Consider the following 575,368-nt stretch of genomic DNA (forward strand, 5'->3'; position numbering starts at 1 on the left):
AAAAAAAAAACGTTAAAAAATGACAGGGTAAAATGTTCAAAAGGATATAAGTGATGTAGGAACTTCAGAGCCATTTTCAAAAGTGACTTAGGCACTTGGCCAGATTTTTAAAGGTATTTGAATTTCAATGAGACTAATGCCTACATTTAGGAGCCCAAGTCTCATTTTCAAAAGTCACTTAGGTGCTGCAACGCTGAGTGGAGCAACACCTAAATTCTTTAAAAATCTGGGCCTAAGTCACTTTTGAAAATGGCACCTTGAAAAACACCTAAGCTTTACCCCCTTGTGATTTTGGATGCCCTACTTAAGACACCTTAAAGAGGCCTGATTTTCATAGGGTAAATCTGTGAAGTTTATGAAAAAATTAAGCACCTAAAATTACTAATTACTAGCACAGGCTTTTAGGTTTTAGATCGAGGGTCTGAAATTTAATGTTAATTTCTGCATCAACTGGCCTCCACAGCCAAGATTTTCCAAAAAAAGGGCATAAAGGTATGCTTCTAATTCTATATATAAATATCCTGAGTTTCAGAAGTGCTGAGTACCTAACCACTCAGACTTCAGTGGGATCTGCTAGGTACTCTATACTTTTGCAAATTAGGTCATTAATTGAGGTGTCTACATATGGATTTAACTTTAGGCACCCAATCATGGAAAATCTGAGCTCAAGAGTGGGATTTTCCAGATGTGCCTATGTGACTTAGGAGCACAAGTCCCATAGAAAGTCAGAGACATGTTCTTAAGACACTTAAGAATGTGAAAATTCCATGCCAATCTATGGGCTACCTCACCATATAAATATGGATGAATTCTCCATTATTGCATATTTATCTGAGACGTTATGTGGTGAAAGCTGGACAGTAAATAAGATAAGGAGTACTTGTGGCACCTTAGAGACTAACCAATTTATGCTCAAATAAATTGGTTAGTCTCTAAGGTGCCACAAGTACTCCTTATCTTTTTGCGAATACAGACTAACACGGCTGTTACTCTGAAACCAGTAAATAAGATGTTTTGTAATCTTTATTTAGATACAGAAAACGTCAGTTACAGAACACTAGACAAAGTCACCCTCTTTCTTGCCCAATGTCTGAGGATAGAACATTTACAGACAAGAAAATGGTCCAGTTATTTGTAGTGCAGCCAATGATTAAGTTACATTAAAACAGTTAATACAATCCTGTTAAATATAAGTGTACAGACAGTACATAAACATACTTTTCTATTCCTTATTAGGAAGAAAATAATTCCAATGGCATACATTTTTCAATTTAAATTAATTAGTTGATGATAAAGTACTTCTATGCCCATCTTAAATACATATTAAAGCAAATGATCTTCACTTAGTCTGGAGTTTGTCTACTTGCATCTTAACTGGTTACACTTGTTACAGTACTTTAAAACAAAATAACCATCTTATTTTTTTAAAAAAAGGAGTTTGTCAGATTTCCTATCATTTAGGATCTTTGGCAATGTTTCCTTGGAACGTATGCAGAGATAGGGTCCACCTATCGAGGAAGGAGAAGAGCATATTTGGATACTGACTGGCTAACCTAGTGAGGAGGGCTTTAAACTAGGTTTGAAGGGGGCAGGTGACCAAAACCCATAGGTAAGTCAAGAACATGGAGACTGGGAGAAGGTTTGGAATTTGGGGGAAGCATGGGCTATTATAGCAGGGATAAAGGAGAGATAAAACAGAACTGGGGGGTGGGGAATCAAATCAGTATCTTAGATGTTTGTATACTAATGCGAGAAGTATGGGGAATAAGAAGGAAGAACTCAAAATGCTAGTAAACAAACACAGCTATGACATAGTTGGCATCACGGAGACTTGGTGGGATAATACATATGACTGGAATATTGGTACAGAAGGGTACAGCTTGCTCAGGAAGGACAAGCTGGGGGGCGGGGAGAAGAAAAAAAAAGGATGGAGCTAGGCTGTTCTCAGTGGTAGCAGATGACAGAACAAGGAGCAATGGTCTCAAGTTGCAGTGGAGGAGGTCTAGGTTGGATATTAGGAAACACTATTTCACTAGGAGGTTGGTGAAGCACTGGAATGTGTTACCTAGGGAGGTGGCGGAATCTCCATCCTTGGAAGTTTTTAAGGCCCGGCTTGACAAAGCCCTGGCTGGGATGATTTAGTTGGGGATTGGTCCTGCTTTGAGCAGGGGGTTGGACTAGATGACCTCCTGAGGTCCCTTCAAACTCTGATATTCTAGGATTAAAAAAAAAAGGGAGGAGGTGTTGCCTTATATATGAAAAATGTATTCACTTGGAGTGAGATTGAGATGGAAATAGGAGACAGACTTGTTGAAAGTCTCTGAGTAAGGATAAAAGGAGCATAAAATAAGGGTGATGTCATGGTAGGGGTCTACTATAGACCACCTAACCAGGAAGAAGAGGTAGGTGAGACTTCTTTTAAACAACTATCATCATCATTCAAAGCATAGGACTTGATGGTGATGAGGGATTCAGCTACTCAGAAATCTGTTGGGGAAACAATACAGCAGGTACAGATTTTCCAATAAATTCTTGGAATTTATTGGAGACAATTTTTTATTTCAGAAGGTGGAGAAAGCTACTAATGGAGAGGCTGTTCTAGATTTGATTTTGACAAATAGGGAGGAACTGGCTGAGATTTTGAAAGTGGAAGGCAGCTTGGGTGAAAGTGATAATGAAATGATAAGAGTTCATGATTCTAAGGAATGGTAGGAGAGAGAACAACAAAATAAAGACAATGGATTTCAAGACAGACTTTAGCAAACTCAGGGAGTTTGTAGGTAAGATCCCATGGGAAGCAAGTCTAAGGGGAAAAACAATTGAAGACAGTTGGCAGTTTTTCAAAGAGACATTATTAAGGGCATGAGAGCAAACTATCCCACTGCATAGGAAAGATAGGAAGTATGGCAAGAGACCACCCCGGCTTACCCAGATCTTCAATTATCTGAAACTAAAAAAAAAAAAAAAAAGTCCTACAAAAAGTGGAAACTAGGTCAAATCACAGAGGATGAATATAAACAAACACCACAAGTATGTAGGGACAAAATTAGAAAGGCCAAAGCACAAAATGAGACCAAACTAGCTAGAGATGTAAAAGGTAACAAGAAAACATTCTACCAATACATTAGAAGCAAGAGGAAGACCAAGGACAGGGTAGGCCCATTACTCAATGATGGGGGAAAATAACAGAAAATGTGGAAATGGCAGAGATGCTTAATGACTTCTTTGTTTCAGTTTTCACCAAGAAGGTTGGTGGTGATTGGGCGTCAAACATAGTGAATACCAGGGAAAATGAGGTAGTATCAGAAGAGGTTAAAATAGGGAAAGAACAAGTTAAAAATTACTTGGACAAATTAGATGTCTTCAAGTCACCAGGGCCTGATGACATGCATCCTAGAATACTCAAGGAGCTGACTGAGGAGATATCTAAGCCATTAGCAATTATCTTTGAAAAATCATGGAAGATGGGAAGACTGGAAAAGGGCAAATATGGTGCCCATCTATAAAAAGGGAAATAAGGACAACCCAGAGATTTACAGACCAGTCAGCTTAACTTCTGTACCCAGAAAGATAATGGAGCAAATAATTAAGCAATCAATTTGCAAACATCTAGACGATAATAAGGTGATAAGTAGCAGTCACCATAGATTTGTCAAGAACAAAGCATGTCAAACAAATCTGATAGCTTTCGTTGACAGGGTAACAAGCCTTGTGCATGGGGGCGGGGGGGGGGGAAGTGGTAGACATGATATAGCTTGACTTTAGTAAAGCTTCTGATACTGTCTTGAATGACCTTCTCATAAACAAACTAGGGAAATGCAAACCTAGGATGGAGCTACTATAAGGTAGGTACAAAACTGGTTGCAAAATCATTCCCAGAGAGTAGTTATCAGTGGTTCACAGTCATGCTGGAAGGACATAATAAGTGGGGTCCCACAGGGATCAGTTCTATTTAATATCTTCATCAATGATTTAGGTAATGGCATAGAGAGTACACTTATAAAGTTTGCGGACGATACCAAGCTGGGAGGGGCTGCAAGTGCTTTGGAGGATAGGATTAAAATTCAAAATGATCTGGACAAACTGGAGAAGTGGTCTGAAGTAAACAGGATGAAATTCAATAAGGACAAATGCAAAGTACTCCACTTAGGAAGGAGCAATCAGTTGCACACATACAAAATGGTAAATGACTGCCTAGGAAGGAGTGCTACAGAAAGGAATCTGGGAGTCATAGTGGACCACAAGCTAAATATGAGTCAGTGTAACGCTATTGCAAAAAAAGTGAAAATCATTCTGGGATGTGTTAGCAGCAGTGTTGATAGCAAGATCCGAGAAGTAATTCTTCTGTTCTACTCTGCACTAATTTGGCTCAGTTGGAGTATTGTGTCCAGTTCTGGGAGCCACATTTCAGGAAGGATGTGGACAAATTGAAGAGTCCAGAGAAGAGCGACAAAAATGATTAAAGGTCTAGAAAACATGACCTATGTGGGAAGATTGAAAAAATTGGGTTTGTTTAGTCTGAAAAGAGGAGACTGAGAGGGGACATAACTGTTTTCAAGTATGTAAAAGGATGTTAAAAGAAGGAGGGAGAAGAAAAATTTCTTAGCCTCTGAGGATAGGACAAGAAGCAATGAGCTTAAATTGCAGCAAGAGAGGTTTAGGTTGGACATTAGGAAAAGCTTCCTAACTGTCAGGATAGTTAAGCACTGGAATAAATTGCCTATGGAGATTGTGGAATCTCCATCACTGGAGATTTTTTAGAGCAGGTTTGACAAACACCTGTCAGGAATGGTCTAGATAAAACTTAGACCTGCCATGAGTGCAGGGGACTGGACTAGATAACCTCTCAAGGTCCCTTTCAGTCTTTGATTTGGTCATATTTGGAGTTGATGATCTCGCAATAGTTTTATTTGAGACACTTCAGTCTTCTTCAGCACAACATGGTCCTGAGACCACAGACTTTTTTTTTTTTTAAATGACTGAGCAGGCCAAACAAACCTAATATGTGAGTGCTGAAATAATAAAAATCCTACACTGTAGGTGAAAAATAAAAATGGTATAGCGGAAAGCCTTTAAATATATTAATAAACAATTTAAAAATCTCTTAAGTGACACATTAATTTAAATTAAATACCACCCATTAGACAGCAGTACTGACCCAGAGACTAAAAAAAGCTACTTCACACTCACGGGGTCAGTGGCAAGGAGTCTGAGTGAGAGACTGCTGAATGACACCATTAGGACTGATGGGATGTGCCATGGGCAGTCTTTATGGTGAGATCTGTACGGGTTAACACTTGGGTCAAAATTTCCAAAGCTGGGGGCCTAAAGCTAAGCTTCTAAGTCCTTATTTAGGCACCTAAGTATGTGGTTTGATTTTCAAAAAGTCTGACCTGCACTCACTTTAGGGAGTACTCCTGGGTGCTTTTCAAAATCAGGTCACATCTTCAGGGACTTAAATAAGGATGTGGGAGCCTCTCTTTAGGCACCCACCTTTGTTAGCCTTGGCTTTGGTAAATAGCATCAGGTGCACATCGACCTGTACTAGCCGAAGATTACCACCATGTTCTGCACTGGCCAAATATTTCTGGTCCAAATCCTTCAGCATGTTGGCAGAAGCACAATCTCAGAGGACTTTGCTATAATGCAGCAGACTGAGAACAGATGATATGAAAGGATTTGGCAATTATGCATCTTCTAAATACACACACAAATAGAAAGAGCTGCCAAAACAATAAGAGAGAAATCTAAGTTACGTTTACCAGTCGTATTAAAAATATATGTAGAAAATGTTCAGGATCAATTAAAATAAATCTCACAGCAAAAAATAAATAAAAAATGTGTTTTGATGCTACTGTCTAGTGTACCTTTTTTGTAAACAGGTTTCGTCACCAAACATATATTGAAAAACTTGGCTGCAATATCTCCTCGTGAGGGGGCAGGACTCATCCCTGCGGCGCCTCCTGGTGGTCGTCCAGGGAATTAGTGTTTCCAGCCTCCAGAGCGCCCTCTGCAGGCCAGTGTCCCACTTGCCGCTGGGCCTGAATCCCTCCTGGACCCCAGTGCCCCTTTCAGGCCAGGATGCTTCCCCCTGGCAGTACCCCCACAGGGAACCCCCACCCTCTATCCCCACCTCACCTCAGTCTATGGTCACTGCCAGTCATCAACTAGCCCCCGATCCCTGGGGTAGACTGCAGTGTAAGTGCCACTCATCACCGGCAAAGGGGGTTTGGACCTGCTGCCTTTGCCTACCCCTGGGCCACCCTCTGCAACCCCAGTACCCTTCTTGGCCTTTAACAAGGCCTCCAGCCGGGGATGGGGGGGGTTCCAGGCTGGAGCTCCCCAGCTCCTCTGGCCTTCCCCCAGCCCTTCTTCTTTCTAGGTACCCTGCTTAGCTTCTAGGCAGCCAGGCCCTTCTCCCTCAACAGCTATAGGGAGAGTCCTCTGTGGCTTCTGGCCCACTGCCCTTTTATAAGGGCCAGCTGGGCCTTAATTAAGCTGGCCACAGCTGTGGACAGCTACTCACTCAGCTTCCTCCAGCTGTTCTCACTCCTCTTCCTCCTGCAGCCCTCTCCAGGACTGCTTAAACCCCTTCAAGGCCAGAGCGGGGTAACCACCCCACTACACTCCTTTAGAAATAGCTTAAAGGCTTAAATACTTGACTCTGAAAAGTTAAAGTTACTTTTTGCCTGTCCAGTCACTGTCCTTGTATGGTCCTTGGTGGCACCTTAATATTACAGGTGCTGGGTATGTTAGTAACATACCGTTACATCTGCATTCCTTTAAAGTGCCTGCCAAGTATTTGTTTAATTTTGTCCATGCTGAAATGAAAATGAGAGCGCTGCTTAGAACAATTGTTTGAAAAACTACATGCAGTTCACACCATATGCTACTATACTGAATCCCTATTGGAAACACTTATAAAATGGACATGAAAGCCTATAATGCTGATGCCATATGGTAGGTGACTGGGGAAATATTCTGAAGGCAAGAAAAATATTAGCTATTGCTCTGTCTTAAATGTGCATGGACATGAGGGGAGAGGTTTTATTTCCTCAAGAAATGTTATAATTAAATATATTCTTTAGAAAAGCATTTTTATAAGAAGAAAGTTTGATAAACTCTTTTAAAAAAAATTGAGAGTTTTTTCAATTAAAACAACAACACTTTGGTTTGGGCATTCAGGGTGAAATTCAACAGAGGGGGTCCAGAAAGCCCAATACAAGCCCTCAAAATAGAGCTTTCTAATATGAAGGATTAAGTGGTGCACTGGCCTGAAGCAAAAGGATGACTTTCCCCCACAGTTACCAGCTTTCCTGGATACTCTTTTTATTTACCAAAAATGGTGGTTGGGGAGAACCAAAATACAGTAATGTGAATGTTAAATACTAATGAAGGCAGAACATAATGCAAAAATGATTACCCCATTGTATATGCTGCTACAATACAAATATAGACAGTCACTCCAATCTTTTAGGAATAGGTAGAAAAATACAGCATTTCATGTATTTGTACAGTTGCAGTTAAGGATAGATTCACAAAAGTGTTCTGTTTAGTTTTTTAGGACAGCAGTTACCAAAAATATATCAGAATAAACTACTTACATCATTATTTGTGAACTTGGATGTTATCTTGTTATCTACTTCTGCATCATTAAAGAGTACATTTTTTCTGATACATGATGACATTCTGTGACACCACATACAAAGCCCAAAGGCCATAAAACACCAGGTTTTAAAAATTACTTGTTCTATGACTGGAAGTAGCATACCCTGTCAAAACTAAGGCCTTGATCCTGCAAGCTGTTCCACATAGTCAGGATAGGGATGGAGGACTTTCCTGAAGGAATTTGGTATCTTTTACGTACTTCAACTGAAATGCTTGTTATTGATCTGGATTGCACAAAAAAGTGACCTTGTGCCTAATGGCACATAAACTGACTGACACTGGTGGTCTGCAGTACACGTGCTAAGCATTAAGATCTTGACCCTGAAGGCCTTAGGTCTTCAGAACTCCATTGATGCCAGTGTGAAAAGACTGCAAGAACAGTCATAGTAATTTTTCAAAACCACATTGATTTAAGACATACTAACGCCCATTAATCAGAGCGAAGAACCTATAGTTGTTGAAAGGAAACACTTCCAGATAGTAAGTCTACAGGTCCCTAGAAACATTACTAACAATCCAAGCTATATATATTGTAACTATTATCCACTGGGGATAAATTCACCCCTTCACTGAGAGCCAGCAGAAGATCTACACACTACTTAAGTCCCACCTCAGCTCCTTAAAACAGGGCTAAATGAGATGTAAGTGGTACATAGGCATCATGTTGGTGCTGTGATGCGTGGGGTGGATTTCACCCTTTTGAGTAGGCATTTTGATTTTCTGACGAATGATATTTGGTTGCACATGCAATTCATATATAAATATTTCCCATCCTGACTCCTAAACAGTCCTTTCCTTCTCTAGATAGAGCAGAGGAGGCTTGAGAGACTTAACACAGAGATCTGGTCTGAAGGAGTTACAGAATGGGTAAAGGAGGAAGAGGAGGAAAGAGGTGTGTTATTGTTCAGAATTTATTTGTTCAGTTCATTTGAATGTGGCCCATACCGCCAAGTACAGGCTCTATCATGATCTTTTGCTCCTAATCAGAACCCACACCCAGGAACAAAATGATTCTTGGTTCTCTCACCATTAATTGAAACCAGTCACCAAGTGCATAGTGTTCAAATCTTCAAAGGGGCTCTCTGTAGTGTTAACTAAGACTGTCACAGCAGGATAAATGATCTCTTCAACTGTCACATATGTCCCTGTTATAAAGCCAATGACTCCAATAACAGCTATAAAGATGTCTTTAAGTATCATCCACACACTTAAGTTTTCCTTGTAAAATGTGAGGATTTCAACCAAAGGTGGCAGGATCAATGCCAAAGTGCTGCTGCTTATGGCGCCAACAAAAGAAATCACCAGGTCTAGGTGAGGGATCAAGACTGCTACAGCACCTGAAAGAGATAACAAGCATTTTTTATCTTAAATTTAGCGTCTTCATTAAAATAAAAGCTTGACAGCTACATAAGCCAGTGAATCACAATCTAACAAATATCGAGCAATTTACCACTCATTTTTAATTCTAATCAGTGTAGAGCCCCAGACTTTACTAACAAATAAGGATAGTCTTCAACACAAAAAGAGAGGAATGCACTTATTTCTGGGTTAGATAAGTTTCAGTGATAATGTAAAGTACCTCACTTGATTTTCAGATCCCAAAGTGAATTTGCAGGGCTGGCAGTTCAAAACATAATCTTTTTGTACATGTGGAATAAACAAAGTTTGCTTTGCAAATCATTGAGACACAAGAGATCTGAAATTGCACGGTGACACTTCTATACTCATTTTTTTCAAGAGAATGACAGGTCGAGGGGAGACAGGCTTTGCAGTGGAAGGGGAGGCTGTAAGTAGCACAGGCTATGCTAGGCAAACAAATAAACACTCACACAGAATCACCCTACAAACTACATCAAATTTGAAGCCCTGGTAAATGATATCCATATTAAAAAGTAACTTAAAAATTAACCAAAATGGACATACAACTTCCTGACCATTTGGGATCCCACGGCCACCGCAATCCCCTCTTATTTGGACATCTGTCTCTTGAAAAATATCAATCACTAAGACTGTTCAGTTTGTAAAATACCTTTGACAGGTTACCAATTTACCAGACAAAGAGTTCAGTCCAGGCAGACATATTTAGAAACAGGAATGATTGAGCCTTCCAGCACCGGGTGGTTGGTCTTTGTCCCAATACTGTAAAATTCTACAAACTGATTTCATTGTTACAAAAGAATCAGGGCCTCTGATGTTTTTAATCCCTTTGTCTGGAAACTCTAACCAAGATGTTCTAGTCACGATTTAGAACCATACAAGTGTGGTAATGAATGCTTTCAGTTCTGTATTATAAAACAGTTGAGCAGAGGCTCCAATCTAATCTCCAGTGAATGGTAGGGAAAGCTGACTTTTCCTTTCACAAATGCATCTCCTTTTGGCTGGCAGAGATTAGCACAGACAGTCATGTCAGCTGCCTCCTTGGAATAGCTAAATGGAAGGAAGGGAAAGGGGAAAACCGGTATGAAAACCTCCAGCATGACAGGAATCATCCACAAAACATTTTTTGCTCTTCATTTTTATATTGCGCCACATATTTCCCAACCGCCACCTCCCTCAACTCACGCACCTACACTCAGCATCAGTACAGTGCCTTTGCCGTCAAGAAAAATGGTAGTGGAGTAATGTTTATAGTATATGGCAATAAATAATGCAATGATTGGAATGAAGATACCTTTAGGTAGCAAGTGAGGGCAAAACCTAACTAAGTGCATACCAATGTGATCTTTTCTCAGCCTGACAAGCAGCACTTTGATTTCAAACGGAACCTTACAAGTTTTGCAGACTAATATCCCAGATGTAGGCCTGTTTGGGCATATGCCTTGAATTCTGAGGACAGCTGAAATTAGAAAGGCAACTTTCTAAAATAAATGTCGTTCATGTATCACAATAAACTTGTGGCACTTACCACTGCATGATATTTGCATCACAGCAAAGACCTCAAGAAGTTTCAGAAAAGGATTAGGCTCTTTTACGATTAAGAACAGCATCTCTAGATATACTATATAACAAAGACTGGATTTATGACCCTTCAGAATATTACAGGGCTCTCCTATTATGCCACCCTATTAACAGAAGATAGCTGCAAAGTAAATGATACAGACGTCTTGTGGCAGCTGTGGTTTGTGAATTCCACAAGGTTATAAAAGAGAATGCACTGACACTCTGTCCAGAGGGAAGTAGGGGGAAAGACAGCGGTCCTAGAGAAAACCTTAGGTTCACCCAGATACGTGGAGAAAGCTTAGACTCTGTTTTATGTTGTGATGTTATTCCGTTCACAATAAAGTCCAACACCTGAAAGTGGGTATTTGCCCTTCTATAGTGTGGAGCAGATTTGGGGTGCCACCTTCTTACACACTCCGTAGATTAAAGTTTAAAAGGCTACCAATTCTCAGGCTTCTTGGCATGAAGTCATTTCTCCTCTTTAAGACTGGATGGCTTTAGTAATATGGGGTTAGGGGATCCAGTAACCCTCGATTCTGGATAGCTGTAAGAGCCAAAAGTTTTGTGTGGAGGATAAATATAATATCTACTTTAAGTGATGAGTCCAAGAGAACAGTAGAGCATGTAAGTGCAGGTGGCTTGCATACTGAAAACCACCCTGAAGTGAGTAGCTGTACAGCATATCCCATTATTCACAATGGCTGAGAACACTTAAGCTTAGTTCAGTCCCTAATTTAACTCTCCATTCCTTGTGTAGCCAAAAGTCCTATTGCAAACAATAAAGTAGGCACCTTGGGTGCACAAACAATGCAGAATTGAACGCTCAGGTCTGGACATAAGAACATAAGAATGGCCATACTGGGTCAGACCAAAGGTCCATCCAGCCTAGTATCCTGTCTGCCAGCAACGACCAATGCCAGGTGCCCCAGAAGGAGTGAACCTAACAGGTAATGATCAAGTGATTCTCTCTCTCTATATTGGACAATTGGCAAGCATACTTAATAACTTAATACTTGTACCGTATTACATAACATTAAAGTTTTCAAAAACTGAAGTTGAAATGTTTGTGCTGTGTGGTAAAACTCACAGTTAATAAATTTGTTGAAGACTGATGGAGAGAGCTGCACATGGAGAGAGCTGCACATTTTATTGTCTTGCTAGTGAAATGGATGCAGTGGGAGTGCTCATTCAATATAGCTTCTTAACTTCTGTAACAGACCCCTTTCAGTGCAACAGAAGTGCTGACAATTGAACAGGGTTATTCATTACTTATATTTAATTGGAATGTTTGAAAATGTTCTTGATTAAAAAATAGTGAAAGATTTTTTAAAGATAGAGTTTTTTAAAGATAGAAATACATGAAATTAAAATATATACATTGTAATGGTTCCTTTAGACTGGAGAAAGGCAGAAAAGGGGGTACTTTGGATTAGATTACGCTAAACCAATCCGGATTGTTTGGATCCTGGTCCTATTTTATATTAATCTCTCCTTTCCTCCAGGACAGGCAGATCTATCTGGCCAATAAAATACAAGGCTGTAAATAGACTCATCAAATATGTGTCGTATAAAAACCTCTTCCTAATACACTGTGATAATCATCAGAGGGGGAAATTTACCTGCCCCTGGAAGGCCCTGATGTACAGGGGTACAGATTGAGTGGCTCCATATCCTCCATGAAGCAGGGAGATAGTTTCCTTAGTGATCTCTAGGAGGAAGAGGCATGACTGCTGAAGGGGACTATCCATAGGGTCCTAAGGGTTAAGAAAGAATCCAGCTGTACACCCCAGAGCAGATAAGAAGAAAGTATAGGGACTGAGTTGTAGGGGTAATAAGCAAACATCACATAACGGTGACACACAGCATACTCAAGGCCTATATTGGAAGCGTCTGTCACCACTGTTATTACAGACATGTACCTGAAACCATATATTCTGCTAAAGATTTCAAATGAGAGGAAATGTAAACAGAGTGGTAATCAAATAGCATATAATTATGTTAATGAGATCAGTTAATGAGTGTATAGCACCTCAGCAATGTAATGCACCTGGAAAAACAATGATGCATGTGTTTTTAATAAACTGAGAGGAAAGAGAGTCCTTTGGTTAAGGCCCTAGACTGGGACTTGGGAGATGTGGGTTCAATCCCTCCCTCTACCACAGACCTTAGATAAGTCACTTAGTCTCTCTAAACTTCAGTTCCCCATCTGAAATGTGAATAGTATTTCCTTTCTCCTGCTCTTTGTTTGTCTTGTCTAGTTACAGCATAAGCTCTTTGGATAGAGACTGTTGCTTACTCCATGCTAGGCACTTACAAACCCAATGAGCCCTGACCTTAGTTTGGGCTTCCAAGTGGTACTGTAATACAAATAATTAAAAAAAAAAAACAATAAGAATCATTTGATTTCTACCTCTTCATAATGATTTGACATTTAATATCTTAGCATGAGATAACAGAGCAGAAACCATAAGGACTGTTTCATGCATATAGATTTGTAGATCCCAAGGTCAGAAGGGAACCATTGTGATCATCTAGTCTGGCCTCCTGCAAGTCTAATGCCGGTCCTGCTTGGTGGACCCCCGGAAGCACAAGCCTCCCCCCAGGGGGCCCCAGGCCCCTGGTTGAGAACCACTGGTCTAGCAGAAACATTTCAGAAGTGAAACACTTCATATTTAACTCTAAGCCAAATTAGAAAAGAACAGGTTAGCCAAATAGATCTGTGGAAACAGTCACATTTAACAAGTTACAGTTAACTAACTGGACATTCATCCAATAGTTCAAATTCCCACATAGCCACTCTGAACAGGAATAGGACATAATTTTTCATTTACACTGCTAAACATTCTGTTTTCTGTGTACTGCGGCTTTAAATGTTGGCAGTCTCCATACATTTTGCAGGGACAACTATATGGCGGCTGACATTTTGTTTCAGTTCAGATGCAGAATGTTACACAATAAGCACCTACATTCTCTCCCTTAGAGATACTACATTAGTCCTTTCTTTGTTGTTTGCCTTAATCTGAAATAAAAGCCACCTAGGCTGAAAATTACATATTTTAACCTTTTTGTATGAGAACACTGTATTTTGGGACTTGTAAAGCTATCCATATTTCCAGTGTGGGTGTTTTAAATAGATCCAGTATCACATTTTTATATAGTTTAAACTGTTCTTTTGCTAGCTTGGCTTTTTTAAATGAGAAATGTTTTGACTCCATCTTCTTTCATTTCTGCTTTGGAAAAGTGGTAAGAATGAAATCTGTAATCATACTGATGGGAAAAGCAGCTAATACAAAATTCTTTAAATGAAAACACAATCTCAACAGGATTTTAACTCAATACCTTTAAAATAAAAAGCAAGAAGTTTTGTCTTTATAGCATCTATGGTGAAGATTTTCAAAAGCCCCACCAATTTTCAGTGGGATTTGTGGTCCTAAATCCATTAGGCACTTTAAAAAAAATCTCTTCCTATAGGACTTCCAAAATAGCATTTACAGGGATGGGAGTAATCCCATACTAATGCACAACAGACATATAATGAGGATGACTGAGCATAAAAATGAATATAGGAGCAAGCATATTTCTGAGGCTCTGTCTACATAGGGATTTTAGCAACTCTTGTAGCTGCACCATCCAAATTGCTACAAAGACAGTTTAAATTCGTTTAGCATGATATGCACCAGTACAATTTAGCCTTCTTTCTAGCTACAGCAAATCATTTTGCACTAGTGTAAACTGTCTCTTCAGTAAGGGTGTTCATTATGCAGTTACCCTTGTGGCTAAAATGCCACTGCAGACAAGGGCTTGGTTCACACCAAGATTCCCACATATGCAACATTTAATGATCAAACATAATTTACTGAAGTTTGGTTCAGCAAAAACACGTTAAACCCATGACAATGAAAGATAATTTTCCCAAATGTAGTTTTATATTTTACCATGAATATTGCAAAGGCACCAGTTTAAATTATTTAACTATGCATTGTCATAGTGATTAGGTCTATGGAGAAAACACAAGAGAATAAGTTCTATGAGTTGGATGGTCGTGGCTATACCCAAAATTCCCCAAGTAGATTCCTTGAATGACGGTAATGCCCTTTTTTCTAACCTGGCTTAAGTCACTTTTGTGACTTTCAGCATAGGAATGTACTAGGAATAGAAGGGACTTATATAACGAGCTACGTTTACAAACATTTAAAGGGACACTCTCAAATCAGATAAAGAATTTATTCTAAAGCTAGAAAAAATCAGGAAGATCACAACCGACATGTGGAGAACTTTGTGGGATGCCCAGGGGTACTAAGATATTCACTAGCCTAAGTACAGGAGACAGCCTCACAAAGATGCCTGACATAGGCTTGAGTATTCAAAGTACAGCTAGCTGGGATTATGGTTCTGTGACTGATGTACTTGACAGAAGAGCAGATTCAGGAAGTTTACAAATTAGGCTTTTTTTCTTACTCTACAAAAAGGAAAGTAACCAGTAGAAACATTCCTTTAGGTTGTCTGCAGAGACACGCTTCAAAAGTTTGCATCCATGGTTCTTCCTGCCATTTCACAAATGTTAAAATTTTATATTGCTATACTGCCTTCCAGATACCAAAAAAACCCCCAATCCTGCAAATGCATCCATGCAAGTGGACCACCCATGCCCACGGAGAGTCTCACTGAAGTCAAGGGGATTCCATTCAGGCACAGGGGTATGGCTGTGTGAACGCAGTTGCAAGGTTAGGGCCAAAGATCACAAATAAAGGAAAATCACTATTTTATAAAAATGATAATATATTTAGAAAGTCACTGCAGTCACACATCTATTATATTTCTCTTAAAATATAAAACCAAACACACAATAAATATATCTAACCGGTCACCAAGAAGACAATTTAGGTTTCATTTTGACCAAACCTAACTATCAGAATTTAGCATTTCAATAAAAGCTCTTCTTTTTTAAAGGAATAATACTCCCTTACAGTCTTTACAACTCAAAATGTTGCCACATTATAGGTTCATCTGGGTACATCTCACCAAATCAATCCCCTGTCATTGAAGGGGCCTTGGACATTGGCACACCTTGATCTCTTCTATTCTCTGCCTGCGGCACACAATAATTTGATCTCCAGAGGGCTGTGATACTTTAATCTAATCCAGATTACTGGGCTCAGTGCAGTGATAACTAGGTAGTGGTTTATGACGTGCAGGAGGTCAGACTGGATGATCTGGGTGATGGCTTCTGGCCTTAAACTCTGTGATGCTCTAATACGTAAACTAGAATGTGAAACTGAGCAGAAACCAATTATTAACCTGAAGTGAAACTGATTAATCTATTTGTATTGTCCAAGCTGAGTGTGCAAATAGTAAATAAAATCATTACTGGTCAAGACTAAAATATTTTTAACTTTTAATAATTTATGGAGTTATTCACACAGGTAAGAAATCTTTAAGCAGGGGTTTAACATGTGAATTTTAAATAGAACACATGCCAATAAGCAACAGTGATTAAGAAAATCATTGCTTCTGACTACATGCACTAATTATCATAGGGCTTGGGGTTTTTTTCTGTTTATTTGTTTTAACTCATCTTAGGTATTCATCATTAGATGATTTCTTTAAGTCCTATTCTGATTTAAATCTTGGGCAAATAACAATTGATTAAATCCAAATTTCTTAAACTATATTTTTACAAGTATCAATGCAGTCTCAAAAGCAAAACTGATAAACAATAAAGCAGGAAATCTATTGCAAGCACACTACACAAGGTAACAAACTCTACTTACATACTTGCAAGAAAAAGAGATAAGACTAGCAACTAGGACAACCACACACATCATATTGTTCTGTTTTATTCCCAGTGGAGTAAAGAACGCTTTCATCATTATCTTTCAGCAACATACTGTAGGCTGAGAGAGACTGAAATTGCTCTAACTCTACCCTTCACTTGCCTTCACACTGCTACCCACTGTTTTTGATTGATTTATCCTATGTTAACAGGATTCATTCAGGTCAAGCAAGAGCAGATAGAGTAAATGTCACTGTTAATCTTTCATAGTGAGAAGTAAACAAGGACACCCTACACCCAAGCAACAAAAACTTTGTAACCCTCATAATAGTCTGTTCCCTGAACCAGTGCACTAGTCCCTTTCTCTGTGCACACTATTATATGAGGGGCTGTAAAAAGGTGGGGATGAGTGTATTTTAATAAACAAAGAGTATATAAAGTTTTGCACCAAGGACCTTTCAGAAGGTGGATAAATATCACTGCTCCGTATTCCAGATGAGACAATTAGGTGGTAAATGATTTGTCCACTTTGACAGCAACTAGATGGAGGAGTCAAGGCCAGAATTTTCAAATCCAGGTGCCAAAAGTTAGGCATGCCAAGATCCTGCACCAACAAGTTCTATGAAACCCCCATTGGATGAGTTTCCTACTACTTGCACTAGGAGTCATCATCTCTCTAGCTGCCTGTGCTGTGTTTGAGTATTTAAGAGGCAGAAGTAGTAAAACCTTGGATTTCTGGGGTTTACACAGACCTTCTGCAGATATCCCTGGTTTGGAAGCCAGAGGGAGTTTTTAAGACAGGCTCAGGGAAGTAGTTAAGTTGGGTGCACAGGGCTCTAGACTGGGAGTTGGATAAAAGGAGCCCAATTTCCAGAGATGCTGTGTGTGGACACTTGCCACTGACGTCAAGGGAGCAACAAATGCTCAGCTTCCTACAGTAGGGCTGCTTATGCAACATGAAATAACTGGATTCAGGAAGGTAGGGAAGACCCCCTCACGTTTGGCCATCCTCCCCATCTGAGAAGAGGGAGGATTCAGCTTCTATCTACTAGAATAGAAGCCTTCGTGTGTCTTCTGGGATGTGTGCATGTGTGTTCGTGGATGTTCCTCCATAACAGAGCCATGATAAGGGCTGTGGCTGGGAGGGCCCTCCCCCCCATGCATAAACCTCTGAAGGGTGGTGCTGACTGTGGCCCCATAAGGCAGCATGTTTCAGAGATAACAACCATTCAGAAGAGTGTGCCAGCTCACACCTCTTAAAGCTACCGTGTCATGCTGTCTGCAGACTCAGGAAATAAAGACTGCACCAGTTACACTCAGGGCATATCTTCAGGTTTTTCTTTGCAACATTGAGAACTAGAAACTCATTTTAAAATGAAAGTTGAGATTCTGATGTGACTGTTTGACTCCAGGAATTGGGGCCCTAGCCATGTGCCTATGCCCTAAGTACTTGACCTAACTGCTTCCCTGAGCCAACCTCAATAAAAAAAACCCTAACTGGCTTCCACACCAGGGAAGTCTGTAAAAGGTCTGTGCAAAGTCTGGAACCTCAAGTTTTTATTAATTCTGCCTCTTAGATACTAAGCTCAAGCACAGCCTGGGTAGCTAGAGAAAGATGGTTCTTAACAGTGCAGGCTGGAAGAAAAACTCTTATCCTGATTGGTTTCATGCAACTAGTGTGTGTAACTAGATGCTTAACATAGCCCACTGTGAAATATGAGCAAATGTTTCACACTTCACTTGACTGCATTCTGTGTGTTCTCATCTCACATATGGTTGGACTGTCTTCTGTGAACTTCAGCACTGTAGATTAATTTGGCTCTGTAGCAAAATTCTTTCAGTGTTGCTATTGACACTTTAAATTAAGAATCCATCTAGGCATACTTAAGTGAGATAATTTTAAATGACTGCTATATGCAACTAGAATCAATATCACAAAGCAAGCTATAAAATGCATTATTAATTGAGTCTAAATAGATAATGTTACAGCTATTACAGAGTATGGACACTGCTCCATAAACCAGTAACTCACCTCTTAGAAACCCAATTCTATGAGACCCATAAAAAGTTTGAATTAACACACACACAAAATATGCCATCCTATGCTCTGGATTTCCCACTGCATCTGATAGAAGAATTGGGGCCTAATCCTAAAAGCACCTATCAATAGGACCACTCATGAGTAAAATTACTCACGTGTAAGTGTCTGCAGGATGAAGCTCTGAGATCATAAACTTTTCAGGACAGTGCAAAGCTCAGTTAGGAAGCCATTTGCAATGTAACAATAACTTTACTCAAATCACAAACTCATGAACCATATATATCCTATTCTTAATTACCAGTTGATGGTGCTCTTCAGATTTACTACCTATATACATACAGACGTATACATAGACACTATTTTTCTATGAAACGCTGGTAACAATTTTTATCTGGGCCACTCAAAGACTTTTTATAAAGTAGTACTTGTGGCACCTTAGAGACTAACCAATTTATTTGAGCATGAGCTTTCGTGAGCTACAGCTCACTTCACGAAAGCTCATGCTCAAATAAATTGGTTAGTCTCTAAGGTGCCACAAGTACTCCTTTTCTTTTTATAAAGTGTTACCAAAGTGTTTTAAAAAGTTGCAATGTGCCTTTCATGCTTGTTGCTACGAAAGCCCCACAGCACGCTGTAAATTCATTGATTACAGTACACTCCTGTTTATCTGAAACCCCATTACCCAGACCTCCGTATTCTCCAAATCCCTTTCTTGTCCCCAGCTTGAGGTTCATACTACAGAGGGCATGTATCTCATGCTGTGGGACAAGAAAGGGATTTGGAGAATCTGGAGGTTCAGATAATAGAGCAGAGACCCCTAGCCAGGACTGCAAGGAGGAGAATAAGCGCCCTGCTACAGAGGAAGCCACCCGCTGCTGAATGGTTCCTGCCCTCTCTCTTATCCAAACTCCCAATTATCTGAATAAAATCCACGTCCTCCAGGCCATTCGGATAATGCGGAGTATATTGTGATTGATATTTCTGAACTGTGGCCCCTCATGTCTACTCAGTGTTTTATTAACACTGCAATATAGAGATGGAAGATATAGATGAGAAAGTTTAACTGAATAAATACACACATAAAACGACACCTACATTTTGCTTTAAGATTTGATCATATTCTGCTTGTTAGTCACTCTTCAGAGTGAGCAAAAAATATAACTGTAAATGTAAAATTCAAATTTAAGTTACTACTCAACTTTAATATTAACTACTAAACTTTAGTCCATAAATACTGTATGTGTGTGGGAGAACCAGTGCCAAAGACATGTCCAGTAGAAGTTATAATTATGATTCTTTATCCCTCAAGCTTCTTGCATTATCATTTCATAACCAAATTCTACATTCCTCTAAAGATAATTAAAAGGAGCAAATCATGAAGATAAAAATCAAAAATATTTTTCTGTGCAGGCCTTTCACCAGCAGTAGAGCCCATCAGGTTGCCAAAAATTACATTAATTGCTCTAGATTATTTATTTTCTTTAATTACCTCTTTAGTTCTATAATTTATTTAATAAGAGATTAAGGAGAATAATAAACAAGGATATTAAATTATAGAGCAAGGAGGTTCTCTTGAGTAACTAAGCTTTCTGCTCTCTCATTAAAAGTCTTTAACCTGTGTTTGTCTTTTTTATGTGCTGCTGTTCCCAATAGAATGGACACATTAATCTGGTAGAACATAGCCTATCAAACAGTAAGTGTGCTCAAAACTGACACATAATAGTGCAATGACAGGAAGAATGATACAGGGCTCTACCTAATGCATTTTTCAACTTCATTTGTGCGGTAAAGCCTCCTCTGGGTTTATATCCTATTCCTAAAGAGCAGGAAGGCTTCAACCAGCATCTGCAGGAGACCGGCACTGCAGGGGCACTAGCCTGGACCCAGTGGTCTATACCAGATCAAGGAAGGATGCAGTGAATACAGCCCAGCAGGGCTGACAATAGTACTCCAGGGGAACCAGTCTGAGGGCTAAGTGCTGTATCTCAGAGCCATGAAGACTCTCAAAGGTAGTGTCAAGGTTCCTCCCCCACTCTGAACTCTAGGGTACAGATGTGGGGACCTGCATGAAAACCTCCTAAGCTTACTTTTACCAGCTTAGGTTAAAACTTCCCCAAGGTACAAATTAATTTTATCCTTTGTCCTTGGAATATCCACTGCCACCACCAAAATCTAACTGGGTTTACTGGGAAACGTAGTAAACCCAACCCCCCCCCAAAATCCTCCCAACCCTTTCACCCCACTTCCTGGGAAAGGTTTGGTAAAAATCCTCACCAATTTGCATAGGTGACCACAGACCCAAACCCTTGGATCTGAGAACAATGAAAAAGCATTCAGTTTTCTTACAAGAAGACGTTTAATAGAAATAGAAGTAAATAGAAGTAAAGGAATCACCTCTGTAAAATCAGGATGGTAGATACCTTACAGGGTAATTAGATTCAAAACATAGAGAATCCCTCTAGGCAAAACCTTAAGTTACAAAAAAGACACACAGACAGAAATAGTCATTCTATTCAGCACAATTCTTTTCTCAGCCATTTAAAGAAATCATAATCTAACACATACCTAGCTAGATTACTAACTAAAGTTCTAAGACTCCATTCCTGTTCTATCCCCGGCAAAAGCAGCATATAGACAGACAGAGACCCTTTGTTTCTCTCCCTCCTCCCAGCTTTTGAAAGTATCTTGTCTCCTCATTGGTCATTTTGGTCAGGTGCCAGCGAGGTTACCTTTAGCTTCTTAACCCTTTACAGGTGAGAGGATTTTTCCTCTGGCCAGGAGGGATTTTAAAGGGGTTTACCCTTCCCTTTATATTTATGACAGGTAGCTAGGGTGAACAGATAGCAAGTGTGAAAAATTGGGACAGGGGGGTAGGGGGTAATAGGAGCCTATATAAGAAAAAGACCCCAAAATGAGGACCGTTCCTATAAAATCGAAACATCTGGTCACCCTAAAAGTAGCCCAGAAAGAGGGTGGAAACAGGGGCGCAGGCTGAAGAGAAGCCCTTAAGGACAGAAGAACTTTTTTGTTTGTTGGGACTTTTAGCTGGGCTTTTGCCTCACTAGAAGGGGTTAAGTTTTGATTGACTTGGCTAGAGGGTTAAGCCACTCCTGCACAAGTTGGTGTCTGGGAAGACGAGGAGACCAACCACACAGGAGGGAAACTAAAGCAGGGCATGCTTGCTGTGCCATGCTCAGCCAACAGGGAGCACTACAGAGCAGCCACACCTCAAGACAAGTTAGTAGCAGAAGTGGGGTCACAAGACCACGCTTCCATCAAGGAGGGATTATGGGGCAGAGAGATAGAGATGCCTTCTTTGCCTGGGGAACATTCATCTTCCCAGGCTGGTGTACCAGGGGGTGAGGGGGAGGCAGGATGGGTATGGTGAAGCCTTTAACAAAAGTGTGGAAGACATTCTGCATCTGCTCATGGTGCAACAATAAGAGAGAGGCAGGCAATCTTCCTGCAATTTCTGGAGGATTAACAAAAGCAGCAGTGGCAGGATGTACCCCAGCACTGGCCAGTGAGAAAAATCCTGCTGTGCTTTAGGGACAGGAAGGTGAGGCACATAAAGATGGTTTGCCCCTTGTACAGGAGAGAAAGCAGCTCCTCAGGGCTCATATGCTTTCCCTATTGGAAGATGAAACATATTAAGAGACTGTCCCACTAAGAGCTTGAACTTTGGGGAAAAGGACTGTAGCAATGAAGTGATTAGAGACCCCAGAAATAAGGAGCAGAAATTGAGCTTCAAGACACACCTGAGACAGATGGAGGCAGAAAGGAACTGATTTAAAGAACAACTGATCCACAGACAGGAAGCAAAAAGGGGTCTGGAGAATGAGATTTCTACCCTCTACCAGCAGGCAGCAGCTCTGTAGAAAGACTTAGGGCCATGAACACAGAGAAAAACTGTGCTGATAAAGGGGTGAACACAGAAGGGCTGGAAAGGACAGTCTCTGTAATCTTGGCAGCCCTGGGTGTGGTAGACAAAAAAAGGCCTATGCAATATTGGAGTGCACAACTGTGAAAATCCTGGTTTTGGTGCAAGAAAAGCACCAGAAGGAGGTTCTCCCGCAGAGGGACCAGCTAAAAAGAAATCTGGAAGAGATGCACGCAGGCCATAAAGCAGGAGCTGACCAGCTTCAGAATGGGCAAGGAGAATCAGTGTGTGGAACTAGCTGTCTTGGAGGAAGCCAAAAAACAAACCCTTAAAGAAAAAAGGAGCTGGCAGCTGGGAAACAAACAAAAGAAAGAAAGAAAGTCCAAGTAATGCTGCTGGAAGATAATGTGGAGGGATTGTAACTCAAGCTTTCACTATGGAGAAACTGTGCTGGGGGAGAGAGAGGTTAATCTCAGAAGTTGTCTACCACCCCTGTAGCTGGGTAAGAAAGCAGACTGTCTTAGCTCAGCAGATGAAATAGTAGATATTGTAGAACCTACCTTAGGGGTAGGAAGGCTCTAGGGAGCAAGGACTTGTCAGAGTGACTTGCCTGTTTATGGGGAAATGGGCCAACCACACCTGTGTCAGAATTAATTAGCTGCTTCCTAGCCTGAGGGAGTGGGACTAAGGAGGACCAAGTGATAGATTAATGGACACCTAGGTCTAATAACAGGACTGAGAGTGAGATCAGTCTGGAGTTGGAATCATAAAGACTCTCATAGGTAGTCCAGAAAGGGGCTGGGACGAGAGCCCAGAGGGCATGCTGAAGAGAAGCCCTGAAGGACCTTTTTGTTTGTGGGCACTTTTTAGTTGGACTTCTGCTATACGGGAAGGGGTTAAGTTTTGCTTGCAACTTGGCCAGAAGGCTAAGCCACATCTCCAGCACAGACTAGTGTCTGGGAAGGCAAGATCATCAACATCAGGGAGGGAAACTGAGGCAGGAAGTGCCAGCCATGCCTTGCTCTGCCCTATAGTACCCCAACAGAACAAGTGCTGCTGGGCAACACTTCTGCCACTGACCACATTTCTCTCTGCTACCAATCATTTACTCTCTCAGAATTGTCCCAAACCTTTGTGTTCCCTTCATTCTGACCAGGAGTTGAGGGAACAAGTTAGACTCTTTCTTCTTTATGCCCATGCCTCTTTTCCTAAGCTTTCTACAAGCAAAGACATGTGTATATGAAAAAAATTACATGATTGGTGCCGTAAAATAGCAGAATGCGTATATACCTTGAAGACCACCTCTTGAGTGAGGGGAAATGAGGGTGAGAGCTAGGAAGGGAAAAGTAAAAGGGTAGCAGAAAGGCAGCGAGGAGAGATGAGAAAGCAAGGAAAATATAAAAGAAGAGAATATGGAAGGAGGAATACAGACAAAGGGGAAGAGTCCTAAACTGAACTCCCATAATAACAGAAGGGGTAGGTGTGGAAGGGAAAAATAATCACGCTAATAGCCATAGTTTTATTACTCCTTTTCTGTGCTGGACGATAAAGTTTAAACCCCTCAGTGCCAACTGTCAATAAGTTCACTGTCATGTAACAGCATCTCCTGACAAACTCACTACACCTAACACATTGCTGACATAGTATTTATCGATAAAGAATGTTGTGTAAGGTGTTGAATGAAAGCTTATATCATCCTGGTCATCATAAGCATTGTGAGAGATATGTGTGAATGTTACTCAAGAGTTGTATGTATGTACTAAAACAATGTTTAAACAACGTAAGCAGGATAGATAAACAGTTTTTCTCACACAAAGGACTGTTGATTTACCTGTCCGCCTAGGTCTCTGAGGTAAATCTAGCAGTGTGTAAGTCAACAGAAAAAAGCTTTATTTGCATATCAACAGCAAAAGCACTTTAACAGGAGAATGAGAGACAAAATGGCGTCGGCACACCAAAGAAGAAACAGCAAGGGAGAAGAACTGTGTCTGGCGGTACACTTCACAGAGATACATTTCAACTGTTTTCTGGACTACAGTAGAACCTCAAAGCTATGAGCGGCAGAGTTACGGACTGACCAGTCAACTGGACACTTTGTGAAACCGGAAGTAACCAATCGGGCAGCAGCAGAGACCAAATAAAACCAAGCAAATACTGTATTGAGCCTGAATTGCATCTTAAAGGTAGGTACATCTGGGCTGCCTGAACCCTACCCCACACCCATGCATGGGGCAGCCACTTACAGCTACAGTAAGAGATGAAGACGCTGGGGCTACCAGCCCAAGGTAGCCGGAGCCAGCAGAGCAGGAGCAGCACTGGGGTCTGTGCTGTTTTCAAACCCCTCCCCCCCTCGGCCGGGAGGGGGATGGCTGTTCTCTCTCTTTCTCACACACACACAACCAGAGGTGAAAGTAAGCCGGTCTGGTCCGGTCCGGTGTACCGGCAAGAGCCAGTACGCCGTGCCGCACCAGACCGGCTTCCACGGCGGTGATTTAATGGGCCAGGGCTCCAGCCGCTGCGGTGGAGCCTGCTGGTGCTACCCCACGCAGCGGCAGGGCTCTGGTGGTGATTTAACGGGCCAGGGGCTCCGGCTGCTCTGGGGAGCCCCGGGACCTTTAAAGCGCTGCCCGAGCCCCACTGCTGGAGCCCCGGGGTAGCGGCGGCACGGCTCCCGCGGTGATTTAAAGGGCCCTGAGCTCCCAGCCGCCTCTGCAGCTGGTAGCTCCAGGGTGATTTAAAGGCCCTGGGGCTCCCAGCCACAGCCAGAGTCGGGGGGGGGTCTTTAAATCCTGATTTAAAGGCCCCAGTTCTTCCAGATTAGGCCACGCGTCTTCCAGTTGAGGACATGCCCCAGCTCAGGACTCTGGCGTACCAGTAAGTCCTTTAAGTTACTTTCACCCCTGCACATAACCTTCACCCTGCCCCCCGGGAGGGGAATACGCTGGAAAGAAGCTGCCTGCCAGAGCTGAGGAAGGAGCTCAGCTGCTCCTGAAACCTGGCCTGGAGTATCAGCTGCTGGTTCTGGAGCCTGAACTGCACTTTGTTCAGAGTTCTGAATATTTCAGAGTTACAGAGACCCTCCATTCCCCAGAGGTCCATAACTCTGAGGTTCTACTGTATAAGAAAGGGGAAAGGGAATCTCATGGGGGGTCTTTCAATGGGGGAGCAAATAGGACAGAACTTTTTGTATCCATGAAAGCTGGATCCTGGCCCAGTTGCTGGAGATGCTGGGTAGTTGCTTTAGGTGAGAAACTGAACTTGGGGGAAGATTTTAGCCTGCTAAAATTATGTTTAGTCTCCTAGAAGCATGTTATACTTTTGTTTTATTTCTAATCATATCTGTTTCTAGTACCCTTACTTAGTATCACTTGAATCTTTGTTAATAAACTTCTCTTTGTTTTATCATAAGTATGATTTCTTAGTTGAATCAAGTAAGCTGGTGTGTACACTGTCCCTTTGGAGACAGCAGACTTGGTAATTACTGAGAGTGTCCAGTGACAGGGGCTGGATATCACAGGGGAATGCTCTTTAAGGTGGCTGAGGGAGTGGGGTGCACCAAGTGTTCCCTACGAGGTAAAGTAAAGGCTGGCAGAGTTCTGAGAAGTCTGTCTGGGGTGGCTAACAGACTGGGCTAACAGCTCCCTGTCATCCAGTCTAGCACCAGAAGAATCTCTCTCAGGGAGACAGGGGGATAATAAGGTAACCTGCAGCCGTGGGCAGCGCAAGAAAGTGTCACAAGAGCATGTTCCTATTTCATGACAAAACATTTTGCTTCCTGGACTCTTAACAGAGAGCCAAAAGCCTGCCACAGAGAGAAAGGAAGCCAAGACATTTAGCAAGGGAGATTTAAAAGAGGAGCTTGGTGTAGCAGATTCTTGTAACGATAGAAATAGTGACTTTTAGAAGTTGGTTACAATTGCTGTTTTGATCTCATCACTCTTTGCTTAATATAAATTAAGCATTATAATAAGAAAATTCACAAAGCTGCTTTATGATTCTACAGTGTGTAGCTGGTAGCTTCAAGACAGCTCAGGAAACAATACAGAATTTTCCTTTATGCTTTCTGTACTAGTGCATTTCATAGAATTTCAAAAGTTAGTTTTCAAAGTGTGCCATGATTTTTCAGTCTTGTGCTTTTGAACCTCTGTTCATAGTTTTATACAAAAAAGAATTGTGTCTAGAAGACACCAGATCTCTGCCTAGCCTTGTTTACACTGGAAAAATTGGTACCTTCTTCACAGTAACTGGTACCACTGGTGGTAGCAACTGTGAAAGAACTGGTGTCAACACAATTCAAGTGTTTTTACCATGGTATTATATGGAAGAGATTCTTGCATATTTACTTCTTTGTTAATGAAGAACAACATGTTCAGGTTGTTTAATTTTGAAAAGAAAGGTACTGAAGCACTTTATGCCATCTTTTGCCAAAGCTGTGAAACCCAATCCTTACATATTGCTTTAATAAGAGTATATGAAAGTCACACAATTAATGTTAATATAGGATTTGCATTAGGGAAAAGACATTGCATTTTAATAAAACATGAAATATACTTAGTTTCCACCTCCCAGAAAGGCATTAGATACAGAATGAATGAAGGAAAGTTGTACAAATTATACTTTGCCTCACAGCAATATCTGTAAAAGTGAAGATACATTGATCGAGTAACTGAATTGTGAGTAAAAAGAAAAGGAGTACTTGTGGCACCTTAGAGACTAACAAATTTATTTGTACATAAGCTTTCGTGAGCTAAAGCTCACTTGTGAGTGTTGCTTTCAGCTGAAAGTCAATTCCTACTTATGTAGAAAGGGTATGTCTACACTGCAATCACAGGGTGCGAGTGCACTTTATGTAGACATACCTGAACTAGCTATAATCTAGCTAGCTCAGGTCCCAGTAGCAGTGAAGCCGTGGTGACATGGGCTGTACAAGTTCACCTGAAACCCTGGGTAATTGCTCAGAAGGCTTGCCCATGCTGCTGTAGCTTCATTACTACCGGTACCCAAAGTAGCTATTACATTCCATGACTTCAGTGTAGATAGACCCATAAGTGTAATGCAATGTGACAGCGCTTTGTTTTCAGTGATCCAACACTCAGAGAACAGAATCTATATTTGCACCAGCAGTTCTTCTAAGCTCTCAGCAAGTTATTCACTCAGCAACTCTCCTGTCTGCAATTTTACTGTGCATCTTTCTGGTTACACAGCATCACTGCTGGATCTAATGTTGTTTATATGCTAGTGTTTTGTTTGTTTCGTAGTTTTTATCTAGAGTGCTAAAGAGATAGTTGAAAAGGAGACTAATGTAGACTATCAAAGGATGGAGTTGTAATAGGGTTGCCAATCCTCCAGGATTGTTCTGGAATCTCTAGTAATTAAAGATTATGTCACATGATGAAACCTCCAGGAATGTGTCCTGCCAAAATTGGCAATTCTACATTCTAATCAGCTTTGTCTATAAAATGCCAATGTTAATTAAGATAAATCTTTTACTTTTTAAATCTAAGTTATTTATAGCCTAGCAGATTACTGCTAAATAGCTACTCAAGATAAAAAGAAAAGGAGTACTTGTGGCACCTTAGAGACCAACAAATTTATTTGAGCATAAGCTTTCGCAGCTCACTTCATCGGATGCACGTAGCTCACGAAAGCTTATGCTCAAATAAATTTGTTAGTCTCTAAGGTGCCACAAGGACTCCTTTTCTTTTTGCGAATACAGACTAACACGGCTGCTACTCTGAAACCTACTCAAGATACTTTCCACTAATCTCCATGTTAAGATTTTGAGATAAAGATATCTGAGCTTTTCAAGATGGTTTGATCCCCACCATATTCATGGCAGTCAGGTCACCTGAAACATTAAGTAATTGCCTCATAAGTGTTTTCCTCTCAAAAAACTGAATTTCAGGTAATCGCAAGCAAACTTTGTAAGTGACCTAGTGATCAGGGAGATTCCTGCTCCTTTTAAACAAAGAAGTGAGGGGACTGGGACTTTGGCACCTAATTCCAATTGAATTTCAAAGAGCTGCTGAGTGCCAAACTCCTTCAGGTCTCTTTGAAAATTCCAGCTGAAGAGCAGAGTTGTGACTCTGATTTAGCAGGAAGAAGAAAAGGAGTACTTGTGGCACCTTAGAGACTAACCAATTTATTTGAGCATGAGCTAGCTCACGAAAGCTCATGCTCAAATAAATTGGTTAGTCTCTAAGGTGCCACAAGTACTCCTTTTCTTTTTGCGAATACAGACTAACACGGCTGTTACTCTGAAACCTGATTTAGCAGGCTCTCTCAATCTGACAGTTAGGAATGAATCAGAATTCCCACATGCAATGCACCAAGCCAATATTCACACAAGAGATCAGAATCTGGCACTAAGGGAGCTAAGAGAAGAGTTATACAGATGTCATCTCTAGGGTCCTGCATTCTAAGGAAATTCAGTAACTGTTCCTATCCCCACTAACCTCACTCCTTGTTTCACACAACATGTTCACTCTTTTTAGGTTTCAAAGTAGCAGCCGTGTTAGTCTGTATCCGCAAAAGGAACAGGAGTACTTGTGGCACCTTAGAGTCTCTAAGGTGCCACAAGTACTCCTGTTCTTTTCACTCTTTTTAGACAGTTTTCAATACCATTCTATTTCTTTCCAAGACTCTTCCTGGTGCATCAAAATAGGAGAACAGAAGCAGCTTTAGAGACTTCATTCACCTAAGCAACCATTAAGTTCAAATGGTTCTTTAAATCATAAAATAACTTCTGAATCTATGGAGATAGTCAGACATATAGAGTCTTCTTCCTTTAGAGGCTTCTGAATCCATTTCTCCTGTTACATACCAATCCTCTGCTCCCCACAACAAGACCTGTTAAATATTTAAAAATTGGAGACATCGGATCCCCTACATATAATGGCTGTTTTATGCATTTTCCCCCACATCATTAAAACTGTATCCCAGTGTGGATAGCAATTTGGAGGGACACAACCCGAGTACGGAATAGAGACCTTAGTCTATTTATTATCCCTGTTCTATTGTAACAATTGTATTTTAAATTAGAGAAAAATTTTGTCCTCTTAAAACCTGTAAAATTTGTAAGCACTGATACATCACCATGTATGTATACATTTGGGAATGTGTATTGAGATTCTGTCCAGCTCCTGATTCAATTCAGTAACGGATTCTGTACTATTCACACAGGTTGTCCATGGAATTCAATCACAAAAAAGCACAGACTGGATTTAAATGAGCTAATTCCATGTTTCTTGAATACTTCAATCTCTCCCTTTCTTGGGGATTTTGTCAAAAAGAAACAGGCAAGCTCTGCTGAAAAATTAAAGTCCACTTATTTAAGCCTTTGAGAAAATATAGAAATGCTTCCCAAAGCTGCCAGTACATACCTTAGAGCCATCAAAAGGGCAGATCTTACTTTTATTCTACCCATTAAGACTTGCATGACTGACAGTCTTGCAGCAACCAACTACGTGAGTGTTAAAAAAGATTGAAAAAGTAACGTGAATCTCAGGATATTTGTGTAACTAATCACTGAAGGATTTGTTGAAGTAGAATGAACTGTACACACTGTGGCAAGACTGGGAAATACTAGAACTGGAAGGTTTCAGAGTAGCAGCCATGTTAGGTTAGTTTTAAAAATATCCCAATTAAATTCCATGTGAAGTAATTACAACAATTTTTTTCTAATCTTAATTTAACCAAAATATTTTGCAGTACTGTATTGTCATAGCTCTGGAATTCAGGAATGTCCTACTCCCAGTACTAAGGGCCTGCTCCAGCACACACTGCAGTCTGTAAAGGCTTTTCCATTGACTTCAATGGGAGTGGGAGCAGGCCCAAGTCAACACACATTAAAACTAAGCAATTGCAGACATACAAACACTTAAGGGATTTTGAGCTTTGGCACTAATTAGATACACAAATGCTAGGGTGGTAAACAGGTCCTGGTATCAAACATTTTAAAGGAAGGTGAAGAGTCTCATTTAAGTCAAATACCACTGTGACATGCAGGAGTTGAGGGTGAAACTATTTGCAGTCCAACTTGCGGTGATTTGGTATTATTGCTCTGAAATCCTTACCTGGCCTAATAGTGAATTTCTCTGACAACTTCTTTTTAATAGAGTTATTTAAGTTAAGCACCAGTGTTGACACAAGAACAGATGGATATAAACTGGCCATCAATAAGTTTAGGCTTGAAGTTAGATGAAGGCTTTTAATCATCAGAGGAGTGAAGTTCTGGGACAGTTTCCAAGGGGAGTAATGGAGGCAAAAAATCTCAGTGGCTTCAAGACTGAGCTTGCTAAATTTATGGAGAGTATGTTATGATAGGACCACCTATGATGGCACGTAGCTGATCTGCGACTGCTAGTAACAAATATCTCCAACCGACAGAGATAGAGAGAACTCTGAGTTACTATAGAGAATTCTCTCTCAGGTGTCTGGCTGCTGGGTCTTCCCCACATGCTGAGGGTCTAACTTGATGGCCATATTTGGGGTCAGAAAGGAATTTTCCCCCAGCTCAGATTAGTGTAGACCCTGGGTGGTTTTCGCCTTCTTCTGCAGATAATTCTGTTAGTCTTTAAGGTGCCACCGGACTCCTCGTTGTTTTTGTGGATAGAGACTAACACGGCTACCCCTCTGATAATTTTTTTGTTAACTGATATAGATTTTGTCATATTAAAGTTAAAAATGTTCATAAATATTAATAAAAATATATCAGTTCTGATGGTACAAGATTAGACTGTGATGAACATGTCCTCTCAGATCAGCTGATTATATAAACAAACCACTACTAGTGGCTAGTGCTGGATCAAGTGCATGTTGAAAAGTAGAGAATTGTTACATTTTAGTGTCTTTATAGTTTTATGTCTAGTTGACTAAGGAATTATTTATGTGTGAGAATTCCTTATTATTATCTTCATATGGTAGCTAAAAGAGATGATTGGTTGATTGAGCCCTAGCTTGGTAGCTTGGCCATCATCATAGGCTTTCGTAGTCTATAGGCCCAGATTCAAGGTGAAAATTTGTGACGACAATCTTGTACAGTGAATTTTGTGAGGATACACGTTTGAAATTTTTGGACATTATCCCTCTGTCTGTATCCGTATCTGTGTTTACTATATATATATATGCCATCCCTTTGTCTTCATCAGCCTGTTATACCTTGTGTGCTTGAGTTTTGATTCAGTGATAAGGATAATAACCTGTCTGTTTCATTTTGTGTTCTTAATTAGTATTACTTCGTTTTAAGTCTTTTCAGCATTTGTGTACCATTCGGCATTTGTGTACATGTGTACATGTGTACAGTAGAAGATTTCAAATGTAGATAAGCTACTTATTTACAGCAGACTATTTCAAGTGTGGATATGCTACATATTGATCAGATAGATCACTATGACGAGGAGATTTGAAAGTGGTGCAAGCAAGAGATGGCGAAAACAACTGAGGGAAGCAGCAGCTAAGAGCTCAAAGCCAATAACTTCATTTCTCAAACCACTGGAAAACACACCTTACCCAACAAACAATGCTACAGATAATGAAAACTCTGCAACTGCAACAGGCGATATTTCAGTGCCAATATCTGAACATGAAGACAGTAGTCAAGAAGGAGATGTGACAACAGTAACAGATGCAGCAGAAGATCCTGTGTATGATCAAGAAACTCAACAGCTGGGGACATATGCAGTATTCTTCCCTCCTCCTGCAGATCCTACTACTGCTAGCAAAAGCAGCAGCTTCTGCCTATCTTCATGCAGCCATGTATAACTTAACGAAAAGCGGTTCCAAGACAACAAAAGCTTTTAAAAAAAATCCAGAAGATGATAGTTTACTCACTTGAGTGCTCATTTTTCTAAAAAGTAACACGTTAATAAAATGTGATGAACTGCACTCTAACTGCATGCAATTCCTATCCATGTCAGTGGGATTTCTGCATAACTGAAGACTGCAGAACTGGGCTCTTATCTTATTTAAAAAAACTCAGATATTATGAAGCTCTTTGATAGGGACCATATGATTTGCAGTATAGCCTGGTTTATTATTATGTGTATTAATGGAAGCGTTTCAAATTTTGCTCTGATTTTAGATGTAATGTTAATTTAAATTGATGGTTTTCAAGGCATAAATTCTAGATTTTCCCATTGTATCTGTCACAGGTAGGCCAACCCCCTTAGCTCAGTGGCTGTATTTGGTCACAAGCCTGTCCGACCCCTTTTCGCCCCAATAAGAAGCTATGTTGCAGGAAAAAATTCCCTGATTCATTTCTCCCTTTCTGAGCCTACCGGAAAGGGGTCAGAGTCTGGAGGAATGAACACCACTGACAGGCTGTTTTAAAAAAGACTAATGACGGCTGTGTAAATTAAAGCATGGAGATTAGGGGAAAAAAACATACTGTTGCTTTTAAAGGCTTGGGTCAAGAGAAGTCAGGGTGGGGACAAGAGAGATGGCTCAGTTAATGTGGAAAACTTTGAATATAAGAATAGCCATACTGGGTCAGACCTAAGGTCCCTCTAGCCCAGTATCCTGTCTTCCGACAGTGGCAAATGCCAGGTGCCCCAGAGGGAATGAACAGGACAGGTAATCATCAAGTGATCCATCCTCTGTCACCTACTCCCTGACAGTCAAAACTGTCAAATTGTTTTGGGATAGGGACTTTTCATTTATTACGGGTTTGCACAGTGCCAGTGCAATGGGGTCCTACTCACTGTGGTGCTATAACAATATAAATAATCAATAATAATGCTTCAATATTTATATGATGTGAGCACATACAGGACTCAAACAGGATCGAAGTGCCTTTGTGTTAGGTGTGGTACAATACAAAGTCTCAGTCCCTGCTCTCCAGGCTGATTACAAGCCATTTTCAAATCTCACATCTATTCCTCTTCTGATTTCAGACAATGCTCATAAAAGCTGAGCCATCTCGTCTCACTCCTGGTTTTTCATGCTGTTTTTAAATGCTTGGATCAGTCTGCTCATATTGGGCTGTGAAAATGCTGAGAGTCTGAGCCCAGGTAGTTGGGGTTTTTTTGTACTTTACTGTATGATAGGTACTATATGTTTATTGACATAATAGCAGATGGCCTGAGGATTTATTGTCACACAACAAAAGTAAACTCACAAATAATGCACATAAAGAGAACAATCATACTGCTGTGTGATGACCAGACTAATACTTGACAACAGCTGCTGTCTCAGAATAGGTTGGTTGGAGCCTGCTGTGTTAACAGAAGACTTAGAAAAGGCAAACTGTGCCATCACTGAAGCTGTTCTGTGAACAAGAAGTTTCCTCTCAGGTGTGCTACTGTGTGTCTGTAATGCACAAACCTGTTGTCATAAATATAAAAGGAAGGGTAACAACCTTTATGTATGCAGTAACATCAATCCCTCCTGGCCAGAGGTATAGAATCACTTACCTGTAAGGGGTTAATCAGTTCAATTAACCTGATTGGCACCTGACCAGAAGGACCAATGGGCAAAGAAGATACTTTCAAATCTGGGGTTGTGAGGTTTTTTTTGGGCTCTTTTGTTGTTCCCTCTCAGGACAAAGTGAGAGACCAAGCAGGAAAAAAACATCTCCTAAAAAGATCCATCTAAAATTACAGAAATTGTATGTAATAGCAAGGAAATGCATTAGATTATCTTTTGTTTTAGCTTGTGAATTTTCCCTATGCTAAGAGGTAACTTTATTCCTGTTTTGTAACTGGGAAGCAAAGTCAGAGGGGATCCTCTGGGTTTTAAATCTTTTTATTTACCCTGTAAAGTTATCTTCTATCCTGATTTTGCAGGTGTGATTCTTTTACTTTTTTTTTTAAATAAAATTATTCTTTTAAGAACCCGATTGATTTTCAGTGTCCTAAAAAACAGGGATTTGGTCTGTGCTCACTTTATTAACCTATTGGTTGGTATATTATTCTCAAGCCTCCCCAGGAAAGGGGGTGAAGAGGTTTGGGGGGATAGGGCTCCAAGTGGCCACTCCCTGAATGTTTGTTTAAATCACTTGCTGGTGGCAGCAATACCGTCCAAGAACAAGGAAAGGAATTTGTGCCTTGGGGAAGTTTTTAACCTAAACTGGTGGAATATAAGCTTAGGGGGTCTTTTGTGCAGGTCCCCACATCTGTACCCCAGAGTTCAGAGTGGGGAAGGAACCCTGATACCTGTACATAGACTAACAGCTGTGTGACAGGGTCCTCCATATAACAAATGGCAATACATTTAAACCTGTCTGCATCCAATCTAGCTGCCTCTAGAGTAGTGGGATCATCAAAACGAGAGAAAAAGTCTTGAGTAGATTTACTCATGAACATAACATTTGGTATGAGAATTCACACAGCACATTTTTTGCAGTTTGAAGATAGCACCATTACACAGAGCCAGACTCTTTTATGCAGTGAGCTGCAGTGGGCAAGGAGGCAGATTATTTGCAAGATAGGGAAGAGGCAGAAAAAAATCCTCATTCATAAAATTAGGGATGCAAAAGACCTCTTTAGTTACCTATTCTGTCCTACTGTCAGGGTAGGAATTTTTTACGGTACAAGTAGTACTACCACCACAATCTGTAAGAAAGCTTCCTCACGTACTAGCTTCAGGGTATATCTATTGCTTGATTCCAAACTTGGTTTGGAAGAGAAACGCCTAGTGATTAGAGGAAGAGAATCCAGAATCCTGGGTTTTATGTTCCATTATCAATGACTCACCATCTCGTGAGGAAACAATCCTAGACCAGTGCACAAGAACTGATAGGTTTGCTCAATCTCCGATTTCCATGGTTCTGTTTAAGAAATATGCAGGAAAGCCATACCTTCCTGATTTATTGAAAACCGTCTTCAGTGTCTGTTTCAACTCCTTGACACCCAAACCAATCCTTTAACTAAGGTATGAATAAATATGATTATAAAAAACTCATCTAACTACTAAAATATTAGAGTGAACTGAGCGGTAGAGCGCACATTAAATGAGACTTAAAATTTTCCTCTTAAGTCTTGCATCAGCAATTGAAAGCATATTACTGCCACTAACAGATCTAGGCATCAGTCCATCCTGCAACTGGTTCAATATGGACAGACCCTATGCAGAACTCTGCTTCTGTCAATGAGTTTCTGCACAAGCACACAGGGCCACCTGCATGGATATAATTGCAGGATCCAGGCCTTAATTTTTTGGGTCAGTTCTTCTCATTACACATGAAGCAATTTCTACAGTCAAGTGGCATGTAGGTAAGGCACTGCACACAGCCCTATCAATGCTTTGTAATCCCAGTATAACATCTTTTCTTATTTCTGTACTCAACCTTCCCAAGGTCAATTGTGCAAAATTACATAGAACTTCTGTGACACAGAGAGGTGAATTTCAATTTCTTCTTTTATAATGAATGACAGTGAAAACGCTTAAGTAGCTTGCAAAAGAGTCCCCTTAGGTTTTCCTCCCAGATGGTGGGTGACTTTGGCCATGCCCAGTTATTTACACTGGGTGGCTCATGCACAGGCCCCAGTTTCTTACTTTTTGCAAGGGAACCCTGGCCTTTGCAGGCCTTTTTAAGTCCCTTCTGATGGGGAATCCAAAGGAAAGTTAAATGCCCCAGTGCACCAGAGAATAACATCTTCCCGGAGCCCCTCAAAGGGGAAAAAAGGCCAACACTACAGCATCTGTGTGCCGGTTTTTGAAGAATCCCTCTGGGTTGGGCTGCTGAATCGGACTCACTGTCAGGCTTACCCTGGAAGTCTGCTGCACTCCTGGAATGGCTGGGGTGGAGATCTCCTGGCTGGGAGTTCCCCCTACGCTTAAGGAGTCACTCCAGCCATTTCCTGCTCAAGGTTCTCTCTCCCGCAGCTAACTGCAGTTTCCTCCTTTTTAAAGGCCTCCTCCCTACCACACTTGACTGGCAGGGCCAGAGGGGTGGGGCTAGCCCTGCACACAGGGTCTCTCCGGCATCTTCCTCATCCGTGTGGGGTCTATACACCTCACCACATGGCTACTAAAGGAGCTGGGCAGGAGCTGTGGGGGCTGGAGCTGTGGGGGGTGGCAGCCCCCAGCCCAGGTCTCTGAGCCCAGGCAGAAGCCACAGGGTTGGAATCCCTGAGTCCTGGCTGGAGCCCGGGCAGCTCCCAGCCCCGGCAGGAGCCACAGCGGGGGGAGCAGCAGCCCAGAACTGCAGCAGGAGCTGCGGGGGGCAGCAGCAGCCCCCAGCCCGGGTGCCCCGAGCCTGGGCAGGAGCCATGTGGGGAGGCAGCCCCCAGCCCCAGCCAGAGCCACAAGGGGCAGAAGCCTTGAGCCCAGCTCTGGGGCTACTGCAGTGCAGAAAGGAGGGTAGTACACCCTCCCTTCTGCACTGCCTGTGGACGTAGGTCTGATCTCCCTCCAATAACAGCCATGTAGGGGAAGGACAAGTCCTGTCTCTCCCCAGCCCAACTGATTTCAGGGAGAACAGATTTCACGGGGAAGGGCTAATTTCATGGTCCATGACATGTTTTTCACGGCCATGAAATTGGTAGGGCCCTACTAATATACTTAAACTCGTTACTGTCCTTAACTGTGGTGGACACCGATTTCTCCTTGTGTTCCTTTGCTTCCCTTATCAATTTTCTACAATTCATAGCTTCTGATTTATATTCATCACTATCAACTTCCTCTTTCCTCCATTTTTTTAGATAGATAGGTAGGTAGATAGATGTTTTCACTTCCCCTCTAAACCAGGTCAGTTTTTAAACCAATACAGCCTTCTTCCTCTATTGTGGCTTTTTAGCTTCTAGTAAAGTGTTCTTAAACAAATTCCCAATCATCATTCACAGTTTTCTGATTAAATTCTTCCTCCCAGTTGTTCTGGCTCATAATTGTTTTCAGCTTTGTGAAACTGACCCTTTTAAAAGCACCAAGTATACATATATTACTAGTCTGAACTTTATTCTGTTTGCACATTATAAATGTGATCACATCATGATCACTTGTACCTAACCTACCATTACATTTTAGTTCTGTGATCAGTTCCTCTTTATCTGTCAACAGTAAGTCTAATATAGAATTCCCCCATGTTTGATGCAACACTTTTTTAGTTAGGAAATTGTCATCTATAATATTTAGAAATTCCAAGGATGTTTTAGTATTGGCAGCATGAGATCTCCAGCACATGTCACCCAAACTGAAATTCCGCATGATCATACAGTGTTTTCCCAACAAATTCTCCCTCCAAAAATAGTCAAAATAATAGAGTAAGGAAAATCAAACAATTAGGGAATTAAAGAAAAAGACAGCAATGAATACAGTACTTGAAAGCTCAATAATCCTTTGATTTTTCCCATTCCATCCCAATTGTACCAAAAACAATCCTAGACTTAGATCAGGACAATACACAGGGATAAGATTTCATGTTAAATACCTGAAATACTTACAGATGTGTAGCAATATTAAATAGCAAAATTTTACATTAATAACCATAATCCTCCTAATAGAAAAAAAATTCTTTCCCTCTTCTTTACATCAAATCCATGGTACAGACACCTGGTTATCTTTTTGTGAAGGGAATGGAGTTACAGAAGGATCTGGCAAATAAACTGCCAAGAAAGAAATATTTTGACCAATCATGTCACAGCCTGCCACTGGATTGAATGTTACTAATGGCAGATCTCATTCAAATAGATGGGAATTTCCCCCCCCCCCCCATCTTTATATGCTGAATGATATGTAGACATATGCATGTCAAATATTTCACTTCAATATAAAATCTAAAAGGATATATATTTTTGTCTCTAACCTTGGAGTGTAGGTAGATAATATACACTCTGCTCAATAAACTCTTTTTAGTGCATATATGTACAATTGAGTAACATTACTTATAGGTGGAGATATGTAAGTAGGATGGCCTTGGAAAATCAATTTCTTAAAGCGTTTTACTTGAAATATAAAAATGTGTTAAACATATTCAATCATCATTATGGGCATTTCTAATTTAACATATTTTTAATCCTGGTTTGTTTGCTTTTACCAAAGCTCACATTATTTTCTGTATGACTATGCTGTCCGTCTCAATGGCTCTAAAAGCATATTATATGTTAGATAATTTTTTTCAGATTATTTGCAAATCAGAAATATAAATCCTATCTCCAGGCCCACTGAAATCAAGGGCCAAACTCTGATTTCAGCCAGTGCACGATTTCATACCAGGTCTCTCAATATCCATTGATTTACACTTTTAAATTTAATCTTCCAATTTTTCTTTCTTAACATACAGAAGAATAACTTGCATTACAGTACCGAAGGCAGATAACTAAGAATGTATTTTAGTAGCTTATGTCTAAGACTGATGTTCAAATTTTGAGAAATGAATCTCCAAATTGGTCAAAAATCTCCAAAATACTGATTCACTAACATTTTACCAATGAAACCATCAAATTTTCTCCCAAGTTTTCAAAGAGGAGTTCCATTTCAAAATCCATCTTGTGCATGAGGGCAGAATACATTTCAAAAACTGCACACGTCCAGAGAAAATATCTGTAACTGAAGAATTCATGTGGCTTTCAGGGAAGTGCTGTCTTGGAATCATGAGATTTTTCTATTTTTTCCTTCACAAAGCTCAGCTAATTTAAATTTATAGTCTAAAAGAGATATTTTGTTGACTTTTAGGATTGAACTTGTATATTTTCTTGTTCTGTAGGGGCCTCATACCACTCTCAACAAATCCTCAAATCAAGAAACAAATAAATTGGCTGTTAAAATCCCCCAGCAAATGAACTCAACTAGCCACAGTCTTATAATGACTTTCAATACTTTAACCAGCTGCACACAATATAAATCTCCATCTCCTAATTATATTTGAAAGCTAAAAGCCAAGGAAAAACAAATGTCACTGGCTTTCCCTCCCGAATCTGCACAATCTGTAAATAAAACATTCCATTACAAATTGACCTTTCCCCAAACAAACTCCTTTTGCTGCCCCCTTGCCACAGAGTTGCACAATAGCTACCCAAACAGTCCTGATCCCAAACAATCCCAATGAGGATGAGGAAAGCCAACAATTTAAGCAAGGAAACTGATAGCAACATTATTCTTCATTCTAACATGCAATATTGCTCTCTCCACTCAGGCCTTGTCTTCACTAGGAAAAAAGGTGCATTCTTAACTCAACTATGGGAAAGCCTAGTCTTTAACTCGACCTCCTAACTTATGTGTAAACAACAAATTGCCTTGTCTTCATATGGATTTTACCTTGAGTTAACTACATTTTAATACATCTTTCTGTCCTAGAGAAGACAAAGCTTCAGAGATCAGCAGCTGAGTGTGGCTAGCCTCAGGAGCTTCACTATGGGCAGTAGCAACGGACTGAGATAGTTTTAATGTAGGTTTAATTTTCTGTAAGATTGCACTTGCATTATCATCTCTTCCTTAGGGACAAGGGGGGGGGGGGTGGAATGTTAAAATTAGTACAGTAGGTGTCAGAAAAATATGATTTTTAATAATGATTATGTTAAATTCTAAAAATTAAGCTGTACCTCATTTCTAATTTATTGACACTTCTTCCTTAGTTTCTCGTATTGCGAATTACATGACCCACCAGAATAAACATATCTAAAGCCCCCTTGAGAAAGCCCTCATTGATCTGGCTGACCCAAGTAAGATGAGATATATGGTCATTCAGAATCATCAGAGAAGAAAGCAAGTTCCTTAAGGAGATAAAAGTTGCACAAAGTCACAAAGAATCCAGGAAGACCATAGATGGAAAAATGACTAATGCATACCAGTCCATTAGAAACATTTGAAATGTAGACCTCCTAAACACCGTAACAAAAGACAAACAGACTTTTGAATGTAGCCACAGCAAGAAGATGACCATGAAGGTAGTTATCAGGTCAGTAATTTTGCCAGTGCTTTCTATGAGAACAAAATTACCTATCTAGGAACTTTTATGGCCCTCCTTACTGTAGTATTTGGGGAGCTAAAGAAGCTCATGTTCATGGGGGAGGGATGTAATGTTTTGTCCCTTTAAGGTTTCTGTAAGAGGGTTTCTTAACCATGACCCAAAATTCGGTCACGAGAATGTTTCAAAGGGTTGGGTGGCAGCTCCTGTGGCTCCAATCAGACAGGGCTGGCTTGGCTCCGGGTATTATGACTTGGTGCACAGTCACAGTGCTGCTCAGGTTTGGCCCAGCCACCCCTCCATCATAACAACAGGGGGCCAGCCAGGCCGAATTTGAATGTGTAGTGCTTCTGCTCTATGAGCCCTAACTCATACAAGTTTGACCCAGTCAGTCCCCTGTCAGTAGGGTGACCAGATGTCCGGTTTTTGACTGGAACACCTGATTGAAAAGGGATTCTGGTGGCTCCGGTCAGCACTGCAGACCGGGTCACTGACTGTCCAGTCAGCGGCGCCATGCAGCAGGGCTGGCAGGTTCCCTGCTAGCCTCCGCGCTGCGGGGCTCCTGGGAAGCAGCGGCATGTCCCCACTCTGGCTTCTACACATAGGGACAGCCAGGTGGCTCCACATGCTGCCCCCGCAGCTCCCGTTGTCTGGGAACCGCGGCCAATGGGAGCTGTGGTGGCGGTGCTTGTGGATGGGGCAGCACACAGAGCCGCTTAGCCGTGCCTCCGCATAGGAGCCGGAGAGGGGGACATGCCGCTGCTTCCGGGAGCTGCTTGAGGTAAGCACCACCCAGAGCCTGCAGGCTCGCTCTGCAAACCCTGCCCCAGGACTTCCCCCCAGGGATAGGACCTGCCTGCTCCACCCCAGGGCTTCCCTTCCCCCAGAGGCAGCAACCAACTCCCATCCCATCCCACCTAAGGCAGAACCAACTCCCATCCCCAAACCAGGGCCATCCCTCTTCCCTGGAGGCAGGACCTGACACCCCCTCAAGCTTATTTACTGGGTCACAGCCAGCCATCAATATTTACAAATGGGTTGAGACCCATTGCTCTGCAGTACTGTTAACCACGTACCCCAGCACTACTGCAAGAGCTGTGATAATGCAGCTATGGTTGCTGGAGCTCAGCTAACAAAGAGTATTATCCCCTTAACCTTGTGTCTGTGCCTAGCTAATTTTCCTATAAGTAGTGCTTACAGTGCTCTGAAAACAGTGTATGGGGAGTGTTATAATCGGGGAGCAGCAGCTGCTTTGATAAAACAGTGCTTAAAGTGCTTCCATCAGACAGTGAGCACAATTTACATTTTTTTGTCCATGTCTGTTACCCCCTGTGACCACCACGATCCACACTTTAAGTATGGTCTACAAGGCATATCAGAAATGTGGTGGAGCGCTAGTTTCTTGGAGAACACCAGCAAGTGTTCTGCAAACTAGTTTGGGGATCTCCAGGATATGGTGTTCTTTACCTCGTGTCCAAAACTGTTGTGTAGTGTTCCTGCATTGCAATTCAGTGGTGTGCGGGGTGATCCTGCATACATAATTTGTAAACCCTTGAAGGATCCTTTAGGATACAATATAATACTATCTATACAATGTAAGATATTACTGTTTTATATTATCTCTAAATTACAACAGTGATTGTCACCAGTCTTGAAAGTATCGTCTACCAAAAGCAGAAATGATGCCTCCTGGAAATGTTCCAGTAATGATGTAAAAGCCTGATAGATGAAGTAAGTATGCCTCTGGATATAGCTTACCTGTGGTAAGCACTTAATACTGGAGGATACTGCGATCTATTTTATGGCACATGTGGAATCATTATCTAACTTTCCATATGGACAAAAAGCAAGCCTTGACATTTTTTCCAACAGCTACGCTCGAGTTAATGTTTTAAAAAAAGGGATTTAGAGCTTAAACATCAGAAGACCCCAAAGAGGCAAGTTTTCAGACAAAAATCTTTAATTAAAGTTTAATTAAATCTTGTATTATTTACTTTACTGAATAATTAATCAGTGAACAGACAGTTAAAGGTAATAGGATTTTCTGTTTTGCTGATATAAGCCACTCTTTTACGCAGAAGTTCAATGTCAACATAAAAGGACATGCTAAAGGAGACAATATTACATCAATGTTTAGCTTCAATTTGGCTGTTTAAATGTTGGGGCATATTAGTTAAAACTTTCAGAGAATACCATCCCTTGAGCCCTAGCAGAAAGAATTTGCAATTCACAACATAAAATTCATAGGAGAAAAGAATCATCAAGAAGCTCCATCCCTCCGATAAGCACAAGCCACTCGTTAGAAAACATTCAACTTTCAGACCGATGGTTTAAGACGTTTACTTAAATAGTCCAATCTTTAGCCTTACCAGAATATTAAAGAAAAATTAATTATATTTGCCATCATGTACTTGTCACAGCCCTCACCAAGCTCACTAGGCAGCTACATTTGGGCACCACACACTGCCATGCCCTATACGCTTTCCTGAGCTGCAGAAAGCTCCAGCATTGTTTCTTTCTTTGCCCTCTATGGCATACTTCCTGGGCATAGACTCTGTCTGGTACCCGGGGTGCCAGTACTCTGGAGTCCTGAGGAGGGGTCAGGGCCTCAATCGGAAGAGGCGTGGCCTCTACCGGAAGAGGCGGGACCTCTAAATCCTCGGGCCCCTTAAATTAGGATTTAAAGGCCCGGGGCTAGGGCTGTGATAGCAGCAGCTGGGAGCCCCGGGCCCTTTAAATCAACCCCTGAGCTCCCAGCTGCAGAGATGGCTGGGAACCCTCTGGCACGGGGGCCATTTCAAGGGGGCGATTTAAAGGGCCTGGGGCTCTAGCTGCTGCTACCGCAGCGGAGCCCCAGGCCCTTTAAACTGCCAACAGAGCCCTGGGAGCCCAGCAGCAGGGCCTGGGGCTCTGGCTGCTGCTACTCTCCAGGGCCCTTTAAATCATCCCCAGAGCCCTCCTGCCGGAGCCCTGGGGTAGCGGCGGTGGGGCTCCGGTGGCTATTTAAAGGGCCTGGAATGGTAGAAGCAGTGGGAGCTCCGGACCTTTAAATAGCCACCTGGGGAAGCCGGTCTGCCCTGGTATGGCACACTGACTTTTGCTGGCAGGGGTGACAGGTTTGTAGAAATTTTGGTGGTCCCCAGAACCTGCCCCTGCCCAAACTCTGCCCCCCCAAACTCCACCCCCCACCTGCCCAAGGCTCTGGGAGGGAGTTTGGGTTGGGGAGGAGGTCTGGGGTGCAGGCTCTGGGCTCTGACAGGGGATTGGGGTGCAGGAGAGGTGCAGGGTGCAGGCTCTGGGAGGGAGTCTGGGGATGGGAATGGGTGCAGGGGTGAGAGCAGTGGCATGAGGCTGGTGATGAGGGGTTTGGAGTGTGGCTGGGGGTATGGGCTCTGGGGTGGGGCAGGACTGGGGATGAGTTTGGAGTGCAGGCAGGCTGCCCCAGGACTGGAGCCAGAGAGGACTCCCCCCAGCCCTCTCCCCGCCAGCAGCAGCGAGCTCTGGGGCAGGGGCCCCCCTCTACCCCTCGGCAGCACACTGACCCCCCCCCACTGTCACTGCATATGCTCTTAGGGCCCCTCTCAGGTCCAGGAATCTCCCTTGCCTCCCCTGTGGTGGGTGCCGTGGAGTGGGGGAGGCCATCACATGTGCACCTCATCCCCTGCTGCTGCTGCCCCTCACTGTAGCCTCACTTGGGGTGGGGGATGGGGTTGCCCTTGCCCAGCGTGGGGCAGGAGTGGTGACTGCGGGCAGGGCGGGCGGCTGTCCTGGTGGACGGTCCTGCTGGAAAATGAAAGGTTCTGAGGGGGAAGGGCAGGGGAAGGGCAGCCTGACCTGGCCGTAGTGGGTGAGGGGCACTAGGACTCTGTGGCCGCAGTTGATGCAGGAAGGCAGCATGGAGCTGCATCTTTCAATGCCATGCCCTTCTCTCTAGCTCATCCTGCTTTTGATAGCCCTTGGAAGTCTGTTTGTGTTCAGGTAGATGGGGCCCCTCCCCTGCCTTCTCATCAGGCTCCTGCAGCAAGCTCCCCCAGCTTGAGCCATGAAATGACCAGAGTGTGCAACTAGAACCCCTCCTGCCCTTTTAATAAAAGTTCTTGTTCCCCCTGTCATGTGACTCCCTAGATGAGCCTCATCAGGTGATCAAGTTTCCTCCCTCCCCCCCAGATGATTTATTGCTTCGTCACCAGCTCACCTGGAAGAACCAGTTTTCTTAGTTTGGGCAGGTCTTTGACCAAAGCTGAAGACCATCAAAGTTTAATGAACCTCCACTGCGAGCCCTCTGCAAGAATTTCTCCTAATACCTTCTATGTTCCAGGTCCAAGATAAAACCATGCTGACTGGCATTAATTATGTTACCATCCTTTAGTTCTTTACTGTTTGCGTCCCATATCAGCCGTCTCATCCAAGATTGATGTCAAGCTAACCAGCCTATAGTTACTCGGGCTATCACATTTACTCTTTGGAGTAGTTGTAGACACCAGTGAGGAAAGAGAGAGAGATATTGGAAGTATGGTCAGAAAACAAAATGGGGCCAAATTATGTTCTCAGTCACACCAGCATAAATCTATACTTCAGTGGTTTATGCTAGTGCAGGTATAGCATTTGGCCCAGAGATTGGATTACCTAATAAGCAGGTCTAACACCAATAGTTCTATGAAAAGCAGCTTCATATACTAAGGCTCTTAGTATGAAGTGATCAATATAAGCATGTACAGCAACACGATTATTAATATCTAATAAGTTCAGACTGTCATCCATCCAAGACTCAAATTGGTTTATTTTTAAAAGTTTGGCAAATCAGACTAGCAAAGATCATTTTTAAAAATTCTCCAGCCCTTGTACTTTAAATTGTAATCTCTCAAATATTTAAAATGTAGTCTTGCCAGGATGTACTTATGTAACCCGACAGACCCCGGTTGTCGGCATTGAACCTGGGGCCTCTGGAGCTTAGTGCATGAACCTCTACCAGCCTTAGCTAAAAGACAACTGGCCCTTAGCTAAGGCTGTAGAGCAAACTCATTAATCTCTCTAAGTGGTGTCGGTGCCACTAGAGGGTACATAGCACCACACCCAAGAGGTGTGTGGGTTACATACTTCCCCTAGCTGATAAAGTGTGTCCCGAGCTTCAAAGACTTCCCAATTGAAACTTCACTTGTGACACCGACTGACCCTGGTCGTCAGCGGGCGGGATTGAACCTGGGGCCTCTGGAGTTTAGTGCATAAAACTCTATTGCATGAGCTAAAAACCAACTCAATTCTTAAAGATTTTTTCACAGTAACAACACTCAAAGATTAGTTCATCAGATTTGTCGGGCTTTAAGAGAAGAAAAGAAAAGAAAAGAAAAGAAAAGAAAAGAAAAGAATACCATGTTGGCCAAGACTAAATATAATAAATTTCACCATGAAAGGAATTTTTCCATAGAAAGCTGTAAGGGGAATGAAAAATTGAAATGAAAATGGAACAGTTATGCCAATATGGGCTCACTTTGGTGACACCACAATACATGTTAGAAAATCTCTTGCAATAATTACTCTATTAATGGCTAACAGGGTAATTTTCCATGGTTAAAATAAAAAAATAAGAATGGAATAGAACAGTTTAATTAAGATGGTAACTGCACTTATACCAAGAGATTTTTTAAACAAACATATATTGTATCTAAAATACAGTATAGTACAATTTCATTTACTCAAAGACCTTTCTGCATAAATAGCTAAAATCATAACAAATTCAATTTGAACTAAGGTCAACATCTCACAAGTCTTACCTACATATAAAGCATGCATATACAGGGCAATGAAAGTCTTAAACTGAAAATAGACTGGTCTATATCTTCCAAAATGTAATATAAAAAAAAATCGAGGATTTAGGAGGGAAAAATTATCTTCAAAAAAAATCTTCTAAACTGGAGGCACCCTTGAAAAATAACATTTAAATAAAAAAGTAGAAAATTCAAATAAAAAATAATTTACTTTGTCTGCATTCCCATTTGGTTTTGTTTACTTTGCTTGCATTCCCTTTTGTTTTTCTGTATTCACAAGGGACTTCCCTCTTTGCTTTTTTCTACTTGACCACGCAGCAAAACCATAAAACAGGTATGTGTGATACTTCATGGTTCTACATCCCATGCTTTTCTGTTTTTTTCCCCGCATTTATGATTTAATTTACTGGAAAGGAAATGATGAAATATACATGAGGAGTAGGCAGAATTTTTAGAGATACAGAAGAGCCTCTCTAATCAGCACTTCTGTAAATTGCCAGCCCACAACTCTGTAATGAAAAGAGATTTCAGGGTTTCCAATTTAATAATGTCTACCCACTCTTTAGTCATAATGCCTAAGAGCTGCTGCTGCCTTCATGCTCGCACCAACAGTCAGCCCTGCTACAGTGGAAGCCAGTAAAAATATCTGCAGCAGCCTCCTTCCCCATCCCTTCCAGTAAGAAAGGAAAATGGGCAAAGGTGGGCACTAAATTCTCCCCTCAAGACAGGCAGTAGTGGTCCACTGTAGTGGCTCCCCAACATTGGGTTGGAAATGGCAGTGGCCACTCTTTTAAGAGTCACTGCTAAAGGCTTTTAAAGGCTCCCCACCTAAGTCACTCTTGCTACTCCCTCCTGGGGTAATAGCACTCCTATAGACAACGGTGAAATTATCTGCCTCCCTTCTACCAAGGACCCCAACCATGCAGGGGTTGGCACCACCATGTGGCATGAAGAACACAGGACAAAATTACCGTACTTAGTGATGGACACAAGGGGGCGGAGTGTTATGTCATTCACTTCCAGCCATTTCTTTTATCTGCACTCCATTGCTTTTTTCCTCTGTTCTACTCCCTCTATTTTCTGTTCTCATTCTGTGCATTTTCTATCTTTCTCTTGCCTGCTCACACCTCCTTTCTCAAATTTCTATTTCCTTGTTTCATTTCTCTAAGCCTCTTCCTCTATTCAATCCCACCCCCATTTCCTTGGTTGCCAGAATCCTTTTTAAGGTGGAAAATCCTCAGGGAAGGGCCATGACTTCTGTGTTTATACATTGTCTAGCACATTGTAGGTGCTATCAGAAACAACTGGTAAATATTCATATCCTTGCTCTCTCTCTCTCCCCACATTCCACTCCCCTCCCCCCCCGACCCACTAGTGACTAGAATCCCCCCCCCCCCATTCCTCTCCATTTGCTCTGGTCTCTTCTCTTCCTTAGGCCTAGCTCTAAGGCTGCCTCTGCTCCTACAGTATTTGAATGGTCTTTTCCTTCTATTTGTCCATGAAGAATGGTAACCTAAATGCACAGGGATAAGCAGCCTAAACGTAAGGAAACAGAGAGGATCTTCTTCCTTAAAAGGCAGGATCAGGAAAAACAAAATATAAACAACTTTTTGTGTTTTGGTTTTAAATTTCACTGAGTACAAGGGGTCATTTCATCTAGGGCAGACCAATACCTGAACTGGTAGTTAAGGATGATCCCAAAGGTTAGAGCTGCCACTTTTCCATTTACTTTTGTGGAAAAAAAAATCAACGTCATGACATGATATTTATTCATCGCCTCTCAATGCAACATTTGCTGCCTAATTAGAATCCAGAAATTTTTGCTGCTTTTTTTTTTTTTGCAGGACAGCCCTAGGGAAATTAGGACAGCTGGCAACAAGAGCTTTATGAAAGGTTTGAATAGTACAAATAGAACCCATTTGCGAAGCAGGATGCATTCTAGGTTCTGTCACTCAAATTACATGACCCTCAGTCCAGGATTGGGAAACTTCAAGCACCCCTAACTCATGTCAAGCACGCTCAAGTCCACAGCTGCCACCCCACATACCCATGCAGCCCCTGGTATTTGCTTACTTATCTTTTGATTTATTATTTAAAGATAGACTCCTGGAGAAAGATACTCACTAGGTCTTCCCCCATCACTTTCTTTATGGGACCAATTGCTTCCCCAATGCCAGAAAAGAGCCTTGTCCCTCAATAGAGCAATTGGAGTAAGGAAGCACCCCTGATAGGCCAGCCAGATCTCTTTTATGCATTACAAGGTCACTGGCAACTACAAAATCACTAAGAGATGCATCCAAGTAACCTAACACAACAGGACAGCAGCCCCATAATTGCAAGGTGAGCAGCCCTCAGCGGTGAAAGAACAGGTTAAGGACTATTTAGAAAAGCTGGACATGCACAAGTTGATGGGTCCAGATATAATGCATCCAAAGTGATGAGGGAGTTGGCTGATATGATTACACAGCCATTGGCCATTATCTTTGAAAATTTGTGGCAATCGGGGGAGGTCCCGGAGACTGGAAAAAGGCAAATACAGTGCCCATATTTAAAAAAAGGGAAAAAAGAGAACCCGGGGAACTACAGACCGGTCAGCCTCACTTCAGTCCCCGGCAAAATCATGGAGCAGGTCCTCAAGGAATCCATTTTGAAGCACTTGGAGGAGAGGAAGGTGATCAGGAACAATCAACATGGATTCACCAAGGGCAAGTCATACCTGACCACCATGAACGCCTTCTATGATGAGATAACTGGCTCTGTGGATATAGGGAAAGCGGTGGACGTGATATATCTTGACTTTAGCAAAGCTTTTGATATGGTCTCCCACAGTATTCATAGATTCATAGATTCATAGATATTTAGGTCAGAAGGGACCATTATGATCATCTAGTCTGACCTCCTGCACAACGCAGGCCACAGAATTTCACCCACCACTCCTACAAAAAAAACCTCACACCTATATCTGTGCTATTGAAGTCCTCAAATTGTAGTTTAAAGACCTCAAGGAGCAGAGAATCCTCCAGCAAGTGACCCGTGCCCCATGCTACAGAGGAAGGCGAAAAACCTCCAGGGCCTCTTCCAATCTGCCCTGGAGGAAAATTCCTTCCCGACCCCAAATATGGCGATCAGCTAAACCCTGAGCATATGGGCAAGATTCATCAGCCAGATACTACAGAAAATTCTTTCCCAGGTAACTTGGATCTTACCCCATCTAAAACCCATCACAGGCCATTGGGCCTATTTACCATGAATATTTAATTACCAAAACCATGTTATCCCATCATACCATCTCCTCCATAAACTTATCGAGTTTAATCTTAAAGCAAGATAGATCTTTTGCCCCCATCTAAAACCCATCACAGGCCATTGGGCCTATTTACCATGAATATTTAATTACCAAAACCATGTTATCCCATCATACCATCTCCTCCATAAACTTATCGAGTTTAATCTTAAAGCAAGATAGATCTTTTGCCCCCACTACTTCCCTCGGAAGGCTATTCCAAAACTTCACTCCTCTGATGGTTAGAAACCTTCGTCTAATTTCTAATCTAAATTTCCTAGTGGCCAGTTTATATCCATTTGTTCTTGTGTCCACATTGGTACTGAGTTTAAATAATTCCTCTCCCTCTCTGGTATTTATCCCTCTGATATATTTATAGAGAGCAATCATATCTCCCCTCAGCCTTCTTTTAGTTAGGCTAAACAAGCCAAGCTCCCTGAGTCTCCTTTCATAAGACAAGTTTTCCATTCCTCGGATCATCATAGTAGCCCTTCTCTGTACCTGTTCCAGTTTGAATTCATCCTTCTTAAACATGGGAGACCAGAACTGCACACAGTACTCCAGGTGAGGTCTCACCAGTGCCTTATATAACGGTACTAAAACCTCCTTATCCCTACTGGAAATACCTCTCCTGATGCATCCCAAGACGACATTAGCTTTTTTCACAGCCATATCACATTGGCAGCTCATAGTCATCCTATGATCAACCAATACTCCAAGGTCCTTTTCCTCCTCCGTTACTTCTAGTTGATGCGTCCCTAGCTTATAACTAAAATTCTTGTTATTAATCCCTAAATGCATGACCTTACACTTCTCACTATTAAATTTCATCCTATTCCTATTACTCCAGTTTACAAGGTCATCCAGATCCTCCTGTAGGGTATCCCTGTCCTTCTCTAAATTAGCAATACCTCCCAGCTTTGTATCATCTGCAAACTTTAGTAGCACACTCCCACTTTTTGTGCCCAGGTCAGTAATAAAAAGATTAAATAAGATTGGTCCCAAAACCGATCCCTGAGGAACTCCACTGGTAACCTCCCTCCAACTTGACAGTTCACCTTTCAGTAGGACCCGTTGTAGTCTCCCCTTTAACCAATTCCCTATCCACCTTTCAATATTCCTATTGATGCCCATCTTATCCAATTTAACTAATAATTCCCCATGTGGCACCGTATCAAATGCCTTACTAAAATCTAAGTAAATTAGATCCACTGCGTTTCCTTTATCTAAAAAATCTGTTACTTTCTCAAAGAAGGAGATCAGGTTGGTTTGGCACGATCTACCTTTTGTAAAACCATGTTGTATTTTGTCCCATTTACCATTGACTTCAATGTCCTTAACTACCTTCTCCTTCAAAATTTTTTCCAAGACCTTGCATACTACAGATGTCAAACTAACAGGCCTATAATTACTTGGATCACTTTTTTTCCCTTTCTTAAAAATAGGAACTATGTTAGCAATCCTCCAATCATACGGTACAACCCCTGAGTTTACAGATTCATTAAAAATTCTTGCTAATGGGCTTGCAATTTCTTGTGCCAATTCTTTTAATATTCTTGGATGAAGATTATCTGGGCCCCCCGATTTAGTCCCATTAAGCTGTTTGAGTTTCGCTTCTACCTCAGATATGGTGATGTCTACCTCCATATCCTCATTCCCATTTATCATGCTACCATTATCCCTAAGATCCTCTTTAGTCTTATTAAAGACTGAGGCAAAGTATTTGTTTAGATATTGGGCCATGCCTAGATTATCCTTGACCTCCACTCCATCCTCAGTTTTTAGCGGTCCCACTTCTTTCTTTGTTTTCTTCCTATTTATATGACTATAGAACCTTTTACTATTGGTTTTAATTCCCTTTGCAAGGTCCAACTCTACTTGACTTTTAGCCTGTCTCACTTTATCCCTACATATTCTGACCTCAATAAGGTAGCTTGCCTTACTGATCCCTCCCTTCTTCCACTCCCTATATGCTTTCTGCTTTTTCTTAATTACCTCTCTAAGATGCTTGCTCATCCAGCTTGGTCTACAACTCCTGCCTATGAATTTTTTCCCCTTTCTTGGGATGCAGGCTTCCGATAGCTTCTGCAGCTTTAATTTAAAATAATCCCAGGCCTCCTCTACCTTTAAACCCATAAATTCTTCAGTCCAATCCACTTCCCTAACTAATTTCCTTAATTTTTGAAATTCAGCCCTTTTGAAATCAAAAACCTTAGTTGCAGATTTATTTTTGTTAATCCTTCCATTCAGTTTGAACTGAATTAGCTCATGATCACTTGAGCCAAGATTATCCCCTACAACCATTTCCTCTATGAGGTCCTCATTACTCACCAAGACCAAATCTAAAATAGCATCCCCTCTAGTCGGTTCAGCAACTACTTGCTGAAGGAATCCATCAGCTATCGCATCTAGGAAAATCTGAGCCCTATTATTATTACTAGCACTTGTCCTCCAGTCTATATCTGGGAAGTTAAAGTCTCCCATGATCACACAGTTTCCATTAGTATTTACTTTATTAAAAACATTAAAAAGGGCTCTATCCATATCCAAATTAGATCCCGGCGGTCTATAGCACACCCCAAGCACTATCCCAGGGGAGGCTCTAATAGTTTTATTCCCCAATTTAATTTTTGCCCAGACAGACTCAGTCATATCCATTTCATCGCTTCTTATTTCTTTACATTCTATCTCATCATTGATATACAGTGCTACTCCACCACCTTTACCTTTATTTCGGTCTTTCCTAAACAGCACATACCCTTCAATACCTGTAGCCCAGTCATGACTACTATTCCACCAGGTCTCTGTTATACCTATAATATCTGGTTTCACTTCCTGCACCAGTAACTCTAGTTCCTCCATTTTGTTACCTAGGCTCCTTGCATTAGTGTACAAACATCTTAATTTTTGCTGTTTAGCCTCACTCACATTCTGTACCCTATTAGGCACGGTTATTTTACTACCAGTATAACCTATTAGACTTGTATCTACACTGCCCTTCCTCCTACCTACAGCTGTATCCACTCTTACTTCATTTTCTTTCCACTCTATGCTTAATTCTGGCGTGGAGATTACCTGGACATCTCCCAACCATCTCCCCCAAATTCCTAGTTTAAAGCTCTCTTAATCAGTTGTGCCAGCCTCCATCCTAGAAGTCTATTTCCTTCCCTACTCAGATGAAGTCCATCCCGAGAGAACTGTCCTCTATCCATGAATGCCTCCCAATGGCCATACATCCCAAAGCCCTCCTTATAGCACCACTGCCTAAGCCATCTATTGATAGTCATAATCTTGTCACACCTTTGTTGCCCTTCTCTAGGAACAGGCAGAATCCCACTAAAGATCACCTGAGCCTCAATTTCCTTAAGCGTCCTCCCCAGCCTAGCATAGTCTCCCTTAATACTTTCCAGCGAGAATCTAGCCGTATCATTTGTTCCCACATGAAGGATAATTAGGGGATTCTTTCCCGCTCCCTTTAGAATCCTTTTCAACCTCAGGTCTACATCCCGTATCTTAGCACCCGGAAGACAGCACACCCTCCTATTTTCTGGATCAGCTCTGGTTACAGGCCTATCTATTCTTCTCAGTAAAGAGTCCCCAATCACATAGACCTGCCTTTTCCTAGTGACTGTGCTATTCTCCAGTCTATCCCCTGTTCCCTCTGGCTGCAAGTTCTTTCCATTCCCATTCTCCCTTGTAATCCTTTTTAACCCATCCTGTATCCTCCTGGGGCTCATATTTGGTGTAATCTCCATTAACTCTTCCCCTTTTCCTATAGGACTAACCTCTCTTCTCTTCTTCCTTGCCCTGTCACCTTCAGTGACTACCTGCTGAGCCCCTTCCTCATTTTCCAACTCTGCAAACCTATTCTTAAGCTCTATTTCTCCTTCACTAGCCCGTCTTTTCCTCTGCCTAGTTCTTTTAGTCACATGCTTCCACTGACCACTTTCCTCACCCAGTCTCCCCTCAGAATTCCCTAGTCCTGCTTCCATCTGCAAGTCTGAGCTTTTCCCTTCAGATACCTCATGTCTTTGCTCCATAATCTGCTCAAACCCCTTCCTAAACTCTACCAGACTTTCCACCTGCATCTCCAAACCTCGGATCTTTTCCTCCATCAGCTCTATCAGACGGCACTTCATGCAGACAAAACTCTTACCAGGTGCCCCCTCCAGGATCATGTACATACCACAGCTTCCACATCCAGTCATCTTCATTGTGTCTTCTGCTACATGGGTCACTCCCACTGCCACCTCTGTATCTGTCATATCCTTCCCACCTAAATCCTGTTAATCTGGGAAACACAAACCACACCAAAACACCACCACCCACAGCAAAACCAAACCCAACGCAAGCACCGCAAGACAAACTCCCCTTTCAAACTCCCACTCAAACTCCCCTGTTTACAGCTCTGTTTGCTGGCTCCTGTGCTGCTGCCTGACTGGCTGCTACCTTTCTAGGACCCCTAGTCAGTGAAGCCCCGCCCCCTAATCAGGGCTCAGCTTCTCTCCCAGCACAAAGCCCCTACAAACCTCTACACATACAAATACTACCAATACAAAACCAAGCACACACAAATACCTTCTCCTCCAACAGAACTCCCACTCAAACTCCCCTGTTTACAGCTCTGTTTGCTGGCTCCTGTGCCGCTGCAGCTGTATTCTTGCTAACAAGTTAAAAAAGTATGGATTAGATGAATGGATATAAGAAATCTGGCTAGATTGTCAGGCTCAAAAGGTAGTGATCAATGGCTCGATGTCTAGTTGGCAGCTGTATCAAGTGGAGTGCCCCGGGGTCAGTCCTGGGGCCTGTTTTGTTCAACATCATCATTAATGATCTGGATGATGGGATGGATTTCACCCTCAGCAAATTTGCGAATGACACTAAGCTGGGGGGAGAAGTAGATATGCTGGAAGGTAGGGATAGGGTCCAGAGTGACCTAGACAAATTGGAGGATTGGGCCAAAAGAATCTGATGAGGTTCAACAAGGACAAGTGCAGAATCCTACACTTAGGATGGAAGAATCCCATGCACCGCTAAAGGCTGGGGACCGACTGGCTAAGCAGCAGTTCTGCAGGAAAGGACCTGGGGATTACAGTGGAAGAGAAGCTGGATATGAATCAGTAGTGTGCCCTGGTTCCCAAGAAGGCCAAAGGCATATTGGGCTGTATTAGTAGGAGCATTACCAGCAGATCGAGGGAAGTGATTATTCCCCTCTATTCGGCACTGGCGAGGCCACACGTGGAGTATTGCATCCAGTTTTGGGCCTCCCACTACAGATGGGATGTGGACAAATTGGAGAGACTCCAGTGGAGGGGAACAAAAATGATTAGGGGGCTGGGGCATGTGACTTATGAGGAGAGGCTGAGGGAACTGCGGTTATTTAGTCTGCAGAAGGGAAGAGTGAGGGAGAATGTGATAGCAGCCTTCAACTACCTGAATGGGGATTCCAAAGAGGATGGAGCTAGACTGTTCTCAGTGGTGGCAGATGACAGAACGAGGAGCAATGGTCTCAAGTTGCAGTGGGGGAGGTCTAGGTTGGATATTAGGAAACACTATTTCACTAGGAGCGTGGTGAAGCACTGGAATGCGTTACCTAGGGAGGTGGTGGAATCTCCATCCTGAGAGATGTTTATGGCCCGACTTGACAAAGCTCTGGCTGGGGTGATTTAGTTGGTGTTGGTCCTGCTTTGAGCAGGGGATTGGACTAGATGACCTCCTGGGGTCTCTTCCAACCCTAATATTCTATGATTCTATGAATTAAAGGCCAGATAAAACTTACTTTGTTCTGGTTACAACATTTAAATTGACAGCAACAATATAGGTCAATGAGGTTTATTATCCATCTGGCCCCTGGAAGATATATACTGTAGATTTAGCAGAGATAAAATTACAAAGCAAATTGGAGATTGGATATCAGAAGATTACTAGCTTTTAAACTACATCACATAGACAAAACCCAATGTTCTCAGAGGACTTCTGTTGAGAAACATTGATTTTTTTTAAAAAAGAAAAAACAAATCCTATTTGCTGCCATTGTAGTTTTACTAAAAAAAAACTTCCACTAAGCTATAAAACACAGCTGTAAGTTTAAATGAAGATGTCATGATGAGGAACAGTGTGAGTTAATGCACTAACCAATCACATCAAAAGTGTAGCTCATGTGTTCATTTAAGCCCTGATTCAGCAGAGCACTTAAAGCATGTGCTTCAACCTGGGACTTATGTGTGTGCTTAATTATTTTGGGGATTGGGTTGGACTTAACGTGCATTTAAGAGCTTCACTGAATTGTCACTTTTGGGCCTGATAGAAAGCCCAGTGGGCTTTGGGTCCAACCCTTAAATCACAAGTGAAAATGAAGTTAATCGCATCAATCTAGTTCTAATGGGACACCACTCCATATCATAAAAACAGCTGGATGAATGGCAAACTCTGCCCATGACAGGCCCCAGACTAACTGAGAGGGCTGCTGCAGGTTAAAATTGATGTGATGTGATGTGTGTGGAAGGTTGCACATACTTGCACTGTCCATACTAAAGTATAGCCAAGGATAATTCCTCGCCTTCATTTCCTAACCATAAAATGTATCCAACTCTGGAACAATCTCCCAAGGGAGGTGATTGAAATGTTTTTTGGGACACGTAACAATATATAGGACAAAGAACTCAAGAGTATACTGGAAGAAACAATCCTATATTGAGGGGGGAAAGGAAGGAATGCCACAATAGGTCTGTTTCATCTTCAAAGTCTATGGCCTGGATCTTGTAAGTTACTCTGTATGGGTCGAACACTGTACCTGCACCAAGCCACAGTGATTTCAGCGGTGCTCTGGACAGTCACTGGGGGTCTATTCACACAGAGCATGATGCAGTATTTGGATTGAGGTGGGGGAACAGTGGGACAAGGCTAAGATAGTAAAAATCATGTAAAAAGGAAAACTAAACATTTATCCAAATACCTTAATACTCCAAGGATATAATTCATTTTAAAATTATACATTTCTTAATTTGTTTAAGAAATGCCAATTTCACCCTGGTTGCTCTGAAATGTTACAGCACACCACCTTTTTATGACAACAGCTCTTAAAATTCCTAACTTTCCTGCAGGCTAGCAAAGCCATTATAATTAAGTCACAGAGGACTCAATTCTCATACACTTCCATAAGTGTCTCAAAACTTGTAAAAATTAATTTCAGTGCCCCTCATGCTGGATGATAGGGAAAGGGAGTAGGGGAAATGTAACAAAAATTAAAAAGAACAGCAAAGCATGACCTAAGGCATTTGGAGCAAACATAAAATTGTTCCCACCCAGCAACCTCCTCCCCTCCCACTCTTTAAAAAATAATAAAGTAAAGGAGACATTTGAAAGCTGGTTGTAGAATATTGGAGAATCTGTTTATCAAGCCACTAATCATGAAAAGCACTAAGGCATCATTAATTTTGCAGTTTTTATGCTTATTCTAAGCACTGGCAGAGAAAATGCCTGGGGTGACTAATTCCAGCTATAAAATTTAAAGAAAGAAAGAAGCAATCATAGAATCATAGAATCTCAGGGTTGGAAGGGACCTCAGGAGGTCATCTAGTCCAACCCCCTGCTCAAAGCAGGACCAATCCCCAACTAAATCATCCCAGCCAGGGCTTTGTCAAGCCTGACCTTAAAAACCTCTAAGGAAGGAGATTCCACCACCTCCCTAGGTAACCCATTCCAGTACTTCACCACCTTCCTAGTGAAAAAGTTTTTCCTAATATCCAACCTAAACCTCCCCCACTGCAACTTGAGACCATTACTCCTTGTTCTGTCATCTGCTACCACTGAGAACAGCCTAGATCCATCCTCTTTGGAACCCCCTTTCAGGTAGTTGAAAGCAGCTATCAAATCCCCCCTCATTCTTCTCTTCTGCAGACTAAACAAGCCCAGTTCCCTCAGCCTCTCCTCATAAGTCATGTGTTCCAGTCTTCTAACGATTTTTGTTGCCCTCCGCTGGATGTTTTCCAATTTTTCCACATCCTTCTTGTAGCGTGGGGCCCAAAACTGGACACAGTACTCCAGATGAGGCCTCACCAATGTCTAATAGAGGGGAATGATCACGTCCCTCGATCTGCTGGTAATGCCCCTACTTATACAGCCCAAAATGCCATTGGCCTTCTTGACAACAAGGGCACACTGTTGACTCATATCCAGCTTCTCGTCCACTGTAACCCCTAGGTCCTTTTCTGCAGAACTGCTGCCTAGCCATTCGGTCCCTAGTCTGTTGCGGTGCATGGGATTCTTCCGTCCTAAGTGCAGGATTCTTTTGTTTCTCTTTTATTGAGAAGAAAAAATACACAAGGATGTTGGCTATGAAGTTATATTTTGATGGCTCTGAGTATTTTCTTCATTGCTAATTGACTTCAAGAGTCACAGTTAAAAGATCTTAAATATTTTCAAGCTATGCTTTTGCTACCTACAGCCTTTGTAGCCTTCAAAGAGCTACTTTTCTTCTTTCAAACATATTGTAAAAGAAACACTGTGTCCATTTTGCCCTCTGCACAGCAATTTTAATATACGCATGCTGCAAAACATTTTCATTATGTATAAATTAGGAAATGCTTTGGGAAATAAAGCTTTTTTTAATTAAAAATCTGAATTTCAGAACGTCCTGCTGGTGGCAGCCATCTTGCTAAAAGGTCTTATCATTTGCAACAGCTGTAGTACTATTGCAAGAGATTGCAAATTAATTTACATGCTGCTTTGTTACTGAAGAATTTTTACTCAGTAAACATTTTATTTCATTATTTAAACTTTAGAGATCCTCTGATGTTAAGCTAGTAATAAAGCAGGATAGAAATTGGTTTCATAATCTTTTATGCTGGGCCCCCACATGGTTTGTCTTAGTGAGATCACACCTAGTTACATCCTGGGCAGGTACAGGTATCCCACTTACCTCTACAAGGTGCAAGAAGCAACAGGAATTTAGAGGTAGAATACAAACATAGGCTCCCGAACCTGCAGTGAACACCATGTAGATGGATGGAACCCTGTCTCTGCAAGGAGCTCGGCAAAGAATTGGGACCATAGAATGCCTCCGGCTGCATCAGTGACTATTCTCTTGTTTTCTCTACCTAGTACAAGGCCCCCAGCAGAAGACTATCGGCACAGTTTATACTTTTTAGACTTGAATCTATTGATGTTATATATATACCGTTGGTCTATCTCACACCTTAGGGTAGTTTAATTCAAAGGTGTTACAGTTGAGTTACCTCCTTGGTTCCCCTGTGATCCCTTTCATGGCCAAGACCATGAAAACCTGCATATACTATTGCAGACAGTTCCATTATAAGGTGACACTTGCTGGACTGTTACCAATCAGCTAGCTCTGTGGCTTCTTCAATTACTCTACTTGTAGGTTAGCAAATCTTCAGAGAGAAGGGTCAAAAAGCTCCTAGAATTTCTTTTTTGCATGTTAGTTCACAATTACCTGCTTTTCCTGTTTCACTGTCGGAATAAAAAATACAAAATTCCAAATCAGGAAATAGAAAGCGGGCATACAAATGCATTTAGTCAAGATTAATAACTGCAATACGTCTTGGTATTTGGTTCTGTATTCTGTGCACATTCTTGAGCAAAAAAACCCAACATTTTGGGGGGAATTTGTTTTTTGACAGCTTATTCTGAGTCTTATTTTTTTTGCCCACAGAATTACTTCTCCCCCAAAGTCATGTATACTGTCTTTCCCAGGAGCACATTTCACATCCATTTTTATAGTGTACAATCTCACAACAACCTGGGATTTAATTGTATCTAAGTGACTTTCAAAAGGATATTAAGTATCATCATCATAATAGCTCTCTTTACCAAGTATTGAATTCATTGTTGATTAGTCAGAGGAATTTATTTGAACAAGTGCTGACTTTCACACCAGAATTTCTTAGTATTAATTTTTTCCTCAATGGTAAGCTTCTCCTTAACTGAAGTGTATCTTTTCCAAAGTAGGTTCCTAACTAAATATGTGTAGTCTAGTATTGAGAGGTGCTGAATGCCCATGGCTCCCTCCATACTAGGATGAAGGTCAATGAGAGGAGGGAGAGCTTTGTATCTCTGAAACAATTCTCAACACTATACAAGCCTTTGCTGGCTCTATGAGGGGCCAGGTAGAAGGACACAGACCAGGATGATGGGTTAATTGGCTGTTCTAGCCTTTAGGCTGGAGCCACAGGAAATAGTGCATGACTGAGCAACTCAGGTCACTGCAATCTGACTGGATGCTGGTTAGGATATGGGATAATTCTGTAAAGCCCAGGGATATGGAAATGGATTGCAAACAATGCTGCTGTGTCTGCACTGACAGTACTTTAAAATAGGGCTTTATCACGCTGTCTTTTACAACATACATCGGGGAATTAACTGCATGAAATGTTGGTCAACTTGGCAGTCCTCCACCTGGAGAAGGGGAAGGTGCTCTAGTGTGCTACCCTGGTGTGAGATTCCTGTGCCCTATTCTGGAAAGTGAAGTTGAGTGACAAAGGATATTTAGAGAAAGGATGGCACATTAATAAGAGAGGAATCTCTGCCAAATGACTCCTTCAGACTCAGCTTTTCTGTCACGCAGGCTCAGCATACATCTTTAAAATGCGTTTTTCCTTGTCGAGACAGCTTTAAAGGAAAGACATTTATTTCATTCAGTATTTATGTCAAGTATTTTATAAAATATACTTTGTCTGTGGTATGTAAACCCAGACCATGTCTTTGGTTTTTATTATCATACTACTGCTTCAACCCTCCCTCCACCTTTCCTTCCCTCCAAAACCTTGCTGGTACCTTCTCATCAGGAGAGTCAAATCCATTGCCTACTTTTAAACTGAACTCATGAAGATTTTTCTTTTCCCTCTTATTTAGATTGTAAGCTCTTAATGGCCAGGACTGTTTACTACTCTACGTTTGTACAGTGTTTAGCACATTGGTTCCCTATTGCTGGTCAGTCACGATGCAGTACTACAACACAAAAATAAATGATAACAACAACAGATTACCTTTGCTGAAGAATTTAGTCTCCATCCCATGTGCCAGTGGGGAGGATAGGTAAGAGAAAATTAGGAGGGGTGAGGAGTCAGGGGATAGGGGAGATAAAAGCAGAGGGTGTGGGGAGAAAAAGCCATGAGGATGGTTGGATAGGAGAAGGCGGATGAAGGGCAGGAACTGGGAAAGTGGGGGTGGATAAAAGCAGAAAGGGAAGGGGTCTAAAAGGAGACGGTGACAGGAAAAGCCGTCACAGTGGGGCAGATAGGAGCAGAGGGGAACAGGGAAAGTCTAAGGATACCAGTGCAGAAGGCTGCCGTAAGCAAATAGCTGTGATACGAATTGGCAAAGTGCGTGTCTCATTCCCCCCCCAGTGTCTGATCCACATGCAGGATAACTGCTTACTAATGTTACTAGTTAATTCACTAAATCAAGTGGCAGAGATCTGTGCTATTGATTTAAATGTCTGAAGCCTGATGATGAACCAAGCTGGGGGATCAATATAGTTGCACATGGTGGAATTTCTGGGGTTTTTTAGTTTGTTCTAAAAAACCATAGGAAATTATGTGTGTATGTGCGCGCGTGTGTGTGCATATTAACATACATAATTAAGTTATACTTAACCACACAGAGGATGCAAAGCACTCAGAAATTAGGATATGCCAGAATTAGCGTAGCCTATGCAACTTTAATGGGTCCCCCTGTGCACATGCATTATGATATACTCTTTAATTACATATCACAAACTATTTTTTCCACAGGACCCCTGCCTCATTCAGTGAATGGGCAGTTAGTCAATATTTCTTTATATCCTCCATAGTCAATATGTGGCCCCAGGCCTATTTAAAGCATCCCGTTCAAACCTTAAACTGAATACAAAATTATTAATTTCTTCCTGGATGCTTCCATAGGGCTAGATTCACAAAGAAACTTAGGCCTAGTGATGCTGTATCACCACGCCTAACTTTTATATGCCTGGAAAATCACTGGGATTCAACACTAAGCATTAAACACCAGAACCCAGAGCTGATTTAGCTAGCAGCAGAAGGCCTTGAATTGCTGGCTGCCAGGAGAACACAGCACTAAGCTGAAAATAAGTCAAACCTTGAGTTCATTTTTGATAAGGGTAATTAATCTCAAATACAAACCGGCTACTGGTTACCACTAGAGCTCCAAGATTGCCGACTCTTGTGAAACATTCATGTATATTGCACTTTTGTAGCATTTTTAAAGGCTCCTCACAGTTCCACCTGAAGCTACTAGAAGCTGCTGATGGCAACCTTGGCTGGGTGATCTGGACTGCAATTGAGTCTCTGGCCAACGAGCAGCTGTCTCCCATGCTGGTCAGCTTGTGCAAAGCCTCAGTTCCTTAATCCCTATGGTGTGCGCAGAGCAAGAAGACAGAAACTGGACCAGGCAGGAGAACTAGCAAGGAGAAGGACCAGCAGAACTCCAGGCAGTGGTAGCTCCACCCTCCCTGCTGTAGTGGGGACAAATGACACAAAGGAGGGGTGGATAGAGGGAAGGGGAGGGGAAAGGTTTAAAAAGCAAATGTGTCCTTTCCCCGGTCTACAAAGAAGCAGTTTTTTGAGGTATCTCTCCTTCCTTCCCCACTACTGCTCGGTGGTGAGTCATAGAGGGTGTGAAATGGCAAGACCACAGAGGCAACAGAGGAAATAGCCAGATAAGCAAGGGACAGGGTCAGAGGAGTATAAAGGGCACAATGTTTGGAGGAGGCACAGGAGATGCAGGGAGAAAGTGCTCAGGGGAAGCAGAAGCTGAGGAGCCTGGGAAGGAGATGGAGATACTGTCAGTGGTGGGAGCAGGAGAGGTTTCCTCCTCCTTAGTCAAGAGGCAGTATTGGGAGTGGGATAAGAGGCAAGCTGTGTCTGTGCATTGTGTGTACACATTCCAGGTTAATCTGAAATACACACATGCAAAGGAGCAGAGGGGTGGCATTTCCTGCTAAGAATTAAAAAAATCAGAATACAGATAAAAGCAAAAAGCAATTTAAGAAAACCTCATGATTTATAAACAATTTGTGATCGTTTTCCAGGTTTCCTGATTTAAGAATTTGCAGGCTTTCAATGTAACTCATTCAGATAACTCCTAAAGTCTGATCTACCTAGATTATAAACTCTTTGGGGCAGGGACAGTCTATTTCTTGGGTGTGTTTATAGCGCCAAGTACTACGGGGCCCTGGTCCTTGTCTGGGGCTCCTAGGTGTTAGTGCAATGCAAACAAATAATAATCTCATTCCCTGTCTCCTTTATAAACAACAGTTCTGGACTTAACATGCTGCAAAAGACAAGAAATGAAATGAAATTAAGACATATGAAAGAACCAGAAGAAGCATTTTTTGTCTGGATGAAGTCCTTTGCAGGTCTTATATGTAAGGCTAATTTTAGTCATGGGTATTTTTAGTAAAAGTCATGGACAGGTCACAGGCAATAAACAAAAATTCAAGGCCTGTGACCTGTCCATGACTTTTACTATATATCCCTGACTAAAACTTGGGGGGGCAGCTCAGGGGGCTGGCCCTGGGGGCGCCACAGGTACTGGGGGGAAGCACTGTGCGTGCTTGGGGGGGCGGGAGAGAGGGTGGCCTGGGGACATGCCACTAGTGCTGGGGATGGGCACAGCCAGGGGGTGCCGGTGGTGTTGGGGGGCAGATGCGGCCCGGGGGGGCACCTCAGGAGTTGGGGAGGGTGGCGCAGCCCGGGGAATCGCCACGGGTGCTGGGGAGGGAGGCGCGGCCCGGGGAAGCGCAGCAGGTGCTGGGGGTGTGTGACCGGGGGGTTGCTTTGAGTGCTCAGGGGGAGTCACAGCCTGGGGAGCACCAGAGGTGCTTGGGGGTAGTCGTGGCCCGGGGGAGCGCCTCGGGTGCTGGGGGCGTAGCCCAGAGAACTGCTGCAGGTGCTCGAGGGGGGCTCGGCCTGGGAAAGTGCCACAGGTTCTGGGGGTGGGCATGGCCAGGGGGCACCACGGGTGCTGTGGGGGGAGGCACAGCCCAGGGGGGCACCTCAGGTGATGGGGAGAGGGGTGCAGCTCGGAGGGCATGGCGGGTGCTCAGGAGGGAGTTGCAACACCTGAAATAAAAGGGAGGAATGTGAACCTAAGACAATCTCTCCAATGGTATCCCAAGTAGCAAAACAAGTAGCTTTATGTATCTGGAGCGTGCTGAACCCAAGACTCATAGTAAATTCTTGTAAAATAAAATAAAACTCACCAAATAAATGAATGGTCACATCTCATAGGAACTGACTTATTGGATCAGTCCACCTAGTCCAGAGTCCTGTTTCTGACAATGGCCAAAACCTGACGCTTCAGAGGATATTGTGAGAACCCTTCAGATGTGGGATAATCTACCCCCCACACCCATCGTTCTCATCCTGGTCGCTAATAGTGAGAGATTGGCTCAAACCCTGAAGCACGAGGTTTAATACATGTTCTGTAATGACAGGTTTCAGAGTAACAGCCGTGTTAGTCTGTACTTGCAAAAAGAAAAGGAGTACTTGTGGCACCTTAGAGGCTAACCAATTTATTTGAGCATAAGCTTTTGTGAGCTACAGCTCACTTCATCGGATGCAGCCAAATAAATTGGTTAGTCTCTAATGTTCTGTAATGTTTTTTGTCAGTAATCATAACAGCTCTAGATACTCCTGATATCCATATAAATATCCAGTCCCTTTTTGAATAAGAAAAGTGTTCTAGGCATAGAGGACTTCAGTATGGGGGAACGGGTATAGAGGTGAGAACAGAAGGTGACAAAGCAGGCATCAAACCTCCGATCAGATGAATTAGCTGTAGTGAAAAACACAAAGAAGGGGGTGGGGCAATGGGGAAGGAAGTGAAACAAATGAAAAATAGTGGCAATGGTAAAGGAAGCAAATTGTTCAGTGATGCTGTATGCAACCATAAAATAATGAATAAATTATCATTATTATTTAATATTGATATTGCATTTCCACCAATTAAGTTTAGGCTCCATTTTGCTAGGTGCTGTACTAACATAATAAATGATAAATAAATGTTTAATTAGTTCATAAGGCCCTCTACCCTTGGGGTGAAATCCTGGCCCCATTGAAATTAATTGCCACTGACTTCAATAAAGCCAGGATTTCACTCAATGATCTTTGTGCTAACTTCCCATTGACATCAATGCGGAATCTAGTGCAGATTGTAGGGACCATGCAGGATCCTCCTGATCCATGTCTGGGTCTCCCAAGCACTGCAATTCTACAAATAATAAATAGTAATAATAAATTTTACACCAGCTCACAGACCATAATCAAAAGTGGAATTCAACCGTCTCTTCCTAATGAGAGACACTCCTGCTTTATTTGTTACCATTCTACAAGAGTCCGTGCCTTGAAGTGTTTATAAGCGAGATAACATGCAGTGTGGAAGAAAATACATATCCAAATCCATTGTCAAAAGCAGTGATTGTGCCTCCACATAAAAGACATTTTTCAGTTTTCAGTAATTCAGGAGTTGCACATTTTTGTTAGAATGCCACAAAGGAAAAAGAAACACCCTACTTCACCTGATGGTTCAACCGCCTGAAAATTATACATTTAAATATTAAGACTTTTAGAGATGACATTGAAAAGCATCCAAAACAATTTCATTTTTGGCATTTTAAAAAACTAAGCAAACAAATAAATTTAACATAAAGAAGAGCCCTGCTTCTAAACGACAGTGTTACAGTCCAAACGGGCGTAACAGAAAATCTGACAAAGATAAATGTAGTGGTGCAACTGGATCCCTCTGTATTTAGAAACCATTCCATCTACTTTAGTTAAGTATAGAGGATAAGCCTGAACTGCTCAGCACACCATAATCAACATACTGGAATTAATTAATTGTGTCTGAACTATGGAAATGCGATGTTTGATGCAGGAGCAGCAGCAGAGTCGTGGCAATAGAAATATATGAATAAGCATAATATTTTGTATTACAAGGGCTGGCACAGCAACTGTAGAAAACAACCATGGGATACAATATGCTTCTGGCAGTTTTAGGTATTATGCAAGCATATATCCTTTTAACAGTAAAAGCCAACTAGTTTTTACCCAGGCAAGCTTAAGTGTGAAGGTTGGAGGAAGAGAAAGAATTACTACAAATGTAGTGCCTGAGAAGTCTGGAGACCAGTATTGTAATCCTGTCATTGATTTTCCTCTAAAGTTTTATTCAACACTTAGCTATTACACATGCCAAAAAATAAATTAGTTTTGAGAGTTACTTTAGAGATGAGACTATATCCTGGATCTACAGTTTCCCTATGCAACAAACCTCGATGCCAACTCTGCCCGCATATCTCCTCCAGCAACACCATCACAGGACCTAACCAGATCAGCCACACCATCACCGGTTCATTCACCTGCACGTCCACCAGTGTAATATATGGCATCATGTACCAGCAATTTCCCTCTGCTATGTACATCGGCCAAACTGGACAGTCCCTACATAAAAGGATAAATGGACACAAATCAGATATTAGGAATGGCAATATACAAAAACCTGTAGGAGAACACTTCAATCTTCCTGGACACACAATAGCAGATGTAAAGGTAGCCATCCTGCAGCAAAAAAACTTCAGGACCAAACTTCAAAGAGAAACTGCTGAGCTTCAGTTCATTTGCAAATTTGACACCATCAGCTCAAGATTAAACAAAGACTGTGAATGGCTCGCCAACTACAAAAGCAGTTTCTCCTCCCTTGGTGTTCACACCTCAACTCCTAGAAGAGGGCCTCATCCTCCCTGATTGAACTAGCCTCGTTATCCCTAGCCTGATTCTTGCTTGCATATTTATACCTGCCTCTGGAAATTTCCACTACATGCATCTGACGAAGTGGGTATTCACCCACGAACGCTTATGCTCCGATATATCTGTTAGTCTATAAGGTGCCACAGGACTCTTTGCCACTTTTACAGTTTCCCTATGGTCAGTATTCAATTTCTGCTAAAGAAGTAACTGCGCAATTTGTGCCTGAAGGAAGATCCAGTCTAAGCGTAACTGCTAATACACGTAACACTCTCTCATGCATGTCCAGGGAGGTTCACTGCTGCGCATTAATAAAAGGAGCGTACGTACAACAATTAGTTTCCTCAAGAAACTTCTATTAAAAGGTTCTAAACGAGGCTTTTTAAATGGGTTTTTATTTAACGCTTACACATAACAAACAAACAAGACAATAAAAGCAGATACAAAAGTCAACAGTCCTGCATGATCACATATAAACAACTGATCATACTTGAGAGACTTTGAGAGAATAACCAAATGCAACAGGTTGTATGTTCTTAAAATACGCTACATTTCAAGATTACTGTCACTTGCCAGGTGCTGTAAAATGACAAACTTTAACTGACTTCTCTAATTTTTGTTTCAAGAACGTGCTGATGTCATGAATGAAACCCAGCATGCTTTGGTTCTGTTTTTTATACTGGTGTCAGTTTTGTACTGATTGTTGTTTGAGTGGACAAACCCAGGGTTGTGAGTTCAATCCTTGAGGGGGCCTGTCAAGGTTCCTCCCCCACTCTGAACTCTAGGGTACAGATGTGGGGACCTGCATGAAAAACCTCCTAAGCTTATCTTTACCAGCTTAGGTCAAAAACTTCCCCAAGGTACAAAATATTCCCCCCATTGTCCTTGGACTGGCCGCTACCACCACCAAACTAATACTGGTTACTGGGGAAGAGCTGTTTGGACGCGTCCTTCCCCCCAAAATACTTCCCAAAACCTTGCACCCCACTTCCTGGACAAGGTTTGGTAAAAAAGCCTCACCAATTTGCCTAGGTGACTACAGACCCAGACCCTTGGATCTTAAGAACAATGAACAATCCTCCCAACACTTGCACCCCCCCTTTCCTGGGAAATGTTGGATAAAAAGCCTCACCAATTTGCATAGGTGACCACAGACCCAAACCCTTGGATCTGAGAACAATGAAAAAGCATTCAGTTTCTTACAAGAAGACTTTTAATAAAAATAGAAGTAAATAGAAATAAAGAAATCCCCCCTGTAAAATCAGGATGGTAGATACCTTACAGGGTAATTAGATTCAAAACATAGAGAACCCCTCTAGGCAAAACCTTAACTTACAAAAAAGATACACAGACAGAAATAGTTATTCTATTCAGCACAATTCTTTTCTCAGCCATTTAAAGAAATCATAATCTAACACATACCTAGCTAGATTACTTACTAAAAGTTCTAAGACTCCATTCCTGGTCTATCCCCGGTAAAGACCAGCATATAGACAGACACACAGACCCTTTGTTTCTCTCCCTCCTCCCAGCTTTTGAAAGTATCTTGTCTCCTCATTGGTCATTTTGGTCAGGTGCCAGCGAGGTTACCTTTAGCTTCTTAACCCTTTACAGGTGAGAGGAGCTTTCCCCTGGCCAGGAAGGATTTCAAAGGGGTTTACCCTTCCCTTTATATTTATGACAGGGCCATTTAGGGATCTGGGGCAAAAACTGTGGCTTGGTCCTGCTTTGAGCAGGGGGTTGGACTAGATGACCTTCTAAGGTCCCTTCCGACCCTGATATTCTATGAGTCTATAACTTAAAAAGAAAAACTAAAACGTTACCAAACTTTGGAGAAATTCAACTCCAGATATGAGCTTCCTAGCTGGCCCAGACCTACACTGGTCTGATTAAAAATGTATTGAAGTTGTTGGGACCAGGTTTTCACCCTAAGTATTGCTTGCTTAAAAGGCATGGTGGTTACAGTTTTCAACCTTGGGTGCCTAAAGTTGTTCTATAGTAAAGTTCCACAACTCCATATTCAAGCACATAAATAAGCAGCCTGATTTCAGATGAGTTGATCACCTGCAACTTCTATGGATGTTTAGCACTAATGAGGTAAATTAACCATACCCATGGCACACTGTACAGACATAATATCAACTTATTTAAATGTACATATTAGGAATTTTTCATACAATCAAGGCTAAATGGCACTTAGGCACCGAAACAAATCATAAATGGCTTTCTTGGGGTGAACTGACATGTAAAATTACTTGTGTGTACCCGGTACTATAAAAGGTAATTGAAATGAGGCCTCTGAATGTCTGTACTTAACCAAGTATATAGACACAGAACAGCAGTGGCACAGGGGCCAGCAAACAGAGCTAAAAACAGGGGATTTGAGTGGAGGTAGGTTGAAGGAGAAGAGATGCAAGCCCCTGCTCCTTAGAGGCAGCGAGCAAGCTCATGAGAGTGAATTTGTTTCCTGCGAGTTTGTAAGGGGAGTTTGGAGTAGTGTCATGTGTGTGTGCATGTGTGTGTGTATGACAGCTACAGAGTCTGCAGTGACCCAAAGAATGGAAGAGACAATGAAGATGACTAGATGTGGAAGCTGTAGGATGTACATTACTCTGGAGACAGTACCTAAAAGGTGCTTAATTTGTATGAAATGCCACCTAATAGATCTGATCGAAGAGAAAATATGACGTTTGGAGATGCCGCTAGAAACTATGGTTGAGTTTTAAAAGGGATTTGAGCGGATGATAAAGGGAAGGAGAGAGGAGGCTGAAGGGAAACCTCAAGACTTGCAGATGCATGCTGGACCAGAGAAGTGTGAGGTAGATTGCTGTATGAGAAACGTGGCCAATGGGAGCATGTGACTATGAGAACAAGGCAGAGGAAAAGACTGGCAACTTGAAAAAAAATAGAGCTGAGGAACAGATTTGCTGAGTTGGAAAATGAAGGGGAGAGGCAGGCAGTACCAGAAGATGAGAGAGCAAGGAAGAAGAGAAGACCAGCTAGTCCTACAAAAAGAGGGGAAATGATAATGGTGATGGTCAGAGTTCAGAGTTCCCAGGGGATAGAAGACGACTCGTAAAAGACTGCAAGAGTGAACAGAAGACAAGATGACTTGCAGTCAGAAAGAACAGAAGGAGGAAGGCTGGAGAATCATACCAACACCAGGAAGAGGCAGGTCTACACAACTGGGGACTGTTACCAAAAGAAAAAACAGGCCTGTCATCAGAGCTGATCTGGAGAACAGAAGGGTGTGCTGTCTGCCAGAAGCTAAGATATGGGATGTGTACCTGAGGTGGAAGAGGATCCTAGTGAGAGTTGTCTTTTTTCATGTGGGAACAAATCATACTGCTAGATTCTCACTGGGACACATCAAAGCAGACGATGCCAGGCTGGGAAGACACTTAAAGAAATGGAGGCTCAGGTGAACTTCAGTGGAATTCTACCTGTCCCTAAAGGAGGAGAGAGAGAAGGTGATACGAGATTATGAAGATCAACAAATGTTTCAGGCAATGGTGCTATAAGGAGGACTTTGGGATGTTCAACTGCTGGAAGACATTCATTGACAGAAGACTGTTCTCATGGGATGGAATGAGTAAGGCGGGAATTACATTTCTGGGATGGAAATTATATGTGCTTTAAACTAGGAATTCAGGGGAGACGGTCAGGAGATGATAATGTAATCTCTGTGCCTGATTATAATACTGAGTGGAAGGAAAACCAAATAAAAGGGGATACAGCAATAGAGAAAGGAACAACAGATGGAAGGAGAAAGGACAAGAGGAAAGACAGTGCCAATACCACTGACCGTAACAATCAGGTAGGAGATTCCAGCAGTAAAATGACTGTACCTAATCAGATCTGGGTGAAGCCAAGCAGAAATGACTAAGATGTCTGTACACCAATGCAAGGAGTTTGGATAACAAAACCAGAAGTAGAACTACAAGGTCATGCATTTAGAGACTAACAACAAGAATTTTTGCTACAAGCTGGGGACTTACCAGTTGGAAGCAGCAGAGGAGAAAAACCTGGGTGTACTGATTGATCACAGGATGACTATGATCTACTGGTGTAATGCAGTCATTAAAAAGGCTAATGCAATTCTAGTGTGTATCAGCTGAAGTATTTCTAGTAGAGATAAGGAAGTTTTATTACCAATATACAAGTCACTGGTAAAACCAAATCTGGAACACTGTGTACAATTCTGATCTCCAGTGTTTAAGAAAGATTAATTCAAACTGGAACAGGTACGGAGAAAAGTTGGATGAGCACAAGTCCATGGGGCCGGATGCACTGCATCCGAGGGTGCTAAAGGACATGCTGGATGTGATTGCAGACCCATTGGCCATTATCTTTGAAAACTCATGGTGGTCGGGGGAGGTCCCGGGTGACTGGAAAAAGGCTAATGTAGTGCCCATCTTTAAAAATGGGAAGGAGGAGGATCCGGGGAACTACAGGCCAGTCAGCCTCACCTCAGTCCCTGGAAAAATCATGGAGCAGGTCATCAAGGAATCAGTTTTGAAGCACTTTGAGGAGAGGAAAGTGATCAGGAACAGTCGGCATGTATCACCAAGGGCAAGTCATGCCTAACTAGCCTAATTACCTTCTATGATGAGATAACTGGCTCTGTGGATGAGGGGAAAGCAGTGGATGTGTTATTCCTTGACTTTAGCAAAGCTTTTGATACAGTCTCCCACAGTATTTTTGCCAGCAAGTTAAAGTAGTATGGGCTGGATGAATGGACTATAAAGTGGATAGGTGATCAACGGCTCAACGTCTAGTTAGTAGCTGGTATCAAGCGGAGTGCCCCAAGGGTCGGTCCTGGGGCTGGTTTGGTTCAATATCTTCATTAATGATCTGGAGGATGGCATGGATTGCACGCTCAGCAAGTTTGCAGATGATACTAAACTGGGAGGAGTGGTAGATATGCTGGAGGGTAGGGATAGGATACAGAGGGATCTAGACAAATTAGAGGATTGGGCCAAAAGAAATCTGATGAGGTTCAACAAGGACAAGTGCAGACGGACAGAAGAATCCCATGCACTGGTACAGAATAGGGACCGAACAGCTAGGCAGCAGTTCTGCGGAAAAGGACCTAGGGGTTACAGTGGACGAGAAGCTGAATATGAGTCAACAGTGTGCCCTTGTTGCCAAGAAGGCTAACAGAATTTTGGGCTGTATAAGTAGGAGCATTGCCAGCAGGTCGAGGGATGTGATCATTCCCCTCTATTTGGCATTGGTGAGGCCTCATCAAGAGTACTGTGTCCAGTTTTGGGCCCCACACTACAAGAAAGATGTGGAAAAATTGGAAAGAGTTCAGCGGAGGGCAACAAAAATGATTAGGGGGCTGGAGCACGTGATTTATGAGGAGAGGCTGAGGGAACTGGGATTATTTAGTCTGCAAAAGAGAAGAATGAGGGGGGATTTGATAGCTGCTTTCAGCTACCTGAAAGGGGGTTCCAAAGAGGATGGATCTAGACTGTTCTCAGTGGTACCAGATGACAGAACAAGGAGTACTGGTCTCAAGTTGCAGTGGGGAAGGTTTAGGTTGGATATTAGGAAAACTTTTTCACTAGGAGGGTGGTGAAGCACTGGAATGGGTTACCTAAGGAGGTGGTGGAATCTCCTTCCTTAGAGGTTTTTAAGGTCAGGCTTGACAACGCCCTGGCTGGGATGATATAGTTGGGGATTGGTCCTGCCTTGAGCAGGGAGTTGGACTAGATGACCTCCTGAGGTCCCTTCCAACCCTAATATTCTATGATTCTATGATTCTACCAGGAAGTACAGAGGAATGGAGAACCTACCTTACAAGAAGAGACTTAAGGAGGTTGGCTTGTTTAGCCTAACAAAACAAAGGCTGAGGGGAGATATAATTGTTCTCAATAAATACACCAGAGATAAATGAGGGAAAGGGAGAAGAATTATTTTTAAGTTAAGGGCCAATGTTAGCACAAAGGAAATGGATATAAACCAGCCACCAACAAGTTTAGGTTTGAAATTAGACTAATGTTTCTAACCATCAGAAGTGTGAAGTTCTGAAACAGACTTCCAAAGGGAGCAGTGGAGGCCAAAATCTGAAATTGATAAGTTTATGAAGGGAAAGGTATGATAAGGTTTCCTACAATGGCATATGGCCCATCTGAAACTGCTATTAGCAAATATATCCAATAGCTGGAGATGGGACACTAGATGGGGAGGACTCTGAGAATTCTTTCCAAGGTGTTTAGCTGGTGGGTCTCACCCAAATGCTCAGGGTCTAACTAACTGCCATGTATGGGGGAGGAAGGAATTTTTCCCCAGGTCAGATTAACAGAGACCCTGGGTTTTTTTCGTTTTTTGCCTTCCTCTGCAGCATGGGGCACAGGTCACTTGCTAGTCTGAACTAGAGTAAATGGTGGATTCTCTGTAACTTGGTCTATAAATCAAGAGTTGAGGACTTCCGTAACGCAGCCGGAGGTTATGGGCCTAGTACAGGAGTGGGTGGGTGAGGTTCTGTGGCCTGTAATGTGCAGGAAGTCAAACTAGATGTTCATGCTGGTCCCTTCTGGCCTTAAAATCAAGTGCCATGATTTTAGGAACAGAGAACTCCTGTGTGATTTCAGAGTGCATCTGGTTGGGATTAGAAAAAACATAACAGGCAATTGGATCAAGGTCCAAGCTTTCTCAAGAAAGTTTTTTAGGATCTGGGGTTTTGTCCAGCCCAGTATAGATCTGGGCCCACTATGACATTCATATTTAGAGTGGAATTTCCTCAAATTTCAGTAGCATTTGAGCTTTCCTTTTAAAATGCCCACTCATAAAAATAATCACCACAGATTTCCAAATATGGCAATGATGAATTGATGATACTAAAAGTTTGGCTGATTAAGTATATTACAGCTACGCACTTACCTTAGACTTTTGTAAGGCACTAGAGGTAATACCAGAAAACATTCTGATACAAAAATTAGCACTATACAATAAACCATGTGTTAAATGGATTAAGAACTGTCTAATAAATAGATATCAAAAAGTAGTTGTAAATAGGGAATCATTACTGAATGAGGGTGTTTCTATGTGGGTTCTGCCAGGGTTGGCCTGATGCTATTCAATGTTTTTATCAATGAACTGGAGGAAATATAAAATCACCACTGACAAAATTTGCAGATGACATAAAGATTGGCAGAGTGGTAGATAAAGAGGAGGACAGGGCAGCCAGACAGAGCAATCTGGATTGCTTGGTAAACTGGGCCCATTCAACAAAATGAGTATTAATACAACCAAATACAAGGTCATACATCTAGGTACAAAGCATGCAGGCTAGACCTACGGAATGGGAGATTTGAAAGCAGTGACTTTGAAAAGGATTTAGGAGTCATAATGGACATACAGATGAATGTGAGCTGCCAGTGCAAAAAGGGCGAGAGAAATCCTGGGATATAAAAACAGGGGAGTAGTGAACAGGACTAGGAAGGTGATTTTACCTTTGTCAATGACAGTGGGGACACTGATACTGGAATACTGCATACAATTCTGGTGTCCACATTTACAAAAGAATGTTGGAATACTGGAGAGGATGCAGAAAAAAGAGACAAAAATTATTCAAGGACTGGAGAAAATGCCTTACAGTGAGAGACTTAAAGAGCTTGAACTGTTTAGCTTATAAAAAAGAAGAGTGAGAGGTGATTTGATTACAGTGTAAAGGTACCTTCGCAAGAAGAAAACACCAGGTGCTATAGGACCTAACAGAGAAAGGCATAACAAGAACCAAAGGCTAGAAGTTAAACTCAGACAAATTCAAATTCGAAATTAGGCACAAATTTTTAACAGTGAGGGTGATTATCCACTGTAAGAAACCATCAAGGTATCTTGTAGATTCTTCCATCTCTTGATGTCTTCAGATCAAGACAGGATGTCTTTCTTTCCTTTAAAATTAAAGCACTTGAGGATGTTTCTAACTTTAAGCATTGACTTCAACTGAATTTAAACACATTCTTAAATGCACATTCTTTCCTGAACAAAGCTGCTTTTATGGATTGTGGCCTCTGTAAAGGGTTCTAGCTCAGTGCCATGAGAAATAATTAAAAGTTGTCATGAAAGGCGTTAATTGTGTACTTTTGAGAACACTTTATTTTGTTTCTCAAGTATTTGCATGCAAAACCCAATCATGTTTACTTCTGAATTTGATTCAGGACAAAGTTTTAGCTACTTTTCAATGAAAGATATTTCAGAAAATATTAGAAAAACCAGAATGGTTCTCAGTGCCATTTTATTTGCAGAGCTTGTGCAATAAGGCCCAAGAAGTAGGTTGCCACATACCATTCTGTGATCTCTTACCCTGCTTCTTAGTTACAGCCTCTACACTCAGAACAGTATATAGCATGTGTAAGGTCCAGCCCGTAACAATGTTATTATCAGCAACCTGAACTGTGAACATATATGGCCTCCGTGCTTGGAGGAGCTGAGATGTTCAAGCAAAGTACAAAGCATATGGCTACAAACAAAAGATTATTTAATTAATAAAGACTAAAACCACAGTGCAATTGACAGAACAGATTCCAATAAAACAGAAACCAGCCAGCTATGATCATATAACCTGCTTTTTATCAGTGGCTGTTTAGTTAGTCAGATTATAGGCAAAGAATAGTCAAGGCAATGCAGTTTCAAAACAGCAACAAAGGACAAACTGACAAACCTTTATAAATAAACATCACATTCTGTGTTTCACTCTAAGAGGTAGTATATACAAAAGCTAAGGCACTAGAACTTAGGGAGGGGAAAAAAACAAAGTATATCATCTGTAGGTGCAGTGCTGATAGGCCAAGAGAAACCATATAATAAAAGTTCATATAACAGAATAATAGTGACAGGCCTTACACAGGAATAATTTCTGTATATTCAGATTGAGTAAAACTCCAGAAATCAAATGGCAGCTATTCCTATTGGGAACTGGCAAGATCTCAAGGAAACAGCAAACTCTGAACATCCTGGAGAGAGACCTCTCTCTACTATCAGGAATCATGACTTGGTTAAAACAAAAGCGCAAAGGAAGCTGCAATCCCTTTATATAAAAAATGGGACCAAACAAAGAATAATCCTTAGCCATAAAGCATATAACAAATTATATATCATAGATTAGGGTTGGAAGAGACCTCAGGAGGTCATCTAGTCCAACCCCCTGCTCAAAGCAGGACCAACACCAACTAAATCATCCCAGCAAGGGCTTTGTCAAGCCAGGCCTCAAAAACCTCTAAGGATGAAGATTCCACCACCTTCCTGGGTAACCCATTCTAGTGCTTCGCCACCCTCCTAATATCCAACCTAGACCTCCCCCACTGCAACTTGAGACCATTGCTTCTTGTTCTGTCATCTGCCACCACTGAGAACAGCTTAGCTCCATCCTCTTTGGAACCCCCCTGCAGGTATTTGAAAGCTGCTATCAAATCCCCCCCTCACTCTTCTCTTCTGCAGACTAAATAAGCCCAGTACCCTCAACCTCTCCTAATAAGTCATGTGCCCCAACCCCTTAATCATTTTCATTTTCACTCTCTCCAATTTGTCCACATCCTTTCTGTAGTGGGGGGCCCAAAACTGGATGCAATACTCTAGGGCTGGCCTCACCAGTGCCAAATAGAAAGGAATAATCACTTCTCTTGATCTGCTGCCAATGCTCCTACTAATGCAGCCCAGTATGCCATTAGCCTTCTTGGCAACAAGGGCACATTGTTGATTCATATCCAGCTTCTCTTCCACTGTAATCCCCAGGTCCTTTTCAGCAGAACTGCTGCTTAGCCAGTGGGTCCCCAGCCTGTAGCAGTGCATGGGATTCTTCCGTCCACTTGTCCTTGTTGAACCTCATCAGATTCTTTTGGCCCAATCCTCCAATTTGTCTAGGTCACTCTGAACCCTATCCCTACCCTCCAGTGTATCTACCTCTCCCCCCAGCTTAGTGTCATCTGCAAACTTGCTGAGAGTGTAATCCATCCCATCATCCATATCATTAATGAAGATGTTGAACAAAACCAGCCCCAGGACCGACCCGTGGGGCACTGCGCTTGATACTGGCCGCCAATTAGATATCAAGCCGTTGATCACTACCTGTTGAGCCCAACGATCTAGCCAGCTTTCTATCCACCTTATAGTCCATTCATCCAATCCATATTTTTTTAACTTGCTGGCAAAAATACTGTGGGAGTCTGTATCGAAAGCTTTGCTAAAGTCACGGTATATCACGTCCACCACTTTCCCCATATCCACAGAGCCAGTTGTCTCATCATAGAAGGCAATCAGGTTGGTCAGGAATGATTTGCCCTTGGTGAATCCATGTTGACTGTTTCTGATCACCTTCCTCTCCTCCAAGTTCTTCAAAATAGATTCCTTGAGGACCTGCTCCATGATTTTGCCGGGGACTTAGGTGAGGCTGACCAGTCTGTAGTTCCCCAGATTCTCCTTCTTCCCTTTTTTAAAGACGGCACTATCTTTGCCTTTTTCCAATCGTCCAGGACCTCCCCCGATCACCACGAGTTTTCAAAGATAATGGCCAATGGCTCTGCAATCACATCAGCCAACTACCTCAGCACCCTCAGATGCATTGCATCTGGACCCTTGGACTTGTGCATGTCCAGCTTTTCTAAATAGTCCTCAACCCTGTTCTTTTACCACTGAGGGCTGCTGACCTTCTCCCCATACTTTGCTGCCCAGTGCAGCAGTCTGGAAGCTGACCTTATCTGTGAAGACCCAGGCAAAAAAAGCATTGAGTACTTCAGCTTTTTCCACATCATCTGTCATTAAGTTGCAACAATCAAAGCTGTCCCCAAAATGCCTCCATATTTCCTCCTTGAAGCCCATGAAATATTAATTCACCATATATAAAAGTGCATTTAAAAAATAAAAATTGGCACCATTAGAGACTGGACTGAGATCTGGTCTTCTGCTGTGTTACATGTCTGTTAGAGCTGTGCAGGAAAGAGAATTTCTGTCCTGCAGAAAATTTCACATTTCCAAAAAATTTTAATTCTGAATCAGAACAAGGAGTTGGATCTGTGAAATTTTCCATGGGAGCAACATTGTCAAAAAATTCCATTTTGGGAGAACCCAAACAGATTTTTTTTTTAAATTTCTGGGCCCATCTCCCTATCCCTGTATCAGGAGGAGGCAATGACTGAGTTCTGCTTCCATATTATATGTACTGTAATTAAGGCCCTGATCTTACAAATTACTCCACCGCAGTTTCTTGCAGGATTAGGGCCCAATTGTCTACTTTTGAAACTATTGTATGCATACAGTATGGAAGAGTTATTGATGCCATCAAAACCTTAACTTTTCATGTCGTTGTCATAATGGTCCAATATATTTTCATCCACTTATAATCTTTATCTAAGTTTTATTGTCTCTAATTTTATAATTTTGCTATTATCCATGGACCGTATACATTCCTTTCAGCAAGCAGCACAGCTGTTCCTAGACGCAATTCATGAGATGAGGCAGTTAATTATGAAGCAAATTTCACTGTAAATTTACTTGGCCTAGATTGGCTAGTCCCTTTTTTATTCTTGTATGTTATACTTAAACTGCCGTGTGTGGGTAATAACATTTGTTATACACTTTTCATATAAATAATTTCCACAGACTTCTGGCATACACAGAGCAGTACACATACAAGATACAGATGCTCCCCGACTTACACAAGTGTTCCATTCTAGAATGCCTTGCGTAACTCGAATTTTGAATAAGTCAGAAATGTATCTCCAACCATTATGCAACCCCCCCCCCCAAAAAAAAAAACCCACAAAAAAACACCTCCTATTTCTAGCTTACAGAACTTTTTCTGTAAGTGCGGATTTGCGAAAGTCAGGTTTGCATAACCCGGGGAGCATCTATATTACGCAAACCTAAGGGTATGAAGTTGTATGATATAGCGTTATTTGATAAACAGTATGTGATAATGGCATTACAGACTGCAACATATACACAAGGGAAAGAATTAAGGTTGTACGGGCAACCTTAACTTTTTGATTTCTTGACTTTTGAGTTCAAGAGAGAGAGCAAGGAACAGTATAGATAACTGCAAGTCAAAAGCAGAATTTAATACAAAATTACACACTGTGGAATAAAGGTGCTTGACCTTTTTAAATAACCGCAAGTTTTCCAAAAAAGAACCCATTCAATTTTTAAGGCTTCACGCTGCCATGGTTATATCAAACATTCATAACCTAAGTAGTTTCTGTAACATCCATACAAATGTATTTCTTGAATGGGAAGAAAACTCATTAACAATTGTAGACTGAATAATCATTATTGTTAAATTCTCTTTGGGATTATTTGGTCAAATTTTCATTTATATTCTGGAAGTTGGATTTGATTAAAATGTAAATACCTCACACATATTGCATTTGTCATGTTCTCCCTCTTCATTCTGACTAAAAGTTAAGTTGAAAATGGGAAATGTCATTTTAAGTTAACATATCCAGAACTGATATGCATAATAATTAAACTGAGCTTAGTTTTCCTACATATCCTAGTTTCACTGTAACTTTCTAAGCAGAGTTAAAAAGAAAGGAACTCATAATTTTATTGTATCTATTTAAATGTAAAACTTTCACATAGTTTTTCACATAAATTGTTATAAGAATCAGATTCAGTAAGCAGAGGCACAAATAGAGGGACAGGTGGTGAGATGTTCAAATTAATTCTCCATTCTACCAAATGATACTTGCCATGTATTTGTGCTTCTCTAAGCTTCTCTTGCCAGTGGAGGAGGTTTTGGAATAAACTGATAAATTAAACAGTAATAAATCATCAGGACCAGATGTATTCACTCAAGATTTCTGAAGAAACTCAAATACGAAATTGCAGAACTATTAATTGTGGTATGTAACCTATCACTTAAATCAACCTCTGTACCAGATGAGTGGAGGACAGTTAATATAATGCTGATTTTTTAAAAAGGTCTTCAGAGGTGATTCTGGCAATTACAGGCTAGTAAGCCTAACTTCAGTTGAAGTTAACCAGGAAATTGGTTGAAACTATAGTAAAAAACGAAATTATCAGACCCACAGACGATCAAAATATGTTGGAGAAGAGTCAACATGGCTTTTGTAAAGGGAAATCATGCCTCACCAATCTATTAGAATTCTTTGAGGGGGACAGCAAACATGTGGGCAAGGATGATCCAGTGGATTTAGTGTACATAGACTTTCAGAAAGCCTTGGACAAGGTCCCTCACCAAAGGCTTTTAAGCAAAATAGACAGTCATGGGATAAGAGGAAAGGTCCTCTGCCGGCTCAGTAACTTGGTAAAAGACAGGAACCAAAGGGTTGGAATAAATGGTCAATTTTCAGAATGAAGAGAGGTAAATAGTGGGGTCTCTCAAGGATCTGTAGTGGGACCAATGCTGTTCAACATAGTCATACTTGATCTGAAAAAAGGGGTAAACAATGAGGTGGCAAAGTTTGCAGACGATACAATATTACTCAAAATAGTTAAGTCCAAAGCATACTACAAAAAGTTGCAAAGGGATCTTACAAAACTGGGTGATTGGGCAATAAAATGGCAGGTGAAATTCAATATTGATAAATGCAAAGTGATGCTCATTGGAAAACATAATCCCAGCTATATATACAAAATTACGGGAGTCTAAATTAGTTGTTACCACTCAAGAAAAAGATCTTGGAGTCATTGTGGATAGTTCTCTGAAAACATCTGCTCAGTGTGCAGTGGGAGTCAAAAAAGCTAACAGAATGTTAGGAACCATTAGGAAAGGGATATATAATAAGACACAAAATATCATAACTATATCATAACTTTATACATGCATGCACACCTGGAATACTGCATGCAGTTCCGGGTACCCCATCTCAACAAAGATATATTAGATTTGGAAAAAGCACAGAGAAGGGCAACAAAAATTATTAGGGGGATGGAACTGCTTCCATACAAGGAGAGATTAAAAAGACTTGGACTGTTCATTTTAGAAGAGAGATGACTCAGGGGGGCTATGACAGAGGTCCATAAAATCTTGACTGCTATGGAGAAAGTGAATAAGTGGTTACTTACCCTTTTCACAGGGGTCACCCAATGAAATTAATAGGCAGCTGGTTTAAAAAAAACTTAAGGAAGTACTTCACATAATGCACAGTCAGACTGTGGAACTCTGTGGCAGTGGATGTTGTGATAGCCAAAAGTATAACTGGCTTCAAAAAAGAATTAGTTAAGTTCATGCTGGTTAGGTCCATCAATGGCTATTAGCCAAGATAGTCAGGGACAAACCCCAAGCTCTGGGTGTCCCTAAACCTCTGACTGCCAGAAGTAGGGGACAGATCACTTGATAATTGCCCTGTTCTATTCATTCCCTCTGAAGCATCTGACACCAGGCACTGTAGGAAGAAATTACCATTGGCCAGATGGAGCACTGGTTTAACCCAAAATGGCCATTCCTATTTTATGTTCTCTGGTTCATTTATTGTATATGTCAGGGAACTGCCTTACACACAGAGTATTACGGGCTTGATCAAATGCCCACTGAAAGACTCACATGGACTTCAACAGGCTCTGGGTCAGGCACCACGTGCACCCATTTTTTTGGCAAGAAGATGCACAAGCAACAATCTGGAAGGAAGATGCTGGGGTGCGCACTGCCAAAGTACAGGGTGGAGGTTGGTGAATTTTGGACAAGGGAAAATACTGTTCTGCAAAATAGCTCTCGCAGTTGCAAAAACTTGGAAATTTGTTGATTTATAATAAATCCCGCAACCAGGTCACTCCAATGGAAATTTTTAGGAAATAATCTAAAGCACCATTTCCAAAATCTGGGAATTCCCCCAATAAAACTTATCATTGTCATGAAGTGATTCTGCTGTCACTGCCAATGTTGTAAATCACTGACATCAATGGTACCACACTAATGTGGGAACAGAATCAGAATCCCTTGTGTTTCTAAAGTCCATTCATCCTAATTATTCTTAAGTACTTTATACACAAATTGATATATACTAGTTCTTTGCTGGGACCACTAAAATAGAGCAACTTTTGGAATTACACATGACTGTTCAACACAGCAAAATACTATAGCAAATAATACCAATTGATGGAATTTAGGAAGGAAGAATGTAATAACTGAAATTGGAATTCAGCCAGAACACCAGTGTTGACATTTGTAAGGAATAACCACATACAGTTTGGAGACTGGTTTTTATGTCTTGAGATCTAGTACAGACTGATAGGCTAAGCTATGCATTATGTGGATGACTGGCAGTTTTTTACCTCTTGTTTCCTGATAGGTCAAGTCCGACAACTGAGTAACAAAACCTTTTGGGGGGAGGGGATGAAACGTGACAACATTGATAGGTCTAATTTGAAATAGTTAGCAAAATATGTCAGATTGGTGAAAAAAAATTCTTAATAGTTTCTGTCATGAAGTCATAAGTATTGTTGGAATAGGTCTACCGGAGCTACACTAGTCAGTGAGTAAGAAATACAGTTTCCATTTCACATCACAAGCGTTAAATGAAATTTAACAGGTCAGAGCACAGTGTGGATGGAAGAAAAAAATAAAGATTCTCCTGCTACAAAAATGAAAATAACATCTGTACAATAAAAATAGAGCTCTAAGTTTATTTAAAAGTTGTCACATGGAGTTCTGAGCAGCAGGAAGAACAGTATATACTCTTATATTTTATTTAACATTTTATGAATTGTACACAATCACAGTGATTCAGGAACAAACCTGCAAATATCACTCTTCAAGATGCTGGAGACAAAATATCAAAGGGGTTAAAAACCCACTGACACAAAGGATATGGACAGTAAAAGTGGGAGAGACACCTGAAAGAACACCCAAATCTTAAGATATTTCTCTGAGGGTTTGAACCTCAGTACCCCATGAAAGTTCAATGACCTGGGTATTCTGGGTATTGGCATACAAATGAGTACACTGCAAACCTCATTCTAATTTAGAGCTACTGTAAGTTTCAGATATGTAAAATGAGAATGATAGCTATGTAGCTAGCAGGAGCATTGTGTATTATTTGTTTCATACCTGGCATTGACCAAGTTGAAATAAAGACACCTTCAATGTTTCCAACTCTTGTGATTTTATCACAAATTCTGCAACTTTGGCCCCTGCTGCAGGCAGTCTCACAATAATGCAAAAAACTCCAGCCTTTGTGCAATTTCTGGTAACAGAGAGAGAAAAACCCACATGGCAAGGTATACTAAACTGGAACGCCAGACTCCATGAGTTCTAGTCCTAGCTCTTCCACTCTCTGCTGTTAATATTTCTGTATGCTTCACAACCCTCTTCCTGAACCAAGACCTCATTCAAGTACCTTGGAGTAACTATCATTCATCCATTTCACAGATAGTAATGCATTTGCACAAGTTCACTTCAGACAGCACTTGGAATAGAACCCAGGTCTCTAATATAAGACAGACAAGTCTCACCCACTTTGCTACACAGCCTGTCAGAAGGATCATCCCAAATTAAATGTTTCTGAAACCCACACCAAAAGTGTGACTCTGTTATCTTCTAGTGGCTGGACCACATACAGTTGTTTATGAATCTGCTGCTGCTTCCAAACCAAGAAATCTGATTTTTTTAAGCTCAAGTGATTGAGGCTGATGCGTTTACCCAAGCAGGGATGTTGTTACATTGTGCTGTCTGTAACCACTAGAATATAATCTGCACCCAGAGCCAGAAAAAGAAATGAAGAATCCAAAATTTCATTAATCACTATAAATTTACAAGTTACATTGTAACTGTCATACATACATTGGGAGTGGCTGGGGGAATTCAGGAAGTTAGAAGACAAGACAAAACATGATTTACTTATTTTTAATCTCCTGAGTTTGGAGTCAATCATGCTTTTTTGCAGTCTGACTCATGATCTTTGAGTTGCTGGGATTGGCAATATTGGATCAAGTATTGCGCTAGTGCTGTACAAACGCATAGTTAGAGATACTCCCTGTTCTGAACAGTTTACAATCTAAACTGAAACAAGACGCAAGAACTGATTGCAACAAACAAAACAAGGAAGGGGGAGGTCAGATGATGGTAAGGAAACTATGATCACACAGTTACATAATCAAGCGTCCTATTTGCTACTTAAAGTTAAAAATACAAACCTTGTTTTCCTGCTGATTATGAAGCTCATTCCACTGCATTGGCCCATATATCCATCTCTCCCCTCCCCACCTTACTACCTAAATTGTTGTTTATGGCACAAAATGCTTTTTGTGGTGAGGGCAGAAGATTAAGTACCTCACCTTTCACAGCTACTATCATTTACAGACTATAGGTAAAATAAAAGACTTATGATTTTTAATGTTTACAGTATACTGCTATGAAAAACATTAACTAAGAGGATATGAAGTATTATATTAGTAAGTAATCTGAACACATCCAACATACCTACTTCAAACATATGGTTCTGCAAAGTATAGTATTGTGGTTGTGGGTTTGGATACAAAACTTTTGCAAGCTTAAGACATTTTTGCTAAGTTTTTCAAACTAATGTAATTAGAGGGATCAAAATGTGCTATGTAAAAGCTAAGTATTATTATCACTCTATAATACTAGAAATGTATGCCGAAAATTGTTAATCCTTAATTTGCTCTTTTTAATGAAGTTACAAACCTGTAGGATTCTGGTCTCTTTTGTGACAGCTGATAAGTTATTAGTGGCAGTAATTCTCTGATTTATCAGCATAAATGGAGTCATGTGCAGTAATTACATTTTCCTCTTTAAATACATTGAGTTCTGTCTTTCAAGAAGTGATGGTCTTGTAGAATTAATCAGAGTTAAAATGTGTGCTGCAAGGCATCTCAGTGATACTTAATCTCAATTTGCACATCTTGGTAGAAACACTTTAGACCAGTGGTGGGCAACTTGCGGCCTGCAGGCTGCATGCGGCCTGTCAGGGTAATCTGCTGGCGGGCCACCAGAGAAGTTTGTTTACATTTGCATGGCCGCCCGCAACTCCCAGTGGCCGTGGTTTGCCGTTCCTGGCCAACGGGAGCTGCAGGAAGTGGCGGCCAGCACATCCCTGCAGCCCGTGCCGCTTCCCACAGCTCCCATTGGCCAGGAATGGCAAACCGCGGCCACTGGGAGCTGCGGGTGGCTGTGCAAATGTAAGCAAACTGTCTGGTGGCCTGTGAATTACCCTGATGGGCTGTGTACAGCCCTCAGGCTGCCCACCACTGCTTCAGACTCTGACAGCTAAATTCTCCAATAATTCTGACTGTACTGAGCATGCTCCATCATGGGGCTGAGCAGCACTTTTCTTGCATTTGCTCTGCCCACCAGCTGGGGTCTGCTTTGGCACAGGTCACGGGACCTGAGAGCTTGGAGACTGTCCCTCCTGTGCTCTCACTGATCCCCCTTTCTGTGCCCAGGCACAGTAGAGGAGGAGGAAGGGCCGTGCTTTGAATGTAGAGGAATGAGGAATAGGGAGGAGATGGAAAACAGGGGGAAGAATTGGAGCAGGAAGAGAGTGAAGGAGCTGGGGGGAAGGGAGCAGAAGAGTAAGGGCTGGGGGGAACATAAGCACAAATTTGGAAGAGAGCAGCAGCTTGAGGATGGGGGAATTGGAAAGTAGCAGAGCAGGAGCAAGCTTCAGTTGGGGAGTAGAGTAGGGTTCAGTTGTAGGCACAGGGGAGGCAGGCAGGATTTAAGGGGCAGGGGGAGTTGGATAGAAGCAGAGAGGAACCAGGGAGATGGGGACAGGCTGGAGGCACAGGGACAGAAACATCTATAACCACTAGCGAAAACTCCATTACAGAACCTGGAATTGAACCCAGGAGTCCTGAATCTTTACATTCCTCTGCTGTCAATAAATAGTTGTAAAACCCATTGTCAAAATGACAGGTTTCAGAGTAGGAGCCGTGTTAGTCTGTATCCGCAAAAAGAAAAGGAGTACCTGTGGCACCTTAGAGACTAACACATTTATTTGAGCATAAGCTTTCGTGAGCTACAGCTCACTTCATCGGATGCATGCAGTGGAAAATACAGTGGGGAGATTTTATATACACAGAGAACATGAAACAATGGGTGTTACCTACACACTGTAAAGAGATATTCTCATAAAAACCAACCTTCCACACAAACTTCCTCATGGCTGGACTTTACAAAAACTAGACAAGCCATTTACAACACACACTTTGCTTCTCTACAAAAGAAAAAGGACACTAAACTATCTAAACTACTACATGCCACAAGGGGTCACAACAGTGGTTCCCTTAACCCACCCAGCAATATTGTTAATCTATCCAGCCATACTCTTAGCCCAGCAGAAGCAGCTGTCCTATCTCGGGGCCTCTCCTTCTGCCCCTCCACCCCCATGAACATGATACAGTACTGTGGTGACCTACAATCCTATTTTCAATGTCTTCGACTCAAGGAATATTTCCAACACACCTCTGAACAACATACTAACCCACAGAGACCTTCCTACCAACACTACGAAAAGAAGGATTCCGGGTGAACTCCTCCTGAAGGTCGAAACAACAGACTGGACTTCTACATAGAGTGCTTCCGCCGACATACATGGGCTGAAATTGTGGAAAAGCAGCATCACTTGCCCCATAACCTCAGCCATGCAGAACACAATGCCATCCACAGCCTCAGAAACAACTCTGACATCATAATAAAAAAGGCTGACAAAGGAGGTGCTATCGTCATCATGAATAGGTCAGAATATGAACAAGAGGCTGCTAGGCAACTCTCCAACACCACTTTCTACAAGCCATTACCCTCTGATCCCACTGAGGGTTACCAAAAGAAACTACACCATCTGCTCAAGACACTCCCTGAAAAAGCACAAGAACAAATCCGCACACACACACCCCTAGAACCCCGACCTGGGACATTTTGTCTGCTACTCAAGATCCATAAACCTGGAAATCCTGGACGCCCCATCATCTCAGGCATTGGCACCCTGACAGCAGGATCGTCTGGCTATGTAGACTCCCTCCTCAGGCCCTACACTACCAGCACTCTCAGCTATCTTCGAGACACCACTGACTTCCTGAGGAAACTACAATCCATCCATGATCTTCCTGAAAACACCATCCTGGCCACTATGGATGGAGAAGCCCTCTACACCAACATTCCACACGAAGATGGACTACAAGCCGTCAGGAACAGTATCCCCGATAATGTCACGGCTAACCTGGTGGCTGAACTTTGTGACTTTGTCCTCACCCATAACTATTTCACATTTGGGGACAATATATACCTTCAAATCAGCGGCACTGCTATGGGTACCCGCATGGCCCCACAGTATGCCAACATTTTTGTGGCTGACTTAGAACAACTCTTCCTCAGCTCTTATCCCCTAATGCCCCTACTCTACTTGCACTACACTGATGACATCTTCATCATCTGGACCCATGGAAAAGAAGCCCTTGAGGAATTCCACCATGATTTCAACAATTTCCATCCCACCATCAACCTCAGCCTGGACCAGTCCACACAAGAGATCCACTTCCTGGACACTACGATGCTAATAAGCGATGGTCACATAAACATCACTCTACACCCGAAACCCATTGACCTCTATGCCTACCTACATGCCTCCAGCTTTCATCCAGACCACACCACATGATCCATTGTCTACAGCCAAGCTCTACGATACAACCGCATTTGCTCCAACCCCTCAGACAGAGACAAACACCTACAAGATCTCTAGCAAGTGTTCTTACAACTACAATACCCACCTGCTGAAGTGAAGAAACAGATTGACAGAGCCAGAAGAGTACCCAGAAGTTACCTACTACAGGACAGGCCCAACAAAGAAAACAACAGAATGCCACTAGCCATCACCTTCAGCCCCCAACTCAAACCTCTCCAACGCATCATCAAGGATCTACAACCTATCCTGAAGGACGACCCATCACTCTCACAGATCTTGGGAGACAGGCCAGTCCTTGCTTACAGACAGCCCCCCAACCTGAAGCAAATACTCACCAGCAACCACACACCACACAACAAAACCACTAACCCAGGAACCTATCCTTGCAACAAAGCCCGCTGCCAACTGTGTCCACATATCTATTCAGGGGACACCATCACAGGGCCTAATCACATCAGCCACAATATCAGAGGCTTGTTCATCTGCACATCTACCTATGTGATATATGCCATCACGTGCCAGCAATGCCCCTCTGCCATGTACATTGGTCAAACTGGACAGTCTCTACATAAAAGAATAAATGGACACAAATCAGACGTCAAGAATTATAACATTCAAAAACGAGTCGAAGAATACTTCAATCTCTCTGGTCATTCGATTACAGACCTAAAAGTTTCTTTTTGCAAAGACCTAAAAGTTGCAATTCTTCAACAAAAAAACTTCAAAAACAGACTCCAGCGAGAGACTGTTGAATTGGAATTAATTTGCAAACTGGACACCATTAATTTAGGCTTGAATAGAGACTGGGAGTGGATGGGTCATTACACAAAGTAAAACTATTTCCCATGTTTATTCCCCCCCGCCCCACTGTTCCTCACACGTTCTTTTCTACTGCTGGAAATGGCCCACCTTGATTATCACTACAAAAGGTTTTTTTTCTCTCTTGCTGATAATAGCTCACCTTACCTGATCACTCTTGTTACAGTATGTATGGTAACACCCATTGTTTCATGTTCTCTGTGTATATAAAATCTCCCCACTGTATTTTCCACTGCATGCATCCGATGAAGTGAGCTGTAGCTCACGAAAGCTTATGCTCAAATAAATTTGTTAGTCTCTAAGGTGCCACAAGTACTCCTTTTCTTTTTGCGGATACAGACTAACATGGCTCCTCCTCTGAAACCTGTCGTTTTGACAATGGGTTTCACAACTATTTATTGACAGTCTCTAAGGTGCCACAAGTACTCCTTTCCCATTGTCAAAATGCGTCTCTTGGCCATCCCCTGTCGTGCCTGGTCCACATAGAGGATAACAGCATACTACTGCCTCAGCCATAGATTTCCTTTGTGTTGCCCAGGCAACCTTAATGATGACATTTCCACACTTTTCAGTGTTTGACTTTGCAATCCTAACATTCTTGTAATGGTAAGGTATATTTTTGTTGTGTTTCAGAGTCGTAGCCGTGTTAGTCTGTATCCGCAAAAAGAAAAGGAGTACTTGTGGTATTAGTCTCTAAGGTGCCACAATTACTCCTTTTTTGTTGTTGTTATTGTTGTGTGTGTGTGTATGAAATATCAATATGTGTTTGGAAGAGTTATTTGCAATGGTGTCCTTTCAGATCCCTTTCAGATCGGAGTAGAGGACATGTAGATATTTGCTTGTACCTTCCCTTTTCTAATCATTGCAGTTATTGCTGAAACCACTCCCCATTTAACAGGCAGGAGTCTATAACCAATTTCAAGAAGCTATGCCCTTCAATCGTCACTCCTGAAATAAAAAACTAAAGTCACACTGAACACCTTATACTATTTTTTGCAGCAACTCTCAATTCCTAATGTAACAGAGGATCTATGGTCTTAAGTTTCATTGTGTGAGAAACTAATAAAATTTTGAACAGGGTCACAACATCTTAGCTAGATCTGTGTCCAGCAGAGATGGAGACTGGGTGTATGCAGCCAGAAGGGTAAACTAGCTAGCACATAAAGTAATAATGGTATAGATCAAAACTTTACCACCATCTTTAGACTAAAGAAAAAGAAATCCTCACACTTTGCACATGCAGCTTGGAGGCAGGAAGTTTAGAGAGAAACTCCTCAAAGTAATCAGAAGGAAATAGTAATGTGCACTTCCTCCCAAAGGAAATTAATGTGTAAACATCAGTGAAACTTCACCCTGAGATGGACTCCAACACTTGCAAGAATGGATGGTATGGAGAGACATATCTGAACATGTAAGTTAACCAGCCGAAACAGTTAGGTAAGAGATATCTGGACACAGCAGAAGAAGGTGGTTGGTGGACAGCTGGGATACTGAACATAGAGCAGTGTCAGAGAGAGAGAGGGAGAGAACAGCTTTCAGGGAATCTAACCTATTCACTTTTCTTTTTTCTCTGTAATTAAGGTCTAAATGAGAAAGTTCTACCAGTTCTACCAGTGTAACTCCCCATTTGGACACCTTATTCCAGTAGAAGAGTGGATTTTTTCAGTTTATCTTCCTCCCCTCCCCCCTTCCAAAGAGACATAAATTAAAGCAAAAAAAGGGCCACCCTTATAGAAAGTGTCTCCATGGGATTTATATGGCTGTAAATGTATCAGTGTAAATCCATATGTTAGGTTATACCAAAAAAAAGAAAAAAAAAAGAAGGCCTGAGAGGAGAATGCCGTATCTTGTTTCACTTAGGAAAAGTGATATGTTAAGCAAGCCACTTATTTTCTTTTAATTCCTTTTTCTCTCTCTTTTTAACAAATCTTGGTTTCGCTTTTTATTAGTGTTGTAAGGGTAATTTCATGCAGACACCCCCAGAGAACAAAGAGCCCCATTAAGTTCTAAAGAGATGTAAAGAATTTCTAGCCCCTACACCCTACCCTCAATGAGAGTGAAAGAGCCTGGACAAAGGTTTTCCTATCCCATTGACATAAGGCTATAGCAGGAATACAAGAGGAGAGACCAAATGACCAGGCAGGAGACTAGAAATGGCAGGGGATATTGGTCACACCTCCTCTGCACCAATTAATCTTGATCACAATGTCGGCCAAGAAAAAAAAATCTGTCAGTCTCCACCTTGCCCCCACTTATGAGGAACCTGAAATTTTCATCTGGAGCCAAATGTTCTAGCTGTGCCACATTTTACTTATCTTGTGAGTATTATAGTCAATGATATTCTTATGGATGCCTAAATCAGCACCAAAATTAACAAAACGAGTGTCACTTTCAGCAAATTGAATAAGTAAGTCTGGGTGTCATAATGATACTGATCTCAGACCATAATGAGCACTTGCTTTGCACTATGGTTCCAAAGCCTGGAAATTTGATATCTTCCATGTTTGTTGTCTTAAAGATTGCCAGCATCTGCTTTTTGCACCCTCCCTTTACTGTTAAAGCTACATATAGTCAAGGCCACCAGGTGCTGCTGCTTTCCTTCAGGAATTAAGCTGGGTGCGTCATTTGAATTCCTATGAAATCATCATATGTGTGGAGCTATGTAAAGGTTCACATCAGGTTTCAGATTTTAGAAACCGCTTAAGTTGTTCTTTCTTCTGCAGCTGACCTGTGGGAAATCCTTCAGCCCACCACATACAATGAAGAACTGCAATAGGAAGAAATGGCCATCTTTGAGATCAGGCTTGAAACCTCAGATTGAGAAATACTCTCTGTAACTTCAGGCATGCCACAGTTCCTTTCCCTTCATCTTGATTGTCTGCTTTCCTCAGGAAAGAAGGTGAATGATACTGCTGAAAGGGAATTGTGGGAGGGTGAGGGAACCTCCCTATAGAGCTGGGGCTCTATAAATTCAGCTTTCCTTCTAATTTCTTTCCTATCTAGCCATTTATAGCACATTTAACACAAAGATGTCTGAATGACCAATATCTTCAAGAGTTTGTTTGCATTCCAAGTGAGAAGAAGCAGAGTTCTGAGATATTTTAGGTGCATCAAGCTGATTTACTTTATTTGCATTTATTCTTTTTGTGTTTGCTTTTCCTGAGCAACTTAAATACATTCTCTTCTAATTCTTACATCATAAAATACCTCTTTTGGAATTGCCACCAATAATTCTGATCCCTGACCATCTTTGCCCTACAAATTTTCTGTGTGACAGTTTGCTATGTGATACGTAAATCAGCAATTATAATTCCACTTGTAAGCTAAGGTGATTAGGAACTTATGATAGGTCTTGAGTACCAGGAATACCTAGAGTCGGTCAGTGGTGAAGGACAATTGTGGGTATTCACCGAGGGATTTTTAATGCAATTCCTGTCCAAGACCACTCTTTCTCACACGTTGTTCAATGTTCGTGAAAAGCTTCTTATAGATATTGCCTCTAAATAGGTGTCAAGCATCATTAATATGCAAATAATACTAAACTATATGTCTCTTCCTTGTGGATTGTGCAAGTTCAGTGTCCGCTCAGAAGGAATTGCTTGGATATGAAACACATCCTCTCACTAAATTTCATCTCTGTTCCTCCCAGTCCATTTTCAAAAACACTACCTTAAAAATGTCTCTGCTCCCAGGAATGTTTCGTCTGACAATTGTTGTCCTCCATATTTATTACCTATTCCACCTTCATTCCTTTATTTGGCCCTTTCTTGTAAGAGATACCCACCTGCACTCCTCATGTTTTAATCACTTTTGAGGTGGTGGGTTTTTTTGAACAGTGGGATAGCTTTGATTATAGTTTTATTTTATGTTTGATTTTGTTGTACAGAAACAGAAATGTCTTAGTGGTGATCTAGAAATTAATCGTATTGTTATACATCTCTAATAGCTTAGATACTCCTCGATAGGCCATTACCTTTCAAAGGATGTATATTTAAGTACCATGATGGATTACTCAAAGACTCATGAACGCAGATCTTCAGTTGGGATAAATGTTTGTAGCACCCCTGAAGTCAATGGAACTATGTCAGTGTACATCAGCTGAGGATATGCCCCCCAGGTTTTTACAGAATAGGAACATGTTTTGGTATATTTCACTGCACTTATGTTAGAAACGACATCTCTAATACTCCATAGCTTAATAGGCTTCTTTCGAGCTTGAGTCACACATTCCCAGTTAAACGAAAAATTAATCCTACTGCATCACATTTGATTTTTAAGATAAAACACTGGTGCAACAGAGGGAAAAATTATGTAAAACACAAATGCTACTACAGTTATTTCAGTAAGTTTCTGGCTACACTGTTTGAGCAATTTCAACATGGGACTTCTTTATTTAAAAAAAATATCACCGGTATTACCCATTGGTAACTCACAGGAGTGTTGAAAGGCTTAATTTTTTGCAAAGAGCTTTGGGATCCTTCATGAAAGGCACCAGGCAAGTGTGTGGGGGGAAAGGCAAAAAGAAGAAGCTAAGAAAACTACTAATTCAGTGATATAAGGAAACTGACTGGGACCGTAGATGAGAAAATCCATTTAGATAATTATTGTGGATAAATACATTTCGAAAGGGTTCAACTGAGAATTTGGACTCAAAAGACTGAATATGATTTTATAAATTATCCATGTTATGAATACTACATTATGTTCAATGGCTAGGATTTTCAAAGATGATTAATGATTTTGGGTGCTCAGATTGATCCATTTTAAATTAAGCGGATTTTAGAGGGTGGTGCCCAGCAGTTTCTGAAAATCAGGACCCTATGAGGTGTGTGTTGAGCACCCAAAAACTTGAGGCACCGAAAATCACTTGCACAGTTGTGCATTTGATTTTCCCTTCCCAAGTGAAGAACTTTGCACTTGTCTTTACTGAATTTTATCTTGTTGATTTCAGACCAATTCTCCAATTTGTCAAAGTCGTTTTGAATTCTAATCCTGTCTTCCAACGTGCTTGGAACCCTCCCAGCCTGATGTCATCTGTAAATTTATATATACTCATCTCTATATTATCCAAGTCATTAATGGAAATATTGAGATGTACTGGACCCAGGAATGACCCCTACAGAACTCCCTTAAATATACCCTCCAATTTTGACAGTGAATCATTGATAACTACTCTTTGGGTATGGTCTTTCAACCAATTGTGCACCCACCTTATGGTAATTTCATTTAGACAGCATTTCACCAGCTTGCTTATGAGACAGTCATGTGGGACTGTGTCAAAATCAGGATATATCACATCAACTGCTTTCCCTTGTCCACTAGGTCAGTAACCTGTCAGAGAAGGAAATTAGATTGGTTTGGCATGATTTGTTTTTTTTACAAATACATGCTGGCTATTCCTTATAACTCTATTAATTCTCTAGGTTCTTATAAATTGATGGTTCCAGTATCTCCCCACATATTAAAGTTGGGCTGACTTGTCTATAATTCCCCAGGTCCTCTTTTGTTTCCCATTTTAAAGATAGGTACTATGTTTATCCTTCTCCAGTCCTCTGGGACCGCACCCGTCCCCCATGAGTTCTCCAAGATAATTGCCAACAGTTCTGAGATTATTTTAGCTAGTTTCTTCAGTAAACCTATGACGAATTTCATCAGGCCCTGCTGACTTGAATATGTCTAACTTATCTAAAAGTTTTAACCTGTTCTTGCTCTATTTTGGTTTGCATTCTTCTTTCCCCCTTGTTGTTCATATTAATTGTGTTGAGTATCTGGTCACCGTTAACCTTTGTAGTGAAGACTGAGACAGTCACATCTAATTATAATAATAATTATTATTTTATTATTATTAATCAGCCATATGAAGAAATGAAGAGTGATACAAACAGCTGTCTTAGAAAAGGATCAGCCATTTAAGGGTGAGTTAAATTGAACAGGATTAACTTTGGGAAATCTGATTTGAGGAGAGAGGACTGAGTGTGCCTTCATTAACTTGACCATGTAAGCATTTAAGCCTCTCCCAGGGTGATTATAGCTATTACAGCCTTACAATGCTGCAAATTTCCCTTTATTTGGCTTTTGTATATATCAGAGAGACTCTGAATCAGAAGGCAAAAACTCAACCATTATTCACTGATTTTAAGGTGTTTTGTGTTGCTGTAACATAATATATGTGTGACACTGAAAGGCAGACGCTATGAGTATCAGAATAATTAGTCACATAAAAATCTATATTTTATTAATATGGTAGCTAAGACTACCCAGGACATCCTACTTTTAACTATCTGCAATAAGCAAATTCTCTGTAAATGAGCTGAGAATGCCCCTTTGTCTCTAGACCCTGAGCTATTCAGGTAACGAACCGAAGAAGAGGGATTTATTGCACTGCAAGGTCATAACAGCAAAAAATGTGTCATTTGTAATGAGTCATATCTATGGTAATTAGTAGTAATTCTCCAGACCTCAAAAGCAACTGATAATTAGGCCTCTCTTGAGAACACTTGGACAGGGAAGTAGGTGGCAGGAGATAAGGATGGCAGGAAGGAAAAAAACCTTTATTGGCTCAGCATGAATATACATTGCCGGCTTAGTGACCAATACTTACAGGGGAGTTCCGGGACAAAACAGCCAGTATCACTGTTGTATTTAATATTTCTCAGTAACTGAAACCATATATGTTGGGAGGAGGGGAGAGAGAATAGGGAAGACTATTCACAGAGAGCAGGGATAGCAAAAAAAAAAAAAAAGTCCAGTTTATTTGACAAGTACTTAATTTGTTAGGAGATTCTTTGTAATTCAATGACAGGTTTCAGAGTAGCAGCCGTGTTAGTCTGTATTCGCAAAAAGAAAAGGAGTCCTTGTGGCACCTTAGCGACTAACCAATGAAGTGAGCTGTAGCTCACGAAAGCTCATGCTCAAATAAATTGGTTAGTCTCTAAGGTGCCACAGGTACTCCTTTTCTTTTTGTAATTCAATATCACTATTTAAAAAAACTGAGCACTGCAAGGAAGTAACTAAGCCAACAGGGTTCTTTTTTCCTTAACATATCACAGTTTCCACTTTCTTCTCATAATTGCATGCCAATGTGCTAAAAAAAGATACCTGGATTTTGGAACCTGGCAATAATTCATGATTTTATGTTTAGGATTAGTGCACGTAATCCAAAGTATAAAAAATTAAACTAAATTGACCAAATCCTGTGGCACACCCATAAACTGTAATTGGCTCCTTCAAGAATCCTGATCCTCTCCTGAATACTCACATATAACTCTTAATGTACAATCTGCTCTGGAAAGTGACTATGTAACACTTGCACCTTCTTGCTCATCAGATCTGCTCATTTTCTGAGCATTCACTTTATCTGTTTAATTGCAAAAATTCTTACTGCTCTTTCTCTTCGCTAAAGACTGGTTGACACAAAAGATTTGCTAGCATAGTTATGTCGGTTACTATTATGGGGTGGAGGGATCACACCTCAACCACCATAGCTATGCAAGCAAAATCTCTTGGGTAGATGCAGTTATACTGGCAAAAAAAAGTCCAGACCAACTACCAGCATTACACTAATAAAAAATGTTTATAAAACATTTTTTCCCCCTCCATGAATGATCACATCCATGTAGGATGTGAAATTATACTCAAACAGAATGTACTACTTTGCTCTTAACAAAAAACATCTGAAATAAATGGCAAATAAAAGGGCTTTTGTTTAAAGGCTATAGAAATGCTACTGTAATTAATCCACTTTACAAACAAGCAGCAATCACAGGGAATCAATTTTAGTGGTACTAAAAATTCACAGTGGCAGTACACGCAATTTAAGAATGACCAATAGTATTCATAACATTTATGTAACAGTTTCCTGGAAATCTTGTCTGATTTCCAATGTCAGAATCAATATTTAATTCTTCCATTACTAAACCTTATTCCATCATAAAATTATGTTACGAGAACATGGGTCAGCACTCAAGTCAATCAGTGACAAAGTTAAGCTTGCATGTACAACTGCACCAAAATATACCCTCAAGAAAATATACAGTGTGCTATTATACTTCATATGAAAAAACTAAAGTGACTTTGTTCTGTTAAAAGCACTGGTATATTTAAAATAACCTCCTGTCGCAGCTTCTGTATGCAGTTATTGAACCTGGACATCATTTTTAAAACTTCACTGCTTAAATAAAATATTTTGGGGATAAACATTCTTGAATTTAAATCAATTACATACATTCCTAGAATCTGCTGTCATATCAACAAATTACTAAGTAGCTCTGTCTGTTCAGAGAACCACAATCTTTTTGTCCTGAAGCCAGCTATAAACATGTAAGACTTCATTATAAATCACACACACTAATATTTTCAAATGGAACACCAGGCTTCATTCAAATGTTTAGTTGTGGGCTATATTTAGAAATACTGACATTATAGGACCACTGTGCCTGCGTGGAACCCCACCAATAGGTGTGTCTAGCTGCATGCATCTGATTTCAGTAATGGGACCATAGTTAGAAACATTTTTCTGAAAGGCTATAAATAAGATAGAATTTTGACCACTCAATAGTAGATAATAAGGCTGCAGAGCTATCACAGTTTAAGTTATACATATCATGAAAAGCAAGCTTGAGTGGTTTGTTAATTTTACTGAAATTTCTAGATGGAATTATACTCAGGCACAATTTGGGTGTATTTACTTATAGTAGCTACTAAAATATATTAATATCTTTTCTTCAACGTATTCCATCTCACTTCCCCTATATCTCTTCCCTGTTAGTCCAGGACATTTAACATCTTTTGCATCCTTGTCTACTTTGCTATCTTTCTTCTCTTCTTCCAGGGATCCACCTTTCTCCTATTCCTCTATGGAGATTCTTCCTGATTCCAGACTTAGCCACCAATATTATGATAGAGAATCTGTAAACAGTCACATCTGTGGCCTGACCCAAAATCCAATACAATCAATGGTGTCTTTTCATTGATCTCAATTGGCTTTGGATCAGGCCCATAGCTGGGAAAATGCATTTTTTATTTTTTAAAAGAAGTATAAATCAGGAATTTAAATTGGAAAATGTAAATTCACTGTTGCAGTATCTGCTGGTAAGCATGAGAATTCACATAGCAGAAAATAAACCCTACTATTACATTGTAATTTTCAGCTATTTCATGCACGAGGATGACTGGGAAGAGATGGAGTTAAATGGAGACTCAAAGGTAATTACCATTTGATCTGTAAGACATAATTGCTATCTGATTATACAGTATTTAAGTGTAAATACACAGTAATCACACAGGGCTTAATTCAGCAGAAACAGTTGTTGTGTCTTTTCTAACTTCAGCACCATAGAGTATAATCCAGATTTAGAGCGCTTTTTTTCCCTAACCTGTGAAATTCAACATTGAAAGACGATGTTTTCTAGTACTGAAGCAAGATTTTTTGGGGGGAGGGGTGGCATTTGAAGTACCATATCACTGTAGAGAGCACTAGTTACTTGATATCAAAATCTTTCCGTACTCTAAGGGCCACTATCACTCGTACACACAGGCTGCTCATATATGGGCAAGAAATTCGGTGAGTTTTGTCTTGCCTAGTTTCCAAAGGATTCTTCCCCTGCACTATGGGACAAAGTAGCAGGAGGATTGGTGTCTTAGAACAGTGGTTCTCAACCAGGGGTACATGTACCCCTGGAGGTACGCAGAGATCTTCCAGGGGGGACGTCAGCTCAGCTGGATATTTTTTTAGTTTTATAACAGGCTACATAAAAAGCACTAGCAAAGTCACTACAAATTAATATTTTATACAATGACTTGTTGATACTGCTCTATATACTATACGCTGATATGTAAGTACAATATTTACATTCAAATGGATTTATTTTATAATTATATGGTAAAAATGAGAAAGTAAGCAATGTTTCAGTAATAGCATGCTGGGACACTTCTGTATTTTTATGTCTGATTTTGTAAGCAAGTAGTTTTTAAGTGAGGTGAAACTTCGGGGTATGCACGACAAATCAGACTCCTGAAAGGGGTACAGTCTGGAAAGGTTGAGAGCCACTGTCTTAGGATAATGGGAACCTCAGAAGTCTCTGTGTTCTTGCACTGGCTCCCAAACCTCGCACACCCCTCTGATCAAATTGATAATACAGCCCTACAATGACCAGCACCTGAAATTCAGGAACCTAGAAAAAGGATCTGTGCTTCGTCCGAATTATTTGATGAAGGACTGGTAGGAGATTCATACTCTTGTTACATTTTAATTTGACTTTTTCTTGGCAACTTTGGTAGCTTGGGAACAGTTCCAACCCCTTGCTTAGTCAGAGTGAGTTCAGATAGCAACACAGCAAATTAGGGACCTGACTGTGCAGTGAGCACTGTGTGGGGGCAAGGCTCCTCTCCGCCTTTTCAGACAAGGTTTGCTTTTTTTCGCCTTCTTTTTCTCTCTCATTTTCTCTGAGAGTATTTAAACCTGTATTTTCTTTGTTTTCTATACTTCACTCTTTCTCATGTCCCCTGCCCCTTGTTTTTAGCTTCTCCCCGATCCTTATCTCCCCAGAAGACAATACACTGGTTGGTCAGGGAGCATGTCCACTGAGTTTTCACAAGGTTGAGCCACACACACATCCATAAACTGATTTGAGAGCTATGGGAAAAGGGCTGTATTGATCACTTCTGAGATCTGGTAACAGCTTACGATACTTAGGGGGAATCTGTGTGTAACTTGGTTGTTACATGTGGCTTTGACCCAAAACCAGACCAACCCAAAATGAAACTCATGGGACGTGTACATAAGGGTACAAGGCTATTGAAGCATCACTTCTGTATGTCCTGAAACTCAACACTATGCAGACAGGAGGAGAGGAGAGCTGAGGGGCTTCTGTAAAACTGGATTGTGGGTGGGGACAGAGGCAGCAGACATTCTTGTCTGGAGGAAGAGGAAGGAGCAAAGTGTTCCTTCTTTCCCCTAACGTGGGTTTTCAATGGGTCTTAGAGACCTAGGCATTTTCTTGAACTCTTTGTTGGTGCGCTGCAATCCTCCAGATGCCTCCTCATAACCTACTTTCAAGTTTCAGAGTAACAGCCGTGTTAGTCTGTATTCGCAAAAAGAAAAGGAGTACTTGTGGCACCTTAGAGACTAACCAATTTATTTGAGCATGAGCTTTCGTGAGCTACAGCTCACTTCATCGGATGCATACCGTGGAAACCAGCACAAATCCAGGTTTTCTCACCCTCCACCCCCCCACACACAAATTCACTCTCCTGCTGGTAATAGCCCATCCAAAGTGACAACTCTCTATACAATGTGCATGATAATCAAGCTGGGCCATTTCCTGCACAAATCCAGGTTCTCTCACCCCCTCACCCCCCTCCAAAAAACACACACACAAACTCACTATCCTGCTGGTAATAGCTCATCCAAAGTGACCACTCTCCCTACAGTGTGCATGATAATCAAGGTGGGCCATTTCCAGCACAAATTCAGGTTTTCTCACCCCCCCACCCCCATACACACACAAACTCACTCTCCTGCTGGTAATAGCTCATCCAAAGTGACCACTCTCCCTACAATGTGCATGGTAATCAAGGTGGGCCATGTCCAGCACAAATCCAGGCTTTCTCACCCCCCCCCTTTTTTCCCAGGGACACACACACACACACAAACTCACTCTCCTGCTGGCAATAGCTCATCCAAACTGACCACTCTCCAAGTTTAAATCCAAGTTAAACCAGAACGTCTGGGGGGGGGGGGGGAGGAAAAAACAAGGGGAAATAGGCTACCTTGCATAATGACTTAGCCACTCCCAGTCTCTATTTAAGCCTAAATTAATAGTATCCAATTTGCAAATGAATTCTAATTCAGCAGTTTCTTGCTGGAGTCTGGATTTGAAGTTTTTTTGTTTTAAGATAGCGACCTTCATGTCTGTGATTGCGTGACCAGAGAGATTGAAGTGTTCTCCGACTGGTTTATGAATGTTATAATTCTTGACATCTGATTTGTGTCCATTTATTCTTTTAAGTAGAGACTGTCCAGTTTGACCAATGTAAATGGCAGAGGGTCATTGCTGGCACATGATGGCATATATCACATTGGTGGATGTGCAGGTGAACGAGCCTCTGATAGTGTGGCTGATGTTATTAGGCCCTGTGATGGTGTCCCCTGAATAGATATGTGGGCACAGTTGGCAACGGGCTTTGTTGCAAGGATAAGTTCCTGGGTTAGTGGTTCTGTTGTGTGGTATGTGGTTGTTGGTGAGTATTTGCTTCAGGTTGCGGGGCTGTCTGTAGGCAAGGACTGGCCTGTCTCCCAAGATTTGTGAGAGTGTTGGGTCATCCTTTAGGATAGGTTGTAGATCCTTAATAATGCGTTGGAGGCGTTTTAGTTGGGGGCTGAAGGTGACGGCTAGTGGCGTTCTGTTATTTTCTTTGTTAGGCCTATCCTGTAGTAGGTAACTTCTGGGAACTCTTCTGGCTCTCTTTGTTTCTTTACTTCCGCAGGTGGGTATTGTAGTTGTAAGAAAGCTTGACAGAGATCTTGTAGGTGTTTGTCTCTGTCTGAGGGGTTGGAGCAAATGCGGTTGTATCGCAGAGCTTGGCTGTAGACGATGGATCGTGCGGTGTGGTCAGGGTGAAAGCTGGAGGCATGTAGGTAGGAATAGCAGTCAGTAGGTTTCCGGTATAGGGTGGTGTTTATGTGACCATCGTTTATTAGCACTGTAGTGTCCAGGAAGTGGATCTCTTGTGTGGACTGGACCAGGCTGAGGTTGATGGTGGGATGGAAGTTGTTGAAATCATGGTGGAATTCCTCAAGGGCTTTTTTTCCATGGGTCCAGATGATGAAGATGTCATTAATATAGCGCAAGTAGAGTAGGGGCTTTAGGGGACGAGAGCTGAGGAAGCGTTGTTCTAAATCAGCCAAAAAAATGTTGGCATACTGTGGGGCCATGCGGGTACCCATAGCAGTGCCGCTGATCTGAAGGTATACATTGTCCCCAAATGTAAAATAGTTATGGGTAAGGACAAAGTCACAAAGTTCAGCCACCAGGTTAGCCGTGACATTATCGGGGATAGTGTTCTTGACGGCTTGTAGTTCATCTTTGTGTGGAATGTTGGTGTAGAGGGCTTCTACATCCATAGTGGCCAGGATGGTATTATCAGGAAGATCACCGATGGATTGAAGTTTCCTCAGGAAGTCAGTGGTGTCTCGAAGGTAGCTGGGAGTGCTGGTAGTGTAGGGCCTGAGGGGGGAGTCTACATAGCCAGACAATCCTGCTGTCAGGGTGCCAATGCCTGAGATGATGGGGCGTCCAGGATTTCCAGGTTTATGGATCTTGGGTAATAGATAGAATATCCCAGGTCGGGGTTCCAGGGGTGTGTCTGTGCAGATTTGATCTTGTGCTTTTTCAGGAAGTTTCTTGAGCAAATGCTGTAGTTGCTTTTGGTAACTCTCAGTGGGATCATAGGGTAATGGCTTGTAGAAACTCGTGTTGGAGAGCTGCCGAGCAGCCTCTTGTTCATATTCCGACCTATTCATGATGACAACAGCACCTCCTTTGTCAGCCTTTTTTATTATGATGTCAGAGTTGTTTCTGAGGCTGTGGATGGCATTGCGTTCCGCATGGCTGAGGTTATGGGGCAAGTGATGCTGCTTTTCCACAATTTCAGCCCGTGCACGTCGGCGGAAGCACTCTATGTAGAAGTCCAGTCTGCTGTTTCGACCTTCAGGAGGAGTCCACCTAGAATCCCTCTTTCTGTAGTGTTGGTAGGGAGACCTCTGTGGATTAGTATGTTGTTCAGAGGTATTTTGGAAATATTCCTTGAGTCGGAGCTATTACCAGCAGGAGAGTGAGTTTGTGTGTGTATGGGGGTGGGGGGGTGAGAAAACCTGAATTTGTGCTGGAAATGGCCCACCTTGATTATCATGCACATTGTAGGGAGAGTGGTCACTTTGGATGAGCTATTACCAGCAGGATAGTGAGTTTGTGTGTGTGTTTTTTGGAGGGGGGTGAGGGGGTGAGAGAACCTGGATTTGTGCAGGAAATGGCCCAACTTGATTATCATGGACATTGTGTAGAGAGTTGTCACTTTGGATGGGCTATTACCAGCAGGAGAGTGAATTTGTGTGTGGGGGGGTGGAGGGTGAGAAAACCTGGATTTGTGCTGGAAATGGCCCAACTTGATGATCACTTTAGATAAGCTATTACCAGCAGGACATTGGGGTGGGAGGAGGTATTGTTTCATATTCTCTGTGTGTATATAAAGTCTGCTGCAGTTTCCACGGTATGCATCCGATGAAGCGAGCTGTAGCTCACGAAAGCTCATGCTCAAATAAATTGGTTAGTCTCTAAGGTGCCACAAGTACTCCTTTTCTTTTTACTTTCAAGTTGTGCCTCTCCATCTGAGCATCAATGTGTCAAGATATTGCAGAAGTCGGTATCAATCCACTGCAAGAGATGGTCAAAATAAAAGTTTGGGAATGACTGTTCTTAAGTGATCAGTGCCCTATAAATACTATGGACAAACTGGACTAAATGGAATTTAATGACTGTGGCCGGGCAACATCCGAGAGACAAAAATGAACAAACAGTCAGGAATGATCTTTAAATAAATCTGAGCGTTATCTACATAAGAATGGAATGCTAATCTATGACATGTCACCCACAGGAGCCAGGCAAATGCTAGATAATAACAGATCCAAAACAGAACCCTATAGGATGCCGGAAGAAACTGGAAAGAGAGCAAAATTTAACAAACAGAAACAGAGATTATACATGATTGGATGAACATGATCCAAACCGAACAGGTGCAGTTCTTGTCAAGCCCATATAAAAGATTCCAAATGAATCAGCTGGTTTGCACAATATGAAGTATCAAATGCAACAGAAATGTTCAGCATCACAATGGCAGCTAATATACCACTGCCAATACAGGAACAAATTGTTCACAACCATAGCCGGCAGGGTCTCTTTGCTTCAACGTGGTTGAAAACTAGATTACAACACTCCAAATGAGTGTACACAAGAAAATTGATTAGCTTTGGATGCTTCATGTCCCTTAGTGGTAAGGGTATATTAGAATCAGGACAAGAACTTGAAAGTATGTCTGGACGACCCAGTAATATCTCCCCCAAGAGCAGAGGCTAATGGAACTGGCACTTAAGATCCCCAAATTCTAATTATCTGAGTAATAAGTAGAGTTTGTTTGTATATTGCTGGACAATGTCTTATTGTCCAAGGAATTAGCTCTCAGACATCTAGGTCTACACTTCTAAACTAGCTCTCAGATGTTTGAGACACCCAACTGTAAAATATAAGGGCCATATTCTGTGAGGGTGAGACTCAGTTCGAGTTATGTCGCAAAGAATTTGCCCCTGTGTGGAAGCATTTGGCACTGTGTGGAACCAGATCACATAACCCGGCTGTTAATCTCCAAATGAAACATGCAAGATAATGAATTTAAGACTTTATTTTCAGATGAGAGGATAAAGGGTAGGCTCACAGAAATGCACTTTTGCTAACACAAATTGTCATGGGCAACAGCATCCATCAGTGCCTGTCTGCATATGCATTTACCCATTTTGCATGTGCACATATTTTTTGACAGCACTCTCACAACCTGTTCCGGTTCTGCTCTCTGAATGGATACCAGTCTGTTCTGATGGGATCCAACTGCTGAATCCCACATGCTGCTACGTTCCCTGGGTCTGGATCACTGTTCCTGCTTGGGCTCAGGCAGGATCAATTCCCAAGCACAGACCCTGTGTCTCACACCCCTTTTGCAGTAGAAACCTGCAGTCTGGCTGTCTATACCTTGGAACCAATGCCTCAGCTCTCCCAAGTCCCCAGTTGCTTAGACACTTCCCCTCCAGAGTTCTCCTGCCTGTGTGGGCTCTGGTTTTCCTAGTTACACCCTCCAGCAACCTCATGGCAAGAAAGCAAGGCTTGGCAAAGAAATTTCTTACACACAACTTTTATTCTTAAAAGAAAAATACAAGAGAGTTACAGATCTATGGAAAACAAGCCTATTCCTGTACACAATTAGGGACCTGACTGTGCAGTGAGCACTGTGTGGGGGCAGGGCTCCTCTCCGCCTTAGTCTGGCCTCACCCTCTTTTGTGAGTCTCTGAGGTTGGTCCAAGTCGTTAAGGGAGGGAAGGTCCCTCCTGTCTCCACTCCTTTTTTGGGGGTCTCCAATTCTGGTGATGAAATGGTTCCCCTTGGTTTGGAGAAGCACGCCTTTTAAACCAGTCTCTGTCCCCACTGGGACAGGTGATCACGTGAAGAAACTGCAGGTCTCCCAGCCGTGTAATCAGGCCATGGAGGACAGGGCCAGAATTCCAGACCTTCCACCCTCCTCTCGCCAAAGAGGCTTATATGAAGAGAGTGTCCATTCAAAGGAAATGGCTTACTTAGACTCTTCTGGCCCTAGTGGCACAAAAGGCAACCCATTTTTCCCACTGCTATCTGTTCAGAGCAAGATGTTAGTCTCCATCAGAAGTTGTTTCCATGACGGTAACTTCCTTTTTGATTGTCCTGCAATAGGCCATACTTTGTCCTCCATGCTTTCGCTTCCCTCCAAGTGGAATCCAATCTAAGACAAACCTTGTACTTCTGCTACAGGGTAGTCCATGGCCAAACCACTGTTGCCATCTCTGTCTGATTATCTAATCCACAGTCCGCTGACCCATGTGGCACAACACTTCCACATTGGTTACACGATTGCTCAAATGAACTCCAAAGATTCTTCTCAAATAAAGCTGATGAAGTGCATTCATCTTCCTGTTGTGTACTTCTACCTTCTGCCACATTTCTGAGGCATTTCTTGTGTTGGAAGGACAAAGGCAACGGCCCTTGTGGGCAGAAACTCCATGTAACGTCTGGTGGCTGAGGAGGGCTAGGGTTTTGTCCAGAGCAGTAGTCAAGTTGTGCGGGTGCTTGGGTAGCTGGCAGGTCAATCTATATCAAATGCAGTCCCGGACAATGGTTGGAGTTCTCTCCGGTGTCAGGAGCTGGACAATCCAATCCAAAGGGGCCAGGTCAGTGGGTTGGGGAAGTACAGGTGGGTGAGACAACAAGGTAGGGTCATGGAAGGTAGCAGGGCAAGGCAGTCTAGGCAGCAACTAGCAGGCACTGTTCTGTTGCTTAGACAGCTGCCTCTTCCTGTTGGGGCCTTTAGATAGTCCACGTACCCAATGAGAGTGCTGCCTGTCCATCCAATCAGGGGCCTGGCTGCTGTGGGCCTGTAGGCCTTTAGCAATAAGGCTGGTCAGAGGCAGCAGTTCAATACACCGCTGTGGTGCAGCGGCACAGGATGCTGCCTAAGGACCTGGTGGGCCAGAATTCAATACGATGGCCCTGACACTCCAGAGTTCAAGCAGATGAACGCCATTCAATGCTTGATTGCCTGGTCATGCCTTTCCAGGCATAGTGAAAAGTTTCTTCTACAAAATTGAGGCTCTGATTCACAATGACTGTTGCAAATCATGTTAATAAATCAAATGTAATTTACAACTGGACACAGATGCATTCCCCAAACTTTCAAAAGCACAATGTGCATTTATAAGAGGCAGGTCCAGGGGTTAGGGTACTACTGTAAAACTTGGGAAAACCGAGTTTAGTCCTGCCTCTGAGTCCTGCCAATTCTGTCACTCACACCTTCTTGTTAACTGTTTGAAATGGGCCATCCTGATTACCACTACAAAAGTTTTTTTCTCCTGCTGATAATAGCCCACCTTAATTGATTGGTCTCGTTATAGTTGGTATGGCAACACCCGTTTTTTCATGTTCTCTGTGTATACATATCTTCCTACTATATTTTCCACGGCATGCATCCGATGAAGTGGGTTTTAGCCCACGAAAGCTTATGCCCAAATAAATTCGTTAGTCTCTAAGGTGCCACAAGTACTCCTAGTTTTTTTTGCTGATACGGACTAACATGGCTGCCACTCTGAAACCTGGGATTTTCATGTCCATCAAAAATTTATTTTAATCCCTTACAAATTCTCTATGGGACAAGAGTATTAAGCTTTTATAGTGTGATTTTAAAATATTAGAAGCTTAGATTTTATTTTTGTAATTACATAACATCTTTATTCTCTATTTTGTAGCAGCTAAACTGCAGCAGTTCCCTATACAATTATCTCACCCTCCCCCGCCCCCTTTCCATTTTTCAGAGAGATAGGGAATCACCATATTGTTCAAAAGGAATAATAAAGAAGTATAAAGAGTATGTAACTTAACAGAAAGTCCAGCATGCCAGCTTCATATCCCCTTTGATTCATATACCTCCCTGCTTGATTTTAGACAGATGAATATGTTTAAATCTGGATAATTAAGCTTACCTGTGTATTTAAATTTAGATTCATACTTACATTTTTGGATGCTTAACATTATTTCACCACATATATCAAAAGCACTATATAATCATAAAATAATAAATGAAAAATCATGCTTTATATTCCAGCAAAATAAACTAATATAAAGTTCTGGACCCAAGCCTAGTGATAGATCCAACTGCAAACATTAACTATGATTTTATTATATTTGTTACCAAAAGAAGGCAAAGGCAGAAAAATTATCTTTTGTCTTACATTGATTTCTACCCAGAACATTTACTGACTTATCAACAGAGATTGCTACTGGCAAATACGTTAGTAGATGCGGCTTTGTTCTGTATCTTTTAAAAGATCGGCTTTCATCTAGAATGAAGAAACAACTGTGCTGTTTTTAAGAAAAATTGGCAAAATTTTGGCAGGTGAAACTGATACAAAAATAGACCAAACATCTCCTTATTAATACCAAAGAACTTCTGTCAAAATTGGAAGGACTAAAGGACAGATATGCTTAACCCCTTAAGTTTGTAGACATTGGGAATAGGACAGGAGAATAATTTGCTCACTGTGGAGGGTTGAAATTTTGTTTATGAATTGTAAGGATCTCTGCTACCAAATCACAGTCTCATCAGCAAATAGTGAAAATCCAAGTATTTCTCTGAAAAAAAGCTCTCTCTCAGTGTATGTGTGAATGATTTCTACCTTGCTCAAATGAAAAAAAATATATTTTTAAGAATCACCTTAACCAGTGTGCTCTTTCTCAATACCCCCTTTCTCATGCTATGTGTTTTATGCTATTTGCAGTGGATCTAATATATGGGGACCAGACCTTTGACCTTGCTACTTCTGCTTTGCACCATTCCAGAAGACCAAAGGGGATGTGAAGAAAGAGATGAGGATTACCACAGTGTGAGGGAATTTGAGAATGAGGAAGAAAAAGAGGGAAGGCAGAAGGGTAATGAAAATAAGAACACATAGTGACACAGAAGCGCAATAACTTGACAGGATCCAAATCATCTCAATTTTTAAAGAATGAAATATAATCAACTATCCCAAATGATGCACAACCAGACTATTATTGGTTGACTTATCTTTTTGTAGGAGACAGAGCAGAGATGGGGTATTTGAAGGAGAGTGTAGTGGCCTTGTGTAATTCATGAAGGCTGTTCCATGCATAATAGGACAGCAATAGCAAATATTCCTTGACTTCCTATTTCTTAATGGCCAACAATCAGCATCAAAATTTAGGCTGCCCTGGACTAACTCTTACTACCCTTGCACACAACAATGCTCTGCACTATCAAAAAGGACTTAAGTGATTCTTGAAGTGCTTATTACCATCCTGTGGTTTTTTCATACAGCACCTCCGTACAGAATTTGAATGTGCTCTTGTCAGCTCTCCAAAGAATACTGGCTGACGCCCTTCCTTCTTTGACCACATTTAACCTGTAAATGATCATTGATGTCCTTTAATTGGGAGAAAGGTTGAGCAACACTGTGCAAGACAGACAAATCGAAAGAGTGTCTAGACCAAGACAAGCCAGTGAACCAAAAAGAAAATTACTTGTTTTCAGTGTTTCTAGTGACAAGCCTTTCCACAAGTCTCAGGGCTGAACTATAGATTTGCATTTACTGCTCAGATGCAGACAACTTATTTTCCTTATTTTCCAATTTTATTGTTCTCAGTTTATATGACGCCTTTCAGCATTGGGACCGAGTCATTTGGGGTTTTTTTTCATACAAATATCACAGTTCCAATAGAACTTTATCACTTCTCCTGCAGATTTTTGCTAGAAGCCACTGTGTACAGCTAAATTAGACTGAGGTTAAAACTGTGAACGCTAACTAGAACATACACTTTTGCATAATGAGCAATTAAACAATCCTTTTCTGGTGAGTAACAGTTGCACCAGCCATTTTCACAATATGTACGTTTGCAAGGAAAATTGCTCACTCGTAAGGATAGATTGCTTTTTTAAATTAAAATGTGGACATTGTCAGAAAATTGACTAATGGCAACTTATTATTATTAAACAGACTTCACCTCTGTATTTTTCCAGAGACATATCTACAAAGTTTATTGACAAAAATACATTTTTACTACTTTTTTAACTTTAAAAGCAGCAGAGTCCTGTGGCACTTTACAGGCTTAACAGACGTATTGGAGCATAAGCTTTTGTGGGTGAATACCCACTTCATCGGATGCATGTAGTGGAAATTTCCAGAGGCAGGTATAAATATGCAAGCAAGAATCAGGCTAGGGATAATGAGGTTAGTTCAATCAGGGAGGGTGAGGCCCTCTTCTAGCAGTTGAGGTGTGAACACCAAGGGAGGAGAAACTGCTTTCCCTAGCCTGATTCTTGCTTGCATATTTATACCTGCCTCTGGAAATTTCCACTACATGCATCTGATGAAGCGGGTATTCACCCATGAAAGCTTATGCTCCAATACGTCTGTTAGTCTATAAGGTGCCACAGGACTCTTTGCCGCTTTTACAGATCTATACTAACACGGCTACCCCTCTGATATTTTTTAACTTTGTTAGCCCTGCCAAACCAGCACACCTCTGAAAGAATGAGCTGGATTGACATTATCTTCAGCAAACTGTTAATGAAGTTCCAAATGCAGAATCTTACCAGTCATAACGCACAAGCTTATAAGAACCTAGCTTTACTGTTAAGCACAATTTTACTCTGAAAAATTATTGTGTCAGAATGGCATTGTGAGAGGTCTTTTAGACAACCACCATTTTTTTAACATATGATCATCATGGCCAAACCACCATTTTAAAAAGATGAAAAAATATTAGAAAATGGTTTATCAGTGATTTATAGCTAGAGTTGCCAGTCTTTAAAGAAGTCATGCTGAATACTTTCATCACTATTGCCATTCTTACAGTGACCACAATGTGCTAGACACCATACAAACATGAAAGGCAGCAGCATCTGTACCCTATGGAGCTTACACTTTAAAAAGACCAAACACAGAAAGCCTTTGCCCATGGGCAGGATGTGACTTTGCAAATTCTGATACCAAAAAAAATTATAAAATGTAAAGAGAAACAGACTTTTCCCAAGTCTGTTTCCCGTTGCCATAGTCAGTTTTGTAGAGTTCTCAGTAGAAGAAGCCTTGAGGTGGGATTTCAAAGGAGAGAAGGCAGGAGATGGGTCATAAAACAAAAGCCATCCTCTCAACATCATATTTACTTACCTTGACAGATAGCTATCTTCCTATAGCGAGACAATTCCAAAGAAATGAAAGAAGCTTGTGATTATGCTAAGGGTGCCTTTGATGTTCCCCATAGTATTTTATTGACAAGGCTTTGATGACAATTAATCAAACATCAATGAGAATAAATATCTAATCTTACACTATGGGCTACAATCATCAAACCTCATGATTCATTTGACTCTTAGATTCATAGATTTTAAAGCCAAAAGGGACCATCTACTCATGATCATCTAGTCTGACCTGCTGCATAACACTGGCTAAAGAACTTCACCCAATAATCTCTTCATCAAAGAGATAATTTCTGCTTGAGCTATACCATAACTGTTAGAATGATATCCAGTCTTGATTTAAAGATATCAAGAAATGGAAAATCCACCACTTCCCTAGATAAACTGTTCCAATGGTTGATTACTCTCACTGTTAAAAAATTGTGCCTTATCTCTGAATGCATCTAACGTCAACTTCCAAACTATTGGTCTGTGAGTGTTTCAACCCTTGTTTCTGGGCAATTGTCTTAATTTTCTTTAGGAATATGGCGTCAAGAAGCTCCTGTCCTCTGATTCTACATCACTTCTAAATAGTTTCAGAAAGTTTTGTAGAGTAGTAAGCAATTTTTATTTTTTTCTTTAATAAATAATAGGTAAGATATATGTTTAACAGTACTACTCGGTCATCTGCTTCTTATGCATCCAGTCTGCTGTCCTTTGTCTATTTAGATTATAAACCTTATAGGATCCCACAACTAGACAAAAGAAAGGTTAGCCCAACAGAGAGATGCCACTGCTAGACACCTTTCAGGATTCTGAAGCCATCCCATCCAGCACAGACAAACTGTCCAACTCTTTTGACATGGAGTTTGTACAGAAAGAAGGAAGTGGACAATGTCTACTTCTTAGAAAGTCACCTAGTACATTCCAGATACTTTGTAAATTATAAATTGTTTTGATGCTGTTAAGGAGTAAACAATTGTTTGAGCCTTGTTGTAAAGGATACTGTAAATGTATAAACAAGGAGAGAGCATTCTAGAATTGCAAACCCTTTTTCAGAGAAAGCCCTGATTTCCATCCTAGATGAGAACATAGACGAGTTAGCAGTTCCAATATCACCCATCTTAAATGCTATTGTGGAGCATTAAGTAATAGTGCCCTGAAGCAAACTGTCATATATTTTACAAGGCTTTATATACAAATATAAAAACCCTGATGCATACTTGCTAGATAAATGGCAACAGAGAGAAGGCATGACTTATTCTTGAAGGTGAAGCACCTGGAGTTGTCACGGTCTTCAATAGCAACAATCTGTGAGTGGAAGGCCCTATATAAAGTTGTGGTGATGCAGCCTTGTGGGCATCCAAAGATCACTGTGGAGAGTTCTGCATCCAAAAGGATCCAGCTAGTGAAATACAGGAAACTTTTCTTTAACTAAACCTATAAATAATTGTTAGAGGGCTTATTCCTTCACCCACTTACTTCCCTGGTCCTTCTCGCATGAACAGAGAGCAACAATACCCGAAGTCCAAAGGTGCAAACAATTCGATGTTTATTGGGGTGAACTTCCAGCAAGCATGATTCCAGTTTCCTTCCTTAGTATCCTCCTTCCCAGCTCTGACACCACAGAGCCTTACACCTGTGTCCCTGTTCCCATTCCTACCCTTAGCTAAACATGATTCCAACTTCCTTACTCCCATTCCCTGTTCCCATTTCCCCCTTTAGCAAAACATGATTCCAATTTTCTTACCCCCATTCCCTGTTCCCATCTCACACACCCACATGCCCACCCCCACCCACACCCACACCCAGTCACTTCCTCATTGACTACAGATTATATAGTAAAACTTGAGTTCTGCTTAGCTATACCTTAACCAATCATTTTCCTGAAATTTAACTAACCAATCCTAACATATTGTAACATGATTATGTAACCAATTATATCCCACCACCTCAATTAGTTTACACCCAGCAAAATTAATTATACAGCAGACAGGAACAATCACAGAACCAGACAGAGATTATACAGACAAACAACAGCAAAGTGGGAACTATAATGACAAAACAATACAGAAGTGAGGATTTCACATCCCAGCTATTGATAAGTGAGTTCTTGCCAGACAGGATGCTATCAAACTAAGTTTCCTTTTACATTTTCTAGTCACTTCCCTTTCTCTGGAGGTGATAGGAATACAATCCTGTCCTGATAGTGCCTAACAGCCCAATAGCACCTTATTTCAATGTGACTAGTTTGGAATGTGAGGATGTGACCGTTCGCTTCCCAGCTTATGGCTGCCTCTGCTGCTTAGCCAAAGGCCTGAGCCTAAGCACAGGGCCACAAACTACCACAGTAAGAGAAGGCCCTTACACTGGCAGACAGTGGTTTTGATTCTTTCTTTTATACCTCTATCACTAGCCAAGTGATAAGAATACACCTAAATTCTTAGAGTATAGGCCTTTACAGACAGGCCTGAATATCTATATCCTAACAATAATCATACCACCATAAAGCCAAAGACTTCCCATGTGTAAAAATACAGCATTGGTCTTTCTTTTTATATCTCTTGTCAAGGTTCCTCCCCCACTCTGAATTCTAGGGTACAGATGTGGGGACCTGCATGAAAAACCTCCTAAGCTTCTCTTTACCAGCTTAGGTCAAAACTTCCCCAAGGTACAAAATATTCCACCCTTTGTCCTTGGATTGGCTGCTACAACCACCAAACAAATACTGGTTACTGGGGAAGAGCTGTTTGGACACGTCTTTCCCCCCAAAATACTTCCCAAAACCTTGCACCCCACTTTTTGGACAAGGTTTGGTAAAAAGCCTCACCAATTTGCCTAGGTGACTACAGACCCAGACCCTTGGATCTTAAGAACAATGAACAATCCTCCCAACACTTGCACCCCCCTTTCCTGGGAAATGTTGAATAAAAAGCCTCACCAATTTGCATAGGTGACCACAGACCCAAACCCTTGGATCTGAGAACAATGAAAAAGCATTCAGTTTTCTTACAAGAAGACTTTTAATAAAAATAGAAGTAAATAGAAATCACCTCTGTAAAATCAGGATGGTAGATACCTTACAGGGTAATTCGATTCAAAACATAGAGAATCCTTCTAGGCAAAACCTTAAGTTACAAAAAAGATACACAGACAGAAATAGTTATTCTATTCAGCACAATTCTTTTCTCAGCCATTTAAAGAAATCATAATCTAACACATACCTAGCTAGATTACTTACTAAAAGTTCTAAGACTCCATTCCTGGTCTATCCCCGGCAAAGACAGCATATAGACAGACCCACAGACCCTTTGTTTCTCTCCCTCCTCCCAGCTTTTGAAAGTATCTTGTCTCCTCATTGGTCATTTTGGTCAGGTGCCAGTGAGGTTACCTTTAGCTTCTTAACCCTTTACAGGTGAGAGGATTTTTTATCTCTGGCCAGGAGGGATTTTAAAGGGGTTTACCCTTCCCTTTATATTTATGACATCTCTATTTTTAGTTCTGATAAAGTTAGTGTCCTCCACTGATGTTTGACACATGATTATTAGTCAGCTTTTGAAAGAATAATTCCATTACGCATGGAGTGCATGAGGCCTTCAGCTAATATATTTATTGATTAACACTTGAGAATGATCTGATGAACCCACAGCTGGGGGTAGATTTTCATAAGTGTTAGGCTCCCATATAGGCATATAAATGAAGTGGTCTGATTTTCAAAGGTGCTCCGTAACCATCAACTCCCACTGAAAGCAGTAAGTGCTGCTGGGGGCTGAGCATTTTCAAAAATCTGGCCACTTATTTAAATGGTGAAATGAAAACCATGGGGTGCTAAGAGCTCTTCAAAATATGGCCCAAAATGTCTCCTCCCTCCTGCCCTCAATCAACTGATATGTATGGCCCTGCAGCAAAAGGCAACTATCGGACAAGGGGATGAAGACTGCATTTGTGCAATCTTAACATTCGTAGGAAAGGGTAAAGACGGATGCTCTAAAGGGGATAGCTCCACAGAAGAATATTTATAAGCTGCAGCCTGTAATAAGCATGATCCATCTAAATGTGAAAAAGATGTTATTTCTGTAATCACAGACAAAGCATATCTCCTGAACATTTGAATTTCCAAATACTTTTTCAGTTCCTTACAGACTTGTGATAGTTTGATAACTAAACCTACTTTCTCCCAGGAAATCCTGTTTATCTGCAGTGCCTTTTATTAATCAGACCCTGCAACATGGTATCTTTTTATTCCTTTAAGCACACCACTTTAGTTCAATTATTAGAAATTACTCTAAATATACCAATCACCCACTGAATCATTTCATTTTAAAGTGAGACTGGTTTCACAGATTTCACTGGGTGAAAGAAATGAGGGCCAGTTTCCATTTTACACTAATCTTGGCCTATTTTCCTGTAATTTTTGTTTTTTAAATCTTGTTTTCACTCCGTTCCCTCACCTTCTCATTATCCATTTTTTTCATCTTTCTGGCAGCTGAGAGAAATTCATTCAACCTAATGCCATGTCTGCTTATGACATTAGCAGCAGGAAAAGTCAGTACTTGTTGGTGAAGACATGGCCGTTGCCATTCAGTTTTGTAAAGTGGCACATACGTTTCTGATACTACAAAGTGCTTTAATAACATTTAGCTTGTTTCAGAGCAATGGGGTTCTGAGAGTAATTAGCATTCAATCAGACAGTTTTTAGGCTTAGGGCAATTTCACTCATACAGATTTTAGTAAATCATCTAAAATGTTTCCCATGACTATTGAAGATTCTTCACCAAGATCTCTTGTAGACATTGAATTTGAGAGTAATATCATTTGGCATGTGTTATTAATTCCAGTCTTTTCTTGCTTAGTAATTAGTAAGTAAGTAATCCATCTTCTATATAAAGATCTGAGATTTTTGCTATAGCTATTTATTCAAATTATCCATCTTTTTCCTAGATAAGTCTCTTAATATTAAAAGTATTTTTTAAAGTTTCTATGTACTATAACATTAGGCAGGATTTTTACATCTCCCTACTTCCTTATCCCTGCCATATCAGTAGCTTATTGTTTAATTCAATAAATAGAAATATATACAATCAGGACAAATAATTTCACACAGTTAAACCAGGCCAAACCAAAGCAGTGAGTTATAGAGTATTAATTTGTTAAATCTGCAATTTCAGCCTAATTCAAAGAGAAGCAAAGTGGTTTAATGTGTTAATCCCTCCCTCCCCCAGGCTAATGTTACTGAATAAATTTCTACAAACCAACTCACTTCAAAAGTATTCTACAGTTTTACATCATAGTCCTTCGTATAGTTCTTCCCTTAAAAAAAAATAAACCACATTCACACAGTTTTTTCTCCTATATTCAAGATTACATTTTAACACACAAAAACCCACACACCCTTTAAAAGAACATTAAAGTTGCAAGGTTCTCTCTGCAGCTATATTTTATTTTTAATAGACTAGGCTCACCCATTTGAAGTTAAAGGGAAAGCACTTTGGCTAGTTGTTGTTTTTTTCATTAATGGATATCAAATAAAATAGAGAGGATGCACTCAAGGCAAGCATTAAGCACGTAAGTACCAAAGAAAATCCATTAAAAATATTACTTAAGTTGCAAAGTCAGGCATTCGAAAGTGAGGAAATACCTGGTTTATGTTTGCCCATTCAACCTCAGTTCTGCCATTGAGCAACCATTGAGTGAGTCAAGGGTATTATGGAAAAAATAGTATTTCATCATGTGATTAAAGACTGTCTTGTAATTTATATGTTCAAGGGACAGAATTAAGGTTGAACAGAAACTGTAAATCTAGCATTACCAACCAACCTAACACACTGACTTATCAAACACATTTCTACAACACTGCAGCAACAACAGACAACAGCAGAACGCTAATAACCCCTCCTAATACACACACTTTGAATCATCTCCTGAGTAAGAAGGCTGTTTAACTTTTACTTCCATTCCCCTCTCAACAGCTTTCTTGGGAAGGCAGGTGAGGGGGGGTCCCTCTTCCATCTGCTAGACTGAGCACAGGGTGAGAAGGTAGATTGCAAGCAGCTTGCCCTCATCCCTATTCTTTGCTAGCAGTGGGACTAAATTGTTACATTCACATGCCAGACTTGTCCTTTAACTATGGGTAGGGTGGTGTCTAAGCTAGGGAAATCCTTATGGAAATCTCTCTTTTGCTCTGTTTTCACTAACAAGGTCAGCTCCCAGACTGCTACGCTGGGCATCACAAAATGGGGAAGAGATGGCCAGCCCTCTGTGGAGATAGAGGTGGTTAGGGACTATTTAGAAAAGCTGGACGTGCACAAGTCCATGGGGCCGGACGAGTTGCATCTGAGAGTGCTGAAGGAATTGGCGGCTGTGATTGCAGAGCCATTGGCCATTATCTTTGAAAACTCGTGGCGAACCGGGGAAGTCCCGGATGACTGGAAAAAGGCTAATGTAGTGCCAATCTTTAAAAAAGGGAAGAAGGAGGATCCTGGGAACTACAGGCCAGTCAGCCTCACCTCAGTCCCTGGAAAAATCATGGAGCAGGTCCTCAAAGAATCAATCTTGAAGTACTTGCATGAGAGGAAAGTGATCAGGAACAGCCAGCATGGATTCACCAAGGGAAGGTCATGCCTGACTAATCTAATCGCCTTTTATCATGAGATTACTGGTTCTGTGGATGAAGGGAAAGCAGTGGATGTATTGTTTCTTGACTTTAGCAAAGCTTTTGACACGGTCTCCCACAGTATTCTTGTCAGCAAGTTAAGGAAGTATGGGCTGGATGAATGCACTATAGGGTGGGTAGAAAGCTGGCTAGATTGTCGGGCTCAACGGGTAGTGATCAATGGCTCCATGTCTAGTTGGCAGCCGGTGTCAAGTGGAGTGCCCCAGGGGTCGGTCCTGGGGCCGGTTTTGTTCAATATCTTCATAAATGATCTGGAGGATGGTGTGGATTCCACTCTCAGCAAATTTGCGGACGATACTAAACTGGGAGGAGTGGTAGATACGCTGGAGGGGAGGGATAGGATACAGAAGGACCTAGACAAATTGGAGGATTGGGCCAAAAGAAATCTGATGAGGTTCAATAAGGATAAGTGCAGGGTCCTGCACTTAGGACGGAAGAATCCAATGCACCGCTACAGACTAGGGACCGAATGGCTAGGCAGCAGTTCTGCGGAAAAGGACCTAGGGGTGACAGTGGACGAGAAGCTGGATATGAGTCAGCAGTGTGCCCTTGTTGCCAAGAAGGCCAATGGCATTTTGGGATGTATAAGTAGGGGCATAGCGAGCAGATCGAGGGACGTGATCGTCCCCCTCTATTCGACATTGGTGAGGCCTCATCTGGAGTACTGTGTCCAGTTTTGGGCCCCACACTACAAGAAGGATGTGGATAAATTGGAGAGAGTCCAGCGAAGGGCAACAAAAATGATTAGCGGTCTAGAACACATGACTTATGAGGAGAGGCTGAGGGAGCTGGGATTGTTTAGCCTGCAGAAGAGAAGAATGAGGGGGGATTTGATAGCTGCTTTCAACTACCTGAAAGGGGGTTCCAAAGAGGATGGCTCTAGACTGTTCTCAATGGTAGCAGATGACAGAACGAGGAGTAATGGCCTCAAGTTGCAGTGGGGGAGGTTTAGATTGGATATTAGGAAAAACTTTTTCACTAAGAGGGTGGTGAAACACTGGAATGCGTTGCCTAGGGAGGTGGTGGAATCTCCTTCCTTGGAAGTTTTTAAGGTCAGGCTTGACAAAGCCCTGGCTGGGATGATTTAACTGGGAATTGGTCCTGCTTCGAGCAGGGGGTTGGACTAGATGACCTTCAGGGGTCCCTTCCAACCCTGATATTCTATGATTCTATGAAGAGTACTGAGTATGAGTATGACTACCCTTAAGGTTGTCTCCAGGAGAATTCAGAAGAGGAGAGGGGGTTCAGACATCTTGCCGATCTCCTAGAAGATGAAGGGGCACGATGGTTCTTGAAGAGCTCAGGAAGAGGTTTGGTGTTCCCTTCCCATCTTCTAAAGGTATTGATTGATTAAAATCTTCTGGATCACACCATGACCCCATCCACATTGTATCAAAGAAATAGGAACGCCAAATCCTATGCACCCCCAATGGCTGCCAGCAAATTATATGCAGTGTTGTTGTAGCCATGTCGGCCTCAGGATATTAGACAGACAAGGTGGGTGAGGTTATATATCTTTTAAAAGATATCTTTTAAAAGAGACCCACCTTGTCTCTCTAGTAAATTATATGTGATTCTGACAGACAGGAAACTTCTAGGGGACTTTGCATAAATAGTACTGTACGACATTGCTAACATTTAAAATCAGTAAGAGGAGACCTATATTGTATTAGCATCAGGAAACAATTAGCCACATATGTCTTCTCATACCGACTGTAGGATATTAGGCTCCTAACACTATATAAATCTAAAAATTAACCAAACATTTCATGAAGATATTTCTATTCATGTTTGGTTTCATTAATCCTCCCAAGCAACCACAACCACCAAAAAGCACGTAACTGATTTTTGACTACCAAAATTTTTTTCCTTTGACATTATTTGATAGTCAACCATATTCACACTTCAAATACTTGTCATATTGCTTTAAAAATACTTCAAGTCTGGGTGTATTTCAACATATTTCCTATAGCTATGACATCAGTCGAAAAAGTGGTACATGGTACCAAGGAGTACAGAAACAAAATAGTTGGCATCTTTTGTTTTCACCTTCCTTTTGTACTATTATAATTAAAAAAAATTAACTATGATAAGAGAGAGAAAATTCACCTTCAAAGCCTGTGCCATGTTTAACTCATCACATTGTAACTCAGACCTGGTCTACGTTAGACACTTTTACTGGAAAAGCACTATTAGTTGGGGACACAGGAAAGTAGTAACTTTCACAGTTCAGGTCAACTGCATCTGTATTCCCCCTCTGTAGTCCACCACAAGCATCAGCTTTAAGCTCCCAGTTCCTCAGTTATCACCTTTCTTGGACAGAAACCTGTCTCCCTCTCTTTCTTTCCCACCAACCAGGATTTTTCCAGGTTGCAAAGCTCACTGTTTACAGTGCGATAGTCCCAGAAAGTCACACTGATTCAACACGCCTGAGTTTGTGCTCTGCTTTCTCTCCAGAGGCTATGAACAGCATGATGGTCTGCAGTTATAAGTTATCACACAGCTAACAAGAAAGCACATTTATTCTTAAGGTGAAAGAATTGCAGAGAAAACATATTAAAAACAATTTTAAAAAACCCTACATGGAATCATGGAAATGTGGGACTGGGAAGGGACCTCGATAGGTCATACGGTCCAGGTCTCTGCACTGAGCAGGACTAAGTATTATCCAGACTATCCCTGACAGTTGATTGTCCAACCTGTTCTTAAAAACCTCCCATGATGGAGATTCCACAGCCTCTGTAGGTAATTTCTTTCAGTACTTAACTACCCTTACAATTAGGAAGTTTTTCCTAATATCTAACCTAAATCTTCCATGCTGCAATTTAAGCCCATTACTTCTTGCCCAATCCCCAGTTGATAAAAAGTACAATTTATCACCCTCCTCTTAATAATCACATTTTATGCACTTGAAGACTTATCAGGTCTCCCCTCAGTCTTCTCTTCTCCACTCAATGTTTTCAATCTTTTCTCGAAGGTTATGTTTTCTGCACCTTGAACCATTTTTGTTGCTTTCCTCTGGACTTTCTCCAATTTATCCACATCTTTCCTGAAATGTGGCACCCAGAACCGGACATAATACTCCAGTTGATGCCTAAGCAGCACGGAGTAGAGCGGAAAAATTACTTCTCGCATCTTGCTTACAACACTCCTGCTAATACTTCCCAGAATGATGTTTCCCTTTTTTTACAGTATTACATTGTTGACTCAAATTTAGTTCGTGATCCACTATAACCCCCCAGATCTGGAAGTCCCAGATGACTGGAAAAAGGCTAATGTAGTGCCAATCTTTAAAAAAGGGAAGAAGGAGGATCCTGGGAACTACAGGCCAGTCAGCCTCACCTCAGTCCCCGGAAAAATCATGGAGCAGGTCCTCAAAGAATCAATCCTGAAGCACTTACATGAGAGGAAAGTGATCAGGAACAGTCAGCATGGATTCACCAAGGGAAAGTCATGCCTGACTAATCTAATCGCCTTCTATGATGAGATTACTGGTTCTGTGGATGAAGGGAAAGCAGTGGATGTATTGTTTCTTGACTTTAGCAAAGCTTTTGATACGGTCTCCCACAGTATTCTTGTCAGCAAGTTAAAGAAGTATGGGCTGGATGAATGCACTATAAGGTGGGTAGAAAGTTGGCTAGATTGTCAGGCTCAACAGGTAGTGATCAATGGCTCCACGTCTAGTTGGCAGCCGGTGTCAAGTGGAGTCCCCCAGGGGTCGGTCCTGGGGACGGTTTTGTTCAATATCTTCATAAATGATCTGGATGATGGTGTGGATTGCACTCTCAGCAAATTTGCGAATGATACTAAACTAGGAGGAGTGGTAGATACGCTGGAGGGCAGGGATAGGATACAGAGGGACCTAGACAAATTGGAGGATTGGGCCAAAAGAAATCTGATGAGGTTCAATATGGATAAGTGCAGAGTCCTGCACTTAGGACGGAAGAACCTAATGCACCGCTACAGACTAGGGACCGAATGGCTAGGCAGCAGTTCTGCGGAAAAGGACCTGGGGTGACAGTGGACGAGAAGCTGGATATGAGTCAGCAGTGTGCCCTTGTTGCCAAGAAGGCCAATGGCATTTTGGGGTGTATAACTAGGGGCATAGCGAGCAGATCGAGGGACGTGATCGTTCCCCTCTATTCGACATTGGTGAGGCCTCATCTGGAGTACTGTGTCCAGTTTTGGGCCCCACACTACAAGAAGGATGTGGATAAATTGGAGAGAGTCCAGTGAAGGGCAACAAAAATGATTAGGGGTCTGGAACACATGACTTATGAGGAGAGGCTGAGGCAACTGGGATTGTTTAGTCTGCAGAAGAGAAGAATGAGGGGGGATTTGATAGCTGCTTTCAACTACCTGAGAGGTGGTTCCAGAGAGGATGGTTCTAGACTATTCTCAGTGATAGAAGAGGACAGGACAAGGAGTAATGGTCTCAAGTTGCAGTAGGGGAGGTTTAGGTTGGATATTAGGAAAAACTTTTTCACTAGGAGGGTGGTGAAACACTGGAATGCGTTACCTGGGGAGGTGGTGGAATCTCCTTCCTTAGAAGTTTTTAAGGTCAGGCTTGACAAAGCCCTGGCTGGGATGATTTAATTGGGGATTGGTCCTGCTTTGAGCAGGGGGTTGGACTAGATGACCTCCTGAGGTCCCTTCCAACCCTGATATTCTATGATTCTATGATTCTGTGATTCCTTTCTGCAGTACTCCTTCCTAGGCAGTCATCTCCCATTTTGTGTTTGTGGAATTCCTCTCTAAGTGTAGTACTTTGCATATGTCTTTCTTGAATTTCATCCTATTTATTTCAGACCATTTCTCCAGTTTGTCAAGATCATTTTGAATTTTAATCCTGTCCTCAAAAGCACTTGCAATCCGATCTCCCCAAGCTTGGTATCATCTCCAAACTTTATTAGCATACTCTCTATGCCATTATCCAAATCATTTATGAAGATACTGAATTGAACTGGACCCAGGATAGATTCCTGTAGGATCCCACTCCACATGCCCTTCCGGCTTGACTGTGAATCATTGATAACTACTCTCTGAGTACTGTTTTCCCACCAGTTTTGCACCCAGCTTATAGTAGGTTTGTCCGGGCTATATTTCCCCAGATTCTTTATGAGAACATCATGTGAGACAGTATCACAAGCCTTACTAAGTTTGAGATATATCACATCTAGTGCTTATCCCAATGAAAAGGCTTGTTACCCTCTCCAAGAAAGATAGTAGGTTGGTGTGATATGATTTTCTATATCATTTTAAATCTATTTTATCACTGTGACGGTGTATGCACACCCTGCCTCCTGTCGGGATGGATAGTGGGTGTGCTGACACCACGGTTACTGTCTACCAGACTGTCTTGTGCCTCACCATGATGAGGTCCAAGGGCAGAGGTGAAAGTAAGCCGGTACGCCCCAGTATGGCGTACCGGTAAGAGCCGGTGCGCCGTACCGGAACCTGCTTTCCCAGAGGGCAATTTAAAGCCCTGGGGTAGCAGCAGCGGCGGGGCTGCAGCAGGGATTTAAAGGGCCCCGGAGCTCCAGACGCTGCTACCGCCCCAGCCCTTTAAATCTCCACCTGAGCCCTGCTGCCGAAGCCCTGGGGTAGTGGCAGCAGGGCTCTGGCAGGGATTTAAAGGGCCCCAGAGCTCCAGCCCCGCTACCACCACGGCCCTTTAAATCCCCGCCGCCGCTACCCCAGGAATTCGGCAGCAGGGCTCAGGTGGAGATTTAAAGGGCCCCGGAGCTCCAGCCACCGCTACCCCCCCCCTCCGGGGCCCTTTAAATCCCCGCCTGAGCCCTGCTGCCCGAACCCTGGGGTAGCGGCAGTGGGGCTCTGGCAGGGATTTAAAGGATCCTGGAGCTCCAGCCGCCGCTACCCCCACCCCAGGGCCCTTTAAATTCCCACCTGAGCCCTGCTGCTGAAGCCCTAGGGTAGCAGCGGCAGGGCTCCGAAGTGGATTTAAAGGGCCGGCGCGGTAGCAGCTGCTGGAGCCCCAAACCTTTTAAATCTCCACCTGTGCCCTGCTGCCCGAGCCCTGGGGTAGCAGCGACAGGGCTCTGGCGGAAATTTAAAGGGCCTCAGAGCTCCAGCTGCCGCTACCGTCCCGGGCCTTTAAATCCCCGCAAAAGCCCTGCTGCCAAAGCCCTGGGGTAGCAGCGGCGGGGCTCCAAAGTGGATTTAAAGGGCCAGGGCAGTAGTAGCGACTGGAGCCCCGGAGCCCTTTAAATCCCCAATGGAGCCCAGCTGCTGCTACCTCAGGGCTCAGACGGGGATTTAAAGGGCTCGGGGCTCCGGCAGCCACTACTACAGCAGAGCCCCAGGCCCTTTAAAGCTCTGCCAGAGCCCAGAGCCCCGGGGTAGCGGTGGCAGCTGGGAGCCCCCCCAGGGCTCCTCAATGATTTAAAGGGCCCGGGGCTCCATGCAGCTGGAGCCCTGGGCCCTTTAAATCACCCCCGAGCCGTGGGGTTCCCAGCCACCTCTGCAGCTGGTAGCTCAGGGGTGATTTAAAGGGCCCTGGGCTCCCAGCTGCCACTACCGCAGCTGGAGCCCTGGCCCTTTAAATCAAGATTTAAGGGCCCGGGGATTTAAGGCCCTGCCTCTTCCGGTTAAGGCCACGCCTCTTCCAGTTGAGGCCACGCCCCGTGCTAAGGACTCCGGCGTACCGGTAAGTCCTCTAACTTACTTTCACCCCTGTCCAAGGGTCAGAGTCAAAGCAGTGGTCCTTGAGTTCAGGGTAGCCTAGCCTAGCGACCAGAGTCAATACCGTAGCCCTTGAATTCAGGGGAGTATGGCCTACTGGCCAGTGTCAATACCACGGTCCTCAAGTGCGGGATAGCACAGCTTAATAGCCAAAGTCTATACAGTAGCCCCTGAGTTCAGGGCAGCGTGGCCTAGTGGCCAGAGTCAATACTGCGGCCCTCAAGTGTGGGGTAGCATGGTCTAATGGCCAGAGTCCATGTGGTCACCCTCAGGTACAGGGCTGTGTGGCATGGCCAATACCCAAGGAAGGAGGCGGTCTGGTTAGGGGGGCCTGGACCCACCCGACTCCACTGGGACCCAACCCAGGGCCCTAACAGTGATGGAGTGATCTGCCACTGGGTCAGCAGGGAATCCCACCAAAACACGCTGATCTCATATGGGTGGGAGATACCACTCGTTCACCCGCCCTGGGTCACTTCCTACCGCGCTTCCTCAAGCTGCAGTCAATGGAGGCATTGGAGTCTCCAGTCTCCTCAGTGCAGATAATTCCCTGAGGCTCCACTGGCCACAGATCTCCTGTCCGATCTTGGGATCTCCGGCTCCCGCAGGCAAGGGTTGTGACGGCTCCTTAGCTGGAGCCTCCTCTCCGGCAGTCAGCCCAGACTGAACTGGGCTGCTCCCTTTTATACTAGCATAGCACTTGGAACATGCCCAGTACAGTCTGAGGGGTGGAAATTCCTCCGCCCATAGTGTGGGGTTAACTCCTACCAGCCCAGTGCGGAGTATGCACACCCTGTCACAATCACCTATTTTATAGGTACTTACAAATTGATTGTTTGATAATTTGCTCCATTATCTTTCTGGGTAATGAAGTTAAGCAAGCATACTAAAGAGCTTACCAAAAGTCATCCCAACTATAACCTCCATCTCTGGTAGGTGACAATCCTTCAAAACCCATGATTGGTTTTCCCCATGATTACAAGTTCATAACTGTCTCAGACTCAGAACCAGAACAATCATGAGTAGTTCAGTCTTTCCTTTATACAGCTTGGGCTTTTGAACTTAGCCTCATGTAACAGGGGATCAGCAGACAAAGACCCACTCCTCAAAGTGTAGCTTCAAAAGGAATTTTGCAAATCTAGAGGGAATTTGCAGTCACTTCTCCCTGGATATTCCCCAGGAAAACCACTTACCGCTTTTTGTTCCAGAAATCCATTCTTGTTTGACAAATTCTTCAGTATAGTAATTTGAACCCCCAGATCTCACATCTGTCAAAAGATACTTAAATTTAATTCAATTAGGTCTCTCAAGGATATGACAGGAAACTGCACGGCTGCCCCGGGGGGGGGAGGGCACGCAAGTGGGGCAATTTGTCCCAGGCCACAGGACCCGCAGGGGCCCCCACGAGAATGTCTGACGTCTGAGACAGGGAAGGAGGTGGGGCGAAATTGCTTTGCTCCAGGCCCCCTGAATCCTCTATGCAGCCCTCGGAAACTGCCATATCTCTTACGGTAACCACTATGCTCCAACAACATATGACAATAGCCAACATCCTGGATGCCTCCAAATCAGGGTTCAGACCAAGCCACAGCACAAAGAAAGCTCTAGTGGAGCTAAAAGACCTGTGTCCCTCTGGCCATGTTCACTCTGCTGGACCACCACCAGTACTAAAATGTCAGAAGGCCTACAGAAATTAGCTCTTGGATGAAGAGCAACTGGCACAAGCTGTATCTAGGCAAAACTGAAGTAATGCTGGTCAGAAAGGGGAACTGCTTCAAAGAACTGGCTAAGGCATTGTCTCCACCTTACATCAAAGTCATAAAGCCCCCATTTGTTAAAGCTGAGTGAAAGCTTGGAATCCTGCTTGACTCATCCCTAAGCTTCGATTACCAGGCTGCATCAGTTTTCAAAAATGCTTGCTTTTCCTTCCAGCTTTCTAAGATATTTGATGCCTTCCTCCCAGACCAGGTTTTAGACACAGTAATCCATGTATTTGTCAATGCCAGACTGGATTACTGTTACTGCTTATATCATAAGCTGAATGTGAAGATGATGCACAGACTTCTGCAGGTACAGGGTGGCTGGCAGCCATCTTCATGGCTTAGACCACCAGAAGCAAATCACGCCCATATTCAAATCACTCCACTGGTTCCCAGTCAGCTTCCAATGCCAGTTTACGGTCTTGGTCCCAATTTTCAAAGCAATTATTGGATCAACTCCCACTTACATCAAAGACCAAATTTCAATCTATGATCTACTGTGACAGCTGCATTCCTCTGGGACTAGGCAGATCACAAAGACCAGGATGAAGCATGTGAGAGGTGGGGCCAAAGCATCCTCAATAGAGGGGGGCCCGCTATCAAAAACTGTCCAAAGAAGATCATGTGATTTCCAAATTAATGTAACATTTCCCCTGATTTTATTTTTTGTTAAATGTTAAACACTATGCAAAATTCCTCCCAGCCACCCATCAATAAGAACACTTCAATAGAGAAAAATCTCAATTACAGTAGGAGTGATACTAGTTTGACACTACAAGAAGTAGAGTAGCCTGCTATACCCACAGTACAGCCCAAATCAAATCCTTGCTAAACCATAGCAATATTATTCTATTCAGCTCTTATGCTCATATGGCAATTCTTTTTGAAGAGCTCTTTGCATTAGAAATGAAGCCTTATTCAGCAGTAATAAAAGAAAATAATTTCTTTCTGCAGTAATTCATGTTGACTTAATTATGACTGGGAATAGCACATTTCCCTACCTCCGTATGTGAAGGGCACTAAAAGAGGACTTACCTAAATGCAAAGTATTGGTTGAATTTTCATTCTAATTTAGAATAATTTATGTATGATTTCTCCAGCATTTAATATTTTTAGAGGCCTCTCCAATTGTTTTCTTAGGGTTTAGTATTTCTAGGATTTGTGGTCCTCTTTGTTTTAAATAACTTGAAGAGTCACATTCAGTTAATTTAAAAAAGCCATCCTACACATTAGTTACCAATTTCCATATATATTTCTACTTTATGTTGATATCAAGCACTGTGCTCATGTTAGTCTTATCAATTATTTATTTTCTGTGCATCCCTTATAATTTTGATATCATGCAGAAGGACAATTATTTGGACTAAAACAATTCTTCAGGACAATTTATGTGTTTGTTTATTATGATTATAAAAAACTAGGAGAGAAGCTGTTCTAGATTTGATTTTGACAAATGGTCTGAAATAAACAGGATGAAATTCAAGCAGGACATATGAAAAAATACTACACTTAGAGAGGAATAATCAATTCCAAAAATACAAAATGGGAAATGACTGCCAATGAAGGAGTACAGCAGAAAAGGATCTGGGGATTATAGTGGATCACAAACTAAACTTGAGTCATCAATGTAAAAAAAGGGAAACATCATTCTGGGATGTACTAGCAGGAGTGTTGTAAGCCTGTAGCGGTGCATGGGATTCTTCCGTCCTAAGTGCAAGACTCTGCACTTGTCCTTGTTGAACCTCATCAGATTTCTTTTAGCCCAATCCTCCAATTTGTCTAGGTCACTCTGGACCCTATCCCTACCCTCCAGCATATCTATCTCTCCCCACAGCTTAGTGTCATCTGCGAACTTGCTGAGGTTGCAATCCATCCCATCATACAGATCATTAATGAAGACGCTGATTAAAACCGGCCCCAAAACAGACCCCTGGGGCACTCCCTTGATATTGGCTGCCAGCTAGATATCGAGCCATTGATCACTACCCGTTGATCTCTATGATCTAGCCAGCTTTCTATCCACCTTATAGTCCATTCATCCAATCCATACTTGTTTAACTTGCTGGCAAGAATACTATGGGAGACCGTATCAAAAGTTTTGCTAAAGTCAAGATATAGCAGGTTCATCACTTTCCCAATACCCACAGAGCCAGTTATCTCATCACAGAAGGCAATCAGGTTGGTCAGGCATGACTTACCCTTGGTGAATCTATGTTGACTGTTCCTGATCACCTTCCTCTCCTCCAAGTGCTTCAAAATGGATTCCTTGAGGATCCTTACCTCGGGCGGCTCCAGAAAGTGACCAGCACATCTCTCTGGCAGTGGCGCCAGAGGGTCTCCACACTCTGCCCTTGCCCGCAGGCACCACTCCCGCAGCTCCCACTGGCCGCAGTTCCTGGCCAATGAGAGCTGCGGAATTGGCGCTCGTGGTGGGGGCAGCACACAGAGACCCCCCTGCCTCTGCCCAGGGGCTGCAGGGACATGCCAGCTGCTTCCGGGAGCGGTGCGGAGCCAGGACAGGTGGGTAGCCTGCCTTAGGCCCGCTGCACCGCCGGACTTCTAGTGGCTAAAATCTCCCGGTTTGGCTTCAGTAGCCTCCGGAAGATAGAGGGAAGGGGAGAAGTTGAGGAAGGGAGGGGGAGGAGTTTATCAGCGAGGCCCGCGGACCCCTGGAGTCCACTGGGGGACACCCAGAGATCCATGAACCCCAGTTTGAGAAACGCTGTTTCATAGCAACAATATATGGAGTCACATGGGGCTTTTGAGCATTAGCTGTTGTAGATCAAGTTGTACCTAGATTTGTTCACCTGTGCAAGTCAGTTACAGTGCATGGCCTTTATTAGCTTACTTATAACAGAAGGTAGCTTTGTTGCAGAACATAGAAGCAGGTCATTATCTTATCCACCTTGCACAGCATGGGCTACTAGATAAGTCATAAGCAAAAGGAACAAAATTAGAATGAAAATAATATTTCTTTTAAGAATGCAATGATATTATTCTTCCCTGAGCTTCTTAAATTATAATTCAACTCTAATTGACTTCCTGATCCTTCTTCTGCCACCTTAATACCTTGTCTGAGTTGTAAGATATTCCTTGATTGTAAGAATTTCATTTTAAAATGTATTCGCAGAAGACATAGCCAAGATGCCACATCTAATTTACAACATTTTCCTGGGGGCAGCGAAAAAGTGGTTCTGAGCAGCTGATGGAGCAGAATGGATTTGATTATATATGAACGTTAAACACAACTTTACTGCAGAGCCACAATCAAACTAAATTACTATTACTATTATGAAAAGGAGTACTTGTGGCACCTTAGAGACTAACCAATTTACTTGAGCATAAGCTTTCATGAGCTACAGCTGTAGTCTCTAAGGTGCCACAAGTACTCCTTTTCTTTTTGCGAATACAGACTAACACGGCTATTACTCTGAAACCTATTACTATTATGTCACACATAAAACAAATTCCTGCTAGAGTTATAGCGAATCTGAACGATTTATTTTGAACTGGGAGTAATTCTTTTCTGTCCTGCTATGTAGTCAAACATCCTACACTTAAGTAAATTTGATAGGCAGAAGCTCAATAAGAGAGAATTTTTCATACCATTAGGGATAATTTTCAGAATTTTACCTTTGGTATAATCAGAGACTAGGTGTTAAAGAGTATCTTTGAAATGCTATATGCATACTCGTTTTAAGTGGTGTATTCTCAGCCCAGGCTACTAATGTTAACTAAGTTAATAGCTTCATGTTCTGGGCATTAGCTAAACTTGGTACTCTTAGGAAATGCTAAATACAACAGTTGTGGGGAAACAATGCAGTTTAAGTTGCAGCAAGTACAACAAAAACTGGTTCATCTGCTGCTCATCAATGAAAAAGGACTTTGGAGAAGACAAATTTCAAACTGCACTACATTTAACTGCAATATATCACAGCTCCAAACCTAAACAAAAACATGCTTTATAATACAATTATCATTTATTATTTGGACCGAGAATTTCCCGAAATGTGCTAGGTGCTTTCCAAACATTAGGGAAAACAGTATCTTGACCAAAGAACTTGTAAATGGGTAAATATTTCTAAAGGGCCCATGTGTGCAACTCATACTCACCTTGATAAGAACTTATTCATGTGAATTCTCCCATTAACTTCAGTGGGATTCCTTGCATGAGCCAGTGCTCATCAAGGTGAGTAAAGACTGCTCAAATGAGTACATAATCATTAAGAACATAGTTAAGTCTACTGCAGTTCTTGACTAACAGTAGTAGGTTTTTACAGTCAACAAGAAGGCTGGTCAGCAGCCATTTGAAAATGACTCTACACAATATGGGAGTTGATATTAGTATAGCTTCTGATGTTTTCTTGTGGCTTTTGCTAAATTATTTCCATCATGTTATTTTCAACTTTTGTTAAAGTCAGACTAAAGTTCAAATGACACAAATGACTCCCTTAGGCACACAGTAGTAGCATGTCATGTGAGAGAACGATGGTCCTGTGATAAAACACTGGACTAGAAATCTGGTTTTCATTCCTGGCTCTGCCACATAATTCCAGTGCAACCATGAACAAGTCACTTACCCTTTCCGTGCCTCAGTGCCCCATCTGTAAAATGCAGATGATTACACTTCCCTTCCTTCCCAGGGTGCTGAGGATAATCCATTGCTTGTGAAATGTTTGGACATTATGGTGAAGAGCACCAGAGAAAAAGCTATACGTAATTGTGTAATTATGCACACGCTACCTTGGTCTTCATCTACTACTACAGATAACAGAGGCCCCAAGACAGAAATTTGAAGGAAAAAATGGTTATTCACCTTCTTGTAACTGTTGTTCTTTAAGATGTGTTGGTCATGTCCATTCCAATCAGGTGTGTGCATGCCATGTGTAGGACAGCCAGAAGATTTTTCCCCTAGCAACATCCATACGGTCGGACCGGGCGCCCCCTAGAGTCACACCTTCATGGCGCCCAATATAAGGCCCTGCCAACCCGCCACCCTCTCAGTTCCTTCTTGCTGGCTACTCCGACAGAGGGGTAGGAGAGTGGGCATTGGAATGGACATGAACAACACATCCCAAAGAACAACAGTTACAAGAAGGTGAGTAACTGTTTTTAATTCTTCTAGTGCTTGTTCATGTCAATTCCAATCAGGTGACTGACAAGCCCAAGTTCAGGAGGTGGGGTTGGAGTCATTCACTGATTGGAGAACCGCTCTTCCAAAGGCTGCACTGTCTCTGGCCTGCTGGGCGATTGCATAGTGCATGGTGAAAATGTGTATGGAGGACCACGTCGCTGTGCTGCAGATTTCCTGGGTAGGAACCTGTGCCGGGAACACCGTTGAAGAGGCCTGAGCTCTGGTGGAGTGTGCAGTGATCGAAGATGCGGCACCCTTGCCAAGTTGTAGCATTCACGAATGCAGGACATGATCTATGATGAGAGAAATTGAGAGGAGACAGGAAGACCTTTCATTCCGTCCACCACTGCCACAAATAACTGGACTGATTTTCTGAACGGCTTCGTTCTCTCGATGTAGAAGGCTAGCACTCTGCAGACATCCAATGAGTGAAGCCTTTGCTCCCTGCCGGTCGAGTGAGGCTTAAGGTAGAATACAGGGAAGAAGATGGTCTTGGTTGATGTGAAACAGGGAGACAACCTTCGGGAGAAAAGCTGGGTGAGCTGAACCTTGTCTTTATAAAATACAGTGTAAGGGGGCTCTGATATCAGGGCCCTAAGCTCAGACACCCTCCTAGCTGAGGTTATCGCTACCAGAAATGCCACCTTGTATGAGAGAGAGAGAGCGCAGAGAGCACATCACCAAAGGTTCAAATGGCAGCCTCATAAATCTGGATAGGACGAAATTGAGGTCCCAAGCCAGGACAGGCTGCCTGACCTGCACGTATAGCCTGTTGAGACCTTTAAGGAAATGGCTGACCAATGGGTTGGCAAAGACCGAGCATCCCTCTGCGCCTGGATGGAAGGCAGAAATGGCCACCAAGTGAATGCTTATTGAAGACATAGACAGTCCCTGCTGCTTGACGTGGAAAAGATAGTCCAGTATTAGTGGCACCGAGGGGAGCGACGGAGATGAATGGTGCTGCGCTGACCAGATTGAAAATCTCTTCCACTTGGCAAGGTAGGTAGCTCTTGTGGAGGGTTTCCTGCTGCCAAGGAGAACTTGTCTGAATTGATCAGAGGAAGAAAGCTCTATTGGGTTCAGCCATGGAGCTTCCACGCCATGAAGTGGAGCAACTTGAGGTTCGGGTGCTGGAGATGGCCATAATCCCGAGTTATTAAATCTGGGAAGAGTGGCAAGGTGACTGGAGCTTCCACAGACATTTCCAGGAGTGATGTGTACCAGTGCTGGAATGGCCAGGCTGGAGCTACCAATATCATCAAAGCTCAGTCCCTCCGAATCTTGAGAAGCACCTTGTGAACGAGAGGGATGGATGGGAACGAGTATAGGAGACGGCCTCCCCACGGGAGGAGGAACGTGCCTGCGATGGAGCTCGGGCTGTGATTCAGGAAGGAGCAGAACTGCTGACACTTCCTGTTGCGTCGCGTGGCGAACAGTTCTATCTGGGAAAAGCCCCACTGGTGGAAGTTTGAGTTCACTACTTCCAGGAGAAGGGACCACTCGTGGCCATGGAATGACCTGCTGAGATGGTCCGCCAACTCGTTCTGTACTCCAGGGAGGTACAATGCTTACAAGTGTATTGAGTACTCTACACGGAAGTCCCACAGCATGAGTGTGCACCCCCCTGTTTGTTGATATAAAACATCGCCGTAGTGTTGTCTGTCATGACTGATAAACATCTCCCTGTTAGGTGTGCTTGGAAAGTCTGGCATGCTAGGCGTACCGCTCTCTGACATTGTTTTGTAGAACGAGACCAGAGGCCTTGTGTTATGAGGTCTCCTAAGTCTGATGCATCTGTCACTAGTGAGAGGGATGGCTGAGGGCTGGTGAAGGGGACGCCGGCACATAGTACCTGCGGGTCAAGCCACCACAGAATGGAGTCAAGTCCTGGGCGAGGCAGGGTTACTATCCTGTCCAAACTATCCTGGGCTGGCCGATACACTGACACTAGCCATGACTGAAGAGGTTGAAGTCTTATTCTGGCATGTTGTACTACGTAGGTACACACAGCCATGTGTCCTAGAAATTTCAGGCAGTTCCATGCTGTGGTGGTGGGGAACTGCCTGAGACCTCAAATGATGTTGCCGAGGGTCAAAATCTCACTTTGGGGAGTAATGCCCTGGCCTGTGTCGAGTCCAGTACCGTCCCTACAAATTCTATCCTCTGAACCAGGGACAGCTTTGATTTCCCCTCGTTCAGTAGCAGGCCCAGTTCGTCGAAAGACGCTCTTCTGAAGGCGACTTGCCTCACTACCTGAGCCCTGGATCGGCCTTTGATCAGCCAGTCGTCAAGGTACAGGAACACCTGTACCTGTCGCCTGCGCAGGAACATGACCATGACTGCCATGCACTTGGTGAACACTCAAGGTGCTGCTGACAGGCCAAACAGGAGGACTGTGAACTGGTAGTGGGTGTTGTTCACCACAAACGTGAGGTATTTTCTGTGGGGCGGAGTTATCGCTATGTGAAAGTAAGTATCCTTCAAATCGAGGGTGGGATACCAATCTCCTGGATCTGGAGAAGGGATGATGGAAGCCAAAGAGACCATGCGGAATTTGAGTTTCTTCATGAGCTTGTTGAGTTCTCAGAGATCTAGGATGGGCCTAAGCCCTCCTTTGGCTTTCAGTATTAGGAAATATCGGGAATAGAAGCCCTTTCCCTTCTGCTCCTGAGGTACCTCTTCCACTGCCCCTAGCGAAAGGACCAAATGCACCTCCTCTATAAGGAGTTGCTCGTGAGAGAGGTCCCTGAAGAGGGATGGGGAATGCGGGGTGGAAGGGCAGGAGGGCACATAATTGGATTGAGTATCCCCTCTCTACCGTGCAGAAAACCCAGCGGTCCAAAGTGATATGGTAGAAAGGGGATGCACGGTAGAAAGGGGATAGTTGGGACGAAAAGGTAAGATGGGTAGATCCAGTTCTCGATCTGGTACGCCATCCTCATGAGTGCCTTCAAAAGGCCTGTTTCTGGCCCACAGAAGGCTCGGTCTGGCCAGAACCCTGGCCTGAGGACAGGTGTGGCCTCTTCCTGCCGCTTCTATTCCTCCTCCAGGCACCATCCTATTGGTTTTGCTGGTAAAACCATGGAGGAGGTTGCGGCCTGAAATGCCTGCGTTGTGTGCCGAGAGTGTGTATACCCAGGGACTTGAGGCGCGAGCTCCACTGACCCAGGGTTGGATTGCGGGTGGAGAGCTGCCTCCATGAGGATAAGCCTAAGTCTCTGCTTGTGATCCTTAAGGGTCCTTAGCTGAAACACTTGTCCTTTTGGTGACTCTTGCCAAGGCACTTAAAACAAGAAGTGTGCGGGTAACTTTTTGGCATCAACTTTCCGCAGACTTCACACGGTTTGAACCCCGGCGACTGAGGCATACCCCGGTGGCAGAGAAGAAATGGGGCCAGGGGGTAACCCCCACAACGAAAACTCAGAGTACTACTACTATTAACTTAAAGCAAAAACTACTACTAACTATATACAAAATACAACGGGACACTGCTAAAGGCGCCTGGAAAAACAAGAGTGAGGGAAGTTCCAGTTAGCCACCACAGGCAGTAAGAAGGAACTGAGGGGGTGGCAGGTTGGGAAGGCCCTATACTGGGCACCATGAAGGCGCGACTCCAGGGGGCACCCAAGCCAACCCTACGGATGCTGCTAGGGGAAAAATCTTCCGGCTGTCATGCAGGCGGCACGCACACACCTGATTGGAATTGACATGAACAAGCACTCGAAGAAGAACTGGGAATTTACATGACACAGAGAAGGCAAAGGCAAAACTTCCCTTGTACCAGGCAGAAGTTTACAGCTTACTCTGAGAGCTTGAAAATCACCCTTGTGTTTTGTGAACACCAGCAAACTACAGGTAATGTTCAATTTTGTTCCTATAGTTTAGGTCAGGGATTGGCAACTTTTGGCACACAGCCTGCCAGGGTAAGGCCCCTGGCGGGCTGGGCCAGTTTGTTTACCTGCAGCGTCCGCAGGTTCCATCGATCGCAGCTCCCACTGGCCGCGGTTCGCTGCTCCAGGTCAATGGGGGCTGCAGGAAGCAGCAGCCAGCACATCCCTCGGCCGGCACATTTTTATAGCCTGTTGAGGGAGGCCTCAGCAAGAAAAAGGTTGAGAACCCCTGCCTTAAGATATATCTAGGCCACCATACTAGACATCGTATCTGTCATTTCAGGTAGAATGTGAGTGACAACACATCTCTTCATTATTAGCGGATATGAACTGGATTTATACTTACAAAATATAGACCACTTCTAAGAGTGAAGAGGACCCTAAGCAGACTTTTTTCAAATTACTTCAAATATAGGACCTAATACAGCATAAACCATGCACACGCTGAATTTTAAGCATGTGAGAACTCAGATTAAAATCAATGTGCTTTGTAGAATTAAAGCCATACATTGTAACAATCTGTGTGTGTATGTACGTGTGTGTGTATGACTGAAATTAGTATAAATCTCTGTGTGTGTGTGTGATTGAAATTAGTATAAATGTACTCATTAGGTTAAAGAACTACACAACACTGTAAACTTCATTTTAAAAAATCCTTCAGCAAGTCTTCAACACCAATTTTTCCTCATTAAGTCAAATTGCACAACCACAAAAATGATCATTATCGCAATATTACTTTATCTTATATTTTTCAAAGGCCATTACACATCTCAAAATCAAAAGTCAAAAATAATTAATGTCCCAAGCCAGTTTTAAAAATAAACATGTTTTTATTTCAAACAAGTAAGGCCGTTTGAACCACTTATATTATGTGGTCCTGATAATTATCAAATGAACTCTTACTAGCAAAAGTCTTAACATTTCCATCACTCCTCTCATTCAGAAGCATAATGTTTTTACAAATGAATCACTCTACCCACCACTGAAACGCAGCCACCTGTGAGGTGGACTGCTACAGCTGTTACAACAGTACACAGAAACAACACGAAACAGATTAGGGCAGGCAGTGAAGAATGCCATAGCCAATTGAAATTACAGGGGAAATTTAAGTAGGTGGAATATAACTGTTTAAACCATAACACTTGAGCAAAATACCGGAGTCATTCCCCTGCTTTTGTGATAAATGCCATGAGATCCTTAATTACCCTATAATTTATTTACTTATTTATTACTTATAATTTATTTACTTATTTAGAACTTAAGGTATAGAAAATTAATGTTCCTTAAAGCCATTGTGTCAGTACTGACTTCAGAGGAGACAGTGCTACAGAAGCTGCTCAAATTCTACTTCCTAATTAACCCTAGGTTTCCAATTAGTTACCAAGCCAGAGCCTGCTTTGCTTATAAGAGATAAGACATATTTCTGCACAAATCCTAAATTACAAGCCATTTCATAAATGTATAATAAATTTGTGTACATCACTAATTTGTGCCAAATGAACATTTACATGAAATGAAGCAAAATGTACCTCTCTCTATTCTCATACACCACCTTCCTCCATCCCTCACTTCACCTTCTGCTTGATACAGCAGTGAACTCAATAGGTTTGTTTAAAACATCACAGTAATACTTGTGATATACCCCATTCAACATTACAACTACACCCATGAGATTAAATGGGAAAAGGTAGGCTGTGAGGGAATAAACCCTACAGCAACACAAATAATTATGTTAGTGAGCAATCGTGGTAAGAACAATTATGAAAAAAAGCACAAACAGTAAATTGGTCTCTGGCTTTTCTAGAGCAGTTATCAGCATGCTAAATAGAACATGAACATAGGTGAAAGGTTCTGTGCTATGAAAATCCCTCTAAATCTTTTCTATGAAATACTAGCTTTCAGGCACCATACTCAGAATTTTAAAATGTTCTTTTCATTTAAGAAGGAAGGGTGACACAGTGGTTGGGGCATTAGCTGTGTTCATAGGAGATCCAGGTTCAGTTCCTGCCCTGCCAGAGACTTCCTGTGGGACCTTGGGCAAGTTGCTTTGCCTCTTAGTGCCCCATCTTTAAAACAGGCATCATAATGCTTCCCTATATCAAAGGGGGCCCCAAGAGGAGATTGGCACCACCAGGATAAAACCCAGGGAAAATGGCATGAATAAGGCCCTACTTGAATTGAGGGATGATTGTCAAAAAATTGCAGCTGAGTGGCAGACAAGTTATGGAAAATTGCAGAAAAGTCATAATGGACCCTATTATTTGTGGAAATAAATTCCATTATTACTTTTCCATGGTTTTCCGCTGAGAGAGGGGCCTCACTCGGCCACCTGGGACTGAGAGCGAGGGCCCAGGGCTGAGAGCAGCCACATGGGGCTTACAGTGAGGTTTCCCACGCTCAGCTCCGGGGCAGCCAGGGTCCCACTGTGGGCTTCTGCTCTCAGCCCCTGGGTGGCCAGGGCTCCCAATGTCAGCCCCGCACAGAGTAGGGTTCCCGCTGTCAAAACTATAAGGTGGAAGCCTAATATTGCAGAATCTGCAATTTCCACAATATCACAATTAGAGCCTTAGTAATGAAATAATTCCCCTTCGACCAAGTTGGTGACAGGTTACCACTTCATTTAAGCTCTTTGGATAAGATATCTCTGAAACATTGCCTCAAATGTCAGCCAAAATGCTCCACAAATAAAAGCTCCAGGCTCTAAATACAGAATCAAAGCATGCTGAGCTGCATCCAGTATAAATATGTACCACATGACACAAAGGCTCGACAAGACGGACTGTATTAGCACTAATCAATGGGTATAGTCAGAAGCTTAGATATAGAAAAACACCTTTTGGCACCTGCTAGTGTTTTATTCATGTGAACTGCAGGCGGTCTGCGCTCAATCATTTTATCAAAATTGGTGTACCGGGATATGGTATATCAGCAGGCAGCACATTCAGCTGATATGCTAAGAGAAAACTCTGTAGCACATGTAGAACTTTAGAAGCATCTGTTGTAAACAGCAAGTTTTATAATTAAAAAATGGACTGCTTAGTATTGAGAGAGGATTAGCCCTTTAGCTTCCACTTTACCAGAAAAGTACCCTTTAATAAATAACCAGTTCACAGCACAGTATTGTGATTCAAAATAAAATTTTACTGAAGTAGAAAAGATAATCTAGGTAATTTTGTTGGAAAAACCCCGGGACGTTAAAAAGCACTAACTTTGAGAAAAACGACAAGAAGTTCATATCTTGCTATCACAAAATTTATTTGATTCATGAATAATTCCTGCAAGCAGAATAGAAGCTATGATTCTCCATCATTTGTTGGAACCAATATATAAAACATGTTTAAAGGAAGAATATATGTTGGAGGACAAACCCTGCCCTCTGAGATTTGTGTTAATCTGAATTATTCCATCAAAGTCACAGGAGTAACTGACTTTGTTGCCATTACTCTGGATTTTCAGATGTGTAACAGAGAGAACAATCTGGCATGACAGCTCAAAAACACTGATTTATCTGCATGGAATCTAGTTGCACTCCAGAAGGATGGTGTTACAGTTAAGACACTGGATTGGCAATCAGGAGATGGGTGTTCTAATTCCCAGACTTGCCACAGACTTGCAATGTGACCTTGGGAATGACCGTTTGGCCCCCTGCTTATTACGGCTCGAACCCGACTGGGCAGAGGGTGGAGGTGGGTGGCTCAGGCGGCGCTTGTAACCCTTGGCTCATGTATGGGGCTGGTCCTGCAGAGGCTGACTCCCCTGACCCTGCGGCTGCTGCGGTTTGAACCATGCCAGGGCTGGGACATAGAGACTTAGGGTTTTCAGGGTGGTATGGGAGTCCTTGAGGCCATGCAACTTGCTGTCTGTTTGCTCTGCAAGTAGGTCTTGGCCGTCGAAGGGCAAGTCCTGCAATGACTGCTGGGCCTCCGTGGACAACCCAGAAGAGCAGCCAAGAGACTCATCACATGGAGATAGCAGAAGCCATGGTGCGGGCAGCAGCATCAGCAGCATCCAACACCGCCTGGAGGGCTGCCCTGGCCACAGTCATGCCCTCATCTAGGATCGCTCAGAACTCCTTCTTGGAAGCCTTGGGGAACAGACCCTTCCAACTTGGCCATGGCTTGCCACATATTAAAATCATTTCAGCCAAGAAGGGCTTGCTGAAGGCTGGAAGATGAATAAACCTTATGTCCAAAGAGATCCAGCATCCACAAATCTTTATTTTTCGGGGTAGCCCTAGGTTGTCCTTGCCTCTCCTTGTGGTTAATCGCCTCAACCACAAGGGAATTAAGGGCTGGGTTGGAGTATAAGTACTCATGCCCTTTGGTTGGCATGAAGTACTTGTGTTCGGCCCTTTTAGAGATAGGGGTCAGGGAAAAGGGGGCCTACCACAGGGCATTAGTGATTTTGGAAACCCCTTCATGAAGGGGTAGAGCCACCCTGGAAGCAGCCGAGGAGCAGAGGACATAAAAGAGAGAGTCCGAGGGCTCTTCCAGTTCCTCTGCTTGAGGCCCCAGGTTAGAAGTAACCCTCTTTAAAAGTTCCTGGTGCGCTTTGGGGTCACCCTTAGGAACTGGGTGAGGGGGCCCTGTGATAGCCTCATCCAGCAATGACGAGGACGATGCCGGTGCTGCGGGAACCTCCACGTCCATTGTTGGTCCAGCAGCTTGCTCCCCTGGGTCTTCCTGGACCTGTGGGATCTTACCCCCCGAAGCCTTGAGCACCGAAGGGGGACAGGATACTGAGACGGCTGGCCTCTCTGAGGCTCCCGACACCGATCGGGCAGCCTGGGAAGGTTGGGTGAACCCACAAGGATTCCATGGATACCATGGCACAGACCACTGCGCTTGGGGCCATGGGACAGGTTTCAGTGCTAATAATGGAGTCGGCACCACTAGTACTGGGGCTTGTCCTGCAGTTAGGGAACTTTGCTCCGAGCTGGAGCTACCAGCAGAGTGATTGGTACCGGGCAACCAGGATCAGGCTGAGCAGTGGCTCTTATCAAACTGGTGCCGGCCGCTGCATTCCAAAGCTGACCTATCTGAGCAAGACTGTCTTGGTCTGGCTCTTAGGGACCGACGGCGTTTGGTGGATCTGTGTCGGATACCCAGTGATCCATGCCTCATGCTACTCGACCGGTACCGGGACATCAAACGGGACCAGGACCTACTATGGGCCAATTGCTGAGAGGATCGTCCTGAGTAGGGTGACCTCCTTCTTGGAGACAGGTGATGACAGCCCGTCAATCGGCGGTCTCTGGTGTCCAATCGGTTCTGGAATCAGTACTAGGCCCTTGGAGTGGTTGCGGCCGGTCCCGGAGTTCTTGTCAGGTGGCGGATGCCTCAGAGGGTCTGTGCCAATGTACCAGCGAGATACGCCTCGAGTCCCTCGATCGGTGCCCCTGGTGCGGGGACTGAAGAGGGCTCTGCTGAGCCTGCCTCTCTAGTCCTGAGGCGTGACTGCTTCAAGCAGGCGAGTGAGGGCGGGACGTCCCTCTCGATGGGGATCGGTACCGCTGAGGCGGGGACACACGCATAGGTCCCAACACAGGTTTTCCCTGAGACTGGGGTACTGTGGGAACCAGTGTGGGCAGCACCAGGAGCATCCTGATCTCTTGAGCTGTTCAAAGAGCTTTGGGCATCGACAGCACCTGAAGCTGGCTAGGGCCTGCACCACTATCTGGGGTCGCAGACGAACCATGGGATGGGCTACACTGCTCAACTTGAGCTGGAGCCCGACTTCCCGAAGGGGATGTTGAGCTGCCCGGCACAGGTCGTGGCTCACTCCCAGCCCTCTCCTCTCCCTTACAGGAGGTAGAAGATCTTCCCCTCCCAGTCTTTTTCAGCTTCTTCCCTGGAGCCAGGGAGGGGGACTGGTGCCAGCTCGTGGACCGTGCCACAAGAGCACTGCACACGGAGGCCGCGATGCTCGGTGCAGAGTCGGACTGCTGCTCTGGTGCCAGAGTGAGTGCCAACTCCTTTAGAAGCGCTTTCAGATGGATATCGCGCTCCTTCTTCATCCTAGGTTTAAAGGGTTTGCAGATACGACACTTGTCACTTATGTGCCCTTCACCTAAGCACCTTAGGCAGCTGGTATGTGGATCACTGACGGGCATAGGCCATTTGCAGCAATCGCAGGGCTTAAAGCATGCCCCGTCCCCCGTCTGAGTCCCATTTGGGACTAGCTAAAAGTTGAGAACTGCTACTAAGGGTAACTAAGAAACTACTAACTATATACAACTATATTACAGGTTTTCAAAGTTCACAAGAACAGAAAACAAAACAACGCTAGCCAAAGCAGCAGATGTTCCAGCACCATCACTGGCAGCAAGAAGGAACTGAGGTTGGGGGGAGCCGGCGGCGCCCCTTATACCATGCCATACGGGTGCCACTCCAGGGGGTGCCAGAGCCTGTCCCCTACGGATACTGCTGAGGGAAAAACTGCCGCACTCATGCATATGGTGAGCCCACACACCTAATACGGAATAGACATGAGCAAGCACTTGAAGAAGAATCTTATCTTTCAACCTGCAATGAATGTTATACATTTCACAAACTAACGAGCATACCTGCTAAACTTATACTTAGGGCCCTACCAAATTCACGGTCCATTTTGGTCAATTTCATGGTCATAGGATTTTAAAAATAATAAATTTAATGATTTCAGTTATTTAAATCTGAAATTTCACAGTGTTGTAATTGTAGGGATCTTAACCCAAAAAGGAATTGTGAGGTGGCCACAAGGTTATTGGAGGTGGTGTTGTGGTGCTGCTACCCTAACTTCTGCAATGCTGTTGGCTGCAGCGCTGCCTTCAGAGCTGGGCAGCTGGAGAGCGGCGGCTGCTGGCCGGGAACCCAGCTCTGAAGGCAGAGCCACCACCAGCAGCACAGAAGTAAGGATGGCCTGGTATGGTATTGCCACCCTTACGTCTGCGCTGCTGCTGGCGGGTCGCTGCCTTCAGAGCTGGGCACCTGGCCAACAGCAGCTGTTCTCCGGCCACCCAGATCTGAAGGCAGTGCAGAAGCAAGGGTGGCAATACTGCGACTCCCCTACAATAACCTTGCGACCCCTGCAACTCTTTTTTGGGTCAGGACCCTCAAAACCTGTATAGTATAGGGTACAAGCACACAAAAGACCAGATTTCACGGGGGAGACCAGACTTCATGGTCCATGATGCATTTTTCATGGCCGTGACTTTGGAAGGGCCCTACTTATACTGTAAAAAGCATTTGTTATTTAAGGATTGACAACACTGTTTAAAGTAGAAATTTTGTATGTTTCTCTCTCTTGGTACTTTTGGCTTGTTATTCAAAAAAGTCTAAATGTACTGTCAATAGTCCTGCTCACTTTCTGATTTGTCTCTAATACTGTATGTTATAACTATGGAGTGACTCTGAAATTTAGTTTTAGTTTTACTTATCCAAAGTACACATACATTACAGCACTACAGCTCCCCAGGGCAACTACCAACAGCATCAAGGCAAGTCAGATTAATTAGTAATAATGAAACAGACATTTTGAACTATTCAAAATATTACAGGGAACTGACTAGCACTGAGTATCTGTGAAGTTACAAAGGTAAAGCAATTCCCATTGCCCCAATAACTAAATAACTATACAAATTAGAGAGGCCAACCAGCTACTTTTTCCATTCCAGATCTTATCTTCCTTTCCCATAAATAACTGGATGCCCTCTCTTATCCAGACAAAACTGATCATATTTGGTGTATGGCCCAAAATCCAGAAGAAGGATACAAGCAACCTTAATTCAACATTATATTTGCCATCTCTGGGAGCTCGATAAATACCTATGTCACATTGAGAACACATCCCTGTTTCTTAGATTAAATTTGAATTCTGAACTTTCTTATGGAGAATTAGAAGTATTCATGTCTGAGTCAAGTCTGAGTCACTAATATCTAACATGAAAAACACACAAATCTACAATGAAAAATCAATTATTATGGATACCACCAAATTATACGCCAGTTAAATCACGCATTTTGTTTATTTTATTGATTGGCAATTTATAAACATTTCTTGTGGTTATAAGTCACCTTGTTTAAATTTCCCATTACACTTCACGCACAAATTTCAAAGCCCACCTAAAAGTCGAATTAATTACTTAGTTTTTTACCTCTAAGTGACTTTTCAATTTAGTTCTCACATAATACTCTTCTTTAAGTATGACAAATTGTTACTCAAAAATACCACCTGTGATTAGTGCATCTGCCACATCTAAGAAAATGACTGCATCACTTAATGCTAAACACATGCATCAAGTCCTCTAAAGCAGTGGTTCTCAAACTAGGGCCGCTGCTTGTTCAGGGAAAGCCCCTGGCAGGCTGGGCCGGTTTGTTTACCTGCCGTGTCCGCAGGTTCGGCCGATCGCGGCTCCCACTGGCCACGGTTCACTGCTCCAGGCCAATGGGGGCTGCAGGAAGGGCGACCAGCGCGGACCTGGAAAAGATACCATACATGGCAATACATACCAGAGTGCAAGGAACTAGAAATAGAGGGAGACCAAGGATGTGTTGGATAAACATGGTGAAGAATGATATAGAACAAAAAAGGTTTAAAGATGAAAGAAGCCATGAACCTGATACAAGAAAGAGGTAGAAAGACTTCATTTGGCTCTATCATCACTGTTGAGCTGACATATGGGAATCAGAATAGAAGACAACAACCTTTCATGTGCCAGTATTGACTAGTGGCCTGATTGTCAAAAGTGCTGAGCTCCGACAGTTCCTGTTGGTTTCAATGTAATAATGCTTCTGAAAGTCAGTGGCACAAGAACAGCACTACCAAAAAGGTTGAGGTTCAGAGAAATATTCCAGTGTCCAGTCCATGAATACCACAGTCTTTGTGCTTGGTGAATAAAGAAGCAGTAAGTGAACCACCCCGTGATACTATGGCAGCTTGTACTAACCAATCTGAAATGACTTTGGTAGAGGCTGTACATCCTGCTCTCCCAGGCAGGCAGAAGTCAGTCTGACAGAAGAGAAAGTAAATCTCAGCTGGAACAGTGGAGAGCAGAGGTCCTGAAAGAATAAAATGTTCACAGCCTAGGTGATGTTCACCATGTAACTGGTGTGACAAAGTTCCTCCTCTGGTGGGTCCTGCGCATTGGCGGATTTGCTTGCCTCAGAGGTTCACAGCAGCCCTCAGTTTGGCCACTTCCGTGGCTCAAATCTGCCATTCACTCAGTTAGCCTCATCACTGGCCAGTATGGGGAAAAGGAAAAAGAACAATCCCCACAATCTCTGCTGATCCACCTAGTGGATCGGGGAACAGGCCAGAGACCTTCCCCTCTGGTGGAACCCACAGTCCAGGTCAACTCCTCCGGTATCAAGTAGGGAGGCTGGAGGGAACCCGGGCCTGCCCTCTACTCCAGGTTCCAGTCCAGGGCCCTGTGGATTGCAGCTGCCTACAGTGGCTCCTGTAACAGCTACGTGACAGCTACAACTCCCTGGGCTACTTCCCCATGGCCTCCTCCCAACACCTTCTTTATTCTCACCACAGGACCTTCCTCCTGATGTCTGATAATGCTTGTACTTCTCAGTCTTCCAGTAGTATGCCTTCTCACTCTCAGCTTCTTGCGCCTCTTGCTCCCAGCTCCTCGCATGCACACCACAACCTGAAGTGAGCTCCTTTTTAAACCCAGGTGCCCTGATTAGCCTGCCTGTCTTAATTGATTCTAGCAGCTTCTTGATTGGCTGCAGGTGTTCTAATCAGCTTGTCTGCCTTAATTGTTTCCAGAAAGTTCCTGATTGTTCTGGAACCTTCCCTATTACCTTACTCAGGGAAAAGGGACCTACTTAACCTGGGGCTAATATATCTGCCTTCTATCACTCTCCTGTAGCAATCTGGCCTGACCCTGTCACACTGGGTAATCATAGAGAAGAACAATTTGTAAAAATTGCCAAGCTACTTGGGATCTTTGCATGAAAAGCTATATACACACTCACCTATCATAAATTATCAATGGGGGATCTATTGCAATAAAACATATGTTCTGCATCATCCTATGTTAATTAGTTTATGAGAATCCAATAAAACCTTACAAGACAATTAAAGAGGTGTTGTCAACTTAAATGTGGAGCCCAGTAATTTTTAAGGCATACCTTTTTAAGACCTAAAACCAATGGAAATATTTCCATAATTAAAAAATTCCACCCAAAGAAATATTTTAGAACAAATAAAAAATCCACTGTTGTATTTGAAATACAAACACTGCAACACTAAATATCTGAAAGAAAAAGTGAAAACTTTAATTTAAAACACATCTGTACTACCTAGAAGTATGTATGTATCAAATCATAGAATCATAGAAGATTAGGATCGGAAGAGACCTCAGGAGGTCATCTAGTCCAACCCCTTGCTCTAAGCAGGACCAACACCAACTAAATCATCCCAGCCAGGGCTTTGTCAAGCCAGGCCTTAAAAACCTTTAAGGATGGAGATTACACCACGTCCCTAAGTAACACATTCCAGTGCTTCACCACCCTCCTAGTGAAATAGTTTTTCCTAATATCCAACCTAGACTTCCCCCACTGCAACTTGAGACCACTGCTCCTTGTTCTGTTATCTGCCACCACTGAGAACAGCCTAGCTCCACCCCCTTTCGAACCCCGCTTCAGGTAGTTGAAGGCTGCTATCAAATTCCCCCTCACTCTTCTCTTCTGAAGACTAAATAAGCCCAGTTCCCTCAGCCATTCCTTGTAAGTCATGTGCCCCAGCCCCCTAATCATTTTCGTTGTCCTCCACTCTCTCCAATTTGTCCCCATTCTTTCTGTAGTGGGGTGCATAAAACTGGACGTAATACTCCAGATGTGGCCTCACCAATGCCAAATAGAGGGGAATAATCATGTCCCTCGATCTGCTGGCAATGCTCCTATTAATGCAGCCCAATATGCCATTAGCCTTCTTGGCAACAAGGGCACTCTATTGACTCATATCCAGCTTCTCGTCTAACCACATAATCATACATCTATAATACACGTCCCCTTCTCTTTGATATTTTATATCCACACTTGTCTGTCAGTCAAGTCCTTCACTCAGAATGTAAACTTCTTTGGGCATAGACCTCAGAACATGTGTTTTTTCTGCAAGGCATTAGTACCCTTGTGGAATAATAAAACAACAGCTTAATTGGTTTTGATTTGGGAAATCCAAAAAGTAAACCAACAACATAATGAAAAGTTAGATGAATTTGTCAAGTCCTCTCTCTTAATATCCTAATATGTTATTAGTAACAAACAATTGTTGTTTTTAGCATATGATTCTTAAGTTAGCAGAGCCCCTTTAATCAGTATACAATTTCTGAATAACCTGGACATTTCTGCATATTCTGTCACTGTTATCCTGCACGAGGGATCAAAGCACATTTTTACTTTTAAAACCTGGTTTCAGAAAGATTGGTGAGAGCAAAGCAATGTTGAAATGTTGAAATCAAGTCCTGATTATAACTAGTGCCTCGCAGAAGGACAAAACTAGAAGGAGGGTATAAACACAGAAGCAGTGATAACTATGGTAGCTAGTTATAAGGTGGTGTTAAAATTGGAACAGCAGTTTAAGTACATATACAGGTGCTACACTAAGGCCTGATCTACACATAAAACTTATAGCAGCACAATACATCAATCAGGGGTGTAAAAAACCATATCCATTAGTGACATAGCTACGCCAACAAAAAAAAAATGCAGACACAGGTATGCCGACAGAAGAAGGCTTCTTTCGGCAAAGCAAATATCATTCAGGGAGATGGTATTCTTCTAACAGCAGAACTCCTCCTTCTACCAGTGTATGCTGTGTCTGCACTAGGGGGCTATGTTGGTACAGCATAAACTCTGTAGAGTAGATACAGTCTAAGAGACAGCTCTGTAGAGTAGATATAGTCTAAAAGACAGGTTCCCTTCCCCAGAGAGCTTTCAACCTAATAAACCACAAGGAAAACAAATTTGGACAAACAATTCAGAAGAGGAAGGTATGGCAAGATCAAAAGTAAGGAAAGCAACAAAGCAAAAATTCTGAGAAGCACATTTTATTAGAGGATTTTAAACAGAACTGAGTGGACAGCTGGTGAGGAGGAATTGGGATACTGTTCCATACATAGCAGGCAGCACAGCAAAATGTGCAAAGCAAAGAGTGGGAGGAACTGATGAAGGTAGCAGTAATGAGAGAGCGTTGGAGGAGTGACAGGGCCATAATTTAAAGCTTTTGTGTAGGGAGAACATGGGCTGCTCAATGACTAAAGAAAGAAAGGAGGGGAAATTTATTGAAGAGAGGAGGTAACAAGACAAGAAATGGTAGGCTAAGGAGAGAAAAACAGGAAGATGAGAAATGGAGTTCAAGACAAAAAAGTGGGCAAATGTGTCCCAATTCCTTCATCTTTCCTTTTCTCCAATACTATCTTTTGCTGAAGAAGAATTCTGAACCTAATCAAATTATGAGTGTGTCCCATGTCCCTTTCCATAAATATTTGCCAAAAAAGATGGTGATATGTGCTCTTTCTGGCAAGCTGTGTGGAAAATGCTGCAATCCCAAGTGACTCAGTAGTGAGTGGTGGTACTGCCCATATGATAGGCCAATATATATCACAACAGCCAAGAGAATAAGCCATCAAGTGCATTACATTTAATCAAGGACATTGCTACCAATCTCACTTTTATATTTTCAAGTGTTCCAGTACAACCCTGAGCCCTTCATCAGGTCCATTCTACAATTTCCCATCACTGGTAAATTTAGGCAGAAGCAAACAGCAACCTGGTCTCACTTTACAAGCTCTCACTCATTCTCTTTAAACTCTCTTTACACCACCACCCCACCCCAAAAAACATTTAGCATTCTCTCACTTGAAATCATTGAGAAAATGTTGATCTTGCTGTGAAATGAGGAACAAGATATTTAGTCTCAACAAAAACAGCCCTAAAACTCTGCAAAATCATAGTTCCATACAGCGAGCCAAGATGTTAAAAAACAACAACATGTAAATGTACCATGCCCCCTTCATCAGTGGCTTCTCCCTGCTCCCCCCTTACCTATCATCCAACTGATCCCCTATATAGGCCACTACTCCATTACCCCTCCAGTTCTCCCAAAGTCTCCCACCTCTGGACTCTTCCTATTTGGTGACTACAGGCCCTTCATTTTCCTTCCCACAGCGGCTCCCATTCCAGCTTCTTCAGCTGCTGCCCCCTTTCCCTTTTTCATCCCCTTTCTGGAGGCTGTTGCCCACTTTCTCCTTTCCCAGCTACTGAGTACCCAGTGGCATGAATTAGAGGCAATGTGATAAAATTAAGGCAATAAAAACTGAGGCTAAATATCAAAGAAAGTTTTTGGACAGCAGGATGGATTAGATAATGGAGTCAGCTCCACAGGGAAGTGATGAAGAGACATGCAACAATTAAAATCAGTTTGCCACTGGCTTTTCTGGTCAGAGGGGCCCTAGAATGCATTGTGTATTTCTGGACTAGGAAGTCCCAAAACATACTATGTTCAAAGAGTGGTCAATGCCCATCCTACACATCAGATTTAAGAAACAATTATGGTATGAGCACCAGGAAAGGGAGTAGAATGGGATGCGAGAATGTCACAGCATGACAGGAAGTAAGGGACCTCTTGGGGTTGAAAGAAATGAAGTTGGGACTGCAGCTAGGCCTATTGAAGCTCATGGAAAGAAATTCCACAGCAATGTGAACCTTGGAAAAGTTTGAGTGAGTTCAGTCAACATGGGAACAACTCAACTAGTCAATCACTGACCTTAAACTTAACGGAGTCACAATGCATGACCAACTTTGCTGAGAAAATAACAAACACTGCACAGTGCTACTGGAGATTTGCACTGCCACTAAATTGTTCAAAGGAAACCCTTCAGATCTTGTTCCTTTATCTTATGCAAAGGTGAGGATTCTGTACCCGGAATACTATTTTCTGTTTTCGGGGTGCCAATAGCAAGTTAGGTGATATTAAACAATACCAAAGGGCAATTTCCTTTCTTGCTTATTCAAATTATTTCCTTACCATCTGATATTGACAGCCACCATTTGTTTTATTGGACTTGATTACAAAGAGTAATCATTTGTGTAACACTCTATACTAAAACCTGCCTGCATTTTGTATTTCCCATATACATTGTACATGAATTAGCCCATTCTGACTGACACAGGTACTAGACTCCACTTAACAACTTTTATGCATTTTAACTATACCTAGTGTAGTAGGAAGAGAGCCTGAGACATAAGCCCTTTCGTACATGTTTTGATCAAACCAACATGTACAAAATAATGGGTGATAACTAGCGATGTCAGGGGGCAGTAACTAACTATGTCATAGGGGCAGTACTAACTAGTTTGTATCAGGGTATAAATACATATCTCAGAGGGAGTATCTTTGTCTGGGCTAGGAAGGAATGGAAAGTCCCGCCGTTCACTGAGTTGGTCCATTGTTATGGGCGTAGATGTATTAGCCATCCGGTATAGTCTGCTGGATACTAGTACCGTGCTTCGTTGACAATAAACCTGGCTAGGTGCTTTTGTCCCTTAACGTATTTTGTGGTCACTGGGCTGTTCGCTCAAGATCTGTCATGCCAGCTGTCTGTGCAGAGATGGGGCGGCATGCAAAGGAAACACACACTCGCAACCAAACATCTATCTACACCTAACCACACCTGGTCCAAAAATGATTTTCCCCCCCATGAAAAATTTTGATTTTTTTTTTTTTTGGTAGAAAAAATATCTGAATTTTTGGTTTTCAGCAACTGAAAAGTGCCAAAAATTCAGTTTTTTGATTCTGACCAAAAAAATAAACCGAATTCATGAAAAAACATAAGAATGGCCATACTGGATCAGACCAACGGTCCATCTAGCCAAGAATCCTGTCTTTCAACAGGGGCTAGTGCTAGATGCTTTAGAGAGACTGAACAGAACAGAGCAATTATCGCGTGATCTATCCATTACAGTCCAGTTCCAGCTTTGCAGCAGAGGTTTAGGAACACCAGAGCATGGGGTTGTGTCCCTGACAATCTTGGCTAATAGCTATTGATGAACCTATCCTCCATGAACTTATCTAATTCTTTTTTGAACCCAGTTATACTTTTGGCCTCCACAACACCCTATGACAATGAGTTCCACAGGTTGACCATGCATTTTGAAGGAAAATTTTCACTCTCTCTTCATTTTAACCCTTCCAGGCTATTTGCCATCTTCGGTGATGAATGTGGAAGGAGGAAATAGATTTTGCTAGACCCCCTTCATTGTCTTCACAACACCAGTTAGCTGGGCAGTCCCTCCCCCCCAGTATACAGAAACATTGATGGAAGCACCAATGCACTAGTGACTCCTACATATGGCATTTGAAGTGGAGAGGACGGAATGGAGTCTCAGATTTCAACTTCCAGAGGATGAGGGCAGGGCTGGCCAGCTAGAGAACTCTCTCTAGGCATTTCGCCCACCCAGGTGCAAAATAGCACTCCATGGGCTGGTAGTGCTCTTGGCCAAGCTGCATAGGTTCTGCTATGTATGTGTCTACGGAGCAGCAGGGTCAAGACTTGGTCCTCAGGATTTGGCAAGGTAGATGAATGATTTCTCTATGCAGAGCATCTACTGTTAAGTCACACACAAAAGAAGTGCATATAGGACAGCATGGATTTTGTTTAACTCTTTCATTAAATTTGAAACAAAATCTTTCATTGTAAGAAAACTGTTTCAAGTGTCTTCTGGTAGAACTAGCAGATTCACTGGCAAAAAAATATTTGCCTTGTCAGATTCTTGATCAATCCTACCAACAAAATACTGTTATAATAATATGAATCAAACATTACATTGATCAAGTCACTGACTTGTTTATAGAAAAAAAAAACCCAAAATATAGAGTCAGTGAATCATCATCTTAGATTTACCAATCCCTGCTCCCCCACAAAAAAAAAAAAAAATCTAAGGAGAAACATTCATTCTTTCAAGCACGTCTCAAAGAAACGTAACAGTGAGCATTATTATGAAGGTTGTATGGTGTACTTACAGGTCGAGCAGACCAAGAGTGTCCTGACCATAAATTCACAGAACAGCTTCCATTTTTGCTGCACTTTCGAGGTAATTGCTGGAATGATGATCTCTGCTGGAACGTAGTACTGAATTGAATAGGTCACAAAAATCCCAAAGGAATACAGAATTTTCACGGATTGATACAACCTGTTAAAAACATTTATACAAGAGTTGTGTCAGTTGCAAATATTTTGTAAAAAGCTAGTTTTCCGGAAGAAAAGGGGGATTATTTCACATAATGAAATACTTGGGGAAGATTGCTATATATAAATAATTTTAAACATATGGTTTGATTGGATGTTTTATTCCTCTTTGCTCACCCTCCTTATGTTGCTTTTCTTCCTAGGCTCAGATCCTCTAGGAAGGGACTATGGCCCTAATCAGCAAAGCACATAAGTACATGAGTAGCCCTATTGCCTTTAACAGGGACTAAGGCTATGTCTACACAAGAGAGTTTACAATGGCACAGCTGTACCGATGCAGCTGTGCTGCTGTAAGATCTCTCATGTAGCTTCTCTATGCTGATGGGAGAGAGCTCTCCCGTCAGCATAATTAAACCACTTCCAATGAGCGTCAGTAGCTCTGTTGGCGGGAGAAGCTGTGCACACTACCACTTATGCCGGTGAAACTTATGTCGCTCAGAGGTGTGTTTTTTCATAAGTAGTAGTATAGACAAACTCTAACTCATGTTCTCAAAGTTAAGCAATGCTTTAAGCCCCAATCCTGAAAACACGTGTATACATTTGATTTTTCTCATACAAGTAGTCCCATTAGAGTCAAATACATCTTGCAATGCCAGACTTCAGTGGGGCAAAGATCTCACATGCCTGCACTCTGCATAGGGGTGAGCGTGTTTGTACAGCGTCAAACTGAAACAGTACCTCGACACGCTACTGCAATACAAACACTTAATAATAAAAATGGGATTTGAACACATGGTCTTAAATTTTTAAGAGTGAGTAGTAATTTTGGGTGCCTAACCTGACCTTAAAAGGGCCGGATTTTCAGAAAATGTTTACTCACCCTCTAAAAAAAATCAGCCCTTTTAAGGAGTCAAGTTGGACATCCAAAAATTGAGGCACAGTCACTGGTTACTTTTGAAAATTGAGGCTGTAGTTTTAGAATGACTTATTTCAGACATGATGCTTACATTATTAAGCCATTCCCTGTTGGTTATCTGAGCGTTAAATGTGTTCTTATTGTTTAATGCTCTGCTTCATTGTGCTCTTTTTGAAGCACTGTGACACACAAAGTGAGCTTTATAAATCAGTAATAATAAAGACGCTAATAATGATAAGAGTGAATAACAGGAAAAAAGCTGTGTGAAAAGACAAAGGGGGTTAGTAGGTCTCTTATTTACCGTAGCAGGACATAGTGGGATACTCAAAGCACAACTAAAAGTACATCAGCATAAAGTCTTAGTGATATTCCCAGTAAGCAAACAAAAAAAAGATATCTCTGTACTACAGTCACAGTTGCTATGAAATTTCACATTATGACTGCAGTGCTAGGACACAGAGCCAAAGAACCAATAACCACTAATCAAATAATACACATAATGGAATCGAACTTTTACAAAAGAATGCTGTTAAAGAGGAACATGTTACAAGGCAGACAAATTGTCAGGGGAAAGAGGATTCAAATGTACGCCTGGTCTACACCTTAAATTTAGGTCAACACAGCTACATCGCTCGGGATGTGAAAAATCCACATTCCGGAGCCAACTAGCTATGCCAACCTAACTCCCAGTATAGATGCAGCTAGGTCAACAGAAGAAGGCTTCCGTCCACCTAGCTTGAGGATATGGTGTTCCCACACCACTAGAAAAAAACGTTCCGTCCATGTAGGCTGCGTCTGTGCCATGGGATTATCCTGTCATAGCTACAGCACTGTGACTGTGCCAGAATAGTCCCCATTGTGTAGATATAGCCACATTCTGCACATCGATAAACCTCTACGTAGGGCCAGGCAGCTCTGGGCATTTCAAAACCCAATGCAAACTGCCAGACACGGTCTTCCAAATTTCTCTGAACACACCTTGTAGTATTAAAATGCTATGCCATACTGGAAAAAAGGAAAATCATGGAGGAAGCAAGATTTAGTGTGGTCTTGGACACCATGTGAACTCCTGGAAAACTGTTTAGTCACCTTGGCATTGGAAGTTTGTGCCCTAGGGAAAACGACACATCGCCACAGACATCAGGCTAGATTCACTCCTATACCAAGGCACCACTTGGCACAGAATTGTGCTGCGGCATCAGCGAGTCACGTACACCTCCCTGATTCTCACAGCCAGACCCAGAACAACTTAGAACTGCAGCCCAGCAGCTCTACGTTGTGCCACTTTTGTGGGGTCTTTGATGAGCCCTATGCCAGTGGATGACTGGCCCAAAAAAGCAGACCTCCAACAACAGGAGATAAGAGATACAGGCACAGATGTGCCCAAAGAGAGTTCCTCTCTGATAAAGAATTCGCTGCTGAACAGCTGCATTATAGCCCCTTGTGCAACATTTAACCAGACTGAAAACCTGACCATCAGGACCTATGGGCAATGCCTAGTTAAAGTACATCTCTGTTTTATTTGTAGGGGCTGCTTTAGATTTTAGTGGCACACACAAAAAAAGAGATATCCAGAAGTAATTTTCCACAATAAAACCATTTATATCTTCTGTAGCAACTGGGTAATAATGATTTCTTCCACATTACTATTGTCCTACTTTACATGAGCTGGCCAAACAACGTCAGGCAGATGAAGAGAGACTAAACTGTTTTTCCACTGAACGCATCCGATGAAGTGAGCTGTAGCTCACGAAAGCTTATGCTCAAATAAATTGGTTAGTCTCTAAGGTGCCACTAGTACTCCTTTTCTTTTTGCAAATACAGACTAACACGGCTGCTACTCTGAAACCTGTTTTTAAAAGGGATGCTATCATCTATATATCTTGTTGAGTTAAAAGATAAATTTATTGTAATCTTAAATTTTATGACAGAGTTCCCTAGCAAAGAAAGAGAGGAGTCTAACCAATTACAGCAATGGGTACCACTGTGAGAATCTAGCTATATTAAAGGTGAAACTTTCTACATAGAAGAAGCAGTCAATGTACAAAACAAACAAGCTAAAAAAAAAACCTAGAAAAAAAATTTTCTCTCTAATTTCTTTCAACTATAATATTATTAGGTGTTACTTATAACCAAAGTATAGGTAAAAAAAATGTTCAAAGAGAAGTGTAATTAAGTTGACTGTGTCCTTTGAAACAATATGTGGTTCAATGGATCTTTTGTTCACAAAATATCCTCTACATCTCCAAATACACTAGTGACTTGGAATCTTTTGACTTTACAGCAGCTGCCCTTGCAGATTAACAAAAATATACCAACAATCCTCTCTTGTTTCATAGTAAAGGAAAATATAAGAACATAACAGCAGCCATATTGGGTCAGACCAATGGGCCACCTAGCCCTGGTCTACACTAGGACTTTAGGTTGAATTTAGCAGCGTTAAATCGATGTAAACCTGCACCTGTCCAACCGATGAAGCCCTTTTTTTTTACTTAAAGGGCTCTTAAAATCCATTTCCTTACTCCTCCCCTGACAAGTGGATTAGCGCTTAAATCGGCCTTGCCGGGTCGAATTTGGGGTACTGTGGACACAATTCGACGGTACTGGCCTCTGGGAGCTATCCCAGAGTGCTCCATTGTGATCGCTCTGAACAGCACTCTCAACTCAGATGCACTGGCCAGGTAGACAGGAAAAGAACCACGAACTTTTGAATCTCATTTCCTCAAGAAAAAAGGCACAAAACGATTGTCTGCTGCTGCTTTCACGGAGGGAGGGAGGGAACGGGGGCCTGAAAATATGTACCCAGAACCACCCGCGACAATGTTTTAGCCCCATCAGGCATTGGGATCTCAACCCAGAATTCCAGTGGGCAGTGGACACTGTGGGAACTGTGGGATAGCTACCCACAGTGCAACACTCCGGAAGTCCACGCTAGCCTCAGTACTGTGGAAGCACTCTATCATATCCCTCTTCTCTTAGTTGCCTCTCTTCTAAGATGAACTGCCTATTTTACCTCTACTTGTATGGAAGCTGTTCTGTACCCCTAATAATTTTGTTGTCCTTCTCCATACTTCTTCCGATTCGAATATATCTTTTTTGAGATGGGACAACCAGAACTGCACTGGACTTGTATAGTGGCATTATGATATTCTCTTGTCTTATTATCTATCCCTTTCCTAATGGTTCCCAACATTCTGTTAGCTTTTTTTGACTGCTGCTGCACATTGAGTGGATGTTTTCAGACAACTATCCATGAGTCCAAGTTCTCTTTCTTGAGTAGTAACAGCTAATTTAGACCCCATCATTTTGTAGGTATAGTTGGGATTATTTTTTCCAGTGTGCATTACTTTGCATTTATTAACACTGAATTTAATCTGACATTTGTTGCCCAATCATCCAGTTTTGTGAGATCCCTGTTACCTCTGTTTCCCTAGAAACCAACCCAGGGTTACACTTACATTGTTTTTATTAAATGCCGCTGTTGGATCAAATAGAAAAGGCATGGGGCTTATTCATGCACACACACGTTCATACCCTCATGCACTCACATACTGGCGGAGAGTTACTGGAGACAGCAGAGGAAGCCGAGAAGCCGAAGCATAGTAGATCTGGTGTGTCCGCCTGCAGTCATGGATCCGGGCAGGCGAGCAGGTCAAGAAGCAGGGGGCTTGTGTGCATGCCTTCTTCCTTTTATTGGAACTGAGCGGCTCCTGTCACATACACTGAGTTTCCCTTCTGTGTCCGTCACCGAGAAGCATTCCCAGGCTTCGCTCCTTTCATGCAAACCAGGTTCTTCTTTTCTTTACGGCACCCCATGATGGCCTTCTTAGGGCAGATTACATCAGACACACCTGGCTCCTGGCTCCAGGCTTTATTCTGCTTGCAGTTCCTCTCCGCCAAGTCCCACATACACTCCCTTGTTCACACTCCCTTATCTTCCACACACACTCCCTTGTTCACACTCTCTCTGATTGCGAGATGGGGTATTGCAAAGCTTGGAGGTTTATACAAGTGGTAACTGAAAAGGTTACAAAGCTTGCAAGAGTTAGAAAGCTTAAAAGGAACAATAACTAAAGTTACAAAGTTTGCAAAAGGTTACAGAATTTAATGATCATACTAGCAATGACTGAAAAGTTACAAACCTTACAATCGCATTCTGCTGGACTGAGCGGAGGCTTTACATAACAATCCTCGGTAACTCTTTGCCTTGAGGGTTGTACTTAACAATCAAGTAATTTTGTATCACCTGCAAACTTTGCTATCTCACTGTTTACCCCTTTTTTCAAATCATTTATGAATATGTTAAACAGCACTGGTCCCAGTATAGATCCTTGGGGGAGCCCATTATTTACCTCTCTTTCCAGTGAATAGTATATACCAAGGAGAAACTATCACATAAAAAAAAATGCACAAAATCAAGAGGAAAGTTCACTTCTGACTACATGTAAACTTTATCTCAGTTTCAGGCAGAGGTGAAAGTAAGCCGGTATGATCCGGTACGGCGTACCGGCAAGAGCCAGTACGCCATGCTGGACTGGACCGGCTTCCCCAGGCTGGCGCTTTAAAGGGCCCCAGGCTCCACACAGCAGCCGGAGCCCCGGGCCCTTTAAAGCGACGCCTGAGCCCCGCTGCTGGAGCCCCCGGGGTAGCGGCAGCTGGGCTCCGGCCACGCTTTAAAGGGCTCGGGGCTCCGGCTGCTGCGAGCCCTGGGGTAGTGCTGGCAGTGCTCCGGTGCTGATTTAAGGGGCCAGGGGCTCCAGCCGCTGTGGGGAGCCCCACACCCTTTAAAGCACCCCCTCTCCCCCGCACCTCCAGGGCTCCCCGCAGTGGCCAGAGCCCCCGGGCCCTTTAAAGCACCCCCCAAGCCCTGCTGCCGGAGCCCCGGGGTAGCGGCAGCTGGGCTCTGGCGGTGATTTAAAGGGCCCAGAGCTCTGCTGCGGTAGCTGGAGCCCTCGGGTCTTTAAATCTTGATTTAAAGGGCCCGGGTATTTAAAGGCCCCACCTCTTCCAGTCGAGGCCACACCCCCTGCTCAGGACTCCAGAGTACCGGTAAGTCCTTTAAGTTACTTTCACCCCTGATCTCAGGTATTATAAAAGAAAGCCGTGTGTTTCAGATTTCCAATGGAGCAGGATCTTCAAAAGTGCCTACGAGATGATTAGGAGCCCAACTTTCATTTACTTTCCAAGAGATTTGGACATCTTACTCCCTTAGGCACTTTCGAAAAAATCTCACCCTCGTTGGACAATTTGTATGCCCCCCACTTAGTCTGATGAAATTTTAGATTAATGAAATATGGTTTTAATCAAATAATTTCTTGATTATGCTCTGTGCTCAATTACTTTCATGAAGTTGTTACCATAGTTGATTTTTTTTAAAAAAGGATTTCAGGGCACAATTTAAGGAGTTCTTCCCTGCATCTCCAAACGGCTGTAAGCACTGGCTGAGTGAGAAGCTCTCAAAAGTTCTAGAATTTAGGAACATTTATTGACTATAGATTTCTAATACATCAAGAGGGTCTGTAATGAAGAATAAGATCACAAATATGTAATATATGTTTAATTAGGCACTGCAGTTTCATACATTTTATCAAGAATTAGACAAAAACAGACATTTTGCAGAATGTTAATCTTCAAAATTAGCTGAGCCTTTTTGGTACTTTGTTCAATAGCTAGTTTTCAGTTCTTATTAATATAGAGCCATTTCACATATTTGATTGCTTAATATCAAATAGATCTTAGAATTTTGACTGACTGCCAAAGGAGTGGCTGTATTTAATATTTTTGAAGCCTACACAACAATCTTCCTTCTTTCTCCTGTAAATTACTCAGTACTGGTAAACATGAGAGTTGTACAAAATTAACTGAACTTGTTTAGAAATCAATTTATTGTTTCTGCACTGATTTATCTTAATTGGTATAGCTTTCTTGAGTAGACGAGACCATAAAGCAAGAAATTTACAGTAGACAAAGGTGGCTTTGAAAATCCATAGTAAGTGAAAATTAAAGTTTAATTTTATTAAGGAAGCTAATAAAAAAGAGTAAACAAAGGCTACTGTACTGCAGAATTTCTATGTTCTTTGCGACGAGGACTATGTCTAGGTAAGTGGTGGTAGGTACAGTGCTGTTTCTAACACAATGGAGCTCAGATCTGATTGCTGCCACCATGTACTATAGTACTGTAGATGATCATTAATTAACAGCAACAGATATATAATATTTGTATAAAATATGTCCCCAAGCAGCCAATCTGCAGAATGCTCCAATACTAAACACTCAGGAAAAAAATCCAATAAAGCACTGAATTGTTCTTAGCTTTTCCATAGTTTGTTAGTGAAGGGACCACTGTGATCTTGTAAGCTGAGCTCCAGTATAACACAGGCCATAAAACTTCCCTGAATTAATGCCTGTTAGAACTACAGCATCTCTTTTAGAAAAAACATCAATTTTTTATTTCAAAAATTTGCCAGTAACGAGGAATCCACCACAATGGTAATTTGTACCAATGGTTAATTACCCTCACTGCTAAAAATCTGCCCTCATTTTCAGTATGAATTTGTCTAGCTTCAACTGCAGCTATTGGATCTTGTTATACCTTTGTCTGTTAGATTGAAGAGCTTTTCTTTAGTCTTCAGGGCAGAGCCTGCAGCCTCTGTGTTTGGTAAGCACCTAGCTCATGGCAGGAAATACACATTCTAATTTATCATAATTATACTCTACAAAGAGCTGATGCAAATAATCTTTTATTACTATTAAACATTTTTATCACAGCAACACCTCAAGGCCACAACTAGGTTGGGTCCCATTGTGCTAGGCACTGTACACAGACATAATAAACGATAGTTCATGCCCCAAAGAACTTACAACCTGAAAGACAAGACATACTGGGTGGATGAATCAACCAAATGGGCCTGGAGAGACAGAGTACAAAACACATGTAATAAGACATGGACAGTGCTTAGTCAGTCTGTGGTAACTCTACAGCTGCCTACCTGTAATCAGGCTGCACTTAGAAGAGGTGACTTTTGAGGAGAGATTTGGAGGAGGAGGAGGTGGTGGCTTTATGGATTTTTCCTTGGAGCTTTTTCTATTCATAAGGAGCAGAATGAGAGAAACTACAAAAGTGCTTGTCGGAGAAATGGGTGATCAGGGCTGGCATAATTGGTGGAGCAAAGACAGGAGTTAACTTTATGCTACCAGTCAAGGTGGGGATGAATTGTGGAAGGCTTTGAATATAAGGACAAGAAGTTTTTTTTAGTTTCAAAAACCATAGCTGAATTGCAGAGGCATTAACAGAACTGTTTCCATCTATAGACTGATGATTTGTGATATTCACTCAAACCATATATCATGTATCTGTATTTCAAATATTTTACTTTGGTGTCACCCCCAATTAGCCGTTCAGGTACAACACTGAAAAAGCCAGACAGGGCTAATGGCCCATCAGCAAAGACAACGGACTGTAAAAGAGCTTAATCTTCCTGTGGACGCTCCAGACAGCCTATGAGTAATGGCTGCCTCAGCCCTGCAGAGACACAGGTCCGAGTCACCTGGTACTGGACCCCACCCCTTGGAATGCCAGTGCTCTTCCACTGGGAGACAAAGGGTTCCCGCCATACACAAGAGGTATATAAGGCAGGGGAGTGATATCATCATGGTTCTCCTCTGCCTCCCCACCCAAAGAGACACTGAAAAACACCTGGAAGCAAGAACTGAATGGGGGGGAGAAGAGTTGAGCCCAAGCTGGAAGGGTGTCTAGCTTGAGAGTAATACTCAACTGCGAACCGACGTGGTACTCACCGACGAGGCCCAGAAAAAGATCATCCTCGTCGACATCACGGTCTCCTTCGAGAACAGATCCCCGGCCTTCCGAGAAGCCAAAGCTCGGAAGCTAGAAAAATACGCCCCTCTGGCCCACACCCTGAGAGCAAAGGGCTACGAGGTGCAGATGGATGCCCTGATCGTCGGAGCCCTGGGCGCTTGGGACCCCTGTGGAATCGGTCGACGCTACGCACGGCTCATGCAGCGCCTCATGGTCTCGGACACCATCCGATGGTCCAGGGACATCTACATCGAACACATCACCGGCCACCGACAGTACCAGGAGGTGTGAGCCGGTACGATATCGTGCATCCACTATGGGAAAGGGTCTGAGAGACTTTTTCATTGGACCATATGAACTGGAACCATAAACTCAATGAACATTAAATCCCACCAAATGAGGGTAGATCCATCCCCATTATCGTAGCCGCTCATTATACTCCACACCTGAACATAGCCATTATATGGACAACATACCCCCACATTTCAATGTCTGTACTTTGACTGGTTAAACTTTTACCCCCAGTCAGGGAGACTGCAGATTTTGTATTCCTTACACCACCAGCTCCTAACCGAATTTTGCACCCCTTGATAATCTGTACCTTATTCCCTGATAACCAGAAACCTCTATGCTTGAACTCTGTACCATTCTCTTTTTATTTCAACATTATCTTAATAAAATTAATATATCTGAGGTCTCAAGCTGGAGACAAGTGCAGCTGCCTTTCAAGACTTTCTGTAATCTGTCTGCAACAATATCTAGGGTGAGACATTATTATTTGTAACCAATTTCTTTAGTGAAACAAGCTTAGCTTGCGTGTTGTTTTTTTGCTTAGTAATTTGCTTTGTTCTGTTAATGATATCGCTTTAACCACTTAAAATGCACCTTTTGTAGTTAATAAACTAATTTCTTGTTTATAATATAACCCCATTTCTACAATTCATAATTGGGGGGGGGAGGGGAAGAGGCTGTGCATACCTTCTTCCACATTGAGGGAGGAGGCAGATTTCATAATATACCTTTGGGTCTGCACTCCAAGGGACACCTGAGTGCTGGGGCAAGTCCCTTAAGCTGCGTCTTCCCAGAGCTGATCTCAGTGTCTGTGTCGTTCTGCAGTTGGATGTGGCCCTGCTTGTGTGTGTGCTGGAGTAGGCTTAATAGCCTGGCTCACCAACACAGGTAAAAAAGGGTGCCCAGGCTGGCATAACAGGCGGGCTCAGCGTTATCCCACTACATCAGGTGGGGTGGCATCCCAAGGGAGGCAACCTGTCACACAAATCTTTTTGCAGAGTGTTCATGGACAGTTTAAAATATTACCAGGAGTTACTCTTCCGATACTAAATACTCTATCGCCAAAAGAGTGACATTTAAAAGGAGAAATGCTTCAATATTTATATATAGCATCTTTCATCCAACAGGATCCCCATCCCCAGGATATACAAGCATATGTCTATTGATCTAGGTGATTAGAGTTACAAAAAATATTATAGACACACAAAACACATACAAGTCATTTTACCCGCCACTGAAATACCTTGCTTACTTATTTACAAAGAAACACTATGAATTCTCCAAATTGTACAATTTGCTACCATATGCAAACTTGTTTTCCTATTACTGTCACCCTTCTCTCCCTCCTTTCACTCCCCCAGACACACCGTTACTGTGTTCTCCTTTCATATGTTTCACCTCAGCCCTTTTTATACAGTAAGCTCTTTGAAACAGAGTCTACTTTAATTTAATGCACCCAGCACTGATCCTGAAAGAGGCCTCTGGGCATTAGTGCAATACGACTAATAAACAGCAACAAAGCCTCTAGGCTGGAAAGTGGAAGCTGTGTAATGTATACTGTTGCTCTGTGCTTTGTTTAGTACAGCAAGTAGAAAATACCGATGAAACACTGTGATTTAAGATGAAAAGAATATCCCTGAAACTGTTATTCTTATCAAAACTGTCTGCAGTGTTGTTGTAGCCGTGTTGGTCCCAGGATATGAGAGAGACAAGGTGGATGAAGTAATATCTTTTATTGGACCAGCTTCCATTGATGAGAGGAGAGACAAGCTTCTGAGTTCCACAGATCTGAGAAGAAGAGCGTGAAAGCATGTCCATTTCACCAACAGAAGTTGGCTCAGTAAAGGATACCACCTCACCCACCTCGTCATTCCTATCCATAGCCTCTGACAGTTAATGCCAGGATGAGCATATAACGGTTTTAGGAATAGTACATAAAAGGCTAGATTGTCATTCTTAATCTGATAGTATATTTCATTCTCATGTGGTCAGACCTTAGAGTTCATGAGGATGGAGTTTAATCAAGATGAGATTTTGAAAACCAACTATTTTCTATTTCTATTTCAAAACTATTTTGAACATCAGCAAATAGAGATTTTAACAGAGGAGGGACATCTAGTACATTGTGTGTCCTGATTCACCTCAGTGGACTCAAATAAAACATTGTGAATTGAATACACTGATATTTGATTATTTTTTTACTAGCAATGATCACTCTGCAGTGATATATACAGACAAATTGTGTGTTGTTCTTGGAGGAAGGAAACATTTGTTCTAAGATTAAAATACTAAAAAAATTACAGTTAGACATGGTTTCATCCTGGGCAACATAAGTTATATCTTTATCATCTCCTGAAGACAAAAGTAAAAAAATATTTTACTTGCCAGAACTTTAACCAACTATTCTAAACCTCCCTTCTCGATGTATCTGATGCAAAATGTGCCAGACTTTCCTTTAACTCTAACTTGTACAGCTAGGTCTACTACATTAATATTTATATTGCGGTAGCACTTAGAAGCACCAACCCCATTGCACTAGGCTTTGAGGGGTTGGATCACAGAACACCCCTGGGGTTTGCTAATTGATGTGCCAAGACTACTTCTGCTCCTTCTTTCCTATCCTGACAGCTTAGGACCTCAGTGCCCTGCCTGGTTTGAGCCAGACACACTAGCCTGCTGCAAACCCAGACCCAGGTCTGAACCACGTCCCCTAACAGCTGAAGGCTTAATTGAAAGCAATTTAGGAAGTGTTCCTATCCTTGACACTCAGATGCCCAACTCCCAATGGAGTCCAAATCCTAAATAAATCCGTTTTACTCTGTATAAAGCTTATACAAGGTAAACTCATAAATTGTTCACCCTCTATAACACTGATAGAGAGATATGCACAGCTGTTTGCCCTCCCCAAGTATTAATACATACTCTGGGTTAATTAATAAATTAAAAGTGATTTTATTAAATACAGAAAGTAGGATTTAAGTAGTTCCAAGTAGTAACAGACAGAACAAAGTGAATTACCAAGCAAAATACAAATAAAACACGCAAGTCTATGTCTAGTACAGTAATAAAACTGAATACAGATAAAAACCTCACCAGTTCCAGTAAGCTTTCTTTTACAGACTAGCCTCCTTCTAGTCTGGGTCCAGCAATCACTCACACCCCCTGTAGTTACTGTCCTTTGTTCCAGTTTCTTTCAGGTATCTTTGGGGGTGGAAGGCTCTCTCTTTAGCCAGCTGAAGACAAAATGGAGGGATCTCCCAGGGGTTTAAATAGACTTTCTCTTGTGGGTGGAGACTCCCTCCTCTCTCCTATGCAAAGTCCAACTACAAAATGGAGTTTTGGAGTCACCTGGACAAGCCACATGTCCATGCATGACTGATTCCTTACCAGCCAAGCCACATTCCTGGGAAAGCCCAGATGTGGATTGGCGTCTCCAAGTTCATTGCTGGCTTAAGGGCTTCTTGATTGGGCACTTACTGAGAATAGTCTTTTCTCAGGAAGCTGACAGACTGCTTCACTAAAACCTACTCTGAATCAAACAAGTATGCAATCAATATTCATAACTTCAAATACAAAAATGATATATACATACAAATAGGATTAATATTAGATCATAATGTTTACAGAGATATGTTACATGGTATATGTAGCATAAAACACATTCTAGTTATGTCATATATACATTCATAAGTATATTTCCATAAAGCCTTATGGGGGGGCACTGTCACATAGGTAATGAACAAATACGTAACTCAGAGAGAGCCCCTGCCTCAGACAGCTTGTCATAAGAAGTTAAGAATATAACAATGATCATACTGAGTCAGATCAATGTCTCCATCTAGACCTGTATCCTGTCTTATAACAGCAGCTAGTGCCAGGTGCTTCGGAGAAAATGAACAGAACAGGATAATACCAAGTGATCCATCCCCTGTAGTCCAGGCCCAGCTTCTAGCAGCTGGAGGTTTAGGGAAACTTGGAGCATGAGGTTGTGTCCCTTAACATCTTGGCTAATAGCCACCGATGAACGTATCTTCTATGAATTTAAGTACACTACTTCTTAATCTGTGATGCATGGACCATGGTCAGTCTGCAAACCACTCACAGAAGATTTGTAGACAACTGGATGATACATTGCACTAACTCTTCTTATTTCCTGAAGTAAATCACATTCAGAGAAACTGAAAGTACTAAAATTTACTTAGTACTTAATATTTTTTTCATGCTAACAATTGCTCCATTTGCCATATGGGAGTTGTGTGTGTTCACAGTTTAGAGGAGATGTAATCCACAAGACACTCCTATTAAACTGTGTTTCAAACAACACTTGGCCTAATAATAATCTCACAACCAGCAGATGACTCATCCATCATTCACCCCCCACCCCAAGGTGAGTGCACCTCCTGCCCCTAGCCTGCCCCTGCCCCTAGCCCTGAGCCCCCTCCCACACACTCAAACTGCTCCTGCTGAGCCAGCACTGGCCTCTGCAAAAGTCATGGCATCGGTGACTTCCATGACAGACTCACAGACTGTCATGGGTGGTGTACCTCAGAATGTTTTGAGCAATTCCATTCCAGATGAACAATGAGTTTCCATCTTATTGACAGCGATGGGTCCGAGGAAATATGGGCTGTTGTGTGACCTATTGGCTCCAACTATGTCCATAAATGTGACGTGTGCCACAATTACTGCACCAATGGAAGAACATTTCTCCTCTACCCAATTGATGATAGCAGAATGATACTGGTTCCATCAGCGACACCGCGGAAGTGAAGAGTCGATTGCACAGTTTGTTGTTGCTCTAAGGAAGTTGTCAGATCATTGTCAGTTCAGACAAACATTAAGTGATGCCCTGCATGACCAATTTGCCTCTGGATTAATCAATAAACAGATCTGAAACAAGTTACCTGCTAAAAAAGAAAAGGAGTACTTGTGGCACCTTAGAGACTAACAAATTTATTTGAGCATAAGCTTTCGTGAGCTACAGCTCACTTCATCGGATGCATTCAGTGGAAAATACAGTGGGGAGATTTATATACACAGAGAACATGAAACAATGGGTGTTACCATACACACTGTAATGAGAGTGATCACTTAAGGTGAGCTATTACCAGCAGGAGAGCTGGGGTGGGTGGAGGAAACCTTTTGTAGTGATAATCAAGGTGGGCCATTTCCAGCAGTTGAAAAGAATGTCTGAGGAACAGTGTGTGTGTGTGGGGGGGAAATAAACATGGGGAAATAGTTTTACTTTGTGTAATGACCCATCCACTCCCAGTCTTTATTCAAGCCTAAGTTAATTGTATCCAGTTTGCAAATTAATTCCAATTCAGCAGTCTCTCGTTGGAGTCTGTTTTTGAAGATTTTTTGTTGAAGAATTGCCTCGTTTAGGTCTGGAATCGAGTGACCAAAGAGATTGAAGTTTTCTCCGACTGGTTTTTGAACATTATAATTCTTGACGTCTGATTTGTGTCCATTTATTCTTTTATGTAGCGGCTGTCCAGTTTGGCCAATGTACGTGGCAGAGGGGCATTGCTGGCACATGATGGCATATATCACATTGGTAGATGTGCAGGTGAACGAGCCTCTGATAGTGTGGCTGATGTGACTATGCCCTATGATGGTGTTCCCTGAATAGATATGTGGACACAGTTGGCAATGGGCTTTGTTGCAAGGATAGGCTCCTGGGTTAGTGGTTCTGTTGTGTGGCGTGTGGTCCTTTTCTTTCTGCGGATACAGACTAACACGACTGCTACTCTGAAACCTGTCAAAAGTTACTTACTGTATCATCGCTTACATTCAAGAAGACTGTTGAGGTAGCTATTGCCATGGAAACCACAAAGATGGATTCTCTAGAATGTAGCATGAACTGAAAAGTTCATCTCCTGAATCAGAGAGGCAGAGGATAATGGGAATGTAAAGAATGTCTGCGTGGCCATTGTGCTCAAACTACACATGCTGAGAATGACTGCTGGGCACACCAGGTCATTTGCCAGAAGTGCCAGAAGAAAGGATACATTGCTGTGAACTGTTGCACCGCTCAGCAACCAGGAACACAAAGTAACCATCCATCCAAGAAGACACCTATGAAAACTGAACCTAAAAAAGGATGGAAGTCAGGAATTCATACTGTGGAAAAAGAAACCACTCTCATGACACTGACCAAGATCTAGCACTGCATGTGTTAACAGACGCTGGAGTCAGAGATGGCATGTGGGTCACACCCTGGATTGAGGGAGCTCCTACAAGAATGGAGCTTGATACTGGGGCTGCTAGTCACAGATTTCTGCATCCACTTATCACAAGACTTTGTCAGAAGTTCCTTTGAAAGAAACCTCCATGGTTTTGAAGACTTTTACCAGGGAAAAGTTAGTCCCAAAAGGGATACTCCAGGTGAAAGGTCAAGCAGATGGACAAGCAGTCATTTTATCCTTGTATGTGATTGAAGGAACATATCAACCATTATTTGGCAGAACTTGGTTCAAGATGCTCAAGGTGCAATGGACAGAGATCAAGGCGATCACAAAAGCACCTTGAAACCCTCAAGAAATACTGGACAAACACTCCAAAGTTTCTGAAAAAGAACTTGGACAGATGAGCAATATGTCAGTAAAATTCACTGTTAAATCTGTTAAACACGGCTACCCCTCTGATACTTGTTAAATCTGACAAGTCAGTCAAAGTATTGCAAGCCCAGAGTTGTGCCTTATGGTCTGAAGCCATTGGTAATAGCTGATTTGGACCATTTAGAGAATACTGGAGTCTTGTCACCAGTTTCACTCAATGAGCAGGCTATCCCTGTTGCAACAGTGATCAAGAAGGAGGTCTCTATCCCAATTTATGGAGATTTCAAAGTGACACTGAATCCTGCTTTATGTGCAGACCAGTATCCACTACATTGTACTGGAGATTTGTTTGATACTCTTAATGGAGGACAGTGTTTCAGTAAACTGAATTTGCTAAATTCATACCTACAAATGGAGATTGATCTGGCATCTAGCAAATATCTCACAATCAACATGGAAAAAGATTTAATTTTGCTATAATAGGCTGCCTTTCAGTATCACATTGGCACCTGCCCAGTTCTAAAAAGCCATGGATGGGAACCTGAAACGACTGAATGGAGTTCAATGCTATTTGGATCACATCCTAGTTACAGGAAAGGCTCATGAGGCTCAGCTTTGAAGTTAGGATGTTGTCTTGCAACATTTGGAAAATCATGAACTAAGTACATTGAGGCAATGTGAATTTTTTCAGACCTTCAGTTGAATATCTTGGACATGAAATGAATGCTATGGGCTTTAAGAAATTGCAGAGAAACAAGGTGATTTTTCCAGAATCACTGTGAGAAAACATATCACAGTTACATTCATTCTTGGGACTGCTTAACTACTATGGTAAATTTCTGCCTAATCTGACAACAATATTGACACATTTACGTGAACAGTTACAAGCACACAAAAATGAAAATCAGTGTACATTTACATGAACAGTTACAAGCACAAAAAAAATTAGAATCTGTGTACATTTAAGGAAGCAAAGAAATGGTTGACATCTGAGGTAGTTTTTATGCATTTGGATACCTCGCTACCATTAGGTGGTCACCAAATGAAATTAATAGACAGCAAGTTGAAAACAAACAAAAGGACACAACGCACAGTCAACCTGTGGAAATCCTTGCCAGAGGATGTTGTGAAGACCAAGACTATAACAGGGTTCAAAAAAGAACTAGATAAGTTCATAGGGGATAGGTCCATCAATGGCTATTAGCCAGGATGGGCGGGGATGGTGTCCCTAGCCTCTGTTTGCCAGAAGCTGGGAATGGGTGACAGGGAGTGGATCACTTGATGAGTACCTGTTCTGTTCACTCCCTCTGGGGCACCTGGCATTGATCACTATGGGAAGACAGGATACTGGGCTAGACGGACCTTTGGTCTGACCCAGTATGGCCGTTCTTTGTTCTTATATTCATTGCAACTGCACACCATGTGGAGTGGGTGCAGTTCTTTCCCATATTTTCTCTGATGGCATGGAGAAACCTATGGACTTTGCTTCATGAACCCCATTGCCCCTAAGAAGAACTACATGCAAATATAGCAAGAAGCTCTCAGCATTAACTTCAGAAATACCTATCAGTATGATAAATATTTTACTTTGCTTACGGATCAACACCTGTTAATTTCAATTTTTGGCCTGCAACATGGAATTCTGTCATTAGTGACTGTTTGTATGCAACAATGGGGATTGCTACTCTCAGGTCATTCCTATCTATTCAACTCTGTGAAGGGGCTCAGCATGGCAATGCTTCTGGGCTGTCGCACCCGCCATGCCTAAGCTCCCATCAACCCAAAGAAACTTTGTACAAAAAGAGTTTTATCTCAATTTGATGGATAGATTACCCATCACTAACACAAACATTAACAAAGAAACCACTAAGGAAGATGAAGGGAATGGTACTACAGGGTACAGTGTTGAATAATAAGAATCCTCAATTTACAAAATTCATATCATGTCAATATGAATTATCTGTGAATCTAGGTTGCATGTTACGGGGAATGTGAGTGATCATTCTGAAATCAGGCTTGACAAAGCCCTGGCTGGGATGATTTAGTTGGGATTGGTCCTGCTCTGGGCAGGGGGTTGGACTAGATGGCCTCCAGAGGTCCCTTCCAACTCTGTTATTCTATGATTCTATGATCAATTCAATCTCATGTTTTTGAAGCCCTTTGTGAGGGTCATTTTGGCATTGTACAGATGAAGGTCAGAACCAAGAGTAATAGCCAGGCATCAACAAAGAAGTTGAAAGGAAGGTAAAGTGCTGTACTACATGTCAGCAAATTCAGCATGATCCTCTACACCTTTCGTCATGATCCCAGACTCGTTGAACACGTATTCCTGTGGATTTTGCCAGACCACTAGATTATATATTTTTGGTGATTGTTGATACCCATTCGAAAAGGCCAGAAGTTTTCAGAATGACTGCTACTACAGCTACCAAGAGCATTGGTCACCTTCGTACCTTGTTTAGCCAATTTAGTCTATCATTACAATTGATGAGTGATAATGGACCTCAGTTCTGTTCAGAAGAATTTCAGAGGTTCCTAGCTTCAAATGTAATTCAGCACATATGTTCTGTTCCATATCGTCCTGCTACAAAGAGACTAGCAGAACACTTTGTATCATAGAATCATAGAATATCAGGGTTGGAAGGGACCTCAGGAGGTCATCCAGTCCAACCCCCTGATCAAAGCAGGACCGATCCCCAATTAAATCATCCCAGCCAGGGCTTTGTCAAGCCTGACCTTAAAAACTTCTAAGGAAGGAGATTCTACCACCTCCCTAGGTAACGCATTCCAGTGCTTCACCACCTTCCTAGTGAAAAAGATTTTCCTAATATCCAACCTAAATCTCCCCCACTGCAACTTGAGGCCATTACTCCTTGTTCTGTCATCAGCTACCACTGAGAACAGTCTAGAGTCATCCTCTTTGGAACCCCCTTTCAGGTAGTTGAAAGCAGCTATCAAATCCACCCTCATTCTTCTCTTCCGTAGACTAAACATCCCCAGTTCCCTCAGCCTCTCCTCATAACTCATGTGTTCCAGTCCCCTAATCATTTTTGTTGCCCTCCGCTGGACTCTTTCCAATTTTTCCACATCCTTCTTGTAGTGTGGGGCCCAAAACTGGACACAGTACTCCAGATGAGGCCTCACCAGTGTCGAATAGAGGGGAACGATCACATCCCTCGATCTGCTGACAATGCCCCTACTTATACAGCCCAAAATGCCATTGGCCTTCTTGGCAACAATGGCACACTGCTGACTCATATCCAGCTTCTCGTCCACTGTAACCCCTAGGTCCTTTTCTGCAGAACTGCTGCCAAACCATTCGGCCCCTAGTCTGTAGCGGTGCATTGAATTCTTCCGTCCTAAGTGCAGGACTCTGCACTTGTCCTTGTTGAACCTCATCAGATTTCTTTTGGCCCAATCCTCAAATTTGTCTAGGTCCCTCTGTATCCTATCCCTACCCTCCAGCGTATCTACCTCTCCTCCCAGTTTAGTGTCATCTGCAAACTTGCTGAGGGTGCAATCCACCCCATCCTCCAGATCATTTATGAAGATATTGAACAAAACTGGCCCGAGTACTGACCCTTGGGACACTCCACTTTTACCAGCTGCCAACTAGACATGGAGCCATTGATCACTACCCGTTGAGCCCGACAATCTAGCCAGCTTTCTATCCACCCTATAGTCCATTCATCCAGCCCATACTTCTTTAACTTGCTAGCAAGAATACTATGGGAAACAGTGTCAAAAGTTTCAGAGTAACAGCCGTGTTAGTCTGTATTCGCAAAAAGAAAAGGAGTACTTGTGGCACCTTAGAGACTAACCAATTTATTTGAGCATGAGCTTTCGTGAGCTACAGCTCACTTCATCGGATGCATACCGTGGAAACTGCAGCAGACTTTATATATACACAGAGAATATGAAACAATACCTCCTCCCACCACACTGTCCTGCTGGTAATAGCTTATCTAAAGTGATCATCAGGTTAGGCCATTTCCAGCACAAATCCAGGTTTTCTCACCCTCCACCCCCCCACACAAATTCACTCTCCTGCTGGTGATAGCCCATCCAAAGTGACAACTCTTTACACAATGTGCATGATAATCAAGTTGGGCCATTTCCTGCACAAATCCAGGTTCTCTCACTCCCTCACCCCCCTCCAAAAACCCACCCCCATACATAAGTATCAAAAGCTTTGCTAAAGTCAAGGAACAACATGTCCACTGCTTTCCCTTCATCCACAGAGCCAGTTATTTCGTCATAGAAGGCAATTAGATTAGTCAGGCATGACTTGCCCTTGGTGAATCCATGCTGACTGTTCCTGATCACTTTCCTCTCCTCTAAGTGCTTCAGAATTGTAGCGACATTTAAGCATGCCTTAAAAGCTAACAAGACTATTTTAAGTCCATTTCTTGTTTTTCTTGTCTACAGGAACATACCACATGCTACTACCCAGGAGTCACCTGCAACTTTTTTTTGAGGCGATCTGTGGGTGGTACACAGAAATTTGGAGGGCTTTGATTCTCAGCAGTTTACACAGCTCCTCCATCAACCTGGATGAGAAGTTAGATCCTCTGTCCATTAGTATTTCCTTTGGTATCCTAACCCTCATGAAGACTTTCATGAGCTCGTTTGCTATGATAAGTGTGTTAGGCATGCATAGCAGAATGGCTTCAGGGTACTGTGTGGCATAGTCTACTATCATCAGTATATAATGGAATCCTGACGCTCTCTTCTCCGAAGGTCCCACTAAATCCATCCCTACGCATTTGAATGTGACCAGAAATGCTTCAGGATCATCTCCAACACCCATTTTTGTGAGCTAGGTGAGCAACCCTGTGGGAACAGCTTCTCCTATGGGTCTAGGCACCATGACATTGGATGCCCCCTAGGGCTGTAACAGCATCACCATCTGCTGCATCAGGCATTCTTGTTGTGGCTGGTGCTGGGTCACCAGCCCCTGACTTAGCTATTGTTGCTGTTGGGCCTCTTGCTGTTGCTCCTGGGCCACAGTCTGTTGTAGTATCTGCCCTTGCTGCTGCTGTTGCTGGGCTGCCTGCTGTTGCCGGTTCACCAGCATCCATTTTAACAGCTTTTCTGTATCCGTGGCCTCTTTTGGGTCATTCAGGGTCCAATGATCCTTTTAGCAGAACTTTTATGTGCTCCATCTACCCTGACTGAGCTAAGCTGCTCCCTTTTGAGCTCAACCTCCAGTGTGAGCATGCCCAGCAGCAGTGGCTGGACAGGGCTTTCTGGGCCCAGACTTTCTCCTTTACCCGCCAGTGTGGGGTTTGTACGTCCCATCACATTTTGGCAGAGAAACAGATTTTCTAAAATCCTACACTTACAGAAGCTTGGGAACAATTCTGGTTTAACTCAGAGTTCCTTTATTGTTTTATTAACAATGTTAAGGGTTTAGTGTCTCCTTTGGGGAACAGTTAATAACACACAAAGACACATACAGGGGATGTTGGAGGAATTTGAGCATCCTCAAATTCCTGAACAGAAGGATTTTCATACCTTCCTTTTCTTCTTTGGGTCTCTAATTTATGTGACTGGTCTTAGCTTGGAACACATTGATATTTACCCATAACTTCATTAATGATAGATGTAATCTGTGCTTCCGCATGTGGGAGTTAGTTGATCTTGATTGGCATCTTTTATGGGAATAAATTACTCTTCTACCTTGCCCCAGGGAACACTCTTATCCAATTAGGGGTTTGAGCATGTTGACTATAGCTCATCATAGTCCAATGGCCTGGCACTTTGGTCTTGGAATCACAATGAAGAGTCCAGTATAGTGTGCACATGTAATAATCTGATTCATTGCTAACCACAAAGAGATGTCTCCTGAAAACAGGAAGCAAGAAGGTGTCATGTGATAAGGAGCTAATATGCAAGCTTCCACTTAGACCACAGACATAAGTGTCTTGGTTGTTTAAATATAATTAATGGCTAGTCAGTGTTGAACATTTGCTCATTTCCACACATTCTCATGACAGTGCATGAATTAAAACACTTGGAAAGTAGTTTAAAAGGTGGGGTCAGAGTCTAGGACATTTGAGTGACTTTATCCTAATAACCTTTTGCTTACATACCTAAAAGCTCTTTCAAACATTTCTTAGCAATAGTAACTTGAGCTAACATTAACTAGAACATTTGGCCAACTAAAGGTACTCAGGCCTACATCCAAATATGGACTATGTTACCTACACTATCTAGTTTCAGAGTAACAGCCGTGATAGTCTGTATTCGCAAAAAGAAAAGGAGTACTTGTGGCACCTTAGAGACTAACCAATTTATTTGAGCATAAGCTTTCGTGAGCTACAGCTCACGTCATCGGATGCATATTGTGGAAACTGCATCCGATGAAGTGAGCTGTAGCTCACGAAAGCTTATGCTCAAATAAATTGGTTAGTCTCTAAGGTGCCACAAGTACTCCTTTTCTTTCTACACTATCTAGGATCTTTAAATACCCATATAAACTCCATCACAGAGCATCTCCCAAGTATCTGAAGATAAGAATAAAACCAAACAGTATCTTTCTCTTTCTTCTTTGCCATGCTGAAGGAGACGTAGCTTGCTTACAAATGTATTTAAGGTGAGAGCAAGTAAAGAGTGTGGCGAGTAAGCACAGGGCCTAAATAAGACAAATTAAAAAGATGAGCTTGGATTAAATAAATAGTTTTATTGGATATCCATCCCCAGATGTGGCAGTATCTTATGGTTCATTGGAAAGCAAAGCACTCCAAAGTAAAGGTGTCAGAGGTTTCTTTTCCAGCTTTGAAAGCAATGTCATTATATTCTAGAGCATAAGGAACAAATTCTTTTCATTCTAGCCAACATATTTCGTTATTGTTGTTCATGCTCAGATGTCTCTTCCTTTTACAAATTGTGCTAAACTATTAGCCTCAACAATTTCTTGTGGTTTCCAGGGAATTCCAAGAGTTTACAATAGAATAAGTAGCAAGGTATAGTAATTCCTTTTGGCTGTTATCTACACCTTTTCTGTCTCATCGAGTGTATGCCCATTCATATATTATGATTCAAAACTATTAGGAGCACCCATTTGATTTTGATTAAATGATGCATAAGTTCCCTTTCAATTAACAACCTTTTTTAGCTAAAAATTTCTTTATCACAATCATCTCCTCAAATTCCAACACTAGATTATCTTAATCCACTGGGAATGCCACATTACATGGGTTTATATAACAAAAGGGTGCTTAAATTTATCTGCCATTCAGTTGGGCTTCAGGAGTTGACATGACTTTGAAATGAATGAGACCGCCAACAAACTTCTCTTGGTGTTATTGTTCCAGTCAATAAACAGTCATATCCCTCAGCAAAACTGACTGCTTTCATAAAGTCTACAAAAAATGCACCAAACTAACAGACAATACTATTTTTTTATTGTTTAACATTTCATTACTTAAGATCTTTTATTCCAACTTTTTTTGTGTGTCCATTTGAGCAGGGAGTGTGACATTTCTAGAATATTACAGTGATAAGGACACCAATGGAACTTTCTCCCATGCTGCTCCTCACATTTGGAAGGAGCTTCTCATTAACATCCAAAAACTAACTAATTACCATCCTTCAAAACCCTTTGCCCTTTACCTACAAAAAAAACTTGACAGAAGTTAAGCTACTGGCATGCTGATCTCATTACCTATCATGCTGGCCAATAATGTCTCATTGTTTCCTTGTATTCCCCCATCTCTCTGTATCCATCTTGTCTTACACTAAGATTGTAAGCTCTTTGGGGCAGGAACCGTCTTTTGGTTCTGTGTTTATACAGCACCTAGCACAATGGACTCCTAGGCAGTACGGTAACACAAATATAAACAATTTAGTAATTACTGTGCATGAAGATCATATCTTTGCAACAGAATGGCCAAAAACTCAGTACAGCTTATGTACTGCAGATATGCTAGAGATAACAAAAATTTAGAAGGAGATCCTATATTCTCAGAATTTGCAGAATTTCTACACACAGAATTCTGGCATCTCTTACTAGAAGACTGTTCAAATGTACACATAAACCATACTAAAATTCAGCTTGGAAAAGTGCAAGCTAACACATCTGAGGAAAATTAATCTGGGTCACAGATACTCAATGATAAGGAAAAAACTGGAAACCGGTAATGCTGTCAGAGACTTAAAAATGTAAACAGGAACACAGAGCATATCAGAGTGGGGCCATATAATATAATTATAGTGCTTAAACTATTCTCATGATGTAAGAGAATTCATGTGAAACTTTAGTATTTTAATTTGAAGTGTAACTTGACATGGCCATGTAATTTCTGGATAAACTGTTCATCCTTAAATGGAACCCTAGGTGTCTTTAAAAAGTGAGGATCCATATGTGAAAATAAAAAAGGCAACTGAATTTTTAAATACCTAAATAGGTAGTCCACATATCCAGGGCTTAAATATTAGTGCTGACAAGGATACATTAGAACAAATAGTAATGGTTCTTTTAAATCAGGTACATAATGCATCTCTGCATCCCACGAGGAAAGTGGAACAGGTACCTCTTCAAAAAACTTCATTTGCATGCGCTGAAGATGTAAGTGTACACGTAATTTAATTTTCAAGGACTGGTAACTCTGCATATGCAGACGCCTACTGACTCACATTAACATGGGTTGCTAGAGAAGCTAGAGCAGGCTCGCAATTTTGCAGATCATCTGGTTTTGAAAGTGTAGCTCTGTAAAGTATCTCAACCTCTGCATAAACAAACATCTTAAAAATTATGCTATTCAGTCACAACTCAGACTTGTCAATCCTCCTATTCCCTTTCCCCTACTGTATTCATCTTTCAGTGTCACCCATTTTAGATCCTGATATAAAATACCACAAAGTTCTTGTATACGGAATGTAACCCTCCCTCCTCCTCCCACCACAGACAACATTTAATCTTTGAAACTCCTTTAGAGTAAGAATTTTAAATCATATATGTCCACCTACCATACTTCTTGTGGCAGGTTTAAAGTTATGCTGCCTTTGATTTCATCCCCAAAGCGCAGGTATCCTAGAGTGGCTAGAGTGATATACAAGGACATAACAATTCCCATGCCAATGTTCAGTGCCTGTGTGAAACGTTGGGTTTCTTTCATTCTATTTTCCAGAGGGAGCACCTGAAGAAAAAGAAACAGTACATAACAAGAACACTGAGTCAATGATTTTCAAATGCTCCTGCACTTTATCTCTTCTCTCTAAGAATTTTTTCCTTTAAAACTATTTCTTAAGCTGTCTGGTTTTTATAATAAGTAATACTACCGAAGGATCCAAAGCAGTTCATATATTTGTTATGTTGTACACACACAATAGAAGAATCACTTCAACCACGGAAAAGGAGCCATCTCTAGAAGAAAGCAACAGCTGTTTAAAGGCACAAAGCAACACCACTCTATAGTTTCGGTCAGGTATGTCCAGATGAAAACGTAGAGTGAATTGAAATAGTCAGAATGGAAGCTATTCATACTAGAATCAGGACACTACAGGTAACACACCTAATCTTATGATGACCTATTGGTTCATCCCTAAATAATTCATCATTGCTGAAACCAAATTACATAGTAAATCACTTTTCTAGGGAAGTAGGCAATAAATTCTCACAGAAAGACGAATGATGCTCTCATTTTAAAAGGAAAGTCCAATTGGTCTGCGCACACAGTATTTTAATTCATATTTAACCCATGTACCAAAGATAGTGAAGACACTCCTAGACAAGCATATTTTTGCTACATCTTGCAGAAAAGCTGTAAGAATTTATCAGAGTAAAGCTGCAAAACTTAGCAGTACTGAAGCATCTTTGAAGAATGGAATATCAGGAGATTCCTCAAGCTCTTAATGTTTTGCAGCACTTACTGAATAAAATCACTGACAACATCTGTGAGCTGATACTGGCAAAAGTTAGAGAAGTAGACACCTCACTCATCTTCCAAACAAAGATCTGACAAAAATTACAGAAGGATAAGAAAAGCCACCCCTTGTGGGTCAGATACTTACTTGGTGTAAACTGACAAAACTAAATGCTATTGTGATTTACACTAGCTAAGAATCCAGTCCATACAATGTGTTTGATTTGGAACCAGGATGTGAAAGGCTAGTTTAATTCAGAGCTATATTGCAAATCTGGCTCAGATCACAAACAATGAGTAAAATAGGGACAAAAAATGAGTAAAAGAGGGTGTGCTCCATCCCTGTCCTTTGAGGCCCCAGAAATGTCTCAGACTCTGTCCAGTCATGGAAAACTTCATGTGATTTATTTACATTCACAACACCAACACCAATACAAGCTCATGCAGCAAATTATTTACAGTCCTTCTCTACTTTTAGCCCTTTCCCATAGGCCACAGGGGAACAGAGATCTCTCCCTTCCATCAGACCTCTGAACACATTCAGCTCAGCCAGCCCAGACCCTCTCTCACCAATTTCCTTCCAGTGTTCTTCTTATATCCCTCAGCTGATGGGCTAATTGGTTCATCAGCCATCCCAGACCGATCAGCTAATTAGCTACACATCCCTAGTCTGCTTTCTCCTATGGAACTGATTGGTGCCAAGTGATCAGAGTGCTGGGTCACTTTTTAGCTTCTAGCCTTCTCTCACAGGACTAAATTGAGAGCAAATGTATTCACAGCACAAAACCACTTAAAAACAATATAATTCAGTTACTACTTAGAGACTCCAGAGTTGATATAGCAAAAAAAATGTTTTTTTAAATGCTGCAGGTAAGGATTAAAGGGCAGCTACAAAATTGCATCCTGCTCCTTTCACTGCCACTGATATCCAATGATCCCTTAGCCTACTACTCAATGATCATGTTCTTTAAAATGAGATACAGAGGGGGGCTAGGATTAATATTTTTATTATTTTCAATTTATAACAAAGGTAATGAAGAAAACAGAATATAAAACACTTCATTCACCAATTAAAATACAATATACAGAATCATTATTGTTAAAAGAAAGAGACGGAGGACGTGCTAACTACAAAAGAAACTGAGGACAGCAACAGGGCCACACCAAGAATTGAACCAAAAAAAGAAAAGACCAAGCAGACCAAAGAACATATAATCTCACTTGGACAGCACTGTCTTACCAATGTACATTATTCAGTGAGATATACTTTATATAAATATATTATTCCTTCATCTATTGTTATATCAAATGAAGATCATGTTTAAAGGTCTTTCGAGTTCTGCCATTTCCAACAAGTCACTCTACCCGCCCTTGGTATGTGACATATAAACTCTCATCTACTTGGCTGCCAAGGTAACCTGAAGAATCCACAACTCCTGCTCATTTATTCAGGTTTCTTTTTTCTGAACTGAAGTAGCTTACAAGAATCATTTATGGCTTCAAGAGAATATCTGGATGCACACATCCCTCCGAAAAAATTCAGACCCTAAAATAATGTGGATTAAGGCTCTAGGGGACTGCCTTCACATCACAAATAGTCCTCTGTGTCTTTGATGCCAAATTTAAAATTATCAGAAGGGGGTCTAAGTGGATGCAAAAGATAAAGACTTCTTTACATTACACTGTGTTATTCCATTTAGGAGAACCTTTTACTTCCTTACCCTACATTTGGTCCATAGATGGTTATTTCCTGGCTTTCACCAAATACTAGCACTGCCAATACAGTACATCTATTTATATTTCTAACACACTTGCCATTCTGGGGGTAGCCAATACATTTAGTGGCAAAATGGTACTCTAAAAAGTTACCTTATTTAGAGGCATTTCAAAATTTCAGATTTTGGAAAGTTAAAGAATCTGTATGCAAGGAGGATGCTTTTCTTAAACTAATCCTTCCACACTACAGGTATTCCTCCAAAAAGAAGCATGGAATTGCTTCATAATGAAGTCCTAATGGTGGAGAAGGTAAAGTTTGCATTGGGCAGCCTTTAGAAACATAAGTCCATCAATAAGTGATCAGATTAAATGGGAGGAGAAATACAAAAAAGAATCTTAACTGCCAGCACAGGTAATTGTCTTGCCACAGAGATCAAAATTGCTCACTCCTCCAAAAGAATTCAATTTCTGTGGCAGTATAGAACCTCTGAAGTGGTCTCCTAATGTTTTGCACTGAAAATTGCTGGGTAGAACATGCAATACTGCAGATTCTTTTGCTTTGCCATCTGCTTAGTGGCTTGGAACAGAGATTGCTGTGGCACATTATCTTTATTGAGAATTTGGAAGAGCATAACTTTGTGTGACTTTTCTCCCCATGTTAGTTTGTCCAGCTCCCTGGCTTTCCTACAAAACTATTCTTTAATGCTAAAACTTAATTACAATGGATGTAGGAATTATATTTTGTGCTGGGTTAGGCACAAAAGTGCTCATTTGATAACTAAACGTTTATTCTCTGGTGAGTGTGAATGGGATGAACTTTCTGCACAAGTTTGGCCATGCTCAGTCTCTTCAGGGAATCCCAGTATGTGCAAATTGCTGCAATGGGCTGCCTCTTCCAGGCCCACCACTTCGACTCACAAGGACTTACTGCCTTTTGTTTGCCTGACTTCCAGATACCAGTAGTCTTCAAATATGTCTTCCATCATTGATGTTTGATTTTTAATGCTTCCAACATGGGACATTAGTCCTCTGAAAGTTTTTTGCACAAGGAAGGCAGTGACTTTAGTTTCTGCACTGTCCTAAGATGGATGTTTCAGTGGGGAAAAACATCTGGTCTTTTCCCAGAGCTTTGCTGCTGAGTTACCTTTCCTCCTCCATTTTGTCTGACAGGAGAGGGCTACCAGAGAGGTTAGGTGTACTGCTTAGCCTTCTGAGAGAGACTGAAATTTTGCTGGGTTAGTCACTGGTAAACTGTGGGAGGCTTTTAGGAAAAAAGCCGTCATGTAATTTCAGAATACAGGAGGCACAGGGGGAACTCTGAAGTGGATTGGACTGAAGAATTTATGGGTTTAAAGGTAGAGGAGGCCTGGGATTATTTTAAATTAAAGCTGCAGAAGCTATCGGAAGCCTGCATCCCAAGAAAGGGGAAAAAATTCATAGGCAGGAGTTGTAGACCAAGCTGGATGAGCAAGCACCTTAGAGAGGTAATTAAGAAAAAGCAGAAAGCATATAGGGAGTGGAAGAAGGGAGGGATCAGTAAGGCAAGCTACCTTATTGAGGTCAGAATATGTAGGGATAAAGTGAGACAGGCTAAAAGTCAAGTAGAGTTGGACCTTGCAAAGGGAATTAAAACCAATAGTAAAAGGTTCTATAGTCATATAAATAGGAAGAAAACAAAGAAAGAAGAAGTGGGACCGCTAAAAACTGAGGATGGAGTGGAGGTCAAGGATAATCTAGGCATGGCCCAATATCTAAACAAATACTTTGCCTCAGTCTTTAATAAGACTAAAGAGGATCTTAGGGATAATGGTAGCATGATAAATGGGAATGAGGATATGGAGGTAGACATCACCATATCTGAGGTAGAAGCGAAACTCAAACAGCTTAATGGGACTAAATCGGGGGGCCCAGATAATCTTCATCCAAGAATATTAAAAGAATTGGCACAAGAAATTGCAAGCCCATTAGCAAGAATTTTTAATGAATCTGTAAACTCAGGGGTTGTACCGTATGATTGGAGGATTGCTAACATAGTTCCTATTTTTAAGAAAGGGAAAAAAAGTGATCCAAGTAATTATAGGCCTGTTAGTTTGACATCTGTAGTATGCAAGGTCTTGGAAAAAATTTTGAAGGAGAAGGTAGTTAAGGACATTCAAGTCAATGGTAAATGGGACAAAATACAACATGGTTTTACAAAAGGTAGATCGTGCCAAACCAACCTGATCTCCTTCTTTGAGAAAGTAACAGATTTTTTAGATAAAGGAAACGCAGTGGATCTAATTTACTTAGATTTTAGTAAGGCGTTTGATACGGTGCCACATGGGGAATTATTAGTTAAATTGGATAAGATGGGCATCAATAGGAATAATGAAAGGTGGATAGGGAATTGGTTAAAGGGGAGACTACAACGGGTCCTACTGAAAGGTGAACTGTCAAGTTGGAGGGAGGTTACCAGTGGAGTTCCTCAGGGATCGGTTTTGGGACCAATCTTATTTAATCTTTTTATTACTGACCTGGGCACAAAAAGTGGGAGTGTGCTAATAAAGTTTGCAGATGATACAAAGCTGGGAGGTATTGCTAATTTAGAGAAGGACAGGGATACCCTACAGGAGGATCTGGATGACCTTGTAAACTGGAGTAATAGGAATAGGATGAAATTTAATAGTGAGAAGTGTAAGGTCATGCATTTAGGGATTAATAACAAGAATTTTAGTTATAAGCTAGGGACGCATCAACTAGAAGTAACGGAGGAGGAAAAGGACCTTGGAGTATTGGTTGATCATAGGATGACTATGAGCTGCCAATGTGATATGGCTGTGAAAAAAGCTAATGTCGTCTTGGGATGCATCAGGAGAGGTATTTCCAGTAGGGATAAGGAGGTTTTAGTACCGTTATATAAGGCACTGGTGAGACCTCACCTGGAGTACTGTGTGCAGTTCTGGTCTCCCATGTTTAAGAAGGATGAATTCAAACTGGAACAGGTACAGAGAAGGGCTACTAGGATGATCCAAGGAATGGAAAACTTGTCTTATGAAAGGAGACTCAGGGAGCTTGGCTTGTTTAGCCTAACTAAAAGAAGGCTGAGGGGAGATATGATTGCTCTCTATAAATATATCAGAGGGATAAATACCAGAGAGGGAGAGGAATTATTTAAACTCAGTACCAATGTGGACACAAGAACAAATGGATATAAACTGGCCACTAGGAAATTTAGATTAGAAATTAGACGAAGGTTTCTAACCATCAGAGGAGTGAAGTTTTGGAATAGCCTTCCGAGGGAAGTAGTGGGGGCAAAAGATCTATCTTGCTTTAAGATTAAACTCGATAAGTTTATGGAGGAGATGGTATGATGGGATAACATGGTTTTGGTAATTAAATATTCATGGTAAATAGGCCCAATGGCCTGTGATGGGTTTTAGATGGGGTAAGATCCAAGTTACCTGGGAAAGAATTTTCTGTAGTATCTGGCTGATGAATCTTGCCCATATGCTCAGGGTTTAGCTGATCGCCATATTTGGGGTCGGGAAGGAATTTTCCTCCAGGGCAGATTGGAAGAGGCCCTGGAGGTTTTTCGCCTTCCTCTGTAGCATGGGGCACGGGTCACTTGCTGGAGGATTCTCTGCTCCTTGAGGTCTTTAAACTACAATTTGAGGACTTCAATAGCACAGATATAGGTGTGAGGTTTTTTTTTGTAGGAGTGGTGGGTGAAATTCTGTGGCCTGCGTTGTGCAGGAGGTCAGACTAGATGATCATAATGGTCCCTTCTGACCTAAATATCTATGAAAAACTCAGCTCAAAGTTCTTCCACTGACATCACTGAAAGATTCCTTAAGATGTTTTTTAAGAGGATAAAGCTGAGTTGCTATGAACTCCAGGTTCCATTCCTCACAAGGAGCTGGGGTGAAGTTCCCTACTTGTTTGCCAAAGTCAGATGCAGCTGTAAGCAGGAATGGCAAGCTACTATAAAAGAATAATAAATACAGTGTACGGTGATGATAAAAAACAGACACCTCTCTAACTGAACCAAACTGCAAAAGGTTTAACAGATCTTAATGTGGATAAATATCATTGTGCCCAGGAAAGTGATGTGACTTGTCAAAGGTCACAGAGGAGCTTGCAGCAACCAAGGGAGCTGGAAGAAATCATGATGAGAAATACAACCTAGATCTCCTATTTGAATTGAAAAAGTTGAATATGTATTCTCCTTGCTACCAACCACAGCACAATGGAACTTCTTATTGGTAAATTGCAACTGCTCTATTAATCCATTCAATTACTTAGTCTACAATCTTCTTAAAAAAATAGAATTACTTTCTAAAGTTAAAAATGTGTTTGATCTAAACTTTTTTTTAATTTCTTTGGAAAAACACAAGATCACGGCAATCAGTTGAATGCAGATAAATACACTCAGTTCCAGTGCAGAAGCATTCATATATTTTTATTTTTATTTTCTGATTGAATTACAGCATCCACTGTGCCATTTTATTTTCCATTATGCCATCATGTTACTCTATGTGTTTAAACATTAATGATCATACTCTGCAATACCCATGTTTCACCATGAAAACAAAGAATGAAGTAAGAAAATAACTCTGGCAGATTACAGGGCTATTAACGGAGACAAAGTGTGAGTCTTGCTATTTAGCTACCAAGTACACTTGTTACTCAGTGGCTCATTGACCTTTAATCATGCCACATTTATGAACAGATGAAAGAATTTACTACATGTACAAGATATGTTCAAACATCACCAACCTCACTTTAAACACTACAACTTGTGTTTAAGCTTTGAATTTAAAGGAATACAAGCTACACAAACTGAAGAAGAAATAGAAGATAGTGGTACAGTCAAAGAAAGATACAGATCCATATACTTGGGCCTTGATTCAATATGGCACTGAACTATGTGCATCACTGATTTTAGTGAGAATACTGCTGAATCAGGACTTTAATTACCAATATACCACATCCAACTTTCAACCATGCTCATTTATGGTTCCTACCGGACTCTGTCCAGTTTGAGCTGCCTCCATAACTGCAGCTATTGTATAACCGGTAAGGATGTGTAATATAAAAAAAAAATCTTATTTATGTGCCTGCTTGTTAGAGAGCTTATTCCTTCACACTCCCACTTCCCTGGTCCTTCTCGCATGAACAGAGAGCAACAATACCCGAAGTCCGAAGGTGCAAACAATTCGACGTTTATTGGGGTGAACTTCCAGCAAGCTTAAATACCAGTTCCTTTTTCCTTATTTTCGAATCCCAACTTACTTCCTGTTTGCCCCTAATTTATATAGTAATATTCTTAGTTATACCTTAACCAATCATTCTACTGAAATTTAACTAACCAATCCTAACATATTCTAACATGATTAGCTAACCAATTATATCCCACCATCTTAATTAGATTACACCCAGCAAAATTAATTATACAGCAGACAGAAACAATCACAGAACCAGACAGAGATTATACAGACAAACAATAGCAAAGTGGGAACTATAATGACAAAACAATACAGAAGTGAGGATTTCACATCCCAGCTATTGATAAGTGAGTTCTTGCCAGACAGGATGCTATCAAACTAAGTTTCCTTTTACATTTTCTAGGCACTTCCCTTTCTCTGGAGGTGACAGGAATACAATCCTGTCCTGATAGTGCCTGACAGCCCAATAGCACCTTATTTCAATGTGACTAGTTTGGAATGTGAGGATGTGACTGTTCGCTTCCTAGCTTATGGCTGCCTCTGCTGCTTAGCCAAAGGCCTGAGCCTAAGAACAGGGCCTCAGACTGTCACAGTAAGAGAAGGCCCTTACACCAGCAGACAGTGATTTTGATTCTTTCTTTTATATCTCTAGAACTAGCCAAGTGATAAGAATACCCCTAAATTCTTAAAGTACAGGCCTTTGCAGACAGGCTTGAATTCCTACCGGACTCGTCCAGTTTGAGCTGCCTCCATAACTGCAGCTATTGTATAACCGGTAAGGATGTGTAATATAAAAAAAAAAAAATCTTATTTATGTGCCTGCTCTTGTGTTGTTGCTGCTGGCCATCATAGGTCACATTTCATCTTTATTTCTCTTCTAAGCTTTTCTGGATCCAAACACTGTACTGAGCAGGAGCATTGGTTCCCAGTCACAGTTACTTCCATCAGAGTGAGATGCTTTCCTTGACAGATGGCACCAAATAGAGTACATGGACCATGACCTCATCTCATCTAGGACCAGGTTCCGGAAGGCACTGACTTCAGTGAGAATAAAGGGCACTAAACAAGATGCAGGACTGGTCTGTATATAACAAGCAAATAACCATTTATAAGAAATCAAAATCTATCTACACTGGGACTTTGTCTTAATGACAAATTTTGGAACTGACCTTTATCAAGGAACTAAGGCTGCTCAAAATAGATCCAGGAAATGGCCCATGTTGCAATGGATGGAGAAAGAAAACAGGAGAACATGAAGTAGTGCTGATAATTCTAATATTGTATTTTACTGTTGATCACTTATTTCTCCAGTGGTTGAACAGTTTTTCACTATCAACTTGATTCCAGCCGCTGTATAGTCCCTGTTGCGATGACTGCATGGAGCCTAACATTCTACCTGAAGGCAACAGTGATAAGGCATTTCCCACAGTTTCTAGTCTCTTAACTGGATTACATTTTGGTTTTTGAAGAATTGCGTTGAACAGGCTTTTTTGCTGGTGCCAGAAATTAAGTCACTTTTCTTAAATCTTTTTTAGTGATTTTCTTTAAAGATATTAAATTTTAAACTAGATGACTGAATGGCATTTTGAAATGGCAAAAAAAAAAAAAGCACACATCTGACTCACTTGAATTGAGCGGTAGCACTGTATGCCGTCTGCACCAGACCACGGTCTCTTGAGGGATGTTGAAAAGGCAATGCTACTCTAACTCAGTATCTCATATTGATGGCTTTCATGCTGCTGTGTGCTAGCTCAGCCACGTGTTTCTGTGGATACAGACAGCTTTAATAAATCTAGTCCAGTGGTTCCTGAACTTTTCAGTCCTGCAACCCCTCTATCACATATATAATTACTGCATGACCCACTGGTGTGATAAATTACGCTACAAGGAGAGGCCATGTGGAGCAGGGCTTTCCCCTCACAGGGTAGGGAGGGTGTCGGAGGAGAGAAAGTCAGGTATTATGTACTGGGACTTTCCCTTGCTTTTCTTTCATTTTACTTTTGTTACTCTGCCTCCTCTGTGGTTTCTCTCACTCGCTTTACATGGCCCTTTCCTGCCCCAAGCACAGCACAGAGTAGATGAGATACTTTAAATTAACCCACAGTAGTTACTCTCTAGGCTTGGTTGTCTTCCTTATGTTGTTTTTCCTCTTGCCATTCTGCAAAAAATAACCCATCCCACTTCCTGCTTCACCAGCCTGGAGGTTTTTGGCCCATACTGTTTTCTTCCTGGAACTTACAAGCTCGGTTCATTGATTACATACTTCTCTTTCCTGATTATATATGCCTCTTAAATTACAAAACTTAAAAATATGACCAACTTGCTCAGATCCTCCCTAAAGAACCAAACAGCAACCCAAAAAATGCTTGAAATTCCTTGGTTGAGAACCACAATCTAGCCTTTGTAATAGCTCAAGTAGTCAGATATGGTCACTTATGCTACACATTTTCCCCTATATTTCAAATAGTGTTAATCATTGGAATCACTACCAAAAAACTATGTTGTATATCCATCACCTGCCTGGAGTATCTCAGTACAATCAGACTGTGATGAAGCTTAGAAACTTCACACCAGCATGGAAAAACTTATAGATAACCTACCACTCAGTTAGCCCTGCCTCCCTATACCTGCAGCCAATGACAGGCTCGGAGGCAGAAGAAAAGAAGAGAACCTGACTCAGTTCAGGGCTGACTGGTGAAGAGTTAACTGCCTCCCTGCCTGAGGGGAGTATCACTAGCCAGGACAGCCACTGGGGAAGAAGCCCTGTGTCCCTGACCGAGGGAGACTGCTGACAAGACCGAGAAGTGCCCAGCATCTGAGTGAACTGGGTGATTGAACTATAGAGATGTTGTGGGGTTAGGTCCCACCAAACTTACAGCTGCCTGCCCAGAAGAAGCTGAGTGCATGGCAAGAAGCTGCCCAAGGTCCAGAAGAGGGCACTACCTGAGTTGAAGGACATGCCCCAAACTTAAAGGACAGTGGTAGGAAGTGGCCCAGGGCAATGAACTTAGACTCTCCGCCAGGAGGTCCCTGTTTGGAGGTTGTTTGCACAGGGCCCTGGGCGAGGACCTAGTGGAGTGAGTCTGCCTACCACATCACCTTAAGGACTGAGGCACCTCAGCCAAGGAGACAAGGGGCTGGAAGTCAAGCATGCCAACCACTAGGCCGCCCAGCCTTCCATGCACCCTGTTACACAGACTTAGCACCAAGCTGCAGGGTACTGTCCAATTCCAATTTAAAATCTCCACTGCACTTTTTATACGATTTGACTTAAGAAATACGAACACAAGCAGATTCCAGATAATCAGATAAGGAACGATTTAGCTTCTGTAACCAGTAAGAATTAAGCCTAGATTCTTCAAAAGCATTTTTTTAAAAATGTTTCAATTCTTACATTTTGTTTTTCCTCTTCAGAAAACTGCACTGAAGTATCCTGATAAGAATGTGGTAACTGTCCCTCCCTTCTCTTTTTAATTATCAGTTTCAATTAAGAGCCAGACTTGGCAGACGCTTTGTTTCTGTCTCAGATACAAATTGCTCACCAATTTTCCCAAATACAAATAAAGCACACTTAGAGAAACAGAAAACATTTATTTGATATAATTTATCAGTGTTTCCCTTTCTCACAAAAGACATCTACAGTCAAGTGCTCCTGTTACAAAATAAGTCTCTTACAGTGAGGCAAAACGTAAAATAATAGAGTATGATAGGAAAAATAGCACTGAATTTTAGGTGCACAACTATCCACTCTATTACTAAATTACAGAGATAGAGGAGCAGATCCTCAGCTAGAGGAAACCTGCATAGCTTACCTCTTGCCCATGGATTGTAGCCTATTTACACCCCAGTGACTTCCCCTTTGACCACATTCAGTGAACCTTATTCAAAAGAAGCCACATGCCACTTAAGTGTCCACCTGACTCTTTGCTTCATCTCTGCCCATCTACAGGGGGAAATGGAAAGATAATCCAGTGTGCATACACAGAAAAACTGGGGATAAAGACCCACCATTTATTTGGAGAATATGGGCCTCCATATTTTGGCCAAGAATTGAATGGTTATGTAGTCTTATCCCTACTGTCTCATTCCTAGAGGTGGTCCTTCCAAAAATACAGTGAGTCACCCTGACTATGCCAGATGCTTTTCCCACAGCAACAGAGAAAATCAGCATCAAGCATCCGTCTCTTCCAGCTGACACAAGATAATGCACACAACTTGGAAGTTAGCAGTTCAAAAGTCCTTTTCTTATAAAGCACTCTGACCCTACTGTGATTACAGCACAAGTGAGAACACACAAAGGGCAACATATTACTTCATGATGTAATATTCTCATGTCCTTAAAATGTCTCTTCCTTGATAACTTTTCCCCTCAGAGTCTTCAAATCCCTTTCAGAGTGATTGTAAAGAGTGAATGTTTGATTTTTAACCACTCTTTATCAGATCCAAGCAATGTTACTGAGCTGTTTCTTTCAAAGAACTTCTCCATATGTGGGGGTGCATATGTTCTGAATGTCTCCCCTTGGTTTTGGGACACCATTTTTCAATGAACATTCAAAGAGGTTATTTAGTGTGGAAGTGCTTTATGCTAGGCAAAATACAATTCTAATAGTACATGTTATTTTTACCTTTACAGTAAAATCATCTAAAGTACACTTTGAAACAAAACTGTAGCTCAACTATGCTTACTCCAGAGAAAGAGTAAAAAAACTAAAGAAACTAAATTCTGACACATACAGCAGATTTAATTTACAAGGCTAGTATTTTAGTTTAAGATTTAAAATACAAAACTAGAATTCTACCAGTACATAAATACTCTGCATTAATACTGCACAGTCAATAAAAAGAGATGATTTATATGGAAAAACAATTTCTATTTTAAATGGGAGCATTAAAGTGCTTTGAATCCCAGAACAGCTAAGAAACTTAATAACTAAAACCCTGATCTTGCAAACTATGCAAACAGGACTACTCATATTTGTAAAGTTACTAATGAGAGTAAGGGTTTGCAGGTTTGAGGCTTAACATAGTAATACTGACCTGCAACAAAAATAAGTTTAATTGTTCCAACATACTTGTCCTGGTGCTGTGGCATTACTACAATTTTCAAATTGTTTGGCATATCTGAAGTACATTGTTTAAGATTATTTTTATGGGCTTTTAGTTTATTTGAGACATGCAGACAGCTAGTGCAGTATCTACTGAACATTACTGTCCTGGGGAAATATGTGTATCAACATTGCATGTAAAGTTATAAATGTAAACTGTATAACATTGCTGTAACATGTTCCAGAATTAGAAAAGCAGACCCAAACCAGTTTTTCAGTGACAAAGACACGTGTCTGGGAGTACCAGTGTATCAACAAAGTCAAGTGGGCTATCATTTACTTAAGCTTTCTTGAGCAATGGGAAGATGTGAATGAGAAATTTACATTTAATTACAGGGCCAGTTCAGACCTCATGTCCACAAGAGACTACTTGTCACCTTCACCCCAGCAGGAGGTAATTCTGAAAGAGGGGAGGGTGGTATAAGAATGAGAGACAGTGGCCTCGAATTTACGTCTCTCCTCCATCTCTGCTCATGACATCGTCGACTCTCAAAGAACTGAATTAAGGGGGAAGAGGCCCAGGCTGAAAGGAGACCCAGCCTGTGAAATTTACTGCAGTGTATGGTGAAGCAAAACCTTTCATTTTTAAATTCACTTAGCTTGCTAAATTAGGTATTAGCTTGCGTTTTACTCTTTTATTTTCTTCTGTAACCAATCCTGATTTTTATGCATCGTCACTTGTAATCACTTAAAATCTGTCTCTCTGTACTTAATAAACTTATCTTATTGTTTTATTTTAACCAGTGTGTTTGGATTAAAGTGTGTGGGAAACTCCATTTGAGGTAACAAGGCTGGTGCATATACCATTTTCCTTTAATAAAAGATGGACTTTCTATGAGCTTGTACTGTTCAGAAGGGTACTGAGCAGCACTAGATGCATATTTCTGGGAGAACAAGGCTGGGACTAAGAATTTGCAGGTGTCACCCTGTATGTAATTCATGGTGACTGGCCAGAGTGCTCATGTATTTAGCTGGGAGTGAATTGGCACACTAAAGGCTGTGTGAGCAGGCCAGGAGTGGATGTTCTGACAGTGTAAAAGGTACCCCTGAGAGGCTAGAGAATTAAGAAGACCAGCTGTTCAACAGTCCAGATTGTACCCTGGGGAATGTCACAATTTGCATCTTTAAATTTACAATAATCTAATAGTAAATGTTAAACAAACAAGATGTGCCTTTTGCCTAGCGGCTACACCCAAGGAATAGGGGTCACATGATCTGGATTCTGTTGCCATTTCTGACACTCGCTTTGGGGTCTTGGACAAGTCACTTCATCTTTCTGTACCACATCAGTGAAATGGGGAAAAATACGTATTACAAACCTCTAGCATGAGATGAGGGTTCATTAAGAACCGTGAGACCTTCAGAGAGGCAATATGACCTTTGGGAATATGGTATGGAAGCATCCTCACAAGTCCAACAGTTTGAGGTTGGAATTCGATGTAACTTTGATAACTGGATTGAAGTCGGAGAAAGAATTAAAGTCCATCTATGTTGGTAATGACTTGGGAGTTTATTCAGGGCAGTACGTGCAGGGTGTACATAAGGAAAACTGAAAAGGAGTACTTGTGGCACCTTAGAGACTAACAAATTTATTGGAGCATAAGCTTTCATGAGCTACAGCTCACTTCATCGGGTGCATTCAGTGGAAAATACAATGGGGAGATTTATATACACAGAGAATATGAAACAATGGGTGTTACCATACACACTGTAACGAGAGTGATCACTTAAGGTGAGCTATTACCAGCAGGAGAGCGGGGAGGGAACCTTTTGTAGTGATAATCAAGGTGGGCCCCCCCGCTCTCCTGCTTGTTTCATGTTCTCTATGTATATAAATCTCCCCACTGTATTTTCCACTGAATGCATCCAATGAAGTGAGCTGTAGCTCACAAAAGCTTATGCTCAAATAAATTTGTTAGTCTCTAAGGTGCCACAAGTACTCCTTTTCTTTTTGCGAATACAAACTAACGCGGCTGCTACTCTGAAACCTGCCATAAGGAAAACTGAATTTGATAAAGAATTATCAACAACCTAGCCTGAGTCCTCACTACACTTCCGCAGAAGATGAATATAGCAGGCAAGGAACGTTGTATGGCCAATAACTCAAACAGTGCATCAGCTACATAAAGCAATGCACTGTGCTCCCACCCATTTACCTATAGTTGTTGGTTTTGAAGAAGCTTGACAGTGTAAGAAAGGAGAAGACGGCCCTGTCAGATAATGCTTCTTTTTGTGCTTGGATAGTGTTCAAAACATGTCCATTAATGATATGGTAACTGTTGGCTTTGGAGGTTGACAAGGGAGCCTGAATTTGAAGGTATGTCCTCCTGAGAATTCCCACCTCTTTTATTTTGCACATCTTGTCAAATACCTTCAGAGAACTGAAAGACACTAATGCAGTAGATGTACACTGATCCAGAGATGCCCCAACTGTACATTAAGATGATGTCACGTTACCTGTTAAATGTCTATCCCTGACAAATCCAGCCTGGTCTGAAAAACACCAGAACAGAGCGTTAAGCTAGCAGGTTTGGGGTTTTTTTGTTTTTAAAACGGATAATGCTAAGCTGCTAAAAGAGTTTTTGACAATGAGTGGCTTTTATCTCAGTTCTAACAAGCTGCTCTGCATCTGTCTCAAAATCCAAAACAATGACATTTTAAAATGATAATTCACTTTTTTTCCTCTTCTAAATCCTGGAATTGGTTAGCTGCTGCCTAATTTGATTCCAAAGCCTCTGTGTTTTTGTATACAAAATACCACTCCAGCCTTTATTGCAAAACAGTGATATCCAAGTTCAAAAGCAACTTAACAGACTTCTGGAAGAAACAGGCTAAACAAAAATGAGGAGCCTTATTTTCCTACTCTGAAATTAATGTTTAAAAGTAACATAGCATTTTCTGTTCACTAAGCTAACCAGTGTACAATACTCAACAAGAAAATAATACTGAATTGCATAGATTTGTATTTAAAGGGACAGAAAAGCATGTTATTTTGTCTAAACAATATGAATCAATTTCTTTCTTTTTGTTGCAATTTTCAGTTACAGTATCACCTTCACTTTTAGGTGGGGAGGGTGTCTTAAATGACAAATACTACAGGAGCTTCTCAGTCATATGTGGTGAATATTTTCCTGATTATAATACACATGAATAAAATTATTAAATATTCTATTCATACTCTGTGTATTGTTAAGTTATATCTGTACTACAATACAACACATTCCAAAGGCCCAGCTTTGGCATAGTTCCAGGCACAGTTCCAGACATAAAGACATAGTGCTTTATCCTCAGTTTTAAGTCCCATCTGCACTACAAGTTCGAGGGAGCCATGTTGTGATCAAGTCTAATGAATCTTGTATTTTCCACATAAATCCTTTCTTCCTTTGAGAAAAAAAGAGGATTCTGAACATGATGCTGCTGAACAAAGGTTAGTTAATTTTGCTTAGTAGCAGTATGGACAGGACATCAGATCTGCTGCAAACCTGACATTCACCTAGGAAATGTCATGTATCAATTAATAAAGAAAGTGTCTACAGAATGCCTACTTCCAAGAGGAATTGTAAACACAGATTTTGTTTGACTGCATGTTCCAGTAGCACAAGTGCATTTATATGAATGTGCAATAATCCAAACTTAAATTCTGCAGTTATTTGAATTGAATGTTAAACACAAACATCCATGTTACATTTGTAATCATCCAGAAAAACATGTTTATTTGAACGTAATCCAATAACAGCAAATACTGAAAATACAAAACACAGTGGTGAAGCACTGGAATTCATAGATTCATAGATATTAAGGTCAGAAGGGACCATTATAATCATCTAGTCTGACCTCCTGCACAATGCAGGCCACAGAATCTCACCCACCCACTCCTGTAAAAAACCTCTCACCTATGTCTGAGCTATTGAAGTCCTCAAATCATGGTTTAAAGACTTCAAGGTGCAGAGAATCCTCAAGCAAGTGACCTGTGCCCCATGCTGCAGAAGAAGGCGAAAAAACCCCAGGGCCTCTTCCAATCTGCCCCGGAGGAAAATTCCTTCCCAACCCCAAATATGGCGATCAGCTGAACCCTGAGCACGTGGGCAAGATTCACCAGCCAGAGACCCAGGAAAGAATTCTTTGTAGTAACTCAGATAACTCTCTGTAGTAACTCAGAATGGGTTACCTAGGGAGGTGATGGAATCTCCATCCTTAGAAGTTTTTAAGGCCCGGCTTGACAAAGCCCTGCCTGGGATGATTTAGTTGGAGTTGGTCCTGTATTGAGCAGGGGGTTGGACTAGATGACCTCCTGAGGTCTCTTCCAACCCTAATATTCTATGATTCTATGAAAATGAACATGAATCGGTTGACATTGCTTTGGACCTGTCATCAGCATGGACACATGTCCTCTGGAATGGTGGCTGAAGCATAAAGGGACATATGAATCTTTAGCACATCTGGCACATAAATATCTTGCAACACCGGCTATAATAGTGCCATACAAATGTCTGTTCTCACTTTCAGATAACATTGTAAACAAGAAGTGGGCAGCATTATCTCCTGCAAATGTAAACAAACTTGTTTGTCTGAGCAATTTGCTGTACAAGAATTAGGACTGAGTGGACTTTCTAGGCTCTAAAGTTTTACAATGTTTTATTTTTGAATGCACGGTTTTTTTGTACATAATTCTACGTTTTTAAGTTCAACTTTCATGATAAAGAGATTGCGCTACAGTACTTGTATTACGTTAATTGAAAAATACTATTTCTTTTGTTTTTTACAATGCAAATATCTGTAATAAAAAATAAAGTGAACACTGTACACTTTGTATTCTGTGCTGTAATTGAAAGCAAAATATTTGAAAATGTAGAAAACATCCAAAAACATTTAAATAAATGGTTTTCTATTATTGTTTAGCAGCGCAATTAATCGTGATTTTTTTTTTTTTTATCGCTTGACAGACCTAGTGGTCTCTAGTGCATATTTTTTCATTGGAGTAAACAATGTACCTGGGTAAAGTGTGCTGGGAAACCTGGTGTCACAGGATGGATCACTTCCCAGGCACCTCCTCATGGCCTGGGTTGTTTCTGTGGCACCTGCCTCAGTTTCCCTTATTGGACTCCTTAAAAATTCCACACAGTCTTTTCTCTTTCCATGCCACCCTGGTTTATCATCATAGAAATGTAGGGCTGGAAGGCACTTTGAGGAGCCATTCAGTTTAGCCAAGTAAAGCTAAACCATCTTGACAGATGTTTGTCCAACTTGTTTTTAAAAAGTGTCCAATGATGGGGACTCCACAACCTCTCTTGGAAGCCTATTCCAGTGCTTAACTACCCTTGTAGTTAGAAAGTTTTTCCTAATATCTGACATAAATTGCCCTTGCTGCAAATTAAGCCCATTACATTTTGTCCTACCTTCAGTGGATCTGGAGAACATAGAATCATAGAATATCAGGGTTGGAAGGAACCTCAGGAGGTCATCTAGTCCAACGCCCTGCTCAAAGCAGGACCAATCCCCAACTAAATCACCCCAGCCAGGGCTTTGTCAAACCTGACCTTAAAAACTTCTAAGGATTGTTAGAAACAACTGATCACCATCCTCTTTACAGCAGCCCTTAACATATTGGAAGACTGTATCAGTCCCCCCTCAATCTTCATTTCACAAGACTAAGAATGCTTAGTTTTTTTTAAGCATAAACTGTTCCAATCAAAACAAGGTCCTTAGAGTCCAAATTTCATCCTTCCCGGCCCTACCTGGCTGGAGTCGTCTTCTCCCCTGGAGTATGCTCTCTGCTCCAGCTCTCTATCTGTCTCTCCCAAAGCTTCCCAAGCTTCTCTCCTTACCAAACCAGGCTGAGAGAGTCAGTGGGTAGCCCTTCCCCTGCTGATGTCTCCCTCTTTATCAGGCCCAGGTGCCTTCCCTTAAGCCCAATTGAGTAGTAGGTGATCAGGCACAGATGCACTGTACCCCATTCCCTCTTAAAAGGGACAGTCACCTTGTGACACTGGGTTATTGAAGAAAAGAAAAAACTGTTTCACAGTGACTATTTTATGCCACCTGTCCCAATTTTTCTCAAGATCATCCTGATTTTTATGTCTTGAAAACCTAACTTACAAGTTGGTAGGAGCCCAAAGTAACTTTCATCACCAATGAAATGATCACTATTAGTATCACTTGAACACAAAGTTCTTATGTTCCTCACTTGCCAAGGCAACATGATGAAGAAATTAAACTGTCCGTTCAATTTAACAGTAAAATATGCAGAGATCAAAAGTCCTTTTAGAGGCAGATGAACATGCACATAACTTTAATATTGGGAAATGAGTCCACTAACGTCCATAGTATCTGAAATATTCAGATGTAACAACCCCAAACAGCCCAAAATAGAGGTAATGAAACAGGGAGATGTTAATCTTTTTGGCATTATTGGTGTATTGAGCACACAAATAAATCTTTCTTCCTTCCCACTTTATCGCTGATCTTCTGTTGAATCCTAATTTGCATGCGTAGGAATTAAGGACTGATCATTCTGTCACCCCGCTGTCAGCTGTTCCTGTCAATATACATGGGTCATTAACAACCAGCTGCCAAGATATTCAAAATTTGCAGTACCTCAAAATCCAGAAGGTAACCTATGCCAGACAATAGGGATCCCAGTCCTGAATGTGACTTAAATAGAAAGCAAGCAAACAAAGAAAATGTAGTCCTAGAGTGCAACACATCTTGCTATTAACACAAACAGTGATTAGCTTGTGGCCCAAACTGCCATAAATCTGCAGATTCTTTCTCCAGACTGTTTTAGCTCAAGATGAAGTCAAGTTAGTCAGTTGCCACCGCATTCACACAATAAAACTGTTCAAATTAGCAAACAAACAAGATTTTCAACAGATTCTGTATGAGTTATATTAACAACCTATTTTACCAGATTACATTGAAACATCAGTTTGCACAAAATGGGGGCAGCAGCATACTTCAAAAGAAAGTTAGTAAAAGGGAATGAGTAAAAACAGCATCCATTCAGAACCTCTCTAAGTGTACCACCTGCTCCAATCCCTTAATGAACATTCAGGATCACAAACCTATCCACAAATTTCTTGTTTAAAGAGCAAAAATAGAATGGGCACGTGCTACACAACTGATGGGAAAATTCAAATGGAAGCCTTATTGGAAGCTTTGAGAACTTCTTATGTAAATCCATGGAACTGAGACAGATGGAGATATTGCCTCAAAATCATTATTCAAGATTGGCCAATTACCTGTTTAAACTTGAAAACAGCTCTCTGTATTAAGTGAATACTTAACAGCAAATTTCCAAAATGCAAAACATTTCTTGGAATAAGTCATAGAGTCATACATACATAAAGAAAGAGGTATTGGAAAGGCATTAAGATTGTAAACACTATATTAACCCACTTGAGAGTTTCCATTGACAATTTAACAATCAATAAAGCATTCCTGCTCTATGAGAGTTATTACAGAAAGAAGTTTTATTCAGGTTCATGAAAGGTGCTAAACTGACAGTAACGAAGAATGAAATTTTCTATTTATCCAACGATCAAATAAAGCACAAGCAGTCATAGTGCAAACTATCCACACATTGCTAGATTATGCATTTCATAGGGGATATCCAAAAATCATTGAATGTTTACAACACCCAACCACAACACTAATCTACGATGGACTGAATCGAAACCCTAAAGGTTGAAATCACCAAGGTTTAATGCTTCACCATTGAATTAAATGCTAGTTTTACCACTGACTTCAGTGGGAGCAAGATCAAGTCCTAAATCCTATTATCAATCTCCCATTGGGTTGCCCTGAACCATACTTTTAAATTAAGTAATTTAGAGCTGTACTTTAGAACCCTTACTGCAGCAAATAGGACTTTACTCCATGAGCAGTACCACTGATTTCACTAACACTGCTCATGGAGTAAGGTATTAGTCAACATGAATATAAGTTGCAGCTTTAAATTAAAAAAATACAATAAAAAGATATTTCATATTTGGGAGAACATTTAAATAAGGCTACTTCAGGTATGTTAGCAACAAGAAGAAGGTCAGGGGATGTGTGGGACCCTTACAGAATGGGGGAGGCAAACTAGTGACAGATGATGCGGAAAAAACTGAAATACTCAATGCTTTTTTTCCCTCAATCTTCGCAGACAAGGCCAGCTCCCAGACTGCTGCACTAGGCAGCACAGTATGGGGAAGAGGTGAGCAGCCCTCGGGGGTGAAAGAACACGTTAAGGACTATTTAGAAAAGCTGGACATGCACAAGTCCATGGGGCCAGATCTAGTGCATCCAAAGGTGCTGAGAGAATTGGCTGATGTGATTGCAGAGCCCTTGGCCATTAGCTTTGAAAATTCATGGTGATCAGGGGGAGGTCCCGGACAAGTGGAAAAAGGCAAATATAGTGCCCATCTTTTAAAAAGGGAAGAAGAAGAATCCGAGGAACTACAGACCGGTCACCCTCACCTCAGTCCTTGGAAAAAACATGGAGCAGGTCCTCAAGGAATCAGTTTTGAAGCACTTGGAGGAGAGAAAGGTGATCAGAAGCAGTCAACATGGATTCACCAAGGGCAAGTCATGCCTGACCAACCTGATTGCCTTCTATGATGAGATAACTGTGAATATGGGGAAAGCAGTGGACGTGATATATCTTGATTTTAGCAAAGCTTTTGACACGGTCTCCCACAATATTCTTGCCAGTAAGTTAAAAAAATATGGATTGGATGAATGGACTATAAGGTGGATAGAAAGCTGGCTAGATCATAGGGATCAACGGGTAGTGATCAATGGCTCGATATCTAGCTGGCAGCCAGCATCAAGCGGAGTGCCCCAGGGGTCGGTCTTGGGGTCAGTTTTGTTCAACGTCTTCATTAATGATCCGGATGATGGGATGGATTTCACCCTCAGCAAGTTTGTAGATGACACTAAGCTGGGGGAAGAAATAGATATGCTGGAATGTAGGGATAAGGTCCAGAGTGACCTAGACAAATTGGAGGATTGGGCCAAAAGAAATCTGATGAAGTTCAACAAGGACAAGTGCAGAGTCCTGCAGTTAGGATGGAAGAATCCCATGCACGGCTACAGGCTGGGGACCAACTGGTTAACTGGCAGTTCTGCAGAAAAGGACCATGGACTACAGTGGACGAGAAGCTGGATATGAGTCAACCATGGGTGCCAGGTTTGTATAATTTTTGCTGGTGCCCAGAATGGGTCCAAGCAGAGCCATCCTGTCCATAGGATTGGGCCCTGTACTTTGGGGGACCCTGCGCTCCAGGGGGATGTGGGGTCCAGGGGGGCTGGGGGTTAGTGGGGGGCCTGGCACTGGCAGCAGAGAGTGACCCGGCCCCAGCCCGCCCCACTCCGCCAGCTCCTGGCATTGCTCGAGGGAGAGGGCAGAAGCCAGAAAGAGGTGGGGTGAGGACTTGGGGGAAGGGGTGGAGTGGGGGAGGAGCAGGCGCCAAGCCTCCCACTAACCCCCCAGGCAGCCCGGGACCCCACATCCCCCTGAAGCGTGGGGCCCCCCAAAGCGTGGGACCCAGAGCAGTTGCCCCGGTCTGTCCCATGGATGGGATGGCTCTGAAAATATAAGCCCAAACATTGGAGGAGCCGGGCCCACGGTCCTGAATATTGGTGGAGCACGGCTATGTCACAGGTAGCTTTACTCTGCAATATTACTGGTCACTTGAATTCCCTCAGCTTGCAGCTCCAAGGCCATGCAAGTAGTGTTGGGGATCTGTTTAAAAAAAAGTGTGACTTTCAGAGCAGTCTTGAAATCTTTCAGACAGACTTAACAGGAAAGATGTTGCTCTTTCCCACATTGCATGTTGTTGCTACAGATGAAACTTCGATGAAAACAATGCAAGAATTCCAAAACAATCTGATCAAAAATTTTAAAATGCGATTTGAGAATTTTAAAATTCCAAATGATTTGCTTTTATTTGTGTGTGATCCATTTGTTATCTCTGCCAATGGATCTTGTCTTTCTGAAGCAAAGAACATTCTTGATTCAACTAATGAAGGTGCCTTTCAACTGGACATTGTAAGTCTCCAGAGCTCAAATGTCTTGAAGGCAAAATTCAAAGAAGTGGGACTTTGCAATTTTTGGACTCAATATGCTGACCAGTTTCAAAATAGCCTGAATCTAGCCATCTATCTTTTAACATTCGGATCAACTTATCTCTGAGAATTGGGGTTTTCTACCATGAACATTATAAAAAACCAACACTACAATCGCATCTTCACCAGTGCATGACCTTCTGCAAACTACTCTTCATAAAGCTTGCCAGAGATCGGTGATGTCACCTCTCCCATTAGAGACTGCCACAAACACAGATCATAATGTTGATTTATAAATTTTGTTAAAATATAGAAACACTAGTACTTGTGTTGCAATCAAGATCTTTATTTATTGGCAGCTGAAGTTTTTTATTATAATTATTTTGTCAGCCTTCTGCAAAAATGACCTGCCCCTTGTCATAAAATTCTCATATCAGCCCACAGGTCGATCTAATTGAGTATCACTGATCTAGACCATCCCTGAGACGTGTTTATCAAACACGTTCTTAAAAGCCTTCAATGACGGAGATTCCACAACCTCCCAAGGTAGTTTGTTCCAGTGCTTAACTACCCTTACGGTTAGAAAGCTTTTCCTAATATCTAACCTAAATCTTCCTTGTTGCAATTTAAGCCCATTATTTCCTGTGCTGTGCTCAGTGGTTAAGGAAAACAATTTATCACTCTCCTCTTTATAACAACCTTTTAAGTACTTGAAGACTGCTATCATGCCTGCCCTCTTCCCCAGACTAAACAAAGCCAGTTGTTTCAATCTTTCCTCAGAGGTCATATTTTAGAATCATAGAATCATAGAATATCAGGGTTGGAAGGAACCTCAGGAGGTCATCTAGTCCAACCCCCTGCTCAAAAGCAGGACCAATCCCCAATTAAATCATCCCAGCCAGGGCTTTGTCAAGCCTGACCTTAAAAACTTCTAAGGAAGGAGATTCCACCACCTCCCTAGGTAACTCATTCCAGTGTTTCACCACCCTCCTAGTGAAAAAGTTTTTCCTAATATCCAACCTAAACCTCCCCCACTGCAACTTGAGACCATTACTCCTTGTCCTGTCCTCTTCTACCACTGAGAATAGTCTAGAACCATCCTCTCTGGAACCACCTCTCAGGTAGTTGAAAGCAGCTATCAAATCCCCCCTCATTCTTCTCTTCTGCAGACTAAACAATCCCAGTTCCCTCAGCCTCTCCTCATAACTCATGTGTTCCAGACCCCTAATCATTTTTGTTGCCCTTCGCTGGACTCTTTCCAATTTATCCACATCCTTCTTGTAGTGTGGGGCCCAAAACTGGACACAGTACTCCAGATGAAGCCTCACCAATGTCGAATAGAGGAGGACGATCACATCCCTTGATCTGCTCGCTATGCCCCTACTTATACATCCCAAAATGCCATTGGCCTTCTTGGCAACAAAGGCACACTGCTGACTCATATCCAGCTTCTCGTCCACTGTCACCCCTAGGTCCTTTACCGCAGAACTGCTGCCTAGCCATTCGGTCCCTAGTCTGTAGCTGTGCATTGGGTTCTTCCCTCCTAAGTGCAGGACCCTGCACTTATCCTTACTGAACCTCATCAGATTTCTTTTGGCCCAATCCTCCAATTTGTTGAGGTCCCTCTGTACCCTATCCCTGCCCTCCAGCGTATCTACCATTCCTCCCAGTTTAGTATCATCCGCAAATTTGCTGAGAGTGCAATCCACAGCATCCTCCAGATCATTTATGAAGATATTGAACAAAACCGGCCCCAGGACCGACCCCTGGGGCACTCCACTTGACACCGGCTGCCAACTAGACATGGAGCCATTGATCACTACCCGTTGTGCCCGACAATCTTGCCAACTTTCTACCCACCTTATAGTGCATTCATCCAGCCCATACTTTTTTAACTTGCTGACAAGAATACTGTGGGAGACCGTGTCAAAAGCTTTGCTAAAGTCAAGAAACAATACATCCACTGTTTTCCCTTCATCCACAGAGCCAGTAATCTCATCATAGAAGGCGATTAGATAGGTCAGGCATGACCTTCCCTTGGTGAATCCATGCTGACTGTTCCTGATCACTTTCCTCTCATGTAAGTGCTTCAGGATTCATTCTTTGAGGACCTGCTCCATGATTTTTCCGGGGACTGAGGTGAGGCTGACTGGCCTGTAGTTCCCAGGATCCTCCTCCTTCCCTTTTTTAAAGATTGGCACTACCTTAGCCTTTTTCCAGTCATCCGGGACTTCCCCCGTTCGCCACGAGTTTTCAAAGATAATGGCCAATGGCTCTGCAATCACAACCGCCAGTTCCTTTAGCACTCTCGGATGCAACTCGTCCGGCCCCATGGACTTGTGCACATCCAGCTTTTCTAAATAGTCCCTAACCACCTCTTTCTCCACAGAGGGCTGGCCATCTATTCCCATGTTGTGATGCCCAGCGCAGCAGTCTGGGAGCTGACCTTGTTAGTGAAGACAGAGGCAAAAAAAGCATTGAGTACATTAGCTTTTTCCACATCCTCTGTCACTAGGTTGCCTCCCTCATTCATTAAGGGGCCCACACTTTCCTTGGCTTTCTTCTTGTTGCCAACATACCTGAAGAAACCATTCTTGTTATTCTTGACATCTCTCGCTAGCTGCAACTCCAGGTGTGATTTGGCCCTCCTGATTTCATTCCTACATGCCCGAGCAATATTTTTATACTCTTCCCTGGTCATATGTCCTACCTTCCACTTCTTGTAAGCTTCTTTTTTATGTTTAAGATCCGCTAGGATTTCACCGTTAAGCCAAGCTGGTCGCCTGCCATATTTACTATTCTTTCGACACATCAGGATGGTTTGTCCCTGTAACCTCAACAGGGATTCCTTGAAATACAGCCAGCTCTCCTGGACTCCTTTCCCCTTCATGTTAGTCCCCCAGGGGATCCTACCCATCCGTTCCCTGAGGGAGTCGAAGTCTGCTTTCCTGAAGTCCAGGGTCCGTATCCTGCTGCTTACCTTTCTTCCCTGTGTCAGGATCCTGAACTCAACCAACTCATGGTCACTGCCTCCCAGATTCCCATCCACTTTTGCTTCCCCTACTAATTCTTCCCGGTTTGTGAGCAGCAGGTCAAGAAAAGCTCCCCCCCAATTGGCTCCTCTAGCACTTGCACCAGGAAATTGTCCCTTATGCTTTCCAAAAACTTCCTGGATTGTCTATGCACCGCTGTATTGCCCTCCCAGCAGATATCAGGAAAATTAAAGTCACCCATGAGAACCAGGACATGCGATCTAGTAACTTCTGCGAGCTGCCGGAAGAAAGCCTCATCCACCTCATCCCCCTGGTCCGGTGGTCTATAGCAAACTCCCACCATTACATCACTCTTGTTGCTCACACTTCTAAACTTAATCCAGAGACACTCAGGTTTTTCTGCAGTTTCGTACCGGAGCTCTGAGCAGTCATACTGCTCCCTTACATACAGTGCTACTCCCCCACCTTTTCTGCCCTGCCTATCCTTCCTGAACAGTTTATAACCATCCATGACAGTACTCCAGTCATGTGAGTTATCCCACCAAGTCTCTGTTATTCCAATCACGTCATAATTCCTTGACATCACCAGGACCTCCAGTTCTCCCTGCTTGTTTCCAAGGCTTTGTGCGTTCGTATATAAGCACTTGAGATAACCTGCTGATTGCCCCTCATTCTCACTATGAGGCAGGAGCCCTCCCCTCACAGACATTCCTGCCTGTGCTTCCTCCCGGTATCCCGCTTTCCCACTTACCTCAGGGCTTTGGTCTCCTTCCCCCGGTGAACCTAGTTTAAAGCCCTCCTCACTAGGTTAGCCAGCCTGCTCGCAAAGATGCTCTTCCCTCTCTTCGTAAGGTGGAGCCCGTCTCTGCCCAGCACTCCTCCTTCATGGAAGACCATCCCATGGTCAAAGAATCCAAAGCCTTCTCTCCGACACCACCTGCGTAGTCATTCGTTGACTTCCACGATTCGACGGTCCCTACCCAGGCCTTTTCCTTCCACGGGGAGGATGGACGAGAACACCACTTGCGCCTCAAACTCCTTTATCCTTCTTCCCAGAGCCATGTAGTCCGCAGTGATCCGCTCAAGGTCATTCTTGGCAGTATCATTGGTGCCCACGTGGAGAAGCAGGAAGGGGTAGCGATCCGAGGGCTTGATGAGTCTCGGCAGTCTCTCCGTCACATCGCGAATCTTAGCCCCCGGCAAGCAGCAGACTTCTCGGTTTTCCCGGTCAGGGCGGCATTTTCTAGCTCTCAATTCATTTTTGTCGCTCTCCTCTCAACTTTCTCATATTTGTCCATATCTTTCCCAAAATGTGGTGCCCAGAAATAGACACAATACTCCAGTTGTGGCCTTATCAGTGCTGAGTAGAGGGGAAGAATTATTTCTCATATCTTCCTTACAACATTCCTGCTAATATACCCCAGAATGAGGTTTGCTTTTTTTGTGACAGTATTAGATTGTTGACTCAAATTTAGTTTGTGATTCACTATAACTGACAGATCCTTTTCGTAGGCACTTATTTCCCATTTTGTATTTGTGCAATTGATTATTCCTTCCTAAGGCTAGTACTTTACATTTGTCCTTCCTGAATTTCATCCTATTTATTTCAGACCATTTCTCCAGTTTGGCAAGATCATTTTGAATTCTAATCCTGTCCTCCAAAGCACCTGCCACCCCTCCCAGCTTGGTATTATCCACAAAATTTATTAGCACACTCTCTATGTCAATATCCAAATCATTTATAAAAATATTGAATAAAACTGAACCCAGGACAAATCCCTGTGGGACCCCACTCAGCATGCCCATCCAATTCAATTGTGAAACATTAATAACTACTCTCTGAGTACTGTTTTCCAACCAGTTGTGCACCCACCTTGTAATAGCTTTGTCTAGCCTATATTTCTCTAGTTTATGAGAAGGTCATATGAGACAGTATCAAAAACCCCACTAAACTTGAGATATATCACATCTATTGCTTCTATGCAAAAAGCTTGTTCAAGTTTTCCAAGAAGTGTATCTTTATGAAACAAGTAAACACTATCAGGGAAGACCTACTAGAATGAAATCCAATACAAGAATTTTATAGAAATATAATACACCAGACCCTCGCTAGAACGTGGAATTTGGGATCCATGCATGGTACCACGTTAACGCGGGGACCACGTTATAGCGGGGACCATGTTAAAATGAATTCCAGTAATTAAATTTGGGATCCATGGCCACAACCGCGTTATATGCGAATTTGCGCTATATAGACGCGTGTTCTAGTGAGGGTCCAGTGTATATGCTGATAGCCCGCAATCAGAGAGAAGGTAGGCTAGGGTACCAATTAATTAAATGGTAAACCTGAGAGAGATCAAAATAGAAAAAACCGAAATGACAAGAAGGTAGCCTAGGGTACCAAACTAATTAAATGGTAAACTTTTTTTCCCCCACATGAAAAATTTGTTTGTCAGAAAACTGAAACTTTGCAGGAAACGTACCAGTTTCAACAAAATTTTCATCAGGAAAGGTTTTTCAGAGAGAGAAAGAGACTCATCCCAGAATAGCCAACAGCCTCGTGGTCAGCACTCACCTGGGATGTGGGAGACCCAGTCAAAATTCCAAGTATTTGGACCTGGGTTCCATGTGAGTACCCTAACCACCAGGCTATTGGTTATTCAGAGGCAGGCGAGGGGTGTGTGTGTGTGTCTGTGTCCTCTCCCTCCTCCCCTCACCCCCTCGAGCCAAAAACTTCAAAAGGTCTCCATTTCACCCCAATACAGAAGGGAAAAATTGTCAAAATCTCAAAAACATTCTTTGGGACAGGAAAACCATTTCTTACCCAGATTTAACAACACTACCTATGATTAAGGTTGCCTAACATGTTCCATTATAACCCCTCGCTTTCAGCTGCTGATAATTTTGCCAGACTTCAACCATTCGGGTTGAAATCTTCCATGCTCATTCTCAGCCTCATATTGAGTTTTTTCTTATAAGTTTGAGTAAAAATGATTCAGCTGTGAGGTTTGGCAAAACTAATTGATTTTTTCCCCCCTATGTTCACACACTTTTTCACTCTTTTTTGAATAGCTCTTTTCATTTATTTGAATTTATAAAAATCAGGTATCTATTGGCACTCATCCCATAAATTGGGGAGACACAACCACCACAACACTATCCATAAATATAGCCAAACCCAAACTTCAGCCCACCCCTTCCTCAATAGCCTGACAAGAAAGAGGAAAGGTGAGGAGGTGTGCAGTGTGCCCAGAAGGTTAACAAACCTGGGTACTGGCAGATCAATGCTGATGAGATAAGGGAGGAGGGTCCCAAAGCAAGGAACCTGCAGAGAGCATTCTGCCAGTAACCTTTTCTTTCATAAGTTGAGAAGGTCTCCAGCTTCAGTAAGTGTGCTGATCTCCTCTGTGGCAGTAAAGCCTGGAGAGTCTCTCAGGTAAGCAGGTTTCAAACCACTTAGAGCTTGAGAGGTTAAAATCGACACCTTGAATTCCACCTGGATGCTTACTTGAAGCAAATGTAAGTATCCCAGAGCACTGGTTTAATCATGTCCTCCCAAAGTGTAACTGCAGTTAATAAGCATCCTGCAGGATTCTGTGTAAACCATAGTTCTGAATGGTCCCCAGGTTGAACAGTGCATTACAGCAATCTTATTCTGAGATGACAAAGGCATGGATAACTGCGGCATACTCTGTATCACAAAGATGTCCCTGATGCCAGCGGGAGGTACCATGCAGCCCCATGGGCCCTCCAGTACCCTCACTCCCTGTGGAAAGCCCTGGACACAGCTTGTGGGCCCTGGCTAAGCATGTCCCAGGACTTCCTTCCCCCGCCACAGCCCTACAAACCTGCCTGAAGCCAGATCTTTCCACAGGGGCTGCTGCAGGCCCACAGAGCTGCACAACGAAAATTGCCCATAAGCGGCATGCTTGATTAAAATAGCTGAATCCTATTAACAGGAAAGTCAATGGGATGGGCAGAATATTGCGATTAACTGAAAGTTAATAATGGGATTGCTTATCATCAATCATTGTATTTAGATGGGTACAGCTGAACACTTACCACACCAATGCCTTCAAAAGCAAATATGGCAGTACCAAAAAAAAGTGGATATTGCTTCCAACCAGCCACAGGGGGAAGTTTTCGAGGATCAGATATATCCTGGGGAGAAAAAACACAGCATCATCACATACCGTATATCAGCATTACCCAGACTTTTGAAAGCTGAGCCCCTCTCCAGGAAAATAAACCCAATCCCATCCTCCCCGCCCCCAACAACATCACCATGTGGTATTAATAGCCTGCACATCTTAAAATGTAACCAAATACCTGCTGCTCCTCGCCCACATCTCCTCCTCTCCCCAGCTAGTCCTCTGCCCACTTGCACTTGGGAAATACTGGTGTAGATATTTGTAATATGATAGTGAACACGACACTTTAAATGCCAGCATTGTTTACTCCTGGGGAAATTCTGCACCACTGTGCAATGCAGGATTTTGCAGAAATTAACGTTCTGTGCGCAGAATTTCCCTTTTTCCCCACAGAAGTGGGCTGCAGAGATGTTGGCTGCCACTAGGGGCCACTGGACCCAGCAGAGCCCAGCTTACAAATAGAAAACAAGGCCAAGAGGAGGGGGAGGGAACTGGAGGGTTCCCAGCAGCTGCAGTTCCCAGCACACCCTGATAGGGAAAGGAGGCAGCATGCAGGAAACTCAATGCAATCCCAGAACCCAATATCAAGCTGTTTCTCCCTCTGGATCCCTGGGTTCTAAGAGGTACACGTTTGTCAGCTTGGGTTGGATGAATTCCTGGAGGTTTCATCAAGTGCGATTATCTTTAATTAAAGTTTAATCTTTAATTCCTTGAGACTCCAGGACAATCCTGGAGGGTTGGCAACCCTTCCAGGAGGGTAGCGGGTGAGTCTCTGGGCTGGGGGGGTGGGGTGTAGCTATGCTCTGGGTCTGTAATCGAGTGACCAAACAGACTGAAGTGTTCTCCGAGTGGTTTTTGAATGTTATAATTTTTGATGTCTGATTTGTGTCCATTTATTGTTTTACGTAGAGACTGTCCAGTTTGACCAATGTACATGGCAGAGAGGCATTGCTGGCGCATGATGGGGACTTTGTCTTCACCCATAACTATTGCACATTTGGGGACAATATATACCTTCAAATCAGCGGCACTGCTATGGGTACCCGCATGGCCCCACAGTATGCCAACATTTTTATGGCTGACTTAGAACAACGCTTCCTCAGCTCTCGTCCCCTAATGCCCCTACTCTACTTACGCTACATTGATGACATCTTCATCATCTGGACGCACAGAAAAGAAGCCCTTGAGGAATTCCACCATGATTTCAACAATTTCCATCCCACCATCAACCTCAGCCTGGACCAGTCCACACAAGAGTTCCACTTCCTGGACACTACGGTGCTAATAAGCGATGGTCACATAAACACCACCCTATACCGGAAATCTACTGACCGCTATGCCGACCTACATGCCTCCAGCTTTCATCCAGACCACACCACATGATCCATTGTCTACAGCCAAGCTCTACGATACAACCGCATTTGCTCCAACCCCTCAGACAGAGACAAACACCTACAAGATCTCTAGCAAGCGTTCTTACAACTACAATACCTACCTGCTGAAGTGAAGAAACAGATTGACGGAGCCAGAAGAGTACCCAGAAGTTACCTACTACAGGACAGGCCCAACAAAGAAAATAACAGAACGCTACTAACCATCACCTTCAGCCCCCAACTCAAACCTCTCCAATGCATCATCAAGGATCTACAACGATCCTATCCTGAAGGACGACCCATCACTCACACAGATCTTGGGAGACAAGCCAGTCCTTGCTTACAGACAGCCCCCCAACCTGAAGCAAATACTCACCAGCAACCACAAACCACACAACAGAACCGCTAACCCAGGAACCTATCCTTGCAACAAAGCCTGTTGCCAACTGTGTCCACATATCTATTCAGGGGACATCATCATAGGGCCTAATCACATCAGCCACACTATCAGAGGCTTGTTCACCTGCACATCTACCAATGTGATAGATGCCATCATGTGCCAGCAATGCCCCTCTGCCATGTACATTGGTCAAACTGGACAGTCTCTGCGTAAAAGAATAAATGGACACAAATTAGACATCAAGAATTATAACATTCAAAAACCAGTCGGAGAACACTTCAATCCCTTTGGTCACTCGATTACAGACCTAAAGGTAGCATTACTTCAACAAAAAATCTTCAAAAACAGACTCCAACGAGAGACTGCTGAATTGGAATTAATTTGCAAACTGGATACAATTAACTTAGGCTTGAATAAAGACTGGGAGTGGATGGGTCATTACACAAAGTACAACTATTTCCCCATGTTTATTTCCCCCCCACACACACACTGTTCCTCAGACATTCTTTTCAACTCCTGGAAATGGCCCAACTTGATTATCAATACAAAAGGTTTCCTCCACCCACCCCAGCTCTCCTGCTGGTAATAGCTCACCTTAAGTGATCACTCTCGTTACAGTGTGTATGGTAACACCCATTGTTTCATGTTCTCTGTGTATATAAATCTCCCCACTGTATTTTCCACTGAATGCATCCGATGAAGTGAGCTGTAGCTCACGAAAGCTTATGCTCAAATAAATTGGTTAGTCTCTAAGGTGCCACAAGTACTCCTTTTCTTTTTGTGGATACAGACTAACATGGCTGCTACTCTGAAAACTAAAAAATTAGGTCAGCTGACCTATGTCCTACAGGACTGTGAAGAATTTCACACTCTGTGTGATGTAATTAAGGTGACCTGAACCCCGGCGTAGACACTGTTAGGTCAGTGGAAGAATGCTTCCATTGCTGTGTTAAGTGTGTATACTACAGCTACAGCATGCCAGCTGTGCTACTGTAGTGTTTCTAGTATATATATACCCTCAGTTACACTAGCTTCACATTCTGAAGGTTTTCTTCACAACCATAACCACTAAAGACTTTTTTTTTAAAGTGAAAGCTGAGACTCTGGAGAATATTTATTGGTAATTGTTCTGTTTTTGCCTTTGTCCCAACTCAACCCTCCCACTGGCTGTCTTTCTTGCCAATCAGTGGGGGGCACACATCACACTATGGGAAATACTGCTGTACATAAAGTAGCACTTGTATTTTTCCAGTATCATCTTATGCCAAAGGTAACCTTGGCAAACTTTTTTGAACTCTGGTCACAGATCTTCTGAGGGTTTTTTTTAAAAATGTGAATTTTTGTTTTCATCCCATGATTCAGCTTGCTTTATACAAATCTCTCAAGACACCTTTTAGTATCATGGCAACAATTCAGTACATGCAACAATTATTCAACTGCTTAAAAGCAGAAAGTTTGCAACATGTGGTCTAAATGAGAAGTCTGCAAATGTTCAGTACTGTATTTGGAGAGACACTAGAATTAAGTGTCACAGTTTAAATTGCTGCCCTGTTGAACTGAAGGGACAGGCAGTGGAACAGAACCCCCAAAGCTGCAGGTGACATGCATGGAGGATAATTTTTTTCATACTCAAGGGGCAAAAGTTCTTTAAAACGTGTACTTTTTTCTTTTACTGCCTTAATGGCAGGAGCAATTAGTAGGCATTTTCCTTTCTTTTTTAAAGTCCAATTTCCCATAAATGTCACATCTTCAAAAGGCTCTCTCTTTCTGCCACTTTTTAAATACCCATCACTTTAGTACCTACAGTATAAGCCATGCTGTGTGAAAGTTAGGTTAATAAATATAAATCTAATAGTCACTTGACATTACATACAAATTCCAAATGAGATGTCACATCTTCACAAAACAATTGGGGGGGGGATGTATACTCACTCGAACGATATACTGGTAAATAATTACCAGGCTGACAGCCATGGAAAGATTGGCAAGGAACGAAAGCACAGACAGGCTCTTAAGGTCACGAATGAAGACCAGAAGGATAATAAATGGCAGAAAACACAGCATGTATATTCGTAAATCAACACTCCTTTTCTCAGAGGGACCACTGGTACTAGTGTCATTGATCGGTACAATCCTGTTCTCCAAAAATCCTTCATGGACCTGGAAGGAAGATGTTTTTAAAAACATCAGCAGCACTGTATTTTATGTGAATGATTATATTTGTTATACTTTTAAAATCCCACTATAACATTTAAAGGCACTTAAGGGAGAGTTAGACACCCAATTCCTACTAACTTTCAATGGGAGTTGGACACTTGCCTCCCCAATTTAGTTAAAGCATTAGTCTTGTCTACACTCATACTTGCACCAGTTTGATTAAACTGTTTTAAACTGGTGCAAACCCAGCTATATTTTAATTTAAAAGTGGGTTATTTCCATTCAACTTAAACTTGTTCCCAATCAACTTAAGCTAAACTCAAAAAGCCATTCTTATACAGAGATAAAAGTCCATACAGAGGTTTGCACTTGCTGAACAGAATTGGTTTAAATTAAACAGGTACAATTCTCCCTGTAGTCAAGTCTAAAATATTCCTAAATTCCATATAACAAGACAGCAATTTCCCAATGCTATTCAAAAGACTAAACATGTAAAAACTCACAACTGTTCTTGTACATTAGAAAATATTTAACATGATCAATGGTGTTAAAATTTCTTTTATGAAAATCACATCAATTTATGGCATGAATGCTGTGACCAAAAGCAGTGGTAAGCCAAAGCATTTGAGGTGACAGACCGCATTCCTCAAAACAGTAACAGTTTCATTCCATTTTCTTTAAAAGCTATAGTGGCTTTATCCTATAGAATGGGTGATCTCTTTTTAATCATTTTCCCACCATATTTTCCCATCCTGTACCCCGAGTATCTGATAAGGTTAGTTTCCTTGCATTGCAGAAAGCCGTAGACTTGAGAAAAGGAACACAAAAAAAAATATGTAAAGTTATTAATTCTATGTGATGTGAAAAGAAACAAGCACAACTGAGACATCAGTGGTCTGAAACTCAAAACAACTGCACACAATAAACTGCCTTCTAAACACCAAGAAAGACAAGGTGGATGAGGTAATATCTGTTATTGGACCAGCTTCTGTTGGTGAGAGAGAAAAGCTCGTAAGCTTCTCTCTCTCTCATCTACAAAAGTTGGTGCAATAAAAGATATTCCCTCACCCACCTTGTCTCTCTAATATCCTCGGACTGACACAGCTATAATACCACTTCTAAATTCCAAATCAGCCAACCATACTACTGTAGTCACAACCTGAGCATCTAACACAAAACTGCAGCTCAGAGAATGTACTGTGAAATTAGAGCTACTCTAGTCTCACAGATAAAGCATATTTATAATAATACATGAGCATTATGGTCCTGTTTATCTACTTCAGAGGTGTTAAAAGAATTAATTAATCAACATTTGAACAATGCTTTTCACATGTGTACTGCTAGACAAGAGCTACTTACCTGTACAAAAGAAACAAAGATACCACTGAGCCTCTTAACAGAAAACACTTTCAGCAGTTTACAATGAAAGTATATGTACGAGTACCAGTGTCATGTTCCAGAGTATGTGTAGTCACATTAGTACTAAAACAGACAACATGACACAACAGCAATAGTCAATGCATCAGTGCACACACTGAAAGAAAATACAATTTTCTATACTGTACATCCACTGTTTTCCAGTCATAAGTGACATGGTAATCACGTTTCTAAATTAAGCATGTTAATGAAGTGCACTGCGATGTCGTTAGTGAGTTTTATGGTCATCATCAAGGCCCCTCATAAGAACAGCCATAATGGGTCAGATCAATGGTCAATCTACCAAGTATCCTGTCTTCCAGCAGTGGACAGTGCCAGATGCTTCAGAGGGAATAATCAGAACAGGGCAATTTATCGAGTAATCCATGCCCTGGTGTCCAGTCACAGCTTCTGGCAGTCAGATTTTTTGGGATACCCAAAGCATGGGGTTGTGTCCCTGACAATCTTGGCTAATAGCCAATTATGGACCTATCCTCCATGAACTAATCTAATTCGTTTTTGAACCCAGTTATATTTTTGGCCTCCAAAACATCCCCTGGCAACAAGTTCCACAGGTTGATTGTGAATGGTGTGAAGACATACTTCCTTTTTTGCTTGTTTTAAACCTGCTGCCTATTAATTTCATTGGGTGACCCCTGCTTCTTGTGTTACGTGAAGGGGCTTCCTTATTCACTTTCTCCACACCCTTCATGATTTTACAGACCGCTATCATATCCCCTCTTAGTCGTCTTTTTTTTTCCCCTAAGATGAACAACCCTAGTCTTTTTAATCTCTGCTCATATGGAAGCTGTTTTATATCTCAGCTCATTTTTGTTTCCCTTCTCTGAACCTTTTTCCAATACTAATATAGCTTTTTTGAGATGGGGCTACCAAAACTTCATGTAGTAGTCACGGTGTGAGAATACCAGGGACTTGTATAGTGGCATTATCATATTTTCTATCTTATTATCTATCCCTTTCCTAATCATATAATCATAGAAGATTAGGGTTGCAAGAGACCTCAGGAGGTCATCTAGTAAAACCCCCTGCTCAAAGCAGGACCAACACCAATTAAATCATCCCAGCCAGGGTTTTGTCAAGCCAGGCCTTAGAAACCTCTAACGATGGAGATTCCACCACCTCCTTAGGCAACCCATTCCAGTGATTCACCACCATCCCAGTTAAATAGTGTTTCCTAATATTCAGCCTAGACCTCCCCCACTGCAACTTGAGACTACTGCTCCTTGTTCTGTCACCTGCCACCACTGAGTACAGCCTAGCTCCATCCTCTTTGAAACCCCCCTTCAGGTAGTTGAAGGCTGCTACCAAATCCCCCCTCACTCTTCTCTTCTGCAGACTAAACAAGCCCAGTTCCCTCAGTCTCTCCTAGTGAGTCATGTGCCCCAGCCCCTTGATCATTTTCATTGCCCTCTGCTGGACTCTCCAATTTGTCCACATCATTTCTGTAGTTGGGTGCCCAAAACTCGACGCAGTACTCCAGATGTGGCCAGATGGTTCCTAACTTTCTGTTAGGTTTTTTATTGCTGCTGCACATTGAGCAGATGTTTTCAAAGTTGGAGACTATCCACAATGACTCCAAGATCTCTTTCTTGAGAGGTAACAGCTAATTTAAACCCAATCATTTTGTACGTATAGTTGGGATTATGTTTTCTGATGTATACATTACTTTGCATTTATCAATATTGAATGTCACCTGCCACCTTCTTGCACAGTCACCCAGTTTTGGGAGATCCCTTTGTAACTTTTCACAGACAGCTTTGGACTTAACTTTTGTATCCTATGCAAAAACTTTGCTACCTGTTTACCCCTTTTTCCAGGTCATATATGAATATGCTGAACAAAACTGGTCCCAGTACAGATCCTTGGGTACCCCACTATTTACCTCTCTCTTACCTCTCTGTGAAAACTGACCATATATTCCTACTCTTTGCCTCCTACCTTTTAACCAATTACTGATCCATGAGAGGACCTTCCCTCTTATCCTATGTCTGCTTACTTTGCGTAAGAGCCTTTGGGGAAGGACCTTGTCAAAGGCTTTCTGGAAGTCCAAGTACACTAAATCCATTAGATCAACCTTGTCTCTATGTTTGTTGACCCCCTTCAAAGAATTCTAAGCAATTGGTGAGGCATGATTTCCCTTTACAAAACCCCTGTGACTCTTCTCTAACATTTCATGTTCATCTACGCGTCTGATAATTCTGTTCTTTACTAGAGTTTCAACCAAGTCTGGAGACTTTTTTAAAAAATGCCATTTAATTAGTAATACTCCAGTCATCTGGCACAGAAGCTAATTTAAGCAATAGGTTACATACCATAGTTACCAGTCCTGCAATTTCATATTTGAGTTCCTTCAGAGCTTTTGGATGAATACCATTGAGTCCTAGTGATTTATCACTATTTAAATTTATCAGTTTGTCAGTTTTACCAAAACCTCCTCTTTTGACACCTCAATCTGGGACAGTTCCTCAGATTTGTCACCTAAAAAGAATGGCTCAAGTGTGGGAATTTCCCTCACATCCTCTGCAGTGAAGATCAATACAATGAATTCATTTAGCTTCTCCACAACTGCCTTGTCTTCCTTGACTCCCTCAGGTATATTCCATTACAAGATGGACCCAAATTCTTCAGCAAGGGCCTCTAGTTTCCACAGCATTCAAGTGAGGCAGACTAGAAAGCTTGTGGCAGCTTTAGATAGGTTGGTACAGTCACCCATGTTATTTATTTTGATGCCAAATGTCATTTGTATTAGTTTGCCACAACACATTCAGTCTACACAGCTGCAGGGTTTTGTACCAACAATTAATAACTATACTAAATGGGCTTTATTTGTTTGGGTGGTGAAGTGGAAGAAAGGTAGAGCTAGAGATTTTGGTGGTTGAGTGGTTATGAGCATCTGGACAGGAACGGGAGACCGTTTGGGGCTGTAAAGCAAAGAGCAGGAAAAGTGTTGACATTTAAATTGCCAGCTTGGTTAAGATTCAGAGTTAACAGCCCACTGAAAATTAGTGGGACCTTTCACTCTTCTCATTCCTATTGTTTCAGGCTGTCTGCAAACTCAGGCAGACAAAAAAATCCTTTTTTTTTAATTTCCTTTTTGTTGCAACCACAAGAGTTAAAAAGAATGATTTGTTAATGGAAAGCTAAGGACACAGCTCAGCAGAAGTGAGTGGATTTTCCAGCAACCATAGAATACACAGGTCTCTAGTCATTACTAGTACACCAACCAATCTGATCCTGCAAGATATTGCGCATCCTCTGGAAAGTACTAAGCTCCCTTCAAACTCCTGCTGAAGTCAATGGAAAATGAGGGGGCTCAGAATACCTGAAGCCTGGGTTCTTAGAAAGCTACTGCAAAGAGTTAAGATTAAATTTCCTACAAGCTTCTCTCACTACAAATTGTATAAACTGTCTAACATTTCCCAATTTCAGTGAATTCACATACCCATAATTGCCTCTTTGTGCTGGCCAGTAGTGTGACAGACAGCTAGTAAATCTGCTATTTCCCTAAAGTCATCTGAAGTAAACTTCCCATTCCAAATCTCATTCGCCAATAGTAAACTTAAAATAAAAACACAGAGCAAGACACTGTGCAAAAGCTTTAACTACCTTTCAGTTATACAAGAAAGTCTTGTGCAATTGCTCTTTCACTTTCAAACACATACACAGCCAAAGATGCTCCATACATAAGAACATAGGCTGGGATTCTCTAAGAAATCCAAAAAGAAAAGGAGTACTTGTGGCACCTTAGAGACTAACCAATTTATTTGAGCATAAGCTTTCGTGAGCTACAGCTCACTTCATCGGATGCATACTGTGGAAACTGCAGAAGACATCATATACACAGAGACCATGAAACAATACCTCCTCCCACCCCACTCTCCTGCTGGTAATAGCCCATCCAAAGTGACCACTCTCTTTACAATGTGTATGATAATCAAGGTGGGCCATTTCCAGCACAAATCCAGGTTTTTTCACCCCCCCCCCTTCTTTTTTTTCCAAAAACCACACACACAAACTCACTCTCCTGCTGGTAATAGCCCATCCAAAGTGACCACTCTCTTTACAATGTGTATGATAATCAAGGTGGGCCATTTCCAGCACAAATCCAGGTTTTTTCACACACACCCCCCCCCCCACACACACAAACTCACTCTCCTGCTGGTAATAACAGTATCCAATTTGCAAATGAATTCCAATTGGAATGGATACTATTAACTTAGGCTTAAATAGAGACTGGGAGTGGCTAAGTCATTATGCAAGGTAGCCTATTTCCCCTTGTTTTTTCCTACCCCCCCTCCGCCCCTCGACGTTCTGGTTAAACTTGGATTTATGCTGGAAATGGCCCACCTTGATTATCATACACATTGTAAGGAGAGTGGTCAGTTTGGATGAGCTATTACCAGCAGGACAGTGAGTTTGTGTGTGTGGGGGCGGAGGGTGAGAAAACCTGGATTTGTGCTGGAAATGGCCCACCTTGATTTTCATACACATTGTAAGGAGAGTGGTCACTTTGGATAAGCTATTACCAGCAGGAGAGTGAATTTGGGGGGGGGGGGGGGCGGAGGGTGAGAAAACCTGGATTTGTGCTGGAAATGGCCCAACTTGATTATCATACACATTGTAAGGAGAGTGATCACTTTAGATAAGCTATTACCAGCAGGAGAGTGGGGTGGGAGGAGGTATTGTTTCATGGTCTCTGTGTATATAATGTCTTCTGCAGTTTCCACAGTATGCATCCGATGAAGTGAGCTGTAGCTCACGAAAGCTTACGCTCAAATAAATTGGTTAGTCTCTAAGGTGCCACAAGTACTCCTTTTCTTTTTGCAAATACAGACTAACATGGCTGTTACTCTGAAATCTAAGAAATCCAGTGGCTTTTGGGCATGTCACTCCCTTAGGTTCCTTTGAAAGTCTCAGCCACCATAAATATTTAACATAACATACAGCATTTGAGCAGTGGAAGCACACACATGCTTGCTATGCTAACATACCTTGCATCGTATGTAAATATTTTAGCCTGTTATGCCATTCAAAAATGCATCCTGCTATTAAATAGATAAGACAGAAAGAGATATTGCAGGGACAGAATGGTAATCTTTTTAAAACCCTCCAGTTTTAATTTAGCTTTCTGCCAAAATAATTTCAAGTATTATTTTTCCTCTTAAAACAAGAAGAAATATTTTTAAGAAATCCATACACACAATTTTCGCTTTATTCAGACAAACCTCAGTGAGGAGTTCCTAAAAAGCAGAGATCTCTCGTTTTTCTATTAGCTGAATTGCAAATAAAGTGGTGCTTAGTGGGAAAATATTGCTTGAATTCACAATGTTTTATATTTCATAAATCATTAGGGAAGTTCAAATCTATTCAGATCCCTACATGGCACCCATGCTATGTTATCTGAACACCTTTACGTTATGTCACAAGGGGGTGGTCATATTAATGTCTTTCATATTTACTCATCCTGTGTTTGGCTGACAGACACAACGGACTCATGTACCCACAAAGATACATCACATGTACACACATACAAATAATCCACAGCTGTCCTTAGATGAACACTGATGCAGATATCTGCAAAGTGATGGCTAACAAACACTACACACTCTGGGATACCCAAATCCAAAGCTGTAACCTCCAGAGGTGGCCAGAGCAATCAACACAGGTTGTAAGTGTTTGGTGTGAGATGTCTGCCTTCTGCTCCCCTAAATCTGTCAGTGTGTCTACAGTGTGGTAGGACTATTCCTCCAAAGCTTCTGACATTTCCCCAGAGTTGGGGGAGCAGAGGCCTTGCCATTGCTATGGGAGTCTGAAACATACATTTTCCCATAAAATGCCGTTTATATAGGTAAGGGATAAGGGGACAGAGACATAATATGGACACTGCCCCTTTTTGAAGGCACCCTCTCCTGGCAGAAGAAAGTGAGAGAGAAGAACCATTAATGAAGGCTGATTCTACCAGGGAAGAGTAGGCCTTGATGCCTCCCCTCACAAAGAGGTACACAACCTGTAGAAAACTAAGAAGGTTAGTAAAGCAGATATTTTTAGGTCCCTTTAATGAAAATAGATCATTCAACTGCAGTTGAGGGCAATATTAAACAATATCACCTGTTACTTTCTTTCAGGAAATATTTTTCCTGATGTTCATCTCAGTCAATACTTGTACATTGTATCCCTGCCTCTGGGAAATACAGTGTAGTTTCTGTTTGCTAATTAAACCTACCTGATATTTGCGGTGCTTAAAAAAACCCACTACACCAAGGAACTTTTCCTTCCAGTTCAGGACAAAAAGAAATTTCAAAATGTCAGAATTTCCTAGGGAAAGAAAATTCTGAGTTTCAACCAGGTTTAATATTGAAATGTATACTTTTGCATAAGCTAAACTAGATAAGGCAGACTCACCTTCAGTTAGAAAAAGAACAAACAATGGGGAAAGAGGAATAGGCTATCCCAGCACAAGGTACCTTTATTGCAGTCTAACTGTTCCCACACTAAAAGCTGTACTAGTATAACTATTTGAGGTTAAAAAAAAATTAACACCCCTAACCAAAATAGTTTTGGAACAAAAACACTGCATAGACTAGACCTAAGGCTTTGTCTAGACAAGTTGTCAGAGATGGCCACTGAAGTCACATTGACCCTTGATAGCTTTCTTTCAAAGGTGTACTCGCCAATGTCAAAGACTACATTTCAGAGACCACCCTGCTCAACATGTGAAAATATGGCTTCTGCTGAGCCATACACGTTGCTTATTGAGGAAGTAAGTTTTGTGTTGCTGGTGAGATTTTTTCTATTGCTGGTGAGAGTTTTCAGGGGAGAGGGATAGCTCAGTGGTTTGAGCATTGGCCTGCTAAACCCAGGGTTATGAGTTCAATCCTTGAGGGGGCCATTTAGGAGCAGGAGCAAAAATTGGGGATTGGTCCTGCTTTGAGCAGGGGGTTGGACTAGATGACCTCCTGAGGTCCCTTCCAACCCTCGTATTCTATGATTCTATAGCTGAAACTCACACCTGCACCTTCCTTGGATATTTAAAGTTTCAGAAAGTTATGAATATATGGAAATTTTGAAAACTCAACTTCAACAGTCCCTCTGCTTAACCACTGTCATTAGGTCTGGCCTATACACTTTTTTGTTTGTTTGTACTGATGTAACTATTTTGGCTAGGGGTGTGATTTTTTTTTAAACCAAAATAGATATACCAGTATAAAGACACTTAAACCAGTATAACTTATTCCCTTTCAGTATGGATAAATCCATGCTGGTAAAAAGCACCTTTATACCTGTAAAACTGCCTCCACCATGAGATGGTGAGGAGTTGTAGTGCTTTAACTTTTCTGGTATAGTTAAAGTGGCACGACTTTTCTGTTTAGACAAGGCCTTAGCAGTTTACCATAGGCATCACAGAAGAGGATGGCTTTGGAAAAGGTCAGGGTAGTGGTTCTGCAAATGGCTTCAGAGAGGGCAAACAACATGGATGGGGTAGCCAAGGAGAGGTGAGCAAACAGGCTATGGAGGCTAACATTACTTGCAGAGTAAAGGAAGCACAATATGATGACACAAGATTCAAGAGCAGACAAGAAAGGAAAAGGAGTAACTTTTCATTCTGCTGCTCCGAGTGGAGTGGCATGGAGGAGAGACTGAGTGAGACAGAGCAACATGCGAAACCCACACTGAAATTTCAGTTCCTAACTTTGTGCTGTTCAGGTGCAGGCTATTGTATCATTGCTCAACCTTGTCTTTGTGAGTAGCACTAAAAACCACCACTGAACTTTTAAACAAGTCAACAAATATGAAATAACAATGTGCACCAGTTTCCCTGGCTTATATGCTGCGTAGGGTGACACAAGTTTGCCACTGATTATGTTAAGATGGACTGAATATGACACATCCTTTACCTAACCTACTCTCCTTCACAACATCAGACTCGATATAATCTTAGACAGCTATTCCTGCTAACAGTTGTTTTTAAACTACTGCAGTTTGCCTCTAGTGCGTCATTGCGTTTCAGTTAGTCGTACTGGGCCAAGACACATCTGACATTACCCCTTGCCTTTTCTTTCCTATCAACGGAGCATAGTAACTCGCAAACATACTATCAGTTTAGACAATTCTCTCCAGTCAAATGTCACACATAGTCAGTAGGCGCAGTGCTGTAAAAACACATGGGTCTCCAATGCCTACATAATCTCTTCCTCCCCAAATCTTCTCTGTTATGATTAAGCATGCAGCAGATTTTCTCAATGGTAAAATTCAGCTCAAGAATGTGTTACAACAAGGTATGTTTGCTATTGAGCATCACCTCTTGCCTTCATTGCACTGACACAAAGAAGGCTGGATTTCTACTAAAGAAAAGTATCCTCAACTTTTTGAGAATTTCAACAAAGAACAGAATCTCAAGTTTGTTTTTACGTTGACCATAACATACATGAAGAGAAAGCTTAGTTGCAAAGTCAAGCGCTCAAAAATTAGAAAGTGCCCAAATTAGGGTTGCTCACACTACCTTGTGTCAGGTTTCAGAGTAACAGTCGTGTTAGTCTGTCTTTGCAAAAAGAAAAGGAGTACTTGTGGCACCTTAGAGACTAACCAATTTATTTGAGCATGAGCTTGTGAGCTGTAGTGAGCTGTAGCTCACGAAAGCTCATGCTCAAATAAATTGGTTAGTCTCTAAGGTGCCACAAGTACTCCTTTTCTTTTTACTACCTTGTGTGTATGCACTGTGTTACAGTCTTTAATTATAGTGGTTAAAATTTGGCAAAGTTATAAGCAACAAAAAATAGGGTCTTACAATGGGAAGTTTCAAGCAACCTTAATAGCTAGAACCAGAAGATACAGAATGCATTTTATATGGAAGGAAACTGTATTGAATCCCTTACAGGATTGGAAAGAGAAAGCAAACATTTAGACCTACACACAATGCTTACCATAGTTAGTAAATGCTTATTTAGAAGGGATTTGGACTGATGATGACTCACTGCATATGTCAGGCTCTTTATAAAATATTTGTCAACCTTTTGTTTTGCAAGATAGCAAGACAGCAAACTCAACATAGGAAAATGCAAAGTTTTTTTGAGAAAGTACAAGGTTTTGGCCAAGATTTTGAAAATCAGAAGTCCTGAATACCCAACTGCTCCCATTAAGGCAAATTTTAAAAAATATTGGCCTTTCTTCATTGAAAATTGACCATTTATTCTCCACCATTTTGTATTATTTAACTCTTAATGATTTGTGGATGCAAGCTGTACAAGAAATACTACAGCAAATAAAGTTGCACAATTGAAAGAACTCAGCTGATGCAGCACATGAAAAGTTACGTTTACAAACATTTATCTGGCATCCACTACCCCAGTACCTGGGACTCCGAAGTGGTTAAGGATCAAAGGTTTGTGTGAATTATTTACTTTATACACAGATGTTCCTGACCCTCTATGTCCCCACCGGAGCTCTATTTATCATTTAAGGGGACACAGTTATGTGTTAACATTGAAATAATTGAAGAGTGATGCCACTCCAGCAAGATACCACAGAGTATGTCTACACTGAAATTAAACACCCCTGGCTGGCCCATTTCAACTGGCTCAGGCTTGTGAGGCTCAGGCTGCAGGGCTGTGGGGTCCCAGAGCCCGGACACCAGCCCAAGCCCAAATGTCTACACCGCAATCAAAAATAGCCCAAGCCATTTGAGCCCATATCAGCTGACACAGGCCAGCCACAGGTGTTTAACTGAAGTATAGACATACACGGAGAGACTGGTCAGCCTTTATGACAGGCTCTGGTTCAAGCATTCCATTTTTTTTATGGAGACAATAGTAGCAACTGTTTACACCAGCCTCACCCTCAAATTTGGCACAATTACCAAATTACATTGGACCACTGAAATTTCCATGTAACATTTAAAGAAAAATATTTACTAACTCTGTAGAGGAAATATTTTAAAAGGCTACTTAACTAATATTTCCCTTCCATTTTCCCTCTACACATTTCTTTGGATTCCTCTAGCTAAACAATTGCAGTTCCCACACAAGCATATTCAGCTAACATCTCCAACATAAGCCAATTCTGAAATTTTAAAACTAACACACAAGCTATTCTCCCGTTCGATATAACCAATTTGAGCTACACTAAGATTAGCCAGTGGAACTGTCCGACTCTGTGAGCTACATCCATTTTCAACATCTTGCTTCCCAGACTCACCAACTCCACTCTTTCCAGAGACCGCACGGAGCTATGCTACATAGCAGGGGATAGAGGAAGGTTGATAATGGGGCTTTGAGGGAGGGCAAGAAAGGAGAGTGAGGTTTGTATGTGGGGGGAAGGGCTGACTGGGTTTGGGGAGCCCAGCTGTATAGGAGATCCCCATGCCTTTGCACCAAGACTGATGTCAATGCAGATACATGTGGCTCCGTAGTGCTTCAACCTCAGCTCTCCAGCACTCTACACACCAGCACCAGGGAAGCCAAGCTTGGAAATATCAGCTGTTCAAGGGATCACCACGGTGTTGCTGTGCCAGTGCCCCGGGGGCGCCAGAACAGCCAAGTCAGGAGTCCTCCAAACTAATGCTTTGTGTGGAGGAAGCAGTGTCATGGGTGAGGTCATGAGGAGAGGAAATCAAGGTGGTAAATTGGGTGCAAGAGTTGGGTGAGAACTAATTATTCCGTGGCTTTTAATGCTTGTGTTAATGGTATGTGCAACTAAGCAACTTAAATGCTTTTTCACAAAGTTTGGCTTTGGAGAGAATCAATGCATTATATATTTAAAGCAGTACAAATTTAGGTCCTTTGGTGCCCTCTACAGGACAGAGTTCTGCAATATAGATCTTTGTGGCTGTGAAGGAGACAGCTTCTTATCTACTTATCATACCATGGAAGAGAAGAACTTCAATTCAAATCAAATTAATTGAAAAGTGAAACCTCTGAATTTTTGATAAGTTTGATTCAATTACAGAGTACATTTCATATTTCCTTGTGGCTGTTTCTCTTGCCTAGGATGAATTTGTTACTGGATCTCTCCCCAGGGTTAAACTCCTGGGGGAAGGTAGCAAAGTATTTCTTGTGAAGGCCCCTCTGTCTGAAATCCTGTAATAAATGAGGACCCAATTTTAATGGCCTTTAGAAGTGATGCAAGACACATCTGATTAGTCTTGTTTTTGCTTATAGGGTCAGTAACTAGGAAGATGTCATTGGTAGGCAGCAATGGGTCTGCTTACCTATTTGATGGCAATTGTTTGGACTTGAACTTTATACTATGATGGATGCAATAAAAATTCACACTGAGAGAGTGGGGCCAGAGAAAGAAGAGACATACTACTGAAAATAATATGCACGCTGAGATTACGAGGCATTAGAATGATAAAATACATTTTTATAATATGGTCTCACAACTACTGAATATCAGGAGCAGAGGCCCAAATCATAGTATATATAAATTGCATATGCAGATACTTTGCACTTTTATAGCAACTTACATCAGAGGATCTTAGAGCACTTCCCACAACACTCCTAAGAGAAAGGTAAGATACCTCGGGACCACTTCAGCCACCAGTGAAGTATAACCAGTAGCAGTTTCAAAGCATACAGCTGTATTGCAGAATTGTCTAAGATAGGACATTAAGAACATCATATCTGATTGAAATTGGAGCAGGATTGTAGGGTAATTACCTGAGCTGAAAATTGTCAAGAAGCCCATGTTTAATGCCTCCATTCATTTGGGGGAATGCGGGACCTTGTAGAAATGTAATGTAGTCAGGATCTAACTTTATGTCTCATCTAAGAGATAATGGTTCTTTGGGTAACAGTTCAGCACATTGCAAAAGTGTACAGTGCCATCTGCTGAATATCACCTGCAGCTCTCAGGTGTCTTATGGAGGTCTCCCATCCTAGTACTGAAATGGCCCAACCTTACTTAGCTTTTAGAGTCTAGCAGGATTACAGCATTACTGCAGGGCTGGTTGTTACTGAAGCAGAACAGCCTCATATCTACATGTAAATCAACTACTCCCATTTCACTCAGTGATACCTTAAATTTGTGTGGAGGGAGGCTTCAGACACTTGCTGGAAGATATCATTAACCATAAACAATGTTGTCCATCTTCCCCAGTTCTTTACAGAATGCCTTTCCAATTGCCTAACAGCTTTTTCCATTCTCTGAGATGTGGCGCACACTGCTGCAGAGCTCAGAAAATAAACTGCTTTGCGTGTGGGCTCACACAAAGTACATAACTATAGTTAACTACAATCTTCAGGGCAGGGACTGTGTCTTTCTCTGCATTTGGAAACTTCCTAGCACTATTTTGGACATTACTGCAAACTAAATAATAAATAACAATTGCTACATATTGAGAGCAAGGTTGGGCCCACGATCTGGATATGGAAAGAATATGTGTATACTGTACAAGAGATTACACACATTTTGGAGCACAAATCCTAAGAGTTTATGGTACACTACTCATTTTGTGCATGAAGAAACCATTATCTTATTGTAAAATTTGGCAGAACTCCTCTTATCTTTCTAACACTGTTTAGCTGTGTGTAAAATAATTACATCCCATGGTTAAATTGTGAGATTAAGTGTTGAAATTTAAGAAAAACTGGAGGTCAGTGATGTTGCAGCTGCTTACACAAGCGCTGGATTTGGTTTAACCTACAAAGCAAGTGGATCACTTTCTACAAAAGTTAATTAGTGAGGTATCTTTGGGGGAAAGCAAGGTAGAGTTTACACTGTATGTATTCTCATTACATGCATTATATGAATGGTATATTTGACATGGATGCAGAAAGGGAATAAAGCTGGAAATAAAAAGCTGCAAACAAAATTATTCCCATACAATGCTTTTACTCACTTGTTTCACATTTTCTGCTAAGAACACAACATAAACGCTGCAAAATCCCAGCTGTGTAATCACAAGAAAAAAGTCAACGATACACCTAGGTGGGAGAAAAAACACACACACACACACATATTGAAGTTATGATATTAAAAGGTTTTCAAACAATTAACCCATTTCCAAATGACATACATCTAGTGCTCCTTTTTATAGTGAGGTGGAAACAACAGCTTCAAAACACCAGGTTAAACTCTGGGGCACTGAAAAGCAGGTTCTTCTGCAAACGAAACATTGCATTCCTATAAAATAATCACCAAAAAATCTGAAAAAATTAATTCACGTTTTATACAATAACCAAAACACACTGCACACTATGGCTGCATCCTTGAAAATAGTAGGGCAAAGACATTTTCCTTGTGGAAAGAAGAAATTCCTTATATATGCTTATTAAAACAAATATTTATATTTAACAGCTCTAAAGTTTTGGATTTCATTATTATCTCACAATACCATAACCATTATTTAGTCTGCTGCATTATGACTCTGTTTTATAGATGGCAAAGGAAAATGACTGAGTTTCTCAAAGGGAAAAAAAATTCAGAGACAGACAACAAGTTATTAACATTTTTGTTTCATTAACATGAAATATAATAAAGATTGAACATCAAATGCAAACTGCAGAGTAAAGACATGTCAAAGAATAGGTAGCTCCCTTTCAGGATGGATATATTATACCAGTCATTTAAGTATGTACTACAGAGTTGCTTAGAGTGAACCTTTATATGGAGGAATGTGTTTGTGGTAAAACAGAACTGAAATCCTAAATTGTTTTAATACATTAGAATGTGCAGAATGCAATTCTGGTTATACCAAATTTCTACTTATAGAGTGAAACTGAAGTAAATTTTCTCCCACAGAACTTTAAAACTAAGTGCTTGACTGTGGGAATTACACTCTCACCCCTTCCACACAAGATGTATAAAGTTTTTGCTAATCCACAGAAAGCAATATCATGGTAGAAAGGTAAAATTCTAATATTTCACAGTTTATCCATTCCTTTTAATATTTCATTTATTAAATTAAATGCTGCAACAACCTTACCTTCCCCAGGAAGCTCTTTTTTGAAGGATGTTTAGGGGCCCTACTTCCATGGCGTAACTAACTGTGTCACTGTACCCTAATGAGGTCTTTTTCAATCTGAAATGAAAGAACAGAGAGAAGTTGATAGAAAATATCAAGGCCTAAAATAAGATATTCTCTGCCATAGCTTGAAAATTTGTGGACTTTTAGCATCTAAGCCATGATTCTGGTCCCAGTTAAGTCAATAGAGCAGGATCAGGTTTTTAAAGCACAGGTTTCTTATGGCATATCTACAAAAGTACTTACTGCACGGCACAGTGGGGTGTAAATCTACAGTGCTCCAGCATGCTGTGCACTGTCCACATAGACCCAGCTGATGCGAACTAAAAAGTTCTCAATAACTTTGAGAGTATGTTAGTACGTGGCATGCTGAAGCACCATAGATTTACACCTCAGCTTGTCATGCAGTAGGTGCTCATGCAAACATACCCTGAGGGAACTGGTCTCCAGAAGGTGTGAATGCAAACATGGTGACTGACTTTGGGATTCTGGTGAGAGGTACAGCTCCACCACACTTAAAAGTGAACTCTTTGCCTTATATCTATCTACAAAGCCCATTTATGAATGAGGTAAAAATTATTGATTCATAAATTCAAAAGGCCAGAAGGGACCACTGTGATCATCTATTCTGACCTCCTGCATAACACAGACCAGAAGATTTCCGTGAAATAATTTTTTTTGAATTAGAGCATATCTTTTAAAAAGCATCCAATCTTGAAGAATCTGAGAATCTACCACAACCCTTAGTAAATTGTTCCAATGATTAATTACACTCACAGTTAAAAAATTACAATTTATTTCCAGTTTGAATTTGTCTAGCTTCAACTTCCAGCCGATGGATCTTGTTCTACTTTTGTCTGCTACGCCAAAGACCCCATTATCAAATATTTGTTCCCTATGAAGATACTTACATATTGTGATCAAGTTGCCCCTTAACTTTCTCTTGGTTAAGATAAATAGATTGAGCTTCCAGAGTCTATCACTATAAGGCATGTTTTCTAATACTTTAATCATTTTCATGCCTCTTCTCTGAACTTTCTCCAATTTATTGACAGATGAAGTAAGGCAGGATACAGTCCCCAGAGAGAGGTTATATCCCATTAAACTGGCCAAAAGGACAAGAATAATTCTGTGTTTTTACACATCAAATACATTTTGATTGTTCCTTTTCACTGAGATAGAAAACCAGCAATTGAGTTCAACCACATAACAATCCTATGCTTGATGATGAGATAGATATTTGTTAAGAAAAATCAATATTAGTTGTGAGATTCTAAGGCGATCCATCTGTGAATATGAGAGAGAAATACACACTTCCCCCACCAGGAGCGTGACATTTGACTCCTCAACTGCATCATTTTAATATATTTCTTCCAGAATCTAAATGTAAAAATAACTAATTTTCCCTCAATCGAAGAAGACAGTGGTATTGTATTTTTATCAACGCGATTGAGTAGTAATTCATACTCCACTCTCCATAAAAGTGGGGTCATTTATAAAATGAATGCTTTTCAAAAGTTCTAGAATTATACTGCGGGTGGGAAATGTAGAAAATGCTTTGCACTTGCCATCCAGTTTTCTATTTGAAACCACTATTTACTCAATATGCCAAGCTGCTTGGCAATGTTTTTCTGGATCTGGCTAATCAGTGCAAATGCCACCAGTACGGTAGTTCCATCATTGAAAAAACCCTGTCTCTCTTGCTTTTCCTGTAAGCAGCAGATAAATTACAGAACTTAAACTTAGGACCCTAGAGTAGCACACCTGCATGGGAACCAAAATCATTCCTTTGGATTACAAAGGTGCCTGTTCCCTTACAGACTAGAAAAATTGATCTAATATGAGCTCTCATAGCGTTAAACATTTCCCATCCATTGACTTTGCACAAGGAAACTGGAAGGAATACCTTTTTGCAAAAAGGTCATGGTCCTTGACAATGGCCCTTGATCATCCGGTCCTCTCAGCACTCTACTTTTTCTCCTCACACTGCAGAAGGATGCAATATTCAAAAAATGTTGGGAAGGTGGTGGGAGAGGGTATGTTAGTTGGACTGAAATGCTTGTAATTTAAAATGCTCTGCCAGAGAAGATGTTGCTTTTGGATTCTTCCCAAAATGCATCTGTCTCATCTTCTCTCAGCCACTCACTTTTACTATTAGATTGTTACTCTCTCATTTCTTTTTCTACCCCATTTTTAATCTCTTTCTCTGAGCCTCTCTTTTCTCCATTATCTCTCCTTGTTTTGCTCAGACTCCTTCACTCTTAAAATTAGGGCTAAACAACTAGAACTGCAGTGAGAGAAACAGGGGTTGTTTTCCATTTATGGGTATGGAATAAGGTGCAAATCCATCCAAGATGAACCAGCCTAGTTTAGAACACATGAACAGTAGGCAGAAAATGAACTGTATTTAAACAAATATTGTTCAAAGCATTCTAGAAAAGACGATGCCAAACAAGTAAGCATTCCTGCATGCCAGCTAGAAGCCATCATTGGTAGTTGCACCAAAAGAAGTTACATGCTCCTTCCTCCTGGGCTCTGACAGATACCTCTGAAGAGATTATTAGAGCACCAAGACATTTTGCAGACTGAAGACATGAAATGAAACAGAGTAAAAAATTGAGGGACTTCAGATGCCATAATGTAACAAATAGCTCCACATTTACCTCTGACACAGATGGTGGCTGCATCGTACCAAGGTGTGCATACAATGAACAGATATAATTCCTATAAGCACAAGGCTGATTGGTCCAAGCTATATGGAGAAAGAAAGTAGGAAATGAGGTGTAAATACCTGAAATCCTCTAAGAAGAGTCATTTTCACAGAAATATAGAGGGGGAAAAAAAACTCTTTAAATGACATTTCACATTTTATCAAATAAGGATCACCTCCATAAAAGTTTGAAACAAATATGGTAAATAGAAAAACAACTAAGTACTGCAAGTCCAAACAAGTTTTGATTGCTAGCTTAAGGACTCATGTGGCTTTTACATCAAGGACTGAGCACAAGATGGGATGGTGAACAAAGGGAAAGAAGTAAATGCGGGTAAAGATTTTATCCCAATAGCCACAATTTCACAAAAATATTTGCCATGAAAAATGTATCACACAAAAAAGATGTGATTTTGCACATTCAAACTTGTCCTCAATGCTGAGGGTCTTTTTCATTACAAGTCAGCATATTTGGTGCTGCTTAGTAGAGAAGATGATGTGGTCCCTGCCCAGAGGACCTAAAAACAATGATAAATATTACAAATAAGGGAAAACACTGGGACTGGTTGAAAATTTTTCATCAGAGCTATATTTTGGACAGAAAATTGGATTTTTGACTGAACAAAATTTTGCACAGAATATCTGCTTTTGACAGAAAATTTAAAAAAAAAAATGTAAACCGAGCAGCCAGAAATGGAACATTTTTATTTGGAAATGCTACCACACTGCCTCAAGGGAGTTTTACTTTGGGTGCTTTATGCCCTCATTTTCCCCTATGGGCCAGGCTCCCCAACTGGACTATGTCTGCCATGATGCAAAGTGGCCATGAGGTTTCCATGAACCATCTCACCAGATCAGCAAGATGGTGCATCACAGGAGATGTAATCCAATTAAGGAGCCCAATCTATAGAAGAGAAGGAGGAAATGAGGCATCCAAACTACAACTCACATTAGGCACCATGGCAGCATTTCTGAACCAAAAATTTTCGGTTTTCAATTTTTCACAGAAAACTTCACAGAAAGTTCACAGAATTTTTTTCAGGGGACAAAAACAAAACACACACACACACACTTTTCCAATCAGCTCTAGAAAATGCAGTGTATAGAGATTAATGTTACATAATGAGCCAATGGCCAGTTCAGGAATCCCAAATCCTAATCTCAAGTTCTAACTAGACTCTGGAAAGGAAAACTAAGATGATGCCCTGTTCAAGTTGATATTGACATAATAGATCATATAATCAAGTTACCTAGATTTTAGTTTTATCACTCTGAACTGCAGAGATGTGCTAACGTTTTCTATGCATCTCTTCCAGATGTAAGGGGGAAAAAGCTCTTACCACAATGCCTGCATTTTTTATCGCAAGTGGAAGCCCTAGAAGCCCAGTTCCAACGTTTCCTTTAAGGAGATGAGTAAGTGTTTGCACAAACCTGAAAATACAAATAATACAGAGTCACAGTGGAGGCTTTGAAGAACATTCAGATAGCTTTTCACCAATCAGTTTATAGAATGTGAAGATAAAATTTATAAGCTTTAAATGTTTCAAGGTGATCAAGGCAGTCTTGTGAAAGATACACAGCAAAAATAGATCGGATGCTCAAAGCAAAAACAGTTTGGATACTCCTATCAGTGTCTGGATTTGAGTTCTGAGAGACTGAAGCCAGGTGTTCTCAGGGGAGTGGTCCCTGATCTGGAAATTCACTTCAATTGTTGGATTTCATCTTAATTGTGCAGTGAGACTCTCCTTTTGCCTGAGAGAGGGGCAACTAAGTGCAACAAGCTGATGCTGTGCTGATTTTTGCCTAAACTATTTTAAAAGTTATGCCTTTTAAATGGTTGTAGATGCAACCAGGAGTCTGACAAAGAGTAACTTAAATAATATATCAAAGAAAACTTTTTCAGACCCCCAAATTAATCCACATTCAGGTTCATTAAACTTTATTTCCAAGGTCTTCTAGATGCTTCCCATATAATTGAAATAGTATTAAAATAAATTTGATTTGTTTTGTAATAAGAGTTCCTTAGACCCTGAGCAACTCAAACACTTTATATACAGTGCAGTCATTCAAAAAATGTCTTATTTTATCGTCAGTACACTGTCAAGTTCTGGAAATTGAGGGCCTACCCAAAATCGTCCTACACCAGAGCTTGGCTTACCAAAAAGCTGTCTGTGAGGATTCCCACAGCAGAATCATAAAGCCATGCTATAGTCATGGGGAAATCCCTTAAAAGCACAGAGATATTTCCAAAGATCAAGTCAAATGTAATAAATTTTAAAGAGAATGACATTTAAAACAGTACATACGTGATGCCCTCTTTATTATCAAGTTGGTAATGCTTCTCAACTGGCAACAATTCATTTTCATGCTCATCATCAGAGATGCTGTCCGAATTCTGTTCTCCAATTAAAGGCTTCATTACTTCCATGTCTGTACAATACAAGAAACCATTTTAGTACTATGACCAAATTTAGAAATATTCAGTAAATGAAACAGTTCCTAATCTTTTTCTGTAACTGTTGTTCTTCAAGATGTGTTGCACATGTCCATTCTACTGTAGGTGTGTGCTTGGTCAACGCAAAAACTGAAAACACTTTAGTCAGGAACTTTGGATGAGGTCAAAGGAAAACCTTGTCTCTAAAGATGATTGTATAAGGAGATTCTGATACTAAGGTTTGCAATTCCTCTACCCTCTTTCCTGAGGAAATAGCAATCAAGGCCACCTTCACAGAAAGGTGTAGCAGAGAACAGGTTGCGGGCAGCTCAAAGAGGAGATCCATCAACTTTGCTAGAACTAAATTTAAGTTCCACAGGGGAACCTGGGTGTGTACCTGTGGATATGATCTGTCCAAACCATTCAGAAATCTGATGAGCGTAGAGTTTGAAAAAAGTGATCGGTTATCGATGAAAGGGTGGAAAGCTGAAATAGCCACCAAGTGGACTCTGGTGGAACTGAACAGCTAATCCTTATCGTTTCAGAAACAAAAGATAGTCCGATATACGGTGAATATGAGCTTGAGCTGGGGAAATGCCTTTCTGGGTGAACCAAATGGGAGATCATATCTGCGTCTCGTGGGAGTGACAAAGGAGGGCTAGTAAAGTCAAGAACCAATGTTGATGGGGCCATGCTGGGGCTACTAGTATAAGGTGAGAACGGCCTTGCTTGACTTTAAACAAGACTTTGAACAGAAGCAGAACTGACAGGAAGGCATACAGCAGGCCTTTCGACTAGGGTAGGAAGAAATCATCTGTCAATGAAACCATGCTGTAACTCACTCGGAAACAAAAAACATGATGTTTTGTTTGTTCTTATTGCAGATAGGTCCATGTGGGGAATCCCCCACCAGTGGAAAATTGATCTGGATGAAGAGACCACTTGTGGTGACTTGTGAACGACCTGCTTAGGTGGTGTGCCCCACCACCATGTGCCTCCTGCCCCCTAGAGGTTCCCAGAGCCCACCCCATCAGCCTTGTTCCCCCACCCTGAGCAGTCCCCGGAGCCCACCCTCCCAGCCTCGTGTTCCCAGCCCTGAGTGGTCCCCAGAGTCCACCCACCCCATGGCCTCATGCCCCTTGCCCAGGAACCCCCACCCCAGTCTCATGCCTCTTACCACCGAGCAGTCCCTGGAGCCCCACACAGACACCCTGGCCTCATGCCGACTGTTCCCAAGTGGTCCCCAGAACCCCCCACCTTAGCCTCATGTCCTCCCCACCCCTGTCCTTCAAGGCCAGTCCCCGGAGCCCTCCCTCACCCCAACCGGCCTCTTTCCCTCCTCAGTCCCCTTCCAGTCATCCACTTCTGCCACATCTTGGAAGATGAAGTCACAGAGGATGAGTGAGGGAGATTGTGAGGAGAGAAAAAGAGAGCCACAGAGGAAAGCTGATGGGAAATAGTTAGGTGGACACTCAGCATTTCTATAGAATCTTGTGGGGGCGGGAAAATGTAAAGTGCTGTACAATCCATCCTCAACACTGTGGGTACTGTAAAGTATTATACTTGTTTTACAGATTGGAGATAACAGAGAGGTTAAATGACTTGCCCTACAGTACATAGTATGTCAGTTAGTTCTCACTGAAATGAGAAACCCAAAAATTGTTATTTCGGACATATCAGATATGGTATTTCTGAAATGAAAGTTTGTTCCCCAGGAACACCAGCTGCTGTGTGAGATTGTCATTCTTGTCAATTTCACACAGCAGCACCCAAGGCTCCAAGTATCTGCAGTTCCAAGCCCTGCAATGCAGGCTGCCCTGGGGACACCAGCACTTCTACTCCTATGCAAGCCTGGAGACTGGAAACCCTGGTGTTCCCCCCACATGAAGCAGCCCATTTCAGGTTCCATGACAGTAAGCCTGGAAGCCCTGAGAGCCCCAGTTAGAGCTCTGGTTCTCAGCGCTTTCCAGACTCCCAGCTGTGAAGAAAGGAGCTGAGTCCCAATTAGAAAGTCAAGGCTCCAAGAGTTTCCAGGCTCCCTGCCTCAGAACTGGGAGCCTATAGGTCCCAAGAGCCCAGGATCGAGCTGGGTCTCCCAGGCTCGAAGCTCCATAGCAGGGAACCTAGAAACCATGGAAACCCTGCCACACTGTCTGCCCCAGAGCCACAGACCCTGGAATCAGTGGGTCTGCACATGTGCCCCAGAACCACAGGCCCTGGAAGCAGTGGGGTCTGGACCTCTGTCCCTGTGTCATTGACCCTAGAAGCTCTGGGGTCCATGGCTCTGGGGCAGTCCCCTGACCTTTGTTTCATCAGAAAGTTTCTGACCAGTTCTACTCTCAAACATTTTCCAAAAAGGAAAAAGATGTTTGTCTCTGGAGTTTTATCAGTTTACTAGAGAAGTTAGATTGCATTAGCATGAGCAGAGCTGGCCACCTCCAAGAAAGTCCACCCAAAAGTCTCAACTACTGCAACATCTTCCTCTCCCCATGAAACCCACATTGCCTCACTCTAGTCGACACAAAATGCTACAATGAAAGTAATCTTCCCTGCTGGTTTTGATCACATAATTCCCCTCTCTGAATCCCTCCATTGTTGCATCAAATTCAAACTTCCTGTTATCACTTTCAAAGCTCTACGCATCCCTACTTATCTTAGATTTGCATCACTCCCCCATCTCCTCTGTTCTCACGTTTCCACAATTGACTACCATTTGCCAGCTTCTTACATAAAAATTTCTATGTGGTGCCCATGCATGGCATGCCTTTTCTGAGCTCCTCCACAAGACCCCTGCACTTTGTAGGGAGAAGTTTCACTTGAAGCCCCAGTTCTGCCATGCTACAGACAGAGAACTGATTGACATGTACAATAAGTACAGAAGAATTATATATTGTTTCCTATACTCGTAGCCTCTCTCTACTTGTCTTTCCACGTGTCCTTGGATTGTGAGCTCCTTCAGGAAAGAACCACCATTCCTTCTTGTCTATTTGGAACATCCCTTGCACGTCAACCTACCATAAAACCATACACTCCTTACACAGTCTAAACTTTTACTGAACTTCTGAGTATTCTTCTTTCCAATAAAAACAACGGGGAGTCCTCGTGGCACCTTAGAGACTAACAAATTCATTTGGGCATAAGCTTTCGTGGACTAGAACCCACTTCATGAGATGAATGGAGTGGAAAATACAGGAGGCAGGTATAAATACACAGCACATGAAAAGATGGGAGTTGCCTTACCAAGTGGGGGGTCAGTGTTAACGAGCCAATTCAATTAAGGTGGAAGTGGCCTATTCTCAACACTTAAAAGTGGCAATTCTTCAACAAAAATCTTCAAAAAAGACTCCAAAGAGAAACTGCAGAACTGGAATTAATTTGCAAACTGGACGCCATCAAATTAGGTCTAAATAAAGACTGGGAGTGGATGGGTCATTACAAAAACTAATTTCCCTCTGCTGATACTTACACCTTCTTGTCAACTGTTTGAAATGGGCCACCTTGATTGCATTGGCCTCATTAGCTCTACAAAAGTGTTTTTTTTCCCCTTCCTTGGTATTCACCCCTTCTTGTCACCTGTTGAGAATAGCCCACTTCCACCTTAATTGTAGTGTCCTAGCTCAGTTTTTTAATATATGTGGGGAAGTGATGGAGGGAAACTCATGCATGCAATTAAAAACATAAGAATATGGTTAAATAGAAACGAATTCCGAAATTTTAAATAAAACCACCAGAGATTTGCACACATTTTGAGGGAAGCACAGATTTCCATTTTCCCTAGTTATCAATATTCCATCATCCAGAGCCAAGAAAATTACAGATGTTCTTTTGCCTCAGCAGCTATAAGACAGCAAAATCAGAATGATCGGTTATGTAGTATAATTTCTCTGGATTATAACATTTCTGCTCTGCGAAAGAAATGAAATGGCAGATATTTATAAACTGTTGAACAACAGCTATGCAAATTCTAGTTTACATTATGAACAAAACGTCTATGGTACAAAGAACCACAACCTCCATGCATATGCTGCAGATGAACTATACTGCAGTCTTTTCTTCACTCATGTTCCTTACCAAAAAAAAAAAGAAAAAAAGGAAAGAAAAAAAGATTTACTACACAGTGACTCCTGATCAAGATGCAGTGCATGAGCCATTGAAATCATGTGCCTAAGGCAGCTGCCTTTTTACTTCTTTGTGCTTACCATCTTCACAAGGAGTTCAGCCTTAGGAGGTGAGGGAGCTCAGCAGGAGAAAACAAGGAGGGACCCTCTCTCCTGCGGAGGTACTGAGCTTAAGCAAATATTAATTTGTATTGCAGTAGCACTCAAAAGCCCTGATCTGCAGTCAGGACCTCATTGGGCATTGTATATAAACATAATGAAGACAGTGTCTACTCCAAACAGCTTACAATTTAATTAGAGAGTATGAGACACAACAGTTGGATGCAGACAAAAACAGCACAAGGTAACAGTGAGTCAATTATGAATGGTATAATAAGAAACAGCACACCAGCTGCTTAGCCATTGTCAAGTATTTTGCAGGCTTAATCGCAAAAAAAGTGAGTTTTAAGGAGAGATTTGGAGAACACAGTGGCTCAGAAGATTTTTCTTTAAGGGACCTTCTACTGCATTAAAATGCAAGCACAGGAGAAACCATGAAGGTATTGGTATGAGAAAAAAAAAAGATTGATAAGCAATAACTTCTTCCTCTGCTATTTTTCTGCCTGGACAGGTAAGTAGTGCAGTAGCTCAGCCAATGTTGAAGGAAAGACATTAGTCTCTTAGTGAAATAGAAAAGCTTTAGCTTATTTGTTGTTTTTGTCCCTCTTTAATCAGTCAAAGTACTCTGGCTTCTTGATAGCAGCATCCTCTTCCTATAAAGTCGATCAGCCACTCCGTGACTATGGTTATCCTTAGGCACTGCCCAGCCCTGCTGTGGCTAAATCAGGATTGTTGATAGAAGAGTCGATAGCAGGAGAGTCAGCACAGGCAATTCTGCTGTTTAGAGAGATCTGCAGTGGAAACCTGGGCTTCACATTGGCCAGGAATTGCAAGAAAGCCCGAGATAAGCCTGTGACAGCCTCAGGAGCCGAAGTGCTAAACCTTTTCCACTAGGATATTTGCCACAGGCGTAACTTGTATCGTTATGAATCTCTAACACCGGTACAATTTACAACGGTGCATTGTCCCCCAGTTTGAAAATGATGCAAATCATGCTGCACTGGTATAAACTTTGCCTACACTAAGTGTTTGCTCTTGATGCAGCTATGCTAGAGTCTAACTGCTCTCAGGATTTGGAAAGTCTGCAATCCATAATTTATTTTTCTTTTGTTAACTCAGTGGAACCTCACTTGTTCACCCTGACTTGGGTTTCCAGTTACTGAATATTATGAATTATTACGACTAACAATCATTTAAACAAGCAAGAACAATTCATTCTAAAAGGAGTTTGTTTTAAAAATTGTACTTTAGTTTCATTTATAAAGTAGTGCCTTAATGGCAACAAAAATGAATAGGGGTATGGAACGAGAGATTAATAAGACTGGGACTTTTCAGCTTGGAAAAGAGACGCCTAAGGAGGATTAAGCGACAGAGGATGGATCACTTGATGATTACCTGACCTGTTCATTCTCTCTGTTCATTGGCCACTGTCAGAAGACAGGATACTGGGCTAGATGGACCTTTGGTCTGACCTGGTATAGCCACTCATGTTCTTAATGTACCAGTAAATGCTCTCTATGCCATACAAAATTAAGTTTTAGGATATATCTACCCTGCAATGTAAGCCCAGGGTTAGTGGGACTCAAGTCAGCTGACCCATGTTAGGGAACCCTGGGCTTGAGCATCTACGTTGGTTTTTAACCCCACGTTAAGACTTTTCTAACCTATGCTCAAACCTGGGGCTCTGGCATCCACCCTAAAGCACGCAGACCTGAGCCAAAATAATCATATCCCAGAGTCCCTAGCACGCCCCCAAAATGAAACACTTGTAACCCTAGATAGCGGTGCATTATGAGAAAACTTCACTGCCCACCCAGCACATTACAGGAAGTTTGAACAGCCCACCAAACACAGCCTGCTGAGCAGTCATTTTGGTCTGTGCGCTCCAAGCAACCGGAGAAGGCACCTTTTAACGAAGTTCTCATGCTTGTACTTTCACTGCTTTGTCAGCCAAGTGGCAGAGCATCCTCAAGGCACTAGTGGACATTTCAGACACATTTTCTGTCCCACCAAACGTACCTGATGCAACTGCACGAGGAGTACCCTGGCACCGCGGACTCACACTGGCAGATGCTGCTCAGTATAACTGGCAGAGCCGCTGATGTCCCCTACATAGACTGCAGCTTCTGGTGCAGGGCTGCAAGCACAGACCAGGGGATCACATCAGCATGCATACTCAAGATGACCAGCAATGGATCCAGAACTTTTGCAGTTGAAGAAAGCCACATTTCTGGAGCTTGTGAGCAGCATGCCCCCACCCTCCAGTGTAAATAGACACAACTGAGGTCACCCTTGCCAGTCCAGAAGCAGGTTGACATAACTGTCTGGAAGCTGGCTACTCCAGACTGCTATGGGTCCACTGGCACTGGTGGGGTTGGAAAGTTGACTGTGGGTTAAGTGGTGGCGGAGATATCTGAGCCTATCAGGCATGCAGTTTACCCCAAGGTGACAGACATTAAATATATTCCTGAGGTAGTGGCTGGCTTTGAGAGAATGTGGTTGCTTAACTGTGCCAGGACCAGTTCTGGGACTTGTGCGCTCACAGTTTGCCCTCCTCAAGGAGCACAAGTACATAAACTATGAAGGGTATTACTCCATTATTACACGGGCACTAGTGGTCCACAGAAGCAGATTTATGAAAGTCAACTTGAGCAGTACTGGAAAAAGTTCACAATACCTCAGCGTTTCGCCACTCAGGAGTCCACATTCATGGACAGACGAGAACACTATTCCCACCATGACTGACCTAAATGGTGCTACTGTCCCCACTGTTACTCTGGGGGACCCTGCATACCCACTTTTTGCCTTGACTTATGAAACCACACTCTGATTTCAGAGTCCCAGGCAAAAGATTTAAATTACACCCTCAGCAGATGTAAAAGAGTTATTGAATGTGCTTTCAGCAAATTAAAAGCATGTTGGAAGTCTCTAAAAACCCATGCCAGTATCAATGCTGTCCACATGACTGTGGCTTGCTGTGCTCTTCACAACTTTTGTGAAGCCAGAGGGGAGCCATTTCCCCCTGAATGGACCTATGACTGCAAAGGGACGCTGGATTGGTACCCTCAGCCAGAAAGTGCACCTACCACTGCTGGAGCTGGTTGCAGCCGGGCAGCAGAAGTCAGAGATGCTTCGTGTTCTCACTTATGGACTTCCAAGGCTCAGTGGAAGAGGGGGAATAGTACATGTATGAATGTGCTTCAGGAGGAAAAGTGTCTTGTTCATTTTGGTTTTTTGGAAGGGTAGGGGGCAGTGCTTGGTAGGGGTGTGGACTTGATGGCAATGCAAGTCTGAATGCCATGATGAATAAGGAATATGGGTGAGAGGGGGAAGCATGAATGTACAGACTGCCTTTACTGAAATGTGAAATGCTGTACTTAGCTAAATAGATGAATATGGTTTGTTTACTAATGCTTAATTGCTCCTGAACATGGTTTTAGCTTTATCTTCTCATATCGTGATTGCATGATGTGATGCAGTGATAACAATGAACTTCCTTGAAAAACATAAGCGTTATTTGTGAACATGTCTTAAAATATTAAAAGACACACAGTATTGGGCAGGCCAGCTGCCATTACAAAACCACACACACACACACACAAAAGAGGGCAGAAAATAGTTAATACCCGACACCATCCACCCCTCCCCTCAGTGCTACATCTCCCCCAAGTTCTCCTTTCCCGTTGTGACAGGTTACCCCCTCACTCCGGGGTGCCACTGAGCCCGCCTGTTCCACCAGCCTGGGCTCCCTCACCCTGTCCTGCTGTGCCAGACCCTCAAGCCTCCTCTAGGACACACTCAGGTAACGCCACACCCAGCTGCAAAGGGACACAGACACCGAGATCAGCTCTGTGTAGGAAGACTCAGATTGGGGATTGCCCAGCACTCAAGTGCACACCCCTTCTGGGATGTAAACCCAAAATGGTATGGTCTTGCGCTGCACAGAAATCCATACAGCGTAAGCTCATGAAAATCACCCCCTCTTTCAATGTGGAGGAAGATATTCACAGCTTTTTGCTCCCCAGTTATGAATTGCACAAGTTTTTGTTTTCTATGAACCAGTAGATTTATTAACAGCAAAGAACAGATTTTAAGTGATTATAAGGGACAGCAAACAGATCAAAGCAGATTACAAATGAACAAATAAAGCAAACATGCAAACTAAGCTTAATACACTACAGAAACTGGCTACAAGCAGTAATTTCTCACCCTAAATGTTGTTTTAAGCTGGTTGCAGAGATTCTTGAAGACAAACTTCTTTTGCTTGCAATTTAGAATTCCAGATATTCCTTTCACAGACCAGATACCTTCTACCGTGGGTCCAATTCTTCCCCAGTTCAGTCTTAGGTATTTTTAGCAGTCATCTTGGGCGGGGATTCAGTGAAGAACCAACCCTGATTAACTCACTCCCCAGCCTTAAATAGGATTTACATATGGCGGGAATCCTTTTTTCCCAGTTTAATCTCCACCCCCTACTCATGGAAAAATACTAGCAGTCCAAGATGGTGTCCAGCACCAGGTGACGTGATCACATGACCCTGCAGTATCAAAGCAGCATCCCAGGAAGCTTCTCACGAAGGTGGGAGATTAGCATCATTGAAGTCCTATTGTCCTCTCTAATGGCCCACTGAGTAACCAGCCAGACTCTAAATCTAGATTCTAAAAGATTGGCAACAGCATGATTTGTGGATAAGATCTGACTTGTATATTGACCTGGGTCTAGGGCTTGGTCCTTTGGGATCGAGGGAATCTTTTTTCCTTTACTGGGGTGTTGGTTTTCATAACCATTCATCCCCGTAACAAGTGTCACTGGTGGTGATACTGGGAAACTGGAGTGTCTAAGGAAAATGCTTGTATGACTTATGGTTAGCCAGTGGGGTGAGACCGAAGTCCTCTCTGTTTGGCTGCTTTGGTGTGCCTTAGAAGTAAAGGAAACCCAGCCTTGGGCTGTAACTGCCCTGCTCTACGCAATTTGTCCTGAATCGGTACACTCAGTTGTGTCCCACCAAAGGCAGCATCGTTACAAGGATACATTGCCAGGTGATCATGTCGTGGTGTTGGGAGGAAACTCTTGCAGCCATTATGGACAGCAGTTGCTGAAACAGTTTTCTCTGTCCTCCTCCCTTAGCCACAGTTCCTGGAACAGAAACTCCTTTGCAAGTGCCAGCTCCCGCACTGAAACCCTGTCCCGCACCTGGGTGGCAAGCCTCAGGCTTTCCTCCTGTCTGTCAACATGCCATTGCTGCAGGTCTTTTATCCCTCTTCTTCTGATACAGGACCTCCTGGTCCGCCCTGTCAAGAGCATCAACCATAACTTCATCGTGGAAGCGCTTCCTTTTGGAACAAATCAGGGAAGGTGTGTCAGGCCAGAGATCAAGCTCCTGAAGAACAGCAGACAGCATCAGTTGAGAGTTCTGAAACAGGACCAGAAACAGATGGTTATTGTCTAAATTCGCTGAGTGGAGGAGCACAGAATTAATTATTGTGGAATCCCAAGGACATAAAAGGTAACATTTCTAAAGTGAACTAACACTTTTTGAAGGGGATGATTCAGTCCTTATACTGTCTCTGGACACAGCCTGGTTAATTGCAGTTACAGAAGGAAAGAGACAATGGTAAATTTAAGTTATATCCTTTTTCTGTTTCATAAAAATTTCATAACTAACTGAAATTTAGTGCCCTTGCTGTAACAGTATTTTTCGGTCTGTGATGGAATACACCTTGTATTCACACCCCATATATTACTGTAATAATCATTGTACAAGGTATGCCTTGTAAGGTATCATTTGAAAACGCAAATTTTGATGGTGAATATTGTCCTGATAAAGCGTGTGGCAACACTGTATGTGAAGTTTAAGATTCCCTTGTATGATGTTAAGAGTGTATGTTCCAAAACTCTCATACCACCAAACTGGTCAAACAGGCCTATCTTGAACAAAGGAGTGTATGTTTGTCGTAATTTGCATCTAAACAGTAAACAGAGTCATCAAGCAGGAAGGGAAAACAAAGGAAAATCAAACAGGTGGAAAAAAACAGTAGGGAACATCCTTCTACACAACTGTCGCCAGTTCCCAGCTGGAATGTTTTTCAAGAGGGGGACTGAAACAATAAAAAGAAGGAACAAACACCCCTCTGGATCCCCCCTTCCCCTGCCCACCACATTCTCTTCATCTGAGAACATAAAAGGAAACAGCCATTGGATGTTCGGGAGGGGTGGGACAGTCCTGAGCTGAAGAATTTGGTCAGTAACTTTGCCGGAAGCATGTGACGAGAAATTTTCCTTGACTTTAATATAGTGTAAGTTAGACACTAGTAAGCATTATATCTATTATTCCTGTAGCTATTTCTGACTTTATGCCTCATCACTTGTACTCACTTAACTCTCTTTATAGTTAACATACTTGTTTTACTGTGTTATCTAATCCAGCATGTTTAAGTTGAAGTGTCTGGGTAACTATTTAAGGTAATAAACTTGTATACTATTCCACTTGTATATTAAAGGAATAATGGACTTTATCTATTTGTACTGTCCAGGAGAGGGATGGGTAGTACAATCATACTTTTGTGTGGGGGAAATTCAGGACTGGGGGTGTGTTGTGGTCACCCTACAGTATAATCGAGACTGGTGAAAGCCAGGGTGTAACTGGCAGGCTGCACTTACACACAGACACTCAAGGTAGGGCTTGCATGCTGAAAGGCAGTTTGTGAGCAGCCCAGGTGGGAACTAATTCAGCAAGGCATTGTAAGGCAACCAAGGTTGCAAGGCAGAGATGACACAGCCTTTCCCCCACCCCCACCCAGAATTTAATCCTGATAGGTCATACTGTCATTTCAGGCCTTTCATATTTTGGAAGACATAGCAGTTCTTGTAGTGCTCTAATGGCAGAGAGATGTTATTCCAAGCTGCTGGAAGGAAACCTGCAGTGTATGCAGCTGAAGTATTCAAATTATAGTAACCAAACAGCATATTTGTGAGTGGCGTGGACTAGTCAGCTATACTGGGGGCCTGGAAGATACACCTTTCCCTGTAATGTGATGAACTATCTGGAGTTCCTGCTTCAGAAAAAGTTTACAGCAATCAGCAGCCAGGACTGGGTCACAATCCATGAGGGAATTAACATGATGCTACATTAGCTCACACATGGCTTATCCTGATATTCCTGCATGCAAACACTGAAATCTGCAGCTTTCTTCCACCCCACATCTGACACAGTTCTGGGGGAAAAACTGATGCCCCACTCATTCTTTGCAGAAATTATTTTGTTACTGGCAAACTGCATGGATTACCTCTAACTGAAATGGACTAGATTTGGAAATAGAATAAAGTTTCCCAAACACACACACACACTCAGTTCACTATTTACAGGCGGCTCCATAGATCCAGGAGGAGTGAGTACATAGTGGCAAATAGGGTGGATAGGGTGGATGCCGAACCACTGTGATACAATCCATCATTAGTGGCCAAACACTGGTAGCCAGTGTGTCTCGTTTTTGCATTGCTTCTTAGAGCAGAAATAGCTGTGACGGAATCCCCGGCGTGCAACCTGGTCTGTGGGACTGCTGAGCTCTCTGTACCACAACCCTGGGTTACCCTCACACTGTGATGCTGATGTCAAGTTACAAACCTCTGGCAGGTACGGTACTTAGCCAACCACGGGCAGGGACACATCCAGTTGAGTTACGTGAAAGATCTCCCAGCCACTCATGAACCAACAATGGACAGGCTCCAACCAATTCCCTGCCTGTTCCCCAGTCTTGCACCCCAGAACTGTACTGTCTTGAACTGGTCAGAAGCCTGGCTAGTGTAAATTCATTATCTAGTTTGTCACTCCCTCAATGTGGAATGGACCACTCTAGCCTTTGTGGACTAAGCTGAGATTTCCCAAGCACTTCAACCAAAACACACTGTTTTAGGTAAAATATAAAACAGATTTATTAACTACAGAAAGATAGATTTTAAGTGATTGAGTAGGAGGCATAGAGATCAAAGTTGGTTACTTAAGAAACAAAAATAAATTTGCAGTCTTAGTTCTACAAACTGAACAGGATTTGAATCAAGCAGTGCCTCACCCTGACAAACGGTACAAGCAGATCCTCAATACACAGACTGGATTCCCTTTTCCACCCTTCCCCAGTCCAAAGTTTTTATCCTCCAGCTGTTCTTCCAGATTTTGAGTTGAGGCGGGAGGGAGGCCCAGTCTGTGTACTGAGGAACTGTAACCTGCTTGTACCATCTGTCAGGGTGAGAAAAGCTGTTTGATTTGACTCTTGCTAAAAGGTTAGGATTTAGAATGCGTGTTTAGTTTTTTTACTTTAAGGTAACCATCTCATTGTCATGCCTCCCACTTATAATCACTTAAAATCTATCTTCCTGTAGTTAATAAATCCATTTTATATTTTACCTAAAACAGTGTGCTTTGTTAGAAGTGCTTGAGAAACCTCAGTTCAATTTACAAAGGCTAGTGTAGATCCACACCACATTGAGGGAATGTCGAACTTGACAATAAACTTACACTGGCCAGGCTTCTGACCAGTGCAAGACAGTACAGTTCTGGGGTGCAAGACTGGGGAGGAATTGGCTGGAGCCTGTCCATTGTTGGCTCATGAGTAGCTGGGAGAGCATTCACGTAACCCAGCTGGATGTGTCCCTGCCTGTGGATGGCTAAGTGCAGTACCTGCCAGAGGTTTGTAACTTGACATGAGCATCACAGCATAAGGGCCAGCCCAGGTTGTTGGGACAGCGGGCTCAGCAGTCTCACAGTCCAGGTTGCACCCTGGGGACCCCGTCACACCCTCCCATTACTATAATAATAAACTGTAAATTTTAGTCACACACTTACCGGACTCTGGGAAGGCTTCTGTCTCCACCAGGTTTTCTGCAGGCTCAACTGAACAGCTCTTCCAAGTAGGGACCAAGAATGTGCTGTTGATCCTGATCCATAGCCTGCTCTGGGACTGGTTTCACTGAAAGAGAGTCACTTCTTGCTCCTCACTGGGAACCTGCTGCTGGCTCCTATCAGCCTCCATACTGGATTCAGGGACCAACAGGGCACCATCCCAGCTGACCAGGTTGTCACGAAGCACAACTTGGCTTCATGCTGGGTGCATGGGCCAGAACCCAATGAAAGTTATCTCACAATGGGCATGTTGCTGGAAAATTCTCGAGGTGCATTTCTTGTCCCTGGTCTTCCAGTACAGACGCTCCGCGACTTATGCAAGCGTTCATTTCGGAACACTTTGCGTAACTCGAATTTTGTGTAAGTCGGAAACGTATACCCGACCATTACGCAAAAAAAACAAAAAAACACTCCTATTTCTAGCTTATGGAACTTTTTCCGAAAGTGCAGATTTGCTTAAGTCGGGTCTTGCATAACCCGGGGAGTGTCTGTACTCTCTGTTCAGCCTCTTAATATGCTCCCTGCACCAACCACCTGCCCAGAAAATCTGCAGAGCTATCAGCTTTTTAGCTAGCTGCTGGTTCACATGGTCATTCCTGGTGTTTTTGCTGAAGTTTGCAGTTTTCCTGGCCTTGCACCAGAGATTCAGTAAAATTCGGCTGTGATCCCGTGACTATGAAGCAGCTCACTTTGCAAAAAAACTTGATCTGTTCACTCTCCACTGCAAACCCAGGAGGCTCTCTGATAGTGTGGTTGCAGATCAGTGATCAGAAGAGAATGGGTTAAATGCTGACCTGAGCTGCTGCCATTCACGTGCAGGGCGGGGCGGGGCGGCTTCCATTTTCAATAGAGTGGATTAGAGATTGTTGGGATAGAGAGGACTAAGGAAATTGTCCCATGGAATTGTGGAATACTTCCATCTGACTCCCAGTACCCGAATCATACAGGGCTGCGTCTACACTGCAAAGCAACAGGGCTCTCATCCTGGGTCCCGGTTTACCTCGTGCTCGGACCTGCAGCCCTACAAGGTCCTGTGTCCAAGCCCTGAGTTAGCGCAATTGCAGTGTAGATGCAAGGGAGGTTACACTTGTGCCTGAGCTCAAGCACAGGCTACAGTGTAGATGTACCATTAGTAACACAGAACCTCACTTCAGCAACAACTAGTCCATGTCTGTGAGACATGAGAAGAGACAACTTGTGCACATGCAAGTTAGATGTGTGCATTTCCAGAACTGAATTAGTAAGGTTCTGCCTTTAATGCACTTCAAGTCAACTTCTCATAAGTCATCTCATTGCACACCAGCCTATGGCATACATTGTGAGATGAAGGCTTCAGAACCCAATGTGGTGCAGGAAACCCTCTCTGAATTTCCTCAAGAAGCCTTCTTTCCAAGACAGCTAAAAGAAAAAGGCTGCATGTGTTTCCTAAAGATACAATCACGCTGTCACAGGCTGATAATCCTTCACAGAACCTCCTTCGACACACACACAAAAAGTAGCTCCCAACGGAGATGTTTACCTGCTAGCTCAGGCAGAGAAAGAGGAAATAAGGAATTCACCTTACTGACCCACTGAAGATAGGTGTATCCAAACTCAGGGAAAGAAAGAAAAAAAGGGAGTCTTTATGTAACCTCCATTACTCAGGTTTTTAGAGGTCTATTAGACTGGACCTAACAACTTTGTTTTTGTTAAGCACATATCTATTTGTAGAGTATTTATTTATATCACAACTTGAATATTGCTAGAAGGTCGCAAAATCACTTCTGTCTGTCTACCAAACTATTACAATAAAAGGGAACGTTAGATGCACAACCTTAGAATATTCCTCCGAATCTATTTTATTCCTATTATGTACACAAGTCCTGTTTGCCTTAAAAGAAGAAGGCAAAAAAGCACAGCCAAGAATACCAGAAACAATTCCACCTTCCAAGCTCAAGGCCTATTATCAACTTCTGTCTGACCTGATGACCTACTTCCAGCCCTCTGCCCTGCACTAGAAATTTACCCAGATGCAAGCCACAGATTCCGCAATTGTTTTAAATACAGAGCCTCATATGGTTCAGGTGGACTTGGACATGAGCTGCACCCACACTGGTAAAATCAGTACAAGAGCTGTAATTTTCCACCACTGCACCTCTTCTGGTGTAGCAACGGCAGAGGCCACAGTGTAATTAAAGAACAGTAGGTGATTTCACCCTTTTCTACCACTGTGCAGTCTGGCCCTACTTTGCCAGCAAAGCAGCGTTTTCATTAATCTAATTACTGTATTACAAATGGATGTGTAAACTGCTAGCCTGAGCAAATGACTGAGAAGCAGAAACTCTAATTCAGGTAAAAGCAAAGAATTTAAATGGATTACTATATAAAAATATTTATGATGAAGATGGTGAAAAAAAAATGAAACCGCCCAGAAAACTGATGATGGTATAAACACCCACACTCTGTTTACATGACAGATCAACGACAGGCCTGTACCAGAGATTTTTCTGTGTGTGCACGGGGGCACACAGGGCCTCTTAGTACAGCTGCTCACAACATAAAATGAATTCCTCAGCCAGGACCAACCCAGACTCATGTGCAACTGGAGTCATCTTGCCTGGGATTTTCTGTCCAGCAAAGAGAGTAAGCGTACTGTCTCACACCCACAGAGTAACCTTAAACACAGGACAGGGTGCGCCTGCAGCAACCAGTACAACATGATCCCATCTAAGGGCTATTAATAGAAAACCAGTGTGACCAGGTTTCCTCTGCAGCATCCCCTTTGGCCCATCAGGGTACAATTCACCCAGTTGCAGGTATCCATTGATGGACCTCCCAGAGACAGCAACCTAAGATCGCAATGCTTTGGTCCTCTGGCCAAGGCACACTTCAGTCTCTCCCTTTTCAGGGAAACAGCCGTGTTAGTCTGTATTCGCAGAAAGAAAAGGAGTACTTGTGGCACCTTAGAGACTAACCAATTTATTTGAGCATAAGCTTTCGTGAGCTACAGCTCACTTCATCGGATGCATACTGTGGAAAGTGTAGAAGATCTTTTATACGCACAAAGCATGAAAAAATACCTCCCCCCACCCCACTCTCCTGCTGGCAATAGCTTATCTAAAGTGATCACTCTCCTTACAATGTGTATGATAATCAAGTTGGGCCATTTCTAGCACAAATCCAGGTTTTCTCATCCCCCCCCCCACACACACACACACACAAACCCACTCTCCTGCTGGTAATAGCTGGCCCACATATCTATTCAGGGGACACCATCACAGGGCCTAATAACATCAGCCACACTATCAGAGGCTCATTCACCTGCACATCCACCAATGTGATATATGCCACCATGTGCCAACAATGCCCCTCTGCTATGTACATTGGTCAAACTGGACAGTCTCTACGTAAAAGAATAAATGGACACAAATCAGATGTCAAGAATTATAACATTCATAAACCAGTCGGAGAACACTTCAATCTCTCTGGTCACGCGATTACAGACATGAAAGTTGCAATTCTTCAACAAAAAAACTTCAAATCCAGACTCCAGCGAGAAACTGCTGAATTGGAATTCATTTGCAAATTGGATACAATTAACTTAGGCTTAAATAGAGACTGGGAGTGGCTAAGTCATTATGCAAGGTAACCTATTTCCCCTTGTTTTTTCCTAACCCCCCCCACCCCCCCAGACGTTCTTGTTAAACCCTGGATTTGTGCTGGAAATGGCCCAACTTGATTATCATACACATTGTAAGGAGAGTGATCACTTTAGATAAGCTATTGCCAGCAGGAGAGTGGGGTGGGGGGAGGTATTTTTTCATGCTTTGTGTGTATAAAAGATCTTCTACACTTTCCACAGTATGCATCCGATGAAGTGAGCTGTAGCTCACGAAAGCTTATGCTCAAATAAATTGGTTAGTCTCTAAGGTGCCACAAGTACTCCTTTTCCTTTTCAGGGAGTTATGCTCTAGAGGAATCACAAACACGAATGCACACACATACCTTCTCAACCTTTGGTGGGACCCCACACTTCTACTCAGGGCTTGTCTCCAAATATGCCATGCCTCTACCAATTCCTCAGAGCCTGGCTGTTCCTTCTACCAGCCAGATAAGCCCCCACTAAACTAGTTCAGTCTCAGGGCTGCAAGCAGGCTTCTCTCCCAACAAGAAAAGCAGAGCTCTGCTCTCATTCCTGGTCAGCCCAGAACTGGGCTAAATCTCCTACTTTTAACTCCCCCTCCCTCTCCATGCCTTACAGTTGCTCCAGGTGTAGTGCTGCGGACCAGTTGGGTTCACAGGCTCTCATTAACCCACTAATTGCCAGCATGGGGCCTGTCTACCCCATCATAATCAGTTTCATTATATTGCTATTTTTTATATACCACTAAAGTAAAATTGTATGGGTTTTACATCTATGATTCATAACGGGGCTCCAAAGAGACTCTGTATATTTATAGATACAGACCAAAGTCCTAAAATCTAAACCATGCCATCCATTCAGTGATCAGAGGAGGTACTGTGAAAACCAAGGGCATGAAAATTAGCATTCAAAGAAACAAACTCTGGATCAAGTATGAATTCAGGATGAACTGGATGTAAAAAATGCAAGTGTTGTGTGATACAGATTCTTAGACTATAATCTCTGAAAAGGAAGTGCTATACTACAGAACAACTACTGTCTGTATAAAAAAAATCCACATAAAGTGATGTTTTATTTAATAAGTCATCTGTAACCATGATAGTAGTGTCTAGCACTCTCTTCAAACATCCCTGAAAGACAGATACTGAGGAAACTGAGGCAGAGAAAACCAGTTTACCTAAACCCACAAAATTACTCAGAGAACTGGGATTAGAATTTGGAATTCCTGCTACCCGTTCATATGATAACAGCAGTAGCCCATAGGTCGAGGTCTAATTGAATAATCTGATACATGTGCATATATTTGCTCTGAATAGATCTAAATATAGTAGCCAAAATAAACACACCAATCAGCATTTAGCCAGTCACAGTGTGTATCACTGGTTCTCCTGAAGTATAGTAGTGTTCTAAAGCAATCCAACTGCTCCTACTCAGCCTCCACCCTTGCCAACTGTTTATCCTCAAGTTGACTCCTGTTGCCATCACACCTCCTGTTCATCCGGTAGTTAGTACAACTTCGGCCTTTAAATCTAGTCCAGGTCCATTTGGAATGATGGGGCCAGGGCAGTTTATCAGGTTTGGGTTGTAGCAATGTATTTTGACCTACAAAGCCCGATAAGGTTTGGGTCTGCATGCCAGAATATTACGCTTCCCTCTCCATGATACTTCAGGAGTTACAGTTAGCACAAGTACTACAGCTGAAAATGCCCCGATTTTAAAAGAAGGGAGGTAGAGGCAGAGCATTGTCAATAATGTGTTCCTCAGCTCTGAAATTTACTTCCCTCCTTGGTCTACTAGAGCTGGATTTGATGACCTTCAGGGCATGCTGCAAGACATATCCATTTTTCTCAAGCTTTTCCAGGGCATGGAGAAGGATAATGATTGGGGAATAAAGCTGCTGCAAGAGGAATCATGTGTTATAGGATGGAGGATCAATTTATCATCTTTTAAACTATGTAGTGTTTTGTTTGGGCTTTTTTAAAAAAAAAAATACAGGATCTAGGGCACCGCATGGGGGATTTCAAAAGTGTAAACAAACAATAAAAATTACAGTTGGAGTATTGGAGGGTAGGTGCGAGGCAACATGAGTTCTTTAACTGTACTGACTGTTGGCTCAGTGTACACACCTTAAAACTCTCACCCTTAAAACTTGCTCCCTGTGACAGAGTGCTAGACAAGAACAGCTGATCCAGCACTCTGGTCACAGCAATTCCAATCAAACAATGCAGAATGGTGCTGGTTAAACAGAGTTGTGCCTGATTTGTGGGTGGAGGAGAGCTGATAGGCTAATTAAACTATTAGGCAGAGGGTACAAACAGGTACAGGAAGAAAGTACGAAGGGGGGAAAGCAGGCAGCAGGGGGAGGAAAGAGGTTGCTCTTCCCGGCTTGGTGCAGGAGCTGGGGGCTTCCTAGGACTGTTGGAGCAGAACTGTATATAGCAGGGGTTCTCAAACTGGGGATCATGACTCCTCAGGGGGCCATGAGGTTATTACATGGGGGATCGCAAGGTGTCAGTCTCCACCCCCAGCCCCACTTCACCTCCAGCATTTATAATTGTGTTATAAATTAAAAACACTTTTTTACATTTAAGGAGGGTTGCACTCAGAGGCTTGCTGTGTGAAAGGGGTCACCAGTACAAAAGTTTGAGAAACACTGGCATATAGTATTAAGGTGGTGGGAAGCCCCATTGTAAATGAACTGCACAAGGTGTCTGACCAGCACAAGAGTCTCTGAGCAGTTTGTGGAGCAGAGGCAGAGGGCCCTGTTACACACCCTAATCTATAAAAGCAGTGAAAATCCAACCCCTGTAAAGTACACTGTGACCTTCAGGAGTGTTATGTAACTGCAAAGCATGTCTGCAATCCGGCAAACATTATACATGTGAGTTACTTTATGCTGGCAAGTATCCCCAACACAAAGTAATGCACACTGGAAAATATAATCCCAACTATACACACAAAATGGTTTAAAATTAGCTATTACCACTCAAGAAAGAGTTCTTGGGAGTCATTGTGGATAGTTCTCTGAAAACATCGTCCCAATGTGCAGCAGCAGTCAAAAACGCTAAAAGAATGTTAGGAACCGTTAGGAAATGGACAGATAATAAGACAGTAATATCATAATGACACTACATAATCCATGGTACACCCACACCTTCAATACTACATGCAGTTCTGGTCATCCCATCTCAAAAAAGATAAATTAGAATTGGAAAAGGTACAGAGAAGGGCAACGAAAATGATTAAAGAAAAGGAGTACTTGTGGCACCTTAGAGACTAACGAATTTATTTGAGCATGAGCTTTCGTGAGCTTCCATATAAGAGATTTAAAAGACTGGGACTGTTAGCTTAGAAAAGAGATGACAAAGAGGGATATGATAGAGGTTTATTAAATCATGACCGGTGTGAAGAAAGTGAATAAAGAAGTGGTATTTACCCCTTCAGATAACACAAGAACCAGGAGTCACCCAAAGAAATTAATAGGCAGCACATTTAAAACAAACTTAAGGAAATACTTCTTCATACAACACACAGTAAACCTGTAGACCTCGTTGCCAGAGGATGTTGTGAAGGCCAAAAGTATAACTTGGTTCAAAAAAGAATTAATTAGTTCATGGAGGATAGGTCCATCAATCACTATTAGCCCAGATGGTCAGGAATGCAACCCCATGCTCGTAAGCCTCTGACTGCCAGATGCTGGGACAGGACGACAGGGGATGGATCACTTGATAATTGCCCTTTTCTGTTCATTCCCACTAAAGCGGTGGTTCTCAAACTTCTGTACTGGTGACCCCTTTCACATAGCAAGCCTCTGAGTGCGACCCCCCCCCCCTTATAAATTAAAAACACTTTTAAATATATTTAACATCATTATAAATGCTGGAGGCAAAGTAGGGTTTGGAGTGGAGGCTCACAGCTCCCGACCCCCAGTTTGAGAAACACTGCTCTAAAGCGTCTGGTATTGGCCACTGTCAGAAGACAGGACACTGAGCTAGGTGAACCACTGGTCTGACCCAGTACAGCCATTCTTATGATCACATATATCAAGTTATTTACACACTTGCAGGCCTGAAGCCTAGATTATTACTGATAAACACCAAAAAGTGACCACGACAGGCACTCTCAGCGGGGTGCTGCTGGACATGCTTTAGGTGCTCTGGCAGAGCTTTGGGGATTTGGTTAGCTGTAGCCAGGGCTAACAGATCACCCCACAATGCACATCAAATTCACCGTCACTTAATTTAAAAATAAAAATGATCACTCCTGAACTGCTGGACATAAAAGGGAAAAAAATAAAGCTGCCAAACCAAGACCCACTTTCCCCGGTCAAAACTGGTAGTAAAAAATGAATTACCCTAATCATAGAATATCAGGGTTGGAAGGGACCTCAGGAGGTCATCTAGTCCAACCCCCTGCTCAAAGCAGGACCAATCCCCAATTTTTGCCCCAATATCTGCTTTAACATTTTTGCCCCAATATCTGCTTTAACATAATGATATCTGCTTTAACATTTTTGATAGAAAGGAAAATTCTTCAATGTTTAAAAACTGCTGTAACAAAGTGTAATCTGTTTTATCACCAAGCATTGGAAATTACACTTCCCAGAATGCTAAATCTTCAGATGTCCAGTCAGTTAAGATGCCTATTTTTAAGCAGCACTTGAAAAAAAAAATATCAATTGCTGATGCAGTGACCTGACTTCCAGGTTATCCTTCCTCTTCTCTCTTGGAAAAAAGACACATTTGTACAGTACCCTGCTCTGCGATTCAGACTAAGTGTAACTTAGTAACATTCAGAATTACTAAGAACAGATAATTACAGAAAATAAATTGTACTCTGAGAATAATTATTGTTGGCAATTCTACCTGATCAGAACATAAATCAGGAAGTACTCAGTTTTGCTTACAAACACTAATTGTCACATATCAAAGGACTAGCAAAAGCAAAGACATTTTTATTGTTAAACTGAGCAGCCAAGGCCGTTCAGAGTCCTGCAGGATCTTATTGTTCTTTTATGATGAAGTATTTCACCACAGAGCCACATTAAAATCATGATTTTACAGAAATGTACATCCTTTATCTCAACTGCTGTAGATCTCTAGACCAAGCCAAGTCTTTCTGAATGATTACAACACTTGCAAATGGTGATATATCACTAAGAGGCAGATTTTTTAAGGTACAAATAGGTACATAGAGCGATTTTCAAAAGCACTTACGTAAATGGTCAAGTCTCTTTAACCACCAAAAAAGCAAAATAACCCCCCCCAAATTTACTATGTGCTACAGGTTATCTGATTCCTGTTTGAAATTAAATGTAATAAATAACTCAGCAGTGCATTCATTAGCCATTACTACCAGGGATGTGAATTGATTTACAATTAATACAATCCATCTCACTCCATAATTCCAATAAATCAAACCACAGTTTAGATAAGCTTTACTTCAGGGCTTAAAAAATTTGCTGACATCCACTAGACAGATGCTTAAAGTTGCTAGCCAGTGGTAGATAGGAAACACAAGCCGGGGGAGCTTTGCCAGCAATGTCTAGGTTCAATGCCCTGTTGTCACTTTCAACTGCAGGGAAAGAAGAACATAAAGGATTTCTACCAGGTATTTTGCACCTCTGACATGCCTGGTGGCTTTATATCAACCTCTGTGTCGAGTTAGGTGTCTGATAAGTCTGGATGGAAGAAAAAGGAACTGTTCCCCCCATCCCGTGCCCCCTCTGCGCTTCTTGGCTGCTATCAACACTGGACACTACGTCCATTATATAAGTATTTCCTCCATATTCCTATTTTAAAACAATAATTCACTATCCAACCACTCAATTTTTTAATCATGCTCTGTGCTCTTACATGCTACCCATTGGACTTTAGAGCAACTAAACTAATACTATTACAACAACCATGTTCTCATCATGGATCTATGAGTTCACATATCTATGCAAAACCAATATCCTATGGAAAATATAAGATGACTCTATACTGTACTATGTTTTCCTTGCCTCTACTGAATAAAATCAGAATTTCTCAGTTACATATCATACCCCTTATAGTGTTGACAGATAAAAGAGAGATTCTTCTTTAGCAGGGCGAGCAGGATCCTGAAATCTATTCCTGCTATCATCATGAAATTCCAAGCAGCCAGGATGTACAATGACAGGACTTCACAGCTGTGGCTAGGGGGCAACCAGTTTGTTAAATATCACAATTTCCACTCAAAGTCACTTGTTCCTGACACCCTGCAAGTTTTCTATTAATGTATTAAGTGTTTGAGGTCCTGTTTGTTTTTCTTTGGAGATTTCTTCACTCCTATTCTTTCACCCATCTTTATTCAGAAAATAGACTAAAACTGATTCATCCCTTCAATCTTCCAACACACATTCTGTTACAAAGCTGCATAAAACCCTCAGTGCTGTGCTTTTCCCATGTTGCTCAACATACCTGGAGGCATGTCATCCAACTGGTTAGATAAATTAACCATTAGCACAAGGCAGACTTGTTGAACTTGTTTACAGTTCAGGTTGCAAAGGAAGAGTAACACAGGTCTACATAGAGCTAAATGTAATAAAAGCTATGCCTGCAGATATGTACTATTATTACATCCAAGTAAATAATGGCTTGCGACTTGCTTGTCTGCCACAGTCATATAACATGTCTAAATTTCTATTGCTCTTCTCTGTTTATACTGAAGTTTGAAGAGAAATGTTTGTAAGATTGGCTACCGCTAAGTCTAATGAGAACTAGCCTTCATTTTAAATGAATAGGAGCTTTCTCTGAATTTTTGACTACATGCCCCTTTAAGATTGGTGCTTTAAAAGTAGAGACCTGCTGACAATACATAGAATTTTAGCTTAGCTGAGTAGAGTTATAGATAAACATTTTTATGGCTGACTTAGAACAATGCTTCCTCAGCTCTCGTCCCCTAATGCCCCTACTCTAGTTGTGCTACATTGATGATATCTTCATCATCTGGAACCATGGAAAAGGAATTCCTCAAGGGTTTCACCATAATTTCAACAATTTCCATCCCACCATCAACCTCAGCCTGGACCAGTCCACACAGGAGTTCCACTTCCTGGACACTACGGTGCTAATAAGCGATGGTCACATAAACACCACCCTATACCGGAAACCTACTGACCGCTATGCCAACCTACATGCCTCCAGCTTTCACCCAGACCACACCACACGATCCATTGTCTACAGCCAAGCTCTACTATACAGCCGCATTTGCTCCAACCCCTCAGACAGAAGCAAACACTTACAAGATCTCTATCAAGCGTTCTTACAACTACAATACGCACCTGCTGAAGTGAAGAAACAGACTGACAGAGCCAGAAGAGTACCCAGAAGTCACCTACTACAGGACAAGCCTAACAAAGAAAATAACAGAATGCCACTAGCCATCACCTTCAGCCCCCAACTAAAACCTCTCCAATGCATCATCAAGGATCTACAACCTATTCTGAAGGACGACCCATCAATCTCACAAATCTTGGGAGACAGGCCAGTCCTTGCCTACAGACAGCCCCCCAACCTGAAGCAAATACTCACCAGCAACTACATACCACACAACAGAACCACTAACCCAGGAACCTATCCTTGCAACAAAGCCCGTTGCCAGCTATGCCCACATATCTATTCAGGGGACACCATCACAGGGCCTAATAACATCAGCCACACTATCAGAGGCTCGTTCACCTGCACATCTACCAATGTGATATATACCATCATGTGCAAGCAATGCCCCGCTGCCATGTACATTGGTCAAACTGGACAGTCTCTACGTAAAAGAATAAATGGACACAAATCAGATGTCAAGAATTATAACATTCATAAACCAGTCGGAGAACACTTCAATCTCTCTGGTCACGTGATTACAGACATGAAAGTTGCGATATTACAACAGAAAAACTTCAAAACCAGACTCCAGGGAGAGACTGCTGAATTGGAATTAATTTGCAAATTGTATACAATTAACTTAGGCTTGAATAGAGACTGGGAGTGGCTAAGTCATTATGCAAAGTAACCTATTTCCCTTTGTTTTTTCCTACTCCCCCCACACACACACACTGTTCCTCAGACGTTCTTGTTAAACCCTGGATTTGTGCTGGAAATGGCCCACCTTGATTATCATACACATTGTAAGGAGAGTGATCACTTTAGATAAGCTATTACCAGCAGGAGACTGGGGTGGGGGGAGAGAAAACCTTTTGAAGTGATAAACACCCATTTTTTCATGATCTGTGTGTATAAAAAATCCTCACTGCATTTTCCACTTTATGCATCCGATGAAGTGAGCTGTAGCTCACAAAAGCTTATGCTCAAATAAATTGGTTAGTCTCTAAGTTGCCACAAGTACTCCTTTTCTTTTTGCGAATACAGACTAACACGGCTGCTACTCTGAAACCAGATAAATGATGCGTGCACACAAATATTTCACATAAAGACATGGGCACACATACATATACAAGTTGTAAGCCAGTATGTATATATAATCTTTTAAACCTACACACAAAGGACATGAACTTCCAGTTTAATCTATGACATAAGTTAACTCCATTGCCCTCATGCCATGAGGCTCTGCAGTATATCAAATGGTACTGTAACCAGGTATTTACTCAAACACCCACTGCATACCTGAGTGAAGTGGAAACGATGCGTTGCTATAAGTACATAAAGCTTCTTAAAGGCTTCAAAAGGTGAGACTTACAGCATAGATGAGACAAATGTCAAATCAAGAGAAAGAGTAACCTGAAAGTAAAAATGCCTAGCATCAAAGATCAGTTCTGGAGATCCACTATAAGGGACTTGAAGAGAAGCCAAATGCATTTGATCTATAGCCCAGAAGAGTCAACGGGAGCCTTTATGGCCCTTAATGCCAACTGACACCACATTGTGCCTGAGTATGTACAGTCTGTAAAAGCAACAATCAGATTCCCATTTTAAAGTAAAAAAACACCTGTCTCACTGCAGAATTCCTTTGCAAAAGGGCTTGGCAGAGATTGATGAATTACACTTCATAATTTCAAGAATAGGTGTAACAGAAGATGAATTCAGATAGCAAGGAACTTAAGCCTAAAAGAGAAGCAATGTATTTTTACACCTAAAAAGAAGTTTTATTTTTTTCTCCAATAGTGCCAAATCCAAGATCAGAGAAAATACTATTTTTGCAAGTATAAATGAAAAGAATATAATGGGGGGGAGAGAAATCTAATGACATACAGTTTTGGAAGGTAGAGGCAAAGAATGAATGATACCTATTAGGATCCTGAAGCTATGCATCAGTAAAATTGTTATATGTAAAAGCTACCACCCTTTGCTATTGAAAGGGTTTTATTCTGGGAGTCCTATTCATCATAATGCAGAGAGTTCCTCCAGAACATCATGGACGCCTAAATTCAGTATTTGAAAAATTAAAAGGCTTTTATTTAACCATAAACTGAGATTAGTTTTAAAGAATCGCACTCATGGTGATAACCGACTGTTTTAGTCAGTGTTTTTCACATGACATCAAAGAACAAAAACATCAGTCCATTTTAACCTTCCTCAAATTGTCACATCTTAAGAGCCAGGTATATATTGGGGGTTCCCGCATTTTTGTGATTTACAACAAATCAGTCATAGTGAATTAATGCTTTTGGACATTTTCAAATATAGGTGTCAAAAATTAGCTGCTTAAATGAGTTTAGTGACCTGATATTTAGAGGTGCTGACTAGTCACACCTCTCAAAGTCAAAATTTAGGTGCCTAATCACGGATTTAGATGCCTTGATTTAGACACTCCAAGTTTGAAAACTTCAGCCAAAAGCTGTCGCTGGCTGTGGAGGCAGCAGATGTCACGACGATCAGAAGAAGCCACCGCACAACCTCGCTTCGCAGGCAGCAGCGTTACCAGCGGCTAGGCTGGGAACGCAGACTCGGAGCTGAAGCGACAGCAGTTCTGGGCCCGGTTTCCCAACCTCCCCACCACCTGCCACTGCAGCTGTGGGCACACTGCCCCGGGAGCGGGAGGCGGGGGGCTCCTCGGTGTCCCCCACATGGCTCCTCCCCAGCGTCCCCCGCCCAGAGCTCGGCCCAGCAGGCAGCGGGTCACTCTTCCCCCTTGGGCGCAGCTCCCCGAGCCCCCGCGCTAGCCAGCCTGGCCCGGCTCTGGGGAGTCAGCAAGCGCGGCGGCGGGGGGGGGGGGTTACCGCCATCACCGGCCCCCGGCGCGCAGAGAGACCCGGGCCACACAACAGCGGCCAGCGGCGGAGAACCCAGCGCTCCCCCCGCCCCGCGCCCTGCCACCACGGGCCTCCCGGATCAGTGACAGGGCCCCGCACCCCTCCCCCCTGTGCAGGAGACACCCGCCCCCCGCGGGAGGCCCGGGCTCAACCCCAGCACGGGGAAACCGCAGGAGTTGTTAGGAGGAAGGGGCTGCAGTGGTTCAACCCTTCCTCCCCCCCCTCGGGTGAGATGGTTTATCCCGCCCTGCAGATGCGTTACCGGCGGAGCAAACCATTCTCTCCAAGTGCGGGGGGGAGTCAAATCTCCTCAGCCTCCTTGTGCCCTCTACCCCTGCCACACAGGAAGCCGCTGCCCATTCCGCCCTGCCTCACTTTCACCGCCATCCCCAGATAACGGAGCACGCTGTACCTAGCTCTTCTCTAGCCGCCGCTTCCATCTTTCAATGGTCCCTCCGCTCGCCCTGCCTCAATGTGGAGCCGGCCGGCACAGGGAGGCAGTGCGCATGCGCCACCTGTCCCTTCAGCACACCATAGAAACGCAAAGGGAGGATAGACAAGATGCCCCAGGAGGGGAGGAGGGAGGCGTTAGGCCTCCGGAGTCCAGAGCTCTTTAGGGATGCGCCCTGCAGTAGAAACAGGGGCATATTCCAGGGCTGCTCTGCGGCCCATAGATGCTGCAGGCGCCTGTCTGTAATTAACTCCCGCGGGACTTGGTTCTCCCTTCAGCCCAACTCTGGCTGCAGAGCAATAGCCCCAACCTCATGCATTCAAAAATTTTGCATCAGGCTCTGAAAAATCATAGGATTTTACAATAGGGCACGTTGGGTCTTTTTACTAGACCTGTAGCATTGGAACGTATAGGGAGTCCCATTGTCAAGTTTTTCCAACAACAACTCTGAGGAGAAACTTACTTTGTTAAAAAATGAAAGCTAAACTTCTTAGGGTATAGATAGCCTGATTCTGGCACTTGGGGGTCTAGGGAAGACAAATTCATAATCCTGCTAGACTCCAACAACCATGGATTTAACAAGTGTTATGGCTCATTACAATAATTTGTAACACAGCGCTGCCTGCTATCCTTTATTGCCCACTTCAAACCCTTTACGCATAGTAGTCTAACCCCCACTCTTACTTTCAAGTGACCACCTCCAATATGTGTTACCCTTTCTGCTTAATCTGTCCCAGCTTGTATTTAGCTCAGACACTGCTGCCTTCCCCAGATCTGAAGAGCTCTGTGTAGCTCAAAAGCTTGTACCTTCCACCCACAGAAGTTCATCCAATGAAAGATATGTCTCTATATAAAATCATAAGACATAGTCACATGACTTGGTTTATCATCCCAGGATCAGTCTTACCATAGATATCAATTCCTTTTCATTAATAATCTTTCTAGATAATATTTAGTCCTGCTATGTGTGCAGGGGACTGGACTACATGACCTCTCAAGGTCCCTTCCAGTCCCATAATTCTATGATTCTCTGGTCAAATATCCCTGATTTTACTAACAACTCTGCTCCAGAGACAACACATAACTATTGATGGGGAGAGGGCATAATTTAAAGGTTCTGGTGGTATAAAGTGGGGTTCAGGGTAGAGCATACAAACTCTGGAAAAAATCTGAGTGGCATGTGTCTCCCACACATCGCCTCTGCTCCCATCAAGGTTGCCTTTGGACCCCTACCACCACCTCCAGTTCTCTTATTCCAAACCCGTAATCAAATCAGAATGTTGTATTAAGTTTTTAAAGTCAAGTTAGAGGAACAGAAATGCAGTATTACCAACTTGAAGCATTAAAAAATTATTCAAGCCTCCCCAAATATCTTGAGATTTTCAAACCTGAGAATTTTTAGGCCATCCCTTTTTCGGGATGTTAGGGGGAAGGAATTACTGACACTGTTTTTTTCATTCTTTAGGGTTCACATTTTTAAGATTCACCTCAACTATAATGGCTAGAAACTTGGTTTAAAATGAAACCTGATAATCTTCCATAATCACATGACTCCTAGAGCGAAGGCTTTGTTGCCGGCACCCAGTGCTGAGAGGCAAAACAACAGCAGGGTTTGGTTCGCTACCCGGTGTGCTTCACCCAATAATCACAATGGGGTGGAGAAGCAGAAAAGTTTATTTGAAGCTTCAAAAAGGTACAGGGAGAATAGAATCTCAAATCCTGCACACAGAGCAGGAAGTTACACAGGCTTTTATACATCCTTTCTTCAGCATACTTATCCAATAGCAAGCTGCCCTAAGTATCCATATAGCCAGCCAATCCAGTTACCAGCTAGTTCCCTTGTTTTTTCTATCATTTGTTAAACTATACATAAAGCTGCTTTATTCAGCATTTTTCTTCCGTATCTGCCCTGTTTGGCCTTGTTTAGTTTCAGGCAGTCTGACTCTGCAACATATTGTTGCAGATCCTCAGCATAACTGCTGTGAGTGCCTCCAGGCGGGGGGGGCCAAGGACACTTGGGCAGAGCTACTGCGAGTACCTCCAGGCGGGGCCGGGGGGCCAAGGACACCTGGGCCTAGTGCGAGTGGGCATCATCGACACTCGTGGTCTTCCATCCCCTCGAGTTACCTAGTGGCCATGCCCCAGTGTCCCCAACAGCTTGAAGAACCACATAAAATATCACAAAAGTTAGCAATATGAGCAGGACACATGTCTGTATTAGTGGTTATTAAGTGATGGGGTGGAAGCTTCAGTTTTTATGCTAAACCCTCTGTCAAGGTTCCTCCCCCACTCTGAACTCTAGGGTACAGATGTGGGGACCTGCATGAAAACCTCCTAAGCTTACTTTTACCAGCTTAGGTTAAAACTTCCCCAAGGTACAAATTAATTTTATCTTTTGTCCTTGGAATAACCACTGCAACCACCAAACTCTAACTGGGTTTACTGGGAAATGTAGTTTGGACATGTCTTTCCCACCAAAATCCTCCCAACCCTTGCACCCCACTTCCTGGGAAAGGTTTGGTAAAAATCCTCACCAATTTGCATAGGTGACCACAGACCCAAACCCTTGGATCTGAGAACAATGAAAAAGCATTCAGTTTTCTTATAAGAAGACATTTAATAGAAATAGAAGTAAATAGGAGTAAAGGAATCACTCCTGTAAAATCAGGATGGTAGGTACCTTACAGGGTAATTAGTTTCAAAACATAGAGAATCCCTCTAGGCAAAACCTTAAGTTACAAAAAAGACACACAGTCAGAAATAGTCATTCTATTCAGCACAATTCTTTTCTCAGCCATTTAAAGAAATCATAATCTAACACATACCTAGCTAGATTACTTACTAAAGTTCTAAGACTCCATTCCTGGTCTATCCCCAGCAAAAGCAGCATATAGACAGACACACAGACCCTTTTTTCTCTCCCTCCTCCCAGCTTTTGAAAGTATCTTGTCTCCTCATTGGTCATTTTGGTCAGGTGCCAGCGAGGTTACCTTTAGCTTCTTAACCCTTTACAGGTGAGAGGATTTTTCCTCTGGCCAGGAGGGATTTTAAAGGGGTTTACCCTTCCCTTTATATTTATGACACCCTCTTTGATGTATTATCTTTATTCTCCCAAGTCCCTGCTTGTCTATTTATCCATCTCTTGAGTTCTAACTGACACCTAGGCCTCAATCCTTACATGTGTTGAACTCAGGTGGGCCCTTCATTCGCACCCACACACAAGCCCACTAAAATCACTAGGGCTCTGCATTGGGGTTCATCCTTCACTCACATCCCTGGTTTGTAAGCTCTGTGGCAAGGACAGTATGAATTGGAGACATGAGCATAGAGATGGGAGTCAGGAACTCCTGAGCTGTAATAATTCCAACTTGCTGTTTGGGTTTAAGAAAGTCATTTAACTTTAGCCTGTCCAAGTTGGTTTCCCCATCTATAAATTGGAAGTCATACTTATGCTCACAACCCTCCCATAAGTTTACATTAATGATGGATCAGCACTTTGAACATGAAAAAAGCACTTTGATCTCTTGTAGCACAGTTTAATATCCTGAAGACTGAAAAGTTTTAGTCTAACTAATGTGTTTGGGCTTAAAATAGGGGTATCTGAGTGAAATTTAGTGACCCGATATATACAGAAGATCAAACTAAATGATCTAATGGTCCCTTCTGGCCTTTAACTCTATGAAACTATGGAATTAACATTATATATCTTGTTTCTTTTTAAATTATTCAATTGCTACAGATTTTTTTCTATTTTTTATGGATTTCACAGAGACAGTGTGTTGTGAAGTTGTATAGGAGCAATAGCCTTGGAGGCAAGTGTATTGTTTCTTTAAATACATAGCAACAATCAAGACAAGAAGGAACTTCTGAAAGTTTTAGGCAGAAACATTATACTGAAGCATACAGCAGAATCGTTTTAGGGGATAATCCTTAAATTTCTTGTTAAAGTTAAAAGAAAGCAGTGTTTCCTATCATTGTCACATAATAGTTAACAATTGTGGTTTCCAAAGCTTTAAAGAAAGGAGGAGGGGAAGATATCAAGGTGGCAGGGAGGAACTAGTATTTCCCAAAGTAGGGATATCAAATGTTTTCTCAAACTCTGCAATCCCAGCTAAGGAAACAAGAATTTCAGGACATTCAGTACCCACATTGCATAGATCCCTAATCACTCTGATTTTCAGCACCCTCTAATTTACTCTGAAGATAAGTGCTGTAGGAATTATTTTGGGGAAGTTTTATACCACAGGTCAGCCCCAGGGGTTCTCAAACTGGGGGTCGAGACCCCTCAGGGGGTCACAAGGTTATTACATGGGGGTTGCAAGCTGTCAGCCTCCACCCCAAACCCAGCTTTGCCTTTAGCATTTATAATAGTGTTAAAAAAAGTTAAAAAATATGTAAAAAAGTGTTTTTAATTTATTAGGGGGTTCACACACAGAGGCTTGCTATGTGAAAGGGGTCACCAGAACAAAAGTTTGAGAACCACTGGCCTAGATGATCTCAATAGTCCCTTCAGGCCTTGGTATGCTCCTTGCCTACAGCACTAGAAAGTTCTAACATTGTCAAACTCAGTATAGCATGCACTAAATTGAATGCTCACAGTCTGGACCTTTGCCCCTAAAGTAATTTAAACATATGAGACTTTTGCAGTGACTGCTTCTATATTTGCTAGAAATCTTTCTGTAACTTGTAGCACGTTTTGTTTTCTTTAAACAAAGAGACATCCATCTCCTTGGGAACTTCCACTGAAAAAACATTCCTCAACCTATGAGCAGGACAGCCACATCCAGATGAAACTCCTCCCCAGCAAGAGATTACAAAAGCACTGAGGCCCCTTTCTTTTCTTCTGGCCTTTTAGTGGCAGTACAATACTTAAACACTCAAATCTCAAAGCAACATTTTTTAAAAAGGAGTTGGAACCACCTCAACTTAAAATACTAAGCAGCAAAATTGTATACATTTATACAACAGTTAATGCCAACTGACCCCTCCCTCATCCAATTCCAGGGCATTAGAAATTTGTTATACGGTTCACCCCCTACCCTCAAAGAGATCTTTCTGTTGTCTGTGATCAGAAATGGAAGCAGCTAGGGAAAAGTAATAGAATCTAAGATTAGAAGGGATCACTATGATCATCTGAGTCCTGCTATTGGGAGGAGGGTTACACTTGTTTGTATCACTCCCATCCTCCAGAGGAATCCTGCATCTTCTGCCTAGGTCCAAGGTGATAGTGAACAGCCCAAGAGTTCTTTTATGGAGGCTCTGGTGCTGTGGAGCAGTGAGCTCCATGTTGGCATAGAGATCCACCCACATGGATTCATTGAAGGAATGGAGCCGTAGCCAGTATTCACCAATTGCATGTGCATTTGGTTATTCCTTCCAATATCAGCCACTCTCTTTCACCCTCATTTTAATTAGTTCAAACAAAGTTTCTGCTTTAATAAGATAGGATTAATATACAGCACTATCTTTCAAAGTATCCTTGTCAACTTTATTTTGTCTGCAGATTTGATTAGCATACTTTCCTCTCCATTCTCCAAACTAATAACAATGTTGAATAGTTTTGGACCCAGAAGAGATTCCTGCAGAATCACAGCCAACACAAATGATAATAAAAGTAATACTGTACTTAAGTCTGTACTTCCATAGTGTTATACCAATAAAATAAAAACCAGCAGGATCTTATTAAAGGGGAAAAGGCAAAATGCCACATTTATTGTGAATACAGAAAGAATCATAGTAAGCAGTTAGTTATAGCTTTAACATTCCATTCAATTTCATATTTATTCACACATTTATTCATACACACACACACACACACACACACACACACAGGTTCTACAAGGTTGTTATCATAGTTACCAGCCTTAGAATTGCTCATGCCAAGCCATTGGCCAGGTGGCCTGGACATGAGGAGGGAGCAGGGCCTTGTCAAATGCACATCGGATGCTCCTGGAAGTTGGTTTGCAGAAAGTTCTCACTTTCTAGAGTCCATTTTTATAGGATTTTATTCCTATGCCAGTCTATGGGAATTGCTTCATCATGCTGTTGCTGAATCAATCAGCAGATAGCACATTCCTGACCGCTCTGTGCTGCCAGATGTTATCTTGTTCTTTGGTTCTCCCATCCTTGAGGCTGTTGGGTGGATTCCAGTCTGCCCTCCAGGGGTCCTCTGGTTATTTCCACTTGACGCCTTCTTCAGCCAATGGACACTGGATTCTTAGGCTGGCAACTCCCTGATCATTCAGTTATTATCCACACCAAGCATCCATCCACATACATCCTCTATCTCTATTTTAATCACAATTGTTAACAAAGCAAGATGAATACAACAAAAGGGCGGGGAGTCTCTGGGTGCTGTTTCTGTTGTTACAGAGTATTGCTTTGAGTCTCTCTCTGTGTGAGTAGTTGTTGTTACAAAGAATTGCTTTGAGAACAGACTCTGTCTTAGAATGTACTAACACAATTAGCAGCTTGCAAGTTTCACACATAGAGGGAGAGAAACAGTACCAAAAACCAAGAGACCTCTTAATTAGTAATACCCTGGAGTTTAAACTATGGGGAATCAAACTCATTTGTGATTTTAATACAGAACTTCTTTAATATGATCCAACAATAGTATCTTCCCTTGGAGGAATTGGAATACTTTAAAACATTAATGAATTAAGCCTTACAATATCTCTATTTTAATAGGGAAGTGTTATTCCTTTTTCACAGAGAGATAAACTAAGGCACAGAGAAGATAAGTGACTTAAGATCACAGCAAGTTTCATGTTTGAACTGGAAATGGAGCCAAGATTTCTTAATTCCCAGTCCAATGCTTTAAACACTAGATTATCCTTCCTTAAAATACAGCATATTTGTTGGTTTTAGCCAGTTATATCACTTAAATGTCTACCCTTCTTAGAACATTTCCCCCATTCCACATTTATCTAGTTTCTCCCTGAATTTTGGAATTGAAGGGATGCCTTATTATTCTTAAAATATTCCTACATTCACTGCAATTCCTTTACCCAGTGAATGTGTTATCCTGACAGAAGAAGACATTAAGTGAATTTGACAGATGTGTTTTTGCCAGTTTACTTTATCTAATTATCGCCTATTGTTTTGCTCTCCAAGTGATTTATTAATTGCTGTTACCCAGAAAGAACAGTCCTCATATTGAAGTGATGGATATTACATGTATTCATATATTAATTTTGAGGTTTGCCTCCTCTCTTGTAAAGCTCTTCATTGACCCTACCTCTGCCTAAATGTAAGCCCTTCCAACTTCCATTCATTTTGGCCTGATCAAGCTTCTCTTCCAATTGCTCCTTTTGTAGCTGTGACGGATTGGATCACAAAGATCCCCTTGGGACTTCCACCTGATGTGCTGAAACTACCTCTGAGCCCGTTTTCCCTGGCAGCTTGGGACTTCAGTACCCTGTCTTGTTGAGCCAGACACGCTAGCCTGCTGCAAACACAGACCCAGGTCTGAACTACGTCCCCCAAAAGCTGCAGGCTTAACTGAAAACAGCTTAAGAAGTGCTCCTGACTCTAGCACCCAGATACCCAGTTCCCAATGGTATCCAAACCCCAAATAAATCTGTTGATTGTTCTGTTTTACTCTGTATAAAGCTTATACAGGGTAAACTCATAAATTGTTCGCCCTCTGTAACACTGATAGAGAGATATGCACAGCAGTTTGCTCTCCCAGCTATTCATTACTTGCTCTGGGTTAATTAATAAATAAAAAGTGATTTTATTACCTATAAAAATAGGATTTCAGTGGTTCCAAGTAATAAGAGACAGAACAAAGTAAATTACCAAGCAAAATAAAGCAAAAACACGGGCAAGTCTACGCCTAATACAGTAGGAAACTAAATACAGGTAAATCGCACCCTTGGAGATGTTCCAATAATCTTCTTTCACAGACTAGATTCCTTCCTAGTCTGGGTCCAGCAATCACTCACACCCCCTTAGTTACTGTCCTTTGTTCCAGTTTCTTTCAGGCATCTCTATGGGGTGGAGAAGCTATCATCTGAGCCAGCTGAAGACAAAATTGAGGGGTTTCTAGGGCCTTTTATATTCTCTCTCTTGTGGGCAGAAACCCCTTTGTTCTCCTGTGCAAAATCACAACAACAAGATGGAGTCTGTAGCCACCTGGGCAAGTCACATATCTATGGATGATTCAGCTTTTTGCAGGCCGACGCCATTGTTTACATGTTAGTTAGCTTTCCCAGGAAAGCTCAGATTGGCGTCTCCCAAAGTCCATTGTCAGTTAAGTGTTTCTTGATTGGGCACTTACTGAGAATAGTCCTTTCTCAAGAAGCTGACCAAATGCTTCACTGAGGCTAATTAGAATCAAACAAATATATAGCCAATATTCATAACTTCAAATACAAAAATGATACACACATACAGACAGCATAATCATAACCAACAGATTACAACCTTTCTATAGACACCCCACTTGGCCTCCTCTGTACAAGAACTGGTACAACCATAGGACCCTGGTTGCAACCATGATCTATATGGTCACAGTTTATGTCAATAACGTCACAGTAGCATTTTCCCACTTCTGTCATTGTGGCAGATCTTAAGAGGCTGTAAGTCAATATTTCCCCATTGAACCTAATGGAGATACAATTTCTACCAGCTAAGGATCTGATCCTGAATTTTCTATCTTGTCCTCCCAGATGTCTAGATGTCAACCTCCCTTCCACCTTCTCTGTATGTATGTATATATATATATATATATATATATATTCTTACTATATATTCCATTCTATGCATCCTATGAAGTGGGTTGTAGCCCATGAAAGCTTATGCTCTAATAAATTTGTTAGTCTCTAAGGTGTCACAAGTACTCCCGTTCTTTCTCCCATTTAATGTAGGTCATGCCAGCTCCCTTTATAGGCCCATCTATTCCATGGTGCATTCTGCCAATAGAATACTCAGACCTTTCTGGTTTTGGACTATATTGTACCTAATATGCTTTGAAAATATAAAAACTCTTCAGTTTATAAAATCCACTACCACATAATTACACAAGCATCACTAGAATAATAACCATTATAGCAAATGTACGCTGTTTTCCCTTGACTATTTGTAGGGGCCTGAGATCATAAATATAGAACCTGGTTTGTTTGTTGGCTATACACAATGCAGTTGTACAAACATTTTTGTAGTTACCTGTGGATGTGGTTGAGGATCCAAATCTGCTCAGAGGGCGGAAATGGAAGGAAACTAAACAAAACGAGCCACAGAGAAGAGCTCATTTAGAGAGGATGTTTGCTGGGAATGGATAATCTTAGGATTTATTGCAGGTGCTGGCACAGGCAGGCCACAACTGAATTGAGGGGAACAAAAAAAAAAGACGGGGGGGAACAGGATGGATTCTCTCAGTAGCCGACAATTTAAGATGGAGACGGGGTACATCAATAGCCTGTGTTTACCTTAGCCAGAGTTATCACAAGACAAGTCCATTCCCAGTTGAGAAGTAGCCATTTTTGGAATCTAGGTGGTCTGTTTAGGTTGGGACATGCTAGGAAATAAGCAGCAGCCTAGGCCCCTTTATTAATAGAGCCTCCTCTACATTCCCACCAGAGTGGATCAGAAAGGGAGACTCACTGACTCTGTTTCAAGAGGCCGCATACTGTTCTTCCCTTCCGCTGGACTTCCTATGCCCCTGCTGATTTGCCTGTAAATAGGACTTCCATTGTTTGGCTACCATAATGCTTGATTTACGCTGGAGACATGTAGATAGCTGCCTGCTCTCTTCTCTGGGAGAAAATCTCTTTCTCCCTTTGTCACAGACTTTAAAGCATAATATCAGTGAGTTTATAATTCCTTATATGTAGTGTTAATATATACATTTGATAATGATATTACCAATGTGTCATTAGCTTTCATAAAAGACACTTGATACACTTTTATAATACAGTAATATTGTATAATCTGTTGATTCAGTTACTTATCTTTTGAGGTTCAGATGCCTAGTTAAGAGGCTATCTCCCCTACTTGCTAGGTTGATGGCTTTGTTTACCATTTATGTAAGTGTGCCTTTATTGTCTCTGCCTGACTACCAGGCTGGTCAGCCATGCAAATACATATTTCATTGTCTAAGGCACACTGGGCTTATGCATCACTTTCCAAACACACTCTAAGAACATAATTTAGCATATATCCATAACTCTGTTCAAATCTCATACATACATCATGCAAGATATTAATGATCAGTGAATTATTTGTTTTCCAGTGATCTATTGCATGCCATCTTTGGGTATATATCAGCACATTGTGTTGGGTGTAGTGAATATGTCAAGTCTGACAAGAGTTGCTGAAACAGTAGTGAATTCCCAAAGGGCCTCTGTGTCACACTAACTGATGAAGTTGCTCCTTTAGCACAAGTGGTCAAGATCTGTGCTTTTGTACTAAAGGTGTCAGATTCAGCCTCTGCCGTGTTGCTGTGCCAGAGGCTATTAACATCACTGTTGTGAATGTACTTCAGACTGAGAAGCTTATTCAAAGAAAGGATAGTTGTGTGCAGTAGACACCCTTGCAATCCCACGGTTGCCCCTCTACAATAGCTCCTACTCTTCACATAGGAAGATATATTGATTACTACAGGTATCTGGGCTTGGTGAACAGAGTTTTTAGATGGTGTCTGCTGGAGTCTGTAAAATATAACTGGTGAGCAATGAAATATTAAGCTTTTGATGTGTGTTGTCTCTCTTTAGACACACAGGAAAAAGTAATTACTAAGTATGCTGCAGCTTTCAAAAAATGTGTTGATGGCTAATGCTTAAAATGGAAATTCTCAGCACAGTTCAAATATCGGAGACATAAAAGGAGGCCACCAGGATTTTTCCTTGTTTGAACCATTATTGTGTGACTGAAGTAAAACACTTTCCACTCAGTTATTGAGAATTACAGATCCATAGTTGCAGATTAAAATCACAAACTAAAACTTGTCAGTTTAGCATTTTTAACATCAAGATCTCCTTATGCTGTTTTATTCGAGGGGCTGCCAGTGTTAGCTTTATACACTACCTTTGGTACAATTCAAAGTCAGAGCATTAACAATATCCTTGGAATAAGTAGGGCAACCTGGGGAAAATTCTGTGCATTTATAAACACCACATCCCAGCAAACCTATGTCAGATCCTTATATCATTTATCTGAAATGTTTAAAATATTGACAAACCGGGCTGGTCTATGCCAAACCACTAAATAAGTCTGTATTCTTAAACTTTCATTCCCAGATACACATTCTTAAATAATAAAAAATAACTTCACACAAAAAGCATGCCTTCCTTGCTAAATAAAGTACACAATCTCAAAATACTATTCAGAGACTATTATTGTAGGCAGGGCTCTGTTTATCATTATAAGGCTCTGCTTACAGTTGCTTATACTTTTCCCAACCTTTAACCATTTAGGCTGAAATTTTCCAAGTTGGGTGTCTACCTCAGGCTGAAATTTTCCAGAAAATTTCAGCCAAAGAAGTGCAGCCATTTCTAAGAACAAGGCTAGGGAAAAATATGTTTTTCAATGCTAAAAAGATTCCAGCAACCTTTTCTTTGGAAAGCTCTAGAGACCTCATGCTTTGGAACAGGCATTTGAAATTTGGCAGCAGAGTAGCCCCTGTGTCAGGGATGAGCTTTTTGCCATATCTGAAAATCCACCCAAATTTGGCCAAGTTACAAGCTTGGAAAAATTGCAGTTAGCACATACTCAGTAGAGACTTGCTAGAATTTAGCTAAAAATCTCTGAAGATTGTCCTCACTGAGTATATTTGAATCTCTTACAGCTCCGAGTGCTGACCAGGCTGCATACTCCAGCCTGTGGCTACAGGGCAAAGCTGGACCTTCCTACAATGGCTACTGCTGGCTGTGATGAGGTCAGGCACAAGAACTGAGAGCCTGTGAGCCTCTCTTTTCTGTGCTCTCAATGGGTATGTCTACACTGCAATGTAAGCCCAGGGTTAGTATGATTCAAGTCAGCTGACCCATGTTAGGGAACCCTGGGCTTGTATTTTACATTGCATTTTAACCCTACATTAAGACTTTTCTAACCCATGCTTGAACGTAGGGCTCTGGCATCTACACTATACTGTGCAGACCTGAGTCAAAGTAACCATATCCCAGAGTCCCTAGTGCCCCTCCCCCAAAACGTGGCTGCCTTAGCCCTAGGACTGTGGTGCACTGTGGGAAAACTTTACTGCCTTCCCTGCACATTACAGGAAGTTTGAAGCTGTTTGATTTGCAAAATATTTAATTGGTTCGCTTTCCATTGCAAACCCAAAAGACCCTCTGACAGTGTGCTTGCATTACATCCGGACAAAAACAAAAAAGTTTGTTGCCCTAATGCTCTTATTCTCTATGGACTGCAGTGTTTACTTTTGAATGTCAGTTACATAAATCTCTGTGTTACAACCCACATAAGAAAAGCATTGACCAGAACAAAAGAAAGCATTGACATCTGTTGTCTTACTTCTTCTTGAATATTTATATTCCACAGCCTTTATCTTATCAGTACAGCATATCAGCACTTCTAAAAGTTAATTCTCTTATTCACCTGGAACTCTCACAAAGCAGTATTTGGAATAATCAAAGAATCCATGTAACTTTTGCTTTAACTGTATGTTTATGCTGATGTCAGTAATGATTAGTGTACATTTACTTCAGCACCAGATTCTGATGAAATGTGAATCTGATCAACTGGACATTAACAGGCTGTACAGGCTGTAATCAAAAACCTGAAAAATAAAGTGGTGGAAGATGATCAAATTACAGCAGAAATGCTAAAAGCACACAATACCATCCCCCTAATGAAACTGAGTTGTTCAATTAAGTTTGGGGAAAAGAGACCCTTCCTGACCAGTGGAAACATGGATCATTGTCAGCATATCCAAAAAGGGTCTTTTACTGACTGTAACAACCAAAGAGAAGTTACACTACTCTCTGTTGTAGAGGAAGCCTTCTGTAATGTGATACTACACAGGATAAAAGAGTCAGTGGACGCAAAGTTTAGAGAAGAACAGGGAGGATTCAGGCCCAAGAGATCATGTGTAGATCAATGTGACTTCCCAGAGATACCCAGGGCATGAGACACCTCGCTACCACCTGCTATTAGCATGAGAAAGCCTTTTCTGTGCCTGCAGTGGGTCAGCTCCCTAACTCAACACAATCCCTTCACAAGCCCTGCTTTCTCTTTACAGGTTAACGGTAGGCACACTCCAACCCCCAACTCCTCCAAATGCTCCCCTGTAGTGCCCAGCCCCTGTTCTATTGAGCACTCACAGCATTCACAGATCCACTACTCACACAGGAACAGTACACACCAGCTTACCATCACCTCAGGATCACTGTTTTGTTTTACACACAGCACTTGGGCATGTTTATGGTAAAATCAAGAAGTTTATTTTGCAAAGAACAGAGAGTTGAGAAGAAGCAAGTAGATGGAAATATTGGAAACAAAGGGTTATATATAAACTACAATCATAACATGCATTTGAGAACCTAGTATTGCTCCCTGCATTTTTCAGCCAGATAGTCTCTGATCCCTCCTGTGTGAAACCAGCGTGCTCTCAGCTTGCCCCCTCAGGAAAGGATACAGAGTGTAGCTCTCTACCTACGTTTCTAGTCCAAAAATCCATTGTCATTACCTGTAAACAGAACTCCCTCCTGCTGGTTTGTTACTTCCAGTATGTTCCCTCTCTGGAAAATTTCACGATCACTTCATTAGCATTCAGCTCAGACTGTAATTGGCATCCACTGTGAACCATACAATACATAGTTTACATGTAGCAAGACAGACAAATATCTCTTGCCTGAAAGAAACCTGTTTCTCAACTTTTGGTGACCAGCCCCAAGTCATAGACCTTAAGGATATACATTTTTCAATATAGATATATAACTCTTTACATATTATTCATACATATCTTTCACAATGATTATGGTGACCAGTGTGACACTGGCTTTCAGTAAAGACCTTTTGTGACACACCTTGGCAAACCAGTATATAGATACCAGGTCCAGGGTATCCCTGTACCCGTATGTACCTCTGTACCCTCTGCCAGTTGGCATCAAGAGATTGCTGGATCACAATCAGATATTCACACTGAAGATCATCATAGAAGAATGTATAAAATTACAAGCTCCCCTCACCATCAATTTTATTGATTTTCAAAAGGCATTTGACAGCCTAACAGACATACATTGTGGAATATTCTTCAGTCCTATGCAATCCCAGCTAAAGTCATCAACATCAAGGTCATGTACAGATATGTAAAGTGGTCTGTAAGGGTGACCAACCAGAAAACGGTGTGGTTCAACATGGAAACAGGGTTGCCTTTTATCTCTACTGTTATTTGGCATTGCTATAGTCTGGATAATGAATAAGAAGTGTACTAGCGACACAAACCCTGCTATAGTCTGGGTAGATGGTAAATGTGTAGAAGACCCAGACTCTGCTGAGGATATTGTGCTACTGAGCAACAGTTCCAAAGAATTACAAAGACAGACAATCTAGCAAAAATAGCAGGCCACGCAGGGGTCAGAATTAGTCGTGCTAAAATAAACATTCTTGAAACCCAGACATAAAGCAATAACATCATATTAAAAGAAAAAATATAAGAAAGTGGAGCAGTTCATCTATCTGGGCAGCACCATATTGGCTACCAGAGACCTCAAGAAGGAAGTGACATCAAGGATAGGAATGGCATCCATAGCAAGTACAAAACTCAACAACGTTTGGAAATCAAAGATATACAGCACAAAACTGAGGATTTTAAATTCAGATGTAATCTCAGTGCTAACATACAGCTGTGAGAGCTAGAGATCTACCAAAATGTAAGACAGATGCTGTTGAAAATAAGTGCCTATAAAAGATTCTGGGCATTGTTTAGAAAGATTTCATCACCAACAGAGACAGCTGAGAATTACTAACCAGCATCTCATTTCCACTAGAATTAGAAGGAACTGCTAGACGTATTTGGGGCATGTACACCAGATGCCAACACATGAAGCTGTCAAAGTGGAAACTAACTGGTGTGGGGAAATGAGAGCACCCAAGAGAAACCTTAAGAAGAGCCCTTAGCAGAGAGAGCTGAATAGTTGATCTTAACACCGTAGAGTACATGGAAGCAGCAGCAAATGACAGAGAGGAATTGAAGAGACTAGTTTGTGCCCTGTGCACCAGTATTCGTGCGGGAAGGATGTAATGTAATAATGTACATTTAATGCTCAAAATTAGATTCAACTCTGGACTATTTAAAATAAAATTGTAGGCGAATGATGATTCATGCTGTACTATTATTGATTTTCATTTAGAAAGTCGCACATGGAATGGATGAACAGGGATTGATCTTATTGTCTTCACCCCCATCTTCCCCCACTGTTTCTTTTGTCACCTCCTCCTCTTCGTGCCTCACTTTAAGGCCTGATTCTGCATGGAGCTGAACACCTTCAACTCCCATTGATTTAAAAACACGGACATTTGCTCTGCAGCCTAAAAGCCTGATCCTCCAAGGCTCAAATGCTTCAGGAAAGGGTTTTTGAAAGAACCGTTTGATAATAAGTTTAAAAGGAGCTAGCTAGCTAAGAGCAGTACTGAACACATTTCATTTAATCTAATCTCTGGTATTTGTAGGAATAGTGTTATGGCAACAGGTGCATCCCAGGTGGAAAGGATTCTGCTCAGGGTACCATGCCACTGATTCCCCTCGGAAGACTTTGTAAAGAGGTGGCTTTGAGGCAGGTAACACACAGCAATGGCTTCAAAGTGGATGATGGCTTCTGGAGGGCTGTTGACAAAGAGATGGCTGTGTAACTAGAGACAGATGTCACTGAAGCTGCAGAAGGCAGCAACATAGATGAGGAGCTCCAGGTAGGGCCCCACATCAATAAAGCTGTAATCACTGCAACTGAATTAGCTGATAGAGCCCCTGTATCAGAGCAAGCAGCATTTCCCATAGGGACTGGAGATGCACCTGCTCTGACTCTGGGCTCTTCCAACCCCAGGAAACAAACCGTGAGTGGGGAAGGAAGTTGCGGCTACTGCAGGAATGCATTACCTTAATGGATGCTCACAGCACAACTAGAGGACTGAATTCAATTTCGGACTATTTCCAAGAGACTCAGGTGTTGGGGAGGGGAGTCTTACTTAATATATTTACAGTTATTGTTGATTAATGATTACTGGCTTTTCAAAGTTTATTCTGTGTCCCTTTTCGATCCTTTCCCCCATAAATTTCTTCGTTTCATACAATGGACTCAGTGTTTGCGTGGGAGAGATATTACCTATTCAGGAATTATTTAGTTTTCCCAGGTTTATGGATGGGGACATTAGCTGCGGTTATTTAAGTTTTCAGAAGAAAACCCCAGCTATCTGAACCTCGTCCTTGTTGCTGCTGACAACACCTGGTAGAAGGATTACATAGAACTAGGTATAAATAATCTGATGGTGAGAAGGATATTCTTTGTCCTGCTGGATCCAGGTGAAATATTATGACACTTAGAAGGTCCTCTCTCTTCTGAGCATCTCCACCACACATTCCTTGTAAATAAATTATCCCCAACTCACTGTCTCTCTTGGTGGATGGGTGGGCTCAGTCAGTTCCTGCTTTCTGTAACTTTCCAGGGAAAAGTAAACAGAGATTGTGAAGCCTCTTCACAAAGGGGAAAGAAAGCTCCACCCAGCACACCCACATTCTGGAGATATTTTTTTCCTTCAGCCTGAAGATACCTGGGACTTAGCTGGATGTGTTAATTTGGGTTAGGAGAACCTGAATAAGTTCTAAAATTCTACTAAGTTTAGATTCCACCTTCCCCGCAAAAAAAATTCTAAATGTTTTACCAAATCTTATAGGATTGGTTTTTGAATCTTATAAGAAATCACTTAGTATTCAACTGGGATGAACTCAGATAAATCCAGTGAGATCAAGCACTATGGGCTTGATTCTTAATTCATCCAAGCCAGTGTTACAGAGGAGTGACTCCACCTGCTTCAATGCAGTTATTCTGCATTTTCAGTGGTGTTTAGGAGACAAAAATCATGGCTAAGATCCTCAAAGGTATTTAAGCATCTAAAGTGTAAATGGGAAGGATCTGAAGCTGAAATAGGGAAAGAACAAGTTAAGAATTACTTAGACAAATTAGATGTCTTCCAGTCAGCAGGGCCTGACCAAATACATCCTAGAATACTTAAGGAACTAGCTGAAGAGATCTCTGAACCATTAGTGATTAACTCCCAGTCTGTGATTTATCCCTAAGGTGTCCTTCCTCTTCCACGACATGTGACCCACCCAGATCCAAACCACATTGAGTAGAATATACTCAAAGCCCACCAGCCTTGATATTTTCCCCTAAATACATGGGTAGTGATTGGCATTTCCTTTTCAAAGAGTGCAGTATTTGTGCACAAATTCTTTTAAGTATTCTTTGTATCATTTGGTAGCAAGGTAGAATACTAGTTGATGGGTATACATCATTACAATATGCTATATCAGTTGAAAAAGGTTTATTTTATTCCTATTTAATAATGTTAGCAGCTCAGAACAGTCACATAATGGTTGGTGTGTTGCAGGGCTTTGGTTATGATTAAAATAAATGATTGCCTTACCTATGGTTCCTTGCTAGAAAAATATGAAAAAGGCTCCCCATATACCATCTATCGAGTTGTTTTGTAAAGTTTAGTGTGGACATTACACTGTCCACAGCATCTCCACCAGTAGATACTTATCTTAGTGTTAAATTGTTTTCTTGTATGTTACTGTGTTGTTGATCTGACCTGGGGGGTTAGCAAAAGGTTAAGTCCTCTGTGTGTGCATGTGTGATGATCAGGTGGCAACAGCAAATGGGACAAAGCTCAGTTTTGCCAAAAAAGTCAGGACGTCCAGAACAGTGCTTAAAAAGCAGACTGTCCACTCAAAACAGGACGCATGGTCACCCTACTAAAAACTCTTCCTGGAGTCCATCAGGACCTAGGGTGAATGGGAAGGCACTCTTCTTCTTTGTCTGTCAGTTGTAGAGCTGTACAATTTGGAGTGCTGAAATTAATAACTAGTGAATAATTAAACCTAACAGGCCATCCACAATTGAGGGGCTCATGCACTTTAAAGAAATAGCACAGATTCCCAGAGCTTCAATGAGGATCTTTGTGAGATCTCTGAAGATCCAGCTGCTTCAGAGGACAGAAAAGATGTATGAGACACACCTGTGGATAGCTTCTCAGCCCAATGTTTACAAAAAATAAATTTGCCCACAAAGAGAACTTCAACCATCCAAGGAAAACAGATGATCTTTGTTAATTCTATACTAAGAAGAATGGAAAGAATGTTCTGCACAGGACAAGGCAGTGTGCTGTCTCCCCAGAGCCAAGACACAAGATGTCACTCTAAAGTTGGACAGGGATAGTGGAAGGATCCACTGATGATGATGATGATGATGATGCATATCAGCACTAATGACACTGCGCCACAGGATATCTCACAGAGTATAGATGACTCCAGGGAACTCAGAAGGGTGCTAGCAGGAGGAAAATGTCCACGTGATCTTCTTGGCGATAACTGCCTGTCCCATGAGCAAAGGAAAACAGAAGGCAGAAGATTCTCAAAGTGAACTTCTGGCTAGGTAAGTGGTGTAGGGTAAAGTGTTTTCATTTTGTGGAACACTAATCCATCTCTTACTAAAAGAAGGAGCTGTACAATTTGGATGGCCTTCACCTCAGTAGAAGGAGACAGAGTGACTTGAGTAGTCAGGAGGGCATTAAACTTATAACAAAAGGGGACAGTGAAAAGAGAAAAGAAATGAGCACTCAAGACATTTAGCACAAAATTGAGATGCTAAGAACAAAATTAATCAAGAAAGTAAAGGATATGAAGAAAATAAATTCTTTCAATTGCCTATAAACAAATGCTAGGCTCTTGGATAACAAGCAAGAGGAACTGGAATTCTCCATTTATGAGCGGACATTCAATCTAGCTGGTATTACTGAAACATGGTGTGGTGATTTGCATGACTGGAATTTTAAAAATCAATGGTTATATCCTATTCAAGAAGGATCCAGTAGGCAAATTGGGAGGAGAAGTGGTACTCCATCAAAAATGGCATTACCTGTTTCCAAGGCACCAACAACTCAAAAGAAAATGATCTTGAATATTTATAGATCTATGTGCTAACAGATAAAGCACAAGATGTGATACTAGTTGATGTCTGCTACAGACCACCAAATCACACTAGGAAACAGGATGCCTGGTTCTGTAAGCACTAACCTACAATGTGTAGGGGAAAAAAGCTGTGTGATCATGAGGGACTTATTTTGGAGGACTCAGGTTGCAGGTACTAAAACATCCTCCTTGGAATTTCTAATTATAGATGACAATTTCCTAATTCAAAAAGTGTTGAATCCAACACAGGGGAATCCTATATTAGACCATGTCTTGACAGATAAAGAAGAATTGGTCACAGATCTATAACTTAGTGTTAGTTTAGGTACAAATGATCATGACTCAGTCACATTTGTTATGTGCAAACAGAATAGTTATGTAAGCAGTGTCAGGATGAGCTCCACCCTGACATCTGGTGGTGAGGTGTGGCAAGTTGTGGAAAAGAACTTCAGGGGCCAATCTCATTTGCATAGGCACACCCACCACGCCTAGAATGAGACCATAGCTGCCCAAATGGTCACTTTGGCTGCTGTGGGATCCCCAGTGTCTCTGTTATTGGGGCAGGAAGAATAAATTGTTATTACCCTGATTATGGGAACTGTGCTTGGAACTGTATGTGGCCTTTTGTTATGATGGAGGGATTCACCATCAACTAAGTAGCACTCGCTAGGCAAGGGTCATGGGTTCCAAAACTGTGTGAATGGAGAGAGGCTGGGGACAAGTATTAATACTTGGTGGTATGGGCCCCTTGGTAAGGGCCTTACGTGCTAATTGCACTTCCTCCTCTCTCCACTGTGGAATATCAGAGCTAATTTTGATTTCATTAGAAGTCTAGTTATAGGCTGCTGAGCTCACTTTGGGCTGACAGTGCACCAGCACTGGGGCTCCCCTACTACAAGCTGAATTCACCTAAGAGCTGAAATCACTGAGTGTTGTGTTAAGTAGTGGGGGAGCCTGAAGATATATTGTGGAGCAGTTCGATGCGGAGCAGTGTGTGGATGGCAGGAGCTGCTTGTGGGCCGTGGAGCTGAGCGAAGGAGTTCGTGGGGCGGCTGGTGGAGCGGAGCGGAGGAGTTTGTGGGGTGGCTGGCGGAGCGGAGCGCAGCAGAGCGAAGGAGTTCGTGGGGCGGCTGGCAGAGCGGAGCGCAGCGGAGCGAAGGAGTTCGTGGGGCGGCTGGCGGAGCGGAGCGGAGGAGTTCGTGGGGCGGCTGGCGGAGCGGAGCGCCGCTATGGAGCTATGGGGCGGTCAGCTTCAGATCATGTAAGGTGCCTCTTACCCCCGTCCCATTTCCACCCAGGTTGGGAGGTAAAGCTCCGCAGATAAACTTTCGAACTCTGGGGCTGCCCTGACCAGGGACAGAGACTTTTGGGGCATTGGACTTTTGGGACTTTGGGTGATTTGGGGTTGCTGGACTCAAGAACCAAAGGGAAAAGGGCATGCCCCAATTTGCCTGGGGTGGGTTTTTTTTTGCTCATGGGTTGTGTTATGAATCCTGTTGGTGGTGTTTCCCCAACATAATGCCACATTGTTTCTCTCTGTTATTAAAAGGCTTTTCCTACACTCAGACTATGTGCTTGCGAGAGGGGAAGTATTGCCTCTTGGAGGCGCCCAGCGGGGGTGGTATATATTTGTCCCAGGTCACTGGGTGGGGGCTCAAGCCGGTTTGCATTGTGTTATTGGAATGGAACCCCTAGATATTGAACCCGGCCCTTGTTACTGCCAACTCTGACGGGCAGAAGGGTTACATTTTTGGGGGCTCGTCCGGGATCGCCTCGGTCAGTACCCCTCGCAAGCACCTGTTGAGTGATCCACTATATTGGGAAACAATTTATATATTTTTTTTGTTTGTGCTTATATTTTGAGGAAATTACTGTTTGTATAATGGCTAATATGTCAGGTTTGTTGGGCCCTGGCTCAGCAGCTTCTAGCTCAGAGGCTGCAGCCTCGGCTGATGATTGGACAAAAGCTCTGGGGCAAATATTGGAAAAGGTTGTGCTGCCCCATGCTGAGTCAGACTCTTGTCGTAAGTTAAGATTATTTGCTGGGGAGGAGGAGTTTGAACCCTGGTTAGAGCATACCACTGAAATGCTGCAAGAGTGGGCTGTACCAGATGCAGAAAAGCGAAGATGCCTTATAGAGAGCCTTGGCGGCCCAGCATTAGATGTGATTCGCACCCTGAAGCTCATTGACCCTGGGGTCAGTGTGAAGGACTGCCTAGAGGCCCTTGAACACAACTTTGGGAGCGTAGAGGGCCCTGAAGACAGGTACTGTAAGTTCCTTAATTCCCGACAACAAAAGGGCGAGAAGGCTTCAGCCTACATACGGAGACTGGAGAGACTGCTTCAGAAAGCTGTCATGAGGGGAGCAGTGACTGCTGAGCAGATGGATCAGACCAGACTGGCTCAAATTGTAAGAGGAACTCAGTATCAGAACCCGATTCTACTTCATCTCCAGCTAAGAGAACGACGGGAACATCCCCCAAGTTACTCCCAGCTGATAAAAGAGGTCCGAGAGGAGGAAGAAAGGCAGGCTGTCAGTGAGTTTTGGGAAGCCCAAACATCGGAGCCAGGCAGCACAACACCACTGCAAACGACCAGTGTACTGATGGTGAGCACCAGAGAGGAACTTGTCCAACAAATGCAGGTCCTGACGGAACGGATAGCTGAGCTGCAAAGTACCGTTGACCGAGTTAAGACTTCCAGGAATAAGAAGCCTCAAACTGTGGCGATTGAGAAGCCCGCACTTAGAGCCACCATCCCCCCCAGGCGAAGGGGAAAAGGTCAATTCTTCTGCTACCGATGTGGTCAGGATGGACACAGTGCTGCCAAGTGCCGTAATGAAGAAAACCCCTTCTTAGTGTATGGAAAGCTGAGGATCAGTTGGGAGAGATCCGTAGCTGCCAGAGGGTCTGGGGACGGGGACCCCCCAGGTCTGCAGGATTTGAAGATTCCCCCAGAAAAGACTGTCCAGCTGGGATCCCTGCAGGACTGATAGGGCCTCGAGCAGAGGTCATGGTGAGGATTGAAGGGGTGGAGTGTAAAGCAGTGCTTGACACTGGATCTCAAGTGACTATTATATTTCAGTCATTCTACCAACAGATGCTTAGGCACCTGCCTATACAGCCACTGACTGGCCTTGGCCTGTGTGGCCTCAGCATGGATGAATACCCCTATCAAGGGTATGTCATAGTGCACCTGGAATTCCCAGAGGAGGTTGCTGGGGTAAGAGAAGAGGTAGACACAGCTGCCTTAATATGCCCTGACCCTAAAGGGACTTCTGATGTGTCTGTGCTGATAGGGACCAACTCCAGTCTCTTCAAGGTACTCGCGGATTACTGCAGAAGGCGGGCTGGGGACCAATACCTGAATACCCTGATGATCCATACGCTTTGTGCTGAAGCCTATAGGAAAATTGAGAGCGCTAAAAGGGACACATCTGAGCTACCGCTTGGGGCACTGAAATACGCGGGCACAACCCCCTTAGTAGTGCCTGCAAGGACGGAGCAAGAAGTGCTTGTCATGAGTACCTGGCTGAAAGGCAGTAAAGGGACGTTAGCAATGATAGAGCAGCCGATGGGAGGAGAGCTCCCTGAAGGAGTGTTGGTCCCCAGTGGAGTCATAACCCTACCTGCTGAAGCCCAGGAAAGGGTGACTATACTGATTGCTAATGAAACGAGTCGTGATGTTGTTGTGAAGCAAGGACAAAAGATAGCAGACCTCTTTGAGCCTGAGTTGATTGTAAAACCCCAGTGTGAAACTCAAGTTCCGACAATAGACCCAGCAAAGTTTGACTTTGGAGATTCACCAGTGTCCGAGGACTGGAAAGATCGCCTGAGGAAGAAACTTTGTGAAAGATCCAAGGTGTTCTCACTGCATGAGTGGGATGTGGGATGTGCAAAAGGAGTAGAGCACAATATCAGACTACATGACTCTCGACCTTTCAGGGAGAGATCTAGGAAGATTGCTCTCTCTGAGATGGAAGATGTGCGACATCATCTTCAGGAGCTGGCTGCGAATGGCATCATTACAGAGTCCCGCAGCCCATACGCCTCACCCATTGTGGTAGTCCGCAAAAAGAATGGGAAAATCCGGATGTGTATTGACTACCGCACCCTAAACAGCCGTACTGTGGTCGACCAGTACACTATGCCTCGAGTGCAAGATGCCTTAGACTGTTTGCTGGGAAGCCAGTGGTTCTCTGTGTTGGATCTTCGAAGTGGATACTACCAGATCCCTCTGGGAGAAGAAGATAAGGAGAAGACAGCCTTCATCTGCCCATTAGGGTTTTATCAGTTCGAACGCATGCCCCAAGGGATTTCTGGAGCACCTGCCACCTTTCAACGTCTCATGGAGAAAGTTGTGGGAGACATGAATTTACTGCAAGTGTTAGTTTATTTGGATGACCTGATTGTGTTTGGAAGAACCTTAGAGGAGCATGAAGAAAGACTTCTTAAAGTGCTTGATAGGTTGGAGGATTATGGTCTGAAGCTTTCAATTGACAAATGCCAGTTCTGCAGAACCTCAGTGAAGTATGTGGGTCACATTGTGTCCCAAGAAGGTGTGAGTACTGATCCTGATAAAATAGAAGCACTCACTACATGGCCACGTCCAAGTAACTACAGAGAACTCAAGACCTTTCTTGGATTTAGTGGCTACTACCGCAGATTTGTGAAAAACTATGCTACAATTGTAAAGCCTCTGAATGATCTTACCAGGGGACATCAGTCCAGCAAGAACAAATCTAAGTCCAAGAATAAGGGGAGGTCCCCAAAGCCTCCTGTGCAGAGACACAATGGCCCCTTTGCACCATTTGGGCCACGGTGGGATGAGAGATGTGAAAGGGCTTTTCGAGAAATCATTACTTGCCTAACTCATGCTCCAGTCCTAGTTTTTGCTGACCCAAGCAAACCATTTATCCTGCATACTGATGCCAGTTTGGAGGGTCTGGGAGCAGTCCTGTACCAGGAAGTGGAAGGCAAATGTAAACCTGTAGCCTTTGCCAGCCGAGGATTGTCTGATAGTGAAACTCGCTATCCCACCCACAAGCTGGAATTTTTGGCCTTGAAATGGGCCATCACTGAGAAATTTCGAGACTACTTGTATGGTGCTCAGTTCCAGGTGTGGACAGACAACAATCCACTGACTTATGTGTTAACAAGTGCTAAGCTGGATGCTACAGGGCAGAGATGGGTGGCCGCCTTGGCTAGCTATGAGTTCAGCATTCAGTACCGATCAGGGAGAAGCAATGTAGATGCAGATGCATTGTCCAGGCGTCCGCAGGCTCCAGAAGTTGCTGTGATACCCACAGATGGAGTGAGAGCTATTTGCAGTGTGAGTCGCCGAGAGCCAAAGGCCCGTGAGGGCTTTCAGGGATGTGTTGCAGAAGCTTTGGGCCTGCCTCCTGAATGCATGCCTTCTGCTTCAGTGAACTATATTGCATTAGACCAATCTCCTTTGCCCATGCTCAATGCGGCTGACTGGCAAGAAGCCCAGCGGCAAGATATTGACATTCGTGATACACTACTTGCCAAAAGGGAGGGGCGAAGCCCAGCTGCGGTTGTCCCACCTAACCCGGAGGGTAAACTACTATTGAGAGAATGGACCAAACTAAAACTGATTCAGGGAGTGCTACACCGAATGACCACTGACCCTTTACAAAAACAACGAGCACAACTAGTACTGCCAAAAAAGTACAGAGCCCTGGCCATGAGGGCCCTGCATGATGACTTTGGGCATTTAGGGATGGAGAGGACCCTGGAACTTATTCGTAGTAGGTTCTATTGGCCCCGAATGGCTGAAGATGTTCGCAGGAAATGTGAGACTTGCGCTCCATGTGTTCAAAGGAAAACTCTGCCCACGAGGGCTGCATATCTCAAGAACATCACCAGCAACAAACCTTTGGAGTTGGTATGCATTGATTTCTTGTCTGTAGAGGTAGACAAGAGGAATGTTGGAAACATTCTAGTAGTGACTGACCATTTTACACGGTATGCACAAGCATATCCCACACGTGATCAGAGGGCCACCACCGTTGCTCGAGTATTGTGGGACAAATATTTCTCAGTCTATGGATTCCCGGCTCGGATACACTCTGATCAGGGGCGGGATTTTGAGAGTCACCTTCTGAAGGAGGTGCTGAAGATAGCAGGAATTAAAAAGTCTAGGACAACGCCTTATCACCCCCAAGGTGATCCTCAGCCAGAGAGGTTCAATCGAACCCTATTAGATATGTTGGGAACTTTGCGACCAGAGCAGAAGGCAACCTGGAGCCAGCATGTCGCATTTCTGGTGCATGCCTACAATGCCACAAAGAACGATGCTACAGGAGTCACCCCATATCTCTTGATGTTTGGGCGAGAACCAAGATTACCCATAGACTTGTGCTTTGGTGTATCAGAGGATGGAGATAGCTATGAAACTCATCAGCAATATGTATCCCGACTAAGAGAAAAGCTGCGGGATGCTTATCGCTTAGCTACCGCTGCGGCTCGGAAGAACGTAGACCGCAACAAACATCAATATGATGCTAGAGTGCGTTCGCAGGAGCTCCAGCCGGGGGACAGAGTCCTGCTGCGAAATTTGGGTATTGCTGGCAAACACAAGATAGCTGACAGATGGAAGGCAATACCTTACCTGGTGATGGAAAAGCTGGGAGATCTGCCGGTCTACAAGATCAAACCTGAAGACGGTCCAGGGCAAATAAAGACGGTGCATAGAAACCTTTTGCTCCCTGTGGGGGAATTGGTAAGCACCCCTTATGAGATGGGCCACGGCAGGGCCGCCGGGCAGAACAGAGGTGCTAGACCAAAGCCGCCATCCAACACAGACAGTGGGCCCCCTGCAGCTAACTTACCCCTATTCTGCACATCTGAGAGTGAGTCTGAGGAGGAAGACACAACCCTGGTGTATCCTGGGATGGAGACAAGATTTCAGTCTCGATCAGCTGAACCAAATGAGAGTTTTCCCTCTTCCGCCCTAAACCCAATGGCGGAACTATTTAGGCCCCTTTCTGATACCCCGGTGCTGCTGATGAGACCCCCCTGTGATGACACACACAGGTTATTGGACAATGGGGACAGACAGGTAGAGGATGTCCTGGGCACCTTGGACCCTCCAGCGTTAGAACTAGGAGTGCAGGGGCCTACGCCAGTAGCCGAGGGACCCTCCAGGGAAGCCTCTCCCTCCGTCACTCAAGAGGATGTTCCCCCTACCTCGGCAACAGAGATTCTCAATAGACGAGACAGGGTGATAAGACCAGTGAAACGGTTAACTTATGATGCACCTGGGGTGACTAGTGAGGAGCCAATATATTTAGCACACAGGCTTGTGGAAGCTAAAGTGGGCTTCCTGAGGCCCTTTGGAGGAAACCAATGAGTTGGTATAAAGGGAGTGTGATTTGTCGGGACGACAAAGTCTCGGCTGGGGGCAGGATGTAAGCAGTGTCAGGATGAGCTCCACCCTGACATCTGGTGGTGAGGTGTGGCAAGTTGTGGAAAAGAACTTCAGGGGCCAATCTCATTTGCATAGGCACACCCACCACGCCTAGAATGAGACCATAGCTGCCCAAATGGTCACTTTGGCTGCTGTGGGATCCCCAGTGTCTCTGTTATTGGGGCAGGAAGAATAAATTGTTATTACCCTGATTATGGGAACTGTGCTTGGAACTGTACGTGGCCTTTTGTTATGATGGAGGGATTCACCATCAACTAAGTAGCACTCGCTAGGCAAGGGTCATGGGTTCCAAAACTGTGTGAATGGAGAGAGGCTGGGGACAAGTATTAATACTTGGTGGTATGGGCCCCTTGGTGAGGGCCTTACATGCTAATTGCACTTCCTCCTCTCTCCACTGTGGAATATCAGAGCTAATTTTGATTTCATTAGAAGTCTAGTTATAGGCTGCTGAGCTCACTTTGGGCTGACAGTGCACCAGCACTGGGGCTCCCCTACTACAAGCTGAATTCACCTAAGAGCTGAAATCACTGAGTGTTGTGTTAAGTAGTGGGGGAGCCTGAAGATATATTGTGGAGCAGTTTGCGGGACGGCTGGTGAAGCAGTTCGATGCGGAGCAGTGTGTGGATGGCAGGAGCTGCTTGTGGGCCGTGGAGCTGAGCGAAGGAGTTCGTGGGGCGGCTGGCGGAGCGGAGGAGTTCGTGGGGCGGCTGGCGGAGCGGAGCGCAGCGGAGCGAAGGAGTTCGTGGGGCGGCTGGCGGAGCGGAGCGCCGCTATGGAGCTATGGGGCGGTCAGCTTCAGATCATGTAAGGTGCCTCTTACCCCCGTCCCATTTCCACCCAGGTTGGGAGGTAAAGCTCCGCAGATAAACTTTCGAACTCTGGGGCTGCCCTGACCAGGGACAGAGACTTTTGGGGCATTGGACTTTTGGGACTTTGGGTGATTTGGGGTTGCTGGACTCAAGAACCAAAGGGAAAAGGGCATGCCCCAATTTGCCTGGGGTGGGTTTTTTTTTGCTCATGGGTTGTGTTATGAATCCTGTTGGTGGTGTTTCCCCAACATAATGCCACATTGTTTCTCTCTGTTATTAAAAGGCTTTTGCTACACTCAGACTATGTGCTTGCGAGAGGGGAAGTATTGCCTCTTGGAGGCGCCCAGCGGGGGTGGTATATATTTGTCCCAGGTCACTGGGTGGGGGCTCGAGCCGGTTTGCATTGTGTTATTGGAATGGAACCCCTAGATATTGAACCTGGCCCTTGTTGCTGCCAACTCTGACGGGCAGAAGGGTTACAGTTAGCGTAAGTCCATAGTCCAGAGATCAGAGCAGGAAAGAAGCAAAATGAAAATGCTTCCAGGGTCTTATACCTTTTCCCATGTGGAGGGAATGCTCGCAATCTTAGTTTATGGAAAATTACAGGCACAAGATGGAGTCCAGGGTCACATGCCCTTTCATACTTTGACGATTCACAGGAGCAGCCGTATTCTGACTAAGACATCCACATAAAGGCTCTCTGGGCGGGATGAATCCTTCTATGGCCCATTGTGAGATTTGATTGCCTTCAATGGGTTATCAAGCTTCAATAGTCCATTCACAATGGCTGGCTAGACTGAACGTAAACTATCTTGTTAGTGTTGCCCAGGAATACAGCACATAGCTAGGATGCCAGTATATAGTCAATATTTATAACTACAGATAGAAAACATTCTGACTTGCACTCCATATGTTTATGGAAATATGCTTATGAGTGTAAATATAATGTAACTGGAAAATGCTTTATGCAAAAGGTCTCTTGTAAGGTATCATTACAAAGCTTATAATCTACTGAGTGTGTTCATCCTATTTGTATGTATGTATCATTCTTGTATCTAAAACTAGAAATATGAAGTTAACTCTGAGGTCCTGTTGTAATTATGCAAAGTGTGAGCCATTAATGGTGGTTTAGAATCTTGATGGCACCTACTGACTGGGACAATTGGCTATAGATGGTTTATTTACCTGCAAGCCTTCTTGTGGACGTGGGGGCCAGCCCGTGGGTAATGAAGAATGAGGTCTTACAGTGACATGTGACCATGTCACCCAGTACTGGAATCCATCTTAAACCTGGTGCTTTTCCATTTAGAAGGAAGGGTGGGGACCCAGAAAGACAAAGGAGTCCCATCTTGTGCCAAAGCTATAAAAGGGAGTGGAACAGAACAAAGCGGGTGGCAGTCATGAGAAATCCCCTAGTTATCACCTGAGCTGGAATTAACAAGGATTGTACCAGGGGAAAGGATTGGACCCAGACTAAGAAGGAGTCTAGTCTGTGAAAGAAGCGTATTGGAACATCTCTAAGGGTGAGATCTACCTCTATTTAGTTTCTTAAATGTATTAGGCTTAAACTTGCGTGTTTTGATTTATTTTGCTTGGTAACTTACTTTGTTCTGTCTGTTATTACTTGAAACCACTTAAATCTTACTTGTTATACTTAATAAAATCCCTTTTGTATATTAATTAGCTCAGAGTAAGTGATTAATACCTGGGGGAGCAAACAGCTGTGCATATCTCTCTATCAGTGTTATAGAGGGTGAACAATTTATGAGTTTACCTTGTATAAGCTTTATACAGAGTAAAATGGATTTATTTGGGGTTTGGATCCCATTGGGAGCTGGGTGTCTGGGTGCTGGAGACAGGAGCATTTTTAACCTGTTTTCAGTTAAGTCTGCAGCTTTGGGGGGCGTGGTTCAGACCCCGAGTCTGTGTTGCAGCAGGCTTGCGTGTCTGGCTCAACAATGCAGGGTTCTGAAGGCCCAAACTGGCAGAGAAAATGGGCTCAGAGGTAGTCTTAGCACATCAGGTGACAGTCCCAAGGGGGTCTCTGTGACCGAACCCATCACAACATAATACATGCATATAAACAGCATAATCATACTCAGCCAGTCATAACTTTCCCATTGATACCTTACATGACATACTTTGTACAAGACTTGTTGCAATTGTCTAACACTGGCAACATTAATGATATAAATGGTCATGTTCCAATCATACAGCATCTCATGCACCGATAGTGTTTATTGAATAGCTCAGCCATTAGCAATGTGGACTTGGTAGAAAGTCACTGACCGCTCTGAGTCCTTAGAAAAGTTTGGGTAAGTGTGCAAAAAAAGTGGAATATTTTTAAAAATATAGTTTTCAAAGTATACAGGTAAAGCAGTAGTGCTGATGGGAATGTTAGAAATTAATGTCACATGACATTACAGTTGGGTTAGTATCTTTCTCAGAAGGTTTTATGCATTACAGCTGAATTGGTCCTTCTTGTCTTGTAATCCAGAGAGAGGACTAAGTTGTCTGACTGGCTTTAAAGCACTGTAATATTTTTTTTCTTACACATTAAGGTAACTAGACTTGTGTAAAACTATTGAACCCATAGGTTCATTACAGGGGTGTTGAACCTTTGGTGAGTGAGGAGGAGGTGAAAAAAAATCACATTACATGAATGTGAAGTTGTTTTTCTTTAATAATGATGGGGGTATTCTTAACAATGGTCCAATGGATGGTAGTTGTTGCACCTATGTACATTGCTAATTTGACTATGCACTAATAATTTAAAGTATAGATAAAGTTGGTGGCACTGAATGAGGAAGGACTCCATAGGAAGTTGTATAAAGTAGAGACTGAAAGAGGCAGGGCTCCACAAAAGCCCTGTCTGTCTCACTCAATTCTCAGGACTGCATGGAACAATTCCAGGCTTGTGTGGACATAAACACACCACTTAGATGATTCCTCAGTTTTTCATTTGCACTAAACATTACACATCTAGAGGACTGACTGTGATTTCATGGAAGTACATGTACAGGCCCACAAGGGAAAGAAGCTTGAAAATATTAGTCACTAGCTAACTGGTCCCTCCCAAAGATGCCATTCCTGGATCCACATTTCAACAACAAATCCTAATGCCCAGTACCACTGCATTTATTCTAAGAGATTGTATCAATGACTGTCTGAGCCTGGATGGGTATAATGGAGCCAAAACCTTGATTAATTCTGAATTTAAACAAAGAGGAATTTGTTTTTTCTATTACCCAACTGAACCGCCACCAGCAGAAGTTCTCTCATTTATCTGAACATTGTGAAGTTTGTTCTTTTGTTTAAGATCCTTTGAACTTCATAGCTTCTTCCAGCATTTAGCCTCCTACACTATGAATGAATGTCAGCAGTCAGGTTAGCCTGCTTGCATTTAGCTATTAAATGTCACTTATATAAGCCTTTTTGTCTATAGGCAAAGAGCTGTCTCACCTCCCCACTCACAGCATTTGCATCCCACAATCCCTTTTGATCAAAACGAGCTCACTGTCCTCAATTGCTTATAATTAGCATAACACAGCACTTGAAAACATCACCACAATCACTTCTGTAAACAGCTAAATAATCCAAATGGTTTAATGCTGTGGCGAAAATGCTGGTGGTGATTAGATTGAGTACAGAATAAGTTTATTCTTTTACTTAATGTCACCTTACAGCTAAAGGAAAAGCCCTAATATAACTCAACTATTGAACCAACTTGAAAGAATCTAAAAAAACAGCTCAGCCTTATCTACAGTGACCCAGGCCATATTTATATTCAAAAAGAAACAAAACAAAATGAAAATCATCTCTGAAACAAGTTGGCAGCAATGAAATCACCTACCATATCATTCATTTTCATGCCTGGGTTTTCTAAATGAAGGGCATAAATTCTATGCTGCCTACATGATAACAATTGTGAGTTAATAATTATTAAGTACAAAGAAATGCATACTTAAGCACAATAACCTTAACTCTCACTCATGGATTGTTGGGGTTTTTTATGCATTATTTGTTATCTTGATTTTGATTTCTAACTATATTCTTTTAATACCTTTAAATTCTATCAGTTAATGTATATGTCAACTAACTGTATATTATTCAGTACAATACTTAATTGCTGTTTCTTGCCAATAATAGCAAGATTGTATGCATGTATTTATGGTAATAGGATGTATGTTGACTGTCATTTGAGGCTGGCCAAGTGTATCACTAATGTTTCTTTTTCAAAATGCTTTTGTGTTTTGTTTATATTTTGTGGCTACCAATGAGAGAATAGTTTTTGCTTTTGTTCAGAATTAGCTGGTTCACTTTAAAAAGGCCTATTTTAACTAGAGGAAGATTTCTGTTAGCTGTCAGAAATTATTTAATTATTTATTGGTATTGTAGTAGCATTTAAGAACCCCAGCTGTACAAACAGAACAAAAGGACAGTTCCTTTTTATGTTTTTTCTAAGGCCAACAAGCCAATGGAAGGCAAGCATTCACATGTATATATGTCGAGCCCTACAAATCCATGGATATCTGCGAACTGTTTTTGTGGATCACAGATCAGATGCAGCTATAAATTTTGTATCCACGCAGGGCTTTAAATATAGGATCTCAAAGGTGGGGAAGCAGCTGTCAACTGCTCATAGCCTATGTGACTTCTTCCCTGCGTTTGAGATCCTATATTCCCACTTCCCCCACGTATAATACTGAGAAAGGGGAGATGATCGATGAAGACAGACAGCAAAATCCCCCATGCTCCCATACCGCAATTTAAGCGGCCAAGCAATTTAGAAAACCTCTCTTGGCTTCATTGCCATATCAAGTCAGCTGGAGAGGGAGGCAGGTGCTTCTGCAAAGTAAGTCAGGAAGTCAATTTGAATTTTTTGAAATTTACTTTTTTAAATATATAATTAATTTTCTAGTACAGGACCCTTCAAATAGTCTGCCCTGGATCTTATTTTTTATTTATTTTTTTAATTGCTGAAAAGTTTTTTAAATACCCTGATACCATCAGCCCCTGCTTTCCACCTGTTTCATGTCATTTTCAGCTTTGCAACATTCACTGGTGCAACATTTTCAGATCAAAGTGTGATGGTCAAGTTAATGATAATGATGCTTAGCACTTACGTAGCTGACTATGTCCCTTTAATTTTAACACTCTACCAGGGTATGAAGTTGTTTGTCATTGATTTATGAGCCTGAGAGAATCTTTTGGAAGAACTTCATTTTAAGATTGGAACTGATATAACTAGAAATATAAATTTCAATCTTAACTGAAGGAACACAGTTCATAAATCTAATTAGTGACAGTTATAAAATCAGGTCTCCTTGAAATATAGTGAAGCTAATTAATGCAGGATCAATAACAATTTTCTAATTTTCAGCAACCACAGTGTGTCTTGAATAATAAAAAGCCTGGAAGTACTAGAAATTGAAATAAGCTGAATACCAGCATGGAGGACGGAATTCACACAGTATATATGTATTTTATATATCAAAATATCAATTATTGCTATGCATACGTTTCCCCAAACCACATTTACAAAGCTATGTAGTACATAGATTATAAGGTCAGTATGGACAATTGCAGTAATCTATTCGGACCTACTGTATAACACAAGCCATATGACTTCTCTAATCTGTTTGAACCAGAACATATCTTTTAGAAAAACGCATTCAATTTTGATTTAATAAACCATCATAGATGGAGAATCCACCACTACCCTTGGTAAATTGTTCCAATGGCTAATTACCCTCACAGTTAAAAACGTACACATTATTTCCAGTCACAAGAACATAAGAATGGCCCTACTGGGTCAGACCAAAGGTCCATCTAGCCCAGTATCCTGTCTTCCGACAGTGGCCAGTGCCAGGTGCCCCAGGGGGAATGAACAGAACAGGTAATCATCACGTGATCCATCCCCTGTCGCTCATTCCCAGCTTCTGGCAAACAGAGGCTAGGGATACCACTCCTGCCCATCCTGGCTAATACCCATTGATGGATCTATCCTCCATAAATTTATCTAGTTCTTTTTTGAACCCTGTTATGGTCCTGGCCTTCACAACATCCTCTGGCAAGGAGTTCCACAGCTGACTGTGCATTGTGTGAAGAAATACTTCCTTTTCTTTGTTTTAAACCTGCTGCCTATTAATTTCATTTGGTAAGCCCCTAGTTCTTGTATTATGAGAAGGAGTAAAGAACACTTCCTTATCTACTTTCTCTACACCAGTCATGATTTTATAGACCTCAATCATATCTCCACTTTCCCGTCTCTTTTCCAAACTGAAAAGTCCCAGTCTTATTAATCTCTCCTCATACAGAAGCCATTCCATACCCCTAATAATTTTTGTTGCCCTTTTCTGAGCCTTTTCCAATTCCAATATATCTTTTTTGAGATGGAGCGACCACATCTGCACAGAGTATTCAAGATGTGGGCATACTATGGATTTATATAGAGGCAATATGATATTTTCTGTCCCATTATCTGTCACTTTCTTAATGATTCCCAGCATTCTGTTAGCTTTTTTGACTGCGTTTGCACATTGAGTGGATGTTTTCAGAGAACTATCCACAATGACTCCATCTCTTTCTTGAGTGGCAACAACTAATTTAGACCCCATCATTTTATATGTATAGTTGGGATTATGCTTTCCAATGTGCATTACTTTGCATTTATCAACATTAAATTTCATCTGCCATTTTGTTGCCCAGTCACCTAGTTTTGAGAGATCCTTTTGTAGCTCTTTGCAGTCTGCCTGGGCCTTAACTATCTTTAGTAATTTTGTATCATCTGCAAATTTTGCCACCTCACTGTTTACCCCTTTTTCCAGATCATTTATGAATATGTTGAATAGCACTGGTCCCAGAACAGACCCCTGGGGGACACCACTATTTACCTCTCTCAATTCTGAAAACTGACCATTTATACCTATCCTTTGTTTCCTATCTTTTAATCAGTTACCGATCCATGAGAGCACCTTCCCTCATCCCATGACAGCTTACTTTGCATAAGAGCCTTTGGTGAGGAACCTTGTCAAAGGCTTTCTGAAAATCTAAGTACACTATATCCACTGGATCCCCTTGGTCCACATGCTTGTTGACCCCCTCAAAGAATTCTAGTAGAGTCCGAGTTTTTTCTAGCTTTAGCTTCCAGCCATTGGACCTTGTTATAATTTGGTTACAGTGAAGAACCCATTATCAAACTTCCCTCCCACACCTCTTTACCTTCTCTTTCTTAAGTGAAATCGTGGTCCCTTCTGGCCTTATAACCTATGAAGACTGAGTGAGACAGAGACTTCAGGTGCTGTCTAGCAAATAGTTCCACATTGTGGGATTTCTATGGTATTTAGTGTTGTTTTTCTTATGAAAAATATTACAATTAATAGGTTAAGAGATCAGTAAGCAAGGAAAGGTCAGATAATGCCTCAGGCAAAGTTGTCCACACTACCTTGTTTCCACTTTCTGCTTATGCATTATGATAAAGTCTTAATTACATGGTCCCAGACTATTATTTCTGCAGGACCTTTTTGCCATTCAGTTCACAAGATGTAGAGGGCACACTTACTGATGCGAAGGTCTGTTTTGAGCTAAATTCTGTTTGCAGTTACCATTGTGAATATCACATGTAACTATACTGAAGTCTTTCAGATTGATGTAACTAAGGGCAGAGTTAGGCCCTCAGTGCACAGGAAGGATAGCGATGAGGTATGTTCTCTGGACCTCAGCTTCATTCAGCATCCAGGTTGGGCAATGTGACTCATTTACTGCACTCCACCCAGCCAGAGCACTAAGTGAGCACAAAAATCTGCAGGACTGTGATCATATAATTACGATGAATCATAATGCATGACATATAAGAGGACTGAATTAAGTTTTTACTGTAACCTTGACATTTCTCAGCTGTTAAGTGTTTACATTTACAACCTTACTCTTCATTTAGATGGCTAGCTCTTGCGGAAAGGGAGCGTTTTTTGAACAGTACCTGGTACAATGGGGTGTTGGACCAGGACAAGGGCTCCTAGGTGCTATAGTAATTCTAATAGTAAATAATAATAATTTAAAATAGTTACCTTAATTTTGATAGATCTGTTACATCAAACCCACATTAATACACAAATAAGAGGGTCCAACAGAAAATTAGATAATATTCACACCTGATTTTGTTTTGGTTTAAATCTAATAGAACAAAGCCTCAGTTGGTGTAAATCAATATAGCTCCATTATCCAATGAAGTCAATGGAGCTATGCTGATATACACCAGCTGAGGCTGACCCATCTGTAAGAGAGAGACAGTCTATCTATCAATCACACCCATGAGCAATAGTGCAGGTTTTTCATGAACTGCTCCAGCTGGTACCATTTCTTCCTTTGTGGAGTCTTATTTTTAGACCAATACAGTAATTATCTTGAAGTATCCTTTAAACTTAAGCTTTTATGTCCCATTACTTTTACTGTGTCAAAAAGAATGACAGCCTAAAGGGTAGCGTGATGGACACACCAATGAGCAATTAAAATGAAAAAAAGCGTGACTTTTAGCTAAAATAATCATCTAAAAATGCAGGCAATTGGAATTGCCTGAGGATAATTTTATCATGGCATTATTTGATATTCATACTTCTTGAAACTACAAGTGGTCTAACCCCCCTTCTCCAAAATAGAAATTGGAGGGGAGAAGGACATTATATTTTGAAAGACGAAGAAATTGACCCCAAAAAAGAATTCTGGAGCCCTTTTTTCTAATACAATGAGACAACACTTCTAAGCTTGGTTTGTTCCATGTTGACTAAGGCATAGATTTTATCTCTAGTTGTGTGAAAAATTGCCAAGAACTTGGATGCAGAGGAAAATGGACCAAAGTCAGCTTTAAAGCCTATCGCTAGTATATTCAAAAGAGCATAAGGGAGTTTGATGTCCAACTGAAAATCCCAGTCTATGACCACATAGATATTGGGTATGTTTGTGATACCACTTACAGGCATTTTGCACCAGTATAACTTAATTGACTTCAGTAGAGGAACTCCTGATTTACACCAACATAAGAGAGATCTGAATAAGGTCCAATATCAATAGTAAGACAGAGAAAGAGAGTGGAAGCAGGAGTCACTGGGCCTAATTCATCTAAATTCCATAAATGAAGATCAGCAATAATGCTCCTTTGAGGTAAAGCGGCTTTAGTGTAAATGAGACCCAGGCCCAATGGAATTAAGATGGTGTGAAATCACTGAAATGAGAATCGGGCACCTAGTTTTTCTTCCTCCACTGACTTGCTGCCTTACTCAAGTTATTAAATTTCTGTGCCTCAGTTTACTCATCTGAAAAATGTTATAATAAATCAGAAAAAATGGCGCATAAGAATATTTACTTACCTTCAGAGGCAATGGGGGTGGGGGACAGACATGCACGGTAAATTGCACTCCCAATAGCTGGCCTGGGCTGGGGGCAGAAGGAGCGGGACCAGATCCACTTCTCACACCGGCCAGCCGCTGCTCTGTTCAGCACAGCAGCTGCCTGCGAGAGAGTCTGGCTGGGGAGGGGCGGTGGGCCATCCCTCCCCACAGGCCTGGCTGCCGTGGACGGGGGGCCAAGTGAGCTAGAGCTCCCACCCCTTCCCCATGGCATGTTGGCGCCCTGGCGCCAGCAGCCGAGCCTGGGCAGGTAATGGTCTAGTGATCTCTCTCCTGCCATCCATCTCCACCCTGGGCTGCCACCCCTTCCCAGCCAGATTCTCTTGCAGGCAGCTGCTGCGCTGCACAGAGGCAGCAATCAGGAGCGGCCAGCTTCAACTCTGTCCCGCTCCCCGCCTAGGCCCGGCTGCCAGGGAGAATGGCTAAACATGCCAGGAGGTGGGGGAGTGGCAGAGCAAAAGGACAGAGCCTCCCCCTCCGCGCAGTTAAAATGGGGCAAGGACAACGCGAAGGCCCCGGCCTGGGCACAGGGCGGAGGAGGAGACACATGGGATGGTCACATGTCCTCCCCTTTAGCTTGTGCACCTCCCAGTATGGGGAGGCACAAGTTCTATGCTTACCTTTAGGATTAAGCCAAACAGCATCAGGGACTCATCCATATTTCTACTTCTAGGCCTTGTACTAATGATCCCAAATTTGTAGGCAAGCAACACGCCTTTTCAATGCAAAATCAAAACTCAAATGCTGTATTCAAAATGTGCTCAAGTATAAAACAAACTATAGGCAATAAGGCTGAAAGCTTTCAATTTATTTTCTAGGCCTTTTACTTTTCAGGTATTCAATGCAAAAATATTGTTATGCAAAAGAGTTGTACATTTCTGAAAATCAGTATTGATTTAGCTTGTTCCTTAAACACCTCAACTTGTTTATTTTTACACTGCCTATAGTTTCTCCTGGTTTTGATTTGGTAGGTTTATATAAAGTAAGCATCATTCATCAGGATCAAGTAACACTAAATATACTGGCAAAATGAACCTACATTGGGGGTAATTAAAATCTCAGATGAAATACAGTAACTCCTCACTTAACGTTGTAGTTATGTTCCTGAAAAATGCGACTTTAAGCGAAACGATGTTAAGCGAATCCAATTTCCCCATAAGAATTAATGTAAATGGGGGGGTTAGGTTCCAGGGAAATATTTTTTTTGCCAGACAAAAGACTATACACACACACACACACACACACACACAGAGTATAAGTTTTAAACAAACAATTTAATACTGTACACAGCGATGATGATTGTGAAGCTTGGTTGAGGTGGTGGAGTCAGAGGGTGGGATATGTCCCAGGGAATGCCTTATTGCTAAATGATGAACTAGCAATTGGCTGAGCCCTCAAGGGTTAACTCATTGTTGTTACTGTAGCTTCACACTCTACAAGGCAGCACGAATGGAGGGAGGGGAGACAGCATGGCAGACAGAGACAGAGACACACTGTGTGTGTGTGTGTGTGTGTGTGTCCTGCTCTATGGAGATGGGGTAAGCGGCGTGCAGGAGCAGGGGGGAGGGGGATACCCTGACATTAGCCCCCCTCTTGTTCCCTCTGCACAGGAAGCAGGAGGCTCCCGGGAGCAGCTCCAAGGCAGAGGGCAGTGGGGGGAGGGACAGCTGAACTGCCGGCAATTGATAGCCTGCTGGGTGGCTGCTGCACAGGGAACTTAGGAGAGTGGGGAGCTGATAGAGGGGCTGCCGGTCCACCCTGGTTCCAAGCCCCCACCAGCTTGCTGCAACGGGCTGCTCTTCCTGCAAGCAGTGGACAAAGCAGGGCGGCTGTCAAACGTTCTAAGGGAGCATTGCACAACTTTAAACGAGCATATTCCCTAATTGATCAGCAGAATAACAACGAAACAACGTTAACCGGGACGACTTTAAGTGAGGAGTTACTGTATCAGCTGTTATCTGTTCCCCTACTTTGCTTAGGTCTGATCTTAAATTTATATCCAGCTGCATCTGCTGGAGACTCTCTTCTTTGATGCCATATTTCCAAAGAGTCCTACAACACCAAAGAAGTCCTATCAAAAGGGCAATTTAGATAGTAAACAGAATCTTCTCTGCAGAGGGGCTGTGAGAAGGGATTCGCCAATAATGAACTGAGCCAAGCCAAACACCATTTAACTGAGAGGCACCCAGCACCACAGCCAACAAACTAGCAAGTCCTGTCTTATACCAGTCTTGACATAGGTGATGGGCAGGACCCAAGCTCCAGTCAGCTGAGGATCATAGCAACACAAGGCCCCCATCTCCGATGTGCACTTGGAGCCTGTGCTCATTTCTGTAAGTAATCCTGAATGTGACCTCTTTTGGTAGGTTCAAAAATGTGCTACTAAGGCTTTTTCCCCACTGTTTCTTATTTTCATATCTCTGTGGAGTGCTGATCAGAACTAGCAAAAACGCCTTCCCCAGCCCACCAACGCAAACAATGTAGAAGAAAAAATTCTCATTGGAAATTGTTTTAAATTTTTTTTATTTTTCACAAAATAAAAAAAGATTTGTAATGAAACAACATGTTTCCTTAAATTTGTATCAAAATTTTGTTTCAATTCAAACTGAAATTTTGGTTCTGTTTCATTTTTCAGAGTTTTGAATTTGCATTTCCCCCCCTTTCTCACCACTGACCACAACAGAAAGAAGAGTATCCAGGGATTGTTTTCCTCAACTTTTTCCTTTTCCTATTCTGTAACTTCTCAAAACTTCTCCCCAAAAAATCACTGAGATGATAATCAGTCACCTTGTGACAAAATTCATGTCTCTTTTTCCTTTTGCCACTCTAATTTTTCCAAAGAGGGAGAAGTTTTGAAATGTTAGAGTGGAAAAACGGACAAAGAGGAAAAAACCCCAAAACTCCTCTTAACCCAGGCATCATTCTTTCTATTGCATTTAGTGGTGAAAGAGGGAAAGAGAGAGGGAGCAAAAATAAAAAGATAAAATGTCTAAGATGTTTCAGTTTGAAACCTGGAGCAAAATTTCATTTTGAAATGAACAAAATGAACACAGAATTACATTTATCCTACAAAACAAACCCTATTTGTACATCACACCCCATTTTTCAGCCAAAAGATTTTGAGCAGCTTCAGTAGTGAAATACCATAGGAAAAGCCTCTCTGCACAGAATTTCTTTCTTGATAAAAGAAAAGGAGGACTTCTGGCACCTGAGAAACTAACAAATTTATTAGAGCATAAGCTTTCGTGAGCTACAGCTCACTTCATCGGAGAGCTCTCCTGCTGGTAATAGCTCACCTTTCCTGGTCACTCTTGTTACAGTCTGTATGGTAACACCCATTGTTTAATGTTCTTTGTGTATATAAAATCTCCCCACTATATTTTCCACTGTATGCATCCGATGAAGTGAGCTGTAGCTCACGAAAGCTTATGCTCTAATAAATTTGTTAGTCTCTAAGGTGCCACAAGTACTCCTTTTCTTTTTGTGGATACAGACTAACACGGCTGCTATTCTGAAATCTTTCTTGATAGGAAGCCTCCGAAGAAAATCTATTCTCATGAGATTTCCAACTCAATTTTGATGACCGTAGGTGTTTGGATAAGGTTCCAGCAAACATCCAAACTGTTAGGTGCTTATCCAAACAGAACCACTGAACTTTCAAAGCCATTAATGGATCTTGTCCCAGGTACATTAGACAACATCTTCCCTTCTATGAACCACTGAGATAACTGCAGTTCTCTTAGACAACATAGATCACAAAGTGTGAAAGAGAGAGATAAGACATCCTTGGTTGAAGGGACACATATGTGGAATGAATTTCCAGAAGAGATTAGCCTAATCCAGAGTCTGAACACCTTCAAAGCTCTTCCTCATTGATAAAGCTTTTCCATCATAATGATAATTACAACAAACTCCTCTGACTTCCAAAATAAAAACACCTTACCCAAGACAGCTGCCTATAAGCAGAGGAAGGAGATGAACCAGAGTCCACAATGTCCAATAGGGACCTTGCTATACCATTCTAATTAACCTGAGAGATACTAACATAAGAATGGCCATACTGGGTCAAACCAAAGCAACGCGGACACAGGTAACTAACCGCTTTCATGTTCTCTCCACAGGTACCATTGCGGAGAGTGGACCAGATGATATGTCTGGGGGGAGAAAGCAGAAAGAGACTCCGCTGGTTGGAAGGCATGAGATTGTTGGATCATATTAAAGAAGTTCTGTATTAAAATCACAAATGAGTTTGATTCCCCATAGTTTAAATTCCAGGGTATTACTAATTAAGAGGTCTCTTGGTTTTTGGTACTGTTTCTCTCCCTCTATGTGTGAAACTTGCAAGCTGCTAATTGTGTTAGTACATTCTAAGACAGAGTCTGTTCTCAAAGCAATTCACAGAGAGAGAGACTCAAAGCAATACTCTAACAACAGAAACAGCACCCAGAGACTCCCCGCCTTTTTGTTGTATTAACAATTGTGATTAAAATAGAGATAGAGGATGTATGTGGATGGATGCTTGGTGTGGATAATAAATGAATGATCAGGGAGGTGCCAGCCTAAGAATCCAGTGTCCATCGGCTGAAGAAGGCATCAAGTGGAAATAACCAGAGGACCCCCCGGAGGGCAGACTGGAATCCACCCAACAGCCTCAAGAATGGGAGAACCAAAGAGCAAGATAACATCTTGGAGCCGTCAGGAATGTGCTATCTGCTGATTGATTCAGCAACAGCATGATGAAGCAATTCCCATAGACTGGCATAGGAAGAAATTCCTATAAAAATAGACTCTAAAAAGTGAGAACTTTGGGGTCTGATTCTGCAAACCAACTTCCAGGAGCATCAGATGAGCATCTGACAAGGCCCTGCTCCCTCCTCATGTCCAGGCCACCTAACCAGTGGCTTGGCATGAGCAACTCTAAGGCTGGTAACTATGATAACAACCTTGCAGAACCTGTGTGCGTGTGTGTGTGTTTGTATGAATGAATGTGTGAATAAATATGAGATTGAATGGAATGTTATAACTATAACTAACCGCTTACTACGATTCTTTCTGTATTCACAATAAATGTGGTATTTTGCCTTTTCCTCTTTAATAAGATCCTGCTGGTTTTTATTTTATTGGTATAACAAGATGCACTGTCCTGAGATGGGGGGTTCCACGACCACCATCCCAAGAGAAGGAGGCTGGTGGTGGTGGTCGGGGACTCTCTCCTTCGGGGGACTGAGTCATCTATCTGCCGCCCTGACCGGGAAAACCGAGAAGTCTGCTGCTTGCCGGGGGCTAAGATTCGCGATGTGACGGAGAGACTGCCGAGACTCATCAAGCCCTCGGATCGCTACCCCTTCCTGCTTCTCCATGTGGGCACCAATGATACTGCCAAGAATGACCTTGAGCGGATCACTGCGGACTACGTGGCTCTGGGAAGAAGGATAAAGGAGTTTGAGGCCCAAGTGGTGTTCTCGTCCATCCTCCCCGTGGAAGGAAAAGGCCTGGGTAGGGACCGTCGAATCGTGGAAGTCAACGAATGGCTACGCAGGTGGTGTCGGAGAGAAGGCTTTGGATTCTTTGACCATGGGATGGTCTTCCATGAAGGAGGAGTGCTGGGCAGAGACGGGCTCCACCTTACGAAGAGAGGGAAGAGCATCTTTGCGAGCAGGCTGGCTAACCTAGTGAGGAGGGCTTTAAACTAGGTTCACCGGGGGAAGGAGACCAAAGCCCTGAGGTAAGTGGGAAAGCGGGATACCGGGAGGAAGTACAGGCAGGAATGTCTGTGAGGGGAGGGCTCCTGCCTCATAGTGAGAATGAGGGGCGATCAGCAGGTTATCTCAAGTGCTTATATACGAACGCACAAAGCCTTGGAAACAAGCAGGGAGAACTGGAGGTCCTGGTGATGTCAAGGAATTATGACGTGATTGGAATAACAGAGACTTGGTGGGATAACTCACATGACTGGAGTACTGTCATGGATGGTTATAAACTGTTCAGGAAGGACAGGCAGGGCAGAAAAGGTGGGGGAGTGGCACTGTATGTAAGGGAGCAGTATGACTGCTCAGAGCTCCGGTACGAAACTGCGGAAAAACCTGAGTGTCTCTGGATTAAGTTTAGAAGTGTGAGCAACAAGAGTGATGTAATGGTGGGAGTCTGCTATAGACCACCGGACCAGGGGGATGAGGTGGATGAGGCTTTCTTCCGGCAGCTCGCAGAAGCTACTAGATCGCGCGCCCTGGTTCTCATGGGTGACTTTAATTTTCCTGATATCTGCTGGGAGGGCAATACAGCGGTGCATAGACAATCCAGGAAGTTTTTGGAAAGCGTAGGGGACAATTTCCTGGTGCAAGTGCTAGAGGAGCCAACTAGGGGGGGAGGTTTTCTTGACCTGCTGCTCACAAACCAGGAAGAATTAGTGGGGGAAGCAAAAATGGATGGGAATCTGGGAGGCAGTGACCATGAGTTGGTTGAGTTCAGGATCCTGACACAGGGAAGAAAGGTAAGCAGCAGGATACGGACCCTGGACTTCAGGAAAGCAGACTTCGACTCCCTCAGGGAACGGATGGGTAGGATCCCCTGGGGGACTAACATGAAGGGTAAAGGAGTCCAGGAGAGCTGGCTGTATTTCAAGGAATCCCTGTTGAGGTTACAGGGACAAACCATCCTGATGTGTCGAAAGAATAGTAAATATGGCAGGCGACCAGCTTGGCTTAACGGTGAAATCCTAGCGGATCTTAAACATAAAATGAAGCTTACAAGAAGTGGAAGATTGGATATATGACCAGGGAAGAGTATAAAAATATTGCTCGGGCATGTAGGAATGAAATCAGGAGGGCCAAATCGCACCTGGAGCTGCAGCTAGTGAGAGATGTCAAGAGTAACAAGAAGGGTTTCTTCAGGTATGTTGGCAACAAGAAGAAAGCCAAGGAAAGTGTGGGCCCCTTAATGAATGAGGGAGGCAACCTAGTGACAGAGGATGTGGAAAAAGCTAATGTACTCAATGCTTTTTTTGCCTCTGTCTTCACTAACAAGGTCAGCTCCCAGACTGCTGCGCTGGGTATCACAACTTGGGGAATAGATGGCCAGCCCTCTGTGGAGAAAGAGGTGGTTAGGGACTATTTAGAAAAGCTGGACGTGCACAAGTCCATGGGGCCGGACGAGTTGCATCCGAGAGTGCTAAAGGAATTGGCGGCTGTGATTGCAGAGCCATTGGCCATTATCTTTGAAAACTCGTGGCGAACGGGGCAAGTCCTGGATGACGGGGAAAAGGCTAATGTAGTGCCAATCTTTTAAAAAGGGAAGAAGGAGGATCCTGGGAACTACAGGCCAGTCAGCCTCACCTCAGTCCCCGGAAAAATCATGGAGCAGGTCCTCAAAGAATCAATCCTGAAGCACTTACATGAGAGGAAAGTGATCAGGAACAGTCAGCATGGATTCACCAAGGGAAGGTCATGCCTGACTAATCTAATAGCCTTCTATGATGAGATTACTGGTTCTGTGGATGAAGGGAAAGCAGTGGATGTATTGTTTCTTGACTTTAGCAAAGCTTTTGATACGGTCTCCCACAGTATTCTTGTCAGCAAGTTAAAGAAGTATGGGCTGGATGAATGCACTATAAGGTGGGTAGAAAGTTGGCTAGATTGTCGGGCTCAACGGGTAGTGATCAATGGCTCCATGTCTAGTTGGCAGCCGGTGTCAAGTGGAGTGTCCCAGGGGTCGGTCCTGGGGCCGGTTTTGTTCAATATCTTCATAAATGATCTGGAGGATGGTGTGGATTGCACCCTCAGCAAGTTTGCGGATGATACTAAACTGGGAGGAGTGGTAGATACGCTGGAGGGCAGGGATAGGATACAGAGGGACCTAGACAAATTGGAGGATTGGCCAAAAGAAATCTGATGAGGTTCAATAAGGATAAGTGCAGGGTCCTGCACTTAGGATGGAAGAACCCAATGCACAGCTACAGACTAGGGACCGAATGGCTAGGCAGCAGTTCTGCGGAAAAGGACCTAGGGGTGACAGTGGACGAGAAGCTGGATATGAGTCAGCAGTGTGCCCTTGTTGCCAAGAAGGCCAATGGCATTTTGGGATGTATAGGTAGGGGCATAGCGAGCAGATCGAGGGACGTGATCGTCCCCCTCTATTCGACATTGGTGAAGCTTCATCTGGAGTACTGTGTCCAGTTTTGGGCCCCACACTAAAAGAAGGGTGTGGATAAATTGGAGAGAGTCCAGCGAAGGGCAACAAAAATGATTAGGGGTCTGGAACACATGAGTTATGAGGAGAGGCTGAGGGAACTGGGATTGTTTAGTCTGCAGAAGAGAAGAATGAGGGGGGATTTGATAGCTGCTTTCAACTACCTGAGAGGTGGTTCCAGAGAGGATGGTTCTGGACTATTCTTAGTGATAGAAGAGGACAGGACAAGGAGTAATGGTCTCAAGTTGCAGTGGGGGAGGTTTAGGTTGGATATTAGGAAAAACTTTTTCACTAGGAGGGTGGTGAAACACTGGAATGCGTTACCTAGGGAGGTGGTAGAAGCTCCTTCCTTAGAAGTTTTTAAGGTCAGGCTTGACAAAGCCCTGGCTGGGATGATTTAATTGGGGATTGGTCCTGCTTTGAGCAGGGGGTTGGACTAGATGACCTCCTGAGGTCCCTTCCAACCCTGATATTCTATGATTCTATGATTCCATCCAGCCCAGCATCCTGTCTACCAACAGTGGCCAATGCCAGGTTCCCCAGAGGGAGAGAACTTAAGAGGTAATGATCTAGTGAGCTCTCTCCTGCCATCCATCTCCACCCTCTGATAAACAGAGGCTAGGGACACCATTCCTTACCCATCCTGGCTAATAGCCATTAATGGACTTAACCTCCATGAATTTATCCAGCTCTCTTTTAAACCTGTTATGGTCCTAGCCTTCATAACCTCCTCAGGTGAGGAGTTCCACAGGTTGACTGTGCACTAAGTGAAGAAGAACTTCCTTTTATTTGTTTTTAACCTGCTACCCACTAGTTTCATTTGGTGACCCGTATTTCTTATATTATGGGAACAAGTAAATAACTTTTCCTTATTCACTTTCTCCACACCACTCATGATTTTATAGACCTCTATCATATCCCCCCTTAGTCTCCTCTTTTCCAAGCTGAAAAGTCCTAGCCTCTTTAATCTCTCCTCATTGGGACCCATTCCAAACCCCTAATCATTTTAGTTGCCCTTTTCTGAACCTTTTCTAATGCCAGTATATCTTTTTTGAGATGAGGGGACCACATCTATGTGCAGTATTCAAGATGTGGGCATACCATGGATTTATGTAAGGGCAATAAGATATTCTCCGTCTTATTCTCTATCCCTTTTGTAATGATTCCTAACATCCCATTTGCTTTTTTGACTGCCGCTGCACACTGCGTGGACATCTTCAGAGAACTATCCACGATGACACCAAGATCTTTCTCCTGATTAGTTGTAGCTAAATTAGCCCCCATCATATTGTATGTATAGTTGGTGTTATTTTTTCCAATGTGCATTACTTTACATTTATCCACATTAAATTTAATTTGCCATTTTGTTGCCCAATCACTTAGTTTTGTGAGATCTTTTTGAAGACTCAGCTGTTATGGTGATGGTCTGCAGTACAAAGCCCTAAAACAAATGAATAGATTGCTTAAAAACCCAAATCTTCAAAATTTCTGAACTGTTACTTAGAACTTTTCTTAATTAGGATACCATAAACCTACTTCAAAACTCTCCTCCTCTCCCCTTTATTCTAGAATTGGTGGATGATTAACACTCCCAGTATAACATATTTAAACCCTAAAATAAAGCATTGTTTATCACATCTCCTACTAAACCAGAATGAAATCCTTTGTGGAAACAATTCCATGGTGAGGTCTTTGCTTGTTGTGTATCAACAAGACCCTGTCTGACAAGAAGAAACTTAAAAATACAGGGCTTGTCAGCCCACTGATTCAGAATCAGGCATTACATCTATAACCCCCTCTGGATGGTTGTTCATGACATACAAGAGAACCTCAGAGTTACAAACACCACAGTTACAAACCCCAGTCAACCACACACCTCATTTAGAATCTGGGACTACACAATCAGGCAGCAACAGAGACAAAAAAACAAGAAGAAGAACAAACAAATACAGTATAGTACTGTGTTAAAAATAAACAATTCAGAAAATAAAGGGAAAGTTTCATTTAAATTAAGATGGTTAAAAGCAGCATTTTTTCTGCATAGTAAAGTTTCAAAGCAGTATTTAGTCAGTGTTCCCTTGTAAGCTTTTGAAAGAACAACTGTAACATTTTGTTGAGTTACAAACATTTCAGAGTTACGAACAATCTCCATTCCTAACATGTTTGTAACTCTGAGATTCTACTGTATTACATTAAGTCTGTAGGGGACTTACCCCTAGCCTACAGCAGCAGTGGCTACAGATGGTCAGGACTCCAGTTTCCAGACTGTCTAGAGTCCAGGGCAGAGATAGAACAAGCTCAAAGCTGCTACAGGAACCAATCATAAGCCAGAACTCAGAGATGAAGAGTTTGGTTTTACTGTCAGTTTTGAATATTGCTGGAGTAGAGCAGAAAGAAGCATCTGTTATGAATTTGGCAGAAGCTATAAAACAGATTATTAACCAATAATCATCAGGCCCCTGTGTCTGTGCATTTCTCAGTCAGCAAGCAGGCAGTGAAAGCCCTGGGGCCATGCAGAGCAGGAGAAAGAGAGGTGCTGGTGGAGATGGGACAGTTGTAGAAAACTTAGTTGTCTCAAGTTAGTAACAGCTGTCTTTTGTTTCGTGGAATATTATACAGTTTCAGTGCGTCTTTCTCCCCCACCACCCAGTCGCCAATCTTGTCATTCCCTTACAAACGGGAGCCATGCACAAGGGCAGAAAGTTTAGGTGCAGGTATGGTGAGGTCCAGGAGAGGATAGGGAACCCTGTGCCTGTCCAAAGAACATCACATCAGTCCTTTGTCCCTTGGAAGATTACAAAAATTCTTATCATCCCTGTCCCTGGTGTCTGGCCTCTCCCCATGCTGCATAAAGCGGGAGAAATGGGGCTGGAGGAAGGATTTGCTCCAATGATTGCACAAACACAGTGTGGTGTCCCATTGTTGTGGAAAGGTGTGTGGCTTGTGCTGTTGACAGAAATTTCAGGGAATGAAATAAAGTTGTGGTGTGTCTCTTTCCCTGTCCCTGTTACAGCTGTCAGCTGGATTTCCTGGCAGTGCTGGCGGGGTGGGTAACAATAGTAGTTCACTTCTCTCTTTCCAGGGAAACTCCATGTGCTAACTGCAAATACAGTCACTTGCCAGCCGAATTGCCTCCCAGTTCTGTAAGCATATTTCAGCAAATTTTTGGTGTAACCAAAACTCCAGCTGGTTCTTGAGGGTCAGCAGCAAACGTGCTTGGGCCACCTTCATAGCTGACCAAACCTTTGCTGTCAGCAATATGTAGAGGGTGACCATTAGCAGAAACATCCCTCTGTCATAGATTTCTGGATCTCCACAGGCCTGGAAAGACACTTCTCTTTTCCATTCTGGTGAAAACTGCTATGTTGTCCAAAATGTTGGCCAGTCTTTAAAGAAGAAATTGAAAACTGATAACCTAGCCCCTGGAAGGAACTGAACACCCTGCCCCTTTGAAACATTGTAAACATTTAAAAAAACCCATTACTATATGTATCTTACCATTATTCGCCTCTGATCCTTCCTCGGGGCTATAAAAGTTGTCTGAGAACCAAGATGGTCTAACAGTCGCATTCCTGGAATGCTGGAAAGTATCAGTATTGTGGCCTTGTACAAAATTATGTTATGTGGGGGGATTTCTTAGCTTCTTCCAAAGAGAGGTGCCAGGGCAGCAAGGGGACAGAAGTCAGGTGTTCCTACCGCTATGTCATCCAGTCCTCCAAGCTCCCTGTTACACAGCCCCATATCCCACACACCCACCGAACCATGACCAATTTCAAGCTTTGGGTGTAGCTAGGCACAACAACTACTAAGTACACATAGCACCACCAACAATGAACGGTTAAAAGAAAGAAAGTGTGAACCTCCTCTCTCCTCCCTCCATTAAGGAACTGCTGTTAATCAGATTGAGTGCTCCAGATAACAGTCTTGTAAACAGGTGTTAATGTTAATACAAAAAGCATTGCACAATGATCGTAAGACAACTTGGTCATCACCTTCCGCAGCACAAATCCAACCCCTAAAGTGTTAACCCTGTGGAGGTGCCCTGCGACTATTGTTTGGCGGGAGGCAGAAGTGAGCAGGAACTGCCAATACTAAATGTGGGAAGGCAGTAGACAGTACCAACACCACACCGCAAGGTTGTTCTCGAAGTACCTCCTGTGATGCACAGAACCCTGGGATAGCACCCCTGAAATGGTAGCTGCAACATTGCCTAACAAAACACTGCCGCATGGATATATGTGTGTACACAGCATTGTACTGTTGCTGGCACAAAGTGCCCGAGGCAAGCAACAGCAAGGTTCGTTGCCTGGTGTGTGTCACCCAATAATCACAACGGGGTGGAGAAGCAGAAAAGTTTATTTGAAGTTTCAATATGGTACAGGGAGATATTCAATTTACAATTTGCCTGCTCGTCTTTCAGTAGTCCCTCATCAACATGCCAGTGATACAGTGTCTAAGTGAAATGGATAAAGCAATGGGATTTCTGCTGCCTTGTTTATCACCGTGTTACAGGCCATACTGAGTAATCTGGGAGATATAAAGTCTCCTGCAGTTTTATTCAAAAGTATCTAACAATAGTGGTTGTGAGAACCCGCAGGGCTGAAGCCATGGGGGTTCTGGGCTGCTGCTGCCTCCACATTGTCCCGGGAGGCTTAGGCTGAGCTCCCATAGGAGGGCCTCGTGGGGCTGGGCTTGCCAGGAAGTTCCACCCAGCAGGACCTGAGTGGCAGGCCCATTCACTCCCTGATTGGCTGATACCAATACTTAAACTAGGAAGCCATGAAGGGGAGCTGTCTGAGCAAAACATAGACTGCCTGTCTGGTTCTGCTCTAGACCCTGCTTGCAAGAGACCCTAGACCAGAGATGGGCAAACTACAGCCCCCAGGCCACATCCGGCCCATGGGACTGTCCTGCCTGGCCCCTGAGCTCCTGGCCTGGGAGGCTAGTCCCCGGCCCCTCCCCTGCTGTCCCCCCATCCCACCCCCACTGCCTCAGCTTGCTGCACCGCCAGCGCAATGCTCTGGGCAGCGGGGCTGCAGAGCCCAGCCTGACCCGGTGCTCTGTGCTGCGCAGCTGCCTGTCCTGGTGCAGCTGTGCTGCCAGCTACCGGTGCTCCAGGCAGCGTGTAAGGGGGCAGGGGTGGGGTTGGATAGAGGGCAGGGGTGTTCGGGGGGTGGTCAGGGGTGTGGATAGGGGTTGGGATGGTCAGAGGGCTGGGAACGGGGGGTTGAATAGGGGCAGGGGTCCTGGGGGGGGGGGCAGTCAAGAAGGAGAGGAGGGGTTGGATGGGGCAGCAGGGGGGTGGGGCAGGGGTCCAGGGGGGGCAGTCAGGAAGGAGGGGGGGTTGAATGGGGTGGGGGGGCAGTTAGGGGCAAGGAGTCCGGGGGCGGTCAGGGAAAAGGGGTGGTTGGATGGGGTAGGGGTTCCTGGGGGTCAGTCAGGAAGGAGCTGGGGTGGGGGTTGAATGGGGCTGTGGAGGGTATTTAGAGGCAGGGGGTCAGGAGCGGGGGATGGGCCATGCCTGTCTATTCGGGGAGGCACAGCCTCCCCTAACCGGCCCTCCATACAATTTCAGAAACCTGATGCGGCCCTCAGGCCAAAAAGTTTGCCCGCCCCGCCCTAGACTATGGCTTCCGACCCTGGTTTGTCCTCGACTTTGCTCTTCAATTGTCATCTGTAACCTGGCGCCTGACCTGAACCTCAGTCTGCCCTCTGGCCTATCCTGGACTCTGATCTCCCAGTGCCTGACTTGGCCTGACTCCCAACTCCTGCTCTGACCACTAGGTCTGACCCCCTTTGTCCCAGTCATGTCAGTGGATGATTAGTAGCTTAGATTTCCATTTCCTGAAAAGTAAGTCATTAATTTGAACTTCTATATAATAGCTCTATGACGGAATGTACAACCCCGCACTGGGCCAGTGGGGAGAGACCAATCACGGTGGGCCCAGGAGGCCACGGCCCTTCCCCTGCTGTGCATGCTGCAGGTGGAAGAGTCAGATAAAAGGAGGCAGCCCAGCTCAGTCGGGGCTGGCTGCGGAGGAGGAAGGATGTGTGCTGCAGGCTTCTCCATAGGGACTGGTGAAGCTCCAAGCAGCAGAGCCTCTGGACCCAAACTACACTACAAGCAACTTGTTGACTGCTGGAGACACCAAGCTGCTGCCAGCTGAGGAGATGCCTGGGATGCAACTTGTGGTAGGAAGTGACCCAGGGGATGTAGGAGAAGCTGATGCCTAAACCCTTAGCAGGAAAGTCCCTGGCTTCATAGGGCCCTGGGATTGAACCTGGTGGAGCGGGAGGGGCTGGGTTCCCCTACCACTAGATGTGGCTGCTGTTTACTCTTGGTCCCAGCCTGACAGTTCAGGGACCATAGACTGTTTTATTTTTTTGTTCTGCCCCACCCAGGGGCTACTGACTGATTGCTGTTCTGCTCTGCCCAAGAGGTTGATTTCTCAACAGTTACCGTCTGCCCCAGCCAGGAGACTTAGGGGCTATAGATAGTTTGTTTGCCCAGCCCTGCCGGGGGGCTACAGGCTGACCATTGTTCCATCCTACCCAGAGGGCTACTCCAAGTGTTGTTGTCGGCCCCAGCCAGAGACTCGGGGGCTACTGACTATTTGTTCCACCAGGGGTCTGGAGCCCCCTGCACTGCAGTTACCTGATCTACCAGGAAATCCTGACAACTGAGTGGTGGGCTGTACCAACCCCACACTGGGCCAACAGGGGCGGCTCGGCCCAATAGGGCCTCCCCATCACAAACTCCTTTAAAATCAAATTTAATTAATTAACCAGCAGAGCTTCACAACAGTCTCGGGAGTTAGATAAGTATTGTTTACACTTATCTGAGTGGTTCTCAACAAGGGATACGTTTACCCCCACGGGGTACTCAGAGGTCTTCCAGTGGGTACATCAACTCATCTAGATATTTGCCTAGGTTTACAACAGGCTACATAAAAAGCACTAGCAAAGTCAGTACAAACTAAAATTTCACATGACTTGTTTATACTGCTCTCTGTAATATACACTGAAATGCAAATACAATATTTATATTCCAGTTGATTTTATTATATAATAAAAATAAGCAATTTTTCAGTAATCATGTGCTGTGACACTTTTATATTTTTATACCTGATTTTGTAAGCAAGTTGTTTAAGTGAGGTGAAATTTGGGGGTACGCAAGACAAATCAGACCCCTAAAAGGGTTACAGAAGTCTGGAAAGGTTGAAAGCCATTGGTTTACACATTCTATAGGGAAAGGTACGCTGAGGCACAGACAGCCTAAGGACCAGATTGCCCCTGGGCCTTGCCTGGATGCATGGGGAAGTGCAAAAATCCTTCTCCACTATGTCTCCACACCACATGCAAAGTGCAAGGACAGTTGCACTCCCTGCATATAGGGGTAGCCCAGAGACTGCTCTCTTTGTGCCCCAAGGGAGTGGGTGAGATGTATATTATCCCCGCGGAGGAGGAGGCCATGAACCCCCAACCCACAGTGCTGCCCAGAAGCACCATAGGGGAACAAAGGTGATGCTGCCTGCCCACTGAAAAGGGATTGGACCTCCCTTAGGGTACAGTTATTCTTGAGTTCTTCTGGGAGCATTCGGCTCTGCACTTCCCTTAATACAAGGTTGTGTTTCAATAGCAGTGTTTTTATCCCTTGGTGAATTCCCAAGGCCACAGAGCAAATCGGTAGTAGAGGTGGGAACAGAACTTTGGAGTACTGGCTCCTCCGGAGCCCTACTCTACAAGACAGATACTCCCTCTCCTTATGTGCCTCACCCTAAGAGACAATGTTCCAGGTAAAAAGAAAAGGAGGACTTGTGGCACCTTAGAGACTAGCAAATTTATTAGAGCATAAGCTTTCGTGAGCTACAGCTCACTTCATCGGCTGCATTCAGTGGAAAATACAGTGGGGAGATTTATATACATAGAGAACATGAAACAATGGGTGTTCCCATACACACTGCAACGAGAGTGATCACTTAAGGTGAGCTATTGCCAGCAGGAGAGCGGGGTGTGGGGAGGAACCTTTTGTAGTGATAATCAAGGGGGCCATTTCCAGCTGTTGACAAGAACATCTGAGGAACGGTGGGGGAATAAACATGGGGAAATAGTTTTACTTTGTGTAATGACCCATCCACTCCCAGTCTCTATTCAAGCCTAAGTTAATTGTGTCTAGTTTGTAAAAAAGTCACATCTATAATATTCAATATAATTAGTTTCAGAAAACAATTTAGAAGTCTACCTCAAAGGGTTACATTTGCCTTCCCTGCCAAAACTTGATTATTTAGACTTTCTATGAAGCTCTCTGCAAGTGGAATCCAGCCCCAGACTATGGGCAGCCAACACAGTCTCAGAATTGCAGATCTCATGAACTAGTCCATTTCCACAAACCTCCTCCCTTAAATACAACCTTAGCTTGGGTGCCCCGCCATTCTGCCTGTTCCCAGCACCCAGCATTGCTCCACTTCAGAGTTACGTGAAGCCAAGCCAGTGGCCATGTAAAAGTCTAGCCTGGCATCCAGCAGGTGTGAATTTCTCTTTTAATGAATAATGCTCTCCGTTAACATGTGGTCTCAGAACTTATGTATTGTGATCTTACATCTTAACTGAAAGGATGGAGGTTGTGGAATCTTTAACATGATACCCAAAAGACCATCTAAAGCGTTGATCAAAGACTATTGTCTAACTATGCTCCCATGGCACAACAGAACTCTCAGCAGTAGAAACAAAGCTTGTCTGTGCATAAGACATAACTTTCTCCAGGATTGGTCCGAGACAGTGTTAAGGACTCCCCCAGGACCATCATGAACCTCACCACTTTTTCTCCAAGTGCAAGATGTGTTTCTTTGACATTGCCTTCTCTAGCAATCACATAGCAATGGGGTATAATCTATTAAAACATTATGAAATGGACTACAAATACTTCTGCCTCTGTTGGTGACAATGAGAAAACAAACAGCACATAACAGATGTGTAGTCACATTACTTAATCCACTACTGGAAGTGCTCAGATACTGTGGTGATGAGCGCAGTATAAAAATGTATACAGAACAAAGAAAGCCTTTCTCCAAAGTGTTCCCCAGGCATTGAAGTTAATAGGAGTTAAAAGTCCAACAGATCACTTATAGATGATTATAAACCGTGGTGGTAACACCTTCTGATGTACTTATAACTTTCTAACACAGTGGTTCTCAACTCTGATCCACCGTTTGTTCAGGGAAAGCCCCTGGCGGGCTGGGCCGGTTTGTTTACCTGCCGCGTCCACAAGTTCGGCTGATCGCAGCTCCCACTGGCTGCGGTTCGCCACTCCAGGCCAATGGGGGAGCAGAAAGTGGCGCGGACCCCGGGATGTGCTGGCCGCCCTTCCCGCAGCCCCCATTGGCCTGGCGCGGCGAACTGTGGCCAGTGGGAGCCACGATCGGCCAAACCTGCGGACGCAGCAGGTAAACAAACCGGCCCGGCCCGCCAGGGGTTTTCCCTGAACAAGCGGTGGATCAGAGTTGAGAACCACTGCTCTAACACATTACTTAGGTCTGTAATATACTTATAACAAATAATCATTTATTAACCCTTTATAAACCATTTATAAATGTAACATTAATCTGAAGGCCTAGAAAAGTTTAAGACTCCATTGTTCCTGCATGTGGTGGCAGTATCAATGGAAGTTTGTAACACATTCACCTTGGAGCATGAGACTGAAGAATCATGAGGTTGTGGTTTCACAGGAAGTGAGGCGAGTAACACGGGACAACATTTTTTGTCCAAAACTTTTCTGGCAAAAAACAAAACCCCACAGAGTTGGTGACACAAACATTTTATGAATTTGTGTCAGTTTCCGATCATTGTTTTGGTTAAAATATAAGCTTTAAATTACAAGGCTGAAACAGTTTAAATGGACTTCATTTTGTTGTTTTCTAAATTTAAAAATTTTCAATTTTTTTGGTTCAAAATCATCTACCTTTTGACATTTTCCTTTAATTTCCAAAAACCTTTTAAAATCTAAATTAAATGTGTTGGCTGACACAAAATTATGTCCCCCAACTTTTCAATTTGCTGAAAAATTCTAAAAATTGTTTTTGTTTGACCCAAAAAGGATTTCTTTAATTTTTCAGAATTACCAGCGAACCAGAAAATTCCATTATTTACACAGCTCAGGTGATTAGTACTATAGTCACAGGATAAATATACAGCCAGAAGAGACACTAGATCAATATGTAACAGAAGTTAGGCCAAAACTAAAGTGTGTGAGTTTAGAACACTAACAGATTCTCTATTACAGAGAGTGGTATTAATAACCCCAGTTGGAAGGAGACCATAAGTGATCCAGAGTCAACATTAACTAAAACAATAGATATCTGCAGAGTGGCAGAAATTATTAAATTACAATTCCAAGCCCCAGCAGACCAGGAAGAAAGCAGAGAAACTGCAGGTGAAGAAGTCATTACCAATAGCTGCTAGGAAGTTGTCAAGGTTCCTCCCCCACTCTGAACTCTAGGGTACAGATGTGGGGACCTGCATGAAAAACCTCCTAAGCTTATCTTTACCAGCTTAGGTCAAAACTTCCCCAAGGTACAAAATATTCCACCCGTTGTCCTTGGACTGGCCGCTACCACCACCAAACTAATACTGGTTACTGGGGAAGAGCTGTTTGGATGCGTCTTTCCCCCCAAAATACTTCCCAAAACCCTGCACCCCACTTCCTGGACAAGGTTTGGTAAAAAGCCTCACCAATTTGCCTAGGTGACTACAGACCCAGACCCTTGGATCTTAAGAACAATGAACAATCCTCCCAACACTTGCACCCCCCCTTTCCTGGGAAATGTTGGATAAAAAGCCTCACCAATTTGCATAGGTGACCACAGACCCAAACCCTTGGATCTGAGAACAATGAAAAAAGCATTCAGTTTTTTTACAAGAAGACTTTTAATAAAAAATAGAAGTAAACAGAAATAAAGAAATCCCCCCTGTAAAATCAGGATAGTAGATATCTTACAGGGTAATTAGATTCAAAAACATAGAGAACCCCTCTAGGCAAAACCTTAAGTTACTAAAAAGATACACAGACAGAAATAGTTATTCTATTCAGCACAATTCTTTTCTCAGCCATTTAAAGAAATCATAATCTAACGCATACCTAGCTAGATTACTTACTAAAAGTTCTAAGACTCCATTCCTGGTCTATCCCTGGCCAAGACCCAGCATACAGACAGACACCCAGACCCTTTGTTTCTCTCCCTCCTCCCAGCTTTTGAAAGTATCTTGTCTCCTCATTGGTCATTTTGGTCAGGTGCCAGCGAGGTTACCTTTAGCTTCTTAACCCTTTACAGGTGAGAGGAGCTTTCCCATGGCCAGGAGGGATTTCAAAGGGGTTTACCCTTCCCTTTATATTTATGACAGAAGTGAACCTGCCTCTGTCCTCTGCCAGCAGAACGCAGCTGTTTCTTGAGTGCTATGTCTCCACATGCTCTCAAAGCCACAACAGAGCCAGTTGTGTAAAACTTCCAGAGAAACTGAAGGACTCCACATAGTGGGCACTCTGCCAAATTTCTTTGAGCCTTCCTCTGAAAGCAGAGTTAGAGGAAATTGCTAGCAGTTCAGAATGTCATTATCATTACTCTTTCTACAGTGCCTACAATGTGCAAGGTCTTTACAGACTAGTTCCTGAGCTGAAGAGCTTACAATCCAATGTACCAGCAAAGAGTGGGACTGCAATGAACATCTGTGGAACTAAACAGCAAAGTTGCACATGTATCTTATTAGATGCCTGTTTTTTTCTGGATTTCCTTTATGTTCTGTCCTTCACTGTTCAAGGAGTAGACTTTTTCCAGGACTTTTGGAAGAGGTGCATTTGAAAAAGGGATCTGAAGGAGGAGAGGATGGTGGTATGACACATTGGGTCCAAATTCAGCAAGGAAATTTAAAGCTGCTGAATCCCCTGGGAAAACATTCATTTCACCTGAATTTCAGATGTTTTCTATTAAATAATCTCCTTTTTTCTGTCTTTGAGTGTGACCAAAAGTACCCACATTCACACCCTACACACTATTGTAATAATCTTTGTACAGAATATGCCTTGTGAGATATCATTTGAAAACTAGTAATTTGCTGATCAATAATATCATGGTGAAATGTGTGTTGCAACATTATATGTAAAGTTATGAATTCCGCCTGAATGATGTTATTACATGTTCAAACCATACATCCCTGACTAGGCAAAAGTTTTTAAACAGGTCTATCCTAAACAAAGGAATGTGTGTTTTAAACTCAGTTTACATGTAAGCAGTAAACAGGGTCCTTGAGACACCAAGAAGGGGAAATGGCTAGAGACAAGCCAAATCTGCATTCAGAGGGGAGAAGAAAGAGCATGGAGCCACCTTCACCACCAGACTCCATGCTGCCCTCTTTACTATATGAATAAACTTTGCTTTGAGGGGTAATCCTCAGAAGAATCCACTACAAAGGGTGACTGGACTACAAAAGTGAGGGGCAAAAATACCCCAGGTATCTCTCCCTAGCTCTCTTTTTCACTTAAGAAGACAAAGGAACCAGCCCTTTGATTCTGGGGGAGATCCTAACCTGAGAATTTGGTCAACAATGTTGCTGGGAACATGTGGTAAGGATTTTAACTTGAACCAAATCTAGCTTGTTAAGTTTTAACTACGAAGAAGCAGTTTTTTATTTTTCTTATAACCATTTCTGACTTTAATGCCTTATACTTGTATTCACTTAAAATCTTAGTTAAATAAACTTGTTTTATTTTTTTAATCAAAACTAATCAATCCAGTGTGTGTTTAAACTGAACTGTTTGGTAACTCTAGTTAAAGTGGCAAACTGTTGAATATTGACCCCTTACATGGACAACAGACCTCTAATATCTGAACTGTCCAGGAGAGGCTGGACAGTGCAGAACAGAGGCGCTGACTTTCTAATTTCCCCGGGGGTGCTCGACCCCTGCTTCGCCCTAGGTCCCACCCCACCCTGCCTGTTCCCGCCCACGCTCCACTTGTGCCCCACCCTCACTCTGCATCTTCCTGCCCCCACTCCTCCATCCCCCCTAGTGCCGCCTGTTCACCACTGAACAGCTGATCACTGGTGGGCAGGAGGTGCTGGGGAGGGCGGCGGGGGAGGACCTGATTGGCAGGGCCACCAGTAGGTGCTGAGCACCCACTATTTTTTTCCTGTGGGTGCTCCAGCCCCAAAGCACCCATGGAGTCGGCACCTATAGTGCAGAACACATGCTTTGGGGAAATTCGGGACTGGCACTGTGTTGGGGCCACCCTACAAGTAGTAACCAAGGCTGCTGGAAGCCGGAATGTGACTGGAGTGTTGCTGACAGGTGGCTGGGGTCAGAGCTGCTGAACCAGGGCTGTGGTCCTGGCCATACACAGACACTTAGGCTGTGAGCTGCATGCTGTTTATGAGCAGCCCAGGTTGGGAGTTACCACAGCACAGCATTGTGAGACACCCAAGGTTGCAGGGCAAGTGGTGACACAACCCTTCACTGGTCTGGATTGTATCCCAGAATGTGACAATCAGAAACAGACTAAATAAAGGTAATTTTATTTTCACCCATACCCATGATAAGACACTTATTTTGTCTAGTACCGTTTGGCTTTTGTATCTTCCAGTCTCTTTCCATTTTCTCTGTTTGCTAAGCACCTTTTCAATGGGGCTCATCCACATTTAATCCTGGTAAGAAAAGGGAGAGCAATTTATGAACTAATTTTGACAATAACAAACAATTTCCACCCCATTATATTTTTTTGATTCAGGGGGCAAGAGTAATGTTGATATAGCACTTTTATATTGGTGATAGACTAGAGATTTGGTGAGAACATTTCTGTTCCTGTCCACTGTCAAGCACATTCGCAGAATGAAGACAAAGGGCTGGATTCTGGCCTCCAGATCCTATATGGACCAGGGAGAATTCCATTAATCCAGAAGCAGCATAGGGACTATGTACGTGGCCAAACACTCACCACTCACAGATCCCTGGAGTACAGGGCATGTCAGGATGCACCAGTGAGTGCTATGGGGATTCTTGGCTGCAGAGCAGCTTATAGTTAGCCCAGCTAGGGCTGCTGTAAATTAGCACAGTCCCTGGAGTGGCACCAATTTATGCCAGGAACAAATTTGCACCCCAAAGCAGTCCAATCACTAAGGAAACAGTACAGAATCTAGCCTAAAGACAGTAACAGACAGAACCTAACATCTTCATCACTCTGCTTACTCCACTATTCCTCATAACTCCTAATCTAAGCTGTGGATGAAAGTTGAGAAATATGGAATTGCTGCTTTTACTTAAACCTAGCAGAAAAGGCCTGCTATTTTAATAGCAAAAAAAAAAGCAAAGACCCGTTGCTGAATAGATTTCTGAAATGAACATTGTCACCTGTCTTAGCTAGAATTGTGGGTGTGTATACAATATTTCTTCCAACAGTGACTTGGAATGCATTTGCAGGACAGCTGGAAGCGGTGTTACTAAAGGACAAGCAAGTTAGAACAGAGAGTTTGTTGAAACATTGACTTTCTCAAAGAGCAGCTGGTTACCACACAGAGAATAAACAGATAAGTGTACGAGAATGTTTTCTGGGCATCTCTTCCCTGACTCTTTATTTGTAAGGACATTTACATATAAAAAAGAATGTTTATTTTTTCCTTTGAATTATAAAATCATCTCTAAATGCTGCTACAATGTCTAGGGAGAGTGTCAAATTGATGAGCAATCTCTGTCCACCTCTAGGACTCCAACCCACAGCACAGTGCTCTGCAAAACATTGAGACCAAAATCCCCACCCGGTTTGGTGTTTTGTTTCCAGTCTGAAGCTCAGGCAAAGATCATTGAAAGGTTCCCCAGCAATTATGATGAACCTTCTTATAAGAACCCAGACCTGGATTTGAGCAAATGTGGTCTTGTTTATAGTTTCAGGTTTAGAGTAGGTTAAAGGGGGAGATTTCAGCTTGGATTGCAGGCGGTGGCTCTGGTGCTGCCCAGCCTGGTTTGTGGATAAAGTGAGTTCTGAGTACTAAATTCACGTTTTATCCAAGAGATCTGAAACAACGTCTATAAAAGGAGCTGCTTGGAATACAAGCCTGTAGTTTACTTTTGATCGTTGATCAATAAAACATTTAAGAAAACCAAATAATCATTATATATACAATGATACTGCCTATTATGCACACAGAGTTTATCTGTTTGGATACAGGTAAGAAGTATATATTGAAAAAGACACTTAGATGATAAGACTAGCTATTACAATGTTATCTCCTTTGAATTAAATATGGTATGCTTCAGTGTCATTATTATGGACTCTGCTGCCATCAAGTGGAAAACTAAATAATCACTAACTCTCCATCAGAAGCGTTCCAATAAGGTTTGGCTATGAACAAACACTTTGAATGAGGCATGTGTTGGAGAATTTCAAATACTTTGGGTACAGCATTTCCTGATGGAACTAAATATGTTGAGGTCTTGTATCAGGTAGTCCCTTAAAGCTTAGCAGAGCAGAAGGGGAAAGGAGGGAGTATGTTGACCAGTCACTTATTGCCCCATTCCGTCGGCAAATGATGCCAGGGAGGCAAATGATGGTGACCTACAAAGAAGATGCAGGAGAACAGCACGAGAACACTGGCCATATGGAATCCTAAATGCATACCCAAAGGGCGGGATAATAGTGAATCTGGCCCTTAGTCTTAAGAGAGGCTTTGAAGACTCAAACTGCTTCCGTGGCAATGGGGAAGGATTGCTGTATAAGTGTTAGAGGAGTGAAGGGTTAGCGAAGGCACAGAGTTACAAAGAGAAATAACTGTACAGCTGTTCTGTGTCACAATGAGGGCTGCTGAGCTCTCATGAAAATGCAGCCCTTGAAAAATACAGCCCCACATACAGGCCGCCACTTCGGTGGTACCAACAAAGCAGTGCACAGAGCACTGCAGTAGGATTCACTTTGACCGCGGCAAATCTCTACATTTACAAAAACAGCAATGGAATTATAAATCTGAATAATTAACTGCATCATGCCCATGGGTGCGCTAGCTGCCTCCCGAAATGAAACAAACAAACAAGACAATGGCCCTGGGCTCTGAAAGCTCATCAGCATTGTCAAGGCTGAATCCCCACTCTGGCACCTCCAGTGCAGGAAGTGGGGGCCCGCAAGGATTTTAAAAACTAATACTGGCCACTCCAGGCTTGTATTAAACTCCCAAGGTTACAGTTTCTCTCTGACCTTGGCTTGGTAAACGCTGCTACCACCCAAATGCAAAAAAAAACCCTTGAACCCAGGAAGGAGCAATTGGGAATTCCTCCCTGTGGGGTACCCTCAAGCCCTTTCACCCCCACCCCCCTCACCCCTACCCCCCCAGGGAAGAGCTGAGAAAGAAAACAAAGGAAATTAGTTGTAGCTATCAGCTAATCAAACAACATGCACAAACCTCTTAGCACACAAAAATCCAACCCTGTTTTCAAAAAGGTAAATTTTATTAAAAACAAAAAAGGAAAAAATACATCTGGAACTTAGGCTTTTTGCTAGATCTTAAAAGAAACAATTACAAAAATTAAGCACCCAAAATAGCTTTCTTGGGGGTTCAGCTTAAAGGTTACAAGCAAACAAAAGCATCTGGGGTTAGCATAGAGGAGATCCACAAGCCAAAATAAGAAATAAACCTGATAGCTAGGGCTGTCCTTACCCATACGCAAACTACACAGCTGCGTAGGGCACCAAGAAATTTGGGGCAATTTGCCCCAAATTTCCTGGTGCCCTACTCAGCTGCATGCTGCTCCAGCGGCCAGCCCAATCCTCCAGCCAGCTGAGCTGGCCAGGAAAGCTGCCCCTGCCCCTGCTCCACCTCCACCCCGCCTCTTCCCCAAAGCCCCCGTCCCTGCTCTGCCCCCACCCCTGCTCTGCGCTAGCCCCGCCCCCACTCTACCCCTTCCCCTGAGCTGTGTCCCGGGGGACTGCAGCAGGGGTCGGGCGCCTTGCACTCACCGGGTGGCAGGAAGTGAAGTGACCCAGCCCCAGCCTGCTCCACTCTGCCCCACTGGCTCCCAGCCGCGCCGCCGGTGAGTGCTGGGGGGCGGTTCCCCTCTGCCCCTTAAGTCCCAAGGCTGGGAGGCAGGGGAGCAGAGCGAAGCAGGTTGGGGCTGGGTCACTCCACTTCTCGCCACCCTGTGAGTGCGGGGTCGGGCCCGCCCTGCAATCACCGAGCAATTGCAATCGCCCTGCAATCACCGTGCAATCACCCTGCAATCACCGAGTGGAGTGACCCGGCCCCAACTTGCTCCGCTCCTCCAGCTCATGCTGGGGGGTGGTTTCCCCCTACCCCTCAAGCCTGCTCCTGCCCCCCACAGACCTTGGGTGCAGCTGCCCCCCTGCAGAGGCCTGGGGCCAGCCCCCCACTCCTGTGGGGGGGGCTGCATAGGGCACCACAATGTCTAGGGACTGCCCTGCTGATAGTGTCTAACTAAATATTCCCTATCCAAATTATTTCTTCTAGATATGGAAAATACTTTTTTCTTTCTTTCCCATTTTTAAAAGTTCTAGCCTTCCCATTGGCTCTTTTGGTCAGGTACCCACTCCTTTTCTTTTACCTGTGGGCTTGTTCACCCTTTACAGGTAAAGCAAGCAGAGAACAGCTACCAAGAGGGATTTTACAGCTAACTGCCTGGCTGGGTGTCCATCAAAGGGAACTACTCCACCACTTTATTTACCACAAGCATATTTGAGAGATTGGTTCTCAGATTGGTTCTCATGCCCCCCACTACAGAAAGAATGTGGACAAATTGGAGACAGTCCAGTGGAGGGCAACGTAAATGATTAGGGGGCTGGAACACATGACTTATGAGGAGAGGCTGAGGGAACTGGGCTTATTTAGTCTGCAGAAGAGAAGAGTGAGGGCGGATTTGATAGCAGCCTTCAACTACGTGAAGGGGGGGTTCCAAAGAGGATGGAGCAAGGCTGTTCTCAGTGGTACCAGATGACAGAAAAAGGAGCAATAGTCTCAAGTTGCAGGGAGGGAGGTCTAGGTCGGATATTAGAAAAAACTATTTCACTGGGAGGGTGGTGAAGTACTGGAATGGGTTACCTAGGGAGGTGGTGGAATCTCCATCCTTAGAGGTTTTTAAGGGCTTGACAAAGCCCTGGCTGGGATGATTTAGTTGGGGTTGGTCCTGCTTTGACCAGGAGGTTGGACTAGATGACCTTCTGAGGTCTCTTCCAACCCTAATCTTCTATGATTCTATGAGTATGGTCCATGACGCACCAGTTGGTGGTTCCCGCTTCTTGTTTCCAGCAGCTAAACTGCACTAAAAGGCCGTTAAATAATATTAAATACTTTCCTAATATTAAAACGTTCCCTGTAAGCAATTGTTGCTATTGCCCTAGGAATGTTATGAGATCATAAATGGAAGAGGAGACTGTCCTCGTGACTAGACATGAGAGGGGACGTAGTTCACAAGACATTCTCTCCAAATATGGTCTGTGTGATGAAAAAGCTTTGAAACCCTGAATTAAGACATACACAACAAATAAGGGAAGAACAAACAAGAGAAGAATAGAGATGGGAAGAACAAGGTTACATAAGGCACATTATGCAGTGATTCACATTTTGCAGTGATTCTTAGTGAGTACATTTTAAAATTTAATTTTAGTTCACTTTTTGAAGGGTTTGTGGTAAATATGAGTTTTAGGAGTGACTTAAATGAGACAAAGGTGGTAGCTTAATATTCTTTAGTGCGGGGATTTTTAGTGTTCAACCTGAGCAAAGAGGAGTATGGTGCTTAAACTCATTGAGCAACTCACAACATAAGATAAATTAAATTCCCTATATCTGCCACAAAAAAGGTAAAGGGCTGTGTAGTGCTCCTCACTCTCCAAGGCAAGGCACCCCCTTCTATCAGTGTCGGGATGTCAATATGCCCGCCAGAAGCTCATCAGGCGGTCTGACTTGCAGCAGCGCAATTGCCCAAATTACAGTTCAGGTCTCCAGGAGAAGGACCAGTCAGCTGGTAGCCCAGCCTTCTGGCTGGGGTGAACAACAATCGTCTTTTGGCTCTGGCCCTCCAGGTGGGGCAGAGCACTTAGGCCAGTGGTCCCCAAACTGTGGGGCATTCACCCTTAGGGGGGCATAGAGGAAATTCCAGGGGGACACGGCAGGGCCCAGGCCAGCCCACACGAGGGAGTCCTGCTCTACCCCAAGCTCTGCTCCAGCCCCTGCCACCCCCACAGACCCTGTTCCCAGCTGCCAGCCCCTGCTCTCAGCCCGGCCTCACCCCAGAGCCCGCACTCCCAGCCAGAGCCCTCAGCCCCTCCTGCATCCCAACCTCCTGCCCCAGCCCAGAGCTCCCTCCCGCATCCTCATTTCTGGGCCCACCCTGGAGCCTGCACCCCCTGCCAGAGCCCACTCTCCCTCCACACCCCAACCCCTTTCTCCAGTCCCATGAAAGTGAGTGAGGGTGGGGGACAGCAAGTGATGGAGGGAGGGGGGATGGAGTGAGCAGGGGGTGAAGTCTCGGAGAAGGGGTGGGGCCTTGGGGAAGGGAAGGGGCAGGGGTGGGGCAAGGGTGTCTGGGTTTGTGTGATTAGAAAGTTGGCAGCCCTATGGCAGCATGGGCAAGCTACCTCAAGTACAAATCACCCCGCCCCCAGGAGTACATACGGTGGCAAGTTTGTGCTGCCAGGGCTACACTAGTATTTTTAGCATGCTAGCTCCATCAAAGTTAATGTAGATCTGCTTAAGCTGGGAATCCCATTCCTAGCTCCAAGTGTAGACGTAGCCAAAGTGATATAATTAGACAAATCAAAGTACTTCAGATGGGAGGTCCATACTCACCTTGCTTTCAAGTATATGTGTGTGTAAGCATGCGTTGCAGGCACAGGGACACACACTCACGCATACACACACTGACCCACAGCTTTGCTGTTCAAGTTGATGGTAAGTATGAGTGAAGGTGGGTGAATGTGTGTGTTGTGCTAGAAGATTTGTGTGGATTTGTGCAGGTAGTGAATGAGGAGTATGTGCTATGGTGGTGGGGCTGTAGGTGTTTGAGGTTATTGTGTGTGCTGATTGTGGTGTTGTGTGGGTGGTTGTGTTGATTTGTTTGTGTTGGGCTATGTGTGTTGGGGTATTGTGCATGCTGGTTGTGGGGTAGTGTGGGTGGTTGTGTTGATTTGTGGGTGCACTGTATTGTCCTGGGAAATTTGTGTTGATTTGTGCAGGTGGCAAACGAGGGATGTATGCTGCAGTGATGGGCTGTGTGTGTTTGGGGTTATAGCCTTTGTTGGCTGTGCCATTTCCTTCATATCACTGACTCATTACAACCAATGACATTTGCATGCAAATTACCTGTAAAGTAAAGGTCTTGGTTGACTGAATTCTGGCACAGACAGATGTCTGACTGTTTTATTACACTCTCTCACTTGCTCTCTCTCCGGATATACATAAAATCACATGTAAGTTATATGGAGAAAGCCAAAGCAGCCAGTGTGAGCATTTTTCTCCATGCAATAGTCCTAACAGTCCTATCCTATGACTCTGTCTTATGGGGCATCTCATAGTAGTTAACCACAATGTCCATCCCTAGTTATTAAAATGACAAGCCATGTACCACTGCTTTTTTTTTATGCCAAGTATTCAACGGGCACTGAATAAATGCTGCTACGGTAGTGGCCCATTATGTCATCTATCAACCAACACACAGACATCATCCATCATTTCATCCAGTCCCATCAGCATATTAGTTTTATAGCCTTTATGGACATAAAATAACCAGCGCAAAAACAAAGGAGATTTATGTTTTATTTCTTAAAAAGAAAAGGAGTACTTGTGGCACCTTAGAGACTAACCAATTTATTTGAGCATAAGCTTTCGTGAGCTACAGCTCACTTCTTGTGACTTTAGTATATGTTAGGGTTTGTGAATTTCAGGGTACAGAGAGCCCTGGTTAGAACAAGCAGCGTGGTGAAAGGTGATCAGGAACACTATGCTCCAACTAGTCCAGGTCCTGATCTCAGAAGAGATTTCCATGCATGCCAAAACATGGTGACTTGTGTGAGAGTGAGGGTTAGACTGTCAGCCTATCTAGACACATTTAAGTAATAATGTCTACCCAGGATTAAACTGTTTATTTAAAACACAATGTTATCCATTTGATGGGTGCCACAGGCAGCCATAAGAGCCAGGTTCTAGGGGTCCTTCTTGAAAAACTTCCCCGGTCACCTTTGCAGGCAGTTTTCCCCTCACTTACAAACACACAGAGTCCTTTGAGAACATGGAACACGGGGATCTTATTTTGCGGGGTGAAAGGGGGAACACAGTCAAAAGCAATATAGAAAACCCTCAGTATATATACTTATATATTCAGATAAGAAATGGAGAAGCCCAAATCAACACATTAGGAGTTTTGTCAAATCCTCTCACTCTTGAGCAACATGCAGCTGATGGAGGTCAAGGACCCTGTCTTACCACAATCCGCCCCACTGAAAACTCCACTCACAGGTTGAATCAGTCTAAGTCAGTGATTCTCAAACGTATTTGATTGGGCCCCACTTCTTTCGTCTGTAGTCATTTATTCCCCCCCAGCCTCCCCCCCCCCCACACACACAAGGACATATATAGCCACCCAGGTCTGACAGCAAGCAGAGAGCAGCGACTGCTGGCGGGGCACCCAGCTCTGAAGGCAGTGCCACCCCAGCAGCAGCCGCAGCACAGAAGTAAGGGTGGCAATGTGAAAATATCACTTTTCACAGCAGATTTAGCGCCCCATTGCCTCCCTTACTTCTACACTGCTGCTGCCACCCTGGGGCTGACAACTGGAGCCCTGCCACTTCCAGGTGAGGGATTGGGTGAGGGGAGGGAAGGAGAGCCCAAGCCCTGGCTGCCTCCTGATGAGGAATTGGGAGGGGGGAAAGAGAACAAGAGCCTGAGTGGTGGGGCTCCAGCTGTTCCCTTTTGCCTCATCTCCTGGGTGTGCATGGCCCTTCTGCACAAGCTCCAAGCACCTGGGGCTGACAGCCAGAGCTCTTCACCAAAAAAAAAAAAAAAGAAGAACAAAAAAAGGAAAAAAAAAAAAGCAGCACACAGTTCGCGCTTCCCTAGACACATCCCTGTGCCTCCCTTGGCAGGCCCTCCCCATAGTTTGAGAACCACTGGTCTAAGTGGTAGCCAAAGATATCTAGGGATGACTCCTCTCCCCTGCTGGTGCTGAAAGAACTTCTCAGCCAAGTCCTGCTCCAACGGAGCACATATGGTCCAGTTCAGTCATTTCAGCTCACTTGCACCAGCTGGGTGGGCCAGGATGGCCGTGCCCCTGTCCCAGGGAGGACTAACACTTCACCCAAAAATCTGTTCAGGCCATTTCTTCAGGGCCCAGTTTATTCTTCAAACATAATCAACCAGTTCAAGGTAAGTTCCACATACAAACCCAGTCATTTCCCCTGACCCAGGGTCTTCTGCAGGTAGGGTGGCCAAAAGTCCCATATTATAAGGGGCGTCCCTATTTAAACAGAAAATTGCCTGTCCCATTTTAAATCAGTACGGGACACCTTTTATCCTATATTTCAACAGCAGGGGGCCAGCACTCACAGTGCATCTTTTCACTCCCGTCCCAAACCTGGCCCTTCAGTGCTGCGCAGGAAAAGCAGACAGGGCTGCATTCAAGGGCCAGCGTCAGGAAGGGAGTGGAAAGATGCGCCCGTGAGTACTGGGCCCCTGCTGGACAGGACCGCCTTCGGACTCCAGCCCTTGAGCGCGGCCCCGTCTTCTTTCCTTGTGCAGGCTCTGTCTGGCAGGGCAAGTGGACGGGGCTGTGTGTCTTGGAGCTGTACTGGCAGAGAGGTCAGTACTCCCGGGGTGTAGCTCCCCCCACCCCCACAGAGTCTCTGCCAATGTCCCCAGCAAGGTGCACAGCACTGCAGCAGGCAAAGACCAGCAACTGCAGCCTCCAGCTCAGCTCCTGGTCCGCATGCAGACCCTGAAGAGGAGTAGCAGTGGCTGCTGTCCCAGCACCTGAGGTCCTGGGTTCTCTGCAGCATCCAGAGCTGGAGAGAGAGAGAAACCCTAGGAAGCCTGGGGGTGGAGGGAAAGGGACTTGTCCCCAGAGGTTCAAGTCAAGATTGGGGACATCTGAGGTCTGTCCCATATTTTTTAAATACTATGTTGGCAACTGTGACGATGTGACGCAGCAGAGAGAGGGAGGTGTTGACCTGGGAATGTGCCCTGGGGATGGGAGACCTGAGAGCCTGTCACCTGAGCCAGGAGGGGGAGGGGGAGGTAACACCTCTGCCGAGGAATGTGGACAGAGGCTGCAAGAGAGTGCCTGCTGGGGGAGTTTAGTTTTCAGTTTGGGGCTGGGTGGAGGAACACAGGGAACCCCAGGGCTGGGGTCTAAGCTCCTGCTCTCCCAGAAGGACTTGACTGAGGGGTCCTGGTTGTACCCACAACCGCTGTTTTGGACTGTGTTCCTGTTGTCCAATAAACCTTCTGTTTTACTGGCTGGCTGAGAGTCTCAGTGAATCAAGGAAGAGGGGTGCAGGTCCTGGACTCCCCCACATTCCGTGACAGCAACCCTATCTTCAGGGGCCCAGAGGACTTTCCCTCAGCATCTCTCCCCCAGCTCCAGGACCTGCCACAGAGGCCAACCTCCCTCCTGCAGCTCTCTTTTCCAACTGAGCCACTTGCTGGCTTTTATAAGCACTTGATCAGTCACAGGGGAGGCAAGGCCCAAATCCCCTCAAAGGATCAACCACCCTGCAACACAGGATACTCTGAAGTCAACTCAGTTTTGCCACTGCCAGTTCAGTTCTACTTCACTGTGAAGTCTGTTCTGCTGGGCTACCACCACTGCTCATCCAATCAGGACCCAACATAAAGTCACCTCTGCAATGCAACTGATATTCCTACCACCAGCCCAGTTGAACCTTCACCCTACACATTCCTTCATGGGCAAATCAAGAGCAAAACAGTATTCTTGGGCAGAGTTCCTGTTCCTGAAGCTAGCATACCAGGTCTCAAGAACAAAGCACCTTTCTCTTCCTTTCTTGCTATGCTCAAGCTTCATTGCCCAATCAAAGCCCATGTGTAGTAAAGTCATACTGATTCCTTACCCAAGGCATATCCTGCAAAGTGCCTATGCCCTTTCATTAGACAGTAAGGATCATCATTTACTCACATCTTTACACATCAAAACTTAAATGTCAACTAAAACAAAACTCAGTGGATGGAATTATAGATAAACAAGATGTAAATGAAGCTGGGTAGTGCTGGCTTTTTCCCTTCCCTCCAACAGAAGAAGCTGACAGTTCCATCCACTAGGTCTTCTGGCCTTGGGGTTTACGTAAATTTAAAATATATTGGGGTGTCTTGCTGCCAATCTCTGCATCTACTCAGGAGATCCAACATCCTTTAGAATTTACTAAACCTCCTTTGAAGCCTTAATGCAGCCAGTCCAAGGGGTGATGAGATGCATTTGGGCTGTACTGAGCACTCAGTCTCATCTTGGCCTAGGCCACTTGTCTCCACAGGTGAAAGACTTGTGTGCACATTCTCTCACGATCCCCTATAAACAAATATTTCAACATGAAGCATCAGAACCATAAACTATGGCATATTAGCAATGATCAAACCAATAATCCATATTCATGTCTGAGTGCTCAGTTAATGAAATAAAGCTACTCAACTCATTGTACTCTAGGTGTCCTGAACCCTAAGGCATATCAATTATTTAGCAATTGATAACATTTATTTAATCCTTATTCAGTGAAGTCTTTCACAAAAAATTCTGATAACAGCAACAGGGAGATCAACTTCCATTTGATTTTTGATCCTTCATCTATCCACCCTTCATGCAGTTTTCCCTGCTGCTGCTTTGCGGAGACTACTGATCACTGTTGAAAGACTCTGCTGCATTCTGGTCTACGAAGACACAAAGTTCATGAGCTTATCACTCTGTGAAACTGCTGGCTCCTTTTAACTTCACACACCAGAAAGCCCATGAATAGGCCAGCTGGGTTGTTGGTTCCAGAAATGTACTATATATATGCTGCTGTGTCTGTGCCAATGGGAGGACCTTTGTATTGCAAAACTGTTCATATATATTTTCAGTGTCTTCAGTCTCTGGCTGGATTGAGATTTAGCGTAGAATGTTCAGAAGCACCTAAGTGACTTAGGAGCACAAATCCCATTGGCTTTCTCAGCAGAGTCTTAGTCCATGAATGGGACTCCTAGGAACTACCACAATACAAATAAATAAATGATTTTGATATTTATAAAAATAGATTTCCTTGCTACTTTGTTCTTTTTCACCAAGTATGTAATATTCATTCTTTAGAAAAAAATCAAGGGGAACAACAATCATGCTTCCTTCATTGTTCAGATTTTCTGTGATGATATATCAAACCATATATATGCATACACAGAGACACATAATGAAGCATCTGTGTGCTTGGGGGAAAAAATGTAAGTCTCAGTCTAAAGATGTCCTTATGTTAATAATATGAAACCTCAGCAACATTACTATTGTGAGCCTCCAAAGAACACTTGGAGCCAGAAAAGACACCCAGGTTCAATGCCAGAGTAACAAGAGAGGTTCTATGGTTATTAAAAGAGATATTCAAAGAAGGAAGAAGGGACAGTGGTGAGGCAAGCCAGGGAGTTTACATTTTGTGTGTCACCATTTCAAAGAAATTGGATGGTATCCAAAGTCAGGTGCTCCAGATATATTTGTGCAGTAATAAAAAGAAACGGTTACCGGCTTCTCCTGTGATTGTTGTTCTTGGAGATGTGTTGCATATGTCCATTCTATTTTAGGTGTGTAGTCGGAGATTTTTCCCTCAGCAATACTCATCAAAGTGGCACATGCACCCTCTGTTGCTGTATGCTGCAGCATGATTGTATAAAGGGCAGAGCTGACCCCAATTCCTCCCCCCCCCGCCCAATTCCTTCTTACTGGACAGACTCTGATAGAGAGGGGAAAGAGGGTGGATCATGGAATGGGCATGTGCAATACATCTCAAAGAACAACAGTTATCGAACAGGTTAGTAACCATTTTTTTCTTCTTCGAGTGATTGCAAATGTCCATTCCACAAGTTCAATGTGGAGATGGGATTGGAGTTTACTTGATTAATGATTGAAGGACCACACATCCAAATCTGGCATGATTGTTACATTGTTGGGAAATGGCATAATAGGAGGCAAAGGTATGCACTGAAGACCAAGTTGCAGCTCTACAAATGTCCAGGACAGGCACTGGGGCTAGAAAGGCTGTAGAGGTTGTGTGTGATCTGGCTGAACCCACTAGCACCCTGTTTGGTGGAGTAACATTGCCCATGTTGAAGCACAAATATATGCAAGAAGAAATCCACAATGAGATTCTTTGAGAAGAAACTGGAAGGCCATTCATCCTGTCTGCAGTTGCCACAAACAATTGTGTGAGGAAGATCTAAATGGCTTAAGTACTCCTGTCAAAGTAAAATGCTATTGCTGTCCTGAGAACTAATGGGTGGAGTCTTTCCTCATCCTTATGAGCATGAGGTTTCAGGAAGGAAGTTGGCAAATATATTGCCTAATTAATATGGAAGTGAGACACCACCACTTTTGGTAGGAAACTTGGGATGATGGGGTAGGTATACCTTGTCCTTGTAGAACAATGGTTTTCAAACTTTTTAGGCTGCCTACCCCTTTCCAAATAATGTAGTCTACCGCATACCCCCCATCTGAGATAAGGTCATAAGGTTTTGATTAGATTGCCAAGTCCTACTGAATAAAAATGTGTTGTCTGCAATTACAGGATTTTTCTCATGCACCTGTGATGAGAGCTCCCGTACTCCTAGGGATATGCGTACCCTGGTTTGAAAACCACTGTAGTAGAAGACTGTATACAGAGGGACAGACACTAAAGCATGTAATTCATCCACTCTCCTGTCCCGGGTGATTGACAAAAAGAAAGGCTGAGGGATGGAATAAGAACAGGTATCTAATGGTTCAAAGGCAGGATCCATTAGTTTTGTCAATACCAGTTTTAAGTCCCTAGGGGAAATAGGATCCTCTATATGGGGATATAAGTGATCCAGACCCTTCAAAAACCTGACTGAATGGGATTGGAGAAAAGAGAGCAATGATCAGTCGAAGGGTGGAAAACCAAGATAGCTGCCAGGTGGACCCTGAAGAACTAATGGCAAAAACTTGCTGATTTAGGTACAAGAAATAATCCAGCACATGTTGTATTGGAGCCAGAACTGGGGAAATCCCTTTCTGTTGGGACCAGAGGGAGAATCTCTTCCAATTTGCCAGGCAAGTATACCTAGCAGAAGGTTTTCTACTATTCAAGAGCACATCTTGTTCCCCCTTTGAACAGCTCACCTCCTGAAGTGTTAATCACGGAGCATCCAGGTTGTCAGGTGAAGGGCCTCTAGGTTGGGTTGTAGGAGGTGACTGTGGTCCTGTGAGATCAGATCCAAGACCAGCAGTAGTGTCAACAAAGCCTTGTCTGAGAGGCTCAGCAGGGTGGAATACCAGTGTTGGTGAGTCCACACTGGTGCTATGAGTATCACACGGGTGTGATCTTGCTTGATTTTTAACGACACTCCGAGTAGGTGTGGAACAGGGCAAAATGCATACAGAAACTTGTCTGTCTAGGCAAACAGGAACGCATCTGAGAGAAATCCTGGACTGTGACCTCCTCACAAACAAAACTGATTACACTTCCTGTTGAGTTTGATTGCAAACACGTCTATGTGCGGAATTGGAAAATGAACTTGGCTACATCTGGGCAGAGAGACCACTCATGATGACTGTTGAAAGACCTGCTTAACCGATGTGCCAGGCTGTTCTGGACACCCAGAAGGTGGGAGGCTTTGAGGAGGACTGAGTTGTCGATATAAAAGTCCCACAGAAGCATTGCTTCTTGGCATAGCAGAGTCAATTGGTCCCCTCCTTGCCTGTTCACATATACATAGCCACCGTATTGTCTGTAAGTATTAGCAAATTCTTTGCCTTGATATGAGGAAGGAAAGCATGTTAAGCTAACTGAATGGCTGTCAACTCTCTTACATTTATGTGGAGAGTTAAATCCTGGGAAGTCCATAGCTCTTGAGTATGCAGGGATCTGAGGTGGGCTCCCCAGTATAGGGTTGAAGTGACTGTAACTAAGGTCAAAATGGGTTGAGAGGATCAAAGGGAACCCCCATGCACACATTGGAGGGTCTGTCCACCACTCCAGGGAGGCTAAGATTCATGAGGGCACCCAATCTACCACGTCCAGAGAATGACAAATTGAAGAGTACAACAAGCTCAGCCATCCCTGTAGCTTCCTGAGATGAAGCCTAGCATGACAAACCATGTGAGTACATGAGGCCATGTGCCCCAAATGTCTGAGGCAATTCCGTATTGTTGTGGTAGGATGGGCCTCCAGATCTAAAGAAATGGCCAGCATCCTCTGGAACTTAGTCTGTGGGAGCAATGCCTTGGCTTCCGTACGGTCCAAGACTGCTCCTCTGAACTCTATCCTTTGTACAGGTGACAGGACTGACTTTTCCTCGTTGATGAGCAATCCTAGTGGACCGAAGATGGATTGGACCACAGCCACACTGGACAGCACCTGGCTTTGGACTGGCCTCTCACTAACCAGTCATCCAGGTGTGAGTTGCCTCTTGCCTGCCCCATGAAGAGAGAGGGAAAGGAAGGAGGAGATGAGATGCCCCTGGCTTACCCTCTGCAAAGAGAATACAGTAGAATCTCAGAGTTGCAAACACCAGAATTACGCACTGATCAGTCCAACCACACACCTCATTTGGAACAGGAAGTATACAATCATGCAGCAGCAGAGACCAAAAAAAAAGCAAATAGAGTACAGGACTGTGTTAAACATAAACTACTAAAAAATAAAGGGACAGCATCATTTTTTTTCTGCATAGTAAAGTTTCAAAGCTGTATCGAGTCAATGTTCAGCAGTAAACTTTTGAAAAAACAACCATAACGTTTTGTTCCGAGTTATGAACATTTCAGAGTTACGAAAAAACCTCCATTCCTCAGGTGTTTGTAACGGTGAGGTTCTACTGTACATCCAGCAACAGAATTTACTCCTGTATCTTCCAGTTTAAGAAGTGCCATCTTTCTGGAGTTTCCTTTTGGCTGCCCGTGCTTTAACTCTTCCTTAATATGCCAAACTGAACCACTATAGTGTGTGGCTACTGGTGCACTCTCTTTTGGTTTGTTACCATTTCCCCTCTGTTAGTGACTGTCAATCCTAAAAGGCCTCCCTTCTTGTTGCCTTTTCTGCTTTTTGTATTAAAAAATTACCCTACACAAAATGTTATAACTTTATCTTTGAGGCAAACATTTCCTTCTTCAAAAGACTAGCCTCTCTTCCTTTCTAGCTTTCATTTAGCAGCCTGCAAGGATTCTTTGTGGGTAGTTTTTTTGCCAGGACTGCCATCTTTCATCTCTGCAAGCTGTTTCCCTACCCATAATCCTATAGCCATGGGGGTTAGGGAACAGTTCCTGGAAATGCCTTTAGATGATCACAAATGGAGTCAGACCCTTTCCTTTACAAAGATTTATTTGTAGAAATGAAATTCCAGCATTTTTCACATTGAACCAAAATTTTATTACGGTTGGGGAAGACTGCACCCAGAGGCAATGCTGACCAGTATATAAGGCACTGACCTGTGACTCACAAACCTGGATTCTATTCTTGGCTCTCCATGTCACCTCTCTGTTTCTCTATCTATAATATAGGGAGGATATCGACCCCTTGCAGGCCTCCTTTTCTTCTGGGGCACTGGGGATTCGGACTGGTGCCAGTAGTCTGCTTGTGTGCAGAGCCGTTGCAGTGCTGAGCGTCTCTCGAGGAGTCCTTCCTCAGCCCTGGCTCACGTGTCGATGGTGCCGGTGTACTACGCACCAAGGAGGAGGTGCTTGGGGTGGGATCTGCCGACCTGGGGTCAGATTGTGGGCAAAGTGCAACCTCCATGAGGAGGATCGTAAGCCGCTGCTCCCTGTCCTTAAGGATCCTGGGACGAAGCCCCCAGCAGATCTTGCAGTGGTCCTTCTGATGACTCTCCCCCCAGACACTTCAGACAAGAAGAGTACAGGTTGCTCCTGGGCATAGACTTGTCACAGTCCTCGCAGGGTTTAAATCCCGGGGAATGAGGCATGCCCCAGTGCCGGGAGAGTGTTGGGGGGAGAGAACCCCCCAAAGGAAACTTATGAAAACTGTAACTAACTGCTAATACTAATAAACTACTACTAACTAAACTACAGTTATGTACACAGAAAAATGGAGACTGCCAAGAAAGTCGCTTGCCGAGGCAAGAGCTACGGGATGTTCCAGCTAGCCGTCACTGGCGGTAAGAAGGAACTGAGGGGGTGGCGGGTTGGCAGAGCCGTATATCGAGTGCCATGAAGGCGCGACCCCAGGAGGCACCCAGGATGACCCTACGGATACTGCTAGGGGAAAAATCTTCCGGCTGTCGTGAATACGGCGCGCGCGCACCTAATTGGAATTGACATGAGTAATTGCTCGAAGAAGAAGTTTAGTAGTGTTACTGGCTTGGTATATCTGATGGTAGAATAACCATCAGTCTGGGGTGTGTCTGCCCTATTTCTCAGCAGTTCATCCTGAATTTGGCATCCTCAGCTGTGACCCACTGAGGCATGGTGACTGCTATATGAAGCTTAATTCTAGATGTTAACCCCACAGGGAAAAGACTGCCTCTTTACTACATGTCTGGGCAACACCTAGCACAGTGAAGTCCCAGACCATGACTTGAGCCTTGTAGGCATAATAAATAATTTGTGCTTCACTGGTACACCTCCCTATACAGGCCCCAATTCAGCTACGTACTTAAGCACATGCCCAACTTTGAAGTCACTGGGACTACTCATGTGCTTAAAATTAGGCGCATGTTTAAATACTTTGCTGAATCGGGGACTTTAAGCATCATTTGTATAGCATTCTGCCACAGCTCAAGTGACACCATGAGCTTCACCTATTGTAATGTAGCTGTCAGCCAGTTTATGAGCTGACACAGGTGTACAGAGACACTTTCCAAATGAGATCTACCAATAATAAATATTGGAGTCCGCAATTTATAATACATTACTCCAGAAAATGTGGTCACCTAGCAGCCAGCTACCATATCGTCTCGTTTCAAAGACTATGAACTCCAGACTGCCATAATGTGAACAAGTCATGGCATTATCCTAATAAATTGAGGACTACATCTGTTAACCTACACTTGCACCACTTGCATAGTGAGGCAACAGAATGATTTATAGTTCCAGACTTCACATCATTATGAAATGGTACATGAATAGACATGTGTGCAGTCAACAGCTCCTGGAACAGATAGAAATCTAGCCATGTCATAAACGTCAGACATTATTTCCTGCTAATGCTGAACCGCTTTGGAACTATTAATATAATGACCAGATCTTCTCAGAATGACACCTGGAAACTAGCGACTCACAAACATCCATATGTTCCCAACTGTAGTTTGATGACAATTATAAGAAATACTGAGTCTAAAGCATCTTTGACAACAGTAGCTAATGAATAACTTCTAATAGTTTGACTCATTTTAACTCATCATATGGAGCCTACTCATAAAATTTGTGCACAGTGCAAAGATGAAAATCCATTTCTATACATGTGGCTTTTGTGTGCTAATAAAAAAAGATCATTTCAAGCTATTTCTATTTTGCATTTTACTTAAAGGAAAGAAGCAGTACGGCAAGATTTAAAGGTGTACCTGTAGCTCAGAAAGAACTTATAAGATAATAGAGAGATAATTTACTACAAAACTGCCGCGGCCAATGGGAAGTTTTACCCCTACTAGTTCCAGCCCCAGCAACAAAACATATGCATCATGTTACTCCTGGGGGAATTCTGTGCCAAAAAAAAAATTCTGCACACAATCTTTTAAAATTCTGCAAAATTCTGCATATTTTATTTGTCAAAATAAGACAATGTAATCACACCAGTTTCAATTGCTTTAGTAATTTATTTCAAAATACCTGTCAGCAAGTATGACTGTAACAATACAAGTATCAGAGGGGTAGCTGTGTTAGTGTGTATCCACAAAAACAACAAGGAGTCCGATGGCACCTTAAAGACTGACAGATTTATTTGGGCATAAGCTTTCGCGGGTTAAAAAACACTTCTTCAGATGCAACAATACAGACACACAAAAATTCTCCTAGGAGTACAGAGTTAAAGAAACCCTACAACAACCCAGTTCCTGTTACTCTGCCTCCTCCCCCCCAAAGCCCAGCTGCAGGGCACCCCCCCAGCCGAGACACCTGCACCTGCCCCCCCCCCAGGGCCCAGCTGCGGAACCCTTCCCCCAGTCCAGATACCTGCACCCCAACTCCCAGAGCCAAGGAATACAGAGGGAGAAACAGCCTGATGTTGGGTCCTGGGCTGGTATGGAGTTTCCTGCATGCTGCCTCCTTCCTTTAGGGCATGCTGAGAACTGCAGCTGCCAGGAACCCTTCAGTTCCCTCCCCCTCCCCCCAGCCATTTCTTCTATTTGTGAGCTGGGCTCTGCCAGGTCCAGCACCCCCAGTGGTGGCCAGCGGCTCTGCAGCCCACTTCTGTGGGGGGAAAAGGAAATTCTGCGCACAGAACATTAATTTCTGCAAAATTCTGCATTGCACAGTGGCACAGAACTCCCCCAGGAGTAAAACTGTGTTGAATGAAAATATGCTGAGGCCTAAGGTTTCTTTTAATTGTCCAAGAACCAAGAGTTTCTTTGCTTATTTTTTAATTTTTCTTCATTTTATCTATCTGCATTAGAACTTGCTTACACCCCTCTTCGCTCATCTAACAACGTGCTACTAGTTGATTGTATAATAACATATTACCATGAAATTCATATTGATTACTGATCATTTCATCCAACCTGCACAGGAGAGGGGTGCTGCATAGTCCTCACAAGTAAGTTAGATTATAGCCTGTTTAAAGGCCATATAAATCAATGCAGCCAAGGTGATTATGCTTTTTGTTGATTCCAGGAGTTTATGGTTAGATACTAAAGGTGGAGCCATTGGAAATGCAGATTAGTCAAAAGTGAAATGTTCTATAGTAGTGTAATGATATCAGCTAATCTTTGGTTGGAAGCCTGCCTGGTGTCCTGGCAGCTCCAATGCCGCCCCAGGTCCTTTGGTGGGCTGCCACTGAGCTCCCAGGGCCTCCAGGCTCTCAAGTCTTTGGCAGCTCACCTTGTGGGCTGCTGCTGAGCCCCAGACCCCAAGTTCCCCAGCTCTTCAGTAACCAGGAGCCTGGAAGCTCCTGGCTCCTCCATAGCTCATCTGGCAGGTTACCATGAAGCTGAGGTTGCCAAGAAGCATATTTCATTTTTAAAACTCCAAATGTGCTTACTATGAGACTATTTCAGTGTTTCCAAAAATAAATATTGCAAACTTTCACTTCCCAAAACATCTCTGAGATTTTGTCTTTTCAGCCTGACCTGGGATGACACTTTTCCCCCAAAATCTTGAAATTTTTAATAGAAGTGAAATTCACTTTCCTGACCAGCACTTTTAGATACAGATCTTTCACTGGTAGATGAAAGTTTATTAGAGAGAGGTGCATAGATTTTTGGTGACTTAGGGCCAGATTTTAAAGGCATTGAGATGCTGTAATTTGCAGATAGGCACCTAGCAGAATTTCCAAAATTGCCTGGGCAACTAACGCTCATCAGTGAAAGTTAAGTGCTTTTCAAAATCCTACAAGGTGTGTATCTGCATCTTTAGGCACCTAATACCTTTAAAATCTGTCCCCTAATGTTGAAAATGAACACTTGTGAATTCTTTTTATTGCTTCTATGAGAACTTCTCTGTAATAAATGTCAACCTTCCCTATATTTGGCAGGGGGGGTTTATTGGTTTTTTGAAGATTTTAATACATTTTGTGAAGATTATTGCTGTTCAGAGGTGTTTTGGAGCCTGGAGGGTGTTTAAATTGTGGATATTGAATTAAGAATTCACAGTATATTAATAATGTTTCCCGTAAATTAGTTATGTGTAAATGGGAATTACTCTCTCAAAACACAGGGTACAGGGCTAAATTCTGCCTTGCCACATACCACATGAAATCACATTGACTTCACTAAGACTGCACAGGTTGTAAATCAGCTCAGATTTGGACAATACAAAGAAACAAATGTAAAGCTCCGGGGTTTATAACTCACTAATTTTATTTTTCTATTAAAATTTCTTCAAGAGCTGCTTCTCTTTTTTAGCAAGATCATAATTCCCAGTCAACAGCCTCTGCCCCAAGGGAGAGGAAAGATGTGGCCACTCGACCAGCTTTATTCTTTCAAATGAAAATATGTCTTCACTTTTATTAGTTATTTAGGGCCTTATCCAGAGCCTGTTGAAGTCCATCATTTATTTCAGTGGGCTTTGGAGAAGGCCTTTTATAGTGGTAAAGAGACTATGTCTCAAAAACTGATCTTGATTATTTTTATCTTAGCTTTTCTGTAGTGTGGCATTGCCTGATTACTTTTATCTGACTTAGATTTTCTATAGCATGGCATTTCTATTACACTGTTTAGCACTATTCTGTCTCAGAAGTTATATGGTTTTTTTTATTGCTACTAATTAACTGTTTCTGCATATAAAGAACAAACATTCTTCATACCTCATTCACTGTACTGCTCTCCCCCCCATCAAAATAATATTTACTTTCCTATTACACTTTTGTTACTTCCAAAAAATCTTTTCATACATGCCATTTTATCTGCAAATAATCTCATTCTGAAAGCATGTGGGAAAGTTTAGAGAAAAGCACTTCATGTTTGCTGCAAACTGTCTGATCTGGAAAGAATATAGGAACCTTGCTGTATGAAATTCTAGGACAGGAAGCTATTTTTATCAGGATTAAAATTTTCTAATGCAGATTATCAAAAATATACCAGCAATGGAAATCAAAACCTGGAACTGCTGTCAGATTATTTCTCTATAAAATGAATCATGATTTTACCATGAAGCTCATGGTATTTGGTGTTTTTCTTCAGATATGTCTACACTTCAAGCTGGGGTGAAAATAGCCATAGCAATGGAAGTAGGTAGCTGCCCTGAGTATGTGCCTGGGGTCTTGGATGGGTACATACTCGGGACAGCTAGCCTGGTTGCAGCTCTCACTGCTGGGGCTACATTCTCTTTTTAGTGCACTAGCTTGATGAGAGCTAGTCCAGATATTTCTCCTCAAGACAGGAATCTCACCGCCTTAAAATCCCAGCTTCCTAGAATCCAGCAATTACAAAAGAATCTCAGTTTTCATTTAAAACAAAAGCGCGTTTCTAGCCCTTGTAGTTGAGGAGAAAAGCTTGAAAATGTGACCCAAGTGCACCCTAAAAGCTCAAAACAAAGGGCAGGGGAACAAAGAAAAAGACCCCAGCATTCATTATTTTTTAAAACCTCATGATTTTAAGCCACTTACGATTTTTTGGGGCCTGACTCATGATTTTTGAACTTTTGGGTTTGGCAACACTCATATATATGCTGTTGAATAAAAGGCTGTTATTATGTCACTTAGGGCTTTATTCTACTCTCATTTACACAAGTATAACTCCATTGACATTAGTGGAGTTACTCCTGATTTTATACTGGTGTGATTCTGGTTCTTGGTCCAGTTCTCCTTTATGTTACAGCCCCTTTACACTACTTGGGAGTGTAAAGGTGTTTTAAACCCATTGGAATCACCCCTCAGGGAATGCTCCTGTGTGAGTTGGTTCCCCAGATGATGCAGAACCACAGAATAGCTCTTAGCCACTATTCCTTGCAGTCTCTGGCATTAGGGACATGTAGAGGAAAAAGTGGGTGTGGCCTGAGCATAACCTTAATTACAAATGAGTCCCAAGAAGGATGCTGCAGTAAAGCATAAATCAGAATATCCCCAAGGCTCTCTAACTTATTAAATGAGGCCAGACCCAGAATAATAGAAGTACAAAGATGGTTTACAGTCATCTTTGTCCCACCCTGCATTTCTGCACCATAGCTCAGCTGGAATGAAGTATCTGGCCCTTAGTTTTGAAACTATCAAAACTCCATAATGCAAAGTTTCCCTCATCTTCCAATTCCCATCCTTACACTTCCTTGTTAATAATTGAGTTTCAGTCTCTTCTCACACATTACCGCTCCAGTCCCATTTCAAGCACCAAGTCAGAAGTGTTGTGTTCCAGCTGCTTTACAAGACTGTGATGTAAATATCTCAATTTTTAAATAAAATTTCCACCTCTTTCTTCTCAAAATTCTAGTCTCCATTTCAATTCCTCTTTCCAAGCCCAGTTCAGAAAACATATGATTAATAAAAATAATACTTCTACACTTTCCACAGTATGCATCCGATGAAGTGAGCTGTAGCTCACAAAAGCTTATGCTCAGATAAATTGGTTAGTCTCTAAGGTGCCACAAGTACTCTTTTTCTTTTTGAGATATAAAGAAATTGAAAGACAGAAGTTAAATGATTTCCCCCTGGTCACCCAGTAAGTCAGTGGCAGTGCTTAGAACACAATTAGCAATCCTGAGTTGCAGTCTCCTACTCTAACCACTACACCAATGTTTCCTCCCTCCAGACACTGATCTTATTTATACAGGAGTCAAGATGGACTAATCCCATTGAAATGATCCTGGGGTGTAATTGAGATGAGAATCTGGCCCTGCTGGTCTTCTCTTTTCACTTCCCCCATTATCATTTGCCCTTTTTCTCAACGATAATACGCAGGTTCCATGCTGAGCCTATCATACCACTGCCTGATTATATAAATGGTCTCTGAGAACTCAGTGCACTGAAGCTGAGAGTGGAATGCATCACTAGGGAGAGACAGACTCAATATGAGCAGTAAAAAGAGGCCAGCTGTAATCTATTTCACTTTCTAAACTGCATTTAGAAATGATATTATTTGTACAATGGCACAAAAGGTTAGGTCTCCCATTTGAAGAGGCAATAATACAGAAACTTCACTGGGATAAGAGTCTTCAGACAAGTTAATTGCCTCATAAAATGAGAAACCCAATTCTTTTATTCCTTAATTAAAATTAGAATAGGAAAAGAATCTTAAATTGATTCATCAACCTGTCATTTGCAAACATAATAATGGTTTCTCCACAGGATGAGTAAGAAATAAAGCTAACAAGTAGAGTCTTTCCAGGGACCATTGATTTGCAGATTCAGCGTTCTTGTCTGTCTTGTTGGAATGCATACCAAGCATGATCACATCACATAATGTATTTTTATTAATGTGCTCTGTTACTAATTGGAATGGTGCAAATTCAGTCGAGACATATAATGTGCTCTGAAATACCAGCATGGATTCTCTCAAGACTGTTTGCGGAGTAGCTCTCAAAGGAGTTTGCAGGAATTAGGCAACATCAGCTACACGGAGACCTTTGTTGACATCACAGTGAACCAGTCTATTGACTTTCTAAAGGCTATCTTTGCTAAATTTACATTCTGCTTATTTCAAGGTCTTTTTTGGTCTCTTGAACCATTTCATTGCTATATTTGGTCACTGAATTATTATTACAAGGCATTAATATAATGGACCTGTTATAGCATAAAATTAGAGAGGAAAAAAGCTTAGTAGGACATCTTGTCCATTTCCCTGTCAATGGACGAGTGTTTCTTAGAGCTCATTCTTGAGTGCTTTGTCCACTCTACTTCTAAATTCCTCAAGCAATAAGGCTGACACAATTACCCTTTGGACAATATTCCAGTGTAGCAGACATGGCTGTTAAGGTTTTCCCTGACAATAACTGTCATTTTTTCTTTGCTCAGTTTCAGTCCATTACTCATAGTTTAGCCCCGGTGGTCCACTATAAACAATTCCTCTTTCTCTTAGTTGATTAAGCCCTTCAGTCAAATAGCTGTAAATAGATAGCTTGTCACCACAACCCAAGCCATGAAACTCTTTTACCCACTTAGCCAATTATATATAATGGGACTCATTCTCCCTTACTTTTACACTTGTGCAAAGGCGTTGTAAAATTTTACTGCATCGTATCTTTGTATTCATTTTGCACAGGACTAGATGCTAATCTCCCACTGGGAAGTCTTCCTGGGGATGCTACAAACAGTCTCTGAGTTATGGCTGCAGGGTCATGTGACCAAGTCACCTGATACTGGACTCCATGATATTAGTATTTTTCCACTAACCAGGGGTGGGAACCCCACTGAGAGACAAAGGATTACTGCCCTATGCAAAAACTATTTAAGGCAGGGGAGTGACATCATCAGGGTTCATTCTTTATTGACTCCCCACCCAACAAGGAAGACTGCTGAAAACACCTGAGAAAAGACGGAACTGGGGGGAAGTACTGAGCTCAGCCTAGAGGGCTTTCTAGTGTGTAAAAGGAATATCTGGAGTTTTAAGCTGCAAGCAAGTCTCTGCAATCTGCCTAAAACATCATTTAGGGTGAGAATTTGCTGCTTATAACCAATTTCTTTAGTATATTAAGCTTAGATTGCATGTTTGTTTCATTTGCTAGGTCATCTGCTTTGATTGGTTGACTATCCCGTATAACCACTTAAAATCTATCTTTTGTAGTTAATAAACTTGTTTTGTTTAAAACCAGTGTGTGTGGAAATCATAACTTCGGACAGAAAGCTGTGTATCTCTCTCTCCATACTGAGGGAGGGGGCGAATTTCATGAGTTTACATTGTATAGTTCTCTGTGCAGTGCAAGACGGATACATTTTGGGTTTACACTCCAGAGGGGATGTGCACTTGAGTAACTGGGCAATTCCTTAGCTAGCCATTCCATGCAGAGCTGATCTCAGCATGTGTGTGTATAGCTGCAGCTGGGTGTGTCCCTACTTGTATGTGTGCTGGTAAAATGCAATCTGAAGCTTGAGGGAAGGCTTGGCTGGCTTGCCTCAGCAATACAGTGTAAAGGGAGCCCAGGCTGATAAGTCAGGCGGGCTCAGTGGTACCCCAGTTCCAGGCGGCACCCCGAAGAGGTGGGGAAACCCACCACAGGCATCCTTTATTTTCTATGTGGGAAAACAGACAGCAAAAGGAGAGCAAAAGTCTATGTTCTGCAGTCTTAGAAAATCATCAAACATTATGTGCGAACATGGAAAAGAAGTAACAGTATTTCTTATATTGCTGCGTAGATTGACGTTCAAAAATATCTCTGGTGTCCTTAAATATGTCCTTTATTAGTCACTACTTACACTCTTCAATTCTTAAAGCACAAATACACTTTCACAGTTACACAATAAAACAAGGTTCACAATATTGCAGTTGGGCTCTCACTTCACTTCATTCTTAGATCTCACTGACTGGAGACATCTCTTATATACTCATGAGGGCATGGCTGACAACATGCTAGGAGGTTCAAGGAAAATGTAGTTCTCAGAAAGTTTGGAAAGTTCCACGAGATTCTACAGAGGTCCAGAACATTCAAGGAGGTTAGTGAAAAATGAATCCACATACAGAATACCTGAGACATTTTACTTCAAAAATTCTATTTTCCCTTTTGTTGCTAACAACAAAAACAGCACCCTGAGCCTGGCGCCCCCCCAAGCCCGGCACCCTTGACTGTTGCCTGGGTGCCTGCCCCTAAATCCGGCCCCACTGATACCCCTTTGTCTGCCTGCTGATGGATGCCAAAACAGCTTTCTCATTCTGCTTATATTTCCAAAACTCTGTTGTATCTGTTTCAAAAGCTGGGAAGGCTTCCTGGGGTTGCAGGCTCCATCCCCCACTATGCTCGTTAAATGGCCTCCCCTCTCACCACATTTAGCCTTATGGCTTTGTTTACCTTTCCTATGCATATACTTTTCATTGTCTTCTGAAGTATTACCTGGCTCAATTTATATTGGAGCCACAGGAAAACGGACGAACCAACATTCCTTTGTCTCGGACAGGCTGGGCTTTTGCATTGCTTGCAAATCACCTTTTAAGAACATATTTCTAGCACACATCTATAATTCTCTATACAGCACCTAGTACATACATCACACAATAATAATGATCAGTGTGTTACTGATTTCCATACGATACCTTACATGACACCTTTTTAGATACAGATCATGACAACAGTATTTGGGGGCAACAGCCACAGCAGGTTGAGACAACAGAGCTTCAGGGCCTGGGCAATCAGACCAAGTGGACTTGCCACTTCCTGACAGCAGTAGTGCTGATGTTGCAGGGGAGCCCTGAAGATTCAGGTGATAGCGCTGGCAACCTCAAAGACTAGTTGAACATTGGTGGCAAGTTTAGTTATTAGTATAAGCATTTGTAATTGTTATATTAACGTTTGGTTGTTTTAAGAGTTACATTTGGGTTTGGAAGGGAAGATATGGTATTGGGGAACTATGCCTTTAAGCATTAGTCTTCCTAAACAGAGTTTGGGCAGGGCACTATGAAGCTCTTGTTGTTATTCACAGACAGACACAAAATAAAGCAGATTTCTTGCAAGCATCTTAAGCACTGAGGCCCAGATCCTCAAAGGCATTTATACTCCTAACTCATGGGAAGTTAGGAGTGTAAATACCTATTGAGGATTGGGGCCTGAATGATCATTGAAATATACTGTTAACCTGACATCAATCCTGGGCAAAATAATGGAAAAGCTGATTTGGGATTCAATCTATAAAGAACTGAAGGATAGGAATATAATTAGTGCCAGTCAACATGGGTTTATGGAATAGGTCTTGTCAAACAAATCTGATTTCATTCTTTGATATCAATGATTAAAAGTTTGATTGATAAAAGTAACTATGAAGATGTAACAGATCTTTGTAAGGCATTTGACATAGTACTGCATGCCTTTCTGATTTGAAAATTTAGCACCATATAATATCAAAGCACATATTAAATGGATTAAGAACTGGCTAACTGACAGAACTCAAAAAGTAGTGGTCAATGGGGAATCATCAAATGGGGTTTTGCAAGGATTGGTATAAGCCTGAGGCTATTCAACATTTTCATGAATAAAATGTTCGATGACACAAAGATTAACAGAGTGATAAAATAATGAGGGCGACAGAGAAGTCATATAGACAGTCTGGATCATTTGGTAAGCGCCCATTCGGCCCATTCAAACAAAATGTATTTCAATACAGTCAAATGCAAAGTTATACATCTAGGATCAAAAAATGCAGGTCATACCTAGAGGATGGAGGACTGTATCCTGGAAAGCAGTGACTGTGACAAGGATTTAGGGGTCACAGTGGACATACAACTCAATATGAACTCCCAGTGCAATGCTGTGGCAAAAATGGCTAATGAGATCCTTATAAACAGGGGAGTAGCAAACAGGAGTAGGCAGTTGATTTTACTTCTGTAAACAACATTGGTGAGATCAATACCAGAATACTGCAAACAATTCTGGTGTCCATATTTTGAAAAGAATCTAGAAAACCTGAATAGTGTGCAGAAAAGAGACACAAAAATGATTCAGGGCCAGAAAAAATGCCTTACAGTGAGAGACATTTGGAGCTAAATCAGTTTAGTTTGTCAAAAAGATTGAGAGGTAAACTGATTACAGTGTTTAAGTACTTTCAACACTTTTCTTTTCAAGGAAAGAAAATACTGGTGACTGAAGGGCTCTTTACTCTAGTGAAGAAAGGCACAAGAACCACCAGTGGGCTGACAAATTCAAATTAGAAATTAGGCACAATTATTTAACAGTGATGGTGATTAACCATTGGAACTAACTATTAAGAGAAGTGGTAGATTCTCCATATCTTAGAGTCTTCGAATCAAGACTAGATGGCTTTCAGGAACATATGCTTTAGCCAAACCCAACTTACGCTTCAGTCAAACACAAATTATTGGGCTCAGTGGGTGAAAAGTAATGGCCTGTGATATATGGGAGGTCAGACTCGTGATGTAATGGTCCCTTCTGGCCTCAAAATTTATGAACTTATGAATCTTCATTCGGTCCCTCCTCATGAAGGGCAGTCTACCAGGGCATGGATTCAGAAAGACCTGCTGGAGAACACAGACACCATTACCAGATCATATATGTAAGCAGTGTCAGGATGAGCTCCACCCTGACATCTGGTGGTGAGGTGTGGCAAGTTGTGGAAAAGAACTTCAGGGGCCAATCTCATTTGCATAGGCACACCCACCATGCCTAGAATGAGACCATAGCTGCCCAAATGGTCACTTTGGCTGCTGTGGGATCCCCAGTGTCTCTGTTATTGGGGCAGGAAGAATAAATTGTTATTACCCTGATTATGGGAACTGTGCTTGGAACTGTACGTGGCCTTTCGTTATGATGGAGGGATTCACCATCAACTAAGTAGCACTCGCTAGGCAAGGGTCATGGGTTCTAAAACTGTGTGAATGGAGAGAGGCTGGGGATGAGTATTAATACTTGGTGGTATGGGCCCCTTGGTGAGGGCCTTACATGCTAATTGCACTTCCTCCTCTCTCCACTGTGGAATATCAGAGCTAATTTTGATTTCATTAGAAGTCTAGTTATAGGCTGCTGAGCTCACTTTGGGCTGATAGTGCACCAGCACTAGGGCTCCCCTACTACAAGCTGAATTCACCTAAGAGCTGAAATCACTGAGTGTTGTGTTAAGTAGTGGGGAAGCCTGAAGATATATTGTGGAGCAGTTTGCGGGACGGCTGGAGTGCCTCGCAGACCGGCTGGTGAAGCAGTTCGACGCGGAGCAGTTTGTGGATGGCAGGAGCTGCTTGTGGGCCGTGGAGCTGAGCGAAGGAGTTCATGGGGCGGCTGGCGGAGCGGAGCACCGCTATGGAGCGGTCAGCTTCAGATCATGTAAGGTGCCTCTTACCCCCGTCCCATTCCCACCCAGGTTGGGAGGTAAAGCTCCGCAGATAAACTTTCGAACTCTGGGGCTGCCCTGACCAGAGACAGAGACTTTTGGGGCATTGGACTTTTGGGACTTTGGGTGATTTGGGGTTGCTGGACTCAAGAACCAAAGGGAAAAGGGCATGCCCCAATTTGCTTGGGGTGGGGTTTTTTTTGCTCACGGGTTGTGTTATGAATCCTGTTGGTGGTGTTTCCCCAACATAATGCCACATTGTTTCTCTCTGTTATTAAAAGGCTTTTGCTACACTCAGACTATGTGCTTGCGAGAGGGGAAGTATTGCCTCTTGGAGGCGCCCAGCGGGGGTGGTATATATTTGTCCCAGGTCACTGGGTGGGTGGCTCGAGCCGGCTTGCATTGTGTTATTGGAATGGATCCCCTAGATATTGAACCCGGCCCTTGTTGCTGCCAACTCTGACGGGCAGAAGGGTTACATATAAATGCAAGAGGTAATAGTATGAACTGTAATGGCCCAAAGTTATTCATTTTCCCCACTTATTCCTAACAAGTAGTACCATCCAGGAGATTTCAGTTACTTTCCTTATACTATAACCGTAAATTCAGATTATAATATCTATGTACAATCTAAAAGATTAACAAATTTTATTGGTATTGGAACAAGGATGCCAAAGGGTGCAAGTTGCATCCGATGAAGTGAGCTGTAGCCCACGAAAGCTTATGCTCAGATAAATTTATTAGTCTCTAAGGTGCCACAAGTTCTCCTTTTCTTTTCTCTGGCTAGAATCCATTACAAACCCTGGCAGTAGGTTGCTCTACTATTTTGTCAGCCTCTGGCTAGCACTCCATCTAGGCACTGGGGTTTTCTTGTTACTTTACTCCTTAAAGATGAGCAGCCTGACTGGCTCCTAAACCAAACAATATTCAAATGTAGCCTCTTGCTCAAAAAAATCAAGTATTATCACAGATGTTCAGCCCCTTTAATAATCAGGCATCTTTAAAGTGTCTGAAGTTAGCCACCCAAAAATAAAAGCTCCCAAAAGCACTAGTAACTTTCGAAAATTCAAGTCTGTATCTACAGTGTTAAAGTTTAGAAATAAACCATAGATGTGGATAGGAACATAAGAATCGCCCTACCAGATCAGACATGAGGTCCATCTAGTCCAGTATCCTGTCTTTGCCAGTAGCCAGTATCAGGTGCTTCAGAGGAAGGTGTAAAAACCCTGCAGTAAACAGATGTAGGATAAGCTAAGACCCACATAGTTCCTAGTCCAATTATTTGTTGTGTGAAAAATTTTCCGTTTTTTGTGTCAGTTCTGAATTTTGTCATCTTTTAAATTCACTAAACATCCCCTTGTGTTATGAGACAGGAGAACAGAAGTTCCTGATCTCTTCCCTATACAATTCATTTTGTGAAGATGCTATGCTGATTCTATACAAACAGGGGAACAGTATCAGGTCTAGATAATACTTAGTCCTGCCTTGAGTGCAAGGGACTGGCCTAGATGATCTCTCGAGGTCCCTTCCATTTCTATGATTCTATTTGCATAGAATGAGTTTGATTCTGAGCTTGTAAGTGGATAACCAAGAGACTACACTATATAAAAAGAGGATGCAATTGTAGTGTAATTGCCATTGATTCTGTAGTGGGGTAAAAATGTTCAGATAAGGGCATTTAAGGGGAGAAACAAAGCTAAAAGGGTATAAAAATAAGGAAGGGGACATAATCTATACAAGGGTAGGAACAAAGTTTGAACTGAATATAACCAATATAGTGTTCTCTTCCTAATATGCAGATAGCCTGAAACAATAGCTCTCAGAGGTGTGAATGTCCCCTATTCATCTCAATGGATTGTTAATGCTGAAACCCAAGGGTGACAATCAAAATCCTAACATTGTTAGTTATTTCACTACACATCATTTTAGCAGAAATATCCATCTAGTATGTTTATATCACAATCCCAAACTGCCTCACATATCTTCCAAGGTTCCAGCTGCCAAGACTCTAAGCTCCCCTATCAAAAACAACTTCTCCAATGTATAAAAACCTATGCCATTAAAAACTGAAAGGGTGGAGATTGCATAAAATAAATTAAATTTAAGATTAAAATAAAATATACAGTTGACATTCTATGTATTCCATATTCACTTTGAATGCTTACACTCAAATTTATGTTGCAGAGAAGACAAAATAACTTTTTCTAGTACTTGCCTGTATTAACAGGAATAGTTTCTAATCTAATACAGACTAAGCTGAATTTTTAGTGTGTTCTTGTACGGCGAGGTGATTTGTAGCACAATATGGCACCATATGAGATCTGACACAGTCATATTTTTCTGCCTCTTTTCCCTCTTATTAATCATTGATAGATACCTGGAAGGATTTGCCATTTTCTGATAAGTAAGAACGTTAGCCAAAACACATTACTTTTTATGGAGCACTAAAAACATCTCCACACTGCTAAGGTGAGAGTCATCCCCAGAAGACACTTTTATTGTAAACCTGTCAAATTGTCTTATGCTGCAGTAGCAACAACAATGTAAGCAGATACACTGCAACAAAAGAAGATGTAGTAGTGCTAAACACCATCCTGAGTCTCTAGAAAGTCATACAAGCAGGAAGCTTTAGGAGAATAATTTCTTTTCTGCACATACACTACTACCTTGCATTTCCCCTTGTGATCATGACATATAAAAGGTTGAGATACTAGTTGTCCCTGTTACAGGGCTAGCCGCACTTCTGTGTCATTTTGATTTCTCTGAGTGCACCCCCTTGGTGTTTGCCTCATTCCTTTACCTATCCTGGGGTGGAATCCCAAAATTCTCCCACTCTTAGACCAGACCATGGAGCTACAGTACCCTGTGTCTCAACCATGCTTACCCAGCAGGGCTGATGCACACGCTCTCATGAATAAATAGCTTTTCTTTACCATAAAAAAGTGCCAGTTCTTAGTGATACTAGTGTGATGGATTTGGAGCTGCTCTGTGTAATTACTGAATAAATTAATACTGTATGTTGACCTGGATAATGGGATGTTTGCTATATGAATATATTGGTTTAATTTACTGGGGGGCTGTTGGGAAAAACAAGCAGGAAGGAAAAACAATGGGTAAAGATAAGCTCCTTCAGCAAACATTTAAGAACTGTTAAGAGACACTGTGAGGACAGGAACAGGCTATTGTGTCGCCAAATATACCACCCAGGATTACAAAACTAAACATACATATATTCGCAAACTAAAACCTTTGTTTAAAAAGAATTACACTTAAAAATGCTTAAATGCTCTCCAACTAACACTAAAAATATTTTTACATTTTTACATTTCCATTACAAAAATTCTACACATTTGAAAAATTCAAATGTTAAAAATCTGGAAATGAAAAATTAAGGGCTCTCCTACTTCCTACTAGGCATATAAACCTTCATGTAATACCACCCCACCTGATTTACTCCAGCCAACCAATATTAACTTTGTCCCCTTGTTTGTTTTGTTAAGGAAATATGCTGTTGAATATATATTGTTCATTTTATATATTATTAAATGTGTACCAAATACTCAAAATGAATATATTCCCAGGAAATATTAAGTCATATAGCAGTTCTATATATTCTCATAGTATAACATGTTGACAGAGTGAATATTTTTATGAATATAAGAAAAGGAGTACTTGTGGCACCTTAGAGACTAACCAATAAATTGGTTAGTCTCTAAGGTGCCACAAGTACTCCTTTTCTTTTTGTGAATACAGACTAACACGGCTGTTACTCTGAAACCTGTCTTTATGAATATAATTTAAATTCAAGTCTCACCTCTTCCACTGACAGCTGTTAATATTTCTGTGAACTTCCCAACCGTTATTATTGAGAAAGGCTTCACGCTTCTCTCCCTGTGATGCAGACAACTATCATTCCCCCCATTTTATAGAGAAGAGAACTTCTGCCAGAGCAGGGAATAAAACCCACATTGCTAATATGGCAGACCCAGCTCTTTGTCTTGTCCCTGTCTTGTTCTGGGGGAGAGACATTCCTCTTCCCCTCACCCACCACAGGGCCTGACTCTAGCTTTCCACTGCCTTTTATTTATATATAGGCTCCAATAACTCTAGTTAACTTGTTCCCTGGCTAATTTAAAATGAAGTATGTGTATTCCTCACAAGTTCTTTATTACTGTATATCTTTGTAATATATTCCTCCCCTCACCCCAGTCACTCCAAACACTATAAGGCATCTCTTCTAAGTAAGGCCAACAAAACAAAACAAATTTTGTGATTTTAGCCCACCTATTTTGGAGAGATGAGCAAAAATAAACAAAAACATTTCTGAAAAAGTCAATAACAAGGACATTTTAGACAACGGAGCTGAGCCTTTTCAAAGGCATGTAGGAGATTTAGAATCACAACTCCAGCTGATTTCAATGGGAATTGTGCTTCTTAGTTCACTAGGCAGCTTTGAAAACCTCAGCTTATAATTTTAATACTATTTTTCTGTTTTTCCCCCCAAAATTCCCTGAAAAACTCTTTCGGAGTAGGAAATGTGGTAGTGAAATTTCAGAATGATTAGTTACTCTGGAAAAAATTCATGTATGTAGGTTGAAAATTGGGCTTGAAAAGTTAGCTTCAACTGCTCCATAATAAATAACAAAACCAAGAGACAAATAATTAAATCATTAAAGTTTGCTGGCATTTCAATTTGTGAAGTTATTCCCAGGACATGAATTTAAATCCTTCTGAATGTGTTTTTAAAGGTGTCCTAAACCAGAAGAATATAAAAATCCATAGTTTGAGCCATGACCATTATATTTCAAACACTTCAGGTATGTGATAAAAATAAACAGCTTGCCTTGGTCAGTTCAAACTAATTTTGTTGCATTAAGTAAATATGCCAAAGGGGGTTCAACTAAGAAGGTAGCATGAAGCATTTCGAAGACATTATAAAAAAAAGAATACTAATGAAAAAAAAATTTTAAAAATAGAAAAATTAAGTGAACTCAAATTTTCAAAGTGGAAACATAATTTTTAGTGACCTTCATGGAAGCTGCAAAAGAAAATTAGCTGTCCCACGAGGTACTTGTTAGTGATCACTGAGCTAAAGAATGGGAGGGAGCAAACTTTTTGGAAATTTTGCATTTCATTTTATTATTAGCTAGTCTTTAAAATTTGATTTTTTTGTAAAGAACATGGTTAGGAAGGAGAGTGTGAGCTTGAGGGGACAGGCAGGCAATGACAGGGTTGGGATGGGCAGGGGAGGGGCAGAGTGTGAGGGGACAGGGCCGGCAATGACAGGGTTGGGATGGGGAAGGGAGGGTCTAAGTATAAGGATTTGGGGCAGGCAATAACAGGCTTGGGTGCAGGAAGGGAGGGGGCAGAGTATAAGGCAAGGACAGGCAATGACAGGGTTGGGGTGGTGAAGGAATAGTACTGAGTAAGAGGGGCAGGGCATGGAAGGCCTTGGGCAGTGAGATCAGGGGTTCGGAGACAGGGTAGAGTGTGATAGGTAAGGTAACCAGGTGTCCAGCTTTTTACCGGAACACCCGGTATAAAAGGGACCCTGGCGGCTCCGTTCAGCACCACCGAGCAGGCCGTTAAAAGTCTGATCGGCGGTTCTGCGGAGCTAAGGCAGGCTAGTCCCTACCAGCCCTGGCTCCGTGCTGTGCCCCGGAAGTGGCCAGCAGGTCCAGCTCCTAGGCAGCGGGGCCACGGGGCTCCACACACTGCACCTGCCCTGAGCACTGGCTACACACTCCCATTGGCCAGGAACCACAGCCAATGGGAGCTGCGAGGGTGACGCCTGTGGGGGAGAGCAGCGCGCAGAGCCTCCTGCCACGCCTCCGCCTAGGAGGCAGACCTGCTGGCCGCTACCCGGATGCAGCGCGGTCCGCAGTGCCAAGACAGGCAGAAAACCTGCTTTAGCCCCCCGACTGCGCCGCTAACTGCTTAGCCCCCACCCCCGCTGCACCCCAACCCTGAGCCCTAACCCTCCACAAACCTGGAGCCCCCTACTGCACTCCAAACTCCTCATCCCCGGCCCCACTCCAGAGCCCAGAGCCCGCAACCCCAGATGGAGCCCTCATCACCCCTGCACTCCAACCCCCTGCCCCAACACAGAGCCCACAACCACAGATGGAGCCTTCATTCCCCCTGCACCCCAACCCCCTGCTCCAGCCCAGAACCCCCTCCCACACCCTGAGCTCCTCTGCTCCATCCCCAGCCTGAAGTCCCCTCCTAAGCCCCTCCTCCCCAGCCCCAACCCAGAGCCCACACCCCCAGATAGAGCCCTAACCCCCCCTGCACCCAACCCCCTGCCTCAACCTGCAGCACCCTCCTGAACCCTGAACCCCTCATCTCCATCCCCACCCAAGAGCCAGCACCCCCTCAGCCAGAGCCCTTACCTGCCAGCCCCTGTCCCCTCCCACTTTGCCCCCTCCCCTCCCCAACCCTGTCAGTGCCTGCCCCGTCCCCTCCCCCTCTGCCCTCCCCAACCCTGTCAGTGCCTGCCCCGTCCCCCCCATCTGCCCCCTCCCTAACGCTGTCAGTGCCTGCCCCCTTCCCTCCCACTCTGCCCCCTGCCCTCCCCAACGCTGTCAGTGCCTGCCCCGTCCCCTCTCACTCTGCCTCCTCCCCTGTCCTCCCCAACCCTGTCAGTGCCTGCCCCGTCCCCTCTCCAACCCTGTCAGTGCCTGCCCCGTCCCCTCCCACTTTGCCCCCTCCCCTCCCCAACCCTGTCAGTGCCTGCCCCGTCCCCTCCCCTCTGCCCCCTCCCCAGCGCTGTCAGTGCCTGCCCCGTCCCCTCCCCTCTGCCCCCTCCCCAGTGCTGTCAGTGCCTGCCCCGTCCCCTCCCCCTCTGCCCCCTCCCCAGCGCTGTCAGTGCCTGCCCCGTCCCCTCCCCCTCTACCCCTTCCCATCCCCAACCCTGTCAGTGCCTGCTCCGTCCCCTCCCACTCTGCCCCCTCCCCTCTCCAACCCTGTTAGTGCCTGCCCCGTCCCCCTCCCCTCTCCAACCCTATCAGTGCCTGCCCCGTCCCCTCCCACTTTGCCCCCTCCCCTCCCCAACCCTGTCAGTGCCTGCCCCGTCCCCTCCCCCGCCCCCTCCCCAACGCTGTCAGTGCCTGCTCCGTCCCCTCCCCCTCTACCCCCTCCCCTCCCCAACCCTGTCAGTGCCTGCCCCGTCCCCTCCCCCTCTGCCCCCTCCCCTCCCCAACCCTGTCAGTGCCTGCCCCGTCCCCTCCCCCTCTGCCCCCTCCCCAACCCTGTCAGTGCCTGCCCCGTCCCCTCCCCTCTGCCCCTTCCCCAACGCTGTCAGTGCCTGCCCCGTCCCCTCCCCTCTGCCCCTTCCCCAACGCTGTCAGTGCCTGCCCCGTCCCCTCCCCTCTGCCCCTTCCCCAACGCTGTCAGTGCCTGCCCCGTCCCCTCCCCTCTGCCCCTTCCCCAACGCTGTCAGTGCCTGCCCCGTCCCCTCCCCCTCTGCCCCCTCCCCAACCCTGTCAGTGCCTGCCCCGTCCCCTCCCCTCTGCCCCCTCCCCTCCCCAACCCTGTCAGTGCCTGCCCCGTCCCCTCCCACTCTGCCCCCTCCCCTCCCCAACCCTGTCAGTGCCTGCCCCGTCCCGTCCCCTTCCCTCTGCCCCCTCCCCTCCCCAACCCTGTCAGTGCCTGCCCCGTCCCCTCCCCCGCCCCCTCCCCAACCCTGTCAGTGCCTGCCCCGTCCCCTCCCCCTCTGCCCCCTCCCCTCCCCAACCCTGTTAGTGCCTGCCCCGTCCCCTCCCCCTCTACCCCCTCCCCTCCCCAACCCTGTCAGTGCCTGCCCCGTCCCCTCCCCCTCTGCCCCCTCCCCTCCCCAACCCTGTTAGTGCCTGCCCCGTCCCCTCCCCCTCTACCCCCTCCCCTCCCCAACCCTGTCAGTGCCTGCCCCGTCCCCTCCCCCTCTACCCCCTCCCCTCCCCAACCCTGTCAGTGCCTGCCCCGTCCCCTCCCCCTCTGCCCCCTCCCCTCCCCAACCCTGTCAGTGCCTGCCCCGTCCCCTCCCGCTCTGCCCCCTCCCCAACCTTGTCAGTGCCTGCCCCGTCCCCTCCCCTCTGCCCCTTCCCCAACGCTGTCAGTGCCTGCCCCGTCCCCTCCCCCTCTGCCCCCTCCCCAGCGCTGTCAGTGCCTGCCCCGTCCCCTCCCCTCTACCCCCTCCCCTCCCCAACCCTGTCAGTGCCTGCCCCGTCCCCTCCCACTCTGCCCCCTCCCCTCCCCAACCCTGTCAGTGCCTGCCCCGTCCCGTCCCCTCCCCCCTGCCCCCTCCCCTCCCCAACCCTGTCAGTGCCTGCCCCGTCCCCTCCCCCTCTGCCCCCTCCCCTCCCCAACCCTGTTAGTGCCTGCCCCGTCCCCTCCCCCTCTGCCCCCTCCCCTCCCCAACCCTGTCAGTGCCTGCCCCGTCCCCTCCCCCTCTGCCCCCTCCCCAGCGCTGTCAGTGCCTGCCCCGTCCCCTCCCCTCTGCCCCTTCCCCAACGCTGTCAGTGCCTGCCCCGTCCCCTCCCCCTCTGCCCCCTCCCCAACGCTGTCAGTGCCTGCCCCGTCCCCTCCCCCTCTACCCCCTCCCCTCCCCAACCCTGTCAGTGCCTGCCCCGTCCCCTCCCACTCTGCCCCCTCCCCTCCCCAACCCTGTCAGTGCCTGCCCCGTCCCCTCCCGCTCTGCCCCCTCCCCAACCTTGTCAGTGCCTGCCCCCTCCCCTCCCCCTCTGCCCCCTCCCCTCCCCAACGCTGTCAGTGCCTCCCCCCTCCCCTCCCACTCTGCCCCATTCGCTGTCCCCTCCCCAACCCTGTCACATCCCCACCCTGCTCTGTCCCCTCACCGCCCCGTCCCGACAACTCCCCTGGTCGCAGACCCTGAGCCTGATCCTTTGCCCGGCCCCGCCCCAGCTCCTTTCCTCAGCCCCGCCCCGCCCCTCAGCCCGCGCCCCCCACACCGCGCCTCCGCCCGGTGGCCTTTCGCGTTGCCCTGGTAACGGGGGAAGCCGCCGGGCCCGTCCAGCAACCGCCGCGAGGTGCGGGAAGGCGGCAGCCGGGGCGGACTCTCCGGTGCTGGGGATCGGGGGTCGCGCTGCGGCCGGCGTCCGCCCTGGGGAGCTGCGAGAGCGGAGGGACCCTGCCGCGAGGCGTCGGAAGCTGAGCGGCCGCCGCAGCCCTGGGGCCTAGAGGCGGCGCCACCGCCAGCTCCCACCCGGCGTGAGCGTCCCCCAAGGGGTGTTCCCCAGAGCCAGGGCTCTGCCCCCGAGCCCGCGCCAGCGCCGGCCTCCCCCCGACTGCTCCCTGCCCCCGCCCCGTGCCGCCTCCCCCCGACTGCTCCCTCCCCCCCCGTGCCAGCGCCGGCCTCCCCCCGACTGCTCCCTGCCCCCTGTCCCGTGCCGCCTCCCCCCGACTGCTCCCTGCCCCCGCCCCTTGCCGCCTCCCCCCGACTGCTCCCTCCCCCCCCCTCCGTGCCAGCGCCGGCCTCCCCCCGACTGCTCCCTGCCCCCCCCCGTGCCCGTGCCGCCTCCCCCCGACTGCTCCCTCCCCCCCCGTGCCAGCGCCGGCCTCCCCCCGACTGCTCCCTGCCCCCTGTCCCGTGCCGCCTCCCCCCGACTGCTCCCTGCCCCCGCCCCTTGCCGCCTCCCCCCGACTGCTCCCTCCCCCCCCCTCCGTGCCAGCGCCGGCCTCCCACCGACTGCTCCCTGCCCCCCCCCGTGCCCGCGCCGGCCTCCCCCCGACTGCTCCCTCCCCCCACCGTGCCAGCGCCGGCCTCCCCCCGACTGCTCCCTCCCCCCTCCGTGCCAGCGCCGGCCTCCCACCGACTGCTCCCTGCCCCCCCCCCGTGCCCGCGCCGGCCTCCCCCCGACTGCTCCCTCCCCCCGTGCCAGCGCCGGCCTCCCCCCGACTGCTCCCTGCTCCCGCCCCGTGCCCGCGCCGGCCTCCCCCCGACTGCTCCCTCCCCCCGTGCCAGCGCCGGCCTCCCCCCGACTGCTCCCTCCCCCCCGTGCCAGCGCCGGCCTCCCCCCGACTGCTCCCTCCCCCCCGTGCCAGCGCCGGCCTCCCCCCGACTGCTCCCTGCCCCCGCCCCGTGCCGCCTCCCCCCGACTGCTCCCTCCCCCCCTCGTGCCAGCGCCGGCCTCCCCCCGACTGCTCCCTGCCCCGTGCCGCCTCCCCTCGACTGCTCCCTCCCCCCCTCGTGCCAGCGCCGGCCTCCCCCCGACTGCTCCCTGCCCCGTGCCGCCTCCCCCCGACTGCTCCCTGCTCCCGCCCCGTGCCGGCCTGCCCCCGACTGCTCCCTCCCCCGCCCCGTGCCGGCCTGCCCCCGACTGCTCCCTCCCCCCCCGTGCCAGCGCCGGCCTCCCCCCGACTGCTCCCTGCCCCCCTCCCCGTGCCGGCCTCCCCCCGACTGCTCCCTGCCCCCCCGTGCCAGCGCCGGCCTCCCCCCGACTGCTCCCTGCCCCCGCCCCGTGCCGCCTCCCCCCGACTGCTCCCTGCCCCCCCGCCCCGTGCCCGCGCCGGCCTCCCCCCGACTGCTCCCTGCCCCCTGTCCCGTGCCGCCTCCCCTCGACTGCTCCCTCCCCCCCGTGCCAGCGCCGGCCTCCCCCCGACTGCTCCCTGCCCCCCGCCCCGTGCCGCCTCCCCCCGACTGCTCCCTGCCCCCGCCCCGTGCCGCCTCCCCCCGACTGCTCCCTGCCCCCTGTCCCGTGCCGCCTCCCCTCGACTGCTCCCTGCCCCCCCCCGTGCCCGCGCCGGCCTCCCCCCGACTGCTCCCTGCCCCCTGTCCCGTGCCGCCTCCCCTCGACTGCTCCCTGCCCCCCCGTGCCAGCGCCGGCCTCCCCCCGACTGCTCCCTGCCCCCGCCCCGTGCCGCCTCCCCCCGACTGCTCCCTGCCCCCCCGCCCCGTGCCCGCGCCGGCCTCCCCCCGACTGCTCCCTGCCCCCTGTCCCGTGCCGCCTCCCCTCGACTGCTCCCTCCCCCCCGTGCCAGCGCCGGCCTCCCCCCGACTGCTCCCTGCCCCCCGCCCCGTGCCGCCTCCCCCCGACTGCTCCCTGCCCCCGCCCCGTGCCGCCTCCCCCCGACTGCTCCCTGCCCCCTGTCCCGTGCCGCCTCCCCTCGACTGCTCCCTGCCCCCCCCCGTGCCCGCGCCGGCCTCCCCCCGACTGCTCCCTGCCCCCTGTCCCGTGCCGCCTCCCCTCGACTGCTCCCTGCCCCCCCCCGTGCCCGCGCCGGCCTCCCCCCGACTGCTCCCTGCCCCCTGTCCCGTGCCGCCTCCCCCCGACTGCTCCCTGCCCCCCCGCCCCGTGCCCGCGCCGGCCTCCCCCCGACTGCTCCCTGCCCCCTGTCCCGTGCCGCCTCCCCTCGACTGCTCCCTCCCCCCCGTGCCAGCGCCGGCCTCCCCCCGACTGCTCCCTGCCCCCGCCCCGTGCCGCCTCCCCTCGACTGCTCCCTCCCCCCCGTGCCAGCGCCGGCCTCCCCCCGACTGCTCCCTGCCCCCGCCCCGTGCCGCCTCCCCCCGACTGCTCCCTCCCCCCCGTGCCAGCGCTGGCCTCCCCCCGACTGCTCCCTCCCCCCCCGTGCCGGCCTCCCCCCGACTGCTCCCTCCCCCCCCGTGCCGCCTCCCCCCGACTGCTCCCTCCCCCCCCGTGCCGGCCTCCCCCCGACTGCTCCCTCCCCCCCCGTGCCGCCTCCCCCCGACTGCTCCCTCCCCCCCGTGCCCGTGCCGGCCTGCCCCCGACTGCTCCCTCCCCCCCGTGCCAGCGCCGGCCTCCCCCCGACTGCTCCCTCCCCCCCGTGCCCGTGCCGCCTCCCCCCGACTGCTCCCTCCCCCCCGTGCCAGCGCCGGCCTCCCCCCGACTGCTCCCTCCCCCCCGCGTGCCAGCGCCGGCCTGCCCCCGACTGCTCCCTGCCCCCGCCCCCGCCCCGCGCCGGCCTCCCCCCGACTGCTCCCTGTCCCCCTCCCCGTGCCCGCGCCAGCCTCCCCCCGACTGCTCCCTCCCCCCCGCGTGCCAGCGCCGGCCTGCCCCCGACTGCTCCCTGCCCCCGCCCCCGCCCCGCGCCGGCCTCCCCCCGACTGCTCCCTGTCCCCCTCCCCGTGCCCGCGCCGGCCTCCCCCCGACTGCTCCCTGCCCCCCCCGTGCCAGCGCCGGCCTCCCCCCGACTGCTCCCTGCCCCCCGCCCCGTGCCCGTGCCGCCTCCCCCCGACTGCTCCCTCCCCCCCCGTGCCCGCGCCGGCGCCGGCCTCCCCCCGACTGCTCCCTGCCCCCGCCGCCCACCCCGCGCCGGCCTCCCCCCGACTGCTCCCTGCCCCCCGCCCCGTGCCCGTGCCGCCTCCCCCCGACTGCTCCCTCCCCCCCCGTGCCCGCGCCGGCGCCGGCCTCCCCCCGACTGCTCCCTGCCCCCGCCGCCCACCCCGCGCCGGCCTCCCCCCGACTGCTCCCTCCCCCCCCCCCGTGCCAGCGCCGGCCTCCCCCCGACTGCTCCCTGCCCCCGTGCCCGCGCGGGCCTCCCCCCGACTGCTCCCTGCCCCCCTCCCCGTGCCGGCCTCCCCCGACTGCTCCCTGCCCCTGCCTACGTGCCCGCGCCGGCCTCCCCCCGACTGCTCCCTGCCCCCCTCCCCGTGCCCCCCTCCCCGTGCCCGCGCCGGCCTCCCCCCGACTACTTCCTGCCCCCCGCCCCGTGCCCGCGCCGGCCTCCCCCCGACTGCTCCCTGCCCCTGCCCCGTGCCAGCGCCGGCCTCCCCCCGACTGCTCCCTGCCCCCCTCCCCGTGCCCGCGCCGGCCTCCCCCCGACTGCTCCCTGCCCCCCGCCCCGTGCCCGTGCCGCCTCCCCCCGACTGCTCCCTCCCCCCCCGTGCCAGCGCCGGCCTCCCCCCGACTGCTCCCTGCCCCCGCGCCCGCGTGCCCCCGACTGCTCCCTGCCCCCCTCCCCGTGCCCACGCGGGCCTCCCCCCGACTGCTCCCTGCCCCCCTCCCCGTGCCCGTGCCGGCTTCCCCCGACTGCTCCCTGCCCCTGCCCACGTGCCCGCGCCGGCCTCCCCCCGACTGCTCCCGCCCCCCTCCCCGTGCCCGTGCCGGCCTCCCCCCGACTGCTCCCTGCCCCCCTCCCCGTGCCCGCGCCGGCCTCCCCCCGACTGCTCCCTGTCCCCCTCCCCGTGCCCGCGCTGGCCTCCCCCCGACTGCTCCCTGCCCCCCTCTCTGTGCCCGCGCCGGCCTCCCCCCGACTGCTCCCTGCCCCCCTCCCCGTGCCCCCCTCCCCGTGCCCGCGCCGGCCTCCCCCCGACTGCTCCCTGCTCCCAGAGAACCAGGTCCCTGCCCTCGTGCCACTGCCAGCCTCACCCCAATTGGTTTCTGCCCCCCCGCCAGTGTCAGTGACAACCCTACAGGTCCCTGCCTCCCTGTACCAGTGCCAGCCTCACCCTGACTGGTCCCTGCCCACACTGAGCGGGGCTGCCCTCCTCCTATGCCAAGTTCAGCATCACCCCAACTGGTCCCTGCCCCCACTGAGCTGGGGCTGCCCTCCCACCCCCATGCCAGTGTCAGCCTCACTCTGACTGGTCCCTGCCACCACAGAGCTGGGGCTGCCCTCCCACCCCCATGCCAGTGTCAGCCTCACTCTGACTGGTCCCTGCCACCACAGAGCCATGTTCCTGCTCACATGCTTTGTGTCAGCCTTACTCTGGCTGGTACTGGTCTCTCAGAGTCAGTGGTGCTCTACATATAGTGTATAGTCTGATGTGCCTCTGCAGAGCCAAGGAGCTTGGCTGCTCTGCACCCCAGTGACACGTTCACTCCAACTGGAGCTGCTCTACACCCTGTTTTCACTCCTCCTTTGATCCACCTTTACCAAAGTGCTGGGTCAACTCCACACCCCAGTGTTACTTTTCCTGTGTCTTGTCCTTCACTCCACAAAGATGAGGCTGTCCAAAACCCTATTGTCATGCTGCTGCAACCACCATGAATTCAGGGCTTCTCTGAATTCAGGTTTTGCACCCACTCCAAGTACTACCACCAAAAGTCCGGAGTTTCTTTTCAACATTAGTGTAACGTTCATGACCTTTCCGGCTCTCCATCATAGAGCCAGAGCCTGTGTGAATCAGAGTGTCCTGTGAATCCAGGGATGCTCTGAACTAGGGCTGACGATTAATTGCAGTTAACTCACACGATTAATTCAAATAATTAATCATGATTAATCACAGTTTTAATCGTACTGTTAAACAATAGAATACCAATTTAAATTTATTAAATATTTGCACTGTAAAAATGATAAAAGAAATAGTATTTTTCAATTCACCTCATACAAGTACTGTAGTGCAATCTCTTTATCATGAAAATGCAATTTACAAATGTACATTTTTTTTGTTACATAACTGTACTCAAAAACAAAACAATATAAAACTTTAGAGCCTACAAGTCCACACAGTCCTACTTCTTGTTCAGCCAATCGCTAAGACAAACAAGTTTGTTTACATTTATGGGAGACAATGTTATCCGCTTCTTATTTACAATGTAACCTGAAAGTGAGAACAGGCATTCCCATGGCACTTTTGTAGCCAACATTGCAAGGTATTTACATGCCAGATATGCTAAACATTCGTATGCCCCGTCATGCTTTGGCCACCATTCCAGAGGACATGCTTCCATGCTGATGATGTTTGTAACAAAAATAAGGTTTTAATTAAATTTGTGACTGAATTCCCTGGGGGAGAATTGTATGTATCCTGCTCTGTGTTTTACCTGCATTCTGCCATATATGTCATGTTATAACAGTCTCGGATGATGATCCAGCATGTTGTTCGTTTTAAGAACACTTTCACGGCAGATTTGACAAAATGTAAAGAAGGTACCAATGTGAGATTTCTAAAGATAGGTCTAGCACTCGACCCAAGATTTAAGAATCTGAAGTGCCTTCCAAAGTCTGAGAGGGATGAGCTGTGGAGCATGCTTTCAGAAGTCTTAAAAGATCAACACTCAATGCAGAAATTACAGAACCCAAACCACCAAAAAAGAAAATCAGCTTTCTGCTGGTGGCATCTGACTCAGATAATGAAAATGAACATGTGTCAGTCTGCACTGCTTTGGATTGTTATTGAGCAGAACCCATCATCAACATGGATGCATGTCCTCTGGAATGGTATTTGAAGCATGAAGGAACATATGAATCTTTAGCGCATCTGGCACATAAATATCTTGCAATGCCGGCTACAATAGTGCCATGCGAACGCCTGTTCTCACTTTCAGGTGACATTGTAAACAAGAAGCGGGCAGCATTGTCTCCTGCACATATAAGCAAACTTGTTTGTCTGAGCAATTGGCTGAAGAAGAAGTAGGACTGAGTGGACTTGTAGGATCTAAAGTTTGACATTGTTTTATTTTTGAATGCAGTTATTTTTTGTGCATAATTCTACATTTGTAAGTTCAACTTTCATGATAAAGAGATTGCACTACAGTACTTGTATTAAATGAATTGAAAAATACTATTTATTTTTATAGTTCAAATATTTATAAAAAATATAAAGTGAGCAATGTACACTTCGTATTCTGTGTTGAAATTGAAATCAATATATTTGAAAATGTGGAAAACATCCAAAAATATGTAAATAAATGGTATTCTATTATTGTTTAACAGCGTGATTAATTGTGCAATTAATCACAATTAATTTTTTTAATTGCTTGACAGCCCTACTCTGAACCCAAGTGTCAGGACTTCTCCAACTCATTGCTGCAGAGCTAGGACTGTGCCAAGCCTAAATTTCACACTCACTCCAAAAAGAAAAGGAGTACTTGTGGCACCTTAGCGAATAACCAATTTATTTGAGCATGAGCTTTCGTGAGCTACAGCTCACTTCATCGGATGCATACTGTGGAAACTGCAGAAGACATTATATATACACAGAGACCATGAAACAATACCTCCTCCCACCCCACTCTCCTGCTATTACAGTCATACTCACTGTGAGCTATTCCACAGAGCTACTCCACAATTCAGGGTGTGTGGGGTATTTGCAATTGAAAAGTTACAAAATTTAAAAAAAGTTGAAACACTCCACATGTAGTGAATGGCTGTATAAGTATACACATAAGAGTCTAAATTATTTTATTTCATTGTTTTCTTTTGACAGTTTAAAAGAACAATCTGGAGGGGGAAATGGAGCAGAAATTGCAAGTGTTGCAGGAACAATTTGTGGTTGGGTAAGCACTGACTTCTGTTTTGGGGGTTGGAGCCCTTAATGGAATTGAATTTTTGTTTTTTGTTTTTTTAAAGATGTAGAAGATAAGGTAGTAAAGTTTTAAGATAATTCTTCTCCCATACTCTTCATTGGTTTTTCTATGTATACTATGGAGAAGTAGTAGTCACTATTAGGTAGGGCAGTACAGCTCACTCCATGGTAATTTTAATAATCTGATGCCTGTCTGTCATTTATTTAAATTTTTAAAACTATTTTAATTTATATGGACAAAAGAAAGATGTGTAAGCTATTTTTGGAATCCCTAAGTATTTTCTTTAAATTGTTTTAAAAAAAAAAACAGTTAAAGTTGCTAAGCAACAGTAGTATAGATACCTATCACATCATTTACAAAACCCAAGCTCTTAAAAGCAAGGAAATTAAAAGTTAAAGATATAATTAATCTTAGGTTGCCTACATAATAAACATAAGTACTTTAGTTTTATCAAGTATTAAGAAATGCATTTTTATCACAACAGAACAGTCTTAACTCTGACACAAAATAAATACCATCATTTCATCTGTAATCTCAATATACAACCTTTCTAAAGAAGACATATAAACACGGGCCAGATTGTGAACCTCTTAATTAGTTACTGACACAAATAGTATCATTTAAATCAATGCAACTTGTTGCAAAGCACTGTACTAATAAACATAAGGGTGGCAGAATCTAGCCCTACATATGTACACATTAATGAGACATTTATCAGCTTCAAATACAAGTCCGCATACATATAGCCAGACAATGGCCCATCCTGCTCACTGCTAGAAGGGAGCAGGGGGTCGTAAAGCATCCTTTTACTCTTTTCCACCAGTGCCACATACCTCTGCTCAGGGCCGGATTAAGACCTTTCGAGGCCCTAAGCACTGAAAAGATTATGGTGCCCCCCCATATGTAATTCAAAATAAAAACAATGCTATAACGTAAAATAAAATTTTATTTTTTGAAATGACATAAAATTTACATGTATGCTGAAATTAAAATAGCTTCTTTCTAGATTTTCTGATTGCAAAATTCTGGATAAGTTCATCGAAGCTGACTTGATGAAGCATGTCCACTTCCATACACAGTAGGGAAAGTGAATCAAGTCTGTCCTGACACATTGTTATTCTCTGAGGGTTTTTTATTCTTTGAGAAAAAGAGCGTTCTGCAGAGCAGTTAGTAATCATCAATGTTAGAAAAATATGTAGTGCGATCTCTACATTTGGAAATACACATTGTATTCCCTCTTTCAGTATTGTGCCATGAAGATCAATGGGACTGAATTTCATTTTTCCTGTTCCATTAAACTTTGCTTGCATATAACAGTGGAACTGCCATACTTCTCCACAGAGATTCGTGTTCAAGTCAACAGGGTATGAGTCAACTAGCTTCTGGGAACCTTGTGAATATTGTTCATCCGATAAGTCCATATCGTTTAGAAAAGAAAATCTACTTGATACTTCTTTGTACACGTCACCTCTCCTCTTCATATGAGCTTCAAGTATATCAGTTATAGCGTAGTAAGTAGATACGTGAAATTTGTCTCTAGGATTCAATGTTGTTTCTGTTGCCCAGCTATCATTTGCTTGTTTTTTCCTGATTCACTTGTGGGACTGGGCTTCTTTGTAGTTAGTATCAGGCAAGATATCTTTTGTTATATCTTCAAATCTTTTGAAATCATTCCTCAAAGTGTATAAGTGGTCTGCTAATGATTGACAGAGGTCTGCACATGTTTTCAAATCAAATTCTTTTTCTTGGAGAGCTTGACTTGTGTGGTAAAAGTGTTGTAAAATTTCATTCCACATGGTCAACATGAATACAAATTCTAGTTCTTGCATCTTGTTTGCAATGTTTTCTGCCTCTTGTACAGTTTTTCCCTTTTGTGATTGGTCTTCAGCTATACTTCCTAATGCATCCACAATCTTTGAGTAGGACTCCAGAATTACACTTGTTGCCACTGCATGTGCCTCCCAGCGAGAATTAGAAAGAGATTTCAACACACGATCATTGCCCAAATATGTTTTAAGAACTGCCCATCGGTGTGCTGAGGCAGAGAAAAATGTATAAAGTAACTGGACTGTTGAGAAAAAACTTACTGCCACTGGACAACTAATCAACAGTACTGCGGCCAACAAGATTGAGAGAGTGTGCAGCACATAGTATGAATATGGCATATTTGTTCTGTTCTAAAAGCTTCTTCTGCATTCCTTGATGACGCCCTGACATGTTGGCAGCATTGTCATAAGGTTGACCTCTGCACTTTGAGAAATCTATTTTGCAAACTTGGCACAGATAATGCAGTACTTGATTTGCCATTTCTTCACCAGTGTGGCTTTTCAAATTGAGGAATGTTATAAATCGTTCAACTGGTTTTCCATCTGTGGGAGACACATATCTTAGTACAATACTCAATTGATCAATATGTGAAAGATCATGTGTAGAGTCAACAGATAAACTGAAGTACCCAGCATTACTTATTTCATCCACAATAGCTGAACAAACTTTGTCACTCATCAGACCAATAAATTGATCACATATTGTCTTGGATAAGTATGATGGGTTACCTTTGCCAGCATTCCCATATTTTGAGATATGGCCTTTTAAAAATGGATCAAACTGAGCCACAAGCTCCAACAATCCCAAGAAATTTCCATTCTGCAATTATCCAAATGTGTCATTTGATCCCCGGAAAGGCAGACCACGTTCAGCTAATGTTTGAATAACATCTATAACACACTGCAAGACATGTTGCCCTTTAATTTGTTCTTCCAATTTTTGTGTCAATCCAAAGCCCGGTCTTTGATTTAAATATGTCAACACTGAATCTCTGTGAGTAGTGCTATTTTCATGTTGTTCAATTAAAACAGTATTCCGCTAGTCACTAAATCCATTTGCAGCAAACCGGGATGTTGAAGGTTTATATGCAACAAAACAGTTCACGGACCCTGTTGATGGTGAATACAGTAGCCATTCTCGAGTGCATTTCTCACCATTTGCTTTCATGCCGAAAAATATTTTTTGTGGACATATCTTGTTTGTTTGCCATTGGTAAAAGTCCGACGTGATTTCTCAAATGGCCCAGTGTGGTGTTGACAGTCATTTGGTCCATGATCTATCCAGTAAGCTACATCATCAGTACTGAAATCAACCCACATACCGGGATCCTTTCTCCTGTTATTTACAGCATGAGCAGATTCAGTCTCTGACACATCCACACCTTCTAGAACAATGTCTGTTTTACCACCAGCAGTAGGATGATCAGTTACAGTCTCAGACACATCCACATGTTCTGGAATGGTGTTTGTTTCACCAATAGAAGAAGGGTCAGTCTCTGAAACACCTACAGGGTTTGGAACGATGTCTGTGCTGCTGAGAGAAGATGTTGCTTTTGATGGATTCGCTTTGAAAAATGATGTCAGCTTTGGAAGATTTTGGAAAATTTCACTAGTTTTTTGCTTATTTTCTTCTGCCAGTTTACGTTTCTGTGCTTCACTCGGTTACGTTTCATCTTTCCCCTTATCTCAGTTATCTGAACTTAAAAAAAAAATTACACAGTGTACACTATTTTTATGTGTATATATATATAATATATATATATGAGAAAAAAATGAATCAAGTATGTATAACTCAGAAGAATATATCAATAATAAAACATAAATTTATTGCAGTACATGACAGGATCTGATTTCCTTGCATTATTTCAATCTACGTTAGTAGGATGCCCCCCTGGTATTGGTGGGGATAAGTAATAAAAAGAGAACAGAAAAATGGGGGAAGAGTGTGTAGTGGAGTGTAAGGAAGTCTAACAAAGTTCTGATTTTTCCCATGATGACTACTTCAATGCTTTTTTTGAAATATCAAATATCAAATTTTTTCCAAAAAAAATCTTTTTTTTGGTGCCCTCTGCTTTGCTGGTGCCCTAAACATGTGCTTACTCTGCCTATTGGGTAATCCAGCCCTGCCTCTGCTGTCCTTTGCAGAACCACTCTGTCCCTGTCCTCACCCAGGTTGATGGAACCTTGATTCCACACGTGGTATAGTTATGTTGACACATCAGGGAAAATATACTACAAGTATAGAGAGACCTGGGATAGTTTATTCGCTTCCCAGAGCAGCAGGAGAACCAAGAGGGAGATTGTGGCTTCCTGGGGTTTTCCAGGAGCAGCACAACAAAGCACCACCCTTTATTACGGGTTAGACAACAAACTGATGATCTGGCCCATAATTTATAAATAAAAAATGTTATATGTTTTCCTATAAAGCAACATATACAGCATTGTTAATGTAAAGTAATTACAACTATTTTATAAAAATATTCTGTCTATAAATATAATTGAAAATACTTTAAACATAAAAGTATTCCTTAAAATTATACAAAAATCAGTATAACATTAAAAATGTCATGGGTCAGAATAAAGATTGTGTTGTATTGAAAAAGATGTTTGTTTACACTTGATAAGAATAACATATGTATGTTTTGTATAGAATATGTTTAAAATGTATTATGTTACATATACAGTTTAATATGTCTTGAATTATTTTTCTTTGCTTATACGTGCTTGGATTTTGTAAATGATCTGATAGGTAAGTATGGTGATGTCACACAACAATCTTAACTGTTATTTTTAAATAAAATGTATTGGTTTTTAGACTATATTTTAAAATTAATTGGAAGGATACTTTGAAGTTCAGATTTGGTCTCCTCACTCACAAATGTGAAGAATATTTTACTTTATTTTATCAACCGGTGGTTTAATGGCCTTGGTTGAGATTTCAGACATTTTTGCAGTTATTCACTTCACATCAAAAGCAGTTTTGATCTAAAAGTTTGCAAATTTTTTAGCCATATTATAAACTAGTTCCTTTGGCAACAAAAAAAATCCATCAGCCAAAATATTGCTATCTTAAAAAGCAGATACTGCTCTTTCTTAAAGATTTTAATATGCATAGTTACTGTGACTAGCACAGTGTACACTCAGCCATCAGTATCCTAGGAAAAAATATTCCCTGAACATTAGCAAGACAAATGGTATAAGGGTTAGCAAAATAATGAAGATTATTTCACAGCTGCAAACACTCAGAATACACAGATTACCTATGCACATATGTGTATGAATGATGGAAGGAGTGTAACTGGTAAATAACTGAGCTCTGACTAATGCAATTAGGTTTTGGAGAATTAGATTTTTTTTATAATTTTGACAGATAATACTGGTGTTTTAAACATTTTGATTTGTATCTATTTACGTTTTCACAATTGTACAAAATTATGAGTTTTAAGCCTTTTTTAATCAATTTAGATTTTCAAATTGTGGGAAATTGTAGAGGAACACAACAGTAATTGTTTTATGACAGTGGACTTTGAGATTCAAAAAGTTAAACCTAAACTGTTAAGTTAATCCATTAAAACATGAATTGTCAACATCAAATGTCAAAATATACAGTGTAAATATCCTTAAATCAAAACTCTAATAAATTCTCAAGCAACATTTTTCTTACTTTGCCTATCTGGAAATTTAGATTATCATAGATGGAAATATTTTTTCATCAGTTTGTGTATGTATGGTTAAATCAATGTTTACTGATATTTTCACATAAAAACTAATCCATCCAAGCCTAAATTTTATGGAATTTAATAGCAGCAGATCGGATGGGCTATTGTATTAATAACCAGATTACATTATTCCTTTTTTAAAATCTATAATAAGGAAAAATACATTAACACCATAATTCTAGTATCTGGTTTAAAGATCTAAAGACAAATGAACTTATGATTTAAGATGAAACTGTCCTTAACCTATATTGTTGTGCATAGGCCTTGGTTCACATTTACGTACATAATATCATAGTTAATGATCCAGATATCTGCGAAACCTAAGTATAATGAGGAGAGAGCACAAAAAGGAAAGAATGGTTTTCTGGACATAGCATTTTTTGAAACATAAGGCTTTAATTACCGTTTCTAAATTAAAATTTTAACTATTATAAAGAATAAGGACAACCAGGTTCTTGTTATGTCTATTTGGAAACATTAGGAAAATTATACAAATTGTCTAGAAACCTAGATGAGAAGAAGAATGAATGGAACTGATGATTGAAGAAAGGGGCATGACTAGTGGGTAGAATCAACTATCGCAGAATTAGAAGAGAGAGGAGTGGTCATTGGTAATAGGTTATTAATTATTATCATTGTGTGTATTATCATAGTGCCTAGAATCCCCAGTCATGGAGCAGGTACCCATTGTGCTAGGTGCTGTATCAACACAGAACAAAAAGATAATCCCTGCCCCCAAAGAGTTTATAGTCTAAGCATAAGACAAGAGACCACAGATGGATACAGACAGATGGGGAATACAAAGACACAGTGAGACATTATGGTCAGCATAGTAGGCTGTGGTCTCAGCACATAAGCAGCATAACTATTGACAATGTTTTTGTAGATCTCAAGGCAAAGGAGTGTTTGAAGGAAGATAATGAATTGGTTTAGCAGATATTTACTGGGAGCTTGTCCCAAGGATGAGGGTGCTTGTTTGAAAATTTAACAAGTGGATGATAGAGGCTGACATCTTGGACTAATTTGAGGTCGGAGTTAACGTTTCGATACTAAATAAGAGATGATAGGTAAGGTAGGGATAGGTCATGAAAGACCTGAAAGTGAAGACAAGAAGCTTATGTTTTATACAATAGAGAAGAATGAAGTAGTGAAGGGATTCAAAAGAGAGGGTGACATAGTTAAAGTTTGCTAATCTAATTCTGACCCAATTCTGACCCAAAAGTTGTTACAATATGAAAGATATTTTGTGGTTTATGTAGAAAGCTGAATTGGTATTCATAGTGGAAAGTTGTCCACAGTACAAACCACTATCCAAAGCTGTCATTTTTGTTGGAAGATTTAGTACAGAAGCCTGATGAAAAATTACACACGGAGGGTGTGGAAAGATGGGATTTAAGCAGAATAAAGTAAACAACCTACACAGAAACACTATTTGCTTTTTCTGGTGCAGCCCCTCCCTTCCATTCGGTCATCATGTAAATTACATCAATTTACTGATGTGGAATTTACTGCATAATTTAAATGTGTTTTGCCCTGGTTACCTCACAGCCTCTCTCTCTATGTGATACCACAATATATGGGTTCAGCTGAGTTGCTGAATCTAAACAGCTCATAGCTTTATCCTACAGAGATTGTTGGCACAGGAAGTTTTCAGTAAGGGGGGGCATCTCAATTATAGATTCATAGATTCAAGGCAGAAGGGACAATAGTGATCATCTTCTCTTTCCTCCTGTATAACACAGGCCATAGAACAGGGGTGGGCAAACTATGGCCCGGGGGCCACATCCAGTCCTCCAGACGTTTTAATCTGGCCCCTGAGCTCCCACCAGGAAGCAGAGTCCAGGGCTTGCCCTGCTCTGGCGCTCCAGCCGGGGAGCGGGGTCGGGGTCTTGCCTCACTCCGCACGGCTCCCAGAAGCAGCGGCACGTCCCCCCTCCGGCTTCTACGCATAGGGGCAGCCAGAGGGCTCAGCACGCTGCCCCCGCAGCTCCCATTGGCTGGGAACTGCTGCCAATTCGAGCTGCAGGGGCAGCGCCTGTGGACAGGGCAGCACTGTTTCTTGGAAATGCTTGAGGTAAGCCTGCTACCCTGCCCCCTCCCATGCCCCAATCCCCTGCCTCAGCCCTGATCCCCCTCCCGCCCTCCGAACCCCTAGGTCCCAGCCTGGAGAACCCTCCTGGACCCGCAACCCCTCATCCCCATCCCAGAGCCTGCACCCCCAGCCGGAGCCCTCCCGCCCTCCGCCCCCCAATTTCATGAGCATTCATGGACCACCATACAATTTCCATATCCAGATGTGGCCCTCGGGCCAAAAAGTTTGCCCACCTCTGCCATAGAACTTCCCCAAAATAATCCCAGAGCATATCTTTTTGAAAAATATCCAATCTTGATTTAAAAATTTGTCAGTGATGGAGAATCCACCATGACTCTTGGTAAATTGTTCCAAGGGTTAATCATGCTCACTGTAAAAAATGTACACCTTATTTTCAGTCTGAATTTGTTTAGCTTCAACTCCCAGCCATGGGATCCTGTATACCTTTCTCTACTAGATTGAAGAGCCCATTAGTAAATATTTGTCCCCATGTAATTACTTATAGACTGTAATCAAGTCACCCCTTAACCTTCTCTTTTTAAACTACATAGATTAAATCTATCCCTATAAGGCAGGTTTTCTAATCCTTTAATACTTCTTTTGGCTATTCTCTGAACCCTCTCCAGTTTTTCAACATCTTTCTTTAATTGTGGTCACACTACGCCCAGCAGCAGTTGCAGCAGTTGGGGGTGGAGAGGGAAATAGTTTTACTTTGTGTAATGACCCATCCACTCCCAGTCTCTATTCAAGCCTAAGTTAATTGTATCCAATTTGCAAATTAATTCCAATTCAGCAGTCTCACGAAAGCTTATGCTCAAATAAATTTGTTAGTCTCTAAGGTGCCACAAGTACTCCTTTTCTTTTGTGAATACAGACTATAAAAAAAAAAAACATGGCTGCTACTCTGAAACCTGTCATATTACATAGATGCTTAAATATGGGGTTTGCAGTAGAAGCCACAAAAGACAGGATGAAAACCCTAGAAGGCACAACACCCCAAGAAGTATATGAGATGCGACAAACAGTAAAGGAGAACAGGTGGCCAGGATATCATACCCATATTGAAATGCATTTACTTTTGGAAAAAGCATGCGCGACTAAAGGAGCAGTGCCCTGAGCTAGGGCAGCATTGCATATGGCAATTTGAGCCATTTTGTCAGTGTATGCAAGAGCAGAGGAAGGTTTCAAAGATTCAGTCAGATTTGTACAAAAGGGAGGTAGACAGCAGTGATGACATCATGACTCTCTCCTTGAGTCCAAGAGCATATCAGGTTCAGGCTGTTTGGGACACTAAGGAAACAAAGGACAACACCAACCTCTGTGCATGCAACTCTGTTAATAGTGAATGCCCTCTGCAATTTCAGCTGGATAGTGGGGCTTCCTGCAGTGTGATTCCTCAGTGTGAACTGGACTCAGACACACTCATTACAAAGGGAAGGCACAGTCTGCTAACATACAGTGGGAGCATAATGTAGTCTATAGGAATATGGACCTCATAGTAACGAACCTGAAAAATAACAGATGGTATCAACTGTAGTTCACTTTGTGGCCCCTAGTTCTTATATTATGGGAACAAGTAAATAACTTTTCCTTATTCACTTTTCTCCACACCAGTCATGATTTTATAGACCTCTATCGTATCCCCCCTTAGTCTCCTCTTTTCCAAGCTGAAAAGTCCTAGCCTCTTTAATCTCTCTTTATATGGGACCTGTTCCAACCCCCTCATTTTAGTTGCCCTTTTCTGAACCTTTTCTAATGCCAGTATATCTTTTTTGAGATGAGGGGACCACATCTGTATGCAGAATTCAAGATGTGGGCGTACCATGGATTTATATAAGGACAATAAGATATTCTCCGTCTTATTCTCTATCCCTTTTAAATGATTCCTAACATCCTGTTTGCTTTTTTGACTGCCACTGCACACTGCATGGACGTCTTCAGAGAAATATCCACGGTGACTCCAAGATCTTTCTCCTGATTAGTTGTAGCTAAATTAGTCCCCATCATATTGTATGTATAGTTGGTGTTATTTTTTCCAATGTGTATTACTTTACATTTGTCCACATTACATTTCATTTGCCATTTTGTTGCCCAATCACTTAGTTTTGTGAGATCTTTTTGAAGTTCTTCACAGTCTGCTTTGGTCTTAACTATCTTGAGCAGTTTAGTATCATCTGCAAACTTTGCCACCTCACTGTTTACCCCTTCTCTTTATTGAAAATGTTTAAATAAATTTTAAAAATGAGATGATATCCTGACTTATTTGTAACTGAGAAGGCAACAAATACTGAGTTTCTGATTACACTTCCTCTTACTGCCTTTAATATCCAGTTCAGGGATGTAAATACAGGGCTAGTTAGTCTCTGTTCAGATCTCTCGACATAGCCTTCCTGCTTATGAAGAGTCATGACTTGGAAGTAACATTATAAAAATGTCATTCATCAGTGTCAAAGGAGTCCTGTTGAAAAGGATGAATTTCAAACTTAACTTCAAAGGTTCGGAAACCTTACTACTTTGTGTTTGAAGATATTGTACAAATCTGCTTTTAGGAACAGCACAAGTACAATGGAAAAAGGTTTCTTCATCTCCTGAAGAGGACATTTTCTCATGAGTAGGCTTTTTTCTCTTTTTAGTGAAAGCAAAACTGCTGATTTAATAGGAGATGCTTTGTTGCTTGAGCTCTTTTACCATTCAGGCTGGGAAAGTCACATAACTAGCAATCTTATTAACTAGACTTAGTTTTAACAACCTTTTAGCCCTCACATTAGTCAGCCAGCTGGTCACAAAGACCTCTAAAATACTTTTGTTGTTTTGGTCACATTCTGGAAGTTATTTCTATATTAGGACTGCAGGATCTGAATGATTGCTTCAGTTTGATAGTGGGAAAACAATGGATATGTCTACACCAGAGCAGGAGGTATAATTTCCAGCTGTGATCAGGCTAGCACCCACCCTACAAATAGCAGTGTCACTGCAGCGGTGCAAGTGGCAGGATGGTCTAGCTGCTTGAGTATGTATCTGTGTTTCAGATGGGATCGTACTCAGGTGGCTAGCCCATCTTGCTGCTCACATCACCAGGGCTACATTTCTATTTTCAGCACACTACCTCAATCAGAGCTAGAGCAGGTATGTATATCCACGCTGGAAATTACACCACCAGCTCCTGCGTAGACATACCCAGTGTCTGTCACTTTCTACTGCACTATGTGAAGAGCACAGTCTGTACACTACTCAGAGATGCTAATCACATCAATGAAAAATTAACCTGCTTGAAGCAAGGTGTTTTTGAAATTTATCTAAGTGTCTGATATTGTAATAAAAAATAATGATGTTAATATATCAAGCTTTTCTAATTAAAATGTTTGTATATTAAAATAGTTAATCTGTTTCTGAAAATATCAGTTCACTTATATGTGATAGAGTTAACTGTTTTCTCTTGAATAATTAGAATAACCATCTTTTCTTTTGGGTAGGGATATCTGTGCTTACTATGTGCAAGCTTTCTAAATACTCAGCTAATGTAAGTCTTGCCCTGTAGGATTTTCAGGATAGGTTTTGTTTAAATGCCCAAATTAATAGAAGGGTTCAGTCAAAATATTCCCTACAGCTGGCTTATCAAGCTTGACCATGCTGATTTTTCAGTTGCTCTCTTTTGGTAAGGCTGGACTCACAACAATATTACTGTAGTTTTACACTGGAGTAAATCCACAGAAATGAAGTTACACCAGTGTAAAACTGGAGTAATGCAGCAGTGAATCACATTCATAGTTAAAGAAGAAGACATAGCTTTTCAATGTGAGAGGGTGAACGAAGAAGAAATATCATATGACAGATGCTGGTCTTCCTGTTTACCCTTCACTTTGGAAGGCACCCACATACCACAGTAATGGGTATGGTCTAAACAATATAGAATAGAGGCAGAGGGATGGAAGTGCTATCTCACAGCCCTTCTTAGGGCTCCAGCAAATAAAGATTGGGAACCATTATATTAGCTATGGGTTGTATGACCAAATCCAGGTCTGGCAGGATGTAGTTTGGCACTCTCCACACTTGGGATTCTGAGAGATGGAACTTGGTGGAAATGAAAGTTTACTATTCAGCAAAGCATGTTATTTATATGACCTACTATCAGATCTGCAGGGGAAAATATCAGTTTGACAAAAAATAATGAACTCAAGCTGCCACTTCAACTATATATTGTTCATATGGCAGCACTATTGTGTGGCTACTATTGTTGCATTGATTCTTCCACAGTAGTCCACTGCCTGATCAAATAACATGGATGGTAGACTATAATCAGGAAGTATGATAAGGTATTTATACATGATAGGAGGTCCAGAATACATGCTGGAACCGCCATGTGTAGGGGCTTTGAAAAAAACACTGTAGCCTCCAACCCTAACTTCAAGCTAAGGTAAGAATCATGAACTGGGATTCTGTCTACGTTGAAGACATCCTTTAGCTTTAAGGCTCCTCCCCTCCTGCCCCCACCCCCTAAAGACCTGATATTTTGATGAGAGTAAATAAATTACAGTAATCTGAATAAAATATTTTTCCTCTCTAAATCTATATTTTAAAAATTTGTGTTTATATTATTAGAGCTTCTCCATGTGAAGCTGAGCTTCAGGAATTAATCCACCAAATTGATATCATGGTAAACAACAAGAAACTGGAATGGGAAAGGAAGGTGCGAGCTTTAGAGGCAAGAATGGATGTCCGGGATCAAGAATTAGCAAATGCCCAAAGCAAGTTGGATCTGAAAGGTCAAGAAGTACGTACATGAATACCATCTCCTATAAAGAAAGCATTTAATTCTGGGAGTTAGTTAATAGCATACTTTATAAATATGCCTGTTAAGTGTATCACATCAGAATACAGAACAAATTCTTTAAAGATCAGTAATGATCTCTGATATTTTGTATTAAAATGTGTTTCTGCTCTGAAAAATTACTGTAAAAATGTCATTGAGTAGTCCAATGTTTAGTGTGTCTCAGTTATGTCCAGTTCAAATATGTCCACTGTTTACAAGTAAAAAGTTGATTTGTTGGTTTTTCTAAATGCCAGCCCAGCTAATTCAATCTGGGATTTTAAAGTCAAAATGGGTTCTTTCCTTCTTGTGTATCTTCACTAATTATAAAGGTTCTCCAGGCCAAATTAAGCCTTCATTTACACCTGGGCAACTCCATCATAATTATTATTTATATTGCAGTACCACCTAGGATTACTGATCAAAGATCAGACATCCTTTCTGCTAGACACTGTACAGATGCACAGTCATATCTGCAGAGTGTACATTCATAGACAATAGTGCAATCCTAGTGTGTCCCAACAATTTGCATATGTGTAATTCAAGTTTAGTAAAGAAATGTGGACAAAAATCCATCTTGCGAACTCTTGGGTATGTTGGCTCTGCAGAGTTAATAAGCATAAAAATTAGCAAAAAAGATATTTTTGTCACTAATGAAAGCAGGTGTGATTTTCTGTACACACATGAAAGACTATCTGTTTAGTAAGGTTCTGTTTTACCTTTTTCACTATCCACAACTGCAACCCCTTCTGTCATTCAGACTTACCTACATTTTGTTGCCACAATGCTTGTGAGTTTGTTTCATTTTAGTGGGATGTTTGTTTGTTTTTAAGTAATGCATAAACATGTGCACATGTGAAGATAAAAATGTAAAGAGGTTCATTGTTGTCTTAAATGAGTGATGGGCACTGCTTATTTATGAGGCCAGTCCAGCAAAAATTTCACGCAGATGTGAGGTTCTGCTAGTTCTCAACTCAGCTACTCAGGTCAGCTGGTGGTCAAAGGAATTGCTCCTAAGACAAGATCTTTCATTAAGCAATTATATAATGTTATAATCAAATTATAATGCAAATATGCAATGGACTTTTTCGGTACAAAATGTCAAACTTAAGCAATTTAGTTTTGTGGTATCTAATTTTACTTTTTAATAACTTGTTAAAATAAGTACAATAAAAATATTTACCTTTGGTGCACCAGTCCTATTTACAATTTTGTCTATGTTAAATATTAGCCTCTTAGGAATTATTTGGAAAAAGTAAAACTGAAAGTTTATTCTAAATGTAGGTAGGAATACTTCGACAGAAGTTAGACAGCTTGCAGAAGACTAAATATGAGATGGCTCAGGATTTCGAAGCTCAACTTCAAGCACTGAAGTCTCAAGTAAGGAAAAAGTCAGATTCAGTATTTTACAGTGGTTCAATATTTTCTGGTTAGTTTAGTAGATTTTGAATAGTTTTCTAAACTTACTTTATCACTTTATATTTCCATTTCTAATCATATCAGGTAATATTTCTTTAGAATTATTTAAAGACTTACTTTATGTTGAGAATTTGTTTTGATAAATATGAAGTATTTTTGTACTCGTTCAATTTGTGTTATCTACATTTAAAAATTTTATCCTTAACTATTTTCTAAAAAATGTTTCTAATGTATAATTTAATAGATGTGTCTTCAGGGATTTGTGAATGGTAATTTGTCACACTTTTTAACTTTGGGTGACCATATCCACTTTCATGGGTTCAATTATCATTTCTATAAGGAGAACTCTGAATCTACTTCTCCATACTGGACTTATTGTGACAATGTGATCAAAGGACATGGAGAGAGCCTCTGTCAGATGTAAGACCTGTGAACTATGGACTAGGTATCTTGAAGGGCTATAATCACCTAATCAGGGTTATGATCATTAGAAGCTGATGCACACAGGGAATCTTGATTTGAGATATGTCTGTATGTTGAAATGTTTTAGATTACTCTAGGTTGTCTTGTTTTTAAGTTAAGTTTATTTGTGTTATGAAGGCTACTGAAAAGCTCTGGAAACAGCTTTCAGGTTCATAGCTCCAGCTATGAACGAATTGGTAGTATTCCATGAGAGGAGGTATAAAAACCAAAGGGAAGAGGCATCAGGTTGGATTCATTTTTGCTTTTTGATTATTTTGTTTGCTCCATGTCTGTCCTTTTTCTCTGTTATTCTCTATTTTCCACTCTTAGCTATGAGTCTAATGGGTGTCAGGTTTACTGAACTTCAGTCCATAGTGTTTCTCAGATTTAACAACGTAGAGTAGACAGTCCTTGATTTGGTCTTTTCTTTCTTATCTGATGGTGTCTTCAATGTTTTCTGCTACTGGGAAAGGGAAAGAAACAAAGGCTTGGGCTATACTTAAAACCTATACCAGCATAGCTATGTCAGTCAGCGGTGTGAAAAGAGCCACAACCTAGTGACATAGCTTTGCTGATAAAACCTCCAGTGTAGATACAACTATGCCAACAGAAGAGTGCTTCTGTTGGCATAGATAATGTTATTTGGGGAGGTGGTGTTCTTACACTAGCAGAAAAACTCCTCCTGTCAGAGCGCATACTGCATCTACACGAGGGGCCTGTGCCTGCATAAGCTCTGTAATGTAGACATAGTTTGTTCAACAACCAGACCTCTTCACCAAATCAGCCTTCCAGTCAAACCTGAGATGGACCTCGAACTTGGCATGGCCAAGTAAAGAACTATAATTTTGACCTGATGGTGACAATATTCCTCACATACATATCACAAGACCATAAAAAGGAGCATCTGTTCTTTTTTAAACTTTCATTTCCCTTCCTCAGTCTTCTCTTTTATCTGTGTTTGCCTATATTTGGTTGGAGAAATTGACTTGACAAACAAACAGCTTTGTAAATAAGCTGAGAATGTTTTGGTTGTCATCTAACTACCACTTTCAGTAATTTAAGAAAACAGTTATGAAACAAAAGCTGTTTTTGTAACTTACAGTGTTTCCCTGCATTGTAAATATAGATACAAGATTTACATCTTGGTATGGTTACTGAGAAGTTAAGCATTAGACCGTGAAAAAAAAGAACTCTAGTTTTCCTTTGAGTGATTCTGAACATGTATATTCCACAGTATATAAGTCTAAGTCCAGTGCACTAGAGTCGGAGGCTTTTGCTACCATTACCACCAAGTGACTTATACTGCCCTGCTTTTCTCATGCTCAAAGCCAATGGCATAAAAGGGGCATGGCCACCACATCTTTCTCAGGTCCTTCTTACCATCTGTAGCAAGAATTGGAGCTCCCCATTGCTCTTCAGCTTCAGTTAACCAGCCACTAGTCAGAGATTTCTCTAATTGTACAAGGTTCTGGTTATAGTTAGCCTTAATATAATTTAGTTTATTAGATAGAGTCCTTTCATTTAGGAATTTAGAAGGAACAAATCCCCAAGATTCAAACAATGTGCCACATGCTGGGCCGTGATTTTTGTTACAGATAGGCACAAAAGCTGCCTAATTTGCCTGGGTGAGAGGCATGTGAGGGACAAATGTCCTATCTGTACCCCCTTTCCAATGAGGATGAATAAACAGGGATTTCCACCTCAAAGTCCATCTTATAAAAGAAATAATGCTTTCCTCTGCAGTGCGTGACCCTGATCACAAGAGAACTAACAGCTCGGCCACAAGGAGCACCCTTCCAGCTGCCCCAGAGTCTAAGCCCAAAAATGCTGAAAAATGCTGCTCTTCTTTTTCTCTGGTGGCCTCCATAAAACTTTTTAAACTTTCTTCTTTATCTAAGAGGTGGTTGAAGTTTCACTCTTCACCCCACATGAGTCCTCCAGTGCCACATCAAGGTCAGGTCACAAATACTGACACTTACCAGCACTGTCAACTCTGTTTCCACTGGTGCCATTGAGCTTGCGGTCTTCACTGTTATCAAAAACATATTTGTTTCCAGCACTGTTGGGTCCAGTACCCCCAGCACCTGCAGCAGAACACTTGCCTCTTACCTTTCTTTACAGTCTCCACCAGGTCGGTGCCACCAGCATGATTTACAGTCACATATTCCTCATTTCCACTGGCTTCTTCATCACAACCCTCAACGAAGGCACTGTCAGCACCACTGAGACTGACCTATTCTTTTGTCTTCCAGCCATTTTGCCTGCTTCCACCAGCTCCGTCATATACATCCTCTATGTCAGTACCTTTAGGACAGCACCAGGTTTTGCTGGTATTGAGACTTCCACGAATGCCAAGTGGAATGCTCATCCATTCACTAAGGAGAGTTATACCTTCTCTTCAAATTTGGACCATGATAGACCTGTATTTCTTCCACAGTCTTTCAGGTCTCCTTTTAGGTCACACTCCAGTCATGCCAGAATCAAGGGGCAAGATTGGCATTTTTACAAGGAAGTCCTTGTATTATGCCCATCACCTTCATAGGCAGTTCAAAGAGTGGAATCCCCCCTTGGCTTTATTGCGCATCTTGGACTGCCCCAAGAGTGTCTAGACCACTGCTGGAGTCTCAGTGTAGGAGATGATTGCATTCTTCCTTTTTGGAAACTTCAAGGCAGGATCCTCCTACCATCCCTCAGTCCCCTTCTTTGCTGAAGCCCACAGAAAAAGATGCAAGAGAAGAACACCTAGATGTTCCCATCACCATACTTCATCTTCTTCCATGCATAATGCCATCACCCCACAGTTGACATCACCCCCTTCCCCACCCTACTCCCAATGGAGGGCTATAAAGTGTTTCAGGATCTCATGGCCACATCTCTAGGATTGCAGGCAGAGCTTGTGCAAGACCACCTACACAAGTTTTTTGATATCTTATAAACACCTACCACAAAATGGGTTGCCCGTCCCATTAATGAAGCCTTTCTGGAACCTGCGAAGAACCTCTGGAAGTTGCTGGCCTCTGTCCTGCCTATACCTAAACACGTGGACAAGTGTTATCAGGTTCCCCAGCAGTAATTTGATTATTTCTTCACCCACTCTGTCCTAGAATCCCTTGTGGTTATGGTAGCCAATGAGTGTTCAAAGCAGTCTCATCCTAGGGCCACTTTAAATCCAATCTTTTAAACTTATCCTTTGTAGTGCCTTTCTGGCACTATCAATCGGCCTATATCACTATGCTCCTTCAGATGAGGATGTTGAATTATCAGGCACTGTTGTTGAAATATACCTTTATTAATTGGTGAGCAGTTTCCAATTGGGGGACAAAATTGCCTGAAGAATACAAAAAACAGTTCTTGGCCATGATCTCTGAAGGACATGTCACTGCCTGAACATCACTCCAAGTGGCCATCAGTGTGGCCAACGCTACCTCGTTATGTACAGTGGATTGTATATGTGCACAATCACGTAGGAGGAAGAACAGTTATTTACCTGAACAGTAACTTTTGTTCTTCAAGATGTATTGTGCACATATACATTCTTCAACCCTTCTGCCTTCCCCACTGTTCTGGATATTAGATAGGCAGTGGTGTAAAGGAACAGAGAGGGAAGCTGCAGTCACACCCCTTTTATGCCATCACTCTGAGCACGAGGAGAGCAAATGCTGCCTGATGTGCTGCCTGGTGATTATGCTGGCAGGAGTCTTTGGCTCCAGTGCACTGAGCGCACTTACAGTGAGCTATGTATGTGCACGACACATCTCGAACAATAGTTACTGTACCAGTAAGTCATTGGGTTTTTGAGCACTAGTTGTGGGGTGGATTTTGGTACAATTAAATAATCCATAAATGACATCAGATCTAAATCCTCCCTTACATTGTCACGTTTCCTGTTATCGCTGTCGTATCTTGGATGGCTTGCCATCATCTCAAGTTAAACATGATCTAACTTTTTCTCCAAATGCTCTCCACTGCCATCATTTTCTGTTTCTGCTAACAACTTCACCATCCTCTCTGTTACTGAGACTCACAACTTGGCAGTCATAGATTCATAGATTCCAAGGCCAGAGGGGACCATTGTGTAGTATGACCTCCTATTATAAAATAGGCCATAGAACTTCCTCATAATAATAGATAAGAAATACTAATAATTAATGAATAATGAATAATTAATGTAATCTTTCATGACAGTTCTGCCCTTGAGTGTATTTCTTTCTTCTGCACATCCAGGCCATGAGCAAATCCTACCTGTTCCCTTCATAATATTTTTAAAAAATCTAAAAAAAACCTGACCATTCCTATCCATCTTAACAACAGTCAAATTAATTTCTTTCTCTCTGGTCTTGGGTCTTAGCTTGCCAAGATTGTCTTTATTATCCAGCACTCAGACCATTTCAACCCCTTTTTGAATCTTCTCACTGATTTCTTATTGCTCTACATGTATGAAGTGCAAACTTCTTGTTCTGGCTTGCAAAGCCATACATCACTCTCTCCTGGCTTCAGTTGCCACCTGCCCCTTTTGCTTTCTGCAACTTCCTTTGTTCTGCCAGACATGCCATGCTTGATGCCCCGTTCATTACATTTTCCTTCTTTTGCTTCTTTGCCTTCTTTCATGCATCTCTTTACATGGAACATCCTTCAAATTCTGATTCACTAAGCTACCACTCACTCTTTCCTCATTCAGATCCCACCTAAAAGCACAATTCTGTCCTGAAGAAGATGAGTATAAAGCCTCCCTACCCCAGATGTATCAGTTTATATACATGGCTAAAATAAGTAACCACATGATCTGATTAGTGTAATCCTTTTCTGACCTCATTTTGTTCCCCTCCCCTCCTCTGTTTACTATCCTCTCTTGTGTGTCATACCTAAACCTATAATGTGAATTCTTCAGGGCTGAGACATGACTTTTATTCTGCCTGGGGCCTAGCATACTTCTGAGTGCTGAAAAATAATCTATCATAATAATATAGGGTGTTAATCCTGAGGCCCTGCGAATTAAGATTAACATTAACTCAGGGCTAAAATTCACTGAATGTAAACACAAAACTCTGGTTGCTGAGGGGCTGGCAGCTACTACACTTCCAGATTATTTGGAGAAGTGTCCTTGGTAAAAATTGTAAAATATTGGCAAATATGGTGATAATGGCCATTTTAAGTATGGCCCAGTTACTTCCACCTCAACCCCTCCGAGAATCCTCCTGCTACTGCCTGATTCCCTCCCTCTATTCTGTCACCAATGTCTTCTGCTGCTTAGCTTACCTTCTTCCACCTTGTACCCAGCACCTGAGTTGTTCTTTGTCCTCCTGTTTGCTACCTCCCTATTCTTTCCATGGCTTCATTATAGGTATCAGTAATGCAGAGTTATATTTGGTATTATTTGGTACCTGATGATCCCAAGGTAATGGGACCAATATATCAACAGTTTTAACATTTAAATGCTTAATTTTAACACCTTAAACTGCTAAAGGTCTTCATGAATAAGTGAATATAAACCAGTTAATCCTTTATTTTGATTACTGAAGTACTTTTAAAAATTGTCAACACAAGATGGCACTAAACAAATGTAAAACAATTCATATAAATACAGTACAAGAATTTACTTTACATGGTTAAAAATAAAAGTGCCATACAAAATTTCAATAAAAAAAAAACAACTGTGAAGTAAATCTGTGTTTAACTGGGCAGTTAATAAACACTCAGGGTTATATGAAAGCTTAGTCTTGTTCATCTTTAATAATTTAGTTTTAGTAACTGGTGCTTTGTTACAGAGATTCACTAATTAGAATGTTTAAACTTCACTGTATTTACCAATTATGACTTAAATAAAAGATTATCTGAGATAGAAGACACATATTCTTAATATTCATATCTCCTTTAATTTTTAGTTTTGTAAACTGACACAAAGCTATGAAAAACTACAGTTACACCAGATAAAACAAGATAGGGTTCACAGTAAAGAAATATGTGCAGAAAATCTGGAAACTCCATTTGAACTGAGCAATTTAAACCAGAAATTGGAAGTAAGTATGTTTTGCTGTTATAGTAGACCTAGTTCATCTTCAGGATTCATACTTGGTTTACAGTTTCAGGCTGTAAATCACATAAGCATGTACAGTGTTCTGTATAAAATATGGAAAGAGCCGTGTGTTGACAGTGTTTTCTGTTCTTCAGAGGCATTAATTTTATTAACGCTGTTTATAGCCCTGTTAATATAGATCAGCCAGCTCATAAATTTAAATTTGAAATAAACAATTACTCTGTCCCTGATCTATGAAAGACATATTATTCAATAAGGCAATGGTTCAGGAAAATTTTTGCATTCAGGGGGATGTTCTAGGCTTTTCATGTTATGGTCATTATTAATTAGTTGTAATAGATTTCAAGACTAGAAGGGACCAATCTGATTATCTAGTCTGACTTCTTGCATAACACAGCGCATAGGATTAACTCCTCCCACCACAGAGGATTGTTCCTGCCTGATAGGGCACATTACCAGCCCTCCAGTAGAAGTGTGGCTATCTCTTCCATATGGCAAAGCCCACACTGTTATAAAATCTGTCACTTGGAGCCCACCAGAGTGGCTAACCGTTGTTACTACAAGAGTAATGCATGGTTTATGCATCTACCTAGGGCTAAGTATATATCTTTCATGACACTCTCACAACCTGCTAATCTGAGAATGACCTTATCCAAGGTTTGAACATGAATATAATGCAACACAGTGCTACCAGTTAGTAAATTATGCAGTATAAAAAATGAATGCTTGGAATGTGTTCAGCAGAGTCTAGTTTTAAGAAAATAATTACTGTATTGAAAATCTACTCAAGCTCAGCAATACTTTACTAGTGCCTTGAACCTGTAGTCCTCACTTTGTAGTCAGATGAATATGCATTGTATCTGATGTTGTGAAGAAATAAAAGTTGTTTATATTTGCTTATAATTCAGAAACAGACAGTAGTAAAAGTATAGAAAAATTATGGATCAATCAGCTTCATAGGGCATAGATGCAGCAAAAAGAATCTGATTGTTCAAAATTCATAAATTACACTGAGTTAAGAAAACTGCACAAATTCATCTAGGTCTCTGGACCCTACATTTCCATTTGGAAAAATGAAGTTTCTAGTCTGGGTTTTAAAGATATTTTAGGGTGGTTTTTTGTGTGTAAGTCAATGCATTGTTACTTTGATTCTTTAGCTGAAAAAGCAACAATCTACAATGGCTATGGAGTACTACTAATTATTTTATTAGGTATAATCTTCAAAGTCTAGTTATGAATATTTAAATTCTAAAACCTTTAAACAACTAACTAAAATACACTCAGCTCTGTTACAGAAATATGAAAATAACAGAAATTGCCAATCAGGTTTGGGTTTAAATTCTGTGGACTCAAGGCAGGAATTCCTCCTATCCCTTAAAAAATCTTAAAAAAACCATTACCAGAATGAGCGGCAAGAGAGGAAATGTTTCCTCCTTAGCTGCCCTCCCACATTCTTAAGAAAAAATATAAAAATTCCAGCACTGAAATTGTTCATCTGAACACCAAGAGCCTGACTTACTGCTGCATTATTCCTATTTGTACTCGTGTAACTCCATTGAAATCAAAAGAATTACACTGTATAAAACTGGAGTAACACAGTGGTGAATCTACAACAACTGAAGATATATGAAACTTTAAAAATGTTTCTAACATTTTACTTCAATTATTGTGCATGTTATTCCGCTTGCTCAGAATAACAGCTTTTTCAAGTGCTGGAATTTTCTCTTCTTGCAAGAAAATGAAAAACCTTTTTTTACATTTGCTGACTTATTTTCTTTCCACAGATTTGATTGTCCCTCATTATTAATAATAAATATATATTAATTACACAAGTGACTTTTATTAGAGCTATAAAAAATTCTGAGTGTTCATTATGAAGAGTGCGCTAGTGCAACTTGGAGAAAAATGATTTCAAGGCTTAATGACCTTGTGTTGCTTTTTTTCAGGAATTTAAAGCAAAATCAAAAGAATGGGATCAGAAGGAGACACTATATCAAAACCATCTCATTTCTTTAGATGCGCAACGAAAATTATTGTCTGAGAAGTGTAATTTATTTCAGGTATAATTCCTGCCTTCCTGCTTTAGAAAAATATTAATTGAATCATGAGCTCAGCTAAAGAGCTGTTTTAACTAATGCTAAAATGTTTCTAAAACACTGTTTGCAGTGGTGTTGTAGCTGTGTTGGTCTCAGGGTATTACAGAAACAAGGTAGATAAGGTAATATATTTTATTGGACTAATTTCTTGGTGAAAAAGGTCCTGTATATGCCTATCACAACATAGTATATCTCATCCAGTGCACTAAGTGCCCGAATAACAACTATGTGGGTGAAATGAGATTATGTTCTCAAATTAACTCACACAGAAAAATGATAAAAGACAAAAGCACCATATTGCCCCTGAGTGAACACTTTTCAGAAAACAATCACTCTGTATCTGACCTCTCAGTCCTCATCCTCAAAGGAATCTTTGTCACTTTAAAAAGATGAGCCTGGGATTTTAAATTCATAACTTTGATAGACACTAAAAATCATGGACTCAATAAAGACACTGGATATATGGCTCATTACAACAATCTATAACCCACTAGCCTTCTTTGTTCAATGACTGCAGAAATGTTAACTGCCCACTTTACCTTGAATGGTCTCTTACATGTTAACTCTTTATGCTAAACGATCTATTCCACCTTGTATTTAGCTGTGACCCTCTGAGTAACTTTTCCAGACCTAAAGAAGAGCTCCATGTAAGCTCAAAAGCTTGTCTCTATCACCAACAGAAGTTGGTCCAATAAAAGATATTACCTCACTCATCTTGTCTCTCTAAAACACTGCTAAATTTACCGTGACTCTAAAGAAGAATTAATGTGCACAAATTGCTGTAAATCCAGGAGAATCCTCTCTGAAACAACTAATACTTGATACTTGGAGTAGTTTTTATTTAAGTTTTTCTTGTACATTGTGAGTATGTACCAAGGTGAGTATTACAATATTTGGAATAGATAAATATGGGAAAATAATGTATACTCAGTTTTACTTTAAAAAAGCATGATGCATAAAGGATCTTCTTCAGGTTCTTGTCTAGGTGGCATCTCTTCTATGCTATTTATTAATATACAGTTCATTAGGATGATCCATACTGCAAGAAAACTTGCAATGTGAGTAGTGCAAACTATTAGTGTTCATTCAGTAATTGTCTATATTGATCCCCATTCATGAGAACAGTGCAGCCCCAGAATTCAAACTCAAAAATCTTCTAGAAAGTAATGTTTGATGTATCCGCTCATCCTTCTCTCCTTGCACTGATATCTGGGATTATAACAGTTGAAGTGGCTTGGCACACCTTCCAGTCGTCTTGACCACCAAAGGTTCAGCAAGGTGTCCTCTGTTCTCTCCTCATTGGCTTTGGGGGTTACTGTTTAGTCATTATGCAAGGTAGCCTATTTCCTCTTGTTTCCCCCCCTCCCCCCAGATGTTCTGGTTTAACTTGGATCTAAACTTGGAGAGTGGTCAGTTTGGACGAGCTATTACCAGAAGGAGAGTGAGTCTGTGTGTGTATGGGGGTGGGTTTTTGGAGGGGGGTGAGGGAGTGAGAGAACCTGGATTTGTGCAGGAAATGGCCTAACTTCATTATCATGCACATTGTGTAAAGAGTTGTCACTTTGGATGGGCTATCACCAGCAGGAGAGTGAATTTGTGTGGGGGGGTGGAGGGTGAGAAAACCTGGATTTGTGCTGGAAATGGCCTAACCTGACGATTACTTTAGATAAGCTATTACCAGCAGGACAGTGGGGTGGGAGGAGGTATTGTTTCATATTCTCTGTGTATATATAAAGTCTGCTGCAGTTTCCACGGTATGCATCTGATGAAGTGAGCTGTAGCTCACGAAAGCTCATGCTCAAATAAATTGGTTAGTCTCTAAGGTGCCACAAGGACTCCTTTTCTTTTTGTTTTGTTTATATAGTTACTTGGTCAGTCAATTTTTTATTTTTTTATTTACTTTAATCCTAGCACAAAGAGTAGATTTTTTGGAATCTTGATAGATTATACAACTATAAAAGCCTTCTTGCATAATGATAGGTTCCATGCCATCCAGGATATTGGCTCCAGGCTATCAGTCTTGTGGAGAAGCTTGGCTGGGGCCAAGATCTGGGGTGGACTGTTCCCTCTCAGGGCCTTCCAGAGAGAAGGAAATAGTTTATATTTCTTTACATTTATTTTGAACTTTGGGTACCCTGGGAGGGGTGGAACTGCTATGTGACCTAACTGGAGGGCTAAATCACCTGGAAGGTATTGGAAGCTGGATAGATCAGCTGAAGGCCCTGAGAGAAACAGAGGCAGAGTCACTGCTGCACCAGTCTATCCCATAAGAAGGCATGCTGGTATTGAATATGGCCACAGGCAGATAGGTGCCTAAATACTTTGGTTGATCTAGCACTTTGTGTAATATGAGGATAAAACCTTGGGTCAGTTTATCTCAGTTTAGAAGGGTGTTAAGTCACCAAAAGATATCAGAACACACAAAATAGGGCCTAAGACAGTCTATAGCATGCCTTTTCACTGCCTCCATCAACGAAATATGCTACTTGTAGCTCTGTACACTTTTTTATGCAGCATTACTCTTTCAAGTGAGCTCTAGACCTGATGCCCAATTTGAAGGAGCAGTCCTACTGTCATCTTTCAGCTAATTCAGACCCATCTTCTGGATAATTACTGCTGCTTGTTAATCTTCCAGGAGTAGGGGTCCACATGGTCAATTCTTGAAACAGTGAAAGTGGTTACCATAGTAACTGATTTTCCAAGGTGGCTGTGGATCCATAAACACTGCCCACCTTCCCTAACTTTCAGTTCAAGGATTCCTTAATTAGTAAAAGGGACTACAGGATGGTTGGAGGCCAATCCCATTACACCAGGGGTGGCCAATCTGTGGCTCCAGAGCACATACGGCTGTTCAGAAGTTAATGTGCGGCTCCTTCTATAGGCATTGACTCGGGGGCTGGAGCTACAGGCGCCAACTTTCCACTGTGCTGGGGGGGCGGGTGTGTGCTCACTGCTTAACCCTGGCTTTGCCACAGGCCCTGCCCCCACTCCACCCCTTCCCACCCCCTCCCCTGAGCCTGCTGTGCCCTCACTGCTCCCCCCAGAGCCTCCTGCACTCCACAGAACAGCTGATTGGGAGGTGTGGGGAGGGATGGGGAGGCACTGATCAGCGGGGCTGCCAGTAGGCAGGAGGCACTGTTGAGAGGGAGCTGATGGGGGGCTGCTGATGTATTACTGTGGCTCTTTGGCAATGTACATTGGTAAATTCTGGCTCTTTCTCCTGCATTATACCTTCAACTCAGATCCCTGTGTAACAGTGCTTTCTAGAAGATTCTGAAGGTACAATTATTCCCCAGTTGAGTGGATCCAAGTGGGCAATCGTCTCAGAGAAGCACAGTTACTGTGTAACTAACTGGGTTTTTTTATATGTGGATTGTGTGGTGTTAGCTTAAAAGTCAAGGGCAAATTTCTGCCCTCAAATGCACATACACAACTCTTATTGAGGTTAGTGTATTGGAGGGCAAAATTGCCCTCAACTAATTATTTTTCTGTAGCTATTTGGTCCAAATATATCATTACATTCACATTAGGTCTGTATCTTTCCCTTCTAGGGAAATAAGCACAAGAAGGGAAAACTCTTTGAGAAATTCTGCAAACTTAAATTTTCAGAGTTTCTACCACATTCTTCCATTGAGGGCAAGGGATTTGAGGCCCAATAAAGACAAGAGTGAAACATCCCTTGTCCTTTGGAGAAGCAGCAAGGAAATCCTCCAGCATGCACCAGCCTCTCGTGGTGCTCTATCCAACTCCCACTGTAGTTAATGAAAAGACCACTGTTGATTTTATTGGTAGTGGACTGGACCAAAGGGATGAAATATAATTTTTGAATTTCACTGAAATTATTTCCTTGTTTTATAGAAACAGACACAGAATTATCGATTCCAAATCAGCAATAAGAACCAGAAACAGGAAGACGCAGCTATCTCCAGCCAATCCAAAATTGAGAGGGATGAATTTATTATTGAAAAATTAAAGTCAACTGTGAATGAAATAGCAATAAACAGGAATAAGTTACAAGAGGAAAATCTAAAACTACAACAGGAACTAACAGTGTACCAAACACAGTGCCAGGTAATGACTAGTAACAGTATTTCTTCTCTATAAGTACAGTGGAATAAAGCTAAAGGAATTAATGTTGAAGCATTAATTATTGAGGAATACATTTTCAAAATTCCTTAGGAATGCTTGTATGGAGGATTATTATGTAGAGTACTTTATTTACAAAACCATAATGTGCTGCCAGATGTACCATCTTTTGAATGACACACAAGAGAAAACAAAAATGTTTTTGATATGCAGTACTGTCATTTATTTTATTTTTGTCTGTTTTATACCTCACACTTTACACCTCACACTTCACCAGAGAAACCCAGCTTCATTCACTGTATCTTGTGTATCAATAGCTTTCATGAATTTTGTTTGTCTGGCTTATGTGGAGTAGTACACAAGATGCTATGAAATTGTGTCTAAGTATCTAGAAAAAATGTATGGTAATATATTTTGTTATAGGCAGAGCTGGTAGCACAACCTGCTATTAGGGTTGGCCACCACCCTTGAGGCTTGTCAAAGTTGCGGTAGCCTATCCCCTGGTTTTGTGGGTTATAGTGCTGTCCAGAATCTCTGCAGTGCTGTATACTGCAACCCCATCTGCGATATACCCTTCTTTCCCTCAGCTTGCCTTCCATGCCAGAACTTGGGAGGGTATCCTCGGAAGGCAGTCTTACTGGTATCTTTTTTAGTTCTTCTTTGACTAGGGTCCCTATGGGTGCTCCAGTTCAGTGTGATTTTTGGTAGTAGTGCCAGCTATGTAGGGCTGTGTGGGCAAACTGCCTTCAGTTTCTTCTCAATCACCTAGGCCTCAGAGTATTTAGCATGCCCACGTTAGAGCTGGTCAAGCTTGCCTCTAACTTTCAGTTAGTTGTAGTGTTTTGTTTAATTTAATGTAGTATTTAGTATTTATTTGCTTTATTCTTGAGACTCTTTACTTATTTCCCTCAAGCATCCTCTCACCCTCTCCTCCTGGGAGGTCTCCCTCCATTTCAGAAAATATGTCAGGATCATCGGGACTCAAGCATGTGTGACATTTATGCCAATTATTTGCAAATGTCTAATTAAAGTATTTGCATGTATGCAAATTATTTGTATTTTCACGTAAACTTCTGCTTAACAACTAAGCAGCACAACACTTGGCAACTGTGGCAGGAGGGTGGGTGCCTGAAAGGTAGGTTGGTGCTGTTTTGGAGCTGCCTTGGTGGGGAGGTAAGCTGCAGTACATGGATTTGTGGGATGGTCAGGGGGCTGTATGGGTGGAGGTGGCTGAGAGATGCTGGGACATATCTGAGGTTTATGGGGCTGTTTGGACAGAAGATGGGGTAACTGTGGTATTGTAGGGGAGGCTGGATGAAGCTGTGTTTGTAGGAGTACCCAAGAGGGAGAAGACGGGGGTAAAGTCATTGCATGAGGGAAGATGCATGGTAGAATCCTAGAATATCTGGGTTGGAAGGTACCTCAGGAGGTCATCTAGTCCAACCCCCTGCTCAAAGCTTGACCAATCCCCAACTAAATCATCCCAGCCAGGGCTTTGTCAAGCCTGACTTTAAAAACCTCAGAGGAAGGAGATTCCACCACCTCCCTAAGTAATGCATTCCAGTGCTTCACCGCCCTCCTAGTGAAAAAGTTTTTCCTAATATCCAACCTAAACCTCCCCCACTGCAACTTGAGACCATTACATTAGCTTAGGGAAGATAAATTTGTGGGGATGTCCAGGAAGATAGTAGGGGAGGTGTCTGGGAGGAAGAAGGAAAGAGCTGGAGAGGGCATCTTGGGAAAGTTGGGATGAGCCAAGTAAGGGTGGTGAAGGGTTAGGGGAGAGCTGGGACCTATTGGGAATGGGGGAGAGAGGAAGCATGGATGAGAGGGACTGGCTGGTTACTGTGGCGGGTTGCCTGGGGCTTGTATTGGGCCTCCCTCACCTTCTGTCCTTCCCACCTTTGGTTCCCTGCTCCTTCTGGCTGCTTTTTCCCCCCCTGGGCTCCAACAGGGGAGCAGTGAGCCAGAGGCCAATTGGCTGCCTGCTAAGCAGGAGCAACAGCAGCCGAGAAAGAGATCTTGGAGTCATTGTGCATAGTTCTCTGAAAACATCCAGTCAGTGTTCAGTGGCAGTCAAAAAAGCTAACAGAATGTTAGGAACAATTAGGAAAGGGATAGATAATAAGACAGTAAATATCATAATGCCACTATATAAATCCATGGTATGTTTACATCTTGAATACAGCATGTAATTCTGGTTGCCCATCTCAAAAAAGATATATTAGAATTGGAAAAGGAACAGAGAAGAGCAATAAACATGAGTAAGGGTTTGGGACAGCTTCCATATGAGGAGAAATTAAAAAGACTGGGACTAAGGGGGGATATAATAGAGGTCTATAAAATCATGACTGGTGTGGAGAAAGTTAATAAGGAAGTGTTATTTATACACCTTCACAAAACACAAGAACTAGGGGTCCCCCAATGAAATCAATAGGTAGCAGGTTTAAAATAAACAAAAGGAAGTACTTCTGCACACAACGCACAATCAACCCATGCAACTAATTGCCAGGGGATGTTGTGAAGGCCAAGAGTATAACTGGGTTCAAAAAAGGATTAGATAAGTTAATGAGGATGGGTCCATCAATGGCTATTAGTCAACATGGTCAGGGATACAACCCCATGCTCTAAGTGTCCCTGAGACTGTCAGATTCTGGGACTGGATGGCAGGGGATGGATCACTTGATAATTGTCCTGTTCTGTTCATTCTCTTTGAAGCATCTGGCATTGGCCACTGTCGGAAGACAGGATACTGGGCTAGATGGACCATTGGTCTGACCCAGCATGCCTATTCTTATGTTCTTTAATAACCATAAGCCATGATTAAGGCTCATTCCTGCAGCTTGTTGAACTCAGACTGGGCTGTGGTCTGGAAATATTTGAGGTATGGCCTGTATGTGTGTGTGTGATACTTGGCAGATCTGCGTAGTTCAGCTGGTGGTAGTGAATTCACTAGTGGTAATGAATTTACATGACAACTTAGTCACACACATCTAACAAAGAAGTTGAACAGGTACAGGGAAGAGTTAAGAGTAAAGTTGGTCAGAAATTTTGGAAAATACTAATTTGTCAAAACTGAAAGTTTTTGTAGGAAAGTGTTGGTTGTGACTAATTATTTGACTAAGAAGAGTTCAGAAAAAAGTTTTGAAATTTTCTGAAATGTTTCTTTTGATATCTTCAGCACAAAAAAAATCACATTTTCTGGTTTTAAATGTCTTTTTGGTTTGAAATTTAAGCTAATTAGAATAAAAAACATTTTGAAAATATCAAAACAAAATGGCCTAGTTAAGGCACCTAGTGGAGAAATGAAGCACTGTTTGTGAGAAAAACTGCTGGCTTGTTGAAGGTTTAAATGTAGCTGCAGTCTGGGTTCTTTGAATTATAAAAGTGCTACTGCTTTTATTATTTAATATCCATTCCTGCTCAATTCCAAAGCAGGAGTTATATGATTATAAATATAGTAATAAGAATTTCCTGAGTTTGAGTCCACTCACTATCACCCTACAAGGAGCTGACAGATTCCTGGAATCCAAAACTTTCCTGCCTGTTTGGAAGCAATGACAGTGTTATACAGGGAATTTAGCTGAAAAGCATGCAGGATCCAGCAGCCAAACTAGAAGGCCTTGCAGAATTTCTGGGCTATAGTAAATGCTTGACAATACATTCATAATCAATTCTTAAAAGAATCAAACTCTAAGGTAGCCATGAGTAAGTCCTTGTAGCCTCTATTAAGAGTTCATTAAATTTAATTTTTACTTGGATATCCTCAGAGATGCACTTCGGTGTTTAACTAAAGCTTTTAACCCTTTCAACAAAGGGCCAGCCCAGTGGTGGAGTTGTAGCACAATGCTTTGAAATGCTAGAGATCTTATACACGATTCAAGCTTGGTCCACCCCTCTGAAGCCAACAAAGGCTGTGAGAATTTAGTCAGTATGCCAACCTCCTGTAGGAGAGAGGGAGTGCTTCACATCACCCTTCAGCAACCTTTACAGGCAAAGAAAATCACAGTCCTCTTCTTTGGTTAGAAGAAAGGTCACTCTAATCTGAGATTCTCTCTCTCTCTCCCCCTCCCCCACCCCCCTTTTTTGGGGAATAAACCCTTTGAAGGGACTCACTTGCAATAGCTGTTCTGGATTCACTCTTCTGAGATTTGAATTTCCATGGTCATTTTTGAAGTTTAAAAAGCTTTCTTTTCACTTTTAAATGTATTGAAATAAAATGAAGAAGTGATGAAAAACACTTAACATTTTCTTAGCATACTATCTTAAAGGCAAAGTCCACTACCATTGGAACATCCTTGTTTCTTTTATCTACTACTTGGTCTTTTTTGCCAGTGCTCAAAAGTTATGTTTTCAAATTATATGCTCATATTTTGTTATAATTGTGCTGGTTATAATGAGGGCTTATACAAAAATGTTATTATTTCAAGCATAATACTGTTGCCCTTTTTGACCCAAGCAGCTAGTCAGAGTTTGGGGCCCTCTGGGTGTTCCAATTGGGAGTAGAAATTAGTGTTAGGTATTTCTTTGATGCAGTTTTGTGTATTTACAAAGAAAGTACAAAGTCCTGTGGTCTCTGAATGCAGAAGGAATCAAATAGCAGGAAACAGCTTCTTTTGCTTACAGCATCAAGAGCACTCTTATGAGCCTGCACTCTGACTCAAAAGTCTCTCTCTAGGTTTTTTCCAGGATCAGCCACCATGTTCCTTTAGGCTGTCTTTTTCTTGTCTGTTCTCAGCTTTTTAGTGTAATCACACACACACATCCATGCTTGCTCACTTCTGGGCAGGTTCACACACTCATTTTGCCTTAGGTGGGGCTTATGCTTACAGTTAGGGTGAGTTCACACCTATCAGTCTCAATCACATAACAAGCTTTCACCAAGCTCATAACAATATGATGTTTACGTGTCAGTTGTTTGTCACATTTTTAATGCTAAGAAATGAAAGGTGAAGTAGGGTCAACACTAGAGAAATCTGAGGGCAAAGCTCAATAGTGATAGTTTGAAACCTTGTATAGTTCATGCTATAAATAAATTGTCATCTCTGACTAGCTTATGCTCATATAAATGTGTTAGTCTCTAAGGTGCCACAAGTACTCCTTTTTTTTTTTTTTTTTTGGAGATGAATGAGTGCATGTTTTAGCGAGACAGATTCTACTTCAGAGTGGCCTCTGCATGTTTCCACATGTAGAATCTAGTCACATACACTGCAAGCTTCTGGAAGTTTTTAGAGAGTGTCTGTTGGAGCCATTCACCTCCTTCCTAATCTTCTCCTTATTCAGGATTCCAAGGATATAAAATGTTAGACCTCAATGTTAGGAAAATATAAAATACCACTAAATGATGCCACTGAATCCTGCATCATAGAGTGTGATCTAGAACAGTAGTTCTCAACCAGGGGTCTGTGGTCTCCTGGGGGGCCACAAGCAGGTTTCAGGGGGTCCACCAAAATAAACTGGGCTTCAGCCCTGGGTGGTGGGACTCAGGGAGGGAGCGCCACCTCTACCCCCTGTGTCACCTCAGTGGGCCACCCAGCCTGCAGGTCAGCACCAACAAGAAGTTTCACACTAAGTTATAAAATATATATACTAATTTTTTTATTTTTGTATTCGCAAAAAGAAAAGGAGTACTTGTGGCACCTTAGAGACTAACACATTTATTTGAGCATAAGCTTTCGTAAAGCTTATGCTCAAATAAATTTGTTAGTCTCTAAGGTGCCACAAGTACTCCTTTTCTTTTTGCGAATACAGACTAACACGGCTGCTACTCTGAAACCTGTTATTTTTGTATGTATATTATGCTTTTCTTTTTATATTATATATATGTGTGTGTGTAACTATATAACTATCAATTTAATTCAGCTTTTAATCTATTGGGTATGCAGAAAAACAGTTGTTGTGGCACAGGTGGGTCATGAAGTTTTTATAACATATTGGGGAGTGGGGGGGGCTCAGAAAAGAAAAAGGTTGAGAACCCGTGGTCTAGATAGAACTTGTAGCAAACTGGAACTGTTCTGGAAAACTTAAATAAAATGAGAAGTTACCATAATGCTGTAGAAGGTTTCCTATGAATATGTCAGAGACAAATGCATCTTAGCACTGCATGACCTAAAGAACTTCAAGTATCTTATTTTTGAGCGACATTTTGGAGAGAGAGACTGACTGTTGAAAACCTTACAAAAGCAATGCCTTCTCCAAAATAGGAACTGGCCTCAGAATAAAAGCAATTTTTCAAATAAAAATTGCTTCTTAAATTCATATTAAATATGTAATATAAAGTATATGTCAGCATATTTATGCTACAAGACCATTGAATTTAAAGCCACTATTGAGTCATTTTGATCATTTATTTATTTAGAACATGGAGGCAGGACTTTCAGAGATGAGAAATGAGTTGCAGTCACGTGATGCCCTCTGGAGAGGGATGGAAGCAGAATTCCAGCAGTTGCGTAAAGAATTATTGAAAATTGGAGAATGTAAAAACATCCAAGAAAATCAAATGAAGTATGTATTTGAAAGACATCATTTACATTGTAAAGAATTTGTGAGCTAAATAACGTTTTTCTTCCCTTTGGTTTATATTGGGTTTTTTTAAAAGATCTTGTAGATTAGAAAATCAAATTCATGTTTGAATTAATATTTTAGTAATTTTATTTTATGAGATTGTAATCAATAGCTAGACACACAGTTAAACAGTTTTCATGATGCCTAATTGTTTAAAATATGTTTTATATGGCTTTATATGCTCATTTGATTAAAGGAAAACCTTTCCTTTGGTCTAGGTTCTCTAACACAGTTTAAAAAAATACATTGATTAAAAAAACAAGACTCTCTAACACTCCCACCCCTTGATAACAATTTGTATGATTTTTACAGCTAGGCTAGTAAATGTTTTTTGCTGTAGCCATGTGGCATTATATGGCATGTGGTTCACAAGTGATTTCAGGATTCTTTCAGCAGACAGATGGTCCATAGATCTACCAAGCTCCACCCTGGTTTAGGTGACCAAATCTCCTGCCTTTTCCATAAGAGGATAGCCCTTCCCTGATTGAATGGTGAGGCGAAAACTTCTGTAAGCTGTGGCTCATGGCATTGTCTGCCCACTTCATGGGTTTTTCTTATGTAGGAAACAATTTGACTCTCAATAATTATTATTAATGCTTTTTTATTTAAAGGCTTCAATCAGCCTATGCACATTGTATTCAGGAACTGGAAGACAAAAAAGCGGACCTATTAAAGTTAGAACAACACCAGGAAAGTCAGCAAAAAGAGCTAAACAAGGTATTCCACATTTGTAAATATTTTGAAATCTTAGTTGTAATAGAGTTTTTTTTTTTTTTTAAGTATTAAGGCAAAATCATTACCTTGCTTATATGAATACACCAAAGTGCATAGGAGAATAGCTGCATTTTCACAGGTAGGAAGGAAGCTTATGTGTGTACTGTGTTCCCAGAAGGAATAGGACAGCTGTACACTCAACACTATTGTGCACTGGGCAAACATCAGAACTGGGCGCAACATGCAAATAGAGGCAGAGACCCATGTCAAAGGGGCACAGTCATGGAAATAACTCCCCTACACAGACCATTTAGGCCGAAACATAAGCTGCACTGGCTGAACAGTTGGAGCAAGTTAGCATGGGCACCTTGGAATACAATACACATAACACAGCTCAGTGCAGGGCTTCTTTGGTTGAACTGTTTTCAGAGTAGCAGCCATGTTAGTCTGTATCCGCAAAAAGAAAAGGAGGACTTGTGGCACCTTAGAGACTAACAAATTTATTTGAGCATAAGCTTTCATGAGCTACAGCCATACTTCTTGTACAGGACCCTGGTGAGGTCAGTGTAGCAGTGGTATGAGGTGACATATGGCTTGGTGGGTCGCTATACCAAAAATGGCTGTGTTACTCTCTCTGGTGTGTAGGGGATGCCCTGCCCTTTCTTCACACATACAGCTTACTCTATGACCAGGGATGTGAGCAGCAGCATCTGCAACTGGGAACAGCCTACGTGGCTGCTGAAGCAGATTTATAGTGACTTTGACATGAGGTCATGATCTATCCCTCAGATGTTTATATCTAAATTTAATTGCTTTAAAATGTTTATATTTTTGTAATAAAATGAAAATATCATCAACTATTGATCATGTTCATTATTATGGGAAACTAATTAAAACAAATTCAGATGTAGTTTGGCTGGTTTTTGTTCTTGCTCCTAGGTAATATGAGACTCTTCTGGTGTTGCATTATTTGTTACTGGCAGAAGGATAATGTGACCCACAATCTCTTTATAGACACTCTGGAGTACGAGACAGAGGAAGGTTTTGCAGAAAATATTACTTTAAATGTTATGTATTATAGCAGCAGTAGCTGTCATAAAGTGACTTTGGTGGCAAATTTTTATTCTGTGATAGCTAATACTAATAAGAGCTCTGTTCCATAATACTGTATAAGCTCTTTATTTTTGTGATTATTTCTCATAAAGAACTTCTGTGGGTTCATTTTGAGTTAAATGAGTGCTTTTAAGACAGCCTAAACTAATTTAGAGGTAAGGTAAATACATCTTAGTAAGTAATACCTTTCAATAGATTTATTTTGTCTTAAGGTATAATTATTAAAATTAATATTTTTATAAACCCTATGCTTATTGTTTGTTTGTTGTTGTGAATTTAAATATTATTACCACTTTTGACATCAGGGAAATAGACAAATGAACTAAAGAATAAATTATGGATTGTGAAAAGATGCTGAATAAAGAAAAAAGTTAATTGCATTGAATCATAAAGATAGTTTATTTTAAAATTGCCTTAAAATTACTGATATTTGGAAGAGTTGGTGTACTGGAATAGGGGAGGAAAAATCACTAGTAGTTGATAAGTGATGTGATCTTATATACTGCATAAACATTGTCTTTTGGGAACATATTTGCTACAGATAAGGGACCATCTTTATCAAGAGAAGCAGTCCCATAGCTCTGAGCAGGAAAGAATGAGGACAGAAATCTCTGACCTGACAGAAGAGCTTCATCAGAAGGAGATCACTATAGCAACTATCATGGAGAAAGCTACTCTTCTGGAAAGAAAGTTAAAAATGGAGTTAGAGATAAAAGAAAAATTGTTAGCAAAACAACAGGTAAGCAAGCAAGCAAAAAAAAAAAAAAAAAAAAGACTAGGTCATTCTCCAGCTCAGTACTGATAATGACATACATTGCTTAAAAAAAAAAAAAAAAGAAATTACATCTTGTGCTTTAGTTTTCATCGGCCTGCTATTATATTCAAGCTTTATAATAATAATATAATATAATAATAATACGAAAATAAAGCGAAATGGCGCCAGAACAATAAAGGACCAGTAAATGTCATTTGTGTAACATCTAACTTTAACATATGGTCCCATTTAGATCATCAGTACTGTAGTTACATTTAAGCACATAGAAGATCTTGAAAAATTCTAAGTTGGTTTTATTATGCCTACTACATCATTAAAATTGTTCATTAGATTATCCAGAAAATTTGTTTAATTTTGACAGCTCTTTTTAACTTGTTGATTAAAGAATGTTTATGAAATTGTTTGGAGAAGCCTGTCAGTTGTAAAGCTCGATTGTTAATCTTGCAGTATTGTAAATCATTGTAAACTTCAGTTTTAAAAACAAATAAGCTCCGTCCCTTACTCACATATTTGAAAACATCTGGGTAGCAGAAACACAATTTACCCAAACCCTTGAAATTTAGAGGTGCTCATTTCTGCTTATGTTGGGAATTTAATGCTTCTTGTATTCAAGAAAAGCTTTCACTATATTAGTGTCATGATTCTTTATGAATGTTTTGAGTAAAGTATAAAATTAAACTTATACAGAACTATACTGAATATTTTATAGCTAATATTGTTAAGTTCAACTAGGAATTTAATTTTTCCCCAGTTGTCAGAGATGAGGTATGAAGCTATCAGATCGAAAAACACACATTTGAAGAAGATGATAGAAAATTTAGAGTCTAGAAGATACATGGTAATTTTTGTAGCTGTAAAATATACAAAGCAGTTATTTATGTTTGTTGATGTAATAATCTCGGGGTTAATTAAATAACAAACCAGTGAATGAGAAAGGAATAAGACTTTAATAAAAGAAACTGGAGAGCTTCTGCACACAGCCATGCAGTGTTCCCAACCCTGGCCTCTAGGGAAAAACTCCAAATTCCTACACTAACAACATTGTCTCTTATGAGGGAACATCTCCAAATCACAATCTTTCATAAATATTGTGAAAGGTTGTCCCTCTTTGGTGCCCCCTGATGTGCTGAGATACCACTGAGCCTGTCTGTTATGCCAATCTGGGCACCCTTTGTACTTGTCTTGCTGAGCCAAGCTATTAAGCTTCCTCTAGCACATGGGGTTATGTTATAAACAAGAAATAAGTTTATTAACTACAAAAGGTGAATTTTAAGTGAATATAAAAGATAACAGACAGAACAAAGTAGATTACTGAGCAAATAAACCGAAGTACGCAAACTAAGCTCAATTTACTTAAGAGAATCATAGAATATTAGGGTTGGAAGAGACCTCAGGAGGTCATCTAGTCCAATCCCCTGCTCAAAGCAGGACTCACACCAACTAAATCATCCCAACCAGGGCTTTGTCAAGCCAGGCCTTCAAAACCTCTAAGGATGAAGATTCCACCACCTCCCTAGGTAACGCATTCCAGTGCTTCACCACCCTCTTAGTGAAATAGTGTTTCCTAATATCCAACCTAGACCTCCCCCACTGCAACTTGAGACCATTGCTTCTTGTTCTGTCATCTGCCACCACTGAGAACTGCCTAGCTCCATCCTCTTTGGAACACCCCTTCAGGTAGTTGAAGGTTGCTATCAAATCCCCCCTCACTCTTCTCTTCTTCAGACTAAATAACTGCAGTTCCCTCAGTCTCTCCTTGTAAGTCAATTACAAAATGTAATTTCTTACCCTAAATGTTATTTTAGGCAGGTTGCAAAGTTTCTGTGGTTCAGGGTTCCAGTTATATTTCTTTTCAGACTGGACCCCTGTCTCAGTCTGGACTTTCTCCCTGCCTCCCCTTCAAGTGGCTTTAGCGGTCTTTCTTCTTGGGCACACAGGCCATGAAGAGGAGTCCAGTTTGCCTTCCTCCCCACCCTTAAATAGGATTGACATAAGGCGGGTATCCTTTGTTTCCCAAACTTGACCCCCCCCCCCTTCCTTCCTTCCAGTGGATCCTTACAAGAAGTCCCAGGTAATGTTTAGTATCAGGTGACAAGATCACCTGACCTAGTAGTGTCACAGTTATGTCCCCGAACACCTCCAGGAGGGAGAGAGATTAGTATCTTCATGGTTTTGTTGTTCCTTCCTGATAGCTCATCAAATTTGATGGCCTGTTGTCTGGTGGGTGTCTTCCCAATACACACCCAGTTGTAATTGTTACATAGTCCAGATTTCTAATTTTAGATACAGAAATGATACATGCATACAAATTGGATAATCACATTCAGTAAATTATAACCTTTCCAATTGTATCGTACAAGATCCATCTTGCATAAAGTACATCTCCATTTATCATATCCATAACATAAGCATATTTCCAAAAATTCTAAGGCATTCTAATTCAGCTTAATGGAGCTTCCCAACCATTATAAGTATAAATATGTAGGTGCCTATATTGTATCTCATTCATACACTTTTATTTTAAACATTTATCAGTGAAATCTATAGACCTTTTTTTCCCTTTTAAGAACCAGATGAATTTATTCATTAGTAGAAAACAAACATTATTTGCAACTTTAATTACTAACATTATGACAAACTATGCATAAAAAGCTGCTTATTTTGAAGTATTTCCTTCATGGATTTTCATTTGTGTTACATAAGAGCCCAATTCTTTGACGTACTAAGCACCTCCAGTAGAATTCGGAGCTTCCTCAATGTCTGTGGAAGTTAATGGGGGTTAAAGATGCTCAAAACTATGAAGAAGATGCCCAGCATTTTGCAGATATTAGCCTTTAACTAGTTAGCCCTTCTGCACCTTTCCAATTCTTCTAACGCCAAAAATCTGACAAGAGCTTCTTTTTTGTACTAGTTGAAATTTTGGTTGAATCAGTGAGCTTTTGGACCTGCCAAACTAATTCATTTTACAGTAGCTTTTATAATGACAGTCTTTCAAAGTCACCTCTGAGGGTAGTGTTGGAATTGGATTTCAATCTCTAAACTCAGTTACCATTTTTTTTTTCTATTGCATCTTTTTGAACTCCAGGGAAGCCTGTTTGTTTATAAACAAATGTCTAAGAAGACTTCTCCAGATTTTTTATCAATAGTCTGACATGTCTTTCTAGATGTTTTGCCTTTGACACCAATGTATTGCTACTATATATAGTGTTTAAACGAATAATCTCATAATGCCTTTGTGTATTTTTTCTTATTATTCTTTAGTGGAAATATTACTTGAGGAAGAAATATAGTTAAATCAACTGCAAGCTTTGGCAGCTAAGGACTGCTTTCATAGCTTAGTTTTTCAAGGAGAGTAATTCAAATACACCAAACAATTTTACTACTCTACTGCCTTGAATGCATTGTTTGTGGAAAAATTCTAATTTAATTTTATTGTGTTTCAAAGGCTATTATTCACAGTATCCCATTTATGTAGTTCTTTTTCTCTAGAAGCATTTCTACCGGTGTATCATTTACTATGAATGCTGTTTCAGAGTAGCAGCCGTGTTAGTCTGTATCCGCAAAAAGAAAAGAAGTACTTGTGGCACCTTAGAGACTAACAAATTTATTTGAGCATAAGCTTTTGTGAGCTACAGCTCACTTCATTGGATGCATGCAGTGGAAAATACAGTAGGACGATTTTATATACACAGAGAACATGAAACAATGGGTGTTACCATACACACTGTAACGAGAGTGATCAGGTAAGGTGAGCTTTTACCAGCAGGAGAGAAAAAAAACCTTTTGTAGTGATAATCAAGATGGGCCATTTCCAGCAGTTGACAAGAACGTGTGAGGAACAGTAGGGGGGAAAAATAAACCTGGGGAAATAGTTTTACTTTGTGTAATGACACATCCACTCCCAGTCTTTATTCAAGCCTAATTTAATGGTGTCCAATTTGCAAATTAATTCCAATTCAGCAGTCTCTCATTGGAGTCTGTTTTTGAAGGTTTTTTTTTTTTTGTAATATTGCGACTTTTAGATCTGTAATCAAGTGACCAGAGAGATTGAAGTGTTCTCCGACTGGTTTTTGAATGTTGCAATTCTTGACATCCAATTTGTGTCCATTTATTCTTTTACGTAGAGAGTCTCGACTGTCCGGTTTGGCCAATGTACATGGCAGAGGGGCATTGCTGGCACATGATGGCATATATCACATTTGTAGTGGGACTGGGAGTGGATGTGTCATTACACAAAGTAAAACTATTTCCCCATATTTATTTTTCCCCCCTACTGTTCCTCACACGTTCTTCTCAACTGCTGGAAATGGCCCATCTTGATTATCACTACAAAAGGTTTTTTTTTCTCTCCTGCTGGTAATAGCTCACCTTAACTGATCACTCTCGTTATAGTGTGTATGGTAATACCCATTGTTTCATGTTCTCTGTGTATATAAAATCGTCCTACTGTATTTTCCACTGCATGCATCCGCTGAAGTGGGCTGTAGCCCATGAAAGCTTATCATTCTTGACGTCTGATTTGTGTCCATTTATTCTTTTACGTAGAGACTGTCCGGTTTGGCCAATGTACATGGCAGAGGCACATTGCTGGCACGTGATGGCATATATCACAAGTACTCCTTTTCTTTTTGTGAATGCTGTGTGATTACATATGGTAACTAAGTATTTAGCAAACAGTGTTGCCTTGTGTTTCATGTTAAAAAATATTAATTCTAGTTACAGTGAAAAAATGCCCATTTAATGATGATTTTATTTTCTTCCACAGACCATAGATTTATCTAACACAGAACATGAGAGTTACACAGCTTCCATTCATGAACTGGAGTGTGAGAATGAAAGGTTACGAAATAATCTTGGTAAATTGCAGAGTGATTCAGAAACATCAATATTGGCTACTCTGGATAGATATGGAGAAACAAAGCACACTAAGCAAATCCGATTAGAAATGCAAGAAAAGGAAGAGAGGTAAAATTTAAGTTGCAAAGATACATTAATTTTTCCATAAGCGTTTCGTAAGCATCTTTTAAAAGAATCAAATCCTGAAGTCCTTACTTCATTTTTGTTCATTTAAAACTCCTACTACCTCAATAGACATTTAGTCCAATTAGCAAGCCAGTAAGGCTGCAGAATTTGGCCAGAATTTAAATTATTAAAACATCTGTTTATTATTTATAGATTATTTTTGTGCTGTTTCTTCTCAAATCAGTAAAAATTTTGAAGATAACAAAGTACATTGGCACCTAATACTGGAGACCCATGGAAGCCAGTGGGAATTTGCAACTGTTTAATATTGCAGAATTGTACCCAATGGATATAAACTCTGGTTTCTGACTTGCAGGCAATATTACAATATAATAACATCGGAAATCTGATATTATAAATTTAGCAATAAATCAGGACTATAATTATAATTTTAGTGTTGACATCTGCTCTTATACAAAAAATTCTCATTTTTGTTTGTCCACTGGTTATGGTGCAGGAACTCCAGCGTGTGCAAGGGTGCCTAACTGAAGAGAATAGAGGAAATTTGCAAGACAATATAGGACTACATCTAATTTTCATATACATTTATATTAATTTTATTATCAAAATATACACAACCATAATTTGTGTTTGCCCTCAATCTTCCTTGATAATATACTAATAGAAATATTTTTTGTTTGTTCTGAGCAATAAAAATTGGCAGTTTATCAGTTTTGTCTTCACCCTGCAGTCACAGAGATAAGTTAGTCAGGAACACATTTTTATGACTCCAGGGGATACCTCTGAACTCTGACACTAACCTGTGCATCTTATGTTGTTCAAATATGAAGGGAAATTATGGTTCCATTTACTTATTTAGATGTGTATACACACTAAAAAAGAGCAAATATCCATGTGTTATGGGCACCCAGAACATAACTGAAATGTATATCTATCTATCTATAAAAATACTGAAACATATCTAAAGTACAGCAGTACAATTCAGTATGGCCCACTACCAGCAAATCAAGGAATTCAAAAGCTTAAATCGCCCTCCAACAATTCCCCACTCTGACATTTCCTCCCCCAATTTTGAATTCCTGTGAAAAGATGAGCTTTTCAGAATGCCCTGAACATCTTCAAGTTCAGGCTACTTGGGCCAAAACCTTTCATCCCAAACTATTTGCCCAACAAAAAAAACAAAAATATACATGTAATGGTGGAGCACCCCCTTATGGCCAGGGATTGCTTTACAAGAACCTTCTCCCTATTAGCCCCCTCTTGCAAGCCCCTTTAAGCACTACACACTGTCTTAGTTGTAGCTTACAACACCCCTTTCTGGGTCTGGTTTAATATCAAATAAAGTTCACACAATCCTCACAGTCCTTAATCACAATGAATCCCACACATAAAGTCCATAACTGTAATTTAACAGTTCATACTTAGCTCCCATTCTTGAGCCACACCCAAAGCTCTTCCTCTGTCAATCTGCTCCACCCAAATCCAGTAATCCTGTCTGGGTGGAGCTCACTCTTTTGGCGCGGGCTTCCCTCTGCATCAGTATCTCCCTTCATCTGACACAGAATGCAATCTATATATTGCCCTCCTCGAGAGAGCTCCTCCTGATTGGCTGGAAGAGAGGCGAGCCCTGCCCCGTCAGACATTACAGAGCTCCTGATCCTAGACCACTAAAGGAACTGTGTTCAAGGGTTTTTCCCACCTTATGCAACTCCTAATATCATTTTCTGGGTCCATTTTTCATTCTAACACCTGAAACCAGGTCTTCTGGCCCCCCTATTCTTAAAGGGCTAGTATGCCCTGTTACATTACAGGAATCACATCACCATTAAAATAAAATGCAGCCATCATTAGGATGACAGGATGGCAGCCAAAGGGCAGCCACCATATAGTATTTTGCACAACAGTGGACATAGCTGAAAATGCACCAAAGGAAATTCTTTTCTCTTAGAGAGTACCATGGGATTATTATTAATTATTATTGATGTAACGCTTCTGCTAGGTGACATCGACAGCACCAAGGGTCTGTTCCATATCTAGGGGTTTCTCTTAACATTACAAAACCAAATTGTCTCGGGCCTCCATCCAGAAATCTGGAAAAACTAAACGCCACCCCTGGGTGCCTCTAAGAGGCAATGTTTCCCCACTTGCAAGCACTGAGTCTGTGGATAACAAAAGAAAACTTTATTAAAAGCAGAGGGATACATAGCATTAACTTGGGAAAGCACCACCACAACAACTCAGAAGTAAGTAAACAATAAATAAAGTAACTAATTAAAGTACCCTCCCCACAGGATCTTGGGCAGCAGTCCTTTGCCTCAGTTTCCCACCTTGTAATGTGAAAATCCAATGAATGAATATCCCTTAAACATACCACTTCCTTTTTCCCTCCACTGGACCCCACTGATGGTTTGTTGTCTGAGGTTAGTGAAGTGCCACAGTCTAGGGGTGAATTCAGGTGGGACAACCTCCCAGCCCACCGTTGAGGGTTGGAAGAGTGATGCTGTTGACTCTGCTCACCGCTGTTGCTGCCACCTCTGTCGCTACTTGTAGTCATTGCTTCCTCTTGCTTCTTGCCAGCATTGCAGTCACTGGCACTGTTTGCCACTGTCACTCCACCAGTCCATTTGTAATTTCAGCTCTTACTGATTTCACAGGGTAGCAGGCAACTTCACTGATACTGCCTCGTATGCATTATATTTTGTCACAATACTGGCCACACCATGAGGTCTAAGGCTCAGGGCCTACCCCAGCTTATCAGAAACTTCAGCTCTAGCAATCACACAGAAGAAAGAAGGATTCACGACTGAGTCTGATCAGCTCTGTCTAAACACTGGAGAAGGAAGGTCAAATGGTTTTAGTACCCTTTAAATAAGTCCACACAACCAGATAAAAACACCTGTCCACAGCCATCTCTTTCACTTGGATTTGGCATCACTACCACTCACTTAGCGAGTTAATTTAGGGTGATCCTCCTCAATTAAGGCATATTAAATATAGTTCTACTGCTCTTTACTCATACAAGAAGGATAATGATAATACATTACCCCTACATCCAAGACTAAAGTGAATTTTAACCCAGACCAGCCAAAACTGATCACTTGGCAAAGCAGGCTAGTCTGCTGATCACCTAGGTAAAGTAGGTGTGTCTTTGAAAATAAGGTCTTCTCCTGAAGTCTTCCCCCCCAGTTCATCAATTGATGGCAGGGGAGAGCTCATTCAGACAACTATGTTTAGATTGTGATAGCACCTAGGAGCTCCAGTCATGGCTATGCCCCCCTTGTGTTAGGCACTGTACAAACACAGAACAAAACCATGGTCCTTGCCCCAAAGAGTTTACACTCTAAAGATCTTTAGTGACAGGCAGACCAGACAAGAGCACAGTTTTTAAGGATTCAGCAGAAAAACCCACACAAATTAAACTCTATAAAACTCAGTTTATGCTTATCAGCTGGTTGAAGAGCTGTATTTATATTCCTTGAATTTTAGTCTTAGTGAGTCTGTTTTTTTCTAACTTGAAGCTTAGAGGAAAATTGTGGCTTTGAGTGCTCTGGAATGCTGTGGTATTGGAGCACTTTGTGTGTTTTAGAAGGAAGCATAACTATGGTGGTCACAATGCCTCCAGGGGCATTGGAGGAGCCTGATGAGGAAAGATGTGGTCTCCTCTGCCTATATTCTTATGCTGACACCAACGAGACTACTCCCATACTTACAGTTAAGCAAGTGCTTAAATGCTTTGCTGGACTGAGGCCAGAGTATATAGTGCCATGTGAGATCATAATGAGGAAGTATATTCTTTGTGGAGGTAATGATGTACTTTGTCGAACCCATTACCGTATTTTGTAAGAGGAGTCTTTTTGTGTCTTTTAAATAGTAAGTGTTGAATGTAACAGTTGAATTACACAGTTTATGTACTTCTAGCAAGCAGCACAGACTAAATAGTGCTTTTCCCCCACCAAAAAGTAGCATAAACTGAGATTAACACCACACAGCTAATTATAACCCAAAGAACAAGGAGAAACAAACAATCAATTACCAGCCCAACCATTGCTGATTTTGTTAGGAGACTCAAAATCCTGCTCACTCTATACAAACAGTCCAATGTCTATACAATCATAAAATCTTACTGGGGAAGTTAACTGTCTATATGTTGCAAAGTTCATTCATTGATTAAATCCTCATATCCATATTATTTTATTATCTTTTCACTTTCTCTATAACTTTTTTCATGTGTAACAGCATAGTTTGAAAATATAACATTTTTGAGTCTGTATGTGACTCATCTCTGCCAAACGGAAACTATTGTGTTGTTTCATTGTTCTGTAAAGGGCTCTTTGTATTGGTATCCTTTTCTTCAACTGTGTGGCTCGAATAACGGGAGCAAGATCTGAAGTGAATGACTATTAAACGTATGAAGCTTGTCATGGTCTTACCTTAGTTTACTAAGAAAGGCAGAGACGGGCTCCGCCTAACAAAGAGAGGGAAGAGCATCTTCACAAGCAGGCTGACTAACCTAGTGAGGAGGGCTTTAAACTAGGTTCACCGGGGGAAGGAGATCAAAGCCCTGAGGTAAGTGGGGAAGTGGGATACCGGGAGGAAGCACGAGCAGGAGTGCGTGAGAGGGGAGGGCTCCTGCCTCATACTGAGAAAGAGGGGCGATCAGCGGGTTATCTCAAGTGCCTATACACAAATGCAAGAAGCCTGGGAAACAAGCAGGGAGAACTGGAAGTCCTGACAAAGTCAAGGACAAAGTGATTGGAATAACAGAGACTTGGTGGGATAACTCACATGACTGGAGTACTGTCATGGATGGATATAAGCTGTTCAGGAAGGACAGGCAGGGCAGAAAAGGTCAGGGAGTTGCATTGTATGTAAGAGAGCAGTATGACTGCTCAGAGCTCAAGTATGAAACTGCAGAAAAACCTGAGAGTCTCTGGATTAAGTTTAGAAGTGTGAGCAACAAGGGTGATGTAGTGGTGGGAGTCAACTATAGACCACCGGACCAGGGGGATGAGGCGGACGAGGCTTTCTTCCGGCAACTTGCAGAAGTTACTAGATCGCATGCCCAGGTTCTCATGGGAGACTTCAATCACCCTGATATCTGCTGGGAGAGCAATACAGCGGTGCACAGGCAATCCAGGAAGTTTTTGGAAAATGTAGGGGACAATTTCCTGGTACAAGTGCTGGAGGAACCAACTAGGGGCAGAGCTCTTCTTGACCTGCTGCTCAGAAACCGGGAAGAATTAGTAGGGGAAGCAAAAGTGGATGGGAACCTGGGAGGCAGTGACCATAAGATAGTCAAGTTCAGGATCCTGACACAAGGAAGAAAGGAAAGCAGCAGAATATGTACCCTGGACTTCAGAAAAGCAAACTTTGACTCCCTCAGGGAGCTGATGGGCAAAATCCCCTGGGAGAATAACATGAGGGAGAAAGGAGTCCAGGAGAGCTGGCTGTATTTTCAAGAATCCTTATTGAAGTAACAGGGACAAACCATCCCGATGAGTAGAAAGAATAGTAAATATGGCAGGCGACCGGCTTGGCTTAACAGTGAAATCCTTGCTGATCTTAAATACAAAAAAGAAGCTTACAAGAAGTGGAAGATTGGACAAATGACCAGGGAAGAGTATAAAAATATTCCTCGGGCATGCAGGAGTGAAATCAGGAAGGCCAAATCACACCTGGAGTTGCAGCTAGCAAGAGATTTTAAGAGTAACAAGAAGGGTTTCTTCAGGTATGTTAGCAACAAGAAGAAAGTCAAGGAAAGTGTGGGCCCCTTACTGAATGAGGGAGGCAACCTAGTGACAGAGGATGTGCAAAAAAGCTAATGTATTCAATGCTTTTTTTGCCTCTGTCTTCACGAACAAGGTCAGCTCCCAGACTACTGCACTGGGCAGCACAGCATGGGGAGGAGGTGACCAGCCCTCTGTGGAGAAAGAAGTGGTTCGGGACTATTTAGAAAAGTTGGACGTGCACAAGTCCATGGGGCCGGATGCGTTGCATCCGAGAGTGCTAAAGGAGTTGGCGGATGTGATTGCAGAGCCATTGGCCATTATCTTTGAAAACTCATGGCTATCGGGGGAGGTCCCGGATGACTGGAAAAAGGCTAATGTAGTGCCCATCTTTAAAAAAGGGAAGAAGGAGGATCCTGGGAACTACAGGCCAGTCAGCCTCACCTCAGTCCCTGGAAAAATCATGGAACAGGTCCTCAAGGAATCAATTCTGAAGCACTTAGAGGAGAGGAAAGTGATCAGGAACAGTCAGCATGGATTCACCAAGGGCAAGTCATGCCTGACTAATCTAATTCTATGATGAGATAACTGGCTCTGTGGATGAAGGGAAAGCAGTGGACGTGTTGTTCCTTGACTTTAGCAAAGCTTTTGACCTGGTCTCCCACAGTATTCTTGCCAGCAAGTTTAAGAAGTATGGGCTGGATGAATGGACTATAAGGTGGATAGAAAGCTGGCTAGATTGTCGGGCTCAACGGGTAGTGATCAATTGCTCCATGTCTAGTTGGCAGCTGGTATCAAGTGGAGTGCCCCAAGGGTCAGTCCTGGGGCCGGTTTTATTCAATATCTTCATAAATGATCTGGAGGATGGTGTGGATTGCACCCTCAGCAAGTTTGCAGATGACACTAAACTAGGAGGAGAGGTAGATATGCTGGAGGGTAGGGATGGGATACAGAGAGACCTAGACAAATTAGAGGATTGGGCCAAAGGAAATCTGATGAGGTTCAACAAGGACAAGTGCAGAGTCCTGCACTTAGGACGGAAGAATCCAATGCACCGCTACAGACTAGGGACCGAATGGCTCGGCAGCAGTTCTGCAGAAAGGGACCTAGGGTTTACAGTGGACGAGAAGCTGGATATGAGTCAACAGTGTGCCCCTGTTGCCAAGAAGGCCAATGGCATTTTGGGATGTATAAGTAGGGGCATTGCCAGCAGATCGAGGGACGTGATCGTTCCCCTCTATTCGACACTGGTGAGGCCTCATCTGGAGTACTGTGTCCAGTTTTGCGCCCCACACTACAAGAAGGATGTGGAAAAATTGGAAAGAGTCCAGCGGAGGACAACAAAAATGATGAGGGGACTGGAACACATGACTTACGAGGAGAGGCTGAGGGAACCGGGGATGTTTAGTCTACGGAAGAGAAGAATGAGGGGGGATTTGATAGCTGCTTTCAACTACCTGAAAGGAGGTTCCAAAGAGGATGGCTCTAGACTGTTCTCAGTGGTAGCAGATGACAGAACAAGGAGTAATGGTCTCAAGTTGCAGTGGGGGAGATTTAGGTTGGATATTAGGAAAAACTTTTTCACTAGGAAAGTGGTGAAACACTGGAATGCGTTACCTAGGGAGGTGGTGGAATCTCCTTCCTTAGAAGTTTTTAAGGTCAGGCTTGACAAAGCCTTGGCTGGGATGATTTAATTGGGGATTGGTCCTGCTTTGAGCAGGGGGTTGGACTAGATGGCCTCCAGAGGTGCCTTCCAACCCTGATATTCTATGATTCTGTTAGTATCAGTTTTGCGTTTGGCTATTCTTATTAAAAACTGTATTGATAGTCAGAAATATTACATTTTGTAACAGGGGCCCAGTTCCATCCTTGTCCCCTGCAGAATTCAGACAGACTCCACTAGGTGTGCTCTTAGTGACACTTTATTTCTATTTCTTTTCACCAATATCACCACAGACCCCGTGCTCCCACCTATTTACAATCTTTGCTGGGCTTTATGGTCGCTGAGATCTTCCTACTCTGGGACCACTGCATTGCCAGGCTCAGCTAGCCCTGTTTCTCCCTCTCTTTCTCCCCACTACTCACCTCCCCCTCTTCTTGTACTTCCTTCCTGTGCCTCTTTTATCAGGGGCCAACTGAATGTTTACCCCACCCAGCCCATCACCCTGATTAGATAATTAGTCTTATTCAGCTTTTCCTGGGGCACTAATTAGCCTCCAAGTGATCAGAGTACAGGCTTACCTACTTACTCCCTAAAGAAAGACTTTCTTAGTCCTGTTTCAGAGTAGCAGCCGTCTTAGTCTGTATCTGCAAAAAGTCCTTAGAGACTAACAAATTTATTTGAGCATAAGCTTTTGTGGGCTAGAGCCCACTTCATCGGATGCATGCAGTGGAAAATACAGTAGGACGATTTTATATACACAGAGAACGTGAAACAATGGGTGTTACATAGACACTGCAACAAGAGTGATCAGTTAAGGTGAGCTATTACCAGCAGGAGAGAAAAAAAAAACCTTTTGTAGTGATAATCAAGATGGGCCATTTCCAGCAGTTGATTATCACTACAAAATGGTTGCCCCCCCCACCGGTAATAGCTCACCTTAACTGATCACTCTCATTACAGTGTGTATGGTAACAACTATTGTTTCATGTTCTCTGTGTATATAAAGTCATCCTACTGTATTTTCCACTGCATGCATCCGATGAAGTGGGCTGTAGCCCATGAAAGCTTATGCTCAAATAAATTTGTTAGTCTCTAAGGTGGCACAAGTACTCCTGTTTTTTTACTATGCTGTATGATTCATATGTCAACATACATTACTGTACCAAGTAGCTAGCAGGACCTGGATCTAAAATATTAAAATAACCTATAGCTCTCCAGCTGCAAAACACCCGTATTTATTTGTCAAATAAAGGTCATGTTAACAACAATTCTCTCCTTTCCCACACCTCACACAATTCTTCATCCCCTCAAACATTTAGAAAGCTCTGCTGCGATCCTTTACATATCATACACTAATGTTTTACTCTTCTTTCATTAAAATCATAATGCAAGACATTGGTTGGGGAGTATCAGAGTTGCTAAATTACTTTTGAATTTATTCTAACATATTAATATGGATACAAATTTTGCATGAAACATTTTACATACATTTTTGTTTTTTCTAAAAGACAGCCTTTTACAAATGCAATATAGTGTAAAAGTTTATTAGTAATGGAGACTGACAATATTCTAGTAGTTTTCCATTAAGTAGCTATTCTAGACAAAATCAGTGGACCTGATTCTGACAACAATCATACCAGTATAAACCAGGAGTAAAACCTTAGTCAATGGAGTTAGGGTGGTGGAAAACCAGTATGAGTAAAATCAGAATCTGACCTAATAGGTATTTAAATTAGGGCTGCCAATTAATCACAGTTAACTCAATTGATTAATGCAAAATGAATTAACTAGATTTTAAAAATTAGTTGCAATTAATCAAAGTTTTAATAACACTGTTAAACAAGAATAGAATACCAATTTAAATTTATTATAAATATTTTGGATTTTTTCTACATTTTCAAATATACTGATTTTATTTACAACACAGAATACAAAGTGTTCAGTGCTCACTTTATATTATTACTTTGATTACAAATATTTGTACTATAATAAAGATAAACAAAAGAAATAATATTTTTCAGTTCACCTGAGACAAGTACTATAGTGCAATCTCTTTATCATGAAAGTGCAACTTACAAATGTAGAATTATTATTTTGCTTTATTTTTAGTGATTATGTAAAAAACCTTTAGCGCCTACAAGTCCACTCAGTCCTACTTCTTGTTCAGCCAGTCACTAAGACAAACGAGTTTGTTTACATTTGCGAGAGAAAATGCTGCCCACTTCTTATTTACAATGTCACCTGAAAGTGAGAAAAGGTATTTGCATGGCACTGTTGTAGCTGGTGTTGCAAGATGCGCTAAACATTCATAGGCCCCTTCATGCTGCGGCCACCAGAAAGGCAATTCCTTAAGGTATGGTAGGCAATTTGTTAACAAGAAAATGGGTTCATCCCTAATAAGTTTTATGAGTATTCAATGCAAAGAAATATTTGCTGTTAAGGCCCTGTGTAGCAGAAGTGAAGTATTGGTGAGTCCTGACCATCAAAAGATACCTGGGTATCAAGAGAGCCTTCCTCTCTCTGCCTAAATTCAGGCATGAGACACTCATCTATGTACAAGGCAAGTAATTTTTTTAATGGCTTATTCCCAGCCATTTTCTGGGTCCTTTCCTACTCCTGAGACAGCATGTGGGTGTCACTATAGCAGTAGGGATGAACGAATTCTGACAGGCCTTTTGCAGTTGGAGAGCTACATAATATAGGTTTCAGAGTAGCAGCCGTGTTAGTCTGTATAAGTCTGTTAGTCTGAGTAGCAGCTGTGTTAGTACTTGTGGCACCTTAGAGACTAACAAATTTATTTGAGCATAAGCTTTCGTGAGCTACAGCATCCGATGAAATCAGCTGTAGCTCACAAAAGCTTATGCTCAAATAAATTTGTTAGTCTCTAAGGTGCCACAACTCCTCCTTTTCTTTTTACATAATATAGGGAGCTCTTGGGTACAAGAGAAGGTGGGATGCTGTGACGCTTCCCAGGGGTACCCAGGGTTGTGAGGCACCTTACTAACAGCTGCCCTTAGTGGGAGGAAGCCTTGTTTCTGTCTTCCAGGGTTCAGTTCCCTGACTCCACCAGCCACAGGCAACAAAAGCACGCCCCTCTCAGCCTATGAAGGCTTGGCTGTCCCTCACCAGGCAAGCAATAGGCACACTCCAATCCCCCAAAACTCTCCCTGGCAATAGGCACACTCCAATCCCCCAAAACTCTCCCTGGAGTGACCCGCCCTACACTCACAGAATTCAGCGATACACTACTCCCAGTGCAATAACACATCGTAGCTTACCAGTTTCATCTCTGCTCAACTCACAGCACTTAGATTTGTTTACAGTGAAAACAAATAAAATCTATTTATCAAAGAACAGTGATTCTAGAAGAAGCAAGTAGAATTTTTAACTAACAAGACATTCTCCTGTCTCTTAAAGGAGAGTCTTCAATCACTTGATTAGCATTTTGCTCAGACTGTAAATATGTGTTCATTGTGAAGTAGAGGATACTTAGATTACATATAGCCAGACAGGTAGATAAGCATTTCCTGCCTAAAGGAAACTTGTTTATCACCTTAAGAGCATCATTTTCAGTATAGATATTTAACTCCTTACATACTATCCATGAATACATTTTGCAATGTGTAGGACACAGGCTTTCAGTAGAGATGTTACCTGACACCTTTTGACAAACTGTTATTTAGAGACCAGACCCAGGGAATCACTGTAACTCTGTGCCCACTACCAGTGGGCACCACAAGGTTCGTGAGTCAAAGGCACATTTACATGAGCTCTCTGGCTCCCTTCACATACACAATAACTCCTGTGGGATGTCAGGTTTTATTACTATTACATTGCCAGACGTGCCCATGGCAGAGCTCAAAAGGCCTCCGAACTTTTTTGCTGCATAAATTCCTTTGTTACACAATGTCAGTTATGGAATTAAACTCTAGTTATGCATGGATGGGTTTCTTTAGTGTCATAATCATATCAATAGTTTCACAATAAATCGACATAAATTACCTTTTATCTTACTTTTTTTTGCATTTGATAATATCAATTACCCCATTCAGTACATCTGAGTCAAATTGTTACCCCTTTCTGGATGACGGGAGGAATTTGATAAGAAATAATGCCCTAGAAATTTCCTACTAGCGTTCTGTATTGTTTAGATATACAAAAAGCTGAATATAGCATATTTTAACTAATTTTTTTAAACCTTGATTTGTATTCTGTTTGTATTATTCTTTTGCTATTCATTTTGCAAAATAGTACAGGCTATATTAATACTGCCTGATTAAAAAAAACATAATGGGGGGATATACAAACCAACATGAGAGGTAAACTGCTCTGCAGGAGATTATCTTAATAAGCAGCTAGAACTACAACTCCTGCTGCAGAGCCTTGTGTCCTGCCAGTTTCATTTGCTAGAAGTTTCATTAAATGCATTTTAATGCCTTGTCTGATTTTGGTGTTCTTCAGTGACCTAATTTTTAAAAGAAACAGCATTTCAGATGTCCTGAATAAATTATCACATTAAACTCCCTGTTAAGGGGAAAATAGTGAGAGATGCAAGGATATTGTGTATTCAGACTCAGAAAAAAAGCATATTGTAGATATATCTATAGTTTTCAATTCATTTTAGCCAGTGAAGAACTAAATTACCCCAAAATATATAATAAACATTAAATTGAAAATTAAAAGAAAATTAAAATACTCAATTAAAAGAAAAATAAACTACTTACTAACATACTTGATGCAGTGTAGCAAAGTAAAAATGAATTGAAAGATAAAAGTTGTGATTTTACCAATTTGAAGAACTTCTACAATAGCAAAATTCCAGGAAGTAAAGATTTGAATAATTTGTAGGCACAGATTTTATAAGGTTTAGATTTTCTGAACCTATATATTTAATTCTTGGCTATTTCTACTTTCTAAAAGTTATTCTAGTGCAATATAATAATAAATTTGTCTAATTATCTTCTTTTATTCTTCAGCCTAAAATTTCCTTTTCAAAGTGAATGTATTGTTGCTATTTTTAATCATAACATTTATGATATATTGTGTCTGGTTGCACCAACCATATGCTAGGCACTGTACACATAAAAGGAGGTATGGTTATTTACTAAAAGAGCTTTAAATATATTTAGAATTTTATTTTCTTACTTGTTGCTCAGGAGCATCTTAGTGTTAGAGGCAATGGAAGAACCCAGGTACTTTATAGAACTTTTCTTTTATAATCATCTGAGATCTGTTTAATATTATTCCAAACTGTGAGTGTTGATCTTTCTCTCATAATGGAAATCTAAAAAGTACCTGTGAATAAAATATAACTTTAATTCTAATTAGCATTGCTAAGCACTTCAAAGTAAGACCCTCCCCAAATCTTTGCTAAAACTTAGCTATATACCTACAGAGTTTCCCTTCATCCATTAATCTTGTAATTTGAGAAGCCAGGGGTGGGCGGTGGAGAAACAGAGCGGGGCGGCGCATTCAGGGGAGGAGGCAGAGCGGAGGTGAGCTGGGGCTGGGCGTGGGGCGGGGAGCTGCCGGTGGGTGCTGTGCACCCATCAAATTATCCCCGTGGGTGCTCCAGCCCCGGAGCACCCACGGAGTCGGCGCCTAAGGCGCCACTTTTGGCCAGTTGTTAAATTTAGAAGCCCTTTTAGAACCGGTTGTCCCTCGTGGGACACCTGGTTCTAAAAGGGCTTCTAAATTTAACAACCGGTTCTAGCAAACCTGCTCCAGCTCACCACTGACTAATTCCGTTTGAGGAATAGGGTTTAGGCCACACCCCTCCCATTGACATTTCCTACTGACTAGCTTAGGCAGCTCCCTGCTCAGCCTGCTGGCTTATGTAAATCCTTTTTTTAGATGCCTAATTCTTCCCACGCATTTGTGGTAGCTTGTGCACCTAACTCAGGGCTGTGGATTCCACTAGGTGTCAGGATGCCTAAAAGTTAGATATTGTAGGTATATCTACACTGCAATAAAAGACCCATGACACCAAGTCTTAGATCCCAGGTCAATTTACTCAGGCTTGCAGGGCTTAGGTTGCAGAGCTAAAAATAGCAGTATAGGCATTCTGACTTGGGCTAGCAAGGTGGTAGGGTCTCAGAGCCTGGGCTCCAGTCCAAGCAGGGATGGCCTACACTGCTTTTTTTAGCCTCTCAGCCAAAGTCCCGTGAACCCAAGTCAATTGACCCAGGCTCTGAGAATTGGTGCCACAGGTTTTTCTATGCAGTAAAGATATATGCCGTAATGCTGAGTCTAAGTTCCTATTGTGCATCTAGAGCTTAGGAGACTAAGGACCATATTTTCAAAAGTATTTAGGACCTTAAAGATGCAGATAGCCATCTAGGACCATATTTTCAAAGGTATTTAGACACATGAAGGTCCAGATAGACCTAAGAACATAAGAATTGCCATCCTGAATCAGACCAAAGGTCCATCTAGCCCAGTATAATGTTTCTGACAGTGGCCAGTACCACAGCTTTATTGGGGGAATGTACAGAACAAGGCAATTTTGGAGAGACCCACCCCTGTCTTTTCCTCCCAGCTTCTGGCAGTCGGAAGTTTAGGGTTGCCCCAAGCATGCGGACTGGTTGGCCAAGCAGCCCAGTGGTTAGATTGCAGGGCTCTCAGCCCCCTGCTGGGCTGAGTAATCTTAGTCCTTAAGGCTGTGTGGGTGGTAGGGGGATCCGGGCCCTTCCTCTTCACCAAGTCCCAGCTCAGGACCTGTGTATATCAACCCCTAAACAGTTGGTGTCTCTCCTGGAGGGGAGTCAGAACCTGCTGTCCTGGCTAATTCCTACAAGTCCGTCCCCCCCGTGTCCCGCCCCGGCTACTCTCTGCCATCCCAGGAAAAGAAATTGGCATTCAGGTGGGCTCTTCTAGTCCAGAATTGAATGCAGAAAGAAAAGGGCTAGAGGGAGAGGTACCACCTTCATATTCTTCATGGCATGTAGCCATTGGAGAGGGGCATGGTTGGTGACTAGAGTGAAGTGAGTGCCCAGAAAGTAATTGGAGTTCTTACTTCATGGGCAAGAGGGCAAGGGTTTTCCCTGACCTTAACTCCCGGTTCCATCTGAATATTGAGGGTTATCAGGTGGTATCAGGGTTCCCTCCCCACTCTGAACTCTAGGGTACAGACATGGGGACCCCCATGAAAGACCCCCTAAGCTTATTTCTACCAGCTTAAGTTAAAAACTTCCCAAGGCACAAATTCTCCCTTGTACCTTGGATTAGGTAATGCTGCCACCACCAAGTGATGGCAAACTCAGGGAAAGGACCACTTGGAGTTCCCACTCCCCCCTAATCTCCCCCCAAGCCCCGACACCCCCTTTCCTGGGGAGGCTTGAGAATAAACAAGATGAGCACAGACCAACCTTGGGTTTTTTTAGGACACAAAAAAAACCCCAATCAGATTCTAAAAGAAACAGAACTTTATTAGAAAGAAAAAAGGTAGAAGAAGCACCTCTGTAAAATTAGAATGGAAGATAATCTTACAGGGCAATCAGATTAAAAAACACAGAGGATTCTGCTTCCTGGGTGCCTTGAGCACAGAGGAGATTCAAGACATATTAGACTGTGTTGTTGGCTTGAGATGACTGCTCTTCTAACATTTCCAAAACGAGGTCTAAAATCCATCACGGTTGCCATCCATATAAGAACTCAAATAGTGAGAAGCCAATGGAAGACTAGGAAGCTTCTCACACCGCAAATAGAAGAGGAGAAAGTGTCAGACATCCATAAGGACGAACCTTCGGAGCATCTTTTTTAGTGTTCTGTTAAAGCGCTGCACCTGGCCATCCGTTTGGGGATAGTATACAGATGTCTTTAGGGTCTTGATTTTCAGTAAATGGCAAAATTGCTTCATCAGATTTGTTCCTTAATCTGTTAAGATCTCCCGTAGCATCCCAACTCAAGTGAAGATTTTCATAAGGTCTGTGGCAACAGTTTTGGCGTTCATGGAGCGTCCGGGTACCGGGTTGCGTAGACTACAACTAAAATGAACTGGTATCCTGTAGCGCTCTTCTCCAGTGGGCCGACTATGTTGCTTCCAATCCACCCAAAGGGTACATTCATAAGCCGGAGTTGAATCAAGGAGGCTTTCTCGGTTGGTTGAGATGCAGTGATCTGACACTCCAGGCATGAAGCACAGAAATCCAGCACATCTTTGTAGACCCCAGGCCAAAAAAAAACGGGTCAGAATCCAGGCTAGTGCCCTTGCAAGGTGCAGAGTGAAGGGTATCGCAAGAGCCAGTTGCATAACCTCCTTCCAGTAGGGTCAGGGCACCAAAAGATGATTCCAAACCTCCTCAGTTTCTCAGTCTTTCTCTGTGTAATATAGATGGTGGCCCTGAATCTCAAAGTGTGGGAACAGTCCCATTTGATGGGATTCGAGAGATTCCCCATTCATTGCTGCCACCTGGGTGTATGCTCAGCTCATTGTGTTGTCTGTCCATTGCTCTTCCACAAAGTTGGAGAACTGAGTCAGAATCTCTGACTCAGGTAATAGAGGGGGCTCCTCATCTGATTGGGACAGGGTCTGGTCTTGCTGGGTTGGCTCTGAAGAATAGGAAGTCCCCTCACCAGCAGATATAGCATGGCAGGGCTAGCTGAACCCAAAGGTTTTCTTTAACCCTTGCTATGCCGGCTGGTAGTTTCTCTGCTTCATCACAGGGACCTATACTGAAACTATCCTCCATGAACGTATCTAAGTCTTTTTTGAACACAGTTATACTGTTGCCCATCACTTTTGGCAGTGAGTTCCACAGATACTATATGAAAAAGTATTTCCTCTTGTTTGTATTAAACCTGCTCCCTTTTAATTTCATCAGGGAACCCCAGTTTTTGTATTGTGGGAAACAGGGGTGCTGGAATAATTTGTATAGTGGGGGTGCTGAGAGCCATTGAACTAAACTAAACTCTGTATATGATGGAAATCATTTCAAGCCAGGAAATGCGGCAGCACCCCCAGTACCTCTATTTCTAGCACTTATGGTGGTAAAGGGTAAATAGCACTTCTCTATTCACTTTTTCCACACCAATCATGATTTTATTGACCTCTAGCATATCCCCCCTTCCCTAATCAACTCTTTTCTATGCTGAACAGCCCCAAATAGAATCTCTATGGATAGTAATTCCATGCTCTAATAAGAATATAACAGTAGGGATCTATTATCGACCACCTGACCAGGACAGCGATAGAGAACTCAATAATAGTGGGGGATTTCAATTATCCCCACATTGACTGGGTACATGTCACCTCAGGACGAAATGCAGAGACAAAATTTCTTGATACTTTAAATGACTGCTTCTTGGAGCAGCTGGTACAGGAACCCACAAGGGGAGAGGCAACTCTCGATCTAGTGCTGAGTGGAGCACAGGATCTGGTCCAAGAGGTAACTATAACAGGCCCGCTTGGAAATAATGACCATAATATAATAACATTTAACATTCCTGTGATGGGAAGAACACCTCAACAGCTCAACACTGTGGCATTTAATTTCAGAAAGGGGAAGTATGCAAAAATGAGGAGGTTAGTTAAACAGAAATTAAAAAGTACAGTGACTAGAGTAAAAAGAAAAGGAAGACTTGTGGCACCTTAGAGACTAACAAATTTATTTGAGCATAAGCTTAAATTTATTAAGCATAAGCTTTCGTGAGCTACAGCTCACTTCATCGGATGCATTATGCTCAAATAAATTTGTTAGTCTCTAAGGTGCCACAAGTCCTCCCTTTTCTTTTTGTGAATACAGACTAACATAGCTGCTACTCTGAAATCAGTGACTAGAGTGAGATCCCTGCAAGCTGCATGGACACTTTTCAAAGACACCATAATAGAGGCTCAACTTAAATGTATACCCCAAATTAAAAAACACAGGAAAAGAACTAAAAAAGAGCCACCAACGCTTAACAACCATGTAAAAGAAGCAGTGAGAGATAAAAAGGCATCTTTTAAAAAGTGGAAGTCAAATCCTAGTGAGGTAAATAGAAAGGAGCATAAACACTGCCAAATTAAATGTAAAAATGTAAATAGAAAAGCCAAAAAGGAGTTTGAAGAACAGCTAGCCAAAAACTCAAAAGGTAATAACAAAATGTTTTTTAAGTACATCAGAAGCAGGACGCCTGCTAAACAACCAGTGGGTCCCCTGGACGATTGAGATACAAAAGGAGCATTTAAAGATGATAAAGTCATCACGGAGAAACTAAATGAATTCTTTGCTTCAGTCTTCATGGCTGAGAATGTTAGGGAGATTCCCAAACCTGAGCCATCTTTTGTAGGTGACAAATCTGAGGAATTTTCACAGATTGAAGTGTCACTAGAGGAGGTTTTGGAATTAATTGAGAAACTTAACAGTAACAAGTCACCAGGACCAGATGTCATTCACCCAAGAGTTCTGAAAGAACTCAAATGTGAAATTGCAAAACTATTAACTATGGTTTGTAACCTGTCCTTTAAATCAGCTACTGTACCCAATGACTGGAAGATAGCTAATATAACGCCCTAGAGGTGATCCTGGCAATTCAGACCGGTAAGTCTAACATCAGTAGCAGGCAAATTAGTTGAAACAATAGTAAAGAATAAAATTGTCAGACACATAGAAGAACATAAATTGTTGGGCAAAAGTCAACATGGTTTCTGTAAAGGGAGATCATGTCTTACTAATCTATTAGAGTTCTTTGACGGGGTCAACAAACATGTGGACAAGGGGGATCCAATGGACATAGTGTACTTAGATTTCCAGAAAGCCTTTGACAAGATCCCTCACCAAAGACTCTTATGTAAATTAAGTTGTCATGGGATAAGAGGGAAGATCCTTTCATGGACTGAGAACTGGTTAAAAGACAGAGAACAAAGGGTAGGAATAAATGGTAAATTTTCAGAATGGAGAGGGGTAACTAGTGGTGTTCCCCAAGGGTCAGTCCTAAGACCAATCCTATTCAACTTATTCATAAATGATCTGGAGAAAGGGGTAAACCATGAGGTGGCAAAGTTTACAGATGACACTAAACTGCTCAAGATAGTCAAGACCAAAGCAGACTGTGAAGAACTTCAAAAGGATCTCACAAAACTAAGTGATTGGGCAACAAAATGGCAAATGAAATTTAATGTGGATAAATATAAAGTAATGCACATTGGAAAAAATAACCCCTACATACAATATGATGGGGACTAATTAAGCTACAACTAATCGAGAGAAAGATCTTGGAGTCATCATGGATAGTTTTCTGAAGGCGTCCATGCAGTGTGCAGCGGCAGTCAAAAAAGCAAACAGGATGTTAGGAATCATTTTAAAAGGGATAGAGAATAAGACGGAGAATATCTTATTGCCCTTACATAAATCCACGGTATGCCCACATCTTGAATACTGCATACAGATGTGGTTCCCCTCATCTCAAAAAAGGTATACTGGCATTAGAAAAGGTTCAGAAAAGGGCAACTAAAATGATTGGGGTTTTGGAACGGGTCCCATATGAGGAGAGATTAAAGAGGCTAGGACTTTTCAGCTTGAAAAAAAGGAGACTAAGAGGGGATATGATAGAGGTCTATAAAATCATGAGTGGTGTGGAGAAAGTGAATAAGGAAAAGTTATTTACTTGTTCCCATAATATAAGAACTAGGGTCCACCAAATGAAATTAATGAGTAGCAGGTTTAAAACAAATAAAAGGAAGTTCTTCAGTCAGCGCACAGTCAACCTGTGGAACTCCTTGCCTGAGGAGGTTGTGAAGGCTAGGACTAAAACAGAGTTTAAAAGAGAACTGGATAAATTCATGGAGGTTAAGTCCATTAATGGCTATTAGCCAGGATGGGCAAGGAATGGTGTCCCTAGCCTCTGTTTGTCAGAGAGTGGAGATGGATGGCAGGAGAGAGATCACTTGATCATTACCTGTTAGGTTCACTCCCTCTGGGGCACCTGGCATTGGCCACTGTCGGTAGACAGGATCCTGGGCTGGATAGACCTTTGGTATGACCCAGTATGGCCATTCTTTATGTTCTTAATCTTTTTAGTCTCTTCTCTTATGGAAGCCACGCCATACCCTTGACCATCATTGTGGCCCTTCTCTGAACACTTTCCAGTTCCACTACATCCTTTTTGATATGGGGTGACCAGAACTGTACACAGTATTTAAGGTCATGTTAATGGGCACTATAGGGACAGAAATCAAAATTGAAGAAGAGAAACTGGAGAAGGTGGACAATTTTACATACCTTGGAAGTACCATCAGCCAAGATGGTACTAGTTCCGAGGAAATAAGAAGAAGAATTGGGAAGGCAAATGCTGCATTTGGAAGACTCAAAAACATCTGGCGACTCAAAAACATCTCCCTCAAGACAAAGCTGAATGTGTACAAAGCAATTGTTATTGCCATCACAACATATAGCAGTGAGACATGGCAACTTATCAAGAAAGATATGCAAAAAGCTGGATGCATTTCATCACAAATGTCAGAGAAGAATATTGGGAATAACATACAGAGATAGGAAGACGAGGAAGACCATGAATAACATGGAAATGAACAGTTCTGAACGACATCAAGAACCTCAACATGAAATGGGAAGGATTGGAGAGAAGGGCAGTTAACAGGCAAGGATGGCAAATGTGGGTAGCCCAATGTGCAGCAAAGCATGGGCTGGACTAAGGTCTAAGGTCTAGCCATGGATTAAAGTGGCATTATGATATTTTAAGTGCCTAGGCACCTAATTCATATTGAAACCAATGGGAATTCGGCACTAAGCTCTTCTGAAAATACCACTAGGCATCTGCATCTTTAGGAGCCAAAAACTCCTTTGAAAATATGGCCTTTAGGCACTTTGGTAGTGTTAGAGGCAATGGAAGAACCCAGTGGGCATATAGAACTGTGGTTTTTTTTATAACCATAACATCTCAGAATAGAAATCCAAACAAATCTAAACAAATACTTCAGAATAAAATATAACTAATTCTAATTAACAATGTTAAGCACTTGGAAGTGTGACCAATTTTGACATTATAGAACAGTTTTTTGGCTACTTCTTTGTGCCCCACTTTCTCTAGAATTTCAAATGCAAAGGAACTGGCCAGTGGGTGACATGAGCACCTTTCCCTGATAAGTTTGTAACTGAAGTCACTGTAGTTAGCATGCCAACAAGGGGGCCAGGGGAGGCTGAATTACTGCCTGTTCATGCCTGTATGTTGGTGCAGTGCAGTGTCAGGTTTGAAGGAGCCAGAACTTTGTAGTTGTTGCACATGGAAGTAGAGAACATATCTTCATGAGCTAAGAGATTTAGGGCTTCTGTGGCTGGCCAAAAAATTCTCAGAGCAGGTCATGAAGCTACTAGGATACGTGATGGCTCTAACTGGTAAATCTTGGGTCTGGTATTCAAGAAGTAAAGGGCCCATGTGTTTCCAGTTTAAAGTCTAATTTACATATTCAGTTGCCATAAATGCATGCACAAACTGGGTACTTGTGTTGACAAATATGATAACTGTCCATTTAAATCAAATGTGCAAATTCCACATGTATTTTGTATGCACATTAACATATGAGACTTTTTGAAAATCAGGTCCATTGTGTTATTCTAATTCTGTGTTCCCAAACAAGGAACTACATCAACATTTTCCCAAACAACTATAGTTAAAGTTTCAATCATCAGGTGAATGCAGATGAACCAGACAATTGTTGCTGGTTTATTTTGAGGCTAGGACATGTTTTATTTTATTGTGAACATAAACTATGTTATTTCTGTTTTAATTTGCTTCTGTTTCCATGGTAATTATGACATCGGAGAAAGGGCAAAAATATATTTTTTTAGATAGTAAAAATAGAAACATGTGGTGCTACAAATTACAGTTTGGGTTATTACATTTTGCCTGTGTACATTTCCCATGCAGTTTCAGTTGGATGGGGGTTACTTTGTGTCCACCACAACCATGAAGTTATTCCTATGCTGTATGTGTATATATCAATGATTCTATCCGAGGCCAAATGCTAATACAAATAATAAGCAAAATGCAAAAACTTGATAAATGGTTTACCTGCACCTTTTTAGAATTTGACTTGCCTGTAAAAACAAATAGTCCTGTTTTCACAGATTTTCAGATCTTTTCATACCTTTAATCTTGTATTAAAATTAGAACTCTGTTTTTACACATTATGATACATTGAATTGGCAGAAATTTAAAGTCAAAATGATCAAACATGAATGTCTAAAGTTAGGCTACAAAATCCATAATAAAGGCACCTAAATATAGGTGGCCTGTTTTTCAAAGAGAGTGAGCAGCATAGGTCCATTGACTTCAGTGGAGACTGGGGTTGCTAAGCACCTTTGAAAAATTAGGCCACCTATATTTAGGTATGTAAATATTTTTTGTTTTTACTACCTTAAAAATATTATAACTGCAGACACCTAGGTTTGGAAATAATGGCCTTTGTGAAGTAAATTTCAATATAAATCAGTAATAACTATTATTATATACAATGATACAGGAGGACCAGAGAGCAGTGGGAGAGTGCTAGAGGGGAAATATATAAACTCAAGGCTAATTAAGGTGTGGTTCCCTGTAGACTAGGGAAGGTGGCTGCAGGTTAATTGGAGCACCTGCAGTCAATTAAGGCCCTGTTAGGAACCTAATAAAACCCCCCTGCATCAGGCAGACAAGGGAGGAGGAGGCAGGATTGGAGATGTGTTGAGAGATTTGGAAGTCCTGAGAATTGAAGTAAGGAAGACCCTGTCCCCCAGCATCTGACAGAGGTTAACCCACCTAAGGGGGATGAAGGTAAGAAACCCACAGGAGTTGAGAGGGGCTGGGACTCAGAGTGAGGAGCAAACCCAGACCCCTCCCCTGCTTCTCTCCTCTGTCACCTTCCCAGGCTAGTAGTGGGGCCCTTGGCACCCAAGAGCAGGGGCAAAGGGTGGTATCTTAGCTCCCATACCAAGAAAAGCTCAGGACTCCCCAGACTAAAATTGGCCATCTTCTCACAATACATAGAGAATCAGGTTTGAAAAAACAGATCACAGAGACCTTTGCTGTGGGCTTTTAGAGGAAATTACTTTCAAAAAGGTCAAAACACAAAATGAGCAATTCCATATTTTTATTATTCAAGCCAGCCCTCTTCAGTAGGGTGTCTTCTTCACTGTGCCTTTACTCCAAAGGTAGACTAAATGGGCTCTAAAATGGTGGGGTGGGAAGGATTTATTCTGTGCTCCAAAGAGCAAACTGTATGTATTCAGTGAGCAGTAAGGAGTAAAGTGGAAAAGTTTACTAAAGGTAGAGTAAACATTAGATGACTCTGTCTTACTTTCAGAGTATCTCTTCTTGGAGTGGATGATAATTACAGCATTCCAATTGTACTACACCCGAGTATTACATTCTGCTTATATTAATCCCCACTTCATTTGTAATTAGAGAAGATATTCTTCATTACTACTTTGATGCAGCCTTTACATATTCCCATTTGTGGGATGCTCCCTGCCCCCACAACTCCAGCGAACTTCTAGTAAAAGAGTGTTTTAAAAGTTCCTAGTATTACTGCATACACACTGCCTCACAGTATCAAATATTCAAAATGATATTATACAAGGGCTATGTGGTCCCTAACTGTCTCAATTCCTTCCTTTTCTGCATCTAGCTATGGGAATAGGGACCTTCACTCCATGCTTGAAGACTTTTTTGTATACTAGCATATTACATTAGTAAAATGCTTTGGGATCCTTGGTGATTTAAGTTGGTATACAAATTTAGGATTACTGTAAGCTTTGAAGTAGGTAACATGGACTATCTGTACTTACAAAAGCAGAACACTTCTTTGTAATAAGCTCAGACTTTAATACAATGGAAACTTTTACCACTACAAAAAGTATTCTAAGAGAAAAACCTGCTATGTAAGAAAAAATGAGGTTATCGGATTTCTCTGGTTTTCACACTTTGGTACATATTACAAATAAAGATACAACTGGAAATTATTCTAATTAAGAAATCAAAACCACATGCTATTTCTCAATATGTTTTTAGCAGTTGCTCAGACAGCTACCAGGAGAATTTGTTTGCAATGCATAGCAAGTAGATTTCTTTTCTTATTCAACAGTTAATTACTTGACTGAGTTTCAGGTAGATTAAAAAACATTCAATTTCAAATCTACTATGGATTACACCATCAGTAGGGTCCAAAGATTATGGAGCACCATAACACTGTACTTAGATTCTTGAATCAGCTTGAAGTTCTTCAGTTATTATTTGAGAATGAAATACCCTTGTTCAGTTTAAATATGTATTTAATGTTTGTTCTCTTCTCATTCTTGTTTTGACTCTGCACTCATTGAAGTCAATGGCAAAGTTTCCTATTGAGTTTAATGGTGCAAGATCAGGGGCTCCACATGCTAAAGCTTTAATTTTTTTTAAAAGCATTAGGTCTAAATCCTAAGCACCTGCATGTATTTATATCCATATGACATTTGAATGGATCAAAATCCACTAACCAAAACACCATAAATAAGGTATCCCCTTCCTATCTCTTACACTCTCATATTGTAGCTCATTGTATCAGTTAAAGCATGAGAAAATATAGATGTTAGCAGACCTGCAGGTCAACTACATTGGACTGTCAGACCAAGGTGGGGAATAAATTTCAGAGATGGCACTTTCAGAGAATGACAATTGTACAGACTACTGTTTTAAGCTGATTTAAACTTATCTGTCATGGAACGCATACATGAAGCTGTTTGAAAAGCAAAGAGGACAAAATTATATGAACAGAAACCATGACCTAACAACTATATTTCATAGTTTAACTGGTCTTCCTATTTGAAAACACTATTTTATTATTTTAGAACTTTACAAAATTAAAATTGAATAGCAAATGAAACCTATGCAACCAACTATCTTTGAACTCTACAGAAACCAAAATCTTGCTCTACATGGTCAAGGTGATATCATTGATACTAAAAGTGGCAGCAGTCTACCATCTCAGAGACTTAGCAGAGATCATAACCAGAAACTAGATGGTAAATCTCCATCACCACCAATGTTCTATCCTTCACACTACAACAGCCCATTTCCTGAAAAGCATAGGTGTGATGTTGTACTGAGCCATGTGTACAGTGTGGAAGAAGTCAACCCAATGGTGAGTAGTTAATTTACTTTAAACACAGAGGTAGCCAAAGTTCAGTCTATAGGCCAAATGTGATTCATGGATTCCTATAATATAGTTTACAATTGCTGTTATGGTATATTTCATGCTTAGGCATACCTCAGTGTTAATGGTGATGATGGTTATCATCCACTAGTATGAAAATACGGTGTGAGCTTCAGGCTTTTAGCAAGTTGCTAGTATGGCCTTCAGCTGGGGCACCCTGCTTTAACAATTCTATCACAGTAAATTCATGATGACTCTAATAAGGACCCTAATGTGTTGTTAGAAAATAAAATTTCTATAGAAGTAGATTAATGGATAAAATGAAAGGGATCTGTGTACCGGTTGTTCTAAGTGTAAACTATTGTATCCAAACATGAAAGAGAAAATCCTGAATGTTGTAATCTCTTTTTCTTAAAGGGAAGAGTAAAATTGTAGCATTGTCAGTCCTCTCCATGTCACTCTTCACAGTAGGGTGTTAGCCATCTCTATGGCAACTGGGGGCAGACCACATCTTTGCTGCAAGCCTGGGTTTAGGACTGCCAATCAAGAAGAATTCCCTAGAATTCTCTGCCTCCAAACTGCACATGCTGCAGGCTCCAGGGCTCCCATTGTAGCAGAACTTTTGCAGAAATTGTGTGTGCATATGTCTATCAATTTCTTCATTGGCTTTAGATTTTTGTCCTCAACATTGTTAAACAGGAAAGAGAAATCATATTTTGGCTCTCTGAAATGGGTTTGAAGGACAGCACCTCTCCTCCCTGTCTCCCTGCACAGTAAATGGCAGACAAGGACAACAGGCCAAAGGGAAACTAGCTCCCAGCCAGTGCATGGGCTAGGTCCATGTTCTGACAATTGAGCAGACCATTTGGAAGCTGCCTTCATTGAAACCAGGCCAGTATCTGTGGCATGGGTCATAGAGTAAGTTTGTTTGTTTTTTCAAAGCCCATCCCAGCCTCCATGCCCCATCCTCCCCTAGTCATAGGGCCCCTATTTCAACAACTTGTAGAGAAGGGAGGAAAGGTTCACTGGAGCATCCTGACTCTTGCAGAGGGCAAGTTCTCCCCATAGCAACCAGAAGGAAAAATTTCTGCTCCCAGCCAGTCTGTAAGCAAGGTCCATGCCAAGGTGCTTGAAGACCACAAAACATGCCCTCTTCCTACAAGTACTTTTACCTGTAAGGCCTCAGCTGCCATGAAAAGTTAGATTCAATGACCCTTGTGATCCTGTCTGATCTTATGATTCTATACCAGCTCCTGTGACCTTTCTGATACCAATGAGTAATTTGCCTTCAATGGCACCAGCTCATTCCTCATTTTGTGAAGTCAGTCCCTAATCAGCACAGATCCAGCAGCAGGGAGCATGGGGTGAAGTGATTCAGATCCTCTACTGTGGGGAGGTCATAAAATGGCCACTATTTTCCTTAAGAAGATATGCAGGATACATGCCTGTAGACTTTCCTTACAATCTCCCAGGAATAGCACTCTCCCCTTCAGGGAGCCCCTCCCACCTTTTCCCAGGGATTTTTGACCCAGGGACTGGTGAAGGATCTTAGCATTAAAAGGGACAGCCTAAGAATATAGGAACAGTCATACTGGGTCAGACCAAAGGTCCTTCTAGCCCAGTATCCTGTGCTGGCCAATGCCAGGTTCCCCAGAGGGAAAGAACAGTACAGGTAATCCTCAAGTGATCCATCCCCTGTCACCCATTCTCAGCTTCTGGCAAACAGAGGCTGGGCATACCATCCCTGTCCATCTTGGCTAATAGCCCTTGATGGACCTATCCTCCATGAACTTATCTAGTTCTTTTTGAATGCTGTTATAGACTTGGCCTTCACAACATCCTCTGGCAAGAAGTTCTACGGGTTGACACTGCGTTGTGTGGAAAAAATACTTCCTTTGGTTTGTGTTAAACCTACTGCCTATTAATTTCATTTGGTGACCCGGAGTTCTTGTGTTATCATAAGGAGTAAATGAACTTCTGCCTTTATTTTCTCCACACCAGTCATGATTTTATTGGCCTCTCTTATATCACCCCTTAGTCTCCTCTTTTCCAAGCTGAAAAGTCCCAGTCTCTCCTCATATGGCAGCCATTCCGTACCCTTAATCATTTTTGTTGCCCTTTTCTGAACCTTCTCCAATTCTAAACCTCTTTTGAGATGGGGTGACCACATCTGCATGCAGTATTCAAGATATGGGCATATCATGGATTAATATAGAGACAATATATTTTCTGTCTTATTTATCCCTTTCCTAATGATTCCAAACATTCTGTTAGCTTTTTTTGACTGCTGCACATTGAGTGGGTGTTTTCAGACAGCTATCCACAATGACTCCAAGACCTTTCTTGAGTGGTAAAAGCCAATTAAGACCTCGTTATTATATATTCATAGCTGGGATTGTTTTCCAATGTGCATTACTTTGCATTTATCAACATTGAGTTTCATCTGCCATTTTGTTGCCCAGTCACCCAGTTCTGAGAGATCTTTTTGTAGACCTTCTTCGTGGTCTGCCTGGGACTTAACTATCTTGGGAATGTTGATGAAGAGGTGTGTGATTCTTCCTCTGCTGGTTTATAAAGGAGTGGGAATTTCTCTATTGAGACCTACTCGTACCTAACGACTACCAATTCTTCATTACTCTGCCTCAAATTAAGCCTGCTGCATCCTTAGTAAAGGACATAGTTAAACTAACTAAGGGCATATTCCTGCCAAATACACAACAGGAAAATAAAACTGCCTCAGGGCTGATAGTATTGCCTGCAGTCTCTTATTGTGGGAGGTCTATGCTCAACAGGGAGGCCACTGTGAGTGTGCATAAAGAAAAACATGACACAATCTATTTTAAACTAAGCTTCCCTAGCAACTTTTTCAAGAATGATGCTTCACCTGACTGATTTGCTATACATTCAAATATGTTCTAAGGTCAACCATAGCTTGAAGGAATTGGAATAGCATTCTAAACTGATATCCTTCTAAATGTTTTGTTGGTAAGCTCTTTAGGGACAAAGCAGTCACTGATGCCTTAAACAAGGGAATAAGGGGTTTCTGAAGTCTGGGCAGATTTCCCCCTTTGTCATCTGGGAGTGAATCAGCTAAGAAAATGAGTGCTTGAGATGTCCCCGAGTCAAGTTTATCCTTTCCCCATGTATGTTAAAATAAACCAACACTATCAATAAGACCCTTTGTGATATCGGAAGATTAAAAGTGCAGTCAGCCATCTTCTACTCATTGGAACAACAGAACCAGCTTCATGAAGAAACAGTTATTTTGGAAAGGGCACAAGATTCTTTGTGGTAAAAGAGAAACAATGGCATAGAAATCTCAGGTGCCTCAGCAAGTCCATAAGGAGATCAATATTTTAAGTGGAAATACTGAAATCCATCATTGCAGAATTTTCTTCCCCAGACCTCAGAATACAAAAATAAATTTCTTGTAGTCCCTACTGATCAGGGAGAGTCACCCAGAGATACTTTAGCTTCAGCAACACAAGAAGCATTTTCAATACAGAGTACTCCCTTTTTGGACATGTAACTGCTATGTGGTATTCACAAATGCCACATTTCATCCCTCCCTTCAAGTGAAAAGGATACATGTCTGTCTGTCTCTGGACAAAAGCTTATGCTCAAATTGGTTAGTCTCTAAGATGCCACAAGTACTCCTTTTCTTTTTGTGAATACAGACTAACATGGCTGCTCCTCTGAAACTTCTCATCATGATACTCAGGCCTCAGCAGTCATCACAAAATACCTTCAGAAACAAAAGTTTGAGTAAACAAGTGGAAGGGCCAATTACAGCGCTCACAAAATTCCAGCATTTAACTTATCTTCTAAGATAACCTTTATTTTAGAAGAGAGACAGAAGAAAATAGTCTCACATTAGCAGACCTCTCCTAAGACAATCTCTGACAGCTCCTGGGCTTTTTGGTCTCATTTATACCCAGCACAATTCTTTATTTGCTTCCAGATAGCAATTCCAGCAAATAAGTATATAAAGATCTTGGTCCAGATCCAGTACTAGCATCTCATGTTGAATTCATTCTTAATATTTAATAGCTACCTGAGGTCAGGTCTAAACTACAGATAACAGATGCCATGTGGACTCTTACGTGAGGGTTGTGGTTCACAGATGAAACACTAAGTATAACCTGTCTCATCCTATGGACTTTTGACTAGGTCCCAAGCAGTCTCTGTGGCCTTTCTAGCTAGCATTTCCATATTAGACATTTTCAAAGTGACAACCTGCTTGTCTGGTCATATATTTACCTCTCACAACGGACGAGTGGTTCAATAGACTCCAAACCCACCTCCATTTGGAACTGCTTGTGAATCCTGTATAGGGGAATGGACACATGCAATCGCTCAAAGAAGAACAGTTACTAACCTTCCTGTAACTGTTCTTCAAAATGTGTTGCCTATGTCCATTCCACTATAGGTGTGTGTGCACTCAAGTGCATAGTTGTCAGAGTTTTTCCCTTTAACGGTACCCATTGGGGGGCATCCTCTGCTGTATCATGCACTGAACGCAGGCATAACAGACACCCCTGACCCCTCCTCAGTTCCTTTCTACCGGAAGACTCCAATTGAGAGGGGAAGGAGGGTTATCATATCATGGAATGGATATGTGCAATCACTAGAAGAAGAAATGGTTTCTGTAACTGTTCTTCTTCAAGATATATGTTGCATGTGTCCATTCCATGACCCACCCTCCTTCCCCTCTCTATTTGTCTCCTGGTAGGAAGGAACTGAGGAGGGTCGGGGGAAGAGGGAGGCTTCACCCTTATGTGCAGTGCATGAGCAATGAACGCACAGACAGCAGAGGACACTTGTGCCATCCTGATGGATAGAGCTAAGGCGAAAAGCTCTGCAGCAGCTGTGCACTGGAGGACACACACCTAAGTAGAATGAACATGTACGACATCTCGAACGTTACAGGAAAAAATTATTAACAGTTTCTTCCTGATGGGCAGTCCTAAGTCCAGCTCAGACCAAAGACTTGGTCTGCTCCAGTTGCCATGGAGATGGGGAACATCCCACTGTGAAGACTGTGACATGGAGGTCCTAGAATAAAAATTAAGTGGTAGGAGAAATGAGGTGTAACCCACACCGGGTTGAGGCTAATACTAAAAAGAAAGGAATACTAAAGTTTTTCTGAGTGTCTTGGTTGCCGGTATTCCTGAATTAACATTCTTTTAGAGGGTCATCTATCTAACTTCTTAAGATGCGAAAAAAAAAGTCTTTTCTTTTCAATATATCCCATAATTTCATACAGTGTTTGCCAAGAGGCTACTCTAAATTACACCAGGGACTGAAGTGCCCTGTGACTGGCCCAAGGATCTTGAGGATAGCAGGGGAGCCAAATTGTGACCAGTAGTACATTTAAATATGTAGTGACACGCCTAAGTCTGTTTTAGTAAAAGATGGTAACTTTGCATATTTTCTAGCTTGTAAAACTTATGGAAAATTTGTTTTATGCTTCAATAATGTAAAAATATTGCTGTACTTTCAATTCTGTACTACCTGTGCCTGCTCTGTGTATTGTTCAGATTCACCCAGAGACATCCTTACCTACAACTGCAACAGAAAAGTTCTTTCAAGAAGAAGAGAAACGAGCAAAAGAATTTGAAGAGATTTTAAATTCACACATTGAAGAACTACAAAGGCATTCTGAAAATACTGTCAAAAAATATGCCAGGCTAAAGCAAAATAGACATATATGAGCCTTTTAGCTTTTTATATGCAGTTTAAAAACAAATAAAGGTATAACCAAGTTACTCTTCTGATTCTCAAAACTAAAATCTGCTACCATTTTCTTGAATTTACACAGAAGATAGCTAGTGTCTTGTAATATAAATTTTGGGGTGGGAGGGTTTGCATTCCTATATTAACATGACACATTGTTCTGTTATTGCTTTAGTTACAGTGTATATTTACAATCTAAGACATATCTAGAAATTAAATATGTAATTTGTTTTTGTCTACTTATGTGCTCCAGAAACGCATTTGGACCACTGTAAATTAAGTAAAGATACATGAAACTTGATTGGGTAAGGGAGCTATCTAATCAATGGAGCTGGCCACTTGAGACTATACCTAGTCTAAGGGGATTCTCTAGCTTGCATAGAACCGGAATAACAGTTTTACACTGTTCTATTCACAGCTCATAGCATCATGGGCATAGCTGTGCTCTGGTTATTCTTGGCAACAAGAATAGCTGTTTATGTCCATTGCAGCTGAGCCTGCTCTAACCCATGCTTAGGACCAGGCAAGCCCACAGCATGGTCAAGAGTAGGGAAAGGGCAAACATACCTTGAATTCACCTTTCCCACCCCACTTTGCTTTGCATTACTGTGATAAGCAGAGTTCAGCTGGAACAGAGCATCTTACCTATAATTAGGGCCTGACCAAATTCACAGCCCTGAAAAACACATCACAGACTGTGAAATCTGGTCATTTGTGTGCTTTTACCCTATACTGTACAGATTTTACACAGAAGACCAGTGTTTCTCAAACTGGGGATCCTGACCCAAAAGAGGGTTGCAGGGGAGTGAGTGGGGGGGGGGGGGGGTTGCAAGGTTATTTTACAGGGGTCACAGTATTGCCACCCTTCTGCACTGCCTTCAGAGCTAGGGGGCTGGAGAGCAGCGGCTGTTGGCCAGGCGCCCCTGTCTGAAGGCAGTGCCCCACCAGCAGCAACAGCACAGACGTAAGGGTGGCAATACCATACCTTACTTCTGCGCTGCTGCAGGCAATGGCTCTGCCTTCAGAGCTGGGCTCCCGGCCAGCAGCCGCTGCTCTCCAGCTGCTCAGCTCCGCAGGCAGCCCCGCCACCAGCAGCAGTGCAGTACCGCAACCCCCCGCCACCAAATACAACACTGAAATTTCAGATTTAAATCGCTGATATGACATTTGGAATTTTTTAAATCCTATGATCGTGAAACTGACCAAAATGGACCGTGAATTTGGTAGGGCCCTACCTATAATGGTTTACAAGTTTTTCATTAATATTTAAATATCTGAAAAAAATGTATTAAAAGTAAATCTTTCTGCAAAGCAAATATTGGTGTTTAAGTATAATGTTAGCCTATTGTTTTTATCTCAGCATAGAACATGTAAAACCTTTGTCCTCAGACTATATAGATTGCTGAACATCCCCTTTGTAAAGGCTCTAAGCAGTTACTACTTTTCCAATTCTCAATCCTTCTTCCAACCCAATGCTCTGCATCGTGAGTAACTCTGTGTTTCACATGGCCGTTCCTTTTATTTGCAGTTCATACTAAATTCTATTGCTATGTAAGTGGAACAGTCAAAGTACAGGAGACAATTAACAATTGACTTGAATGGAATAGTTACAGAAAAGCTACAGTACAGCATATAGTGCACTTGCTGTTTGCAACTTCCTGGAAAAAGCTGGATAAAAATAATACTGGTGAATCAAATAGGCTGGTTTGTGAGTAACAGAATTATCATTAATATTCTAGCCCACTCTAAAATGTGAATTGTTTTTGGAAGCTCTCTCTCCAACATAGCAAAACGCACTATTTCACACTTAGACAAAATAGCCAGATCTTAAATACCAATTTGCTCAGTTTTCAATAAAGTGAGTAATGATAATGAAAATGTAAAAGAACCATAAACTCAGGCAAATAAAACTAAAGAAAGCTGGAGAGCAAAGAGTGAACAAAAAGATGATGAAAGAGTATTTGAACAAACTAAATGTAACTTCAGTTTAAGAGATGATGCATCTGGAAGTTTTAAAAGAACTATGGTAGAAATTTAGGAATCTCTGGAAATAATATTCAGAAAATTATAAATCAGAAGTTGACCCTGGAGACTAAGAAAGCAAAAATTTGTCTTTAAGAATGATAGAGAGGAAGATAATAGAAGATATTAACATATTAGCCTTGTTTCTTTTCCAAGCAAAATATTCAAACATATAATCAAGTCAGTATTGCCCAGATCCTCAAAGATACTTAGGTGTTGTTCCAACGTGTGTCACAACACCTAATCCCTGCACAGTCCAGTGAAATCCTCAACCCTAAGCATGGGGAGAGTTAGACCCCTGAGGCCAGATTCACAATGGTACTTAAGTGCATTAAGTACTTAACTGCCTCTTTAAATGGCAACATTTAGGTACCGCTGACATTCTCAAACCACCACTCAGATGTCACCTGATCTTGTAGCATTGCAACACCTAAATACCTTTTGAACCCAGCCCATATGCGCCAACTCTGTGGGTGCTCTGGGCTCAACCATGGGGAAAAAAAGAAGGGATGCTCACCACACACCAGCCATAGCTGTTCAGTGGGTGGGGCTGCCAATCATCTGTTGGGCGGCTGGCAGGGAGATGCTCATTGGAGCTGCCCATTCTGTCCAACTCCAACCCAATTTTCTCATTTGTGTTTTCTCTTTTTTTTTTCTTCTATCCAACCTCAGCCCTAGGGCTATTGGTGGGGCTATTCAACACACACACAGTCACCTACAAGTCAGTCCAGGGGCTTCTGAAAACCCTGGTAATCCACAAAGTTTGGATTACCAAAGGTCAGTCTTTCACAGCCATGTTGAGAACTAGGAAAAAATCCTAGTGATGGGCTCATAATGTTAAGGTTAGCTTTGCAACAAAATGAAATTCATCTCTCATTTAAGTGAGATTGGCCTTATTTTTAGAGAGTCCTAAAGAGCATGTGGCCAAAGGCCAGCTCTGTAAAGTAATAGGATTAACCTGTCTGGTGCGCTGAGCTAAAGCTAACAGTGTCAGGCCCCCACATTCCATTCCATTCTAAGGGCAGGAAGTAAAAACAGCTTGCTCCTACAAGTCACTCCATGAAGGATATCAGTCATAGTAGATCTGAACCTGGCTAACAGGCAAAACTTATAATGAATGCAAGAACAAGTCAGACACTATGTCTCAGTGATCAGCGAGCCATGCAGGGAGTGGCTGTAAAAACCCTACCAAGTCAAATCAAACCAAAGATGGACAAATGTTATGAAAAATCATCATGGTATCACATCTTTCTTGGTTTTTTTTAAACCTCTGAATGGTGGACTTTGACACTGACTTTGGCTTATCCAGCCAAAAGTTAGTACGTTGCTCTGAACAGAGGTACTGGAGACTCTGAGGGTATGTCTAGTCTGCAATGTAAACCTAGGATTAGTGGGACTTGAGTCAGCTGACCTGGATTCAAGAACCCAGGGCTTGAGCATCTACACTGAGAGAAAATCCCTAATGTAGGGTTAACAAAAAAAGAGCTTGAACCTTGGGCTCTGGCGTCCATACTTCAGCACGCAGGCCTGAGTAAAACCAACCATATCTCAGCCTCCATAGCACCCTCCTGAAACATGACCACTCTAGTCCTTTGACTGTGGTGCACTGTGGGAAAACTTGACTGTCCACCTTACACACTACAGACAGTTTGAACAGCCTGCCAACACATCCTGCCCAGTGCTCATTTTGGTCTGTGTGCTCCCAGCTACTAGAGACAGCAATATGGAGGAGGCGCCTTTTGAAGGACTTCTTTTGCTTGCACTTTCACTCCTGTGTCAGGCAACAAGCAGCGCTTCCATGATACACTGGTGGACGTTAGTGGCGTGTTCTGAGCCACTAAAGGCACCTGGCACAGCTTATGATGAAGCAAGAAGAGGATAACACAGACATGGCCAACTCAAACTGGCTGATGCTGCTCATGACATACAGTACAGCTACCGCTGCCCCTTATGTAGCCCAGTGCTTCTGGAGCAGGCCACAAGCACAGGGAGTACATTGTCATGCAGACCTGGGATGACCGGCAATGGGTCCAGAACTTTTGCATGAAGAAAACTACATTTCTGAAGCTTTGTGAGCAGCCTGCCCCAACCCTCCAGTGTAAAGTCACACAACTGTGTCACTCTTGCCGGTCCAAAAGTGGGTTGCTATAACTGTCTGGCTACTCCAGACGGCTAAAGTCCATTACCAACCAGTGTGGGTTAAGTGGTGGCAGAGGTTTCTGCGCCAGTCAGGCATGTGGTTTACCCCAAGGTGGCAGGCATACAATATATTTTTGAGGTAATTGCTGGCTTTGACAGAATGGGGTTTCCTAACTGTGCTGGGGCCATTGATGGGATTCGCATGCCCATAATTTTCCCTCCTCAAGGAGCACACAAGTACCTAAACGGCAGAGGGGACTACTCCATTTTTCTTACAGGCCTTTGTGGACAACAGAGATCAATTTATAAATGTCAAGGTGGGCTGCACTGGAAAAGTTCATGATGCCAGGGTTTTTCGCCACTCAAGAATCTGTATTCATGGACCTGCTGGGACACTATTCTCACCAAATGACATTGTCATAAATGGAATTACTGTGCCCACCATTATTCTGGGGGTCCCCTGCATACCTCCTTTTGCCTTGGCTTATGAATCCATAACCTAATTTCAGAGGCCCTGGCAAAAGACAGCTTAATTACATTCACAGCAGGAGCAGAATGGTTGTTGAATGTGCTTTTGGCAGATTGAAATCCCATTGGATGCCAGTGTCATTAGTGTTGTCTGCATTACTGTGGCATCCTGTGCTCTCCAAAGTTCCCTCTACATTTTCCCATGCATGTACAGAATTAATTTTATGTGCACCAATATGGAGGTGATGTGTGGTGAGGTGGGGCCGAGGGGTTTGGAGTGTGGAAGGGGGATCAGGCTAGGGATGTGGGCTCTAGGATGGGGCCAGGGATGAGGGGTTCAGGGTGTGGGATGAGCCTCAGGGCTGGGGCAGCAGGTTGGGGTGCAGGTGGGTGAGGGCTCTGGCTGGGGGTGAAGGCTCTGAAATGGGGATGAGGGGTGTGGTAGGGGGCTCTGGGATGGGGCAGGAGTTGAGGTCCAGGGGGGTGATGGGCTCTGGGGTGGGACCAGAGATGAGGAGTTTGGGGTGCAGGCTGCACCAGGGTGGCAGGGAGAGAGGACTCTTCCCCAGCCCTCGCCCTCTCTGCCCGCAACAGCTCCAGGGCCGGGGGAGAGTGCCTCTCCCTGCCTCTCCCCGGCTGCGGCAGCTCCGGGGCAAGCAGCTCTCCCCGGCCACAGCAGCTTCGGGCCTGGGGGAGAGTATCTCTTGTGGCAGGTCCAGGACTGGGAGAGAGGCCTCTTCCCGCCGCAGCCCTGAGCTCCTGCACAGCCCTTGATAGCCCGGTGCATGGCCGCACAGCTTAGAGGGAACGAAGCTCTGCACCGTATTCGTGAAGCCAGAGGTGAGCCATTTCCCCCAACTAACTTATGAGAGTGATGGGCCACTGAACTGGTACCCTCAACCTACAATTGCTGGAGCTGGATGCACCTGGGCAACAGCAGTCAGGGGTGCTTTGTGCTCCCACATTATGGACTTGCAAGGCCCAATGAAAAAGGGGATATTGTACCTTCATGGATATGCTTGTGGGTGATGGGTATTGGACTCATTATGGGGGGTTTCAGTGCTTGGCGGGGTTGATTAGCACGCAAAGTACTTATGAATAACCTGACTGCTTTTGAATAGGAAGGGGGGGAATGATTCACAATATGGATTAACGTGAAGAAGTGATGGAAGTATGAATTGACGTAGATAACTGTATTGAGGAATAGTGTTTGTATATGGATTCCTAATTGTCCATGATCATGTGTTTACCTTTATTATTTTAAATACACATTGTATGCTGTGGTACAGTGATAGCAATAAACTTGAGTTATAAATGTGTGGGAGAAGTACATTAGCCCATTGCCAGGCCCACATCAAAACAGCAGTAACAACAGAACCTTTAAAAAAAATAAAAGTGCATGAACAAGTGCAAACAGTGAAACCATGTACAAGACAGAAACCCCCTACTACTGCATGTCTCCTGGTCACCTGTTCTCCTTTCCCTTCTTTCCCCATTTGCCACGCACTTGGTACTAGGAGGGGGTAGGGGTGGAGGTATCCACAAAGGAGGGGGTCAATATGGAGGGCTGCATGGGGCAAAGATGCCCTGCCTAGCCGCTCATGGGGCCACCCAACCATGGAGCTTATCAAGCTATTTCTGGACTGCATCACAGAGTAACACTCAGGGGATTCAGCCCTGGGTGTGGGTGATGCAGCAGGTGCCTGTACTCTTGTGGCCATTAGTGACAGCAGCCATTCAAACCGCTCTTTCTGCATCTACACTTCAATGTAAGCCACTGTGACCTTAAGAGCACCCCAATGCCAGATGGCAAGGGTCTTCCTGATATGTAGCAGGAAAACTTAGCTGGCCTGACTAGCTGAATACACCTCACACACTGTTGCCATGATATTTATTTAAAAGATGAGAACATTTGAAAATGAATAGCATGCTGGTCGGTAATATAACTGTGAAATGTATGTAATGAAGGTGTATGTAACATTATGGATACTCTCTGATAGTGGGTTTTGGAGTCTGTAAACAGACCAAGGAGGCAAAACAGTGACGAAGAGACAAAGGCAAATGGCCAGCACCTTTTTGGTTCAATTGCAAACCAAGCCAGGTGTAGCCATTTGCTTAAGAGATCACAGGAAGATCATTTACTTTGTAAAATCATGGAAGATTGCAAAAATTAAGTTAGCATCAGCTCCCTGACAGACACACAAAGCTGAGCTCTGAGGAGGGCTTCCTGCAAAGACTTTTGGGTATCCATCACCTAGGAGACACAGGAGAGCAGTATTCTTTTGAGTTCATGAAAGGTGGATCCTCTTGGCCCAGGAGGTCAGAGTAGCTGGAAACTGACAAGGTGAGAAATCTGCTTAGACAGAGCTTGTAACTTGGTGAAATTAAGTTTTAGTCACTCGAAAGCACGTTTTTCTTTGTTTTACTTATCGCAATACCCGTCGCTTCCATTCTTACTTGTTATCACTTAAAATCTCTCTGTTAGTAAAACTTATTCTTATTTTATTACAATACCCTCTCAGTGCTGTGCGTCAAATTGCAGGGCAAAATCCTCAGCCTCGCTAACATGTTTGTGTGCTCTCTCTCATTGGAGGCAGCAAACTTGATAATTTTCATGAGTGTCAAGAGAGAGGGACTGGACACGACAGGGGAGACAGTTTTGGGGAGACTCAGGACTGGAAGGGCTGTTGGTGTCCCCTTGAAAGGAGTAACCAGGCTGGTGCGAGCCAGGGAGAAGTCATTGTGCTGTGTGCAAGCTGCTGGTGTCAGTGCTTCAAGGCAAAGCTGCACAGCACAGAAGCGCCCAGCGTTACAGGGCAGGCAGTGACAGGAGCCCTCACTGGTCTGGGTGAATCCCAAAACATCACTGTCACCATATGGCAATAGTGAATTTATGACTAATCTGGGGTTTTCTTTTCTTGGTCTCACTGTGGATGTAGATGGTACTGAAGATATAGAACATTCCAATGTGGGCCCTGGAGATAGATGCTTCAATTTATATGGTACCAGTGGACTCACTGAGGGTGCTTCCAGAGACAGAGGTGTGTCTGATGGTACCTGTCCAGAGTAATGTCTCTCCTTGCCACCCCTGTCATGCCCAGCTGGTACCAAGACTCACTCAGAGCCACGTTTGCTCTTGGAGGAGCATCTTGGTTTTCCAGCCCTAGCAGTATCTTGTTATTTTTGCCCTGGCACCTTTTAAATCAGTATCTGGTGTCCGGTAGGACTGTGTCTTGGCCCCTGAACACTTTTGTCAGACAACTGATTTCATAATGCAGCATTCTGTCAGGTCCATATGCTTTAAGATCAGTGACCTCTCTCTCTCGCGCTCTCTCAGACCTTGACTATCCTGCTTACACGGTTCTTCTAGTACAGAGCCTGACAAGTTTTGTGAGGCACTCCAGCAATTGGAGGAGGAGTCAGCCAAGATCAGCCTCCATGTTTCATGGTCAAAGACAAAGCTGCAAAACGTAGGATCAGGTCCACCTGTGACTCCAATCTCTTTGAATAACGAAACTGTTGAAACTGTCTACAACAGTCTATTAACTCGCTTATGTAGGTTCTTCACCGGATTGGCATTACAGCATCTGCTATGGGTCTGCTATGGATTCCAATGCATATGGAATCACCATCATCTCAGCATGACAACCAAGTTCAGGATCTATTCAAGCAGTTTCCTCTTCGTACTGCTGTACGGTTGCGAACCATGGACACTATGCTGGTCAGCCTGGGCAAAACTGGAGGCTTTCCACACAAAATGCCAACATCATATATTGGGCATAAAGTAGAAAAACTTCATTCATGATGCAGATGTTTCCCGTCGCTCTGGTCTACAGACTACTGGGACCATTTTCCACGGCTGGCATCTTATACTTTTCGGACATGCCGCCAGAATTCCTCAAGAAGTTCTGGCAAATGCCATTCTCTGGGTGGCTTGTAACATCCAGGATAAAATTCCACCAACCGAGGGGTGGAGGCAGCCCAGGGGCAGACCCCCTATTACACGGGTGCATCAAGTCTGTTCCAACGTTGGAGTTTCGGCCCATCAAGACCTTGCAGCCGCACAGGAACAGACCAAATGGCCAATGATCACTACGCCTGACTCTTCAGCTAAGCGATGAAGTAGTAGCAGCAGCCTCCATTGTACCAGACCTATACGTCAATGATTCCGAGACCATCGACTAAGCAGGAGACCGAGATCTCTTCGGAACAGTCTCCTTATGAGGTGAGTCAGAGTCCCTCTTACTGGGGCCTTTACAGCCCTCTGAGGCAGTTCTCCTTCTTGGAGAAGTGTTGGACCAAAGTCAAAGGGGCACTAGCTCTGGCCGGACCAGGGCCGGCCTTAGGAGTGGGCAGGTTGGGTCCCTGCCCAGGGCGCAGTATTCAAGAGGACGCAGTGCTGGTACCTCCCATCCACCTGACCTGCTGATGGCCAGCAGGGCTTAGAGGCAGCCAGGCAGGCATAGCAGCATCTGGAGTGAAGGAACAGACCGAGCTGCTAGGAGGTTGTGGGGAGAAGCTGGACCAGCCAGGTAACTCCTCCTCCCCTACTGCCTTGCTGTCTTCAGCCACCGCTGTTCCTGTCCCCCTCTCCCAGCCCATGGAGCTGCCCCTGGCCATGCTTGGACCTGGAGCCTTCCTCCTGTGCTGTCTCCCCCTACCTGTGTACCTGATCTCCGCTGAGCTGGGGTGGGGGTCAGGAAGAGCATGTCTGTGCGGGTGCCTCTGGGTGCGGAGTGGCAGCTGCTGCAACTGCTGTTCCTGCATGATCTTCTCAAAGAGACAGTGACACAATCACTCAGGCACACATACACTCTCCCCAACACACACACACACACACTACTCCCAGCACACATTCACCCTCTCACACACTGCCTCTTACACACTGTCATAAATATAAGGGGAAGGGTAAACCCCTTTGAAATTCCTCCTGGCCAGGGGAAAGCTCCTCTCACCTGTAAAGGGTTAAGAAGCTAAAGGTAACCTCGCTGGCACCTGACCAAAATGACCAATGAGGAGACAAGATACTTTCAAAAGCTGGGAGGAGGGAGAGAAACAAAGGGTCTGTGTCTGTCTGTATGCTGTGCTTGGCCAGGGATAGACCAGGAATGGAGTCTTAGAACTTTTAGTAAGTAATCTAGCTAGGTATGTGTTAGATTATGATTTCTTTAAATGGCTGAGAAAAGAACTGTGCTGAATAGAATAACTATTTCTGTCTGTGTATCTTTTTTGTAACTTAAGGTTTTGCCTAGAGGGGTTCTCTATGTTTTTGAATCTAATTACCCTGTAAGATATCTACCATCCTGATTTTACAGGGGGGATTTCTTCATTTCTATTTACTTCTATTTTCTATTAAAAGTCTTCTTGTAAAAAACTGAATGTTTTTTCATTGTTCTCAGATCCAAGGGTTTGGGTCTGTGGTCACCTATGCAAATTGGTGAGGCTTTTTATCCAACATTTCCCAGGAAAGGGGGGGGTGCAAGTGTTGGGAGGATTGTTCATTGTTCTTAAGATCCAAGGGTCTGGGTCTGTAGTCACCTAGGCAAATTGGTGAGGCTTTTTACCAAACCTTGTCCAGGAAGTGGGGTGCAGGGTTTTGGGAAGTATTTTGGGGGGAAAGACGCGTCCAAACAGCTCTTCCCCAGTAACCAGTATTAGTTTGGTGGTGGTAGCGGCCATTCCAAGGACCACGGGTGGAATACTTTGTACCTTGGGGAAGTTTTGACCTAAGCTGGTAAAGATAAGCTTAGGAGGTTTTTCATGCAGGTCCCCACATCTGTACCCTAGAGTTCAGAGTGGGGGAGGAACCTTGACATGGTGGCATAGTGGTGGGATTAACCTGAAATCATTTTGAGATCCAGTTGAGATTTTTTGAACTAGAAATACAGATTTTAAAAAGGAATTTTTTTTTTTTCCTTTGGAAAGCAGTTGAAACTGAAAGCAGATTGTTTTTCTCTGCTTTGTGGCCAAGCAGAGACAAAAGGGGATTATCTTGTGAATTGCAGGTTTTCTTTGCCTGGAGGCAGGGTACTTAACTCCTGCAGGGAAATTCACAGTCTTCCAACCCAGAGGTTTTTTTTTTTGTTTTTTTTTTTCCTTCCTAAAAGTAAATAGGGGGTGTGTGCTCTACCCATTTGCCTGGAGACAAAAGTGGCAGGGGTTTTTTTTTTTGGATTTTGATTTTTTTGTTTTACAAGGAGCACAGGTTTGAAAGGGAATTTTTTTTTTCTTTGGGCTGGGTAAGCAGGTTTCCAAGTAGCTGGAGGTTTTTTGCTTTAAGTTGGGCCCAGAGCAGAGACAAGGGAATTGTCTTTTTCTGTAGGCTGACAATCACTATCAGAGAATAGGTATTCTATTCCAGCACAGCAAAATTTTACAGCCAAGTTTTTTTTTGTTTATTTCTAAACCTCAGGTGTAAAGTTAGTTAAAAACAGAGAGGTTAGAATGACCAAATCCTCAGCTCGACTACAGCTGGAATTAGCCAAATTTCAGGCTGAGGAAAGACAAAGGGAACATGAAAGACAGATAGAACTCATGCGGCTGAAGAAGGAACAAGAAAGGGAGGCAGCGAGAGAAGCAGAACAACACCAAGCGGCTGCTCACAGGAGAGCTATGGAAGCGAGGGACAAAGAACTGGAGGAGAAGGAAAAAGAGAGGAAGTATGTGGAGGAGATGGAGAAGATAAAGGCTCAGCAGAATATCCCAACAAACCCTAGTAATCCTTCTCCAAGTACCACTTCCCATCCCAGAAAGTTCCCCACCTACAAGGCAGGCGATGATACTGAGGCCTTCCTAGAAAACTTCGAAAGGGCCTGCCTTGGGTACAACATCTCTACTGACCAATACATGGTAGAGCTGAGGCCGCAGCTCAGTGGACCCTTAGCTGAGGTGGCAGCTGAAATGCCTAAAGAACACATGAACAAGTATGAACTGTTTAAATCCAAGGCGAGAGTCAGAATGGGGATAACACCCGAGCAGTCTCGTCGGAGGTTCAGAGCCTTAAGGTGGAAACCAGACATGTCATTTACCCGACATGCCTACCACATTGTGAAACATTGGGATGCCTGGATATCAGGAGCAAGTGTTGAATCTCCAGTAAATTTGCCCTTCCTAATGCAAATGGAACAATTCTTAGAGGGTGTTCCTGAGGAAATAGAAAGATACATCCTAGATGGGAAACCCAAAACTGTAATCGAGGCAGGAGAGATTGGAGCCAGATGGGTGGAGGTGGCAGAGAAGAAGAAAACTGGTCGCAGTTGGAGCGGAGACCAGAAGGGACCACCCCAGACCACACCCTATTACCGGGGGCCGCCCAAGGCCCCACCTACCTCCCAAAGAACCCTCCAGACCCCTTATCGTCCTGCCACCCCGTTCTCCAGCAACCCTCCTCGCCCCAGTGACCCGTCAGCTGGACGATGTTTTAAATGTAACGAGCTGGGGCATGTAAAGGCCAACTGCCCCAAGAACCCCAACAGATTACAGTTCATTGCACCGGAATCACACCAGAGGTCCACAGGCCCAGATACCTCCCAGATACCCTTGGAGCGGAGGGAAACTGTGAGTGTGGGCGGGAAGAAGGTCACCGCGTGGAGGGACACCGGAGCACAAGTGTCAGCTATCCATGCTTCCTTAGTGGACCCCAATTTAATCAACCCAGAGATCCAAGTGACGATTCAACCCTTCAAGTCCAACTCTTTCAATTTGCCTACAGCCAAGTTGCCTGTCCAGTACAAGGGCTGGTCAGGAATGTGGACTTTTGCAGTCTATGATGATTATCCCATCCCCATGCTGTTGGGGGAAGACTTGGCCAATCATGTGAAGCAGGCCAAGAGGGTGGGAATGGTCACCCGCAGCCAGGCTAAACAAGCCGTGAGGCCTAGCTCTGTTCCGGAAACTTCTATCAGGACCCAGTCAGAAGTGATGGACCCGGACCCCAGGCCAATGTCTGCAACAGCAGTAGTGGATCCAGTCCCAGAGACCCAGACGGAACCAGTCCCAGAACCGGAACCAGCCGAACAACCAACACCAGACCCCGTGCCAGCACTGAATCCAGTACTTGCAACCTCAACACCAGAGGGCCCCACCGAACCTGAACTGGCAGCAGCCGATAACCCTACACAAGAGGCTCAGCCGGAGCCTGAATCCCAACCTAGTGCACCAGCGGAGAGCGGTTCACAGTCAACAGAAACAGCTCCATCCCCTATATCGCTTCCAGAGGGACCAAGCCTAGGTCCACAATCCAATGAGGAACTGATGTCCCCAGCATCAAGGGAACAGTTCCAGACCGAACAGGAAGCAGATGAAAGCCTCCAGAGAGCTTGGACGGCGGCACGGAGCAACCCACCGCCTCTCAGCTCTTCTAATCAATCCAGGTTTGTTGTAGAAAGAGGACTTTTATACAAGGAAACTCTTTCTGGTGGACACCAGGAAGACTGGCATCCTCAGAGACAGTTGGTAGTTCCAACTAAATACCGGGCCAAGCTCTTGAGCTTAGCCCACGATCACCCTAGTGGCCATGCTGGGGTGAACAGGACCAAAGACCGTTTGGGGGGGTCATTCCACTGGGAGGGAATGGGCAAGGATGTTTCTACCTATGTCCAGTCTTGTGAGGTGTGCCAAAGAGTGGGAAAACCCCAAGACCAGGTCAAAGCCCCTCTACAACCACTCCCCATCATTGAAGTTCCATTTCAGCGAGTAGCTGTGGATATTCTGGGTCCTTTTCCGAAAAAGACACCCAGAGGAAAGCAGTACATACTGACTTTCATGGATTTTGCCACCCGATGGCCGGAAGCAGTAGCTCTAAGCAACACCAGGGCTAAAAGTGTATGCCAGGCACTAGCAGACATTTTTGCCAGGGTAGGTTGGCCCTCCGACATCCTCACAGATGCAGGGACTAATTTCCTGGCAGGAACTATGAAAAACCTTTGGGAAGCTCATGGGGTAAATCACTTGGTTGCCACTCCTTACCACCATCAAACAAATGGCATGGTGGAGAAGTTTAATGGAACTTTGGGGGCCATGATACATAAATTCGTAAATGAGCACTCCAATGATTGGGACCTAGTGTTGCAGCAGTTGCTCTTTGCCTACAGAGCTGTACCACATCCCAGTTTAGGGTTTTCCCCATTTGAACTTGTATATGGCCGTGAGGTTAAGGGGCCATTGCAGTTGGTGAAGCAGCAATGGGAGGGATTTACACCTTCTCCAGGAACTAACATTCTGGACTTTGTAACCAACCTACAAAACACCCTCCGAACCTCTTTAGCCCTTGCTAAAGAAAACTTACAGGATGCTCAAAAAGAGCAAAAAGCCTGGTATGATAAACATGCCAGAGAGCGTTCCTTCAAAGTAGGAGACCAGGTCATGGTCTTAAGGGCGCTCCAGGCCCATAAAATGGAAGCATCGTGGGAAGGGCCATTCACGGTCCAGGAGCGCCTGGGAGCTGTTAATTATCTCATAGCATTCCCCACCTCCAACCGAAAGCCTAAGGTGTACCATATTAATTCTCTAAAGCCCTTTTATTCCAGAGAATTAAAGGTTTGTCAGTTTACAGCCCAGGGAGAAGATGATGCTGAGTGGCCTGAAGGTGTCTACTACGAAGGGAAATGTGGTGGTGGTGTGGAAGAGGTGAACCTCTCCATGACCCTTGGGCGTATGCAGCGACAGCAGATCCAGGAGCTGTGCACTAGCTATGCGCCAACGTTCTCAGCCACCCCAGGACTGACTGAACGGGCATACCACTCCATTGACACAGGTAATGCTCACCCAATTAGGGTCCAACCTTACCGGGTGTCTCCTCAAGCTAAAACTGCTATAGAACAGGAGATCCAGGATATGTTACAGATGGGTGTAATCCACCCCTCTGAAAGTGCATGGGCATCTCCAGTGGTTCTAGTTCCCAAACCAGATGGGGAAATACGTTTTTGCGTGGACTACCGTAAGCTAAATGCTGTAACTCGCCCAGACAACTATCCAATGCCACGCACAGATGAACTGTTAGAGAAACTGGGACGGGCCCAGTTCATCTCTACCTTGGACTTAACAAAGGGGTACTGGCAGGTACCGCTAGATGAATCTGCCAAGGAAAGGTCAGCCTTCATCACACATCTCGGGCTGTATGAATTTAATGTACTCCCTTTCGGGCTGCGAAATGCACCCGCCACTTTCCAAAGACTTGTAGATGGTCTCCTAGCGGGATTAGGAGAATATGCAGTCGCCTACCTTGACGATGTGGCCATATTTTCGGATTCCTGGGCAGACCACCTGGAACATCTACAAAAAGTCCTTGAGCGCATAAGGGAGGCAGGACTAACTGTTAAGGCTAAGAAGTGTCAAATAGGCCTAAACAGAGTGACTTACCTTGGACACCAGGTGGGTCAAGGAACTATCAGCCCCCTACAGGCCAAAGTGGATGCTATCCAAAAGTGGCCTGTCCCAAAGTCAAAGAAACAGGTTCAATCCTTCTTAGGCTTGGCCGGTTATTACAGACGATTTGTACCGCACTACAGCCAAATCACTGCCCCACTGACAGACCTAACCAAAAAGAAACAGCCAAATGCTGTTCAGTGGACCGGAAAGTGTCAGAAGGCCTTTAACAAGCTTAAAGCGACACTCATGTCTGACCCTGTACTAAGGGCCCCAGACTTTGACAAACCGTTCCTAGTAACCACAGATGCATCTGAGCGTGGTGTGGGAGCAGTTTTAATGCAGAAAGGACCTGATCAAGAATTCCACCCTGTAGTGTTTCTCAGCAAAAAACTGTCTGAGAGGGAAAGCAACTGGTCAGTCACTGAAAAAGAATGTTATGCCATTGTCTACGCTCTGGAAAAGCTACGCCCATATGTTTGGGGACGGCGTTTCCACCTGCAAACCGACCATGCTGCACTAAAATGGCTTCACACCGTCAAAGAAACTAACAAAAAACTTCTTCGGTGGAGTTTAGCTCTCCAAGATTTTGATTTTGACATCCAACACATCTCAGGAGCTTCTAACAAAGTGGCTGATGCACTCTCCCGTGAAAGTTTCCCAGAATCAACTGGTTAAAATCATCCTTAAGATGTGGAAAATATTGTTAGTCTTTATGTACTTGGTAGTATATTTAGAGATGCATGTGTCTTATTAACTCTGTTTTTCCTAGAGCTCCAGGAAGAAATCCCAGCCAGTGTTTCACCCTAGCTGAGATTTGGGGGGCGTGTCATAAATATAAGGGGAAGGGTAAACCCCTTTGAAATTCCTCCTGGCCAGGGGAAAGCTCCTCTCACCTGTAAAGGGTTAAGAAGCTAAAGGTAACCTCGCTGGCACCTGACCAAAATGACCAATGAGGAGACAAGATACTTTCAAAAGCTGGGAGGAGGGAGAGAAACAAAGGGTCTGTGTCTGTCTGTATGCTGTGCTTGGCCAGGGATAGACCAGGAATGGAGTCTTAGAACTTTTAGTAAGTAATCTAGCTAGGTATGTGTTAGATTATGATTTCTTTAAATGGCTGAGAAAAGAATTGTGCTGAATAGAATAACTATTTCTGTCTGTGTATCTTTTTTGTAACTTAAGGTTTTGCCTAGAGGGGTTCTCTATGTTTTTGAATCTAATTACCCTGTAAGATATCTACCATCCTGATTTTACAGGGGGGATTTCTTCATTTCTATTTACTTCTATTTTCTATTAAAAGTCTTCTTGTAAAAAACTGAATGTTTTTTCATTGTTCTCAGATCCAAGGGTTTGGGTCTGTGGTCACCTATGCAAATTGGTGAGGCTTTTTATCCAACATTTCCCAGGAAAGGGGGGGGTGCAAGTGTTGGGAGGATTGTTCATTGTTCTTAAGATCCAAGGGTCTGGGTCTGTAGTCACCTAGGCAAATTGGTGAGGCTTTTTACCAAACCTTGTCCAGGAAGTGGGGTGCAGGGTTTTGGGAAGTATTTTGGGGGGAAAGACGCGTCCAAACAGCTCTTCCCCAGTAACCAGTATTAGTTTGGTGGTGGTAGCGGCCATTCCAAGGACCACGGGTGGAATACTTTGTACCTTGGGGAAGTTTTGACCTAAGCTGGTAAAGATAAGCTTAGGAGGTTTTTCATGCAGGTCCCCACATCTGTACCCTAGAGTTCAGAGTGGGGGAGGAACCTTGACACACACACACCCCCAACACACACACACACACCCTCTCTCTCACACACACATCCCCAACACCCCCCCCCACACACACACACCCCTCCCAAAACTCAGAGCTGGGTGCCCGGCCAGCACCAGCTGCTCAGCCAGTGCTTAATTAGTGCCAGGGCTGAGCCCAGCCCCTCTTTCAATATAAAGTAAGCACTATGGGAGGCAGTGGGGCTTGGAGGTGATGGGGGGAGTTTTTGCGGTCGGGGCGATGGCAGGGAGCTGTGGGAGTAAGGGGCAATGAGGGGTGCCTGCTGGGGCACCTGCCAGCACCAGAGATGCCAAAATACAAGTTTGCCCAGGGCACCATTTTCACTAAGACAGGCGCTGCCGGAGACTAGTGTACAGGGGCATTCTCCTTGCCTGGCTCCAATCCAGGACAAAGGGAGTGCTTCATCATAAGAACTCTCAGTTTGATCTCTTGGTTCTTCCTGGCCCTAGATTTCAGAGCTAAATAGAAGCTACACTTCTGTGGGATGTGTAATTCCCCTAGGCAGTGGAGACACCTGGAGTGTCCATAGCCACCTGGGATAGCCTCCCAGCAAGTGACGCAATGTTTGAAGTCTGGAGAGCCAGGCATGCTCTCCCAAAGAAGGCAAGTCTCCCTGATGAGAGAAGACAGGGAAAAAAGGCATTCCTCTCACTAAAAACTAAACTAATAACTTAATAAGCTAAACTAACACTAAGAAAAAATTCTAAGATGAGGCATGCTAGAAGCAGCTCTATCTTGGGTGAAGGTGGTTGAGAAGGAATTGAAGGCAGTTCACCCACAGCATGGGACACAAGGATATGTATGGTGCATGTGTGGGCTGAAAGGACACAGCTAATGAAAATCTCTAGTTGCATGAGCAGCTGAAGTGGATCACCCACAGAGACACTACTTGAAGAAGAACCTGACTTATGAGGAAAGGTTAAACAAGTGATTGAATGTTTAATCTTGAGAAAAGAAGACTGAGGGGGGAACCTGAAAACAGTCTTCAAATACATTAAGTGCTGTTATAAAAAAAAGACAGTTGTGAAGGTTCCTATCCCACTCTGAACTCCAGGGTACAGATGTGGGGACCTGCATGAAAGACCCGTAAGCTTATTCTTACCAGCGTAGGTTAAAAACTTCCCCAAGGTACAAACTTTGCCTTGTTCTTGAACAGTATGCGGCCACCACCAAGCGTTTTAAACAAAGAACAGGGAAAGAGCCCACTTGGAGACATCTTCCCTCAAAATATCCCCCCAAACCCTACACCCCCTTTCCCGGGGAAGGCTTGATAATAATCCTCACCAATTGGTACAGGTGAACACAGACCCAAACCCTTGGATCTTAAGAACAATGAAAAATCAATCAGCTTCTTAAAAGAAGAATTTTAATTAAAGAAAAGGTAAAAGAATCACCTCTGTAAAATCAGAATGGTAAATACCTTACAGGGTCATCAGATTCAAAACATAGAGAATCCCTCTTGGCAAAACCTTAAGTTACAAAAAGACACAAAAAACAGGAATATGCATTCCCTCCAGCACAACTTATTTTACAAGCCATTAAACAAAAGAAAAATCTAACGCATTTTGTAGCTCGATTACTTACTAACTTTACAGGAGTTGTAAGGCTGCATTCCTGATCTGTTCCTGACAAAAGCATCACACAGACAGACCAAACTCTTTGTCGTCCCCCCCCCCCCCCCGCCTCCAGATTTGAAAGAATCTTGTCCACACATTGGCCATTTTGGGTCAGGTACCAGCGGGGTTACCTTAGCTTCTTAACCCTTTACAGGTGAAAGGATTTTGCCTCTGGCCAGGAGGGATTTTATAGCACTATATACCAAAAGGTGATTACCTTTCCCTTTATATTTATGACAACAGTGATCAATTGTTCTCCATGACCACTGAAGGTAGGAAGGACTATGAGTAATGGGCTTAGTCTGCAGCAAGGGAGATTTACGTTAAAACTTTCTAACTACAAGGATAGTTAAGCCCTGGAATAGACTTCCGAGGGAGGTTGTGGAATCCCTGTTCTTGGAGGTTTTTAAGAACAGGTTAGACAATCACCTGCCAGGGAAGGTGTAGGTTTATTTGGTCCTGTTTCAGTGCAGGGGGCTGGACTTGATGACCTCTTGAGGTCCCTTCCAGCCCTACATTTCTGTGATTCTATGCAATGACAGGTAAATAAATACCCATAGGTTCTGACCCTGCAAAGACTTAAGCATGTTTAATTGTATGTACGAGTAGCCCCATTGATTTAAATGTGACTACTCACCTATGCACATGCTTGGGGGTTGAATTTTCAAAAATGTCTAAGTGACTTAGACCCCTAAATACCTCTGAGAAGCTGGGCCTATGTGCCTATCTACCCCCTTAGGCACCTAATCCACCATTTAGGTACCATTGACACTTTCCAAACCAATGCTCAGCTGCCACCTAAACCCATAAGTGCCTAAGTCCCTAGGGCACACAAGTTTCCACACACCTAATCCCTGATGCTGACCCACACATAATGAGCAGCTCAGGGCCCTTGCTCAAGCTAAAGCCCCAGAGGCCCCAAATCTGGATTCGAGAAGCAAGTAGGGGATGCCCTATCTCACCAGCAGAACCTGGTCCTGTAGGTATGCTCTGAGTGTGCTTAACACCTGGTACCTGTCAGACCTCAGAGCAGAAAGGCTGGCTGCAGGCCAGCAATAGGTGGGAGAGCAGCACAGCACCCTCCCTGAAGATGGGGGGCACAGGAACTCAGAGGGCGAGTGGGAAAGAGGTAGCAGGCAGGGATATAGTTTCAGCTTGTTGGGCCAGGGTATCATATTTGCATTCAGGTAAAATAAAATTAATGTAAAAAAAATTAACAGTAAGAGAAAATGCATTTAGAATTGAGAGGGAACTCAACTTCAAGAGGCCCAATATACTTTTCTCAAATCAACTGGTAAATTTCATGTAATTTTTCAAGACTTTGCTCTACATATTCCGCACAAAATAGAAGCTTAATCGGAGAGCCAGTCGGAGAATCAGGTCTGTGATTGGAATATCCTTGGGCCATCTGTGTATGTGATCTCTGCAGATGCAGAATGCTCAGCTCTCAGGATATTCCCTGCACTGCTCCCAATTCTGTGTTAGTTGTGTGGCTCTTCTTTACTGGTCATGGTGATATCTATGATGAGCCTTTTTTGCATGAGAGGGAAAGGCTGCACGGTGTCTTTGTGAGAATGAAGAGAATGCAGGGGACTGGACTAGATGACCTCTCAAGGTACCTTCCAGTTCTAGGATTCTAAGAGGGATCATTCCTCCTCTGCCAAGAGACTGCTGGAAAGTATTTTTTTTAAATGTAACCCAGGGTCAATCTAGCACTCACTGCTCACACCCTGCAAACAACCAACTGTGCCTGTTCATTGGTGTTGGAGAAGGAAAAATCATTTGAAACTTACATAGAAGATAAAGACTAAGTTAAGAAAAAATGAACTAACTATTGTTTGCCATGTTGTTGTAGCCGTCTCGGTCCCAGATTGTTAGAGAGGCAAGGTGGGTGAGGTAATGTCTTTCATTGGACCAACTTCTGTTGCTGAAAGCAACAAGCTTTTGAGTTTACACAGACAAGTTCTGTGTAAGCTGGTCTCGTTCACCAACAGAAGTTGGTCCAATAACACACACTACCTCACCCACCTTGCCCCTCATGAAATAACAAGTAGTTCATTACAAGGATTTAACTATTCATTGCTATTTTATAAGTACTATTTGCAAGATAACTTCAGGCTGGAGAGCTTTAACCGTCCTGAGCCTAGTTTGGATGATCATATATATATTGTACAAGTTGAACTTCACTGACTGCTGTGCAATTACTCCTGATCTACATTGGAGTAATACTGTATTACCACCTTCAAACGTTCAGTGAGATCCGTTTAGATATCCTGAGATTTAAAAAGAAATACTTTTTTTTTAAATTTACCTTCTGGCTTTTGAACCTGCAGGCTTCAAGTTTTCAAGATGTTCTCTGCACTGTGAAGGCTACAAAGTTGCCTTTTTTTTTGGTAAGTAAAAGCTGAGATTTTCTCTTGCAATCACATGGCTCCAGAACCTGGTGTCTTAAATAAAAGACTACATAATGTGGGAGTTGGCAGCACTGCTAGTGGAGAGTCTACACGAGCTACATCCTGTACAGAATATGGCCCTAAATCCTGCCGTTTGTTGTGCAGGGGCAGACTGCAGCGCCTGCAAGGAGCCTATTTGCTCCACTGTAGTTCCTCATGAAAGCAACAGCATATCCCAGGTCTGCCTAGATATTTGTCTATGCACTCTCGTACACACTATTCCTTTTTTTAAAATGAAGGCCAATTTCATATTTCCACTATTTAACTTCGCTAAAAATAATTTTCAAAGTGAGGATTTAGAGGGGCAAGCATGCTCCTACTGTGTGATTGAACCAGAAGACTGAAGATCAAGTGCTCCGGCAGCTAAAAAATGTGTAGTTTTACCCTCAAAACCCCTTGCAGTGTCAGTTGTTTTATATGCTTTGGTGACAGGGAGTAAGATCTTGTTTGAGAAACAGCCACTTACACCGTTCTATGGGTATTTGAAGTAACTCCTTTACTTTCTTTAGACTTCAAAGCCATTTATAAAAACTCCATTAAAACCTTGATCTTTAAGCATTTTACTTATATTTGATTTATGCTTTGAAAATGGGCTCCTAATAAATTGTTCCATAACTTGATTTATCAAAAGGCAATGCCAGGTTTCTAATGACTTGACCTGCTAAAGAACACTCTTGGAAACCATATCACAAGACATTGTTGCAGAAATACCTCAGCATGATTTCCTGGTAAAATGCTCGTAATCAATCCTTCAATTTTGCCACAAGCCACTATATGCTGGGAAACATTTGAAATCTTATTTCTAAAATACTTTTGAAGTCTAATGACACTTGGATTAATACATAGATACAATTAAACCTTTGTCCGGCAAGTTCAGAATAGTTGACATTTGACCAGCTACCATTAGTTTAGTTCCTGATGCTTAAGTGTCAGTGATTTATGTCAATTTTACACATGACAAAGGAAATACATTTTTCTAATGCATATTCCCATATGCTGTAATTAAAAGAGATCTCAGTAAAAGATGCCAAAGTTGAGGTGCAAAATATGATCTTCACTACATAAAAATATTGACAGGTTTACAATCAATTTTTTTAAAAGATTTTTTAAAAGTTTCAAACTAAGGCTATTAATTTATTCTACGTTATTTTACATAATGAACACCTCAATAAGTGAAGTGTTCTATTTTACTCCTGGATGTAACATTCTTTAAAATTGCACGTTCCAGTGCATTGGAAATACTATCCTGGATATTAGAATACAGGTTCCAGTAAACATTTTGATCCATATCGTTGATTATTTTGATTACAGTAGTAGCACTCCGAATACATTATGTGTGGCCCAGAGTGACATGCTGTCTTTGTCCTAAAGAACTCACAATCAGAGAAGATAAGTGACACATGAGGGGGAGAGAAGACATGATCAATAGGGGGTCATTATTAGTTAATTATTTGCGAGTTATGGCAGAAATGAGTCTTGACCGATTTTAAAGGAATAGCATAGTGGCTTTGTGTGCATAGTTCAGAGGGGGGCCTTCTGGGTCGATAGTGCTTCTCAGGGTGACAAGGAACACACAACAGACCAACAGAATCACTTTGTTGAACTCAGAGAGAAAACTCATGGGATTTAATATAGAGGACATGCAAAAAGCAGCCCAGGATAGACAAGGATGGCAGAGCCTTGTCTGTGCCTTAAGCAACATCTGACAGGGCATGAAGGATTCAGATTCAAGGCTGGTCTTTAACTAAATGCAATTTTACTTACACTTGAACAGGCTGACCAACGACACTGCAGAATTTATGTGTAGGTTGTGTGGTGGTTTGTTAGCTTCCTCAGCCACAAATTTCAATTCATTCTTATTTAAGGTAACCAACTTTTATCCAGTGAGGACAATGTGCAACACAGAAGCATGGCTGTCCCTAATAGAGAGGTAATGCTTCGTCACAGGAAAGTAGAGGAAGACAAACATTATGCTAAAAGCCATGAGGACTACAGTAACAATTGACACGGGGAGCATCAGAAATTGACCAACTCCAGCACAGACATCATTTAGATCTTTCACTAACCACACGGGGACATTCCCTCAATATAAGAGGTCCAGATGATTTTTCAAGAACAGGAGATGCTTTGAGCAACAAGTAGTAGTACACTGGAACCTCAAAGATACGAACACCGGAGTTACAGACTGACCGGTCAACCGGACACCACGTGGAACCAGAAGTAAGCAATCAGGCAGTAGCGGAGACACAAAAAAAAAAAAAACCCTAAAAACCAAAAAACAGGAAACACTGTACTGTGCTTGTATTGTATCCTAAAGGTAGGCACATCTGGGCTGCCTGTCCCCACCCCTATTCACCACACAGGGGGAAGCCCCTTACAAATAGGAGGTGAAGACACTGAATTTCACAGGCACAGCTATGAGCCCCCTTAGCAGGCAGAGGAGCAGCACCAGGGTCTGTGCCACTTTCCTGTAAGCTATGGGTGCAGTTCCCTCGCCAGGAGGGTGATAAGCGTGCAAGCTCAGTCCCAGTTGGGGAAAGAAACTTCCCAAGCTCCAGCTGGAACCTGGCCTGGTGTATTTGCTGCTGGAGCTGGAACCCAAGCTCCTGCCTGCTGCGCTCTGGAAGAGCAGCTCAGTTTTAAAAAGCCACAGCCTTCACCACGTGCCCACTGTCACCGTGGTGCCTCAGGGTGCCCCACTCATCACCCTTGCAGTCAGGAGGCTAGAACCAGCTGCCTGTCCCCACCCCTACTCGCCAGGCAGCTACTTACAGGCAGGAGGTGAAGACCCTGAAGTTCGCAGGCACAGCTGTGAGCCCTCACTCCAAGCAGTCCACCCTGAGGAGCATCCCATAACGTCTTGTTCAGAGTTACGAATGGTTCAGAGTTACGGACAACCTCCATTCCCGAGGTGCCCGTAACTCTGAGGTTCTGCTGTACTTGGTCATTCATGAGATAGCACATCTGGGACAGCAGTGATTTTCAAGACCCAGCCTGGAGCTAGTGGTCACTGTGCAAACATGTCAAGTGAGTAGCAGGAGAGAGATCAGGACCACTTTTGATTGTTAAAGTTCCCAGCTCTTTTTCCGAGCATAAGGATTTTAATTCCCACATCTTAAACCAAATCCAAAACACATTTACATTTTGCTGACCCAAAATTTCTCCTGCGGTTTCAGATATGGCATTCTACACAGTAACATCTTTACCACACAAGAATGCAGGGAGTGAATAGGGTCCTAAGCCTGCATGTGAATAGTCCCAATAGCTTCACTGGGACTGTCCAGGTGCTGATAGTTAAGCACACGCAGAAGAGTTTGCAGGGTTAAGGCCCTTTTCACTTCCTGCATTAAGCGACTGTGGGAAAATACTGATACACAGCTACTGCATTCCGTTCATCCTCAGCAGCATCCGCCCTGAAGTGATCCCTGACCTAACTCCCCGTGTTTTGAGTGTTTGGGGGGTTCTAAGTGCTTTGAGATCCTTGGATGAAGAAGGGATGGGCAGTAAAAGTGCATAAAATTATTCCAGGAATTTTGATATACTTTTCTTTTTAACTTCCTGGAGTGCACCTGTGGTGGTTTGATGCTAGGTTCTAAAGAGAAACTGGGATCCATATAAGAACGGTCCATTTGAATAAAGTGTTTGAAAGCCTAACCTACATTATTCCACATTTTCCGCATTTAAAGAACAGAAGATTCAAGGCCTGTGACTGTGTCTTTATATTAGCTATTTTGCCATGACAAACCTGTGGAATCTTTCTCTTGGGCTTCTGCAAGACTGTTCTGGTAGATCTTATATTATATTATTCACTTTGAATGTTCAAGTCCCACAGGAAAAAGAAATCCTTTGTAAGTACTCTGTATAGCAGCAGCTGTCAAACTTTAGCTATCAGAGGACCCCCATTCTGATTTAAAATTTTTTGCAGACCCCCAAGCTGCCCCGCTCAGCCCCATTTCCCGCCCCCACTCCACCCCGCCTCTTCCTGCCCCTGCTTCATCCCTGCCATTCCTCCTTTCTCGAGCACGCCCCAGGCCCACTCCTCCCCAGCTCTCCTGCACGCCACTGAACAGCTGTCCCCCAGCATGCAGCAGGCACTGGGGAGGGAGGGAGGGAGGAGGAAGAGCTGATCAGCGGGGCCCGCGGGATACCCTCATGGATCCCCAGAGGTCCACGGACCCCTGTCTGAGAAACATTGCTGTATAGCATTTAAACGAGGAGCCAGAGAAGAGGAAGTGCGGCTGAAGGACTCATTAATGAAGACACCCTCAAGCCATCGGTAAGGGTGAAGAAGAGAGAAGAGGGAGAGCTGTGGGGAAGTGGCCCAGGGAAATGTAGCAACTCTGGCAGTGAAAGGTTGGCTGCCAACAGCTACTGCCATTAGGGTCCCTGGGCTGGAACCTGGGGTAGAGGGCGGGCTCAGGTTCCCTCCAACCTGCCACTACAGAAACACCTCCTGGGAGGGGAAGACAGGCCCCTGTCAGGACAGGAGGCTAAACTGTTCTGAAATAAGCCCCTAGGGACAACAAAGACTGTGGCCAACAGGGCAGATTGGAAGAGGCCCTGGAGGTTTTTCGCCTTCCTCTGTAGCATGGGGCACAGTTCACTTGCTGGAGGATTCTCTGTTCCTTGAAGTCTTTAAACCACGATTTGAGGACTTCAGTAGCTCAGACATAGGTGAGATTTTTCAGGAGTGGGTGGGTGAAATTCTGTGGCCTGTGTTGTGCAGGAGGTCAGACTAGATGATCAGAATGGTCCCTTCTGACCTTAGTATCTATGAATCTATGAATCAAGCCACTTTTTGGCAAAACAAGATGAAGATTCTAAGTAAGATTAATATCTTCTTTATTCCAAAAATATATATATATTTTAAATCAGAGCATTTCAAATGACATTAAGCACAAAGAAGAAGTGTACTTCTTTGGAAGTTGTGAAACAGACAAACAAAAACTCATGGGAGCAATATTACAGATTACAGTGATAAAATCTGAAAGCTGATTTATACAAATTTATAACACAACAGAGTTTCCTTTCACAATATAGAACTTCAAATAGCTTTAAGAAAAAACACCATTTTAAAAGTCTGAAAGGCACATCAACTGGACCATAAAATGTATTGGCACGCTCACGAATCCGTTTTATGTTACATTCCAAAACAGAAATCCTAGCACTCCAATTAAGTAGAAGACTGAAGATGACAGTAGGTTCCTTTGTAAAATACTATTAAAATGTGGGATATTGGAAGAAAGGTTTGGCAGGGGGGTTTTTGGCTCTTCATAAAATACGAGTATTAATACACGAAGTTAGAGAATTTAAAAAGCTGCATCATTCAGTTGTATTTGGGCGAGTTGCCACATAAACAAACACAACAATTAAAAGCACTACAACAGCCATTGTGGGAAGCACTACAGTGATGATTTGTTGTCGAGCCTCTTGCATTGCCTGCTTTCTCTCCTTTTTATCTTTGGAGGTCTCCTTTTTGGGTTTTCCTTTCAGCTGCCTCATTCTTCTCTTAGGCTCTTTTGTTGTGCCTCCACCAAAACAAAAAACAAAACAAAAAGTTGAGTTGCAGAGAGGCAAAGGAAGGTCTTTGAAAAGGGGTGAAACTTCCGATGTCGTTACTTCAGATGGCTGCCTGTGTTACAATCTGTAAAAGGGGGAAAAACAAAACAAACCTTTCAGACAGGATCAATGTATGTTCTGAATAGTGATCACACACACATTTTTGGCTCCCCTTTGATATCACTTTTATCTAACGCACACCAACATTTACACAGCTACTGTCAACGAAGGCCTATTTCTGAAGAGTCTCACTTCATTCATTACACTGGCCACGTGAAAAATTATAGCAGTTCATCGTGGTGTGTACATTTTTGTTCAAAGGCCACTGAACCTGTACTACATTAAGCCAGATACAATGCAGGGCACCATACGTTGGATGCACCAAAGCAATCAAGATAACAGAACTAAAGACAATAATAATAATAAGAAGAATTAGTTTTCTGTCACTACATAGCACCAGCACATAGCATTATTACCAACAGGAGAGTGGGTTTGGGCGGGGGGGTGTGGGGGAACGTGGATTTGTGCTGGAAATGGCCCAACTTGATTATCATACACATTGTGAAGAGAGTGGTCACTTTGGATGGGCTATTACCAGCAGGAGAGTGGGGTGGGGGGAGAGAAAACCTTTTGTAGTGGTAAACACCCATTTTTTCATGCTTTGTGTGTATAAAAAGATCTTCTGTACTTTCCACGGTATGCCTCCGATGAAGTGAGCTGTAGCTCACGAAAGCTTATGCTCAAATAAATTGGTTAGTCTCTAAGGTGCCACAAGTACTCCTTTTCTTTTTACATAGCACCAGCTGCTTCTTCTTGTAACAGTAGGGGTTCCCTACCAGAAGTCTATGGCTTCCCACAGATTTGCATTACAGATATCATGGGGAGTAAGCGCATACCTTGTCATTATATTCAAAGACATCACACATTTATTATCCCCATAAGGCATTTAGTAGAATCAAGGGCCTTCTGATGGAAAAAAGAATTGGAAAGATGCATTTAAAGCATGGATCTTGTTCTCTGGCAGCGAGAACAGTATTAAAGCATGCTCTGAAACAATGCTGTGTCTGTGATTTTATTAAATTTGGCATTTTCAGAAGGAGGAATTCATTTGAAGTGATAACCCTGGAGGCAAACCAGACTGTTCTACACATGAGGCCATTGAAAATAAGCTGCTGTGAAGCTTCTACTTTCTAAGGAGACGTGCCTGTGAGGTGAGGTTAATAAGCAGAGTGCACAATGCACAAATCTCTCTGAGATGAGAGGAGTACGGCCACACTTAGGCATCACTACCCCTGCTTTTTAGGCGTGTGCAGGTGTATGACTAGTCTGTATGTGAAAACAGACACACACACACACGTACCTGTTCTGCCACATTCACATGCAGATCCCTGACTTGTGCACACACCCATGGTTCTGTGCCTACACTGTGCACAAATGTCTGCTCCGACTGAAAGTTAGGAGTGAAATAACACTGACCCTTTTATTTCTGTATTTACCGTAAATTAACAGATCACTAGTCAACCTAGTAAATGAATCTTTAAAAGATGCCACAGAGTACCCCACCATGGAAATTTCCCAGGGATTTAACAGTTACCTAAATGTCATTTAAGCCTCCCCATTAGCTAGGGCAGGGGTGGCCAACCTGAGCCTGAGAAGGAGCCAGAATTTACCAATGTACATTGCCAAAGAGCCACAGTAATACGTCAGCAGCCCCCCATCAGCTCCCCCTACCCTGCTCCCAGTGCCTCCCACCCACCAGCAGCCCCTCCGATCAGCACCTCCCCCTCCCTCCCTGCACCTCCCAATCAGCTATTTTGTGGCATGCAGGAGGCTCTGGGGGGAGAAGCAAGGGCACGGTGGCTCAGGGGAGGGGGTGGAGTGGGGGCAGGGCCTGTGGCAGAGCCAGGGGTTGAGCAGTGAGCACCCTCCCCCGCACATTGGAAAGTTGGCACCTGTAGCTCCAGCCCCGGAGTCAGTGTCTATGCAAGGAGCCGCATATTAATTCCTGAAGAGCCGCATGTGGCTCCAGAGCCACAGGTTGGCCACCCCTGAGCTAGGAAGAATCTGAACATAAGAATGGCCATACTAGGTCAGACCAATCTAACCCAGTATCCTGTCTTCTGACAGTGGCCAGTGCCAGATGCTTCAGAGGGAATGAACAGAACAGGGCAATTATCAAGCGAGGTATCCCATCATCTTGTCCCAGTTTCTGACACTCAGAGCTTTACGGACACCTGGAGAATGGGCTGCATCCCTGACCATCTTGGCTAATAGCCATTGGTGGACCTATCCTCCATGAACTTATCTAATTCCATTTTTGAACCCAGTTATACTTTTGGCCTTCACACCATCCCCTGGCAACATGTCCCACAGGTTCAGTGTGTGTTGTGTGAAGAAGTACTTCCTTTAGTTTGTTTTAAACCTATTAATTTCATTGGGTGACCCTGGTTCTTGTGTTCTATGAAGGGGAAAATAATATTTCCTTATTCCATTTCTCCACACCAGTCATGATTTTATAGACCTCTATCCTATTCACCCTTTAGTTGTCTCTTTTCTAAAATGAACAGCACCGGTACTTTTTAATCTCTCTCATATGGAAGCCGTTCCATAATCTTAAATAATGTTTGTTGCCTTTCTCTGTATCTTTTCCATTTTTAATATATCTTTTTTCATATGGGGTAACCAGAACTGCATGCAGTATTCAAGTTATGGGTGTACAATGGATTTATATAGTGGCAGTAAGATAATTTCTGTCTTATCATCTATCCCTTTCCTAATGGTTCCTAACGTTGTTAGCCATTTTGACTGCTGCTGGACATTGAGCAGATGTTTTCAGAGAACTATCCACAATGACTCCAAGATCTCTTTTCTGGAGTGGAAAAAGCTAATTTAGACCCCATCATTTTGTAGATATAGTTTTCCAATGTGCATTATTTTGCATTTTCCATCACTGAATTTCATCTGCCATTTTGTTGCCTAGTCACCCAGTTTTGCGAGATCTCTTTGCACCACTTCACAGTCAGCTTTGGACTTAACTATCTTGAGTAATTTTCTATCACCTAGAAACTTTGCCACCACAAAATTTACCCCTTTTCCCAGAACATTTATGAATACGTTGAACAGCAGTGGTCCCAGCACAGATCATTCAGATCCCTGCTATTCATCTCCACTGTGAAAACTGACTATTTATTCCTACCCTTTGTCTCCCATCTTTTAACCAGTTACTGATCCACAAAAGTACTTTCCCTCTTCTCCCATAACTGCTCACTTTGCTTAAGAGCCGTTCGTGAGGGAATTTGTCAAAGGCTTTCTAAAAGTCCAAGTACTGTATACTATATCCAAAGGATCACCCTTGTTCACATGTTTGTTGACCCTTCAAAGAATTCTAAGAGATTGATAAGACATGATCTTTCTTTACAAAAGACATTTTGATTCTCCCCCTACAAATTGTGTTCCTCTATGTGTCTGATAATTCTGTTCTTTACTATAGTTTCAACCAATTTGCCTGTAATTGCCAGAACTGCCTCTGGAGCCTTTTTAAAAAATTGGCATTACATTAGCTATTCCCCAGTCATCCGATACAGAGGCAGATATAAGTGATAGTAGTTCTGTAATTTCATATTTGAGTTCCTTCAGAACTCTTGGGTGAATACCACCTGATCCTGGTGACTTATTACTGTTTCATTTATCAATTTGTTCCCAAACCTCTTCTCCCGACATCTCAATCTGAGACAGTTCCTCAAATGTGTCACCTAAAAAGAGTGGCTCAAGTGTGGGAATCTCCCTCACATCGTCTGCAGTGAAAACCAATGCAAAGAATTCATTTAACTACTCTGCAAAGGCCTTGTATTCCTTGAGTGTTCCTTTAGCCCCTTGATTGTCCAGTGGCCCCATTGATTATTTGGCAGGCTTCCTGATTCTGATGTACTTAAAAATTTTGCTCTTAGTTTTTGTGTCTTTTGCTAGTTGCTCTTCAAATTCTTTTTTGGGTTGCCTAATTTTAATTTTACACTCGACTTGCTACAGTTTATACTCCCTTCTATTTGCATCCGTAGAACGTGACTTCCAATTTTTAAAAGATTTTTTGGGGTCTCTAACAGCCTCTTTTACTCTGTTGTTTAGCCATGGTGGCATTTTTTTGGTTCTCTGACTCTTCCTTTTTTATTTGGGATATACATATAGTTTGAGCCTGTATTACAGTGTTTTTAGCAAGTTTCCATGCAGCTTTCAGGCATTTGTGACTGTTCCTTTTAATTTCCATTTAACTAGTCTCGTCATTTTTGTGTAGTTCCCCTTTTTGAGTTAAATACTACTGTAGTGGTTTTCTCTGGTATTTCCCCCCCCCCCCTGCAAGGATGTTAAATTTAATTACATTATGGTTGTGGTTACCAAGGGGTTCAGCTATATTCATCTCTTGGACCAGATCCTGTGTGCCACTTTGGACTAAACCAAGAATTGCCTCTCCCCTTGGGGGTTCCAGGACTAGCTGCTCCAAGAAGAAGTGATTAATGGTGTCTAGAAATGTTATCTTTGTATCCCATCTTGAGGTGACACGTATGCAGTCACTATGGGGATAGTTGAAATCCCCCATTATTATTGGGTTTTCTGTTTTTGTAGCCTCTCTAATTTCCCTGAGCATTTCACAGTCACCATCACCATCCTGGCGAGGTGGTCAGTAGTATATTTCCACTGCTATACTCTTATTATTCAAGCATGGAATTTCTATCCATAGAGATTCAATGCTATTGTTTGATTCATTTAAGATGTTTACTATATTTGACTCTATGCTTTCTTTCACATGTCTCACTCCCCCATCAGTGCAACCTACTCTGTCATGCCTATATATTTTGTATTACCATGTCCCATTGATTATCATCATTCCACCAAGTTTCTGTGATGCCTATTATATCAATATCCTCATTTAATATCAGGCACTCAAGTTCACGCATATTGCTATTAAATTTCTTGCATTTGTATTCAAGCACATAAAATTTGTCAACCATTTAGTTTTCTGCCATCATGTGATGTAATTGAATGGGACTCTTTCATTTGTCTGTTTCTCTTCAGTTCTCACCTGTACTTTAGCAACTTCTATCCTTTTCCTCTTTACTGGGATAGTATCCCCTTTAATAATTCCTCCCCTAAAGGATGAGTCTGTCCAATCCACATGCTTCTCTGCACCGGTCAGCTTTCCCCCAGACCTTAGTTTAAAAACTCCTCCATGACATTTTTAATTTTAAGTGCCAGCAATCTGGTTCCATTTTGGTTTAGGTGGAGCCCATCCTTCCTGTATAGGCTCCTCCTTTCCCAAAAGGTTCTCCAGTTCCTAATAAACCTATTTATTAGGAACTCCCAACACCTTTGTCTCATCCAGATATTGAGACCCTGCAGGTCTGCCTGTCTAACTGGCCTGGAATGTACAACTGGAAGCATTATAGAGAATGCTACCATGGAGGTCCTGGATTTTAATCTCTTACCTAGCAACCTCCAGGACCTCTCACCTACTTTTCCCCATGTCACTGGTACTTTCATGTACCAGGACCACTGGCTCCTCCCCAGCACTGCACATAAGTCTGTCTAGATATCTTGAGAGATCCACAACCTTCGCACCTAGCAGCCAATTCACCATGTGGTTCTCCCAATCACCACAAAGCCAGCTATCTATTATTTCTAATGATCGAACCCTCCGTTACTATTACAATCCTAATAACAATGGTCCCCTCTCCCTGGAGAAATATCTTCAGTGTGCAAGGATGCCATGAGATCAGCTGGAAGGAGGATCCGAACTACAAGATTGTTTCCCTCTTCTCCAGTTTGATCTTTACTTTCCCTGAGACTTTCATCCTTCTCAGCAGCGCAGAGGCTGTCGGACTGGGGTGGGAACACTATACTGCATCCTGGAAAGTCTCTTCTGTGAACCTCTTGGTCTCCCTTAGCTCGTCCAGTTCAGCCACTCTGGTCTCAAGAGCCCATACTTGGTCTCGGTGGGCCATGAGCTGGATGCACTGAATGCACACAAGCAGATAATCATACATGCTGCATTCAGTGCAATAAGCTGGCTAGCCCCCGACTCTGCTGCTGGACTTCGGCCTACATTCTTTTTATTCTTGCAGGGTCTTGTGTGTGGGGGAGTTGGGAGGGGGGTTCGTTGGAGAATGGGGGCGTTATTGGATTAAGTTTAGAGAATGCTTATTAGGTGTATCTGGCTCTCACATTCCCTCTCTAAATTCTCCCCCCAAAACTCCCCTGTTCACCAGCTCCTCTGGTTGCTTAGGGTTTTAAACCCCCTGTTCTCCCTGAGTTAACACCGCCTCCTTGTCAGGGAATCCTAAAGGAATTAGGGATGAAAGGATGGCAGATCAGAGCCTCGCTGGGAAGCTCTCAGTTTTCCCTAGCAGGTCACTAGACGCAGCACAGAGTGCCCCCGCAACCTCCCAGACAGACCACATTATAAACTTCAATCAAGCAGGCACATGGCAAGCACACAAGAACACACAAACTAACACAACAAACTCACCCCAAGGGCTACATAGTCACTCCTCCTTCACCTGGAGAACTCCCTTGCAAAATTCCCATTTGCTGCTCCTGTTTGCTAGCTCAGACTTTGCTAGGAGTAACTCAACTGTGCTTATGGCACCTTAGAGACTAACAAATTTATTTGAGCATAAGCTTTCGTGGGCTACAGCTCACTTCATCGGATGCATGCAGTGGAAAATACACTTGGACGATTTTATATACACAGAGAACATGAAACAATGGGTGTTACCATACACACTGTAACGAGAGTGATCAGTTAAGGTGAGCTATTACCAGCAGTAGAGGAAAAAAAAACCTTTTGTAGTGATAATCAAGATGAGCCACTTCCAGCAGTTGATTAGAACGTGTGAGGAACAGTAGGGGGGAAAATAAACATGGGGAAATAGTTTTACTTTGTGTAATGACACATCCACTCCCAGTCTTTATTCAAGCCTAATTTAATGGTGTCCAGTTTGCAAATTAATTCCAATTCAGCAGTCTTTCATTGGAGTCTGTTTTTGAAGTTCTTTGGGTTGTAATATTGCTACTTTTAGGTCTGTAGGTGAGTGACCAGAGAGATTGAAGTGTTCTCCGACTGGTTTTTGAATGTTCTAATTCTTGACGTCTGATTTGCGTCCATTTATTCTTTTACGTAGAGAGTCTCAATGAACATGGCAGAGGGGGCACTGCTGGCACATGATGGCATATATCACATTGGTAGTGGGACTGGATGTGTTCCTCACACGTTCTTGTCAACTGCTGGAAATGGCCCACCTTGATTATCACTACAAAAGGTTTTTTTTCTCTCCTGCTGGTAATAGCTCACGTTAACTGATCACTCTCATTACAGTGTGTATGGTAATACCCATTGTTTCATGTTCTCTGTGTATATAAAATCGTCCTACTTGTATTTTCCACTGCATGCATCCGATGAAGTGGGCTGTAGCCCACGAAAGCTTATGCTCAAATAAATTGGTTAGTCTCTAAGGTGCCACAAGTACTCCTTTTCTTTTTGCGGATACAGACTAACACGGCTGCTACTCTGAAACCTGTCAGCTGTGCTTGGCTGTAGGCTCTACCTGGACTGCAACCTGGAGGTACCTCTAACAACATGTTGTCCCTCTCTATATTAAACTAAACATTTTTGGAATCCAACATCTAAAGAAACTCAAGGGTTGGGGCTTTTTATTAGGTGTTTGTTTTTTTTCACGAAATCTGATTACAAGGAAAGCAAAATAATTGTGATTATCTTTTTATCATGAAATATACACATTGTACTAACGGGCATGCTTGCATAAAAAGTTATCCTCGGTAGGAAGCAGCATAAACCCAGCAGAGCAGAGCTGCATACGTCCTCCAGTTCATCAGACCCAAGCTTTTTTGTTTTTGCGTCTCTGGTTGTTAGCAATTAATAGCTTTCTGATCGCTTCATCACAGCTTTAAAAAGACAGAATATTGATCATTTCTATCCATCTGGTATTCTCGCTACACATTCAGGTACACAATGTCACGCCAGTAAGCTCCTGCTGATAGAACAGAAATCTGCATAAATGGCCTCCCTATTGACTGGAGGAAGCAAATTACTACAAAAAATAGTCTAATTTTACTGCAAGTGGGTTTTTTTTAATTTTCACCACCCAGCCCAAATTCATAGCTTGACAGGAGAAAACAAAAACAAGCTAAAAGCATTTTGATTTACAGAGTAAGAGTCATTTGAATTCTTCTATGTGAGAAACTGCACTACAAAGGAATTTTCCCATCCTCTCCCATAAGTAGTAATACACCGACTAGTGAGGTTCTCATCCAGATTGACTATTTCACTGAATAAAATCAGTGTGCCATAATCCCACAGCTTATGGAAACATTCAGAATAGCACAGCGAACACATAATACCAGGACACTAGATGTAAATCAACAGGCATGTGTTTCTGTCAGAGTCAGATTCTGCACGGAGAGAGATCACAAAATGGGATATTTGGGGAGTTTGTCTCTCTCATGTTGTGATGAAGTAGGGATTTTCTGTAATATTTTTATGGAGCCTACATGTGCCTCGGTTTCCCCTGTATTTTGCATGGTTACCCAGTGCGAGGGAAAGGACTAAGGTTGCTCTGGGGCAGACTGAGAGACCTAAGTGGGTATGCCACTTAGCTGTTCCTCCAAGAGACTGTTCTAAACTATGGGCGTAGCACCGATCCTATGGGTGGGTGACACTTCTGACTGGTCTCGTATCACCTGTTCTCAGTTTCCAAACAAAACAATGTTTCTTCTGACTGGAACACCTGCAAACTCTCATTCGGAGACAAGCTGGGTTTTTCCCCTCTTACGTTTGATGTTCAGTGAACTTCAGGATGGGTGGCAAATCCTACATCATTACAACACTCAGATCACTTGACTTCCTGGATTCCTAGTTTGTTTCTGGATCCTCTTCAAATGGGATTGCCCTGTTTTTAAATCACTGCATATACTTTCTTCAGCTCACCGTGGCTTCTCACTCCCTTCACATGCTCCCACTGCTGTTGATTAGGGTGAGGGTCTTTTACACTCCTGAAACAACCTTTTTATATCTGCCTCAACTTTCCTCCTTTTAAACCAACTAAAAAGAAATTTCTTTTATCCCTTGCATTCCTCAATTCCTCCCTTTCTCTGGTACTTAGCTTTATTATTTCACTCTAAAACAGATGATGTACAAAAGAAAAATTGTATATTTGCCACTCAGTATAACTAGATGATCTGATATTACAGCCTGGAGAGAGAGAGAGAGAGCAACATGAAAATATTAATAATAGAAACAATATAAGTCACCATGTTTCATATTTTTGTTACTTAAGGGACCAATGAAATGACCGACAGGAAAAGCCTTTGGGACTTCCTATGATCCACAGCAGCACACAGAAGTTAAAATGAAACCAATTTCTCACTCAAACAATAAATGTGTGCCTCGTTCTGTACAGCATAAACCATCATTAGAGACCGAAAACATCAATTGTTTATAACCTCTTTAAAATGAATATTTCATCCTGAAACTAAATTAATTAAATCCTGAAGGACTGGAACAGAAGGTTTTCCATAAATGTCAGTTCCATTAGAATTACAGACTACTGCTCCCAAGTTTGGGAACCTGGCATCAACATACAAATAGGTTTCCAATAGGTTTGGGTCATTTGGCTTCATTGCTAGAAGAAGCTGAACTTATACAGAGATCCGGCCGAAGGATTTCAGGGAAGGGTTAGTCAGGCAATTCTTAGGGTTTCAACCAAACCATTTGCTATAAAAATGGAGGAGGTGGATCTCCTCAGGTCACTGCAGGACCTCTGCTGCACATTTTACCAGGGATCCATTCATAGCTTCCAATACTGAAACAAACATTGCAAGAGAGAATTTGTCCAAGTCACTCAGGACCCAGCCATGGGAGAGTTGTGCACACATTCTGGTGCAACGTAGCACTTACACAGGATTTTACAAACAATAACTAAGCAATAGCTTGGGTTTCATAGTGTTCACTTGTATAATAGGAAAGAACAAATCTCCACACTGCAAGAATTCCTGGGTGAAATTCCTAGGCTACGCGAGTGAGACTAGATGGTCATAGCGGTTCCTTCTATCTTTGAAATTTATGGTTACACACCCACATCCACTCCCCTTGGCCTCACTGTAAGGCTGGTAAGTTTCCCCATTTGTAGATTGGGAACACTAAGACAGAAAGGTTAAGTATCTTTGACCAAAGCCACAGAGCCAATCCACGCCAGAGTTGGGATTAGAATGGAGTCCATTGTTCTCAATCCCATTCTTAGCCCACTAGAACACACTGCCTCTTGTTACTGAGCTACCTCTTCCTGTGGCCAAAGGTCATGCTGTTCACTCAATACGAAAGCCTAATTCAGGTGGAGGTAGAGTCACTCCAGCTGTGTTGGTCCCAGAATATGAGAAAGACAAGGCGGGGGAGGTAATATCTTTTACTGGACCAACTTCTGTTGGTGAGACAAGCTTCTGATCTTACACAAAGCTCTTCTTGAGGTGAAAGCAGAAAAGAGCTTGCAGCATCCTAATGCTATCGGTGGCAGCATGGGTAGTGATGATCCCCACAGGTCCAAAATTATTTAGGTCTTCCTCAAAATTCAAAGGATCTGTGCCCACTGTTTTCACAGACCATAAGCCCGAGGTGACTAGATGGAGATAAGGGGCCAGAGATGGATCATGAACGGTCTGAGCTTTTGGTCAAATCATTCATCTTTCAATCCTAGTGTGATCAACTGACTCTCTTTGTAAAGCAAAGAACTGGAAACTTAGCTTTCTGTTTAAAAGAAAAGGTAAGAGTCTCCTTCACATTTATAGTTCCCTAAACCAGAGAGGCCTCACGGCTGCAGGTCATGCGTGTCCCAAAGCCTTGCTCTGTTAGCAGTCACTCATCTCTGGTCCAAGCTTTCATCAACGCTGGAACTGAAACATCAGACTAGTTCAACTAACCGGTTTTGGAAGAGGGATCAGATGTGTGTAAACAACTCGACAGATACTCTTTTGGGAACAGCACTGAAAACAGTTGCCTTTCTTGTTTGTCAGGATTAATGACTAAATTATTAGACAGAAAGAAATCTTCTTAATCACTAATCTGAAACAAAACGACAAGGTGCTGCAAGAAGTGGTACTGGTTATTCCATACGGGGCACCATTCCCTCTGAAAAAATAATATCCCAGCATACCCTGCCCTGGAAAGACCATCTTTCAAGCAAGACTTAAGAGAGTTCTAACTACTTGGGGTTGACTAAAGAGTCCATGGTATCCTCACAAGTATAAAGGTTTTTATATACAGTGCGTGGCCAAAGTCCAGCTAAGGTAATAGTATACTGCTGTCCCCTCCTCCACTGCTCCTCACCAAAATTCTTTCTGCAGTTTCAATTGGTATTCTTCACTTCCTGTCCTAAATTGTTGTGTAGGTTTAAGTTGTAGCCACTTCAGGGCAACAGTTGGTACATTTCAAATGAACATGTAAATCCTTTTTAAAGAAAACCAGCACACAAGGAGAGAGCATTTCAGGTTGCATGGTACTGTAGTACTTCAGGACTATATAAAATGAAAGCTATCTTTAGTAATCTAAATAGTTAAACCATACACTATATAAACAACTAGGACCAATTGCTATGAGACAGGAAAGACAAGGCTGTTTCCAGTTATTCTAACCAATGACTGCTCAACTTTACAATCTCTACAGCTCTTTCTACACACAAAACTCATGCACAAAAGACTGTTTACCTGCACTTAGTATAATCACATCTAGACATCTGAAGAATTTATTACAGCTAGTCTTATACCACAAATGTATTAGCCACGTGACTCTGAATAATTTCTTCTATCTCCTAATCAAAAAGAGTTTGCAAACCAAACTGGATTGACCAGGCCTCGCTGTCCTGTGTAACACTCCCTGAACAGCTGCACCGCTTGAAATTCAAACAAGAACTAATATTTATAATTTAAGGTATCCCTAGGGGCACCTACATATCAATAAATCACACATTAACAAATTAGCGATGAGGCAGGTTTTGCTCCACTGAAGACAGTTGATGGCAGTGGGAAAAAGGGATGCTAGGAACTTGACCAGACAATGCTCTGCAGATTATTGTAGTGGCACTTGGGGATACCTCTCTTCAGAGCAGAGATTAAATTGGGAATACACTCTAGCCTTATTATAAGGACTACATTTTCCACTAGGAAACATGAAAAATTGCCTTTGTTTACAACACTCCTGAAGCAAGATACAAGCCATATTGACAAGAGATTCTGTGGGAGCGTTTGCTTACGCTTCAATGAGTTTGCCTGCATATAAGAACAAGGGTGGCTCTACCATGCAGCCAGAGGGAGCAGTTACATGGCTCAGCATTTTGGTCTCCTCTGCCCAGGGCTTAGCCAGCATGGCTGAAACTCTGTTATGGCTGAAGGAGACGTTACCATATTGGGTCAGTAAGAGCAGTTCAGTTCCTGGGGGAGAACAGAGTAGGGTAGGTCTGTACATGTGTCCATGAATGTGGTTTTGCCACAATCCCCCTTTTGACCACATCTAAGCCCCAGGAGCAAGTGTCTGAGGACGAGTAAGTTAGCACGATTGAAAGGTGTTGGTAAGTACACACCTCAGGCTATGGCAAGGCCCTGTACCCATGCCAGTGTGCAGTATACACAGGGGAAAAGGGCATATGCCAGATCTCAAGTTTCAGCTGTCCTCCAACCCCACACCGCACTGAACCCTTTTCTGCCTGACCCTTACCCAAGCTATAAAGGTCCCTGTCCCCCCTCCCAGTCATCATAACAGCTTTCCATTGCAAGCTTTACAGATTAATGCAGGTGGACATGGGCAGCCACTTGGTCCACCAACCACACCAGGGTGCTGATCAACGTGTGGTCGGAGTGCACTGTCCTTCCCGACTTGGCCTGGAGTGGCAGGAACATTCACCTGTACCTGAAATTTCACAGAGGCTGGAGCAGACGGACGTTCAGCAGACTCCAGTCCAGTGCCAGGAACACACCAAGCACTGGAGACTCCTCTACAGGTGGGCAAACGACTCCAGGAGTCATTCTGTGAGGGCTCATTGTACATGGCTATGCTATGAGGAGCTGGACCGGGTGACATCAACGGCTCTCAGTGCAGAGTGTGAAGTGGCTCACGACCCCCTCCTCAACCCAGCCAGTCTCACTGCTCCACAGGATACTGATGAGGGCGTGAGCCAGAAGTGCCTGGAAGCTCATAGACTCAGACTATCAGAGTTGGAAGGGACCTCAGGAGATCATCTTGTCCAACCCCCTGCTCAAAGCAGTCACAATCCCCAATTTTTTTTGCCCGAGATCCCTAAATGGCCCCCTCAAGGACTGAACTCACAACCCTGTGTTTAGCAGGCCAATGCTCAAACCACTGAGCTATCCCTCCCCCCGATACTGCAGACATGGGCCAGTCTGGTTAGGGCAACAGAACCCTGAAGAGCTGGCCTGTATAGAAGATTAACATGGAAAGAGCCACTGAATCATCCCCCTGCTCCCTTTTGGACCACCTCACCCTTCAGCAAGACCTAGGTGGCTCCATGATTCAACCTGTGGTTCCGATTACATAACAGAATGTCTGCCATTGAAACAGGTACGTGTATTTAAAACAGTGCCCGTGTTATCACCGGACAGCTACTGTTTACAGAGGGAAATGGTAATTATGAGCCTGATTATGCAACCTTTACTCACATGAGTAGTCCCATTGAGAGGGCTACAACTACTCCTGTACATACTGCCCAGTAAGAGTCACACAATTTAACCCTAAATGACTGAAAGCAACATGAATAAATCTTATCCCTGCATTTTCAAATTAGTAATCTGGGTTATAGCCATATGACTTATTCAGTTCAAAACAGGCGGGACACAGCTAAAATCATGCACAACCAAGAATTTAGGCGTTAATGTTAACAACCGCCAGGATTTTGAAACTACCACATTTCTGTGACATTTTTATCATATGGTTTCAAAAAGGGCCAACATTAAGACATTGATTAGAAGAGAATATTGGACCTGGTGAAAGAGATCAGTTCTCTCCTCTATAACAAAGACAAATTTTTGTGATAATACAAATTTACCTCAGTCCATTTCACTGCGTCAAAGTATTATGATTTGCTCCTACAACCCTTCATTTTGAAGGGTAAAAGCTTTTAGTTGCATGCATAACAATGAGAGAATTATTAAGGTAGTGTACAAAATCAGTCTACCTTTGTCCTTTTGCAAGGTTTTTTTTTTTTTGCCAAATTACAGTCCTAAATCAAAATTGACCCACCATTACTAGAACATCACATTTACAGTAAGTGCTGCTTTGAGAGTCTCTAAACTATTCATTGCATTTGGAAAATGAAAACCATCACTATATTCTTCCACAGTGTCAGAGGGGAAAAAAGGTTGTCAAAGTAAAAAGAGTTATTTCAATATGATTGTAACAGTTCTGAAGACCTGATATACAAAAATAACCCGTACTCGGGGGGGGGGGGGGGGGGGAGGGTGGGAAACATTTATACATCTGTGAAGATGTAGTTCTTAAACATAGGCCAGGTGCTAAAATTTTTGGCACATAAGGCCGTGCTATTTTGTGGTTTTATTCCATTAACAGAGCAGAACTCCATGAAAGAAGAGAAGAGAGACAAGCATTTTAGGCTCAGAAACAGATTTTTTTTTTGTACATAAAGATCAGTATCAAGAAGTCTCTTAGGTCAGGTTCTAGTATGAAATAGTTTTCAGTAGAGAGAGAGAGCGCACACACAAGTTAAAAATAAACATGAATTTGTCACAGAATGTATTAGTTTGGGGGAGGTTGCCAAAGAAAAGAAAACCTTGCCATTTCCTATTTACACAAACAGAGATCTTATTAAACTTAAATGCAATATGCTGCAAGACCCAGCAAATGACTTGATAATATGTTTGCTCAGCTGTTTTCTTAATAAACTGCAATTTTCTTCTGCTGTTACTGACAAGAACTCTCTGAAAACAAGCTATTTCTCTTACTGGTGCATTTGTTCAGTTCAGTCAGTTTCTAAACACCACCACCAAACAGGAAGATTTAAACCAGTCAATGAAAGCAGCCTGCAGTGATTTCAAACAACAAGCATTCAGCCTTTGTGAGAATGAACAGCAAAGGAAACCAAACGTGAAAATAACATGGGTTTTCCAATATAACCATGTTAGGGACACCTGTCCACTAGGAATTTGACTTTCACTGCCAACTCCTCTCACAAACTCAACAGTCATCATTCGTCCTTTGAACTGGTGATGACCTAAGATGGGAAATACTCTGTTTCCTATTATCCAATATATATACTTTGTTACGTCTTTCATTCAAACTACCAGATTCCCCAAAAATCCACTCTGTGAAACTGCTTAACCATAAATCTATATATGAAATAGATTTATAAGGCACAAGCACAGCAAAACACCAGGAAATCTGAAGCCTGATGTTGCAGTTTTGTAATATGAAAGGACTGTCGATGCTTTTCATTATAATCCCCTTTATTGTCATTAAAACTTTGGCACTGAAAATGACATTCAGGCTCAAACTTGGCAGGCAAAGTCTATGCCCACAGCAGGAGGGGACTGTTAATTCTAAAAAACAAAAAATAGATTTTTTTTTTTTTGGCAGGGAATGGGAGAAAAACAGAGGAAGCGATCCCTCAGACACGGGGACAAGATCCAACAACAGCAGGTCAACAGCCTTCTGACTGCAAGCTGGCTGGGCCTGTTGGATCTGAATTAAAATCACAGAAGATTAGGATTGGAAGAGACTTCAGGAGGTCATCTAGTCCAACCCCTTGCTCAAAGCAGGACCAACACCAACTAAATCATCCCAGCCAGGGCTTTGTCAAGCCAGGCCTTAAAAATCTTAAGAATGGCAATCCCTTAGGTAGCCCATTCCAGTGCTTCACCACCCTCCTAGTGAAATAGTGTTTCCTAATATCCAACTTAGACCTCCCCCACTGCAACCTGAGACCATTGCTCCTTGTTCTGTCATCTGCCACCACGGAGAACAGCTGAGCTCCATCCTCTTTGGAACCCCCCTTCAGATAGTTGAAAGCTGCTATCAAATCCCCCCTCGCTCTTCTCTTCTGCAGACTAAACAAGCCCAGTCCCCTCAGCCTTTCCTCATAAGCCATGTGCCTCAGCCCCCTGATCATTTTCGTTGCCCTCCACTGGACTCTCTCCAATTTGTCCACATCCTTTCTGTAGTGGGGAGTCCAAAACTGGAGACAATACTCCAGATGTGGCCTCACCAGTGCCAAAGAGAGGGGAATAATCACTTCCCTCGATCTGCTGGCAATGCTCCTACTAATGCAGCCCAGTATGCCGTTAGCCTTCTTGGCAACAAGGGCACATTGCAGACTCTCATCCAGCTTCTCATCCACTATAATCCCCAAGTCCTTTACTGCAGAACTGCTGCTTAGCCAGTCAGTCCCCAGCCTGTAGCGGTGCATGGGATTCTTCCGACCTAAGTGCAGGACTCTGCACTTGTCCTTGTTGAACCTCATCAGATTTCTTTTGGCTCAATCCTCCAATTTGTCTAGGTCACTCTGGACCCTAATTGTCTGGGGAAAGGCTGATTACTCCATTCAGGACATAAAAGGCCATATTGTGGCTGGAAGTTATGGAGCAGTCTGGGGAAGAGCTCATGTGAGTGAGCTCCTTGTGGGGCTTCAGTACACCCAAGCTGGGATGCTGTTTACTTTATTAAGTATCTTGGAGATACCCACAGATTTAAAGTGAGACGAGGTTGCTGCCAGGGCATTTTGAGTGAGTGATCCTGGTCTCAAGCTCACTCCTTCAGGGCACACTGGAAGCCCTGTTTCTGAAGGCTTCTCAGTGGATAGCTGTGGAAAGCCTTTGCTGGCTTTGTGCCTGTCTGCTCCTGCTTGTGCATGCACCCAGAGACTTCTGATTAGCCCGCTAGATAAGTACTGCACGGTTTATAAATAAATGTAAAGCAAATCCCTCACCCCCAATACAATTACTGACAAGGGCGAGCTGGGAGCCAGGAGACTCTCCCTCCTAATTCCCGCAGGGATAGGGACTCTCCCCACCCCCCCACCAATCACCACGTTTTCAGGTTGGATGGATATTTCAGAATGTAAGCGATGTGATGGCTTTGCTGGTCCGGTTTTCATCTGTGCCCTCTTCTCCAAAGCACTCACTCAGAGCCGGGACATTACCGAGGGGTGATAAAGAGAGACTCTTTTCCCTGTCGTGCATATCTGCACACCCAAAAACCTGCCTTCCCCACATTAAAATAATACCAAGACGTTAGGTGAGAACTGCCCAAGCCATGTACACTCAAAGCAGGGGAATCCAGGCCTGCTCAAACTACTCTCAAGTTCTTGCTTCTCTTACATGCTTGATAACCTTTCAAGGTAGTGTTTTCTGCACTCAGCCATTAGAATCAGAGTTTTCACAGGCATTTTAGGATTTTTCCCTCCAATTTACTAAAATCTAATTCAATCTACTCTCAAGCTTACTCCTCCATTCATGTTATATTTGACTAAACTATCCCACGCGGTAACAAAGCATCATGGCTCCTCCGCCTTGATTGAACCCACCTGCAAGGTGACACATCATTACATAGAGCTGGATCAGGCTGATCAAATCCATGTTAGTTCTCCTCAATTTACACATAAGAACACAGGGCAACAGTAATGTAAACTAATTCAACTTTCTGCATTTAAATTAAGATCTAATAAAATAAAAGAGACAAAGGAAAAGCGTTACATTGTCTGTTTTCCCAGCATAAGTGTCCTCTAATGAGAGCCCATGGGGCTTAGGAACAAAAAACTACAGACTCGTTTTGTCTCATGAAGGAAAAATCTAATCGGTTCTGCAACAATGGCTCACCCAACACGTTTATTTATTAAGGAGTAACACTTGAGTTAGGAATTTCCAGCAGCACAAAACCCATTGACAGTAACAGATGGCACAGAGCCCAGTGGCTAATGCATCAGTCCATTACCAAAAAGCATGAGAAATGCAGGTGGATATCGGAGAGCATCTTGTAGAACACTGGTTCTCAAACTTTTGTACTGGTGACCTGTTTCACACAGCAAGCCTCTGAGCGTGGCTCCCCCTTATAAATTAAAAACACATTTTTATATATTTATCATCATTATCAATACAAGAGGCAAAACAGGGTTTGGGGTGGAGGCTGACAGCTTGCGACCCCCATGTAATAACCTTGCGACCCCCTGAGGGGTCCCAACCCCCAGTTTGAGAACCCTTGTTGTAGAAGTTCTTCTGGAAAGTTCAAGAAACAACTACAGGTTCATACCACAACCCAGAAAACAAAATAGAAACACAAAAGTGACTTTTTTTTAAAAACCGCTTATCAAGACCAGGACTTCAGTTCCCCTGATGTAACAGAATTAAAAAAGGAAGGAGGAACAAAGCACCATACATAACCCTCTGCATGCACGACTTCTATAAACAGTACTTAGTATTCCATAACCCTGGGAGGCAGACCCCAAGGATCTCAAAGTACTTCTAAACCATTAATTAGCCTCACAACCCTGTGAAGCAGACACTATTTTCATCCCCATTTTGCAGATAGGGAAGGTTACGGTCCAAACATTTTCAAGTACATGCACATTTGTGCATCTGAGTAATCTAAGGAAAACTGCTCAGGACCACACACACGTACGAGTACATGTGCGTGTGACTCCCTAAGCTGCATATACACATCTGGTGTTTTGGACGCAAAACCTAGACAGGCACACTATCTGAAACACTCATCTAAATGGCTTTAGACCACACAATGGTCTTAAGACCTTACAATGAATCCAATGCAGAATTGGGAATGGAATCCAGGAATCCCAAATCCCAGACTCCTGCTCTTATCATTAGCCCACGCTCCCTTTTTTTCTCTCACACTATATTTTATAAGAAATACAAATTGGGGTGGGAGTTGAATATATTTGCGTATTCTGATGTACGCACCCACCCACTGCCCAGGACGCATGTTCACTTACAGGCTGTGTCTGCACAAGCATTTTTCAGGAAGTTCCCGCTAGTGCAGGATAGTGCTGGGAGTACTAGTGCAGACAGAACAGAGGCGTAATTGCCACCACGTATCACAGCAGGTTAGACCACAGGGCTAAACATGCTTGTGCTCTGCAACACTCTCGTGGAAACAGGATGGTTGTGCCACACTTGGACATTTTCCAAAGATCGCAGAAAAGGCATTGAAAATACAAGAATTTAGAAATGGCATCCAACAAATTAAGCCCTCCCAGGTTCAACCACATCCCACCAAAACTCTGTGCTCCATCCAACCTTCCACTCTAGGAAGAAAAGGGCCATAGATTTCATATTCCTTTAATAAAATAACTGACTTCTTATTCCAAATGTCTCTTAGCCCCGTTTATGTTTTGCCTTCTCTGACAGTATAGTTATTTAAGTCACTTCTAAGTCAGGACCCATAGTAATTTTTCTTGTTTTCATTCCATTGCAATCTTTTAAACCATCATAAATAAGTGCTTCCATTCCATTGGTTTCTACTTATAATACCACAAATACCTTTCTTTCTTTGTAGATTTATGCAGATTGTTCCAAAAGTCCTTGTAAGTTATGGCAGTTTAAAGACACATGCCAAAAGTAAATGCTAAAAAGTAAACTTATTACCTAACGGATGCTACTGACCGATTTCTTAAAATACTGCTCCCTCTGCACAAAACTGAACTGAATCAGCTTTTATCTACTTTTAGCATCTCTTCTGGCGATTTCAGAACATGCCAAATGCTCTCCCCCTATGTACCTTCAATTACACCACATTTCCCAGATAGCCTAAACCTGGATCACAACCAAAGGTGATGTAAGCACGGTCAGCATTTGGGAGTGTGGGCAATGTGAGGATCTCAAAGACCCTTACAACATGAAGAACCTGATCCAAATCCTAAAGACCAAGTCACTGGATTAAGTAGTACCTGACCTTACTATATACCTATGACATTTTCAGAGGTTCTGAAGACCCAGAGCTCTTTCAGGTGCCTCTAGTCTGACATCCAAGATTTGAAACACACTCCGCATTGCTGAAACACAGTATAGGACACATTTCTGATTGAGAAATGAGAAAGCTCCAACACACACTGTTTGCCAACAACAAAAATAACCTTGATATTGCTGATATTTCTATCTCAGAAATCAGCAGAATTTTATTTTTTAGTGTGGGAAGGAAAGGGAAATAAATCTTCAGGATCTCTTTGGACATCATAAAGAGGGCACAAACCCAATCCTCCCGCCCCCACCCGCCCTTTTACAGGTCACCTTTAAAGAGAGCATACTCCACGTCTCTTTCTAGCCTCTGGCTGACACTTAGAAGTTCCCGTCCCACATCATCTCCAGCTTGCATACATAAGAATGCATATATTTCATTCTTCTATTACCCCTTTTCTATCCTCCAGGGAGGTTTTTCATCTGGTGTCACAGCAATACCCAATAAATCTGCAGTGAGAAGCCATGCTGTCTATAATCTATATTTCTGAACCTTTAGCTAAGGTTTTGGGCTTTGAAGCAACTAGGACAACTTAAAATGGCAAGAGTTGTTCTGTCTACCCATCCATAAATTAGGAGTGACAACAGCAGATTATTACTCATTCGCTCCAAGTGTTTTTGGCCCTGAGAGAACTGGCTTTGTTCCAAGAGCTGGCAAACACTGGCTAATATACATGTAAATGTATTATTTCTCTCAGAGTAAGCGATTTCACAAAATGAAACACCAAATTAAAGACGAGCCTAGTTTTCCTGCTGATGTGTATCTCAGATGCAGCGTTGCTGAAAGCCTCTGCAATCTTTTTCACACTGAGTCAACAGGGAAAAGCCTTCATTTCATTTGATAGTGAGACAATTTCACTGTGGAAACATGAAAGCATTTTGTATAAATATTAATCACTGAAGTTCTTCTGGAGTTAAAGTGGAATGGAGGCTAGATTACATAAAGCTCCTGTACTGACCTGACAAACCAATATATGCTGAGGAAATATTGCCAGCACTGTTCCAAATTAGGATGCTCTTCAGTACAATTATCAACCCTAGAAATTGATCCAGAAACCCCAATTTTTATCATGAAAGTGTATCTTCAAATACCTTTCACAATTTGTAAGAGGCATCTTGACATGTCAGCTTCCAAATTTCAGGGCTGAGCAAAATGAGTATGTTGTTTTCTTAGCAAATTATTACTAACCAGGTGGGGTGGAGGAAGAATGCCATAAAAACCACAAAACATTTAAAAAGAAGAGGTAAATAAAGCACCAAACCATGGAGAAGGGAGAAAATGAATTTGTGTAGACATGATCTACCTAGGTGCTTATATCATGCTCATCACTCTTGTAAGAGCCCATGTAGCTTGAAAGCTTGTCTCTCTTACCAGGAAAAGTTGGTCCAACAAATGACATTACCTCACCCAACCTTGTCAGCACACATCAAGTCAGAGGTACATCCTGCCCAATCCAACAGAATGGGTAAGGTTGTGCGGTACAAGCAGCTCATCTGGGAAGCCCATACCTCAGTGTACACCCTTCACCGCTCCAGTGGGGCTCTCTTCTCTGTCAAGCAGATAGGGCTGGGGATGAAGGCAGGGAGATGGATCTACCAACCACTGGTCTCTGTCGCCTTACAATAGAGGTGCATTTGCTATGGGAGCTACTGCAGCTTGAAGGCTCCAACAGCAGTCATAAAGCAGCCTTATGGGTGGGGTCAGTGTTTACCCACTAGCACTGGGAAGTGCTCCAGCGAACAGCCCCACATGAGCCTGGGAGAAGGCTGAAGTGCACCTGGCATCAAGGGATCCTAATACTGCGTCTCAAATGCTCATCGAGTCTCTGTAGAGCAGAAACACCAAAAATATTTACACACTTCAGAAGAAGTGGGCTTAGAAGGAATGCAAAATGAGCTGGAGAAAGCTGGCTGGGATCCAAATAACGTATTGGAAATCAGCAGTAGGAAGTGAAAAGCGTTTCAGAAACAACTGGGGCAGCTGCAATCAACATTCATCTCCATCAAGTGAAAAAAGGACACACGCAGAATGAAAACAAATGGCAAGTAAAACAGCTACAGACAGGAGACGTTTAAAGAGAGAAAGAAACTGGACAAGACCTGGACTTATGGGGCTACACATATACAGATGGTGTCAACAGCAAGGAGGGAAAGAAATGACATAAGTCCCAAACTGTTCCATGTTGATAGACCCACGTGCTAGTGCAGAGCCCCATTCATTCCAGCTGAGCCCCCACAGGGGCATGAAGGTCCACTCCCAGGGAACAGGACGTGAGCTTTACCATAGTAAAGGCGATGTAAACTAGGATTAATGTGATTAAATTTAGAATGGGAAATGTTAGAAAGGGTTCCTGTTCAAGCCTATCAGGAAAAGGCACTATAATTTCCTGATCAGATATATAAACATTATACGAACCATTTAATAAATTAAAATCACATTCAGAATACTTCTAATATTTATTTTTTAAAATAGTGTGGATTTTTTTTTTTTTAATATCCAATCCACAAGATATTCTGGGGCTCATTATTGCTGAAATAATCACATGACTCGAAAGTTGATAACATTCAGCTTTGAACCTTGTATCTAACTGGGCGTTTTGCAGCGGTGTCTTTATACTAAACACATCCCCCCTCCCCATTGTGTATGGTGGCTTACATGGAACATATAATCACACATGGAATCTGCTGAATGGAAGGGTGACATAGCAGCATGAGCCAGGGTCAGACAGAACAGAGGAAAGGATTTTAAAATTTATTGTAGGATATCACTTGAGAGCTCAACTTTGTACGTGCAATGAAAAAAACCACACTTGACTAAACTGCTAAAGAAAACACCTCTCAATGAAAGAAGATGGCACTATTACTAGATAAGCTACCCGTGAGACATCATTGATCACCACACCTGACAAAGATTTTAACTGTACTTGAGAAGTGATAAATAATCAAAATTCTTAATAGGTTTCATTCAGTTCCCGTGACAGTCATACATACTGCTTACAGGATTTGGAAACAGATTTTTCCTGCAGCACACTATTCCACTGCTGCATTTTACCGTCATTTTGGCTACTGAGGCTTAATGCTTATCTAGGAGAAATAGAGATGGGACACCACAAGTTATAGGAATCGTCAGGAAGAGGTTAATTAGTACAATCAGACTTTGTCAAGATGGAAACAAAAAAAGTTGACCTGTGAATAAAATCAAGAGCCTAGAGAAAGAAAAAAAAATTGTTTTCTTAAACAGGTATCATAATATAACTCAGGTTTGGTTTTCTGTGTGTGTGAGGGGGGAGGGTAGTGGGCTTTTGGGGGGATTGTTTTTGAAAGTTTGACGTTAAGAGTTAATTGAACTTTACGATTTCTTTCTTTTTTCTTTTTTTTTTTTAAAAACACAAAATAGAAACAGATTAGTTACAAGCAGACTTTATGATAGGAGACCTCCCTTTCTTTCATTGTTCTGTGCCCACAAAGTTAACAAAACTACACAGGATTTTAAACCTTGAAATGGAAGTGTATTTTTATCTCCATGCTGCTTTAGCGCTCAAAACCCAACGCATACTTCCCCCAACTACTTCAGCTCTTTATGTTGCTCTCAACACTTTAGAAGGGAGTTTCATTAACATGCAAAGAAACAGCTCAATATTACTACTACTGTTTCACAAAGGGACACAGTCAGTTTCAAGAAATGAGTTAAATGTTGTCTGAGGACTTACACCTGCCTCCAACTCTCCCTTGCAACCTTCCTGCTTTTCCAATCATATTTTCCTGTTTTTTAAATATTTGACTCAGAACAGCTTAACTGTGCGGCATAGGTCCTACCCTGTTAACCACCCCGAGAGATTCTCCTTTACCTCAAGTGATAGGGTCTGTTCTTTTAGACCAGGAAGATTGGAGTTTTCTATTCCCCTCTGCTGCTGTGAAGTACCACGCAGCCATGGTGTGTAGCCCAGTGACAACTGTGAAGGCCTCAGGGCCTATGAATTTCTCAACTTTCTGTAGCTATCATTTTGACCCACTTATTTGATTTAAGTCTCCATGAATGTTATACCTGCTTAGAGAAGGCCCGACACAAATGGAAGCAAGCGTACAGAGACAAACCTCAGCACCAGGAAAAGCAGAGGAAGAAAGCTCAACTGCTCCCTATTTGCAGAAGAAAGGAGATAGCTGTTTGTTTCAAAATGAGTAAAAGGGATGATAGCAGATCCAGGGAAACTTTTCTTAATCGTGAAGAACATGAAGAGGACAAGGCTGTCACAGAATTAGAGAATGAGCAACAACTGAGCTCAAGTACATGAAATGCATGGTCAGAAAGGGACATTAAAACAAAGGGCAAACATGTTCCAGAGAAATGCCAGAGAAATTCTAGACAATAGGAGCAGAAAATAATTGGATAAGTAAGAAGCAAGTAAAACCAGACAAGAATTCAGAGCCTTAAAACCTTTATGCTGTTTATTAGCTCCCTAATCTTTCAAGGATTTACTTATTAAGATGTGATGTTAAAGCACCCGAATGTCAGGGAATGGCTTCACAGACGGTCCCTGAGCCAGTGGCTCTGCTGGATTATTTTCCACTGGCCTTCAACCAAATAATTGATGCCGAATTTTGACAGCAGACGCTCTTGCACTGAAACACAGAACGGATACGTTTACGTTATATTCAGGGCTCACTAGAATTTTGCAGCAGCAATGCTATATTTGCAAGACTTGCCATTGGCAGGAGAATTCCAGAGAACTTGGAAACATCCCACATGATGGAAGCATCTCCCAGCCTCTCTGATACTTTGAATTCCAAGAGGCAGAGTTAATGAAGGGGCACTCCAATGCTGGCCAGGAATACCAGCAACCTCAGCAGCTCCCCAGGGCGATGGGAACTAAGGAAAGCCTCTGACTCCAGTGAGCTCCTTAAAATATTGTGGTGGTAAAAGTTAACTGCCTCAGCTAGAATCCACTTTGCTTTTTTTAAAAAACAAACAAACCAGGAGACCTTAAATTCAAAAGTAAGTCTCAGAAATACTGCAGTACTGAAGAAGCCAAGAGTCACTTAATCCCCCATTTCTTGTACTGTCTCAGCTTCATAGGTTGGAAAAGAATTCCCAACCCTTTCAAAAGAATTAAGGGGCCATGGACATGACTCTGAAAATTAAAGGTGCTCTGCACTTCAGCACAGCTAAGGATAGTGACTGGGTCCTTTTAGCGTTAATACTGTAGATGGAGCTGCTAGCGCCCCCCCAGAGTTAAGGTTGCCCATTACTTTCCATGCTTTCAGCTGCTTACAACTCTGCCAAACTTTAACCATTTGGACTGAAATTTTCCATCCTAGGGGTCTGCCCCAGGCTGGGGTTTTTTTTGTTTTGTTTTGTTTTGTTTTTTGGAAAGTTTCAATTAAAATAGTTCAGCAATTTGCAAGAATGAGAACAGGGGAAAACATGTTATTTTGCCTAGGTTTAAACAAAAACACACACAAAAACTTACAACCATTTCACTGAGAAGATCCAACTGAGGTGGTGGTAGAGGAGGAATAATATGGGACGATGTAGTTAAAGACTGTGTCATAACAGAGACACCCAAGGGGCCTGAATTAAGACTCTATGGGCAAGTTTAATTCTGACACTTCCTAATTTTTGAGAACTTGACTTTGCAACCTTAGTGTTCTTTTAACGTAAATGTTTTGAATCTAGACATACAATACAGCAGAACCCATAGCACAGAGCGAAATTAGAGCCCCATCTTGCCAGGCGCTGTACAAACACGTAGTGAGACACAGTTCCTACCCCAAGAACTCACAATCTAAGCCAGTGGTCTACGCGCAAGATCACTTTTTGAATTTAAGTGCAACCCAGGATCTACCCTGCCCCTTCCCTGAGGCCCCGCCCCATTCACTTCATCCCCTTCTCCCTCCGTCGCTCGCTCTCCCTCCCCCACTCACTTTCACTAGGATGGGGCAGGGGGTTGAGGTTTGGGATGGGATGCGGGCTCTGGGCTGGGGCTGAAGGGTTCAGAGTGTGGAAGGGGACTCTGGGCTGAGCCTGGGGCAGGGGGTTGAGGTGCAGGAAGGGGTAAGGAGTGCAAGCTCTGAGAGTGAGTTTGGGTACAGGAGGGGGCTCCGGACCGCAGCAGAGTGTTGAGGTGCAGGAGGGGGTTCGGGATCTGAGAGGGAGTTTGGGTATAGGAGGGGGGTCAAGGCTGGGGTTGGGGTACAGGAGGGGGTATGAGGTGCTGGCTCTGGGAGAGGGCTCAGGGCTGGGGCTTGGGATGCAGGAGGGGACTTGGGATGCTGGCAGTTGGGGTGCAGGCTCCCACTGGGCTGCACTTACCTTGGGCGGCTTGTGGTCAGTGGCACAGAGGGGCTAAGGCAGGCTCCCTGCCTGCCCCAGCCTCTTGTTGCTCCTGGAAATGGCCAGCAGACCCCTGTGGCCCCGGGGGGTGGGGACGTGGCTCCGTGCACTGCTCCTGCCTACAAGCACCGCCCCCGCAACTCCCATTGGCCAGTAATGGGGAACTGCAGCCAATGGGAGCTGCGGGAGCAGTGCTTGCAGGCAGGACCAGTGCGCAGAGACCTTTGCCCCTCCCCCCGGGGGGGGTGCTGGCTGCTTCTGGGAGCGGCGTGGGGCTAGGGCACACAGGGAGCCTACATTAGCCCCACTGCGCCGTCGGACTTTTAGCGGCCAGAGATTGCGATTGACTAGCAGAGGCTCCAGGATCGACCAGTCGATCGCTATCTACGGGTTGGTGACCACTGATCTAAACCAACAAGACAAAGGGTAGCAGGGAAAATAAAGGCACAGAGAGGTGAAATGTCCTTCCCAATGTCACACAGCAGGTCCGTGGTAGAGAGAGAGAAATACAATGCAGCTCTCCTGACTCCCAGTCCAGTGCCCTATCCATGGGACTATACTGTCTCTCCCCGATATTCCCTTCTCCATACAGAGCTTTCTAAATGCTAAAGCATTGAGAATCCAACCATCACACCCGCACAAAGAATCCAAACCTCTCTCTCTTGCAAGAGTCAGAAACTTCACAGGGTAGTATCTACAGAGCCCCTCTTCTACTCAGCTCTGGAGCACAATTCCACAGGAAACCTCATGCACCTGCCCAATGCAGGATTTTTTTATGACTTAAACATTCAGGGGTTATATATTTCAACAGATATGCCAATTTCCTGCAATATCCTTGACATACCGTATTGCATTAGGTTTATAGATCACTGGAGGCCAGAACTGTATGTAGCCTCTCAAAGGGGAAGATGCAACATATTTTGCAACCACACGCAGTATCTTTAGAATTCATTATATTAAAAGAAAGGTTTATGTATGACTGTGCTCTACTCCACGGGGGAGGGCTATCGCAGCTCCTCCAGGAACTGAAAGCAATGGGTGGTGACTAAGGCAAATCAGCCAGGTTGTAACCCTCACAGAGAGGTATTACCTCCGGGGACAGTTTACATATACTAGTTTAAACTGGATTCTCCAGAGACCAACACACAAAGAAAAGACTTTTGGATAAATAGCCTAAGTTTAAACTAATAGGGGTTGGGGGAGGACTTCCCTTTCTGATCCAGCAAGCAGAAAGGACCTTCAGTTCAATGGGGGCCCCAATCCTTGTGGAGGGGATAGAAAGACTTGACCTACTCGGTCCCCATAAGACTGACCTCTGGTTACCTTTTACCATGCATATTGGAACATTTATTGTTTTTTATGTTTTCTCTGTAATGCTTTCACCTTAAGAATAAATGTGTTTGCTTAGGAAGAGCTGTGGGGTAACTTATAACTACTAGCAACTACACTGTTCATAACCTCTGGAGAGAAAGCAAAGCACCGACATTGGGTGTTTAGGCCATCTGGCTTGCTGGGGATATCACAGTGTAGGCAGGAAAAAGAGAGACATGGGTCTCTAGCCAAGAGAGATGACAGTGGAGGGGGAATACAGGTACAGTTAACCTGAACTGACACAAATATAAATTTCAAACATACACTAGCAAACTTCCACACACAAAAATTAACTTACAGTAAAGGTTGCTTCAGTGTTTACTAGAACTTTTACACAAACTACAGAAAAAGGACACAGAAGAATAACACCACACACAAATGACCAGTTAAGGTAATTCTTATAAATAATCCATCCTCATTACATTTTGTATGATCAGTGAATTACAATATTCACACGTAAAAAACTACCCCGTGCATTGCACAAATAAACTTCTCTTTGACACACAAGAGAGTAACAAAGTCAGGACATACAGCCAAGTTTCTGCCACATGCCCAACTAGTACATATAATCTAGCAAAAGCACAGTGCAGAACACATACTTTTTTATTAAATTAAAAGGTTAAAGATTTATATATAAATGTTTTTAACCATTCCTTTTTTGAGACTATATATTTTGTTGACCGTTTTCCTATATTGTATTTTGAAACTTTCAGTAATACCAACCTATTATAGAGCTCTTTTCATCAGTAAATCTCGAAGTGCTTTGCAAAGGAGGGTAGGGCCATTACTCTCATTCTACAGATGGGAAAACTGACATGCCAGAGAGCTTAAGTTTAGTGTCTGCCTCCTGTGGCTCTTTAGCTCCCAAATACTGCCAGTGCTGCAAAAATCACGTGGGAAATGTTTAATGCTTCAGCTACTGCAACTCTTATAAGTGAAAGGGGGAAGGGGACTGAAAATATTAAAATTAATTCCTTCGGCTAATCACAATCCATCTTTTCTCCTATGCTGCTCTCCAGTGCTCGTGGGGGTTGTCAGAGCCTGAACTGCCAGCATACCTGTCTGTCTTCAAACATTTTCTCTTTCAAAGTGCTACAGCTCCAGTTCTGTACAGGGAGTCTTTGAATGGACTCTGCCACATGCTAGCTTGGTCAGGCATTAAAAAAACAAACAAACCAACCCTCAGCTCCTATTTAAAATGATACTAGATTCTAAATAGACAGCTTTCATTTAATGTTTGCTTTTTCAGCTAAAGTATGGAAAGAAGCCAACTCTCTTCCAGAGGAGCCCGACTCAGAACTCAGGCACTGACAACAGTGCCATAAAAGAAAACCAAAAACACCACAGCCTCAAGCAACCCTGAAAGTACTCGGGCAAAACCAAGGGGAACGAACAGCAAAGAGAAGGTCCAGACTGACAGCCTCCCCCCCAGGCACACACACTTTAAAATGAATTCTTCAGCTCCTTTAAATATTAAGGTTTCAGAGTAGCAGCCGTGTTAGTCTGTATTCGCAAAAAAAAAAGGAGGACTTGTGGCACCGTAGAGACTAACCATCGGATGCATCCGATGAAGTGAGCTGTAGCTCACGAAAGCTTATGCTCAAATAAACTGGTTAGTCTCTAAGGTGCCACAAGTACCCCTTTTCTTTTTTTAAATATTAAATATCATTACATTTGGGGTCATGCATGTCAAGGTGCATCACCGCTAGGGCTCGATCTTTCATTCTTCAGGCACCCCAAATTCCCACTTAAGTCAGTGAAAATGCAGGCATGCAAGGAATACAGGATCAGGCCTCTGCACCAGCATGTGACATCCAGCAATGCCAGGTATCCAGCAGAAAAGCCACAAGAGCTCTGGGCTCTTTTCACTGTCACTGTAAAGACGGGGAAAAGGGCCTAAGTAGCTAATGGCTGTAAACCACACAGACCTTGATATGCAATCCGAGAGTCAAATGCACAGGCACTTCTATTTCCCTCTTAAAAAGAAAACTAAGGGGGAGATTTTCAAAGGCACAAAGGACCACTAGGCACCCAACTCCCATTGGAAGCTGGACACCTAGCTGTTGCTTTGGGTCTTTGAAATCTCCGCCTAAAGGAATATGAAAATTAAAGCCCCTTTAAAAAAAACAGATCCTCATGTGTATTAATAATAATAATAATACACTTGATTATTAACAGGAGAAGGATTTTTAAAGTAGAGTTTATTTTCCCCCACTGTGCCATTTAATTTTTGCATTGCACTCAGCTTGGACACAGAGATAACAGACAGGTTTCTCTTTCTGGTTCTCTGACCAGCAGAGTGTTGCAATGTTTGAGTGGCAAGCCTTGCAGCACACTGTATGTAAACATCAAACTGATTACAGTGACATTTTTAAAACATCATGCAAGAGTTTAGTAGAATTAGGTCCTTTACCTTCACAATTTAGGTTGTGTATTCAGTTTTTTAAAGGACACCTGCAAGTGGATTAGCTCGAAATCTAGCTAATTTAAAATTGAGTTAAAAGTAATTTCAAGCAGCAGACCCACCCACCCCCCCCCCCCCGCAACATTCTGACAAATTTTTTGATTTTACAGTCACCATTTCCTATTTTGTTAGATGGTTCTGTCCCCCTTATTGCTGTTTGTGAGAGTCTTTCCTTCAATGCTGGAAACCAGCTAAGGCCTTGTCTACACTATGGAATAAATAGCCTAGATTCAGCAACAATTGTGTCTTCTATAGCCTCTCCATTACTGGAGGTTTGCAACCATTGTAGTCCAATTCTGTACAATATGCTAATCTTTGTAGATGAATAGTCCTTTTGATCCACCCAGGATACCACATCATCAATCCAAGATCTTCTCTTTCTGCCTCATGGTCTTCTGCTGTCACCTTTCCCTTCCAATGCCTATAAATGTGCATCACGTGTTGAACCACCTAAAAGGTGTCCTACAAATCGAATCAGAGTATCTCTGACGAGCGTCTGTGGCATTCCAGTCATCCCCAGTCCTTTTTCACTGGTAAATTGCTCTATTCAGGATATTTTCAGAATTTTTCCATAACACCGTAATTCAATGGATTGCAATTTCTTTATAATCGATTATTGGCATGTCCATGTTTCACAGACATAAATTAAACACATACCAAATGCAAATTTTAAAAAGTCAGAAATTAGTCTTTAGATTTCTGACCCTTCTCATCAGTTATTCTTCTAGCATGTCTCTTTTGCTCTTGCTATTTTGGTGCGGACTTAAGTATCTGATCTTCCATCTTCTGTAATGAAGCTTCATAAATAATTTCTTACTTGCTATAAGTCTGTGTTGTTCACTGGAATCTTACATGTTTTCCCAGGATCCTTGCATACTACCATGCTTTTTGTCTTGTCCACATTCAACTCTAGTCCATATTCTTTGCCATACTCACATATAATCTCCACTAACTTCATCAGACCTTCTTCTGAATCAGCCAACCGCACTCTGTCATCTGCATAGAAAATGTTATTCACCCATTTTCCATTCATCTTAATACCTTCTTCTGTTTCTTCAACTAATTTCATCAAACACTCAAAAATGTTGAATAAAATTGGTGACATTATACAACCTTGTCTCACTCCTCTCTTGATCACTACTATTTTCATTTTCATCTCCCATTATAATTGCCTTCTCATTCTTCTATACTTGTTTTATTACTCAGAATTTGTATCCATCAATCCCTACAGATCTTAATATGTTGAGCAATTTGTAGGGGTAGATTTTGTCAAATGCTCTTTGGAAGTCAATGAAACACAGTACCATTTTCCCCATTCAACTGATCTTTCTAATATGAGCTTTAAGTTCACAACGGTGTACATTGTGCCTTTTCCACATGTGAAGCCATACTGTGGTCTGCTTATTTCTTGTCAGTCTTTCCTTGTATTTGGTAATCATCTCTTGTATTCAGCAACAATTAGTCGCCAGCAACCAATGTAGCTGTATCAGTGTTGACCCCTATTATTTAGTCCAGGGCAAGCATAATTTTACCTCCTAAGTCAATCACTGCATGTGTCCATCTACACTTCAGGGTTAGCAAGAGTGGAGCTACACTGATTGCTGAAGTGAAGCTATTCCTGGGTGTTGACAAGGCTTCAATGATTGATTAAGTATGGGAAAACAGTGAAGCTGCTGTCAAATGCAGTACACAAACTGGAAAAAAATGGAAATATTTTGTTCTTGAGTCTCAGTTATAGTAAATCTTAGGTCTTACTTGCAACAATGGAAGGTAAAAAAATTCAGTCCAGAGTATGACTTAAATTGAAAGTGTCCTAAATGCAAAAAAGAGAGTTAATAACTTGTTGTGGCTGAGATTCTGCACAAGAAGCAGGAAACATAACATTATGATTCTCAGTGCAGTTATTGCTCAGTCATATTTTGTGAATACATGCAAATGAAGGGATGAATTGTGTCCTTGGATACCCTCATGTAGATACACCAAATTCTACAGGAGCCACGTGCTGTGCTCCAAGAAGAAGAATTTGGCCTTAAGGTATTAAAACTAACACCATATCCAACAAGACCAGACAGCAGCAATAGATGAGGTTACAAACACTGGATTATAAAAGCACAATTTGACTGCACAGAGCTGGACTTTGCCCCTAAGTAAGTCAAACAAGAGAAGCAGAATGAATATAAGGAAATATCTATTAACAATTGCCTGCAATTCAATACAGGTAACTGCATTCTGTCTGTTAAGAGAGCTTCTTCCTTCACTCTCCCACTTCCCTTGTCCTTCTCGCATTAACAGAGAGCAACAATACCCAAAGTCCGAAGGTGCAAACAATTTGATGTTTATTGGGGTCAACTTCCAGCAAGCTTAAAATCCAAGTTCCTATTTCCTTATTTTCAAATTCCAACTTACTTCCTGTTTGCCCCTAATTTATATAGTAACATTCTTAGCTATACCTTAACCAATCATTCTACTGAAATTTACCTAACCAATCCTAACATATTGTAACATGATTATGTAACCAATTATATCCCACCACCTTAATTAGTTTACACCCAGCAAAATTAATTATACAGCAGACAGAAACAATCACAGAACCAGACAGAGACCATGCAAATAAACAATAGCAAAGTGGGAACTATAATAACAAAACAATACAGAAGTGAGGATTTCACAACTACATCTATAAACACATAAGGGTTTCCCAGCTGTGTCTATTGATAAGTGAGTTCTTACCAGACAGAAAACTATCAACCTAAATTTCCTTTTACATCTTCTAAGCTCTTCCCTTTCTCTGGAGGTGATAGATCGGATCACCTTCCTAACAGCCCCATATTGACTAGTTTGGAATGTGAGGATGTGACCAGTCGCTTCCCAGCTTATGGCTGCCTCTGCTGCTTAGCCAAAGACATTGGCCTCAGAACAGGGCCTCAGACTGTCACAGTGAGAGAAGGCCCTTACACAGATTCTTTCTTGTATACCTCTATTACTAGCTAAATGATAAACATATACCTACATTCTTAAAGTATAGGCCTTTACAGGCAAGCCTGAATATCTATATCCTAACACTGCCAAACTAAATTCCCCAAGCTGTTTCAAACTGGATAGTTTATTCTTCAGTTTCTGTCTTAACTTGTCATGCTGCTGAACATCGTTAAACAGCTGCTGCCTTTATTCCAGAGGCCGCTCCACTGTGGTGGTAATAAAGTGATTCCAGTTTCCATAGAGACCCTGATCCTGCAAACATGCAGGTAAGCAACTTTATACATGAACTCAGTGGGACTACTTTGTGTGTAAATGACTATAGGATTGAGGCCATATTTATAAAGCACCTTAAGACCCCATAGAATGGAAAAGTGCTATATAAAAATGTAAGATGTTACCAGCATCTCCTTCTGACAGCGAGCCATGCTAGGAAATGAAGTATAAAATCCAAGACATCTAGGTTGAGTTTTAATAATAGTTTGTTTATAACGCCCCTCTCCAAGCCCTGGCACTTAGGGCACTGTATGATATACATAGGAACACCCTCAAAAGTGTCAGACGAGCAAATTGACACAGGGAAAAAGGGTCCAGGGATAACTTATTAATATGGGGGAAACTGCCTGAGAACTGGAAGGACTTTGGTGTAATTAAGAGGTGGATCTGAATTCCAAACCCAAGGGCCCAGCACATCTAAGGCATGATCACACATACACATAGGGTAGTGGGAACCCCATAATGAAGACAGGTTGAGGGCGAGCATATGATCCCAACAAGATAAGGTGCAAGGAGAAAGTCTGGAATAAAGAGTGCCCACAGCATTAAAAGTTACCATAACATTTTAAAAAGTAATATTTGCTCAAGGTTTTTTCCAAGTTTGCAAAAGTTTGATCCTGGCTCTTTAACCTTAGAATATTTGCTCTCTAATCAATTTTTTTGGTCCTGCTGATGGGCAAAAAAATCACAGGTAGGTAAGTGCTTGTAAACAACAGGACTGAGGCAACAAACAGATTCAGTCAAACTGTTTTGGTTCTGTGGCATACACACTGTAAAACAGTGCACAATATAACTCACTACCATGGGCAACAGCACTCCTTCCTCTCAAGGAGTCATTTGTGCCCTGGGCACAGGCTGCCACATTCTTACTTTCCTTGCGACAAAGACACAAGCACATTGGTTTAGGCAGAAGCAGCTTTTACAACTGATGCTGCTCTTTATTCTCCGCTCCTTTTGTACAATACAGAGACAATTCTGAGCAAAGCCTTTGGGGAAAGAGCTTTAATCAAAATCACTAGTGCTCTGTCTAGCACAATGAGAGTGGAGAATGCAGATTAGTTTCAATAAAAGCAGCTGGCAATCAATAGGGGAGGGCTGGTCTCCAAGAGTGAAACTAGCTCCTTTGAGGATAAAAGTTGAAAGGAGTAAAACATAAGGCAATGAAAGCAAAGAAAGAGCAAGTGTAAACAAAATTTAAAAGAAAAAAAAAAAAAAGTAAAACCAAGGGGTGTAACTAAAAATAACCAAAAGAGGAGTGACAAATAAAGAACACATTTGGGGAAAAGTTACGGGTGAAGAAAACACACAGAATAATGAACGTACAGAGCAAAGCCTCATTAGAAAAAGTCTAATCAGAAAGACCTGCAATCCGCACAGAAGATAAAATAGAGATCATGAAAGGGAAGAGGATCAGAGGCTAGCTAGGACAACGGCTAAATGCACTAGTCACAAGTTCAGACTCTGGCCTGGATCATAAGCATTACAGAGTTTGATAATGAATCTCAAAGCTTGTCTTCTCATACAGCGCTCCGGTGTACCACTGTAACGCTTTAGTGAAGACGTGACTACACCACAACCACTGGGCTGCTGGAACTAAACTGAGGGTACGTCTACACTTAAAACACTACAACAGCACAGCTGTAATGCTGAAGCCGCGCTGCAGTAGCCCTTCAGTGTAGGCACTCACTGCAGCCATGGGTGAGGTTCTCCCTTCACTGTAGTTAATCCACCCCCTAGAGAGGTGGTAGCGAGGTCAACAGAAGAATTCTTCCATTGACCTAGCGCTGTGTATGCCAAGGGTTAGGTCGTCATAGCTACATCGCTCAGGGGTGTGGATTTTTCACACCCGTAATCAGCATAGTTATATTGATACAAGTCTGTAGCGTAGACCTGGCCTCAGCCTCCTTTCTGGTGCTCTTCTGGCTAAACCAAAAAAGCACCACACACTGGTCTCTTAGCACCTTCTGCCACACTGCACACTGCTCCAGCAAATCTCAACTATCCAAGTGTGCCCGGCACTCACTCTCTCCATTCATATTCCTCCTCCAAATTCACCACCCCATGAAAAGCCCACAGATGCTAAACCATATTAGTAAAATATGATGAAAGTGCCCCCATCACAACCACCATTCCCTATGACAGCAACTTCCCCCAAGTCTCCCACTGTGTCCAATTTGCATCATCATTTAGACAATAAGTTCCGTGCCTAAGATAATAAATAAGAAAAATAATTTGGCACATTTGGCAGCCTCTGCTTAGGAGAGTACAGGTCATCGCAGGTCAGGACTGAAGAGCATTTAGAATGCTGTGTGTCAACGCTTATTTATATGTTGTTTGCCTGACCACACAGCCTACACCTGGCTCTGGGTCTTGCTTTTATCAATATCCCACACAAAAAGCTTGGTTAACTTAGAATTTAGGTCACCATGCTGCAGATCCCACAACACTGCATATCACTGGGGGATGGAGACAAAGTCACTCAACTGCCTGTCATCCCAAATGATCCCAAACAGTTGACAAACGAAGGATACAGGATTACCTTATCCACCACCAAAATGCAGCCAGCTCTTTAAGAGGCAACTGTAAGCATACAGCAACTATTTAGGACAGGAAATGTCTACTACATCCACCTGAAATCAAATGGGGAAGTCAAATCAGCACAATGTAATTATTTATTCAATTTAGAATTTTGCCAATAATGGTAAATCTGTGAGAAGAGCCTTTGTAAGCTCTATATACACCAAATGTAATTTAGCTAACTTTGGAAATTTAAAGACTCATTTGGGCAGGGGATCCCCTACTCTTGTGAAAAGGGCCATGGAGTTTTTAATTACTAAAACAGTCAAGACTCTTTAGTCCCTTCACTTTCAAAAGCAAAAATCTCACATACAAAAAGGAAGAGATGACAAAAATCACAGAGCAAGAGCACAAAAAAAGAGGCGCAAGAGACCAAATGGAGCAGAATAGGAAAAAAGGACTAAATAACTCAGGAGGGGAAAAAAATACGGAGACCAACGGAACATACCACATTCTCATCACCTCAAGGCTCAGGTATGTCTAAAGACCCACAGCAGAAGGAACAAATGAATTCATCTTCTTGTGGCTGAATATATAAGGCAGCCCCATAGCATCCGATTTTCAGTTTGTCAGCACTAATGTACAGAGCCTACTTCCTCCCTCCCCCATTCTCAACAGTTGTTTTAGGGCTTATCTAGACTACAGAAATTTGAACCACTGTCTCTGCACTGATGTAATTGTGCCAATGCAAACCCCTAACCTAGACATACTGCATCAGCACAAAAAGGAGCCTGCTGTTGTGTAGAGAGCCTACACACTGGGCCGACGCAACACGGCAAGTATGTTGAAGCAATTATACCAGCACAAATTTCCCTGTTCTAGACAAGACTTTCATATCCATGTACAGACATACTAATTTGAAAGGGCCTCACTATTACCCACAAACAGGGTTAACTATGAGAGTCATGGATCGTCACAGAGCCCATCTGCTGCCTTAGCTCTTCTGCGTACGTGCAGAAAGCAAGAGAATTTTTCACCTTTATCGGGAACTGAATGAAAAGTTCAGGCAAAAAGACAACACAGCTGCCGTGCCAGAGAACATCGGCACAAAACAATGCACTCAAGGAGATTCCTAGGGGGTTTCACATGCTCAAAAATGCCACGTTTGAATAAAAAGCCTACATCTATATTTTCAGAGCTGCTACCATGAAAACAGCTAACCCTGCGGTAATCGTGGAGGCCTGTGCATGCATAGCAGGGAGTCAGAAGGCAATGCAGTTGCTTCATTCCCTCCTCCAAATGCATGTGTCAGCCTGAGACAGTCTCCGGTCTCACTGTGAGACCCCACCAGGGATTTGGCCACCGGCCCTTTCTCCTGATGTCATGGTGGAACTCCCATCTCCACCTCACAAGAGCCGTAAGAAGAGGCGGGAGTAAGATACTTTAATGAGCAAGTGATTTTAAAAGCAAGTTAAACTTGAGCCAAGTGGAATGCCACACCCCAGCACCTATCGCTGCAGCCAGCACTATAAACTCCAGGCACCAGCATTCAGACTTGGAATCTTATGTGTGCACAAGGGCTTTGTCTGGAAAACTAGGGAGTTTCTTGGAGGCACCTGGAACCTCACTCTGCCATACAGCCCAAGATGCTACTGGACAACATGGATACATCTTGCTGTGCAGTGTGAGGGACAAGGAGACGACTGGCTCAGTGAACCACACAGACCACAGAAACTGGAAGAGGAGATGCCAGAGACATGGCCAGGAGCTGTGTGTGCAGAACTGGGATTTAGTCATGGCAGCAGAGACCGAGCTCAACTCACTCCAGGAGGGGAATCAGGAGAGGAGGTGCTGTCTAGGTCAGGTAAGTAGCTTTTCATTATCAAGTGTCCCAGCGAGGGCTGATTTTGCAGGCTTGGACCTGGCAGAATTTTCCAGGTTCTTATGAGCACTGCCATCACTGTAAAAGGGTAGATACAGCCTCCTATTAGAGCAAGAACATCCACCTCTCCCTCTGCTCTGCCAGTTCCTGTTCCCGTTCCCTCTCCCACACACACACACCTCCACAATGCAAGGGGCAGCTACCGAGTCCCTCCCCAGCCCAGCCAGTTTGGTTTCTCTGTAACTCCCTAGAGTGGGAAACTGGAGACCCCACTTAGCAGCATTGACCACTACTCCCAGTCAAGGTGCTCGATCTGGTGTGAACTGCAGCTGGTCAAGTCATGTTATTTGACCAGCAGTGAAATGGCAAGAAGAAGAGGATTACATGCAACACAAACTGCAATTCAGAAACTACAACGTTATTGCAATAAGTAAAATTTCAAGCACCACAGCCAAAGGATTTATAGTACAGTGCATCTATCCTCTCATGTGCCAGATCATGGCACCTCATTAGCATGCTGCTCTTACCTACACATATCACATTTCACTGTCTTCCTATTTAATGTGTGAAAAATATTCTTAGGTATATTATCCTAGCAAACTGACACAAGCCACAAGTGGGGAAATAACTACACTGCCTATCCCACCTGTTGTTGTGATCACCACCACAACAGTAGTTACCACTGTTCATTTCCCAGCCACAAACTGGTGCCAGCTCTCATAGGACAATCTCCACTCCTCCTGCTTCACTGACTACCTCAACACAGCAGTGTAGTTCTAAACAAAGAGATACAAAGGTGCTGCAGTTATGTAGCTACAGCTGTGGGTCCCAGGTCTTGAGAACAACTGAGTCCCGCCAGTCTGTGGTCATGGACCAGGCCCCAAAACAGCATTCTACCTGCTAAAGATCATCCTCAGGTATAGCACACAGACAAACACATATTCAGACATTGGTGGAAGATGCACAATAACTGCCTGACATAGTTGGAAAGCTGCTCATCTTAGTCTCTGCATCTCCACTTCAACTGCCAGAATCCCCTCTACCACCTCACTGCAACCACCTTGCACTCACTGTTGAAATGCTTCAACAAACACCTCCTTGCTGAGCGGTACGTAAGCACCGAGTGTTCCATGTTGACGAAATACCTGGGAAATGGGTACTGCTATGGGAATTTCTCCAGGTAATTACTGAAGTTTCCCAGTGAATGAAGGGAATTTGACCTCTGTTCCCTAATTTTCCTTTTGCAGAAGGTCCTTCTAAAGCCTAGGGCAGGGGTGGCCAACCTGAGCCTGAGAAGCAGCCAGAATTTACCAATGTACATTGCCAAAGAGCCACAGTAATACGTCAGCAGCCCCAACCCGCCCCCAGCACCTCCCACCCACCAGCAGCCCGGCCAATCAGCACCTCCCCCTCCCTCCCCGCACCTCCTGATCAGCTGTTTTGTGGCATGCAGGAGGATGGGTGGGGTGCACAGCAGGCTCAGGGGAGGGGGCGGGAAGGGGTGGAGTGGGGGCAGGGCCTGGGGCAGAGTCGGGGGTTGAGCCGTGAGCAGCCCGCAGCACAGTGGAAAGTTGGCGCCCGCAGCTCCAGCCCTGGAGTCGGTGCCTGTCCAAGGAGCCGCAGATTAACTTCTGAAGGGCCGCGTGTGGCTCCGGAGCCCCAGGGTGGCCACCCCTGGCCTAGGGGGACACACTCTGCAATTAGTACTTACACTGGTGCAATATCCCTGGTTCAATTACCAATAATTCAGTTCTCTAGTGCAGATATTACCTGAAAGTCCATAGCCCTAGCACAGTTCAGAAACACATTTCAAAGACACTGTGTTCTCAGCTATATCGCAAGATAGTTATATGTTGTAACTAGGCCTCTAAAATGCAGTTAGGATCTAGCTCAACAAGACACTTGAGCACATTTCAACTTCTTTTTTTTTTTAAAATAGCTCAAGACTTGTAGCAGAAGCCAACAGTAAAATAATTGGCAACACACATCTGGGATTTGAGAGTTTTATAAGAAAAAGGACAGGAAACATGCTAAGGCCCTGCTGCTGCAATGTAATCCAAATGGATGTAGGAGTGAGTCTTGTGCAGACTTCACAATAGAACTGGGACCACAGAAAGGGAAATCTCCATTGACAATGATGGGGTTTTTTTTTCTTTTTCTTCAATATAAGATTTGAAACATTAAGAATTAAGTGGTTTATAAACACAACAACAGTTTCTTGTAGGTAACTGACAATCAAAACACAAAAAAGCTATAAATTAAACTTGCCTCAAAACACTACTCATGTCTTGCCCCTACAAATTGACACATTAGGCCTAGAAACTAGACAAAGCCCCATTACTTAAATTTAAAATGGATTAGCCTACAGTTTACTGGGTCTCTTTATAATCCTCTCCTAAGATTTTCAATATGCCATTTCAATGCAAGTCTCAATCATTGTTCAATTACAACTGTACTGCAAGTTTGGGGAGCTTAAATCCAAAAATTCAACAATGAAGACATTTCTTATTTAATTATTTCCTATTAATGTCTCAGAACTATTTTCAAAGGGAGTGACTGAATCTTTAATAAAATTATCGAAGGGAAGTCTACGATTTGTCACCAGCAACAAATACTGTAATTCTTCTTAGAATAATGAAAGGAAATGCATAATTGATATTGGTTTAAATTACTGACAGTACCAAAAAAACCCCACCCCAAATCAGTGAGCACAGAAACCGGCAGCAACAAAAACAGTGATTTCTAGTGAAATACTGTCCACGGAAATTTCATTTTAATGATTAGTGCTAAAGGCCTTGACTCATGGTCTGTTATCTTCACTGGATAAATCAAGAATGAAAGAATTAACAAGATAGAGCTAATTACTCTAAATTAATAATAAAGCAGCCTTTACTCTTCACTATTCAGAAAGGACTGAAATGTTAGCCAGCAGTTCTGGACTGTCACTTAGAGGCTCCTCTTCTTACTCAGATTTCCTACGGCCAAGCTAAATTTACTTTTACAACTACCAACGCCCCCCCAGACTAGCTCTCTGCTAAGATTATTACATGCCTATGTGCTTTTTTTAAAAAAAATGTAGCTGTTTGAACCACAACTATCCTTCCCTACCGGGTAAGAGCGCTTAGAGTATCCAGGTCCGTCCCCAGGCACCGGTAAAACATTGTAACGTGCCCGGGGACATGAAGAAATATTCCCCCAAAGCATCGGACTCCCTTTGGAACCGATTTCCTTTTGGTTTCAGTTTGGTCGTAAATCCAACCACCAGGCTCTTGGGAGGGGGCTCTGGCAGCAGCGGCAAAGTCCCCAGGAAGTTGGCCTGCATGACTCCACACCGGGAGTTAAATCCACGTAGCGTAGGCAGGAGAACAGCTGTCTGGTAGCCCCACGTCGGGAGTCTCCCCAGTCACACCAAAGCACCTGCTCCCTGCGGCTCCACACCCAGCCCTGATCTGGGCACCCCCATGTTCCCCTCCGTCTGCACAGCGACCTGCCCCGACACCCCCTCGGTAACTCCCTGGTGCCCGCCGCAGCCCCAGCAGCCATGCCCCCCCCCATGCCTCTCAAAGCCCTGATCCGGGACTCTCACCTCCCTTCCCTGCAGCCCCAAACTCCCTCCCTGCCCCTCTCCCTCCTCGCCCCCAGCCCTAACCACACCCCCCCCCGCGCCCGCCCTCCTCGGCCCCTTTTGTCCGCAGCGCCCCGTGCAGCCGTGGGGGGCTGGCGCGGGTCCTTACTTGGAGTTGTCTTTGCCGCCAGGGGTCCGGGCTCTGCCGCCTCCAACTTCCCAGCGCCGGGCACCAGCAGCAGCTTCCCCCGTCCCGCCCGGCTCCCCGCGCACGTGGGGCTCCGGCTGCCGCGCCGCGCCCGAGTCCCGGCTCAGCCCAGAGGACGTGGCAGCACCAGCGGGGAACCGGCCGCGCCGAGGCGAGCGGCGCAGGAGGCTCCTCCCGGCTCCGCTCCAGCGGAACGCGGGGCGCCCTCTGCTGAACACAGGCTGGACCCGCTGCCCCGGCCTCCAGCCTGCCCTCCCCGATCCTGCCTCGGCCCAGCCCTGCCCTCCCTGCGCCACTGCCCGGCCCAGCTGCCCCTGCGGACTCCTCCCGAGCGTGGGAGCCCGAAGCCGGGCTTGGCAGGCTCAGGGAAACCGCCAACAGGCTCCGTCCACAGGACAGAGCGGCACCCTGGAGGCTGCTCTCAGGGGACACGGTCCGTTTCAGCATCTACTCTTATTCCTTTCGATTGTGGTCACACAAACACGCGCCCTCCAGCTCCAAACCCTGCAAAGAAATTCAGCCCCTGCCCTTCCCCAAACGCATGCGATATAAGATGAGTTTTACAACATGTCTAGGAAGTTGCTTAGCAAACCCAGGCACTGCTAGGCCCAGGGGAGAGGGAATTTCCCGACGCTGAAAGACTTTCACAGAAAATGCCCTGCCTGCACCTCCCTCCTGTTTCAAGGGAGGGAATTGAACTGTGGCAATATTGCACAGGGAGAGGGGCCATCTCTCAGGTAGTCTGGTCCCAAGCCAGTTAGGTGATGTAGATCTTTGCACTCCAAGGGACTCTTAACCTAAATTCTGCAGCAAAGGACAGGGGCCTTGGAGACAGAACGTGATTTAGGTTGTTAAGTCAAGCACTTGAACAGGTTCAACCTCACTCCAGCCCCCTTGGGCAGTATGACGGGTTCTCAACCTTTTTCTTTCTGAGCCCCCTTCTCCCCAGCAACTGTGCCACAACGACTGGTTTTCTCTACATAAAAGTCACAGCCCACATTACGGGGGAGCATTTGCCTGGGGCCCCTGTGAAGCTACATTGCACAGGCTTCGGCCTCAGCCCCAGGTGGCGGGGCTCAAGGCCGTGGGCTTCAGCCCCGTGGAGTGGAGCTTCAGCTTTTTGCCCCGGACCCCAGCGAGTCTAGTGCTGGCCATGCTTGGCGGCCCCCCAGGTGGCCCCTGGTTGAGAACCACTGCAATATGATGCAGTTTTTAATTATGTGATCACATACTAATTTTTCTACAGGCCCCCTGCCACACGCAGTACTACAGGCTGGATACACAAGAGGGAAGGATTCAGGTTGCATGGGCAACCCTAAAGCTGCTATTTCCTTCTTTTCAGTGCTTGACATGCAACCTAAAAACATTATTTTAATTTGTTTTTTGTATGCAATGTTTTATTAATGAAACGGGAGAATGTTAAGAGTATAATCAGTTATCATAGTCTTTACCTTGACATGTGCCATTGGGATGGAGGAGCTTGATCCAGACCACAGAGTTGATCCAGTTGTGGAATGATTGGCCCAAAGTAAAACTGGAAAGGGACCTACAAATCTCCCCAGGAAAACAGAGGCTGAAGGGGGAACATAGGGCGTGGATAGGGCTTAACGTTGACCCTCTCACCTCCATGTCAGTTAGGCTGCTACTGCCTCCACTCCAATGGCTCAGAACTGGCTATGCACCAACAGGGAACAAGGAGGCTAGAAGCATGAACAGTCTTCCTGTCCTCGGTGCAGTACCAGTGCCTCCAATACCCCAGGGCTTGGAGGAATCACTATGGGCAAATCTCAGAGCTGGTCTACACTGAAAATTTACATCAGCATAGCTGTGTCTCTCAGGGGTGTGAAAAATCCACACCCCTGAGAGACATAGCTATCCCAATGGGACCTAACCCCTGGCATAGTCAGAGCTAGGTCAATGGAAGAATTCTTCTGCTGACCTCGCTGCCACCTCTCTAGGAGGTAGATTAACTACAGCGAGGGGAGAACCTCACCCATCATGCAGTGAGTGTCTACACTGAAGTGCTGCAGTGACGCAGCTTCAGGGCTGCAGCTGTGCTATTGTGGCATTTTAAGTGTAGACGTACCCTCAAGTTAGTTCCAGCAGCCCAGCTGGGTGCTTGAGGGAGTCAATGGTTGTGGCTAGTAGAAAACAGAAAATCCCAGAAAGCCACTTTTTAGGATAATAAATAATGTAAAACAAGAGGTTCAGGCCCTATGTAGTCAATGACCATCACTGGGGCCAGGCTCTAAAGACCGAGAAAGCTTGGCCGAGAGATTTACACAGAAATCCTGAATGACAAGAATTTCCACCCCCCTTGTTTCACAGTAATAGTAGCTGCAAAGCTCTCCCAGATCCATCTCACATTTTGAGAATAGTTTCCTGGGTGAATATTTATGGCAGGCACCTTAACATCTGTTTCCTAATTGAGTAATATTAGAGCAGCATGAGTTGTGACAATCAGGGTCCAGACACACAAAAGGGGGAACAGTGCATATAAAAATATGTCAAGTAAGGCCTTTATGAAAATTTGTAACGTTCTGAACTTGATGGTCATCATGAGATATGTATACAGACTGTAGTTATGAATCTATGCATTTATGTATATAGAATACTATGCTCCAGACCAGTATTACCATTTCAAATACACCTCACAACAGGGACTGGAGGGGTTCCTCCCAAGCCACATGTTTACACAAAACCAGATGCAGGTAACAATCCATGGTACAACCCATGGAAAAGACAAATGATGGACCATAACAGTTAATGGGAAGACACTGAAACGCACCAGCTATTGTGTCAAGAGGGACTTGCCCCACTCTGCTCCCCCTGCTCTGAATAACCATGAATTACCACAGTCCAAGAGAAAGATAAAAGAAAACCTGCAAACCCTGTTAAAAGGGAAGGAGTTTGAAGTGAAAAGTATCCAGAACTAATGGAAAAGTATCCAGATCTGATGCGGGGGAAGAGGGGAGAAGGTCTGTGATTGCTGGATCCCACCCTTAGGGCTAGGGGCATTCTGGGAAAAGGTTCAGGGGCAACAGGTAACCGGTATTAGAAAAGGGAATTTAACTAATATATGAGAGTAAAGCCTGAAGTTGTGTCTTTATGTTTAGTTTGTCTGTAACTTGTATGTGTTTTCTTTCCTTTGTTATTCCTTCTTTGAATCTGTGATATTTATTTTTATTTTTATCCCAAGCAGGTCTCTGGTGTGCAAACTGTGCAGTGTGTGTGTGCCAAAGTGAACTGATAACTGAGGGGGCAGTTTTCACACCTTCAAAAGTGACCAACCAAAGGGGAAAAGTCCAAGTGTCTGATACTTAAGAACTCAGGGTAGACGGATCTGGGGAGACTCGGCACCGGAAGGGCTATTGGAGTTACCCTACAAAGAGTAACTAGGCTGGCGGAAGCCTGGGTGAGACCTTTTTACTTGTTGGCTGGCTACTGGTGTTAGAGCTCTGAGCCATGTCAGCATATCATTAAGTCACCCAAACATGAGCAGCAGGTGGAGCCCCCCCTTAGGGGAGGCTAAGCCCCAGCTCTACCCCTTCTGCCTGCACGCTCCCCTCACCTCCCCCAGCTGGAGCCCTGAGGCCCCCTCCCCTCCCCTCCATTATTGTCTGAAGAAGCTTTTCAGATGCCCCATGCAGGTTCCGGGGTGGTTTAGGAGGTGGTATTGTCTACTCAGCTGCCTGGGTTCATTGGTAATCTCTCTGGAGTCTAGGGACATGACCAATGAACCCAGGAAGCTGAATAGCACATACTGCTTCCTCAACCACCCTGGAACCTACATGGGGCATAATAAAGCAAAAACTTCCCCCCAAAATCCCGCAACCAGGGGTCCAGCAGCAGCGGTGGAGCCTCCCCTGGCCTATTATCCCCGCTGCCCGTGTGTAACCCACACTCCTCCTGAGTGTGGTGCTCTGTCCCCTCTAGTGGCACAGAGACCACTTAGAGATTAATGAGTCTGCTACAGCCTTAGTTAAGGGGTGTATGGCTTTTAGCTCATACAGTAGAGGCTCATGCATTTAGCTCCAGAGGTCACAGGTTTGATTCTGCCTGCCGATGACTGGAGTCTGTCACCCCATTACACATGAACCCAAAGTTATAAGGCAGGTGATGACAGAGCCCCCATACTGGTCTGGGTGATCCCCCAAAACATCACACAGGTATTAACTCATAGTCCACATTTTTCATTTCTGTAGAGAACCTCAGTTCTTTCCAGTTGTGAGCAAATTTCTAATCTCCAGCCACACTGCTCCTTTGAGATTAGAATCTGACTTTCAGGATGCAAAGAAATACTATTGCTGATGGTCAAGTCACACTGAGCTGCTTGGGGATAGAGCAGAGAAGAAATAAAACTGTATTTTCTAAGGGCTTGTCTACACTTGAAATGCTACAGTGACACAGCTGTACTGCTGTAGTGCTTCAGTGTAGACTCTACCTACACTGACAGGAGGGGTTCTCCCATTGGCGTAGGTAATCCACTGCCCCGAGAGGCAGTAGCTAAATCAACAGAAGAATTCTTCTGTTGACCTAGTGCTGTCTACGCTGGGAGTTAGGTCAGCTTAACTAGGTCTCTTGGGGGTGTGGATTTTTCATCATCATCATCATGTTTCCTATTACGCCTCTGGCGTTTAGGGCAGTGACGAAACTCCTCCACAGCTGTCTGTTTCTGGCAAGTCTTTCAATGGTTCCCCAGCTGTGCCCCAGGTTTTTCAGCTCGGCTTCCACAGCTCTTCGCCATGTTGTCTTTGGGCGGCCTCGTTTTTGCTTGCCTTCAGGTGTCCATCTTATTGCTACTCTGGTAATGGAATCTGTTTCCATCCGAAGCACATCCACCTCCAACGCCTCCTGGCAATGACGGTGCTCAGATCCTCTTGGCTGCACTGTGTCAATAGATTTTTCACAACAGGCTTAAAACACCTTTCATACTAGGGGTATCTCAAGGTGCTTATGAAGTAATGTTATATGGGGTAGTGCAGGGGCTGTGTGTACAAATGGAGTAGCCATTCTACTTCCCAAACACATATCTTGGGACATTAGACTCTGCGGGACCGAACACCAGCTTACCCATAATCTTTTAAAAGTACCATTAAATATTTAACTTTCACCTGCACAGCCATGGGAGATGGACAGAAGGGATCACAATCTGAAACTGGCACTGAAGGACAGATTATAATTACAGTGTTCCAAATTCATTCCCAGTGTAGCTTCAGTGGAGTTACCTAAGGGATGAATGTGGCCCAGTATGTCTGACATTAAATTGAATGGGTAAATCTTTCTTTCTATTTTTGATTCTGTGAATTATTTATTACAGGGCAGACTTTGTACAACCTTTATATGAATGGGATTAAGGATTTTATATATTTATGTACAATTGTGAGAGAAAGTTATGTGAATAAAATACAACAGCCACAGCGTAAAGGTTGTATGAATGCTGGTCACTGAGAATTTTCTGTGTAATTGTCTGGGACTATGACCTAAGAATCTATGTTTGTGTCAGAACTATTCATAGGCCCTAGGTTTGTGATTTTCATTCTTTTTAATATTTGTGTTTTTAAAGGACATGTTTAATGGTACATCTTTACTTGAATTTGCAAACTTGGCTTAATGAAGCTTTTTGTTATTTAATTGCTAGTCTGGTCTGTCTGAATATTTATTATAAACCTCTAATTTAAGACAGTGCTACAAAATTTCAAAAATTTTGCAGGTTTCACACATCAGATTGTATAATAGCTACAGTCTTTCACCAAAGGATCTCAAAGTGCTTCAAACATATCATTAATTAATTCTCATAACATATCTGTAAATATTATCATACCTATTTAATAGATGGGTAAAATTAAGTACAGAAAAGTAAGCAACTTGACCAACATTACACAGCAAGTCAGTAGCAGAACTGGGAAAAGAATGCAGAAATCCTAGCTTCCTGTCTTTTGCTGTAACTCCTGCACACTCTTCCCAATGGAATATCAGTGTAGGTCAAAGATCAGAAGTGCTAAAGAAGTCAGAGGATATGTTTCTGTAATATTTTTGGACTTTTAAATGCATAATTAGTTGATTATTTATTAACTTTTATTGTGTATTTGTGCTGAAATACCACAATAGGCTATCTCAAAACTTTACATAGATAAATCTGTCTAATACTGGCTGATATATGATGAACAGTTATTCTAACCTTTATAACTTCAACATTTGGCTGTAATTTACATAGATTTTATGTCAACAAAATGATGTAACACCAGGACATTGTCAGTGATGTAATAAACAGGATCATGTCTAATTATTCATAACAATGATTATATGAGGGTAAATGGGATTTTCCCCATCTGCTCCTGTCCACCATAAATATGATTAAGAAAATTTTGGTTTGGTTATTGATTTATTTACCTGTTTTCCTCTGAATGCAGGGCACGTGCTATACATTTTGTTCAAGAGAAATAGGGCAGTTTGGGATATTGATTGTAGTCAGCAATTCAGTATAGTAAGTCAAAAGATTTGGCTGAAATTTTAAGATATTGATATTTGTGTTATAATACTCTTTAAAAATTACGTCACTTCTCAGTAAAAACCTCTTTTGGTTTCATATACAAAACCTAATGACAGGAAGAATTATTATTATCTTTACTATTTTATTCAAAAATCTGTAAAAAAGTCTGCTCAGGCAATCTGGAGTTATGAAAAAAACCCTACTTAAAAATTGCTTATAATTTGTAGATGATTTTGTATGCTAACATAACTCAAAGATTTTTAAAGCATTTTTATTTTAACAAAACAGTACAGTATCTCCAGTGAACCAATAACTCAATATTAATAGCATCCACCAAAAAACAAAACCAAACCCCATCAACAACAAAAAATATTACCAGCATGTGAAACAAAAAATATTACCAGCATGTGACTGGGTCTGCTCCTCTTTCTTCTCCACGTAAATAAGTGCTATGGGGAAAGGCTGTTGGACAGCTGCTTGTGAAAGAGAAGGGGAAGATAAGCAAGTAGGGCTCCACACCCAGGGTTTTAGAACTGGGATGAATGCCAAGCTGGGAGGTACTAATTAAGTCACTTTAACTTCCTTGTTAATCTTTGAGGAAAAGACCTTGCAGCTGCAGTATTTTTTCTTCCTGCTGAGTTGTTCCTTGCTTGGAGGAATTTTCCCAATCAATTAAGGTAATTACATTCCTCCTGTGTCCATGCTTATAGTGGTGGACTGTTCATAGGAATGTAGGAAATAGGACTGGAAATGACCCCTGGGTCACCAACTGCCTAAGACACAATGGACAGGCCTACACTACAGAGCCCCCGCGTAGAGAACATAGCATAAGCCAACAGGAGAAGTCCCTGAATGACATTAGTTAAGCCAGCCACAGACTTCTGTTGGCATAGTTGCATCTATATTGGGGGTTTTGCCAGCATAGTGATATCAGCTAGAGGGTGTGATTTTTCACACTCCTAGCCAACACCACTATGCCAGCAAAACTTTGTAGTTCTGAACTAAACCAAGGTCACCACCAGGTACTATTGTCCAACATAGAACACCTGGCAGGAATGGCAGGTAGCCTGCCTACACTGGCCCCTTGAAAAGCCAGAGAACAGATTTATATACAGTTATATATAAAGTATGTGCAGGCTGGAGTCAGCTTTTGGCCAACAAGCAACACAGGAAAAGGATTTCTTGGACAGCATTTCTGTTCAAATGCCGTGGAAGGGCAGCAGAAATGGAGCAGGCAAACGTGGGATTAAAACGCAGCGCAGACCCAGGGAGGAGTTAGACAAGAAAGTGCAGCCCATATGGAATTTGGGGATAGGACTGGAGGACTAATGGCTCCTGAGGTTGATTTAGCCTGCATTTGCTCTGCAAAGTAAGCAATTTGCCAGCCTGGGCTGAAGCAAAACCGGAGCTCAACCCTATACCTCAGCTGTGCCTGCGAGCCTGGGCTTCAAGCACCCTCAGGCCTGGGTTAGAGGTTTTTCTGTGTGATTGAAAAGGGGGGGTTAGGGACAACAGCAGGCTGTCGCCTGGGCTAGCTCTGCAGGGAAGACGGACCCCTCGTGGAGGGTGAAAAGTAAAGATTAAAAAACTGTCTGGCTGCCAGAAAGAAGCAGTAAGGAAGCCAGAGCCTCTGCCCAAAATTTCTGGTGGAAGGAGCAGCACTAGGATGGCTTTGCACAGTCCTGTTGGACAGAGTCCAGAGGGGTATTAGCCTTCCGCTCCTCTTACACAACGGCCTTATGATTAGCATTCCCATGAGCATCTCTCCTGTCTCCTGTCATTTTATTGGCTTCTTGAAGAGATAATGATGCTACAGCCCTCAATGTTCCCTGTATGCTGACAGCACCCATCTGTGTCTCCTCCTCAGTCACAGCTTTCACACAGATGTGTGAGTGCCTGAAAGAGAAGCATAGCTGCATGTAGAAAAGGAGTACTTGTGGCACCTTAGAGACTAACCAATTTATTTGAGCATGAGCTTTTGTGAGCTACAGCTCACTTCATCGGATGAAGTGAGCTGTAGCTCACGAAAGTTCATGCTCAAATAAATTGGTTAGTCTCTAAGGTGCCACAAGTACTCCTTTTCTTTTTGCGAATACAGACTAACACGGCTGTTACTCTAAAAGCTGCATGTATGAAAATCAGCTGTCTCAAGCTGAGCCAATGCCAGCAGGAAATGCCAGTAGCTAGCCAGGACATTGACCTCACCATCTGGTGACTGTGTTTAGCCAGCAGTTATCCAGGTAGCCTGTATTCTCTGGGTGAGGTTGGACTCCTGAACACTCAAAGTAGGGGACAGAGGTGACAGATGTCAACTTCTGCTTTTGGTAAGCCAGGAGGTCAGACATCTTTTCTCCCAGAGAAAGTCCTCCCCACAATCATTAATTCCAGGTTGGATTGTTGCAACTCAGTCTACCTGGGGCTGAAGGAAAAGGCTTCCCAGAGACTCCCAGTTGTTCTACATGCAGCAGCCTGCCTTTTGAACAAGAAAAGTGGGCAAGAACACCAGTGTTCTGTACACTCCTTTGGCTCCCCATTCAATACTAGATACAAGATCCTGGGTCCTAATCTATAGCTCTCTGCATGGACTAGAGACCATGTCTCCATCTGCAGTACCCTGAAACAGCAGCATTCATCAGGGATGCTGAAGCCCAGAGTGAAACTTTTGAGAATGCTGTGCCTCCAGCTCCCGAAAGAAGCCCCAGATTGTGGAACTTATTATCACAGGGCATGAATCCCAGACTAACAATGTTCAGAGAGCAGTGGAAGAGCCACCTTTTCACGAAGGCCATTCCATAAGGGCAGAGCTAAAGAATGACCCAGCACTTCATAGATTAAGGAAACTGGGGAAGAGGAAAGAAGAAGGAAAGCAGAATATTGTTTTAAAACCTACATAGCACCAGCTAAACCTAGCACCAGGTATCAGCATCCTTTACAGTAAAAACTTCTCAGATAATTTATTTTGGGGTTTCCCCCTTTCCCTATTCTCCACTCAGGCCTGTATCCCCACAGGAATCTCTCTACATTGCACCAGCAGGACCATTTCTCTCCCCACAGTCCTCTCTTTCTCTCTCACACAACTTCACAGATTTGTTTGCTGTCAAGATGTGTTTTAAACCTCCAAAATGCCTGACAGCATTAAGGGCCTAGTTCTGCTCCCAGTGAAGTCAATGGCAAATCTCCCATTGACTTCAATAGTGCAAGATTAGACCCTGCATTTTTTTCTCCTGGTGAGAGTGGATAACTTAGGTGAATGACAGTACGTGCCTTCCCTGCTAGCTAACCAGTTGAAATCTGCTTCAGGTCAAGAGTGACCAAACGTTATTACTATGTGGAGAAATTCCATCTAGTTCTTAACTGGTATTCTCGACGGCAATCTCATTAGAGAGGCCACTGACTGAACTAGCTAAAAGACTGCATTACTCCCTCTCTCTTCTGGAGGAGATTACTCCAAAAGCAGGCAGATCCATATTGCCAAGGCAATAGGAGCATCATGCATTGCTGCTGTTCCTGCTGGACTTGTTCTGCAAACAGCAGACTACAGTCTCCTGGGCTGCCTTTCTGATGCATCCCCACAAACACTAAAAGTCACTTAATACATTCTTTTAGTTTGGAGACTAAAACATTTACAGAATGCAGTTTACCAAAGAAAAGCTGTCTCTAGAAGAACATGTGAATTGTGACAGAAAATAAAGAGTCAGCTCCTCAGCTGGTGTAATGTAGCATAGCTCCACTGAAGTCAATGGAACTACGCTGATTTACAACAACTGAGATCCTGGACCATTGACATTTAAAGTGAAGAGTAAAACAAGGAAACTCTTCTTTTTCTCTGCAACTCCTCATTATTCCTCCATAGTACAGAACAAATGAACAGCAAACTTCCTTGCACAGCAGGAATACTGCATTGAAATACTATTACTACCAGCACCACCATGTTTGTAAATATCACTTTTTCTCAGTAGATCTCAATGTGCTTTAACAAAGGAGGTCATTATCCCCATTTTACCAAGGGGGAAAACAAAAGACAGAGGTTAAATGACTTGCCCAAGGTCACCCAGCAAGCCAGTGGCAGAGCCAAGAGTAGCCCCCAGGTTTCTGAAGTCCCAATCCAGTCATCTATCCACTAGGCCACGTTCCTCCCATTAGAAATAGTACATCATAACAATAGCTGAATTTACCCTGAGGGCATAAAACTATTATCTAGCCAATGCTGACAGCTGATTTACCATTTATATCAGAGAGACAAGGTGGGTGAGGTAATATCTTCTACTGGACCAACTTCTGTTGGTGACAGAGACAAGGTTTCGAGCTTACACAGCTCTTCTTCAGTACCTGAATATCCAGTAATATCTTTTACTGCAAATAAAATGTCCACTAATATCTTTTACCTGAAGAAGAGCTCTGTGTAAGCTCAAAAACTTGTCTCTCTCACCAACAGAAGTTGATCCAATAAAAGATATTACCTCACGCACCTTGTCTCTGTAATATCATGGGATCAACATGGCTACAACACCACTGCACATTACCATTCATGTGTTATATACACTACAAAAAGTAATATATTTTGTAGGCAAATTCTGTTCTAGAAAATTTACTCTTTTTGCATATTTACAGTTGCATTTTTCATTTAAAAGAATCATTTGTAAATTCTATTTGAGAATAAGCAAGTATACCATCTGCTTTCAAAGGCCCACAATTCCAAAACCAGGATAGACATAGGCTGTAAAAGCAAAATTTATGGTGTTATATATTTCATGCAACTAAATATTGTGACTAAAATTCACATTATACAGGAGATAATGTGAAAAATTATAAGTAGATCTAATGGTGTTTATTTCAATGTACTGTAGTGAAGAAAGCCTTGTCAATGTGCATGACATATCTCTTCGCTTCTGTGACACATGGTGCATGTAATTTTGTGCTACTGACACGACATAAAACTTACAAAAACAATGCCTAAAGCTCCTTAAATCACCTACCTACAGTTTCATATTCAACCACCAGAAATATGTTAGTGTGTAACTGATGTTGTATCTCAGCAAAAATAAGCCTGTGAAGATATACAGTATAATTTTCTCTTCAACCTTTCCTCTCTTCTGAAGAACCTGTCATATCTGCAAGACTGTTAGAGTCTGTACTGTGGGCTGGATCCTGGGTGGTGCTGAGCAACTTCCTGCAAGATGCTAAGCACCCTCGACTCCCATTGATCTCAGTAAGAATTGAGGTGACTGGGTAACGCACAGGAAGAACTCAGTTCTTTGCAGAATTGGGTCCAAATAAGCTAAATTATATTATGCAGTTTTAGTTACTGTTGGTTGTAGTTTGACATTTCCATCACACCTTCCTTTTTATATCACAGAAATTTATTTAAATGGCAAACACCTGACTTTGCTTCCCATGGGGTTTTTCACACCAATAGTCAAATTTTTTTTTTAACTATATGTTCAGTGTCAGGAGGGCAAGATTTTTTTGGAGAAACTTAGAAACAAGATCCTTTTCGTTTTAAAAGATCCTGTGCTGCTCACGGACTTTCAGGAGACAATTTGACTCCTCTGCGTATAAACATACCGCTACTGTGGACCCACTTCTAATTTTCCTATGTCATAGCAAATAGGTGTCCAGATGGCTCAGCCATTTGGGATTTTTTTCTCTAATCACTACCTTAGTCCCAGCCCATAGTTAATGGCTGTTCAGTGATCTGTTAAAAGACTCAATGGCATTTCAGGGTATAGGTATGGCTTTTGCAGCATGCCCTTAAAGCCACCTCATTCTGGCACCTACCTGTGCGCCTCTTTGATGGACACCTTACTGAGGCTGGAAAGGTGGAATGATGCAATCAGAGGGTGTTTTTGATTCCACAGAGGCTATGTCATATATCGTCTGTGTCCAGAGTTGCTTTTTTCCATTTTGATCTGGCTCGGAGATTGATACCCTTCTTTCTGGATGTGGACAATGCTGCAGTTCTCTGTGATGGATCTTCAAATGTGGAACCTACTTCTACCTGTTTGGTTCAAAACAGCCTGAACTGATGACATTTAAACCCCACCATAAAGCACAAGCTATTGGGGTGGGAGAAGCATGACACAGGCACTTGTCTATGTTAGGGAAGGGACTATGATCACGCTTTATTTTTATTTAAGTTGGCTATAGTTGCCTTGGAGAGTGGCTTTACTTTGGTTGGCTGCAATGAGAGATTTTATGTAAGGTGCTAGGATAGACAGGTTTTCCCTATATTGTTATAAACAGAAATAAATGAGTAAGTAAACAGAAGTAAATAAACTAGTGATCTCTGCTTATCTCCTAAAGGACAGGAGAAGTCCACCTAGACAGAAACACCACAATTAGCACTAACTAGAATCCTTGGTGACACTGGCCTTGGAGTCCCAGGTCTGGACTGGCATGTAGACTGAACTAACCCTGCGAGGCATGTCCCTCACATGGCTATGCGAGCTTAATTCCAGCCTAGAACCCTTTCATTTATTAATGGCAGGGCTTCCCATGAAAGATATGAAAAAATCGGTCTGCATCAATAACCATCTTTGGGCTCAATTCCAAAGTCTCTCTTCACATTTTATTTGCAGAAGTTCATATCGGTTCAGTCCCTTGGATTCCAGCAGATAAGTCTCTAACCTCTTTTGATAATATCTCCCCAGGACTCACATTTACAATGCAGACACATGTTATATTTCATCGCAGTGCTCACCTCACCACAGTTTGCTGTGGCAATAAATGATAGAGAGTGATTGTCTAGTTGTGCAAATGTGGTTACAGAATCAGGCTAATAGAGATTAGAGATGGGCACAAAGTTCAGCTTTGAAACTGGATCCAAATCCAAACTTCCCCAAAGTTAGGGAGCTTGACAATTGTGTGTGTGTGTGTTTCAGATCTGGTGTTCTGGTTTGGAACCATTCCTCATAGTGAAAAGCATCATTAAGAACCTTAATAGTTGTAGCAGTATCTCCTCATATCTTGACTTTTTCTATTTCCCTTCCTAAAAATATTAGGAGTTAGCCTCTTTTCCCTCAGTCCATGCAGTTGTTTTCTTCTATAAAATTCAATAACAAAAAAGAAGAAATCCAAGGCATTTACGCTCACAGAAAACCAGTCATGCAAAACATTAGTTTATGAAAGACAGATGGTTATACTGAGTCAAAACTAACACAATTACCTACTTGAACAGGCTCAGCTACTCTACGCATTACCTAATTTTGCCTCTTTAGATTCTTACTGTTTTTCTGTTGTTGTGAGGTTCTTTTGTTCATTCTTTTACACTTTTGTTTGCCTGGACCACCACTAACTAGAAATATATTAGTAGAAGCTGTTGTCATGGAAAATCTGAATTACCTCTACAGATATAATCTCGCTGTCACTGCTAACAAAAATGGATGCAAGATCTGCAAACTATACTTATAAATCTGAGCTTGTCAGGAAAAGGGATTTTCAGTCCCATGAAAAATTGAGATTTTGAAAAGAAAATTGTTCCAAATCAGAACAAAAAAGCCAAAATTTCAATTTTTTCCTCTAAATTATATTTTTCAAAATGCATTTTGGGTCAGTCAAAATTTTGTGTTTTGATTTTGACCTTTTTCTGTTTTTTTTTTTAAAATAAAGAATAAAGGACATTGTTAAATGAAAAGTTTCAAAACAAAAAAATCAAAAAATTTTATTTCAAACTTTTAAACAAAACTTCATTGAAATCAATATGATTTAATGAAAAAAATCATTTAATCAAAATGGCATTTCCCTATTTTAACATACATTTTCTTATGAGCTCACGAAAGCTCATGCTCAAATAAATTGGTTAGTCTCTAAGGTGCCACAAGTACTCCTTTTCTTTGAGCTCTATCATGTAGCTCTGCTCCTGTGAAGTCCTGAGTTCCTCCAATGAGGGCTCAGGCAAGCTGCTTGCAGGAACTTAGAGAACTGAACCTTTGTATGTCTTGGGCACCTCTGCTGAAAATTATGACCCAATATGGTTGTGTCAAAGGTAAACTACAAACTAAATGCAATGGCAAATAGGTATCACTTCATCTAAGCGTACCTTCTTGGGTTCTAAAATTTGCCACAGCCTGGCCTTGTCACCTTGTAATGTAGTAGCAGATGGTATAATAGATTTTTCATTATTCTCTATGTCCAGGCATAGATGTTACTATCTTATTCTTCTTCCTTTGAAGTCATTGGGTGCCTGCTCCTCAGTCCCACTGCACAACTAGTGGTAGAATTTGGCCCTGCAAGTGTGTAACTCAAATGAATGGGAAAGTGTGGACTGAACTGCCCACAGCTTGAAAAAGCTGAATATAGTGGACTACGTGCTACCCTCTGTTATACAGTTCAGTGAGTAGTAAAATGTGACACATTTTTACAAAACCAAAAGGGGTGCTGATCAGTATCCTGACCAAACTTCCAGCCTGTGAAATGACACACTGCCTGCCTAGAATTCACTTTGTACTTTCTATTGGATACTGCAAAGGGATCTCACTAAACTGGTTTACTGGGCAACAAAATGGCAGATGCCCATTGAAAAACATAATCCCAACTATCTATACAAAATTCTGGGGTCTAAATTAGCTGTTACCACGCAAGAAAGATCTTGGAGTCATTGTGGATAGTTCTCTGAAAACATCCGCTCAATGTGCAGTCAAAAAAAAAAAACTAACAATGGTTGGAAGCATTAGGAAAATGATGGCTAATAAGACAGAAAATATCTTAATGCCACTATATGAATCCATGGTACGCCCACATCTTGACATTCTAGTCACCCCCTCAAAAAAGATATATTAGAATTGGAAAAGGTAAAGAAAAGGGCAATACAAATGAGTAAGGGTATGGAACAGCTTCTCTATGAGGAAAGATTAAAAAGACTGGGACTTTTCAGCTTGGACAAGAGACGGCTAAAAGGGGATACGATAGAGGTCTATAAAATTGTGAATGGTGTGGAGAAAGGGAATAAAGTGTTATTTACTCCTTCACATAACACAAGAACCAGGAGTCACCCATAGGCAGGTTTAAAACAAACAAAAGGAAGTACTTCTTCACACGACATACAGTCAACCTGTGGAACTCATTGGGACACCCAGAGCAGGGGGGGACTACAGACACGCAGAGCAGGGGGTGTTGTGAAGTCCAAAACTATAACTTGGTTCAAAAAAGAATTAGATAAATTCATGGAGGATAGGTCCATCAGGGGGTATTAGCCAAGGTGGACAGGTATATAACTCCCTGCTCTGGGTGTCCATAGTCTCTGATTGCAAGAAGCTGTGAGTGGACAACAGGGGATGGATCGCACGATGATTGCCTGTTCTGTTCATTCCCTCTGAAGTGCTTGGCATTGACCACTGTCAGAAGATGGGATACTGGCCTAGATGGACCATTGGTCTGACCCAGTATGGCTGTTCTTATGTATAGTGTTCTTCACTTCCTACCGTATGCTGCCATGAAGTGTTGCTGTGCACATGAACAGAGTGTCTTTTTCCCTTCCAGAGGCTTCTACATTTCAGTACTAGGAGACATAATTTCAACATAAAGTTTGTAAAGCAGTTTGGGATCTTGGTTTTATGATTAAAGACCCTATAGAAATATAAGGCTGTATTATTTATAGACATTTGTGGTGCTGACCATAACAATGGATTTATTATCACACAATACACCTGTAAGGTAGGGAAGTATTACCCCAATTTCGCCAATGAGGAATTAAGATGAATTAAGAGAGAGTCTTGCCCTATAGCACACAGGAAGTCTGCGGCAAAGTGAACCTAGATCAACTGTGTCCCAATCCAATGCCTTAATCACAGGACTATCCTTTCACATGTTATCATTGTTATTTAGTTAGGAATAATTACTGCAGTTTTCCTTTCACACTGAGGGAATGGGGCATGAAGTTCTTACTGCTCACTGTGTAGTTAGAAGAATGTGAAGAAATAGCTGTTCAGAAAAGTATGCTATTGAAGATCTACATTGGTTCAATCAGTCTGCAGCTCACAACTGTGAAATGGCCTGTTTTCTCGAGCTCTTCAACAATGTACATCACTCACTTGCAGGGCTGGCCTTACCATGAGGTGAACTGAGGCGGCCACCTCAGGTGCTAGACTGGGGCGGGGAGGTGCCACTAGGACCCAGAGTGTAGAAAATTGTGTCTGCTGCTGGTGCATGTGTAGAATGTCTGCTCTAGATGCACAGAGATGGTGGAGTGCTGTGCTGGAGGAAGGAGGGCACAAGAGACATAACAGGCAGGCAGGAGAAAAGGTGAGAGGGAATTACAGAAAGCAGCAGGAGCTGCAGGGAGAGAGAGGAGGAGGAGCCCCTTAGGTACCTCTCTAGCACCCCCAGGAGCCTGGACTGGTTAACACCAGCTTCTCAGGGAGCTTCCTGTTTCCTGCTGCTTCCCTGAACCCACTTGATGAGAACAGGCAGTCAACTGAAGTAGTAGGAGCCAGTTAATCCCTTAAGACGCTGATATCTTCCCTCACTCAGGCCCTGCTACCAGCCTGCTTATTTGTTCCCTTCAACTGAGTGTTGAGAGCCACTGTAGCTGGCACAGAACAGCAGTCATGAGTGAAAGAAGAAAACGCTCCTCTGGGGCAGCATTCAGAAAAAGAAAGCAAGCAAAGGAAGCTTTTCTATCTAAGCAGGAAGGAGCTCTCCAGAGATACATAGACACAAATGTTCACGGTGAGCCTTCCGGCCCCAGTGAGGACGTGAGTGGTGAGGAGATGCCTGATCTTCCAGTTAGTCAGAGTGCAGGTGATCTGGCAGCTACTGCAGCATCTATATCTCCATCTCAAATGGATGTAACCATGCATGTTTCTGAAGAAAAGTGTAGATCAGAGAAGAGTGTGGTGGAGGCTCAAGAAACAGCTGCTGCTGAGTTTAGTTCCTTAAGTCTGGATGATCCAGGACTGTGGACCCACTTGAGCAGTAGCCTGAGGGACTTCCTTGTACTGCATGACTGTCCAGTTTGACCAATGTACATGGCAGAGGGGCATTGCTGGCACATGATGGTATATATCACATTGGTAGATGTGCAGGTGAACGAGCCTCTGGTCAAACTGGACAGTCTCTACGTAAAAGAATAAATGGACACAAATCAGATGTCAAGAATTATAACATTCATAAACCAGTCGGAGAACACTTCAATCTCTCTGGTCACTCGATTTCTGACCTAAAAGTGGCTATTCTTCAACAAAAAGACTTCAAAACCAGACTCCAACGAGAGACTGCTGAATTGGAATTAATTTGCAAATTGGATACAATTAACTTAGGCTTGAATAGAGACTGGGAGTGGTTGAGTCATTACACAAAGTAAAACTATTTCCCCTTGTTTATTCCCCCCCCCCACCCCCCGTTCCTCAGACGTTCTTGTTAACTGCTGGAAATGGCCCACCTTGATTATCACTACAAAAGGTTTTCTTCCCCCCCCCCACTCACCTGCTGGTAATAGCTCATCTTAAGTGATCACTCTCCTTACAGTGTGCATGATAAACACCCATTTTTTCATGTTCTGTATGTATATAAATCTCCTCACTGTATTTTCCATTGAATGCATCTGATGAAGTGAGCTGTAGCTCACAAAAGCTTATGCTCAAATAAATCGGTTAGTCTCTAAGGTGCCACAAGTACTCCTTTTCTTTTTGCAAATACAGACTAACACGGCTGCTACTCTGAATGCTATCACAGGAACTGTTTGTGGGAGAACAGTGGCAGAGGAAAATGGAATCACCAGAAACATACATAACTTCAAATTTCTGTGTGGCTTAGTGTTGTGGCATGACATACTGTTTGAAATAAATGTTATAAGCAAGAGACTCCAAGGTTTTGACCTTGATATATCTGGAGCAATGGAAAAACTGGGCAAAGCAAAGTCATATCTACAGTCTTACTGGTCAGATGAGGGATTTCAAAACATTCTGAAGAGTGCACAGAAGTTGGCAGAGGAACTTCACACTGAAGCTATTTTCCCACCCATTCAAGAATACAAGAGTCACCGAAGAAGAAGACATTTTGATTACGAAGTTCGGGATAATCCCATAAGAGACCCCAAACAACAATTCAAAGTTGAATTCTTTAACCAGGCGCTAGATTGTGCAATACAGTCAGTTGAAGAACGTTTCATGCAGCTCAAGGAACAGAGCAGTATATTTGGGAAGTTGTATGATATTCCAAAACTCCTCACTATACCTGAAGAAGACCTACACCAGCAATGCAGGGCACTAGAGACAGTGTTGACATGTGATGACATGTGCGATACTGATGGGAGTGATTTAGGTGATAAACTGAAAGCCCTTTCAAGATACATTTCAGCAGGATCAACTCCAGAGGCTGTTCTGGAATATATGTGCACAAATAAGATGACCACCCTCTTTCCAAATGCTTTTCTTGCTCTGCGCATACTTCTAACACTTCCTGTAACAGTTGCCAGCTTCTCCAAGCTGAAGTTAATAAAAACACATCTACACTCCACAATGCCACAGGAGAGGCTGGTTGGCCTTGCAACCATCTCAATAGAGCAAGAGCTGGCTCAGACTGTGGACCTTCAGCAGGAAGCAGTTCAAATCTTCGCAACCAAGAAGGTACTGAAAGCACCACTTTGATTATTCAAACAGATAAAAATACCAGTGTTTACTATGCAGACAAGAAAAGTTACATTTGCTGTTCAGGCGTTTGAAAGTCAAGTGTTACTTTAAAATTTTTGAACAAGGCATTTTAAGTTCTTAGTTCTCCTTTATTGGGGTAGGTAGCAGAACAGTATCATGAGAGGAGTAGAACAGGAAGAAGGCAGAATTGAGACCTTTCAAAGTTTTGGCCCAAGCAAAGGAGCAGGGGGACGTCATTTGAGCTCCCTGCCTCAGGTGCCAAAATGTTGTAGGCCGGTCCTGTTCACTTGACAACACATGGAACTTGCATTGGCTTATATACAGCAATTTCCAGTTGAAGTGTTGGTTAAATTGATACATTCACAGAGAGAAATGAAGTAAGGATGTTCTTTCTTTATTTATTGGTGAGGAAAGTCCTGCATGAATATCCTCCTTAACTATTAAGAGCAGAGGAAGAGTATCTGTGTACGAGGGGAAAGATGAGGGGGAAAGGGGAAGCAATTGTAATGCCGATAGACCCCATGATCATCAGTGGCCAGGATCAAACCTGAGACCTATGGAGTGTAAGGCATGAGCATCAACTGCATGAACTAAAAGATTTAAATTCTTTAGCCAAGGCTGTAGCAGACTCATAAATCTCTAGCTAGTCTAGCTGCCACTCGAAGAGGACAGAGTGCTACACCAAACAGACATGGGTTACACAATAAAGAGGAGAGAGAATGTTTCTTTTGAGCTAATTGCTTTAATCTTTTCCTTATTGTTCTTATCTCCTTGTTTGAAGCCAATGAGAACATACATTCACCCCCCACAGTCACTGCACAACTAGTGGTAGAATTTGGTCCTAAATGTATAACTGCAATGAATGGAAGGAAGGCGTTCCTTCCTGAAATGAGTGGAAGGTGGGCTGACCACCCTCTTGAAAGAAGACAATCATTTTGGTAAGTAGGGAGAGCCCAGAAATTCATGACTTATTCCTCACCAGCTAGGAAGGGCATGTGTCAGTCTCATCAGGTGGCTCTGATATTTTATAGTTCTTCTAGGGTTCCCTGTGTGAATGGTCCAAATTCTGTGAAAGAGGGCATGGATTTATGGCTTATATGGACGGCAATCAGTTCTCTTAATCCTGCCTTGGATTCAGGTGATTTTATCTGCAAAGCAGGCTGGAAATTCTTCCCAGTGAACAGTGCTGGATCTTTCTAGAGCTTAACAGGGGCATTAACATTGCAGTTTATGATTCAGTATAGTTCTTCTGAGCATGACTTCATGGCTGTTCTGGTGTATAAAAAAAATAATCTCTTGGCGTTTTTTCCTCCTGTGGCATACCACAGGAGGAATTCCTTATGCTTTAGGTTGTCAGTGGCTGCTAGTGTTTTCTGCCACTGACTTTCATTCTCCTTCCTTACAGTCAGAGCACATAACAACTCCCGTACATGTTAGCAAAAGAGATCAGACTATGTGCTTTATTATTTAACTAGTTGGCCGTAGCTACGACAGAAAACATTTTTCATTCCTGTTTCTGCTGAGTGAAAAATATTTCACTAAAACCTTTAAATAAATTAAATACCCACATTGTGCATCATTTAGTTTCAGTCTCTTTTATATTAAAATCATTTTTGTCTTTCACCTTTGCACAGCTCCTGTATGTTTAGTAACCATTTTCAACAACTTACTATCATGCAGTGCTAAACAAAGCTTTTACATGGTGGGCTTATTTTACTTCCAGCACAGATACTGGTCCTTAATTACCCCAGTATTGTTTTAAACTCCCTCAACACATTCCTGTCTGGTGTTCTGCGTTGGAATAACACTTTCATTTTATAGTATGCATTTACAGTCGGAGGCTTGACAGGAGGCAAAGGCAATCAAACCACATTGTCTGGCATAACAGTGGAGGAACTGCCATGTTTCTTATGCAGAAGATTAATAATAGACTCTCCTATCTGTATAACACAAAATATGTCATGCTGAAAAGTTGCATCCTGTGTGATATTGTCACTTATGGGAACCCAACATGAGACATTCAAAAGAGGAATTTTAATCTTTAATCATGAAGCCTGTTGCTTAAATATCAAACAATAAAGCTCTTCTGCTGATGCTAAGTTCAGACAGAGGTTATAAACAACTTCCCTCTTTAGCAAGAAGGTGGCAATTAGCAGGTTGCTCACAAATAACTCTTTTAATTAAAAGCTTTAGGGGCTATATTCTGCTCTTAGATGCACAATGACCATTATGACAGGTTTCAGAGTAACAGCCGTGTTAGTCTGTATTCGCAAAAAGAAAAGGAGTACTTGTGGCACCTTAGAGACTAACCAGTTTATTTGAGCATGAGCTTTCGTGAGCTACAGCTCACTTCATCAGATACATACCGTGGAAACTGCAGCAGACTTTATATATACACAGAGAATATGAAACAATACCTCCTCCCACCCCACTGTCCTGCTGGTAATAGCTTATCTAAAGTAATCGTCAGGTTAGGCCATTTCCAGCACAAATCCAGGTTTTCTCACCCTCCACCCCCCCACACAAATTCACTCTCCTGCTGGTGATAGCCCATCCAAAGTGACAACTCTTTACACAATGTGCATGATAATGAAGTTAGGCCATTTCCTGCACAAATCCAGGTTCTCTCACTCCCTCACCCCCCTCCAAAAACCCACCCCCATACACACACAGACTCACTCTCCTGCTGGTAATAGCTCGTCCAAACTGACCACTCTCCAAGTTTAAATCCAAGTTAAACCAGAACATCTGGGGGGGGGGGGGGGAGGAAAAAACAAGAGGAAATAGGCTACCTTGCATAATGACTTAGCCACTCCCAGTCTCTATTTAAGCCTAAATTAATAGTATCCAATTTGCAAATGAATTCCAATTCAGCAGTTTCTCGCTGGAGTCTGGATTTGAAGTTTTTTTGTTTTAAGATAGCGACCTTCATGTCTGTGATTGCGTGACCAGAGAGATTGAAGTGTTCTCCGACTGCTATGGGTACCCGCATGGCCCCACAGTATGCCAACAGTTTTATGGCTGATTTAGAACAACGCTTCCTCAGCTCTCGTCCCCTAAAGCCCCTACTCTACTTGCGCTATATTGATGACATCTTCATCATCTGGACCCATGGAAAAGAAGCCCTTGAGGAATTCCACCATGATTTCAACAATTTCCATCCCACCATCAACCTCAGCCTGGTCCAGTCCACACAAGAGATCCACTTCCTGGACACTACAGTGCTAATAAACAATGGTCACATAAACACCACCCTATACCGGAAACCTACTGACCGCTATTCCTACCTGCATGCCTCCAGCTTTCACCCTGACCACACCACACGATCCATCGTCTACAGCCAAGCTCTGCGATACAACCGCATTTGCTCCAACCCCTCAGACAGAGACAAACACCTACAAGATCTCTGTCAAGCTTTCTTACAACTACAATACCCACCTGCGGAAGTAAAGAAACAGATTGATAGAGCCAGAAGAGTTCCCAGAAGTTACCTACTACAGGACAGGCCTAACAAAGAAAATAACAGAACGCCACTAGCCGTCACCTTCAGCCCCCAACTAAAACCCCTCCAACGCATTATTAAGGATCTACAACCTATCCTAAAGGATGACCCAACACTCTCACAAATCTTGGGAGACAGGCCAGTCCTTGCCTACAGACAGCCCCGCAACCTGAAGCAAATACTCACCAACAACCACATACCACACAACAGAACCACTAACCCAGGAACTTATCCTTGCAACAAATCCCGTTGCCAATTGTGCCCACATATCTATTCAGGGGACACCATCACAGGGCCTAATAACATCAGCCACACTATCAGAGGCTCGTTCACCTGCACATCCACCAATGTGATTTATGCCATCATGTGCCAGCAATGCCCCTCTGCCATGTACATTGGTCAAACTGGACAGTCTCTACGTAAAAGAATAAATGGACACAAATCAGATGTCAAGAATTATAACATTCATAAACCAGTCGGAGAACACTTCAATCTCTCTGGTCACGCAATCACAGACATGAAGGTCGCTATCTTAAAACAAAAAAACTTCAAATCCAGACTCCAGCGAGAAACTGCTGAATTGGAATTCATTTGCAAATTGGATACTATTAATTTAGGCTTAAATAGAGACTGGGAGTGGCTAAGTCATTTTGCAAGGTAGCCTATTTCCTCTTGTTTTTTCCTCCCCCCCCCCCCCCAGATGTTCTGGTTTAACTTGGATTTAAACTTGGAGAGTGGTCAGTTTGGACGAGCTATTACCAGCAGGAGAGTGAGTCTGTGTGTGTATGGGGGTGGGTTTTTGGAGGGGGGTGAGGGAGTGAGAGAACCTGGATTTGTGCAGGAAATGGCCTAACTTCATTATCATGCACATTGTGTAAAGAGTTGTCACTTTGGATGGGCTATCACCAGCAGGAGAGTGAATTTGTGTGGGGGGGTGGAGGGTGAGAAAACCTGGATTTGTGCTGGAAATGGCCTAACCTGACGATTACTTTAGATAAGCTATTACCAGCAGGACAGTGGGGTGGGAGGAGGTATTGTTTCATATTCTCTGTGTATATATAAAGTCTGCTGCAGTTTCCACGGTATGTATCTGATGAAGTGAGCTGTAGCTCACGAAAGCTCATGCTCAAATAAACTGGTTAGTCTCTAAGGTGCCACAAGTACTCCTTTTCTTTTTGCAATGACCATTATGCTGATGTTGCAGTAGTCCGGGTGGCAGAAGATTGTGGCATGAGCTAAGGTATTAGTATGGGGAAGAGAGAACGAGAAAAGGCTAACAGAACGAGAAAAGGCTAACCAGGAAAAATGTAGGGGTGTCTGTGTGAAAAAGTCCTGATAATAAGCTTGCAAGGAATTTAAAGTCTTCCTTAAAATGTTCAAAGCATGTCTGCTTGGCTTGAATCCAAGATATGTAACAGTTTGTTCGACAGTGATGGAGTACACACTCAACATTAATTCCTAATGTATTATTGCAAAATGTTCTGTAATGATGACGTGCTTGAGCTGTTAATTGATTATGAAATGCCTTCAGAGTTTTATGAAAGGCATAAGATACAATTAGTTATTATTGGATCATGCAGCTCATTAACTGTAAAGAAAATAAATATGCTGAGTTCCAATTTGCCTGTGAATCTCTTTTGTGTGGAAACAGATTTGTGTCATTTTCTTTTTCTCTGCTAACATCAATGTCTGCTGCTTGTTAGAATGGAAATGTGTTCAGAGAGATTAAAGGCTTGAACCAAATCCCATTGAAGTCAATTGGATTCTTTCCCATTGACTGCAGTGGGAGCTGGCTCAAGCCCTGATTGACTTGTCCAAGCTCAAGCAAAAGATCTGGGGAGGAAGAGCTAAACATAGAACCTATCTTTTCTCTTCTCTTCTGGATAGGTTCAATTCTTCCACATCTATTTGAGTCACAAGACATTTATAATATAGACTCCCTTTGAGATTCTGTCCATATCCAGAACAGGACTTTACAGTTTGAAGGTGGTTTGAGTTTTTGGTTCAGGCCCATCTCTCTTTACTTTGTCAAAAAGGTTTCTTTATAAATGGTGAGATTAAGGCAATTAGGATCAAATTTTCAAAAAGTGACCTCTAATGTTGTGTGGTGTGATGGGTGTGATGCTCTGTACCTCGGGGGAATAACTTGCACCCCCATGTTCATCCTTATAATATGATTGTGTGGTATCCAATGCAACGTTTGTCATGTCAGGTGTCTTCAGAAGGCTCATGATGCACTGAGCACTGTTGATATAATAATGTTATAGGTTGTAATTTCATGTATATAGTTATGATGCTGAAAATGCAACCTCATGCCTTAAAACAAACCCAGGCAAAACTCTCCAGGAGCAGAGGGACAGTTCATGCCTCATCAGGGCATGTATGGGACAAAACCAGCCCAGCCTCACAGGAACAAAGGACACTCACCTACGCAGCAAAAAGGATCTGGTGGACTCTCTCAAGAGTCACCCTACTTCCCTTGGTCGGTTTGGGACTACGATGAGGTAATGCTCACCTGACTCTGAAGGGGGAGGGGAGCAAAGCCAAGAGGAAAGAAAGAACATGATAAAAGGGAGTGACGTTTGCCATGCTCTCTCTTCCACCCCCATTTACAGACACCACCACCAAGCAGCTGAAGCGCTAATCAAAGGGGAGAGCCTGACTGAAGGGCAACAAGCCAGCCTGTGGTGAGAAGCATCTAAGTTTGTAAGGGCAATGAAAGTGTTAAGATCAGCTTAAAATGTGTTTTGCTTTTATTTCATTTGACCAAATCTGACTTGTTGTACTTTGGCTTATAATCACTTAAAATCTATTGTTTGTAGTTAATAAATTCATTTGTTTATTCTACCTGAAGCAGAGTATTTGGTTTGAAGCGTGCCAGAGACTCTCCTTGGGATAACAAGCCTGGTACATGTAAATTTCTTTGTTAAATTGACGAACTCACATAAGCTTGCAGCATCCAGCGGGCATAACTGGACACTGCAAGATTGAGGTTCCTAGGGTTGTGTCTGGGACCACAGATATTGGCTAATGTCATTCGGTTGCAGAATCCAACCAGCGGCCGGCAAAAGTGCTCACTCACGTAGCTGGGAGCAGCTTACATGCTAGAGGCTGTGCGTGAACAGCCCAGGAGTGGGGGTTCTCACAGCGAAGCATGGTAAGGCTGTCTCCCAGAGTCAAGGATTGGAGTGACCTAAGAGATCACCGGTCCAGATAACACCAGGGGAATGTCACAACGGGTTGGTCCACTCATTGCTAGGGTGGCACCTCCTCCTCGCATTCTGGGGAATAACTAGCCAGATCAGCACTCCTCATGGTTACACGCTGTTCTCCACCTCTCTCTCTGAGTGTGAGGCCCCTCCCTCACTCCACGAGCTGCTGCTGCCTCTTCATGACTTGGCCCTCCAGTCAGGTCACCAAATGGCTTCCCCTTCTGTGATTGGAAAGTCTTTCCTTGCCGACAGTCCTAGGTAATCTTCCCATTCACTGCCTCATAGCACCACTTCCTCAGTGGCTGAGAGCGGAACCTGGGCCCCCTACTCCAGTTTCTGGCTCAAGGCCCTCTACCCAGCAGTCAAAATCGGTTCTCTTCTAGACCTTACTGACTTTCCCTGAGCCCCATCCCACCTTTCTGGCTTCCCCCAACTCTGAGTTTGCAAGCCCAAGCCCACCTCCCTCATCCCAGGGAGTGATTGCAGACTTTTCTAGCAGCTCCCTCTGCTTCCAATTTCCTGTCTTTATAAGTTCATCCCAGCTCATTCCTCCTCAGCTGGGCTTCCTCACTCAGTCATGGGATTACTTGGCCACCTGATTCCCCTCAGCTGTGGTCCATTGGGTTAATTAATCCCCTGCTCACTCTGTATTAACCCTTTCTGGGACAGTGTGGGATAAACACCCCATCACATGTGGTAAAATTGTTTTCAGACATGAATGCAATAATTGTGCAACTCCCCCTCCCCCCATTTTAAGCCTGTGGAAGCCCCACCATTAAAAAACTGTATGTCTGGGAAAGCTATGGCTCGGCGAGGAACCACTCTGTTCTATCACCTAGGAAACCCAAGAGGAAATACTCATAGGGACTAATGCTCACCTTGGAAGCATAAATTTGCCTTGGTTCATGCTCCATGCTTTCAAAAAACCCCAATGGAAGCCAAGAGAGCATGGCCCAAGAGAGACCCAAACTGCCCAGGTTAAAGGGAGCTTCAGAAGTAGCGTGGAGAAGCCCTATGTCAATGGCCCAGCTCTCCCTCATCCTGTGAGATCTGCATGATTTGCTTGCAGACCTCTATGCACTAGTGGATCTTGAGACATTCCACAGGTATGTAAACCTCAGTCTTTGCACACATGATGCACGATCAACTCAGAGTACAAACTCATTCTTACATCTGTCCAGCCCACAGGAGGGCTGTTATAGCTCTTAGCTCTTGAAGGGCAACTGTTATCACTACACTTAATTGCACAGAAGAATAAATGACTAAGCAAAAGTATTTCAGGCCTCTTAAATATATTAAGAAAATAACAACGAAATAGGAGTTACTATCCTGACTCAGGAAACACAGTTCAACATTTGGTAGGAGACTTTCCACTTTGTTGTATAGCAAGGTTGTTGTTAAATTAATAAAACAAAAATTAAAATTAGAATTCATCTCACATTATCAGTGAGAACTGCCTGCCTGTCTCATGCATTCAAATGCTGCCATCTGAGACACATAAAAATCCCACTTGATAATGAACTATATCAGGAAAAAGGCATCTCTCATTGAGAAACATCAACAGCACCACAGATATGGAGATAACGAAACAGGGACAGATGTTTCTCTGAGCCCTTTTCCAAACTGAGTTTTGAATATGGATTATTAGTTAATAAATATTTATTTGGCTACTATACTGTAACATTCATCTAGATAAGGTACTATAATCACAGCAGTTTTCCTTTAAGAAATGCTGGCTTTGATTTTGTGATTATTGAGGTGTTCCCAGCCTCTGATTCTTATCTCCATCAGAAGTGTGTGGAAATGGGCAGTAATCCCTGGAGTGCTGCTAAAGTCCAAATGGATTTAATTTTCTAACTCAAAGAATGCCTTGCAATTAATTTTACATAATTGGTTTTCTTGTAGATCTTACCTTTTGAGGGAGCTTAAGTGTGATCGGCAATTTCTATTTTTTAAAGTTCTTCATTTATTCTTAACTATTTTCATATTTGGATTTTTTTAAAATTAATATTTCAGAATGTAAGATGTTCTATTGCGTTGTTTGTTTTGTTTCAAAATTTTTGTAAAAGGGGTCATAATTTTTCAAGCTTTTCCAACAAAATAAGAATATCAAAGCAAGTGAAATATTAGTTGTAGATCTCAGTAATGTGGGCCAAATTCTATATTGATTTACACCAATGCAATCCTATTGATTTTAATGAGTCACACTAAGTTTGTTTACTGAATTTCACCCTGTATTTATTTCTTACCGACGGAGAGTTTTGGGAATTTATAAATATAATGTGAGTACTTTCTAAAATGAATTTAAACTCCTGGGGTAAAATTCAGCCCTCTAGAAAACCAGCATATGACTGTGCAACACAACTCAAAATAAAGCAAACTAATGTCCCACAATAAGCAGGAATTAGACTTATTTTGAGTGGGACTTCAGTGTCTTGGGCTGGTCCTCTGTACAGGGGTGAATTTTGTCCCTAGTTCCCAGGCTTGTAGTGAGTTGGTGCATTGTGATTGACAGTCTGGTACTTTGATAATGGCTACATTAGAAATAATGTAGATATTGCTTTACACCAGGGCTATCCCCCCGACGACTATGGAATGATCATACATGTTGCACAAAGATTTTGTATTTTTGCAGAAATATTTTAAAAACTCTATTTCCACAATGCAGTCAGTCTGGAGAACTCAGTGCACTCACAAGCAAGCCCTGCACCCAGGGGCAAATTACAGTTTCGTGGGGCCCTGGGCAAGAGCAAGTGGGAGGTCCTCCCCACCCCTTCTGCCTGCAGTCCCCCCAACCCCTCGCCCAGCACTCCTGCCAGGGAGCGTGTTTGGGGTGGAGGGGCTTGCTCTGCTCCGCCCAGCTGGCGCTCCTTCCGGGGATTGGGGTCGAGGCGCGGAAGCAGGGTCAGGGTACAGGGGCTTTCCCCGCTCAACAGCAGAAATGCCAGGCGGGCGGAGCAGGACAAGCCCCCATGTCCTGACCCCGCTCAATTTGTGCTAGGGCTTGCCAGGGCTGAGCCTCGGCACCTCTTTCATTACAAATTAAGCACTGTACATGAGTATACCCAGTGTCCCACTGTGCTTCAGAATTCAACAGAAAACAAACAAAATCATGCATTTGCATATAAAGAGGCTCTTAATTTCCATTCTTTGCTCATTAGCAGCCTTCATAAACCCATCTGTCTTTGCTGCTGTTAAATTTACCCAGAAAAAGTCACATTTCTGATCAAAAAGAATCATAGAATATCAGGGTTGGAAGGGACCTCAGGAGGCCATCTAGTCCAACTCCCTGCTCAAAGCAGGATCAATCCCCAACTAAATCATCCCAGCCAGGGCTTTGTCAAGCCTGACCTTAAAAACTTCTTAGGAAGAAGATTCCACCACCTCCCTAGGTAACGCATTCCCATGTTTCACCACCCTCCTAGTGAAAACATTTTTCCTAATATCCAACCTAAACCTCCCCCACTGCAACTTGAGACCATTATTCCTTGTTCTGTCATCTGCTACCCTTGAGAACAGTCTAGATCCATCCTCTTTGGAACCCCCTTTCAGGTAGTTGAAAGCAGTTATCAAATCCCCCCTCATTCTTCTCTTCTACAGAAGTTCATCCAAAGGTAATTTATTTCTCCTTCCTTTATTTCCATAGGACTTAGACCTTTCTAGACACAGGACAATTAGTTCTAGACACAATTGAGAAGAGAATTCAAGATTCTGTTATTTCTTTTGTTAAAATTTTCCAAGCTAGTGGTGTGAAGACGCTATTTAAATCCAAAGTACTATTGTTATAGAACAGGGAACCAGGATCTAGATAATATTTAATCTTGCCATGAGTGCAAGAGACTGGACTAGATGACCTCTCAAGATCCCTTCCAGTTCTACGATTCTATGATCTCTTGAATTCTAGTTCTGACTTTGCCACTGACTCATTATTTGACCTTGGACAAGTCACTGAAATGTTCTGAAAATGATACTACTTTCACTTTACTGTTGTAAATCCAGAGCAACACCACCAAAGTTAATTGAATTACACTTTAAAATACAGTTTAAATCTGGTAGAAAGGAAAAGAGAATCAGCCCCATCTCTTTGTTACCCATCCGTAAATGAGCTTAATATTATTATTCATAATAATCATGTTTATGATAGTAGTGCCAAAGGGCTAACCAAGACTGGGGCCCCATTGTGCTAGGCACCGTACACAGTAATAGACGGTCTCTGCACCTAGAGTGTACAATCTAAATAGACTAGACGGACACAGGGTGGGGGCAGGATCTGATACACAAGCAGAGGCAGCAAACCACATGGTAGTTCCACAATTTTTTTGCGGTGGGTTTAGTTAGGAGGGACTCAGCTAAGTGGAAAGGGAAGAGGAGGTGAGTGAGGGGGCCAGGGCAGGGGCAGAGAGAATAACACATGCAGGTGTGGAGTGAAGCTGAGGTGAAGAGAGTGTGAGGGAGGGGGATGGAGCAAACGGCCATTCAGCACAGGGTAGAGAACATCCAGTCAGTACTGTAGAGGGTTCTCTGAATGCCCAGAGGTCCCTGCTTTGGCTGCTTCTGCCCCAACTGGCTGGAGTCTCTGGCTGGCTCCTCTCTGCAGTTTTCTCCAGAGATCACATAGAATCATAAAAAGAAAAGGAGTATTTGTGGCACCTTAGAGACTAACCAATTTATTTGAGCATAAGCTTTCGTGAGCTACAGCTCACTTCATCGGATGCATACTGTGGAAAGTGTAGAAGATCTTTTTATACACACAAAGCATGAAAAAATACCTCTCCCCACCCCACTCTCCTGCTGGTAATAGCTTATCTAAAGTGATCACTCTCCTTACAATGTGTATGATAATCAAGTTGGGCCATTTCCAGCACAAATCCAGGTTTTGCCCCCACACACACACAAACCCACTCTCCTGTTGGTAATAGCTTATCTAAAGTGATCACTCTCCTTACAATGTGTATGATAATCAAGGTGGGCCATTTCCAGCACAAATCCAGGGTTTAACAAGAACGTCTGGGGCGGGGTAGGAAAAAACAAGGGGAAATAGGTTACCTTGCATAATGACTTAGCCACTCCCAGTCTCTATTCAAGCCTAAGTTAATTGTATACAATTTGCAAATGAATTCCAATTCAACAGTCTCTTGCTGGAGTCTGGTTTTGAAGTTTTTTTGTTGTAATATCGCAACTTTCATGTCTGTAATCGCGTGACCAGAGAGACTGAAGTGTTCGCCAACTGGTTTATGAATGTTATAATTCTTGACATCTGATTTGTGTCCATTTATTCTTTTACGTAGAGACTGTCCAGTTTGACCAATGTACGTGGCAGAGGGGCATTGCTGGCACATGATGGCATATATCACATTGGTGGATGTGCAGGTGAACGAGCCTCTGATAGTGTGGCTGATATTATTAGGCCCTGTGATGATGTCCCCTGAATAGATATGTGGGCACAGTTGGCAACGGGCTTTGTTGCAAGGATAGGTTCCTGGGTTAGTGGTTCTGTTGTGTGGTATGTGGTTGCTGGTGAGTATTTGCTTCAGGTTGGGGGGCTGTCTGTAGGCAAGGACTGGCCTGTCTCCCAAGATTTGTGAGAGTGTTGGGTCATCCTTCAGGATAGGTTGTAGATCCTTAATAATGCGTTGGAGGGGTTTTAGTTGGGGGCTGAAGGTGACGGCTAGTGGCGTTCTGTTATTTTCTTTGTTAGGCCTGTCCTGTAGTAGGTGACTTCTGGGAACTCTTCTGGCTCTATCAATCTGTTTCTTTACTTCCGCAGGTGGGTATTGTAGTTGTAAGAATGCTTGACAGAGATCTTGTAGGTGTTTGTCTCTGTCTGAGGGGTTGGAGCAAATGCGGTTGTATCGCAGAGCTTGGCTGTAGACGATGGATCGTGTGGTGTGGTCAGGGTGAAAGCTGAAGGCATGTAGGTAGGAATAGCGGTCAGTAGGTTTCCGGTATAGGGTGGTGTTTATGTGACCATCGTTTATTAGCACTGTAGTGTCCAGGAAGTGGATCTCTTGTGTGGACTGGACCAGGCTGAGGTTGATGGTGGGATGGAAATTGTTGAAATCATGGTGGAATTCCTCAAGGGCTTCTTTTCCATGGCTCCAGATGATGAAGATGTCATCAATGTAGCGCAAGTAGAATAGGGGCATTAGGGGACGAGAGCTGAGGAAGCGTTGTTCTAAGTCAGCCATAAAAATGTTGGCATACTGTGGGGCCATGTGGGTACCCATAGCAGTGCCGCTGATCTGAAGGTATACATTGTCCCCAAATGTAAAATAGTTATGGGTAAGGACAAAGTTACAAAGTTCAGCCACCAGGTTAGCCGTGACATTATCGGGGATAGTGTTCTTGACGGCTTGTAGTCCATCTTTGTGTGGAATGTTGGTGTAGAGGGCTTCTACATCCATAGTGGCCAGGATGATGTTATTGGGAAGATCACCGATGGATTGTAGTTTCTTTAGGAAGTCAGTGGTGTCTCGAAGGTAGCTGGGAGTGCTGGTAGTGTAGGGCCTGAGGAGGGAGTCTACATAGCCAGACAATCCTGCTGTGCAATGCCTGAGATGATGGGGCGCCCAGGATTTCCAGGTTTATGGATCTTGGGTAGTAGATAGAATATCCCAGGTCGGGGTTCCAGGGGTGTGTCTGTGCGGATTTGATCTTGTGCTTTTTCAGGGAGTTTCTTGAGCAAATGCTGTAGTTTCTTTTGGTAACTCTCAGTGGGATCAGAGGGTAATGACTTGTAGAAAGTGGTGTTGGAGAGCTGCCGAGCAGCCTCTTGTTCATATTCCGACCTATTCATGATGACAACAGCACCTCCTTTGTCAGCCTTTTTGATTATGATGTCAGAGTTGTTTCTGAGGCTGTGGATGGCATTGTGTTCTGCACGGCTGAGGTTGTGGGGCAAGTGATGCTGCTTTTCCACAATTTCAGCCTGTGCACGTCGGCGGAAGCACTCTATGTAGAAGTCCAGTCTGCTGTCTTGACCTTCAGGAGGAGTCCACCTAGAATCCTTCTTTTTGTAGTGTTGATAGGGAGGTCTCTGTGGATTAGTATGTTGTTCAGAGGTGTGTTGGAAATATTCCTTGAGTCGGAGACGTCGAAAATAGGATTCTAGGTCACCTCAGAACTGTATCATGTTCGTGGGGGTGGAGGGGCAGAAGGAGAGGCCCCGAGATAGGACAGCTGCTTCTGCTGGGCTAAGAGTATAGTTGGATAGGTTAACAATATTGCTGGGTGGGTTGAGGGAACCATTGCTGTGGCTCCTTGTGGCATGTAGTAGTTTAGAAAGTTTAGTGTCCTTTTTCTTTTGTAGAGAAGCAAAGTGTGTGTTGTAAATGACTTGTCTAGTTTTAGTAAAGTCCAGCCACGAGGAAGTTTGTGTGGAAGGTTGGTTTTTTATGAGAGTATCCATTTTTGAGAGCTCATTCTTTATCTTTCCCTGTTTGCTGTAGAGGATGTTGATCAGGTGGTTCTGCAGTTTCTTTGAGAGCATGTGGCACAAGCTGTCAGCACAGTCTGTGTGGTATGTAGATTGCAATGGATTTTTTACCTTCAGTCCTTTTGGAACGATGTCCATCTGTTTGCATTTGGAAAGGAAGATGATGTCTGTCTGTATCTGTACAAGTTTTTCATGCAGTTGATAGATTTCCACTCCATACAGCTAAATGCAGTGCCTTGCATAATGACAGGTTTCACAGAATATCAGGGTTGGAAGGAACCTCAGGAGGTCATCTAGTCCAATCCCCTACTCAAAGCAGGACCAATCCCCAATTTCTGCTCCAGATCCCAAATGGCCCCCTCAAGGATTGAACTCACAACCCTGGGTTTAGCAAGCCAATGCTCAAAGCACTGAGCTATCCCCCCACAACATGATGGGGATTGTAGGAGAATGCACCATCTGGGTCCTAGTGCCCCCGCTTACCCCTTACTTTTCTAGCTCATGGGAGTGTTGTGAGGCTAATTTGGTTAACATTGGCTCTGTACTGTATCAGATGCTAATACATTACAACTTTTAGTGCCAAATATGTCCTCTGTAGGGCAAAATAAATAGTTGACACATAGAACAGTCATGCTTAAACCATTTTGTTGAAGAAACATTAAAACGTATTGGCCTTCATTATAGCACCCATGGCAAATATTCCCATTATTATTTTTATTAGGAAGAGCAGAGTGGTCTATTACATTAGGAGAGCCTCTGGATGCATATAAATAAATTACCACCAAAAAGTTACAAGGTGTAAAACTTAAACCTTGTTTGTGCACAGGTCAAAAGAGAGGCGTCACAAGCTGAAAATAAAAAGTTTGGGTCTGCTAAATAATTTGTTGTTATACATTGGGAGAGAGAAGAAAATCTACACACACACAAATAAAAAGACAGAAAGGTAAATTAGTACTGTTAGAAATGGTCTAGACTGCCTTCCGTCTATCCTTTTAACACTACTTTGCCTTGTTATATCTGAATAAAAATGAGAAACTTTTTAGTAGGAAGAAGCAAGGATAATACTGATACCAAGCATGAAAACCTCAGTACATCTAATACAATGCAAACAAGCAAGAAAATAACTATTTATCTCCAAGTGTCCCAAAATCTGCCACCTACAAAATGCTACTGACCTGAGGCAAACCATCCTTGAACTGTGGACATGTCAGATCTCACAAAGCTAAGTAGGGTCAGGTAGGAATGGGACAATACAATAATAAGAATACTTTTCACTCCTATGTAGAACTCTATATCCATAGATCTCAAAGCACTTTACAAAAATGTGTGTCAAATTATCCTCATTTTGCAGATGGGGAAAGTGAGGCATACAGGTTAAGTGTCTTGCCTAACCAAGTCAGTATAACAGCAGGAAATAGAACCCAGGTCTTCCAACTCCCACTCCAGGGATAGATTCACTGCAATTGGATGGGAGCCTTCACAGGTGCCACAGGAAAACAGCCTTGGCGATTTGATGGCACTCTTTCCTCTGAATCAATGTGTCAGCATAGCATCAGGGGGCACCAGGATACTGAAGATGATGGCATTTGGATCTTATGAATACTGTTTTCCCTGTCTTCCTTCTGCCATTCCTTCAAATTGTTTATTACATCCCCTTAGTGCATCATGTCTCAAACTAAAGCCTCACTACTCTATCCAAAGCTCAAAAGACTAAATTCCAATTAAAAACATTCTGGGCTGGTAAAATAATATGACTGAGATACTCAGTGAAGAGAGGTTTGCAAGGAATACTACATTGCGTAGTTGTGCTGAAGCTAAACAATTATGGCAAAATATATACATGTGTAAGCAGAGTCAGGATGAGCTCCACCCTCACATCTGGTGGTGAGTTGTGGCAAGTTGTGGAAAAGAACTTCAGGGGCTGATCTCATTTGCAAAGGCACACCCACCCTGCCTAGCATGAGCCCATAGCTGCCCAAATGGTCACTTTGGCTGCTGTGGGATCCCCAGTTTCTCTGTTATTGGGGCAGGAGGAATAAATTGTTATTATCCTGATTATGTGAATCAAAGACAGTGGAACTGTACTTGGCCTTTTGTTATGATGGAGGGACTTGCCATCAACTAAATAGCACTCGCTAGGCAAGGGACATGGGTTCCAAAACTCAGTGAATGGAGAGAGAGGCTGGGGATAGATATTAATATGTGGTGATATGGGCCTTTGTTGAGGGTCCTACATGCTAATTGCACCTTCTGCTCTCTCCAGTGTGGAATATTAGAGCTAATATTCATTCCCTTAGGAGTCTAGTTACAGGCTGTTGAGCTGAATTCACTTTGGGCTAATGGTGCACCAGCCCTAAGGCTCCCCTACTACAAGCTGAAATCATGATAGAGTTGAAATCACTGACTGTGTGTTAAGTAGCGGGAGGAGCCTGAAGATATATTGTGGAGCAGTTTGTGGGATGGCTGGTGCAGCTCACAGTGGGGGGTGCTGGCAAAGCAGAGCAATTTCTGGGACAGCTGGTAGAGCGGCGCAATCAGCTTCGGATCATGTAAGGTGCCCTTTAACCCTCCCATTTCCACCCAGGTTGGGAGGTAAAGCGCTGCAGATAAACTTTCAAACTCTGCACTGACCAGGGACAGAGACTTTTGGATTGTTGGACTTTTGGGACTTTGGGTGACTTTTGGATTGCTGGACTCAAGAACCAAAGGGAAAGAACACGACCCAGTTAGCTTGGGTTGGGTTTTGCTTATGGATTGTGTTATGAATCCTGTTCGTGGTGTTTCTCCAACATAATGCCACATTGTTTCTCTCTGTTATTAAAAGGCTTTTGCTACACTCAGACTCTGTGCTTGCGAGAGGGGAAGTATTGCCTCTTAGCGGTGCCCAGCGGGGGTGGGGGCTCGCGCCGGTTTTGCGTTGTGTTATTGGAATGGAACCCCTAGATACTGAACCCGGCCCTTGTTGCTGCCAACTCTGATGGGCAAAAGGGTTACACATGCAAACATTTTGTTCCCAAAATGACTCTTCTGTATATGATTATATTAAGGAAGAAAATAATGTTATTTTCAAAGAAGTAATTTAGCAAAGAGATGCATCAAGTGACTTGTTTATAGCCTTTACAAATTAGCAATACCATTGGTTTGACCAACGTGCCCTAAAATGAGCTCATTAAGTCTCACTGAAAATGCCATAAAGCAAGTAATCGTATGATTAAAAAACCTCTGTGAATTTTATGTCCAATTAGAAAAATACTCTGCAGTGCTCAGCACTTGATTTCAGTTGTGAAAGTCTGCCAAAATACATTTAACTAAAGTGCACATATAGGTTAAATTAATACTCTTTGAGACAGAAGCAGCCCTGACAACAGGGATGTCAACTATTAAAGGAAATAACTCAAAGATCGCAGCAAAATTGCTTGTTAAAAGCCCTCATAAACTGGTGGAAATATCATTGCTTATTTAAAAAATGTATTATCTTAGATTTAAATGGTTGGCTTAGTGGATAAAGTGATGAAGATTATCTTTCTTTTTTCACAGCTCCCAGCTTGACCACAGTGCATCAAGAGGAGTGACTACATTCCTTGCAAAAATAAAATAGGCATTATTTTGCTTTCCTGCAATCAGAAGAAAGTGGTGTATAGGGAGAAGGAATACCTATTTAATGGAGTGGACTACAAGGATTGAAATTTCTTTAAGTAAGAAGCCCAGTCAGCCTTTCTGGTCTGTTAGCTCAGTGACCAGGCTATACACAGATATTGCCAAACATCCTAGATTTAAACTCTCCTCTCAAACTTCCTACTATATTATTCTCTTCTGGAGCCAGGTTAAAATAAAAAAAAAAAAAATTGGTACATACGCCCTTGCTTTGTCCCTTCTAGAATGTGGTCCTGCTCTTTCTCTCTCTGTAAACTATTTCAGTGCAAAATTTTCAAAAGGAGGTTTTAGTACAAATATCAAAATAAATATAAAATCATGGCCAGTGGTACTCTCTTAATGAGTCTTTAGTGGCAGAACTATGTTAGAGCAGGAGTTGGCAACCTTTGGCACGTGGCCCATCAGGGTAATCCGCTGGCGGGCCGTGAGACATTTTGTTTACATTAACCATCAGCAGGCTCAGCTCTCTGCAGCTCCCATTGGCTGGGAATGGTGAATCCAGCCCCCCCCCCCCCCACCCCCCGCTGGGGCTCAGCGAGGGAAACCGATCCTGCAGCCCCAGAGCTGCTGTGGCGGGGAGAGACGCCTCTCCTGCCCAAGCCCAGGTGCTGCTGTGGGGAGAGAGAGCTGGGGGGAGTCCTCTCTCCCTGCCATAGCCCCGGAGCACCCTCCTGCACCCCAAATCCCTCATCCCTGGCCCCATCCCAGAGCCCGCACCCCGAGCTGGAGCCCTCACATCCCTGCACCCCAACCCTCTGCCCCAGCTCTGAGCCCCTCCCACACTCCGAACCCCTTGGCCCCACCCCCACCATATTAATTTTGTTATGTGCACCAATATGGAGGTGATGTGTCACACATCACCTCCATATTGGTGCACATAACAAAATTCATTCCACACATGGGTGGGAAAAATAAGAGGGAACACTGGCTTGCTGCTTATCCTAGATAGCACAGACATCCTGACTCCAGCATAATGTTTGTCAAGCCCCTATTTACAGCTTAATGTTCCAGTCACCTTCCCAATTATGGCCACTAAGAATGAGGCAACTTACTTAGGTCAAGCCAGGCCTATAGTACTTATGTGGCCCCCATTCAGAAACTAAGGCCCATATCAATAGGAATTAGGAACCTAAATGCCTTGAGGATTTGGGCCTCAGTGACTTAACTAAGGCCACATGGGAAGCTGGGTACAGCAGGGACTTGAACCTACGTCTCTAGAACCTGATACTAGCATCTTAAGCAAGGGATCATTTGCCCTAACACAGGGGTCTCAAACATGTGGCCTGAGGGGTTATTTTCTGCAGCCCGCCAGCTCCCCGCGGCACCCCCGCCCCACCAGCATTTACCTAGAGCGGCTCCGGCCCGGCATGCACCGGGGGCAGGGCAGACTCCCTGCCTGCCTGCCCTGCCCCCATGCCACTGCAGGAAGCGGCTGGGACCTAGGGGAAGGGGGGCACAGGGGTCTGTGTGTTGCCCTGGCCGCTCCTCCAGGTACCTTCCCTGATGCTCCCATTGGCCGCGGTTCCCCGTTTGCGGAAGGTACCTGGAGGAGCCCCCTGCCGCACCCTGCACCCCTACCCCCTGCCCTGAGCCCTTGGTGCACCCCGCACCCTTCCTGCACCCCAACCCCCTTCCCTGAGCTGCCTGCCGAACCCCCTGCCCTAAACCTCCTGCTGCACCCCACATCCCTCCTGCACTGCAACTCCCTGCCCTTAGCCGCCTGCCACACCCTGCACCCTGACCCCACCCCACCCTGCAGCCCGACCCCCTGCCCTAAGCCCCCTGCTGCATCCCTCCTGCACCCCAACCCCCTGCCCTGAGCCCCCACCACACCTCACACCCTTCCTGCACCCCGACCCCCTACCCTGAGCCCCCTGCCGCACCTCGCACACCTCCTGCACCCCAACCCCCTGCCCTGAGCCGCCTGCCACACCTTGCACCCTGACCCCACTCCACCCTGCACCCCAACCCCCTGCCCTGAGCCCCTTGCCGCACCCTGCACCCCTCCTGCACTCCCTGGGGACAGGGAGGGGGCAGAGTTGAGGTGGGGATTTCAGGGAAGGGGTTGGAATGGGGGCAGGGAAAGGGTGGGAAGAGGTGGGGCAGGGAGGGGCCTCATGGAAGGGGTGGAGTGGGAGCAGGGCCAGGGCAGCAGGGGGGGTGATCAGTGGTGTGCCCCTCAGGCCAATGTACTAGTCCTCATGTGGCCCTCATGGTCATTTGAGTTTGAGACCCCTGCCCTAACACATGCTCTTTTGCTGCAGCTCTCTCATCCTCCCGCTCTTGAATCTAGATTTACCTCCTCCCAAGCTCTAGTGATCTCCTGTTTTTACACATCTCCTCTCATTTTCTGTGTTATTCAGCAGCACACCTTAGAGAGAAATCAAAGGGCCTTATAAAGTAAAGAAATCAAAGTATTTCTGAGGGGTTCCGTTTCTAAAAACTGAACCAGTATTGGAATCTATGCATAGCTACTCTATAGTCACTGCATGTTTACACACACTCTTACTCTCCTTCCCATTGCTCATGCTTCTCCCAAATGCTAGCTGGTTCCTTTATCTTGTCTTCACACCTTCTCCCATGCTGCTCCTCACACCCAGAACTCCAGTCCCATACATGCATGCCAAATGACCACCACCCTTTCTTCACTTAAGCCTCACCTTGAAATACACTTTTACTGTGAAGCCTTTTAATGAGAGAAACAAGACATTGGTCCAGTAAAAAGATATTACATTACCTATCTTGTCTCTCTCATATCCTGCGTGCAATATGGCTACAACACTGCAAAGGAGACTTTTAATGATAATCCACCTGTGAGTCAAAGCACCTAGGTATTCACACCCTATACATTACTGTGAAAATCTTTTGTACAAAATATGCCTTATGAGATATCATTTAAAAACGAATAACTTGCTGGTCAACAATACCGTGGTAAAATTTATGTTGAAACATTATATATAAAGTTAACTCCCCCAGTATGATTTTACTTGAACATGTGAAAGACCAGGTGGCGTTGCCTAGGTGACGGTGTTAAATAGGTCTGTCCTAAACAAAGTAATGTAGGTTTGCCTCAATTTACATATAAGCAGTGAACAGGACCATCAAGAGAGCAGGGGGAGGAGAATGGAGGAAACAGAACAATTTGCATTTTAGCAAACACCAGCAAAGGAAAAAAAACAGCATGGAGCTTCCTTCACCACCAGACTCCATGTCACCTTCCTCTCAGCTTGAATAAAATTTACTTTGAAGGGATAACCTTCAGAAGAATACATTGCAAATGTTCGCAGGTCTAGAAAGGGCGGGGGACCAAACAGGGAGAAACAGGATCCATCCCAAACAGGAGCGAAGGCAGCTATCTACCTGTCTCCAATGAGATTAAGCATGGTGTAACCAAAAACAAGAGAAGCCCCATTTATATAGAAATCAGCAGAGGGGCGAGAAGTCCACAGGAAGGGAAGAACAGCATGAGGTCATCCTGCCTCTTGAAACAAAGTCACTGAACTTTGGAAGATATAGGCAAAGACAGAAGCCATCTTTGGCATCCATCACTAGACAGACACAAGGAAATAAGGAACTCTTGAAAGCTGAGAAAGATGGGCCCTTCAGCCAAGGGCAAGAGGGCGGGTCTGAAGTCTCTGGAAACTGAATATAAGTGAGACACCAGCTTAGGCAAAGAGCTTTCATCTAGTATGATAAGGGAAGCCAGCTTCTTGGTACTTCTGTAAGGTCCTGACTGAGGGAAAGTCAGCTATGGCTGGGAAGAAGAATGACTGGTGAGAGAAACCATCTTGAACAAAGTCTGTGCCTTGCTAGATTTAAAATGCTGCACACACTGACACAACATCCACTGATGGGAGGGATTCTCCTGTCAGCGTGCGTAATCCGTCTTCCCGAGAGGTGGTAGCTAGGTTGATGGAAGAATTTTTCCACCGAGCTAGTACTGCCTAACCCAGGGGCTAAGTCAGCATAGCTCCATCCCTCCGGGGTGTGGGTTTTTCACACCCCTGAAAGACTTATAGCTATGCTGATGTAAGTTCCAAGGGTATATCAGCCCTAAATTGTAGACATTTAGATGCATGTTTTCACTTTTATTTGCCTGTAACCCTTTCTAACTTTATTCCTTTTACTTAGCATAACTTAACCTATGTCCTGTTGTTAATAAATTTGTTTTAATCTTACTATAAACCAACTCAGTGTTGTCTTTGCAGGGAAGACTTACCCCAGCTAAGTTAATAAACTGGAATGTGCTTTTGTTTGTTCTAATAAAGATTTATAAGAACAAACAAACCTTATTATTTCTCTGAACTGTCCAGGGGAGGGCTAGACATTGCAGAGCACACCATTTGAGGAAAATTTGGGACTGGCCTGAAGTGGTTTTGGGATCACCTTGCTGGTTGTAATCATGGCTGGAAGCCAGAGTGTGACCGATGTGTTATTTTGATGCCTGCTGGGGTTATAGTTGCTGGACCAGGGCTGCAGTTATACACAGACACTCAATGGGTGACTTGCATACTTGTTGCTGATTGTGAATATCCCAGACAAAGAGTTACAGTAGCAAAGCATTGCAAGACAGCCAGGGATACAGGGTAAGAGGGACACAACCTCATGTTTTATGTTTGAATAGGGGGAATGCTGTGTACCTTTATATTTTTTACAATGTGCTTATGAAACAGTCTCCACTTTATAAAATTCCCTTTTTTCTGCCACGTGCTCTTTTAACCTATCTTTATATTTTTCGCTTTTATTTAATATTTTTAAATGTTCTTGTCTTAACCTACCCTTATATTTAATATTTTAAATGTTTCTTTATTAACCTACTTTTATATTTTTTCTTTTAATATTTAATTTATTTTAAAATAACTCCTAACTCTTTTAAAATGCTCTTTTCTTAACCTACCTTTATATTTAGTATTTTAAAGCTTTTTAAAATATTTCTTTATTAACCTACCTTTATATTTTTACCAGGTGCTTACTAAACAGTCTCCGCTTTATAAAATTCCTTTTTCTGCTATGTGCTCTGTTTTAACCTAACTTTATATTTAATACACCCTTTAAATTTATCTCAGAATTTTTTATTCTTTAATAACATGCCTAACTAGTCCTTTAAAATCATCTCTCCTTAATAAACCTGATCAAGAATCTTTCTTTTCTTTAATAACTTGCCTCTACTCTTTCAAACTAACCCTTTAAAAACAAAAATCTTTATTTTTCTGTAGGTTGTCTCTTTCTATTCTTTAATAACATTACAAACTAGTCCTTTAAAATCATCTCTCCTTACTAAACCTAACCAAACAATCTGTTTAATAAATTTTCTTTCCTTTTTTTTCTAAACCTAACCAAAGCTTTCTTTTTTTAAAAAAACAACTCTCCTTTCCTTTAAACTCTCTCACTCTATTCTTTCAACCTTTTTCTCTAAACAATCAACCAAATGTATCAAAACACAAGCACGCAACATTCCCCCTATTCAAACATAAAACATAATTTAAATTTTTAACAATCATAAAAAAAAATTTAAATGGCCGATGGCGCCAAACCTTGACACCAACGGAAATGGGAATGGAGGGTGAGACATAAGCCCAAAATGGGGCATGGAAACCTGTCAAAAATACATAGTGATGAATGTTATCGACGTATATACTACTCCCATGACACCATTTAAGAAAGAAACATTTTAAAAAAATCTCTAAGATACTTTGTGACAGGACTGTCATTTGGGGTACTGGCAATTGACTATGCTCTATCTGGTTTAGATTGTGAGGGTCTTGGTTGAAGTAGTGTCCACATCTTCTGCTCTTTTATCTTTTATATACTGCTGGTATTCCATAAACAACAATAATGCATTGCAATACATACCTGGTGAAAGTGCACTGCACCTCTATGCAGGGTGACTTGGGTTCAATTGTAAGTCACAATTTCTTACTCTTGGGCCATGTAGAGCAGAATTTGCTACAGAGTTCATGCCATGATGGCAGTGTCCAACATCCACTTTTCTAGCTGCTTTAAGAGTGGCTGTTGAGACACCAAAAGGGATCCCCAATGATATTCAGCCAAAAAAACAGATATTTTCCTATTAGGCAGCTTTTCATACTATTCAAGAGAATTTGCTGCAGTGTGTTATATTCAGTTGTTTCAAAAAAGGACACTGTTCCAGTTTGTTCTCTGCTTAAAATTATCTGGTCAGTAAAGCAGGTAATGTTCACTTTATAGTTTCTGAAATTAAATAAAGTAAGTATTTTAAGTAGGAGAATTAAAGGAATGTTAGCCAAATAGAAAATGGTACAATAGTTCAAGAAGAAGTGCAGAACAGCTGTAGGCTCATTGGATTGAGAATAACTAGCCTATTTTGCACATAATTAATATGCATATAATAATAATTGGAGAAAAATTCCTTTTATGGCTTCAGTATGTTTTACAACTTAGGGTTGGTTGCAGAGTTTTTGTTAAAATATGTGCACATGAACAAACAAGTCCATGCTGTATAATTATGCATATGTTTATATTTTGAATAATTCTCCCAGCTGGTTCCAAGGACATGCAAACAGTGCAGTTAGACATAGCTTTCCCTTACTCATATGCACCTGGGGCCAAACCCAGTTCAATCCCACTGGCTTAGTTACTGTGATGCCTAAATTGAATGTCCAAATCCAGCATTTGGTATACTCATATAAGCACTGAAGCATGTCAATATATCCATATGGACCTATATAAACACCATTCATATTCACCCAAGTGCTAATCTGAGCACCCAACCACAGGCTATAGACCAAAAAGACACCTGTGAGGAAGTATGCACTGGTTCTTTCAATCTATACTAGGAAGACAGCGAAAGGGCCCTGGGAAAGGTCCTAAGCAGAAGTTCTACACTGAGTCGAAAGAGAAAGCAAGCAACTTAAAGGTAATACTGTTTTCTTTATTCTAATAAAGTAGGATTGGGCATTTGACCAGTCCAAAACTATTGGTCAATTGTCCACTAAAACATCGGGCAAATATTGTCAAATACACCGGACCCTCACTAGAACACGCGTCTATATAGTGCGAATTTGCATATAACGCGGTTGCAGCCATGGATCCCAAATTTAATTACTTTAATTGGAATTCATTTTAATGTGGTCCCCACTATAACGCAGTCCCCGCGTTAACGTGGTACCGTTAATGGATCCCAAATCCCGCGTTCTAGTGAGGGTCTCGTGTAATGTAAAAAATGGTCAAATATTTTAAAGACATAATAGTCTTCAGTAATCTTAGCCTTAGATAGATACTTATACGTAATTACAAAAAACAAGTTATTTAACTGAGTTATTTTAACTCAGAAAAATGTAAAACACAATGAAATGAAGCTCTAAAATATTAAATAATTATTATAATTGATTTTAGCAACATTAAGTTAGGATTTAATTGTGAATGTCATTCAAGACTGAACAGTTACCAAAAAAAAAAAAAAAGAAAAATTACATAAAAGAGAAATAAAACAAACATATAGCAGCTGTAAAAAAAATCTCATTTTAAAATGCATTTATGCTAAGTAGACAGCAGGCCAACTTGTCAAGCATCTTGATTTTCACCATCGTCTCTTTCTTTATCAGCTTCAACTGCTTCATCTGTGTTTTTGTTGTCATCTTCATCAAATCCATCAATATCCCCTTCTTCCTCTTCATGTGATGAATACTGAGTCAGTGCTTCATCTGCCACTTTCTTCTTTAATCTTAAATTGTGAAACACAGTCACCAGCTTCCCGGTCGTTAGAAGTCTTCAGTCTATTTCTGGTTTTTAAATCGATGATTCCCCAGCCTGACCAATTTTGTTCCACACCCGCAGTAATACACAGAAGTGTTAAAAGAATTTCTGCCACTGTATCTAGATTGCAAGGAGGCCACAACACTTTTCACCCTGATAGCTGTTTTGATTCAACTGCTGGGATAGCACTACACATTGTTTTATGACTGAACAAGCTGCTTCTTTTTTTACTGTTTGCTACCTTCGTCAGAACTGTTTGTATATCCTTTGAAATTTGCAACAGCCACTAGGCACTCACAAGCGAAATCAGGTTCATCATAAACATCTTCTGGGAAGTGTGCATAAAGAAGGTAGGCAGCATTATGTGTGGGAGAGATCACTCAATTTTTCTATGATATTGTTTTATTATTTTTTTCTTTTCAACTTTTATGACTGTTTTCAGTATCCCCACAAACATTTCTTAAAGTTCAGGAATTCGTTCTTGGCATCAGACATTGTACAATTGTCATTTTTCTATATTCTCAATGGACTGAGCCATGGGTTCAAGCAGTGAAATAATTTTGAGTTTCACATCCAAAAGACATTGTCATCAAGAATGTCAGTGCAGATTACTTGGGGGCAACCTCTGGCAACCCCTCCTTCAACAGCTGCTGAATTAAGAACCTTCTTGCATATCTGAAGATCTTTGAGACATTTAATAGAAGATGCCCGTCAAGCACAACAAGGCTTACTCGGTGTGGATGAAATTGAGTACTTTTAAAAAAAACACGCCGGAAAACAGATGCTGGTATTTTTTTGTTTTTGAAAATCTTGACAATGCTTTTCACTTTTTACACATGTGATGAGAAAGTTGTCAGATCTTCAACATCACGAGTGAAAAGCTGCATTGTATGGGCAGCACATCTGTAACACAGAAGCTAGGGATAATCATTTATCAACAGAGTCCAAACGGCTTTCATATTAGCTATTTTGTTGGTCACAACCAAAATAACTTTCCATGGACCCACTGATTATATTTTTAACTTGTCAGCAATATGCGGGCTATGTGGTGATGCTGAGTTATACATTGGAATGAATAAAACATTGGTTGTGGAGTTGTTATCATGAAGTTGATGATGCCCTCTTTGAGGGTATTGTGCCATTCATTAGACTCTGGAGACATGTGAGGAGCTTGTGCAATAAGAACACCAACTCTCTTTTTCACATTGTCTACTTCAGCATTCAGAAGACTTCTTTCAAGCCATTTCCTACTTGATACTTGGCAAATTGGATTTAACTGATGGAAAAATTCTAGCATATAAGAATTTTCAACTATATGAAATAGTGTATTGCCAACATAAATACCCCTAACGAATCTACAGTCAAGTTCGTTTTTCTGGCCATGGGACATTCTACCCGAAAACTCTTAATACCAATTGGATGAACGTCTGAAGACTTTCCAGGAGTAGTTTTTGATGCTGAAGAAAATGGAGTAGCAAAATTCTTATTAGAAGATGAAGAAATGGAATTAGCTTCACTTTCATTGTCACTCATGGCACTATCTTCATCAGTAGACTCCAAGCTTCATGATGATGTTGCCAAAGACAAAGTAGAAGGAGAATGCACAGAATTTTTTCCCTTTCTTGCTGTTTGACTGCAACAAGCTATGTTTGAGAGTAGCTGGACACATGTCACAAGAATTCAACAAATGTTTCGCCATTCTATCTACATGTGTTACGTATTCAGAAGAACAGAACTTCCACTGAGCTTTAACAGTTTTTCCATGATCGGGTCTAGTAAAAATAAAAAGTCAATACAAATTATTTTAGCTTTCCAGGCTCTGCATAATTTTATGTCACTGTTAATAATGTCTCACTACTTCTGGAATGCTCTCTAGATTATGAAATATCTCCTGTATTTCAATCAACCAATAGCCATTCAGTTCTGTTTTTAATTGCTGCTGTTCCAGAAGATTCCAACTAATAAAAATATTTTCAGGAATGCTGCCCTTTCCCTCCCAGAACCCTTACAGACTCCCCTACCACATGTACCACATACCTCCTCCCAGCAGCAAATACAATGGACTCAGCAGCAGCAGCAAGAGGAACAGCGCAGCAGGGAGGAGCATCTACAGATATGTATTGTCAACCCCCTTCATTAGCATAAAACATTTCATATTATCAGCAAGATTTGGCTGGGGACACGTGTGGGTGGGCAGGTGCGGGAGGGTGTGTATGACATTCCGGGGTGCAATCCAGACCAGTGAGGGTCTGTGTCACCACTTGCCCTTTGCCCTGCACCTAGGGTTGCCAATATTGTATTTCAAATTTAAGGGACTCTTTTCTTAGAACCCCCACCCCATCCCTCCTCCTGATATTATCACTAATAATAAATAATAATAATAATTAATAAGCAGTACTCACCTACATTCACCAAGCATGTTTTTTGCTGCTTTTTGCAGCACTCAGCAACTCCCGATCTTGTTGTACAGAGAGGAAAAAATAAGGGACCTCCCTTCTAATAAGGGACTGTTGGCAACCCTATGCTCAACACTTGCCCTGGTTTGATGCTGTAGCTCCTCACAAACAGCATGCAGGTCACATCCTGAGTGTCTGTGTATAGTCACTGCTCTGGTTCAGCAGCTCTGACTCCAGCAGCCTGTCAGCAAATCTGGCTTCCAGCAGCTCTGGTTACTGTTTTCAGAGTGATCCCAACACACTCCTAAGGCTGATCTATACTATGGGGAGATTGACACTGCTGCAATCGATGCAGCAGGGGTCTATTTAGCAGGTCTCGTGAAGTCCTGCTAAATCGACTGCAGAGCGTTCTCCAGTCAACCCCGGTACTCAGTTGGAGTAACATAACTTAGGTCAGGGATCTCAAACACGCGGCCCGCGGGGTTCTTCCCTGCGGCCCGCCAAGCTCCCCGCGGCCCCGCCCCATCCCCTCCCCAGCGCGCCGCATCCCCAGCCTACCTCCAGGCCAGGGCTGGGCAAACTATGGCCCCAGGCCAGATCCGTCCCCTCTGGGCTTTGGATCCGGCCCATGGATTTGCCAGCCTCGTGGTGCTGAGGCAGTGGCGGGCCCCCTTTCCCTGTGGCCGCGGGGGGAGGGGGAGGAGAGAACTCCGTGAGCTGTTCTTGCCTGTGGGTACCTCCCCTGAAGCTCCCATTGGCCAGGAATGGGGAACCGCGGCCAATGGGAGCTTTGGGGGAGGTACCCACAGGCAAGAACAGCTCACGGAGTTCTCTCCTCCCCCTCCCCCTGGGGCCGCAGGGACAGGGTGTCCGCCGCCTCCTGGAGTGGAGCAGCATGGGGCTGGGGCTGGGGCTGGGGCCAGGGCCGGGGCAGGCAGGGAGCCTACCCTGGCCCTGGTGCATGCCCCTGCCACCCCAGAGCCACTCAAGGTAAGCAGTGCCGGGCTGGAACCCAAACCCCTCCCACACCCCGCACTCCAACTCCCTGCCCTGAGCCCCCTGCCTGCACCCCAACCCCCTGCCACACCCCACACTCCTTCCTGCACCCCAACCCCCTGCCCTGAGCCCCCTGCCACACCCTTCCTGCACCCCAGCTCCCTGCTCTGAGCCCCCTGCCACACCCCAACCCCCTGCCACACCCCACATTCCCTCCTCACCCCAACTCCCTGCCCTGAGCCCCCTGCTGCACCCCGGACTCCCTCCTGCACCCCAACCCCCTACCCTGAGCCTCCTGCTGCTCCGTGGGCAGCGGTGGGGGTAGAGTGGGGGGGCGGGGGCAGTGGGGGGGGTGATGCAGCCCTCGGGTCAACATACAAGTCCTCACGTGGCCCTCCTGGTGATTCGAGTTTGAGACCCCTGACTTAGGTCAACTTCCCCCGGTAGTGAAGACAAGCCCCTGGTCCCAGATTTCCCCCCAAAAAAGTATGTTCTGCACTATACAGCCTCTCCTGACAGTCCAGACATATTAGGTCCATTGCCCCTCTAAGAGGATTAATATACAACAATCTGCTACCTTAAATGACACGGGATTCACAACACGGGATTAGTTTTAATTAAAGAATAAAACATGTTTATTTACTTACAAAGTGAGAGATTTTAAGTGGGTAAAAATAATGAGGCGTTAAAGACAGAAATGCTTACAAGAAAAATAAAGATAAAAACTAGGGCTGTCAAGCGATTAAAAAAATTAATCACGTTAATTGCACTGTTAAACAATAATAGAATACCATTTATTTAAATATTTTGGATGTTTTCTGCATTTTCAAATATATTGATTTAAATTATAACATAGAATACAAAGTGTACTGTGCTCACTTTATATTTCTTTTTATTACAAATATTTGCACTGTAAAAAACAAAAGAAATAGTATTTTTCAATTCACCTAATACAAGTAATGTAGTGCAATCTCTTTATCATGAAAGTTGAACTTACAAATGTAGAATTATGTACAAAAATGACTGTATCCAAAAATAAAACAATGTAAAATTTTAGAGCTTACAAGTCCACTCAGTCCTATTTCTTGTTCAGCCAATTGCTCAGACAAACAAGTTTATTTACATTTGCAGGAGATAATGCTGCCCACTTCTTGTTTACAATGTTTCAGGTGCAGAATGAAAGTTGAATACACTTTGGGTAGACTGAAGGGACTCTGGGGATACCGAAGACTTTGAGACAACTCTATTTTCCTTTAAGCACAGCACTAAAGGCATTACTTTGCCATCATTAGCTGAAAACGGGGAAGAGTTAGGTGAACTAAGCTAAATTGGCAAGAAAATAAGGTGGTAACAGCAAACCATAACACTGAGGTAAATAAACTGACAGTTGGAATGTGAATATACATACTGTAGGAATGAAGCAATTGTTTATAGTTTGGTATGTGTGGAACATTGGCATGCATCCAAGTAAAGAGTGGAGCATGCTCAGTACAGAAGGAGGCTAAAGGTCACTCAGACACTGAAAAGTAAATCAAGCAAGCATGTTCAGTATAAATACAGGCTAAGGGTCACGGACGATAATAGTTAGTAGACAGACCATAATACTACAGACCATAATACTCAAATGAGGTGAACAACAATGACTGACAGTTATGTTTCCAACAATTATATTTGGAGGATAAAGAAAGGATTGAAAAATAACCATCGCAGGAGACCTACCATTCCCCTTCCCCGCCCCCATCTCACCAGCCAGTTCCATCAGTGTACGAGGAGGAAGACATGGAGCCGGTACCACTGGTTCCAATCAGAGCCTCCTCATTGCTGGATGATGCAGCCATCCTGTTGCTGCCCTCTCCTCCAGATGACTACTGGCAATATCAAGATCTGTTCCAGAGGGTGGGTAGTGATCTGCAAATCCTGATGGAGGAGATCCAGGACTCTCAACTCTGTCTCCTGGATATCCTACAGCCACAGGGACCATCCAGGATGGCTTCCAATAAATGAGGCCATGAGGTTCATTTTGATAGTTTTTAATTACCTAAGTTTGAAAATTTTGGCCGAGTTTTCATATTAGACGCAGGCTTTTGTCACTAAGTGCTTCAGCTAGCCCAGTGTTTCTCAAACTGAGAGCACTCCAGGGGGGTCTGTGGGCCCCGCTGATCAACTCTTCCCCTTTCCTCCGTGAACTCCTTCCCTTCCCTCCCAGCACTTCCTGCATGCCGGGGAACAGCTGTTTTGGGGAAAAGGGGTGGAGTAGGTGAAGTGGAAGCAGGGCCTGGGGGCTGAGTGGTGGGGTTGGGGGTCCACAAAAAAAATTAAATCAAAATGGGGTTTGTCAGGGTTCCTTCCCCACTCTGAACTCTGGGGTACAGATGTGGGGACCCACATGAAAGACCCCCAAGCTTATTTTTACCAGCTTAGGTTAAAAACTTTCCCAAGGCACAAATTCCGCCTTGTCCTTGAACAGTATGCTGTCACCACCAAGTGATTTAGACAAAGAACCAGGGAAAGGACCACTTCACTTGGAGTCCTATTCCCCCAAAATATTCCCCCAAGCCCTACACCCCTTTCCTGGGGAAGGCTTGAGAATAACATCCTCACCAATTGGTACAGGTGAACACAGACCCAAACCCTTGGATCTTAAGAACAATGAAAAGTCAATCAGGTTCTTAAATGAAGAATTTTAATTAAAGAAAAGGTAAAAGAATCACCTCTGTAAAATCAGGATGGTAAATACTTTACAGGGTAATCAGATTCAAAACACAGAGGATTCCCCTCTAGGCAAAACCTAAAAGTTACAAAAAAATGGATAAACCTCCCTCTAGCAAAGGGAAAATTCACAAGTTGAAAACAAAAGGTAATCTAATGCGCCTTGCTTATTTACTTACTCTTTTTGTAATATCAGAGACTTGTACAGGATGGTTTATAGGAGAAGGATTTTTTTTGACCTGATGCTTCTCTGCTTTCCCCAGAGAACACACACCAACAAAGCCTTCCCCCCCACCCCCCCCCAAGATTTGAAAGTATCTTCTTCCTCCATTGGTCCTTTGGGTCAGGTGCCAACCAGCTTCTTAACCCCTTACAGGTAAGGTATTTGAGCTGCTTAACCCCTTACAGGTAAGGAGCGATTTTATGATAAACTTAGCTGTATGTTTATGACAGGGGTCCTCGGGTTGCTAAAGTTTCAGAACCACTGAGCTAGCCCATGGTTTAAAAAGACATGAAAACCCAAACCAGAACAAATAAAAAAAAATCAAACAAAGTTTCAAATATTTTTATTTGTGAAGTTTCTGGAAAAAATAATAAAAGTAATAAAGCAATAAAGCTTTTAAAACATTCAGAGTTTCAATGTGTGCTATTCTTACAACATCTTTATTGCTAAAAATACTAAACACAAAATTCCCTAACATATATTGAAGCTCAGGGCTGAAAAAAGATGACTTCATAGCTGATTTAAAAATATATATGTATTTCAGGATTACCACTATCTCTGGGGTCCAGTTTGATTAAGCAATTAATGGATCATCCTGAATTGCAAAAACAACTAGAAAAAGCTCAGAAAAATGCCCAAAGGGTTATGTTTACTGTTCACCACTCTAATAAAAAAAACTGAACGTACTGAGTGTATAAAAAGTGACACCAAACATAGTTGGTGGGAAGTGTTTTTGGGATGGTCTCCCACAGCAACAGGATTCTTTAATATAATTTTACATTCTATTGTGATAGTCTTAGCAGAATAAATTGAGGATCAATGTATGGTTACAAGTAAGCCAGTACTGGAATGCTTGGGGTAACAGCTAATGAAACAAGCCACGATGTTGTTGTGAAGCAAGGGCAGAAAATAGCAGACCTCTTTGAGCCCAAAACCACTGTGAGGCCCCAGTGTGAAACTGAAGGATGTGGGATGTGCAAAAAGAGTGAAACACATCAGACTACAAGATTCCTGACCCTTTAGGGAGAGATCTAGGAAGACTGCTCTCTCAGAGATGGAAGATGTGCAACATCATCTTCAGGAACTGATTGCGAACTGCAACATTACTGAGTCACACAGCCTGTATGCTTCACCCATTGTGGTGGTCCATAAAAAGAATGGGAAAATCCGGATGTGTATTGACTACCGCACCCTAAACAGCCGCACTGTAGTTGACCAGTACACCATGCCTCGAGTACAGGATGCCTTGGATTGTTTGCTGGGGAGCCAGTAGTTCTCAGTATTGGATCTCTGAAGTGGATACTACCAGATCCTGCTGGGAGAGAAGATAAGGAGAAGACAGCCTCCATCTGCCCAATTAGGGTTTTATCAGTTTGAACGCATGCGTCAAGGGATTTCTGGGGCACCTGCCACTTTTCAACTTCTTATGGAGAAAGTTGTGGGAGACATGAACTTACTGCAAGTCTTGGTTTATTGGATGACCTGAATGTATTTGGAAGAACCTTGAAGGAACATGAAGAAAGATTTCTTAAAGTGCTTGACAGGTTGGAGGCCTATGGACTAAAACTTTCAATTGATAAATGCCAGTTTTGCAGAACATCAGTGAAGTATGTGGGTCACATCATGCCCCAAGAGGGTGCGAGTACTGACTGGATAAAATAGAACCACTCGTTACATGGTTCTGCCCAAGTAATTACAGAGAGCTTAAGACTTTTCTCAGAGTTAGTGGCTACTACTGCAGGTTTGTGAAGAATTATGCTATCATCATGAAGTCTCTCGATACCCATTGAGGGGATACCCATCCAGAAGAACAAATCTAAGACCAAGAGTAAGGGGAGGCCCCAGGGCCTCCTAAACAGAGACACTATGGCCAATTAGAGCCCTTTAGAGCATGATGGGACAAGAAACATGAAAGGGCTTTTTGAGAAATCATTAACTGCCTAACTCATGTTTCAGTCCTAGTCTTTGCTGGCCCAAGCAAGCCATTTATCTTTATATACAGATGCCAGTTTGGAGGGTTTAGAAGCAGTCCTATACCAGGAAGTTGAAGGCAAATGTAAACCTGTGGCCTTTGCCAGCCGAGGGTTGTCTGATACTAAGACTCACTACCCCATCCACAAGCTGGAGTTCTTGGCCTTGAAATGGGCCATCACTGAGAAGTTTTATGACTACTTGTACGGTGCGCAGTTTCAGGTGTGGACAGACAATCCGCTGACTTACATGCTAATAAGTGCTAAGCTGGAGGCCACAGGGCAGCGATGGGTGGCCACCTTGGCTAGCTCGAGTTCAGCATTCAGTACCGATCAGGAAGAAGCAATGTAGATGTGGATGCACTGTCCCAGCATCTGCAGGCATCAGCGGTTGCTGTGATTCCAGTGGATGGAGTGAGAACTATTTGCAGTGGGAGTTGTCAAAGAGCCAGAGGCCCAGGAGAGTCTTTATGGTTGTGTTGCAGAAACTCTGGGCCTATCCCCTGAAAGTGTGCCACCTGCCTCAGTGAACTATATTGTGTTGGACCAATCTCTGTTACCCTGCAATGCTGCCAACTGGCAAAAAGCCCAACTGCAAGATACTGACATTCGTGACACATGACTTGCAAAAAGGGAGTGGCGAAATCCTGCTGCAATTATTCCATCTACCTCTGAGGGTAAACTTATATTGAGGAAATGGAGAAAACTAAAACTGATTCGGTGAGCACTATACTGAATCACAGCAGATCCTTTACAATATCAACGAATACAACTAGTGCTGCCAAAAGAGTACAGAGCCCTGGTCATGAGGGCCCTGCATGATGACTTTGGACATTTGGGAGTGGAGAGAACCCTGAAACTTATTCATAGTAGGTCTGTTGGCCCCAGATGGCTGTGGATGTTTGCAAGAAATATGAGACATGTGCTCAGTGTGTTCAAAGAAAAAACTCTGCCCACTAGAGTGGTGTATCTGAAGAATATCACCAGCAGCAAACCTTTGGAGCTGGTGTGCACTGATTTCTTGTCTTTAGAAGTGGACAGGAGGAATGTTGGGAACCTTTTAGTAGGGACTGACCATTTTACATGGTATGCACAGGCAAAACCCACACTGGGCCAGAAGGCCACCACCATTGCTCGAGTGTTGTGGGAGAAATACTTTTCACAGTGTATGGATTCCTGGCTCAGATACTCTCTGACCAGGGATGGGACTTTGAGAATCACCTTCTGAAGGAGGTGCTGATGTTACCAGAGGGTTTTTTTTTTTCCACTTGCTTGCCATCTGTGTAAATTGCAGCACCCTGGATAGGGATACTGACAGTGGAGGTTGGGTGGGAGGGAGAAACATTGTGAGTAATTTACCTCTCCCAATTAGCATTTCAAAGGTAGTGTTAGCATCAGAGTACTTTAGTTTGTAGGGATCGGTAGTTAGTTTTAGGCTAGATGCTTTAGGTAAGTTATAATTAATGATAGTTTGTAGTTAAAAATTCAAAATGGTGGATGCATTAACTTTCTATTAGGAATTCTCAAGATGGAGGACACAGACTAAATTGACCAATAGCACGCAAGGAACAAAGGTCGAACAAAGTTCAGGAGTATGACTCAAAACACCTGCTGGAGGGGGCAGGCGGAGGAGTAGCTATGATGTCAGCGCAAAGCTGATTGGCTGAATGAGTTGCCATCCATGCAGGTAACAGGCAGCTTGAAAGGTCAACCAATCAGAGAAGGCCAGAAAAGTGAATATAAGAAGGCAGCTGGCAAGCTAGGGTGTGCGTGTGGTTGGTGAGAGAACAGAGAAGAAAGGCGATCAGAAGGTGAAGATCAGCAATTAAGCAGCAGTAGCAGAGGGAGAAGATCATGAACAGCAATAGAATAGATAGAGCCAAAGGACCATCATGATCAGAGGGAGTGAAAGAAGGAGCGTAAGTCTGATTTTTGTCTCGTTAGTGTGTGTGTGTGTGAATAAAGCTGGATGCCTGCTGCTGAGTGAGAACTGCTCCACCCCATGCTGTGAGCAGCTGGCCACTGCTTGCAGAATAGTAATTGTTAATTGTTCCCTGTTTCTTTAATGTTATATTGTAGTGCTTTTTATGCATATACATTGGGTACTTGTTACATTGTAATTAGTCTAAGGTTATTGTATTGTAGGCCTTATGCATATGTATCAAAGGTTCAGTGTATGCTGATATTGCAACATGGTATTTGTCTTACAGTCTCTGTAGTCTCTTGTACCATTTAAATGTATGATCTTTAAAAATAATCCAATTTTGCCTTATTGCCTACTATACAATTTAATTTTTTTCCTTTCTTTTTCTTTTGTTGCTTTACTAGATATATTGTAACCACCTAACTTTCTCTTAATAAATAAGACTTTGTTTTCAAAGCATTACTGCTTGTGTGCCTATTCCTGATCGGAGGGCTGTATCCGTGGCCTTTCAAGGATTAGCCTGCTCTGGAGAGTCCTCTGCGGGTCAGAGCAAACTTCCTGGCAATATCCTGGAAATTCCCTTAGGGTGGGTCACTACCTTTCTCCCCATTTGGGCAGAATAAATTAACAAATCAATTTATAATTATAGGCAGACCAATACTGAAGTGCCTTGGGTCCAAATTTTGGGGTAACTCCGAGGATTTCAGGAATTAAGAAATCCAGGACAATGCCTATCACCCACACGGTGATCCTCAGCCAGAGCGTTTTAATCAAATGCTGTTGGATATGCTGGGGACTTTATGTCCAGAGCAGAAAGCAATTGGAGCCATCATGTTGCCTTTTGGTGCATACCTACAATGCCGCAAAGAATGATGCTGCAGGAGTCATCCCTTATCTCTTGATGTTTGGGCAGGAACCAAGACTACCCATAGACTTGTGCTTTGGCATGTCAGAGGATAAAGATAGCTACAAGATGCATCAGCAGTATTGTCAAGGTTCCTTCCCCACTCTGAACTCTAGGGTACAGATGTGGGGACCTGCATGAAAAACTCCCTAAACTTATTCTTACCAGCTTACGTTAAAAACTTCCCCAAGGTACAAACTTTGCCTTGTCCTTGAACCCTATGCTGCCACCACCAAGCGTGTTAAACAAAGAACAGGGAAAGAGCCCACTTGGAGATGTAAATACCTTACAGGGTAATCAGATTCAAAACATAGAGAATCCCTCTAGGCAAAACCTTAAGTTACAAAAAGACACACACAGGAACATACATTCCATTCAGCACAGCTTATTTTACCAGCCATTTAACAAAAGGAAATCTAACGCATTTCTAGCTAGATTACTTACTAACTTAACATCTGTTCCCGGCAAAAGCATCACACAGACAGACCCTTTGTTTCTCCCCCCATCCCCATTTAAAAGTATCTTGTCTCCTCATTAGTCATTTTGGTCAGGTGCCAGTGAGGTTCTTAGCTTTTTAAGCCTTTACAGGTGAAAGGCCAGGAGGGATTTTATAGCACTGTATACAGAAAGGTGGTTACCCTTCCCTTTATTTTTATGACAAGTATGTTTCCCGACTAAGAGAAAAGCTGCTGGATGCTTATTGCTAAGTTACGGCTGCAGCCCACAAGAACTCAGATCGTAACAAGCACTGATATGATGCTAGGGTGTATTTGCAGGAGTTCCAGCCAGGGGACAGAGTTCTGCTGCGAAATTTGGGTGTTGCTGGGAAATAGAAGATTGCTGATAGATGGAAGACAATATCTTACCTGCTGATGGAAAAGCTGGGCGACCTGCCAGTCTACAAGATTAAAGATAAAGACATTACATAGAAACCTCTTACTACCTGTGGGGGAACTGGTAGGCACCTCTTATGGAATGGACCATGATATGGTACCAGGATGGAAAAGAGGTGCTAGACCAAATCCATCACCCAACATGTGCAGTAGGTCCCCTGGGACTAACCCACCCTTATTTAGTGCATATGAGAGTGAGTCTGAAGAAGAGGACACTACCACGGTGTACCCTAGATTGGAGACCAGATTCTGGCCTTAAAGGAATGAACTGGGGGTGGTTGGGGACTCCTATGATTGGTGCAGCAGGGAGTCAACCCCCCTTCTCATAGCCAACCTTAACCCTCCTACGAGGAGGGTGGATGGTAATAAGGTCCCGGCAATGGATTTGCTGGAGGGACCTGGATGGAAAAAGAAGGGGAGCTGCATGGAAGCAGCATTTAGGTCTGTTGCTGGCGCACCCATACCAACAAGGAGACCAGCTTGGGATAATGAGCTTGTTCCACCAACATTCCCAGACCTCTTGGAAGAAAAACAAGCCTGTGATGACACACCTAGGCTGTTGGACAGTGGGGACATACAGATGGAAGGTGTCCCCAGTGCCTTGGACCTTCCAGTACCAGAACAGCAGATGCGCATTTGATCAAAATGTTCACAAAAGGATCAGTTTAAGAGAGAACCCTCTTAACCTGGCTTGCTCCAGTATGATCAGGTAGGATCTGATAAATACCTATAACAAGCCTGGTTCGTTTATACAGTGTAACAAACAAGTGATGTCAGATTTATTGTTGCTATCTTAGCTAAAAACCAGGTTTTGGTTGGTTTGAGTCATTACTGGTGCAACATGCATAATCCTTCCTATTGTTCAAACTAGTTAGAACTGTCCCTGATAATTGCAGCCTTTTTTCCCCAAGAACTTTTCCTCTTACCTTATCAGTTATCTTTCAGGTCCAGTTTCTCCAAGTAGGCCACATTCCAAGCCCAGTATTCCAATCAAGCATACCATCTTTCAAAGACCTTCCAACTGCGAACTGCAAACCATATTTTTTCCAAGCTATTTAATCCTTTTTATACCTATTTAATCCTACAATATACATAAAGGAAGGGAGTAGAAAATCTTCAGAACTTTGAATGAGACAGACCCTTTAATCGAAACATCTTACCCAGCAGCATCAGTTTGCTTATCTCAAAAACAGGACTCATGATCAGTTTCCTATAATATAATTCTAGAGCGTAGATTTGACCTTTTACACATTTTTCTGTGAAGAGAGTTCTAAAAAAATCTATAATCTTAATTATTTCCTTAATAAATTATTCTCTGTTTATACCTGCTTAATTGCAGGAAGCAAGCTATTTAGAGAGGATATATTAAGTGGAGAGCATGTCATAATGAGGAGTTTAAAGGACAAAAAAACCACTAAAATCTAAGGAGATTGGAAAACGGATAGCCATTTAGAAAAACACACTTTTCAAGTTTAATTTATAAAACATGCATATTGAACATCTGGTATCCTCAATGCACAATCAAATATTAATAGCCATCAGTTTGCTCACAAGCCCCAAACACTCAATTCACAGCAAGACTCTTGCAACTCCCTGCACCTCATGAATTTTAATCCGCAAATAAAGCAACATAGCCTGGTAATAGTAAAAATAGGGAGGCAGCAACAGCTGCCCCCCTTTTTTAACGCGTAAATCCCAAGCAGCCTATCCTTCATCCTTCCCAGGCCGAACTATCCTACTTACATCTAAGATTTTGCAGGCCTATGTAATTCCAAGGCCTAACCAAGGACTTCAGCCCCATACAGGCTATTGCACAAGGACACAACCTCAAGTCCTTTTGCAGGGAAGTGGATACCAACCCAGACTTACCCTGGAGCAGGTGGGTGAAAGGCTCAGGCTGCTGGTGCAGGTTCAGTGGATCCACCAGTTAGAGGCTGGCTAGTAGCCTTCTCATGCAAGGATGCTGTGTAGGAGCTGCAGTGCAAGCAGGTCAGCTGAGCCCTGTGGAGAGGAGCGTGTCCTCACTTCATCTCCGTGACTTCTCAGACCAGTGCAAGGAGAGCAGTGGTCAGCACCGAAATAACTTCTGCTACAAGAGGTGTGATAAAAAAAAGAACTAGCATTTTACAGGAGGGGAAAACTAGGGTTCTTCCCAAGGACTGGACCCCACTCCAATTACACCTTGCTTACTCTGGGACCAGTACTACCCTGTTTTGTCAATAGGCAATGACTACTGTTTGAAGTTTTTTGGGAAAGAGTTCACAATACCATACAATGGCTCCAAGATTCATGTGGCTCAGAATGTTTGCACATTTACAGTTGGCAAGAGCTTGTGGGAACAGAGCACTGCTGGCAAAGAATGTATTCTGCGACCCAGGACTGATTGTAGAGGTGAGACATCTCTGGGGACACTAGGATCAATGTAGTGGATTCCCCCAAGCCCGCTTCAGTGAGGAGCCAGCGAGACTCCAGCTGATAGGAGCAACTGCAGAAGCAAGCAAAGCAGGGACCTTGGATGCTGATTAAGTCAGTTCTTTCTGCAGGACTTCCCCTAATTAAACCTATCCAAAAACTGAAAAAGAAAGAAGTGGAACTAACATTCCATTTGCTGCCAGTGATACTGGAGAAATTTTCTAGCCTTCATTTTGTGTGCCTATTCTTTACTCTGAATATGCAGGAGTCACTCCACCCTACAATGGAAGCTGTAGATCATGAGCATGCTTGCTACAAATTTTGGACATATGCCTGGTAGTAAAATTTCATAAAATGAGGTATGGCCATGAAATATATAGCCTGAAGCATGAGCAGTAGGGTCAGATGAGGTAATCATGGCTCTGAAGTAAAAAACAACGTGAGTGAGCATGTGCAAAATGAGATAATGTATAGCGATGAGCATGTGCTGTCTGAAGATGAGATAATGTGTGTAGGGGTGCCAATTTTGGTTGGATGAGTTCCTGGAGATTTAATCACATGACATAATCTTTAATTTAAAAGATTAATCTTTAATTTCTGGAGACTCCAGGCCAACCCTGGAGGGTTGGCAACCCTAAATGTGTGTTAGTGAACACGCTCAGTAGGGGTTAAGAATAGCACTATAAAAGAAAACTCCAATAAAACAGTACAAAAGGCAAACGATTAGCAGGCAGTTGTTCAGCTGGGAGCCAGTGAGAAGAGCTGCTGGAAAGGACTCACCAAGAAGACAGAAGAGTAGCTGAGAGGATTGAAGAGTTCCAGAGACAGAGTAACGGATTAGAATCCTAAGTAGAGCACTGCTGAAAAACGACACTTCAGCAAGCAGCAACATTTGTGACAACACAACAGAATCAATGGATAGTATAATCCTGTTAATTCTAATTATAGTTGGCATAAAGTATAGTTTAGTATTAGTCTGCCTGAGTATGTGAATGAATGGTTAACTGTAATTTTGTTATGTAAAACTTAAAATATAAGTTAAGAATTGCTGTCCAGGGCCAGGCTTTGGGGTGGGCTGTCCAGGCCCCCGCTCAGGGCAGCCTGCCAAAGACGGCGCCGTGCACAGGGTTTGGATTCCCACCTGACCGGCTGAGGGCCAGCTGGGTTGACGGAGGCGGGAGGTAGGTGAGCAGCAGCACTCGAGAGGGGGCAGCGGGGAGAGACCCGAGCTGCCAGGGGCACTTGGATGACCAGCCATCCGAGCCAGGAGACTCCTCCGGAGCAGGGGTTCCCCTCCTCCCCCATGCTCCATGTGTGCAGCCGCTGCTGTTCCTGTCCCCTGCCCCCTTCCTCCCCAGAGCCGCCCCTGGCCACTCCGGACTGGGAGCATCCTCCTGTCTGCTGGGGGAGGAGGGAGGACTGATGTCGGGGCATCCCCCTCACCCGTGCACCCGATTTCCATTGAGCTGGGGTGACGGGCCAGGGGAAATCTGTGTGTGTGCTGCTGCCTCTCTGGGTCCAGAGTTGCTGGCGGCTGCTTGTGTCTGAACGCAAGCCTTCAGGCTCCTGCCCGAGTGCTTTCTTAAAGAGACAGCGCACTCATACACTCAGGCGCACACACATTCCCCTCAACACAACACACTCGGGTGATCACAGCCAAAGACCTTAAGATGGCAGTCTTGGAACAATCCGGCCTATGGCAAGCTTGCAGGCTGAGGTTAGACAAAGGTCACTACAAAACCTGAAGGGAGGGGTCAGTCAGGCAAGGCACAAGTTTACAGTTAGGTCTGGCTCTGATTGACAGACAGATCTAGCAGCTATGATCGGTTTAAAAGAACTGACCAGTCAGAGAGGGTTTAAAGATGATTGGAGGAAAGTATGCTAATGATGAGGATTGAGGGAATAACCAATCAGAATAGGCCAAAAAATGTATATAAGGCAGAGAGCGGACAGGCTTGGGTCAGTAGAAGGAAGAGGCCGGAAGTAGAAGGATGAAGTCAGCAGAAGTGAGAAGAGTGAGGGTCAGGAGCAGGAGAAGAGGAGGAAGATCAGCAGAAAAAGTGAACTCACTGAAGAGGGTGGAAGAGGATTAGGTTTTGCAATGGACCAAGAAACCAGTGGCAGTAGCGGCAGCAGAATGACAACAAAGAGAGCAGGACCCCTTCTGACAGACAAGAGGACAAGAAGATTACAAAACTGAGCGTGTCAACTATAGCATAAGTTATAGAGAATAGGGGGGTTGAATGTGTATGTTTGGGATAATAAAGTTGGATGTCTGTGCATGTATATGTAACCAGGGTCTGAATGATCTCTCCCCTGACAACTAGCTGGGGAGAGGAAAGACTTCAGGAGCAGACTCGATTTACATGAGCACACCCACTCTACCTGGGTATCCAGCAGATAGAGCTGTGTTGCCAGATTGGTAAACTTTGGCTGGTGTTGGGTTACAAATCACTTTAGTACTGAATGCAGGGATAGTGAAATGTTATCAGTGTTATCTTTATTGTATGAGTAAAGAGCAGCAGGACTGTGCTTAGCCTGTCCTGTTTGAGGGGGTCACTCTCAACTGAAATGAACTCACTAAGCTGGGGGCTTGAATGCCAGACCCCTGTGAAAGTAAGAAGGGGTGGAGACAGGTGTCCCTGCCAGGAGGTGTGGACTCTACTGAAGAGCCCTAGGTATGGTTCAACCTGCCCCTCCCCAGTGTTCAAAGATAGAGCTAATTAAGGCTGCATGCAGAGTTTTTTGTGTTCTTAAGTGATCACTAAGGCTGAAATCACTTGCTGTGGGACAGGGTTTCTGCCCAGTCTTCTTCAGCAAGGTAGTTCCCCCACTAAGAGCTGAAAATCACTAAGAGCTGGGTGGAACCTCAAGAGACTGACCTGCAGAGGTCACAGCAAAGAGGCAGGTGATGGCAGAAGGCGACAGATGGTGGGCGGGCGGAATAGAGCGGAGCAGTGACTGGCGGGGCAGCCAGCGGAGTGAAGCGGTGGCTGGCCAGCAGAACAACGATGCCAGATTAAGTGCTCAGACGTCAGAGCAAGCAAGGTACCTTCTTCCCCCCACCCTGGGTGGGAGGTGAACTCACACAGATGTCCCTCTGAATCCTGGGGTCCTCACTGACCAAGGACAGACAACCCATGTGAGTGGGGTGTGGTGAGGGAGCAGAGAGGAACCTGGCAAAGGACCTTCTGGTTGTAGAACTCAAGAACCTGAGGCAGAAGACACTGCCCAACGTACTCTGGGATGGTGTTCTGCTCATGGTGTTGTGTTTATGAATCCTGCTTGTGGCATTTTCCCAAATTAATGTCGGCTGACTTCCCTCCTTTCATTAAAAGTTTCTTATCTACACTCAGGCCTGGTCTACACTGGGGGTGGGATCAATCTAAGTTACACAACTTCAGCTATGTGAATAGCGTAGCTGAAGTCAACGTACTTAGACCTACTCACCGTGGTGTCTTCACTGTGGTGAGTCAGCTGCTGCTGCTCCCCCATCAACTCTGCCTGAGCCTCTCACGGCGGTGGAGTACAGGAGTCGACAGGGGAGTGCTTGGGGGTCGATTTATCGTGTTTAGACTAGGTGCGATAAATCAACACCCCACCCCCTCGGATCGATCGCTGCCTGCCAATCCAGCGGGTAGTAGATGTCTATGCCTCAGACTCTGTGCTTGCGAGAGAGGAATTATTGCCTCTTAGAGGTCCCCAGGATGGTGTGTAATTTTCCCAGGTTACTGGGTGGGGGCTTGAGCTAGTTCTGTGTTGTATTGTTGAAAAGAGACTCCTAGACATTGAACCTGGCCCCGGTTGCTGCCAACTCCACCTGGCAGAAGGGTTACATGTGTTTGTTGCTATGTATAAAGTTTAGTGTTTAATCAAAATTGCTGTCAGCATCCTACATGTGATTGATCACCACATGTAGAATGTAATCATGTAAGCCACCTCTAACTATATGACCCAGTGGTGCAAGTAAGCCAGTACAGTCAGGTACGCTGTACCCTTAAGACATTTATTGCTGGTACGCCATACTGGAAAGACACATTTTCAAGAATTAATAATAAATACTGTTTTTGTAAATTAACCATTGTCATGGACTCATTTTGTGTAATGTGCCAGGTGTCATAGCCATCCCAGTACGCACTTTGTGCAGTGTTTTAGGGCAGCTGCGTGAGACTAGCCCATGGATTAGTTCCTCTTGTTATCCTCATAAGGAAGAGTGCGCTGGCACGTGTCCTCAGTAACTCCTCACTTAACATCCTCTCGCTCAACTTTGTTTCGATCTTACATCTCTGCTCAATTACAGAACGTGCTCCATTTAAAGTTGTGCAATGCTTTGCTATAACGTGTTTTGGCTGCCTGCTTTGTCCACAGCTGGCAGGCCCCCATCAGCTCCCCTATGCCCCCCCACCCCACAGCACCTCCCACCCGCTAGCAGACCCTGCGGATCAGCGCCTTCCCCCTCCTCCCTCCTGCCTGCGGCAATCAGCTGGCTTGTGGTGTTCAGGAGGGAGGGGGGAGGAGTGAGGACGCCGTGTGCAGAGTAAAGGGGGGGGGGGAAGAGGTGGGTTAAGGGTGGGGGCTTGGGGGAAGCGGTGGAGTGAGCAGGCCAAGGCTTCAGCCCCCCACCCCGGTGCTTGCAGAGTAGGGGAAGCTGCCGCTGCTGTTGTGCAACGTGCTTCTCCTAGCCTACAGCACCTTCAGCCTCCTTGCCTGCCTCATTGTCTCCAGTGCCAGTGGGCTGTGCCTGGGTGGGGCAAGGTGGGGGCACCTCCCAACTATAGTACTATATGTACAGTATGTTTGTAAACACACAACACGTGCACACTACCCCCACCCCCAGCGATTCACTGTTGCTTTATGGTCCAACAGCCCTGCTCAGGAATAGGGCTCTACACCAAGCACTTGCAAGGCCACCAGCTACCTGCAAAGCAGCTGCGGGTGGTGCACAGTAGAGGCCCTGCCTTGCTGTCTTGCTACAGAATACACAATGTTTTATCTGCTCCTCCCCATCGCTGGAGGGAGGTAAGAATACAGGGGGCAGCAGCCCGCCCAAAGCGAGTTACAGGAATAGCATTCCAGTGCTTGCTTCGCTATAGCAAGGGGGAGAAGTGGCGTAGAGATGCACAAAACATGGCCCTGCTCCCATGAAAGTCTGTGAAATCCACAGGAGCTTTGCCATTCACTTTAATGCCAGCTGCATCTCTCTGCCCCTGCATGCACACATCAGAGAGGAGCACAGCCGTGCAGCAAACGTTATTTTCCTCCTCTTGCTACATTGGCTGCAATGACAGGTTTCAGAGTAACAGCCGTGTTAGTCTGTATTCGCAAAAAGAAAAGGAGTACTTGTGGCACCTTAGAGACTAACCAATTTATTTGAGCATGAGCTTTCGTGAGCTACAGCTCACTTCATCAGATGCATACCGTGGAAACTGCAGCAGACTTTATATATACACAGAGAATATGGCTCACTTCATCAGATGCATACCGTGGAAACTGCAGCAGACTTTATATATACACAGAGAATATGAAACAATAAGGTATATATTCTCTGTGTATATATGAAGTCTGCTGCAGTTTCCACGGTATGCATCTGATGAAGTGAGCTGTAGCTCACGAAAGCTCATGCTCAAATAAATTGGTTAGTCTCTAAGGTGCCACAAGTACTCCTTTTCTTATTGGCTGCAATGCTGCCCAGGTGCTGAGTGCATGGTTACTAGGGGAGATACAGCAGGGCCATTTTTCCAGGGCACCCTGGAAAAGAGGCCTTTGGTCCTCCAGCAGGGCTCCTGTGAAAGTAAGAACCTGCAAGAAAGTAAGAACCCCCATAACTAGTCCTAGGCTAAACCCACAGGGCTTCCAGTAGGGGAGAAGATTACCATGGAGAATGACATGGATTTTCCAAATTCTTTCCCTTGCAATAGTTGATTGATGCTGCATGACCCCAGCCATTCCAGGCTGAAGGGAGTGAAGAACAGCACATGCATGTGCAGCCAGAGGAGCATCACCCAGCATCATGAGTCAAAAATGTCCAGCAAGTGATAGTGGAGTGCCTAGCAGTAGCAGTACCACTAGCAGCAAGAAAACTAGGAAAATCATTAGTTTGGGTACTAAATTAGACATTTTAAAGCATTCTGATTCAGGCGAGCGTGCAGTAGACATTGGCCTCGCTCCAGGTCTTACTCCAACCACTGTGAGAACAATTTGGAATGATGCCGACGAGATCAGGGCTAGTGCTCGGTGTGTAACACCGCGTAGTGCTGCTACAATAAGTCGATCAAGAAGTAGTTTACTGGAAAACATGGAGGGTCTTCTCTCACTGTGGACAGACGATCAAAACCAGCGGAACATACCTCTAAGCTTGCTAGTGATACGAGCTAAGGCAAAAAGTTTGTATGACAATTTGAAGAGAGACCAAGATGAAGGATCACAGACAGAAACTTTCACAGCAAGTCGGGGATGGTTTGATCAGTTCAAGAGGCACTTCCACCTGCATAATATCAAGATGTCCAGTGAGGCGGCTAGTGCTGATATTGCAGCAGCTAAAAAATTCGTGAGCTACAGCTCACTTCATGGGATGCATACTGTGGAAACTGCAGAGGACATTATATACACAGAGACCATAAAACAATACCTCCTCCCACCCCACTCTCCTGCTGGTAATAGCTTATCTAAAGTGATCACTCTCCTTACAATGTGTATGATAATCAAGTTGGGCCATTTCAAGCACAAATCCAGGTTTTCTCACCCTCCGCCCCCCCCCACACAAACTCACTCTCCTGCTGGTAATAGCACATCCAAAGTGACCACTCTCTTTACAATGTGTATGATAATCAAGGTGGTCCATTTCCAGCACAAATCCAGGTTTTCTCACCCCCCCACAACACACACACACAAACTCACTCTCCTGCTGGTAATAGCTTATCCAAAGTAACCACTCTCCCTACAATGTGCATGATAATCAAGGTGGGCCATTTCCAGCACAAATCCAGGTTTTCTCACCCCCCCACACACACCCACACCCACACACAAACTCACTCTCCTGCTGGTAATAGCTCATCCAAACTGACCACTCTCCTTACAAAATGTGTATGATAATCAAAGTGGGCCATTTCCAGCATAAATCCAAGTTTAACCAGAACGTCTGGGGGCGGGGGTAGGAAAAAACAAGGGGAAATAGGCTACCTTGCATAATGACTTTACCACTCCCAGTCTCTATTTAAGCCTAAATTAATAGTATCCAATTTGCAAATGAATTCCAATTCAGCAGTTTCTCACTGGAGTCTGGATTTGAAGTTTTTTTGTTGTAAGATAGCGACCTTCATGTCTGTATTTGCGTGACCAGAGAGATTGAAGTGTTCTCCGACTGGTTTATGAATGTTATAATTCTTGACATCTGATTTGTGTCCATTTATTCTTTTACATAGAGACTGTCCAGTTTGACCAATGTACGTGGCAGAGAGGCATTAGCTCTCTACTCTGCACTGCTCTCTTATCTGCACCGCCGGTGGTTCCAGAAATACTTTTAAAATAGATTAAAAATATTGTAGATAAATGTAAAGGTAAAAATCAATGTGGTCTTTCCATGTTAGTTTGCTATCAAATGTCACAGCCAGGAATGTGTAGCTTTTACCTATACCTAATTGCTGTCCATATAATTTTTTTTTTTTAGTGACTATCAATACTTTAATTTTGTGAACTCAAAATTTAAAGCTCCATATGTTTCCCCATTCCCCACTTTTCCTAAGAGCTTCATTTATTCTCTTCTCAGCTATTTTCTGGTTCCTGTTTTTATGGCGCTGTCATCTGCAAACAAGGAAATGCCTATTCCTGCACTCATCCTTTTTTTGGGGGTGGTTTATCATGTTGAATAAAGTAGGGTTGATTACACTCCCCTGTGGAGTATTGTTTGTGATTTTATATATGCTAGAATAGGCTTTCCCTACTTTAACCTGCATAGTTTTTACTTAAGAAATCCTTTGTTTACCTAGTTTCAGAGTAACAGCCGTGTTAGTCTGTATTCGCAAAAAGAAAAGGAGTACTTGTGGCACCTTAGAGACTAACCAATTCATTTGAGCATAAGCTTTCATTTTGGTTAAGGGGCCACAAGTACTCCTTTTCTTTTTGTTTACCTATATATTCTTCTTTTATGTCCATGGATGTTATTTTATGCAATAAGCCCTCTCTCCAGAATACATCATATGCTTTTTCAATATCTTGGAAAGCTACTTATTTCTCATACTTTTTTGTGTTTGTCTGTACTCTACTATATAATCAGCTGTACTCCTTCCTCTCCTGAACCCACTTTGTATGTTCTTTGTAAGTACATTTCTCTTTATATATGTTGTTAATCTTTCATTCTTTCCATGGCTTTACCCATACATGATGTAAGGGCAAGTGGCCTGTAAGCATCAAGTCTTGTTTGCAGCTTACAGAGTTTTCACACTGGGACTACAAATGCATGTTTCCATTCCATTGGTAGCTCACGTTTCCCCCATATACTGTTGTACAGTTTTAGCAGTATTTTTAGACTCCATCCAGATGTTTTACAATTTCATTACATATGCTATCCTCATCTGGTGCAGAGTTTTTGCTTTTAGCTATAACTTTTCAAAGTTCCCTCATACAGAAGTTTTCAGTTAATATCATATCCCCATCTTCCTCCAACCTCGTTCTAGTTCTCCTGATTCTCTTTAATGATCCCACGTCGGACCACCAGAGATTTCTATACTCTGATTTTCACCATTACTAACATTGTAGACTGTGACACTCTGTACCTCGGGGGAACACCCTACACCCCCATGTCCATCTTTATAAAATGATTGCGTGTTAGCCAATAAAAAGTTTGCCATGTTGGGAGTGTCAAAGTCAGATTCAGGACTCACATAATTTGTCAGACCACTCTGTTTATTAGCAAACCGCCTTGCTAATGCACCCAGATGTGAGCCCTGAATCTGACTTTGACAATTTGGAGGTTCCACCGAGATGTCAACTGTCTTCACTGGGGCTGTGTGACTCCTGACTGTTCTTAGGACGGCCGTGGCAAGCTGGCACCTGGGCATTTGGCCCGAGCGGTCCTCCACCAGAACGGAAGGGTGCATGACCACAGTGAAGTCTACGCCATCGAACCTGTTGGTTCCCACTCTGTTCTGGTAGGGATCCCGGGATCTGACATCAGGAATCTGGTCAGGTAATTATTTCTGTGTTTTGTCCGGACTGAGGATTGTCCTGTCTCTGTGTCTATCCGTCCTCCCTGTGGTGTGTTTGAGTCTGGGCACCATCTCCATCTGGGGATTGGCTGACCATAGGGTTCCTGTCCCCACGGTCTGAGTGAGTGAAATCTGTACAATCGCAGCCGTACCGCGCCTTGGGTAAAACCCTTGGTGTGAAAGCAAGGGCGATTGAGGCAGTAGCCTGTGGGCTCCTTTTGTGTGTTGCACCGGGCATCGCTCTGACGAACCCGACTTTCCTTCTTGTGTGATTGGTGTGTAAAGTCCTCCTGTATGGATAACCAGACGTCTAAGTCGGGACAGTTCCCTAAAGGAACGCTGGCTCAGTTTATGTATTTTAGGAAGAGTCCGGACTCCTGTACATTTCTGGAAAAATGGTCTAGGCTAAGGGGTTCAGGTAGAGTGACTACTACCAGCACTACACTTCTGTCCCCAGAAGCCTTTACAGCTATTCTGAGGGAAAATGGGCCCTTTTCCCACAGAAATGATCTATAAGGGACTGCTGCAGGCAGCAGGCAGAGAGAGAATCTAATCAAAATCGTTTGACTATTGGGTAATGTAATCAAAATCACTAAAGGATGTAAGGGTGTTCTATTGGAACTTAACTGCCTCAAATGTATAAAGGGAATGTAAGATGTAAAAAAAAAAAAAAACAGAGCAGTGTGGAAGGGATGTTAAGGGAAAGAAAATGTGTATGTATCTGTCTGTCTGTGTGTAAATATGTAAAGTTCTAAGGACCAGTTGGTTGTTTTTGTTTTAAATAATGCCACTAAAAATCCATTTGACTCTTTAATTCAAAGTTGCAAAACTGACAGACCTTTTTGCTAGACAAAGGTAATTAGTGTTGTTTGGCTTTGGGATTTGGCATTTAACCCTTAAAAGGTAACTCAATGCTTTACAAAATTTAAAACGTTTTTAAGTTGTGGCTGCAGCAGGGCAGTCAAAATCAGGAGAATAGAAAAAAAAATTCTGGATTCTTTTTGTTTGTTTGTTTTTTGTTTGCTTGTTTTTGTAACAAAATAGCAGATGAGAGTTGTAGTAAAAAAAAAATAAAAAAAAAGACAGTGCCCTTCTGAAGCAACAGCAGAGGTGAAGTGCACAAAACAAAAAGAAGCAATGTTCGAAACACTGAGTCTTAAAATGGCTCTGAGTAATCAGACTGTCACTTTGATAAAGGTACATGAAAACTCCGTAAGCAAAAAAAAAGAAATAGTTACACCTTATTTAAAAATGGATCTGGATAATGTTATAGAAGTTAAACTATAGAAGGAATGTGCATTTGCCCCAAATAATGTGCAGGGTATATTGTAGAAGGGGCAAAAGAAATGCAAACATACCATGCTACTTAATTAAAATGCTATTAGGGCTCCAAAGGGGGCCACAATAGGTTGGGTTTTCTTTTTCAGATTGCTGTGTGTTTTGGAAGCAGAAGTTAAAAGTAATCAAAACTCTGGTGAAAGTTGATTGTGTCCCTTTTACACCCTGAACTGCTGAAGGCTTTAAATCCAAAAGCAGGAAGTGTCTGTGAAAATGCAAATGACCTAAATGATAAAGGAAGGAAAGAACTAGCAGCACAAAGGAGCTGCAGATAAAGGACACACCTGGTCAGCAAACAAATTATCTAAATAAAAGGCATGGGATAACAAGATAATTTTAATAAATTTAATGATAATAAGTATCCCTGTAACAACGTATAGTGTGTATGATTTTTGGAAAAACCCTTTAAGGTTGTATGGTAATGATGCTTCTCAGCTATTACCTGTAAATAAAACTTAAAAGCTTAACACAGCAGGAAAAACATTATAATGAAGTGAGCTGTAGCTCACGAAAGCTCATGCTCAAATAAATTGGTTAGTCTCTAAGGTGCCACATGTACTCCTTTTCTTTTTGCGAATACAGACTAACACGGCTGTTACTCTGAAACCTGTCATTATAAACTTGGTCTGCTATATAAGAAGGAAAACTCAGGTATTTAATGACTAAACAGTGTGATAATTTCCCCATAACCCTTAAAGATAAAAGCCACTGAAACCTGGCCTGCCTATAGAACAAAAACAGGAAAATGTGGGGGCAATTCCTCTGTTTTTCCTGCAATTAGCAAGGAAATTTGTAAAAGAAAGTGGTATTATTATTAAGCAATAATCTGTCCCCACCAGGGGGGTGGAAATTGTTTCTTTTGTTTTTAGACTCTACAAGCAAGCTGGTGCCAGTGGAAGAATAACTCAGAATACCATGGATCTATGTTTTGTGTTGTTTGTCTGTGATGTTTGTCTTGTATTTTAATGAACAGAAAACCTTATGACATGGGTGGGGGATGGCTTCAAAAGGCTGACCTTGGGGGGATGGGGGGAAGATGTGTATGGGAATGCAAAAGGCTAACTCAGGAGAATCCCAAAATTCAGTGGCCACTGTTAGGATCTTGGGACAAAGACCGAGTAGATGTCCTAAAAGACAAACTCGGCCAACCTAAAACTAAATTGGCAAAAGGAGAGGTTGATTGTTTCATGCAGTGGTGGGAAGAGGCAAATCATAGGTGGACAGAATCAAAACTTGCCTCTCTCAAAGATTCTGGCTTCTATCCCACCAGATGCACTCATTTTATTGTTGTTGATTTGTGCTCTGCTTTCTTTTCTGCCCTGGTTCACCCTGACTCCCAGTTCCTGTTTGCCTTTTCTTACAAGGGGCAACAGTACACATGGACCACACTGCCCCAGGGGTATACTGAAAGCCCGTCATATTTTTCCCAGGCATTAGCCTGAGACCTTGCTGACCTTGTTTTCCTGTCCAGGTCCACACTAGTCCAATATGTAAATGATCTACTCTTCTGTTCCCCTTCATTGTCTACCTCTGAAACTGACTCTTTAGTGCTTCTTACTGCCCTAGCAAATAAGGGTCACAAAGCTTCTCGCTCTAAACTACAACTCTGTCAAGACTTCTGTCACATACCTCGGCTTTCTCCTCTCCCAGGGTTCCCGTGCACTTTCTCTCACCCGCGTCCAAGCTACCCTTAGCTTTCCCCGACCCCGCTCCCCACGCCAGGTCTGGAAGTTTTTAGGCATGGCTGGATTTTGCCTCATGGATTCCCTAATATGCCTCCCTTGCAAAACCTCCCTAGGAACTCACTCGATTCTCTGTGCCTGACCCCATGCCGTCGCCCCCTGAGACCAATTCTGCCTTTGTTTCCCTCAAACAGGGTTTGGCTTCTGCCCCTGCCTTAGGGCTGCCTGACTGTTCTAAGCCTTTTACCCTTTTCTGCCACGAACAATCTGGGTGTGCGCTTGGAGTTCTCACTCAGATGCATGGAGAAAAGAACCGCCCAGTGGCTTATTTCTCTGCCACTTTAGACCTTGTTGCCCAAGGCTTACCCCTCTGCCTGCCTGCTGTGGCTGCTGCAGCACGCCTAGTCGAAATGTTTGATTCCCTTGTTCTCCGCTCTCCTCTTACCCTCCTGGTCCCTCACTGACCTCGCCCTGCTCCAAGACTCTGCCCCAGAAACCGAGAGAGAATCCTGGGTTGCCCAAGGTTGTTCTCTACATCCCGATTCTCTTTGGCACTCGCCTACTGGCGCCTTTGTAGCCCCCTTTTCACTCTTCCCGTCTCTGGCCGCCCTGCTACACGGTGTTTGGCATGTCGGAAAGGAGGGGATGGTCTCTACTGTAACTAAGACAGGATGGTGGGCCCCCCCATTTTTGCTCTTTTGCAGACCGCCACTGTGCAGCCTGTACCATTTGCCAAAGCCATAATATTGGTAAACCTGTAAAAGTGGCCCAGGGTTTCCGGGGCCTGCCTCAAGCACTGTTCTTGCATTGGCAACTTGATTTTGTACAAATGCCTAAGTGTCAACAATATGAATTTATATTGGTTATGGTATGTTTATTCTCTGGTTGGATTGAAGCCTTTCCTTGTCACAAGGCTGACTCACTGTCTGTTGCCAAATGTTTGTTAAATCATATTATGCCTGCCAAGGGAATTCCTGCTACTCTGTCCAGTGATCGGGGTACACATTTTACTGGACAACTTGTTCAACACCTGGACCGTATATTGCATATCAAACACCTGTTGCACTGTCCCTACCACCCATAGAGTGCAGGTGCAGTTGAAAGACGAAATGGTGTACTTAAGAATAAGCTTGCTAAAATTTGTAACTCTATAGGATTAAGCTGGCCAGTAGCCTTACCATTAGCCCTTATGGACATGAGATCCACTCCATCCCAAAGGCATAAATTAAGTCCCTTTGAAATTGTTATGGGACGCCCTATGCGAGCTATGACTACTATTACTCCTGTTCCAGATTTGAACTTGATTCACAGTGCACTCCTTCAGTATTGCAAGGAACTAATGCAAGCTGTAAGTCACTTCCATTCACAGGTTCGAGTCGCCTGGCCCACGGAACCCACCTCCGATGCTTGCCACAACCTCGAGCCAGGTGATTGGGTCTACGTACGGCGCCATCATCGAAAGCACACCTTGGAGCCCCGGTGGAAGGGTCCTCATCAGGTACTGCTTAATACACAGACGGCTGTTAAACTATCTGGCATCGCAGCTTGGATACATGCTTCACAGTGTAAGAAGGCACCATTCCCAGAGACCCAATCATCACCTCAGGACAACGCAGAGTCAATTTTGACTCCAGAAGAAGACGTACAGGAACAGTCTGCAATACCTTACAATCTACGTTCTCGTAAGGGTTGCCAGAAGCAGATGACGAAAAAAAAGAAAAAAGCAGTAGTGAGCCTAGCGCCTACTGCCTGGTGGACGTAAAACCGTGACTGCGGTTCCCTCAGTTGAGGTTGTCAGAACCAGAAGAGCCTTGCCTCCAACATGCACCTCTGCCTGTTCCTCGGCTGCTGGTATCTTACGGTCTGGGGAGACCATGATGACAATTCTTTTATCCAGCAGCAGGTGTGGATAGCTCAGACCCTTAATATTTCTAATTGTTGGGTCTGCAGCCACATCCCAGCCCACTCTCACACTGGTGTTCCTGTCCTGGCTATCCCACTCAAGTCCCCAGACCTCACTGGAGGGCCTCGTCCGTTTAACAAAATATGGAACAGCAATGACACTTGGGAAGCGGTGGGAATAAATGCAACTAAATGGATAAGTGTGGTGGAGGGAAAAGGTCATTGGTGTTGGGTGTGTAATGGGACGGGGCTGGATCTGGGGAAAAGCCGTTGCCTTCAGCATATTGTGGCCAATGATGTATAGGATTATTCAAACAAAACTAAAAAGTGGCAGGCCGGGTATGGAGATATGAATTTTTTCTCAACCTGGGATCAAACAGAGAAATCAATCTCAGGTTCCCCCTACAGTAACCTTAGTGAAAACAATACAATCTTTCAATGTCATGCAAATAACACCATTCCTCGTAAGGAGAATTACCCTATACCCTTTGGGGGACACTGCTCCTCCTTTGCAAACACCTATATGACAAATGGGTGCAACCGACCCTTCCTGGCTTTAATAGGCCATCACTGGGTGTGTGGGACCAGAGCTTATACCGAACTAACAGCTAATTGGTCAGGAACCTGTTATCCTGTCCGACTCTTCCCACAATGCCGAGTGCTAGGAACCTTCCCTCGAGAACGCCTCTGCAATTTCAGGTGAAAAAGAAGGGACTTAACAGATGCCCAACGGCACGTAAATAACATAAGCCCCTTAACCTGGGAAGAGGCCATTGGCAGTTTCTTAATACCATTAGGGGGAGTAATACACCATGCAAAAAGGCTCCTAAGGTTACAAGCAGTAGTTGAAATAATGGCAAATGAAACCGGAGAAAGTTTAAGAGCCCTGTCCAAAGAAACAGGGGCAATCCGACAGACTGCCCTCCAAAACTGTCAGGCATTGGACATAGTGCTGGCGGCAAAAGGAGGGACTTGTGCTCTCATTGGAAAAGACTGCTGTGTGTATATACCAGACAACACCAATGAGGTAATAGATCGTGCTAGCCACTTAGAACAAATCGCATATCTTCCCCACGAAGAGGCAAGTTCTTTATGGAAGTGGCTAAGTAACCTTTTCAATTTCTCTGGCATAGGAAACTGGTTGTTTCAGGGAGCCCTAACTCTCCTGTTTGGAATCCTAATAATTTTTGTATGTTTTCAGTTACTTTCCTGTTGTATCCAAAATTGTGTCAGGCATGCTACACAGATAGCTGCCCCAAACCAGAGTGCTAATTTGGTGATTTTAAATATCACTGATGAACAAAGAGATAAAGAACGCTTGATATGTGGAACCCAGTAATTGTTGGTCATTGCGTAGCTTGACCAAAAGGAGGGATTGTGAAAGTAGAATGAATTATATTGAAATTATAATTCATTAAAGAAATGCTACTTGAAGGGTTTGTTGAAATATAGTTGTCAGGAAGAGAAACATTAAGGAGTGTGAGACAATGGGTCCTCAAACTAATTAACTTAGAGCTCCTACTGAGCTAGGAGATTGGTAAACGTTAGTATGCAAATAAGATATGTATGTATATTTGTCAGTTTCTGCTTTCCTTTGTCTCTTATGTTAAATTGGCTTTGGCTTAGCTGTATAAATAGGTTATCTCGGGCCTCAGAGAGGGGTTCACATCTGGGTGCATTAGTAAGGCGCTTTGCTAATAAACAGAGTGGTCTGACAAATTATGTGAGTCCGGAATCTGACTTTGACAGGTGTCTTCGGAAGGCTCATGATGCACTGAGCGTGGTTGTTAAGTGATCTTATAGTAATTGTTACAGTAATGTTATAGTAATGTTCTAGGTTATAATTTCATGTATGTAATTATGAGGCTGAAAATGTATCCTCCTGGCTTAAAATAAGCCCAGGCAAAAACTCTCCAAGAACAGAGGCAGTTCACACCTCATCAGGGCAGATATGGGACAAACCCAGCCCAGCTTCACAGGATATTGAAAGTGTTAAGATCAGCTTAGAACGCATTTTGCTTTTATTTCATTTGACCAAATCTGATTTGTTATGCTCTGATTTATAATAATTTATTATAATTAATAAATCTTTGTTTATTCTACCCGAAGCAGTGAGTTTGGTTTGAAATGTGGAGGGGGATGAGGGAGTGAGAGAACCTGGATTTGTGCTGGAAATGGCCCACCTTGATTATCATACACATTGTGAAGAGAGTGGTCACTTTGAATGGGCTATTACCAGCAGGAGAGTGAGTTTGGGGGGGGGGGGGGCGGAGGGTGAGAAAACCTGGATTTGTGCTGGAAATGGCCCAACTTGATGATCACTTTAGATAAGCTATTACCAGCAGGACAGTGGGGTGGGAGGAGGTATTGTTTCATGGTCTCTGTGTATATATAATGTCTTCTGCAGTTTCCACGGTATGCATCCGATGAAGTGAGCTGTAGCTCACGAAAGCTCATGCTCAAATAAATTGGTTAGTCTCTAAGGTGCCACAAGTACTCCTTTTCTTTTTACTCTGAAACCAGTCTCCCCTTGGGATAACAAGCCTGGTACCTATCAATTTCTTTATTAAATTGACAAATTCATATAACTTGCAGCGTCTACCGGGCATAACTGGACACTGCAAGGTGGAGGTTCCTAGGGTTGTGTCTGGGACCAGAGATATTGGCTAGTATCATTCGGTTGCACAATTCAAGGAGCAGTTTACACGTCAGAGACCATGCGGGAACAGCCCAGGAGTGGGGGTTCTCACAGCAGAGCAGGGTAAGGCTGGCTCCCAGAGTCAAGGATTGGAGCGACCTCGCAGATCACCGGTCCAGATAACACGAGAGGGAAACGTCGTCACACTCATAGCCTCATATTTCTACTAAGGTTCCCATTTTTCTTCATTAGAGCTTTTTATCTCTTGGCCATAGTATTACTTATTCTACACTCAGCCCTGCCCACTGCACCTGCGCAACCAGGGACAGCTACCAGTGAGCCTGGTGCCTGCCCCAGTGGGCAGAGTTGGGAGTGGTTCAGCCACCCTGGAGAAGCTGCCGGCGTAAACTCATGGGAGCAACAGCTCCCTCCTCCCAGACTGCTGCTTTTGCCATGGTGATTCCTGGTAGAGCCCTGCAGCTCCATGGATACTGATTTATAACCACAGATATCCACATCCAGAGATATACATTTTGTATCTGCACAGGGCTCTATTGACCTGGGGCCCTGATGGGGCAGGATCCCACAGCTGTATCTCCAGGGGAATGGACCCACCCACTGCAGATGCAGAGGTGGGACCAGTCGGGAAGCCGACCAACCCGGGCTCTTTCTGAGCTACAGCACTGGCTCTGCCTTGTTCCTATTATTTGAAAAATGTATGAGGACCGAGGTGCAAAAAAAACCCCCATGTTCTGGAAAACCAATACACATGGCAACCCTCTTTCTATCCTCTATCTTCACAGCCCTCTTTGACTAACGACTGCATCATTATAACAAGATTACTCTT

At 42.9% G+C, this 575,368-nt stretch overlaps 2 protein-coding genes and 1 long non-coding RNA gene across 3 annotated transcripts; 1 reads left to right on the plus strand and 2 right to left on the minus strand.

The window, feature by feature from the left end:
• Positions 1–8,697: 8,697 nt before the first annotated feature.
• Positions 8,698–253,876, minus strand: SLC36A4 (solute carrier family 36 member 4). Its single transcript, XM_077805422.1, has 12 exons — positions 253,774–253,876; positions 248,115–248,195; positions 228,268–228,391; positions 227,302–227,392; positions 225,915–226,003; positions 223,213–223,308; positions 222,127–222,211; positions 207,630–207,857; positions 203,836–203,934; positions 173,810–173,979; positions 149,085–149,254; positions 8,698–9,005 (listed from the first exon to the last, which is right to left on the minus strand). The coding sequence occupies exons 2-12, from the start codon at positions 248,140–248,142 to the stop codon at positions 8,698–8,700; spliced, it is 1,488 nt and encodes a 495-aa protein (XP_077661548.1). The 5' UTR covers positions 248,143–248,195; positions 253,774–253,876.
• Positions 253,877–371,758: 117,882 nt separating this feature from the next.
• DEUP1 (deuterosome assembly protein 1) lies at positions 371,759–430,660 on the plus strand. Its single transcript, XM_077810707.1, has 13 exons — positions 371,759–371,814; positions 372,000–372,171; positions 373,492–373,587; positions 379,971–380,105; positions 382,069–382,182; positions 386,077–386,289; positions 392,663–392,808; positions 393,480–393,585; positions 395,237–395,434; positions 396,222–396,308; positions 400,236–400,435; positions 424,709–424,934; positions 430,487–430,660. Exons 1-13 carry the CDS (start codon positions 371,759–371,761, stop codon positions 430,658–430,660), a joined length of 1,923 nt encoding a protein of 640 aa, XP_077666833.1.
• Positions 430,661–456,347: 25,687 nt separating this feature from the next.
• Positions 456,348–498,940, minus strand: LOC144257463 (uncharacterized). Its single transcript, XR_013344547.1, has 2 exons — positions 498,676–498,940; positions 456,348–457,166 (listed from the first exon to the last, which is right to left on the minus strand). It is a non-coding gene; the product is annotated as an uncharacterized LOC144257463 (long non-coding RNA).
• Positions 498,941–575,368: the final 76,428 nt, after the last annotated feature.

This window comes from Eretmochelys imbricata, chromosome 1 (genome assembly GCF_965152235.1).
Source record: "Eretmochelys imbricata isolate rEreImb1 chromosome 1, rEreImb1.hap1, whole genome shotgun sequence".
NCBI lineage: Eukaryota > Metazoa > Chordata > Testudines > Cheloniidae > Eretmochelys > Eretmochelys imbricata.

Bases quoted from the DNA above. Each gene is read 5' to 3' on its own strand.
- SLC36A4 (XM_077805422.1), bottom strand. From the start codon at position 248,142: ATGACTCCCAAGAACTCTTTCTTGAGTG. The intron at 227,393-228,267 runs GTATGTACTGTT...TTGTATTTTCAG, and splicing joins GATAATAAAGAGGGCATCAC to GTTTGTGCAAACACTTACTC. The intron at 223,309-225,914 runs GTAAATGTGGAG...CTTTCATTTCAG, and splicing joins AGCCACCATCTGTGTCAGAG to ATTGAAAAAGACCTCATTAG.
- DEUP1 (XM_077810707.1), top strand. From the start codon at position 371,759: ATGTGTAGGGGCTTTGAAAAAAACACTGTAGCCTCCAACCCTAACTTC. The intron at 373,588-379,970 runs GTAAGGAAAAAG...TTTAATTTTTAG, and splicing joins TTCAAGCACTGAAGTCTCAA to TTTTGTAAACTGACACAAAG. The intron at 393,586-395,236 runs GTATTCCACATT...TATTTGCTACAG, and splicing joins AGCAAAAAGAGCTAAACAAG to ATAAGGGACCATCTTTATCA.